At 38.4% G+C, this 471,507-nt stretch overlaps 2 protein-coding genes across 5 annotated transcripts; one reads left to right on the top strand and one right to left on the bottom strand.

Annotated features, from left to right (window-relative positions):
* Positions 1-73,425: 73,425 nt before the first annotated feature.
* ctnna2 (catenin (cadherin-associated protein), alpha 2) lies at positions 73,426-411,074 on the bottom strand. Of its 4 annotated transcripts, XM_044346939.1 has the most exons (19): positions 410,724-411,065; positions 409,712-409,785; positions 378,133-378,239; positions 351,754-351,949; positions 347,811-347,977; positions 346,237-346,356; positions 344,627-344,893; positions 312,667-312,870; positions 171,462-171,542; positions 156,340-156,492; positions 114,206-114,298; positions 111,035-111,191; positions 109,534-109,734; positions 100,237-100,388; positions 95,995-96,108; positions 86,634-86,815; positions 84,865-84,970; positions 76,080-76,214; positions 73,426-74,571 (listed from the first exon to the last, which is right to left on the bottom strand). In XM_044346939.1, the coding sequence occupies exons 3-19, from the start codon at positions 378,232-378,234 to the stop codon at positions 74,284-74,286; spliced, it is 2,718 nt and encodes a 905-aa protein (XP_044202874.1). In that variant the 5' UTR covers positions 378,235-378,239; positions 409,712-409,785; positions 410,724-411,065; the 3' UTR covers positions 73,426-74,283. The 4 variants fall into 4 exon arrangements, with proteins under 4 accessions (XP_044202874.1, XP_044202872.1, XP_044202875.1 ...); XM_044346937.1 differs by lacking the exon at positions 409,712-409,785; XM_044346940.1 differs by lacking the exons at positions 73,426-74,571; positions 76,080-76,214; positions 84,865-84,970; ... (7 more) ...; positions 171,462-171,542; positions 409,712-409,785 and adding an exon at positions 259,738-259,898 and having other exon boundaries at positions 410,724-411,074.
* lrrtm1 (leucine rich repeat transmembrane neuronal 1) lies at positions 206,563-210,391 on the top strand. The gene has a single exon (XM_044346942.1). The coding sequence runs from the start codon at positions 207,783-207,785 to the stop codon at positions 209,358-209,360; it is 1,578 nt and encodes a 525-aa protein (XP_044202877.1). The 5' UTR covers positions 206,563-207,782; the 3' UTR covers positions 209,361-210,391.
* Positions 411,075-471,507: the final 60,433 nt, after the last annotated feature.

Below are 471,507 nucleotides of genomic sequence, written 5' to 3'. Positions count from 1 at the left end.
TAGAAGTTTTCCACTCTGTAATGTTGAAGTACATGCCCAAGAGGCAACACTTTTCCTACATGGTCATGAGGGAAAGAGGGCAACTTGCTGTTTTGGAGCACAATAAAAATACTGTGTAGAGGAAGCCTGCCACCAGCACCAATGGTAGAAAACACATACATATTTTGTTGTTGTTTTTGTTAAATATAATAATCACTACTATGACAGTGTGAATGTGGACAAGTTACATTGTCACCTATGTCCCAAATTGTTCTCCTGTTAACTTTTTAAATAAACTGAACACTTCAGACTAACCATTTCAAAGGATTGTGCTGAAAATATGACAGTGAGCACAAGTTCATCCAAGTCTTCATCTGTTATGTTTCCCTAAATATCTTTATGGTAATTTCAGGTGAGGTGCAAAGTAATGTTTTTTAGTGCCGGAGGACCAAGCAAAGTGTTGTGAAGACGGTTTACGAACTTCACACTCACAACTTCAGAGCATATCTTGTTGAACTTGTCCTTGCACGAAGACAGGACCCTACCATTGCCTACAAAGTGCAGATGTCATCACTCCAGCTCCCTCAGCCTGCTCTTCCTCAAAACACTGCAGCAGTCCCAAAACCATCCAAAGAGGAAACAGCTGCAAAGTACCAGTCCTGATTTTCAAAGTGATGTAATGAGAAGTGTAGCAAAGTGGCTGAAGACAGATAAAAAATACTGCACATTCAATTATATTGATAGTTTTTCTTAGCCATGCAAAACCTGGAATAGTCACTGAGTTTGAAATGAGTGTTCTTCAAAATGTCTTTTCAGGCAGTCCTGCCAGGCTGCAGATAGATCTAGTTACCTTTGAAATAACACATCTTGGCAATGGATAAAACCCTGACATTTACTGACAAACTTTGTTTTTCAAAAATATAATAAATATTTTGTATTATGCATTGATATTTCATTTTTTTTTGTCTTTATTCAATTTTTACTATATGCTTAGATTTAAAAAAAAAAAAAAAAAAAAGTGCAGAACAGGTTCTCTTCAATTGTCTTGTTTCCAGGGTGAAATAGGTTTTGAAAGCACCTATTCCTTCTCTGTTAGAAAACCCACCTCAAAGGCAACAGCTTTCCCATTCTGCCACAAATGGTTTTATTTATTCATAACCATATATAACCTTCTCCCCCCCAGGTATGATTTTGCATGCATCTGACATAGGTGTATCTGCAGCCAATTTTTATAGTCATTATTGTGAAAATAAACAATTCAATTTTATATATATATATATATATATATATATATAAAACAATTTCATTCAAACTAACACGTTACATGTTATTCGATTTCCAAATAAATGTTTAGCATATTGAACATCATACTTTGACAACAAAAAGTCTAGATCAGTCTCAACAAGTTTAAAGGTAAAAGTGTCCATAGTTAGTGTAACTTGAATAGCTATTGTGAACACAAACAACACAGTGTGTTGAGAAAACCACTTGTCGAACATTGCTGTGTATTACCACCCTGGCCTACAGCTATTACTTTGTCAAAACATAGTGATGACTGACAAAAATACTCACTCAACGGTCATCTGCCCTCTCGGCCCTGCTGGTTTTGGTTGCCTTTTCCAGCTTATCTTCAGTATCCTGAAGAAGGTCTCCAGCACACCTCCGTCCAAGTGAGGAGTAAAACTTTCATGCATAGGTGGTTGGCAGAGTTGGTGTTGGCGTGAGCATCCAACAAAAACTGCCCATGCTGAAGTTCATTGCAGCGGAATTGTTCAGTTTCTGTTGGCATCAGAGGGCAATTTAAGCAAAGGCACCACCAGTTGCTGTTTGCTCTCGGCAGCTCAGGTTCTGGATGGTCTCCACCGGCCATATCCTCTTGCATGGCTAATGCAGCCTCTGCCTCTCTCTGTTGCATTTCTTTGCCCGTACACCCTGGCTCAAATAAATACGACTGAATATCCAAGTCAGACAAAACACTGTAAAATGTATCCTTGTCCATAACATCCTCTGCTCTCATGTTTTGGGATGCCATTTTCGCTGTTGGAAATGTAGCTAGTTTGCAATACAAGCGAAGAAAACAAGGGTTTGTTTTTGAGCGGCATCTAGAGAACGCCCCTTGGCTGAAATAGCCCGTAGGTCTTACGTGCCTCCAACTACGTCACTGTACACATCAAATGACGGTGGTGATGCCAGAATAATAACAGATTTTGCAGCTGCTTCCCAGAGACACAGAGAACATTAACAACAACTGTTGTTTTTTCTCACACTATATCCCTAATTCAGATAGCTAGAGATAAGGTTGAAAATTGGTGAATTGGTCCTTCAACATGAGTGTTTGACTAAATTTGTTTTGTTTTGCTACAGATTTGCAGTCTGCATTTAGAAGAGGCAAAATAACAAATAATTAGACTAGTTGCATTGCAAGGTCATTTTGGTCATAAGATTATTTATTTCTTCATTTAAATATAACTATATATTTTTTAAATACTTTGTGTTTTAGTCTTAAAAGCAGGCTGAGTCAAACCTATGACTCAACAGTCCCCTGAGTCACAGGGCACTGTGGCCATAATAAGTAGGGTATGACACCATCTGTTTATTTCATCATTAGTGGTAACAGCGACATCAGAAGGTCAATGGTCGCCTGAACAAAGGAGAAGGCCCTTTAAACACTGTGTCCATACAAAGTATATTACTCCATCATCCTGGGGAAGATACATGTCTTCAGCAAACACTGCTCATAACACCTAGCCATGATACTGTGCTACCTCTTTCCCCTCATGTACCTTATTTAATTATTCATTCTCTGCTAGTGTCTCTTGTATTATTGAAGATTTGCCCAGCTGACCAGTAGTGCAACAGATAAGCTAATTATAATATCAGTGCCACTGAGAGTGCTACAGTACATACAGTGTCCTGCAGTGGGTGGCTGCTGTGGCCTTTAATGACAAAATCCCCCCCCCCCCCAAAAAAAACCCACTATAATACTGCCTCAAGAGATTTATGTCATCCAAATAATCTAAACACATTTACTTGAACTTGATCATGTGATCAAGAAAAGATATGAAGGGGGATTTCATATAAAGTATAAAATATAAATTAACAGACAGCATAAATTATTCGACATGGGGACGCTGTGACATGACTATATATGTATTCAAGAGAGAGCACAGGGCAACTAATCAGACATGTTTAAAGAGTATCTTAACACTCCCTAACAATCTTTGTTTTGCTAGACTCCAGTGGTTCAAACTCTCACCTCGCTGTAGTGACATACAGGAGCAACAAAGCACATAGAGGTGAAACATGCTTTAAACTTTCAACCAGAGATGGCAATGAAACACTGCTTTTCAGCCTGGGTTTAAGTTACTCTTTAAACAAATTCACTCACCAAGCACTTTATTAGGAATACCTGTGCAATCAAATGCAATCCAATACAACAGCTCTGCCATAATTTCTACTTTTACGAAGCTTATACATTTTCTGTTTTTTTTGACATTGTCAGAAAGGTGATATTTCTACTTTATGGTTATTATTGAGGTCGCAGTGGATGGTGGTGGTTTACGAGAGTACATTATATTGAAAAATGTTCCTAATATTATGTCAAAATATTAGGAACACTTTAAAATAATATAATTGTCCAAGATGTTGAACGGGCACAGAGTTTTTAAGGTGAAATAGACTGGTCACCAAGTTTTTTTCTTTGCTCCAGGGTTGGTTTAAGTTGTTAAAGTGCTGCAGTCTGCATTGGTCAAAAGGTCTAGTTTGTTACTGCTGGAGATCGCTGCTTCGCTCTGCTAATGTTAGTCTGCAGGTGATGGTGTGTACAGTTTTCACAATATACTTCACGCTCGTCTGCAGTAGATGAATTACGAGGTAACTCGCTGTAAACTGTTAGGGTGCTGAGCTGCCCTTGCAGCTGAGTTCCGGCTGTTTTGTTCCGTCAACATAAAGCTATTAACTAATATTTAGAAATCAGGTTTTTGGCATTTGTGAATTGATTCAAAATCATGATTCTTATGTGAATCAATTTTTTCACCCACCCCTTCTATAAGGGACGCAATGCATGTTTGGCCACTGACATATTCGAAAATATAGAACATTTAGTAAATGGAAGATTAAGAGAAAAGGCTATTTATATTTTTATTTCCTCTGTGGGGATAAAGTAGCAAGGTGGGAAGAGGTATTTTAGGTATCCAGAATTCCTGGAGTAAAAGTCCTGAGTAATTTTCTGTATAGACAGTGACAACTGGATCACCTCTGAGGTTTGGACTGTCATTAAACTCTACCTTTTAAATCATCACCAAAAATGAGCAACTGTGTTGAAAAAACCAAAATATCTTCCCAAGGAGCATTACAGTATGAAACATCCATTCACTGGGCTTAACATTATTTTGCCTGTCCTACAAGCTGAAGCTAAAGGTGTACTTTGTAGGACTATGAAAATACTGTACATACCCAATACAGATGAATGTGGTTAAATGTGGTCAGAGGGATGCTCTGTTGCACCTGTAACCACACCCAACAGTGGTGTTGCCATGTCAGCAAATACAATATTTTCAGCAGTTAATAAGATGCTCTTTAAATTCATCAGGAGACTCATGATTTTATGTATCATTGAGGTTTCCTTCAGTTCAGGTTACCTAGAACCTGAACTGATTCAAAACACAGTGCTGGTTTCAGAGTGCTGCAGTGGTATTGAGTTGACAGAGAGCAGGCGGTCCTTTTAGGTTTAGTTTATGTCCACAGCTTCTTCTGAACTGCATTAATATATCTCACATGACATGTTTGTTTACCCTTGCTCTCTCTCGCAATGTAAATATTAAACAGTATGCAGTTCTAGTAAAGCTTGATCATTCAAGTACACATTGAACACAAAGAGAGACTCTGATCAGTTTTTTAAAAGGTAATGGGAATGGACAATCCTGTGCTTATTTATACAGTATAAAGCATGTGCCTGCCAGAATGGACTGAATCTCCAATAATGTTTTTCTAGTTTTGTATCACTGAAATCATAAATCAAATTTAATTCATGCAGTGGAGCAAAAAAAAAAAAAGTCAGTTAAATAAAAAACTGGTGCTCAGTATTTCATATTTCATGTTTAGTTTTTATCTCAGTTTTTTGATATTCAGCTCTGGCTTTGGCCATGAATTTTAATGTCATCATTTATACGTACATACATACATCTTTGCAGGTTTTTATTTTACATAACTGAAAAGTTGCAAGGAATATTATTCATATAATTTTAAAAATAAAATTTTAATTACAGCAGTGATTTCCACATTACATAATAAATAGCTGTTTTAACTGCCTACAGTAATTTTACAAGGCCTGTCAATATGGTGATGCTGAGTCTATTTGATCACTGATCCATTGTAACTTCTCATTTTTTCTTTCTACAGAGTTCACTGCAGAAAATGAAAATTCTACTCACATATTAACATAAAAAAGTCTATGAAGACCCCAAATGCATTTTCCTTTGTGTGCCGTCGGTAACACAAGTTTCTCAATTTCATTTGAAAAGGCAACCAACCAATTTTCTCTGGCTGAGGCACTATGATTCAAGATATGATAGAAGACATGATAGAAACATTGTAACCTCAGTGGACAGTAATGACAAGGAAAACACTGTGCTTAAAAATTTAGAGAGCTGCAGAGAGCATGACGAGAACAATTATTAGAAGCTGAGTTGTGTCTGTTATGTAGCTAACACAATAGTCTGTTGGACAGCCAGGCAGCATAGTTTCACTTGTGGGTGTCACTTGACTTTGAATAGACCAGACCTCTTTGCAAGAACTGGCTTGCAGATGCATGAAAGGCTCCCACACATTTGATGTAGATCAGGACAACAGATAGCAACTTAAATCTCCTGAAAACTTTCTTTCAAATGATGAACGGGTGGAGAGACACTTCATCACGGATGATGCTTCAGGAGATTGATGATGCTTCAGGAGATGAAAGTCACTCAGAGGTGGAGTATCAAGATGTCTACGCTATTTTAGTTGGCGACACTGGCCTTGAGTACCAACTCCCACTGCATCATAAGTGCACATGTCATCTTCTGAATCTTGTTTCAACAGCTGACGCCACTGCTGCAGAAGCTGGCTGTGAAACAAAGAGGCGGCTCGCTTACTCTGCTTTACCTAAATGCCACGCATTGTGGAACAAAACTAGATCTACCATGGCTTTTGAAACCAGAGCATGAATGCAAAGCGTATCTCTTTAAATCAAGTGACACCTTTGACACCTGTTACAGCTCTCAGAAACCTAAAAGGAGTAATAAAGCACATGTTCCCTGCCCATGTCTACAACTCATAGTTGTTATACTCTCTAGTTGATTCCATTATAATCAAGGGTCAATCAGGCTGAAATAAGATTTTTTTTTACAGAATATGCTAATGTGATGAAGCTGGTTGTCATGGCCCTGAACATCCTCCAATGGGAAGGGTTCATCTCTACATGTGAGCTTGCTGCTGCCAGCTCTGTACCAGATGCAGATGAAATTAGAGACACCTGACCTGTCCATGAAGCATGGGATCCAGAAACACTTTAACATTTTGGAGTTCACATAATAGACCCTGATTGCTGCAGGTATATCCCTCCAAATATCAGGATATCATAGAGGAGAGCATCTTAAAAATGATATGTTACTAGACAGATGGTAACTTTTTCCACAGGGCTTCATTACATCACAAACACCCTGACAGCTGATGATGCCATCTTAAATGGCGGCCTCTGTGACACAAAGGACTTCTTCGCATCCATGAAACTCACACACAGGAGGGTTGAACCTTTCGTGTCAAGCCACAGGAGGAATTAATCTTCAGCTGTCCTTTCCTCAAATTAGAGTGTGTCTCTCCAAATCAACACAGCTGTGTTGCCTTTGTCTCAGTTAAGCAGAGACGCCAACCTCAAATCAGAATATGTAAGAAAAGGTCTACACATGTACCCGTTTTCTACCATGTTTGGAGACACAGATCTAATTAAGCTCACTCAAAATATGACTGAGATATAGTGTTGCCAAACAAGTCTAAGCAAAACTGCAAAGGCGTAATTGAAGCACAAAAAAAGTGATAACTGAGTTTCTGACTAAGGATGTACCGATCTGATACACTGGATCATTATTAGCTTATTAAGTAGAATTGGTATTGGCCATGACATGACTGATTGATTTTAAATACAGTTTATCCATCATCATAAACTGACATGCTATCAGTCACATATAATCAGTATTTTGGCTGCAGACTCAGTTTTAGTGCCACCATAGCCCCTGGCCTGATGTTACTTTACATAAAAACACAGTTAGGTATAAAGAAAAGGAGAGTGCTGGTATTGGATCGGTATGGGCAGGTAATCTGAGTTGTGCTATTAGAACTTTAGTATCAGGAGAGAAAAGTTGGATCGGTGCTTCCCTTACATTGACCTCTATGGGATTCTTATATTTGTTTGCCTCTTTGTTTACAACAATGTTTCTTCTGTTTTTGCAAGACGCTCAGACCTGAATGTTTGAAAATAAACATCCTGCTTTTGTGATGAGATGGCATGGCACTGTATTGTTCCTTTCTCAGGTTGCTTTGTCTTGTTTTTGGCTCTAAATGGTTTCTTATCGCTTATATCCCTGAATGCCTTTTCAAAAACAAAGATTCTACTTCTGTTAAATTGACTTTTTCTAGGAACATTTTTGGTGGATATGTTTATATTACTAACACTAATACTGAATTTGAAATATACTGAGGTGTTATGCACTTGTTAAATAAAACATCTACCAGTGATTGATGAGGCTACATTCATCCTACATCTGCAGCTAACGATTATTTCTGTTATTGATTAATCTGCTTGATTCCAACTCCAAAACCCAAAAATATTCAGTTTATTTTCATTTATGACAAACAAAAGCATCAAATACACCTGAAAATGAAATGTTGGCATTTATAAAAAATAGTTGCCAATTAATTTTCTGACAATTGACTAATCGATGAATCAATGAATTGTTTCAGCTTTAATTCATCCATCTATTACCCAACCTGCTTCAGGGTCACAAAGGGCTCAAAACAACAACAAACAGACCATTTTATTCCACTGATACAATGACCATATAATAACATAATAAAGCAAGTACACCCTTTCAAAGAGCAATGAACTTCTAATTCATAAAGTCATATGTAAACACAGAAGTGGCTGGGCACTAATGAAGGTGGTTTTCAGTGGGTTCAGGAGAGAGTAACGGCTCAAGGTTGAGCCGCTTACTCAGCAGGGTGACACGGGGGCGGGTTCAGAAGGTGGGCGCTACACTACTGTAAAAATGCTAACCCGCCACTACAAGTCGGGATAGAGTTATTTACAGTTACCATCACTCGCTTGCATATTCCCCACTCAGAACGTGCGCAGTGAGGAATGGCGGCAACCACTTACTCGGCCAATGTGACATGAATAGTCTATTTGCTGCTTATGTGGAATGTGGGAGTGTGGTTGATCTGCCCATGATGTGGAGACCGAGCGCAAGCCTCACATACCGCCTTCCCCCTTTTTTTTTTTTTTTAATTTTAACAGCAGGAGTGAAAACTGGATTTATCAAGTTACTGAAAGCTTCAGCAGGAAACAAACTGCAGAAAGAAGCAGACAGATTATTTAAGTCAAACAGATAAACCACACACAGTAAATTATGCTGTTTATTCTGGCATCAATTGGCTAAAATGCTGGTGACATTCTTATGTAAACAAACGCATGTAAACACAAAGGGCAACACTGAGGCCAGCAAAAATGATCAAGGTCATGTCCGTATATTGTTTGATAAGTCGATATGTGGACATTATTATGTCAATAATCACGTTATCATACGAAAAGTTGATAATACAATTATTGTGACAGGCTTAGCAACAAAGCAACAAATGTTCAAGACATGGTCCAGTATCCTATCAAGGATATCATGTCAGTAACATCTCCAGATGGTGGCAAGTTTTAAGTAAAATAATTTATTGTTCTGGAGCCTACCTACACTCACAAGCTGTTCCTCACTTCTTATTCTCCACACAGGCACGCACACACACACACACACACGCACGCACAGAGGCTTATTCAGAGCCAGCATGACAGCTTGGTCCTGTGATGCAGAAAGTGATAAGCTCATCTCCAAGTCTCTGTGGTACTGGGGAAAAGAGAGAAAATGAGAAAGAGAAAGAGAGAGCGAATGAAAGGAGGAAATGAGAGCAGTGGAGCCAGCAAAAATGAGGGAGAAGGGGGTAAGACGGAGGAAAGAGAGATAAAATGACAAAACAGGAAAGAGCGCATAACATTTGGGCTCACAGACCTGAGCCCAAACAAGAGGACAATGTAGATGAGTAAATGATCCTCATTTGGACTCCAGCATGTAATCACAGAGTAGCCATTTGCCGAGGAATACAATTCCAAGTCTGCCATTTGGAATAAGAAAACAGAAACATTTGGCGAATAATGAAAGACCTGTAATCCAAGACCTAACTGCCGATGTGTCAGCAGCAAAATATGTATGATCATAAATAATCTTTAGCTAATGCTTTACCAAACAGTTTCAATCCCCCCCTCGCTCCACACCCCATAGCTCTACACCACCGACCAATTTCCTAGACCATCGATTGGTGGTCAATTCCAGCCTGGGAGAGAGGCAACTCTTCTTCCCTATGGATTTTCACGTCACAACGATGACTGACTGCAAATAACCGCTCGCCAATCATGTCCCACTTTCCGAGTGACCTTTCCCAAACACTCACACTTAGCACTCTAATGCCGTAATGCTTTTTATGGAAGGTACACAGACAAGTTTTATGTGGCTAAAAATTTTTGGACTGAATGCGTAAGTTGTGATGGTGATTGTGTTTGGTTAACACTGCATCAGTCATAAGTTCAGCACATGGACGATGGCTGTGTGTGTATGTGTGTGTGTGTGTGGGGGCAAAGGTTTCATCCTGTTCCTACTGAATATATGGGTGCAGAAACTACTCCTGGAGCCAGATGTATAAACGACATATACACACACAGACCTCTTGTACGCTTTTAACCCTCTTATCCCCACACATGAACTAGTTTTTCTTAAAGAGGAACATGAACAGTGTGAATGTGCCAATCTCACGCATACTTCAGACCAGGCATACACACAGTCTTCTAGAGCCGCGGGGAAAAAGGTAAGATGAAAAATAATATGAAAGACGGAATCTCTAATAAAATATTGTTAATTTGAGGTTGTGTCTGATTATGAGATTTTTATTGCAGTTTACACAGAAATCAATCGTTTTAATTGAGATTTTATGTGCATATATTACTTTTATTGCCTTAATATGTTTCATATTATGTGTTTTATTGCTTTTATATATTTCTTTTATTGTTTATATTGCGTATTGCACATCTGTTAATATTTGCATTTTATATATGCCGATTATTGTTTCTTATATTTTATATTTGTATTGTAATCAAGGCATCTTTGAAAAAGAGAGCTTTCTCTCAACAGCCTACACTGTATGAATAAAGGTTTGTATCAAAGTAGGTTTACAGCCTAAATGTACCTTTTATTATCCTTTATTGATTCAATAACAACACTATAAGCTGAGCATTATTTTTCAGATGTTTAAAACTGATGATTGAGATACTGCCGCCAATAATGGTTTACAGATACATGTGATGAGCTAATGATATGGGCTCAAAAAATCACCATAGTTGGCAGTGTTGGGAAACCGAGCTGACGTGGCATTATCGGTAAAATTGCTCTTCTTTGCCGTTCTTTTCATCGACAGGTCTAACAAGTGGTGGAGCTGGCAGAAGTATTGATATGCAAATTAGTGATTAAGGACATGTCTACACCCGTTATGGCCAACTGTGCGGAAATGAGGCTCGTGGAAGAAATCTGCACTGGTTTTTTGTTGTTGTTTTTTTTTTTTATCAGCTTTGAAAGATTTTTGCAGCAAATTGATGGTTAAACCTAAAAATAATAGTGGCTTTAACAGACTTTGTTTTATGCACACTATGTTTTACTGACATCTCAAACTGAGTATCATCACAGATACAGATTTGTTCACTCAGACAGACCTTTCAGCCCACATACGTCCTGTATCACCAGTTTTAGTTTCTGTTCTTCCACGAGGAAGGCTCAACCTGTCACTTCATTTGTTTCATCTTTTCCTCGCTCAGTTCACTCTCATCTCTCAAATGACTCAATTCCCTTCTTCTATTTCACACGAACTGTCTGTCACCCCACTTTATATAAAAGCTTATATGAAAAAGGTAAGAGAGATATACGCTTTTGATTCAGTTGTTTCAACTGACTGCTATGTGAGCACTATTTTTTTGTCTTGACTTTATCACATAGTGTTGGAATTACATTTTCTGTTTCCGTATTACAAAGTCTGCATTCGGTTCGACCGGGACACTTTCATCAGAATCTATCTAGAAACTACCTTTGCAGTCTGCATGATCAAGTGTAAAGAGCCATTTGCTCTTTAACCTGTGCAGATGATTTAGGAGGGCTGGTCACACTCTGATTTCATTAAATGCGCTTCACCTATTCCCTTGCTTCATTAATGAATGAGAGAGGTAGGTTAAAGATAGCACTATGCTAATAGGTTGTGTGTGAGACAGGGGAAGATTGAGGTAGACACACAGGGAGGGAGAGGGCGAGAGAGGGGGTAAGGAAGGTAGGGGAGCGAGGCAGGATTCAGAAGTCATTAAGGTCAGTTAAGATGAGGTCTCACATTGCCACAGTGACACCTGGGTCATCAGTACAGAGCTGTGAACACCAGGGAGAAGGTAGGCAGCAGCAGATGTGTGTGTGCGTGTGCAATTATAGGTTAGGTGTGATGTTACATCTGCAATATATACAGTGTATTCATACAGACAAGTAACAAATTAAAGGGGAAAGCCTGAATAAATGAGTGAAAAAAAGATGCTTCCATTGGGGCAAACTGTGTCTCTGAGGATGAGTTTTATGAGAATGAAAATAATATGAAGCATATGCTATGACCATCGCAGTCAGCAGCTCTCAACCCAGTTGAACAGCTGTGGGACTCTGCAGCACCATCGTCAAAACACCAAATGAGGGAATATCTTTTGGAAGGATGATGTTGCAAAGAAGCACTCAGGCAGTTCTGGGAGCTTGTGGTGACCACACATCTGATTTTGTTTTTTTCCTCCAATTTGTCACCCATCTCTTAAATAATTCATCTCTTGCCTAATGTCTGTCATGGATTCCAACAGCCTCTTTCTGAGAAAACGCAGTTTTACTGGATGAATCAGCACAGCAGTGTCAGATCTACAAGCAATATCTGGAGGTATTTTATCAGTGTGTTTCATGTTTTGTGCACAGAACAAAGACACAAGAATGATTAAGAAGAGTTGGAAAGCATTCATCAAAAATGGAAAATGTACACAGAGCCTATTAGAGAGATCACATGCTGTGGTTTGGCCATTATATGAAAACAGATAAATCTGCTTGACAGTTGCTGTGAAGATGTTTGAGCTTCGAAGTTTTTTGTCAAGGATATTATGTTCATATTCAGATATGAGTTTTTTTTTTTGAAGGATACTGTAGTACCAACTGTAAAACTAAGAAAAACAAGAACAATAGTTTCTCCAAAGTGAGTGGAGAATTCAAATTATTTAGGTAACAAGTCAGTTGTAAAACTGTTGGTTTTAATCATATACTTAAAGATATCTAGGACGCCTGTCCTGGAGGTCTGTACAGGCCTGTTTTTTTTTTTTAAGACAACACCCACAGGCTCCTACAATCTGTCAATTCCTGCCCCCTAGCCCGCTAACTGAAGTTTGTGTGAATTAATGTTTAACAATTTTGAAGTACTGATTGCTAATTTCTGTAAAGGGTTTCCATAAACAAAGAAATAATATAATTTACATAATAATATAATTTACAAACTGTTGGCAAATAGTTAATTGGTGCATGAAATGCTGCACCATGACCGCACATGAAGAATATCAAACAATCTGTCTCTTAAAATATGCAGTTTTTGGGTGGTCCATTTTTCTTTTTGTACAACCATGTCTGTTTACAGTATTTCTTATCACATTCAAAAGAGCCACAACACATCTTTAACACATGGGCACCATTCACACTGTATACTTGCCACAAAGACGTAATGCAAAAAAACTTACTTGGTGGGAATCCAAACATCACACTCAGACCCTCCTATGCATTCACTCTCCCTCTTCAACAGTCCTCACCACTGACCTCATAAAATATGAGCTTCAGCTATACAGTATAATCAAACATTACCTCAGGTTTCTGATGTTACCATAACAAGTTATTTTCATGGTTACCAGCAATATATGGAGTGCATACAGGCAGGCAGTTGCTTGGATTTGATGGAAAAATTCAGATTTCAGATCGCAAATCTGGTTAGGAGCAATGAAAAAGTTACAGTGTGAGCTATAAAGGATACTGCCACTGTGTAGTCATAGAAACATCCCTACTTCTGGTGGCTTGCAAAGGCCACAGAGTGGAGCACTATTAAAAATGCATCAGATGGATTCACAAGCCGAGGACTGAGGGCTCCTATACTGCTCTCATTACTGTATCCATTTACAGTGCACTGAAATTATTATGAAAAACGCTGCTGAAATTCATATCGACATTTACATCTTATAAAGAGAGTGTGATTAGAGTATGTGTGTATGAAAATGTCTGTGTATTTCTGAGTGCATACATGAGTCATCCCCTCATTGTGTTAGAATCAGTGTGAGATGGTGTATTTTTTTTTAAATTTATTTGACTTTTTGCTTTTCAACCTTTTACAAGACAAATCAAAGTATGGAGAGAAGGAGAGATTAGAAGAGAGAGGGATGATTTGCAAATTGGTCATTATAACAGTACAGTGTCCTCTCAAAGGATAATGTTTTATATCAGTGATGATTGCAAAGCTATTAACTAAAGCATTGAGTAGATTAACAAAACAAAAATTCAAGTCAATTTTCAAGCAAAATGCCAAACATTCGCTATTTCCAGCTTCTCAAATGCAGGAATTTGATGGTTTTTTTGGTCGTATGATAGTAAACTGAATATCTTTGGGTTTTGGTTCAATAGATCTCAATTAATCGATTCATTGTTTGGTCAATAAAATGTCATAGAAGACTAACTAACCCAGAGAATAATCGCCTTTGAGAGGCTGGAATCGGAGAATTCGGTCTTTTTTTTTTTTTTTTTTTACTTAAAATGGCTCAAAACAATTAATCATCAAAATAGTTGGCAATAAACTTTTTGTCGATCGACTAAATCGATTAATCAACTAATCATTGCAGCTCTAATTTGGTTTACCAGTCAAAAGTTTGGGCACACTTTCCCATTGACTTGAATGGGCAACTATGTAACTTTTTTTTATTACTTTCACTAGAGTTGGTTCAAAAATTGGACACACACCCACACACATACTGTAATCACAAAGGTGCCTCCATTCATGCACACACAAATATACTGGTTATGGATACTTGTGTGCAAACAAGATTACACATACACACTGACTAGGTCCTCACCTCTCAAGATTGTATAAATGTCCTGAGGAGAAGATGGTGTATTTCATCTACACACATGACATCTAGCCCAACACTGTGAAGAGGGCAAATGTATGTGCTCTCAAACAAATTTACCTTGGCAGAACAAATTAACTTAAATCTCACAAGCCAACAAAATAAACAAGTGCAAATGTGGAAAACTTAAGAGTAGAATTGTTTTTATTCATTTTATTTTGTATGTTTTGTTGTCTCTGAAGAATGTGGTTGGGATTATTTTATTTAAATCATAACTGTCAACAGATTTCAGTGGGACTATTTGTCCAGTAAAAAACACAAGAGTAGTTCATGGTAGTTAAGGCACACACATGTGCCTGGATCCATTCTGGCCAGAGACGGTTGTTGCATAATATTCTCTTTCTCTCCCCACGTTTCCTGTCTATCTCAACTGTCTGCTGTCAATAAAAGCTAAAATGCACCCCAAAAAATGTTGGAATTGATAACATCACTATCCTGTCAACTCTTTATAAAAACAGCAATTTCCCTTGAACAGCAAAAGCAGGATACTATATCGTGACAACTTGTGGTGTGCCATATGTGCGCTAAATGACGCAACACTTTACAATGAAAACAGTGAGATATGTTCTGAGTAACCAGGACATTCTGTTGGGAACACATGTTGCTGTTGAAACTGAATAATATTGTATTTTTTTTTCATGCCTTGAGCACCACAAACAAAATCCCTTTCACCTCCATTGTACTGGGATGGTAACACAAATCTCAGTGGCAGGTAATTCAAAACAGAAACTATGCCTCAATGCCACAAGGGATAAGGAGGAGATATTTTTTATGATTTGGATGAACCGATCCTTTAATTTACACCGCAGTTACAACAAACAAACACATCTTTCTCAGCAAGCTTTCATTGGTTGCGACCCCGATGGACTGATGGGTGTTTGTCAAAAAACTTAGTGAATTTCCTTGCACTGTATATAAGTGGCAGTCAGCCAAAGTCTTAGAAGAAATATTAAAAGATAAATGAAAGTGGGAAGGTGTCATCACTGAATGTCTGGAGAGAACACTGGGCTTGACATTGATGTAGTAACATCAAACAGGTTTATTATTGTTCACACAAACAGAAACAACATTCACAATGCCACCTGACGAGGAGTGACATGTTCTTCTTTTATTATTGAACCAATTACCTCATGCGTACCACTGACAGATGCCTTCATGAATTTCAAATGGTCTTCTAGCCTCCCTCTGTTACCTCCTACCAGGCCTGAATCCCTGAAGCAGGTAAGTGGAGTGCTTGAGCATGAGAATCACTGAAGCATTTAAAGTGAAAACCACAATAACAAATTCTCATATGTATACTTATAATCTTAGACAAAAAAAAAAAAATCTGTATACACTTGCTGATTTTGCTTTAGCATACAATGACCTCTCAATCACCCTGCATATTTTGTTCCACATTTCTGCCATTTCAATTCCAACTAGTGTCCATCATTTCTACCTTGTTTATGTGCATAAACACAAATAAAACAGGTCAACGGAAAACAACCAAGTATCACAACACCTTCCTGTACATTAAAACATTTAACAATATTGTCTTCCAAGTCTAATGAAATGATATTTGGTGGCTTACTTTATGTCTGTAACCAACCTACCAAACAAGAATATTGATATTGGACAATTCCACAAAACACCAAACATCAATGACAATGTTTTTAACACCCAATGCCAACTTTTTTTTCCAATTCTCGCTTTTAAAATATCTCTCCATGGCAACTATGTTATGATTTAGGCTAGAGAGAGATTGATTTGTGACATCATAACTAGTTTGTGGCCATTTATGGTCCAATATGCAATATACAAGTGTGATATGGAAATCTGAAGCCTCCAGTGTACATACAGTGAGAATGGACTTTTCAGTGAAGTAGGAAAGAGCTTGTTTCCAGCGGTTAAACTTCTGAAATTAATATATACATATTCATAGATTCTGGGTTTTCAATGAGGGAGAAAAAGGAGGAGATGTAATATTAAAAATGTAATTGACTTTTTTTTGTGGAAAAACCATAGATACAAATTATTATTCAAATCAGAGTATATGGCTGCACAAGGGAGTAAGTTAAGATGAAATCCCCTGTGGTCAAACACAGTAGCAGGACACCTGCTGCCTCATCACTGTATAGGTGGAAACGACACTGCTTACCCATAGAGTCTATTTTACTATCTGTCCTCAGTTGTCAGAATAAAATCCTTTCGTGGTGATATTAACAATAAATGTCTTTTGAGGTTTCACTGCCTCCACATGTTTTATGGTTTAAGGTGAAATACTTTAAGCAGAGCTGCAATGGGTGCCATGGGTATGCTGCAAATGTGACAGTTAAGGGGCTCATAGAAATATATCCAAACAGGTTACAAGCTTTCCTGGTTAAGTTATGATCGTTTTTCGACAGCTTTTTATTAACAGCAGAGTCCTGACGTAATAGAGAAAAAAGCAGTTTCCATGTGTGCTGCAAAGGCTGCGAAGGAAACACGACAAAACATATTAATTAGTTTTCAATCTTGTGCAGTTTCTCAATAACAGTAGATCAGGGCAAAATGGTCTTTATACACTATAGTACACAGTGTATGAGGTTAAAGTGATTATACAAAAAGTATTATGAAAACAGATTTTTAGCCTGTTTCTCATAGATCTTCCTCCCTTTACAATGTCACATTAAAACTGCACTTTGCAGGAATGCTTACTCAGTCATAGAAGCATATTTTTAAAAAAAACAAACAAACTTGTAAGTGCCTTGCACAAAAACTTTTCTATAGGGTTCCTCCATTTAGAAATCTGCATGGCTGTTTGTCCAGTAAATATTTAAAGGAGGGTGTACAGTACTTTCTGCCTTGACACACCTCACATACTGAATGTAGGACCCATTAAAGTGAAAATGATCACATTTTGCCATGCCATTTATTTTTACAATCTATTTCCAATTCGTTCTAATTAAATCTCATCTCATTTACTTTTGAAGCAGCATAAATTCATAGTGAAGCTTGAATGTATTTTTTCTACAACCACAAAATAACAGTTTCACTCTTTCTACCTTCAAATGTGTTTCATGGAGGTGAAACTTTATAAAATCCTGTATTCATAAAACGATAAACATTGACTTTTCCTAGCATGTGATGGGTTTGAATGTGGACAGTTTCAAATATATGAGTGTGTATGGTTGGCGTGGTAATCTGTTCCACCCTTCCACATTAGTAGGGAAATTATAATTTATTGCACCCATATGAGTAGCATAGCTCTGCCCTTGTTATGCCATAATCAGGCTTTTACATTAATAATTTGCAACCTCTGAAGAGATGTCTCATGTTATTTATGCTTGTTAGTCTAAAGGTTGAGCCCTGAAACACTTTGCCCCATTCCTTTGTCTTCTTTGTTAGGAATGGATGCTGGCCCATGGGTCTACTAATCTTTTTGTTTGGCACACTAATGCATTAGAATACATAAAAAGAGAATATTTTGATTTATTAGGTACACCAGAATATGTGAATATAATAAATACAGAAAACACGCCTTAACATCTGATAACACACCAGATAGACCAGCATATATACTCCCCAACTCACATGATGATAAAGAAAGAAGAGGGATTACAGTGTTTCCCCTATAATAGGCCTGGTGGGCCGCCAGGCCAACGAGAACCCCCGCCAGGCCAAAAAATGTTTTTTTAAATGCCAAAAATAACGCCAAATATCCATTCATTCACAAATCAATAGCATTTGGGAGCCTCTGAGCAGCTCTGTTTTGAAACGTGTGTCAACGTCTGTGTCGTTGCCCGGGAAAATCTTGGTAGCGTAACGCCTTTTAAGGAATAGGGCAGTATGTAAGCGAGTGAGTGGTTAAGCAAGAGAGTGAAAAGTGAAAAGTGATGGTGAATTCGAGCTGAGCAGAGTAAAAGTTTAACAGTAAGTTGTCAATCTGGCAGTAAATGTACAGTACAGACTACAGTGTGTCAGTGAATTAAAGCTGCAGCTTGTCAAGACCATGATAAGTCACGTTTGTTGTTTCCCTTACTGCTGGAAAACACATAACGTGACATGTTTGGTTATTTTATAAATACTTTGTTTTGTATGATGATAAAATATAGAGGCCTACATGTGATGTAAAATGGAGTAAATTTGCTGGAACTGGTTAAAATGTTTGACAATGAGAGGATGTTTAATTTCCTCATAATATTTTTGTATCCTGGCTTACAATCACAAACTGTAACCCAACATGAACAATCACTTCACTAAAAAAATATCCTTAGCTGACAGTCTGTTCAAATGTGAAAAAGTTATTTAAAACTTGGAAAGAAGTTACAGGCTATAATTCCGCACATTATAGACCCAGACCAAACGGGCTTTATCACAAACAGACATTTATCTGATAATGTAAGACGAACACTGAATATAGTGGACCACTCACAGAAAACGAATACTCAAACATTGATCCTCACTTTGGATGCTGAAAAAGCCTTTGACAGGGTGTCATGATCTTTTATATTAGAAACATGTGTTAAGTTCGGTTTCCATGACACTTTTATCGAATGGATCCAAGCAATGTATAACACATCAAGAGCACAGATCAGAGCAAACAGGACCCTGTCAGATAGCTTTGAATTAAATAGGGGAACGAGACAAGGGGATCCACTTTCACCTTTAATTTTTGCATTCTGTATTGAACCCCTGGCAGAATACATCAGAGCGACCAATGAAGTTGAAGGTGTGAAAATAGCAGAGGAATATCACAAATTGGCTTTATATGCAGATGATGTGGTTCTATATATCACAAACTTATCAAATCATTACCAATACTCATGAAAATTATTAATAACTATGGTTTAGTATCAGGATACAAGCTAAATATGCAGAAGTGTGAAGCAATGGTTTTAGGTGCACCTGTCAGCAAAGAATTGAAAAAGGAATATCAATGGAGATGGGACATGGATAGAGTCAAATATCTGGGAACTATGATACCAAAGAATATCAAGTTACTATATCAATTGAACTATAACCGTTTGGAAGCACAAATAAGGCAAGATCTGAATCGGTGGAGAACTCTTTCTCCATCACTAGGTGGAAGAATAGATGCAATTAGAATGAACGTACTCCCCCGTTTTCTATTTTTATTCCAGACAATACCTCTGTATATAAGTGCAAGTGCTCTCAAAAAATGGGACAAAATGATAAGCAAATTTGTATGGGACAGTAAAAAACCAAGAATTAAACTGAAGACACTTAAAATGGTTAAAGAGAAGGGGGGACTTGCTCTCCCCAATCTAAAGCACTACTATTATGCAGCCCAAATGCAACCAATGCATACCTGGTTAAATGATAACTCTAACACAAGGTGGAGGCCAATAGAGAAGTACACGTGTCGAGTTAATGCCTTTCTGTAAAAAGAGTCGACGAAGGGCACAAATAACTAATAATACACTAATCAGAAATACTCCGGAGACTTGGGGTAGAATGAAGAAAAACTGTGACTTGAGGGATGACCTAATTGCATTGAGAGAGATAAAGGAAGACCCTGAATTTACCCCTAACACACAAGATACAGCTTTTAATACATGGGCACAAAAAGAATTAACAATATTTGGACAGTGCCTAAATGAAAATGGAATAATGACATTCGAATCTTTAAGGCAACATTACCATTTACCACACTCCCACTTCTTCCAATATTTACAAGTGAGAAGTTATATTCAGAATAATAAAATAGGAAGGAAGACCAGCAGTGATCTTCATCCACTTGTGCAATTTTTGATAAAGAATTATAGCAATGTCAGAGTGCCACATCAAATCTCAGAAGTTTATGCTATCTTAGAAAACAGCCACAATCAACAAGACATAAGAGTAAAACTAACTGGTTGATTAGTTGGTCGATATGCTCTCGTCCAACTAAATTCTCATTGGTCGAATAATCTCCGTGTTATTTTCATAAGGAGAGAAGTGCTACATCAACAGCTTTCCAGGATTAATCCATTATTTCCTGCGGCGGGAGGGACAGACTAACAAATTACCTGTGAAAACAGGGGTGTATTCAAAACACCCCCGTTGTTTTCACAACTTTGAACTCGCCCAACCTAAATGAGACTGCTGGGTCTAACTGTACTCAACGTTTACTGAACGTGCTGAACGTTTACTGAATCTGTGTTTCTCCATAATGACACAACGAGAGGCCAAAAAAAAAAAAAAAATTGATATCTGACAGCGTTTGGGAGTCTCTTAGCAGCGCTGTTCCGGTACGTGAGTCAACCTCTGTGTCGTTGCCTGGGAAACTATTGGTAGCGTTAAGGAGTATGTTTGCGTAGCGAGTGGGAAAGAGCGAGGGGCAGAGAAGTGACGGTGGATGCGAGCGGAGCAGAGGAAAAGGTCAGTAGTAAGTTGTCAGTCTGGCAGTAGATGTACAGTACAGACTACAGTGTGTCAGTTAATAAATGTTAAAAAGTCATGTCTGCTGTTTCCCTAAATGCTGGAAAAGTAAGGGGGTTAGCTCCAAAGTTAGCAACAATGGGCTAGCTAAGCTGAAGACACAAAACAGAGAAATACAGAGCAGAGAAATGTGTGGCTGCCGAGTTTACTGTGCACTCTGTCCTGTTACAACCCCCCCCCTTCACCCCTTCTTTACCTTCCTCTTGTAAAGAAGAAGGCGGTAAATTCTGATAGAAGAATAAACTATGGATTTATGGAATACTTCAAGTAGATTCTCAAATATGAAATGGGATCAAACACATTTTTCTATTAATTCAGAATTACTAAAACATTGTATAATCAAAGTCAGTAATGTAAAATTGTAAATTATTCATTTATTTATTATTTTAATTTACTGTATAATTTATTGTATGATGTTTCACTGGGTGACACACCCACACACATTATTTATGTATATCATTAAAAAAATGTATTGTCATCATTACATGGGCTATACAACATAAGTAAAATGTATGAAATGCCATGATGACAATAAAATAAAGTATTAAAAAAAAAAAAGTTACAGGCTAAATAAAACTTTAAACCTTCAAACGGGGGATGTTTTTTAGATTATTTTCTTTAATTCATTGTTTGGTCAAAAAACATTTTGATGACCAACAATCCACAAACCAAAGACATTAGGTTTGCTACCGCCTAACACAAAGAAAAGCAGCAAATCTTACAATTTAGCAGCAGGAACAAGGTTGAAAAATGACTTACACTTAATTGATTATCCAAATAGTTCCAGCAAACTTTCTGGCAACTATTTGATTAATAAACTGATCATTTCAGCTCTAGTTCAAAAACAGAATATTTATGTAGGCCTGCTGTAAGAGTTAACTCTGTTCCACAATGTGGAACGAATGAATGAATGTGAATTAGGAGTTGGTAAGCACCACACTACATCCTTTGAATGCACATAATGAAAAGCTGAGCATGATGCTCTCTGGACGAAATATGTTTCTTTGAGCCTGGGGGACCAGAGCTGGACAGGATCCCTGGAACATACAAGCAATTATGCACATAAGATATGTCATGGCTGTTGTTGAGCCATTTTTATGGGGCCCACATTTTCTAGTGGTGCCCCTGCTCCCAGCTATACACACTCTCACAGCCAAATACATGGTAAGTGCTCAGCGCTGTCGGTAACACGCAGTGTCATGTCCGTTTCATTTCAGACGATGTGAAAAGAGAACCAGCACTTTAATCCAGGCTTGTGTATGTCATGCAGTCTAGAGGACTGTTGGCTGACTAGGCTTTGTTTTTACGCGGAAGGTTGACAATGCCAATATAGATCTCACACACACACACACACACACGCACACACACACACACACACACACACAGGACTAAAACCGTTTTAAGTGTCACACAGAAAGAAAGATGAGACAAGATTGATACAACTATCCAGAGATTTATCAGTGCAATCTTCTGCGCTGTGGCACACAATTAACAGACCAATGTGTAGACTGCAAAATATAAATGAGAGCAGAGCTATTCCAGGGCTTTCTGTTGAAAAATTCTCCATGATCTGCCATTAAAGAAACAAGCCTTTTTCCAAATAAAAGTCCCTAACAACACTACATTTAACATTCAAGATTCATTACTTTATTGCAATATCAACATGATTGATTGGAATTCGTCTTAGTGAGCTCACTTAAAAACAGAACAAGACAAAAATAGTAAAACCACTCTATCATAAAGCACATAATACATTAAACAGAATACAAAACAGATAGTTAATGTCCAACACATAAAATACTCATAAAAGCATAAAACAAATGGGTAAACTAAAATCCAACACATAAGAACACCATAGATAAAACACTAGCATCTATAGGGAAATTAGCAGACGACCCACTAAATAAAGTGCTTCAAGTGCATTAAAAACATCTGACCTATTGCACAATTAAACCTGCTGAGTGGCCTGCAGTGCTCTGTTTGGACTGTTAAGGAGGTGGACAGCTTCAGGATATGTACTATTCTGGAGCCCTGGATGTTCTGGTCTTAATGCCTCTTAGGCTTTTGTGAGAAGGAAGGAAATTAAAAAGGTTGTTAGCCGGGTGAGATGGGTCCTTTAGAACTTTAAGGCCCTTATTTCGTAATCTAGCCTTATAGATTTCCACTAGGGGTGGGAGATCACATCCAATAATTCTAGACGTATTACGCACCACTTTGTCTAATTCTCTCCTGTCCTCAGCTGACATGTTGCCAAATCACACAGTTATTGCGTAGGTAAGGATGCTCTCCACTGCTGCTCTATAAAACTGCACCATACCATCCCTGGATAAACCACATTTTTTCAGTTGTCTTAAAAAGAAAAGTCTCTGGTGTACTTTCTTGAGAATAACAGTGGTGTTTGTCTCCCCATTTCAAGGTGGAGAAGACTGTCTCTCCCAGGAATCTGTAGCTTTCCACTTGTTGAATTTCATTGTTGTTGAAGACAACTTATAATTTCATTTAGCAGACACTTTTATCCATAGTAACATACATCTGAGGGTTTATACAACACAAGCAAGGATCTAGTCAGAAGAGAACAATGCGAGTAAGTGCTATAAAGCTAAGTTTGAGTCCAATGGGACGCAGGTGCCAACAGGCAGTGCACAGAGGCAATGCATAGAGTGCATAGAAGCAGATTTTTTTCCCCCCAGTCCATCAAGTGCAGAGGTGTTTGTGAAAGAGCCAGGTCTTTAGTCTTTTCTTAAAGATTGAGAGGGACTCTGCCGATTGGATAGAGTTTGGTAACTTGTTCCACCACTGGGGAACTACAGAAGAGAGGAGTCTGGCTAGTGACTTAGGGCCCTGTCATGGTGGTAGTACCAAGCACCTTTCATTGGCAGAGCGTAGTGAGCGGGAGGAAGCTTAGACCTGAATGAGGGAGTTCAGATAGGCAGGAGCTGTTTTAGCCATTTTAGTTTTTGCTCTGTTTTGTAAAACCTTGTAAGGGTAGGTGGTCCTCCTACGACAGTCCACGACTAATTCTTTGGTTTTGGAAACATTTAATTCCAAATTGTTTGCAATACAACAGTCCACCAGTGATAAAACTCATTCCTGTAAGCTGTTTCATTGTTGTTAGAGATCAAACCCACTACTACAATTTAAACATCCTAACTCCTTGTGTACAATGAGTACAGGAGTGAGGACAGTACACACCCCTGCTAATGGTTGAGGAGAATTTGTTTGACCACCTGCATCCTCTCCAACAAACAGTCAAGAACCCATTGACACAGGGACTGTGGGTATGAAAGAGTTTGTCATACAGCCTGGATGGGAGAATAGTGTTAAAAACTGAACTGTAGTCAACAAACAGAACCCTTGCATAGGTGTCAGAGGCCTCTAGGTGTTGAAAAATAGAGTGCAGGCACAATGCAAACTGCAAAATCAACAGACCTGTTTGCTCTATATGCAAACAGATAAGGCTCTAGGACAGCACTGGAGAGATGGTTACATACCAGGCATTCAAAGATATTCATTATAATGGATGTCAAAGCAACAGGTCTGAATTCAGACAGCTTGAGTTGGGTTTCTTAGGCAAAGGCACAGTCACAGCTGACTTAAAACATGCTGGGACCCCCTGATGTGCAAGGGACCAGTTAAAAATCTCAGTTAAAATAGGGGAAAGTTCATATGCACAACAATCTGCAATAAGTTCAAACAATCATATTTGATCAAACAGTGCACACTTTCTACACACAAACACAAAGAAAAGAAACAAACACAACACCATGTTGCCATAGTACGGCTCCGTCTTGTCAAACTTCCTTTACATAACAAGAAAATCTTTCTACCCAATTTGTCACCATGTAGCATGCAGTGGTTTTTATTCTCACTTTAAAACATAAAAGGCATACAATCTTCACCACACACAAACACATGCACGCCACTGTACACCCAGCAAGCACATACGCCCACACAGATAAACACATGCACATCTAGGCCTGCAGCTTGCTGGAAGGCTAATAGGCTTTGCTGTCAGCTCCTAGCCTTCCACCAGACAAAAGGATGATTTCTGTCACATACACAGTCACTGAAATTTGCATCCAGACCTTTAACTGACCCTTCAGACTACAGCTGTGAGTCATGCTAGGGAAATCAGGGCCTACGCACTGACTGACTATGCCTTCCTATTGCATACAGAGAGGCACACACTCTGCTAGTCTATAATTTAACCTCTCTGTATCCTCAGTTGTATTTTTTGTCTGTAACATTCTTGTTTATTCAGCAGGAAGAGAGCTGGGAATGGGAAACTACATGCTGAGGGAGACTCAAGGTCTTCACCAGGAAGAAGTCACCTTCTATCTGGCTCTGTGTCCCAATTGCATAATATATGGTGTGTGTGTGTGTGTGTGTGTGTGTCAGTGTTGCAAGTGCCAGTTATATGCGGGGGGAAGCTGACATGAAACTGTAGTGGGGCAAATTAAACTGTGAAGCCCCGCCACATAATTAATGAATTAATAATAATAATAAAAAATAATGATAAAATAATGAGGCTTCAGCTGTCCAAATTAATCAAATCAAGTCAAAATCTTTAAATGTTACTGTCTTTTTAGTGCCAAATTCCCTCTTTTTGCAATAATCCTTCAACTGCAGCTGAACAGGGAACACTGTCCAATTTTTTTACTAAAAAAACTTTAACTGTGGAAGATGTACACTTTATTTGACTAATTCAGATGGCTGAAGCCTCATATTATCTTCAGATTAACTTTTAAATAATCTTTTGCTTAAAACGAGGACTGTGAAGCACTTACACTGTAAGTGCATTTGGAGGGGATCCTCTAATGGTCAGTATGATCTGGAGGAGTGATTACAGCAAGAAAAACCTGCTTCAAATGTTGCATTAGTCAGGGCACCTGACTAATGTTTTAAGACAAGACTTAAAACTTTAGACCTGAAAAATTGTGAACCCATTCTTTGAGGGCAACACACACACATGCGAAAACTCTCTTCTGTTTTCAATCAAAACCCACACACTGGTGACATGCACACACTGGCGGGTCAACGCATCACGATAGCCATTGCCCCACTTCCCAGTTTTGACACATGTCAAACTCTTGAGAATATCAGCTATTTTATCACATTCAAATCCCACGCTCAGCTCAGCACCTCCCTGCTACTGTACCCTGTTCATATATGTTAGCAAATCCAGTATGTCTTGGGACCATCAGTTGTATTAAAAGACCCCTAATTGTCAGCTACCAAGTAAGATAAGAGAGAGAAATGGATGGAGAAGTTGAAACACTCCAGTCTACCTCCATTTAGATTAAACAGTCTTTCCTGCGATGATGGCTGTCAATAAGTTGAATTAGCAGTCACCGGTGCACACTCTTGGATTAGTGTTTTTTTTTTTTTTTATGTGTCTGTGCCTCTTTGCTCTTGAAATTTAAACAACAGTGTCAGTAGAAGAAAAATTGGAGCGAGGAGGCAAAAGTTTGGCTTTCACATAAATCTACTGGAGTTATCGATCTTTCAGTCGGCAGGTTTTACACCTCTTACATACCCTAACATTCCACTTGTTATTTTATTATATAGTTCTGCACTTTGTTTTATGGCCACAGAGAAATTGTTCTCAGGGATTTTTTAGTGTGCACACAAACACATCATGTACACACACACACACACACACACACACACACACACACACACTTAAAAGACACAAACACATAAGTGAGTGCATGTGGCACTGACACATGCACTCCCACTCCAACATTCATTCTATTATCTCTCTTACAGACATGGACCAATGCACACACTGATACTGTGACATGCGCACGCACTCACACACACACTTTAAGAGACAGGCCACATTTATTTATGGTTGCCATTTTCTTCTGTCTTGTTGTCCGGGGGCAGAATTTGTGATGGCATGTGGAGGACTTTAATGCCAGTGTCTTCACTCTAGTCTCTTGTGAGCTGTGTCTACTTCATCTCCGTCTGGCGTGCCAGGACAGCTTTACCATGTGTATTTCTTCCGCTCACAGGCTCACCATTACTCTCTGCCTCTCTTTTTCTTGCGTCCTCTGTCTCTCTTGTCTAGCCGTTACTTTTTTTTTTGTGATAGGCTGTCATTTGTCTTGATATTGTTTCCTATCTGTCTGGTTTCTTGCAGTTTTCAGTGATCATGGTCACAAAACCAAAACAAACATAGACAGAAGGGTTTAGGTTGGAAACAGGCAAGCTTGGCACATAGAGATCCAGTGTCTATCATCACTAAAGCCAATCTTAAATGTTTTTGGATTTTACTTTTATGTTAGCATAAGTGCTAGGAGCTGTATGTGCGTTTTATAGATTTTAATCTCTCCATTCTGTATCATGTCAAAATGACTTAAGTTCAGGTTTCTCCAAATCTGTCACAGCCTGTTTAAAATATTCTTATATTTTAAAACACAAAAAGTCTGTTTAGTTAAAGTTTTTCTCATTGCCCACTTCTAGCTATATCTGGCAAAAAAATTATTTTAACAGCCAAGAAGACATTCAAACAACCCCTATTTCCCCAACAAAAAAATGTTTTTTTTTCAAGTGTAACATGTTTTTCAATGTCTTTAGATACCAGATGTCAGAGGATAAAGTACAATGTAATAGACTGAGTAAGCCAGTTCTTCTCAGTCAGTCCTCTTCTCCAAAGTCACCAGAAGGACAATCTAATTTTTTTTTAGTGTCTTCAGCAACCTCTGAAGCACTAGCTCATGGCCAGAATTGCCTGTTTTTATCAGAAAGCTAATAATTATGTGAAATTGGAAGAAAAAAAGATCCCATTCCCAGATAAGGTTTAGATCTTTAAGTCACACATTTGTTTTAATATTTTGGACAGTTTGATAAGAGTCCAAAGAAAAACAAAATTCTCAAGTCATTGCAGAAAGACTGAGGTTTTATGTTATGTGTATGAATTGCTTGTGAGTCACTAGTAAACAACACTGACTGTATAAAATATGGACATCAAGACAGCTACCCCCAAAAATCTAAAAAAATCAAAGTACACATCAAATAATTTTCTTCCAAAGATGGTTTCTGCCATTTCAGGTAGTTCTTATCACACTGATGTATATTTAAGTGCTCATTTTTCTGAAAATTTTGTTTTTAATTAGTTATTTGACGATGTCTGTGATAGCTGCTCTCAAACCTCTGTCAAACGGTGGGACGGCTGAGGGGCATGTCACGCGGGTGTCATTCCGCCGTCCGACTCTGGTTCCAAATGACATCACATAAGCAAGATGGCAGCTCCCAGAAAGGAGATATTTTGGCTTAACTTTTGCATAGCAGCAGGAAGTGGAGACGCATCATCCATATTTATATACAGTCTGTGGTAAACAATCATAAAAAGGAGAAACTTAATATTCCTCTTCTTTTCAAATCCAATCAAAATGAATTTGCTCATGCTGAGTAATACAGCACACAGAAATGTCATGTTATTTTTAGCATCAAGATAAGCTATTCAAAATTAATAAAATGGCTGTAAAAACAAACGCTTTGACTTTGGACATTTTCATATCTCTCCTTTCCTTTTTCTTTCCTTTCCTTGTAAGCGATGGTTTGGCACACTTAGAACATACACGGAGCTCAGAAGACTGTCTTTCACATACATGTTTAACTATGCGTGCAGTATCGTGGCTGTATATCCATTTAAAAGTAATCTTAAGCCAAGACCAGTCAATTGAATAGTTGACAAGTAACCCTGAAACTTTTTAAGTTACTTCTGAAAAACAACCTTACCCTGTTTAACCTCCGCTACTTGTCAGCTTAGACATTCTCTATTTTTGTCCCTCTATGTTTCACAACAAGCCGGCTCTTTTCCTGAAAGGCTCGGCAGCAACCTGACAGACGTGTTAAGGGTGGGTTGGGTTACTGCAATTGAACATGATGCACACTCTGCTTTCAGAGGCTGGCTGAGGGAATGTAACTAATATGGAAAAAAAAATCAACCAGGGCAAAATATGCTTTATTTTATGCATATTCTATAAAGTTAAATAAATGTGTAAATATGGAGCTGTACAGGAACTTTTTCTTAATAAAAAAACATTCACAAAATTATGATGCAAGTATTGAAAGATACAGTTAACTAGACTAAGAATACAACTGGCATCCAAAGTTTTCAATTCAGTATGAAAAGAGTATCGAGGTTCCAAACCCAGGTGTACTGACATGGTACATTTATTTTATTCAGTCATTTCATGTGATGCAAAAATCCAGCAAATCCAATATTTTTGTAGTACGTTGTGAACAGAGTATTCACAGTGAACGTGAGTTGAAACACAAGTCTCTCCAATATTAAAATATTTACATACACAAAAGTCATGGCAACTTCTCTCAGATATACATACATTTATTTTTTAATCAGTGATGCAAAGTTGAATATGTTACATATTCTATTCATCGTTTATTATTCTATGTCTAATAATAAACGATGAAATGAAGTATATTTATGTGCATGCTTCTCTGTGTCTCTCTCTCCCTCCCTCCTTCTTTCTCTCTCAACCCAACCGGTCAAGGCAGATGGCTGCCCACCTAAAGTCCAGTTCTGCTTGAGGTTTCTTCTTATTAAAAGGGGAGTTTTTCCTTGCCGCTGTCACCAAGTGGTTGCTCATGGGGGAATTGTTGGGTCTCTGTAAATAAAAGAGTACGGTCTTGACCTGCTGTATGTGAAAAGTGCACTGAGATAACTTTTGTTATGATTTGGCAATATATAAATAAAACTGAATAATTCAATTCAGTTTTATTTATATAGTGCCAAATCATAACAAAAGTTAACAAAAGAAATTGAATTGAAGACAGACACTAAGACTGATTACTGATCAAAGGTGGGAGAGCAAGAGAATGATCGAAGACTGAACCAACTAAGAATGTGAAACTTTGCAATAGATTCAAATAAAGAAATGGATTCAAGTAAGGAAAATACATGATAAAGCTACATTTAATGATAACTAAATGTATCCATGATAGCTTGATGGCTTCCTAACGAGGTGAGAATTAGATTACTTTAGGGAAGAAGACCTTGGAACGCCCCGTGAACATAAAATGATGAATGCACAGTACCTATGGCAGCGTGTGGTGAGGGATGATAGCAAGACTACTGTGCGGTTAGGTTAGGCAGAGGTCCATCATGCTGGGGTCCATCAAGCTGGTCAGCTGGCGACATGAAATTCAGCAGTCCATCGGAGCTCTCAGTAGACCTCAAACAGCTGAATGTTCAGCGTTCAGTCTTAGGCCAGATGTAGCTCGTGGATGCAGCTTTTAGTGCAGGTTGTGTAGGTCGCTGAAGGAGTCGGGCTCACATAGGAGAGAGAGAGATACTCTGGGTCTCTGCTGTAGACAGTTCATTGACAGGAGGCCTGGTTCATTTGACCAGACGAACCTAGGGGCTGACACGGCACAGGCTTAAGAAGTTACATCAACTATTTGCTGCTTCACTACTCCATCTCCAGTTTTTCAGTTCAGCAGTAATGGCAGCCATGCAGGTTGATATGAAGATAAGGGCAAGTGCCCAAAGATTTGACCCTTGTCTTGGCGCAAACACTAAGATTACATCCTCTACTAACAGATGTTCCTTTACTCAGATTTGGACATATCTTGCATGTTGTACCAGATATAAATCAGAGATTACTTTTCCCTAAACTGTCATCATTCATGTTATTAAGTGACATCAAGCATGGCATGTCTAGCAGAGTGGAAATAGAAGTTATACTGACGTTAATTATTAGTGCTGTAATAAATGTCAGGGATATCATTTGAACATCAAACCATAGTAAAATGAACATGCATAAAACATTCAAATACATGAAATTCTGCTGTCAGAAATGAGACTGAGGCAGATTTTTGGTAAGTTCTTGAGAGAAACGGTCCTTGAGTCTCTGTTACATGGTTTTAGTGGCAGAGACCTGGAACCAAAGAATGTTTTTGAAGCTGTGATCTTAAAAGAATCATCCAAAAAGAGGTTTGTGTGTTGTGTAGGAGGAGCAGGGAGAAGCAGGCCATGTGCACTACATTGCTATGAAGCATTCATTTGCAACATTGCCAGAAAAATATCCAGAGATATTAAAAAGAAAGCTACTTTGGTAGAGACATGGCAAAACCTCTACTACATGATCTGTATGTTCTCATGGTATACATTGTCATGCTGTCCAACGCAACAAGGAAAATACATCTTTGCATTTTCCCATCACTATTTACAACATCACTGACACAAAGAGTGGGGATTTTGTTTTAAAAAAAGAGCAAAAGAAAGAGCTCTTAGGTCCCAAACGACTTCTATAATATCCTTTTCTCTGACTAAATGCTACTCTTTTGAAAAACACATCAGCTTGCTCAAAGTACTGCAACACAGATTCTAATAAGGATGAAAAACTCATTCCAGTCTTTGTCTCCCAGCATGTCTGCTAGTGACTGGATTTTTAAGTTCTCCTCCTATGTAAAATGGTAAATTATCTTGCTCTGCCATACTCATCCAACATGTCTTTAATGTTCTTTTGTATGTTGTAACATTTCAGCAGAGACGTCTTCTAATTATCTCAAGACCTAAGACAAAAAAACTCAACAAATAGAGCCTTTTCCTACAGTACCACACCCCCATTCTTTGACATAAACTTCAACTGCTGTTGAAGAGTTTGTTCCCTTGTGATTTTGAAATCTAGTTAAAATGTATTGTTAGATGAAATTCAAAACAGTATAGTTCAGGAAACTGGAATCCTTTTATTGGACTTTTTTTTGGCTTTTTTCTTTCTATATCTAAATTGGATTTACTATAATCCCACTGTTGTAATCTCTTTCTATTCATGTTACGACTTTCTGTTCATTGTTTTGTAATTGCCTTTTTCCCACCTAAGGTTTGTCCAAGAAAGGGGATACTTTAAATTGCCAAAAGTTTCTTCCTCTTGCTTTTGTTTCTTTATATGCTAAGGCTTTGTTGAGTTATTCCTTGTCCTGTTAGAGCACTTGGGCTGGGTTGACACTTCACAGGTCATATTGGACTACACAAATAAACTGAATTTGAGTTGATATTCATGTGCAAAAAGATGCAAAGAAAGCAATGTCTTGGCCCATTGAAATGTGCAACATGGTGAGCTAAGCTACAGTAGCTTAGTAATGATGGTTGCTCCCAGAGTCAAAATAATATTGCATTATGGTTATTTCTTGTTACAACCAAGACAGAGCCATAATGAAACAGCAATTTGGTTGTCTTACCAGCTTTTTGCAGTGTACTCGACATATGCTGTACTCATACATACTCAACGTGAGCTGTACTCAACATATGTAGATTTCTGCAGTGTCCACAATATATGAGGGAGGCAGACAAGGGAACACTTAAAAGTCCACTATTGCTTAATGGTTTTCAAATTGAAAGGTAAAGCAAGGAGATAAGAGCTTAGCGTATTCATACCAATGGTTCAATCAAATTGTAGGCCACTGATGAAATATGGCTGAACAGATGACCAGCATTGAAATACTTATTTTACTGCTACTTAAAAACACATTTTCTTCTGAGAGGCTTAAAAGATCTAGTGTTTTTATGTGTTAAAATTACTTTATCTAATTTAGTTCACATTACAGTGGTATTGTATTTATTATAATTAAAAATATTTAATCTTTTTAAATTAGGGATAATATTAGAGTATTTTCTTGTAATTGTAGCTAAAGCATCCCTTAAATCTACCTCAGATCAGTCAACTTGAGATGTCTGTGACCATATTGTCCAAAGTACTTGTGAAAGTGTAGTGTGAAACAAAGTAATCATACATTTAAGAGCAACAGTGACCAGAATCATGGGTATACAGTTTAGGTTGAGGTGAGGAGAGCACAAGAGGGAGTGGCGGTAGAGAGAACAAAGCCGTGAATGAGAGAAATAAAATGTTATTTTCTGATTGTTTCACAGTGGTTACATTCGAAAGCACAAATGAATAACTATCAAACACTCAACAGATGATTTACTGTGGAGACAGATGCTCTTAGTTTCTGTTTCATTTTCCCGCTCCGCGTTTCTCCTTTTCATCCATTCATTACAGTTTAACTCCATGTCTTTGGTGGACAAGTAGCTTGCGGAAGCAGAAAGGAAGAGCTTGTAGTGAACACAAGCACACATATAAATGCCATTATGTTCTTTCTCTCACTGCTCTACATTTCTGCAGATCTCTCAGCATTGTCTCAGTTCTTGACACAAGAGTTTATTATGAAGGTCATCCATACTCACTGAAATGTGATCATAAATCCTGTTCTCTTCTCCCTATTTATTGCATAATCTCTGGCTTTACACAAAATATGGAGAAACCTACATTTTATACACTATTCATTTACTGATCCAATATGTACCTGATTTTATATTTTGCATACTTGTCTAATATATCAACATACTAAGGGAAACAACCAAATCTAAAGGGAATTTCACTGTTGTACGTATTGTGTGTAGAATGAATAAATCACCGAAATTATGGAAAAAAAAGAGTTATGTTCAACTTTTGGCTTCTGGGCCAGTGAAAATATACAGGGGGCCGGTAAAACTCTGATCTACTGGCCAAGTGGGCCAGTGGGGAAAGAAAAATTACACTGCTGCATACTTCCATTAATAGCAAATTTAATTAAGCAAACTTGCAAAATTGTTAAAAACAGTCAAAATCTAAATATAGGGCTGTTTTTACCTTAGGTTTTAAACTCATGTTTGTTTGAAGCAACAGACAGTAACTGTGGAAACATTAAATTGTTGTCATAGGTGCACCACAGTAGCCTATTGGTTAAAAGTCATTCCAAATAACCGCATCACCCACGGTTCAATTCCGGCAAGGGACCTTTGTTGTATGTCGCTCTCCATCTCTCTCTCCCCTCATTTCCTGTCATCTCTCAACTGTTGCTGTATAATAAGGGAATGAAGTTCCCTCAAGTGTTTTAAAAATCGATTCAATAAATTGAAAATAAAAAAAATGTAATTTACTAATCAATGAGAGCTATGGCCCAGATAGTATAAACCATGCATATATACAACTATTAATATGCTATTTCATAACATAAACTGATACAAACCTATACAAAAAAAAGAAATATGCAAAACCTCTTGCAAACTTAAGCATATACATGGTTTTCTAGAATGAGCCAACTATGACTTGGTAAAGTAAAAATGAAAAATCACTCATCAAGACAGTTGTCCATCCTTTACTCACTTGTTTAATGAAACCACACACATAAAAACACGTTATGACGCATTACACAAGCCATGTTCTTTGGAAATGAGTAGTCAGTGGCACATGAACCATTATATTGCAGCAGTTCAGCAGTTCAGTGCTGTCATAACACATGCATTTATCATGGATGAACTGTCTTCGCTGCTTTTTAATTATCAGAATGTGCAGCTGTGTGGAAAATAATCCAAGGTGCATAGTGCCATATTTTCTCCCACAGCAGCAACATTTTTGGGGGTAAATATTTATCACTACCATTCACCTTCAAGGCAAGATTATTGCTGTTCACTACATTCAGGTCATGGCTATTTTTCCTAAATATTGTGTATCAATGTTGTAGAACAGCAGCTTATAAGGATATATTCACACATGCATAGTATGCCTTACATGCTCAACACACCCACGAGTGAACTGCAAAGGCTGGAGTTCTTTTTGTATCTTTAACTTGACAAAAGGCAAAAAGCAAATGTAAAAGCTATGGAACACCTTGGCCTAGAGCCAAGGTTGTGAAGAAAGAAAAAAAGCTTTGAACCTATAGATAAGGTTTGAAATATGAAAAACAAGTTTTGAAAGTAAAAAATGTTTCACCCATTCATGCATTCATTCATACTTTCACTTATTCAAATATTTTCTTTCATCAACATTATAGACCTCATTAATGTAGATAATCCATTACTTACGGACATTTCCTCTTTAACCACCTCCTCATTAAAGCTTCAATATGTTGAATTTTTATGTGGTTCCAGCATCTTTCAAGTTACTCTGATGGCAAGAGTTTTTCCTAGAGGAAAAATCAGACAGTTCCAGTGAAAATGTGTCTCTCTGTGTTTCCAGGTTGGAACTATGATTGGAGAGTAGTGAGGTTAGACTGTTTTCAGACTGACATTAGCATTCCTTCAAGACCACTGACTACATTGGCATTGCAAGGTTGTGACACAAAGAACTAAGGCCAAAAAAAAAAGGTAAGGAGGCCATGTGCACTACATTGCAAAGGCCAGGTGGCAAAGAAAGTTGTGCCTGGCTCAACTTTTGCCACAACACAATGCAACATCATCAAATATACATTCATGGTAGAAAACATTTTATTGTATTTTTAGCCATTCTGGTGGCTGGTGGCTCTAGTGGTGGCAATATCAGTCTGTCGGGTGGTTGGATGTCCCACTTTGGTCCACATCGAATTATCTCAACTATTGGATGAAGTACAGACATTCATGGTCCCCAGAGGATGAATCCCAATGACTTTGGTGATCCCCTGACTTTCCCTCTGTTGCCACCATGATGTTCACTTTTGTGGTTTTTAGTATAATATCTCAACTATTGAATGAACTGCCATGAAATTTGGTTAAGATGTCAATAGTGCCCAGAGGATGGATCCCAGTGACTGTGGTGATCACTTGACTTTTATTTTAGTGTTGTATGTGCTTTTGAGTCAAATCTCTCAACTTTTGGATGGACAGCCATAAAATTTGGTACACATATTTAAACTCCCCTCAGGTTGAACTGTAATAATTTTGGCAATCCCTTAACTTTTTTATCCAGTGTCATCAGGTAAGCCTTAGAGTCAGTTTCTGGTCAATCAAAAGTGGTTTAAAACGTGTTGTCCAACCATATCAGAAATCATGAATGTTTATAGTTAAGTTATGTTAGCAATTTTAGTAGCAATTAGTAACATATAATAGGTGGAGTTAAAGGTCAGCTGTTAGAGAGTGGAAAGATTTGATATTTTAATATGAGGATAACGGTGCATATTTTCAGACAATTTCTCCTGGAAAACATTCTTACAGTTGCAGTGGGTTGTTGACATGAAAAGTGACAGAAATTGTTGTGTCAAGAATGAAAAAAAGAGCTAGAGAGAGAAGTTCAAATCCAGGCTCATTTCTCACCACCACACAGCTGGCCAATCACTGTGTGAAGTGGGTGTGAATGTCGTATTGTCAGTTTCACAATGGCCCTACACAGCCCCCCTAATCCAATGTTGTTGTGAAAGATGTGGGGGGAGGGGGTCTCTGCAGCTATTCAGCCATCCAGCAAGTACTTCTGATGGAGTATACTTGCCCCTTTAGCTACTTGGATTGTGGTTTGCCAAACCTTTATTTTTTTTTTTAACTACTTCCACAGCAGGGTGCTAAGATCGTAACTCTGTTGCAGGGAGAGTGACCCAATTTGATTTTTTCCAAGGAAACAAACATATTTGAGTTTTGTCTAGTTGAGGGACCATTTTGCTCAGTCTGCCATCACCTTTCTCTTGCCACTATCACTCTCCTAAATTAATACAATAAATCTAAAATCAAAAACAAAAGACTGGACAGCTGTAAAACATTTTGCAGAGAGATTCTTCAAATCATTCACACAATTAGCCTTTTTAAGATAAAATCAATCCACTGGATAGACATACAGCACCTGATAAACATTGTGAGTTATTATCACATAGGTTAATATAATTTGTTTTGGTCTAGTTTGTGAAATATGTACAAACATTTTCAAAGAATCAGATAAAAATCCTTTTGAGCAGTCCAATGCTCATTTAACTGTGCAGCCAAAAATACTGATAGCCTGCCTTCTCTCTCAAACATCCCATCAGCACTCAGGCCCTGCTCCAGGACTTCATTTCCATTCATTGAAAGTGTTTTATTTTGGCAGCTAAAAATTCTGCCTCCTCAAGTGGCCTGTTCAGAGCATCAGGCATGAGGCAAATAATTAACCTCTAAATGTTCATTAATTCTCTGTACAACATGGAGGCTATGAAAGGCTAAAATGCATTTCATGTATCACATGTATAACCCACTCAACATAAAGCTCTTAAGAGAATTATACTTTGTCTCCAAATTCACTGTTTTCAAATGATTGTTGCACATCCGTGACAAATTACACCACCAGTCAAATCTGAAAATGTTTCAATTCTCTGACTGGAAGCTGCCAGCTGTTAATTCAAATTAAACCGGCATCACAGACTGCAGAGACGTGCACATGACAAATAAGTATATATATCTGAACATTTCTGTTAAAATGTTATAGCAGTATTAAAAATGACTCATTATTGTGATCAAGTCACATCTCAGTTTGGCTCCTAATGGCAGATAATATTCTAACAATTTGTTGTGAGAGTGATTTTGAGAGGACTGTAGATCAGCAGCAGTTGTGCAGTAGTGACGACCTATAAAACAACACACTTGTAAAACATTAAAGCAGTAATAAATGCCAACCTTTTGTATCATATTAATTGTGTATATTTGCTATAATATGCGTATTTATTCATAACCAGGGCAATATTGTGTACTGTTATGTTACAGGGTGGGAATGAACATATTTGATTAGATGCATACATGTTGTGCTCTCACAAATTTTCAAATAAGCCGTACAGGTGCTCTGTGACACATACCCCTCCCACATCCCTTGAGTCAAGTGAGCAATCCTGTGGGCACAGAATACAAGTGACGAGTGAGAGGAGGAAGGTGGCAGCGTTGACGGGGTTCACAGTATGTACACAGGAAAGAATCTACTTTGAAATAAGCAGCACTGTGGAAAGTTCATTTGTTACTTTAGTAAACAAAGATAAAGTAAACATGTTTCTCTTGTTTCCTGTCACTTTTTCAACCTTATTTAACCAAGTCAACCATCTTTCCCTTGCCTAAGTGCTGTGCATGCCTAAACATAACCATAAAAAAATTAAATCAAGCTTTAGCTGACACAAGTAAATGTTGCAGAGTGGAAATTCTTGAGAAAAAAAGAATTGAAATACTTTGTCAGTGAACAATTTGTTGATACATTCAGTACAAACATTTTGAAACTTGACAGATTTGTTATGTAACATATCTCTGTTTTAACAGAGAACTTAATGCTGGTAGTATTAGGTTTCTTTTAAAATGTATTTGCTTAGTAGTACATAAATGTCATTTCTAGGAGACAGGGTTGATGTCCAACATGTTTTATTTGTTCCTCTAGGTACAAGAGGCGTTTTTGCTGCTGTCAACCTGTTCTTGGCTTGGGCAAACAAGTAGGAAAATTTGGTGGTTGCTCCTTGCTTTTCTATGCATGTTGGCATGTGAAATGTTGTTGAATGAAGTCCATCAACCACTTAAATGTCTCTCTTAGTAGTTACTAACAATGTCTGCTGTAGTTATTATTTAACCGCCTCACATTCACGTTAGCCGCATATTAAAAGCAACCCATCAGCAGCAGTTGCAGTCCTCCATCAGTGTTTACTCTGGTTCCATTCATTCACAGTACTGTTGTGAAACCCACAGACTGATAGACAATCAATGTCGCTACATGGGAAAGACGTGAGAAAATACACTTGGAGTCTAAAAAGATGATATGGTTTGCAGTTATGGACATAAAGCACTGATCAATTGTGAAAGTGTTTCTGTACATTGTGGCTCCTCATGATCTGAGGCAAAGGCTGCTAGAGATCCCTTTCCTCAGGGGGACTCTGAATCACTGCTAACAAGTGAATGCTGGATGGAGGTGGCGCTGATGAAAAGGTATCATATTGAGCAACAGCAGCAGCAGCAGCAGCAGCACTAGGAGTAGTGTTTGAAAGCTGAGAAGTGGAGACACAACATAGGCAGAGCAAAACAGTGAGCAGTGCATTGACAACAAACAGACTACCTTACTTCAGAGAGCACATTGCATATGTGTTGCAGGGAGTAGAGCACGTCATGTCGAAGTGCTGCAGTGGAACTTTTCTCCCTAGACTGCCTCCATCTTACATCTGCCACTATATTAAAACTGGTATTGCTCTCAGTGGATAAGCATGTTTTTTAGCTTTCACACTCAATGTACTCTTGAACTATACTATTGTTCATTTACTGATTTTCTGTGCAGAATTGGGAACAGGGTGTTTCTGCTCTTCAGCTCAAGTAACCTGTACAATACTTTAGTAAAGATGGACATACACAACCCCATAGTTTTTTGTTCCATTTTAATCTCAAATTTAATTCTTAAACCACTGAGACAGGTTTAAAAATCAGCCCTGTCTCATGTAAATTATTGATGTGTTATTCATTGTAGATACTTGCACATAACTGCAATAAGGTACAGACAATGTTTGGTGTCCTCAAATTGCTTTTTTTTTTTTTTTTTTACCAACAGTCCAAATCCCAAAGATACTAAATTTTGAATTATACAACAGAGAAAGGCAGAAAATCCTCACACTTGAATAGCTGCAACCAGCTTCTGTTTGGCATTTGTGCACCACAAGCAACTTATTAGCAACTTATTAATCAATTATTAATTTTTTTTCTGTCAACTACTCAATCAATAAACTTATTATTTTCATCATTACAAAATAGTTGCATATGTAAAATCTGTTAAGATAAGGTTCTTCACAGGTTTTGTTTAGATTTGATTGAATTCAATCTCCAGTAATATAATCTCCATCCTTGTGGGACTTTGGACCTCCTCCTCCATGGTTGTTTTTTTTTTTCTCCATTTTGACTTAGGCAAGGCTGTGGAGTTGATAAAGACACACAGGTCTGTCCGATGGGACACTGGAGGGCAGGATAGGGCAGAGGTACTTCTCTGCTTGCCCTCTGCCTCTCATTCCTCCCCCTACTTAGATCAATAACAAGCTCCTTAGCCACAGGTGCTCTCCAGGGAGACAGACCTGGAGCTTTCCCTCTTCAGCTGTCTGTTGCTGACTCTAGTAGAGCCAAGCATTCAGGCCTGACCGGTGCACACAGGCTCAAGCTCTCTGAGGAAATGGAACATACAGTATGCAGGTATACACAGAGCCTTTTGTCTGAATGTGGACATGGGTGCATGCACACATCATGCATTCTCTCTCTTGGTATCGGCGTATATGTTGTCCGATATGCATCGTCTTTTTTTTACTTTATACAGGCAGCATGCATGTATGTATTTGTGTGTATATATATATATATATGATACTTTTTCTTAATTCAAGTTTAATATATACGTATATATGTTTTTTTGTTGTGTTTTTTTGTTCATAGTTATAATTATTAAATTCCCAGTGAAGTTTACTGTTTCAGTGCACTGATGTCATTTTATACAATACAGTTTATTGTTAAACTCCATTACATAGCTTTGTCACAAGTGTCTGACCACATTTGAGGGATCATTGCAAAAAATGCATGTTTATGTATATATTCTGTATATACATATAAGACTATCTGATATATGTCATATATGTATATATCTGATATATTGATATTGGAATTTTTTACTCTCTAATAGCGGTATCAGCATCAGCCCAAAAAATCCAGTATCGGTCGGGCCCTACTTCTAGTTCATAATCACAGTGATAACATTAAGGCTCTTAATCACACCATGCATCATGCAGCTAAGGGGTGTAACGGTATACAAAATCCACGGCTCAGTATGTACCTTGGTTTTGGGGTCACGGTTTGGTACAATTTCGGTACAGAAGGAAAAAAAGAATGGCAGAAAATAACATTTTGGTCTTTTATTTTGAAAAGGTAAACACCCAACAATCACTCACTGACTAAAACTATTACTGAAACAGTTCAGTAGGGCTGTGACAATAACCGCAATATTGCAATACCGCATTATAGACAAGCCAATGGTAGTGAATGGCAACCATACTATGTTCACTTTTTCTTTTTTTTTTTATGAAGCTAGGCCCCTTCTTGTTTTCCATTTCAATGCATGGGTACTGAATGTTCGGCAGCTCCCCCGGTCCAGTCTACCGGCTCCAGAGTATCCCGCCCGCCGTGCACAGCATCTCGCACGCTGAGCGCCCAGCTCTCATAACAGAGCCGAGCTCGGGGTGAGCTGACAGGTGGTCTCTGCTGATGCTCATTACTTAAAAAAGTAGTTGGTACTGAGCAAAACATGTTGCTCTGTGTAAAGGTGTGACCAGTGTTACTTGGTGTTCAGGCATACACCGATTACATTACTTGCTCACCCTTGTTTTGCTTTTTTTTATAGAAATAAAACCCATTTAGTTCATTTTTGCGTATCAGTGCCCATGTTCATCAAATAAACAAACTCTAATTTGTAAAGTACTAAGCGTGTTATCGATACTTTGTCAGACAACAGACACTACAATTATAAACTGAAAGTGTCTGTTCTGTGAGCATCTGAAGCAGCAGCAGAATTGCAGCACAGATTGGCAGAGTGAGATTAGACTAAAATATCCTGATTTTCACAAAATAAATAAATAAATAAATAAATACATTTTAAAAAAATTGCATATCGCATAGACCGCACCCTGAATCACTGCTGGGGAAATTCCTTCACCACGACAGCCCTACAGTTTAGTTGTGCTGCAGTGGAAACTATTACTGAAACAGTTTAATTGCTGCAGTGGAAAAGGAAACCAAGCTTTCTGTTTCTTGCAAGGAGTCAGGACACCTGCTGACAGCTGTTTTATGCTGATTTATGGTCTAACTGTATATAAAGTAGTGTAAACTAGCTCCACCTCCAGCAGCTACAACTTTAACATGCTGCTTACACACTGATGCTTCAGTATTAATAATCTAATGATGTACAATACATATATAATAATATATGTAATATATGGAAAAATGACAAGCCATGTTAAAAGTCCCTTGAACAGAGAATTGCAACTGCCTTTTTTGAGCTGGATGTATTCCCTATCTGTTGTATTTTATTTCTACTTGAACTGTAACTGGTCTGCTGTCTTGGCCAGGTCTCCCTCAGAAAAGAGATTTCAATCTCAAGGGCTTTCTGGTTAAATAAAGGTTAAATAAAGGTCAAATAAAAAACATCAGTCAGAGGGACCAAACCACTACTTTTTCTGTCATACTTTTTAACTACACTTCTCTCTCTCAGAACTGGTTCTTACGATGTGCTGTCTGACCACGTTAAAAATATCGTTGTTCTGAACGACTTTACTCAAAGGTGGAGTGAAAAGCTGATCGTCACAGAGAGGGGAGGGAGACGGAGAGAGGCAGTATTGTTTCAATACAGAGATAACAGAGCATATTTTAATAATAGTGTTGCACTCGTGAGTTATGGGTGTTATGGGTCTCTCGTTTGTCATTCTAACAGCAGTGACACCACAGGGTAACCAGGGTAACCAGGCTATTTTTGCTAAGCCAGCTAAGCAAACACCCATGAGCATACTATAGCCAGAACACACGTACCGTTACATCTGTAATGCAGCTGGATAAATGTTGCCTATTTGTGTGTTCATTCATTAATTTCAGAGAATATTATATTATAAATATATACATCATAAAGCAGTATTCTATACTAAAATATGCTTTAAGTGAAAACTGATTTCATGTTATGATCTTCATTTTCTTGTCCCTTTATTCACTAATCTTAGTTGATACAAGGTTTGGAAAAAATATAAAATATAAATAAAATGTTTAGATAGAAACCTGAAAGGTCTGAAACAGTTCCAGACGTCTTATTTGCTTTCCTCTCTCTTTCTTCTCAAGCATAACTTATGTGTCTAATAGTGTCTTTTTTAAATTCACATTTCTGTTTTATTCAGTAATACATGACAACATACTTGAACTTGACCTTCATCTAACATCATGTCTACTAACCTGACTGGACCTCTCTCCCCAGGTGGGCCCTGGACATCACAAGTACCCGCTGTGCATCCTTGCTACTGTCTAATTTATTGTTACCGACAGGTCAACATAAACCTGATAGCCTTTTACTGCTTTCACAGCTTTTGTTTTTATCATGCATAATTATATTGTGATAATAAACATTTCCCACCTAACACTAATTAATTTCCTCCTTGTTCAGATGGTTTAACCATGGAAAACTGACTGTTTCTGCCATTTTCTACATAAAGTATCTGCTACTACATGATACAGGTTTTGTATTCTTATGTGTGGATTAACAGTCAAGTGTATGTGACACAAAACTGGAATTAGAGATCAAAACACTGGAACTCTCATGAGTCATTTACAGTAGCTTATGATTAAATACATATGCAATGCAGTGTTTCCTGGCAGAAAACATTACATGTATTTATTTTAGCAAATAACAACTAACTGTTATTCACTGGCCTCAGCTGCACCGCAAGCACAAAGACACACCAACCACCAGCCCAACTTTAACCTAAATGTAACTGATTTTAAGTTGATTACTGGGGGTTTACTTTATTATTTATGTATGTTACCCAAGGCATTGTGATATATTGTATATCATTACCATTATGCATGCTGTTACATATATGCAGATTACACAAAAAAAGGGTTATGCCTTGGCTTTGTTTGCTCAATTTGCGCTCCAGTTTTGTTTTTAGGTTAAGAGCAAACAAACAGGCTTGTGTTGGCTTTCGATTTGGGCAGGAAAGATGCTGAGAGACCTTATGTCAAGGCCAACTATAGCTGCATGTTGTAATCTGTATATGTTTTATGCTAATGGAACAACAGAAGACAACTGGAAGATCTAAAGGATTATTAATATTATTCAAGCCACTGATATGCAGAAATGGCTAGAGTACCTAGACAAAAACATGCAGCTGAGCAATATGTTCTGCATTTAGTGTTTTTCATCAGGAAGCATTAAAGAGTAACGGGGGAGACCCTACAATTTCATATTTATTCAAGGACATTCATGAAACTACTAATTAAAAATGTATTAAATTCTTTACCTCTAGAAAAAATAAAACTGACTTTCTTAAAAGCTATGTTTTCATACAGTGGAGTGATTTTATATATTGGTATGAACCACACAGCAGGATTTTCTGCAAGAAATTCAGCATCGTTTTTAGATAGTATGAAGTTGGCAGATGTGACAACTTCTTCAATACCAGGAAGAAATTCATGAGCCTCCACAGATAGGATGGAAATGACCTCTGTGCATGAGTCATGCAGGGTGACATTGCACATAAAGAGCTTCAGATCTCAACTCATGTCCTGTAGAAATACCAAGAAGAGAGATGACGAAAAGTATGAGGAAGGAGAGAAGAGAGGTAAATGAAGAGGGAAGGTGGAGGATGCTGATTTTCATTACTTCCAATAAATTACATTACTGGCTCTGATATTTTTTTGTGTATTTCATCATCTTAGGAACTTGAAAGAATATAGGAAATGTAATATTAAAAAAAACAGGTTTATACAAAATGTAAAAGATGAAGTTGTACGCTCTTCAAGCTCTTTTGAAATAAAACAGTACAATACACTAGGGTTCTACTTCCTGTGGACTGCCCTTCTTACTGAACAAGATGAAATTGTACACATCTGATGTCATGCTGATACAATACAAGGCAAAAACACAATAAGTGCTTGCTGTTATCTACATCATTTATGTTTATTCAAAGGTTGTTCTCCCATGGCAATATCATTTTCCCATAAAGAAATGTACAGAACAATGGGAGAAGTATACAATTAAACAATACTGTTGTAGATGTTTTTTGTGTGTTTTTTTTTTATCAAAGAGTCCAAGTCCAAGAATAGTTTTAAAGCTAACATATCATTTCCAGAAGATAGCTTTCAGAGGATACCTTATTGATCGTAGGTTAGGCAATGAAAGTTCATGAAAAGATGTGATTCTATACATTCTTAGTGGTACTCAAAAGGGAAGCAAACAAAAAAGAAAGAAGAGAGATACCACTGGTGCAGCTATCCAAGCACCGCACGTTCCAATTTTTCCTGCTCTGAACTCTAAGCTGGATGATCCGGGGGTAATGAAAAGGACACCATCTCTCATCTCTCAACTCTTGACATACATTCTCAGATGTTTAAATTTAGTCAATACTTGTAATGCACGGTACTACTTATAATACAGGAGAACAGTGGAGAAAAGTGCCACTGTGCAAGCAGAAGCATAAGGCTGCATTATATGCAAGGATGAATGCATAGAGCATTGCATACATATGCATTCAAGTATATATGCATAGTCTAATGCAGAATCATCAGTATTTCCAGAGTTTTGATGCTGAATATTAAGCAAGATGGGATTAAATCCCTAGTTTAACTTCACTTCAAACATTAAATCCTAATTTTACAATCTTGTGAAGAGAAGCAAGCATCTCTTGATTACGAGACAATACAAAACTGTGGATGCATTTATATGGTCAAATGTATGGACACCCCTGTCCACATACATTTGTGTTACTTTTGGTTTGGGCTAGGCCCCCTTCTTTCAAATCAGGCACAGGATCCTAACCTCATCCCCATCAAACACCTTTGGGATGACTAGATGAGCCAGGCCTTATTACCCAGCCTCACTAATGCTCTTGTAGCTGAATGGGAGCAAATCCCTGCTGCCAGGTTCCAAAATCTTTTGGAAAGCCTTTCCAGAAGAGTGGAGGCTCCAAGCCAATGAATAAGACAACAATTTCAATTTCAACCATCTTTTTCCAGTCATCTGGTAAGGAAAGTACTGAGTTCAATTTCTTCCCCTCGTCATCACCTTTGACCTTTCCACTATTGAATACCCATTCAGGTCAAATATAGTGGTTTCCCAATACAAATCACTCTTTAAATCATATTTTATCCCTCCGCAGCTACTTCCAAACAGGAATTTTCCACTTCTTCTGTGCTTGGCATCAAGTGCTGCTCCTAACAACTTTTGAATAGCTGAAGAATAAAGATGGACAGCAACAGTTCGGCAACATTAAACTGGAAGCAACCTATCATGAAGCACCATCAGAATAAAAAATATGGCCCTTCACAACTTTGTTGCCACAGTTTATACCATCACCTCTTACATATCTATTTTTGGAGGGTGACTCTGAAACAAGGACAGGGGTTCAGAAGAGGAATTGGGACAAAGCCTAAATAGACAATAATAAGCTGTATTGTCCAGTTGGCCTTACTGTAAGGACTACTGCTTCTCTTTACACAGTGGTGTCACAATGAAAATCTAATCTGAAACTCTGAGGTTTTGTTCCTTTTCAAAATAAGGTCCACTTTTCGCTTTTTTTCGCAGACTTTTCTCCATTCTATGTGAAGGAGCTGAGATTAACACTAAAATGAGAATAGCTGGTCCACCTTAAAAGGTCAGTCCACCTTAAGTGAGCCTTGTCAGGTTAGCCTAACCAATTGTCGCTAACTTCGGGGCTAACCCCCTTCCAGCAGTTGGGGAAACAACAGACAAGACTTTTCTTTGTCATGAGAAGCTGCAGCATTTATTAAGTGACACACTGTAGCCTGTACTGTACATTTACTGTCAGGTTGACAAGTTACTGCTAACCTTTTCCTCTGCTCCGCTCCCATTCACCGTCACTTTTCTGCCACTCACACTCACTCAACCAAACACTGGCTACGCATACACACTGCCCTATTCCTTAAAGGAGCTACGCTACCAAGAATTTCCCAGGCAACGACAGAGGTTGACTCATGTTTCGGAACAGTGCTGCATATAGACTCCCAAATGCTATTGATTTCTGAATGAATGGTTATTTAGTGTTATTTTTGGTATGAGAATAAAAGAATGTTCGAACAATTTTAGGGGAAACACTGTGTATCATGGCCCCTTGTTTTATCTGCACATGCCCAGAAGGCTCTACAGCAGACAACTGTGGATTTATTCATCAGAAAGATCACACACAATTACTCATCCCTTTTTGCATTCAAAAATGATCAACAAACAGTTGACGTGTTTTTTTTTTTAAATGTATTGTTAATTGTTTTTCATTATTAAAAAGAAGAAAAAAAGGTCTTTGGGGAAACAGCAGAAATGCTCCTTTTTGTCTCAGTCAGCTGGCAGACTGAGCGCCGGCAGGAGAACGACTGAAAAAGTAACCAACCTAAAAAATGTCTCCCTTTTGGTTTCTGATATTTTTCTCAACGGAGAACACAGGAACACAAAAATGCATTTTAATTTCAGTTGGACTTCCAATCTTGTAAGCATAAACAGATATAACAGGAATTTTTCCACACAAGCTGGATATCTCCACTTTGAATCATGATGGCTACTTACATAATCACTTCCTCATGAATCTACATGGCAGTTGTCATTCTACTCTTCCAGTTTAAAGCTGGAATTGAGGATTGGGAACATTGCACATTCAAATACAAGAGCCAATCAAATCTCTCTCTTAGTAGCTGAGCCAATACTTCAACATGAACGAAGACTTCCCCAACAGTGACTTCAGCATTTGGTGCCAGGTAGCTGGTGTTAGCCAGAATAATTTAACACTCCGTTTTCAGAGATCTACACTTTCACAGGGTAGAATAACTTTGCATGACATACAGTATGTTAGTTTTATTTCATATTACACTGATGATGTGCTGTAGCCCAATTAAGGCTTTGAAAGAGCTTTGCATTGTATTTTGGCTCCATTGCGGCTGCCAGAGATGATCCGTTGCCATTCTAGCTGGTGTGCAAATGTCCATCATCAACTCTTTTCACCTTTCCACTATCTATATGCGCCAAGTCTATTTTTTTTCTGGAGCAGCTTGCGTATCTGAAGCGTGAAATTCACTTGTGATTGTATATAAATGCCTATGCCTTTGTTGAAAATGTACTAACATACTGCTAATATATAATATTCAGGAAATACAGACACAAACAAGCTTTCAATGTATATTCAGGATGCTAGTAAAGCAAAAGAAAATGTTGGCAAAACAATTGGAAACCGTATTAGAAATAAGGCTGCTAAAGAACAGACTGTTTGAAGGCCATCTGCCTCCAGAAGACATTGGAACGGCAACAAAGACACAACTAAGCCTTGGCACAACAGGAACATGATACAGCCACATCAAGTGGACATCAGGAGTTAACCTTGCAGCCTTGATATAACATAACTTTGTACTGTTTGTTTAAGTGTCTGCATTATGCATCTGTTTGCTTTATGTTTGCAAGGTACTTTACATTGTCTTCTCCAGACAGAACATTACAGTCGAAACATCCCTTTCTGAAGCCTCCTGGTCATCACTTGGGATAGCAAAGCTCCATCTTCCAAGGTCTAATTCTAACTCAATTATTGCATCCTGTACAAAATATTAGGATTACTGCTCTTTCCATGAATAGATTGACTGGATCAGTTGTGAAAATTAAGAGTCACCAGATTCACCCACTAATTTCATTCATGAAAGGGTGGAGACAGGATTTAGATAGATTTTTTAGCTTCAAGCCTAGTGAGACCTGCATTATGCAAAAGAGGTTCAGAACAATATGAGAGAGGTGGTATACTGGTGGAATTGATTTATAATCATTATGGGTTAATGACTTGTGCGCGGAGCTCACTGTGCTAGCAACTGTAGTTTCCCTACATGGAGCCCCCACTTTTTGCAATGCTGTTTTCTGTTCTCAGACAATGTCAAGCTACTTTAAGGAGAGATACTGAAATTAAATGAGACAACGGTAGTGCTGACTACACTCTCTCCATCCCTGAAGACTCTTTCACTGAAAATTCACAGGGAAGATGTAGTGTGGTAGTTTAAAAGATTCAGAGCGATCAAACCTACTCCTGAGTTCTGGATGCTGCTGTACAAGCAGACCTGTTATGCTCTCCTTCAGCACTTTCACAGCTCAGCGTGAATCCACTCTGCTAAAATGGTAAATGGACTGCACTTTTATAGCGCCTTTCTTCCTTAACGGACAAAGCGCTTTATAATTTTAGCCTCTCATTTACCCCCCCCACCCCACACACACACACACACTTACACACTCTCATACAGAGCAGAGCAGCCATGCAAGGCATTGGCCTGACCATCAGGAGCAACTTAGGGTTCAGTATCTTGCTCAAGGACACTTTAACACATTGACAGGAACAGGCGGGGATCGAACCTCCACCAACCTCCTGTGGTTAGTGGATGATCCGCTCTACCTCCTGATCCACAGCCGCCATAAAAGGCTTATAATAAACTTCCAACACTTTCAAAGGTGGTCCTCAAAGGCTTTGCCAAGCTGGGTGAGAGGAATAGCCACCTACTAAAAAATTGGCCACTGTGCAAAACCAGAAAAGTATATTGTAGGCCTATTCATTGCAAGAAGCCAGTCTTTAAGGCAGTATAATAGGATTTAAGAGTTAGATACATAGAATAGTGGAGCAGAGACCCAGAAACCCGTGACTACAGCTTTGACAAGGTGATGAAAGTTTTCTTTTTTTTTCTTTTTAGCTGTGTGTATCCGCTCTTTTGTGAGGTTTTTGCTATTCATGGGCTTATAAATGGATTTATGAATTTTTAAAAATGTCGTCATACAATTTGGTGTGCTTGGATGAGTAATTAAATCAGTGAGTTCAGTGAATTTATGTTGAGTTTTGAATTTAAAGAATGATGCGGTTCAGAATACTTTCAGTAACCGAGTCCTTAGAAATCTGCAAAAACATTCAGTAAATCAAAAACAGTCACAGATGACTGTTAGAGCCTCCACATGCACAGAGTACAAAGTCAAATAAACCTCAGCCAGTCTCGGGGGGGGGGGGGGGGGGGACTAAGTCGAATCTAAGAACACCAAAAGTCAAGTACCACTGTGTTCATTGATATACCAAAGCAGTACCAAAATAGCATCATGACTTTTTAAAGTTGTTGAGAAGAATATATACTATTGAGAACACCACTGTTTTCTCCATCAATATCCATAAAGCCTGCAGGTAACACTGAGCACCCAGCCAACAAAATGTCAACTCTCGGCTCATTCTTTCAGAAAGTTAATTTTAAGATTTACAAAGTCTCAATTCTGTTGCCAAATCATCTCCTATACCCACTTTAACCTGTTCCAGGTCACTCACACTCAAATTCATACCTACAAGAAGTTTAGTTTCCACTTTATAAAACCTGCAGGGCTTTGGACTGTGGGAGGAAACCAGAGCACCCAGAGGAAACCCAGGCAGGCACTAGAAAAAACATATAGAAACCACACAGCAAGGCCCCAACCTACATATCACATATGTTTTAGAGTTTGCCTACACTAATCAGTCTTACAGCAAGAAAGCTGATGAATGCAGCACTGGTTAAACACTCTTTCAAATGCAATCTTGGATGCTGGAGCTCATACCAGTTCAGGAATGCACTATACAACCATAGTGTTGCATACAGACTGTGATATATTTTCCTACTGGGGAAATAGAGATTGGTAATTGATTTGAATCAATTTAATTGTGGAACATAAGACTTTTATGCAACTGATTAACCCAAATCTGTCCAAACTCCAATTATTATGATCAATATTATAATGTATGAAATATAAACCTAACTATACACAAGTGGCTTGTGTCAAGACCCCCAACAAGTTTGCATCTCAAGTACACTCTCAAGATTCTCACATGAACTTCTGGTTATGTTGGTTTTCACGTAAAAAGTATTATTGTACAGATTCTTGTAATTTTTTACATTATTATTCTGACAGACTTTATACAAAATTATACTGTATTGTATAATTACATTACTACTACTAACTACATATGTTTTTGCTGTAGAGTTTGTATAGATTTGTAAGGGTACAATCAGAATGTGCATGACATCAAAATGTATATCAGGCACGTATGAATTTAAATCAATTACGTTTCTCAGTTTGTTATATACAAGATGAAGAATGGAATTTCACAAAGACAAAATTTACATCAAATATATACACTGAATTACCACTAGAACTGCAGCTAACATTACGTTAAGTCTTCATGTGCTTATCTGACTAATAGTTGAAACCCCCAAAATATTCAGTTTGCAACAAATAAAAGCTATTTTTTTGGCGTTTGACTCATCGATTATCAAAGTAGTTGTTGGTTAATTTTCTACATTTCAACTATTGGATGAATCGATTAATTATTTTGACTCTTATTACCACAGATCAATTGTTTCAGTTAAGCAGATAAGACAATCCTGTATATTAAGTTGAGCACAGAAGTGATTGCAGGACTTCGTTTATCATCCACGTCATGCATTACCACACACAAAGTTGCATGTAAGCATTGTGTTTGCATCCCTTTACCCTGTCATTCCAGCTTATGCATCTATCTGTCAATGTTCACATCAAAGCAACCCTGATGGGCTTCACAGCATATCCTCATAACAACAGGAGATGTTGGCTTATTAAAAAATAATATAACCTGTTTTATGAGGCAGAAAATGTCTGGAGAAACATCTGTGAAACAAGTTGTGTATTAAATATGTAGGAACTACATTCAAAATTCCTTTTTGCATGGGATGGCAGAGCTATAAAGAGAATCCAGAGTGCGGGCCCCCAAGCTCATTCAAGTCCCGCCATTCTCTCTATCTGACAGTCAAAAGCAGAATGATCCTGCTCTCTATGCCTCCCTCTCCCTATTTCCCCCAACTCTGTGGGGATAAAGCAGTCAAAATGTTCCTATCACTGCCAGAAATTAGTGACTCAGGATAGTCTCTGATCGTTTTAGAAAATCAAGAGAAAAAAACAAAGCATTAGAGGTGTTTTTTTGTACTCTGCTTTTCCTGAAAGCATTTGCACAGGCTAAAGAGTTCATTAATGCCGTTTTCGTTCTGAAGTGGAGGCCTCTGGAGACATCCAGACTCCCCAGGCTAGAGAAATGAAGGAAGAATGGGGGTGTGTTGCAGTATGCAGTAGAACAGACACAATGTTAGTAGTTAGATTAAAGAGGCTGGATTTCAAAGGCTTCTTTATAACCTTTTAATGCAATGTTGCTTTATCATTGAGAATTACATTGAACTGATATTTTCTATTTATCTTCACACAGCTGATATTCCAACCTAATGGGATTGTGGCATCTGTATTTGTGCTTTAATCATCATTTGCACAGTAGATCAGTAGAGGACTGATTATTCTGTGATTTCTGTGGCAATTTGTCAAGACCTAATATCCAAGCAGCAACAGTTCTCTCTCTCTTCCATTTTAATTGTAGCTACAGTATATGGCTGCATGGAATTGATTTTATTTTTTTTACATTTTTGTATCAAAAGTCACTAGCGACAGTGTTTGACATATTTGATTCGGTATTATGAGGATTTGACCCTACTTCTGTATTTCTGGTGACATGAGTCTCCTCTCTGACAGGAAGAAAAAAGATCAGTTAACACAGAAATCATTCAAACATAATCTACGCAAATAGGGCTGAAGAGCTGGTAGCTCAAAGGGAGAACATTCAACAAAATGGACACCATGTAAATGTAGACATCAAGTGTTCCTCCCTGTTGAGAATAAACAATCACACGCAAATGAAAAATGTAATCAAGCTAGTTGTGCAACAATGGCAATTTCTATGTTTTCCAATTTGACTCCAAATTGGAAATCAAATGGGCCCCAATACCGACATTTAGCTCGCTGTTCTGAGAGGCAGAACTCCAATATTGAATCACACAGGGGATACTAGTGTTTTATTTTTCCTAGATAAGTGGCAACACGTGTGTGATATATATCATTTATATACTGTACACACTATATGTATAGAGAAAGACAGACACTTGGGCTTATACTGTATTCCCTACCTTCCCTCAAACATTTTTTTTTATTTTCTTTTGTTTTGTTTTCTCCCTAAAACATTTGAAAACAGATGAGGATGTCGCCAACAACAGTGGGCAATAAAAGAAACAGTAAGAAAAAGAGTCTCACTTCAACCATTTTTTTTGCTCTTGTGCTGGCATTATGCATTTCATTTCATACAATTGAAACCACAACAAGGTGGAAAGTTGTTTGTGCAAATTCCCCCTTAGTCCCTTAGATATTCTTGCACTGTTAATGTTTTAAGATAGATTCAAATATAGAAAATAAGTCTCTGTTAAAGGTCTGGTTCCTCTTACACTTCAAATCTTGGGTGAATGTAAATGGATGAGACAAGAGTGCACGCATATATTACATAGAGCTAAAGGTCTTACACACAGATTTACTGGAATGTGTGGGCTTGTGGATTTTAAGCATCATCATCTCTGGCTTTTGGTCTGCTGCACAAGAATGTCTACAGCCTTTGAACCTTGAATGATATGTCTCAGTGACTGCTGGCGAGATGAAAGGCTCCATTTTGAAGTGGTTAGTGCTGGTGTGCTCGACCGGCTGCCTTATATTCCTTCTCCTGTCAGAAACACTTGGCTAGACACGTGTGAAAACCCCTTGCCATCCGGAGCCTGTTATCACATGAAAAGACTGCTCTCCCACCATAGGACATTTCTGAGCATGTTATTGTCCATAGTATTGTGTACAATTTACTCTGGGGCTCAGGGGGACTCAAAGTAAACAGGGACAAAATGCATTCATAGTGCCTCAAATGTTGATGAAATCCTGTTTGAAATAGATAACCAGTGTTGCCATAGCGTACCGACACCTCTCTACAGCTGTGGAGTTAATATAGTGAGGAGTGGGGGGGGCTCTAATTTATATGCATGGTCACGGAAGGGACGCACCTGGGGTTGCCTTGATGAAGAAAATGCTTCACTTTAGATGCCATGTTTTTAATTTTAGTCTTCTTTTAGCTTCCCATTAAGTCATTTTCAAACTAAAAAGCCTCATTGCCACCAAGTGCCTGTCGTTGAGATGAAGAGCTATTACTTTCACATCTGGGACCAGGAAGAATAGCATCAAAATAATATGGTAATGGGGGGGGGGGCTCTCTCAACAGATTTTACTTAGCTTTCCCCAACATGCTGTTATAACCACAATTGGCAGAGATCAAAAATTGTAGCCTAAACAGATAAGTTGTAACCAGTTTGGAGGAAAAGCCATTATGGTTCTTTATCAGATAATGGTACAAAAATAAAAATATAGAGTGATGAATCTGAAGAATGTCATGCATTTTACTGTTTAGTTGTATGAAACTGAATTTGCTGTATGCAGATATTAAATTGTCATCAAGTATTTTGAGTGCAAAATACTTACCCTTAGAGGTAAATAAGAAGCCAGTAGCTACTTACTCCATTATGTGGTTACATTTAAATGAAAGCACTCAATAATGCACAGACTCCATAAAGGCAATGTGTCTGCGCTCCAACAAAACAACCAACTAACCTTTTCTCCTAAAATTGGTTTTCTTTTGCAGCTATTTTTCATTAGCAAAATAGGTTTTTGGGAAACTTGATACTGCTTGTATTATATTATTTATCAACATATCAGACAAAATTGTTTACACTGAACAATTTGTCAAATTTTCACTATCAATATCTTTTAAACAAGCCACTCGGGACAACTATGACATGATTCAGAAATAAAAACTGTAAAGTAAATAAAACTGTTTGATACTGTCATCACTACTATTACTGCTACTATAATGTCAATGTAGTGATGTCATCTAGTGATGCAGTAATATCAATACTACTATTACTCCTAATGTTACTACACAGCTACTGGACTGCCACTGGACAACTACAACTGTTACTATTGCTGAGAGTGAATACAATATGTGATCAACAATGTTCAACAACATCAGTAAACACATTAAAAATGTGTGAAATTGTTTAATTTGTTGCTTTGTTTTTGTTTTTCATATTTAGTTAGTAAAATATTCCACATTCAGATCTTGGTTTAACAACAGTTTAACACTAGCAGTAGTATAAGATAATAGAAGCATTACTTTTTATGTCTTATTTTAGATTAAACACATTATGTTTTAAAATAAAAGATCAAAACACAATTCTGCTCGCAATTTTTCAACTTGTAAGAGAATAAGAACGGTTCCACATTATTGGACTTTTCTTTAATGAATATACAAAGAGCTGCCCTATTGTAAATGGTCCAAACTTGAATGTGGAAACACAACTTAAACATTCTTCCAGGCTTTGCTCCTTTAACATAAATAATAATAATACATTTATTCCATTTTTAAGATGAATATATTATAGTATATAATAAATAGTATTCATCTGTTGGTCTAGTTCCCCTTACGTTTACAGTAGTACTCATCATTTACAGGTTTCCTGTTCATGCTTTAGATGTGAGTGCTATTGTGGGCTTGGGACTGCAACTCTTTCTTCATGTCCAAAAGCACAACCAAAGCAGGCCACGGTAGTCGTCTGCCACAATCTGAAAATGAGCGTTGCCTCGTTTGGTTGTGTGATAAACTGATCAAGTGGACCCATTCACCAGAGCGCAAAAAAAGTCAATGAAAATGCACGTGACGCGGCTATCATCACAGATAATGAAGATGAAAATTGTGATTGTTAATTGTATATCTGTACATGAATAACACACTGCATGTATCTGGTGAAATGTTCTGTATTTTTGCATATTGCAATATGTATCACAGAAAAAAAGAGATATCGCAATTTCAGTTTTTTCCAATATTGTGCAGCCCTATTAACCACATACATTCAAAGCCCTAAATCAAATGCATATCTCAAAGGAATTCACAGAAAGAGAGAAAAAGCCTGCCTAGATCTAAGTAATCGATAATCAATCAAAGGGGAAAATAAAGACATATACATTATGCAAGAAATAATGGGAGGGATGACAACAAAGCATAAGATGGAGAGTAGCATGTTAGTGAGGCATAAAAAGTCCTAATCTACATGTCCCTACATTCCTACTATAGTGTAAAAATGGTAAATAGGCCTTTTTACAAATGACCTTTTGACTCGTCACAGTAGGAAAAGCAAAGGTGTGAATAATACAATTATTTATGGCTGAATTCTATTTAGCTGTTTCACTTTCAGGGTGCTATCGTGCATGACTCAAGGCTCAATACCCGTGACACTGTCATGGCTTCCTGGAACATTTGAATAGAACAGGGCCATCATTAAAGTTATTAATACTACTATATTAAGTCAAAATTACCATATCTAACAAAATGCAGTTTTTTGCACTATATCTAGCAGACACAATTATGACACATCACACACATAGTGAAATAATGAATGTAATGTTCCTTTGATTACCTTGTATTTATGATTTATAAAACACTTGACTAATTGATGGACATAAAGAAGGCATAAAACAAATTTCAATTATCATCAATATGCCTAATGTTTTCTTGATTAATCAATTGTTTAAAAAATGCTCATCACAATTTCCCAGAGCCCAAATTGATGAAAATCTGTTCAACTAGCTGTCCAAAATCCAAAGATGCTCCAATTACGATGAAATAATCACACAGACTATAAACTGTACGCTGCCATCTTGACGAAGAGGATGGAAACTACAATGCATCTGTTAATAGATAAGGACCAAATAGGATTCATAAAAAACAGACAAACCCAAGACGATACAGGGAGAGCCCTACATATTAATGAGTGGATTAATAAGTTAGCTCTATTGTTCTCAGTTTAGACACTGAAAAAACTTTTGACTCAGTTGGGTGGGAATTTTTTTGCAAGATTAAAAGGCTTATGGTAGCCTTTCTAACCCGATAACTCTGCAACGCGGCTGCAGGCTGAGCTGCCCTGCTAGCCCTAGTGTCTTCAATTTATTCATCGAACCTCTGGCCCAAGCAATACGAAAGGAGACAGAATTAAAGGGTATATCTATGGGAGGAGTGGAATATAAAGTAGGTTTGTATGCAGATGATGCACTAGTCACAATGACGGACCCAGGTTCAGCCCTGCCGCTACTAAAGAAAACGCTGGAAACGTATGGGGTATAGTCAGGGTATGTCCTATACACAAAACCCAGGTTATGACATTTGATTACACTCCCACGCAAGAACTCATTGCAAAATATAATTTCAACTGGTACTCATCCCACATCAAGTACCTGGGAGTAAGTTTACCCAAAGATCTGTCACAGTTATTTGATATTTACTACAACTGAATTAACAAAAAAAAAAAAAAAAGATGATCTCAGTGGGTGGGGCTTGCTCCCTCAACACTTTGGCAGCAGAATTAGATCAGTTAACATTCTCCCCCATCTTATTATATCCTTTCCTATTACTTCCAATAGAAATTCCTCAGAAACAATTGAGAGAATGGAATAAACATATTTCACAATAAAAAGAGACCAAGGGTGAAGTTCTCTACCTCTCAGCCACTGGAGGAGAAGGGTGGCACGGCCATCCCATCTTTAAGGGATTATTATTTTAGTTGACACCTCTTGTATACTGGTGTGACCCATCTTATATAGCCAAATGGAAGAATACAGAGTTATCTTTAATAGAAACACTAATACAGTCATTGCTTGGCTGTCTCGACAAGGTGAAGTAAATATTCCAGACAGTGAGTCAATGGGTAACTTTCTCACTGAAAGAATAGGTGGAATTGGTTTAACATTTCCAACTCAAAAGAGAGGTTAAACTGCTTAGACGGCCAGCATATGACCCTGATTTTACGCCAGCATTGCAAGTTCATAGATACAGACAATGGGTCTATTCTAGCATCACTTCCATATGCAAGATTGTTAAAAATGAGAACTTAATAGTTTTAATCATTTATGTCAGACATATGTGCTGGGTGGGCAGGACTTTTATAGGTATTTACAGCTTTGTGATTATTTCTGTAAAAAGGTTAAATGTTCTAATCTAAGAGAGCTACCAACTGTTATTCATATAATTATTGATGTTTATAACTCAGGAAGAAATAAGGGTCTTATGAGCAAGTTATACCACGGCATCACTTCACTGAATAAGGACATTACAGACTATGTGAAACAACGATGGGAAAAAGAGCAGGACGCTGAAATAACTGAAGACGTGGCTGAACGCCTGGGAAACACAGTTGTCCTCCACCAACTCACGGACCTGGAGAGACTTCTGTTGGAAAAACTTGATTCATTTTTTTTTATCACTCCCAAACAGAAGTCTAAACAAACTGGCACCCAGCTATGCTGCTGGAGGGAGTGTGGAGAAATCAAGGTCGATCACGCTCATGTTTTCTGGTCTTGTCCCTCTATTCAGACTTTATGGAAGGAAGTAGCAACAATCATCTCAAAAATCCTGGGTTTCAGTATCAGTACAATATTCACATCCCCACATCCCTCTACCTTGAACATATCCTTGACGGGCTGAGTAAAGATGATACCTACCTCCTAAAGATCTTGCTGGCAACAAGTAAAAAGGACATTACAAAATACCAGCTTCAAAAAAATACTGTCGGACCGCTGGCCTCTTTGTCAATACTGTTTAAGACCTACATCTTCTAGAACAGACGACCTACTCCACACTGCACTAAAAAGAACTGGCAGAAAAAACGATGGGGAAAATGGTGTGTTTATTTAGCCAATGAGACAGATATTTCATAATTATTGCATGTATCATGTGCAACATTTTATTTTAAATTAGGCAAATTTGCTTTGATATATTGATTGTCTCATTACCTCATATTTGTTTGTTTTTTTGTTTTTTTCATTTCTTGTTTGCTTTTTGCTCGCTGTCCTGATAATGTGAAAAACGTTCATAAATAGAAAGTTTAATAATTTAGTGTTAAAATAGTTTTAATACAAATTCATGCACTGTCTGACATTCCTACAGCACTACCTTACACACAATTAAACTGCCACTTTACAAGTACAGCGTCATCTGTGTGTTATCTGTGCCAGTATCAAATTAGGGCTCTATGAATGTCACTTATTATTTCAATGATAACACTGATACATACTGTAAATACAGTACATTGTGCAAACCTCTCTAACTGCATTTAAAAGGTGTTATGGTGAAATCATTCAAATGTCCTTGTTTTCTGATAAAAATGTACAATATGTGATTTTGTCAAGATCAATATTTAAACAGTAGCCTCATTATTTTCAAGATTTTTCAGAGCTACCCTAAATTGATGAGCCATGACGTCTCATTTATTCCTGTTACTTTTCCTTTTTCATTGCTCAAACATGGCATTAAGTAGACCATATTTCTGTGTTCAGCCTAAATTGAGCATCAACAGCCTCTCCACGACCATGCACTGAGAATATACCAGTCATAATAGTGATGGATAGAGCTACTTACAAAAAGGTACAGATGCATTTAATGGGCAGTCGAACATTTTAATGGTTATAGGGGCACCTTGGTGCCCTACTCTAAGCTCTCACAACACCTCACTGTGCTATTAAGTACAACCGGAATGGTATTATAAAGGCATGAACAAGGTTTGAAGAAAATTAGCACTCTAAATCCTTACCACAGAGACTGTCAATACACAAAGTGAGATGGTACCGCTGTCCACATTTCCTCCTGTGTATAATCTTCAAGTGAACCAGAGATCCTGTCATGTCAACATGTTTCATTATTCCTGAACAAAGACACACCAGGAGGGCCAAAGCTGACATATAAATATAAAGCCTTTGGATGTGTGGTTCATTTTCTCTACCTTTCTCAACTTAATTCCTTTAAGACTTACAGAGTTTATCCTTCCTAAAAATAATGGGCTGAAGGCAGGACACTAGTGGGCAGATATATAAACAATACATACATAAAAACCCCAAGTATAAGCCACATCCCACACATAAACTTGTATTTATTAATACTGAATGTGCAGTGAGAATGTGTACTAGGTGTGGGAGGGAAAAAAAATTGATATTGTAACATATCACCATATTTCCACTTGCGATACGTTATCGATACACTGTTATCATAGGAAGAATTGATTCAGCTACCAGAGCACCACTAGAGCTGTCAACCAATATTCTAAATTCGATGATATCATTGAATTGTAAAAAGAAAAAAAACAACAACAGACATTCGATTGTGAAAATTAATATTCAATTGTGGAAACAAAAAACAAAAAAAAAAACACGGCTGTCTGCCTCACAAGTTCTTGCGTGGGCCTGGGCAGCTGCACTGAATGGACTGTATGACAGGAGTCACACAACATCACTTCGATTGATTGAAAATTAAATATAAGTCAAGCTGAAACAAGCAAATAATTCAACAACAACCGTGTGGTAATGATGACAGAGAGTTTGCAACCCAACTCAGCCGCAGAGAGTGTAATTTGCACTCCAAGCAATCTAATAAGGGCGTTTTCACACCTATAGTTCATTTAGTTCGGTTTTATTTCACACAACAAAATTTCAAGCGAACCAAAATCTATCGACAAAAGTCATGTAGGAACTGTCACTCTGTTCACTGGTCAGAAATCCCGTGGGGTTGGTGGGCGGAGAAAGGAGTTTTTCTTTTTCGGAAATGGCAGATAGGCTACGACTTTTGTAAAGGACTTGATTTTCTTTCTTGCCTTTTTAAAACAGAAAATAAGACACCACAGCATTGTGTACTTGTTCCACACAGGAGGGTGTATTAGTAAAATGGTCTTTGAACATATTTTCTAACAGCAATAAAATGTATTACTGTTATTACTGAAATAATAATAATGTCTCTCCATGCCTCTATGTAGTGCTGAAAGACGCACAGCAGTGGCTACTTTTCAACTCTGTTCTTATTCTTATTATTCATATTCTTATTAATAAGAATAATGATAAATAAAAATGAAATGAAGTACTTTTTAAATGGTGTATCTGCTGTTTCTGACCACAAAAATTATATACGTTTTTCATTTTTTTCACACTGGCGCCCCCCAGCATTGCAAACTGGCTGGTTCCCCACTTGCCCAATGCGATATAAAGATGATCCGGCCCAGTCGTTTCAAACAACTCTTTGGGTTATTAGCACAACATCACCTGTCTGTTGTCTTAATCAGACTTAATACACTACCAGCAGCTCTGTGAGAGCAAGATATCATTATATATATTGCATTATTTTATTGTGATATATCATGTATCACAGAATTGTTGTGATATATTGTTATTGTGGGAAGAGTATTGTGAGTTCATCTATGATTCCCACCCCTGATGTGTGCACCTTCCACATACTTCAGAACATGCTTATCACATTTTGTGAAATGAGCTGAGGGTGAGATGAGTAAAAGTGATTGAAAAATAAGGTGAGGAAATAAGTAATAAAACATTTTTCATTAAGGTGTTAATTTCACTGATTCTCTGATGTTTTTGCAGTTTATACAACAATCTTTAAAGCGCTAGTGAAATTTGCATTCGTTAACTTAATTTTGATAGATACTTTTGGGTTTTTGGGGTGAATTTTAAGCCTTTATTGATAATTGAGAAGCAGATGAAAAAAAATTACATAAGAATCGTTATTATCATCGTATACTATTCTGAACTGATTCACAAACGCCAAAAATTGATTTTTGTAATAATTGTGGTTAATAAAGTCATATTGATTGGATTAAGTAACTTAATTATCTTTGCAAGAAAAAATATTTGTAAATACTTTGCAAGGAGATTATTTGAGGCAAAAACAGCATCACTCTGAAACACCACCTCACAAACACAAGTTGAGTGTGTTTATAGTTCCCACAACTCCAGAGAGATTAGTCTTCTCTAGTAAAAGTATCTTGCTAATCACCTCACATTAGTTTCAGGAGTCACATCTTCCCATATAACTTTCATTCAGACATCTATCATTTAAAAACCTAATAGTAAAACCCCAGTTTATAAAAGTTTATAGCCTGCAATGCTTTTATCCTGCGTTGCTCTGTGTACAATGATGCAGTAAAAAAAAAAAAAGTGCAGCAATTTGACTGAAAAAATGAGATTCAGGTCAGGGGCTTTTTCAACTGATGATTGGAATCATCAATGTTTAGAGCCCTAGCGTACACAAAGATGCTTTCAGAGTTCCTGGATGCTCCTGAACGGCTAGATACGTACAAAGACCGACACAGAAAGGCAGGCATCCAACTTTATAGCTAATCTTTCCTTAGAGTGTCTTTAAAACCAGTACCAAGAGAATAACAGTACAAATATGGTCTGTAAACTCTACACAAAAAAAAAAGCCATGAATCAATTCAGATGCTTCTTGCTGTGTTGCTACGATTCTAACCACGGAGTCACTACATCCCCCTTGTAGAATCTGGCTCGTATGTTGCAGTCAGTTGTGTGTGTATGGATGCCTGCACATGTGTGTGTTGGATACCTGCAGTTAGATTTATTGGATTTGGGGATCTCTCCTGCTGTGTGCTCTGCGGTACGAGTGGGCTTGACTCAGTTTCTCTGTGTGAAGCTGGCAACGCTTTGGACTGACCTTGCAGTGGAGGTGTCACTATGCACAGTTGTTGTCATTACTCAATTAGACAGAATTAGGCACTGGCTAACGTGACAGTAGCATGCTGTGAAAACTGACTCTGAATTAGATTCTGGGGTTGGCAAGGTTCATTTTACTGGAACGGCAATGCAGTCAGGCACAACAGGTCTGTTTTTATGTGGTGATATATAAAGCCTTAGGATATCACTACACCTGCATCTCTCGGTAGGAAAAAAAAGACAAAAAAGAAAGCATGCACACTGCTCAAATAAGCAGTAAGGTTAATGGACTGTTAGGTCAGGATAGATCCTGTTATACCCCCTTTCAGACCCACACAGTGCATGGTTTAAACCTGCGTTGGTGGCCAATCTCAATGGGTCAACAAACATCATCCGTCCTGACTTCAATGCGGGTCAGTCACTGCTTGGCTTTGGCATTTCTATTAGGCATGGATATTTAATTGAATGATATTGACATTTAAATGACATTAAACTGCCTACCCAGCTTCTCTACAAAAGAAAGAAAGCAAGAGGGAGACAGAGAGGGCACCTAAGAGAACAAGCAAGAGCAAAAGTGTCAGGAGAGAACTGAAACTTCAGCTTTAAGGCTGTGTGAACAGGGACAACTAGAAATGACCCTGTGTCTTACACGAATGGATCAAACATAGGCTGAATGAGCATTCGAAGGAAATGCATTATATATGCGTCTCTTGTATGAAAAACAGAAACTAGTGTCTCATTATAATGAGAAGACAAGCAGGGAAGTGTGATGTGTTCTTTCTAAGCTTTTTTTTTATTTAGGCAACTAGGCCAAAAACAAGGAGAGTAACCAGTGGTGAAAGAAGTACTTAAAAATGGCAAATTTGACTTAAGTAAAACTATATATTCTGAACTGAGTATTAGCGTCAAAATATTCTTTGAGTACAAAAAGTAAAAGCACTCATTCTGCAGAATGGCCCATAGAATAGTATATTACTGGATCCTGATTATTGATGCATCAGTGTATAAGCATTACTTTAATGTTGCAGCTGCAAAAGGTGAGGCTAATTTGAATTAATTTATATTAGGGATGTCAGTGTTGGTTAACTTTGCCTTCAATAGATAGTAGTATATAGTAGTAGTGTAGCTCAACACTGTTGAAATGATGTCATATAATTGCATGTGGGATGGACAACTGGGGTGGCATTTAAAGAAAAAAAAACAGATTTTTAGTATAATGTACAGTTTCTCGAAAAAGTGGATATTTTCCCTCATTAACAATGTCAATTAATTTAACTGACAGTTATTTTCATATCCAAAATAAACACCACATCTCAAATTAGAATCTGTACGTGTTATTTATATATACATTTATTTCATACTACTCTATTTAATTACACATTCTGTATTTGTTAAAAAAAAAAAAAAAAAATTAAGAGAAAAATAAATTTTAATAGAGCAACTTTTAAAATGCTTTACTGGGGGGTGGGGGTGGGGGGCATTAAACAACTGCATTACCAACGAGGGAGAACCAGACTGCCTGGAAAAGGGAAATAATGAGTCTAAACTTGACCTTATATTACTGAAAATCCAGCACCAACAACACACAGCAGAGAGAAAAAAAGACACTTATTTGTCTTAATTCATTATTTTCAGATGTTGCATCTTCCGCGTACACAAATTTATTATTTTCAATGGAGTCGTGCGACAAGCACACTCATAACCGAAAGCGACGCCATCGCAGCACGCATTTGTTGCGACGTGCCTGTTTTTTCGGGTGCGTCCACGGTGCACTGAGATGGAAAACTCTCAATGACTGCATCCAAAATTCCAAACTAACGTGCGCTGACGTACACTAAAACAGTATGTGAGATTTTTTAGTATGTCCGTAACCTTAGTATGAAACCAATGGTGTGTAAATTGTATACTACTTACAGGGAAGTATGTATGCAAGCACTGGACACTACATCAGCATAAATATCCCACAATGCAACAATGCATTGCAGTTGTGACAACAACAACAACAACAACAACAACAACAACAACAACAACTGACCAAGGCAGCTCTAGCATAACTTCTATAATGCTTAAATTTAAGTGTAAGTGTAAGGTTTCACTTTGCTAGGTGTAATATATTTTTTAAAATTAGTTCAGACTTTATGGTTGGCACAGGCTACCATGGTTACGCATCTCCAGATAGCAAGAAGGCTCTCAGGAAGAGCATGTTGAATAATAATACACATATTGGATATGTTGTGCATAGAATGCAATTTCTGGTGCAGCCAACTTTTTCGAATGTAGCAAGCGGCACTGCAGGTCATGTGAAAAGAATTAACCACAAAAATAACAAATGTAGTCGTCAGCACTCACAGATAAGTGTATATCACTTCTTTAATGATGCACAGCAGCCCTACCTGTACCCACCAACACTGCTGTCCTATTAGGTCCTGCACATCCACAATTCAACACCATGGACAGTTTTAACAAAATATAACCTAGTAAACAGGTACAGATGTGTGCCATGTACAAATGTCTTAAGCACCACACAAACACAATAATGCTAGTGGCCTTAATAATAATAATAATAATAATAATAATAATAATAATAATAATAATATTTCCTCATCATTTAAATAGTTGAAGTCATCCAGTGCTGAACCATCTCAGGGTTATATCAATCAGTACTCCACTTGTGGGTCTCTCTTGTGAAGGATCCGTCCATGTTCTTGTTGTTATGACGACGTGTTCTTTAGTTTTATTGTTCTTATGTGTAGAAAACGACTTTTAACACATCACATTGGAGACACTGTTGCCCTGGAAACAGTGTAACAGCTTAGGAGACGATATGTAACGTCTGCCATGACATATATAATTATTCTGCTATTCTTTTACTGCACCATAAACTCACAAATGAGCGCAGTTTAACTCTACGGAGGAAGTAAATTCGGTTTGTCTGTCTCAAAATCACTGAACGCGGCCCCAGCAGAGCAGAAGAGGCAACCGCTGAGTGGCGGCTCAGGTGTTAGCTTGTTAGCTTGTTAGCTTAGATTAGCTTGAACCGATGTCTGTCTTTTAAATGTTAGCTTGGCGCACAGGGGGTTGTATGTGGTATTCACTTCCTGTCACATTAATTATCACCTGAGTGGACAAAAACGCGCAATTTGAGTTCCTCCCCCGAACTCTTCGACAAACAATTATATTATTTTATTTCAGTAACTTGAGAAGCACATATCATGCAGAGATGCAGCTCAGAACACAAGGATCTGTACAAAACAGGATTAAAAACGAAGTAGAGCCGAATAAGAACCACAAATTAAGGTGTCCATCGCCAATAATTAAATTGTTGACAAACATAACCTTTAAAATATTTTTTTTTAAATAACAACAATTATAATAATATAAAAAAAATATATAAAAACTTAATTTTTCAGAAGGTAAGGTATTAAATTATTATCTTAAACTACTTTCTTTCTTTTAATACCAAGTGAGTTTTAGCATTTTGCAGTGATTATTTATGAGTCTAAAATGAAGTTTAAATGTTATCATTTTTACATTACTTTTTTTTTTTTTTGCTATATTTGGGCCATTGTTTTCATGTTCATGACCCTGAATGTCTTTCAGCATGTGAATCGTGTGAATGTGTTCCTGACCAGATAAACTCTCCTTATTGGATGAAAGATTAAAACAAGAGGTTTTATGTTGTAGTTTGATTTATATCAGTAGTTTTCTGTGTTTTAGTGGTACAGCTGAAAACCCTATAAAAATCTGCTGACCAGGCAGCAAAATGTTCATCAGCCAAACGTTTCTTATGCAAGCTTTAACCTCTGTAAAAACACATCCCTCTTGGTTGGCAAATATGGACTCTAGCAGAGGCGCTCCCCGCATGTCCACTCTCTTTGAAAGCTAATATTGATAGTATAAAGTTAACAGTTGTTGGGATGATAATAGTTGGTGATGGAGGAAATCACTCTTCAGCATCTTCTTCCCTCATGTGTGATTGGCGAGGCTCAGGCATAGTAGAGGACACTCCCTTTTTCCTCATTCAATTACAGACATACATAAATCAAGCTGTTACTCCGGCCATTTTGGGCAACTGCTGACCATTTTATTATGACCTTGTTCAAGTTTGCAAAGGGTATTTTACTCCTTGGCTGCCACTCCGTCCCTCGCTCTGTGTAAATTAAAACAGGGACAGCTTCGGCTCATTAAGGTACCATCTGGTGAAATGAAAAATAAAAGAAGAAAGCAGAGAGCAGACCTCCAACTGCGCCTGATAATCTTCTCTGTTAGCCGTTACTGTCACATTCAACAATGGACTGGATAGATTACAAGCTGATGTATAAGAGTATAAGTTTGTCGTGATGATAAATGGGGCCATGTGACCATCAAAATGAACATAGTTTTTTTTTTTTTTTTCGTTTTTCTTGGCTTTTTGACAGTGGCTCCTTGGCGTACATAGTTTAAAAATGTCCCCAGTTTCAGCTCTCCTCAGGGTCTATATGCTTTCTGTAATGTTTTTATCATTCAGAACACATTCTTAATAACTTTTGAATGCACCCCAAAACATGTCCAAGCCATAGAAGATTGGCAAACAAAGTACTGTGAAGTGTAAAAAGTAAATCACAGGTAAAAATATAAAGGGACACTTAAGAATTGTAAGGTTACTAAAATGCAATACAGTTAAAAGTTTGCTTAAATTGCTAAAGATGACATGCTACATTTGGGATTATTTGGTTAATAGTGCTGTTTGGTTGATTTTTGTTGGTTTATCGACAGTGCAAAAAGGTTGATTTCGACAAAGAATCTGCAGGGGAGGGTCTAATTAATAATCTGCATCTTGTCTGTGTCAGTCAAGCTACTGATATCAACTTTTATCACAGTTTAACATAATATTATTCACATTAGTGATGTTTCACCTCACTATAACCTTGTTGAAATCTAGAAGCCTTCAGACAAAACAAATCCTATTTAACTGAGCACACAGCTGCTTAACACTTGTGTGAAGGAAACATGAGGTCAAATATCTTAAATTTGAAGAAATGTTAAACCTACAACATTTAAACCATTACATGTCTGTAGTAGTCTTTTTAATAATTATTCCATTGAATTATTTAACAAATTTCCTTATGCACCAAGACTACATATTTGAGTTTAGTATAGTGAATTTTATGTGTGCTATAAAACAGCTGGCATGAATTAAAAATGTAATGTTATTCACTTAACCTGTAGGTTTAACAGCCTTCTCTTAACAGGCTGCAGTTATTTCCATTGCCGAATCCATCTTGTGAAATAAAGAAGAGATTTAATAATATGGCTACTATTATCTCCTATACTTGTTCATTTTGTGTGTTAGGTTCAAGCATTATGGGAGGATATATTGCTACAGCTGTTTGAGATGTATCTTATACAGATGTTCCACACATAAAGGAGAGTAGAAATGTTTTCAGTTGAATTCTGAGCCTCAACTTTTAAGCCAACATGAACGAGTTCTTAAAATGCTTATAAGACAAATGGAAATGTGAACATCTGCAATTTCAAACAACTCCATCTGCTGATGAAGATCTACATGATATGATGAAAAACTCCAAGACAGCAACTGAATAACTATGTGTGGATTTTTTTTTTTCAAAAGATTTGCAAAAAACATACACTGAAAATCAAGCACAGACAGCCTGAATAACCATCTCATCCTCTACTTAGATCTTTTTGAGGCCTATCTGAGACCTATTTATATTTTTAGAAGTAACCTACAAACCTTCACTCCAACTCAAACTATCTGGATTGTCTATTTAAGTTGAAACAAGTAGACCTGCCAGATGTGACACTGGTTTCAAATGTAAGTGACTATGCCAAGATGCTAAAAGTGGCACCAAAACAAACCCACACACCACACATGTAGCCTGGTGTTGCAGTACTGTCAGCCTTCTTTAAACCTGTTTTTCAGCAGGTGTGACAGGAAGACCCCGGGCCAGGTATCGCCACCCACTTCAACACGCAGTCCTAATGGGACGCCACTTACATGCACCTACCCATCACTCACGCTGCCCATCACCTTCCTTCCTTCACTGACAAGACTGAAACTGACTAAATACCCCCTCCCTCATCCCCAAAGTGTCCATCACTGTAAAGGTCAACACACTATGACCTTGAACCCCCCTCCAAAGTCTTTACCCAGCAGTACACTGTCCATTACACATGGAGACAGCACTGTGGCCCCTAGCCCTCCCCTACCCCCAAGACTGTCCATCACTGCCATCCAGGTGAGAAGGTAATTGGGGAGGTTCTGCCTGAGCAAGGCAGCGGCCCCTGACAGCATCCAGAGTGCTCAGAACATGTGCAAGCCAGACAGTGGTGTTGTTTTTTTTCTGCATCAGTTCAATATATCCATTGACATTGTAAGACTCTTCTGGAGGCCGCTGGGTTAGGGTCAGACTACTTGTGATGGATGTAATGGAAGTGCTTCAGCTTGAATATCAGTCATATAAGAATAGAAAATGGCATCATATACCGCAGGGATTCTTTGTATATGGCTGGGAAACAGGGTGGGAATCATGTTTTGGTGTTTTCTTTTCCACTTTCTACACATCAGACTTGAGATCTAACTCCCAGAACATCTCTGACATATCCCCCATTATGTAACTGATCTATGGAGATATGTGGGAAGACTATTGACCTTATGTGCGTAAGCAACAAGGAAGTTCTCCAAATCTGTTATTTTGTCTTTTAACTTCTTGTCTACACTGGGAATATGTTGTGTTGTGTTGTGTGGGTGGACATTTGCTGCTTGTGACCCCTTTGCATCTGCATTTTAACAAATATCTGACCTGTTACCTCAATAAAACAAACAGTATTAAAGACTCTCAGAGCTGGACGAAGATGAGAGACTTTCTTCCACAGCAGTCAAATGGATGAGTGTTTACATACAGTAGCTGAGCTAATTAGTTGAGTTGCACAGCACCTCATCAGCTTGTTATTATATAGTGATAGTGACTGATTACAATGTGTACAGTGTATGTATAACAATATGGTATCAACAGAAAGTTATATGATACAACAAAATTTTTTACCTTCTCATAATCTCATGAGGTTCAGTCCATCTGATAGAAACATCAGTCCAGTTTTCTATGACATGGGCTTGTTATTGTTAACCAGCTGATTATTCAACCTTATACTGTTTATATAATATGAATGATATATTGTATAGTTGGGTGAAAAGTTGTATTCTAATCCATGTTTATGATTATAAATTTTTGTTGGTCTGAAATCAGCTTCTAGACCGACAAAAAATCAGCATTAGTAGCTTTTTGATAGTTTGTGATGATACTGATAAGTTGAGCATCTGTGCTCTTGATTTTTTTTCTGGATAGAAACATCAAGCTACTGCTACAACACAAAGTAAGCAGTTGACCTAGTTGTGAACTAGTTAACACTGCAGGTAACTTTGCACCAAAGATCATCTTTTTGATCATGTGACCTCCTCATATATGTGATGTGTGGTCTTAATGGAGATACAAAATTTTAGTCGGTAAGGGAAGCCTATGTGAAGCTGAGACTTTGAAGCAAATGTTGATTTTATTTGTCCAGGTTTTCAAATATCATTCTCTAAGATCTTTGCTTCCACCCTAATACAATGCTGAAGAACTCACTGTGGACAGTTTTCATAGGAGCTATATCTTCATATTCCCATGAAGGTGTTTTTAATGCTGTAACATATTCAATTCCATTCACCTCATTTGTTATTATAAGTGGAGGCAGAAATCTCAGAGACAGATATCTCAGACATACATCAACATACAACAGGCAACAAACAAAAGATCAGCGCTGACATTTCTGCAAATCCATTACAATCGGTGACATGTGCACATAATTGGTAAGACTCATCTAATCTAAGCCCTTACAGACTCTGCCTTCATCTCATTAAATGTTATATTTTGATGGGCATTTCAATCTGTAATAGATGTTTTTGGTGAGGACTGTGTGTGTGTGTGTGTGTGTGTGTGTGTGTGTGCGCCTCCACCAACTAAAGCCACACAAACTGGCTTTTGTGCTCTCTGTAACGTTTATGGATGAATGTCAGTGCTGGCATGTGCAGAAAAGCATGATGTTCTGTTTCCTGTATGCGGTGGAAGCCTAAATAACCTTCCTAGCAACATTTTCCTCAAGCAGCAGCTTTGTGGCTTCCTCTTACTTGGTGTGAGATTTGTTTAGGCAGCGTCAGAGCATGAGACAGATCCTGAAAGTGTTTGTTGAACGCAAAAGCGTGAGAGTCGGTTGATAAACTGCTCCACAAAAGAAGAATGGTTTGCAGACAGCTATGAGGCAAATATGTCTTTTGAATGAACTGTGTCGATTTATTGTCTGACCAGCAACTAAGCTAACATGCTTCCTTTAATAAAACTCTTTATTAAATGAAATTATGTACATTCCCTGCTACAGTAGTTAACCAGCTGGTCCTGAGGTAGTAATAATAGTTGCTACCTCAAACAAGCTTCTAGAAATGAAACATTTTGTGAAGACATTAGGATGATTTTTGCGGTGCCACGTTCTGGTGTGACTGGGCCTTAAGACTTCTCAGCTGTTAACGTCCCAGCCTGTGTTAGTGGGACCTATTCATATTCTCAGAAAGATTGAGACATTGTGCCAATGGAATGGCCAGATTATTGGCCCTCTACCAGGATCACATTTTTGCTTTAATCATTTGGGTACATGGCCAAAAACCATTTACATCCTCCCACTCCGTATTTTCAGATTGAAAACAGAGTGTTGAGCATAACAGTCTGAATCTGGGCAGCCACACTGAAATGCCATGCCCACTTGACCTCCGCAGACACATTCAAGGAGTTGAGTTGGAGCTGAGAGAAGCATGCAGAAAGAATTACTGGCACAAGGCTTTAAAATGTTACCCAGACTTTTGCAGAGCATATTCCAGCATTCAGAGAAGATCATGAAATTCCAAAACTTTCCCCACCTGTCAGCTTGCTTGAGGAAATTAGAATTAGAAAGAAGTTAGACCCTTTCCTGAAAGAACATCTAAAGAGCTAAACATATGAATAAATAGAGAAGGCAGAGCCTGTGGTTTCATTTCATATCTCCCCCAAAACTACCTGCAATGAATTCATATTGGTAATATGTCATCTGGTTCAAGTCGAAATTATTCTTCTACAGCAAAATATTTATTTATGTGCTTTGTTGTTTTCCCATATAACGGAATCCAAATTAAATATGCAATACCCTGCCTCATTTAGGGCTAAGGACACTTCAGCTGTTTCTCCAAAAACAATGTTTCTATTCATCTGATAACCTCCCTGGTCTTTCAAACCTTGGTGAAAGGGTAAAAAAAACTCTCAACTGCAACATCAGGTGAGATAAAGATGATTCAATTCCACTTCATCTGATTTAATTTTCATGTTGCGTTATAAAATAACTGCAGCCATAAAAGTAGTCCCTTTACAGCGCTGATGTCCATCTGTGCAGATGGCTGAGTCTCCTGTGTGTTCAGTGTCAGAAGGCATCTGACACCAGAGACCGAAAGCCAAAAACCATATTGCAGCAGCTGGTTGTATGCTGTTCATCACCATTCTGCTTGTGGGACTTTTAAGTCATTTTCCTCTCCGTCTATTTTTATACAGCAGTTTGTCCGAGGGAGGTTTGTTTAACTAGATTAGACACTGTTTTGATCCTCTTAATACAGAACATCCCATGTAGACATCTCTTAAATCAAACCACTAATATCCCAGCCAATGTAGTGGCATTTCTGCTACCATCATTATTTCTTTTTAATTATTTCATTTTCAAAGAGAACAGGCTCTCATTGTGTTTTCTGTCAAATAAAAAAATGTAAATAAAACATAACATGGAGGCTCTTCAGCCACCATGTTATGTTTTATTTGGATGGCAGTGAATGGATACACACAGGGATTATTCTAGTTAGACAGCACAACAGCCAGGAATTAATCCCTCCATTAACTGGGCTGTGTTACAACTTCTCCCCCGTGGCCCTGTTTCCTAAACACAGGGTACTTTGGTGATGCACGGATGCCTGATGCATGTTGTGTTTAATAGCCATTAGCGGTACAATGTGGGTACATAAAGAGCCTTATTCATTATCAATGACTAAACCACTGAATTATCTAAACCATTGTCCCATGAGACATTATTGGGACAATTATAATTGTCGATGCTTTTGATTTGATTCCCAAGAGATCAAGGTCGTGTTAAGCAATCAATTGATTTGCTCTCCCTGTTTTAATGGCAGGGTGTGGCAGGATGCCTCCAAGGGCTTGATATAGCCTCTTTCCAATAGGAATGCGTTGTGCTGTCTCTTAAAATCAACTAATTCACCAGAATCACTTGGCATGAAGTGAGCTTGCAGCCGGGTCTCAGTGGTTGCAGACAAACTATATAAACTTCACATTTTTACTGGCCACACCAATCTTTCTGTGCCTTTAGAGAGCTCAAAATTTTATACTCAGAGGGTTTCTTGACTTGCTGACTGGCAATGTTTCAGGCCTCAGTTGAGTTTAAGCTACCCAACCACTGCTCCCCTCTGTCCATCCCTCCTTTCCTTCCCTTAACAACTCAGTAGGCTTAAGAGAGATTGACAAGGGCTTAAGTGGTCAATACTAGCTTATATACCTTGACATATAGTCAGCAGTTAACTTTGAGATTGCATGAAATAGATACAGCTTTAACTGTTCATTATATGGATGATAGTCTAACAGGCAAACTTTATTCTAAGGAAAATAATAACAAGACTAAGAATCTACAGCCACATTAGTGGCTCTGAGGCTGTACTAAGGGACAGCTGTGCTCTGAGTTGCTCTGAGCTAAATGCTAACATGAACACGTCTAGACTCTCTGGACTCTACTCTTAAAGAAAAGTTAGGGGATCGCCAAAGTAATTGATTCATCACCTAGGTGCCATGAATGTTTGTACAAAATGTTGCACCAATCCATCAAGTAGATGTTGAGATATTTTACTGGATAAAGGAAAAATTTGATCCGCTAGTGGTGCCAGAGGAAAAGTCAGGGAATCACCAAAGTCAACAGGATTCATCCACTGGGAACCATGAATGTGTGTAGAAAATTTCATAGCAATTCATCATATAGTTGTTGAAATATTTCAGTCTGGTCAAAAGTGACTAACAGACATTACCATTCATTGAGCTGTGCTGCTAGCATGGCTAAAATTAATACTGTATGTCAATGTTACCTGTGTTTTATGAGTTTGGCGAGTGTGGTGGACTGTTTGTGTTGAAGACAAGATAAACTATCGCAAAGATAGCATTAACAGTGCTGACCTAAGACCAATTACCTCACGTCACAGTGAAGTAGTGGGACTTGACCTGTGACCTTGAATCAATACACCTATTCTTGTAAGCTTATAGTGCGATAATGGATTTTTTTTCTCTTCTGGAATCTTTTATGGGTCACACTTTTCAATCTGCAATTATTAAGTCAGATATTTATAGTGACTGCTATAATAATCACTTCTGATTGAAGTGGATTGATATGGTAGCTACTCCAGAGTACTGCAAATTAGACAGTAAGAAACAGACATGAAACTTTGAGGGGTCAAGTTGAGGGATTTATTAGAGAAGGGTGAATATAAAGGTACTGTATGCAGGGATTCTATTCTCTGAGCAAACCACAACTAGTCAAACCTCTCTGTCTATATTTATACGCTACACAACTTCCAATCAAGGTCATCATAGTTAGTGACGTAATCATTAAATAAATTGAATTTAAAAAGGCAATACAATAGACCATAAGTGTGCTTTGGAAAAAAACACAGTATGGATTATTATTATAATCATCAGGAACAAGGAAACTACTTGGATGCCGACAATTCCAGGTATCTTAAACATAAGTTATTCCTAGCACTACAGGTTAACATTCAAATTAAAAAAAAATATCAAGTGGGAGCATACCAACATTGATATATTCCCTATAGAATAACTCCTCTACTGAACCATTCAGGATTTCCATTCAGACAGTTTAAATGAGTATACAAGCAGCCAGTCAGTAGCACGTTAATGATATAGCTAGAATATCAACTGCCACAATTTTTTTTTTAAATGCCACTCTTCCTCTTCCTCTGATATGTTTCTTTTTTTTTAATCTTCCATATTTTCAAAAGTAGTTGTATTTGTGTCACATTTTGGCTCTCACATATTAAGCTAGAATAAGATCGATAAATAGTGTTGGGTGTGTGCTGGCTGCCTGTGAGCCATGAGGCCCACAGTCTTCACAGGAGCCGTAGTGTGGCAGTTTAATACGTACTGTAGTCCTCCTGAGGTGTCACCAAGCACACACAGGGCAAACAGAGGTGGGTTAACACAATATAAAAAGGGACTTTTCTTCAACTTGTCACCATCATGTTTTGTTGTTATTTTTTTGGGTAAGCGTGATTTTTTTAATTTTTATTTTTTTTTAGAAGGAGTCCATGGCCTTGAATTCGCTGAGGGCCTGGACAGGGGAGATGTGTTTCTTCTGGGAGCCTCGTCGCACACGTGTCTGGCACTCCTCAGGCTTCTCCCTTTTTACCAATGGCTTCTTCTCAGGAGCCTTCATGCGCCAAGACACCACGGGTGAGTTGACGGCTGCTGTTCCATACACCTTCTGGTACTTGGTGGAGGCTACATAAGATGCCTTTACAGTCAGCACCACTGCGTTCATTAGGTTCTTGGCTGCTTGGATCAGGGAGGTGGCACTATCCAGCTGCAAGAGGGCAAGGAGAGTTGGAGGAGAAAGAGAAACATTTGAGGTCTAGTCAAATAAGTTTCTGTAAAGAAAAAAAGGGCATTGACTTTTTTGCACTCAATGAACACATTAGGATGTATTAGCTACATACAGTACCTAGGAGGTCTTTGCCGCAACTGGCAATTAAGCAGGATATAAACGTGGCTCTCGCTATATGACATCTTATTTTAGTAGTTCCTAATTAGCGGAAGCAGGGGTCAGGTGTACCTCTGTCTCCGTCTGTTTGTTTGGCTGACATTTAAGGCTTGGCGGCCAGTGGGCCCCCTTCTACCTCACGCTGAGACGAGTCAACTGCTTAGATTTAATGAGTGTGGACTCCAGCTGGCCACAATGAAAAGGTTAAAATCACAGCAGGGCTTGCAAACCTCATGTGAGACAAACTATAATCGAGTCCTGAGAAATCATGAAGAATTGTAGCAACACAAGATGCAAGGAAACCTGATTCTAATTAGTAGAACAAATCACACTAAGCTAGTTGATAAGGACGCCCTTTACAGATGAAACAATAGAAATGCATCTTCTCTCCTCTGATATAAACTTGAATATCTAAATTCAGGACATTGACATACTTATCAATAAAGGGAGATATAAGGATTTTATTGCATGATCACTGTTTAGAGGCAATCACAGTTCACTACATGATTATGTCAACAATACAGAATGAACTTTCCTATTTAAAAAAGGAAAACCACCTTACATCTACATCTGTCTGCAGCTATGTTGAGCAACTTCCCCTTTGTTAGAACTAGAGAGTATGTATTAGATTTATGAAGAAATTAAATCCCTTCATATAATCATCTGCCGGCTTTGCACGTGGATTTGTTATATTCAGAGGTGAAATGAGGGTCAAATTTAATCAATAGTTCTCATTAAAAGTGAAAGCATTAAGCTAGGATATATGCAGAATAATGAGCATGTATGTTCTTTATTTTTCAAGAAATAAAAGATTATTAATAAAATTAATAAGTTCACTAAAAATATCACCTGATTATGTTGCATGGCTACAGTATTTAATTTCAGGAAAGGTTTGAATAAATTCAGATTCATTTCACATTCTCTAATATATATTAACATTCTGTAATGTATATTGTCTATATACTGGGGAAAACCGATGATGAAAAGTTGAAATGTCAAATGTAAGCAATATGGGATAATTGACTGATTTCAGTTTGAGCAGTAATAATAGGGTTCATGAGGCATGAAAAATACAAATGGAAAAAAGCCTGCGGTGCATCTTTCTGGTATTATTAGATGGTAATCGGTCTGAAATAATTGCATCAGCCTCAATCTGCATGACCCTTCATCTGGTCTTCCGAGCTTCATTGTGACCTTGAACTAAAAGGTTTGCCCACCCACAGCGGAGAGCATAAAATATTGGTCAAGTCTAGTGATTCAAGCCTAAAAGCCCATCTAGAGCATCAGTGATATCGAGCTGCTCATGTGCTGTTCTGTATGGACGGACTTACCCCAGACACGATGAGCTCTCCACCCAGATTCTGAACCTCAGCTTTCACCTTGCTGCAGATGTTGAGCTGATGACAGTACAGGGCAATTCTTTGCAGGTAGGCAAGAAGATCCTGCTTGCACGCTGAATCAGGGCACTGAATTAAAAAAGAAAAAGACACAAAACAAATAAATAATAGCCATACAGTAAATGGCAACTGGCTTTTACAGAGCAGCCAAATGTGGTTTGACATACTGTACTTTTAAGGCCTCAGCAAATACTTCATTTGAGTCTGATTACTCCAACATTTAGTGTCTTTGCTGCAACCTCTTTTGTGCATTACAATGTTCAAATTCTGTGATATAAAATGATGATGATAACGCAAATAACATTTATGTAGAATATGGCAGAGGTTGAGGTTACATCGCAATATCTGCTATTGCAAAGTTGGCCTTATGTTGGCTTCACTGAAAGTAGTCCGACACACATCTGGCCTATCCATAGTCTTTGTGTGACATTAAGGAAGTATGTCTAACTTCCCATTTGCATGATTTCACAGCCTAATTTGTTTGTTTCACATTGGCTCACTTCATTTCAACTTTTTTGGTTATATTTTCCTCAGTTTGATGAACAATTTGATTTAAATGTTGAGTATATCTTTGCTGTGTTCAAGGTTGACACTGGATCATCTGTATGGAACAAAAAGCGAACAATAGGTTAACTGATTGAAAGGATATTTAATAGTATAATGGCAGCAAATAAAGCCATCGGTGCACTAGATTTGACCTTCAGCCCCAAAAACTTTTGGCCTACTTCCAGGCAAAATGTAAAACTGCTTATTACAGAACCATCACCTGGTTTTTAAAGAGTGTAATGTATGTTTTTTCCTAAACAGGTTGAAGATGTGAATACCAACCAAATTAGATTGGTAGAGAACGGTCTAATGGTCTCTATGGTGAGGCCTTTTTAAAGCATAAAATCAACAACAACAATCCAAACACAAACAGTGGGGTTCCAGCATTTTTCGGTTCCTAATTACACTTCCTTGCACAGAGTGAGGAAGACGTTGCTCGACAATTTATTTCAGTTGTGGTTTGCTGCAGGTATGAGCTTCAGAGGACAGTTGAGTTACACTGCAGGGTGTCAGACTCATTCATTTCACATAGAACAAGTTTGTCACAGCGTGTTGCAAAAGAAGAAAACAGATCAATCAACAATGAATGGACACAATATTTTGAAACACATGAAGACTCACTCCCAGTGTCCCTCTTCTTTTTTTTAGGAACCAGAAGTTCTGACCTGGTCCTGCTGGCCTTTATGCTACTTCAACAGCGAAGAAACCAATCGTACAGTGCAGCAAATGGACCAACAGGGAATATGAGGACAAACTCCTTCAGTCTCCTACTATCACACAGTTTGCCCCTATTATTCCATCTGGAAGCCTTCCAGGTGTCAGCTATGGCCCACTAAGCTCCCAGTGGGTAAAGAACACTGCATCAGCTGCTTAAACACTGTGAGCATCATTTTGTAGCAACACCTTTCTTCTGGCCATTAATATTAAACGGTCTTAACTAGGACATTCAGCAGCGCTGTGTGGGGAAATGCACAGCTCATTTCCTTGTCTTGTGGGCTCGGGTAGAGGGGGATGGCAAGTTAAACATCGAGCTGTGATATGAATATACCCCCCTCCAGGACTTGCAGCTCTCCTAGCTGCTCATCTTCTCTCCTTCTCTCTGAGGATAGGCCTCTCGTGCCAAGACAAATAGAATCAACTGGCCACAAGTGCCCTTCACTGACGGTCACAAATATCCAGTAAAACAGTCTTCCTGCTGTCTGGTGAAATGTTTGTTTCTTCACCTACAGATATAATTGAGAAGAGCAATTCAAGGAATGGTTTACATCTATACTTATGGCCACTATCAGAACAGGATTTTCAGTTACACAGTAAATACGAGCGAGGCTGCCGCCACCAGCAGCAGCAGCTTCCTCTGAGTAAGTGTCATTGAATGCAGACGGAGGTGGAGCTGCTAGCTCATAGAGCAGCCAGTGAGGCAGAGGGAAGCTTCTCCTTGGGCGTTATCACTGCACCGCCAGTCCTGGATAGCATCACTGCTAACTGCACTTCACACTGCTGGCACATACACACACTTCTGCCCCAGGCAAGTTTGATGTAGACATGACACAATTGTTCCCTATTGTACACTTGACTAATAGTCCATTTATTCCACCGATTCCCTGTTGATGTAAATAAACACTACGGCCCATTACTTTGCTAGGCCCTTTGAAGCCCCCCCCCCCCCCCCTCCTCTCTCTGTCCGTCACAGTGAAATAGCATTCATTACAGACTACTGAGGAAATACTGTGTGTTTCACTGCCTGACTTTTGTTGGGCCTCAAACCACAAGGTCACACAGAGAAGGCCTACATGTAACCTGTGAGGCCTGACCACAAGGTGCTTTTTCCTTTGTTTCCCCCCGAGACAAAGGAATAGCGCCAAAATGCTGCTTACAGACAATAGGAGTCCTCTGCAAACTCCATTTCCAAGGATGCTTTGCGATTTTCACACCTCAGCAGGGAACAGTCAACATACAGTCTCTCATTGGTGGAGACGCTCCTGCACAGCCTAGCGGCCTGATGACGCAGCCATGACATCACCGCCCCTTTAAAAACTGAGCACGCCCTGAAACACACACCTTTCCCATGTCACTGAGCTAGGGGTAACTTCTGTTCCTATGCGAGTCAGCTTGACTAAAGGGGGTACCCCACGCACATTTTCCCCTTATTGAAGACTCCCCTCGTCGGACGAGACGAGACTTTGCCCGTGTTCACTCGAACACATTCCTGGATCCAAGAAAGACCGCTGCTGCAACCAGCGTCCTCAAATTCCCTCGAGAAGGAAGAAACAAAGTTTCTTCAGGAAGACATGGAACTTCTCTGCCCCGTTCGTCTTCACCGAGTCGACTCTACTGTTCTCTCCGCCACGCCACAATTATCTATGATAATTATGAATTATTGCTAATAACCAAACGCACTACTGCCCGTCCCAACACTTTTCTCGACCTCTCTGAAATTCCTCATTAGCTAATCGCTTCTCTCATCATTTTGGGAATTATTTTTAGTTTTAGTCCAGAGAAATAGGTGAAGGTAAGTTGTTTTATTGCATAATTGGGCCCAAAACTAATGAGACTCCTGAAGGATAATCCAGGAAGGACGATGATGTGAACTCTGGTGCTAAAATGAGGGCAACACACTATCAGACGGTGGCAGTCTGTCAAAACATGAGTCACACCTCAACACTGATGCTGCATTTGTAAGCAGGATGAAACTGAACATTCCTAAATCACTCCGATTGTAAGAAATAGTGATTTTTAGTCTGTTATTTTATTTTCAACTTCACATCTTTGCTGTTTCTATTTAATTATGGTACTTTTCTATACTATTCTTATCTCTGCTCCATTACAGATCCAATAGTAGACAAAGACAAGAAAGATATTTGAGAGAGGGGAGGGCTTTTTTAAATGAAATGAGAGTGCCATGACAGATTCAACTAAAGCATGTTACACACAGTTACACAATATGCCTTCTAGCTGACTGGGCCACTACAGTGATGTTAAGCTGTCACCTGCCAGTTTCTTCGAGAAAGCCGGTAATCTTTCTATTTTTCTCATCCAGTTTCTGGCATCTCCACCAAAGACTGAGCAATTCTGTGTTCTAGTACATACTGAAACTCCTTGTTATGGTCAAGTGGCTTCCTAATGTACTTATTTTCCTTCTTTTGTTATATTCCACCACATGCACTTTGAAATTCTAAATAGGGCGCATCACCATTAGCAAACAGGACAACCAGAGGAACCTAGTTTCCCCTTAATGGCTCTGCAACATGTCATGTTGTAATATACAGATCAGTAGACAGTCAGTCTGTGATGTGAGAGCCTACAAAGTGAGTTTTCATTTCTTATGACAGATTTTTGATCTGTAAAAGTAGCACAGTCAAAGTAAAGTCATACTAAAGAGAAAATGCAGATGGTTGACATGGCCAAGAACTGACAGGTGAGGGATGATGCCACCATAAACTAAGTGGTTCCCATCCTTTTTGGCCTGTGATCCCTTAAAAAAAACATTGTCAGCTTGTAACTTCTTTTCACAGTTTATGGTTATGGTTTTGTGTGTGAGCAGTGAGGAAGTGAGTGTTTTTTTTACTTCTCCTATTGCTTAATTTGAAGGATTTTTACAGAAAGCTACAAAAATAAAGAAAAATCTGAAAAATACACACACAGACATATATATTTTTTTCTCACTACCTTTATCTTACAACCACCTCAGATTTATCCACGGTTGGGAACCACTGGCTTAACTGATGTATTGATCACATGTCCAAAATATCAGGGCTGTCCTGTTCAATAAGCAGGGAGTCTACTTAGTGCAAATATTCAAAAGCTCATAAACAGACACATGAGTATTAAGTGACATAAAATGTGACTCTACATTCTGATATTTTCAAAATGAAAGCAAAGGATGAGACACTAACATATTATGGGAAATCATATAAAATATACAGCAGAAAAATCTTTAAAAACCTCTTAGAATAAACTACACTTTGTGTATTGCTCAAACTAAAACAAAGCTGTTTTTCTCATTTCCTGAAAAGCTGACAATTCAAAAAAAAAAAAAAAAATCAAAAGTTATAAGATTTTCAATAGGCAACCATGTTAATTTTTGAAGCTAGTTGATACTGACTCCTCTCTAGCCTGCTCCTGTTAAACTGTAGTTTTTGTTTTTCCTGAGAGGCCTTTTAATTACACATCAGACACACTTGGTTTCACTGCTGTCAGTAGAGGGGACAGACGCTTTGCTCTTGTTGTTCTGGACTCTGCGACAGAGGCTTCTGCTGTGACACGAAAGTAAAACCAGGAGTACGTCATAGAATGAATATTTAGCGTCAACATGAAACTTTACATGAATGCAATGCAAAAGAAAACTGTTCCTGAAGGACAAATAAATTAATCCAGCAGAGGAAATCAGAGTGAAAGGATGGAGGCTGGTGATACTCTAAACTTATCTTGCTGTCAAAAAAATCACATAAAAAGATACAAACCAACAATGAATCCATCCCACTACTGTGCCCTAGGCCTCTATTGATGATATTTTATAAAATATAAAACAAATCAGTGAGCCAAACTATTGCACTGAGCGTCATGTTCCTTCAGTATCATGGACATCTAGTTTATTTTAAAAGATGTACATCTGTTTAAAAGAAATGAATAGGTTTGATGCTGAGTACAGACAGTATAGTATCATCGTTGGTTTCCTTCTTTTTAAAGGATTTGTTGACAATAAAACAAATATAGAACATAACCAGGCTTAATATTTATTTTCAGATAACAACAACAACAACACAGGTGAATTGTAAGCCAGCAGGTGCTGCAGAATTACTCTGAAGGAACTGAAGGCTGCCCGTCTAAAGCGAAATGATGCATACTGTTACATGCCAGAGGGCCGTTACATTGAACAATCAATGTATGTCTCACAAAAGGCACACTCGTGTTGTACAGATGCCCTCTACTATTTAGGTTGTGTCTGTAGGAGGCATACTTAAAGTATGACGCGCAGTGAGGAAAATGGAGTGGGAGAAATAGAGTAGAAAAAAGGCATTACTGGAGTGAAATGGGGTGAGGTGCCTCGAGGGGTTTTTCTACGTCAAGTGCTGTGCTTAAATGACTATGAAAGAGCTTGCCGTCCTCCCACCCTTCCATGCAGAATTGCCTTCTGCTTCACACGTGTTCATCAATAGGGCTGATGTGGAGTCATGGCGACAAGGTTTGCTACTTAAGGGACCTGTCTGAAAGCAGCGGAGCAGCCTTTATTCTTAATGTCAAGCCGCAGTGTTCTAGACAAGCACAGGTTACCTACAATAATGTGTGAATGCAAAATACTTGTAGTCTTCATCAGGAATAGAAACAAATAATCAAGGTTATGTTATCTGTTGTGTGCTTCCATTAAGATGCTCAATAAAAGCAAACTTTCACTGTTTTAACTTTTAATAACTCATTTTATTTACTGAATTGGATGGCAAACAGATGCCCCAAAAGCTTCATATGAAAACACTTTTATAATAAATACATGTTGGAAATAAAAAGGTCCTCATGACCCTCTTTATTTCCTGAATACAGCTCTGATGTCTCTGGAAGTGTAACAGAAGGCTTTGAATATTCAGTAAACACAGGTCTAGGAACCATTTAAGTGAGAATTAAAAATGGCAAGCCACCTGCTCTTTTCATTACAGCAACTGTTGATTCAGACACAGGCTCTGCCAGTGATTTGCCATGTGACAGATTCACTCCCACCTAAACCCTGTTGAACACTGATCATCCCTTGGCAGCCTACATGCCAAGAAATGAATACATGAGCACACAAACACAAGTTCATGCCTACTTTGTCCTTTCCGTCCCAGATCCTGCTCTCAACAACACACACAAGCTGTGACACAGACTGAGACCTGCTTTCTGAAACAAATGTTCACACATGGAAACATGAAAAAATGTTGATATATAAGGCTCATACAGATTGAAACTCTCACTTTGTTTTTCATCTCTCTGTTTGTGGTAATTACTGCATAATAAACAGAGTTTATGCATTCATAGCCTGAAACTTTGCTCTGTAGTGCAATATGCTCTGGAGAGCAGGACAGTGTGACATGAGGAGAATGGTGCCAGCTCTGACTAAAGATGCCTTCTGGTCAGCTGGAAGCTCAGTATAGTCTAAGGCTACTCAAAGTGACAGGAATTCAGTGCTGTGCTCACAGCAGAGGACTTGGTGATACACAGTATAATGTTATGAAATTTCATATTGTCGCCAGAAGGCAAGGAGGAAATAATGAGAATGCACAGTCGATGGTGAAAATCATCTTTTAATACTAATATAGTGTGTCCTTTATGTGTACTTTATGTAACCTCTCAGGAACATACAGTACCCTGGAAAGGAGCATGCTTCCTAAATGAATAGAAGGTTTCTAATAAGAATAAAATACTTTCACAAGAAATACTGATGAAAGCATAGAAAGTTTTCCCATGCTGGGTTCAGGGTAATATACTGCACAGCAGGTTATTTTTTCAGTCATGTTTTTTTTTTCTTGGCTAGCACGACATCTCAAAAGCTTGTTAACATATTTTAATTACATTTGGTGGAAGGTAAGGTCGCGGACTGAAGAACAAGTTTTTTTTATTACCTGGTCTATATCCAGATTCCCTTTTTTTAAACCATTTTTAACAATGAATGAAAAACTGTCTGGCACTTGTATCTATCCCAATAATTATGTGTATTTTGAAGGACCCAGACAGACATTATCTACTATTAAAGCTGATATAATCAATATTTTTGTATCGACAGTGGCTCAAATGACTGTGTATAATGTGAAAGGGGTCACGGATCATTTTGACCAGACTCTGGTGTTTCCCTCAGCTGTTTACTGTTTTTATTTTGTCTCATTGCTCTCATTGGTGTCATTTTCAGATGCAGCAGGCTACCTGCCCAGCACAGGACAACAGACAGACAAAGTTAGTGACTAACTGGTGAACGTAGTGGAGCAAAGAGCCGGATATTTCCCTCAGGAGTTGGTGAAGACCAAAACAGAGCCGACAGAAGAGTGAATACTGGACATACAGTACATTCATCAGGTGGCCAGAAACACTATATTAACTGAATGCTAATGCTCTCCGTTTCTGCTGGATGAGTAAACAAGCCACTGTTTGTTGACATATTTGCTATATTAACTCTGTAAGGTAATTATATGTGATTGTTGTGTTTACAGCTTATTGCGCTGCCCCAAGGGGCCAAAAAAAAAATCAATGAATGCAGGTTAAATATATCATTTTAAGGATTCTGCAGACTTAAATAGGATTCACTGAGTGAAAATTACATTTTTGAGGACCATCTTGAAAATCTCAAGGTGTTTTCCCTCTTATTAAATTTTGAAAGAGAAAAAGAAAAAAAAAACTGAGTGTAGCAACTCTTTAAATTGGTACATGATACTGAAGGTAGAGCAGCTTTTTTGGTGAACATGTGTACAGGCCTCATGTTAGTTGCATGACTTCTGAAAATGATTTGATTATTTTAAATTTTGATGTGAGCTCCAATATTTGTTCAGCATCTTAGAGGCATAAGAAAGAAACCCAGTGTGTGATAGTGAAACCAACAATAATTATTCCAAAGGTTTGCTCGCTAACAGCAGTTGCAATTATAATGACAACAGGCTGCCTTAATAAATCAGTGAGTCTTGTGCCTAAGTTTATTCTCACTGCTTATTAGAGACAGATGAAATGAAGAAGAACATTATGCATTACCTGGAGTGCTGCTAGCATTCTGAAATAACTCCCACTTCATTTGCTGTACACACACATACACATTGTACACACCTAGGTTTTTTGCACTCCCATCTACCCTAGGCACAGCACTGATTGATTAGATATTGAAAATGGTCTGTCAGCGTGTTTTAGAGAGGTACTCATCTGATAATGAATGCAACACCTTGGTTGGGAACTAATTATATTAGAGACACAACTTGGTTCTGCTGTCTTGCTCTCTCAGTGTTGGCCCCATTGGAAGACAAAGTCATGCGGCAATACAGCCCACCGCTCCAGCTGGGCTCGTCAGTGCCCACATTAAAGATTTCCAATGACCATGCCCACTTAGTCTAACTCAGAATTTGCTCCGCCGCCAGCTACAATGACAAAGTCGGAGACAATTTCAGACTGATGGAAAGTATAACGATAAAAATGACAGTGACAGACACAAATGGAGTTGCAAAGCTACCTGATCTGCAACAGCACGGGCCAACTTGTCCATCCTGGAACCAGCCTCTGCAATCTTCTTAGCTGCGTTAATCACATCTGACGAGTTCTTCAGGGGGCCTTTGCCTCTGGGAAAATTCAAGGAGTGAGAAAAGAAGAAAAAAGGGAATGTGGGTGGAGTTGCAGAGGCAGAAGACATGCAGAGCTTCCCTTTAAAGACTGATCTCACCCCTGTGTCATACAAACTCGTACAGCAGCTAATTTGCTGTTGCTGACAGGAGGAATATAATACATTACAACCGACTAACAACAGACGATTCACCAGATAATGGATGTAACAAATACAGTATACCTTTGTCTCTAATGATGTATCATAGACATGTGCTTTGAACCAATAGAAAATAAAAGATTTAAGGTTTCAAGAGCAAAACAAGGGACTATTCAGAGCGGTTACGGAAGGAAAATAAAACAGGAAAGGGAAATAAGAGCCAACAACTGAGCTTGTAATATGTGTTCTATTTTCTCTTTCTTTTCTTTTTTCTTTCTTTTTTTTTCTTTTTTTTAATCGCCGGCACAGGGGAAGTTAATGTGGCAAAGATAAGTGTGTTTGTCTGTGTGTAATGTCTCATTTTTAGTCAGTGCTGAGAAGTTTCCCCTCAGTTTGTTCATGCCAATCTGAATCACTGGGGTCAATGCCAAGTAATAATGGTGCAGTCACAGCACCACAGCCATAATCACTCATGACTAATCACTCATGGCTCTAAATTTTCATTCTTTTTTGGGGAGCAGGTTTTGTCCCATGTCATATAATTGTGGTGTGCATCACAACTCCATGCATGAGACAGATAACCATCAGTTAGACATGAAGGATTTCCAAGATATGCTGATGCCAGATGGGGGAGATTGAGAGCAAAGCTGTTGGCTTTTAGAAAACATAAGATACAAGACTAAATGTAAACAAACCACTGTAGCTATTACAATATATCTTTGAATCACAGCAACACCACATAGTCATGATCAAAAAAAAGTTTGTCTGGGTCACTGCCCGGTGTACAGCCATGGAGCATCACAAAGGTGAGATTGTTTCTCAGCAATCCAGCTTGCTGTCACTTTGGTTTAATTTAAAAATCTGCTCCAGACATGTTTTAAGATATATAAAACATTTCTACAAAAAAACCCAATTACCTTGTTAAAAATTTTTTAAAAATGACTTTTACTCCTTCTCCAGAAATACAGAATCTATGAATATACAAATATTGCTCATTTCAAAAATGTAGCTGTCAGACACAACATGTCTCCTATTTCACTGAAGATTTTTTCAGTGTATGGGTGGTGAAGGTTTTAAGTTTCCACATCACATTTTGTAAAAGATACTACACTATGACTGGCTCCCATAGTAGCTGTGATGCCACAAAATCATGCTAGTACGTATTCCACACAAACATGTTCATTTCTTATAAAACTTTCTGTGAAGCTGATTTTTAAAAACATTTTAAATTGTGCATTGTTTAAAGCCATGATTGTTTGCTAGCAGCATTGACTGGAGTACTATCACATTTTATGGTGCTTTATCACCACAAAACCGATAATCAGCAGGCTGGCATGTTCATGTGAGAGTCTCATTCATAAAAACACTGCTCAATAGTGCTATAAGTGGTTTAAAACTCTGTCAAACTCTGCACATACATCATTCTGCACAGTGAGGGACAAACAAGAGAGTGAAGTAACAATAAGTAAAACAGTGGAGTGGAGGGACTTTAAATCTTATTGCTTTTCCCATGTCAGTTTTACCTGGTGAAGTCCGTCATCTCCATCATGATCATACACATCTGCTTGGCCAGCACAATGATGTCATTGCCGTTGTCATCCCACTTGGCCACTTCTGCATCTAGCTTGCACTTCTCCTGTCTGAAGCTCTCCACCTGCTCAGCAATCTTGGCCTTCTCCTCCTGAGGAAGCTGTGCCATGATGGCCTGCAGGCAACACAGGAGTGTAGAGGAAACAAAAGCATTAGAGGAAGAGGAAGTAGTAAGGGAGTAAATTTGTGCAGAATAAATTGGGAAGATGGCTCAGAATGAGGGAAATGCCAGAGGAGAAGAATTTAGGTAAAGGAGATAAAGAGAGAACGATAGGGAAATGAGGAAAAGGGCGAATAAGAAGAGGGATTAGTTAAAGAGAACACGTACATATAAAGAAAAGAATATACAAAAGAGAGCTGTAGCACCATTTGTTCCATTTTTTTTTTTTTTTTTTGTCCAGTCTACTTTTTAATCCGCCCTACAAAACTTGAACATTAAGTTTTGAGTCTGACTATCCCTGCCCTTCTGAAACGCTTCAAAATAAAGTTCTAAACTTTACATTTAATGACTGGACCTTTTCAAACCCCTTGACATCTTATACCCATAAAAAGCAAATCCATTTTTGCCTTCATTTTTTCTTCTATAAGAATACATTTGCTCTCTCAGCGGCCTTTGGGGGCAGGTCCAAAATGGCATAAATCTTTTGGCAAGGTCACAGGCGCAGTAAAGACCCGGTATTATTTGGGAGATAAATGTATAATTACCTCGCTTCTTAGACCAGAGAATGAATAATGCATTTGTTCAACATTATGTCAGGGAGGTGGGATGGAAGGAAGAGTAACCTGGTTTCCATTAGGTCGATTATATTGACTCGAGAGGCAGAAAGAGAAAACGAGTACAGTAAAAAAAGAAAAGTCACCATTGTTTTTTACCTCATCTTTTATTGACTGTCCTCCAAGTATTGCTATTCTCTTAATGAAATAATTGCCCTCGTCCTTCTTTTCCCTCTTCCTCATTCCCTCTCTCACAGCAAAGCTGGTGAGTAGGGGTGCGGGGTGAGCTCAGTGAGAAAGTGCATCACTTTGCTCAGGTCCCCTGGTAGATGTGTCAGGAGGAAAATCAAAACAAAAAATATAGATGACTTGTCCTCCTGAAATTCTCCGAAAGAAATAAACAGAGAGAAAGAGAAAATTGAAATTACGGGCAGAAATAGAGAAGCATGGGGGTAGAACTTTCTCATCAGAGGCCAACAGACGTGTCCATGAGCTCTGGCCTACTGATCACTCTGTGAGCTGAGTGTTGCAAAGCTTTGGTGGCGGTTAGCTTGAAAAAACACGAACGCCATAAACAAACAAGCAAAACCAGCCCCCTCAAGCCCAGTGTAGATTTCCTCTGCTGCTTGTGCCAAGACACACAAACAACAGCGCAGTAGCAAATCCCATTAAACAGAGTGTGGGGTGAAAACACTGCTCACATTTAAAACAAATACCAAGTTGATATGTATTTAGACTAAACAATAAGAAATCAACAGTTTAAAACAGATCGGTGCAGGTGTGTTTGCATGTGTTACGGGTCTAACACGGCAGGCAGTGGCTCTGGGTCTCCTGCACCACCATTTATTCCATCTATGACAAAACATGTATAGCTGTCCATCCACAAGTCAAACATACCTCCATAGGTTCATTAATTAACATAACGGCCAGATCCCTAAATTCAATTACGCATTTTTGGCTTTGTTAATGGGCTTTTGCAACTAAACTTTAAGCAGTAGTCCTCTTGAAACCTGATGGCTAGTTAAGCCACTCAACCCAAATCTGCTCACACTGCTTACAGTTGTATGCAAAAGTTTGGGCACCCCTTGAGAAATAATATATGTTTTTTAATTGAAAAGATGTAAACACAGCCTCTCTAGGATATGGAACATAAAACACAACATTTTCAGCAAACATTAAGGCATAGATACTTTTTATGTCATATACTGAACAAAAATAAAAAAATAAAAACATCATTGTGGCATGTGCAAAAGTTTGGGCACCTAAAAAGTTCCAAAGCCTCAGATTCTTTCTACAGTGTCTCAGCCATTGATCAGCTTGTTAGGCCTGAGGCATTTCAACAATTGTCATTAGGAAATGTCAGCTGGTGCCAGTTTCAAAGCTTTGCAAATACTCTGACTCTTCCAACCTTGTGCAGACACACAGCAACCATAGATTCCTCTAAGCAGCTGTGTAAGACTCTGAAAATGAAAGTTACTGATGCCCACAATGCAGGGGAAGCGTTGTCAGCTTGCAGTTTCCACATTGCGAAATGTAATTAAGAGATGGCAGTTTAGGGCAACTCTGGAGGTCAAGATGAGATCTGGAAGATCAAGAAAACTCTTGGAGAGAACTGCTTCTATGCTGGTCAGAAAAGCAAATCAAAATCCCCATTTGACTGCAAAAAACTTGCAGGAAGATTTTCCACAAGACCTTAATGGAAGAGTCAGTAGAAGAACCTAACCTTACCTGCATTCTCATCATAAAATCCAACGTCAGTAGTTTGCAATGGAACATCTACAGAAGCCTGATGCATTTTGGAAACAAGTGCTGTGGACTGATGAAGTTAAAATAAAACTCTTTGGCCACAATCAGCAGTTTGGAGAAAAAAGGAGCAGCATTTTATGAAAAGAACACCTTGCCAACTGTTAAGCATGGGGGTGGATCTATCATGCTTTGGGGTTGTATTGCAGCCAGAGGCACAGGAAACATTGCACGGGTGGAGGGAAGAATGGATTCCACTAAATATCAGCAAATTCTGTAAGCAAACATCACACTGTCTGTAAAACAGCTGAAGCTGAAAAGAGAATGGTTTCTACACAAGATGATGATCCTAAACATACCTCAAAAACCACCATGGACTACCTCAAGAGACGCAAGCTGAAGGTTTTGGAATAGCCATCACAGTCCACTGACTTAAACATAACTGAAAATCTGTGGGTAGATCTTAGAAGAGCTGTGCATGCAAGATGGACCAAGAATCTTGCAGAACTAAAAGCCTTTTTCAAGGAAGAATGGGAGAAAATCCCAAATACGAGAACTGAAAGACTTTTATCTGGCTACAAAAAGCGTTTGCAAGCTGTGATATCTGCCAGAGGGGGTGTTACTAAGTACTGACTATGTAGGGTACCTAAACTTTTGCACATGCCACAATGATGTTTTTATTTTTGTTCCATTTATGACATAAAAAGTATCTATGCCTTAATGTTTGCTGAAAATATTGTGTTTTATGTTCAATAACCCAGAGAGGCTGTGTTTACATTTTTTCAATTAAAAAATCACCAAATATGTTATTTGTCAAGGGGTGATATAACTGTATCACTGCAAAATATATATCCGATGCAATGCATGCATTGATTTTGGCTGCGTGCAGTGATCTGCTGACTTTTTTTGCTGCATGCCTGCTGCCACACTGCTCGCTTGAAAGTAACACTGCTATTGCTGTTGCTGTTACTGCTTATATTGTATTTCAAAGGCCCCAGCATCATATCTGTAGGCTCTAAGTCTAGCTTTCTCTGGGGGGGGAAGTTAGTATGGTCACTCCCCACTCCCTGCTGCGCTAAGCTTGGTGTTTACTTTTTGAGTGTGACAAGGTCAGTGCTAAGACTCAAAATATCAACATTGTAAATAGTCTACATGATAATCCTCGTGAGTTTGTGGACTGAATTTTAAAATCCAGGTTGTTTTAGTTTGTCTCATTCAACATTAACACTTGCTGTGTCTTATAATAGAGTTTTTTTCAATTTTGTTGATTTCAACTATACCCTTTTTTTAATCCGCAGCTGTGTGAATAATAGTACAATTATTTCAAAATATAAACTTGAAGAATACAAAAGGCATTTTAGTCCAGGCACTTAAATGCCTCTTTCACACATAGTTCCAGGTAAATTACTGGGACCACATTTCAGGTACCGCTAGTGATTTTCACTATTCACAAATGTTGCTACATTCAGGAACATTTCTGTCTTGCACCCTTTCACACATGCCATGGTAATGCCGGAATAGATGGGGAAAGGGACAGCCCAGCAGTTGGCATTCATGCAACACTAACTAAAACTCAACGGAAGAAGAAGAAGAAGATGGGGCAAGGCTGGATGTACATGAATGTGTTCTTTTATTATTTTCAGGAACATGGTGAGCGAGGAGCTGTTGTCCGGTGCCAATGTTCTTGTAATGTTTTTAATATCCAACAAGTTTGCGAGACAAATCACCCATGAAAGCAAGTTGCTGATTCAAATACGTCATCAGCGGAGTCTTGTGATTGGTTCGCTTGCTCCACGTGAAAGTGTCTTTCGTCAGCTCGGCGTAACCCTTTTATGTGCTTGTCCTTGCAATGTTGCTGTCCTCATTCACAACACAGCTGTACTGGTATTTTCCCAGGTGGTACAGATTTCCCTGAATATTGAACCTTGCTCCCATTCACACATGACCCCATGCAGGAAATGTTCCTGAAAATGTCAGGGATAGACTGCATGTGTGAAAGGGGCTTAAGAGTGCTTGTGCACTCAGCTTGTGGCTCTGAGTATTCAGCAGCTCTGTGGGGTATGGTTTGCTGATTACATGTTCATGTTTAATGTAGCCAAAAATATAATGTAGGCAATGCTGTACTATAATTGCTGCCTAATCAATAGCGACAGAGGTGGATGTGCTTTGCCACAAGGTAGAACTCTGACTTCAGGACTCGGGGGTGGTCATTAGCATATCTTTGCTGCTTATATCATTCCTGCACCCAACTGTTGAGGCATCAATTATTCACTTAATTTCTATAATTACACCGAATGGTGTGCCGCTGGTGTCAAAATGGTGGGTACACCACTGAGAGGTGAAGTTATAGTTTTGCTAATTGTCATTGTAACGAGACAGATAAAGAATGTAAATTGAGAATCAGAATCTTCTGCACAAAAGAGCTGTATCAAACCAAGACAAACTGCACTACCAAACAGCTAAAGGGAACAAAAAGTCTCTTGAAACTCAACAATTTGGTTTGAAAATTCCTTTTCTAAAATTAGGGATCAAGGGAGGTTGGGGAGAGAGAGTAAGGGATTTTGTTGGTATTCCAATTCACTCTGAAAATGGTGTGACAAAAGAGAGAGTCAAGGAGGAAGAGAGAGCGAAGGGCTCTGAACACAAAAGAAAGCTGGAGCACAGGGGTAAACACATGAGCCAATTGGGACGTCAGGGGAGCAGGAAGGCACTTGGTGAAGCCCCCCTCCCTCCCTTCCTCCTCCCATGCTCTCTAGAATTCACTTATCCCCAAATCCCTTCCCCTACTTTACTGATAACAACAAGGAGCAGGCCTTGGGAGCTTAACATAGTGGCAAATCCAGCCGAGGGAGTGCTGTGCCAATACACTGTGCAACTCGGCTACGTCTGCAGGGATTAGAGCGCTTTCCGGGTTTCTTCACTGAGTGCGGCGTCTTGAAATGACTTTAATTTGTTTCATTTGAAATAAACTGCCCAGACACTCAGAGTTCAATTTTATGGATGACCTATCAACAGTGTTATCCAATCACTGTGTTAAGAGATGTTAGGTGTGTGTGTGTGTGTGTGTGTGTGTGTGTATGTGTGTAGGGGAAAGGGCTTTGTGTTTGGTTCCCTGTGCATTATCCGTGGTGTGTTATAGAAGGAGAGTTTGTGTCTGCATGTTCTAATAGAAAAACACACTATGTACAGGCCTCCTTCCCCTGTGTGTTTTTCTGCTTTCTCATTATGCATGTTTGCTCTAATAACTTTGCTTTATGCGTACGTGTAATAGAAGTGACAAGTGGAGCACCACACAAGGCAAAACATTGGGAACAAAGGCTCCTGGGACTGCCCTGGACTTGATTTGATTTCTTTCTACACTGAGCAAGAGAGAGACAGCAAGATGGAGAAAGTGAGAGGGAGATATTACGCCTGTGTCCTGTGTGTGATACCTGCACACTGGAAGGGCTTGGAGGGATCATGACTGTAAACCTCAGTGTGCTCATGTCAGCTCCTATGGAGAAAATGGATTACGCTTCCTCTTGTCTGTTTGAGTAGAAGCACAGTGCGCCAGCGTGCACTTGGCATGACCATGAGAGGACAGCAAGCTTTATCCTGACACGACAGGCTGGGGCCGTCTGGGCAGATCACCAGTGGTTCGCGGCAAACACATCTTTTATGGATGTGCTTGTCTTCTGCGTGTGTAAATGTTTAGTCTCTGAGGGCATAACAATGTCTATGAGTGGAAAAACAGGCGATATCAATTAAGTGTGTGAGAAGCATGCTGCCAGATGTATAGTATGTGCTAAACAATAATGCGAACGAAATGTACAAATAGGAGCAATCACGCTTGATAATACGCAGCGATGCATTATTGGACATTTATTCAATGCAAGCTTGTGTGTGTAAGTGTGCGTGTACAATCATTACATTCAGCCATGTCACCCTATAATCCACCTTATATCACAGAATTACAGTAACAAGTTATGACAAAGGGACATGCTGAGATTTCCAACTGTTCCCAAGAAGAGCTGCCCACTCAAAGCACAGTTAAGCGCCAGGAAAACTAGTTAACAGTTTGGTTCTGTGAAGCTCTTTTGTGTAGCAGCGCTGGTGCATCTAAGCTCAGATGGCTCTGCAATGTTACTCTGCGGGAGCCTTTGTGGGAGTATCCATACAACAAACTCAGAGCACTTCACACCCAGGACCCCCACAGACTTCTTGGAGCGACTTTTGTGCACCCAAAGCCCGGGTCTGTTCTTTTTGTTCATGGTTGGATTTCTGACTTGACAATGGTAAACTTTTAAGAGTTACATCATAGATGAACAGTTGAAATGAATGATTAATTAGATAAAACTTGCATTCTTGACTAACTAGGAGGAAATAACACTTTATCCATTGGGATTAATATGATTGTTTTGAATTTTGATTATATTTTACTTTACACATACAAAACCATAAAATGCTGTTTTACATTTTTGGTATATATTATATTATCTATATATATTGTCTTTATTAGGGCTACAAAATACATTGGTTGAATTTCTCTGAGTCAAGTAAGGTCTTCTGAATAAATGTGGAAACATGATGCAACAAATTGTCTTCCTCGCAAAAAAAACGCATTATTCATAAGTCATCGGTTCAAATCCCCAAATACAGCTTATGTTTACGTTTAACTGACAAGGATCTATAGTTGTGTGAAATTATGACTCCTCTCTGTCAGGAGCAAACACAAGAGGTGTGACATTGATATTGAGCCACAAAACATTGTAGAGAAGTGGTCAGGGCGCATGGAGGTGTCTACAAAATGTGTGACTTGGACACAGGAGACTGATGTTGGCTGTTCCCTTTTTTAAATTTTTTTTACCAGTTGTCAACACTAGGTCTCACGCAAGAACTGCTTGTGTGTTGTTCTTAAGTGGCATTTATGAATGGTTAAAGAGAACTTGTCGAATTCATCAATTTTCTAAGACTTAGAATTTTCTCTTTTAAAATAAATGAACAAATAAATGAATGGTCCAGACCTGCTTTCTCCCCAGTTGACTTAAAAATTTACATAATGCCTTAATGTAAATGAATTTAAGACAGAAAAGAACTAAAATAAAACATATTTCACAAAAACTAAAACAAACTTCATATTCTCTTTACTATGTCATCATCATCATTATGGCTTGCCAATTTACTTAGATTTCTTAGATTTGTTTCATTAAAGCAACTTTGACATTTCTGTATGAAAATTATCTCACTCCCACAGCTGCCTCAGGGTCTTTTATCAGGTCTCTATTCAGTATCATCCTCTGTTTCACCAGGCAGTGTAACATCACTTACTGCAGGTTATAATTTCCCTTGTCAAATATTTCCATGACTCTCACCTTTACTTGACTGCCATATTAGTCATTACTTTAGCATCTAACCATTCCCTCTTTACCTCTGTCACACTACTCTGATGGCATGTTGTTGACAGTAATACTACTACTACTACGACTACAACTAGTGATAATAATTTATTATTGGTTAGGATCCTCTAATAAGAATACTCACACTGCTAAATTTGTTGTTTTTGTTAGTTATTTTCCGAAAGCATGACCTGAAGCTACGTGAAAGTCTCTTTTTTTAACTCTTTGGTAACATTTCTAGGAATTAATTTGCCCATTAAAGGAGTGGAACAGGTAACCTTCTATGGCAATTTTAGGGGCATTGATTATACAGATGGTCAAACCTCATGAAATTGCACATCCTCATGAACAAGTGGTATTCATCATGCTGAAACAGGGTTTCGCAGTTACACCTACTTGGTCTGGTATGACCAGTAGCTTAAGGTGGTTAGCTAACTTTACTTTACCAAACTTAAACTAGATATTGCTGATTGATTCAGTTTTCTGACTTTCTGACTGTTCTCGACTTGTGCTACCGTTATGCTAAGATTCAATCTTCCATTATCCCATAATTGCCTCGTGTGGCTGTTAAGCAAAAGTTACATAATCTCACTTTAATGTACAGTGGTTGTTGTTACCCTTAAGCATTTCACTCAGACGGGTTGCCTGCTAGCAGTGGCCTAGGCCCTAAGTTGGTTGTTTTTGTTTTAACTTCTGTCAAAAGGCATTACATTTGGGGCTATAGCTATATAGTACATAGATTTAGCAACAATAAGCTGCCGTTTTGGTTTTATTTATTTTTCCCTTCTTTGTGCATTACCCCCCCCCCCGAGAGTTCATACTGTGTAGAGGCCCAGACTGTATAATACAGGCCTGTGCCACGGGGAGAGGCATTGGGCCAAGTCACACTCCTGCCATCCACAATCCATTCAACATGCAACACACCGCTAGAGCCTCTGTGTTGCTGGAGGGAAGCAAGCACTGGTACCCTCTTAATGTTCTTTAAGCTGGGCCCAAGTGAAAAATTGCTAATGTGCGACAAAGCCCAGACCCTGGTGATCATGACGGAGGCCTTGGCACAGTACTATACTGTATTTTGTGTTTTGTCTGCCATCTGAAGGGAATTTAGTAATTACTGCTTTGTTTATGATTGCAATTTTACACCTGCCATCCCTAAACAGTGTTTATTAAAAATAATCCCACTTGTTAGGATCATTTAAATGGACTTTCATGCTATGTAAGTGGAACTAGTTGGATGAATCGATTCAAGTATGGCCAGAGAACAGGGGTGGGTGTCGGGGTGGGATGCAGTTCAACTTCCACCTCAGCCTGCTATTGAAGCAATAAAACAGCGGTCTATTACATGATGAATTTGGGCTTTTTGCCCAGCCTTTACGCAAACCGAATATATGTTGTTTTTTTCTGTTCCAATCTGACCTGACTGAGAAGTTGTAGCACAGTGGGGAAGCGAACATCCACTTACCCGAGCACTCTGTCCAGCAATAAGCTGGTCATCTTCAGTCTGGACACTGGTCCTGCTGCGAGTATCATAGTCCTCCTGTTCAAAGTCAGAGTCATCTTCCAGTTCCTCTGGTGTCTGTGAAAAACACAAGAGACAAAGTCGGTCAAACAGTCAGAGACCAAGGCAAGAACTGAAAAAGAAAAAAGAAATCATACAACTCCTAAACTGACAGCTGAAAAGGGCAATTTTCTTTGCCTCTATGCCCTGTTGTACTGCAATCATGTGTAAAAGACAGTATGCATTGACCTGTGTTGTTGTTTTCAGTATACAGAGCCTCATCTGGATTTTTATATCTTACCCAACTGAGGATATGAAAGAAAGAGATGTCACACAATTTAAAGAGTCAAATCTCAGAGTGAGAAATTCTATGAACATGGTCTCAGTGGACATATGTGTTGGGGGGAAATGGCTTGAAAAGGGGTCACATTAGAGACTAAAAGTGCAGACAGGGATGCTTTTCTGTATTTGGTCACTTTATGAAGTGGAACAACTTATCAAGAATCTTTGCAACTGAGAAGAAAAATAATGTTAATACTCCAACAGTGTTAAATTGAAAATTTAAAAAAAAAATCAAAAATCATATTAAATTCAAGTTTGTAGCCTAACCCAATGCACCTACTGTGTATAAAAAATATTGTCAAAGGCACAAAATGTATTTTCATTTAAGGGCTAACCTAAAATACCACAAAATGTTGCTATTTTAGTTAATAAAATAGTATTTAAATTGGTTTATCAAATCAAACCTCTACAATTAAACCATATTTAAAAGACAAGAAAGAGCAGGATTATGTTTTAAAGAGGGTGAAACAAAATGTCAAAATTATTATTTTTTTCTCTGCATGCATTTACAGTATACAGTATATACACTCTGTACCTGCACAATAACATTCAGTTTCTGTCTGAGACTCTTCTAAAGCGTATCCTCTTCTTTGGTTTTCTCTATTTTTACTTCAAAGGGAAAGAAATTGAGTGCTGTAAGCTTTGTGTACTGAAGGACATATACACCATCAGTCCACCATGTTAAAATACAGCATAGGGAGGAAGATCAATTTGTGGTCTCTCATCAAATAAAGAAATTGGAGTATAATTGAGTTATATTTTTTGCATCTGCTAAAAGTGAGTGACTAAGTGATTAATAAGCATTTTTATTCGTCTCTGCTGGCTAAGGGGCTGTCTCAATAATTAAGATTAGTGGGTTAGCCAGCTAACTTTGGTTTCAAGAAAGGCTCGTTGATCTCATAAAGCTTGCTCAACTCTTAACTAGGGTAGAGTACATCTCCATGGTAACCAGTGCTGAATGGCTAAGCTGCTGCAGAGCAGAGAATCAGATCAAAACATGTATATGTGTGAAGTCATCATTCCTACATGATGCTGACATTTAAAAAAGTCATGCATTCACAGCGCTGTCTCTTTGTAAAGAGCACTGTGTTATTCTATGTCTGGACTCTGAGAATGTTGCCTTTCTGTAATGATTAATTCTATCAGAGATATAATAAATGTTTTACACAAAACCAGTGTTCACACTGACTATAAAGCTACAAAACAACAGGTTGCTAGTGGACCATAGCCTATGGGAGTAATGAATAAATTTACTGTTGTATGGGCTAGTTGTATTGATTTTCCTTATTAGTATTCCCAACAGTGATTGATCCAGTGTGGCCTGTTGCACTCATATTCTATCACTGCTTAAAATCAGGACTTTGTGAATAAAATATTTTCCAATAAAAGACTCAATGAGATAGTGATTGTATAAATACAAAACAAACAAACAAACAAAAATCACATATGTGCACTGTGCCCTAATTATGGGCAGTGAAGAGCTTGAAAAAGGATCCATATCCATTGAAAATTTGCTCCTAATAATTAATTCAAACAATGTTCAGGTGACATGGAGCTTATTCATTCTTAGCAGCAGAAACACCATTTGCTTTGCACTTGTATTATGCTGTCTTGCTCATATCCATTTATAAAATCACATATCCACCTATATGTCTATTCTACTGAACATGTTGACAATTTTTGGTATGTAGTTGGTACGTATCTTTTTCTTTGGCTGATTTTGTGTGTGTCTGTTTCAATTTTTTGCCTTTGAACTAACCTTATTTCCCCATGAGAAATACTAATCTCATATTACAATTTACAATTTCATTTAGCAGACGCTTTCATCCAAAGCGACGTACATCTGCGAGCTGATACAACACAAGCAGGGATCTAGTCAGGAGAGAACAACATGAGTAAGTGCCATAAAGCTAAGTTTGAGTCCGATAGGACGTAGATGCCAACAGGCAGTGCACAGAGGCAATGCATAGAGTGCATAGAAGCAGATATATACTTTTTTGTTTCTCTTTCTTTTTTTTTCTTCCTCTAATTACAGTGCACTTGATTTATTAAATGTTGTATATGTTTGGCCGCTTATGACAACCCTTTATCTCTTATTGTAAATTCAATATCCAATGTAACAGAGCCTGCCAAGAAAGTTGAACCAAAGTTGAACTTTTGCTATAACATAATCTGACAAGGTGCTGTGTTACGCAGTCACACATACCTAGTAGATTCCTTATGTGTACAGGGTAATTCTGCTGTTATTCTGCGACCTCCGTCACAATGTAGCTTAAAATTATTGTTACAGTGATAACTTTCCAGATTTGTAGAAATCCTCTCTCATTTGGTATAAACTGCTGTGCACTGTTTTGGCATCTGATAAACCTTTAAACTTGATGATCTGTTACTCAAACCAGATTTCTTGAATTGTATTTTATCGTCTCCCTAGTACAGATCATCACATTTTCTAAACGCAGTGCTGTTTTCGGTCTGAAGTTCCATTTAAAGTTTAACTTTCTTCGCAGGACATGCCAGAGGTCAGTTTATTGAGAATAGTGTAAACACTGGTTATACTATCGTACATGTTCAATTCTTTCAATAGCGTGCTTCTCTATCCCAGTGCTCTGCTCTGTATGTGTGGGGGGCATATAAAAGCCAGGACAGAACTATGTTTTTCAAGAACTTTCATTATAACTTTAAACTCTTCACAGGACCTGCCTCAGTTTTTAAACACTGTGGAGAATTGGTTTCTTAATCCATCGACGGCTCATAAGATCAGTGCTGTAAAAATTCTAAAGGAGCCATTACTTGGCTTAAGTGGGAACAAAATAACACAGACACATAAAAAATATCTGCAAAAAAAAACTATTACATGTGGCACCAAAATTTGCTTTCTATATGATAGAGTTAGACAACAGAGAAAGCAAGGATCTTCCAAGTTGTTTCCTGAGAAAGTAATTGAACTTGGATGGGATTATGAAGCCAGCTGGTCCCGGGCAGTTCAAAGCTGCCTGTTTTACATTATTTACCAACATCAAATTATTTTCCATAATTAGATTTTTTTTCCAGAGCTGCACTGGGAAACCTTCCAGCCTGCATAAAGTTGAATAAATGAATTACATGGTGAAGAGAGAAGGGCCAGTTTGGGTGAAAAATGTAGATACTGTAACATCAGAGTATTCGAGGCGGCAGAGCTGCTGGTGTCATGTTGTTATGCAGCATTTCTGTGATGACATGCTGTAAAATGATCTGCCAGCCTTACAAAACAGATCATGAGAAAGGTGTGACATCTCAAATGGGAATTTTTTATTTCAATTATGTTTTTCTTCATCCTTTGGGCAGATATATGTTGTTATCAGAGAATTTCCACCATCATCTACTAATAATGTCCCACAGATGTGTAGCCAAAATGAGAGCGAAGAGGAAAAAACTGGAGAAATGTCTGAGTGGGATAAATTTATGAAGTCCATAAGGTCATGGATCCAGTAACACAGGATGTCTTATTCTCATAGGTTTATGTATGAATGCCCCAGTGTCTATCTTTGGAAGAGAGATCTTTATTTTAAAATTATTAATCAGAGGAAAATCACTGTAAAATATGTGGCGTGAAGTGATTGTAGGTTGCAAAAAAGTATATAATCCAAAGAGGATTAATACAGACTCACTGACTGATTGACTATTCAGCAACACCAAGAAAAAAGCAAATTACTCAGATGTCTACTTTCACATAATACCCAATAAAATGATTTAAATATTTGCAGGAAACCAGAAATGAATTACTGCATTTGGTCTTCATCAGTATTTCCAAACACACAACAACTATATCAAAGTCTTTCAGTGAGTGTGTTCGTTTTGCTCTTTTAGAGGAGGTAACGGACATACCCTTATCATCAGGACAGCTTTCCTGATGTCACGGACGCCATCGTAGACCAAACGGGACGCATCAATGAACTCATTCTCCTCAAAGGCCTGTGGGGGGTTCGTACTCAGCGCCTCAATAGCTACCTCCACTTGTTCAGCAAAACGGGGCATGACTGCAGGGAGAAAAAGGTGAGGGAGGTAGAGAGAGAAAACAAAAAGGAATATATGAGTCAGGTGTATCATGTTGTTTGTAATCTGTCTTTTCAGAATGATTAAAAGCTAGCTAATTAAGTAATTAACACACTAATTAGCTGATTGGCACGCACACACACACACACACACACCCACGCACGCAGGCATACACATTTTTTCTGTTTTGCTTTTATCTTCTTTCCTCTTTTCTTTCTCCTCTTTATTATTTAGTTAAGTCATATGCCATTTAAAAAAAAAGAAAAGGAAAATGGCAGGGTGAAAGCACAATTATGGGTGTGTAGTTTCTCTAAGGACATGATCACAACCTTTTCATCTGAAATTGGATAGCAGTGGAGTCCCCCTGTACATCAGTCTCTGCTCACTTGTGCACTTCATGTCTAAACCACTGTGTAAGCGACAATATGCCATTCGCACTCTGCACGCCAATTAGCTATTTCACCTTGCCTTACCCAACAGGAAGATTGGCCTGTCTGTCACAGATCTGTTTGTGTGCATGCTGGCTGAAGTTGGCATGTCGAAGTGTGTATGTGTGTGTGTGTAACTTGTGAGAAAATGGCTGTGTGCTCTTTAGTGTTACAGTACAAGGACGGTAACTTGCAAGCTCAGCCTGTCAAATCACAATGCCCATGAAGGGAAACAAATTCATCAAAGTCTTTTGAGCCAAACAAAAGGCAAGCAACAGAGGAAAAGTCCCTATTGACCATAAAAATGGTTGGTTTCTTTTTGTCAGTATCAATTGGCCAGACCTGATGGAAGAGCTTCATGCTCTTTTTGTGTTCAAATGAATTGTGCTGAATGTGAATAGACATTATTAAATATTCAAGAATACAGACTGAATGTTTGAATATTTAGCAGGCCACCTTGCTACATAATCTCCTGTTGAGTCATAATAATTGAATGCAGAGTTTAATAATGTCCTTTTCTTATGTGGACTTTGTGCTGCAGCAAATTATCATAAGAAAAGCTGTGGTTTACCTGGACAGACAGTCGCCAGCCAGAAAATGCCAGTCTTCACTGTTATATCTATGGGGGCTTTTTCAAACAGCACCAAATGCCTATAACTATAAGCTACGACTTGTGCTTCCAGTCCACTACTGTATAGGTATCCTTTGAATCCACAATAAATGTAAATGCGCAGAAATGACAGAAAACACAGAGAGAGATACACAGAAATAATAAAACTGACTTTTTTGTTGAGAGTCCACCACCATCCTGCTCTTTTGACATGTTATAAAAAGGTGCTTTGTAAAAAATAAACAACAATTTTGTATATATAGAGAGTAGGGTTTTTCGGAGACTAGATATTTGATTTCAGACAATGCCATTTTGAAATGAGAAGACAGGTCTAATGAGGACAGAGCGATAGGAAAAGAAAACAGCGGAAAAGACAAATAAGGCATGGCAGCTTGGCTGGTGAGCTTCCACCAGAAACCCAGCTGTGTGACTTTATTACTATTCTCCACACTTTCCTCCCCTCTTACACATAAAGTGAACTAAATCAATTAGTCCGCTTGCACTAAAGGTGTATCTGCAGTATACTTATTTGTCTGATATAAAACATAAGCTATATTTCACCAAACATAAAAGGCACTACAAAAAGTCTCTCTCTTTTTCTTTTCATTTTTAATTCAGTTTAATCCACTTACTGGAGAAGCGTAAAATAGGCTTTTGGGAATTGCTGGGAAGGCGTTTTAAATAGAAATATTTAAATGTTCTCCAAGCTCTTAATGAGCAAAGTTGCTGATGGTAAGGAGCAATTTCACTCATTCCAGTTGAAAAATGATGAAGGGAATTAAATGTGACCATGTAGGAATGGATTTTTTTCACCCTCTAGGCTTAAGCATAGTTTAAGTAAGAAGTTATGGAGTTACAATGAATGCTTAAAAGCCTCGCAGCAGAGATGGCATGCCCCTGTGAGGTGTTTAACAAGCACAACCTGCACGTTTTTGATCCTTAAACCTCAATTTCACACAAAGACAGCTCAATTTAGAGAATATGCACTCATATGCAAATAAAACCTACATTAACACAAGTTAATGCAGAAGCAGTGTTGTTTATACATTTTGCTATGTTATGCTATGCTATACATGCTATGTTGTATATATTTCATAGTATTGTATTGTATATAGTGTGTGCATATTGCTGTACATACAGTATACCATACATAATACTAATATATCATTATGAATACTGTATATATTACTCATACTAATGTCAATACACCAAACTTAAAATTATGAACAAGACATTTCCTGCAGAATTTTCCGTTTGACATTACATGTAGTCATAAAAAGTGTTTTACTTGATAAAATGTGTAACACTGTCATACAGTGTAGGAAAAAAAACCCACCAAAACTTTACGTAACAAGAGATCTGAGGGAACGCTGAAGGTTATAAGATTAAGACTTTGAACTCCTGCTTTTAGTCGGCTTACTGCTCTGCTCTCCTACACTCTAACCTTGGTTAAAATGTTTCACCTACCTCCACATACTGCACCGCTACTCTCATAGCAATTTCCTCATCAGCACTCTCTCCTAACTCCCACCTCTATTTATGCACTGATTAAGAGACCTTTCCTCCTCTCTTTGCAAGCTATGAGTTTGCCATCTGGTTCCCATTCTGGCTAAAACCTATTTTCCTGTCATTAAAACAATGGATACAAATTTGAAGGGTGACTCATCCTGCTCAGCGACTCTGCAATGTACACCTATAGGCCGTAAAGGGAGGCCATTTTGAGTATTAAAGGAGCACTGATTCACTCTGCTATTTGCCCTTAAATACCGACTACTTTCTTTCTTCTCTTAATGAGTTGTCATTTATAAGCATTCTGATTAAAGGTTTTAAAATAAATGCTTAGTATTCATTGTAAGCTGCTTTTAGTCTGCCATGAAGTCACAAAGTCTGGCCCTCAGAGCTATTATTTTAAAAGTAGACTAAAAGTGTTTTAGCAGTAGACAGTGTGAAGTGTCTTTACTTCTATCCCTCCGTCTCTGCTGCACTTCTTTTTAGTGCACTTGATCCACTGATTTACAGGCATGACATGTGGGTGGCAGTGTGAGCATGTGTGTTATTACTCACTGCAAAACCCTGGCTAAATCCCATTTACTGTGCCCCGATGTAATAACAAGGAGCAACGCCACCCTGCCTCTCTAAATGGCACCCCGACTTAGGCCATATATCAGTTTTTTAATCTACCCTCTCCAGGCACCACATTAATGATCGACTTTAAAATTTGTCCCCCTTTTTTGAGGAGAAGATTAGTTTAAACACAGGGAGTTAGTGGGCAGAAAAGTGTCTCAGGGAAGAATGAGGGAGAGGGGAAAAGAGAGAGAAGCCATAACCACTTTCCCATTAGGCTATTGATTTCTCTCCCTCTCAAGGACACGCTTCAATCCTGGGCCCATGTGTAGACTGTCTGTCAGGAATCTATGGCTCAGCTTTACACAGAAGAGTTGTGTGCCTTGGCTGCCAGTATTTGGCCTGGTCCTAAATCTGACCACACTCAATATGAGAAAGAGGGATGGGCAAATTGAGACAAGGTCAAAGGGCAGGTAGTTGTGATAAGCGTCCTGTGTTGATGTGGCAGCTGTCAGAAAGACAGGCCAAGTGGTTGCGATTGGCATGAGTGGCCGTGGGCATAAACACAGGCGCAATCACATAAAACCATAAACAGCCAACTAAAAGACACACACAGACACCCACACACACACATACACACACCCATAGGCAGAGGATAAATGTTTTACACATGCACACCCTGAGAAAAGGAAAAAAAAAAAAGGGGACCACATCAATGAATTCCACTAAAATCTCTGCTCAAATCGCTTAGTGAAATCCTTGGTGACAGCTATTGATTTTTTGGTAGAGTCTAGTTAATTGGACTCAGTACCCTCTAAAAAGTGTGTGGTCCTATATCCTTTTCCTTTGTTCAGCTACAATTAATCATCTTTCCCCCAGCTATAGATTTCTCCTTGACTGTGTTCAAATCCATAGACATCAGGCCTGTGAGGACTGAGGGGAGAGGGAAGCAAAAGTTCACAAGGATCAATAAGTGCTTTATGGTCCAGATCAGATGTGCATGGTAGCCCTTAAAAACCACAACTACCACTAAGAGGGAAACAGGAAGGGGAAACACAACAACTCTTCATCAAAGAGAAATATAGAGCCAATGAAACGCTGGTCTAACACAGTTGCCGGTTCCCCGCCTTAACATCTCAATTAGCAGCCACATTTGAGTGGACACCAAGCCTCGTTAAAATTTAAGACAGGAGTCCTCCTTAAGGCCATGCAGCCAGTATGACTTGCTTATTTGCTGCATCTGTATAGACTATATCATCTTAGCCCTGACCTTAAAGTGAAGTCAGACAGGAACTGGGCACCCTAAAACTGTCTGCTTGAGGCTGTGTCCATCATCTTGTCAATCTAAAAGCAGCAGCCGCAGCTGTGTATTTGGAGAGACACCGCTGTGTTTGGGTTCACAAGTTCCGAAGGTTGGGGCAGCTGCATCTGACTAATAGGATGCTTTTTTCATGTCAGCATGTTCCACAAGATGAGGCAGTTCGGTCAATTTCAGAAAAGTTGCATACATGATAAACAGCTAGGGAAAGAAAATTTGTTGTAGAAGTCTAGACTCGCAAATGTAGACATGTTCATGTTTTAATTTTGTTAATGAAGACTATGACTAAATATGTTAGTCAACGACCTTTTTATCCATGACTAAGACAAGATGATGATGAGACGGTACCGACGTCATTAAACACTAACTGTCACTATATCAACATGCAGTGCTGTTGATGAAAAAAGATGAGACTAAAATGACTGGTCATGCTTACGTGTATATAGTGTGAGTCAAACGTGGACCATGTAGACAGCTGCATTGATTAAAATAACAGTGTATAATGTTACCTTTCCTTTATTATGGTTGTTCTTATTCTAGCAGACCTTGCCTTGTTTAACCTTTAATATTGATGCCATGTGAACTGGCTTGCTAGATGGCATTATTAAGTCCATGGGGCACAATTTTCTTTTTTCTTTTCTTGTTAACACCCACCTCAGATCTGTTTATTTTTTTTGATGCAAGCAGATTGCAATTGGTGTGTGTAGAGTATTCTTTTTCAATTTTATCAGGCTACTTTTATTTCTATTGTTCAGAACAGAAAGGCAAGTTTGTACTTTAGGCAACAACAACAAAAAAAAGGTTTCAAAACGTTTTATTGTTGTTGTACAGCTCTCTTTGTTTCATAATAGCTTTAAAGAGAGTATTGGGCCCCAGTTGTTTTGGTTCAAAATAAATATGCAAATAAGAAAATGTTCCATGTCTAGATGTATTTCTTAAATTGATACCATCAGACCAGACACTTTCTGCACAGCTGCATTTCTTAATCATTCAACCTTTTTCATCAGATAATGATAAGATAAAATCTTATGTGAAATAAGTTTGACTAAAATGACAAAAATGATTGGTTTTGGCTAGACTAGATTGACTGCAATGTTCAATATAATCTGAGGGCTAATAAAGACTAAAATGTCAACAGTTTTCATTGACCACACTTTTAGTCAACTAAAACTTACTAAAAAAAATCGGGATGATGTTGACTAAATATGATAAAAAGTAATAAGGACATTTAACACAGAAATCAGACTAAATAAAAAAAATGGCTGACAAAATTAACACTATCATGTTGCCATCTACAGGCAAAGAATGTCCAGGCTGCTGCAGTTTTAACAGACTGCCATCTGCAGGAAAAGAGTGTAACAGCTGCAATTGTTTTCTTTTTTATGCAGTGTTTCTTTCAGCTTGTTTGAGGTTTTACATTTACAACTTGTACCACTTGCTTGTCTAAATAAAATAATTAATTAAACTGGAATATCACTGTCACACTTACCTGCATTATATATTAAATACTTCAAAAGAAGCATGAGCTTGTGGTTGTAAAACATGCCCTTTTTAAACAGAAGTGAATATATAATTTATTTCCTTTTTGAATTAAATTGGGCATGGCATTCAACTCTTTCAGGCACTTGACCATCAGGCAAAGAGTCTAAGTGTCAGTTGTCACAAATCCAGGACTCACTATTCTGCCAATAAACAGATATGTAAATTATTTCACTAACATTTATTTGTGTAGTTGAAACATCCAGCACCAAAAACAGTAGTCAACCCACACAGTTAATTTCCTGGTATTGCTTTTCTTTGCCCTCTGCATCCCACCGCCCCTGTTATTTTTCTTTGGACAAATAAAATATGGCACTCACACTGAGAACAGTGTGAACTCTGTACTCTTCCCAGTAGAAAGCTGCTCCTGTTAACAAAAGTCTTACATTTTGCAGGTTGAAAATCAACACCCAACAAACAGCAGCTACAAAAAGAAAAACTGTAGCTATAACACTCATGTCTAGCAGTCCTTAATTTCTGTTGATATTACTTTTGCCTTCAGGTGGTGCAGGTTCGACCAGAACTAAGGGTCTAGCAAAAAGATCTGAACCTACTAGAACTGCAGCTATGCAATTATATAATATTATCCAGGCCTGATCGCAGGTTACTTTGCACCAGTGACACTTTGTGCTATTGGTATTATCACAGAAAAAATATGTTATCAGTGAAATCCTTATTTGGAGATGACACCAAAAACCTCTTGTGTCATATGTTTGTTTTAATGCAGCAGTATAGTTTCAACAGGTTCCAGTATAAACTGTACAAAGTGCAGAACAGTATTTCAATGTGTAGGTGGTTGAACAAATCCATACAGGCTGCTGTTGGCTATGTTTATTCAACAACTTCTAAAAAAATCAATGCTATCATGGTAGAGAAAGTTTAGCATGTAAAACTTCACAACATCACATGCACAAATTGTGTTGAAAAAAGTAAAGAATTCTCAAATGTAGTGCAGTAAAAGTGCATAATCTCACAAAGGGAAAAGGCTCCAGTAAAGTGACACTAAATCAAAACTGTATGTGTATCCTGTTCCAAGTTTGGAAAATACCAAGATTCTTAAATCTCAGGATCTAATGTAATTATTGGATTTTTTTTTTTACCTCATTACTCTCTCAGTTTTTATTAGGAATGAACTATGTTTAAAACACTTTGGCTGGCTTTTCATTATAAATCATTAGCTTTACATTATGATGTTAACTACAAAAAGCAAACACTTGATAAAGAAAAATCAGAGGGCAATCGATATGATGCTGCGACACCAACAGTTATTCATTTGTTGTTCTCAGTAATGCTGACATAATGCTTCTGGGTTCCTGCTGACTCTAGAAACAAGCTCCATACTCCATGGACGATTAATAGAACAGCAGCACCATTATACGGTCTTAGTGTGTGACAAGGTTATGGTCATATGAAATTGACCTTAAGTGTCCACGAGATACTGCCACTGAACTTCATCCATTAATTACCCCAATCAATTAAACTGAATTATGCAATAATAGAACAGAATGTGCTTAAGATACCATATAACCAGTACTGTAGTTAGTCCATTATGGTGGATTTGAGTGCCAGAAGAGGGTCTCAAACAGATGGCTGTATGAAAACACGTGACTCACCTAATGCTGTTTGCGACTTATCAGCTATCAGGGAGGGTAGCTGATTGTGTCTCTCAATTATCCTGGCAGATGAAAGTAACGAGAGAAACAATAGATATACCGCCTCGCTAAATGGGCTCTAATGGGAGAGATAGAAGCGGGGGAGGGATGGCTGGGCGAGAATGGAGAAAAAATAAGAATGAGGAGGGGGTGGCTTGGGTAAAAGAGGGATTGTGGTCCGATTTGATTCTTGGGGACAGGTAATTGCTAAATTGCTTCTTTCCTTTCATTCTGCGTTTTTGTTTTTCTACATTTCATAAGGACATGTGAGTGCCTAGTTTTATGGTAGGCAGTGACAAAAATGTTTCTCAGGAAAATAAAGGCAGCAGAGTCCTTTTTTGTGTTTAGACACAGTACACATTGACTTAATATCTTGAACAAGATTGTATTAATGACAAAAAACACTGACTAGTTTGATTCTCAGTCTGCTTTGCCATAACACATGGAGTTATAACACAACTAATGCTGGGGAAAAAATGTACCAACAAATCTTTTCTACTGATATATGTTCACTATGAACTGGATCTCCACTGGAACGTACTGCTTCCAGGAAATAGCCACAGCCCCACACTCTTGAGTCTGACACTGACAGAAGCTCTCAACTTCTCCTGCCTACTAGGCTTTTATGTGTTACCAAACTAACTGCCCGCCATTTTGATGGCAGGCAGTTAGAAACTCACTGGAAAACTGTGTGACATAACGTATCTTACAGGTGGTGACTGCCTGACACATACAGTAAGCCCTAACACTCAGTGCTTACTGTAGCTGTATGTACGCTATTAATTTCTTCTTCATAAGTTTATCAATTATTCATAAGTATCAGCTTAATATAGTATTCAACTTAATATTTTGAAGAATAAGAAAGCATAAATTACTTACTTGTGTGCAACGCATATTCAAAAACCTGAAATACTCAAAAATTGGATATATTTAGAGGTCCAACCCGGTATATACTGAGACCACATAACACTTCCCAACACTAAACATAACTCTAAGAGTTTGCTCTTTACTCTCTACGGCATCCTAACTTCCAATAAACTGTGAACAGTGTTCAATCATACTGTGGAGGTGCCAATTTTCACTTCCGGTGGGATTTAGATATGTTGGCCCAGGGTCTGGTACGCCACTGGGATAAACTGGGGTCTCCTGCAATGTGCAGTGGCACAGAAGTCGTACAGTGATGGAGAAAAAAAAAAAACAGATGAAAAATGGATGGGAGGCAAGCGAGGCAGAGGAGTGAACAGGTGGTGTCCAGGGTTTGTGTTAGAGCCAAGACACTGATGGAAACTGTGGGATACTGAGCATCCAGGCAATTAAGGCGTGTGTGTATAAGTCACTGACTGGACTAGGAACCTAAGGTAAGTGCAAGCCTGTGTGTGTGTGTATGTGTGTGTGGTAGACTGCTCCTCATGAAAGTAAGTTGAGGGTGAAGGATATTGTATTCATCTTTACAACACACTGCAAAACATTAAACTGTGACTCCTTGTGCCACACCAGGTTTGTTTACAGTGCACTAACCAGTCTCAGACAGGAGCTTGATGGACTCCAGCACACGCTCAGTGTAGACCCCAGGTTCATAGTTCTCCATCTCAGCATTAATGATGTGGACCACGCGAGCAGCTCGGCCCCGGATAGCTCCAGCAGTTCGGTCGAGAGTGTCCACATCTCCCTCTTGCAGAGCGATTACGCATTTGTTGACGTCCTCAAGGATGTGGTTTTCTTGAGAGAGGCAGAAAAAGAAGGACAGCGGATGGAATTGGAGACACCCAAGGATTTATTTTGTTGAAAGAAATAATGTTTGTATAATATGTGTATTTTTCCACAAAATAATACATTTTCCTTATAAATGGAGATCAGTCATTTTTTATGTTGTGTGCTCATGATTGTAAATCGCTAATGCAAAGAACACTGAATGCAATAATTAATGTTTCTCCCTCAATGTAAATGAGTTTCTTTTATATAGCTATGAAATCACAATTTAGTAAAAGAAAAAGACATGTTTTTCTTAAAAAACTTAATAAAAAAGTTAATAAATTCATCATGTTAAAGTCCCCCTCCACTCAAAAATATGTTTTCCTTCTTGTTCCTACAGTTGGATGTTTGAGCTTCACTGTGCAGAATGATGTACTGTATATGCAGAGTTTGACACTGGAAGGCTGTTTTCATATTAATCTGCAGAAAGTGGAAAGTTTGTCTGTGCTTATTGAAAAACCCAATTTTAAGGGGTGGGCCAACAAGCAGGATTTGCGACACAAATAGTTTGGAAGCCAATTCTGGTCCAATATGAAACTTGAAGCCTCCAGCGTGCATATACTGAGAACTGACTTTTCAGTGAAGTAGGAAACATCTTGTGTCCAGCAGATAAACTTCTGAAACGAAATAAATTTACATATTTATAGATTCTGGAATTTTTAATGAGGGAGAAGCAGTAGATGTAATTTTAAGGATTTGAAAAAGATAATTTAACTTTTTTGGTGAAAAAACCATATCAGACACACAATATTATTCAAAGTAGATTCATTTATATACATCTTAAAACATCTGGAGGGCATCTTTAATGATTAATGTTGATAAAAAAATGTCGATTAATGTTAAATAGTTCGATGACAAACTCCTTATAGATATACTTTTATTTGGTATATTTTTTTCATATAATTAAATCCTGAGAAAATGACAAATGTTTGGGGGATGTTCGGACAAATATATAAAACAAAACACTAACAAACAAAACAGCACAAACCACAGATTGAGCAAAACAAACATCCATTTGTTGTCTGATTGGTTTGCTTCTTCTTCTTTAATGTTGTGATTTCTTATTTGTTATTATCCAATCTGTGATTTAGATTTTCTCATCAGGGTTGCCACAGACAAACCCCTTCAAGTTAATATTGGAAATGCAGTCAATTAAAAACAAAAAACAAACAAAAAAAAGGGTAACTGTGAGTGAAAATTAGGAACATGTGTGTAATTTGCATCAATTAGCCAATCTGTGAAGATTTTTCTCTGCATTGCCTCATACCTGACACAGAAAGGAAGTCGTCCACAGAAGTGATGTCATCCACGGCCTCGGTCAAGATGCGCACTTGCTTCTCCCACTGGTCCTTGAAGACATCCATGTTGTCCTGGGCCACTTTGCTTTGAGGGCGGGCGGCCAGAGTGAGTGCAGCATTGATAACCTACCATGACAGAAGAGTCAGTGGTGTAAGCATGTACAAGTACAGTGTACAGTGTTACCCTTCCAGGTTTTGCAGCTCTGAAATGCGGTTAGGAGGTCTATGGTTTTATGCTAGCCTATTTCAACTTAGCCTGGCTTGTAGCTGGTAACAAGCTTTTCTTAAGAGTCTGGACCAACTCTGCAGTGAAGAACAGGGACTTTATTTCTGTACAGCAGTGAACATAATGCATGGCCTCTCAGTGACATTCTTAGCTCTTTTACTGTTAACTACAGTAACTTCACTCTCTTAACACTCTGCAACTCACTGTGACTGTGGCTAAAAACACACTTTCACTCTGAATACACGCTTCCCACAAACCCGCTAGACTATGTCACACACACAGGTTACCCACAAGGCAAACCCACAGGGCTTGACTCATGCTCATGCGTCTTATGAAGGAACATGTCACCCAGTGCACCAGTGTGGCTCGCTGGGGTGTTTTTAATAGTTTTTAGACAAGAATAGAGGTCTGTGGCACAGGAGAACAAGCTATTTTAGGCTTTGTGGTTTCACAGACAATACTTGTTAGTAGCATCAGTTCTAGGGCTGCAACTAAAAGTGATCACAATATGCTAGAACACAAGGTAATGTCAATAAAAGTCTTATTTTGTCCGACCAAAACTCAAAAATATTTCATTCACTATAATGTAAAACCAAGAAAAGCAACAAATTCTCACACTTGAAAACCCGGACACATCAAATGTTCAGCATTTTTACTTAAAAAATTTCTTAAAAGATTAATTGATTATCAAAATCTAAATTATTGCAATTAATTTTGCTTTTATCGACTAATCTGATGATGAAAAAGCATACCATAAAAAGACCAAAATCAATAATGAACTCATTATTGGTTTTGGTCTTTTTATGGTATTTATTGACAATGAGAAAAATATAGAATTATAGATACAGTTTTATACTTGCATCGTCAGTAACATGTTGTATTAAAAAGTAACAAAAATATGTGTTGTCCAGAAGACCATTATTGCAGTTTGAAGAGAGCAAGGTCATCTTTCCAAAATAATGGCAAGTATCTTGATTTCAAAAGTCTGATCTGTGTCAGATGGAACCTTCGGCTTTAAGCCAAAAGATCAACACAGGATTTTGAAATGGTGAAAATGCAAAAACAGAAAGCTTTGTTAAACGTGTGCAAATTATATTTTTTAGATTAGTACCATCCTGCTGAGCCTCACTAACATCAACAGATTTGTACTTAAGAACAGTCTGTCACTATGGCAGCTGGCATGTGTGCTTTTAACCAGAAGTTGCATGTTTTTTTCCCAGCTTGTTCTTCATCACTTGTTTTCACACTTGCTTTTTAGATATAGTTTTAGTCAATTTATTCTGATTTAGGAAAAGAAACACTAGACACAGCAGCTGCTGAGGTTGTGTATTTGTGTGTGGTAGGGGTGTAATGGTACAGAAAATTTATGGTTCTGTATGTACCTCGGTTTTGGGGTCACGGTTCGGTATGATTTCAGTACAGCAGAAAAAAAAGAAAGGTAGAAAATAACATTTTGGTCCCTTATTTTCTAAAATGTTAACATCTAACAATGGCTCATTGGTCAAAACTATAACTGAAACAGTTTAGCTGTGCTGCAGTGGAAAAGGAAAACATCTGCTGACAGCTTTTTTGTGCTGATTTATGGTTTAATTGTGTATAAAGTAGTTCAAACTAATGCCACCTCCAGCAGCTACAACAGTAACATGCTACTTACGCACTGATGCTTCAGTATTATAATAATCTAATGATGTCATTTATAATAATATATATGTGTCATACATATGTGTCATATATAATATCATATACAATAATATATCAGTCAGAGGGACTAAACCACTACTTTTACTTTCATACTTTTTAACTACATTTTTCTCTCTCAGAACTGGTTTTTACAACATGCTGTCTGACCATGTCAGAAATCAAATGTGTTTAGAGTTTTTGAACAGCTTCACTCAAAGACAGCTGTCACAGAGAGGGGAGGGGGACGGGGAGACACGGTATAATTTCACTACGGAGATAATGGAGCATATTTTAATAGTTGTGTTGCACTCGGTCAGCGCTATGGGTCTCTCGTTTGTCATTCTGAAGGCAGCAACACTACAGGGTAACAAGGGTAACCAGGGTAACCAGGGTAACCAGGCTACCTTGGCTAAGCCAGCTAGCATACATCCATGAGCATGCTGCAGCTAAGTGGTGTGCTGTTCCGGTTGGAACTTGCGCTCTAGAATTATTGTTCCGAATGTCAGAGTTAGTGGATTAATAAACTATTTTGACAGTAATTGTTTGGGTATTCTTTCAGCGTATTGTTTGTACAACTGCATATACTGAACCATAACGTCTGACCATGATGGTTTGGGATGAATTCATGTACCGTTACACCCCTAGTGTGTGGAGATGTATGCATAGATAAGAGTTAATTCTATCCAGAACAGATGGAAATATCTCTTTGTTTCAACTCCTCTTTGTTCCTTCTTCCCCAGTCACAAAGTCTGAGTCTATTATGTTTTTGTAAGCTGTCTGTGTTGAGCTTTGCCAAGAGGTATCAGGAGATGGTTCCTCCCCAAGTTTTCTAAGTGAGTGGGTCTCAGCAGATGTGCACAGAAGGACCTGCACATTAGATCCTGAATCTTAAATCCAACTCTCCCTTCTCCATTTCTCTTATCTCTTACTATGTTGGGCCCCATGTGAATAAGGCCTACGGTTAACCTTGGAAACAATGGATCGATTTGGGCCTCCTCTTTTGCTTGCATCCTAAGAAACAGTACTACAAGATCCTCCTACACATGATTCATTGCGCTTTCTCCCATTCTGCAAACCATGATTCTTTCTTTTTCTGTCATTCCTAGCTATTTTAATTTCTAAAAACTCTCTAAATTCACCCCTTTGAAGAGGGGGAGAGTTCATGATTACCAAAACATTTTGACTTATGTAAAGACTGCTTTATTATGGGATGAAAGTGTTTTTAAGTCCTTACCTGTGGACATAGGCTGTCAATTTGGGTGGCAGCCATTCGAACCAACTTCACACCCTCTTCATTGTTGGAGATGGAGCAAGCCAGGTTAGCCACCTGAATAAAGAAAACAACAACAAAAAAAAGGACAAATTGCTTAAAACATGAAGTCCAATGTTTTTACCTGAAGGTCGAGAGGAAAAAAAAAAAAGTTAAAAAGTTTTCCCACACTGGCAGACACCCATGCTATTCTCTTAATGTGTGGAGTAGGTATGTACAGTAGATATGTATCGCTATCTGTGCATGAAAGGGAAAATTTGTCTCAGAGAATCATTTTTGGGGTAAACAATGTTCCAAAAAATGGGGCCTGCTCAATTGCTTGCCCCTTATTCAACGCAACAACTCTATGGGTCTTGTTTTAAACGCAGATCGCCAGCATCAGATCAGACCACACAGGTGGCAATTTCATTTTTGTGCTGGACAGTTGGTGGAAATAAAAATCTAGACGAGCAGTGAATGACATAGACCTAATGTCTGTCCAACAGATGACCATTTTCACAGGTACATTATTGCAGTGGCATTACTACTGAGAGCATGTAATGTATGTGAAAAATGTTTGACAAATAGTAGAGTGACTCATTCGGATTCAAAATGGACAGGTCAACACAATATATATACAGAAAGCCTCAATGGGCTGACATTTTTTCAGCATGACTAGCATGCCTAAATATTATGGGGTTTGGTGGTGGACGGTGCTTTATTCAATAATTAAGTTGCCAGGTGTGTGTGTGTGTGTTTTTTTTTTTTTTTTTTAATTTATTTATGGAATGATCCTTCGTTGGATGTATGTCTGTCTTTATATCGAGGGATCTTTTCTTCATAACATGTTTCCAATCTAACTCCTTTAGAGCTACACTGATATTTCATAATTAATTTCAAAATTAACTGTGGACAGACATGCTATCTATCTGTATGCAGTATATCATACAAATTGGTTAAATAGTTTTAAAAAAGAAAAAGATAAGCCATTAGATGTAGTAGAAAACGTTTGAAACCACCACTAGCACATCTCTTGCAATTTCTTCTTGACAGAACACACACACACAGATGCACACACACACACACACACACACACATACACATACACACACAGTATTGATGTATTTCACTGTTAATTTTCATAACTTCAAACTCCATATAATCCAATACCATCCCTAAGTAAATCAGATTTTAGAATGAGGCCAGGCTTTGAAACTGAGCTAAACAGACACATGCCTGTTGGCAGCAAAAGGTGCCAGTCTGTATTAGCACTTCTAGTGCTCACATGTCACTGTTTGAGGCAAATTGAGGTAAATCAAATTTGTGTTAGAGGACTCTTGCTTAGAGCTCCGTCTCTTTACTCATGACAGCAATGAGCACATTGATGGATTGCAGTCCTTTATGTGAAGCTGTGTGTGGATGTGTTTAAAGTGTGTGTGTGTGTGTGTGTGTGTGTGTGTGTGTGTGTGTATGTGTGTGTGTGTGTGTGAGAGAGAGAGAAGACAGAATGTGATTGAGAGTCTATGTTCCACATAAACGTGAGTGGCTGCATGCAGAGGATTTGTTTGGAAAGATACAAAACATAATTCCATCATAATTTAAGTTCCCTGCATTCACTTCATGTTTTACAATACTGTAAACTATACAGAGCATCTCCAAGAACCTTAACTACATTATGACACATTTGCAATTTTCTCATTGTCTTTGAAAGGTAATTTAAAAAAAAAAAAAAATGCTGTATTGTTTCTAAACAAATACTCCCAGTTAAGAAAAGCATTGGCCAATTTCAGCCATTATAGTTTAAAATGTAATTGTATTTTTCTTTTAGTTTAATGGTCTTCAGCCGATGGAAGCATCGTGCTTTGGTTTTATCTTGTGGCTTGTGACTGTGACAAAACACTTACATTGTATTAGCATGTAAAACTCTCCCATCATGTCATATCTTGTCTCCTAAATGCACACATTAATGTGACATGGATGAATTGACCTATTTTCTGAATATTTAAGTCATGATATTTTTGCTTATATAATTGGGTGCAGGACTGCAGGCTAAAACTACAATAGCACAGAAATTTTCTTTAAATGATAAAGCCTTTATGTGTCATTTGTGGTGTCTCCATAAAATAACAGGCTTTCAAAAAGTAGGACAAACGTGCAGCACTTTTTCCATTTACCTCTTTTTCCAATTACAATATAATTGCAGTGCTTGAACAGTAAAAAGCAAGTCTTTTCTTTCTGTCTTTATCCAGTTACATAGTTTCCTTTCTCTAGTTCTGCTCAAGCCCAGTGGCCCTCTGACTGCTGCAATGGGCTCATGTAAAGCAAGGGGGCAGAGGGCTTTCTGGAGGCTGGAAACATGCCCAACAGGCCCACTCCCACTCCCTCTTACCCAACACAGAGAGCTGGGCCAGGGCCAATGCTGCAACATCCAGCCAAATCTACTAATTGCAATTATCTAAGGAAGTGCTTCTCCTTTGAGGTTTTGTTTTTTTTTTTTCCAAAGAGAGGAGGGAAAAACCAAGACAGAAGGTTTGAGACTACACAATGCAAGCCTAATGCTGATACGGTCAAGGATGTTGGAACAGAATACGCAATTCAAAGGAGGTGTGTGCGTGTATGTGTGTGTATGAGAGAGAGAGAGAAAAGGAGCAATAGAGAGAGATCCCAGCTGAATGCCCATTCTTCATTTTAGCCTCGAACAAAGAACTATCGATTTTGTCCTTTTGCTCTGCTCTGGATAATCACTTCAATTCTAATTTGATGAAGGTTTCCACTGCAGTTGGAGAGATGGGCATTCTCATGTATGCTATCTAAATCACCTAAATGGAGCTGAGTGACTGAAAATAGATCTGATAGTGTCATTTTTTTTTTTCTTTCTTTCTTTTTACACAGGGGGTTGTTACTGACCTAAAATCTATTGACAGGAAGCTCTGATGGTGGTAATATATTAAATAACATCTTAACACTGTCTGCATACAGTGCACATGATCAGTGTCATGTGTAGTGTATGTGATCTCATGAATCGCTGCTGTTGCATTATGTCTGATGTAATGCCTAAAACGTATCCCTTTTCCCCCTTCTTTGAATGTTCTTGTTTAACGTTTCTGTACTTTTTTCAGTGTCTGTGCCAAATAGCAGGGAAGCTGAAGCCAGAAGAAGACTCTCCTTGTTTCACTCAGGATGGTCAGAACCCCTCCAAACCATGCTATTTCTACAGCCATTTCCAGTAACTACACAGCACAAATCACCCTTTGCAGTTACTAACTCTCAGGAACGACTAATAGAGCGGGTGTCATCCAAGGTGCCGCGAACAACAGCTCCTCCCAAAACAGAGGCAAGAAACAGATTTTAAAAAGGAGAATGACGGTGGAAGAAGCAATCAGTGGGGATGACATTTTAAGTTATGTGATGTAAGACAGAAGCACTTTGTTCTATTAAAAGGCTGTCATCTGAATTTTTTTCAGAAATGGGGTTCACTGACATGGGCTAAAGGGTTGTCTTATATCCCTTTCAAATACACACAACTACTGAAATCTCTCATTGCTCTTTTTCTGTCTCTCTACTGCTTATGCACACATACGTGAGCATCAACACACACTCACAAACACACACACACACACACACACACACACACACTCACATGCACACACACACACACACACACACACACACACACAGTAAATAAATCAGTCTGTCAACATAGATGGAGCAGAACACATAACAGGGGAATACAGTATGCAGACTGTGAAACAATTACAGGCCTGCCCTCACAGGAGCACTTCTACTTGTTTTAGTCATGAGCTGTCAGCTCCCAGCAGGGACACCTGTACACACATTGCATGGACTGGAGGTGACAGAGACAGGTTAAGGTGCATGACACTGGGTAACGCCAGATGTCAAGGTTGTGTGAGGTTCAAATCTGCAGAGGATATAAAGCAGCAGGCGTTGAAGACCTGCTGTGACTGACTATGAACCACGCCTTTGAAAATCAATCCCTATTAAGGAGTGGAGTGCGTATTGCCTCAGGACGAATGCCCGCCGGGCTCGTAACAACATCAAAAGACATTCCAGACCTTGCAGCATATTAAACAAGAAAAGTGTGAAATAACAAGAACAAAAGCGAAAGATTTTTGAGCATGTTCGCCATGATAGTGGTTGTGATGTCTATACTTCTACTCTTCAGACAAATCTCCAGACAAAGGCACTTCTTGATTGGGTTGCTTGTAATTTTCAGAACAATAAATATCACACATCACAACCTGTGTGAAACATAAAATGATTTCCTGACTGAGTGACATCGTTATGCTCACGAGTGTTTATAGAAAGAGTAAACTGTCTCCAACAACAGGGGATGCCATTTTCATAAAACTTCTGTTGTACACTATTTCATACCTAGTAAAATATACTGGAAAACAATCAGTCCAATGTTTATTTTTCATGCATGGTGAGGATACAACATGATCTGAAATTAGGGAATAGCTTTATGTGTCATTTTGATTACTGATTGCTGTTTAATTGCTCCCTCTGCTACCTTTTTCCATCTCCCCACCCACCCTCGCCTGAGAGACAAAGTAGACCTAAATTGCGAGTGACTCTAATGCACTTAGGAGCTCTCTCTACACTTCCTAACTCAGCATGGAAATGAGTTTAAGTCACTGTTTACTAAGTGACAGGTCCACTAATATGTGGCTGACTGGGATACAATCCTACAGTCTTCTACACACTGTCTCCATACAGAACCCTGGTCCATCAACTCCATGCATACAGACACATTTGCTGGCACACACTCACAGAGAAAGAGTGCCTCTCATTATTTCATGGGTGCACATTTTTAAGGTAAAGGTAGCTGCTTAAAAATGGTAGAAAACAGTACAGCATTCACCCACTAAACTCCAGTGGGTGAACAATCAGGAATGTACCTGTTTTGGTCTGTCCTTTGACTTCATCTGAATAGGACGATATAAAGTAAATGCAGAATGACAATAGCGATTAATCACAAGAAAAAAATTATTATTACAAGGTCACCTACACATGAACAAATATGGAAATGCCTTGCAGTACAATAAAGATAGGTTCCACTACTATATCCTGGTGTTAAAAAAAAAATCAAACTAGCATTAAAACTAAAACTCTAAAAGATGAAAAAAAACAAACAAACTTAAAATAAAATGTGACTACAAAACAAACTAAAAACTAAAACAAAAAACATTCATTTATTGATGCAAGTATACCCAGCTTTTTTTTTCATTCTGTACTGCTTAACTGTAAGTGGCAAAGTTGTGAAAAAAAATCAGGTTAAGACATCCACTGAGGCCGCCTGATAGCAACATGGAAGTTCAGTGACCCAATTCCATACGGTCAATGAATCCTTAACAAAGCTGCCTCTAGGTCAGCTCCGGCAATTGTACATATTCCCTTTGACCAAACCTTTACTATAGGAACATGTACAGTTGCCTGACTGAGGTGGGAATGACTGGAGGAATCAGGAGGAAATGACACAGTGCCTGATAACAATTATGCGGCATGATTTTCTTTCACTGAAATTCGAGTTCAAAATTAATTACCCTGTAAGGTGTGTAATACTGCTCCTCTGTGTGTTGGATGATTAAGCTTACTTTTTGACAGCACTACTTTTGATAGAATGCTGCTGCGTTAAGTTTCTGTTCATTTGGACATGCATCCACAGTGTCTACACACTTTAGGGTGAGTAGCATGTTAGCAGAGCAGCGGCGGCAGCTTCTGTATACACAGAATTCATTCAGGTACTCTACTGTGTGTAGGTCACTTACATTTTGGTAACATACAATCAAACAATCTTTAGATATGCGTGTAAAACAGAAGAAAATAGACTTGAAGCATAAAAATATGTTTCAGGTCGTGGTTATGTGGCCTGTGCAGACTATGTAGCTATACTGATTCAATTGGTTCCATCAGACGAGCGAGCTAGACAGTAGAAAAATGCTAATGAAACAGTAGACACGTCGTAACTTCATGAATTCACATTTTTGTCCTTTCATTTCATGATCAATGCTGTGCACAGCATCCGAAGCATGTAGACGAAGTGCACCAAAGGTCTTCATAATAAAAAAAACACACATTTAGGAATTCTCTTTAATCCTACCTTAGAAGTGATTTCAACAGCACCAATAAAACTATAACCTTAACTGACACAAAATACTGTATTGACTAAAAAAAACTACAAATGTTCCTTTGAAAATGAACTCAATCAAACTTCACTGGTACTAAAACATAAAATCCGAAACTAAATAAAAAACAAACCTGAAATGCCCTGAACCCAGCTGAGGCCAAAACCTTAGTACTTAATAATTTGTAACACTACTCCACCAAGATAGACCCTGATACTTCCATGCTCACAGAATAAGCAATCTGTCAGCCTTCTGTTTTCTTTTTTCTTGGAGCAAGTCAAAAGTTTCTCTGAAACACTTGCAATAATGACTGTCAATATGTGACTTTGATGATACCATAATTGCCGAGCTAGAAATCTTGTTTTTGGCATTTCTTTGAATTACACATTTATAAAACAGCCTCTAACATGCCATCTTTTAGAACAAACTTTAATTTCACCGATATATATGAATATATTTTTTGCTTCAATCTGCATGTTAGGTCTTGCCAACACATGTCTGAGTCTGAGTGCCTATTGATTGAAATTGATATCAAATTATGATTAGTATAAATGTTTGTATGCTTTTGGAATACTACAAAAAGTAAAATGCAGTGCCCCATTACTAATAACTGATATTTTTTATTGAGTTATGAGGTAATTTACAAAAATATCTGATTAATATGTCAAATATGTAACATGACTTTCAATTGTTCCTTCTTTTTCTTTTTTTGTAAGTCTGTGATTTTTAATCAAAGCTGCGGTTGAACCCTACAGAAAACAGAATAGCCTTCACTATCACACCATGGTCTCCCTGACAACCATGACTGAGCTCGCATGAAAGGCTGCCAGAGTGTGATTTACAGTGGTCGTTTCTCGGGAGCCGCAGTTGAGGTTTGGGTATTCCTGCTAAAACCATGGCCGGCTTCTTGATAAATATGATAATTCGCTGCAGGCTCCTGGGGTGGTGAACCAGCACTGCTAGCAGGGGGAGGTTAGAATCGCACATGAGACAAAAGCGGGGGTGGAAGAAGACAATACAGTTCAGACATGCACAGACACATGCTCATGGCTGCATATGTACATACACACACCAGAAAGGAGAGCAGAGGGACCTGATGTAATACAAAAGTAGATGCTAGCAAACTGTTTGCAGCAGTCTGTACTTTGCTTGCTCACCCCTTTATAGTGCTAAATGTCAAAGACCAGTGGCTCATTTCAGTGACCAAATACACAGAGGCTTCACAATGTGATTTATTTACTTTGAATTTTGAATGCCTAAATGAAGAAGGCCATAGGACGCGAGGATGGGCACCTAGAGAATAATACCCACAATATAAAATTTTATTGAGCTCAACAAGGGACACAGAGAGGTAATTGAAAGCAATATAAACAAATCATAAAGTTAGCTGGACAGAACTGAATTAGGACAAGGATATATATGTGTGTGTGTGTGTGCGTGTGTGTGTGTGTGTGTGTGTCTGCACATGCTATATATGAGCATCTTACAGCTTCAATTTAGAGTCCTGGATATTGGATTATCTTATTCACATTGCTATGAATGACAGGACATTAAAGGAAGAAGGGAGATGGGAAAAAAATGGCTGACTCACTTTCCCTCAGGCAGAGGGCAACTATTCACACTTCCTATTGGCCTTGGTGTCTTGCTGCTTTGCTGTGGTCTGGTCTTCAGGAGCAAATGCTGGCTAGATTGATTTCTCTTCATTTTGCTACGAGCACTCTATCGCATGGGGGTAGTGGGGTTTGGTACCACCTATATAGTCAAAAAGTTGTATCTCCCTGGTAGGTAGTACAGTAGTTTGTTCATCTTACATCTTTTGCCTTTTGCTAAAGCTGGTACTGTCGCCACAGGGGCCAGACTGCCTCTCTCACAGTTCCCCTCCATCCCTCTTTCCCCCGAAAAAAAGAAAAAAAGAAAAAAAAGAAAAAAAAAAATGCAGCTTGGGCTGTTTCAACTGAAGTATTGATTTCTCTTTGCTTTCTCTCTCTCTCTCTCTCTCTCTCTCTCTCTCTCTCTCTCTCTCTCTCTCTCTCCCTCCCACCCTCTCAAAGAGTGCTAGCCAAGCAGTTGGGCTTGGCACCAAAACATAATTATGAAAATGGACCTCTGGGTTGTTTCTTTTAATCTACCTGTACATTCCACAGTCCCTCTGCAACAGACGCTATTTAAAAACTGTTTCAGGGGAATTGAAATGTTTAACCCACAGTAGTGTAAAGAATGGTATACCTTTTATCAGTTGCCATATAAATCAAGTGTGTAACAGATCCATCACTATTTTTGGCCAAAACGATCAGGAAATGCCCGTGTAATACTGACTCACATCGTATATTGTTAGCAGGAAAGCAAACTTCTCAGTGTCAAGGCAGAGTGAGACTTGAGTGCTTGATACTTTCTGTCAAATGCTGGCATCAATTTACACTGTGTGCCACCCATGACAAAGTGCCTAGAGTCAGACAGCAATTGCTGCTCTCTCCCCAACTTACAGTTCAATGGCCAGTAAAACCCAAATGACACAGCCAAAATCAGACCCATTTTCAAAACATTAAATTCTGCAGCACGACATGATACACAGTAGCTGCAGTATCAAAACTACTTCCTTGCTCAAGGTGTTAGTGTCATGTCATGTTGCAGTGCTAAACATGATAAAGTAAAACATATATTTGGGCTGCCTTTCTATGATACTGGTCTGTAAATTCAGAGTAATTCATTAATTCATTAATCCAAACAAAAGGTTGTATTGCAAGATTTGTTCTGCATGGACATATAAGGTATGATGCATCTCGATATAAACCTTCCGTTTCTGTAACAAGCATGTTCATGATGTTTTGCATGATTCGTATCACCTAAGTGTCATTTGGTCTTATAAAGAGCAGGAAATTAGAACCCTGTTTCACACATGACTAGATTCTAGTTGATCCAAAGGATCTTTAACACCATAGTCCAATCTCAGACAAAATGTGACACGGCAAGACCTTGACATTTCTCCACATCACATCCCTCTGCCTCCTCACATCTTTCTAAGGCACAAGAAAAGCATGATTAGTCCTGTTGGATAATAGATGCACGCAGTGGGAAAGGTCAGCAGTTGTCAGCCCTTAATGCCTCAACCTTTAAATTGGGGGGGGGGTGGGAGAGGAGAGATGAAATTAAAAAATAAGGAGTGAGGATAGGAGCTGGTGACACTGATGATTTATAAGAATCAATAATTACTCCTTCCATGTCATACACATGTGAAAAATGGTGGAAATATGTACATGTCACAGCTCAGGTGCCAGAAAAAAAAACTCTGCTTTACATCCTTCCAGTTGCTTATTAGTGAGAGAGGAAAATGTCAACAAATATAAGATGTCTTCTGTGGATGCTGCAATCATAAAATCATACATTTATGCAAGAATAAAGGAGTTTGTATGATATGATTTGAAGTTAATTAGCACCACAGTTTTCTACATTTCAGTCATGTAAACAACAACATATGAGTGCTTTTGAGAGCCTAGATGCGTCAGATGCATCTGGTGTACTTGTCTCTCAGGAAGTCTAATGCACCATAGAAATGTGACATTGATTCCTATGCTTTTAAATTAATGCGTGTGTGATTTTCTCTCAGGTGAGAACAGGGAAGTGTGAAGACGTGAAAGGCCATCATGGCACTGGCTGTGAGCAGAATTAACAGCATTAAAAACTGTCTCCATCATGTCCATTAGTCCTCCTCCATATTGGAATATTATTCCTAGTAGGGTGTTAATAAATAACACTTCATGTATAATGCAGTGTTCACCTGATCTGCACCTGATATTTGAAAAGTTTTATAAGTATACTTTCTGTGGTGATATAGACTATATTGCAGTACGCAGGGTATTTACTTTCCTGCAGGGATAAAGACGTGAGGTGATAAAACTGTGATGAGAGCATATCAGTAAAAGTGATAAAAAGGAGATCTACAAACTTTTTCTATGAGCCACGTTGTCGTAAGATAATTCCCCCTACTGTCACTTCATACAGCAGAATTCTTGTCACATTAGGTTGAAAAAAATAATTGTTAATATTTCATTTTCCACTTTACTGTGTTTATGAAGACAAATGTTTTGTGCTGGGAGTGTTAGTGGCACTGTACATCTATCTTTGGTCCATGTCAGTTTTACAAAAGGGTGTTAAGATTATAATAGCAATGTCTTGGCACACTTTTTGGCAGAGGACATTCACCAAAATAATAAATGGACTGCAGCAAGTCTAAGGACCCAGTGACCAGACAAAGTCAAATTTGTAATCAGCACAAGCTTTTGATGCAATGGCTTTAGCTAATTACTTCATTTAGGAGCAGACATAACTTTTGCCCTGGGTTGCCAATTAATGTGAACCCTGGAACCACATGTGTTATAGGTGCTTTTCTTACGTGGCAATGATAAACTATAAATTGTCGGTCCAATTAATTTAGGATTGGTGTAATTAAGCGGTAGGAATTGGAGACTGCTACCCCTATTGCTCCTTGGGGAGTAATGTCTGGACATTCCCACTGTAAATAATGCTCGCACCCTTCACTTTCCACTTTGAAAATGCTCTTTCGTGTAAAGAACTCATTAAAACACGTTGCTCTCATCAACCACTTTTAGGAAACGGTTGCCTTAATGTAGCCTTATGACCAGCTGGGGCCCAGCCTGTAGCATTTAAGGTTATTTCCACAATATAACAGACGGCAGGTTGTGGGAGTCACCATCAGGGCATATTCACAGCTGCCATCCCAGGGGTGTTGTTGCCGTACTGTGTAATTGGATATTTGTCTTAAAAATCAGGCTGTCAGTCTGTTTTGAATTCACAGATGAACCAAGACTGTCACCAAGTTAGGTTTATATGTACGGATTCTGATCACAATTACAGTCTCAAAGGGCTTTACAAAGGTCAGCTAGTAACCAATATACTGAGAGACATCAGTTGCCATTTGACTGTTAAGTAAAGGTGACAACTACAGCTTTAGCAATTCTGTCCTATCTGAACACTTGTTAAGGTGAGCTGACTATATGTCTGACTGGCAGTAAGAGAATGTGTGCTTTTGCTCTGACTGCTCAGATTGAATTTAGATGACCCATCCTGACATGATTCAATTTTCTAAACACTACTGGTCAGTCAATAAACTGACACCCTATAAAGTACTATAAAGTGACTAAAATACTGTGTATGTTTAAAGGCTAAATTCTCATATCAGTGGTCAAACCATTCAGTTTAAATCTTCATTTCATTCGAGACAGACAAAGACAGAGATAGATAGATATATAGATAGATAGATAGATCTCTCAGTTCATGTGCTTTCTTATTGCTTTTGTGGGAAAACAAGATCACACCAATAGCACTATTGGTGGATGTGCCTTAATTGCTACTGGTCTCAGTGGGACGACTGCCTAGGACACATCTTGTTTCAATTTCAACACCTCAGTTCTCTTCAGAGTTCTCTGTCTGCCAGTCCCATCAACACAGTCAACAGTCACAAAGAAGTCTGCAATACCCCATACACTATAGTGTTTCTCTTACCAGTGTAGTATTTTTTCTGTCATATTATCTATCTTATCTATCTATCTATTTTCTATATCTATATATCTATAGGGGGACTACAGTTTTCTAGGAAAATTGAAAAAGTGACACCACAGAGTAAAATGCTATTTTCTGTTTGGCTTTTGTTTTTTAATTCTGTGTTATTTCTTGGCTGAAAAGCAGGGGACAATGCAAGATCCAGAAACAAAAACTAGGCTTAATGAAGACACACACATGATGACACTCCGTTCACGCTCTAAACTTAAACTTCTCCACCACTGTCTGACAATGTTTGACCCTGACACCACACCCTTATCCCCATCACAAATTACTGCTGCATTGTTAACCACATTTAGAATGCGGTCACTGAAAAATTTATAAGCAGTACAGCGTCCTGGCATTGGATCACTTGGAAGTGCCATGCAAACAGGCAGGTAATCATATCATTTCACTGGTTCAGTGAATAGATTGGGAAAACATATGCCTTGGTTTGCAAAATTGAGGGAGAGTAGTAGAATATGTTTGAGATGTGAGATTGTTGAAATACTCCAACACTTTAGTTAAAAAAAGACACAGCAATAACTAACATTTTCTTTAACTCAGACATTTTTACTTGTGCTGAATTACTCATCAGCACTGGGAGTAAATCTTCTGCCAAAACCCTTTGCCACCCAGATGAAACAGAGGTTCGGGGTAATTGGCCGGAAATGGTAAAGCGAAGAATTTTTGGATTATTTACCATGGTAACAGCTGTCTCTTCTCTTCTCCTAACACTGTTTTGCAACTTTAGTCTCCTCAGGTTTTCTCTTTATTACTGCCCCTCTTGCCAGAATTAATTCATTGGAGCAAGAACTGAATTCTAAACTGAATGAAGTGTGTTGATATGGATTTATATGCTGTAGGCAAAGCTGTGAAGTTGTGCTTTAAGAGCAATTGGGAAGCACTTTATTTTACAGCACAGTAATTACAATATTACAGTAAGTATTTACAGTAAGTACTTACAACATAATGAAGAGTTAATTGCTGTGCAAAGACAATTACATGTTGTCTATAGCAGAGAATACTGTAATTAGGAGATCAACATAATTATTACATATTTGTACATAAAATTAATTACCTGGTTTTAGCTATGCAGCCTATAATATGTCAGGTAATTACATAGCCATAAACAGTTGCAGGTAATACTTTTGTAATAATCAGTCACAAAAAGTAATTATCGAAGTTAATCTCTGAGCACAATAAAATAATGAGTAATAGGCTCAGTATCAGTATTATAGTCCTATGAGGCAAATGAAACTAGATATAAAATTGAATCAACAGTGACATAGTATTTGTGTTTGGTGTGCCAAATTAAAGTTGGTTTGTGAAACAATGAAACTGACATAAAAACTAATAATCTTTTCTTTTTTTTTTTTCATAGGCCCCCAATAACAACATCCAACACCTACAAGGGTCCCAAGAGCCAACATTACTATGGGGGAGAGGGGGGGACAGTGCAAACTGCCAAATCATCCTCCATTTGAGGCAGAGCCACATCTCCCCTTCATTTACTCCCCTCTCCACCATCCTACCAAAAGTAAAGCTCCCCTCTGGAGAGAGAACGGATGGCTCCTTCTGCTCCATTAATCTAATGACAATGCCCCGTGACTAAGACCAGCTTAGCAGGCATTGCTCATCCCCATTGGCTCCTCTTTCACTTAGCATGCCATCTATGCATGAATGCAACAGGGGCAATGACAGCAAAAGGAGGAGGAGAAAGAAAATAAAGAGAGACCGAGTCACTGCAAACAATGGCTAGATTATATTGCACTGGTGTCCATGGTTACCGAAGCATGTCACATATCAGTACTGATAAAAGGTTTGATGAACTCTATTCATAAAATCATCAAAATAGTGTTAAGACAAGTCCTGTTTTAGGTTTCCCAGAAATCAGGACTATTATTTTTGGTGTACTGGGATGAGTAACAACACATGGCTTTATGTGAGAGAAAAAGAGAATAACATTCACGTCAACAATCAATTTGTATTTGAAACATGATATACGATAATAAATAAATAAATAAATAAATAAATAAGGAGAGTGCCTCCAGACATAACTTGTATATTTCTGTGGTGTCTGTAAAGCCTACATGCACCTCTTCAAAGCGTACCTCTACCTGCTTGGACTGTGTGACGACATGTAACAGGTCTTTCGCCTTTCTCATTAATACCAGGAAAATTAGCTCCTCATCATCTAGCAATGACAGCCATTCCGGTGCAAACCATCTCTTTGCTACTATAACTACTCTGATCACAAAGTGATTGTGAGAGAATTTACATAATTACTACTTTTCTGACAGAATTAATGCTCAAACTAGCAATCTGGTTTTGCAGCCGCGCAATGACAGTAAATGGGGTCTACACAGAACTACAAATCAACAATTACTGCAGACGCACCTACAGCATAGCCATGGCGACGCCTCAAGTTTAATTTACGAATTAGATGACTATGATGTGTCTTTAGTTCAGCCCTGCGGCGTAGGTAGTACAAACACCGCCTTCCATCTGACACCTCTGGGAATGTCACTGCCCTGTGGTGTATGTGTTGCTTGCTGATGTCCGCAAGAGCACAGGCTCTGTGTATGTTAGCCAGCATCTCATAGGAGAGATGTCCGCTTCAGCCTAACCTCCGGGGAAATAGCGACCAGAAGTTGGCAGTCATATAGCAGAGCTGCTGGCCCAGAATAGCACAGGGTCAGTGTGGAAAAATAGGCCTCCCACACAACAAGAGCAGACAGGGCTTCTGAACTAAATGTGTGACACTCTGAGTCAAGCTAACTGCCAAATATTCTTGCTCACATTGAGAGTACATGTAACAGATCTGTTTGGATATGACATGGCCTCATGAACCCAGGCCCAACCCACGCACTTAAATAACTGGGTTACATTCATCTTTCTCCACTCAGCCGATTTCTTAAAAGTCATGTGAACAAGAAATCTGGTTTCCGTAATTGGGGTAGGGGATTAGAGGAACCTGATGGTCCCAGCTAGATTTCTACTTTAGAACGGCCATTTCTTGGCATTGTACAGTGTACAAGCAGGTTTCTAATTGGCTTTTTTTTTCTGCAGAACAAGCACTTCACACGGAGAGAGTATCAGTCATTTAACAATCTCCCCTTACTGTTGTGTGCCCCCACAGTATTGATTGAAACTGATTTTGAGATAATTGTTGTAACAGATTGGTTCATATTCATGTTGTGCAGGACATGTCGGCAGATAATCAAAAAAAAACAAACTCACGTTTAAACTTGTTTGAATGAATTGACATGATTTATTTGTTGCTTGTACTTGTGTGGCTTAAACTCTGTTTTGGAGGGACCCCACCCCGTTGTGAGAGAGTATTTGGCTTTTTGATAATTGTGTTGATGCTTCTTGTATGTTATTTTTACAGTAAATGTTTACAGTAAACAAAAATCTACTAACTCATATGTATGTTGTAACATGACAATAGCAGAAATAAAAAATGACCTCGTAACGGTAGAAGTATTTAAATCAAAATGCAAAACAATAAATAACACTAGCAGCCACTAAAAGTTGTCTAACGATCGACCAAACTTCAGCAGCAAGTCTTGCCGAACTCCGCAGGCAGCAAGAATACTAGATACAAGGAGTACACTGAATCAGAGCTCCCTTTTCTTTATTTGCAATGTTTCAACCAACTACAGATCTTCCTCAGGCAAAGCAGGAACACTATCCACAGGCCAAGTGAGTCTAGTGTCTGACTCTGATACTTGAACCAATCTTGCTGGCCTGAATCCCCCATGCAGTTTCTTTGGTATTCTGAGGCATACAGGCAGCAGTTCGACATGTACGGGAAGTGTCGAGTGCAGCAAGTTTGTGCGAGACCTGGTATCAGCAACAGGCGAGCCGAGTCAGGTCGAGTACACATGTTTGTAGCACTGAATAACCTCAGCAGCGAGTGCATTGAGCTATGGTATGCTCAGAGAGTTGTGATGTAAACGAACTAGAAAAAGAATCGGTACAAAAGATTTGTTCATTCATTCTTTTGCCAGCACTTACACACACGCCCACACACAACACCCCCTCCCCCCACCAAAAAAGAAAAAGAAGTCAAGGCTGAAACTGATCAGCTACATGCAAAGAAGTTCTCCGATTACTTGCATAAACTAGTTACTTACATGCGATCTAAATGCATCTTTTAATGCATCTAAATGCTGCTTTTAGCAAAATATCAATTAATATGCACACACTTTTTAGGACAAAGTTGATATTATTAAATGACATCACACATGAGCCATGTAAAAACAGGTCATCAAGGTCTTTCTTTAACAAATAAAGTTGGACGCAAATAATCCCTGGATCTCTTGGAACACCTTCTTACTTATTTCAGCATTGTTTGGGGATAAAAAATGTTTCCCCCTCGATGACTCAGTCTTGATTGAGTGTTCCTCTGCTTTATTACCCAGGGGGATGTTTGTTGCCATGGTGACAGAGAAAGCAGGGGGGTGATACAGGATTTCATTACCGACTGAACAAAGAGCAAAATGACACATAATTTGCTATTCTGAAAGACAGACAAGCAAGGATCAAAAGTTTTTACCTTACTATGTTCTTTGCATGTTACTCCAGGTAATTATGAGCTGAAAAGGCCATTACAATCTGTCTGTTTGCTGGTGTTTGTTTAGTCTTGTTGATGTCAGCAATTTCAGGAAATTATGACAGATATAAACTTTTGGGATGGAAAATGTAGAACTATTATATTTATTATTATATTTTATTGCAAAAATGCACCCACTACTTCTACCCCACATCCTTGCCATTATCAGTAATGAGACTGTGACCATATGTGCATTTACAATGTAAGCTTTAGGACAAACATAGAAGAGATAATGTAGTACTGATACAGTGCTGTATAACTGCACTGAGAGAGAGCAATTTTTTTCTCTCTCTATTTTGAAGCAATATCTGAATTGGTGTCATTGAACCCAGCATCAGGCAGTGTTTAAAATACATGTATTGTAGCGTTACTTCTAGCTTTATTTTAACTTACACAATAAAAGTAATAGATAGTGTTAAACCTGTAAATATTTCTTTCTGCTCTGTCACTGAGGAGGTGAATGCCATCTTTGAAACTACTACTGTTTGCCATAAAAAGTCTTTACAGCCATGAATAGGGGACATTTTCATCTTGGCTTTTATAATGTTGAAAATGTTGTGTTCCCAAGAACTTGCTAACCAGTTTGCTGTCAAATTCACAGTGCAATGAACAAATTCAATTTACGTTTATTTGCCATGCAGGATATATGCTCACTGAGCACTTTAAGGAACACTTGTGCATTATATTGAAAAGTGTTCCTAATATTTTATCCACCCAATTTACATACATGAGGGGGACAAAATATTATATTTATATTCAATATAATGCACTCCAGTACACCACCACCACCCACTTCCTAAAAGTAGAATTAATGGCAGAGCTGTTGTAGTGGATTGTGTTAGATTGCACAGGTGTGCCTTATAAAGTGATTGTATGTTTTAACTGTGACTACAATAAGGGAAGCTATACATTAACTTACGAACAACCATATAGATGTAATACTGAAAAACTTCTTACACACTACTGAAAATCTCTCACACACAGGAATTTACACACATAGTGGTGAAAAGAGGCACATACACTAAGGAAACAATGTACAGGCAAGTAAAATCTTGACTGTGCATGATTTTACTGGTATGTATGCAAGAAGCTTTCCAGTTGTGTGTGTGTGTGTGTGTGTGTGTGTGTGTGTGTAAGAGAGAGAGAGAGTCTCACTATGTGTGTGCATGTGGCTTCACCATCACATCTGTGTGAAACAGCTGTATGACACCCAGATGTATGCACTCACATGTCCCACTGCTTTTCCAAGTTACTCTTAATTTCCAATTCAAATAGCGATTTACTCTGTACAACATGTGAAACGATCCCCCCTGTGGCTGCCCGTAATGCAATAAGATCAGACCAATGAATGCATATGGATTAAATCAACCCAAAATAACACACATTAAACTCACAACACACAATTTATCACATTGTATGCTCTCACCAATTCATATTAGAGCACTTGTGCACAAAAAAAGAACAGTTTGTACTAACAATATTAGATAGTTCAGTAAACAGTGTTTACTGCATGAATCTTGGGGTTGAGTGAGCCAGTGTGGCTAACTCTGGGTGGTGTGGTCTGATGATCTGATCAGCTAGCAGGAGGGCGAGAAATGCCTTGTGTGCTTCTGTGTGCACACATGCATTAGCATACTCTATGAATCGGATCAAAGATAGTGTGATGAGCAGTGCCTTCCTCATGAATATGCAGGAGGCAATGCTCTGCTTGCATTATGAGTCACTTTAGGCCTGAGCCACACTGTTGTGTTTTCACTTGTTGTTCCACCTTATCCATGATATTCTCCTCACCTGTGACCTTTGCTAAACAAACCGCAACGTATCAGCCTTAAAGTCTTGAAAGAAACTGTGAAAAGAGAGAAGAAAATAAATAAACAAAGCACAAAAAAGTGCTGAGAAGAGAGATAAGACTACATTGGGTTAGAGAAGAAAGGAAATGAAATTAGGTATATGTCCTGTTTGTGCTTGGTTGGATTTATGTTCCTGCTTTATTTATTTCATTTGAGGAAAAAGTGGTGGCAGTAGCAGACGTATGGATATGTTAAGAGCTGTGGTCATGAATTTCACAGGTGAAAATAGAATACGATTTAAAATGCCCCCCAGAACAGATTATATATGAATTGTCAACTAGAGACAACAGAAGGCACAATGTCTTGGGACCAATTACAGGTGGGATGTCATGGCCAAAACTGGGACAGATGTGGCAGGTATGAAGATGTCTGTTATAGATAATATTAACTATATAGAGTAGTTACAGTGTCTATTTTTGTGCTACAATGTTGTATATATGACACAGGTTGCCTTATAAATGAGTAGAAGACTAGCTACTATATGAACCTCTTGTACTTTGAATATTTCATCATAGGAATGAGGAGAAAACTTTTTTACCTTAATGACCCCCCTCCCTGCCTGTTCCTTTTTAAAAATGTGTAACGCTGTCTTAATCATCTAAAAAGGAAGATCCCAATTATCTATAGTGCTCTTCACTTGAGCAATACCTCTCTGCTGGTGCCAAAATTCTCTTCCTCTCCAAACCTGTCACTCCACATTTGACAACGAACAAATCCCTCTCTCATGATTATTGAACAAATGCCAATGTGTGTTACTTGATATCTTCAAATTGCTATTGCGATTAGGAAGGGGATTAGGACAGAACGTCCCAACTCTAACCTTTACTCTGGGACACAGTGTGGGGTAACTTGATATGCATACAGGGTTGTTTTTGAGACTCTCTTATTTATATTTACTGTACCCAAATAAAAATGTCTTTCCTTTTGTATTTCCTTCACTGCTCCTTTCATAATTATTAAGCAAGACACGGCAAGACAAATTTAGTTAACAGACGGGCAAATGTTTCATAAGCAGTGCATCATACCAGCGCTGGATATGGTACATATATTTCCCCAAAGGACATGACCCGCAGTATATTGCATTTTACCTTTCATAAGCTATCTGGGGCAAAATCACAGCGTCCTTATAGCTCTTTTTATTCACTCACCTAATTAATCAGCGGTGGGTGGTGCCTGCCATCGCTAGCTTGTGTTATTCGGCATTTGTACTGTGGTAAAAAGCTGTGGCTCTAATTAGGAGAGATGATCTATTTTCCATAATGAGAATTGATGGCTTTTCTTCTGCACCACCAAGCATTTTCTCTCTTTCTCTCACTCTTTCCAACTGAAACCCCCATTCTCTGTTACTCCCTCACACAGACACACTTCAGAGCTGTATATAGAAAAGGACTAAATGAAGCACTATGTGATTAATGGACTTAATTTCCAGCAGATTTGACTTCACGGTGACAGCCCACTTCACCTCAAAAGCTTTCTGATTATTAGATTTAAGCCTGTGTCAAAAAGTCAAACAGCTTACAGATGAATGTCCCTCCCTGTCCTCTCCTCATCACCCGCAGAGTTTCTACCTCTTATTTTAACAAGCGTTACATTAAAAAAAAAAAAAAAAGTTTTTTGTCATTTTTATGTTTCATGCAGTTTGTGTTTTTGCATAGTAGCATTTTTGTCACATGATGACGCTCAGATACACGAAAAAGAGAATAAATAAGTGCAAGCGATTAGGAAAATAGTCTCTTTAAAACCAGAAATAATTTATAGAATGATCTACTGAGCTGCTCAAAAAGGCTCCTAGAAGACAGACATAGAGGCCCCTGTAGAGGATGGATGCAGCGTGCCTAAATTAGACACCTTGTAAAACAGTGAATCCATATATTCTATAATCTTGTTGCCTCCCATGGGTGTCAGTGCCTCCTAATCTTTAAACACAAAGACATCCCCTCTCTATGTGGCTTTGCAAGCCTGTGCTAATGCTGTGTAAACATTGCTGCTGCTGTTTGCCACTGATTTAGCACATGTTAATATTACATGAGACAGAGGGGGCCTTTGATGATGTAAGTGAACACTCAAACTAGGGCTCTCCACCTCAGGGAAGGGGAGACGGGGCTGTGGAGCAGCTCCTTCGAGATTTGTTTCACTTCCGCATTTGCAATCCAGCTTGGTAGGAGTTGAGCAGTTCATTTTTTCCGCAGTCGCATCACAGAAGAGGATTGTTCTAGTTTCAAATACCAGCACTGAAGCAAAAGGTAATAATTTAACGTATCAAGTAAAATATATGAGGGCTGGCGAATGATATCTCAAGAATTCATTAAAAAATTATGATGGCCATTTATGTGTTTGATTGCTTTTTCAAGCATAATTAATGAAACAGCAGACCCACTGAGAACAGTAGGTTGTACTTAAAAATCAAATCTAGTGATTTTGTCCAAAAGGACTTAAGCTCACTGTACCCAATCCCTTACACTGTTATTTCTTAACAGGGATCGACAACTTTGTTCACTCTGATGCACTTGGACGATATCAAATCAATGCCTCTTCTACACAGGGCAAGTTAGATCTTTTTGACAGGGAAAACTATTTCCCAGCAGCTGAGAAAGTCTGGCAACAGCTAAAGATGGCTTTTGGAACCAGAAGAAGATGATAAACAATTATAGCTTCAAGCAGTGATTTCTAGCTTGTAAAGCAATTTAATAATGGGGATTAAAATGTATTTGTATTTCTTCTAAAGTCCATTTTAATGTGAATACTCTCAAACAAGAGTTGAGCAGAGAGATCCGCACAACAAGTAGCTCCCATTTAAAGGACTGCTGTGACATTTCAAGCACAAGGCTCTTCCTCAGACATCTGATAAATACAGAGAGTCGCTATTTTAAATACTCATAGTCCATACTACAAGTACGTGTGACATAACACATATGTTGCAGATTGCAATTGATAAAATTGTAGCAAACCCCTCAATAGTTTGTACTCCAATAAAGGTCTCAGGCTGAAAAGGCGTCATACATAGCTACTACCTATCAGAGGCGCCTCTGTTTATTTATGAAAGTATCAATTATTTTGCAAATATGAAAGAACACTCCAAAAAGATGACACAACATACAGAAAGGCAATATCATAGGGTATGCATTCACAAAAATGGTCTAATGTCAAAGTCCTCATTAAGGCCTTTTGGGGCCAAAGTGCCTAATGTCTATGTATCCAGAACTGTTCACGTCTTAGGAGCATAGAATTAGTGTCTCCCCCTCTGCGTGGATGTTTCATAATGTCAGTCCACACTTATCTGAGAGTGGAAGTCTTGTGTTTCACCTTGGAAAAATGTACAGATTATACTGCGGTGTTCAGCAATTTGAGTTTTTAGAGGTCTGGTGGTCTTACCAATATATGCCAGTCCACATGGGAATTTAAGCAACCTTTGATGTTGTATTTTGTTGAGAGTGGTTTGCTACAATTTTAATGATGGCAATCTGCAACAGGTGTGTTATTTCACAAGTGTTTGTAGTATGGACTATGTGTATTTAAGATGGTGACTCTGTGTATTTATCAGAAGTTTGAGGAAGAGCCTTGTGCTCGAAATGTCACAGCAGAAAATAAAAGTCCTTTAAATGGGAGCTACTCAGCGTGCGGAAATCTCTTCTCAACTGTGCAAGGTATTTTTCGATCCATCCTATTGGGTGTTGGGATGTGTGTGGCATGCACCACTGATTTTTAAATATATTTTTATTTATTTTTGTTGTTATAAAGATAAAATTTCTGGTGCGTTTTCATTTAGGCACAAGGCAGTTAATTTGTCAAAATGTTAACTCATCAGAAAAGTACAACTGAAAAAATATTATTTTTAAAATAAATATTTCTATCAACGTATATTATAATTTCTTAGACTATTACTTATGTCTCGTGATATTAAACTCCCTCTTCATTTTTATTATGATCAGTACAAATGTCAAATTAGCTCAATTAAGCCACAGGTTCATGAAAATGAAATTCACCACATGCCCTGTACTTTTCAAAATAATTTCAGAAAGATCTAGACCTGATCATGACGTGGTCATATATAGAACATGTAGAGGCAAAACTGTAAAATCAACCATTTTCTGTTTAAGAGTGAATGTTTCAGTAATTTGAAAGTCTGCCTGTTCAAAGTGGTGTGCTATTGAACATCAACTAAAAAAATGGTCAATTTTCCCTTGAGTGTTCCTTATATCACAAATTGAAGGCCATTTTAAGTTGTGCAGTGATCTAACCAGCAGACCACAGTCTTGGCTGTGGCTTGAAGGATACAGTGATCTCTATTTTCTGTCTCTTTCTGTTTCTCTTCTGTTTCACCTGCGTGTTAGAGCCAATTCCACTGGTCTATCGGGAGCATATGGCCAGCTTGTGTCTTCTGGGAGATGTCCTTCGTTACTGCTGCACCAATCTCTGAACTGACTCCTTTGTTTGTGGCTCTCCACTCTCTCAGGTCTCTCTTTCTGTGTCTCTCTCTGACTTCAACCATACACCAAATCCATGCATTTCAGCTTGCCAGCTGGCATCATATCACTCTAAATTTTAAAACGGAATTTTTATACAAAAGCACACACAAAAATCCATGAGCATGCACACATGCTCAGAAACGTGTGCTCACACACACACTCACAGCACAATGTCATCAATAGAGCTGTATAAGGACGAGCAGGCACGAGAATGAGAAGATCAGTTTCAGGAGAGAGAACAGACTCTTGATGAGCCATTAACCTGCTGTCGGTGAGGTAAAATGGCTGTGGGACGTGGTTTAATTTACCCTTTTATAAAGAGGTCGTTGAATTGATGAGCCACAGGAAAAGAGTTACACTCCTAGTTTGGTGTATTAGCAATGCTGACGGTGAACAGGTTGAGTGAGGAACTGGAAGAGTAGTCAATATCCCCACCCCAATCAATCTAAGCTTTCAGAGAATCACTGCTACACTCCTGGTCAAATCTATAAACCTAATAATATGGATTTAGGCAGGCCTCTTGTGGAGGAATACTCCAATTTGAAAAGGAAATCATTTGAAATCTCTTCTGAAGCACTCTTATTTGTTTTTTAGCGAAAGATGTTGTTGAAAATTGAGATGTATTTGGCACAGTAAGCTAAATGATTTCCATTTTTGCAGAACGGTTTATTTTGTCTGCCGGTGCTTTCATTTATCTATCTTTGGGCTGGGCCTTCTCAGTATTGAGTTTAAAATCTCTCTTTAAAAATATCCATCAGTGGCTACAAAGAGTCAATTTTCACTTTGAAATAAGCTGCCAGAGAGTTCTATGTGCTCTCCTCACCATCCATTACAGTAGCTCTATGGATGATAAATTTTAATAGACAAAAGATGGCTAGAGAAGGTCTCTCCATCAATGAAGAAGAGAAGAGAGAAAAATTGAAAATTATGGCCTGTTCTGTGCGTGCATGTATCTGGGTCTTCCATGGTACTGTAAATTAAAGAGTACAGTCTAGACCTGCTCTGTGTGAAAGTGCCCTGAGATAACTTCTGTTGTGATTTGGAAATTGACTTGACTTGACTATTGCAGATTGTCTGCTGATCCATTTCATATGAACAGACCTGTATTATTTCTCATTATGGCACATAAAATCAAAATTAGACGTGGCTCCTCATCACTATCCAGGTTGAGCACAATTTCATATGATATAAAATAACATTTTAAATGAGTGGCCCACAAGCCTACCTCATATGCTAACATTACCTGGTGCTTACTGTCATATTGGTAAGTATGTGCACGTAGTTTGCTTGATGGCCCTACTTGCAGGATTTTAATATTTCTGACTTCTAGTGGTAGTACAACAAAAAACATTGTTCTAGACAGCAGTGCAGCCCGACACTCTGTCCCTATCCATCAGGAGGCTTAGCATCTTCATACAAATGAATGCTTTGGACCTCACACCCTGACATCAGAGTTGCAGAAACCTTTAGGACAAAGCTCCCAATGTCGTCAGCCTTCGCAAAAATCAAATCTGCTGGATCATTTTAATTTTGTTCAGACATTTTGCTTCCTGCATGACTTGAGATGATTCCACAAAGACGTACAGTAGTGTGCGGAATCTAATCTCTCTAAGAAGGTGAGTGTATCTCTGTGTACATTGCATGCTTATGTGAGAAGGATAGAGTGCTCTAATGCTCTCAATATCCTTCACTGAGAATAAAACAGAGGCAGACATTAATTGAAGTTTCATAGCATGCAAGAACAGAAGGCTTTGGCCTGATGGGTAATAACTCCAGTGGCATCGTGCTTCACCTTGACTCCCATTTAAAAGCTAACATTTCCTGCTCCCCCGCTATGTTGTAAGAGCAGAAAATGGGTAGTGATCTATACGAGGAAGGGCAGACACCCAGGGCTTATCATCATTATAACTTTTGATATATAAAGATTGGATGAGATAAATTATGATGGTAACACACAGAATTGTTAACCTGCTCAAAGTATATGCCATTTATTGAATCAATAACATATAAAAGTTAATATATGATTGCTGTACTAACAAGAAAAAATATCTACAATGATCTACAGTAAGCACAACTACAAAGTGACTGCTCTGCTTAGTTGTAAATTATTGTTTGTAAGGCTTATCCATTGATTAATCTGCAAAAGGTCAAACACAATGGTGAAAATTTAATATAATGTTATTAATTGTTCAACAGCATGACATAGAGTTCAAGGTCATCATCTAATCCTTTCCTTACTAGATTTTCAGAAATGATTTTGTCCTCAGACTGCATACTGAACATTAATCATCTCATGACTAATGAGATTAAATCCGTTTTTCCTATAGTTTCTACATTAGAGATAAAATGGGAAATGTCTGGATGCCTCGCACATTCGAACACTGTATTGTTCATATCTTAGGAAAATGAAGATGATACATGAATCAGAGGCAAAAAGGCATTATGGGACATCTAAAGTGATATGACTAAGCCCCCATGGGCACATGACATAATTAAGGATTTATGCTTGGCTATATATCATATTACCATAGGAAGTCTACTTGTTCAAAGCAGGGAACCATGGTTCGATGTCAAGTCTTATTCCTCTTTTGCTTTCTCTTTTGTCATACTTAATCTTGTGTAATCCACTTAGTGTCATATCTGAAAAACATGACAGGAATTCCACCGCTACTTGTCATGTAGCACCTTTACAGAAGCTATCCCAGCTCTTAGCGGGGATGCTGATGTTGTTTTTGTCTCTGAGCTAAGCTCATCTCCATGGCAATTTGCTTGGGCAAGGTTTGGTGAAATGTGTCACACAAACATTGCCACCAATCCATGCGTTCTGTGAGAGATAAAGGGCCCTTGAGTTGACTCCCCTGAGCCCTAAGGGGGGTTGGGGGCAGTCTTTTGTGAATACATGCTTGGTGCCAGTATAATTTCCATTTGTTTATCTCTCTATCCCTCTTTTAGGGAGAGTAGAGATGTAACACAAATAATATAAATATCAGCTTGAGGTTAAAAGATTGGTTGATTGCATCCTAGAGCACAGCTGTAATTCTGCAGAAAAAAGGGTTGATGACCAATTCCCTCTAAGACATGTGCACTGAGTCACAGGGAAATTAACATAGAAGCCAAGAGGGAAATCTAAAAATGTCAGTGTTTATTATTAGGATCAAAGTTACACAAATAATATATGCACGGTATATACAATATATATATTATGTTTTAAATTGTTGTTTTTGTATAACATTTGGCAGATAAAAGCATGTTTAATGTAATTTGATCAATTGTAACCAATAGAATAACTATCTTCCATCTCTATCTCTGTATCTTACGGCCAGGTAGGAGCTCAGTACATTGCTCAAACACACTACAACATGGCACACAGCTTTGTTAGACCCATGCCTGTTACAATATTTAGAGTATTTTGATGACTGTAATGCGATGACCAAAAATTAACCAGTAACGTTGGCCACTAAGGGTGCTAAAATATCAGGCAGTAACATGGTACAGTATTACTGAATAGCACACTGATCATGCAATGGAAATCTCCTATTGACTGGGACTTACTAGTTGTGGCTTGTAGCAGTATTGATCAGATTACGGATATCAAGGTTTCATCAGGTTAAGACCACCGTTAATACACTGCTGTCAGTAATGACTGCTGAGGGGCAAAATTTTCAGCTGGTGGATTGTTCTAGTTTGTTTTCTTCTTACTATATTCAGTCTTCATGGATTCCTACGATACACTCATTCATGGCTGAATTGTTTTTGCCCTGGATAACTTTAATCCTGAGCTATCTTAAGGTATTTCAATATAAATCAAAATATGTAATTGTTAAAGACTAAGGTGTCTACAGGTACATGTTTGGTTGAAAACTAGCATCTTGCCTCAGGCAGTTGAGGTAGGAAGATTTATAGGGTTACCTAGAGAGCAACATTTATGTACTTTTTGTTATTCAGATGTTGAATTGTAAATGTTACTGAAAATTCCTTTTCAATATATTTCTTTTAGTTAAATAAGTTTTATCTTTGTGCACGTGTTTGTGCACATACATTGACTCATATGTCTTGCATATTTTGTATATTATCCAAAACATACTTGCATATCTTTAAAACTGAATGGTCCGACACTCTCTCTGTTCAGATAGAATGCCTATCAGAAGTCAGATTTCATTTAAAGCAGGGTAAAAAGTAGCTAAGATGCTACAACTGTTATTATCTGTGCTGAACATTTCTTCCAACAAATTCTACTTTTGACCTTAAGAATTTCTCGTTTGAAAAACAAGTACAACAATCTTGTAAGTGGAATATGATGATTTATTTTTTTAAGAGAAGGTATTTATTTTGGGTAAATTGTTAGGAAGAGCATGTAAACAAGATATCAATCACCTATAAACATACAATATATTTTGAGTTTTCCATTTCATTTTGATGTATAATATATACAATTATATTGGATTTATGCGTCAATGTAACACAGGGGTTTTCAAAATCTAATGCAAAATAAAAATAACTACCCCCCAACGTCTGCACCCATGCCCCAAAGTCCCTCTCAATAACAGTATACTGTTATCATCTTCACTATATCATTAAACTTACCTTATGAATGTCTATGTGAATGTTGCCACAATAGCGTAGGCTTTGGCTGGCTTTGCAATGCGTGGTGCAACTCGTTACAAGGCCTCAGTTTCCTTCAGGCTCATCTTAAAACTCCTCCTACACTCTTCTCTCTCCTTGAAACACCACCAGTCTCCGTTTTGTGACGCAGTAAACCCAGCTCGAGGTAATGTTCATCATATTTTTAAAGTTTTGGTTAAGCTCCTGCAGTTTCAGGCTGCAATGCTCTTGGTATCAAAAATTGTTTCATTTTGCTACTTCAGGTACCTTAATTGCCTCCATGAGCTGTATGTCACAGCCAGTGCTTATCCAATTTGATCTGATCTCTACAGCTCATGTTTAGGAAATGATTTACTGAACTTACACAGAGATCTCCTGTTACAGCCAAAGAACTCTGTAGTGGTATCAGAATTGGCACCTGGGTTTCGGGGGCTATCAGGGATATTGTCAGTATTTTATACTCTCTTGACTTTAGTCTCTGACTAAGTTTTTTTTTTCTCCATTTCCTAATGACAGAGCCTTCTGTTTATACAGCCTATACTTTAAAAATCACTTTATACTATCCCTCAAAGCTATGCCACAGTTCTGTCTCTGAATTCTAATGGGCTGAACTGACTGTACACTTTCTGTTCTGACATGCCCTGCAATGTGGAAGAACTTTGGATGTGTGTCCACTAGACATCTTTGATGGGTAGAAAAGCGCTCAGAGGCACAAGGGAGGAGCAACAGAACAAAACACTCAGGGGCTCTTACAGGTGCTGGGTAGTGTTCGAATGTTAGCTAGTTGGTTGTGTAGCTGTATGCTACAGTACCACAGGGAAATACAGGAGCACAAAAACATTGCCTTTACAAAAACACGTACTTGGCAGATTCAGAGTCCATTGTAGTCCCATCAAACAGCATTTTGTTCTTTGTTGTGGTAATGTGAGTGTTTTTTCTCCTCCATTTCCTTCATGGTAAACAATGGCATTAACTCTCATCTCCTCTAGTATGACTGGCTAGTTCATTAAAAAGTAACACTGATGAAAAAAGCGTCTCTCTCAAATACTGAGATGATTTCAGCTTGAAACACTCAGAGGTGACCTCACAAAAAGGAAAGAATCTCTGCAAAGAGACAGACAGTCAGAGGCACCCGCAAGTGCTCTAAAACCATTAAAAACATTTTAAAAAGATGCTGGTATGTTGAAAATGTTGCTTACAAATATCAATTTTAAATAACTGCAACTCCATTTAAGACATTTAGTAACATCTGGATACATGAATTTTCAATCATTAAAATTGTTACTGTTATTGTATATAATATATTTTAACATTACCGGTATTTGCGTAAATCAGTGAAAAAAGATTGTGGTTTGACCCATTACTCTATTTGTGTTCTGTACCAATGTCTGTCTCTTCCATATCATTTAATATGGCTGAGAGTTTAAAATAAATAAAAGGAAAATTAATCTGGTAAAAATCAAGGGGTTGACTGCTTTGTGAAGGCAATGTGCACAGATTTGTATACAGGCTTTACTGCAAGAATCCAAATGACAGAAATCTATTGTCGTGAAATATAGTTTTAAAATCTAAATTATTTTCTGTCTGACTATTTTTTGGCCATGTACTCAGCTAAAAATAACTCCAAAGGGGGAATATCTATGGTGGATTAGGGGAGGTGTGATGTATCTTTCTATGCATTTCTGTGGCTACACCTTCCAAAAGCAGATTTCCTCTGAGGCTAATAACTTTGTGTGAAAAGTGAGGATTAATGTTGGCCTTAAGGTTTGGTTCATCACAAATAGACCTGTTCCAACAGTGATCCATCCACTTCCTGGTTAAATGTCCAGTAAAGTGCTTAATGCAGTGGCCCCCAGAATAATATTTATTGCTGCAGCTGTCTAATGTCGCTGAGCCCTGAAGGCCAATTCAGTATTGGTTACATTCAACTCTGTATTGATTATGCATAATCACTGAAGGTATGTCTTTCTCCTTGACTCTGCTCATGTCCAAAGTAAGGTCACAGCTGTAAATCCACAGTGGGAAAAGCTAATGAACTGATGAAGGTAAAATAAACAACCTAGTTTAATGTAGCGATGCATATAGCAAGCTCTATGAGGACAGACCAAATACACTATATAGGAAATACTATGTTTGCTGTATTCAAATAGGGCATTTACAACTCAGTGGAGAAGCTAATATTGCATTTGTGATTCAGGTATCAAGGAGAGGGTTTCACAAAAATTAAAATGATTACAAAAGCACTACAAGGGAGGTAAATCAGAATCAAAACCAGTGCCAGGTGCCGCCCTCCCTGGTGGAAAGTGTTTTTTGATTGTTTCTTTAAAATAAACAATAATTACTTATTTTAAGAATTTGTGTGTTTAAAATGCACAATAACCTAATATATATAAAATATAACTCATCACGTTTGGGGAAAATTAGCTCCTCGTTCATCTCCCCTCTCTCAATATGTCTTCTGGGGCGACAGAAACATCGCCCAGTCAGTGCAGCAGTGCAGCCAATTGCTGACACAAGATATGCACATAGCAACATAAATTTAACAAATCAGCCTGATGCCTAAAGGTCGATTAAATCATCGCCCCAAGCAGAGTCAGTCAGTGGTGGAGTAGGGACTGATGTTATTGACAATGATGAACGCCGGTACTCAAGACACAGGATTTCGGCTGCCCCCAAATTCAATAAGATCTCTTCTCTAAAATCCATTTGAGAGGAGAACTTAAGTGATAAAAATACAAGTCACAGAGCTTGGCCCAGATCAACCTCACATCAAAATCAGACAACAGGTGAAAAAAGTAAAACGTACATGCGAGGATTGGTACAACAGAAAGGCTTGGCTCGCTAGATGCAGTCATGTAAATGCTGTATATTGCTTCCCATGCTTACTTATAAAATGGCGGGGATAGATACAACATGGACTACAGGAGTTAGAGACATAAAATACTTATCGAAGAGAAGATTAAGAAACATGAGTGCACACATGGAGAATACAGTCAAGCTAGCTATGCTAGGCAGAGTTAACATCGCTACGCAACTGGACAAAGGCCATAGGATTGGGATGAGGAAACACAACAAAGCACCCTGCTAGCAACCCTAGCATATTTAGGGGTATAGTTGATCTTGTCTCCTTGCTAGATAGTGTGTTGGAGGAGCACCTTAAGACAGCTATCGTTTTCAAAGGCACCTCAAAGACTGTGCAAAACAAACTTTTGGACTGCATGCTGTCAGTTCTTAAATATTATATACCGGAGGAGGTAAAAAATGCTGATTATCTTGCTATTCAGGCAGATGAGACAACTGACATTTCCACCCACTGCCAGTTGGTGCTTGCGCTACGGTACATTGACATCCATAACAACGTTCAAGAGCGTTTTTCGAGTTTTTCAGAATACAACCACTGACACACAGAACTTTTGGAGAGGCTAAGCACAATCCTCCCTGAGGGACAAGAGAGCAGACTAATCGTCCACAGGTCTATGATGGAGTTGCTGTGATGAGGGGAGCCACGGGTGGAGTGCAGCATAAGGTAAAGGATGTCTACAGAAGTGCACACTACATCCACTGCTATGCGCATCAGTTCAACCTCATCATATAGCAGACAACATCACACATCCCCAGGATCAGTACTTTTTTTTCCTTAATGGATTTTCTGCATTCTTCTCCCAGTAATTCAAGCGAACCACCGTGCTTGATCAAGTGGTGGCACACAGACTTCCCGGAACTTCAACAACAAGTTGGAGCTTCCACAGTCGTGCTGTTAACACTGTGTATGAGCACAAGGATGACCTCCTATGGTGTTTCCAGACCATCAGAGACTCTGGTTACTTTGATCCTCCAACTGTCAGAGAGGCCGAGGGCTTTGTGAGAATGCTGGAAGATGAAGATTTCTGCTTTTCCCTGGCATTGTTTCACAAGATCATGCCACACGTGGATACGCTGTTTAACCAGCTGCAGAAGAGGAACATTGACTCTGCCTACATCACAGGAATCATCCAGAGGTTCACCAACAGCATGCAAACGATCAGGTAAATAATAACTTATCATTGGCTGAAAAAATGCTCATTATGAGAAAATTGTTTCAATCTTGAACAGTCTGTAAAAACATAAATGTGCATAGCTGAACACACTAGAGCAACTAATAAATACTTATTAAACACAGTACACAATGACATAATTTTATGTCTCCAGTAGGTTAGTTTCTGAAACAATAATTGTGGATGGTAACTTGTGTTTTGGATCAGGGACTCCATTCCTTCTCTGCATGGGGAATACAGTGGATCTGTGCAGCCCATAAAGAAACGGAGGACACTAGGACAAGTAGAGCAGCAGCAGTTGGCTACAGAGGTAAGCTGTAACATACGTAGTTCTGTTTACAAGACACTCGATTAGTTGTTTTTCTTAGTTTAGTATTTATTAATATGTACAGATGTGTAAAATTACCCTCTGATATGTTTCTTCAATTCCTGTGTAATAATAAAAGAGTGATACATTTTTTTATTCTGCTGTGTGATATGTTCCATTCACCACACAGCTACTGAAGAAGGCACTGAAGTGTTTAGATGTGGTTATTTTCCTGATATTAAGCAGTAAGCTGTCCTTGCTTGTCTCAAAGTAACATGCTCATCTTGTAAGAGGATAGCTGATGACATTATTTATACTGAGAGATGTGAAAATTTAATTCTGCTGTTTATTATGTGTGCTGTCCTGTTTTTTTGTTTGTTTGTTTTTTATAAATTATGTATCATTTCATAGGTATGTGATACTGTTTTGAGTCAAACCAAGGAGCGGTTCTCTTTCACCAAGCACCTCATCAGTGCAACTCTGTTGCGAGGAGACTTGTAAAGAGACAGTAAAGTTCATGGATTCAGTGCTGGAAACCACAGCAGAGCCCGACCCCATGTTAAACAAGGCCAAGCTCAAAACAGAACTATCTGATCTATGAGAACGATGAGTTCAAGGCTTGCAGTGGTGTACTGACTCTGTTCCAGTTTTTCATGAAGAACAACCCTCAGGGCATGTTCACTGAGAATGTCAGTCCTCTCAAGATTCTCATCACCACACCTACGACAACAGCAGACTCAGAGAGGTGCTTCTCTACTTTAAAGAGGATCAAGACCTTCCTCAGGAACACCATGACACAGGATCGCCTGAATGTTCTACCTATGATCTCGTTGGAGAAAAAAACTTGTCAGAAACATTCCTGACTTCAATAAGAGGGTCATTGAGAGGTTTGCCACTCAGAAAGACACAAACACAAAATTCCTGTACAAATAAGATGTCAGACACACACACACACACAAAGTTCCCCTGACCCCATTTTTCTTTGTATATAGTTGAGCATAAGACATCATCAAGCAATATGGCACTCTAGAAATTCCTAATATTTTGTCTTAATAGTGTGTTTGCTTATATTACTGTATGTATTACTGTATTACTGTAAGAATGCCTCAACTTTTAAATATTGACAATTTCACTGAACATTGGTATCCTGCAGTTTGTGTTAAATTGTATTGAGATGGTTACTGAAACTGACACAGCCCCACTTAGAATATTTTTCACCAGCCACCATTGATCAAAACAACATGCAAAAATAATAAGCAATATACTGTAACTTGCAAAGAGCAATAAAAGGGGCCAAGCACTACAATGTACATTGCACACATGCACAATATAGACTTCTCTACTATTAAGCAATTCTGCTCATGACTAGAGAAAACATTGCAGAGATGTGGCAATGTTGAGGCAGATAAAGAAGTGTCCTTCATAACACCACTGCTGTTAAAGAGAAAGGCTCCAAGATGGAGTCAAGGTCAGAGGAAAACCTCATTCTGACATTAGAATAGTGATGGAGCGTAACGTCCTTTAGATGTCCAAGAATTTCTGGCACGTATGCATTCTCACTGCAGTGGCAATAAAAAGGAACCATGGTAACTTTAAAAGATTGGATATTCATCTTGTGTTCGAATTAATAAGAGCATATTGGTGTGGGCAGCACTAATTTAATGGCGAGTTGGGCTTGAAACATCAATGAAACAGGCATATACAAGGAAGTAAAAACTGAAAAATGTGATTAAAGATCTGTTCCAAAGGTGTTAAATAGGAACGAAATAGTAAAATCAACCTGCACATACAACTGACACATAACATCAGGAATAACAACAGAATTAAACATGAACAGAGACAAAAATGGTACAAATTCTTAAATATCATTTATCATTGTAAAGATTAACCACATTATAATGTGGGAAGCTTATGGTAGCCGTCCATTGGATGAAAACTCTACTGTACTCGTTCTACTGTATCCCTTCACAAAATCGATCAATTATTAAATACCCCACTCGTCACCATCTCTTAGCTACAATAAAGGTTTGTCATCACAGAGGTGATGAATAGAGGTGTACTAGTACCGTCACTCATCTGTGTGCATATACACGTGTTATGATGGTCAAGGGACTTTGTTCTCTACTCACTTAGCAACGTGAACATATGGTGAGAGTTAAATGGGGTGTAATATAAAGTGCAGTGTGTTAGATAAGAAGTCCGGACTCTTACGCTTAAATTCCTGATTTTGCAAACTTTGGAGCTTTTAATTAATAATGTGAAGGAGAAGAGATGCGGGAACCATTAGGTGAGAAGACATGGATTGTATAGTGGTGTGGACTATTCTAGTTTTATGCTGTAAATGGTCTAAGTCATTGTTTCTGTTGTGGAGCATTTGTGATACTGTTGGATTTGACTTAGCAATGGGAAAAAATTTAGTGAAGACAAGATGTTCAATAAAAATATTGTTTATTCAAGATTTACATGGTCCAGAGGAGTGAAGTTTCAACTGAAAGTTCAATATTCTACCTATAATATTGACATAGCTACTAATTTAAACAAGATTTTAGAGGATTTCTCATTCTTCCTAGAGAAACATTAAAATCCTCATTATTAGCAGCTCTAATTGTGCAGTTCAATTGAAATATTGATAATTGCTGTGATACTTCTCAGCAAATCATCTAGTAAAATTCTTTAAACCATGACATTCGGATGATTTAATTAAAGACATGTTATGGAGGATTCATGACTGTAAAAAGGAAGATGGAAGAAAAAAGATTACAAATACTTCAAGACTGAAACCTTGTGAATATGTTTGCAAGTAAATAACTAGAAGTGCACAGGCTGATATTTTAAATGGAGTGGGAAATATCTTACTAAAAAAAATGTTTCTTTTTTTTTTTTACACTGGATTCATGCAAGTGGAGCATACAATATTAAAATGAATGTTGCCAGCTTCTTGTAACATTTTGATTTTGAGACATAATTAACTGCCAGGCTAAGAAACAGCTATATAACTCATCACCTGGATTGATGATGGGTTAGGATTAGGTACCTCTCATTAAAGTCAGTCTTGGGAATTAATTAGTAAGAACCTGTGTTAATTGGCCAATGATACAAGGATACCAAGATTTTCACCTCTCAAACCCAGAGGAATAACTAGCTCTCTATTCCTCTGTGTCTGTATGCTCTGTTTACTTACTTTTAATATACCTCGCCCACTGATTTTTCTCTGTTAATCAAGATAGCTGAAATTAGGCAACCTCTGTGAGGAATTACATTTAAATACCAGTTACAAAGAAAGAAGATTGTCAAAAGTCATATATTATGGGCATAAGGGGTATAGAAGCCTTTTTTCTGCCTGCCACATTGCAATCTTGTAAGATTAGAGTAGGAATTAGTACAAATTGAATAAGTGTTGTTGTGTAACTGTACATGTGAAAGGGTGTCAGTGGTAAACAGGTGTGTCCATGTTGTGAGTGTGAAACTATTTGTACAAATACAAAGTGAAACATGAACACATGATCAACGCTGGTGCACCCATTTCATTTGGGGGTCATGGAAAATATTTTTCTTGTCCATTGTAGCATGTTCATAAAATTAAAATTCACAGCACCATTACAATTCTTTAAGCCCATGATATACCCAGCTTTGTAATTAGTGGTTTCCTGTCCCTGGTCAAGATGGTATAATGAGTACGATGTGATTAGGAGAGCCCTGAGGGTGAACTTGGCTTCTCACTGACGTGAACAGAGAACAATGGTGGAGAAATGAGAGATATTGGAAACAGTGGAGCCAAATGAAACAAAATCAAGTGAAAACAAAGCAGGCATGAAATGGAGTACTTTTCCTTTTGATACTTTTGATAATATCCAAACTCTAAGCTAATGGTTTAAGGCAGCTCCTCCCTATTGCCAGGGAGATGACTGCAGTGACATTGATCAGGATGTTCAGACTGATATATTAGAGGATTGTGACGGTGATGTGTAGAAACTCTTAATATAATTACTGCATATAATGTCATAACTGCGCATAATGTAATTAAAAATGCAATAAAAACTGATAATATAATAATCTGCCAATAATGTAACAAAAATGGTGAGTGCAAAACATAACTTTTTGCACATATGTAATAAGTTATTACATTTAGTGCAAATTATTACATTATAAGTTTAGTGGCAACTTTTTTGTTAAACAATAACAAATTCAAATGTAACGCTTTCAGGTCCAATATTTCATACAGAGCACCTTTTCCATCCCAGTTATTACATTTTTAACAAAAGTTGACACTAAATTCATAATGTAATAATTTCCACAAAAGTTATCAAATTTTGCACACAGCATTTTATTACATTATTGGCAGATTATTACATGATCCGTTTTAATTATATCTTTTATTATATTATATTCAGTTATTACATTATATGTTTCTATATGGTGGTTATGATGACTGTGTCTAGGATTGCATGGATAATGATGATGACAGCTATGACAATGGTATTGCCAAGTATATAGATAGCCTGGAGTGTATAAGCTATTTAGCTAGCAAGGACCAGTAATGATACATGCTCACTCTGAGGGGTAACATCCTGCACGTCTTAAAGTTTGTGATCTACATTTGCTAATATGTGTAACAATACAACTAGTAATACAATACAAAAGTATTCACATGTACAGAGGAACAGGTATAGACACTACGCAGAAGGTGAGCCACCTTTTTAAATAAAGGTGCAGTGTATGCAGTGTATAGTTAAATTTTCTCTACAACGTCTAGAACTGTACAACAGCATTTAGTATGCAAACATCAAATTCAATACTTTCTATGTAAATCTGTACAGTATTAAGGTATAAATCACTCTAATGAGCTGACTCCTGGTAATCTAGAACTTGCTTTAATAAGTTTATTTGAAATAAGCGCTTTCTTAATGTATGAAAGCTGAGTTCATGTCCAACCACAGTGATTACTCATTTCAATCACTCGGCCAAAGAGACCCCATAACTGTAGTTCTACAATCACAGGTGGAGATCTCTAATATGACTTTATTGAAGTAGCATGTCATCATCTCATTAAACTAAAATTTGTATGCATACACTGCTTAGCTGGTTACAGTATGATTGACCTATATAACCATACGGAGATCTGCCTTAATAAAAGGCAGAAGCTGCAACATGTCTATCAATAAGTCTTAATTGACTCCTGAACTGACAAGTATGTATTTGAAGACTCTGCCATTGAGGTAGAGTTGAAGTGCACATTGTATTTCAAACATGCTTTACACTCTAAGAGGCCTCTATTGGCTGAGGGAATTTAATGAATTTACTCAAAACACAACGATTGATGCTTTGTTAATACACCATGTTACCATCTATGAACCATCATGCAATACGGGAGCCAGATATGACCCATCTTTCTGCCACACACTCTGTGAGAGAGGTATGGGGGGACCAAGGGATTATTCCATCCATGACAACCATGACACAAGACTACAAGCAGTGACTGACTCTGAGACTCTCTCTCACTCTGAGGTTTCATCAAACATTGTTTAAAGAATTGATTTTTCCTTCAATTTTCTTGCTACACATGTTAATATTGTTGTATTTGCTGCTACAAAAAAGACAAAACACCCCCTCTAGATGAACATGGCTGACAAAATGCAACCAGCAAAGCAAAGTGAAGAAAAATGTGCAAATGAGAAAAATAATGATTATATACTGTACCATCCTCCACCCAAGTAACATTTTTGTAAACATAGGTAGTTTTTATCCAATTTCCTCACACTAATGAATATGACACAGAAAAGTTGCCTTTTTTAAATTAAATTAAATAATTTGCACTATGTTTGTGCACAAATAGCTGTAACAGTGCACAGGAGGTGTGTTAGGTTTTTAAAGCTATAACATGTAACTATTCTGCATTAAAATCTTTAAAAACAACTAGACCTATGTTATATATTTTGTTCAGTTGTGTACTTACATTATCCCAAATGTTCCCGGCAATTTTCAAACCCAGAGAAATGTAATTTTAATCAAGGTAGCGGCCTGTTTCATTTGGCCGCCTGTCAATGACATCATACCCCCTCTGCCAAAGAGTTTGCGCGCACAAGATAACACAATTCCGGTGTTGTGGTTGCCCGCCAGAAACTGTCATAAATGGAATTTTACCCAGTTTAAAGCCACATTTTTATGATAAGCTTTTTAGATCTTGGTTGTTTTTAACTGTATCTTTTAACTGGATTAAGGATTTAAGTCATCGGACATCTGGATCTTAAGTTATTAGAGAAACAAGCTGAGCAAATGTTAGCAGCAGCTAGTCTGTTTTGGAGAGGAGAAGACCTCTGTGGATAATTTGGCTTGCGGTAAAAACCTGCTGAACGTCTGTATCTTAAGTTGTCAGAGCAACAAGCTGAGCAAACGTTAACAGAAGTTCAGCTTGCAGCTCCTAACGGATGTCCTGTATCCACAGGACAGCGTCAGAGAAACTCTGACGATTGATGATTTTTTTTTTACATGAAACTGCTTTATTCAGTGTTTTTACCTGTTTTAATCACCAGATCTGTTTGTTCTGGAGAGCAGAAGAACTCTGCGGATAATTTGGCTCCATTCCCGGTAAAAACATCCTGAATGATCAACACTGAAGTAATCCTAACACTGAGAAGCTGGTTGTTTAACAACAAAGACAACAACTCCCATGATCCCATGCTACTTCACAACATTATCACACTCTGTCTTTTGTTATTGTTTTGATTCCCTAGGGGCAGAAATGACATATTATGTGTTTAAATCGTCTGTCTCACATGCATCTGACAGAACAGATACACTTCTATTTTGGCTACAAAGGCTGCGTAAATGCTCACGTTTTACTTGCCCTATACGCTTCAAGTCTATTTTCTTCTGCTTTACGAGACTAACTACAGTGACTGTGTGTTGGGCTCTGAGTGCTGGTATGCATCTTGTGTAGACACAGACAGATTACTGAAGCTGCTGCTCTGGTAATGTGCTGCACATGCTACAACTCCCGTGTAGACGTGGAGTAAGGGAGTTCATGCAAACACACAAACTTGCAATAAACCATTGCACACCAATGAGCTATTCTCTACTTGGACTGGCGCTTCCATCTTCTTAGCATATAAACGACTGCTGTGTACCTCTTTGCTGCCATATGCTTTACATAATAAGCAAAAAATTCACAGGGCAAAAGCAGCGTCATATCTCCTTTCTTTTTCTTCTTGAAAATGATAGCATTGAACAACAGAATAGAATGTATTTGCCTTAAATGTCCTTGGGCTACACAAAGTTTTAATGTTGGATGCAAAGGACAGATTTTGAGCGTAGCATCAGTCAGATCCCCCTCATCAGCAAACAGTTGGGGTTCCACCAAAAGGGCACACAAATCACTCACTCTCTCAGCTGAAGTCAAAGGAAGCAGCAGTGCTGTCTTAACTGACAGTATGTTAAGCGAGGCCTACATAAAGGGTTCTAAAGGCTCCTTTGAATGGGCCATGAGAACAAAAGACAACTCCCACCGAAGGGCAGAGGAATTTATTACAGGACTTTTCCTCCTACCCAACTGCAGGACAAGATGACCAAGAAACAAACTCTCTCCAAGCATCTGCATGAAAACATGACAAGGTCAATGCATTAACTGTAACAATATGTCTATGCATCATGGATAATCTGCAAAACATCTGCAATGATATCTGTCAGCCTTTCCCTCTAAGTAGACAAACTTAGGTTGAATAGGGATGGACAGTCTTTAGGTTTTGGCAGTAATGATGGTTATTCCTGAACAATAGCAAGTGAGAAAGCATTGACTTATTGTCAAGAATATGGACAAAGCTCTCACTGACTTTATACAAGGACTGGAGGGCTCTTGATAACAGCCCTAGCACCCCAGGTACCACAATCATTAGCCTTCATAATGTTCAGCCTTCATCATAAGTCCAAAAAACACATGTAGACCAGATGGACAAACTTCCATGACTCTTTCAGTATCCTTGGAAGAGTAAAGCACTAGTTAATAGTTCCATAACAATGACAGCATTGCTCTTCCAAATTTTGGCCAAGCTTTCAAAATTAGCTTGAGCCTCTTAGAAGCCCTAGAACAGGCTTTCCCACAGAAATGTTGCTTCTGTAACTACAAAGGCTGTAGTCCTTCTGGGCTTCTTCTGCTATCTCACCTGCACCAACCAAGCCCAAAAGTTTGCCCTTGTCCGCTTAATAACTTCCTTGACCACTGGTGTGCAATTGTGTGTTCCTGTATTGTCAACATCACCTATCTTTCTTTTGACCACAACTCTGAGTAGCTGTTGCTGCCATTTCTCAACTTAGGTTGCATTTTCCCTTCCTCCCCCAGGATAGAGTAAATTAGATAGAACTATGGAGTTCTCCGGGGGATAACCCTGTCCACAACCACACTAAGTGACTGAAAGAAACCTGTAGACTCCAAACTGCACCAAACCTTGTGGGTAAGCACACATGGCACTGTCCTACTGATATCTCATTCCTTTGACTGTGGTCTTGTCATGTGCCACAGTATTTCCTCTACACTAATTAATGAATTTATCAATAATATATTTAGACAGTTTGGCTAAAAGCATGGCAACCAGAAATAAGATCCGAATTAGATTACAGAAACAATAAAGGAGAACCTATCCGAAAGTACTGAGAACTGATGTTGCATCTCATGATATAACATTTCAGTGTCTAGTGCCTAGTGACACCTTTTTGCCTTATGTACTTGTCATATGGACAAACAGTGGTCAGTGAGCTCGTGGCAGTAACATGAGTTGCAGCTAAGTCTTGCTGCAGGATTCTATCTTACCTTTTTTGTTTTTTGTCAATAAATGCAACAGACTTAAAATGTGGGACTCAAATAATGTCATAACCATGTGCAGCAAACCAAGCCAGAAGAAACAACCATGGATCTGCATGTTAGTAGAGGCCCCCAGTGCCTATAGCCTCACATAGGTAAATAATAACTATAGGTGCTGTATATATAATAGCGGGTGGTTATTATTTACCTGTGTGAGGCTACAGGCACTAGGGACCTCTACTTACATGAAGATCCATTGTTCTTCTGGCTTGGTTTACAACAAGTGGTTATGATGCTATACACTTTTTAACTATTGATTTTTAAGTTTGTTGCATTTACTCATACAAAAGCACATTTAATCTGAAACATAACAAACACAACCCCTCTGTCAAAATGAAGATACAATCCTGCAGATGCAACTCATATTACTGCCACATGCTGCAACTCTTCATCTAACCATCTGTGTTTGTCACCATATTTTTCTCAAAAAAACAAATTTCAAATGATGAACTGCGTGGGTACTATGCGTATGCATATAAGATGATAAAACACCTACCTGAACGCTGTATTTACAATTGCTGTGACCACTGTATCATCATTTGTTAATCTTTAGAAAGGTGGTGCTGAGGGCAGGTGGACATTTGCATGCATTTTTGCTGGTGGAGCATTCAGTGTGGGACATCTCAGGTGCATTGAAATATTCCTTTAAATGGTCTTTCATAGCAAAAAGAAAAGGCACTATCACTTGCTGTACATGCAGACAGTTAAGTCTGAAATCAGCAAGTCAAAGACCCAACTGTTATCCAGGCAATGACTTCATTTAAATTAAAAGATAAAAAAACCTCCCAAAAAACATGGTTGTGTGGTTCAGCTGTGATTGCCTATTTGTGTCGCCACAATGAAACACAGAAAGAAAGAAAATACATAAAAAAAATACTAATACCTTGGTTCATTTTCCAGCAGCAAGCAGCGACATTACTCAAAGTGTCTGAGCTTTGCATGGCAAAGCTGCACACCATGCATGTAATCTCTAAGATTAAAATAAAAGTCAATAAAGGTTGAAGCTTTGAGTTGCAGTCACAAATATCTGCACATACAGTTTAGATGAAGAGCATGATTTTGAAGTGAAATGTACTTTGATTCTGCTCAGTCACCACTATGCAAAAAGATCCAATAACATTTCCCCACTGTCTGGTAAAAAGCTATTTGTATGGTATTCCACCACTGAGAGCAAGGACGTGCATTCAAGATCTGTGCAGAATTCTGGAGGACGTGTGTATGTGTGTGTGTCTGCAAAGGTGTAAAGGATTTAAAATGGGAACATGGTATTTATTTTATTATGACTTTTGTACAGTGTTATTAATGTTTTGTTACATTCTGCAAATAAGTTTTCCAGTAGGCATGTTGTCTCATGTTGCATGTTGCAGTTTCTCTATAGATCATTTCGATGTAGCTACCAAATTTTACCAAATATCCCAACTTCTGTTCATTTTGAATTTAGACATGCAGCACATGTCATGTCTTATCTCTTCTTATGTAATGGGCAAAGTTTGTATTGCTCAGGAGAAATGCTTGTGTGTGTTGGCTGAAATCTTAATTCTAGCCCACATTATGGTGACCTGACCTGCATTGCTTATATATGTGCACATAACTCTCAAACATACTTTAATACCTGATGTGGTGACTAAGAATAGATATGTGCATGTGTGTGTATGTGTGTGCCCCAATGTATAATTTATGACTGACCTCCACCAGCTTGTTGGCATGTTCACGGAACACCTGGGCGTACTCCTTGACCTCCTTCTCGTTTCCACTCTTAGCCGCTTCAATGAGCACCAACAGAGGGACGTTGGTCTCTAGGAAAGAGTCTGAGATGTGGTCCATCACCGCCTTTCTCAACTAGAATACAGAGGGAAAGAGATGGGGAAGAGGTCATATTATTAATAATATTTCAGATGACTTCACTGTATTACATTTGGCAATGATTATGTATCACTTAGCATTGTAATGAATATGATGTAGCAACATAATGGGGTGAAAGGACAGAGAGAGAGGGAAAGTAAGAGGGAGAGTGGAAAAGAGGAAAAGAACTCTCAACAGGCAGGACTATAGATTGCTTGTAAGGTGTCATTTTTCCCATAAGGCCGTTTACTAGGGCAGACTTTGCTACTTATATCTTTCTTTATGGAAATTTTCTGTACCAAACTGGCTGGGGACTGGTTGTTTTATAAGACAGTAAATGGGCCCTAATGCTACTCACTGGGATATCCGATGAGATGCCAGAGAGAACGGTATAGAAAGCACAACAGACAGGTCCTTTATCTTACACAAAGAGGGAGTAAGTCACATGAGACCATTACTAAGACAGACAAGAATACACTACAGGGAAAAAAGTAGATTCCCACACATGTAGTGTCATTTATTTTGAGGCATTGTTCAGTCTTAAAGCTTTTCTCAATAACGAATTTGTTATAATTCTCTGCACTACAAAAATACAGTGGTGTGGGTGTATCTTTAAAATTTGAAGATTATACTTTATACATTATTATTATCACAATTAATTCAAGTTTAATAAAACAGTTTTATTACATTATTGCTATTGTTGTGTTATGCTATTGAAACCAAATTTATGCAGTTGATAACAAAATTAGTAACACCAGTGGTATCAGTCAAAGCACTTCATTAATTCCACTTTATTAAAGTTTTGGTAACACATCGACAATATGATCAATGCAAGATCCAGTATCAAACATAATTAGGATCTGTACAAACTGTGTGCACACCACCCATGGGTATGCTAATACAGACAAAAATCTTTTCCATCCAGCTCAGTTTTCACTTCTCCACACATACAAATTATGACATTATAGTGAAAACTGTTTAATTAACAACATGGATGACAGAGATTTGTTTGACTTTTCAAGCCATCTTTTATAATTAGATGTAAAGCAAACATTGTGGCCATATTCCTGATTTAAAAATGTTGAAGGAGCATGAGAGAAGGTAGAGAAGACTAATAGCTGTGACTGACTGACAAGGGAAAATTCATTTAACCAACAAAAAAATCATATGTAAGCCTGTCAGCCACACTTAAATAACTTGCAGTGATTACAAACTTAATTACCAGTGCACTGAGTGGAGGAGAAAAAAGGGGAATTATGGCTTCCTAAGGGCAGATAATCCATCATTATTGCCTCTGGAAAGAGACTAGATTCGGCCAGTCTAGTGGACATGACATGTCTGCAAATGCTGTAAACAACTTGAAGCTCACACTCTCTGTAAGCACTCCTTTATCCATAACTATATAATCCTGGATCACTGATTTGAAGAGATGCGTACCGAGATGCAGTGCAAGACCAAAACAGCATGCTTTTCTCAAAGGCTGATACACTTTGGCATTTTTGAACTGTGAATATTGCATCTTTTTCACTCAGTTGAGAACAGACTTGCATCAGTGCAATTGCAACCTTGCTATCCTGTCACCTGGTGGGAAAGGTGGGAAATTGGGGTAGATACAAATCTTGCATTGCCAGAACTACCTCCACACTATGTTTGTGCTATTGCAGCACAGGAGAAAGGTGTGGCAGAGCCCCACTATCATTCTGGATAAGTGTAAAAATGATCTGTGTTGTTTGCAGGCCTTAACTGTGATTATCTCATCGATGCTCTCACTGCAGTGATGCAAGGATTGGGTTGAGTGGGGGATGTTGTTGAGGAGCAATTTGCATGCTAAAAAATTAATTCCCGTAGGCACAACACATGACTGTGTCCTAAATGTATACTTCATACTAATTCTAACCAAGTTTTGAGTGTATTTTGTCACTCTCACCGTGAGAGTAACAACATTAAGTATACTTAAAGATGTAAATATGCATACTAATTTGCACAAAGAAAATGAACGACCTTTGAAGAGTTGTAAAAGCTGTAGAAATTAAAATTTTAGATCCAGGATCAGGGAGATAAAAAACAATGGTATTATACTGATGTCTGCCATGTCTTGTATGAGGCCTATTTGCTATATTATAAAACTGTAAAGTTAATTCATTTATTGCGCACAAACTGCAAAATTAGTATACAGTGAACATTAGTATATAATAAATAGAGTACAATATTAGTATGTAGGTTGGGATGGGGACACAGCATATGCTTTATCATGTCATTATTAGCATTGATTTCATTGTTACCCATGGCGATGGAGACCTTTTCAGACTTTGACATTTCTATGTATGGGAAAATTGTGAAATGATAGACCGACAAGAAAAGCAGAAAGTAGCAGAATGGAGTACTCATTTAGTGGAATCGCTTATCCCATCATGCCACTGCAACTCCATATTTCATTAAAACATACTGTCAGACTTATATCATGTCAAAAATGATTAGTTAGAACTGACATAAATGGCAAGCAAAAGAAGAAAGGAAATGCTTCTATCTATCATCATATTTGCATATATTTTTCAGTTATAATGCAGATCACTTGGGCATGAAAGCCAAAGTTTTGAGATGATCTTTTTTTCTGCTTATTGTATCCTAATCTCTATTAAAACGTTTTTTACTGAGCACTATTATTTACAGAAATCTTCATATGGCAACTTGCTTGTCTTTGTCCATTATCTCTTTATCAGAGATGGATTTGTTTGAATCCAATAATGAAAAAGACTAGTCAACCCCTTTTTGTTTGTGAAGTTTAACATATAAAAGATTAGAAAAAAGATCTTTAATTGAAGGGACTGATCTGAGCATGGAAATCAATTTTGGACATCTACCGGGTAGAAAGATTCTTGTAGATATAAGCTCTTATTGTTGGTACCGAAGAGCAATCACTAGTTGACGGCACATACAGCAGCATATGCATAGCATATGTGTAAGAGAGTCCAAGGCCTCAAGATACTCATGGATGCCCAACAGTGAAACTGATTCTGACGGTAGGTTTGAGTGGAGAAATGATACAGACGAGTGATTTCCCAAGTCGCAGTCTCTCCTGCACCATCAGCATTCTAATGCCCACACACCACTCCCACAGAAATCCATCTTCAATCTTTCAGATCTCACCTCCCTCCATGCTCCACCCCCACCGTCTCTCCTCTAACACTCCCTCTGTATTTCACTAACACTTAAAGGAAATAGACCTGGAATTCCAATAGACAGCAAAAGCTCTGCTCATTATAAGTCAGTGAGGCAGCTATTTGTCTCCCTAGTCGTGCAGTGCCACAATGTTTTTTTTTTACATATTAATACACAATGTTATATATATATCTATATTTTTATATATGTATTAATATTTAAGATTTCTTGAGAAAAATAGTTGCTTCATTTTTCCAGAATGATATTGGCATGCTGGCAACGTGAAGGCTGCGGAGACATGTTTAAATGAAACACAGAAGCAAGCCAAAGCTGCTGTCATGATAGATACACAGACAGAATGGTAGATAGACAGATAGAAAGATAGAGAGATAGAGACGTTATATGGACAAAAGTATGTAGACTCCCTAGGGCTGTTTTCATGATTTAGGATTGGCCACTTAGTTCCAATTAAGGACAATATTAATGTATGCTATGATATTTTAAAGAATAGTGTGCTTCTAACTTCTTGTGTCAACGGTTTGCGTAAGGCCTCTGCCTGTTTCAACATGAAAATGGCTTTGTGAGATGTAGTTGAAATCTCCAGAAAAGGCTGGTAAATGGACCTTGAGATTGTTTTGTGAAATTATTATTTCCATGAAAAACTTTCATGCACAGGGACCGTCAAAAAAATGGGTTTCCAAGTTTTGTGTGGGAGGAAGTTGACTTGCCTGCACAGAGCCCTGACCTCAACCCCACTGAACATCTTTAGTATGAATTGGAAGGTCAATTGCAAGCCGGGCCTTATCACCCATCATCAGTGCCTAACATCTCTAATTCTCCTGTGGATGAATGTGAGAAAATCCCTGCAGCCAGGTTGCAAATTCTTGTGGAAAGCCTTCACAGAATAGTGAAGGCTGCTATATCAGCATATATATGCTGAGTGGTATATTGAAAAATGAATGCATGAATGAATATGAGTTCCTTAACGGACCCATGTGCTTTCCATTAAATGAAAAATGGGATGAAAATTGAAGATGATTATGTGAAAATGGTGCTATTAATGCCTTTGCTATTGCAGAATTTTGATAATTTCAGAAATAATGTAAGCACACCTACTCCTCTTATTCCTCATTCATACCTCTTATCATGTACATCTCTTATCCTCATTACTTTTAAAGAAATAGCTAAAATTAACAACAGTGAATCCCACCTGATACTGAAGTGGCTAACAAGAATCTCTGTGAAATAATTAAGATGATGCATATGCTTAACAAAACTTGACAGATGAATATCTGTGTTGCTCACTGATAAGTGGGAGGGCTGTGTGATCTTCAAAGATGAGATTAGCATTAATTTGGCATATTTGCTTTTTAATGGGGAAAATGTTTGCATTTTGTGGGATTAGATCCCGGCTCTGTCACAAAAACAGATTCAAGAGGGAGACGCAAGCATCCCCTATGATCAGTGTATGACTCAAAAGTAGAAAAAAATGTTCAAAGGATTGCAAAAATAAAGATTGAATTATCATGTGTACACACATGTATTCAGAGACAAACCCCCTTAACTCAACTTGTTTACAATTCAATAGAGTCTTAACACATGCAATGGGTGGAAAACATGAATCTGAATTTGAAAGGGAACACTATGCAGGATTTCTGAATGTTTACAATTGCACCACAGTTTCTGTTATGTTTAACTTGTGATTCAGAACACATAGCGTTGGGTACCTTGGGGTCAGCACAGGAAAGTTTCTTATTAAAATGTCAAGCGCAATCACAGCATAAACGGCTAGAGTCACGGCTGAGGGGAAACAGCCTGAGCAAATCAAAAATTAAGTAATAGCTCTCATATATGATATCTATCAGGGAGCATAGGAAGATGATTAGTAAGAGGAGAGTGGAGAATTGAAAGGGGGAAAGAGGGACCGACTGATCAACAGTCTGAGGACAAACACATTAGATACCTAATGCCAGAGCCCTCATTTTGATGTGTCTTGCAAAATGAAACACTAGCCAGGGAAATCCAGTCGTAGAAACAAGGAAAGGGGCATAGACAGTGCTTTTAGATTGAAGCATCTATGTTCCCAAAGGAGATCCCGCATTTTTGCTCAATGACATGCTGACAGCATTTTTTCCTGAAAAATGCTGGAATTGTTATTGTCTGTTCAAACTATGTGACTGAGTGTACCCTTTCAAGTAGTATTGAATCCTAAATACTATAACTTATTGACCAATTCCATTGACCATGATAGTTGTTTATTGTAAAATGATATAGAAAAGGAGACATCTGTTGTCATGTGTGGTAACATAGAAGTGGATGTACAAGCCAACTCAATGTTGCTAGTGGCAGGCAGAGCCCTGGCAACCATTATTACTTCAGGACAAAAGCCAAGGATTATCAGACTGTTTAACACCATTAGAGGTAGCAGAACATTCAATGGGTGGTGATATATCAATGAGACAACCTGACACCATTCTCAACCTTCAGGGTTGATTCATTCTTACTAAAGAAAGACAGCGTTCTCTAATCTTTTTTTCTGCCATGGCACATATCATGACTTCAAAAAATTGCAGGGAACCCCATTATCCCATTTACCACTGAAACATTACAAGATATTACACACAGGTTGGACTGTTCACGTAAGTATAATGTACATGGAATGTGAAACTTGACCTTGCCTTAATAAAAATAAAATTGTCTGGAGCTGATGAAAAGGACTTCAGTTGTCACTAAATGTAATCCAGAGTTTTCAGATTTCTCTAGTATTGCTGTATGTTTGCTATATGGCGAAAGGGTTGCATGAACAGGCTCAGTTTGAGGTGATGCTGTTTAGATTTGGCGAGCTGGGTCTCTTCCAGCCCGTTCTCATTCCCAGGGTGTCAAAAACCTTTGTCACACCCTTCGGTGTCTGATATCGATTCACAAGGCACCCTTTAGCATCTGTATGAGACGCACCAGGCTTTCAACTAACTCCAATGTAAACGCATCCATGTCATTATTCAATGCCATGAGAACGATGACGTCTATTTAAGGCGACATTTTCCTTCTTAGGAGGAGGTGGGTTGGGTGGATGGCTAGATACTTAGGCAAAAAGTGGAAATGGACTTTGCTGCCGGAGACCACTGTTTGCCTGCCGCTTCCAACCACAAGTGTCATGTTTCCAAGTGCGACTCAGGACAGTTTTTTGTTATGGTGTTTACTGTTGCTATGATGACATTTCAAATGACCATTTTAACCCAAACCACAATCTTTCCCTAAACCTGACCAAGTGTTTTTTGTGCCTAAACCTAACCAGACCACACCAGTCATGTCACCAGATGCCAGAGGGGCGTGACAAAGTGTCGGTATTTGACAACCTGGGATGAGAACGGTTTGTCTCGGTCAAGTACTGGAGGGGAAATATGGCCAGTGTCAATTAAAAACTTAACAAATCTGAGGTAACGTTACGCTGGATATAAACATTAATAGCCAGTTAACAGCACAGTCAAATATCAATATCAATCAGCTGTCTTTCTAGCTCCTAGCTAACTTTCTTCCTCCCACCTCCAGCTAGTCATGCTCTCCTCTTGTCAGTTAACATCAGCTCACTCTTCTGTTTTTTCCAGTATCTGAGTCTTTTCAGGTCAGTGTCAAAATGTCTTGCAGCTTTCGCTCCTTAATTTTCCTCCGCATATTGCAAAACTCTCTCTTTGAATTTGACGTCAAACTTCCGTCTGGTGGGTGCCATGTTCGCTCTCTACAGTGTTGTGGCATTAGTGTTACGGAAAATTTAGTCACTGACACTTGCACAGGTCCTGTATGGTACTTCAAATATAGCTACAGCCATCTTGTGGCACTTGTCAATACTACAAACCACAGTCACATTATAACAGGCACCAAGAGGAGGGGGGCGGACATTTCTTTTCTTTTGATGATGTTAAAAGTAAAGTTAGGCTATTCCAACTCATTTTAAAAAAAGGCGAGAGAAAAAGAGGGAGAGGGAACTAGAGAGTGAATGAAGAGATAGAGCTGGTAAGAAAGCAGTGAATCAGATCAATAAAAAAAATATCAAATTGTTTCACAGCGGTTACTTTCTAGAGCACAAATAAACAAACAAACCCCCGCACACCACCATACAACCCTGCTGCGGTGCGCAGCAACACCTGATTTGGTCTGAATATGGCCTTAATCCACTCTTGTTTTTTCCCTCCCCGGCCTGTATTTGGGGCCGACCTTTATTTGTTTGTGTCGACCACACCCCCGGCTTTTAATTTAATTTTAAAATACGGTATGTTACCTTAACTGAGTGCTTAAATATAACTATCAAAAAGTAAAATAAAGCTTTAGTTCCTACTAGCAGATCATATTGCAAGAACGGATATTTCAGATATGTTCAGTATCAGCATTTTGTGACTCAGCAGCATAGACCATAAAAAAATAATGGACGCAGCCAAAGTGACATCACCCATTGGTTTGTAGACTCTTGTTTTGAAGCCTCGAGTTTGGCATTTTGACTGTCGCCATCTTGGATTTTTAAAGCCAGAATTGATAAGAAGTGACCATATTTGGATAAGAGGGTGGAGCTGACCCTAACACTAGCTGCTAGCTTGGTTATCACAGTGCAATTACAGTCTATGATTATCTGTGATAATGCTAATGCTAGTGCTAATTTCTGCTAGCAAAAAACAGGCTTAAACAAAACGTATTTACCAGAAAAACTGAATATTGGACTCATTAGAGGGTCTTTTAGTACAACCAAACGTTGAACAAGACTTTTTAGGCAACCAAAATGTTACAATTAACTTTCATGAACTGAAACACACTGAAATAAAAATGACTATGGCTATGCCTATACTCTGTGAATCTGGGATTATGCCATGGTTACGCTACCTAACCAACGTTGTTGCTGTGGTAGCGACTTATTCACAACGTAGCCACACCCTAAAGCATACCCTGCTTTATTGTCAAGTTGAAATTGAATGGTACCATAATTTACAAAATGAACATCATGCTGCATTGAAGAAGACTTTAAATTAGCAATTGAGAGCATAAACTCATTAGGAAACTGTTTACTGAGGTAATAAATTAAGTGAGAAGTAGGGTCATTTTCTCACAGATGTCTACACAATTGGACTTCTTTTTGGAGCCAGTGGAGTTGCCCCCTGATGGCCATTAGATAGAATGCAGGTTTAAGGCACTTCCGCATGGCTTTACTTTTCAGACCCGGAGTTACCTGCTTGCTCAGCAGACATGTTAATTACCAGTGTTTTTTCTTTCATAAAAACTTAATCCAGACTACATTTTCCTCAAAATTTATTTGCTGTATAACATAATTTCTAGAACAGTGTTGCTAAAAATACAAAATTTATCAACGTATCCTTTTCAATACAGCTATCAACAGGTAAAGTCTCCAAATATATATTTTCTAGTTCCTGAGTTAGCAGCAAATTTGTCTTAACATGGCTAATGAAACTTTAATGCAGCCTCAAAACATTTTGGAGAAAAAGATCTAAAGGATTTCCAAATAATCTTGAATTGTTAGTCTAAACAAAGAGTTACCGTTGACAAGATTCGTAGCAGCTGTTCCTTCTTAACATGATAGCCCCCAACAATTAAAAACAGCTGTACTAATCAACAAACTAATGGCAGAAATGGAAATGAATTCAACATCCCAAAGCAGAGAGGGAGAGAAAGAGAGAGAAAAAACATGTGAGGCATTTGTGCTTCGGGGAATCCTGGAATCAGCCATCAGTCAAAATACGGCCCAGAGAGATGACTTGATAGATGCATTCATTACAGACAGCATGACAGGGGGTAGAACACATGGCTCATTTCTAGCAACTTTGTCGGCTTGGTTTCCTATTGAATACCAATTTATGGGAGGAAAAACATTTAAATCCTCAATGTTATTCTGTATAGTTCAAATGTTTGAACACAATACTTATCTCTAATAAAAAGGTTTTGTTCAGTATTGCACTTGTGTTGTTAATTACAGTAGTTTTAAAAGCATAATGAATGTCTAAACTTAAAAAATAAGTTTACTTTTTTCTACACAGTAGGCAGCAGTCAGAATAATTCATCAGCTTTTCCTAAATGCAAAACTCTCATAAAGGCCACAGGCTAAAACATATTTTTTTTCTGATGGCAGCTATGGATGTTTTGTAACATAATTTTTGTGAATCTGGGCATTATATATTTTGGGTGAGAACACTTTTTGCACCTATTCTGGGATTATGAAATTGAACACACTTCTCCGTGGTTTTGTCTGTTCAAAAGGCCTCTTTTCCAAAGGTCCATACCTAGAGAAACACTGCTTTCATGCCTCAAAGACATAACTTGTACAGCATCTGTACAAACAGGTTCATACTTTTATACCATTAGTCTTAAAGAAGTCGGTCTTCAAATGCAACTATTACTGACATTCATGCAAAAGATAAAGTGGGTAATGGCATCTTGCTAAAGCTAACATACGACTATCACAGTCTCAGACTTTCAAGATCACAGTTCATGTGATCACAGGGGCATTAAGCTATACATAAGAGGCCCTAACCCTAACCCTTCACCAGGACTGGATGTAGGGTATGTAGAGTACTTTCAAAATAAGCCTATAACTGATTGAGACTTCAATTTTAAATATACTGCTGCTTAACTGAGCCTCAAGAGATCAGTGAGATGAGATCAATTGTGGTAGAGAGAAAATATTCTATTTGTTTCCTTATCCTAACAGGCAAGTAAATTAATTTACATGCACATTGCATTTGTATGCAATATTTTCAAGAATTTCAGACATTTTTGATATAGTATATTTGCACATAAGCTGAACTGTAAAAATGGCCACCATCTCAAACAACTTCCAGTTTATATCGCTACTTTTGAAGCTTGAGCTGATCATCTAATTACTGTGATACAGACTGGTAGGATCACTTATTAGCTTGCCTGATATTTTATTCCTCTGATCTGTTAATAACACCTCATTTATCATATCAACTTTCATATCAGAAAATAAGGTTAAAGCTCAGTTGTTTTTATGTAAAAGTTTAATTGGATTTAAATGTGCTAATGTGATTGCTATTTTTACAAATTAAGTGAGCTTTGTTAGAAACAATGCCTCAGTGTTATAACACTGGTTCAATGAACACAATGGTTTATATTGACTTAACCACACATCCTCACTGTTAACTATACAGAAAGTTTGCATGCACACACTTACCCGAAGAGGATAAGAATACTAATACTATGTCAAGAGCTCTTCACCAACAGAAGAACAGTTTAAGGACAACAGTTCAGGACAATCAGTATTTTGTCAGGAGAAGGGTTTGTGTAGTTTGATTTAAGTAAATTCTGTTGATTTAAGGTATAAGAGTTTGCGACTATCAAAGCTCAAATTTTGAACTTTAATGCCTGCACCAAACACCAGAACACTCTATCAAGATACACTATCCCTTCAAGCTTCGTCAAAACTGCAACAGTGATATAGGTTATCCTTTAAAAGGTGATCTTTAAGTATAAAGTGGCACAGTCCTCTCCATTAGAATGTCAATATTTAACAATCTTGCAAAAGAAAGAACGTGTAATGCCTGTAATGGGTAATGGGCACAGACTATTTTCCTTTTCATTCCAGGCCCAATTGTCATGACATTTGAGCTTTAAGCAAACATCATTCATAAGTTAACCATGACAATTTACATTGGATCACAACATTATAAGGGACTTACATGAGTAAATCAGAATTATCAAACACTTTACTTTTTTTAAATATATGATGTAATTCAATAAAAATAAACATTTTGGCTGTTTCAATGGTGTGAAAAAATAATTAAATACATTATTTTGAGAAGATTAAAAATCGCTTGCCTTAAATATCAGGAAAAGGAGGTTACACTCTTCAGTGGAGCAGCTTACTGGAATTGAGCTGAGAGCCCTGTTCTGATGCCACTGGATCTCACTGCAGCACTTGACATAGTTATCCATTAGCTACATATTGCTAAACCATCTTGAGAAGTGGGTTGGAATTTCTGACAATCCTTCGCTGGTTTAAATCCTATATCGCCAATGGAACATATTACAGGTAATGCATTCTCAATGGTGTGCTACCAGGGTCAAATTTACGTTATACCTTCTCAAAAACGGTCTTGGCACCATAAGTTGCAACAACCCAAACTATAAATCTATTTATTGTATGGTTTTATTTGGTTTCTTCATTTGACCTGTAGCTAAAAAGCTGGGAGTAATATTTGTTTGAGTCTCTGTTTTGATGCTCAAGTTAAAATAGCTCTACTGTGCTTTTTACATTAAAAAATTGTATCTTTTTAATTCCCTATCCCTGAGGTGGATGAAGTAATCTATGCTTTTACTTCCTGCCCTATTTGTACCATTTGTACCACCAACTATAATTACATTAATTCATTCCTGGGCCAGAATATCTCTGTCCTGCCTGCAGCCTGTGCAAATTGCAGTAAGACTTTTAACCAATTGAAGGAATGGGATCAAATCGCCTCTGTTTTAGGAATGGGATCAAATTGCCTCTATTGTAACCACCTTTCACTGGATACTGGTTAATTTTAGAATTTATTTAAATATTATTTTATGTTTACCAGGGTATAGGTCCAACCCCAAGACCACACTACATTTTTCAGTCATAATTGTAATAATTCATAATTTCATTTTAGTAGTATCTAGTTTTTCACTTTTCATCCCCTTGTTTTAATTGTGTTTTAGTTTCATTTTTGGTTATTGTTTCTACATATGCCTGAATTGTTATTTTAACATTTTTTCTTATGTAAGCTACATCTTATCTTGAATTTGTCTTTTGTCTGTTTAAGTGTTGTTATGAAAGGCACAGTTTATAGTCAGTTTCTTAGTACTTTATTAAGGTTACAATGCGGGAAACAGATCAGTACTGCCATCAGTACTGCCTGCATCCTGGACCAGACGGTCAGCATGGAAGAAGCCCCACTGCTGTCAGCACCAGATGTACAGCAGGGGAAGCAGAGAGAGACCTGCTGCCAAATGGTGGTAGGGAAAAAGGGGTACTGACTTATGGAGATGAAGTTTCAGTCAAGAAAAGGTCTTCCTAAACCACAGCTTGCTGTTTTGATGCAATGTTGTTTTGATGCCCTAGGGCAGAGGTTTTCAAATTCTGAAAAATCCCCAGGGGGGCGCAAGGGAGTTGAAAGGGGGGCGTGGAGAGAGATACTTGAGCCATGAGCCACATTTTGTGTCAAAAATCGTTCTCAATCTTTGAGTCATAATTCTGTCAAATCTGAACACACAAACATGATACAGATATGTGCATTGGGAATAAAAATCCATAAATCAAAATAAGATGTTCTCTATAACTGACAACTGAGAATCATCACATTTTAAAGCTTTCCTGAGTATCAAAGTGCCAGTGTCAGACAAATCCCTAGCCTAGGGTGTAGATTGTTATTTTGAGCTTTATTTTTTCATTTATTTATTTATTTTTTGCATTGTCATACCTGTGTGTGTGACTCATGGTCAAAACATGGAAGAAATGTCATTCACTATACTCTGTAAGTCTCACAAAGGCAAGGCTTTGAATATACACTTCAGTGGTGACTGAAGGCCTCTCGTCAGGAGATACAGATGATTAATATCTTTTGTAAATAGAGAACAACCATGTAATCAGTGTGGATGGAGGTAAGAATAACAACAGGGTGTCAGGCTGTAATTTTTGAGTCGTGAAGATTGGTTCAAGATTTGCTTGCGTATTCTTGACTTATCTTGTTTAGATGGAAAATATGCTTTTAATGTCATGCTGGCAATCAAACATTCTCTTAACATTTGTATGATGCAAAATGCTACATGGTTTTGCTACCCTGCATTCCCTCCATCAGACGGCGTAGTGTTGTGTGAATTTACATTTACGAAGAAAACATAATGGGGATGGGAAAAACATGGTTGACATCTACAGAATTTGCCCTGGATAACAGACAGCTTAGCTTTGTTTTGTATGTTTACACAATGGCATGAAAGAAAAACACAATGCCGCATATCTCTCGCGGTGTTGTCACAAGGCTTGTTCGGTTTTACCTGCTCCCATTTCACAAACGCAGTCTGTCATTTGTGCTTGTCTGCTCCAATATTTGATCCTTCCTTTTCACAATAGAGATGGTGGAGACTGAAATGCTCATACGCACAATTGTGCTCCTCCCCTCAGGAAGGTCTTGTGTCTCTACACGGTGCCACTGACTTGCTAAACTCAAAACGTGTTGGCATAATTACAGTATCACAGCTCTATGCAATGCCTGCATGTGTGCTGCGAGTTTGCCCTCCCTTCTAAACTCAAAGCTCAAACAGACCGCCCATTCTGTCAAGCCAACCCCTGAGTCAATAGAACATCCTGTCAGAGTGAGTACCGCCTGCCAGCCTGTCAGGCAGCCCCACCAAATGCCCAACGGGAGGGAGAGTTATAACCTCCCATCTGGAATGATCCCCTGGTCCTCAGAGGTTAGACAGGACGCAGCCGCAGCTACTCTGTGCAGGTAGTTGCTATTGTCAATTTTGCCACAGTGCCTCTCCTGCAAAAAAATTTTTTGCACGCAGGACAGGAAAGAGTTGTTTGTTTGGGAGTGAATGTGTATTCAGGGACCACAACTGATGTCCTGATGGTTTATGAATGGGCTTACTTTTTCTGGGACAAGATGGTTGCTGAAATGTACTCCAATCTTTACTCAAAGATGTGTAGATTGAGAACATTTGAGTTTTAATTAATTACAATTGAAAGAACACCTCAGAAGTATTCTTGAATGATTGCATTATATCAACAGACACTTAAGTGTACTCAATAAGTGTCCTCTTTTTTTCCAAGTATTGTGTCAACATTTTTGTGAAGGATCCAACAGAAGAAAGTCAGATTAATCTTGCCTTCAGTGAGGATGAAAAATATAACAATATTGCTATTGAGTTCTGACACTGTATCACAGCATGAATCATCTACTAACTCTTCACCAATGGATGGTAGCTTTTGGAATTTGGAAGCGGTTTTACTGCAGTTTCCTGAAACAACTCTTTGAGGATCAGAAGTGGAGCAGTGATAAATAACACTGGATACCTGAAATACATTTGATTGTTCACGAAAATCTTTGGCAGAGAGTGTTCAGTTCACCATGTCAAGCTGCATACAAATAAAATAATAGCCCGAAATATAAAGAGCTTGGGACAAAAATGAAAATTACGGTATGGGCATCGCAATTTAGACACTATGACACTATGAACTAAGCTTTGGTACCAAAATAAATTCCATTGACTGGTTGTGAGGTCATTAAAGGGTAAGTTTTGTGATATACTATATTTTTCTTACCGTCAACAAGTCCCATGAAAAGACCAAAACCATCAAGTATTGGATGTGTAGCCAAAACCTGATATAGCTTATTCTTATGTGTCACAGACCTCCATTGTTGTCAAAAAGCTATTAAAAACACGTCAATGTGCCACACCGTTGCACTGGGTGCCATGTTCCTTCATTACAATGAGCATGGGCACTGTAGTTTATCTGAGTCTGTTTACTCCAGTTTGACAAATGTTTGCCAAAAACTACAGTGCCCAGCTGTTGTAGGAAATTATTTTGCCTTTTTTGAAAATGAACGTATATATTTGTGACCTGTTTATAAAAATATTTATCTTCAGTAGGAATGTGCCACAGTAAGTAGGTGAAATTGGAAAGTGTTTTTTTTAAAGATTTGTTGAAAATACCATAAATATAAAAAATTGCCAGACTTAACCTCTTACATTAAGTGAATGGGAAAAACTGAGTGTTACAGTATTTAATAGGGATATTGAGATGTAACATGAAAACATGCACTCACCTGTCGACGCAAGTCCCTGGTCTTTTTGGTCATCTTATCAATAGCTGAGTTCAGTGGGTCACCTTTCTCTTTCCTGCCAGTCTGTAAGAAAAAACAAAAATAACACATTAATGCAATGATACGTCTTCACAATTTTATCTGTTTGACTTCAAACAAGGCACTGTATTTTTCACAGTGTACATTTTCTTGTTGAAGTGAATTCAGCAAAGCTTATGGGGTATATTTAGTGTAGATTGCCAATTATTAACATACATTTCATCACAGAATGCATGTTGACATTACAAGTGCTCCCTGATTAGACTGGAGTCAGTGAAAACATGACTCAATCAGTTTGGAATGTTACCTAGCAACTAGCCAATCTGGCAAGTATCAAGATTAGTCATTGCCAATTCCCCTGTGTGCCTCACTTCCTGTCATTGCCAACTCCTACTGGTGGCTTCAAGAGGGTGTAGACTACAACGTGCTTCACCTGAAACACATGGAGTCACCAGCTGCTTCTGTTCACCCAACAGTGGGGAGTTTCACTGGGAAAACAGCATGGAGCTTCTTGCTGTTCCAGATTTCCCTACTCTCCAATGAACAACCACTATAACCAACCAGTAGCAGTCGCTGACACAGCTACAAGGACAGGATCCCTTGCTGCCTTCATACATGAATATTGCCAATTGTGTTCATTGAAACGCCAGCACAAGGGAAAGGCTCATTTTCCTGCTATGCCACCTGGGTGCCCCATTAACCACTTAGAAGCTCTACTGTTTTTGCTCAGAAGCCGTGGAAAAGACAGGGGTGATTTATATTACTCCAGTTATTGAATTTCCACTTTTACTATCTAACTTGGGATGGCAGCTTGGCTTGAAGGTTAGAGAGATGCTGTCAGTGTCTTGGAGTGAACCATTTCTGCTCCAGGACACATATAAATGATCCTGTACTCTGATCCCTGTTGAGGAATGAATCCATGTGTGTCTCAGAGGGCAGTGCAAAGTTGTACAATCCTAATAATACTATTCTGAATAGACTCTATATGGATGGAGGTTGGGTTACACTAAGATTAATGCAAATTATTGTCACTAACTTGTTAAATGGGACTTCTTAAATTGGACTGAGCAGATGAGCGTGATAAAGGATGTTCCTTTATTTCTCTCTAAGGACTGTGGGTATTACAGTCAATGCAAAGTTTCACATGTATGTTGTCAGTTGGCTTGGTATTTATGTTTGTTTTCAAACCCACAGTGAAGTTCAAGGAGTAAAATGAATGGACACCAAAAACAATATTTGAACTGGTAAGGAGTGAGGAACTGGGACACTGCTAAAGAGTATTCTCCTTTTGTACTACATTGATGGCTATGCTCTTAATCAGCTGTTGCGTGGAGTAAAATGCCACCACACTTCACAACAAATGTAATTTGTTAATTAGTAATGCCCTTAATGTCCTACTAATGTTCTAATTACAACTGTATGTACTTTTATTTGTTTTTTAAGTGACAAATCTCTCTTTGGAATCTATAAATATAAAAGGATTCGTTGTGGTCTGGATGATGTGATTCATGTTCCAGTCAGACGCACTTAAATGCTTTGCTTGGTTATTTCACTTAACACAAGTCAAGCAATTAGTATCTTCAGGTAGCTGTGGCTTGATTTATTATAATTTTTTGCATAGAAAAATAAAGGTAAGCAGGATGATCAACAGATGTAAGACACAGTGATTTTCTGACAAAGCAATACCAGCATACAAAATTAGTTGTGTCGTTGCCAAGCAACCATCTGACGATTCTGCCCAGGATAGCATGAAGATGAACAACCAGAATGCTCATCTGCCTTTGCAGGAAAACACAATACCTGGTGACACAGATTCCCATTCATCCATGTCTGTTTCAAATGACAAATTTGTTTGAGACAAACTGACCACAACTCCAGAACAACAGGGCTTAAGTAAAGGGGCTATTTAGTCGTTATCCTGTTTAATGAGACACAAAATGTGGTTGCTTATCTCAGTGCTGCTGCACTATTGTGCTGCCCTTTTGATAACTGAGTGGAACAGAACGCTGCTTATATGTGTCAAAGAGAACTAAATGAGACCCCATCAAACACCCACCTCATAGTAAATTCATCCCAAGGTTAACACTGATTGTCACTTTCAATGCCTTGGTCACTGTCAGGTTGTAAAATTACTATTTCCCCATTAGTTCTGAATATGCCTCCTATCACACAGAGAGAGCCTCTGCAGATTACTGTAAACTCAGACCCTCTGTTACACAGAGCTACCAGCCACTCATGAATTTAAACCACAACATGCTGACATTAACAACCTGGGCCCTGTCCTTGAGGCCCTGTTTGGCTTAGGAAATAGTGAAATAGGAGCTTTCGCAAAGAACTTTACTGTGGTTATGATGCATCTATCATTGAGCAGGCACATTAAAAGCAACTGCTCCACTTTCTCTTCTCCTGTCCAAGTGGAAACAACCACAGCTTGAAAATGAAGCCAGTGCAGAAGACCCTTTCAGTGCAATACCACTAGTGGTCGCTAGATGCTGGCTCCAAATAATCCCTGGCTCTAACAGACTCCCATTCAAAAAGTGTCAACTTCAATGTGTCATTATCGTCTCAATCTCTAAATTTTGGCCCTCTAATAAGTGTGCTGGTGGTCATTTTGGAAATTATTGCTCCATTAATAAGATATCAAGATGAAAAGTAGCTTTGATGTCTGCCATGTGGGCGTTGATTGACAGCTGTAATTGGCAGTCCGCTCCTTGCCCCGACTTGCACTGAGTTGGACCATTGTCTCAGTATTTCGGTAAGTTTAATGTTAAACTTACTTGGTATTTTAGTAGTACTTACTTTTGTTCATAATAGAATTATCATTATTCTTGGTAAACTGACCCACTCAACCTCTCTCTGGCCTTTCTTTAGTGCTGCAAAGCTGCAATAATTTTACTAACCTTGCTCTACTTAGGCCAGCTCTTCAACTTTACACTGACAGATCCTGAATAACACCCAATGAATTCATAAAAGTAGACAAATGACCATAGTCTAGATTAGTTAGCTTGAGGGTGCTATGAAAGCCAAGAATGCATCAAGAACAGTATATAATTGTGTGGATCAGGACAGGAAGGATACGGTTATTAGAAGAATGGCTATTTCATATTTGAAATTACATTTATAAAAACATTATGTAGCCTAAAATGGCAGTAGTAGTTACCTAAAAACCTATTATTGGGGAATTGCAAGAAAGTTTCAGAGCGACAAAGACACAGAGCATTCCTGTAACCATAGTAACTCACTCTCCTGCATACGTGTGCACGGCACAAGAGGAAAGTGAGCAACGCTGTGCTGCTGCTAGAAGAGCCACTGACTAAGATTACTCTGAGCAGCATCCATGGGAATACTTGACGATATAGATTTATATATATTTTTCGCTTTCTTCCGGATTGTCTGAATAACTCGCTGCTGAACAGTGCTGCTGTTGCGCTGTGCTGCTCTGTCTTCTCTGTCTATGCGCTGTCAGTATCCACAACATTATCAGTTATGAATCTGTTTTTCACTGTGTGAGAAAATGGACGTGTGGCGTGAGAGTGTGTGAAAAGTGCCAATTGCGTGAGTCTCACAGTCAATGTGTGAGAGTTGGAAACCCTGTTGATAATGATACCTGCCGTGGTAACTAGCTAATGTTAGCACAAGTCTACATTGCTCGGTGTTCCTGGTAAATTAGTGTAAGCACAAGTCTACATTGCTCGGTGTTCCTGGTAAATTAGTGTAAGCACAAGTCTACATTGCTCGGTGTTCCTGGTAAATTAGTGTTAGCTTTGGTCTGAGGTAGCAGGTTGTGTTTCCAGAGCTCCAAATGGAAAAGATGTTGGTGACCGTGAGCAGCAACTCTGGGCTTCAAACTGTCTCCAATGCAAGCAAATGGGTGACATCACGCCTTGCTACGTCCATCTTTATATACAGTCTATGCTCCTCGTCTTACAAAAGACTTGACATTCGAGAAGATGCCAACTTGAGGACAAAAAACAATCTTTTATCATTTTCTTCATTTGGGAATTGTCACATTCCATGCTCAACATACATTTCAGTGTGGGTGTGTGCTGCAGGGAATTCCCATGTCTGCAAGGTCACTCATGTGAAAGTGCTGCTCAATGAAAATAGCCTATAGCCATAAAAACAGATATGATTCCCTTTCTGTCTCATGTATTGCTGCCTTGCCCTTGGCCAATGCTCACATAGCACATGTTTTCTTTCATATGGATGTTAAAAATTAGGAATATGTCATTTGTCTTCTAGCTCATACTACAGTTGGTCAACCTCACTTCTAATAGCAATCACACAGCGCAGTCTTTTTTTTTTTTTTTTGTGCAGCAATGCACCAGTCAAACAGAAAGGAAGAAAACTGGCATAATAATGCAAACAATATATTTGAGAGCAGCGAAGAAAAGCACACTTGACCCAGACCCCACTTCTATCCTAAGAAACATAAGTGTGCTCTGTGTGCATGTTTTTTTGTGGTTGTGTTCCAAATCATATTCTGAAACATACAGAAAACGACATTCAGTCAACAGTTGATTTAAATTGTGTAGGCTCATGCACACCTTCAGTTCCTTGTAGGCAGGTGCGTAGGAGGAAATATCCATAGGCAAGAGAAAAGAGAATTCCCACACACTGTCCTTTTATTTGCCTTTACCTTCATCAGGTAAAACTTGTTATCTGATGAAGGTCTAAGGACCAAAATGTTGTATTTTTAATAAAGTTCATTGTGAGTCAATTGTTGATTGACACAGGGGGAGGAGAAGAAATGAAGACAGCATTCAGCTGCCTTCCATTATGTGCCACACACTCATTCAAGCACTCACACTTTCATGCGCACACACAGACAAACTCTTCTATGTCAAAGCAGAGGACATGACAACATTAGTCATTGTGCTGCCTAAAGAGCCTAATGTGTCATTAAGGCACCAGAGGGATGAACAGGATTAAAGATTTTCACCGCCAAAAATAAAAAGGGGCTTAACTGGAACCTTTCTGAGGACACTTCAAACATGCTCACATGATTTTTTGTATAACCGACAACTTGAATGAACTGAAAGAAAGAGAAAATGGTCAGGTTCTTGATGACCCAAACAATTCTTCACATTATTTAAATCATGAAAACAACAACAACAACCACAAAAAATTGCTAAACAAAACTGTTTTTTTTTCACTCTCTGGAATCAGAAATCCCAGCTGTTTTATTTCTCAAAACCCTGAACTCTTTAATCTGAGCTAAGGAGATTAAAACAGCATAGTGATGACAGTCTAAGGGGACAAAATCCTGCACCTGTTGTTTTGAGCTCCTGTTGACAACTGAGCAGTTGTTATGAAGAGGGTATATTTCCTTATAAATACCACAGTTCTTTGTATAATCTTGTATCTTCAAGATCAACGCAGCATGTGCTTGACAGTTACAGTAAGTCAAGAAGGCAACCATTAAATATTCTAAAAATATGCTTCCTTTATACTGTAATTACACTTCTGCTTTGATATGTCAAAACTACTTCACCCACTCATGAGACGGGAAAATGTATTGCTCATGATAGGTTTTCTGCAAAATATAAAATACCCAATTAAAAACACTATGCATGAATCTCCCATCACAAACTTTGTATACGAGGCAGTTCACAATGATGAATCATAGGTTAGTCAATGCGTCAGGCTCTTATTCAGCCCAGCTCAGTCAAAACTGTGGTCTTTGATATGCAGACCGGTTTTGACCGACCCGCATATGCGTGCATTTGTGTGCACGTGAGCATGAGAAACAAAGTAAGAGGGACAAACTGAGGCAAATCTCTGTATTTATGTGTCTACAGTGTCCATCTAGGAAACTATTTGACTTCCTTCCATTCGCATCCAGGTGTGCCCTGTATGTGTAAGCAACTGCGCTCTCCGATTTACAGCCATTAAAAGCTTGACAACACAGTTGGCTGTTGATTCAATTGTGTCCCATACAGCAACATTGAATGTTTAGTTTTTGACTGCCACATAATGGAATGTGCATGTTTGGTTTCTCTGGTAAACACAAGTGCCCGTGGTGTTTCGCAGACAATGTTCCCAACTGTCCCCATCCATTATTTTCCACCCCCTGGTGTGCAGTCATTCATTCTCAGTTGAGGAGAGGAAGATAGAGGAGGGTGTCTGAAAATAAGCATCTAGTGTGCAGGGTAATGGAAGCAGTAACACTGGAGTTATTCTTGCCCACTCAAAAGATGGCTGGTGGAACGGCTGAGGGCCCTGAGCATGTTCACTCTCTCAGGCCCTCCTAAAGTAAGTTGTGTAATTCAGTGGTGCACTGCAGTGCGAATTGCTTCTGCGTTTCTGACCTCAAACATGTAATGGTGGAATAAGACATACAGTAGTGTCTGGACAAGCTGAATAATGTGCATAGCAATGTGGCACATGGTTTCAGGTATGATAGTTTTCCTTTCTCCATTCATTTTGAATTGGAAAGGAAGAGCTAGGGCTCAAATTAAAGTATTGTATCACTGACATTAAATATAGAAGTAAATCACAATAGCCATGCATTTGTAGCTCAATGTCTTTTAGTGGTGTTGGGAGACAATTAATTCTCCTTTGTGACACTTTTGATTGCTTAAAGCAGACTACAGCCTATGTTTATTTGTGAGCATTATGTGAATAAGTGTATTAAGCTTTTATTATTTTATGATGCATTTAAAAGAGAAAGTGACTGCGTTCACTCATTAATTGAAATAAATTCTGTTTTTTATCTCCACACCGCTGCACCTCCCTTGAAACTAATGCAACAAACATGACAATAGCAAGGAAACACTGGAAGCGAGGGGATGGTGAAAGAAGTGAGGAATGAATCTGGTAATTCATAGGCAATAACATGGCAAATCAAAGAAATGGGCAGATGAATCAGAGGGAAGAAAATAGGAGACAGGTTGGGGGGGGGGGGGGGAGGGGGCATGAGGCATTCTGTCTCATTGTCTCCCAAGATCAATGTGTTAAATGATATCAATTCCGGCTCCTTGTCAATTCAATTAGGCAGGAGCAAGAGGTAGCCTACAATTACTGTCCATTGTGGTTACACTGTCTGCAGCGGGCTTAAAGGGGAAGGCAAGCTGATAACAAGAGGGTGAGAAAGTGTTTGTGTTTGAGCAAGCCGGGGGTGGGGGTTGATAATAGTGGTAACATGTTGGTCGGGTTACCAGCAGATAATGGGTAGCTAGATCCTCATTAAGATACATTGCGCTCCCTCAGCTGTAGTGCCATAGATGGGCCAATTTGACTTGTTCTCATTAAGTGGAACTTAAAGAGGTGCAGCGGTGGCTATCAGCTAGTTTGATTACAGGATACTGAAAAAACATGCCACAATGCCTGCGGGTGGAAGATGAGCGGTTTAGATTAGAATTGTTTTTTTTCTTTTTGAAAATGAGATGACAGAGCAACATAGTACAGAAATAGATGCCATATCATAATCTCATTATAGCCATTATAAACCCCTGGGAAACTAATAGATATACAGTACAGGAACACACTGTAATGCTGGAGCAAATAAGCACAGAAATACCATTTTATAGTGTAGTGTGTGTATGTGTGTAGCAGTATGTTTCTGAGTGCGCGCGCACACACACACACACACACACACACACACACACACACACACCAAAACAGCCAGTCTGAATTTTGTTCTAAGGGGGTCAAAGGTGTGAAATTATAGAAAAGTTAGATGGGGAAGTGTCATTTTGTTTTTTCAGCCATCCATCTATCCATTATCTATATCTGCCTGTCTTGTACAGGGTCGTGGGGGTCTGGAGTCTATCCCATCTCACATTGGGCATACAGCCACCTTGGACAAGTCACCATATCACAGGGCTAACAAATACAGACAGACAGCCATTCACACTCACATTCACACCTACAGGCAATTTAGAGTCTCCAGTTCACCTAACTTGCATGTACTGTATTTTGTACTGTTTATGAGGGGAAAACTGTAGCACCAAGACGGAAGCCATGCAGACAATGAGAGAACATATAAAGTGAGCCACCACACTGAACATTATTTTCTTTATTTACTTATTTTTGTTTTTTATTTACTTTTTTCATATTATGATCTATTTCTTCAGCTAAAATGTGTCCCAGAGAAGAATCTGTCTTAAGCTTCTCAAATCTGATGTACAGTCAGAAATAACCAAGTAGATGAACAACATGCAAATGTGAAAAAAACAACTAACACATCCTTTATGAATTGTAAAAATATGTCTGGTCTATGCTGACTAAAAGCAGACCACATGTATTCTGAATAATAACTCATACATGCAACACCATGGCCCTTAATATGTAGTATAATTTGTGTTACATTTGAGCTGGGCACCGCAGATTGGTAAACAGCATTTCCCTGTACACAACATCTTGGATGACATTGACCGGACACATTATTTTTACACCTTACCTCCGAGGGTTTACATGCTTCAGCTATTTTTCTGACTGTTTCAAATAAGTTGCTTTTTTGAGGCAACTCTTTGAAATTTAATAAAAAGGGAATGAAAGTGAGTCATTGTTAACAGATGAGTTGCATACTGTTTAATACTACTACTACTAATAATAATAATAATAATAATAATGATAATAATATATTAATTTGTACCATGCTTTTTATACATATACATAGAACACACAACATAAAGAAAATAGTAATAAGAGTTAAGATGAAAAGGCCTTCCTGAATAGAAATGTTTTTAGAATTAGAATCTTTTTTAGAAGAGACTAGGGTCTGTGCTGCTCTCGGATGGTTAGGAAGGCTGTTCCACGAGTGTGGTGCAGCAGAGCAGAAGGCTCGATCCCCCATGGTGCTTAGTACTGGGGGCCAGGGGGAGCAAGCTGTTGGCAGATCTGAGGGTGCGGGTGGAGGTTAGTGGTGTGATCAGTTCCTGTAGGTAGGGAGGTGCATGTTTGTTGATGGATTTGTATGTGAGAAGCAGGACTTTGTAGTCAATCCTGAAGAAGACAGGGAGCCAGTGCAATGAAAACAGAATTGGTGTTATATGTTTGTGTTTTCGCACTCTCATCAGGATCCTGGCAGTGTTGTTCTGAATGTACTGGAGCTTCTGGATGCTCCTGCCAGGGATCCCTGTGAAGAGCACATTGCAGTAGTCTAGCTTCTGGATGCTCCTGCCAGGGATCCCTGTGAAGAACACATTGCAGTAGTCTAGTCTTGAGGCGATAAAGGTATGGACTCTTCATCTGACAGGGTTAGAGAGGGGTGGACTTTAGAGATTTTTTTGAGATGGTAGAAAGAGGTTTTGCATAGATGTCTTACATGGTCATCAAAAGTCAGCTGAGGGTCCAAACCTAACACCCAGATCAGTAACTGAGGAGGAAAGGGGGATGTATGGGCTGTCCAAGGTGAGATAAGGTATCAGGGATGACTGAATCTAGTGTGGAGTGCCAATAAGGAGACCTTAAGTTTTGCTGCTGTTTAACTGGAGGAAATTTGTGCTCATCCAGGTCTTTAGCTCCTTAAGACAGGTGCTGAGGCGTGACATGGCTGCAGAAGAGCTTGGAGCAGTTTTGATGTACAGCTGGGTATCATCAGCATAGAAAGGACAAGACATCTGATGTCTGTTGATGACATGTCCAAGGGGGAGCATGTAGAACAGGATGGGAACGAGAACTGATCCTTGCAGAGCACCACAGGTGACAGGGAGCAATCTAGACCTGCATCCTCCCAGTGAGACATACTCAGTCCTACAGAAAACCAGTGCAGCACTGAAACCAGTGCACAGTCTGACAGTCCAATGGTGGTGTGGAGGCGCTATAAGAGGATAGTGTGATCCACAGTGTCAAATGCAGCACTCAGGTCAGGGAGAATTAGGAGAGAAGGGGACCCTGCATCAGCTGCCATCAGCAGGTCATTCACAACCCAGAGCAGACCTGTTCCACTGCTGAATGAAAACCTGACTGAAAATTTTCAAATAGGTTGTTGTATTTAAGGTGGTCCTGAAGCTCAAAAGAAACCACCATCTCTGGCACCTTGGACAGGAATGGGAGGTTTGAGAAAGGTCTGTAGCTGGCAAGAACTTCTGGGTCCAGGTAGGCTTCTTGAGGAGGGGGCAAATGACAGCGACCTTGAGGGCTGAAAATGGGGACGTATGATTTGAACAGAGCTGTGGGAATGACGTCCAGGGCACAAGTACAGGGTTTCATCTTCCTGAGGTTTTCCTCAATGTGGCTCTGCCTGACACCAGTAAAACTGAGTAGAGACAGCAAGCTGCCAGACAGAGGGTCGATGACAGGAGGAGGAGACAGGAGGAACTGGACATCAGAGAGCGGATGTTGTTGACCTTGGCTCTGAAAAAGTCAATGAAGCTGTTACATGGCTCTTCTGTAGCCTCAATTGGGGAAAATGATTGTGGCTTCAAGAGATGATTTATGGTAGAAAAAAAGATGCTTAGGGTTGCCAGGATTGTTATTAATTAGGTTGGAGTAGAACTGTGACCGAGCATCTTTAAGGGACTTTGAGTAAGCCCTTTGATGTTCACAGAAGGCCAGTTCATGGACAGCAAGGCCCAGAGCATCTGAAGCATTGTTCCAGGACACTTCCAGCTGTTTTTATTTTCCGCAGGTCATGAGTGAACCAGGGAGCAGAGCGTGAAAAATTGACCTTACATGTCTTGTTGTTTTTTATGTAATGTTTTGTATATAGGTCTGTACACCAGACTTTCTGTTTTTTTTATTAATGAGGTTTAATGAAAGTGATAATGACCAAAGGCAGTGCTCTCAATCCTTGTCCTTGGGACTCCTGATGCACCACATGTAACTCATTATCCTTTATGTTTCACAAATTGTACACATCAGTTATAATTTTGAGGAAGGCACAAAGAACGCTTATCTAGCCTATTTAAACACTAACAAATTAAAACCTTAGTTTTAACTAGTGTCACCAAAAAATTGGTCCAATCAGTATTCAATTATTTAAAAAAGCATATACTGGTTATTATGCTATTAAAAGGAAAATAATATGGGGTCAATAATTTGTTAACTGACCTTATACGACAAAAAATGTTATGAGTATTTTTAATTATTAGCAATGTTACTAAAAACTAACTCATTTATTGATAGAAACACACACACACACACACACAAATGCACACATACACATCTACTTCTCAAACCCAATTAAATTCCTCTGTGGAAGAATGAATGAGTAGCCTGAGCTCCTGTGTGGAGCCTCAGGACAGCCAGTACACTCCCAACCCCCCATGTGCTGCCTATGCGAGGGCTTCATGTCTTTTCTCCTCTCACATGGTTGCCCATAGTATCTATAACGGTGCTGTTTGAGCCTGGTAGTCTCCTGTCAGTTAGAGTTAATGCAGCCGAGAACGGCACAGCCTGAGGAGGAGCCGGAGTGCCTTCTGGCACAAGCTCTCTTATGTTTAATGGCTGATGCCGTTTGCTTACTCCTCTCATTACACTGGCTCATGTTTAGACTGTGGGCCTGTCACTGGCTATTAGCATCTGTGGTCAAGCAGGCTGTGGATGAGAGGAAGCATCTGGCTTATCATCAAGCACATCGTAAGTATGAAATGAGCAGTTTGTTTAGGATGGGGTAAACACAGAATGAAGGATTAACACCCTGTGTTCATGGATACATGGTTAATCGGTAGATTGATGCAACACAAAACTAAATCCTGAGACAGAAGAATGAACTTTTATGTACATACAGTATAGCATTTTAGCTAAGGAGTCTATGTGTACAGTACCGGTCAAAAGTTTGGACACACTTTCTCATTTAAGGGAATGGGAAGGTGTGTCCAAACTTGGTACTGTATACTTACATAGATTTCTTAAAGGTTATTCTTTTCAGATATTTGCCTTCATTTGAGCAATGAATAGTGCAGATTGACAGGAATTATCTGGGTACAACAAACGGGAGGATATGCAACAAAGGTCCCAAACTGGAATTTAACCAGGGACATTGCAATTATGAAGTACTTGTCTCACACTACTAGGGCACTTTTTTTTTGTTATAACACTGATAATTTCTACAAATGCACAATAATAACCTAACTGAACATAAATGAAGAGAAACTTTAATGGTAGAGAGGACAAAATGGATGGAAATAATGGATAAATGTGCCATAACTTGAAGCAAGGTTTTGAATTCCTGGACAGAAGTTAGATCTAGGAAATCCAGACCTTCTACAGCCTTTTCACATACAGGGAGGTTACAGACATAATAAAGAGTTTATTATCCATCTCCCTTTGTGAGATTCAGTACAATGGCATTACGAGGGTGCAAAACAGTCTGAAAAATAAAGGTATGGTAGTGATTGAGCAGGGAAGGACACAAACTTGGAAAGGAATATAACAAGGATGTTTGAGGACTCAGAAGTCTATAAAATACTTCATGTATCCCTGGAAGATGTACACAACATGTGAAGATGCTGAACTCTTGTAGGGTGTCTAACTACAAGACTGTAAGAACAGGTCAAGATCCAGTTGTCATAACAATAACAATGGTTTGAAAATGCTGGAATGTACAATGTGAAATGTCTACCTTGGTTATTAAGATTTGTCTGATTGAATATTTGATGCTTTCATAGCTCGTGCATTACGTCAGCAGAAAAGCAAAATGGGACATCATGCGTAGATGCAGGGGTTTAAGAGGGGAATAATGACGGATATGAGAAGGGTTAAAATATTAAGTGTGCTGGGCTGTAAACCAAGGTTTTAGGTGCATAGTTTCAGGAGAATAAGAGCAGGAGTGAGGGGAAATGTCTGGTTATCAGACAGAAAGAGAGAGAGCAGGGTATAAAAAAGTCTAGTCCTGCAGTAGCAGTATGAGGAGCTAGAGCAATGCTGCCTGCAGCCTCCCTGAACTGAATAGCAAGTAGTTTGCGAGGGAGGGACTGAAGGAAGGGCAGCAGGAGAGAAGAGAGGCGAGGGAGGGAGAGGCTGAGAATAGGTTAGAGAGGGTGAGAAAATAGAGAGTGGTGTGATATCTGTGAGAGCAGAACTGTGGTAAAGAGAAAAAAAGCAAGTCAATGGGGTGAGAAAAAGGTTTGAGTATCATTGATGTACTTTTGTTTCACCGCAGAGCGGAAAAAAAGGCAATTTATCACACACACACACTTGCCTATACATGCATACACAAACATGACGTTGCTGTCTGCGGGTACTTGGCGCTGTTTTTGAAAACTGAGTGTTGCGTCAGTTAGTCTAAAAGCTATGGAACGTCTGGAACACCTGAAACAGGGACTAGGTCAATCCAATTTAAGGACGCGTTCTTAATATCAGGAGACATAATCCAATTTCATCATCATTTTCTCTTTCCTGCATTGCATCATCCCATTCTCCACCCCTCCACAGTGGATCAGAACAAACAAGGGACATGTTATAGACTGGGGGATTTTCACTTGTGGGACAGAAAGCAGACATTAGTGTAATGTTGACTGTGAGGGTCAGAAATCTCAATTACTTATCCATTAAATCATGTCCCTGTCTGATCTCCTCAACTAAATATATCCTGATGAAGTCTCATCCATATCCTATATTCTATTCAGAATCTGTGAATAAGTGCTATGAACAATCATACAAACCTAATGAAATACTTCCTCGAGCATTAAAGGTCCAGTGTGTAGAATTTAGTGGCATCTAGTGGAACGGACTTGGCAGAAATGGAATATAATATTCATAAGCATGTTTTCATTAGTGTATAATCACCTGAAGATAAGAATTGTTGTGTTTTTGTTACCTTAGAATGAGCCCTTTATATATACACAGGGAGCAGGTCCTCTGCCACGGAACCCACCATGTTGCACAGCATGTTTCAACAGTAGCCCAGAATGGACAAACCAAACACTGTCTACAGAGAGGGCCTTTCATGTTTTTTGCGAGTTTCGCGGCCACTGTAGGTTCTCCGACACGCTTGGAAGGGGAAGGTGAGGCAAGGTGTATTCAGTTGGTTGCAACTGCAATTGCAATTTGTGGTGTGATGCACAGTTCAATCAATTGATGAAGATATAAAGTGCAGAGAATATCAATTTATTTCAGCAAAAAATGTGAATGATGAAAATGTACAGAGGCAGAGAAGCAAGGGAAGACACTGACTTGTGTCTAAACATTATCCACCTTCACACTTGCTTCAGACTCCATCCCGGCTTTCCTGATGGTCTCTTTCCACTGATTGCTTGCAACTGTCAAACCACCCCTCTATGTGACCTCTTAACTACACTGTGTGGAGCACAGGATTACAAGTTAGTAAGGTAGCTGCAGAAACCTGAACTGACTGACAAAAAAAAAACTAGTTTTTCAGAGACTGGTCCCACACCATCTTTCACACACTGCCTCTCACAAATGAGATGTAATGTGGATGTGAAGACATCCAAAACCAGTTATCTATACACTGACACAACGTGGTTTCAAATAGTTCACTGCACAGGCCCGCAAAAATGAACAGACTGAAAAAATGTGACCAGCAAATGCGTTTTCCAGAGCTGTGAGCCCTTTGCTCTCAATTGTGAAGGTGTTGGTTGTTAGGGATAGCAAGGACTATAGAGATTGATATGCGTGTTTTTGTAAACCAGGATAATGATGACTCAAGCTGCTCTTCTGGGTGGGTTGATGTGTGTAGGTAGCACTAATCAGGGATTAGGGTGGTTTGGGAAAAGGAAAATATGGCCTCAAGTCTGACAGCGAAACAGAGCCAGCAGCGGAACAAATAAAAACATGCTAATGATAGCATGATAACACTAACACACCTATTGTAGATTGTGGCTGAGCCCACCGTAGAGACAGCAGTTGTATACAAAAACACCACAGATATACTTTACAGAGCTAGACAACAGTGTGTTCCCTTGCTGTAATGATCCAGGGTGCAACAACTTCAAAGACTGCTGGAGCTGGTTGAACTGGTGAAATGATTATGTCTCCCACTATCCTTTCATGTGGGCTTTGTCAGTCCAGCCACGCAGCAGTGCAAGCCACTAACAGAGTTGTTGCTGCTATTAGTTGCAAGGAATAAGGAACAGTAAAGCCACAGAATATCTGGACATGATGTAAGTGCACTGCGTGAGGATGGATCAGGCGATGGGACTTACTGTCATGGTGGGTGTTTGGGGATTGATGTCTTTTCAAAGGACATCTATTCTCTTCCTTAAGCTGACTTATAAAATGTATTCCTGCAATGGTCACAGCTGTTAGAGTGCAACCAGTATTTTCAGGAAATGACATGCAGACATCACCCTTGAAAATATAATAATATTAACTTTATTTATATAGCACCTTTAAAAACAGAGTTTACAAAGTGCTTTGACAGACAACGCAAAAGCAGGATACTCAGAAGGCAAGATAACAACAGAAAGCCTAACAGTAAGGCAACACAAAAGCAAGACAAAATTAAGGTAAAGTTAAGATGAAGTTAAGAGTAAAGACTAATGTAAGACAAAAGATGCAAAAACAGAGGAGTGAGAAGACAGGATGATGAAAGATAAAGACGCTAAAAGAGATAAAGGACAATAAAAAAAACATAAATATAAATAAATACAAATAAAAAGAATTTTAAAAAAAGACGACATCATACAAAAGCAAGTCTAAAAAAATGGATTTTAAGAAGAGATTTAAACAAAGTCACTGATTCTGTGAGCCTTATCTCCGCAGGTATGTCATTCCAAAGCAGATGGGCCCTGATGGCAAAAGCACAGTCACCTTTAGATTTAAGCTTCGACTTTGGAACGGCCAGAAGGTCCCCACCTGAGGATCTGAGGCTGCGAACTGGCTCATTTGGGGTCAACATTTCTGTTATGTAGCTTGGGGCCAGACCCAGACGTGCTTTAAAAGTGATCAGTGAAATCTTAAAATCAATTCTACATCAAACAGGGAGCCAATGGAGAGAAGCCAGGATTGGGGTGATGTGATGTCGTCCGTTAAAACCAGTAAGAAGCCGAGCTGCAGCATTCTGAACTAATTGGCCGTCATTTATCTAACCGTCTTGGAAACGGCGCACATTCAAGCTCTAGGAGAGACATATGAACCTCGCTACATTTGATTTATTAAACTGTCGCACAACATCTAAATGAGCACTGATTTGTTCACAGGCTGAAAAATTGATTCAGCTGTGGAAACAAGGAAATGCTGCACTAGTCTCTTATTTACATACAACACAACCTAATCTATGTGCGTTTGGCAACTGTTGGCCTATTAAACAGCAGGCCTAGTGCAGCAGAATTTTTATACCCTGCATGATAGAGAGAACATAGTAAAAGATCTGCTGTGTCTACTGGGCTTCACCATAAGAAACGGCCTTAATGAAGCCCATGTTCCACTATCAGTTCTGCTCCATAAAGACCTTTCAAGTGATTCCATAGAGACTGTACGAATTGTCACATTAGAGGCATGCTATTGTTCATGATTTCAATGCAAAATTTAACTCGTGTTCAATTGTTCAATGATATGTTTCAATATAACATAAAACCTTAATGTGCTTTAAATGCACATTGTTGTTCATGTCCAATGTCAACGCCGATGGGTGGACACAATTAGATGACCACTGCATCTAACAACAGGCCTACAATAAATGGTACTTTTGTGAAGCCTGTTTTGTTCATTTCTTTTGTGATGTTGTTTTGGTCTGTAGCAAAGATGTAAACTAAATGAGTAAATCAAGATACAGAGTACAACAGGGTTTTTTCTCTCCAGAAATCTAAATACACAAAAAAATAATGAAAAAATAATCTATAAAAAGGACCTGGAGGACATGTCCATTATTCTGAGAAAACCTTTTTATGAAATTTTAATGTCATGTTTGGAAAACCTTGGCCATGTAAATACTACTGTGTGCTCTGCCTGCAATAACATTTATGGTAGTCAGGGAGCAGCATATCAGGAATTTGTGGGCATCACATGGAGGGTGAAGTGTGCCCCTGGGCTGGCAAGCCTTACTTTCAGCGCTGTGACAGGGTCAGGTCTCTGCTGTGGGTTATCATCTTAATTATGCATGGCCAATCTGGTAGACAAGGCTCTGGTGCAGGTGGGCAGCTGCATCAGACAGTGGCTGAGAGAAGAATGACATGATGTATACTGTCGATACCTAGTCCCTGTTCCTGGTAAGTTAAATAGAGTGCTGCCAATGGTTAATATAAACTGGGCTTTGTCACTCAGATTGGCAAGACTGAAATTTTAAAGCCCTGCTTTGCAGCTCATAGACAGAGCAATCTTCATTACAGTCACTACAACATAGCTGGGCAGAACAAACAACATTTAGAGCCTTGCCAGTTGTGGGGCCAACAATGTTAAGGCACCCGATGGAGCTTTCTGCTAAAGAAAAAAGTTTACAAGGTATAATAAGGTGAGTGCATTTTCTTCCTCATAAACATTTGAAGAGACATTTTTTTTTGAATATTTTGGATTATTGAATTCTTTTTTGCTGACTAGAAGTCGTTTTTTTCCCCCCCTGACAGACAGACTCATAATTCATAATTCCATACTCCTTCCCATTTCCTGGAACAACTGATGCTGTTATTTTTCTTGGGAGTACAGTCTCCATTTTAAGAGAGCACTTCCCACAGTAATAGAGTTCAGCAGCTTGTCAATAAGCTCTGTACGCAAAAACTCCTTTCATACATGCACCCCTTTACATTAATCTAATGGCAATTTAACATGTTGGTTTCATTTCTGTAACACTTTCAACACCGCACGAGCCTGATTTGAATGCAGTCAGATTAACATAAAGACACAGCAGCACAACATAAACATGCAAAGACAGACAAATGCACATCTTGTTCCACCTTCTAAGATCACTGTGAATTTATTACTCAATCTTCATCTCTTGCGCACAAAGAAAATAAAATCAGTTTGATAAACTATGAACTGCTGTGAAAGAGCCAATTCTAAGTCGTAGGGGATCTTCTCATATCAGATCAGTCTATAAAAACTATTTTCCCCTCATGGTGCGACTAGGACAAAAGAGATTTAAAAAAACAAACAAACTCTGCAATAACCAACCACAATAATGGTCTCACCAGCAATCTCCTCCTATATGTAAAAAAAAATCATTCATGCCAACTACATGGATGACTAAATGAATATCTGGAAAAACGTTTTACATGAACATAGAATGTGAGCAAAAAGGAATAAAATGTGGATCCCAATTTATCCAACGCTTGTGCACTGTCGGACTTCATAAAACAGACAGCCAAAATTTCTCTCTAATAATGTCAAATGATGAAATTGATGCGAAAATGAACTGTGAGAAGCGGGGTAGAGTGTCACTGGCGCTCACGATGGTAATTAATAAAGGCTTCAACAGCAAAATAAGTTTTAAAATCCATCAGTGACTCAGCGTGTGAAAGAACAAAAAGCAGACTTTTTCCTCCTAATCAGAACAGTTTAAAGTCACCACTGCTCTCTCTTTCTCTCTCTCTGCTCCTTTTCATATACCAAGTACCAAATATCGTGCGGACACACAGCTCTTTCCATAAATGTCCTTTCATGTCTGAGTAAAGCTGTAAGCAACATTAATGTAAAAGACACCCATGTCTGAATGACAAGCCATCAGTTTAACAGATAGATAAGACCAGCGGTGTTACCTATTCCGAGTCTGAAAAGGGCTAAAGCGTGATTGTGATTCAGCTCTAGAGTTCTTGTTTCAAATTACTGTGGTGGAGGGAGTAAATCATGCAAAAACCTTTTTACACGGTTAAACACTGAGCAAAGCACACACATATACACACATACAAACACAAAGGCAGCAGAGAGGAAGTGAGGCTGCGAATTTTTTCTCTTGTCAGAGGATTTAGCTGCCATTGTCTGCTGCCAGAGATGGCACTCTGCTTTTTAATCAAGGGTGCCGTCCTGAAACTAGTGGCTTTGTGACGTGATAACAATTGTATTTTTAAATTTTTTTTTTTTTTTTTACTTATACTGTGTGGGGCTCGGGGGATGTGTCATTATGTAATGTCACATTGCACAGATCTCCCATATGTATTAGGATTTAGTTATCTTTATATTGTGCCTGTGGTCAATTTAGAGTATGTCATATAGCTCGGATTGTAGCAGTGTAGATAATACCTTCTTGTCTGGGTTGATCTATACTACTGACTTGTACTGTAACGTCAGTCAGTAGAATTACCCAAGGTGGTCGGTTTCATGTGATACAGTAAATTGGATATGATGAGCAACATTAACGATTAAAGGTGACATTTTCTCCTAGGGATACAGAGCAGTGTTAATAAACCCTTGTAGTTGCAGTGCACAGTTTTCTGATCTTTAAGTCTGAATTCAATCTTGTTGATGTAAATTAATAGTGAAGATCCTATTAAACCTTTAGGGTGGGAACTTCCTGTTTTCTAAACGTGTAATGTTCAAGGGGAAGAAAAGGTCAAATCTGCTGCTGAAACTGTAGAATCTTACCAGACTTATGCAACCCTCGATCAAATCTGTTTTTATAATCCTCCAGCTGTTTATCAGCTGAAAGAGAAAGATATATCTGCAAATGCCAACATCTGTACAGTACAGTGTAATGAGCCGTATTCAAACACATAAGAAGTGACCACGGAGACAATCAAAGTCAGCAGAGACGTAATGTAATGTTATGTAATGCTTAATTCAATATTTTGTTTGATATTGCCTTGCTAAGGACAAACACTGCTTAAGTTAACGTGACTCCATCATCATCGTCAGTTTGTCCTGGCTTGTGCATTTCTACACTGTACATTTTCCTTGAAATATCTAAAGTGAAGTGTACCCAAAAAAAACCTGGTGTAATTTGCTCCATATGTAAACACTAGCTGCCAACAACTATGACACACTAGTCCCTGAAAAACCCTGAAGGCATTGCAATGTGACATAAATTCCAAAGCTCAACTATAATTTGCCGGTAAAACAATCAGCATGATATTGTAACACCAACCGGCACCATGTGAGTAATGATTCTGTTATAGTTATGTGGCAAAGTACAGAGATGAGCACCTTTAACAGTGACAGGAACCCAGAAAATGAACAAGAAAGAGCCATAAGCATTACTTTCACTATCAAAACAGTGTCAGTTGACCTTTAATCCAACTTTTTACTCTGTTTTTATGAATGCTATGATCTGTAAATGAAAAGCTCAGAAGACAAAACATCCCCCTAAACTCTGAATCTAGACTAGCTGTAGGAAACTCTAGGTTTTCTACAGGTAGTTTGGTTTTGTCACATACCAATAGACATGCATATTGGGTAGGTATTATCCTTTCACTGCCCTTGATCAAGGTTCTGGCATGGGAACTAAAGCTGAGGACCATGTGGGGATTATTAAAGGACAATTTTAACATCCCCCTTAAGTCTAGGACATATTATAAACAGGTGTTGTGGGGATTCCCTCTGTGAACACAAAGGAAATGCCTCCTTTTTAGGTGAGCCAGGTATTTGTGTGCAGAAATCATCCATAGAGAAACAGAGAAAGATACTGAGGACTTGCCTTATATGTTAGTGTTCTACATTTGTAATAGACTTAATATAACTTTAGATCTAAAGATCTAAAAGCTTGACTTCTACCATGTTACTGCACAGTTTTGGCGCTGTACCTTTACTGTGCGTAGACCTGACAAATTGATCTGTGAGACAATTACATTGGCTACTATCTGGTCTATATGTAGCTCACAGGCCAGAATTAGCAGGTGTGTATCATGGATTTAAATTTCCTTTTGATCTCCACTTGCTATAGCAATACACTCTTTTAAACAAGTTATTAATAATTTGACCTTTACATTGAGTGTAAATGTTTAATCTATACCGGGAGTGGAGAATGTGCTCTGTATGTTACCTGTGTTGGAAGCACATGAAAGCATATGCACACCAACACACATGCGGGCATGCCACCACACAAACACAAGCACACTTACGTACTTGAGTGCCAGATTACAGTGTTTAACCACTGAGGTCATGTTAGTGTAATTTTATCAAGTGCTATAGAAGTTCACCTAACTACTGAGTTCTACTTTGGCACTGTCTTCTCCAAATGTGACCCTGGTTGCTTCCTATGCTGGCTGTGACAAGACAAAGCACAGCACTGAAGGATAAGGCCTGCGTAATTTTATCTTCTTCATTCATCTAATCTACTTCAAGAATTTGTCCTACTCACCAGTGTAGCTACAGCCTGATATTGCTTGTGCCTCTGTGCAATTAAACTCCACTGCCTTCTGAAAACCATTAAAAACACCAGTGCCGTTTATTCTGAAACAACTGTGCACAACTCCACAACAACTGTATTTTCGATATCTTAGAGTAGCTCTTTGTTGGGTAGAAACCATGCTTGGGGCACATGCTTCCGTGTTTACAGTGCTCTGCTAGTTTGACAAGCTGGGTGGAATAACACCATACTGGTACAAAAGTATACCCTACACCTTGGGCTTTGGAAGAAAAATGTCTGAGGATGTTTATCAAATGTGTATGGAGAGAGGAGGAGGCATTCAGTAGTTTCTCACAATATTTGAAGGGGGACCTCATTCATAAACATTGTGTACACACTTTTCATGCAAGAGCTGGGATTCATAAAAGCCAAGGAGATGGTGACCTTTGCATACAAACATTTTGGAAACACTGTGATTCTAAAGGAGTAAAGCACTGAATCAAAATAAATGTATTGTTATAATGGTACTTTCTATCAAATATTGACACCCTGAATCCATTTTTACAGACATCCAATAAACAAAATCAATAAGAATAATCCAGTTGGAGCAGTTTATCTGTTGCTTTATGCTAAAAGTTGGTTTGCCAAGTAGCCTCTCTGTATTTAAAATTAACTTCCCTTATGAGCTCATGTTTCTCATAATTAACAGCTACAAATTCAAAGCAATTCTAGGCAACTAATACACATCTCCCAATGTCAGAAAGGGTTTATAATAGACCTTTAATACTTGTTATAGTAGGAAAAACAATAATAATAATAATAATAATTATAGCAATACTGATAATAATAATAACAATACTATTTTTATTTATGTAGCACTTTTTAAAAACATTATTTACAGTGCTTAAGGTGGTGTTAAGGTGGTGTTAATAACATTAATGATGGCTCTGTTCCATGTCCCAGAAAGCCATGGTCGTGTGACATTGAGCCATCATGCACAATAGCAGGACCCTGAAACTGAAGCAGCTAAATAGAATTCTGGTGACATTAGTTTTATTATTAACTCCTGTGCTTTTCCGACTGTGACATGTCAAAATGGCTTCTGTTTAAAAAGCCTGTCACAGTGCACAATAATACTGTACACAGCAGTTGCTCTTCTGGCACATGGGGGATCATACATTATCTGACAACTCATTATACAAAATGAGAATCGAATTTCAAGATCTTTCAGTCTTCAGTCATTTGTGACCAGTCAAAAATGTCGCTGGTGTTTGGGATCTCGGACTGGTAAATCCCTGTACAGCATTGACATAGTACTGATTTTTTCATCTTCATTACTCCATGACATCTCCCTATTTGTCAAATTAAGAAGTAAATAAAAACAAGTTAAATTGGGTGATGTCATCATGGGTCTGTTTTATCAAATGGCAATAATCATTGTGCAACCAAACGTACAAGATTTGTTTTGGTGCTTGTGTTGAGGTGGGAGAGAGGACACTCTGTATTACGAGGGAACGCTGGCGCATACTGGCTGTCGTTCCTCTTTGCTAAATAGACAACTGAATGTGAACTTCACTGCTCGTGTAATTAACATGGCCTTCCTGCATTTTGCTTAAGCTTTTTATGTTTTTCCATTTTCTGTCTGTGTGTTTTGATAGCTCCTTAAGTTGGAATACGTTCTATCAAACTGGTGGATTTTGGATTAACTGAAGTAAAGTACTGCCTTTTTTCTCTACTGGGATGTATGGATTTTGGATTATTCAACGTTAAGTGCTTCCTACCTGCTCTACTGGGACTTCTTTTCTCCGGAGGACAGTGGCGGTCTCTTCCTCCCGCCTGCTGGCTCAAGTGTGCCATAAAGCCCCGTCCAGCTCCCCTCTCTATCAGCATGGAAATCACCCAGAGCTGCTCTGTCACTGATGGACTCTAGTGACTGTTTTTCTTCAACTGGTGCTTCCCTCATGTTTGCTGTAATGATCTCCACTGTGTCACTGCAACTGCGGCTGTTACCAATGCTGCCATTCTGCCTAAACGACACAACTGCTTTAATTATGATGTCCTACACCACCACATAGCGATGGAGTTTACGCAGCTTCCTAATTACACCTGACAAGGGTTTTTTAACCCGCTGCCAAGAGTTTAGGATGTTAAGAAACAGACCTTGTTACATCCATAGAGGCTCACGTTGTGGTTTCAATGTGGAATACAGAAGCAAAACAAACCTGGGCATCATCACTGGAAACATTGCAAGACTACCCCATACCAAGCGAGATGCAAAATATGGAGTGGATCACAGTATACTGTTGAATTTTCAGAAACTTACATTCTCAGCTCTGTCTCCTGCCACCATGGAACTATTTAAAACACAATCTCTCACCGATAAATCCCTCCTCATACCTGACCACATCTTGGACAAGGTGCTTGATTTCATGTGCCTAACTGAAACCTGGCATAAACCAGGAGACTACTCTGTGCTTAATGAGGCCTGCCCTCCTGGGTATGGTTACATGGAAAAAGCCTGCAGCTCTGGCCGTGGTGGTGGTTTAGCAATCATACACCAGACTGAACTGAAACTCTCTCCCCTGCCAATGCCTGATCTTTCTTCTATTGGACGCTTTGCTCTAAAATGTAAACCTCCATACACATGACACATGACAGTGCTTCTTATCTATCGCCCCCCCAAAACCAAACTCATCTTTCCTCCCTGAGATACATGACCTCCTCACCTCATTCTGCTGCATGTCAACCAACATCGTCATTGTTGGTGATATGAATATACCTTTTGACAACCAGTCCTGTCATTTTGCAGTGGAGTTCCTGAGTCTGATTGAATGTCTTGGCCTGAAGCAGCATGTTGATGTCCCTGTCAAACCAGGGGGCACACACTGGTCATCACTGACTCCGCCCCCATCAATAACCAAGATGGTCTCAATGGATTTGACATTCCTGTCACCCCCTACTAAACCTCAGAACTAGAAAAGCATTGACCCGGTCATCATGACAGTGGACCTCCAGCACATCACCTGCCCAGCTTCTGCATCAGTGGATGAACTAGAGGCATTCTACAATACATCTCTGAGCAGTGTCTTTGATTTTCATGCCCCTGTCAAGATGTGTGAGGTCAATTTTTCCATGTTCTGCTCCCTTGTTCATTCATGACCTGTGGAAAAAAAAAAAAACAGCTGGCCATGTCCTGGAACAACGCTTCAGATGCTCTGGACTCACCATAAACTCCGTAAACTGGCCTTCCATGGACATCAAAGGACTTACTCAAAGTCCCTTAAAGATGCTCGGAAACAGTTCTACTCCAATCTAATTAATAACAATCCTGGCAACTCTCAACATCTTTTTTCCACCATAAATCATCTCCTGAAACCACAATCATCTTCCTCAATTGAGGCAACAGATTGAGCAATGTAACAACTTCATTCATTTTTTCAGAGCAAAGGTCAGCAACATCCACTCTCTGATGTCTAGCTCTTCCTTTCAGTCACTAATCTGGGTTTTAGGTTTGACCCTCAGCTGAGTTTTGATGACCATGTAAAACATCTATGCAAAACCTCTTTCTACCATCTCAAAAACATGTCTAAACTCCACTCCTCTCTAACCCTGTCAGATGCAGAGAAACTTGTCCACGCCTTTATCTCCTCAAGACTGGACTACTGCAATGTACTCTTCATAGGGATCCCTGGCAGGAGCATCCAGAAACTCCAGTACATTCAGAACAGCGCTGCCAGGATCCTGATGAGAGTGCAAAAACACAAACATATAACACCACTTCTGTTTTCATTGCACTGGCTCCCTGTCTCCTTCAGGATTGACTACAAAGTCCTGGTACTCATATATACAAATCCATCAATGTGCCTCTCTACCTACAGGTACTGATCATACCACAAACCTCCACCTGCACCCTCAGATCTGCCAGCAGCTTGCTCCCCCAGGCCCACAGCACTATGCTCCACACCATGGGGGATCGAGCCTTCTGCTCTGCTGCACCACACTTGGAGAACAGCCTTCCTAACCATCTGAGGGCAACACAGACCCTAGTCTCTTTTAAAAAAGGCCTAAAAATGTTTCTATTCAGGAAGGCTTTTTCATCTTTCTACTATTTCCTTTATGTTGTGTGTAGGGCTGTCACGGTTAAGGAATTTCCCCTGCGGTGATTCAGGTTGGCTCAACAGCGTGTTATGTGGTCTATGCGATATTAGTGCCTTTAGCACTGAACATACAATACACATGCAGTGAAGTGTAAAACAAGAAGGGTATAACTTCATGAAAAAAAGGAAAAATGTAACATAGCAAAGTTGTGGCGGTTGCTCGCCATCCACCGTGGCTGGCTTGTCTATCGCACGGTATTGCAATATTGCAGTTATTGTGAAAGCCCTAGTTGTGTGTCCTATGTTATAAACACTGTAGCACTTTAAGTTTCACTATGAATGAAGAGTTAAATGAATTATCATTATTATTATTTTTTATGAAAAAAATGCATTGTCTTTGTTTTAGTTAAATATGAGGTGACAATGTATAATTGAGATAGTTTTCTAATAATTATGAGATGTTAAGTATACAGAATATTCTAAGTCACATAATGTGATGATTTAAGCATTTTTTTTTACTTTGTGAAAGACCTAATTCTGAAATCTGTCATGCATATCTTTTTGATTAAATTAAATAGCAGTAATTTTTCTTTTTTGGTCAGACTGAGGTAAGAAATGATGAATGTGTAGTTAGGTTCACTCCAAAGTCAAAAGACATATTTAGGACACCTAGGTCACCCCCAGCAGGGTCTGTCATGAATCTGAGTGTTACCTTGCTTTTTGGACATCATGAAACTAATTATCGCTATCAAGGTGAGACATCAGTAAAGGAGAAAAGACCTCTGGTGTACACCGCCACCTGTGGCACTGACAATGCGAATGAGCAGCAGGCAGGTTTTTGGCATTACCCTTTGCACCAGAGCATTTCTTCACTTTTCAAACACTCAGTATACTTTATAAGAAGCATTAAGTGCTGTAGCATCATGTTGCCACTCCCTGAACATTTTCTACGTGGTAATACTTTCATGGTGAATTTGTCATGCAAAGAATGAGAGTATTTGAATGAAAATCAGAAGTCAATCAGAATCAGAGGGACATTTTACATTTTCTATTTATGGCTGATTGAAAGTGATGCTTAAAATTACATGCTGAGTCAAACGCTTAAAAGGGAACTTGCTCAAAGGAAAGCAGACATAAAGTTTCTAGTACACTGTTTATCTTTATGCAACACAATTCAACTGACTTAAATCCAAGGATTTTTTGAATTACAAGATTCATCTGTCCCTTGCACTACTGCTCTAATAGAATTTTATTAAGATGTTCTAGGCTAGGGTACTTACCTTACCCTGCAGTAGGGACACTAGGGATACAGGCACAAGTAATTTTCAGTCTAAATTTACAAGTGTTTCAGCCTTTTGCATCAGAGACTCCTCTGTTTGCTGTATTCTGCACTGATTCATTCCAACATAAGACAGGCTAGTGGACACATGAAGGATGTAGAGGCTTGTTTGGCACTGGATGAGGCAATAGGCCAGAGTAGTCAGGGCTATCAAAAGTGGGGGCATGCTGCTCCAGAGAGCTGGGTTTTGAAAATGGGCTTGGTGGCTCTCTGTGGGATTTCTGCATCATCTGACAGCAGAACAAAGTTCTTTTGGCAGACAGAGCCCAGTCAGAGGCAATGTTTGATGTAGTCTGTGAAGCCAGAAACATTAGAGCCAGAACGCAAACGCATAAAGAAAGGCACTAAGTAAATATGTTAAAACACAAAATTGAATTAAACACTGTATATGAAAATCCCACACACACCATTCCGCCAAATGTGGGTGAAAAACTGGCTGTGGCAGGTAGCTGTAAATGTCTACCAGCCATGGTGGCGGGTGAAGAATTCTGATCTTGTTTCTGTATAAAAGCATGTCCAACACTGAGAGTGTGACTGCTCTGCGTTGTGACATGGCAAAATCACTGCCTCTCTCTCTCTCTCTCTCTCTCTTTCTCTCTCAACAGGAAACACCTTGCATTGGACATAGCTAGAAGCAATTTAGACCCATATTAATTATCTCTCTTTCTCTCTCTCTCTCTTTCTCTCTCTCTCTCTCTCACACACACACACACACACACACACACACACAAACACAAACAGAGATGTATTCACTCTTGAGTCACTTCCAATAAACAATCCAACACACAAACCCCAATAAATAGCAGTTATCTATTTATTTTTGCAAGTTTTTAACATTTTTAATTATTATAATCGTTATTTTTGAAATTATTCTTAATAAGTCTTGTACCATTAAGCCCTATGGCACAGATAGTAAACAAAATGTATAAAAATGCATTTGTTTTAAAAGGTCAGAGGGAGCAGGGAGTGCTTGGTTAGGTGACCTCAGGATTTAATCTCTGCTTTTTGGCAATGATGTGGTTCTGTTTGTTTTCATCAGAACGGACCTCCAGTGCAAACTGGGGCGGTTTGCAGTGTAATACTGAACATGAGAATTAATAATATCAATAATAATAATAATAACTTTATTTGTATAGCACTTTTCAAAAGCAACCAAGGCCATGGTACTCTACCTATCTACCTTTGTAGTTATCATTTTCATATTAAACACAATCACTGACATATCTTCTCTCCGCACATACAGTAACAGTCAAAAGTTTGAACACAGTTTCTCATTAACTTGAATGAGTAGGTGTATCCAAACTTTTGACAGGTACTGTATATGCCACACATAGATATGTTTTATGGCATTTTGTTTATATATCTTTGTCTATGTGACAATGTACTTTGTTAGTCTGATTAATGAGTACAGCATTTGACTTGCACCATCTCTATAGATATATACTGTTCTTTGTCTGTCATCTATTTGTACTTTCTTTAGTACTTGTTAGTTAATTATAAGGACAAATATCACATTTTCTCTCTCTGTCCTTCTCTAACCTGCCCCTATTTTCCATCACTATTTGACCTTCTTCTTGCTCTTTTATTGTACCTCTCTCTCTAAGGTGAGCAATGATGTAATTCAAGCAGCTTTGTATTTTATGAATGTATACACATACTCCGCGACCGATTTATAGGGAACATATGCTCATTAGCAACATTTGAAGTCCTTCAAATAGCAAATAGTGTTGCTGAAATTAAATGATGACAGAGTCCACAGGTACAGTTTCTCTTTAAACTAACAATAGAATGTGATTGGTTGTCAGTGCCAGGTGTGAAGGTTTCAGCATCTCAGATGTAGCCACCCACATGGAATGAATTTACAGGGAATATTGAGAATATTTATAGAAGATATATATACAGCATCTTTGTGGGAAAAAAACAACATGTCAATTAAAGAGAAGGACAACATGTTCAAGGCCACCATCTTAGCACAACAGTAGTATGGAGAAGAACATTCCTGAAAGCACAAAAAATCCATTCTGTACGTTGAACTAAGAAGCTAAGAACTACAGCCTACAGAACTACTGTACCTGGCCTGGAACCTTGATTAATACTGGATACTATTGAGTGTGACGAAGTTTTCAAATATTTTACACTTTTTCAGAAAACTATTGAAAACAGAAAAAAAAAATTACTTAGTAATTACTGATATTTTTTTCCTTCCACTGTCATTTCCATGGCCTTGTTCTTGTAAAAACTATTATATACACTAATACTTCCGGCATGGACTACATCCTAAATTACCTGTGTGGTTCAGCATATGTCAGACTGAAAGTACACATGGCAGAAGACGACTCAACATTATACAGTAGTAATATGGACAATACAATTGCTGACCTCTGTTCTGGGGCAGCTGTGACTCAAGAGTTAGAGCAGGTTAGGTCAGTATCTTGGCTTGCTGCCATCTGTGTGTGAGTGTGTGAGTGAATGGGTGAATGAGCGTTAAAACTGTAAAAGTGCTATATAAATGCAGCTATCTATGCCAGGGGTAGTCACCATTGCTTCATTGGAATTTAATCACAATGAGAAGGTTATGGTCTCCTGTTGAAGTAACAAGTCTTTTATCTAACTGACACTGAAAGCTTTGCAGTTGCTGAACACTGAAACACTGAAAATGTAGCATCTTAGAAGGTGAAGAGGGAAAAACAGATCTTAAGGATAGCATGAAAGAAATAGAAGTTGCAACGTACACAAGATCAACATCTAGTCCAAGTTTTATACACATTGTGGCAGGTTTCTGTTCAATGAAGAAAATTAACGAAGTGTTTTATAATGGCTGCGTTATTTACACAGTGGAGAACATTATTTTTGAGTTGGGATAAAAACAATAAACTGGAGGCCATTTAACATCAAGCTGCTTTCAAATGACACCCCCAGATGTATTGGGACACACGTGTTATTCTGTCTACCATCAATAATAGACTCTTTACTTCAACCATTTTGGCCTGCTAAGATAGATCATTTTAATTTTAAGTTTGTTTTTTCTTTATGTACTTTAATAGACTTACACAATTTAAAGTTAGTGTAAAAAGTAATACAATGAAAATACTTTATCATCAATTTATATATATATAATTTTAATGACAAACCCATACATCACCTTCATGTTTTACCATGGACAAAAATGTCAGCTGAATCCTTTTTCCACACATAAGTTAAACTTTCACTCACCTCCAAAGCCTCACACATGAGCAAATCATGATGATGATGCTGTATTGATTTTTCTGTTTAAGCAGTTGACAGTGCTTATTGAAGCAAACTTTGCATCACATAAAAACATGCTTCAAGGAGTTGTAACCCATAGCGACAGCCATGTCCCCCCCCTGTCACATGCTCCAGTGACTATTATGATGGTATTGTTTTTCCTATTTTGTTTACCCCAGTTGCAGTTAGTATAAGCTCCTTTAAAATCATAGAAAGATGGAAAGAGGTGGATCTTTTTTGTAGATTTTGTAGGAAACTAAGGATGTATACTGACATAAACCTTCACTGGGTCAATGTTTTCACAGTTTTGATTTAGGAGATACACAGTATATCTGAGATAAGACTACGATGGTAATAATTAGAATTGCCTGTGGCTATCTCAATTTATCTTGAGTAAATTTCTACTGTTCTTCAGCTCATACTCAGTTGCTGATTATATAATGAGATTATGTCACCTAAAGTACAAAAGAAGATAAAAGATAAACACTAATACTGAACATGAATAAGCTCAATCTTAGTTCCCTGTCCACATGTGACCCTTTCAAACTGAGAGAAACCTCCATCTGCTGGAGGTCGCACTCAATTGCGGACGCAGAATCATCTCTTGCTGTTTCCTCACCACACCACTGACAGCCACTCTATGGTATAATTGTCTCTACCGACCCCCACTACAATCCTTTCCCAGCTGCCCATCAACATTATCTCTGCAGCGGGCCAATTACTCATCATCTGCCTTGTTTTGTTGGGCTCCCACAGTCAGACGTCTTCTGATTCAATGAATGATTTAAATAATGGGCCTGTAATCATAGATGCTGATAATTTTGAGTCTTATTTGATCCCTCAAATCAATTCAGTCTATATACAATACACCACAACCTCTATCCATTTTACTATGGAATAAAACTATCTAATAAAATTATAACTGGTTGTGAACAAAATCAGCCTAGAGTTTGGAAATCCATTTACATTTTGCATGTTCGGTTACACAACACAATTTCAAAGTCAAATTTATTTATAAGGCACATTTAAAAACAACCCACGTTGACCAAAGTGCTGTACAGACCAGAGCAGGTAGCTAAAATCATAAATACAAGAAACAACAACAACAACGACATAACAACACAGTCACAAACTGAAACTTTTCACCCATGACTGCTTGTCCATAAATGGTGATTGATTGCTTTCATGTAGTTCAGAAGATACTCCTGCTCTTCTGAAAGTCAATAATATGTAGTGCAACATGTTCAGGGGGCTGGGCAATGCAATGCTAAAACTGGCTCGGCAGTGGTCAAATGGGAAGCCAGTAGGAAGCCAATAGCCACCAAGTGATGGTGATTTAACTGTTTTTCCACACATTATACATAGATTGTACTTGATTGTAATGTACTTGTTTCTACATTGATTACGCACCACTGGTTGGATAGAAGATACAATATGTGCAGTTATGTTTTGTAAGTCTTCATGCTTTCCACGGATAGTCAGAATGTGAGATATGAAATATTCTTCAATTAAAAAATCTGAATCATATGATCATTCAGAAAACTATGTGACTCACTGCACTTTTTGAGCATGTTTCACAGATAAAGCCACAACTAGTGGCGGAAATGAAAAAGATGTAAGATAATTTTGTCGACATCTTTGTTTATAGTTTGATATGGAAGCTGATGAGTCACATTTACATATGAATGCTTAATTGAAGGCATAGATGATTTGTGTTAAAAGGGAAAAAAAGGGTTATTCAAAGGTTATTCATTCAAAAAAATCAATTTCCTCATCTACCATCAATCTGCAATATGGTTGTATGTGTTTGTATGACTGTGTTCATGTGAGTGTGTAGGCATGTGTATTTCACGCACAGCCACACACTTTCACCTACACTTGTGCTGACCTTAACTCCAAAGCAGAGAGCCAAAGCTCTTAAAGTCTTAAAACTGATGGTCTGGATACTCTCATCTCCTGTTCGCTGTGTCAAGTCATTATAGTGCACCAAGTCATTAGCTGATGGTGTAGTCATCCATTACAGCTAAGAGGGAATATAGCAAAGGCGAAGCAGAGATGATTTCGACATCAAGATGTCCAGATCATGTGAAGGACAATTTTTCTTCCTTTTCCTTTGGTGCTCAATATATCATTGTAGTTGTCAGAGTTTCAAGCGAAATCTAAAAGTCAGGGCTCCTGCTTTCTCTCTCCACAAACTTTACTTTAGCAGATCTGAGAATGCCAGAATGATTGTGGTGTCCATGAACTCCATGGGTTTTCTTAAAGCAGCTCTCCACTCAAAAATGTTTTTCTTTTTGTATTGTTATTTCACTTGGATGTTTCACACTGTGTAGAATGATGTGTAGAATTTGACACTAGAAGACTTTTTTCATATTCATCTGCTGAAGGGAGAAGCTTCTTTAGAACCACCTCAAAGTCCACAGAAATTAACCTGCCTTTTCTACCACAGTATACACGTCTGCTCTGTAAACCACTAAACCTGTGTTCTCCTTTGAGAAAAAAACAGGAACCAAATCATCAGAAGCAGAATATTAGTATTTGTGCCTGATATGGTTTGTATGGTTTGATATGTATTAAAACACATCTGTATGGGATCTTTAATGAAGATAAAATTCAAAGAACAGCGTATCCACCGAGGAAAAGTGGGGCTAAAAACTAAAGAGGACAATCTCAGTTGCATCTATCTTAATGCCAAAATGTTTTATTTTGTTTGTCCCACAGTCACATAAATGCAATGGTTGCAGTACTTTAAAAGTAAATGTAAAGAAATGTTAATAAAGTGTATTTTGCCACTAAGCAAGTATTGTGAATCACCTGCTGGCAAATGCAGTATCTAAGGTTAAATGGTGGAATGCCAGACAGGGTCAGGACAAAGTAGTGGGCTGTTAGGTAATTGTGGATCCTTGGTATAATTACTGTAATCAAATAGAGAGCCAAACTCCCACCCCATTTTCAAGGTAGTCTCTCTTCCACTAGATGCAGTGAGACCAGCACACAATCAACTGCATTTTGGCCAAAGACACAGTACCACTCTAATTTGCAGAAGCATACTATCCCTTCTTGTTCAGTTTCATGTGGAATAATAATCTAGCAGGACAATGGCCTTAACATGAATCACCAGACCTCAAGCTAACTAACCAATTTTAGGAAGATTTAGAAGCTGAAAGGCAAAATACATATTCTATTATTATAACCCACTCTCTGGAGTGCCCCCAGAACATCTCACATTGTGTATATATTTGTAGACCTGATACGAGATATATTATGTTTGAGAGAAACTTTTTGTCAAATAGTTGAACAAAATACTTCTGGCGATACATTGGCGTGGATGATACCACTCCACAGTCTAATCCAAAAAGTATACATTTATTCAGTGATTAGAATACAGACGAGAACAAAAATCTGCACCAAAGCTTAGCCCCTGATTAATTGTTTTTCTGCATAAACTCTAACATACAACATCTTAACATGTTGGTACTGCAACAGTCACAAAGGCCTGTACTGTTTGCAGTAATCCATCACTGCAGTACTGCAGTGATGGATTACACCACTAGGTGGGGACTCTTTTCGTTTGATGAGATGCACTTGCACTTTCCTGCAGCACTATAAAGACAGCTATCCTGATTTACTACGTAGATGTAGTTCACTCTTCAAAAGGTATGGTTAACAGGTACAGTAGAATAACATGGAAGTTGTGCAAATCCCTCTCCCAGCTAGCTATTTCACAACCCATACTAATGCCATATTACCAGCTCCAACACATTACAGTAGTTGATTGCCAAAGCAGAACACATGAACAGATGCACTGACATGGTAAACATCTGTGGAAACACAGCACAAACCACAGAGGCTTTGCCTTTACTCAGATTCGCCCAAATAATTATACAAGACCCGCGTTCCGACATAACAGAAAGTATTTATTAGATCTAGTTAACAGAACTAGACGAGGCTCTCTGGGAATAGTAATCCAGATTGCAGATGTTAGTGTCAGCACGTACCTATCAAGAAGGACAAAAACTCAAAAAACTCAAAAAGCTTAGTTCTACCAGCTTCACTATATATTTGGCTCCATACACATATTCTCGGTGGTAAAAATATTTTTATTAATTTTTAATTCCAGGGAACAAGAAGATTTGATACCAAAGTTATGACTCCTGTAAATAAAAATGCAAGGAAAAAAAAGTCAGATGGAAAGAAACTTGGCTGATATGAGGAATGTAAGGCATTGTCACAGCTCATTGTCTTTGAGAATTAATGGGAGAACGATGACAAGGCCAGGACTGATTCCACAGCAGTGCAATGCAAGGCGAGTACGGACCTTCAGAGAAGAATATTTATGTTATAGCTTTATGCTAATATTATGTGTCAAGCAATTACATCTGTATTCAGAATGGATAGCCTAGCCATAATTGACAATGACATAGAAAGCCTGGCTACAGGACAGTTTGATCAAATGAACAATGTCATACTCTAGTCTTGACTCATTATACTCTAGCCTTTATTGTTGGCAAGGCCAAACAATGAATGTCAATAGACTGAGTTTGATTCATTACACAAAGCCAGATTTGAAATCATGAGACATACATGATGATGAGTACATTTAAATTGTATCATCAGCACTGAAATTAATTCATTGCATGTGTTATATGGCTCTGTGTTGTGGCTATAGAGAATGTAGTAAATTGCATTTTTAATTACATTATTTCCTCTTTTTTTGTACTTTTATACGTAGACTCACTGTCATCTGATCCGTGTTAATATGCATGGAAATGGTTTTCTGCTGCAAGGGTGGAACTAATATAGGACACTCTTTCGTTCATTGGATAAATGTTATTTCGCAACTCTGAAATCAGAAAACTGCTTTCTCACAGCAACGTCAAAGGAGGCAGACATTATATGGCCCAATTCATTACAGTCAGTGAAGGAGGGAGGGAAAGAGAGAGAGAGAGAGGGAGAAAGACAGAGCAAGAGAGTGAGTGAGAGAGAGAGAGAGAGAGAGAGAGAGAGAGAGAGAGAGGGGGAGAAAGACAGAGCGAGAGAGTGAGTGAGAGAGAGAGAGAGAGAGAGAGAGAGAGAGACAGAGAGAGAGAGGGAGAGAGAGAGCGAGAGAGAGAGAGAGAGAGAGAGAGAGAGAGAGAGAGAGAGAGAGAGAGAGAGAGAGAGAGAGAGAGGAAGAGAGGGGGGGGTTTCATTAAAGCTCCTGGTTTAAGCCCAGCCCATTCTGAATATGTAAATGTCTCAGGCACAGAGAAAAACACAGCAACAGAAAAGCGAGGAGGGAAGAGGGGGAGAGAGAGAGAGAGAGAGAAAGAGGAGGGGAGCAGCATGAACAAGTGAGTGAGCGATCAAGGGAAAGAGAGCAAGAGTGAGGGAAAGAGAGCGAGCACTCTGAATTGTGAGTGGCTTACGACACTCAGTGAACAGAAGGTGCTTCTGCATGCGCTGTCAGTGTACTGGTCTGCTGCAAGGGATTGCGCGCTCCTTTGCTTCCCACATTTACCGCCCCTGCCTGCCTACCAGCACCAGCCTTCAGCAGCCTCTTCCAGCTGGCTGAGAAAACACCCGGAGAGCAAGGGAGTGAACGAAACCTGCAAGCCACAGGGGATGCGAGAGGCTTCTTAACCGAGATGAGCCACTGAGATGACAAGGAATACTGTTACACAAGAAAACAGTGAACAGGGTTCACCTCTTTAAATCCTTTTTTTTCCCCTTGCATCCGTCACTGAAAGCATGATTACCCACTTGAATGGATTTAAACCTTACAAGTCAGTGATTGCTTCCAGAGATGGACAATAATATGTGTTGACAGATCTGCTGAAACTTAAGCAGCAAGGGGAGGAGAAAAGAGCAGGACAGATATTTAAAAAGATTTTTCCGTGGTCTTTTTTTTTTTTCTTTCTCTGGTTGTGTCTTCTCCCCTCTGATCATTGCAGCAGAGGACTGCGGAGGAGCTAAAGAGACAGAGCTCATGCATGCAGACAGGGGAACTTGCACTTCCTACCATCTCGCTGAAAGCTACTTGGATTCCTTCTCTTTCTGGCTCTTTCACTTGAGGAGAACTAAGACATTGTAAGCCTGCCAAGGATCTGGTGTCCACTGAAAAGAGAGAAGGGAGGGGGGGAGAATTTGTACCACAGTAGGGTCTTTTTTAGATTCGCACATAATTAGTGTTGGGGCACAAAGCGAGACGCTGAATGGAGATTGTCAGCTTTTGGATAGGGGTGAGTAGGAATCTTTTCAAATAAGATCGATCAATGAGGACAGTTTTTTTTTCTCCATCCCTTTACTCTCCACCCACTGCTTGATTTATAACATAAGCAAAGAGACTTGCCCTTTATCATTTGCATTTTCGACAAGGATTCCCTTGGTTGACTAAATAAAAGAAATATAAAATATCACTGTCTACAGCTAAAATACAAAAACGGAACAAAACCGATTACTAAATTAATTAAATATGATGTGATACATATGATGTGATAGGTGCAAAAACAATATCCAGAGTGGTTCAATGGACATTTTCTCAGTGACATCCCTGGATATTTATGCTAATGGATTTCCTTCTAATTGGACTGTACTTAAAGTGGCCACTGAAGAAGCCCCCAGGGTTGATACTGTGTTCATTGGGCATTTTTCTCAGAACGGTTCCCTTGGTAGAGGGGGTTTGTCCAAGGCTGTGCCGCTGCGACAGCAAGCTGCTGTACTGCGAGGGGCTCAACCTCACAGACATTCCCCGCAATCTGAGCAGCGCTATGGGCCTGTCCATGAGAGAGAACAACTTGACCGAGCTGCGTGAAGGCCAACTAGCTGGTCTGTCACAGCTCACCTGGCTCTACCTAGATCACAACAACATTGACATTGTAGAGGAGGGTGCATTTGACAGGCTAAGACGGGTCAAGGAGTTAGACCTGAGCAGCAACCGAATTGAGAGTCTGCCAAATGGTACCTTTAGGCCCCTCCCAAACCTGCGCATCCTGGACCTCTCATACAACAGGCTGCAGGCACTAGAGCCCGACCTATTCCACGGCCTTAGAAAGCTCACCAATTTGCATTTGCGCTACAATACTCTCAAATTTGTGCCAGTGCGGATTTTTCAAGACTGCCGGAGCATGCAGTTTCTGGACTTGGGATACAACCAACTGCAAAGCCTGGCACGAAACTCCTTCGCTGGCCTCTTCAAGTTGACTGAGTTGCATCTTGAGCACAATGAGCTGGTTAAAGTCAACCTAGCCCACTTCCCTCGCCTCATCTCTTTACGTACTCTGTACATGCACAACAATCGTGCCACTATTGTTGTCAATACCCTGGACTGGACATGGCATTTTTTAGAGAAGATTGACCTGTCAGCCAATGAAATCGAGTACATTGAGCCACATGTTTTTGAGAGTGCACCGAACCTCAAGGTGCTGATGCTAGACTCCAATCGGTTGACTTCCATGGACCAGCGCATCCTGGATTCATGGTCATCGCTGGACAGCATTACCCTGGCAGGGAATGACTGGGAGTGCAGCCGCAACGTGTGTGCCTTGGCCTCTTGGCTGAGTGCCTTCCGAGGCCAGCGTGACAATTCCCTGCTGTGTTCAAGCCCCGACACCGCACAGGGCGAGGATGTGTTGGATGCTGTCTATGCTTTTCAGCTATGTGAGGATCACCCACTGGAGGTAACTACAGCAGGCCTGTATGCCTCTACAAGGGATCTGGCCCAAGGTGGCTCTGTGTTCCTTGGCCCATTTACTCCCAACCCTTATGAGGGCGAGGGTAGTGAGGTGGTCACCAGTTCTTTCACTGTCACAGTGGGCCATGATGACCTGGAGAGCACCATGCAGATCCACAAGGTGGTGACTGGCACCATGGCACTCATCTTTTCCTTTCTCATTGTTGTGCTCATGCTATATGTGGCATGGAAGTGCTTTCCAGCCGGAATAAGACAACTGAGGCAGTGCTTCAGCAGTCAGCGCCGTAAGCAGAAGCAAAAGCAAAGCATGCAGCAGATGGCTGCAATGTCCACACCAGAGTACTATGTTGACTATAAACCTAACCACATTGAGGGAGCTCTGGTAATCATCAATGAATATGGCTCTTGCACTTGCCAACAGCAACCTTCTCGGGAATGTGAGGTGTGACCCTGCTTTGTGAGTACGTCTTTACCTGTGATTATCTGGATATACAGCAAATCCCTTTTTTGGATACACTGGGGAGGGGAATATTGCGGGACAGAAGGAATTAAGGGATCTTTTGGACACTTTTTACACAGCATCTCACTGTGATGTGGAAGGAGTGTGCTTTATGCGTCTGACTATTTCGTGGTGGATTTACTGCTACTGCTATCTACTGCTGATTTGAGGTCACAGGGCATACTGGGCACCTGACTCTTGGACCTGTTGATGTACTACAGAAACACAGAGAGGAATACATTGTGGGCACTGAGGCTTTTCTCTCATGGATGGATATTTGAGCTTTAATGTGTCTTTCTACTTCAGGACATTTAATTATTGTTTGAAAATAAACTGGGGACACACAATAGAAGAAAAAAGAAAAAAAAAAAACAAACCATTTGTATTATGGTAAACACAATATTTGCCAAGCATTTAAAATATAAAAAACATGTTTAAGTTGGATTAAAAATGTAAAGATAAAAGTCTGTGTAAAATATGTTAAAAGAAGTGCAAGTGTGGACAAAAAATGATACAAGATAATCTATTTCTTTTGTAAACTACAAAAAATGTTTAAATAAATGAATTGCTATTCACAGTAAACTCATTTGTACGTGAGAAGCCTGTCAGAGAGGATGAATGACAATAGACGCAGTCTTTGCGCTCGTGGACTGGAGAGCAATGTCTCTGCAGTGTATTGAACCAAAAAAATAAAAAATAAAATGAAATACAAAAAAAAGAAAGGGGCAGAGGGATATCTGCATCTCATCTCCAATGTAAAATCCATGGTCTGAATTTTAGATCTCTGTTTTAACTCACATATTTGTTGTTTTATCATTCACTGTGTTGGCTCGCTATCAGTGTAGTTTCTTTCCCCCCTCCCCATTGCCTATCTGTGAATAGATTCAAATGATCTATTACATTTTGATCAGTTAGCATATTTTCATATATTATATCACTATTTGTGTACCATCCAAGTAAAGAAAGCAGAGTGTCAAAGATCTAAAGCTATGCCTCTCATTGCTTCTTGCTCTTTGGCTTTCATAGTGGAGTGATGCCTCCTTTCACTGAATCAAGCACACTAAAGACAACAGTCATCTTAACCATGCTTACTTATATCAAAATACAGTATTGGAATCACTGAAGAAATTATCCACCAGCTTCAAGGAAGATTTGCACATTCAATATTCTTCACTGTGTTTCCATGTGATGTAAAATGTTTGTTGAATACAAGGCCATTTTGAGGTGTATATATATTCTTCTTCCTCTGGTGTTCATTGTGTAAATTAGTTCACTGACAAAAGTTGTGTTTCCTGTGTCCTTTGACATGAACAGTATGTTGTGTGGGGTGGGGGTGGGGGGGGGCAGTGAGAGGGAGGATGGAGGATGGAGGCACAACGACTGCAGAAAGAGGGAACAGACTGCTCTCTAGTGTGCATATTCTCATACTGTGGCTGCGTTTTACCTCTTGTGCACCATATTCTGCAAACTTCCACAGCAGGGGCAACAGTTATATAATGAATTTGAAGTGGCTTTTTCTGAAAAAAAAAATCAATGCATCAATTTGCATCATTTTTGTGTTATTTTCCGATAAATTAAGATAATGTTTACAACTTGTAAGTCAGCAGGAATAAAAATGTTTTAAGAACTCACTGACAATCATTACACAATTAGCTCTAATAAGAGTAAAATGTTATCCTCAAATTTACCCTCAACATTGTAAGTGCAGCTGGTGTTCTGGTATTCTTTGAACAACATGCAACAAGGGGTCAGAAAAACAGATAAGCGTTGGATGAGTGTTGTTATAGGGTTAGAAATGGTTTGTTGAGTTTTGAATTGGTGGAGCCTGAAAGGGCAAATCATGGCCTGGAAGTAAGCTCTGCCTAAGAAGACAAGTTTAGAGGATTTAAGGTCCTCCAGGCAATAATGTGACTGAAAAAAGAGTTTGCCTGGGTTGAGGATTAATTTTATTTTCACTGTGCTAATTATCAGAGGTACTGAAATGAAATACTGTATGTTTAAGTGAAAATAGCAGTTACTGGTTAAAATTTTGACAGTATTTTTTGGAAAATATTGCAGGGAGTGGATACAATTGCAAGCTCTCAAAAATTATTCATTAAATATGTGTTAATTCTTGCAATCATAAAAATACCAAATCCTGTAGGGACTGACGAACTGAAATTGATATACATATTGAATTACCCTCTTTTCTTTCCACAGCTCATAGGATTGCACTCAGGTAAAATCTCATCACATACTAATCATCCTCAATATTAATATGAAGGATGAGCTGGGAATTTAGAGTTTTGCACTTGAATGCACTAAATTGACACTACTTTCTTATTATATTCTTCATGCAAGTGGAAGTAAACATGGATTTCATGTTGCAATATAAATTATGGTATAAATATAATTTTAGACAATATCATAGAATGTTTCCTTCAAAAACATAAACATAAAAAAAACTTTCAGCATGGAATTAATCATTGATTCATCATTTAAAAATATATATATATAGCTTGTGTCTGTATATTTGTTGAGTTTCCGTTGTGTTCAGGGAGTTTCTCTTTACACATATTCATTCTAAATGGTGCTGATTCATGGAGTTTTAATCTGAAACTGACCTCAGTGGTCTGCGACAGTAAAGGGACCCTCTACCAATCATCAACATCAAACCAGTGTCTGAAGAGGTGGTCCATGTAGGATGATAAATAAAGATACAGTGTGAGCAATTTGCATAAGATACACTTTGTTGTTGAAATGATATATAATACCCACAGTGTAGTTTAACGTTTTTGGTTATTAACAGGTTTATTAACTCCAGTGATTAAAACAACTAAATTAATAGTCTGTGTGTGCTGCATATAGTGCGGGAGTTATAGAACCACTAAACTTTGTGTTCAGGGGACATGTTTTGGGGAGCGGTAATCACTTTAAGTTGCCATGTGGGATTTATGATCCATTTCTTATTTATGGTACCAAAGGTGCCCCACTTTAAGACTCAACATGGCTGTTAATCATAACCTGCCATACATACTGAATGCAAATGACTGCAGTATGTACTGCAGGACATCATAGTAGAGATTTATTTTATTCTCTCATCTTCATCCAGTCTAGAATTTTTGCCCCCCTTTGAGTCCTTCACAGCCCCTAAAACATGTAACTACAGAGTAAATTTGTGGTTGTGAAGCTTCATTTTTATAAATATTGGATGATGCCTGGCATAGAGGGCAATACTGGCACCGCTATTGATTTAATTTCATTCTCTTCTTAAAAAAGCAACCATGGCAAAAGGTGATGGAGAATGGCTCTAAAATTTTAAAAGCTTTGAGTCCTGAGGGCTGACATTAAACTACTTTAGACTTATCTTTAACTTTCTTCACCTTTACCTTCTCTCTCTCTCTCTCTCTCTCTCTCTCTCTCTCTCTCTCTCTCTCAATCCTTTTCTCAGTGTCTGTAAGACACAGTAAATATAGAGAAAAACATCAATTCATCTAACTGACAATAGATCAAATCTCTGCTTGACCTAAGCCTGGGGTGATAATTCCCTGAGGGGAAATATGTGCTCTCAGACAGCATCCATTATAAATGCCTTGATTGATGATGCTCAGTAAAAATCAATACAGATGAGTGGTAACCAAAATGATCACAGTGATAACAAATGTATTCATCTCTCCCTCACGTTTCCAAGAGTACACTGATGGTTGACGAAGATATCTTTTATTAATATGGAAACCCATAATTGATTTGGACGATGATAAGTGGTTGACGTGTTTTTTTGTGACTGTCTTACACAAATCAGATCAGTCAGACAAAAAGTGTGATGTTCTGCTCCTTTTTAAGCGCAGTTGGGCAGGAAACGTGACATTTGTTCCGTACTTTGCAGAGCTGCAGCTGCTTGCCAGCCAGAGGATATACAGGGGTAGTATGCACAATGCACTTGCTAATAGGTTTGAAGCTATTGTCTTGCATCTTTATGTGTGCACAACTGAGCATGTGGTGTATGTGTGCACATGCAGTGCGTTTGTGCACATGTGTGGTTATAAATAAGCACAACAGACCTGGAAATCTAGGGCTATGCAAGTAAGGTGATAATGAGTAAAATTCTGAGATCAAAAGTTACAAAAAGAAGATGGGTATGAAGATAGAGTTACTGACACAAAGAGTAAAGGTCATAACAATGAAATGAGAAAATGTGAAGGGGTGTGGTGGGCAAAAAATGGAGCATTCTATATGTGTGAGTATGAGGCAAAAGGTCAAACACTAACAGACCCTGCAGACTCAACAGTACAGATAGTAACTAGCTCAGATACCAATGAACGCAATATCAATCTGTAAGCCCTCACAACTGGTCAGCACTGAGTCTTGTTTTAACAGCTAAATTGGTTTTATGTAACACAAAATCAACAGTGGCATACAAAAAAAGTGGTCCATGCACGTGTATGCCAGTGTGCCTGTCTATAAAGTATCTTTGCCTGTGCAGTGGTGTGTGTGTCAATGACAAAACATCACTCTGCAGATCTTTAGGAAACAGCTTGCATCACAACCTGCAGCAAGGTAGGGGGGGGGCTTAGAGATGCAAACAAATCCTTAAAAAATAAATTAACCCAGCTTCCTGTGAGGGGTATTGATTGGGCAACATTCTGCCATCTCATTGGGACTGGGACTGTGCTGCATAATAAATGCTTAACACCCCCTCATAACTGGATGGAGAGCTAAATCATGGGTGGCAGCATGTACTGCAGTAGGCTGTAAGGTGCTGGTGATGACTAATGACAATGTGTGGGTGGCTTTCCACTGCTTCTTTTATAACAGGTGGGTTATCGGGATCAATATTCTAATCATCATCAACATTATCTTTGAATCCCAAAACCTCTGACACAACATTTTCTCTCTCATTGCATTTTCCCTGCTCTTCCTCTTTCCAAATACTGCTGCTGTCATTGTTATAAGTGTGACATTACTGCACTAAAGTCAATGATAGCCTCTAAGAAAATCCTGATGTTTATAAAAACTAAACGTCTAAGTTTGGGATCAATTGAAAGCCACACAATAGAGAGATTCTTCCTTTTAAATAATGGATTTTGATGTAAAACTAGGAACTGCATATAGTTTACTTACAAAACCTCTGCACCCCCCGAAAATAGAACAAACTGTCAGAATAATAACTTCACTAAAACAGACACAGGTCCAATAGGGCACCATAATTACATTCATTACTCAGGCTAACTCTCCGGGCAGTCTATAGCTCTCAACGCCCACTGCTTCATTTACATGCACCATACTCAAGCAACACTGAATTAATAACAATGGCTGAGGAGTCATTATTCTTACCTACATATGGTACAGTACTGTAGGCAGACCTGTGGTGGCTGCTGAGGAAGGTGAAACTAGTTAGAGAATGGGGGCAAGGTTGGCAGCTGAATATTCATTACACTGAGTCAGAGGGTGGGAGAGGAACAGAGAATTACTGGCTGCTATTGTTATTATTATTATTACGATTATTATTACCATGAGTTGTTTTGTAGTTAACTTACTTGCTATGACTTGGTTGGACTGGCCTATACTAATGTTTTGCCTTGCCTTTAACATAAAACATCAGGGTCTGTCAGTGAGATAATACATGGCAACAGCTGGGCCTGCATCTGGGGCTCCATGTAACCCATATAAGAGCAGATGTGGGTCAGCGCCTAATATTCAGAGTAATACCGTGGCTGAACTACAAAGCTTTATTCAGGACTGGACTGGGGATTTATTGTTCATTCATTATTGTTATTCATACCAGACAGAAAGACAAAATGATGAGAAGTACGAGAAATCACAAATAATATCGGCAACAATTTTTACACCTCAGATCTTGTAGGTCGTGGATGTTTTAAATGTTGTTTTTTTTTAATCTAGTCCTATTTCTCATGTAAATGGTCATATTAAATGAGATGCCTGAAGACATGTGTCCAACACATACTCCAGCACCCACTCAAGGACAAAGTGATCAATAAAAATGCATGGTTGAGATTTTTGCAAGGGCATAGGCTACTATTTGATCTAAAAACAATAAATCATTTAAATGATAAAACAGTATTTATCATATATACTGCATATAGCTCCTCAATTCAAATGGGAGTTATGAATGAAGGTTATGGTAACCTATTATCTCTTGAACAGTTTTATCGTCTTAGAAAAAACATGGTTGTGCTAGAGAAAGTATTTGCTGCAGTACTGACCAGCATAAGGGTGAAATGTGGGTAATGGGGGCATAAAATGGTGATGAAAACATCAGAAGCAAACTGTGTAAATGAATGTGTCCAGATAGCAAACTACATAAAAGAAGATGTGAAATAAATTTGCAACGTTAATTTGACAAGGCTGGTCAATGAAATTATGATGTTACAGAAAACAAGTGTTACATTTGATTCAAGTCACATTTTACTGCATTGCCAAGTTGTAATATAGAAGAATATTTTGAGGATATGTGTCTTGTGCAAATTGATATCAATACAAAGAAGAAGTCAATCAATCTACTTCTTTTCCAGGTGGAAGAAAAAAAGTATGATCATGAAGTCTAAAAATAACAAAATCAAACACAACATACTCAATTCAATGATCATGAAATGAATAACATTATGGAGCCTCACAGGCTGCCTAAAACCTAAATATCAGTGTAATTGCCATTCTGGGGACATCCTGGCCTTTTCAACAACAACAGCAACTATAAATTAAGCTCCTGAATGCACATTTAGATTCACTGTGTTACATGTGGGCACCACCAGTCTTTGACAGAACTCAAACAAACAAACAAAAAGAAAATGATTCTAAAAAATGCGGGGATACTGGGAACTGATTTCAAGACAATGCCTATTTGCCTTCTTAGCTGATGACTGTCAACTCCTTTGCCCAGCAGACAGACATCAGCTCAGCTTATTCACCACTTATGCTAAATGAGTCATCAGAACAACCGCATCATGTTTCATTATCCGTAGCCAGATCACCTCACATAAAACCCAAATTCCAAACAAAACTTTGATTAAGCATTTCAAAGGTATGGCACGGCAAAACTGTAGGAGCTTCTTTTTGAATAAAAAGTTAACACAGGTTAAGGGAAGTAAAAATAGACAGCATTTATCATTTCCCATTTATCTGATCAGTGTCAGGATGAATAAATGCTATTCTACCCGCTCTCCTTGCCCCCTCTCTCTTCCCTATCTGTGAGGGCAGATTGGCATCTCTCCAGTAGCCAATGAGATTGGCTGCGTAAATGGAATTGCCCCATTCTCCAAGTGTCAGCTGAGCAAAGGGAACGTGCTCACTGTTTACAAAACCACTGAGCTAAAATGCATCCCCGGTGCAACAAATACTTCAGATGCAATTTTGCTAAACATTCTCACTGTGACAGTCAATGTATACAAGCTGATCCAGCCCAGAGGATTCAAAGTAAATACAAAAGATGGACTTACCTGTCATATTAAATGCAGGGCAGAAGACCAATGGATCCGAAAAGAATGCCAAAAAGAGACAGAGAGAAAAGAAAAGGCTTGTTAAAATATATCCCTTTGCATTTAAAGTTACAACAAAGAACTTTCATTTTGTGTTGATTTTGGTGGCCCCTGTGGACAAAAGTGGTAATATTTCCCGTAATGAAGACTGCATTTCCCATAAGCACCACCGCCTTGTGTCGTAAAGATCTTGAGCTGGCTAGCATGTGCATTTGTTTTGCGAGTGAAAGAAAGACTCAACTTGTTTTAAATACTATTTTTCTTTATTAAACAGCTGTTTGCAGGAAGCATAACAATGAGGTAATGTATCTATTTGTGGCTATGTGAGATTAATAATTGTAATATGACGACGGTGTGCGCTCTGTCTCTCTCTCTTTTTCTCTCGTCTTTTTTACAACGAGTCAGGAAGCCGACAACGAGTCTAACTTTATTTTTAATGTTATCAAATGAAGAGAAATGTCCTTCTCTCGTCCTAAACAAGTCTTTGTACTCTCTCATGCTACAATGCTACATGTAATGTAAACACCCAATTTGGGATCACAGACTTTTTTCAGGGCCAAGCAGACAGTTTGAGAAAGCAACAGATTGCTGTGAGATTAGACAGCCTATGGCAGAGTACAATGGAGTGTTTGCATTGCATAGACCAAAGAGCCCGCAGTACCATACAGTAGTTAAACTGACGGTGCGTTTAATGTCTAACTTGCTACAGCCATCATAGTCGACAGCGAAAAGAGCATAAGCAGAAAGACGATCTTTTATTGGGAGATTGTGCTGACAAAGAGCTGTGACGGCCAACTGTGACACTGGTACCCCAATCTGCCAGCCATGCAGCGCAACACTACATGTCTATATATGTTTATATTACTCCCATGCTTCTGTGCAATCTAAGCAAGTTGTGAAAAAGGATGCTTGATCACATCATTGTTGCGACTGCTTCACACAAACTGAAAAAGAAAAGTGTCAAAGGTTGACTGGTCAGCACTGCTGCTCACTACAGGGCACAGGTTAGATTTTTGACATTTCCCGAGACAAGTGTATGTTTTTTATAATGTATTGCATGAGTTTCTTTTATCATTCTGAGGAAAAGTGGACTCTAAACTCTGCTGGTATGAATTTGAGTGCTGCTATCTCTACAAACTGTGTTGTGTACTTATGACCTGTCCCAGGTGCCTCAGTGTGTTCAAATGTCTCTGTCTACCAAATGTATACTGTACAGGGATAACAGCCCCCCTCAGGGCTCAAGACTAACGGTGTCTCGTTAACCCGGGGATGGTAGAAAATGTGTTTGGGACGAACAGTACGTATCCTGGGGAAGATCTCTGTTTGTTGTTGTTTAGTCGCTTAGCAAACAACATACTGAACCGAGCGCTGACTACAAGGGAACGCATCTTCTCATGCTTTTACTATAGTTACTATCACTGGCTGACTACTCAGCTCGAGACTTGAAATGTTCCCGCGGCATCGGTCTATGTATCTCCTCAGTCACAACGCTGCCCTGACTGTGTGTGAGTATATTAGCTAAAGCAATTAGACAATTCCAATATATTATTGTGTTTTTTTTTGTTATAAACGCAGTCTTAAACACTTATTAAACATAGCTTGTACATGGATAGTGGTGATATGTGGATTGCAGTTATATCAGCAGGCACCGCAGTTAATCCGCGGATCGGGCTGGTCGGATCATAAAAATGAACATTCTGATTAATAGCGGATGGGTCACGGGTGTTGAAATAATAAATCATTAATGAGGAAAATATTAATTACATTCTCTAAAATGTGAACATAGCAGAGAGTGGAGCTACGGTCCGCTGCTGCTCCGCAGCGCACAGCTTCGTTTTTCGTCAGGCATGAATTACTGACTCACAACTAAGGAAACTAACAACAGGGAATACTAAGAAATATACTATCACTAATAACAATTATTTCTACAATTATACAAGAGAGATTGCTGGAGAAATTGGTGCACTCAGCATGCTACAATCTTTCCAGACCGCATGGGTTATCAGGAGCAGAAATGGGACCGCAGCAGGCAGCAAACATACATAAATATGAAACTGCATTACAAAGGCACAGTTCACCATGGAAACGTTTACAATTACTGAAAGCAGCATTTCTAATCTTTAAAGTAAATCGTTAAAGAAAACACTCATACATCAACGGGGGTGGATTTAGTGATTTGGGGGCCCCAGGCAAACTCTGTCTTGCTTTACACGTTCTTGTTGTTTTAATGTTGGAATTGATGGTTATATGTGTGTATGCACATAGTCCTAGTTTGCTATTGTTGTTTCTATTCTCTGTTTATGGTTTCTTTCCTTTGGATGTTTAAATATCACTGTGATATAGATTGAAAAAAACTAAAAGAGCTAATTTGGTAAATGTGTATAAATCAGGGCTTTTCTCTTGGCTGGTAAGAAAGCTTAGAGAATCAATCACTGTTAAATTTAGTGTATAAATTCACATCTGTTTGGGCATTGCTGCCACTCAATGGATGGCACTTTAAGACTGAATGAGTGAAATATACAGTATATTTATGGTGAATGTCAACCTTGCAATATGAGGCTGCATTTCAGTCAATATGCCATTATTTTCCCTCTTGGCTGCTTTAGATAGGAAAGTTCTCAATGCACAACCAGGCTCTACATATTATGGTGGAAAATGAATCCAATAACTTTTGAAAATGAACCTAATAACTTTTTGAACAAAATACATTTGCAATCAGATCACTGAAGCTAAAGTTTTGTGACATCAATACTGCTTTTAGTTAATGCATTACAAATTCCAATTGGCTCCACTTTCACACCAAGTATGTTAATGACAAAATGAGAATAATTCATGTTACATCATTAAAGAGGTAAAAAGGTATGATTTAAAACAAAATGCTGTATGTCTTCACTCTTGTTCCTTTGCTGTGCAAACTTCTAGGTGGTCTGATAGAGCCAGAACGGCCAGATGAACTGTGGGAATGCAGAGAAAGCAAGGTAGGGAGTGCTGAAAATTCATATAAAAACATACAGTATATATAAAGTACATGTGCTGTATACATCCAAATACACCTCCTCCCACAGTGTTAGGTTGTAATGACATTTGAAGAGAAGAATATGGCAGCAGAAGACAAGAAAACCAGGTTTAAGGAAATGAAAATAGATAGAAATCAAACATATTGCAGCTTTGAGCATTACTGTGTGTGAAAACAATAATGACGAGCATGAAGGTCTAAGGTTATTTTGCCCATACCAGCTGCAGGATGCACTGGACGTTGTTGAGCATAGCAGGAAAGCAGAGGGTGATACAACTGCTGTGTGCTCAGGCAAACACAAACAGAGGTGAATGGTGAAGTCTTTGTGTTGAAAATAAGAGTAATCGTCAGAAAGCTACTGTAACAAAAGGTGAACACAGATTTGCTTCCTTGCTTACATAAAAAAAGAAAGAAAAGGACGAATATATAATAAACTCCAGTGACTCTAATGCTAAAGTTAGCTCTGCTAATTTGTAAGATTGATGAAATGGCTACTACAAAATCAGAATTTGAGTAGAAAATGTATTATTTACAAATATTTGCTGCACTAACCTTTTATATTTGTTTTGTCGTACAAGAAACCACATTAACTTAATATTGACTTCTTCACTACAGCGGTGTGCTATTGACAGTTTTTACTCTTTATGTATTACATCCAGTCCCTTATGATTGGACTATTGCTTGTTGTCTGTATGTATTAGACAGCGTTGTATTAGACCTTATTTTCAATAGGTTAGACTTTGCACTAGATTAGCAAGGTTAGACTTTAAAACCTATTCCCTGGGAGTGTGACAAATAAAGGGGTTTAGGGTGTCTTTACACAGATCTGCCTCATGTGTTTTAACAATTCTGACCACCATAATCCATTAAGTGTCAACTTCAGGAGCATTAATTCAATCATTCTCATAATCAAAATGGTGGCTCTGAGCCCCTGCTGCGGGGCTTAGTGATGGTGTGCTGAGAATGAAAAGGCACATTAAAATGGGCTGGAGCATGCAATCCCCCAAAAAGGCATTTGCTGCGCTCTGCATGCACCAAGGACATGCAACAGTAAGGTCAGGATCACACATTGGCAGAATACTGAATAAGTAAGCCTCCTGGGCTGGGATTCCTGGATCCAGCTCATCCCCCCCCTCTCCCTGAAGGCTTGCTGAAAACTTCCAACAAGCAGCACAAAGCCTGAAGTATAACAATGTATAAGAAATTAAATCATTAAAGAAGAAAAGAAAAACATGCATGTGCATATTAAAGATTGTGTTGTGTTACATAACACTGTATTTAACTGGAACAAACAAAATGAATAAGTGAATACATATTGTGATGGCCCTCTCTGTTTCTCTATATTTACCTTTCTCTTGTTCTCTCTTTTTGCATATCTTTTTGCACCTTTCATTAGTGTGTGGATCTCTCATTTGTTGCAAGCCCTGAGCCAGGTGTGTAACAATATACAAATAAACTGTTGTTATACTGTTGCTAGGCAACCACTGTGAGCTGATGTCCACTGCTTTGCTATTAAATTTGTTAATGTCATTCTAATTGAAAGGAGAAGAAAAACAGCATTTCAGTCACGACTGCAAAGTTGATGCCATTTACTCTAATTTTCTTTCATGCTGTAACAGGGTGGCCAGAAAGAACCACTACCAACTTTTCCTCACTGTCCTCGTTTGCAGTAGTCGGTCTGTTGCAGAAGAATAAAGCCAGGGGAAAGGCCTGCCTCATGTTTTCATTTGATTGGTGGTGATGCAAGCCATTTTTTCTGTACACAGTTGAACACTTTTAAACTTGGGGTGCTGAGGGCGTTCCTGAAAAACATGCAAGGTGTGCTTGGTGGATAAAAGCAAGGAGCCCTGGGTGCATAAACAGCATACAAAACCCTCAGATTCACTGAAAACAATTACAAAAACTGTCCAGTGTGATCCCCTACTTTGTTCCCTACAGGCAATCCCTGTATTTTTGGCCTTAAATTCATCAAATCAGTTGGTTTGGTCCTGAATTTGCCTTACATAGCAAAATTGTAATCTTACCTGTGATAAGCACTGTCACTAAACTACATTGCACAAGAGAAAAAAGGTAAATTAACATTAAAACTGTTCACGTTATACTGTGATTCTTCTGTCAAAATAAGGGTGTGGAATTTAAATGACACTATTTTTTGTGGAGTTTCATATGCACGTACCCTTCAGGCAAGTGTTGTTTCCTCCTCCATTGAAAGCATTTGGGACTAGAGTGTGGGAGTGGGAATGAGAATTGTTGTTTTAAAGCTGGCACTAATGAAACCCATGGGTCCTCGATGACAATGGGAGGATGTTTGATGAGAAAGTATTTGGTCCAGTATGCGTTTCTTGCTTGGCCTTGCATGTGTGTCCGTGTGTGTATTTGTATTTGGAAGTATGACAGAAGGGGAGAGACAGTAAAAAAATAGATCCATGACATCTTTTTTTTGACATTTCAAGAACTGTTTAAAGCTGCCATATGGCCCTCTTAAATATTTGTCCCATGCCACCAAACATTTGAATATATAATATATTTCGATTATTTTGACTAAAAAATGTCAAGAACCTTCTATACATACCATTAAATATCTAACAGCAGCTCTCTTCTTTGTCATGAAGCCTCAAAAGGAAATGTACCCACAAGATGTTAAAGAGAAATACTCCCATTTCTAGTAATTTATTCATTTACTAAGCCTAATCAACATAAAGATGGACAGTGATTACCGAATATTTACTTTGAAAAATTGTCATTTTGTATCCAAAAAGCAATAGGAAATGATGACATCTATGTCATAAGGAACATATTTGAACATCCGGGCTAATTGCTATCAAAGTTCAGCAAAGATTCTGCAGGAACTAAAAAACTCCAGTTATGCCTTTAATGAGTTCTATTTAAGTGCAAATCAAGATCAATTTTCAAAAGTGAACCCTATTAAAAATTGCACAGAAACTGAGGACTTTCCATTTGAATTCACAACTGAATCGATGAATCCACCAATGTATTGATATATTTCACCAAATCTACAAACCTTAGTTAGCTCAGATATGTATATAAACTAAAGGACTACAACCAACTGACAAACTGCACTGTAAATACTCCAGCTACTCTGGGAGTGCAAACATCTTCCATACTTGAATTAATCTCACCCACAAGGAACACAGGATGATAGACTCCATTATATTAATACTTAATGAAGAGAAGAGAAGAGAATATATAATTTCCTTCAAAACATCTATAAATTCACTAATGCTAATATTATACAATAAAAAAATTAACAATAGCACAATTTGATTTGAGCAGCATCACATGGATATTCTTACTCCTTTACAAAAAGCCTTTAAATCCAATTAGTCATTCAACACTCTAAAGGTTAAAGTATGCAGCTTGCAAACCCAAAATAACTCTCTTTTAAGCAGCAGTTTCATCAAATCCACACATCGCTGATACAAGGACACTTAAACAGCTTCTATATATTTATAAAGAGAAGAAACTGAATGTTCAGTCTATTGTGTTTCTTGCATTCTCAAGCCTGAAAGGGGATGTGCTGGGCTGCACAAGACTTCAGAATTGTGATTTTTCTAATGCCAACCCTTTTACAGTATATAGGGACAAATAACCTCAGAATCTGTTGGGTTTTTTTCACAAATACAGCAATGGGAACATTCAGCTGTAGAGTTCATGGTTATGTATAAGTATGCCTCTTCTGCATTTTTATTCAGGTTGTTTGTATTGATGCTATTTCTGACTAGATGACTATGTACATCCAGTTGCTCCTGAAGTCAATAATACAATGTTTTCTTATCTTTCTTTGCCAACTTTCAAGATCTGAAGGCATAAGGCTGTCCTCACAAGAAAAATGACACAATAGGCCAAATGTCAGTTGCCCAAAAACGACCTATAGTTAAGTTTGAGTGACAGATGCCAAAAAAAGAGATGGTTAGAGATGTTAGTGTAGCTGAGAGATTACTGCTTTTGATATTTGATTTGGTGGTTTCAGGAATATTATATCTATACCAGTGCTGAATTAAAGGAACTTAAGGAAGCACAACAAAAACAAAAAAAGTCACCTCATTGCCGTTTACATTTTCTAAGAAATAATGCTTTTTTACAATTCCTTTTAATAATCAATCAATTCCACTGAGATTTTCATAAATATAATTCTTTCTTGTACTGTACCCGTGCATTTTAATGAACTACAATAAACAAGTATGCAATACAAAACATTATACAGGTAAAATCATTTAATTGCAAACTCAACATGAGATAAAAAGAACAGTAGAGCCTGGGAGCGAATTAAAGGTTTGGAGGACAGAAAGTGAACAATGCCAAAATCCAATACAACCAGATGGTCCCTGGAGCAAGTGTTGCCTAGAGCTACCTAACCCCCTCCCCCTATAATTTACAGTCAAGCATGGATCCTCACCAAACACCCCCCACCATCATCCTCAAAATGTATTTAAGAATGGCACTAAAGACATCCACAATGTGTTTTCTGCAACTGCATTTATGCTGTTAAGTGTGTGTGTTGCAAATGGGAGATCATAAGATAATTTGTTTTTCTAGAGCGAGAGACGCTGTTACATTCTTATTTTCAGATAAATGGAGATGCACGTTTGGTTGCTCTCTTAGGTCAAATCCTGTTTTCAGTTTTTTCATGGATACTTATGTATTCACTCAGCTTTAACCAACCGAAAAAAGTATATCTTTCCAGCACAAAAAGAAAGGCATTTTTGAGTAAAAGGTGAGGATACTGACAATGGAAAAGATGTATCTAAATATCCTGAAAAAATGGTTTTATTTCTTTGGATGACACAAAGCAGAAAGTAATCAGTGAGTAACCTCTTGCTTACAGAACCAATCTCACCCCCACATCAATTTGACATCACCACTCCCAAGCTGAGTAAAGTAAGGTCAGCATCTGCGCCAGGCCCTAACGGTGTTCTGTACAGGGTCTACAAGAATGCCCCAAATGTTATGAAACTCCTCTGGAGAAACATGAGGGTTGCATGGGAAAAGCAAGTTATCCCCAAAACCTGGCAAAGAGCAGGCAGAGCACAGATCCCAAAAGAAAAGAATTCATCCACCATTGAAGAGTTTCACCGAATAAACCTTCTGAAAATAGAAGAAAAAATCTTTTTCAGAGTGCTGGCGCGAAGATTTGAAAAGTATCTGAAACAAAACCATATCATTGATACGACAATCCAAAAGTCTGGCATAGAAGGCTTCTCGGGATGCCGTGAACATACCAGCATCATATGGCATCAAATCCAGACTGCTAATAAAGAAGGAAAGGATCTGCATGTCTTGTTCCTTGACCTGACCAACACCTATGGATCAGTTCGTCATTCCCTCTTGTGGACTGCTTCTGAATTCTTTCAGGTGCCTGCAACAGTAATAAATCTGGTAAAACACTACTTCCAGGATCTGTAATTTAGTCTTACAACATCAGACTTCACCACAGCTTGGCAACCACTGGAAATAAGCATCATGGCAGGGTGCACCATCTCCCCATTGGCCTTCACTGTGGCAATGGAGTTCATTATTAGAGCCTCAAAATTTGTTGCGGGAGAACAATGGCTACAATTTGGTCTAAGGTTACCACCGATGTGAAAACAACACTGATGACAGCTGTCCCCTGCACCAAAAGACTTCTGGAAAAGCTTCATCAAAACATCACATGGGCAAGGATGAAGATCAATCCCAGCGAGTGCAGAAGTGTCTCCACTGTCAAAGGTCAAGTCACAGATCAAATATTTCATATTGACAGAATACCTGTCCCAACTATTTCAGAAATGCCATTGAAGAGCTTGGGCAGATGGTATGATGCAAAGCTCAAGGACACCAAGCAATTTGAAAAACTAAAAAAGGATACCATCATGTCTATAGCTTGCATCAACAAGAGCTTGCTGCCGGGAAAACTCAAGCTGTGGTGCTTCCAGTTCGGCATACTCCTAAGACTCATGTGGCCTTTAACTGCGTATGAAATCCCCATCAACAAAGTGGAAAAGCTGAGTGATGATGTGAAACAGTGGCTTGGACTTCCACGATGCTTTAGTACTGTTGTCTTTGTTTTTATTTATTTTGATTGTATTTGATTTTATTTTCTTTGACTGTGAAGCACTTTGTGACTGGTGTCTGTGAAAGGTGCTATATAAATAAACTTTGCTTGCTTGCTTCCACTGTACGGGAATGGCAAATTGGAATTACCAATTGCAAGTCTTGTGGAAGAATTCAATTGCACCAAAGCAAGGTTGGTCATGACCCACACTGAATCTGAAGATAATGTTATTCGAACAGCGGCCCCCTGCATGGCAACGGGGAGGAAGTGGACCCCATCTGAAGCGGTTCAGAGTGCTAAGTCTGCTCTTCACTTCAGGGATGTGGTTGGCCAAGTCCAACATGGGAGAGCTGGTCTCAGGCCTGTCCCAAAAGCTCCTCAATTGCACAAAGCAACATTGACACAAGGCAACACCATGGCTTGTGGTGGAGGAGGTGAGAAGACAGGAGCAGATAGAGTGACACGCCAATTCTGTATCAATGGCCAAGCAGAGCCAATGGACTTATTGGGAGAGCCTGGAAAAGAGGAAACAGCTGGCATGACATCTGGGGGATGGAGGGATCTCAGCTAAGTTTTGTCATCGGAGCCACTTATGACCTCCTACCCACACTCCAGAACCTAAAGCAGTGGTTGGGAGAAGCTTGCTCCCTTTGTCAAGCACCTGCATCACTAAGGCATAACATTTTAACAGAATGCACTACAAGCCTCACTCAAGGGTGTTACACTTGGCAGTATAACCAAGTTCTCAGATAGCTGGCATCAATCTTGGAACAGAGGCAAACCACCACAAATGCTTTCCCCCAAACAAAGGCCAGACATGGTCCTGTGGTCCAGAACAGCCAAGCTGACATACGTTGTAGAATTAACAGTACCAAGGGAGGATGGTGTTGAAGAAGCTTATGAGAGGAAAAAGACCAGGTACTCTAAACTGGCAATTGAAGCTGCCCAGAATGGATGGGAGAGCAAAATTTCCCTGTAGAAGTGAGATGCAGGGGATTCATTGGTACATCTACGATCAGTTTATTGAAGAAAATGGGGGTGAGGGGTCGCTCCCTCCAACAAGCAATCAAGTCCTTGTCAAATGCAGCAGAAAAAGCAGCAACTGGCTTAGGATTAAAAGGAAGGACAGCACCGTTGAGCCCTCTAGAGATGTCATGGGCTTATCAAAGAAACGTCAAAGAGGGAGGATGCCCACCTGATGACCCCGATGATGTACCTACCCTCCCTTTCACCACTCCAATCCCACTGCCAACATCAAGAGTGCCGACTTACCACAGGGATTGAAACATCAAGTCCTATAAGCTCTACTCTTGCCCCTCTTTCACAAGCCCACGCACCAATACATCCCACACTCACAGATATACTGAGAGGAGAAGATAGGCTTTTTATTGACCAAAGTGTAGGAGACTCATCAATCAATTATGAATTAATGGTTAGGCCATCTCATTGAAACACGTGTCCTTGCAGTCACACAGCCACACATGTACAGACTCCTGGCCTCGTGGACACACGACTCAAAATCAAATCACAAAAGCCATTTCATTAAACTGAACTGTAATTCAATAGCTGTAATCATTTACCAAATGATTGTTGAAAAAAAAAAACACCCTCTTTGAGACACTGTTGCTATGCCACAAATCCTATAATTCTGCACTATACAGCATTAAGAGAACCAATAAGTACTGTATCTGGACATTAAACCCCAACAACAAAAGCATATTTTAGTCACAAAATGAGCTTACAGTGTTTTTTGTCTCTTAAGAACATTTTGAGAATTATGTGGTTGCTCTTTTGTCCACTAAACAGAAAAGCAACCATTTGATAAATCTGCTTTATGGAGTTTACTGACATGCATGTTTTGGTCCATACCAGCCATAAGGGCCTCTGTAGGGGGTGGTGAGAAGGGATATGCTCTCCAGTCATTGTTGTTTGAGAGGCCACTGAGCCTCTTGATCCCTGGGTAATCTCCAGCTATCTGTCTGAGTTATCACCTCTCCTGATTTAGGTCACCCTGGCTGCTTTCAGTTTTTAGGTTGTCCACCATCCCCCACAGAGCACACACACACACAGACAGACAAAATCCTGCATCCAATGAGAACAGACGATAAACAGGCAGCCCGATTGCATGTATAGTGTACACATTAATATATCGTTCTTTTTGTTGAACAACAATATTCAAAAGGAAATAGAGATTTCAATAATTCTACTGATGTTTAAATAACAGATACAAGAGTGACAGGAAGTGATCTATTTTAATAACCTACTCCCCCTTTCTTTCACACCTCAGTAAAACTAAGTCATTTTTGTCACAAGGTATTGAATAGCAAGTTGTGGTGTAATTTAAAACTTGTGAACTTGTTTTACATACATGTGAGAAAAGCACTTTTTCAGTCAACACCTACATATTTTCTATTAAAATTTTTTTCTTTGTTTAGCCTTGTGTTAACAGTTGTTGACTTGCAGCATGGTACTTGTCCTTGTTTGTCCTTGTGCAATGCAGACTGTCATTATTATGTGAATGATGTAGAATCTTTCTATGTATCTAGGTGCAACTGTACAAACCCCACTTAACATCTACTGTACTTACCTCTCAAGCAAACAGTAACTGAATTATTTCATCTGTTTGGTCATACATCTTCTGATCAGACTACATATAACACTGGCCAATAACATCGTAATTAGCCTTACTTTGCAGGATTGTGCTGAAACTACATCACATCAGCATTATACTATGCATTAAAATAGTATAGATTTGTCCTTTTTTTATTTTTAAATAATTCTACAGTGAAGCATGCTGACTATAGCTCACTGTTACTCACCGAACACCCCAAACCCCACCCTAAGCTACATGGTTCTCTGGCTCCATATCATCTCCTTATAGCCAACACTTCTCTGCTCTGCGACTAACAGTTCCCTCCCTGGCCCTTGAGGAAGACTAATATCCTGTCCTCCTTTGCTGTAATGAAAAAAATGTAGACCAGGGAGAAAGGATGGAAAAGTCTGAATAGAGGACTTACTGCACATGGGCCTGGCCTGGGTGTGGTACCAGCTCATTTTTGCTATCTTAATTTCAAGCAGAGTTCAAATCTGCAGCTAATTTAAGCTGTTGTGGCTAATGTATTACTAGTTTATTGGCACACTGTTCACTAAGTAGTAGCCCACAATACAATATAAAACTGTATTTAAACATTAATTTCAAAAGTTAACTAAATACTTGTGAATGAGGAACAAATAAATAATAAATAATACAGTATGTGGTTTGAAAAAGTTATCTGGGCCCTCTATTATAAAGTTACAACTAATACAATGTTTGGTACTATATAGTGAATTAGATTATCAGTGTTGTGGGGGAAATATTACCACAAATGGTTTACACTCACAACATCCAAGATTAGGTCAAATTTGAAGATGATTTCACTCTCAAATTGAAAATTATTAAATAATTAAGATCAGAAGGGAAACAGTGACCTAGTTGTGTATTCTGTGGAGGCATAAATTCATATTGCAGGTTCGAATAGAGCTGTCCACACACTGCATCACTGTGTGTGTATATATCATGTCTGACTTGAGAACAAAACCAGCAATAGTTTGAAACAGTGAGAGTAAATGCATCCATTCACAAAAGATGGAATTACTGACCTACTGGGTCAACTGCAGTCTGACGCCCCAGGCCTTATCCAAAAGCTACCAATTGGGGTAAGTTCTCATGATCTTGACCTCTGCATAGATGTCACAGAGAATGGGTGAAAACAGCATGTTCCCTGCTGCTTTCCAATATATAATACATCACTTGCCATTATGTAGTCAACATCCCAGCCTCACTGCAACACTGGACCATTGTTTGAGGAAAACAGGCAGCATCGGTCACAGTTAAAGGAACGATTCATCATCTAGGCCACGGGTGCTCTTGACAGCGTTTCCAGCAGCACCAAGGGTCTGTGTAGTGCCCTTCTCAAAAGCACACATTCACCGAAGACTAGACAACATCGACATACTTCTCATGTTTTCTCATTACAGTTGATAGGGGAAGAGTTCATTTAATACCAGCTTTATCTCTTCTTACCATTCCTAGTGGAAAGTAGAGGCCATGAAATTGCCTCTTCCTCAATTTTGGCATCTTATGTATTGCCTTTCACCATGAATGTGAGCTCATTTTTCATACATATCTGTATATACATAGTCATCAGCACAGAGCCAGTATGGTGCTGTCATACATGTCCACTTATGCAATGTGTTGCTGTTTAAACCGGCTGTATTATAAAGATGTCATTAATGAGGATAATGACACACTTTGACATACACTTACAAAGAACATCTCGCCTCAGCCTTTCATTGTCGAGTTTGTATGTATTCATATTAGTACAGCATATAATCATAAGGTGGTATGAACATGGTTGCTCCCCTTTCCAGCTTCATACTAAAGACAAGCAAGTCAAGTAAATTAGAGAGTCTGCATTGCCAAAAAGAGTTGTTGAGACTGTGTTGGTTAATGGACTGGGACAGGCTCCGCTGTGAATCTAAGTTTGAATAAATTTGTAAAAAAAAAAAGAATGAATGACCAGGCCCTCAGTTTAAGGAATGTCACCAAAACATACAACTATGCACACAGACATGCATCTTTCTCCAGCTCAGTGTAGGTGGCAGTAGCGTAGCTCTGACCAAAACAATTTATGTTATGTGAATCCCCATCAAACTTTCATGGCCACAATTTCTGCAAGAGGTAACAGTTCCTGACAGTCCCACCCACACACTGGGCCTTAAGGACCTGTAGAAAAAGGGCAAAAGTGAAGCCAGAGGACTCGTTCTTTGCTGCATATGCCTAATGTTTACAGTCACCTGCAGCAGTTTGTGTGCAGAAGGAGGTTTGGATAAGAAATGCAAAAAAAGCAAATAAAGAATAATGAAACAGAGACAAATCCCTCATTCGTATCCCTCACATCCACAGCAACAGTTTGACAGTCTGCAGTGCAGTGGAGTGTTATCCACTTTGAGCTTGAGTTTATTCAATAAGCCTGTACACAAATGCATCATTCATAACAGGTAGAGCTGCTGGAGATGGAACACGATGCAGGTCCCACTTCCTTTACTGGCTTTGAAAACAAAGCCTTCTATATTATGATGCACTCCATCACAGTTGCTGATCATTCCTTACTTTGTCCCAAAGGTAAGTCAACAGACAGCATGATGCCTTTCTTTTCTCAGTATAAAGGCTCAACTGTGGTGCGGTGAGCATGTGTGCGGTAGATGAGTTGGATGGGTGTTTCCTTAAATCTCTTGTCTAACAGATGTTTTAATACATGGCACTGACCTGATACCTGAGAGTATATCCTGTGGCAACACTACACTGCAATTTATTTGGCAAAGAAGTTTAACATGTAGGTCAATTAGAACGGACATTATCAATCGCATGTCTGCTTCTCTCCTTTGTTGCTCTTCCTGTGTTTTCTTTCTGTTTTTCCCTGGATACCTGGTATCATATGCTGTACAGATTGTAAAGCCCTCTGAGGCAAATTTATGATTTATGTAAATTCATTGAATTAAACTGAATTAAAGACCTGCAACAAGAATAAAATTTGTAGATGTATCATATAATATAGGGAGGGATGTTGTGATTGATACAGAGAGAGGGGAAATACGGGGAGGATATTATTTGATTGGTGATAAGCTGATCAGACAAAAACAATCATAAAATACTTAAAGCATCCAGGTAAATGTCAGTCAAACATTGCCCAATCCACAGTGTGTCTGCTGACTGCCTCTCAGATGTCTAAGGTAGTTTATGTTCCTGTCTAAACCAAAACATACTTGAGGTTTTTGTGGTGTTGACCAGAACGGGACTCCAGATACAGTCAGGCAGTCAGTGTCTAGGCTATAGTGCATGTCAAGCACTGGGGCGTGTCTTAGCATGCAATGAGCTAACAGAGCAAACTGACAAGATCAGTTACAGTTCTGACTTTTCTCAGTTCTCTGTGAAAATCACTTGTGGTGGATACATTTTTTGGATGCTTCATACATCCATATGTCCACAGTATAAGTGATGGCAAAAATAACAGACCAACATCAGACTGGAGATGCAACAAGTATGCGCCTACTGTCGAAAAAGAAGACGGATTAATAACGACAACTGTGATGTCATTCTGTTTGGCAGTTTTACCGGGTGTATGAAAGTGATGTAAATATGGTTGTTTGATCATCTGGTGGTTAAAGCTGCTCTGTGATCACTCAGAGAGGCATTCAGGGGAGGGAGACTTATCCAGAATGTTAGCACACAGTTGGTGAATGTAACAGAATTTAACATGAACTAGTGAAGCATGTTTGAAATGAGTGGTAGCGTTGAATATTTACATTTTCTGGATTGATAGATCCTACATCAATAACTGAACGTGTAACATATAAGGTATAGTGGTAGCTTTTGCAGGGTCTCTAATATGAGAGCTTTCTGCAAAAATGTTGAAAAAAAAAAACAGATTGGTATCAGATTGACTGGTCCTAATGATGTTAAGCACTGATTGGTATCTGCCTGAAAAAGCCTAATCAATCAAAACATCTCTTATAAGGACCCAAATAAGATGTTGCTGTAAACCAGTATTTTAAATACTTCATATGTATATAGATATGGACAATGTAGGTATATGTCTGCAAATATATAGTATAGTATAGTAAGTATATAGTAAGTCACTGCTTATATTTCCACTGAAACAAGATAATTCCGGAAACATCTATTTGCATGTATTTCCTTTTTAATAGGACATTGCGAAGTACCAAATTATGATGGTCTGACCTTCCAGTAAATGACATACAGTAGTTAACATGCAGAAAAAATGCTTTTAATGGAGAGTGCTAATATCTCATAGCTTATTTATGAATGATTGATGGAAAGGCCAGCAGAGCCTCTAACCTAATCCCAATAGATCCATGGCTATTACACTGATAACATGACCTGTTGTGGCATACAGAGTTCTGTCTGTCTAGACCCAGTTCAAGGAGTAAAGTTAGAGCACTGTGGAGCTGCCTTCGTGATGGCAAATTATACAAATGAACAAAGCTCAGTGACACTATTTATGTGCAACAATAAAATGAGCTCAAGAGGGGCTGTGAGTCATGGCATTGGATCAGTGTTACTAATGAAGATGAGAGAAAACACAAAGTGAATGAATGAATGCCAATGACCTTAGCCAACATCACCACACATAAATTCTGAAGTGGATTCTTAGAAAAAGTGCAATGTTTATGTGAGGCAAGGATAGAAAATAAAAAAAAAAAAAATCTGACATTAACAAATGATAATTGTTGTATCACCATCCTTTGAGGATCAGTGTGCAGGCAACAAGGATCCTGAGACAGATGGAGGCCCATCTGAGCAAACCCACAAACCAAAAGCGCCATCAATCAAAGTCTGTGCGTTTTATGGGGAGAGGCTGTGATGTTAGTGTTAGCATCTCCCTGTCTGTCATCGGGAAAACAATCTCACAAACTCACAAAGTCACAAAACGCACTCACAGACACAAAAGCTGTCAAAGCAACCAAAGTGATAGAGGGAAGGTTGGGCGGCTGGATGGTGGAAGACCGAATCAACTCTCCAAACTCTGCAGACCACGATCATGCTGCACCATTCACCCTTGTCTTGAAGAATATTTCAAATCTCTCATGCATTGCATTCTGGCTCTTAGATCTTGAAAGATGCCCACCATTAGGCACCAGCTAGCTTTTGCATTCAAACATGTCGTCATCCGTAGGGAATTCTAGATAGTTGTTCCAAGTTTTGTGCCTCACTGCCTGGGGGTTGGGGGTTTGGCAATGCTCTCCAGTTGACTAATTAAAGTCTAAACAAGTGCATGAATAAATACAGATTGGGACTGCAATTCATGGGCAGCTTTGGCTCTGAATGGAACGCTGGACTTACAGTAGAGTCAAACCTTCAAACCTTTTATCTTTGCTCTTATTCAGTCACACTGGGAGCAGGCATGAGAGACTGGAAGAAGGTACGTGTATGTGTGTGTTAGAGACGAAGAGATGGGGAAAAAAAAGAAAGCTTAAATGAGAAAGAGGAAAAGAGAGACAGACACAGACACAGCGGAAGAGGGTAAAAAACTAGCATCCTGCTATGCACAGGGATGATTTGCACAGGCATATTTAGTGTGGTATTTCAAGTCTGAGGCGATAAACCATGGTCCCCTTCAAGGCAGCTATAAACATCCTGCAAACACATTGTACCTTGTCGGATTTTCACATATGTGACTTCCTTCATGGTGACTACAGTCTTGTCAGGCAACCTATGGAGACTCTAGGAAATTATTGCACATGGCTAAGAACAGAAGTTCACACAGTTATGATCCAATAAGCCAACACCACAATGATTTGGTTTGGATATCCTATGACTTTAACTCATTGCACAGATACAATATCGGTTTTAACCTCTGCTTCCATTAATAAAACATCAGTCCATCTCTTAGTGACTGAGACCTGCACAACTGTTAACACTGAAGTGTCTATACTTTCTCAGACCCATCTATATGAGAGTCATGATATGACACACGCTAATGTCTGATGCCTGTGTTATAATGAGCTTGTTAAACTATATGGGGCCTTGTTTTCAACAAGAGCCACTAACCAGCCTCTGCAACATGTACAAGTCCATAAACTTTTATTGGTTCCCACCCATTGCATCCATAGCCATTAATTGTCAGGGTGGGCTGTGTGTTTCATTACAAGGAGCAATCTAACCTTGTTCAAAAGTAAATAGACCAAGAATATAAAACACGTCTGATGACTCACAACACAAGTTAAGTGAGAGCATAATTTAGAAGAGAGGATATTGAATTGCACATAGTTATAATTTAAAAATCCAATAGCATTTTATTTCTCATATCTCACATGCATTTTATTACATCTAATATTGTAGAGATGTTGGCTTCACTTCAGTTTACAGAGCATACAGTATCTTGCATGCTGTGAATGTACTGTAATGTATGGATAGAACAAAGAGGCCATACTGGGAAAAAGAAATCAATTGAATTCTATAGGGCTTACTGCACCTAATGTTGAGCACTCTTAGATCAATGGCCATGTACACCTTCTGCATGTTGCTCCTTGCTTGATTATTTTGATCCTTAAAGAAATAGGCACTCATTTACAGTATGAACACACACACACGCGCGCCTCAGTCATTAATCACCTCAGAGTAACTGCATTGCATATCATATTAAAGGGTGGTGGAATTGCTTTATATACTGATAAAAGTTACAAAAGCAAATCTGTTGGTAATATGTAACTTGTTATAGACAATGTCATGGAATATATCACTGTAGAAAGTGAGATTGAGAAAGCAAAAAACATATTAATAAGCTGTGCATATAGAACACCAGGATCATGCATTGATACATTAAGGGATAAGTTATCAGGGCTGTATGAAGACATAAACATTAAGAAAATGGTTTTTGTTTGCAGGGATTTCAGTATTGATCTGTAAAATCCGCTTGAACACAATACAATTACAGAGTTCATTAACTCAATGTACAGTATGAGTCTATATCCCTCAATTACACAGCCAACTAGAATAACAACCCACAGTGTTACACTAAATGACAATATATTTACCAATGTTATCGATAAGAAAGTAGTAAGTGGACTACTTTGTGGTCAATCAGAGCTGTATTAGGACCAACAAGGACGTTAAAACTTACAACCTAACATACTAACTTACAACCACTCTTTATTCATCTAAAGGCTCTAAAATTTTAAGATTTGGTGATTTTAAAACGGTTCAACTCGTGCACAAAGTTAAAAATCAATTAGTACCTGTATCTCTTTTTTTGTGTGTTTATGTATTTATAAAAAAGAAACTTTGCATATGCATTTTGTTCTCTGCTTTTGCTGCAGCTGAAAACAATGCTAGTGTAGAGCAGTGACAGTAAAATCAAAACAGTTAAGGTGGAGCCGGATATCTAAACAATGAGCTGAAACTTGCTATAAAGCTCTGTAAAGCTGAGGGGAGCTGCAGAGTCGGGTGATAATTCTGTGTAGGTTCATCACTACAAGTGATACTGCTGACACTACACGTTGTCATCTCATACATTGCTAGATTAAAAAAATATTGATTATAGCTGCTTTAAGAAGGTTAAGGTATATCAACAAGACCTCTTCATTTACTTAATTAGCAGGAATGAACAAGGAAGACTTCAGCCCAGTTGTTGGAGTTGTGTCAGGCTGACGATTGTAGGGTAGGGATGATGTTTCGATCAAATGAAGGTGTCACTGAGCAAGACAGTGAACCAAAAGTTGCTTCCCAAATGTATGGTAAGTTTCTTTTGGATACAAGTGTCTGATTGAAGTAATTTAAGGGTTTGTTTTTGGTGTGGACAGCAACACCATGCAGTCATTTATAAAGCTCTTTAGTTTTTGGCAGACAGATGGTCTTAACATTCTAAACAAATCTAAACATTTTCAATAATTCAAATAACCAATTAAGAGGATTGTGTGGGTGGAGGGATGTGCTCTCTGCTTTTTACTTTTACTGCATTTATTCTAGGTTTGTTATTGGAGTTTATGCTGCATTGGAATATTTATTCCAAGTGCCATATCTTTGTCCTTCTTTTGCAGCCTGTCATTTGCATCCACTGGCTTGAATACAGAATCATACTTGTTTACATTTTAGCCCTGAAGCATGGGGATGATTTGTGTGTGTGGAGTGAATACATCATTCACTTCTGTCTCTGATAGCGATTTATGGCCTACAGCCTTTTGTGGCTGACAAAAGATAGACAGCTCACTGGCCTGCTCCCGTCATGCCCCCAGTACACATCTCTAACACAACTGATACTGTAGCCTCAACACTTCTAACTTAACATGTAAACAAATGCAAAGTCTGCCAGGCTCCATGTTAAGCTTTTAAAAACCACCATCAAATGTGAATCTAAGTGCCAGGAATAAGTAATGACAATCTGTCATAAACAGAAGTCTGATACAAGGTGATATATTCACAGACATCCAACAGGAGACCATGTACAATATGTCCTTATATGTGGAAAGCATAAACTGCTCTGTCACCAGTTCACCATATAGGGCGCCCACTCACCACCACATACATTAAACTCTATGCAAATGACACACCACAGCAGGTTTAGATAGAGACAGTGTGTGCTTATAGAGTATAAGCATATGAGCCAATTACTATATATACACAGGTGTATAGAGTATGTTAAATATATAACTGCATACAGTATACAGAGCACATATTGTACCCTCTAAATTAACACTGGAACCGTCAGAGGTTGCTTTGTAAGGGATAATGCCCAATGAGGTGTCCATTATCAGGAATTATTGGCCTCTGGGGAATCCATTAATTCCTGATTATGGACACCTCGAAGGGTGTAATCCCGTTTATACCATGGTCACTTGCCAAAGAAAAAACATTAAGACCATTAATTTATATTTTCATGTGTTTTGCAATCAAAATCTAACTTTTTTCAAAAGCCATAACTCAGTTTCCTTGGAAACACCTGAGAGTTTGACTAGTACCTGAAGCAATCATTATCATCCCATAAGGTACTACTCCAGTAAATAGTACAAACCTTAGATACGACTTGGCAACGGGAGATATTTTTAGTCTGCTCAGCTCATACAACCCTTTGGCTCAGCTATGAGCCAGAAAGCTAACGTTATGCTAGCAAGATTCAAAGTGAATAGCATTGCGTAAGGTTGACAAATCGTACATATAATTGACAGTATGTTTAACAACTGACTACCTAGCTATCCTGGTGTTAACTCCTTCTGCTGTTTCTCCCTTTTCTTTTCCATTTCTCATTCTACAGCTATGTCCAGTCATCAAAGTTGTCATATTCTCCAAATAGGTTAAAAGAAATGTTGAAGTAACTCATTGTGGTAATTAGATGCTAGCTTGTTAACGTGTTGCAATAAATTGTAGATGGAGGCTTTGACTGCTTCCTTGTTGCTATGGTTACTAATTTTAGCCAGCGCATTAATTTAGAATGGTGAACAGACACTTTCACTGGAACTACTTATTAGGTGTCCATTATCAGGAATTAATGAACACTCTGCAGCCAATCAGGCCACCACAGGGTTAATTCTTCAACAGAAACAAATGGGAAGGAATCTGAGATAAATACTTTTCTAAATTGCCCTTTACATTTTCTAAAGGGCAATTTAGAAAAGTATTTGGGATAAACAAAGGACTAAATACTACTTTATTGTAACATTTCTTGATTCCAGAAATCACATGAAACATGTTGATTTGCATTAGAAAAGAAGTGCTATTAGCCAACCTTGACAACACTGGCAAATTCTTTGCTCACTAAAAGGAAAACAAGCAGACTTAAATAAGAGAACACAGAAACCAAATTGCTTTATAGGATGGATACTGTTTTAACTTTTTGAAACAGTAATTAGACTTCTTCCCTGTAAGCTAAAAGAATATTTAAGCTGCCACGTAATTTATTACTGTAGGTTTGAGCACAAGTTGTTTTTTGATGTGAACACTTTCCCTTTAATGATAAACAATAACAATAATTGTCTTAAAGGGCCTCAAAACATATTTTTACCAGTTAGCTTCTTACTATGAATGATGGGTTCCTACACGAACACACAATTAGGAGCGGTTTAGGTTATTTCAAATGAGAAATTTCTGTATTTGTGTTTTTGTCTGATTGTTTCTTATTTAGTCATGGATATTTAATGTTAACGAGAAAAACCTGCTATTTGAAACCAAGTTTTCAGGGGCTTTAATGACGATGTCTCATAGTAATGACGACATGATATGGAGCTTCCAAATTAAATTTCCCCTGGGGGACAATAAAGTACTGAACTGAATTTTTTATCCACTTATTAAGACCCATGATGAGAAGCAGATTTTGTGCTGGAGCCTGTAACTTATGTCATCAGTGCCACCAGGGTAAAAATTGACTTCAGAGCCCTTAAACAGTGCTTTTTTTCCCACTTATTTTATGATCTATGTACATATATGCATAAGGCATACATTACTTACATCTTGTATGCATAGGTGATCCATGTTCCTGATATGAATATGGTTTACATACATATAGATGATAATACTAATGACATACTGATAAATGATAGCGGAGGATATTTCACCGTGCAATGATTCATCATACTAAACTAAAAAGCATATGCATGCATGTATCATTAATGTAAATGAAATATATACACATATAGTACATTATATCTCTGTTATTTGAAAAATGAAAGCCTTGTTTCCAAAAAGATTAACGCAAAACTCTAACCACTGTCCTCCACCCAGCCACCTATAAGCACCAGTAACAACAGAATTAAGGATGCCATTCTGAGCAATTATGGAATTTAGTGGTCACATTGTCGGAATAATTTGGCCATAGAGGAATGAATCAATTAATACATCATGGGTCATTAGCCATTTTCTCGTTTGGCCAGCTGAAAAGTGAGTCCTGAAGGTACAAAATGACCAGTAAAGTGGAGTGTAATGTAATTTGATTTTAGAGTTATTAGATGATGAGAGAGAGAGGAGAGAGAGACAAGAAGACAGACAGACTGAGAGAGACAGAGAGGGAAACAGAAAGAGACAAATTGTTTTCCTAATTATATATTTTTTGCGTTTCCTGTACACTTGCTGTTCTGTTTATGATTTCATTCCCTTTGAGTATTTGTCCATAGCGGGGAGGAACACAAGTGGGGGGGTAAGTGTCTCATCATATCAACTGCTGTATTGCTTTGCACAAAGTCACCATTGAATCACAGATACATAATGCCAAAAGGGAGATAAACTGGACTGTCAACTCAGCTCAAATGTACTGACAGGAACTAAAATACCACACGTCCCTGCAATAAATAAGGTAGGCAGGAAATCCTGCACCTACTTGTGCATACACATTCATGTGTGCACAAACACTCCTACTCTCACACTCTGTGCATCTGTCTAATAATGACAAGGTCACACAAGCACAGTTAAAACAGAATTCAAAGCAGATATTTAGCACTGACTCTTGTCTCCTTACAATAAATTATATACCTTATCTTGCATCTTTTTGGCTTCGAGTGTGGGCATATCTATGGTGAAGGCAGCCATGCCACTACCTGGTGGTTCATTAAACTCTCATTACCCTTGGCCGTTGCCCTTGCCGCCAGGGCAGGGACAGTCAGAGGAAAGAAGCCCTATTTGCTGACAATGAGCGTGGGTACTTCTAATCTACAGTACATCACTCCTTGTGTTCAAGAAAGGTAGACCTTCAAAATGAGGTCATTTAATTATTGTGGACAAAGCCTAAGCTTTTGTAGCCTGGTTCCACACCTTTGAATTGCTGCACACATTTCGGATTTGCTCAGAGACTCATATAAAGTAGTTCTGGCACTGCGCCTATTGAAGGCTATGCCAACCAGTTAGAGAAACAGTCAACCAGTCGGAGTTTTGTAGGCGAGATTAAGAATCAGGAACTCATATTCCTACATCACTAGCTGGCTTCATTCATGAAAATGAATGATAAAGATGGATTAGACTGAAGCAGCTGTGGAAGTTGTTGTGAGTTCAGCATGAAAAACTGCTTCGAGTGACCTCTACAGCAACTTTGAAGTCAACTGAAAATTATGTTAATAGGACAGATGAAAGACATTTGCTAACATGAACACAATGTCAGGCTAAATGAATACAGTGAAATGAAATGATAATTCAGTTTGATCAAGCTAAAGGTCTCACAGCTTCCTCATTCAATGTTGATAAGGTTTTTCTAAAATTTAGCAATAAAAAAAAGAAAGAAGGAAAATAATAACATTGTTGTATTCAAGGTCAGGCATGTTTTCAATCAGATTCAGTCTGTCAGGCTAAACCTGCCTTCTACATATTTGTTGCATCATGGCCAACGCATGATGGGAAACACTGATGTGTTGCCCAGAAAATCGTTCCTCTATCTGAAATCCTGGGAAAGTTTCTAGCGACGACTTCAGCAATGCCATGCAATATACATAAAAAGAAAAATCACTTTGAAGTCAAAGTACTGAAACTGACTTCTTACAAGCCAGCCCTATATGTACTTAAATACCTCTGTTATGAGCGGAAGATACTTGAAGGCTCCATTTAGCTTAAGAGTTTTTATTCAAGTCAAAGACCACTGTGACCTGACTGGACCTTCTAAGTAAGGAGGCCTTCAGATTACATTATGTTACACTCACCCAGGTGTCATTGTTCATACAGCATATGCAATTTGCACTCGTATGAAGACTCATTTAGTATGTGCATGGCTGATCTTGTAGCTAGCTGAGGTTGGAAAATAGCATGCCTGCTGGAAGAACAGGCAGGCATACTTAACTCCAAATCTACTGCCTTTGTAGAGAGAGTTAACATCACAGCTGGGTCCTTTAAATGTCTTTAAAAAACTACATTTGGGCAACATTTTCAGCTATTCATTGGCCGGTGAACAGCAAGTGAAAAAACTGGCAAGCTCCAATAAAAAGAATCCAATCTCTGTGTAGTACATCATCTTTAAAGCAGCCAAATGTGATTAAAGTTGGAAAAACATGAGGCTCTACTGAATGTTTTTGTTTCTGTTTTTGTTTTTCCTAAAACCAATCAACAATTAATTCTGGTAGACTGAACTGCTGCTGATGTAAAATGGAAGGTGAATCGCAGGTTGTTTTTTTTTTTCACCTCATGGATGTGTCTTAAACCTTCGACTCAATCTACTAATATGAGGTGCAGGTCAGAAAATCATTCGTTTTTTTGGTAATCAGGTTTTCAGTGTACCGCCATGCGTATGTGAAGGATAATTAAGGCCTAGTTGAGCTCAGGCTTCAGCTCACATGGGACAGTTAAGCAAATGCTTGAATTTTCAGGCCCACTGAAACCTCTAATTTAGCTCCTCCGTCTAATGGCACTCTACATCTCCATCTCCAGAGCCCTCTGAGGGGTCCTGCTGGAGCAACTATGATTAAAAGTAAAGTAATCTTTCGTCAGGGTAGAGCGAAAACTATCACAAAAGCCTGCTTAATTACAAAGCTACTGCGGACACGTGGCCAATTTCAAGCTGTATAGGCTCCCTGCTTACAGACTTTTATTTTAAGGACATACCGTCCGAAGGTTTATTGATGGCTGTGATTAGAAAGGCAGCAATGACCAGTGATGACAACCCCGCCTCCTCCCCAAAATACACATATCGCTGCCTCTTGCCCCTGAAGCATGCCAATGTAGCAGCTGGCAGAGAGCTGATGGATGGCAGAAGACCAGCAGCTGAAGCAATGCTGCTCCTCTTTCTTCAATCCCTGAAGTCTGTTACCCTATTTCTACTAAGTCACTGCTCTGCACTGTACTGTAAATGTTTCTGGCTCTGATCTAATATTTTATATTCTTATTATATCCTTACAGATCCAGCGTCATTAAAAGATTTAACAAACATTTATCCCATTTTGTTGGATTTTTTTCCCCCAACTGCTGTACCCCCACACCCTTCACACCACCAGCTCATCTATTCTGCCCCCTTAGCCTTCCCAGTTGGCAAGTGTCCGCCGTTTCCTCATTCCTTCCTGTTTCTCTATGGGGCCTCCATTCCTGCTGATGTCTGTGGTCTCGGCCCAGGCACAGCCCCCTCACAGCTAGATGCAGCACAGCCATCACACACATCAAATCAGAGTAAAGAGCGATCGATAGCGCGCGGTCTAATGTTTATCAAAGCAACAGACATCCATCTGTGCACGAGCTGCTGCACAACACTGCAGTGGTTATACATACGCACGACTGCTCCTTTTGCCTGGTTGTGGAAATGAGAGGGAATGAGATTGTTTGAAATGCAGAGAGATGCGAATTTTTAATTATGTATTTAGTTGGAGCAGGGAATACATAAAGCAGGCTGTGTTCATGAAGGGAAAGTATAATGACAAGTCAAAATGTATTTACTGCCCCCACACAGAAGAACTGATTTATACACAGGGTCTAATTCACATTAAGATTATATCCCCCTCATTTCCTTTGAAACAGTAATGCTTTGATCTTATGTAGGGGACAATTTACATTAAGATTATATACCCTCATTCCTTTCAAAACAACAAGGCTTTGATGCTATGTATCAGTACGGATCAGTGTTTACGCGGGTCTTTTATTGCTTGTGAAGCTGTGGACACTCGCCGTTATTTTATTGCGACTGTGACTGATCATAAACAGTTTTGGAAATTATCAAAGGAAATATCGCCACCATATTAATCATTATGTCTCTAAAAATGAAAAACACACACAAAAAAGACAAAAAGAGGACAAACCATCTTGGACTCGCTAAGCTTTTGTCTGTGACTTGGATAATTGTTGACTTGTTGTTGTCTGATACCCATGATACAGTATGGACATGAGCCACTGCGCAAAAGCACACAAGGATTTGTTTCCTCATGGATTTGGAGTGCTAAAACTGGAACCTTGTATTCTGCTAGCCTGTTTACTCACAGAATAGCCTCCAAACCGAGTCTTATCAAGCTAGAATGTTTCTAGTGGCTTTTTGAGAGTGCTTTAATCATATTTAAAGCTACAGAAACATAAAAATCATCTCTCTCTCTCTCTCCCCTGCATTGTTTTTGTATGCAGGAAAGCAAATGCATGTAAATAAAAATATTCAGCAAATTTAATGTTACTTTGTATTGCTTTCTGTCACAAATGAGCAGTGACGTAGCAGTGGTTCTTTGAGTAACACTATCAAGCCAAGAAAACTGCAGCCATAGTGGTGGTGGTGGGTTGCAGCAGGACACAAGCCCCTGGGTCCCTCTCAAGTATTATTCAACACATCCTCATAATTAAACAACCACATAGGTCTATTGTACTATGCACTCCTGAGCGACCCATAGGAGAGCTTTCTAATAGCCGCCTCTATCAGCGCTTTCCAAAACCATTACAAATTACTGTTTTGTTAGGTAGAAAAACCACTCGGTTAGGGTTAGGGAAAGATCATGGTTTGGGTTAAAATAATCACTTGAATTGTGGTGCGGGTTAAAGTTACTACTTCCTTAAAATTAGGCAACCTTCATCGTCATGGCAACAGTAAACACCACGAAAACTGTAGTTAAGGTTTTTTAAAAAACTGTCCCGACTCATGGTAGGAAACGGGAAGCGAACAGCGGTCTCCTGCAGCTAGGTCCACTTTTTGCCATCTATCTATCAAGCCATCTATCCAACCTGGCACTTCTAGAAATTTGTCACCTTATATGGACGTCATCTTGAACTGCGTCACTTTTCCGGGTCATACTTACTACGGCCGCTAGATGGAGTCTGTCACACAAATAGGTTATTTTTACTGTCGCTTTTCTTTTGAGGATGGGATGGTATTATTACTTGCTGCAGTATGCTGTCTACTGACAGACAAACAACCATATGAGAACTGTTAAATCTGCTCTCCTGCATGTACTTCTCATGCTCTTTTTAAGCTCCTGCAGCTTCCTCTGGTCAGAGTTAACAACTGTGTTGTAGGCGTAGGGGGTGGTGCATCTGTGATAGGAAAGAGAAGTACTTGTGTTTGTGCACATGCACACATCTGTCCATACACTGTTTGTTAATAGAAATGCCCACGGCTCACTTATAGTGGCAAATAGGCTTTGTTGCAAGATGCAAAGAGAGAGAGAGAGAGAGAGAGAGAGAGAGAGAGAGAGAGAGAGAGAGAGAGAGAGAGAGAGAGGTATTAAAATGAAGCATGCAGATAGAGATTTTTTAGGCAGCGCATGACCCACATGGTGTGGACGGCTTTCTCAACAGCAGACAAAAAGCAATCATTATTTTAGCACTAGGGCGGATTAGCAAGGCTTACCAGGAATTTTATCAATCTCCCATAATGTGCTGCATGGTATTAGCATAATGTGAAAAATGATTAGACACCCTTTATCACTGAATCACATAGGGTAACTATGCAATTATTAATAGGAGCTGTCCCAAGCATGCCCTGCTATATGTGGAGCCTACCATGACATTTGATAAAAAAAAAAGATGTTTGTTGTAACCCAGGACATAATCGAGTTGAAAACAACTGTTTTTTGTAAGACCCACTGTAAAGGAGATGCACTCGCTCTCCTAAATAAAAATAATCTGAAGAGTCCTCTACACTCACACACACTGCCCCCACTAGTGATCATTCTGATGCTATTGTAGTTTTGTTGCAGTTAACATGGGGATAAACAACTGCAATTCATAACAAACATAAAATGGTGGATTTCTGGATTTGGATTTTGTTGTTATCCTTATGTAACTGATATGATCATTTTGAATAATTGATATTAATAATTAATCTGTGCCCACAACTGGTCTGGAACAAGTGGTCAAACAGACCAATGAACTGACAGCCCATGTAGTTGCTACTGTGTGCTAAAAATTGGTAATTTTCCTGAAGAACAAACATGTTTATTGTCTATAAAATATGAGGAATACAAAAATATAACAGCAGCAATAAAACAATTGACACTGACAGTTAGAGAAGACTGATTGAGTTAATAGTAAAATTGCTACCATCTCACAGCACTGGACATGAATGGATTTTACTCTAGCTTGTAAGGGGAGCGATCTCTCAGTGCAGTGTTTTAAAAGGAGAGTCAGGGTGGGCACATGTTGAAAAGCAGAACCGAGAAAGAAAGCAAACACAGTTTGCTGTGGAAAGATTGTATCTTGCCTCAAGAATATATTCCTGTATTCATTACTTTCTCAGCTAATTTATTCCTTATTGGCTCATTTACTGCATCCTATTTATTTATTTATTTGTTTAACTAATGCAACACAGTATACAATCAATACAATTAAGAATAACATATAAATAAAACCAGAGAAAGCAGAACACGAGTGTACGCAAAGTGAAAACAGCAGAACAGAGTTGAGGTCATGGAAAGACTATGATCCTGTTTATAACATTTATCCTAAAGTAAATGTTTAATTTTCCTCCACAGACCTACAGATAATCCATTTTTCTAGTTCAGTGAGCCTCTGTGTAATGTGAGGTGTAGGTCTATGTGTATTAGTACCCTTGCTTTTCTAGTTCAATAATTGCATTTGACATGATTTAAATTTGAGGTCTTTGTAAATTAGTTGCTCAGCTGGGCCCAGATGTGGACCTTAAATTTTAGAGCATGCTCCTTAGAAAATAAGCCCCAGAGAAGACGCATGACTTAGAAATGCCACTTGAATGAAATGATGAAATAAATCATCAGGATACTGAAGGGGTTCCCTGTGAAGAGCATTATGTATGTATGTTAAAGTCCATGGGATCCTAAACAGCTGGTTTATAAATCCATGGAGACTGATGTCCCCCCCTTTCACTTCTTTAACGGGTTTTGTCCAAATAGGAATTTCTGCTGGCTCTCTTTGAATAGTGTGTAACCTGCTGTGAGCATGGGAACTGCTGATAGCAAAAAAAGATAAACAAAAACCAAGGGAATTAATAAAAAGATGCTTTCTTTGTCTCTTCACTTCACAACTTCAAGACCTGCTTTCTACTATCCTTAAAAGTAGGGTTTTTATATCCTAACCCTACACCTGTTCACACTCATAATTCAGATTTTTGTTGAATTCTGGCTGACAGTGTGTCTGTGCAATTCTTGCTCTTCCGTGCTTTGTTGCAATTTCATAAAGAAAGATTTTAAACAGCGAGGCGCTATGTGTCAAGTGAAGTGTCATGAAAAAACAGCAGGGTGACACTGCCTAAAATCATTGTGGCAGCTTCAAACACGTGTTTGTAACCGTGAAATGGAGCATAGAAAATAAATCAAAACACATGCTGGATGCTATTCTCACCAAATAAATGTAACAAACACCATGAAAGGCACTTTCAGATGACTAGAAAAATATTGGAAGTGACAAAATCCACTGACGGAACACGACTTCATTAGCATGTCTTTCACAATGACAGGCCTTTTTTTTTTTTCTCCTCTACACCCCCACCTCCCCTTCCACTTGCTGTAAATGCTGATTTCACTGTCTTCCAGTGATTCCTTGAGCTTAGCTTTCATCAGCGGTACCCCGTCTGTCTGACTGACCTGTTTGAGCAAAGGTGAGCAGCATCACATAGGGCCCAAGACCAGTTCCATAAAACAGAAATGATTAAAGAGGTAGGGAGAGAGACCCACCAGCAAGCAGTCTGCCGCATCAGTCCTCGCTTTTTTTCTCCCTGTCTCCCTCTCTTGCTCGCTCATTTGCACCTTCTTGCTGAAGCTTTTCTCTCAGGATCTTTCTATCCACTGGCTAGATCCACAGCACCTTTATTTCCTGGTTTTTGCACCCCCACTCTCTCTCAGCTCTGCCTTCTTTCTGTATTTTCCCTCCTTTGCTCAAAGAGAAGCACATTTTCTTCCATGAAGGATTGGGAGTACACATTCTCAGATTTGGCCTTGAGAGAAACACTGTTGTATGTACCTATATGCCAATATTTTATAAGTAAACTGTAATATCAACAATGATGCTTTCTCATGGCACAACAGACAATACAAGTCAGTAAGGATAATATTTTTGCTAGCAGCGACAGAAATTACTTAGGGCTATGACTTAAATAAACATGATGCAAAGGAACACAGCTCTAAATTCAAATACAGTGGTCCATAAGGATCTGCACAGGTTAGTCTGGTGTTTGTGAGCAACAAATTATTACAAGCAAGGCCCATAGTTTGCTAAGACATGTCAAACATACCACCCTTGACCAAATATTCATATATATGGAATTATTTTGTACACTAATGCCTGTTGCAGTGAATATCAAGAGCGTCTTATTATAAAGTAAATGCTGATGATGTTGTGATAGTCTTTTGAAAGAGGAGCTTAAATGTGGACATGTGGTTAATGATTTTGTGCATTGGTATTATTCATTTAAATATTACAAAATCCCAACAAGACAAACTATATAACTGCCAAATGTCATAAAGCAATAGTAGCAATAGTGACACATTGGACAAATGCACAAATACCAGCATCTGGGTATATTGCTGGATAACAAGTTGTTTTTAAATCAATGCATATGCTATCTAAAGAGAAGTGCAATGCCTTCTATCTCTTTAAAGAACATAAATCTGTCTGCTGCCAATTTTTGTACATACGTTTTACTGCAGAAGTTTTACTTTGCTAAGTCAGTAACTGAACTGGGGTGTTATGTGCATTTTAAATTTTAGGAGATGGGAAGTGTTTTTCACCCTGCCCACGAGGGGTAGAGGAGATCCAATTATAGCAAAGAGCGATGATGTCCTAAGTAGATGTTGCAATAAGTTGAAATATTATATCAAACAAAGTGTCAAAGGAGATCAGTTGGCTGAGGAAGCCTGGGTTGAAAGCTAAAGGTGGATATGATTACATCCAATAACACATTTTAACGATCTTAATATCTCTGTATATTTGGGAATGTGCTTTCTATTGCAGAACTATCATTCGCTTTGTGCTAATATGCAACATCCCAAATGATTAAATGTATACTGAATATAGCTACAAGGCATCGCATTATTTAAAAACTAGAATACAATATTCTTTTATCTTTCCTATGTTTAAATGATTCATGGGGAATTTTTAATGTATCTTAAAAGTACAATAAGTAATACTAAATTTTGCTAATTTCTTGTATGCAACACTTGTCTTTATCCAACCGACCACATTGGAAGAGTCTTCATGTGGAATTTGAAACAGCCCTGTTGCTAGTTTCCTGGCATGTTTTCTAAAATTAGCCACAGGGAAGAAACCAGTGACAGAAATCTAATTACATCCAATAGAATTTACTTATCAACACAAAGTGGCTACAGAAAATACAAACAGTGCCAGGGGTGATGACTGGAGATTGCAGAAGGTTTCAAATGAAATAGTCCTATAGGCGCTGTGTCTGGGGACAGTGAGATGGTAAATCTTGTTATTTCAAAACAACAATTCCAACATTTCAGCATGAGTATACATATAGTGAGAGATGTCCCCTGGTTGCTCCTATTATCGCTGCAGCAAGTGAAGATGAAAGGCGGAAAAAAACAAAAAAACAAAAATGAAAACCTCTATGACAATGCTGCAAGTTAGCATTTCACATTCAGAGAAAAGAACAAACATGCACATCAAAAGATGAAAACAAAAAGCAAGAAGAGTTTTGAGGATTAGTCCTGGGTGGATCTAAAATTATATGGCATCACAAAATCAAAAGAAACAGGCATACAGCCTAAACAGAGGACCCCACATGTACATTGATGGTAAGATAGATATAACAACAGGTGAAGGAAGAAAACAAAAGATTCAGCAAAGTAAAGAGTTTTGAGAGAGAAAGAGAGGAAAACATTTGAAACAGACACAGACAGAAGACATAGATAAATGAGGCAAAGCTATACAGTGCATGGTTGAGTATGGATCAGCTGATTGATTAACGCCACTTTTGGTGCATCAGAGAAAATGGATGAGTGCAGGCTCTGTAGCCATTTGGTAGTCAAATCTAATGTGATTACCATGACACACCAATATATTACTGCAATTAAAGCAGAAGTATTGGTATAGTCAGGAAAAAGACGAGAGTCAATTTCAATCAAGATGGGTGTCTAAACTATACAGGCCTGTCTAGGATGTGTAACTTTGACAAATTGTGTGACAGTTTTCACAGACACAAGTGTAAAGATGTGAAAACTGTTCATTTACGAGTTGATAATAAGGACTGACATTTGATATAGTCAGACTATTTTCTATCTGTGCCACTGTCACAGACAGTAATCCTTCCAACAAAAGATGACATATTAAAGGAATTACTGAGGAAGCCTGTGCTGTACGTGCACTCGCAAACTGCCTCAGGAAACTCTTAAATAGGGGAGATAAAACTAAATAGGCGAGATAAAACTGACCTGAGATGAGTACTGTGGAGATGAGGTATAAACAACAACAGACTACGCTTAGTCAGCACTCAGCAGACCTTGGGCATTACTGGTCTGAGTGTCATCCACACTGAGGTGGAAGAAAAGGAAAAACAGAGAAAGATCATCCAATTCAGGACCACTGGAGCATGGAAGAGGCTGTATAGAACAGCTTACATGTGGTACAATAGCCATATGGTTGTTTGCATGCCTGTGTGCGTTTGTGAAGAGAGAAAAAAGTGAGAGAGAGAGAGAGAGAGAGAGATCTTGTACATACAGTGCAGGGCAATGGGGATAGTGCTCGCCAAAAACTGTATGAACGAATCCTAAGTGCTGATTCTTTTCCGGGTTCGATACGATAAGTGCTACACTAACAAAAGCTCTCACCTTCTCCAGCCTGTTCTGTTTATTTTATGTTACCAAACTACCAGCAATCAAAATGGAAGCATTACAACATTAAATAGTGCTCATGAGTACTGTGTGAAATCATTTAGTTGGTAGGCAGTGCAGGTGTTTTCTCCTCGGGGATTACCATAGCTGTATGCAACCTTTCAGTACGTATTTTCCCATATACTAGACTTGACTCAACTGGTGCTGAGACTGTTCAGTATAAAAAACCTGTATACTAGACACCCTTAACACATCCTGTACATGCTGATCTACTGCCTGTAGATCAGCATGATGTGGTTGTGGTAGGTGACTAGTGGGGCTTGCTTTGGTTGTTTGATAAATTGATGAAGTACACCCTATCACCAGAGCATATCAAAAGTTGTTGAGTTAATTTGCCTTACTTGACAGTGAATCCTGCAATGTGACTATTGCACATGTGCACATCATAATGTTGATACTGAAATGATATATTATGCAGCCCTACCATACGGTAAACAATGCCGCGGAACTAGGAGCGCTCAAGACGGTCTGTGGCTGGTGCTCTGTCTCGAGCAATCCCACAGTTTAGCGGCACTGTTTAGACGCATGTGAAAAACACATTTGGTGCGCGTGTCAATGCTGTATAGGAACAAACATGAGTCATTTCCTCTGAGCCATCATGCCAGATATTTAATTACATGACTATTTTGGTACCAACATTTACCCAATAGTGTGGTGGATAATATTCTGAGATTTACTCACCAAACAGAAAATCTACCTGCATTTGGAACTTGGCAGGTGTTAATTTCGGACCCCGCTTGTACCCGTGGCAAAGATAATGAACCAGTTATACAGAGTGTAATCCATTTCATATTAAAGGATTTTAGTTTTGTTCATGCAAGCTGTCCTTATAAAACACTGTTACGTTAAACATGAACTTAGCTATAGGCTATGTACTTGTAAATACTCATCAAACTAATCCTCCATGGACTAGGGCATTTGCTGGATTTGGCAGATTAGGGAAATTTCTGAAACAGTTGATGAAGAAAAGTAAAATACACGGGTAAGACTTCGGTCTATTATATGTGATTTTTGCCTTTGGCCAATGTCAAGTAGGTGAAGTGTCAACTTTATATTGAAAGAGAGGGAATGGCTTTTAAATGTTGTTCATGTCAGTTTCCATGAAATAGTTATGAAAGTGCCAGCCTTATGCTAACTCCTATTAATAAAGAGTTAGCTGTCTGGTCAGGTCTTCCGGTGTAATCAAGTCTTCCAGTCTGACAGCATAAGTATAGCTATGCCTTAATCAAAAAATAATGAGAAAAAAAATTCCATTTGTATATAAAATGTTAAGATGGCTGTATACAGTATGGGAAGAAAGTATGTCATTTAACTGTGGGGTCATGGGATGTTGCCTGATGCCCCTCTAAAATGGTTCTGGCTACAGGCTTGTAGCTAACAGAGCCTGTTTGATTCCCTCTTTAGCATTGCATGAGAACGATTTAGTTTTTAATACGTGTAACGACTGCCATACAAGACCCATTACCTCAGTTCACCATTGTTTCTTATCGACTCAGCTATAACACTGAAAAGTTCTTAAAGCACCCTGAGAGTTTTCAGGTGGTATAAAGAAAGTGGAAGGAAGGTGACTGAGTTTCACACTGGGTGTTGGAATGGAGCAATCATGGTAGTAGAATCAGTTTTCCAGAATCCTGAGTTTCTGTTTTGCACCTATCCCTCTGGGGGGACTTAAAGAAACTCACTATTTTCATGACCTTGCCCTTAGATTCTGAGAGAGGTTGTCACAGGTGTGTTAAAGTTTCTAATAGTCTAAGTTTGTGTCTGTCTCTCTGTCCCTTATTTCTCAAACATAATACCAATTCCTCATACTTCTTTCTATTTCTAGGAGTGAAGCTACTATTGTAAGTTTTGGTGTGTGCTATGTGGCGTGTTAATCTTTTAAGCTGCTATGATGCTCAGCATCACAGAAAAAACAGGTAACCTGGCTGAGCTAGATTTCAAATACAATTCAGTCTCAAAGGGTTTTTTTTTTTCTTAACAACTGTTTAAAGTGTAATGATTTAGATTTTCTGGTTGCATTCCAGGCTATTAACTTTCAGCTTTCTTTATGGGACAATATAAAATATATTCTCAATCAAATATATTGTTAGATGAAACATTCTTGTCCCCATGTTATTATTTATTGATTTGGAACGGGAGAGACGGAGAGATAGAGTAAGTATGTGTGTGTGTCCAAATGCTGTATCTAATCCCATACTGTGGCTAGCCCCAGTGGCCCCTCTCCTCTTCTAGGCCTAAATGGAACAGGTGAGGAGCCGGAGCCTCTCGGGGCCGGCCTCACACTTCACTGGTGCCCAAACTTAAATTGGCTTCTTCTCCTGCTGTTCCACACCAGTAATTACCCCCCCCTCCTTCCCCTACCCTCCCTTGCCAGGAACAGGAGAAATGAATGTAGACAAATAAACAAATAAATAGAATGCCTGAGGGGCAGAGTCACAGTACTTTGCACCCACTTGTTCAAACTGAGTAAAGAGGTATGAAAATTGGTGGGGATGTAGGGGGTATTACAGCTGTTTGTAAGAAAATGCATGTGCATGTATGCGAACCTACACATGCACATGGGGTTCCACAGTCTGAGTTTCCAAGAGTCGTGGTGTAAAATAACATAACAACATGATGTTTTGATGTTTTGACAAATACACAGTGTATATTTAACAGTCGCTCCAGTTGAATACCTACGACTGATTGGCTGAAACATCACCGTGGCATCCCACTGTGTCTTTGCTACACCTGTTTTGTTGAAGTGACAGTAATCATCACGTTTTTGCAAGCTGTGGTTTTAGGAAATGAGCGTGAGAGCCTTTGTTTCTTTACAGCTGTCAGAAGAGCAACATTTGAAATACCTGCTGTGCCCCGTGTCAGAACAACCCGAATCAGAATCACTTGATGACTCGTGTGTGTCCTCGTGCTTTTGCCTGTCAACACACTCCTCTGTCTCCCAGGCTATCCATTTTCTCTCTTTCAGAGTGTGCCATTAACTTAGACGGGTCGTGTTTAAAGGGCTTTGCCTATGCCACTGACACCCTGTCAATGGCTTTGAGATTGCCTTTGTCACCTGTCTTTCTGTGACAGACCTGATGGCATGCATGACAAAGCTGAGAAAACGAAATGGTAACAGGGGAAAAGTGAGAAAGAAAACTGATAGCTTCAACCGGTTCTTACATTGAAGAAAAAATAGGACCTCATCTGAACCAATCTTTGAGCATAAATCATCAGATTATATCAGAGCGCTGTACGTCAGAGATTTGTCATATAGGTCACAGTACATAATACAACCATCTCTTAAATTGCTATATTATGGGTTATGTATTAAGGTTTTTGATCACATGCAAATAAATTCCAGTTTTGTCTTATTCTACTGATACAAATTCAGATGTGTCTCTACAGCTTGTTGGGGGGTATGAAAGAGACCTCTTGTTATTATTTTAATACTGTAGTCATAAACAGAGATGAGGAGGATGGCAATTACTGAGATTCAAAAACAACTCATGTACACAAACTCTAACTAGGCCCATGATACCCCAAGACATGTAAACAAAAAGCACAGCTGGATGTAAATTATTTCAGCTCCCTCATCTTCAAATTTTAGTTTAAATCTCTTGCCTGAAACAATAACAACAAGCCGGATAATCGTGTTTTAATCTGCCTTGTGTCCTGATGTCAGCAGATAGTGATATTCATATTCATGGGTGTGTTGCATAGACAAAAGCCTCCTAAATCAGGGTTTTCACCCAAGCCTCGAGCCAATAATTCAGTGAGCTTGAGAAAGCTTGAAGGGAGAATCTGGCAGTGTTGCAGGGGATGGTGGGCTGGGAGGGGAGCGCTATGCCAATTTGAACCACCCGAGCTCTACAATCTGCCCATCCAGATTGCTCTTTGGACCCACTTGCTTTTCAATTGGGAAATAATATGTCAGGTGGTAGTGGAAGATTGTGGTTTACTGTGCCCTAAGATGATACAATATATACAATTGTGACAAACAAGTACAAATATAAAAGCTGAGGTCAGATTAAATAAATTAGTTAGCATTTCCAACATTCTGAGACTATCAAGTAAATGCTGAATGACTGTTGGAAAAAACCACTTCATGCACTTAACCTCTTCCACTCCCGCTCCCCTACCATAGTCCCATTTCCTGGGTGGGGCGCAGGGGTTCTTTAGGGGGAGATAGCAGGTCAACAGTATATGCCGCATAGAAGTGGTGTACATCATCTGAAAGCTGGGAACCTGAAGATTAATTTGAGATGCCACTCAGCTCTGTGTGTCAAGTTTTTTTAGTGATAAATCTATAGTCTACATTCTGTTTTGGATAGGCATCTATTCAAATTTTTAAAAAGTTTATAAGGGCTTAGAGCATTATGATGGTAGTATATGATGGCCATTCCCATGCTCAATTATGTCTCATAAGTTGTTGCAGCAATTTTCGGGTTGATACTATTTGGTAAACAGATTTGGTGCAAAATTTAACCATTTTTGACCACTCGAGAATTGATAAAAATGGTCAAAAATAAATCCAAAATACCACATTAAGACACCAAGACCATGAGAAACATCACGGAAAAATTCATGCTGTGATGATTTGATATCAAATGATATCTGCATGAAACTGCATGGTTTTTGCCAAAAACTGCATGGGATTAGCATAAAGTGGGCATGTCTGTAAAGGGGAGACGGTTGGGTAACCATAGAATCCATTTTCATTCAGATATCTTGAGGTGAGAGGTTAAGGGACCCCTTTGAAAACGGCCATGCCAGTTTTTCCCTTGCCAAAATTTAGCCTAACTTTGGATTGTTATTTAGCCTCCTTCCCGACAAGCTATCATGACATTTCTTAGATTGTCTAGTTTCATATGATACCAGTATCTTCACTGTAGCTTTAAAACTGAGCCCGCTACAGCCTCTGACAGATGGTAATGTAAGCCGGGAAGTGGAAGAGGTTAAAAGAAAGGGTTAATGAAGAAATAATCTAATATTCATGAGACATGCAACAGAACTTGATCTAGCTCTTATTCTATGAATGTCACTTTAAATTGTTTTTTTTTGTCTGCTACAGTGTACATATCTGCTCTATAAATTGCATGTTCTGTGTTCTCCACAAAATCAGAGACGAAAAGGGAGAAATGTATATAGTACATCTACGTAGATGGAGACCTTGTTTCCATTCAGTCAATCAAATCTTTACATAAAGCAGTAACGTCAGCTTTCACACTGAGCCAGAATGCCTTCTACATAACACAAGAGCCACAGACTTTGTACAACAACCCACATTTGCTTTCCTGCTTTAGTCTCCTTCTTATCCAATGTACAGATGTCTTGTCTTGCACCTTAGCTTGTTGAATGAGGCACCAAGCAAACATCCAAACAGAGGAAAAAGTTCACCGCTAATGTCAGTTTGAAGGCTAGATAGCTTATTAGCTGCTCAGTTGCAGCACATTAAACAGTGCTGCGACTGTAAATGTAACTGCAACCACACTATATCCCATTGAAAAAAAAAATAAAACAAAACAATTAAAAATGTGAACTTGTAAACAAAAGCTCTGACAAAATGTATTATAATTTCCATCAGCAGACAATAGCATGAAAGGTGGACAAATGGACAAAGAGTTGAAAGCAACAATAAACAAAGTTACTTTCATTAGCTTATCTAAACAAGAACATGTGCAACAAGAAAGACAAACAAGAGATGTTAACTGTGGAAGTGTAGTTTAAACATAATTTGAAACCATCCAGAACACACACACCCACAACATTTATCGGTCACACTGTGATAAACCCACACTGGCGGTGTTTAGCAATTTCACATGGCTCATTATATATATATACAGTACATAATCTTTGCTACAGTGCATGTGCAACTTCGCAAATCTCATTGTTTTCTTCAACGACTTTGTAGTCATCATTATACAATGACAGATGAGATCTGTATACTACGAGATAAGATCCCCTACAGCTATTGGAACCGGGGGGGACCTGTACAAATAAGCCACATGTCTGCCTGTCTGCTGTTAAATACCTCTTTCTGTGTGGATGCCAGAAACATCATTCATGGCTCGTTAGCACTGGAAAGGTGTATATTTTTAGCTCTAAAAGTTTCATCACCCCAACTACTAAGGCTATGTAAGGCTGGTAAGCACCCAGAGAGTTAAGCTATTCCTTTCTTTCCCAAATGCCTTCCCATGAAAACAGGGCTCATACTTTCCTTAGACAGACCGGTGAGTGCTGATGATCACTGCACACCAATTTCAAATCTGACCAACACATTTCCGCTCACAACATGACCAAGGTGCCAATGTGTTTTACCAACAGGGTGTATTATCAAGTGATATGACTTCCATGGCAAGCCTGGACATAACAATAGCAGAGTACAGAAACAGGTCTAACACTGCAGTACAGCTAAGAATTGAAAAAGGGGCTAAAAAATTGAAGTTGCTAAACCATAGTTGTGAAGACAGATGCTAGAAGCTCAGAGCAATATGACATTTCTTTCACCTATAACCTCTTCTTTTACTTAAGTCTTGTTAACAATCTACAGAAAAACATGCTGAACTGATGAAGTGAGTGTACATTTTCAGCCTATAGCAAGACTACTGCCTGGCAGAGAGTAATATTTCAATTCAAAATTTTAATTTGCCAGTACCAGATGTTTCACCTGCCTGGAAATCATTCCAAGTACTACCATTTATTGTATCTTCTGGTTTTATTAATTGCCTAGGACTCCCCCTCTTTTACAGTATGCAGATTTTTTTTTTTTTTCCTGGACAGCTGGAGGCGGAGGTAGTGAAGCTAATCCTTGCAAAGATGCATTTGTCATTACACCTACTACAGTGCAAAATGTCCAACAGCTTGCGGCAGAATTGTTTTTCAAATGGACAAAACACATCGATTTGTGATATGTTGTGTCACTCTGGATATGTTTCACCACATGGGCTGTTATGAGAGAACCCAGATGTACCCAAAGTGTACAGGGCTCCAGAATGCTATCACTTACTCACATTATAAGAGATAGTGGGACTGAAATGTATCACTGGTAACAACAGTGCTTTTTGTAAATGTGCTCTTCATTTGAGTGTTATCAGCATTTTTTCAAAACATCATAGTATTACTTTGTCTGTTTTTAATCAAGAGGGAGAGAGGGACTTAAATGTAAATGTTTATTTGTATGTGTTAGTGTGATCTAGACCGGTAATTAGCTGTCTAGCTAACATGTGGTAGGCATGACATGAAAAACAACAAGCCTTCCCCTCCAGATGGAAGCACAGTGACTCAATATATGTGCAAAGGTAGCTGCTTCAAAGACCAGCAACATGTCAAGATGAATGACACATTTGAATGTGCATGGCATAAATTTAGGAGCTTCATTGAGATTGCAAAAAGCCCCCCAAACCATCACAGCCTTTGGCAAAGCTAAAGGTAACCTGCATTAACAATCAGGCTATCCTAACTACCTAACATTAGTCGGGTGGCATAGTTGTATCACTTGATAAAGCAACTATGGCTAATAAGTGCAGTGATCTAGATATAGACCCTTGAAGTTTTACTGTACGTCAGGTAGATATAGTTTCTTTGTAATCTAGTTTCATGTTTGAGTTAGAGAGCAAAGCTGATAGCAGAAATGTAAAATGAATTAATAAATGGCACTTTCAGCCTCTGATGTTGGCCCTGTACAGCACAACCAAATGTAATCTGTCACACCTTGGACAACCAATATTACAGTGTAGGTTTGAATTTAGTTGCTCTAACATAAAGAGTTTGAGAAGTAGAAGTACACCTCACTTCCCGTAATAGCCACGAAACCATTTTAAGGTCTTAAAGAAAATCAATATGCGCCATGTATTTGGTGTTAACCAAGGAACCTGAGGGAAATTTGATTCTAAATGTTACATTCAGAAGTGAATGGCCACGATATGAAGTAGCACCTTGACTTTAAACAAAATCCATCACATTTGAGTACTCGAGGACTTGCACTCTCACAATAATGGATCATTTTAGGGCAAGGGAGAATAATGAAAAGAACAATAAGCCAAGGCCAAGGAAGAACAAGAAACACAGGGTCTTAACTCCTCTTGATGTGATTTCTGAATGTTTTCCTTTAAACGCAGCAAAGGACCCAATGTAAAAAAAGAAAATACAAATGGGTGAAGAATAAAGGCAGAACCTTTATGTTACAGTATAAAGCCTCTTTGTCACTTTGGCCGAGGCTAACACACCTGATACAGCAGCAGGCTTTCACGTCAGCCACTTGTCATTTTGTAAAAAATCTCAGGGAGCATGCGTAGGCTAGCCTGTTGCCTGGGTTACAGTCTGCTGCAGACGTTCAGGCCCAAAAGGCTCATTAGTGATGCCAAGGTTGTCAATAGGTTGGCCAGGAGCTTTCAGAGTATCAGAGGGCCAGAAGGCACACTGGAGTGGATCCAGGGCCAGACTGAACCCTCTCCTCTCCCCAGGTGCCCTTCTTCTCTTAAGTCAGCCTTCATCCACCAGTAAGGAACCTCCTTTCCAAAACCGTCCTCCTCTGACCTTGTACACTTTAGAGAATGTCACACATTCATTCACGTCTTCTTACTTTTGTAATTATTCCTACCCTGCTAGCATGCAATCTCTCTTGGTCACCTCCTCTGTCCCTTTGTTTCAGTTGGCAGCCATTAAATCTCTGAACATCTTCTCCTGCTAATCATTCACATAGTAAAGCACTTCACTCACAAAGTCACTCAGGGGGGTATTGGATATCACAATGGAGTCTTACCCCATGAAGAGCGAAATGACCACATTCATTTTGTGAGAGGAACTAAATGAGTTAAGTCACATCCCCCATCTCAGCCCAAGAGCACACTCCTACCCCTGCTCATCTACTCCTACTCATAGCTACATCCGCTCTTGCTCTGGCAGTAAATGATTCTGCTTGAATCCCCAAGATGTATGGCTTGTGGTGGGAGGGCAAACCATTTGGGCAGTATTTCATGTATTTCTACTGCCAGAAAATAAAATGGATTGGTGGAATTAGTCTATTATGCCACTGTAGATGGAGTGAGTTTCCATATTTAAAGGTAGACATTAAGCAATATGTATATGTTCTGTTTAATTAAATGGTGAAATGACAACATGATTACCTCCTGCCTAGAAGATGAAGATACATATAAATATATGTAATGTATACACATGTATCATTAAGATATTAGTCCAAAGTAAATTTCCTCCTACCTTTGTGCGGCAGTTTAATGATGACTTGAAATTCTGTGTACTACTTTGAGACAAAATTATTGGCTAGATTCTGAATTTCATATATTGCCTTTGATGACAGATATGTTTTCATTACTTAGGAAACTATTTCTAACTTCAATTATATTTGCACTTACAGCCTCAATCCATGTAATGTCTCCTAATATGAGGTAAAAATTTGATATCATTAGACTTGGCCCTGAACTTTGTTAGGTTACTGTCCATGTCAGCTGACTTCCAGACTTGTCCAGTACTGCCTGTACAATTGCACTCTCCCCCTCTCTTTTCTCATTGCAGCACAGAGGCAGACAAGGTCCTCCATCACCCTGACTTAGGTAGGACGGCTGGATCTATGGGCTGTAACAGGGTTGGTGGGGGGGTATAGTTGAGAGCCTGGCCAGACACATCTCCCTTTAGATCAATCACATTTCCCCTTTCTGTCCTTGAACCTCCCTCTCCTTCTGTTGCTTTCCTTCTCCTCTGTCCTATTTAAAGAGAGGAGATATGTGATGGGAAAGTTTAACAGTACAAGAAAGCACCTAAAACACTCTGAGCTTTGGTTGTCTCAAAGTGCTTATTTTTTGTCTGTGCATGGATTGGATAGGAAATTGAAAAAAAAAAAACCTCTCACTGACTCACTTTCACTGTCTTTTGTTGTGCTTGTCTGTGTTTTTGTGTATACCGTACAGCTGTGCTCATCATTCACTGACACTGGCTACAATTAACATTTTCCCTTGGTTGGTTTCAAACTAATTCTGTAAAGTGTTGTTTTTGCCCCCAGAATCTGTGGTTGGATTAATTTTATCTGACTTAAAATTGTTGTTATGTCACCTACTGACAGAGTAGGTGTGTTTGTGTTTGTCTTGTGCTCATACATGAGCACATGTGCATGAAAACAAGTGTTTCTGCTGTCAATGGTTGCATCAGCAGCTCTGAGTGATCATTGTTGTGCAGACACACTTCACTCTGGCACTGCCACTCCAAAACCAAGGAGCCATAAAGCATGGCCTGTCTGCCTCAAAGCACCCATCCATCCACGGGCACTCGACACTACCCGAACCCTCTGATCTTTTACAGACAACCAATGTATGAGTGGCAGGGCTTACAATGCTCATCATAGTGTGGCAGCAGAGGAGGATGGCACACACAAATGCAGTCATAACCTGACATTTTTTACCTGCTTTAGTGTGTTAACACGATGTTAACATGTTTCGTCTTTTATTTTGGCATTTGATGCATGAAGAGTACCTTCTGCAGAAGAAGCTGATTTCTTGTAAATAAACAATGCCTGAGTTAAATGAATTTAAATTCCTTAATTTGAATAGAGCAATATTGACAAAAGACTACTTTTGACCAGAATTTTATCAGGACTCGCTGTCTTCAATGGTGCCTTGAGTAACAAAGTCAAAACAAAAATGTCTGACATGTTAAATCGGTCGGTCTAATTCCACCTTGATGCAAAAATACATCACGTTAGTTGGTTGTTCTAATGTAATGTCACAACACCTAAAGTTAAAATTTCTACGACAACAGGAACTAAGGAATAATAAGCAATGTGATAATTTATCTACAACTGATGATCAATCACCCATAAGAGATGCTATTGCTGTTACTAATATCAATGCAGCCACAGTGAAGAGTTGGGCAATCTTTTTACTTTAGTATGAAACAGAAACCCTTAATATCCACTGTGGACAAATTCCAAACCACCATAAAGACAATATGGGAAACTACATTCTCATACAATCTGTGTATGCTGATGTATGTGTACCTCCAGCATCAGATACCACAATGGAATTAGATAAACAAGCTTGGCAGAGTAGACATCTGAAATTAAAAAGTGGAAATGAAAAGGCGGATGTGAGCATGGGAAAGCATGTGTGTATATGCTGAAGGACCAAGTTTCTATCTCTTGCTTGCTTTGGGTAAAATTCCTGAGTCCCATTGATTGAGCATCGTAATCCAGGTCAGAGCCCTGAACTGGCAGCCACAGAAGCTACCCAAGCAGTGAGCTGGCCAGGTTGAAATTGATCCTAGCGGTCTCCTGAATCAAATAGTGTCCAAATCCTCTGTGCCATGCAGCATGCTGATACAATCTTCTGTTTGACCCCAGTGCAAAGTGTGACAGTGAGAAAAAAAGAAAGCAAGAAAGAAAAAGAAAAGAAAGAAAGAAAGAAATATTATTGCTTGCTGTTTTGTTTTAGACCAGTTTCCTCAGCAACAAGAAACCAAACATCTGTTGTTTAAAACAAATTTTGTGATGACAAGTCAGCTGATGCAACTGCTTACTTGATATTACATAACTGTTGTACTAAAACAGCTTGCAGGCATCACATATCACTGTGCTAACCTACAGCATCAGCTGACCACTGGTGAACCAAATGAACCCTAAAAAACGTTACATAATTTAAAAGGTGCCAAATTAACTAAATTAATTTCACCTTGCCTGATTACTATGGGATTATGATAGTCTATTCCCCTGACGAACAAGTACCGCCTAAAGCCTGCAACATAGTGGGTTGTCAATCTCTCTGAAAGGCCACAAAAGGCATGAACTGAAAAATCACAAAACACTGGAGGAAAATGAAAATTACAAACATGCATGAAAGCGATTTGGTTTTATGGCAGGCTGCTTGTTTCAGTCTCCTAGTATGCTGCATCCTGCTAAACACAAGTGACCGTTCAGCAAATCAGCAGCATGTGGAACAGAACACATCTGACAGTATACATCGAATCAATCACTGTTGCAAAGGAATTTATACTAAGGTTTGGGTATGGAGTCTCTTTACTGTCAATTAATTAGGAATGAGAAATCTTGAGTTTAGAGATTTCAACACAGCAATTATAACTTTGGATAGTGTCTTTTTGACAGACAAAACAATTAAATGTGTATTTGTTTAGTTTATTTAAACCTTATATAGAGTGTTTTAGATGAAAGATAACAGATGTTTCTCATTCAGAGTGCTTTGATTTGACCGCATCATGTCTTGTGGTGACGGAGGTGAAAATAAATTAATTAAATAATAAAACCTCAACACATTTAGGTGTTAATTCCCAGTGGGTTTGGTAGTACTAGCCACTCTTTCATGTTATGGAGTCATCTGTTTTAATGTTCATATCAAAAAATCCCTTTTCTAATGGCACTTTTAAAAGCACAAAAATCGAGAGTAGCAGCCATTAATGTCTTAATGGACCATAGAGGCCTTTACTTAGTGAGTTTATTGAAGTTTAAATTCTCCTACTTTAAGCTTTAATCTCAGAATTACACTTTTAACCCTACTCATTTTAAACCACATAGCATCAGTGGCTATGTTTACTTTCCCTCTCAGTAAACCTTATCCCCAGTCAAGAGAGCATGTTTAAATAAAGCATGACAGTTCATTATTTGGACAGATTAGAAATAATGCATCATCTAACTTTTATAGTCAAGTCTGTGAAGTCCAGAGCCTTATTCAGGTTGAAACTTTGGTCTGTATAAACATGTTTGCAACGGCACTTGGTACTTGGTGTTGCACATAGAACATTGTTGATTTCAGTAAGTTAATTTCTGCAGAATTTTCAAAAGGATAAAATTCTGCAGTCCAAAATAATACAGACTCTAGAGAGATTGCCTACCAATTATCGGCCAGTAAATTGCTGGGCATGATGTTCATGCTCCCATCTAGAATGATGCCAGAGACGACACATCTTTAATGAGAGCACTGGTGTACTTGGTGTGGGAGAGCACACTGGCAGCCTCCTCTTGGGGCACTGACGTTCCTTTTCTTGGCTGCAACCTTGCTTTTTATAGTGAAAACTTTTAAATCAAACTGCTCTCTCTTATCATTGTGTGCATTTCTCTTAAGGATCTAACAGCCTCCACCTGCTTCGTGATCTCCATTCGTGTCAATTTATTGTGAGGCTGTAAAGACACTGCCTCTCCTGAGTATTATGCTGACTGTTTTTCTCAGTGTCTTTTGGCCATGAAGATGCTCTGAAAAAACAATATATTCAAGTAATGGGGGATAGCTCCCCCTCACCTAATATGGCATTTCTGAGGCAGTGCCACAATGTAAATCAGCAAGAGAGAAAAAGTTTCCAATTTATAAGTGACTGGTATATACAAAGTAAACACAGGAATGACTGAAAACCACAACTGATGAATAAGGTAGTGAGTTTTAAATCAGAATATTTCAGTGTTAATCATAAATGTGTGTACAATTTTGTATGAATTAAAAAGTGAATTTGTACTACATGCAGGAAAACTCCAGTTCAACACAGGGCATACAGAAATAATAACACGACTTTTATCCACTTTGATGTGACTGCCTCTAGCATAAGAACACAAGGGGTTCAGGTTTGTGCTGTGGACCTACTCCACAACCACCACTATGTTCAGTGTCAAACTCATTTATTGTTCTTTCACTACAACATTATAACTTGCTGGTAATGTGTTTAAAAACTCAGTAGCACACAGCATTGTCTTGTAATCTATCCATCTATAGGCCTTTAATCTGGCCCAAGAGAGGGCCACGTCTAACGAGGCCATGTTCACCATGGCGACAACAGAGTAATCCCATCAGTGTGCATCAGCTTGTCTTATTGTGTTTATCTGCAGGGTTTTGAGGTCTGGAACACTCCACATTGATTGCTGTCCATGAGCAAATCCTGGTGTCACATCAAGTAAAACAGTAAAACACTGCAATTTCACCTTTATGATTGAAGAAACAAATGAAGAAACTCCAGTTATCAGTGTTGCCACTAAAATATCACAGTTCAAACTAACTTTATTTTTTGTGCGTCAAAACTATTGCTGATTCTTTGTGTGTCTTATAATTGCTTTCTTGTAGCTTCATTTATGTGTTTCCTCAGGCAAGATACCTTGAGGATGATGGTTTTGCTGTACGCAGTTAGAATAGCCTCATAAATATGCATGTGTTTATGATTTGTAATATTTCTTTGCGTTATCAAGAATTTCTTTGTTATTTATCTGGGTTATTTTTGGTGCTATCAAGCAATGTGCTAACAGTAAGTAATCATATGCAACTGCAGTAAAAGCTAAGCTAGCCCTTGTAGCATAGGCTCATTGTGCAGCTTTTTGTTATATACTGCCACCATGATTTGATGCATGCACTGGTGTCAGTTTGTGTCAGAAGTTGTTGATGGCATCAATTATTCAAGTAATTCTATGCATTTATATTTTAGAGCATGCAAATGACAGAGGACTAATTGACACAAAAATCTTCCTTTACAAACTGTCATCTAAACATTAAAAGACAAAGAAAGAAAGTATTTTTATAGTTTTTTCTTGCCATGCCTTGTTAATTCAAATCCAAATGAGGCCTCCAACTCTCCAAATTAAACAGCAGTATTTAATAAACAAAACTCATCAGCATGCACCCAAAGTGTGTATATGTGTTGTCCTATTAATTAAATATTTAGTCCCTTCATCTATGCGCCTGAGTGCTCTCTTCTTAATTGCAATGAACACAAGCGTGAAGTCAAGGAGAGGAAAAGAAGAGTGTGACAGTAGTTTTGATTTTCAGAAAATAAACATGTAAAATTTGTCAGCAAGGCAGAATTGCAGCTACATCAAGACGGTCTCTTTTTCCTCTCATAATGTGGAGGAAATACAAGCAGCTATGACTGAAAGTGCAGCTACAACCTAAAAGATTAAAGGAAAGTAAAATAATGAGACATATGGACTTTATACTTTTTACACATAAAAGAACAACATTATGTCTTCTTTTCCTGGTGAGATCCTAATGTTGTTATAATTATGGTGGCTATGATGTTGAAAATAAACCCTAATAATTTTAGTTTTTAATATTTTTCAAATTTTTTAAATTGTTTGTAAATTTAAACACAGCCTTTATTTAAGGGACAAATTTGGTGATTAAGAGCATTACCAAAACAGGGCCTTAGATTTGACAGGAAAGGTAGAGGAATACAGCCACTGACAGATACAGAGAGAGATGGACTGTATGGATATTAACTTAATTGACAGTTCTGACTGAATGGTAAAGGTGTCATGGTTTAATTCAAATATATTTTTCTAGCATTGACTATAATCTTTTGAAATGAAGAAAATGATGGTTGGGTCCAATACTTACAGTCCCTCTTGTAACTCTTATAGAGTTTGTACAGTTCATTTGATCAATAGTGACAACCTCTTTTATAGAACCTCTTTATTTTGATCTTATCCTAATGATTCTGTAATACTGCTGAAGCTTCATTAGTAGAACATGGGTATACAGGCCTGATTGAAGGATGCAACAGAAAATGTTCAAGTGCAGGTAAAGCTGAGTGTGCCAGTTAATTGATTTTAATTACAAGAAGGTTGCTTAAATTCTGTACGATGAGTTCCTGTCTTCAAACTCTGAAGTGTTATTTACATAGTTCTTTCCATGACATAATGCACCTTGATTATTACATTATTATTACACTGAGCACAGCTTTAGTTTTAGTAACCAAGCAACAGTGAGTGGGACTTTTGTACACAATAAGTATAGTCCTATGCACACACGCAAAAGGTATGCTAGAACAGCAATAAATACTACCTTTGTGAGGGTAATAATATTCTACTTTTTAAGGTGTGTCAGTGAGGTATTCACTTAACACTCCAATATTTTCTGAGGCCAAAACTTTCAATACTGCATCATGTAGGGCAAATTAGTGCTACAGAATTGCTCTCTGTAGGTTAAAACTCCCAAACATGCACTTTCACACAGCACCGAGGGAAGTCACAGGTGTTACGAATCTCACAGCTGGTGGAAAATACCTGCTTTGACATCAGTGTGTCCACATTAAGTGCAAATAATTTATTAACATCTACTTTGTCTAATGAGTCAGGCCACATTTGTACATACTGGTGGGGCCTGTATAGCCTTAATTATGATGATAAATTGTCCTTGATGGACTACCACAGGTTTTATATGAAATTTGGGCTCACATTCTGAGATGTTAATTTATTTTTGCCTCCCTAGGTGCGTCAGTGGAGACTGGGCAAATGTGCACTTTTGTTTTGCCAGCAGATAATTTAACACTTCAAATACCCAGGTAGTCAACCTGCATAATCGGTAAACAATATACCCAGAAGTGTAGGTATTTCTCCCACTCCCTGGGATTTTAAATCTACTTAAGCAATAACAGAATGGTGGCATATTGTGTATGCACTGAGAAAGTGTCAACTGAAATCTTTCAAATCTAATTTGACAGAAGCTACCAATACCAAATACATTATGACAACAAAACCGGTGTCATTAAGTTACACATGGCTTCCAGGGATGAGTTAAAAATACAAAGCAGCTCTCTAAAGAAGGCCAGTGTATAAAAGTCTCCATCACAGTGAAATTTGAAGTCAGGTGAGGCAACCTATTCATCTTGGCTTTCACTGATGAATCCTCAGATTTGTGGCAGCATCGGGCATAACCATTATTCTTCTTTCATTCTTCAGTTAACATGATGTATTACTGAGGCAAGGGCCAGTAACTGAGCCCTGTGTGTTTCATTAAGAATGAAACATGGATTTTTTATTTGTCTCTGTGAACTATAGCAAAGCATTTCCAAAATCGAGGAATTATAGGATCTTTGAGTAGGGAATGTAGAAACATTATCTGGTTTTATCTAGGCATATAGCTCTGATCATCTTACTCAAAATGGTAGCTATTACATCTGCATCCATTAGTTGCAGAGATACATAATTTACCTTGTACATCTTGGATGCTTTTCCATAGAGCAGTTTGCTGAAATTTTAAAGAGCTTTATTGGCTGTTACAAAGCACAAATTAAAAATAAGATCAGCCATCAACATGGCTTACATGCAGAATGAAAAACATACTTTTTAAAAATTTGTAAACTTCAACATTTTGACCTCCCTTTTAATTTTCTACTTTGATACTTCTTGCTTTGCTCTGTTATGTTTACCAGTTTTTCTTTTGACTTGAAGTTTTTTGTTTGCTCTTGTAATAGACTTTCTAATTTATAAATATTCTGTTGTAAAAAAGCTAAAGTAATTTCCTGTAGCCTGTTTTTGGAAACCTCCCACAGATTCTGTTTGGACATTGCCACTGTCTGGAAATTTCTCATTAGCCACTTATGATCAGTGTGTTATTCCTACAGTACATCATGATGTCGAGCCCACACTCCCACAGAGGTTCTGCCGTTCAATTTGTTATGCATTACAAACAATGAAGTAGAGCAGTTCCCCACTGACAGGGCATGTTGACACAAAATATTCTTCATACATACAATATGCTCTTGTAGTCTCTTGCTAACTGCGGCAAAAATGTATTTGTTAATAAAACGTCAATCATGACGTATGCAGCAATTGCTGTATTTGATAGAAAATATCCATACCTGTGAATCTAGCTAGATTCAACAGTCATCAGTAAATTCAATCATGGAGTGAAAAAGAGAAAAAATGATCACAAAATCCTATTATATGTCAGAATTATACCTTCCCATACAGACATAATAGGACAGTTTACCTGGAAATATGAAACAAAGCCATTAGACCACGAATAGGCAATGCTTGTGATACTGTGTTGACTGAACAACATGAATGTTTCTGATTGATAAGAGAAAATAGTGTCACACGCTCCCTGTGTGACTGTTGCACATGCACACTGTGCAGGTAAGATGACAGAGGAGCTGAAGGGAGTAGAGATTCTGAAGATAAATAAGCAAGAACAGCTTGATCTCAAAGCAGAAAAAAGAACATAGAACCCGAGTGCTAAATCCCGATTGACATTCAAAGCACATTATTTGAGATGCTTTAGAAACCCTGAGATATTCTCTTAGCAGGACACCTGTCTGAAAAACACATATTAAAGTTACTCTAACAGTCATTAGACGGGCTTGACCACTCATGATAAGAAAAAAAGATGTTTTGTTTGGGCTTTTTTTTCTTTGTTTTTCCTGTTGGAAAACCAAAAGAACCATAAAAACCAAAGTCACACTCTGTTTGCAACTTTCCCAGTGAGAGGTTTAGAATAAGGTCTTAAAATAAGTTTAAAGACAAATCGTAAAGCCCATTGAAAACATACGAATAAAAGCATTATTAAGTGAATCACAAAAAGTATCCATTTATAGAAAGATCAATTGTCATGAAGAGGCTTTCACACACTAATGAAATTGCTGTATATACACATTATTTGTAGGCTGCTATTTCCTACTCTGACCTAAAGAAACATACCATCACATCACAGTGCAAAGACAACTGCTACACATGTATGCAAATCACTGTGAGGATTTATGAGCCTAAGCTCCACACTTGACGTGATGTACACGATGTTTGCTTCAGGGCCACACAAAAATGTCCCAACTGTCTCAACTTAAATAACTTCATTTTTTCAGAAGCTGTCCTCATACTTACAGTATTTATTCTTTGTCCATGTTTCAAAAGATACTGTTGAATTTTCAGTGACGGCAAAGCCCTGATACAGCTTTGTGATATGAATGGTGACAATGCTCATTATGATAATTTGGTCTTTAAAGACAAGGAAGTCACAGCATCTCTGCAGGCCAGCTGGATTAATAAGGGCAATTAAAAGTCTTCCCTTCATGTGCCAAAAAGAAAAATAACAACAAGCACCACAGGCTCTACTTCTGTCCTGGTTGTCCATATGAAGTTCATGCTCAAGTGTCAAAAATCTGATACCACTGAAACAAAATCAAAATAAAATTCATGTGATCATGGCAGAATTGTCGCATTTGAGAAAAGGATTAAAGATGCATGGTGTTCCTAATACTTTGTCCACTCCATTAACATACATGAGGAGGGCAAAATATTAGGAACACTTTTCAATATAATGCACTCCAGTACACCACCATCACACACTACAACCTCAATAATAAACATAAAATAGAATTATCACTTTTCTGTCAATGTCAACAAAACCTGAAAATGTATAGGCTTCATAAAAGTAGAATTTCTGGCAGAACTGTTGTATAGGATTGCATTAGATTGCATAGATGTTCCTAATAAAGTGGACTGTGAGTATATATATATATATATATTTTTTTTTTTTAAGGTTTTTCTTGAGCTTGATTTTGTCAGCAGAACCCTCTTAAAATCTCTTAAAACCATGTCAGAAAAAAGGAAAGAGGAGCAAGTTTAACCCTTAACATTCATCAATTACCTTACAATTTGATCCAATTTATTTGTCTGTCTTCTTAGCTTCACAATGTGACAACGCCAGCCAAAGACTCATAAATTTTAACTTTTTTGAGCTCATCTTATTTTTAGGTGAACAAAAAGCATCCCCACAGTGATTAGCAATTACATAAAGTGAGTTTGACAACTAAAATGGCCTCAAGAGCCAGATAGATGAGTAGTAGTACAGATTTGTAAGCTCCGAGTCTCTCTCTGTCACAGGTCCCTGAAGCATGCATGACTTAACCAAACGTCTGGTTAGTGGGGAGCCTCAACTGCTCTTTATAATTTTTACACTAGGAGGTGTGATACATATTTTTAATTACGGATCACTTCCAGAGGAAATCATGTACCGCAGAAAAAGCTCCCTTGAACGCCTTGTAAATAAATAAAGGCAAGCTCTCTAATTAAACAAGAAGTAGCTCTCATGCAATACGCATGATGCCTTTCTTTATCCCTGAGCCTTTTAGGGGAAAGTGTGCCTTGAAGTTAAAAAGTCTTTTATGAAAATGTGTTTTGAAAACTGTGAAAACACAGACATGTATTAATAAATGCTCACTTAAAGTGCAACAAAAAGTCAGCATCCCCCTCGGGTCGTTTGCAAAACACTTGGCTTTTAAGTTTGAGTTTAATTATAGATTGGGCAAAAAAGGTGGTCACAGCAGGAATCAGAATAAACTGATATTCTCATAGAGGAGACTCAGTATGTATCACAATTTCTACTTACACAACCCACCTACACTTCCTATTTTGCAGTACAGGTAATTGAAAAAAAATGTAAATTTTATGCATGTTATATCAAACTGTCAGGCATAACTGGCATTACAAGTGTTCGGTAACTCTTCTTATGAGTCACTGAGATAAAAGCCAGAAACACAGAATCATGTCCTTCTTTACAGTATAAGGATAAATGTGAATAGACAGATGGGTAAGACATGACTGAACCCAGCTATGTACAATATAAGACAATTGATCTCAGTCAGGAAATATAGATTTGATCTTGTGCACATAATAGAATTTTTAATTTTTTTTTTCCACCAACAATATCTTTATTGATTTTAACAATAACTTAATACACTTAGGGTGATGTACTTCAGTTTAAGTACATCTTATATTTATGTACAAATATTGAAAATCAGAACCTTTGACGGATTTGGACATTGCAGAGGGTTACTTATATATCCAGGTGCTTCCATTATATGGGCTAAGTCTGTCATCTCTAGATAATATATGAAGGGACCTCAAATGTTGTAAAAGAGTGACTGATTACCCCTGATAGCATATGTACGGCCAGAGTCATAGATAATTCAGAAATCCATTTACTGATGCTTGGCCTACCGACCTTTTTCCATGATAGAGCAATAACTCTTTTGGTCAATAACAAACGTACCTCTAAAAAAATATGTTGTCTCCTTCTAATGTTACATTTAGCAGGATATAATCCTAGTATGAAAAGCTTTGAGTCTAGAGGGATTTGTATGGATAATATGTCCTGGATACACTCTCTTACTGCTTCTCAAAACTCTTTTATTTGATTACACTGCCAAAGACAGTGGAAAGTGTACCTTTTTTGTTTTCACACTTGAAAAATAGATGTTCTTTTACAGTATTCACCAATATGTCCTTATTTCTAGAAAGGGTTTTAGGGTTTTACACCATGAAATGATTTCAATAAGCCAACATGTCTTGGATAAAAGATAAATATATCATTGAAAAAATTGCATAAAAATGTTCAATCAATCAGTCATTACAATAATTTGTTTTAACAAGTACATATATATGTATATATATATGTGCTGAAAATACATCTAATCTTAACACAAAAGTCTTAATGCATTAGGTGGAAATAAGGAAAACTAACTTTTCTGTCAGCTTTAGACAAGTTAACTGTTCACAGTATGAAAAAGAACTGATGCTAAACTCACTCTGGGATGCTAATCAACTGAAAGGCCATGCTTAAAAACATGTCTGCCATGACAAACTTCTGATTTTGTTTTGAATAATGGCCACGTTTTAGACTAAATGTACTGTATACATTTGCACTTTCACTACAATTACGATAATGTACAAGTGTGCCTGTGTTTTGTAATCTTTCTCCTCTTCACTGTCTAAAGAATTGCACAAAAACAATATTATACCAAGTGGACCACCTGGGGAAAGAGATTAATTGAAGACTCCTCTACCACATAAGTGAGGGTATATGCAGTAATAAATCGATAACTGAAATCCAAACAGTTTGTCATTTAAGACTTATAAATAACTGTCAAGTGACCAGAGACTGTGCCGATACTCTCTTTGTACTCACAACAAGAGATGACACTATGGCATTGACTGCAGGGAAACAGACAGATAGATATAGTAGATACTGTAGATATGATGCCATTGATAGATAGATGATTTGTTCCTTGTTTATAAGACAAAGCGCAGTATGGTACAATAGTGTATGGTTCACTGCACAGCTTGTGTGAAGCTCTGAAAGGCTTTTATATTGTTCATCTTTTATGTTATTGCACCTATTACAGACATCTGATAGAAGACAAATCTTTGGGCATCTTGGAGCTTGTGGAAAAGGTTGTGGTGTGAGGAAGAGTGTTCCCGTTTTTGTTTCATGGTTTTGCTTTTCGTGCTGACTCAGAACATGCCGAATTTACAGTGGTGCCTTTTTTTAAGAGAAGAATTAAGGTAGAAGGTTGCAGAGGTAGCTCCTCTAAATTATGGTATAGACCTTGCCCATGACTTATACCTGACACGGTCACAGAGCTGTACAGCATTCATCACCATATGGGTCTGAATTCATTCATTTATTCATCCATCCATTCATTCATTTGCTTGTTTGTTTATATAATAACCCTTCAGTCACATAATTTGTTGTGATATCTTTTGTGGATTTGGAGGCACAATTTGCATAAGCTAGCTATTCTGGGTTATATAAAATCTATTGAAGTTACAAGGACTCCATTGAATAAGCTTTGGTCTGAACTGATTTTGCAAAGGGAGGGCTCTGCCTGAATGGCTAGACTGATCAGATGGGCCATAAGAGACCAAGAGGTTTCCATTCAGTTTTACTAATCCATTAGTATGCAATGCAAATCAACAACACAAAGACCAAGGCTTAATCTGTTTTTATAATGCGCAAGTTCATCAGGAGAGTGACTGGCTGTCAGTGGGAAGAAAGGGTCAGAAATTCAAAATAATGGATGCAAAACACTGACAAAAAGTGATTTTAATTAGAATCTGACTCAAAGCAATAAGCACCTTTGAATTTCTTATTATGGAATAATGTTTATTAATGTGTTTATTCCCCGGCTTAAACACCACATCATGCACCCTGATTATTATATCAAAGAGGGACAGTCTGCTGGAACCCAGCTGTATGTTTACATGTACAGCGCAGACTAGTGGAGAGGAGTAGTTAGTTATGAGGCAAAAGGAAGAGTGTAGATGCTACAGATTAAAACATATAAATTTAAATGTAAATAATTGACAATGTAACTTAAAAACACAAAACAGAAAAACATGAGATGGCCAAATAACAATAATGACAAAAAATTGGATATAAACTGATGGCCTAATAATTATTTTACTGTAATATTAACTGCATATATAAACTGCAATTAATTCACAGTTTTGGAGAATTTTGCGTTCAAGTCCTTTATGAATGGTGCAGTGTTGCATCACACTTGCCCAGAGAGTGATGCTGAATCAGGCATTCTGCCAGCGTTAGCACTGAACCAGATGACTGACTCCCATCTAATGGAAGCGTCGCTTTCAAAACAAACTCAATATACACCACCCCTCTGGGACCCCCTCCATACAAAAAAGAAATAGCTGCCTCAAATCTACAGGGATGCCATTCAGGGCCCCCTTCGATTGAATCTATAGTCTGATAGGCTCTGTCAGGCTGTATATTTCTTTACTTTAGACTTGGCCCCACCATGGGAGATTGATATCCCCTGAATATAATAGAGGGAAGATAAGCTATTCAAAGTCCCTGTAAGGACTATGATGGAGTGTCTAAACAATAAGTAACCAAATGGGATTCATGACAATCTCACAGCTTTGACTCACCAATTCACAGCATTGATTCTGATATTATGTATCAGGTGTGTGAGAAGAATCAACGATTGTGAACATACTGACCATAATCCATCTATTTCAGTTGGTCCAAACTGCCTGCATGTTCTCTAGCTCTTGTGTTTTTAAGAAAAGCAATTCAACAACATCTGCTTATCTAATGTGTCCTTTTAAATTTGGAACTAATCCTCCAAAATTTAACTACAGTGTGCTACAATAATACCTATTAATACAGCCAAGATCTGATTAAATAAAGATACATAATTCAGTCAAAATGTAACACTCTAACATCAATATTTGTTCAATTAAAAAAAAGGATGACTTACTTACAGCTACTGCTCAAATCACATTTATTAAGATAATAAACTAATCTTTCAGAGAACACCCTGATGTTTAAATTGCCCTGATATTAGCATGTTTGCTAATCAGCCTAATTCAAATTAGCCCCCTGGATTTATAACACTAACACATAATACTGTAACACATTTCTGCACAAAATGAAGGCGCACTACTAGTACACACACACTTCAACTAAAAAGTTGCCTTTGTTTACACTGAAAACACAAACGCCTATAAGTGAGTAAACATGTAATGCCAAGAAATAAGAGTCACTCAAATTGGCAGCAGTCTAAACTTGTCAATATTTTGCTGTCATGCCCCTAAGCTACAGATTAATAAAGATTTTGCACAAATGAAAAGACACACACACATATAAATTGCAATTTTTCTAACGTCTGCTAGACAAATATATCTCTGCAATATGCATATTTGTTTAGATGACATTGTCATAAAACAAACTTGGCTGAGACACAGTAAATCCTCAGCCTCACTACTGATGGCCTATCTGAAAAAAAAAACCCTACACATACCACATTTCTACAGCAAAAACACATATTAGCTGGTCTGGCTGCGATGTGCCTTTTTATGTACCTTTATGCATGTATATGTATGTGTAAACAGGATTTAAGTAACATTAACTCATCCACAGGGGAACATCAAAGAAGATTCAACAACATACTCTATATACATCAATGAATCGCTTTCTAACATGCACCTGTTTGTGTTTTTTCTCCGAAAATCACTATGAGATGCAGTATTTTCCATCTAAAACCAATAGTCTGTCTATTTTATCGAACATCAAAAACTGGCGGTTGTCACCATGCCTGACATTAAAACTCTACATGGCTTCACATGTACCTATCAAACAAAGCATTGAAAGTCTTTTCCTTTCTCTGTTCATAAGCATCCACCATATTATCAAATTCTGGGGCTCTAACTACATACATTTGACTTAACTACAATGTAAAGACCTGGCTGAGATTTTATTTCTAAATGATGACACTTCTGTTCTCACCTGTTCAGGGACAAAAGCTGCATTAAGAGAGGATGTTGTTGGTTTAACCAAAGCCCACTTTTAAACAGGGAAGTGGCAATATTTGCCTGCTGCCTCATTTTGCTTGGTTGCTAAAAGGTGGCTAATGCAGTTGCTAACAATAGATATAGCACAATTAACATGGTGATGTTCAATGTTTCAATTAACCCTAACCTTAACCTCATAATGGCCATATTTTTGGTTCTTGAATAACAAAATGATAAATATGATACTGTGTTTGCACATTTGTAAAATAACACAAACTAATGCTTGAACACTGGCATTAGCATACTAAATATTAGCCTGAATGTCACATATAAAAAAGACTACTATGTGTTCTTGGAACAGTCTGAACAAAATGTGAACTTGATCGTAAGAAAACAAATGGCTCTATTTTGGCAACTGGGTGTAAGAGTTTTGCTTTTAAAATAGAGATGTAATAAAAGCAGTGCAGCATTCTTTTAAGACAGTTCCTAAAAAAATGTAATCCTTTCTGTCTGCAAGACTGAAAATCTGTCTGTGGAAGTCAGTCATTATGGGTGAGATGTCTTGTCTTTGTAGGTTTAAACTAGTCCTTGTCTGGACAAAGCGTAAAGGACTGTTAGGATTAGGGAAGAGGACTTTTATGCACTTTAGGAGGAGTCCTAAGCGAAGGAGAAAACGACTGCAAGTAGCAGTGATTGAAGAAATGTTTACCAAATGCTAAAAGGCATTTGAACATTAGCTCAAGTGCAACTTGTTCCTATTAGGGATGTGTTCTCAGGGTCATTGATGGGTCATATGTCTATTCCATATACAGTATTTAGTATAACATGATTTTACAATCACTACTTTTAAAAAGAGTAACGATGTTTACGAGGAAAACAACCTCAGATGAAACCAGAGCATCTTTATTTTGTATTTGATGTGAAGTTAAATTAGGAATATTACAAGAAAACTTTAAATCTCAGAGGATTGCCAAAGGATGATGAGCTCTGCTGTGATGCTGAGCTCTCAAGCTCTCTTGACCCTTGAAGAACTAGTGTTTTCAAATTTAGAGATTTAGAGATCGGCCTGCTGCTGGAATGTAAGAACATTTGGGTCATAATGGGTAAGGCCTCAGTGTGTAGAAATGTTTTGTGATCACAGCATCTTTCAAAGTATTCTGAGGGCATACGTTTAGAAAAATGGGACAATCCCAGTGGAAATTGGTGCAGTGTACGAGATGCGTCCGGCCCTGTGGAACATCTTAGAGAGAATAATTTAGATTGAAGAAGCTATGTTATCCACTCAGCAGACATTTTCGTTTTAAAAGTTTGAGAATATGGTCGTAGTGAAGGATCACAAACAGCACACAGTGACTGTTCATGCTTGTGAAAAAATAGGCTTTTAAAGAATTCAACTTTTCTTTAAAAATGTCATCAAAAATAGTTACCAATCAGTCGCCCTGTTTTCTGTGTATCTTTTTACCCATGTATACCACAAATACCAATATACTAAATATTACATAAATGAATACATGAAACATAAATGGGCCCACTATCTATATAGATAGAGAGGTAAGTGGACCAATAAATAGATAACTAAAAACTGACTTACCTGTTATGGAGAATGCAGAGTTCATGTCAAACAACACATGTAGGAAAGAGGAAACAGAAAAAAAATTAGTACTTTAGCAAAACAGGTCAATATTCTCAGCACTTAAGAGTGTCTTACACAACAAAATTAAAAGGATCAATTCAGAATTTCCACTACTGCCTTCACAAATCTAGTTTGATTTGTTGCCCATATACTATGTAAAAATGTGTTACAGGCTTTAAATCCTGTTATACATTACTGTGTATATCTAATTCGCTATGGTACACTATTCTGGTTAACAGTAGAATAAGCAATAAAATGAATGGCACAAGATTATCAAAATCTTGTGCCATTTACCACTGCATAAAAATTGCAGTCTTTTAAGATCAAAGCTTGATATGCCTACATGTGCCAGAACAAGATGTCTTCAATGGGTTTTCATTATGATTCAATTTATTGACTGCAAATGAGAAGACATTTAAAGGTATAAGCACTAATGTGGAAGCAGGGTGCATCTTCCTACGTCATTACTGTGACTAAAGATTTTGCAATTCATGTGATATTTCCCAGATGAAGGAAAACAAGGGGGAGGAGGAAGGAAAAGAAAAAGGGACACAATGCTGTATTAACACCACCAATTAAGAAAAATATCATCCCTCATTGTTCCATAGACATCTCTGACTCCCCAGCTAATGTCTGGGGAAGAATGAGTAGTTATACATCCGGTTCCTTTAATACAGTGTTATTCATGATTGCTGATGACAGGTATTCACGTCTCCACTGTGAGCAACATAGAAGGCTGTGTAATACCCGGTGACTGTAGACAGCTCCCTCCACTGAACTGCTATGGTCCCCTTTTGCCTTCTCACACCGCTCTCATTACAAAACACAATAAATTCTAACTTTAATGCTGGGAATGCATCTGGGTTCACATGATCTCTGAGCTGCTGCCATCAATGAATCGAGTGATGTGATTGCTTTTTTTATAATTAAAAAGTCAAAATGCACACAGATTTTTTTGAGAAGAGGGTCATAATTTCAATACCTTTTAAGTGCTGACAAGAGACAGGTGGGGCAACAGCTGTGGCCTTTTTTTTTTTTTTTTTAGTGCAAAGCCCATTAGGAGTACTGTTCTCTGTCCTGTGATTCCAGATTCCAACTTTGCCTAGTTATATAAGGGAATGTCTGAATAAAACTGTTTCTTATTTAATTCAGTAAAACTGTCCAATCAAACCATGCATCTATTCATTAATCCACCCATTGTTAGCTTCTGGAGACTCATTTGAAAATGGAAAAAGTGGCAAACTTTTTCAGCAGCAGGGTGCTGATTAAAACAGAAGACATGACTTTGTCAAGCAGATAATGACAAACTCTCCATGCTTAATATCACCATTTTTGGATGGTCTAATAACGAGTACTGATTTTAGAAGCAATGACCTGACCTGGAATAAGAAAATGAGTGTAATCAAGGATGACAAAAGAGACAAAAACGCATAAATAATGACAAACTGCAGGGAAAGAAATTAAAGGGGACCGAGTAAAGATCAATTTTCTCAGTATATGTGTATGCGTGTGTGTGTGTGTGTGTGTGAGAGAGAGAGAGAGAGGGGTGGCTGGGGTGATGTAAATATGTCCATGTCATGTTTATGTAGAGTCCTTTTATGAAAGGAAAGTGCCTACGAAAAATATTATGATCTGAAGAACATGGAAACAAACTAAGTTAACCACTGCGATTAAAAAAAGTCCTTTTAGAAAAATCAAACTATGAAAGAAAGAAAAATGTTCAGCCTATACAATAAAAGAGGCAAAACAAACATCACACCAATGAAATTTAATAGCTTATGGGCTTTACGCCTACTGCAAGACCTACGCATATGTGATCTTAAGGGGAAAAAATCATAGATCGTAGAGATCCCTGAGCAGACGGAGCACAGATTGTCTCTACTGATGCTGTTTAAATTGTTATTCGTACCTTAGAACACTGGGCATCAGTGTTTTCACAGCATTTCTGGAGTATTAAGCAGCCCATGCATCAATTAACATAATAATTGGAAGGAAAGAGGAAAGATGTGAGATACTGTTCAAAAGCTAAAGAGCCATTTTGGCCAGGCCTCTGCAGCTCCAAATGAGGGTGGATCATTTGTAACAGAGCCAGATCATCTGGTTATGATCCAGTTATCATCACACTGCTACAGTGAGCACAATTGAGATGTCTCAGTTTATCAGTTATATATTGCATCTGCACTGCGCAGTCATGCTATCCCCCTTTACTCATACACACTAGTAGACAGCAAAGCATAATCAAATAAAATGATATATGGCTTTGTGTGGGATGAGATGGGATGAACCAAGCAAATCAAATTAGGAAGTGTTAGGTATCTTTAAAATACCTCTCCCACTACTTTTTTCCCCCTACATTCACATACATGTTCCTGTCAAACATCCATCACTCCAAGCTTGGCCTTAAGCTCAATATGGAGAATCAATAAGTCTCATATCACAGCTACTTAGTTTTTGTATGCTTTTAATATAGAGATTTGTTTTGAATTTTGTTGATATTTCTGAATGTTTCAAGTTTGCAGGATCCCCCAGATCATTACACTTCAAGCACGAGTGATCAGTTATCATGCTTCTATTTCTGCTGTTGCCCATCAATTATTGTATTTATTACTGGATTTATCATGTTTTAATTATTTGGAAAATGCAATTTCACTGTCTTTTATTCCCTCATTTTCATCCTTAATTTCAGTCACATAATTTCAATCATCTTCTAATAAGTTCTAAATTGCAATAACAAATACGATATTAGTATGAAACTTCAGGCCACCCGAATTGGGTTGAATGTTGATGTTATGTTGCATAAACGTTGATATTTAACATATGAGCTCAGTAGTAGCATTCAGTAAATGGTAAATGGACATGCACATATGCCATGCAAGGTGCTGGCCTGACCACAGGGAGCAACTTGGGGTTCAGTGTCTTGCTCAAGGACACTTTGACGCACGGATGGGAAGAGCCGGGGATCGACCCGCCAACCCTGCGGTTTGTGGGCAACCTGTTCTACCTCCTGAGCCACAGTCGGACCTTCCTATAGTCTATAAATGTAATTTCTAGAGGACAGGGTTTCATAATTTAGATTTACTGCTGGAGAGTTTGAATATATATGATGTATGACTGTTTCAAAAGCATATCTGAATCAAAGTTCAAATTAGAAAATTATGGACCCCCCAACCCCCCCCCCCCCACACACACACACACACAAAAATAGACACACACATGCATGTACACACATACTCATAATAAAAGCACACACAAAATCAAATTCTGAACTCAGAGCAGCTTCACAAAGCAACAGCGTCAGTACTCAAAGCCAAAAGAGTATAAGCAGAGTTAAAGCTCCTCTGCCTGTCTGCGATGACAGTTCTGCCAGAAAGAAGAGGACATGACAGCCAGAACACAGACTTTATGAAGGCTGTGGTAATTCCACTCCCACTTTACCCACAGCTACTCCTGACATTTAAGCTTTTAGCTCAGATGTCACACAACAGCATCTAAAATTTAGCAGGTAGGTGTGAAGCAAACAACAACACCATGTAAGGGAAAATACAACACCAGAGAAAAAGACGACAATCTTCTAATTACAGTGTAACGTCATCTGATCAACCAAATCATTGAAAATTGTCCACTTTGTGTTTGTCTACCATCTTGTAAAAATGTTATAGACCAATTATTATGGTAAAAAAATGCTAAAATAAGGTAAATTATATAAAATTAGAATAGGGATTTGGATAACAATGACCACCTGACAGCATATGCAGCATGTGTTAGGGGTGTATGAAATAGCACAAGCAGTTCATTTAGCTCTAAATAAGCAAGATTATATTTAAAGCTAATGCTATGCATGCTTGCAAATACCATCAGCAAGAAATGAGTGAAGATTATGCATTTTTAAAGCAACCAGCAACCTGAACATTACAATATTTTTCAGTGAAATTGAAAACTATGATATGCATTGAATTTTTAACAGTTTAGTGATTCTAAGTGGGAGCATGAGATCAGTCTCACATCTCATCTCAGATTAAACAACGTTATTAAACAATGCACATCATAATTTTGATTTACTGTTTTAGCTGTGTCCATATTTCATGATAAATCACTTTTTGAAGGTGTCTCTAGAGAGCCCTCAGTTAGGATGTCAGATGCTGTATAGACAGGCACTGTAATAGGAAGGTGCGATTTATGGATGCATGTCCTACAGACAAACAACCCATGGGACTTGGATGGTACAACCTCAGGACTCTGTATTATTTTAAAAGAATACCTATGTTTGATGTTAAGAGGGGGGAAAAAAAAGGCAGCTGGAAGTTTGTTCAAGCAGATGTCAATTGGTCAAAGGTGAGAGGGTGGCAAGCAGAGTGTGATTATTTACTCCTGGCTGTTTACCCGTGACAGAGTGATTCAAGCGGAGGGGTTAATAACTTGGCGTGACCTCAGATCAACACTGACAGACCACTCTCAGTCTCTCTTACCCCGCCGCTTTATACTTTACTGTCCTTTCAAAAAAAAAAAAAAAAAAAACAGTGATTAGATCATGGCTTGGCAATTCAAGTGGGTTTCTCGTAAAAATGGGGCCAAAACATCCCAATTCAAATTTAATGATCTAATATCATGTCCATGTGTCGTATTCATATTAGGGTTGGAGCCAAATCTGAATACAGTAATCGAAAAAGCACAAACGATGGGTTTTTAATGAATATTTATTTCATACAATATATTTTAAAATTATTTGTTTTTGGGAAGAAAAAGAAACATGTCAAATAAATAGTATGCAGTTCGGGACTCGTAGTGCAAGGTTACATCGCTGCCTCCGTCTCTCTCCTCTGCTGTCTTTAATATCCTAAAATTAGAAGTTTCATAAAAAAACAAAAACAGGATTGCTATGCCTATTTCCACTTTTCTTCGAATACAAATACAAATACAAATAATTTTGCTGCCTCAACAAATACAGATACAAATACAAAAACTGGGCTCTCTGCACATCCCTAGTTCATATGATTGCCTATGTTCAAATGACAGTTATATTTTTCATTCATTAAATTTTTATGATCAATCTGTTTTGTCCCCCAAGATGGAAACAGCAGATGGATAATTTGGGGCATAATAGATATCTAATAGCTTTAAACTGAAAGTTGTCATTAGTGAGTAGAAGGAGATAACACAGTAGTGGCTTTAATACAATCAAAAGTTACTTCCAGGTAAGATGAAGGATATACAGTGTTGGCTCAAATACAAGATATTTTTAATGGAATTTACAGGTACTGGGGGTCATCTTATTTTTAACTAGACATTTAGCTATTCACAATCGATGTTCTCTTTGAAAGGAGCAAGTACGAGCTCTTGTTTTAAAGAGTGAACCTGTTACTTTAAGAGACAATGCGTTATAGGTAGTTTGTAGCCTTAATGTTGCTATGCTGCAGAGTGTCTACTTTTCTGTCTATGGTGCATCTGATGCAGTTAGTCAGCCCCAAATTGTTTAGTTATCCCGGTTTAACCTAAAGGATTTCTTTGCTGACTCAAGTTATTTGTTTTGCTGCCATAGAGAAAATAAATTCTTAACGAGTGGAAACCACAATCCGACGGCTTTCAGTAAAGAACCGACCAAATAGGAGACTTCCAAGAACTTGACAGTAGTGAGATAGTAGAGTGTATGAGTACGTGACTGAAAAACAAAATGAAGGAATGCCTATTACCAGAGCCGTCATTCAGCTGACAGCTTTGGAAGTCGTGAAACAGGTGAATCCGCACGTTAATGTGGATTTTCTTTGAGATAGTACATTACTCTGTGATTAAGCCAATTTAAAAATGTAAATATCTTTGTCAGTGTGTTTTTACTGCCTATATTTTTATTTAAATATGACAGTGCATTTAAAATATTGCGAGACAAGAGGGTAAGACAACATTTCTTTTTCCTGTGCCAGTGCTGCATTTAAGCACTGATATATTACATCATTATTTTTGCTTGTATTTCATTTCACAGTCAGTGCATTTACATGCACTTAAGTAACCGGGTTACAGTCAGCTTTCTCCAGTACAAAGATTTCTTCACTGTCATGTCTATGAGAAACCTGGTTACCATGATCAGGGTAGGGGATTATGAAAAACCTAGTTTTCTCCTGGAGAACAGGGATTTCTTGGCCTTGTATATGGGTTTCTAAACAGCTCTTTACAAGTACCCATGTGTATGAGAGCAACTTCACACAGGGAAAGTAACAGCGCAGTTATACTCTAATTCCACAGAGTGATTCAATCCATGGTCCAGCTCATACCTCATTCACACCGACACAGTGATGTGGGTCAAGCCTGTGTCAGGGATCTATCTGTATGTATGAATCGACCCAACAGCCGACCCATTGTCTCCACCAGAGTTGGACTTGGGTCAGATGCTGCCCAGCTTCTGTGAACTGGTGTTGCTACCAGGAATGGAAATTCACTGATACCGCTGTTTAAATATCACTTAATCGACCCACTGAAAGAAGAGAGGGAAAAAAAGAGGAGCGAGAGAGAGAGAGAAATAGAAAGTGCACACATGGGCAATCAACACAAACATTAAGTGTGTCCCAATGTCTTACTTGCTATGAGGGGATTAAGTCTGACCTGCAGACAAGATACCCATCCAGCTGTTTCTGTTTTTCTGTTCATTACACAAAAAGAGAACAAATGTACCCTCTTCCTGACATTTTTAACGGTACTAATCCCCACCAAGAGTTTTCAATCCCAACTCTGTTGCATTAATTTTACAATAGCACAAAAATATAATTTGATAAAATCTCAAGTATACATGTACATTTAGGTACAAGTTAATTTATGAATATACCAATATAACAATTCGAATATGCCTAGATCTTGAGTTTAATCTTGAACAAGCAGGGAACATACGGTACTGCCAATCTGTCTCACAGCTGATGCTGTCATTGTCTCCATGTTCTAAATAAACAACAGAACAATGTCAAGTTTATACTTTGACATGTAATTATACTCCCACATCCATCTAGTATAAGATCATGTCTTGGCTCGAAAGCAGTTGCACATAGCAATTGTAATGACTTTAGTTAGTAGTGGCATACAAACATACAATAAAAATCACATACACCCCTTTTATTTGTGTTAAGTTTGTCTTTGTCACTTTGATATACATTCCTCACTTCACACGCACATATCAAATTACAGTTCTTAACATTATTAAGGCAGACTGCACAGGATCGGATGGGTCATTGTGTGCAATAATATTATCCAGAGCTGATTGTATGAATGAGTGCGTTTACTGTCGGTTGATTACATCCCTGTAACCATCGCACTGCAGCAGGATCACTATGTGTGTGCTGCCTCTGACTATGGGGATGTGTTGCATGTTTCAAAAGCATTGAATTATACATGCCTTGTCAGTACATTACATTAACTCTTGCAACCACTGACTAAAAGACAACCAGTAAAATACTTAAATACATTTTTTTCTTTATTTTACTTGTAAACATTTTCTAGTGCTACAAAGCCAGTAACTGCAAATATGAGTAGAGCTAGACATGGACTATTGTTTTTTTGCAAAACATTCAAATATTACATAAATTCAACACCTGTTTTGGCTGGTGCTATATCTTGTCCTGTCCCTTACTGAACCTCCAGCTCAAAAAGGTGTTTCCTTGAGAAGGATGTCTGGTCTCTCTTCTCCATTTTTTGAGCCATTTTTGTCATATGCCACTGTGAGTGGCACAGCTGTTTGACATGAGTAATGCAACTGAGCCAACCCTCTCTCCTGGGAATGATGTCTATACAATACTACAAATACATTTTGTTAGAAACATAATACTGCCTGCATTACATTTTTTTATCAGTATAACAAGGAAATTGCCTTAATAAACATATCCACTAGTCACAATATTCTCATACTAAATGTACTGTATCTGTTAAATGTTCGCTGACAACACATTTCAGTCGTTTTTCCATCATAGTCTGCTCTTCCAATAAAACATCTGTAGCAACAAGCCAACAAACCATGAATAAACCATTTTTACAATTATGTTTGGGCACTGACGGGATTTGGTTAGGTAGGGAAAAGATAAGGGTCATATTGTACTTGAAGCACAAGACTGATCCTACAGATTGTATGTCACTTCACCCAACTCTTTTTCACATACAAATGATAAATACACTTTACGGGATTCTATTGTCCATGTGGAAATAGTCAAGCACTCTGTAGTGGTATCAGAATTAAATTCAGCACCTGCAACTTGGCTCATACTTTGACGATCTTACCAGCTGAAATATTTTTTCTTACCTGCAGTTGTTTTAAGCTCTGCACCTACACTTAAAGCTGCCTCCACTATAAACCTTTACTAATTCTATACAAGCAGTTTCCTGAGAAGTTTTCAACTGTGTGAACCATTTGAATGGTTGATATGACAGACAGACAGACAGAGCATGTTGCGGTTTATCTCCTGCTAGTTGATGTGAAAGAGAAACAGCCTGTATTTGTATTGTCTTTGCTTACTTGCATGCAACAGTAATTACAATGAAAATAGTAGAACATGATTGATTTGTTATTTCAGCATTTCCCCTATCTGCTCTCTGTATGTATCACTAATTTTGTCAACTTGGAACTTCCATAAGCCTAGATGGCTCTGGTTGCTTCTTAACTCTTGCTGATTTCCCTTTCATATCAGAGTTTATAATTAGTGTTTCATATGCATTGCAAACCATAGATGGGACTTGTCAGTAAAACAAAGCATTGCCTAACGAATTCCCTTGGATGTACAAGGAACCAAAAGAGTTCAGTTGTCAGACGTGTTTACTAATATCAACTAGAGAAGCCTTCCAAAACCAGTAAATAGGCAAAGAATGTATAAGAGATAAAAAATAACTAACTTTCCTCATTGTTCCGATTTGTTTATTTTAAAACTGCTATACAGCATCACTCATTTCTTTTAATAGATAAAAAAATATATTTTTCCAAATGCCCAGGGGAAGCCTCCACATTCTGCTTTAATGAGTGTCGCATTTATTGATGGAATATTGTTTAACTGTGCATGCTTTCCACAATTAAGGGTGAGATTTATTTATTCCACCCCAGAGCGAATAAGCACAATTTTAATTTAAGAAATAACAAAAATGCTTCATTTCACAATTGCTTGCATTTGATGCCTCATACTGCTAATGAAGCTAGCACTGCAATTAATGAGATAAGCAAAAGAGACTTTTGATGAGGCTTGCATGTGTGACTGTGTCCAAAGGCCACGTGCGGACACAGGCTATCTCTGAGAAGGCTACAGCCTTGAGGTGAGTAATCACCCACAGGGAGTTTCTATGAGAACGGCCGTCTTAAAGCCATTAATTAGATCTCCTCTCTCACTGCACTAACCCCGAGGTAGGTCACAAGAACTGCAGCTTCTCCCTAACCCTCTGTATTTCCCTCTCCCTTTGGCCCTTGATTCACCCTCTCCTTCCACTTGTCTTGCTCCTCTGGCCTCCTATCTCTCTCACTCTCTTCTCGCTTTGCCTGTTTATCCATAGTACTTGTTTGGCTGCAGGCTCTCTGGGTTGCCCAAGACTCTGCTCTATTCTCAGTGACAAGTCCTAGTGGCTATTACAGCAAAATAGAGAAGTGAGCTTCAGGATCACGCACTGAATAAAAAAAAAAAATGTTGCTCACGATAACAATAATGCACTCAAGTGTGATGATATGAACCCTCTTTGAATGAAACTTAAGGCACAACTGTAAACCTTTTATTGTGGATATTCAATGCAGACTTAATGATTATTAGACTATAATACAAACGGAATAATAAAAGCACAATCTGAAAATGGCATACTTTAAGTATTGTATTATCTCTTATGTAAAAATAAATGTTAAGAAGTTAGATGTGTTACTGAAACAATCTCATGGGATGAACAAAATAACAGCAATACCTCAAAATATGTGGCCAGACAGCACAACATTCCTGCTAAAAATGATCACTATATATTATTTTTGTGAAGCTTTTTAGTGACTGTTCAGTATCTGCTTTAAATTGTGTTTATCTGCAACTCTTTTTACTTGGCAAATGTTTTTTGAGCAACACTTTAATGCTGCCTATATATGATTTTTCTTCATCTTGTCAAACAGAATGCTTCACTTTTACAGTTTCTGTGCATGGAAACTGTGTGGTTAAGGTGAGCCAACTAAAACCTATTCGTTAAGATTAAGATTAAGATCAGGATTATGCTTATAAAATATCAACACAGACAACTTGTATGATACTGGATGCAAACCTGGGCCACAGGTATTGAAAGTAAACACTGTATACTGTATATACTGTATGCTCATCCAACATCTTGACCTTTGCACCCTTAATTTATGCTGTACTATGTGAATTTTGCACTACTTCCTAAATAATGAATATTACACCCACGACCACTGCTAATCACTGAGCCACATTGCCACAGAAGAAACAATTTCTGTGTATCTCAAATACAGATTGATTTTACACAGTATTTATTATATTCTTCTTCTATTGTTTTTTTCATGTAATGACATATACAAGTGAAACACACACACACATACTGTACAGTATGTATATATGTAAATACTTGTTTTGTGAGCTTTCCTTTATAATTGACTAATCTGTCTTACAAGGTAAAAGGTTCATATGTAAAATATAGAACTATCATATCTAAATAAACATACAGAGCAAACTTGTCCCCTTATACGGTTCACTTAATCCTATCTTCTCCATATGCACTGTAACTTCGGAGCTGCATGCCTACAGGGCAGAATAATTTATGTCCCACTGCCTGAGCTGTGGCATGTTCGTATCACTGAAACAGCTTGTTGCATGGGCACAGAGAGAGAAAAGAGAAAAAGGCATGATAACAGTATTAAGTGAGGAAACTGGATTTATATGCTATGTTAACCAAGAGAGCTCTTTTTGGGATTTTTGTAATTATTGTAATTTAAGTGTGACTCTTCTGTAGGTGTGTTCTGAATAAAATGCAAAGATAAATTGCCCTCCATTTGCAAGGCTCCCATTAAACTGTTCACTAAGGCTTGTGAAAAAGCTCTACAAAAGGATGGACTGGAAGGCATTTAGTCTACTGCGTTTCATATTTTAGTAAAAGATAAGCACTGTGCACTAGCTGAAAACATCCTGCACAGTAAGCCTAATTTAACTTCTTGAACTTTAACTTTTTAAGATGGTATCAAGCACGATACATATGCATAGTCACGGTCACATTTTCACCCTTAATTTTAATGAGTTTTTTTTTTCAGTTTTTCCCAGGATTTGATGGTCTTTCTTTGTTTGTGACTAATATGCTTGTAGTGACTGGAAACAGTACTGATGAGTAGGTTACATGTTCAGAAGTTATGCTGAACACTTCACTCATAAAATAGAGTCAAGCTCTTATACTGGAACTGTTTGCCCTAAAGAAATAGGAAAAAAACACATAAAACCCACGGCTATCATTACCTTCTGCTGCTACCACTAACCTTAAACCACTCGATACCATTTAGTGCTATTGAATTCATCACTCAAGTTTTGTACTACACTCACTGTTGTGAATAACATGAAAAGGTTGGATGCCATTTATGGAATCTCAAAGACACCCGCATAACTGAGCTTTCATGGATAAGACATTGCCCTCCAAGTTGCCAACATATTTTACATACTTTGTTGAATTCAAAGCTGTAAAGATGACACCGGTTCACAACATAGGTTAGCTTTAAAAGTTCTTCATACTCTTTCCCTGAAGCGGGAAAGACTGGCCTCCCATACTATGTCACTGATATTTTTATTATATTGTTTAATCAGTGTGTCTCTGTGTGTTTGACTATTGTCTTAGTTCTGATCTTGTGTATATTGTAAATAATTTGTTCTCAGGTCTCTCTTGGAAAAGAGAGCAAAAGATCTTACAGACTCGCTGAATAAAAACAATAACTAACTAAAGTATTGCTGTATTGTGAGGACTTTTTTTTTTTTTTTTTTTTTTACATTTTTAGTCACAATTTAAGAGTTTTTTCACATACTTCACTAGATGAGATGTCCGAAACTCTGAGACCACACTTGTCAGGACTTTTCAGTCATGCCTAGTGGGGTAAACAATCTTCCACTGCTCCAATATACCCATTTAGATTACAAATTATTTAGCTGGCATATGAAACACCTGCTTTGTATTTTTGTCAGTCTGTAATCATCTGTCTTGACGTCTGCACTGTATATATACTGCAGTCTGTACTGTGAATAGAATCAATCACTGACAGACATTAAGACTTTTCCTGTCACATAAAGAAACAGTTGCTTCATGCAATTATTCAGTTGACTGACATTCATCCACTGATATGTTTTAAATGCATACTTTTTTTTTATTTTGGCAAATTCTCTCATAAATGCATATTTACAAGTCAAATCATACCGTATGTAAAGCAAAACCGTCACAACAAGAAATGTCAACATAACATATACACTGTCAGCTATGTTACTTTATTTTTCATGCACTAGGAGCCATGTTAAAAGAGGCAAGAAAACACAAGTTGTACGCTTATGCTGTGTTAAATAAGATCCACTAGCACTCTCCTGCCTCCTCTACATCCTGCACTGATCCATCTCCACTACATGAGGAAAAATGTACAAAGTGATTGCAAGACAAAGTATGACAAAGAGAAATTTTCAATTTCCTGAAGGTACAAAATACAGCACCGATACACTTGAAGCATCAATGTGAAAAAGACAACTGACCTTGTTCTTTATTTGTACTAACAGATACAGTACAAGAAACAAAGAAGTCTGCTCAAAGGGTTTTTTTTTTTAACTCAATAAAGCAAATCATCTTATTGATGACCTTCTCTCTATGCTTTTTTCACTTTATTGATGTTAGCTGAATCATCACAGTTCCTCCATGAATAGGCGTTTTCAACTGAGAAGCAAAGTTTCTTCCATTGGAAAAAAAAAAACTTTTATGAACTTTTCAAATATGCAGGTATATTATAAAGGGTTAGAGGTGACTACTTACTGAGCTGCCATGGTTTTGATTTTTTCCTTACTGTACAAATTAGCAAAGCCATTCAAACCGTCAGAATGTTAAATGAAAGTTAAACCTCAGATGTTATGAAATGATTGGTTCCTAAATACCGTATTGGCCTGAATATAAGACGCCCCCCCCCCCCAAAAAATACTTTTTGAATATAACTTGCATCATAGCATAGTTACATAGTCACACACTCTCCTACCAGTCTCTTGGAAGCGGTCAAAAATTATTTTCTCCAGCAGTTAGCATTTATAAGACAGCCTGTTTGTCTTTTTGAGCTCCTTATCATCTGTGACAGTGGTATTTGGCAGCTTGACATATTCCATTTCTGCAATCGAGATGCTGGAAGACACTTTGGACTCATTTTCACTCCTCATAAATGTATTTCCTCCGTGGCAAAACACGTTACACAAGCCTTCAGAAACTCCTGCAGATTAAACTGGTCTAACAAAATACTTTTAGTGCTGACTGACTCTAACACACTAACTATACACAGACTTTAAGACACTCGCTAGCCTAGCAACATTAAGGCTACAAACAACCCAAAATGCAACACTCTGTGTAGGAGTCATTTTTACACCAGTATTTTATCCATTCAAAAAGAATATCTGATGTTGTGAATATGTAATTGTCTGGACCCCAAATATAAGACAATCCCACTTTTTCAGACGTATTTACAGGAAAAAAAAACATCGGATCACTGGATCAATACGGTAAACTTTTCAAATGCATTTATTCCTGTAGTAGTTTATTCTTTATAGCCTCTATATTTTAAATGTCTATCTTTATCGTTTATATCTCTAAATGTCTTAGCACGTCATTTGGCACGACATTCTTTATGTCAAGCCTGAGAGAATAACTAATGTCCCATCACTTGAGCCGCTCACTCAGCAGTGAAGCGGTGATTAGCTTGACTCTGGTGGGTGTGACGTGGGCGTGACGTGATTGCGTTACCGCAGTAATGCGGAAAACCCGACAGCTGTAGTGTGAACCAGTGCATAACATGATTGTTGATTGCATAACATGATGTAGATTGCCAGGTGTCACTGATAAGGGGGATAGTTAGCCAAAAACACAAAAATACTAGGAAAGTGGAGTGCATATGCACACAATCAAAGCTCAGTAGAAACTCAAATCTGACAACGTACAGTATACAGCACAGACCTTAATGTTTTACTGATACATGTCAGTCAGTGCTGCCTGTAGCAGAGCTCTGTTCTGTATGAGATCAACCATTGCAGAATAAGTGCGAGAGCAGTTACAGCTCACTGTGTGAGGGGAATACATCATTATGACAGAGAGAAATTGACCAAAAATATCTCACAGAAAGGCCTTCCCTCTGAAATAAGTTATGCCACTTTCACCACTTCTTTCTACAAAGATATAGAGAGGACGGGAATGATCTTGGTTTTAAGCAAATTACATGTTGCACAGTGACCAGAATGTAGATGAAATGGGATCAACCACGGTGTAATTACGTTAATTTATGAAAAGAGATCCCTACAGCCATGTCTATGTTTAATTGTTTTGGAACAGACTCTTCATTAACCTCATTCCAATCTGTATCTAGGTGTGTCTGTGGACAAGCAAATCGAGGCACACTGGTATGGTTTTGTAATTTCTTTTTCACTGTTAGTAAAACAGTATTTTTTTAAACAGTAAATCGTTTAAGGAAATTTAAGTGTGCACTTGTTCACCACCAATAACAAAAATAAATCCTTTTTCTTTCTTCATAAAATGTATAATTCATCCTTCAGGGAGTACAAAGAGACACACTTTTTCTTGTTGCTCAGCAAAATTCAACAAACAAAGGAGCTCTTCTTCTTGCTGTCATGAGGTCACCATCTTGTTTTCTGATGTGCATGTGTGTAACGCACATCCATGACACAGACCCCCGATTGTATGATGTATGTATGTCCAAATACATGTTCACAGCTGTCTGTGTCCATATTGAAGTATGAACACCGCTTTAGTGAGAGGTCAGGAAGGACGCAAACACTTAAAAGTTGACTTATTTCTGTCTGACATTTTGTAGCATGTAGTATTAAATGTAATTGTCAACTGTAGTCTATCTGTTGACTCTTGCAGGCATTTGAATACAATTTAAATGTTTACATTATGATGATTATCAACATATGGTGACACTTTAAGTGACAGGGGAGAAAAGAAAGAAAGGGCAACGCTGTTGTTTTGCTGGCATGAATATTCAGGAAAAGGCTAGTAGAATAAACACTGAGAGCTTTGGGCAGGACCCATGGTAGATACATAGTAAATTTTTATGTATAGTATACATTTTTAAAAGACTGTACATAAATGGCTCTTTGCCTTGTCAGCCACCATGAGAAGCTTTCTTGCATATTGCAAGACATGTCTGAGTCACCAAAAGTCACTGGAAATACTTATGACATAAAAATGATAAATGATGAATCAGACTTTGTTTTTTGTGATTCACTGAATCTCTCCAACATTTCTCTACAATATTTGGTTAAGAGAAAACATGATTGCACATTCAATGACATACAGTATCTCTGAATCCACTATCGATTGTGTTTAATCTGCAATGGTTAAACATTGTTTGTGGAAACTGAAGTTTACTAAATAATGCCATGGACTTGCTAGAAACTAGTTTGATTTATAAAAACTGCAAATCCCTGCAATATTTGTCTTGAAGTATGGACTGAAAAAAATCTTATGGTTGCAAATTTGAAAATTTCTGGAGGGAATGTTTCATTTTCAACACCAGCCTGGAGAGTTCCCTTGTCCTACTTAAGGCAAAGCTCACTGCGGTTTTGAGCTGTGCCTCAAACTGTTTCTTGAGTTTCACTGCGCTGAGAGCCAAGACTGTTGTAAGGTTAAACTATCTGACAGCTTCAGTTTCACTGTAAACAACACAAGTCCTCAGGCTGATTTTCTCATACAGTACTTAGAGGTGTGAATTTTCACATGCTCCATTTATGTTGATCACACATGATTACACTTGGTTATATTGTGTTTCCATTGCTAAGCACAAAAAGGAGTCGTTAGAGATTGTTCAGGAAACTGGGAGAGATGAAAAGAAACATGTAGGTGGGAGAAGGAGTGAATGTCTAAATATATGTGTTTTAATAGCCTCTGAATGTGCTTTGCCTCAGTCTTTGTTTGCGTGTATGTGAGTTCACATGAATGTTCAGCCTGGAGGATGTTAAGAGAGCCTGACATTTAAAACCACATGTGAAAGTAAATGTTGGCATTTCAGATACACTGTAGGTCCAGTATATATCTAAATATAAATACATGTAAATCTATACAAGTAAACAAAGAATCATATACAGTATTTTCATATCTTTGGACTTTATATGAACTTTATTTTGTATTGACCTAAACATATTTAAACACCACAGTGAAATAATATTATGGTTCTGAATAACTGAATAACCGCAAATGACATCATAATTGTTCAGCGGAGGAAGCTATGACAAAGCTTCATTCAAACTTTTTGGTCTTTTCCCCCTCTTCTCTCTCAGCTGTCTCTTTCTAAGCTGGAGCTGCAGCTGTGTCTGTGTGATTGAGCTAAAGTGATGTTATTAGTAACTGTGTCTTATTTCATGTTAGTACAGGGTAATCTTCAAAAAGAGGACATTCTGTTGTCCTATTTTCAGCCAATAGCAGTTACAGTAACCCCTTCCAGCGTCACAAGGTTATGTATTCTCTATCTTTTCCTCTGTATATCATGCTTGAGTGTGCGTATGTGTGGATTTAAAGCGATGGGAAAAGAGAAAAAAATAATAAGGTGCAGTCACAGGTCAAAACCTACTAAGGGCAGCATTACCACACTAAAAGATTAGCACAGGCAGAAGACTCCAGTTCTAGCCCCATTTTACAAATCCTCTCATGCAAATTAGGTCATCACCATGTCAGTATTCTCTGGGGGAGAGGAATGCACTTGAAAAACAGCATCAGGTGGAGGGAAAAGGCAAAAGAAAGACTTGTTATTACGCTTAATATGAGATAAGGCAAACTGCTGGGAAAGAAAATAGAATCATAGAAGCTAGTTTGGACCTCACGTAGTTTTGAAAAATGAATAACACACATCCCCCACGATTTACACACAGACATTAAATTTAATTAAAACTAGACCCAAGGTGAAGCAGTTATGGCTTTACAAAGTGCGTCTATCAGATCCAATCAGGCCAATAAGTGCAATTTTTTAATGCCAGAACACAGTGCCAAATTGTATCCGGGCTGTAGGACAGGGGTCTGCAACTTGGTTCGGCCATGGGCCAGCACGGTTCACTGGGGACCCAACATAGTTTACGTGGAGCGGAGGAGTGTGGTGGAGACACATGGTTGTTTTGATGGTTGGTTTGTTTGAATATAACTTTTGTAGCAATTTTTGAATAAAAGGAATCAATAAAAATGTTTGGTCGACTTTTGATATCTTGCCATTAAAACTTCGGTCCAAGTCTTGGCCTGTGTAATTGTCCAGAATGGACCTTGTTACTGCAGTATACCTACACTTAAAAGCTATGACAGATGGAGGGAGATAGGACATTATCTCTCTGAACGATTCATTAGGCCTCCCATTAAGGTAGACTACAGTCAAAGCCAATGTTCTGTGATAAAATACATCATGTATCTCTCAAAATTGTGTTAATGAAATTTGGATAATGAAAACTTCATTTCAGCATATACGCTAGAAGTTTTAATATGGACTAAAAAGGGTCAAAAAGTGAAAAGGTTAATGTATCTACTGTTGGGCGATGTATGATCAAGCTGTTTATTCAGATTATTCAGCATTATCCTGTAATCGTGTGCATTTGCAGCAGGCATTTAATTTGTGCTTGCTGATGGCAGACTCGGGGCCTCATTTCAACTAATTTAAACTGTGTGTAAGCACTTGTTTCTGCATGTAGAATCGAATTTACCAATTTATTCTCATTTGTCCAAACGTGCTTACATTTAGAACCACTGTGTTCACAGTGTTTATTACCTGATCCCCTGTTTTTTGGTTTGTTTGTTTTCACTGTATATTTTTTTTTTTTTATTTCTGTTTATATGAATCTCATTTAGCAGTACCTTAATATTATTAAACATTGTCTTCAGTTTTTTCCACACCTGCTACATTTTTTCGTAAGTTGTCCTAAATTTAGGCTACTAGATCTTTTTTAAAGGATGTTATTTACCATGTATGGCAAATTTCAGGTGTTTCCTTATGTAAATGACCCTGTTTCTGCACAAGCAGATGGCAGTAGAAAAATAGGATTTATCATTGTTCACTGAGTACACTGTGCGCATATGTTATATATGTTTGAGTAATACCAACTTCTGTGTGCATACAGGCAGGTCTTACTGAACACACAGATTTAGAACTTGTGTACTTTGAAAAATGAGGCCCTGTTCCTTGGACATCTATTCCAAGCACAAAATCAAAGAACCCAATTTTTACCAAAATACCAACACCTCATCTAGCAGATCCCATCTCATCTAGCAACTCCCACGCTGCATCCAAAATCACATACTATGCACCTCATACCCAGTATGTGTTCTATTGTTCAACATACTTTTGTGTGAATAAACAGTAGTATGTATCTTTTCATACACACACTTCAGCTGCAATTATCACATCACTTCCTGAGAGCCTCCTTGCTGGTTGGAGACGTGTAACCATGGTAGCCCGTGACAACCTCACCTCTACCAGCATACGTGTGACCAAACCATGATTTTAACTAATTTAAAAAATATATTACACCAGACAAAGTGAACTCAATACACTTAAATTAAAGCATTACTGACATTACACCAGAGCTGCCTTGATCACTTGTCATTGTTGTCACTACTGCACTGCATATCGGGATATTGATGCTGGCGTAGTGTCCAGTTCTTGCATACTTTAATATTTCCCTGTAAACGTACTGGTTTCATACTAAGGTTACGGACATAATAAAAAATCTCACATACAGTGTTAGCACACTGAATTGCATGTTACTATGGAATTTTGGATTCAGCCTCAGACAGACAAACAAAGAACATGCCAGGTCAGTAATTTACCAGTATGCTGCAGTCTATGTTGCCATAGAAATAGTGCTCTACTTGTGCTAACAGATTCTGTCTGCATCAGATCTCAACTTGTACCAGGTGACATATGTTCAAAAATGTTCAGTATGTAAATACTGAAATGCATACTAAGGTAAGCTTCAGCTCAAGAAGGCCTGACGGTATGCGGAATTCAAAGTATCTTAAATGTAGGACAATTGGACATTGGATTTTTGAAGAAGGTCCAAATAGGAGCAGAACATTATCACCTAAAAGTTCAGTGTGGGTTTAGTTCAATCACATAGATACTGTCTTGTTGCTTATCATAGAGCAGCCTTCAGCTTCATCGGAAAACTTTAACAATACATTTGGAATATAAAGTCAGCAGCTCTGTAGTGAGATTTACTGTAGCAATTATGCTACATATAGAATGAATTAGCAGAAAACTGATGATTTTTATTGAATTTTCTTTTTGTCTTTTGTGGACAAAATGATTACAATCCAATATTAAATCTAGTTTCCCAGACAGAAATTTCTTGTCTCTTTTTTAAATGAAATGATTGGTTCTTCTAAGGAAAACTAATAATACTAATATACTAATATTATATTGCAAATATGTTTTATTTATGTTCAGCTCTTTCATGATAATATTATTTACGTTGTGTTCAATTGTCATATTATTGTCATCTTATGTATCTGCTATGTTCAGGTTTCTCTTTTTCAAAAGACATGTATTAGACATGTATTCTATTGAACTATGCACTTAAACAAAGTAATGGGTCTCTGTGGTGGTTTTCAAATGATGGTGAGTGAGGAGCTTTGATTGGTGGGAGGCTACTTAGCAGTGTCTGGTGCTGTAGAAAATGATTTTAATGTATAAATAACTTCTTATAAGCAACACAAAGCACCAAAATCAATCAATTTTGTGTAAGGTATGAAACTGTGTGTGTGTGTGTGTGTGTGTGTGTGTGTGTGGGAGGGCTCTCTGGAGAATCCATTAGCAGCACAAATCAGACCAGAAGCCAGAAGACTATAGCTGGTAAACTAGTGCATGGAACAGGCTGGTTTCCCAAGATCTGTTCAAAACAATAGCATGTAGTAAAAGTTAAAGAAAAGAGAATGATAAAAGGATAAACCTGGTAAAATAAAAGGACAAATAAATAAATAATGATCAAGTCAATTAACCAGGAAGAAAATCGAGTCGATCAAAGTCTATCAAAAGCAAACTGTCAAAGCATCCTAATTCAGCAGAGCAATAATTCAAACCAATTTGTTACCAGCTAGTGTTGATTCTTGTCAAGCTTTGTTCTAAATTAACTTCAAAATACATAGTAAATCATAGAGATTTGATATAACAGAAAATAACTAATTTTTCATGTCCATCCTTCCCTAGAGATAAAAATGCAAGTGGGGTTTTTCTGGCCTTTAAATATAGTAATAAAGCTAACAAAAATCAATAATGCATTATAAAAGAACAGGCAAGAACTGGGTGTCTATAGAGTACATGATCTAACAGAACAACAATCTATTTCTTTAAAAGGTCAGTGAGCTATAAAGCTTGCTCAAACAGCACAACCCCCTCTCATTCTTCCTTAACACTACAGGCACTCATATTTTCCCAATATTTCAGAGAATTATCACCCAGAAGCCATGAAAAAGCATTTTAGACCTTTTCTCCGTCTAAGTAATCACTTTATTAGTGACACAAAGATGAGTTTGTGCTGTTATATGGATCCAGAGGGTGTAATGAAATTTGACTGCTGCAGAATAACAATATAATAAAAACGAGAGGGAGACCAAGAATCAATATAATACATGCTCCATCTGTTTGACTGCATTTCTCTATGAATATAATGAAGTTATGGGATAACTTTAAATTGATTAGTAATTGCTAAATAACAATGAATTAAGGGGATATTTCTTTATGTCTTCTAACTTAATAGACCCGATGTTAAATAAAACATGAAAAACATTTCATAAGCATTTCAATTCTAGCATATATTAGTAATGCAGCACATTTGAGCAAATTGTAGTTATTCTAATTGAAGGTCTAAGGATAGAGGATGTTTTATGCTGTACAGATTTTGAAGCCTCCTGAGGCAAGTTTGTGATTTGTAAAAATTAACATGACTTGACAGCAGAACAGAAACCACATATAAAAAATATGAGGGTGAAGGGCATGGAGGGCAATCAGCTTTTTGTGTAAGGGGTAAAGCTTTGTACTGGGGCACCACTACATTTCACATGAATGTTCAATCAAAGAAGGGAGGGCCGAGAGTTAAAAAGAGAGAAACTGAAAACATTGTGCTCCCCTGCTTACCTATGCTTACTGGACTCAGTGACAGAAATTCTTTTTACAATTTTTATTCACCTTAAAGAGTAGGGTTAGTGAATAAAAAACAGGGAACAAAACACTGACCTGACAAGTCTGTCTGATATGTAAACAAACCAGTCATTTGCCTTTTATGAATCAATTTTGCTTCAATTAGCATCTACTTGATAATGTGAAGGAGAAAAGAAAACCATCATGGAGAACAATATAAATGAGCTATTATTCTGTAGAGGTTTCATTAAAGGAGGTATTTTTTTTCCAAAACAATAATGTGTGCAAAAGTGCAAGTGTTGGTAAGATGTCCCTAACAGAATATTGACAAAAATGTAAAACTTATTTGATCAGCATAAAGTAAAGCAGAGACATGTGGTGAACTGCAGGACACCTTCAGTGGGAAATCAAACCGTTAGTTATATGGAAAAAAGTTCAGCTTAATCACAAACATAGTCTGAATAAATTTAATTTTGTTAAACATTGTTTAAATTGCAATAGATGGCTCAGTTAAGATTGTATGCCCTTTGCAAACTTGATGATTGTGGATGATGTGCAGCAACTACAATGTTGAATGTAGTGACTTGTGTTTCCATTTTTAACGACTTTAAACCCATTGGTATCAAAAAAGATGGTGTTTGAAACTTGGATGACTTATAATTAGAGTGATGAGATGGATTTCAGAGGGTCACCGTGAAAAAAGGTGGTACAGTTCTTGGAACAAATGGTGTATGAATAGTGTATGACCTGGCAAGTAGAGGATGACTAGACGCTATTTCATCAATTTTGCTCACTAATACGTAAGCATTTGGCAGTATTAGAGGGAATAGCAACCCACTTATTGGAATAGAATGTATTAGCACTCACTGCTACATGAGGATACCCTGTAAAACTAATCCCGTTCTCCTCAGAAACAGCTGTTGACAGATTGAGGGACATGTGCAGGTCTTAGCTTATTTACGTAAAACGAGGAAGTGTCTGCTCTGCAACAGAACACCAGGACTGACAATAATGCCTGATTAATGTAAAAAGCAGGCAAACACCAACAGGATTCGCATAAGCCTTTATATGTACATAAACATTCTTTTTTTTTTTTTTTTTTTTACACACACACACACACACACACACACATACACACATACACACACACACACATACATAGTAGCATACACCCAAAGGCACAAAGGTTATAGATACACACTTTTTTCTGCAAATTGTGGACTGCATGCTTGATTTCCCAATGCATTTAGTCCCTTGCATTCATAACCCTAACATATGTAGCAGCTAATACAGTTAGAGCCCAGGTCTTTGCTTCTATGTCTGCTCACTTAATGATATTAGGGTTGATTCTATAGTTTGATCCAGCTATCAATGCCAATCATGTTAGCGCTGCTCAAAGCAGCAAGCCCTTGAGGGGGATTGGCATTGGAGGGAGGGGGAGGAGAGGAGAAGGGCTGGCAGCTTTCTAATGCAATAGAGCTGCCAGATCTGAGAGCTTTTTATTACATTAATATGTTCCTGGATAATTCTATCTCATCTCCTAATATGACTTAGCCTAAAAACCCAATTAAAGTCTCATTTATCCGATCACCTCAATCGGAGATGGTGACATGAGGGCGTTCAGACAGCCATGTGCTGGTTGCTTGCTACCGCCTACAGAGGTTTCTGTTTCTTCTGCAGCCACAGAAGAAAGCATAATTGGAATGGAGAATATAGCAGACAGCATTCTCTAGCTGATATTATAGCTGCCATTTGTACACTTGGTAAGCACATAGACAAAACAAGAGACACATCTTGGGGCTTATTGTTATTGGATGTGTGTGGAGGTGTTACACAGATCACTTCATAGACTTGAAGGGATATAATAAACTATGTGATGCAGTGTTAAGATCCAAACAATAATTGATGTAAGCTGGACATTATTAGACCATGATTAAGTCCAAATGACCTTCAGATCAGTTCGTTCCCACTTGAAGGTCTTGATTACCACAGCATTGGGATTTATCTTTGGCCAACAATGCAAAATCATGCCAGATTCAATTGCTTTGATCAATCCATGTACAACTTTATCCTATACAGATGGTGAGGGAGTTGAAGGGTAGATCATTCACCCCTCAAAATGTTTGCCAGTATCTCTGCCCAGTGGCATGGACAAGGGTGGGTAGGTGGGATGAGACATATCTGTGGTGAACTCTATTCAACCCGGATATGTCTGTACCCTTGCATGCCTCCTTTTTGGTAAAATGACACACCAGTTCAACTAAATTGTTCCTCATGGTCAGCCCAAGGGCCCTTCTGGTAAACCCAAGTGTTGGCCTGGTTGACTGCAGAGCCTTAAATGCCGTTGTGGTCAACTGTCCCTATGGTTAGCCCAAGCTTCCTTCAAGTCCCAATCTGGTTGGCCCAGGTGCACCTCAAGTGCACTTCTGGTAAGCCAAAGTATCCCTTTTGATTGGCCAAAGTGCACCTCTGATTAGTTCCACTTTGGTATGACTTTAGGGCAAAAATTAACCCTTACCTTAAACTTTACACTAAACACTAAACCCTGCGCATGGTAAACATGTCTCTTTTTATTTTCAGACCTGCTCTTGAGAGAATTTGTATTGTGTGACCTCAGCATAGGTGTATCATCAGCATAGGCCTTACCAGAACTAATCAGACAGAGTAGTCACAACTGCAAATGAGCCAACTGTAATAAAAATAAAAATAACCCAGTGCTTTATTGATATAATTAGCATTGCTTTTCAATGTTTCTCCTACCATAGAAATTAGTGGGCAGACCACCCGGTAATGATAACCAAGTACCCACTAATCCCCATCAACAATCAGGCAACAGCGTTTGCCGTGCTATCCATCAGAGCTGTAATAATGTCTTCTGCTGTTAAGGTGCCACTCATGCAAAGCGAATACTTTCTGCAGTTGCCTGACTTTAAGAGCCTTTAATTGGTGAACCACTGGAAGACTTGTGAAACCAGTAAAGGAAGTCTCACCTTAGCCATTCAATTCAAAATTCATTTTTTGTCAGATAACCAGATTTTAATATTGGAAGGAAAAAAAAATGTTAAAAGAAGATGCAGCAACAGTCACCTAGTTAGATTACAAGCTGCAGGCAACAAGCATTTATTGTAGTTTGGGCAAACTCAAACCTAATCCATCATCAAGGTAAATAACACGTTTTCTCCTGCCGTTCCTGTTGTATAAAGAAAGAAGAAAAACTCACACCTTTCTAGCTTCACAGGCTTTGACCACAGTTGCTCATGGTACAGCACTGTGCACATAATTGACATATGAGGGGTACATGAAAACTAACGAAAATGAATTACCTCCTTTGGTGGTCTTTGGCAGGTCTGTGTGTGGAAACACCTCAATGACAGAGGTCAGAGGCACTTAAACCAGGATTATTCAAGGTAAAAGAAATGCCACATATATGCAAAAACCAATGTGAGGCGTAGAAGGGTTTCTGTATAGGCAGCTTGTCAAATTAAAGCTGATGGGTTGTAGCAGTGAAAGACCATGTCGGTTCCTACTCATGTCGGTTCGGACATAATCATCAAAACGGAATGATAGGCATTGAAGGGTAACTAGATGTCCTGATTAAATTGAGAAAGATTTTCAACCACTTGTCACAGTCTCTGTTGTGATAATAAGACTTTTTTTTTTTTTTTTTTTTTAGTTAGATTTTCAGAAAGTAACATTTTAAGAGCGACCTCTGCAAAATTGGAAAAATTTGAAGAACATGAACATGGCCACGGACTTTCTCTCTCTTTCTCCCTCCATCTGTCCTTCCTCATTCAATCTCTTGCTCTGTCTTCATCTTTCTTGCGTTATCTTGTCTCTCGAAAAACAGAGTGAATAGCAGAATAACCACTTGCCCTTTTTTGGCAAACATAAAGCTATATATTACCAACACTTTACAGCATATCAAAGCATTTTTGCTGATCCTTTCATGGCCTAGCATTTTTAAAACAAATATTAAAAGAGAGTTTTGGGAATTTGAAAGTAGTCTTCTAGTTTTACTACAATGGCCAGCACTGTCAGTACTATACTAAATCAATACTACTGAGTCAGCATTGACAAAAATATGGATATTAATCAAAAAAAACAAACAATCAAAAAAACATACTGCAGTACTAAATAGGTATACCTTAAAGTGACAAGTGAAAGCATGCTTCATCTGTAGTAAACCTCAGTTTATGCCTTTTTATATCTTATATAAAGCAATTTGAATTGCCTTAGTGCTATACAAATACACTTGCCTAGTAAGTAGTAAAAACGTTATAAACTTTACTGGAAGAATGAATAATTATAAATCATCATATAGTAAAACAAACTTTGAAAAATAGAGAGAACACATACAAGAGCTAAAAATCTGACTGCATGACAGCAGCATGGATAGCAAATTATCAGGAATATCATGGAATTATGAAATTCAGTGGACTGGAACCAAACTTAAATTGTGTTTGTCGAGGATTGTACAGAGGCTGCTCATGCCCTGGACAAAACTATTTGTCTTTGGTAGATAAAGTGCAATGTAATTTAACATAACAGACGTCCTATCTGTGTAGCTTCTGTTCAGGCTTTGGTAAAACTGTGTCAGAGAGGAGCTGCTTCAACTTCGTGGTAAGTTTGAGCTGTACGTTGATGTGTTGTTACACGATTAGAAAGATGCTACTGTTATTTTGTTCAAAGACATTAAAAAATACTTACAAATAATGCAATCCCACATACATAAATGAATGGAACTGAGTCTTGGCAAAGTTACAGATAAATGGATCCAAAACATTATGGGCTGTTTGGTGACTGTTTAACAGCAGGGAATCTCTTTGAGCTTTGGACCTTCTACAGGCAGGTAGCCTTGCTATCTCAGCAGAGGACATTCACTGTGGGTCAGTTGCTTCAGCTGTCTCCAACTCGCTCTCAGACTAAAGTGGTGGGAATAAAGGAGTCCTCTGAGCCTCCCAAGGGCCTTAAATAGACTTACAGTTTTTACCTGGGCCTTCTGGTCAATCCCCTTCAGAGGCTATGTCTCTGAGCCAGCCTTCAATGGCTGAGAAAGCGAAGTTGTTCAAAGTGAGTGGTTTGTTGGTGCACAGTGGATTGCAGCTTGTCGTGTGGTGCATTAGGTGTTGACAGATGGGAGGGAGGGCACGGGACGCTGTGGGGAACCAATGATTTATTGCTGGGCCTGGGACGTTTAACGGGGTGTAAGTGCTGAGTCTGGAGGGACCATGATGTGAGGACACTTGGAAAAAGAGAGGAATAAGCAAGGGGATAACAAAAAAGAGTGAGGAGGTACTGCAAATTTACACTGATCATTAAAGGAAGATTTTGATTAACTTGTATTAAAGCAGGGGCCAAATTACTATCATGTGGCTGGCTGTCACAAGGAAACAATGTGCTTCTCTTAGAATAACACAGAAACCAGTGAGCACTAGCGCCAATGATGTCAAATGAAGGGAAACAGAAATTATTGATGGGAATTTCGTTCAATGTTATTTGCATTTAAACAACACTCATGTAACCAACTACCTGACTGGAAATAAAAAGGAGGAGAGGTGTGTGACAGATAGACAGAGAGAGAGAGAGAGAGAGAGAGAGAGAGAGAGAGAGAGAGAGAGAGAGAGAGAGAGAGAGAGAGAGAGAGAGAGAGAGAGAGAGAGAGAGAGAGAGAGGAGAGTAAGCAACAAGCACAAAAAAGAGAGAGGGAGAGCATAGAGACACGGCAGGCACCAAAGTGTGCACGTAAAGATAATGGCAGGTCAACAATATAGCTCTGGGTATTGGTGGGTTCTCTCCTGCCACAGCACAAGTGGATGCTCATTATGCACATCTCTACTGGTGTGCTATTTGTATTGGTTATACCACCAGTGCTGCTGTGATGTAGGTTTGTAATAACAGCTTTTTTGACTATAATTTGATTATATCATTAATCTTTAAACTCCAGCAGAAAGATCGAGATATAATTGTACATTTGTGTACTGGCTAGTTTGTTAAAAGTACAAATTGTTGTGTGCCCCAGGTCTGTAAAATTCACATCACAGAAATTAAGTAACTCATCATTCCATTTTTAGTCTTACACTGGGATCATTTAAAAATAATAATTTGGTACTGAGAAAAGCATATATAGAATATCTCCTGGAAAACATGTTTGTTTCATAACAGGATTCATCATGTATACCATTAGTACTGTAAAGTGACGTCCAGGCTGGCACAAAAAGATTCAGTCTGATTTACTATCAGACTTTATTAGCTGGAATTTCCTTTCATATTTGTATAATGGCTGCAAACTTTCATACTAAATTGCTGGATGTGCACTGCTGCATAGAGTTTAGAACAACAATGCAAAGAAAATGTGGTTCAGCTTGCAAATACCAATGTGTCAAAAACAAAAAAGCAATGAACAGGATGAAAATTCAAGAGACTAATTATAACTTTTACAAACTATTGCCAAGCGAAAAGATATACAAAGACATCTTATTTATGGAAAATGTGTGCTGCCTGATTGTGTGGTGTTAATCAACATATTCTTTCTGCTATACCTGCATCACACATCTGATGAAAAGACCCTCTTAGTCATTTAGTTACTGTGCAGTTATACCATCATAAAAAGAGATATAAATGCTGGGAAATGAAGCGGAACACAACAATAACAAGAAAATTGTAGGTATTCAGTACATGCTCATGAATAAAACGAATGCACTTGAGAAAGAAACACACCCTTTCCCTTCTTTTACTGTGTGTGTCAGCTTGTAACTCCTCAGGCCTTTGTGTGGTGAGGTGAGGCTGTGTTCATTTTTATGGAATGACAAGAGCCTTATCCAAGACATGGACGCTGGATTTGCTGGATTTTCAGCAACCAATGAGAACATGAAAAAAAAAAAATAGAACAGACGGGTCATGTAATGAGCTGGGCAGGGTTGGTGGAGAGAAAAAAAAAAAAACAGATGGAAAAGTGGCACAGTTCCCTACAGTGTTCACTCTGACACTGTTTACATCCAACATTTTGTCAGAACGGCGCAGTGGCAAAGAAACTAGACAACTGACTTGATCAAGCATTATCTCTACATTCTCCAAGTGTCACAGTTATGTGTGCTCCATATCTTGCAAGTGTTGTTTTAGTTATACATTGGTTATACACCTTTTTATGTTAGTAATTTGAGGCTAATGCCATGCTTACTATAAACTCATTCTAGCCACAATTATACCATTAAACTACTGTTAAGCAATGTTTATTTTAGTACAGTTATTCTAGCTTGAAATGCTTTTGTTATTGTACTTATCACTTTCAGATTGACACAAGCCACAGCCAAGACCCAAAGTTAAAAGCCATGGATTGAATATTGTGACCCTATACCTAGTCCCCTGTGACAGAACTTATCAGTGCCATCATTCTTAATGACCCCTTAACACCCAATTAGCCTTAGAAAACCCTGTCAAGGTAAATTCAGCATTCTTGCATCTGTTACAGCTGTGCCCTTCAGCCAGCTTAGGGTGATAGACAGTGGAGCACATCAGAGGAGCTAGGGGACGGAAGATGTATTGATCAGGTCTTGAGACCAAAAAAAAAAAAAGAGAGAGATAGAGGTTAGATTTGTACTTTGCTTTGTGATCAATAAGTCATAACCAAAAAATATCAGGATACACTGCTTTGCAAAAATTAAAAAGCCTTTAATAAATGTGCTTAGCGCCTACGCATGTCAACTCACAGTCTTCTTCAGGGCCAGAAGAAGACACTTAGTATTTTTTTGGTTACGACTTATTGATCACAAAGCAAAGTACAAGACTAATCTCTCTCTCTTTTTTGTGGTCTCATGATACTGTATGTCCTTGGATCCAAAGAGCACCTGTTTTTTGATATCTGCATTCATGAAGTACCACTTCCAACAATCTACTGGCATTTGCTCTCTCTATTGATCAGGTCTGTTTTGTTCCGCTCTGTTCTTCACATTCAGACTTCAGTGACACTGAGATCACATTGCACTGTAAACAGAAGAATAATCCGCCGAGCAATAGCAGACCCGTTCTGTGTTTTGTGGTAGTGCCTTGGCAATGTCAGGTTGTGTTAGACAAAATTCCTTTGTGGAGGTTTCTAGACAATAAGAAGAGACAGTGTGGGCAACTGTTGGCTCTGTGTGGTTTCTCTGGCCAGACTGATGCTTCCTGTCTGAGACTATACAAAATGGTCACAGATGGGAAGAGGCCCCAATTCATGACATGATTTTATTTTTTAAAAGATAAAATCTCCATTTATCTTTATCTTGCAGAATTTATGCCAAACCCAATTAAGAAAACTTTTAGGGGTTCATCATTATTTTTTCCTCTCCAAAACTTTTTTATGTGCGATTCATCACCAAAAACAAACAGTGGCAAAAGTAGTAAAGCGGTCACAGTTGTTAGATTGTCAGTTTTGTTAAGTAATAAATAAATAAATAAATAAACAGATGAATAAATTAATGACACCTAACCATATCCAACGGTTGGAAAGGGATTTTTCACTGCTTCCAGATTGTCCAAACAACACTTCTTTTTAAGTATATAATGGCCATCAGCCCAGGAGCTCACTATTGATCACTGCTCACACCTTCCCTTCCCTGCACCTGTCAATGTTCAGTGTTCAGCAGCTTTGTCTGGTCTCACTATGTCTCCCTTTCATTCTTTGTACCAACACTCTCATTCTCACACTTAAGACAATGGCATGACAAGAAAGGAGAAGATATGATTTCATGGTGACAGCACAAGCACAGAGAAACACACACATTTTACAGTATGTGATCAGTCACCCCAATTGTTGATTGAGTGTTCTACGTGGCAACTCCCAGATGAGCTGTGTGAGCAAGAAGAGCCATCAGTCTCTCCCTAATGATCATCCTACCTCACAACCCCTGTTCAGTTTTATGTGTCACATCCAGCTAACAGTGAGATTAGTGCGCTTGCTATCACACTCCCTAAATCCTTCTCTATGCTGCTCACAGTCCTGCCGAGTTGCCCCTTTTCACCTGCCGTGGCTTCTGGCTATGGCTATATTCTGCCCAGGCTCCCTTGACCCAAGCTGGTAATGCATTACTCTCCAGATCAATTGATAGATTGGCCCTGTCGTAGCTGCCGTAACTAAATCAGCTGCTCCTGATGATTCAGCACCAGCCAGGGAGCCGGGCCTGCTGTCACCAATCACAGATCACCAGCAGCTGAGACAGGTATGGACATTCTCCTGTCACTTGAACCTAATTTATTGCCAGCTACCACATTGATTAACCTTGTGCTGTGGTTCAAGCTTCCTATAAAAATTTGTGTGTTGGTAGGGGGCAGGGGTGTGTGACTGAATGAAGAAGTCGGAAGAAACATAAAGGCAACTGGATGTTTACATTACTACAGTAAACTTTGGACGAAAGGACTTTCACTGTACAGCCACGAGCGACCTTGTCAAAGTGGCGGCTGGTAACATTCAGCTAGGGGATTATGTCTCAGAATTGGACTGTTACGGTGGTAAATAATGTTTTTAATTACACTGCAGATTGAGTGGGAAACTATTAGGGGTGGGTAAAAAAATTGATTCACTTAAGGATTGTGATTCTTATCTTCTACGATTCCGAATTGAATCACAAATGCCAAAAATTGATTTTCTAAATGTTAGTTAATAATGTTATGTTGACGGAACGAAAACGGCAGAACTCAACTGCAAGGGCAGTGCAGCACCAAGACAGTCTACAGTAGGCACATGCTAGAGATATTTTGTAGTTCACCTAGTAGTGAGACAAACATATTGTGAATAGTTTCTATGCCATCGACCAGAGATCAACATCAGCGGAGCGGAGGAGCGATCTCCAGCACTAACAAAAGAAACCGGCTGACCAACGCGCACTGCAGCATTAAACAACTTAAACCAATTCTGGTGCAAAGAAAAACAACTTTGTGCACAGTCTGTTTCACTTCAAAAACCCTGCACCCGTTCAGCATCTTGTACAACGATGGCTGTCCCGGGGCTAATGGTGCAGCAGAGAGGCTGCTCTCCACTGCTGGAAACATAACATTTATAACAACACAGCAGAGCAATCCACCCCCTTTACTCCAGAGCAAACACACCAACTTAACCCGTTAACTTAACCAGTGATATTGGTCAGTAAATTACAATTTCATTTCGTTATTCTAATACGGGCAGAATACTGTAGAATGCTTTCAAATAAATTAATTATGCAATTAACTTTTTAAAATCAAAAAGCTGCAGCACCATTTATAACTGCCAGTTTTGTTTTATATTACATCTCAGTGGACCAAGGGCACCAGTGAATGGTAAATTACAGAGGTCAACTTGTTCACATTTTGGTCTTTACTCATTTATTTCTGTTGGCCAATGTGTCTTCCTGGGTCTGTTAGAAAGCATGGCCACCACCATCAGTCTCTTGCCAGTTTAGTCTGTGTCTCTATTCTTGTTAAGATTTCTTAGTAGTACAAATGAACATCTGTGGATAGCAAATAGATGTCTCTTAAAATATCTTTCAATCTTTGCACAATCCACTGCAACTGAGCATGGAATGCATATTGTGCAGCATTTCCTTTACATAGGCTCTACTTGAGAAGCCCACCCAGGTAGATTAAGACCTGCCCAGGTTGCTTTTTTTTTTTTTCAACCAAGATGTGCAATAATCATTTCATAATGCACACTGATAATGAACCCACCCATCACACGCTGCACCACCCACCACCACAAGTACATTCTCAACCTGTGAGAAACACTGGTGTGCACATAATTATTATTAAGACTATAATTAGTATTATCACTTATTAATCTTTTGCATGAGTGTAGACAGCTATGATCAAACGTTATCCAGAGATGCTTATCTGGGTGATTTTTAACAGCAGTCAGTTTTAGGTAATGTTTAACATTTGACAGCTGTAAATTGCAAGCACAAAATTTGAATGTTATGCTGTATGTGGCACTGCAGTAATGAGATGATTCACAGATCCCATGGCGCCTGAACACTGCCAATTGCCATTTGAACCTAATTTTTATATTTCGGACTTGCAGTAAAACTATATAAAGTAAAATCTCAGCCAGGGTCAAAGTACTGCCTACAGTGAATTATATCATGTGACTGTAAGTCATCTCTGACAAACAGACTATTTGAGGATGTCTAAAATGTCTAAGGGGCAGATGCCTTAATAATTAAATAAATAAATATACATTTCTTTAAAAGAAAAGGAAAATATAGCATTCCTGTTGTGCTCTGTAGTGATCAGAGGTATCACTGTCTAAAACTGTACAACTTATGCTAAAGTAAAAACATAGAGTTAAGGTCATAAACAGTAGCAATTCTTGTTTCTCAGAGAGGGATTAGACTCAACAAAGCTTCAGTTTTTTATGTATTTACAGCTATTTTAAGCATTTGCAATATTTATTAAATATTATACTTTATGAGCAGGCTTGGTAATGATATCCTCCATATTCACTCTTGGATTTTGATTTACCCTCACTGGGGATGCTGAGCTGAAGAAGTAGAAGCATTTTGTTCTTTGTGTCTCTGTGATTTACTCTGTGTTCCTTGCTAGGACAGCCAGGGGCTGTCAACAATCTCCCAGCTGTAGCCTCTAAAACACAACTCATGGGTCTAATGAACCAAGGCACAATTACTTTAGCAAAAAGCTGCTGTGCCTTAAGAGGGGGAAAGGGCATCTGAGTGTTCATAAATGCACATGATTTTACTTTTTTTCATAAGTAAGTAAGAGGAGAAAATCTCTGTAGATTTAACACCATACTCTGAGTTATAGTAAGGATGGCCGCACATTCTTTGATGAAAGAGCTATATCTACATTTTATGTACATCGCAAAGTTGCAACAGCCTCTGCTTTGAACAAAAATCCCTTTTATGTTTGTTTATTGATTTTCTAGGCAGATCCTACCAATCCTGCAAAAAACTGTCTTCTATTGGGCTGTCTCATTAAGTGATTACAGAAATAAATGCCTAGATAAAGATAATGTTACTATAATTATAACCACAATTAAAAGGTCAGCTTTCCAAATTACAAAAAAGTGAAAAATACCTGTAGTGGTATCTATAGATGTAGTTCATTTTTATCTTTGTGAGGTTTTGGTCTTTCAGTGAGACTCTTGCCACCAAGACAACACAGCAGAGATGAATGATTTTGTTTATAAAATAATAATTGTGAGAAGCAGAGGCAAGACGCTGCAGTAATCATGACCAAAAACCTCACACCACAAGGACCGCTTCTTTCCGACTGCAGCTGGCGTCATCAACAAGGCTCAGGATCCCCACTGACACGGACTCTTATCCCGCCCATGGACACTGCATGTTACATTAACATGAAATCTCATTATTTGCACATCTGTAAACCCACCACATCTAATGGCACCTTACATTAACACACATTTTGAATTTTTATTATTTGCACATTTACACATCGCATATAATGTTTATGCTATGGACACTGAAGTAAACAACCACCCATGAAAATGTCTGCACATGTTTCTGCAGACTAATGAAGGAATAAGTCTTGAATGTAAAGCAAACTTGCTTTTAAGATGATAAAAGAAGATCAGACATTTAATAGATTTGACATTGAAAGTTTCAGAAATCTCATAGGCTCCAGTTTAATGGCAAAATTACAAAGACCAGCATTAAGAAAAGTCATTTCAGGTCAATAACTGTGTATCCAAAAGTTCCTAGTATTTTTGCTCATATATACCCAACTAGAGTACGCACAAAAGGGTCGGTTGAAGTAGACGTGTGGGATGATTAATCATCATCGTCGTCGTCTTGGCCAGTTTCTTACCTCTTTTACAGCTATGTGAATCACAGAAGAGCATAACAAAAATGGATCACCAAATGAAGAGGAAATGTCCAGACTGGCTTCTCCAAGTAAGAAAATACTATTGTTTAGAGTTGCAACATGCAAACATATGACATTACAAATATGTAGCCAGAGGCCCATTATGTGCCCTTTTAACTTGAATTTACATTTGTGGAGGTATTGAAAGTCCCTTCATGTCATGTTATGTCATGTTTTCCATGTGTAATGTCATGCTTTTTTTATGTTGCTTTACAGTGATCAAACCATTATTGCATGTCCAGTCAGTTCCTTTGATGTTTTTGTTTTTGGTTGCCTTTAGTTTACTTTGCTAAAATGATGTTTCATTTTATTAAATTCATGTTCATGTTTACATGAAAATCATCAAACAGTGATTATATACTATATGTATTCAGCACTGTTCTATACTGTAGTTTTACATTTCTGTCAAGTAGTTGCTTTGCATTTAGTGATGGGATCATGAAATTATCAACAGAGTATGTCAAGCTGAAAAGACACCTGGTCCTAGGACATCTACGCTCGGCACATCGAAGAGGTGATTTTCACCAAAGTACCAAGACCTCATCTTGCACTGTCTCATCTCCACTCACCTTTGCACCTTTGGAACAGATACACTTCTATTAAATCAATACAGCTGTCTACACAGGCCCTGTAACGGTTCAGGGTTCCCTTGTGCAAAAGTGCTTGTGTATTGGGTTTTGAGTGTTGGGCTCTAGAGCATGCAGGCGGCACTAAACACTGTGCCACATTTTGTGTAGACACACAGACAGACTAGCTGCTGCTCTGCTAATGTGCTGCTCATGCTACGTTTCCTGTGTAGACACGGTGTAACACTCAATGTTTGATGGGAGGTGACAGTATTAGAAGAGGAAATATTACTTGAAATAGCAGGGAGAGGTGTTTAGTTCTGCAATCCCACAAAAGAGAGAAAAAGATAAAATACAGAAGTGACCAGCAAATGTGTTGGCCATAGATTGTAAAAAAGAAAAAAAATAATGGACGTAGCCACTGTGATGTCACCCATTGATTTGTGGACTCCCGTAATGAAGCCTCAAGTTTGGCATTTTGACTGTTGCCATTTTGGATTTTTGGAGTCAGAAGTGACAATATTTGGACGAGAGGGTGTAGCTGACCCTAACGCTAGTTGCTAGCCGCTAGCAGCTAGCTTGGTTAGCATGGTGCATTTACAGTCTATGGTTAACTGTGATAATGCTAATGCTAATGCTAGTATTGTCGAACGAAAAACAGGCTTAAAACAAAATGTACTTACAGGATAAACTGATTAGCCAACTCCTTAGAAGATCTTTTAATACAGCTGAACGCTGAACAAGACTTTTTTAGGCAACCAGAATGTTACAATTAACTTTCATGAACTGAAAACACAATGAAATAGCTACACCTATACTCCTATTCAAATCTGGGGTTACGATATGTAATGTAAACAATGTTGTCGCAGTGGCAGCGACTTGTCAATCACAAAGTAGCCACACCTTAACGCATACTCTGCTTTATTATTTTACTCTAAATGGGACCATAATTTACAAAATGAACATCATGCTGTATTGAAGAAGACTTGAAACTAGCGATTGAGACCATAAACTCATTAGGAAACTGTTTACTGAAGTAATAAATCAAGTGAGAAGTAGGGTCATTTTCTGACAGACTTCTATACTTCTATACAGGCTTCTTTTTGCAATCAGTGTAGCTGACCATTAGAAAGAATGCAGGTTTAAGGCACCAAGCTACCCACTTGAGAAAGTGTAGTCAGGATTAAGTAGAAAAGTGAAAGGAAATGAGCAGCATGTGTGTCTGTGTGTGTGTGCGCTCAAGTAGGTGCATGCACACATCAGCACGTGTGCAGTTGCAACTAGGTAACGGTTATAAAATTATCAAAAGGAAACTCACATTGTTCATGTACTCGCTCAACAAGTCTTGGAGGGCCTGTCGAACAGCGTTGCACTCAGCCACAATGCGTTCTCGGCGGTCGTCACGTGTGCACGAAGAGTCAGCCATTAGTGCAGCACCACTGATGATGCTCTCCAAGCGCTCCTCAAGAGAGGGCCGGAAACGTGCCTCGCTGAATGTCAAAGGGTCCAGGATGATCTTGTTCTGTAAGGCAAAAAGACGAAAAGCAGGTCAGGACAATATCACAGGCTGAACAGTGGAAATGACCAGTGGAAGACTGAGGAACTGTATCCTGTGCAAAATAAAAGCTGTAAATTCAAATAGTATTACAGGCTATGGTTAAATATGTATTATGAAGACTACAGTTTGTACTTTATTTTGTTTTCATCATGTGAACATGAATTACTTATAAATAGTGATGTAATAGTTGATGAATTTAAGTAAATTTGTGACAGAGGACTTTGGCATTTGGTTGTAGAGAGCAATTTCTGAAGTAGATAGACAACAGCATCATCAACTGACCATATACAGCAAACAAAATATGCCAGAACCCTGCTAATCAGACACTGTACTCATTAAATGGTTAAACACTAATTAGGGAAGTACAGTGTTTCAAATAAATAGGACAATGTGCCTCTTTCTCCACTCTCTAATTAAAAGTGAAATGTTTCACTCTAAAAGCAGATTTACAGCATATGGAAAAACAACACATTATTTTAAGACACATTTAAACAAAATGAATACATGCTTGAAAAAAATCAAACATAGTATCAAATACCATTACGCTTTGCAACCATCTTAGACCTTCGTGAACAAAAGAGCTTTGAAATATTGAGTGAGAAATTTTAAGCTGCATTTCTCCCCCCAAAAGGGATAAAGTGTTTTGTAATAAATCCCTTCAAGGAGAAAATAGAAGTCAAACTGAAAAGCATCTTCTTGTCAAAAGCCCACAACTAAATAACTTTTCTCCCTTGCAACAAATTCTAATGACAAATGTGAACATCTGTCTAAGAAGTGCATATATTGTAAATTCATAATAGATTTATATTTGCTTAAAGAACATCAAATGCTTCCACAGAGTTTTCATACGTTAGCAAACAGCAGTCAAATATTTGCTACAGTTTGTTAATAAATTTATTAAGATGTATGCAAATTGTAGCTCTGAATGAGACTGAACTGTTACAACAATCAGCCACCATGACTAAGATACGCAAAACAAGGGTTACATGAACAAGGTCAAACACTGGGTTGCTTGACTTAGAGACAGTAAATTGATAAAGTGATACTCTATACAAAATATCTTTGAGTATAAAACATTCACTTCTTGTTGACTACAGGGCTGTCTGTTTAAGATAGTAACCAGATGCAAGGAAAAAAGAAGGAGACCTTAATGTTAACTCCACAGCTTTTCTAGCTCTACTAAATTCATGTCTCTCTTCACAGGCATGTCCCCCCTTCTACATAGTGCACATAAATGTGTGTGCTTGTTGTGTTCATTTTGACATAACCACTATGTTAATGATATTCACACAGGATCTGTGTCAAGAAGGTTAACACAAAGATGTCAAAACATGTGTAACACAAACACATTATGTTCTGTCCTCTGCTAGACACATTGTGTTAAAACGAAATATTAAAACCAACCAAACGTGTATATATGTACAGTACTGTGCAAAAGTTTTAGACACTTTGGATGTTGAGATTCTTATCCATTATGCAATACCATCAGGGAGGCATCTGATCAGTCCCAAATTTATTTTGCAGCTTGACAATGACTCCACACATACAGTCACAGACATAAAGAATTATCTTCAGTAACAAAAAGAACAAGGAGTCTTGCAGCAGATGGTGTGGCCTCCACAGAGCCTTGATCTCAACATCATGGAGTCAGTCTGGGATTACATGAAGAGACAGAAGCAACTGAGACATCTAAATCCACAGAAGAACTGTGGCAAGTTCTTCAAAATGCTTGGAACAACCAACCTGCACCGAAGTACCTTGAAAAACTGTGCAAGTGTACGAGGAAATTAGTTAGGATTAGTGCTGTTTTAACATTCAAGACCAGATTTGCTTGTATATCATTGACAGTATATAAATATGGACGACACATCGCCACTTCCTACCGCTATGCAGAAGTGAAGCCAACATATCTCCTTTGCAGGAACTGCAGTCTTGCTTTTGTGATGTCATTTGGAGCCAGAGTCTGCGCAGTAGGGTTGGGCGGCGGGATGACGGCCCGCGAACATGCCCCCTAAACCATCCTGCTGCCTGACGGAGGTTTGAGAGTGGCTGTCACAGCTGTCAATCATGATGCCCCCTTTTCATATTGTCAAATAACTAATTAAAAACAACCTTATCAGAAAAATTAGCACTTGCACAAACATCAGTGTGATAAGAACTACCTAAAATGACAGAAACCATATTTAGGAAATATTTGTTTGATGTGTACTTTGATTTTTTAGTTTGGCTCATGTCCCATCCACTAACATGGAAGGGGCAGGACTTATGACCTATACTGCAGCCAGCCACCAGGAGGCGATTGAGATGTAAAACAACTACATTTATACAACACAATTTGATTTAAAATTGGCATATGGCACAATAAATGTCCATTTTCATCACATTACCTCTATGTTAACCCTGCATACTGTTTAAAACATAACTCAGTGGGGTCAAAACACAAGTATATTATAGCATATCTTTATAATAATAATAAAATAATAATAAAATGTTAGCTCCTATCATCTCTTTCTCACTCTGATTCCAGTCTCACCTAGAGGCAAAATGCTTCTCTACATATGAATCTAACTGATAGAGTATTATAGAGGGCACAGTTGGACTTATAGGTTTAATCAAATAACCTGCATACTGTGGTAATGAAGCCATTTATTTTAATGCTCCCTTATCTTGTTTTGTTCAATTTGGAGACATAAGAATACCCATGGGTCAGTGAATAGAGACACCAATTCATGAAGCAGAGCAACAACATGTGCCTTGTAATTTACTGCAAACAGTGTTTTATCATATCTCCTTTCCATCTATTCACAGGGGGAAATTCACCTAATAGCAATTCAAGTTTAGTATTTCCATCCTAAGACTCAACAAAACCAGTTCCATAAAAAGCTTTTTTAGCTACAGTGCCCAGCCAAACAAAGGTTGCATTTCAGTGTTGTGTAAGCTGTAAACCAACTAAACATTCAACAATAACTCTGAGGGGGAACAGCCTTAAGATATGGCTCTGTGGCATACATGACGAGTCGCGCAAGTGTTGGGTAGTAGTTCGGAGCAAAGGTGCAGTGTTTGGTCTCTCCTCAGCCAGTCTAATCCTGGGGCAGGGTGACAGACTGTCAAATGATGCTTAATAACATGCAAGGTAAAAGAGGACTCCACCAAGCATAACCTACTTTTCATCTGCAGCTGGCAGGAAAAGTGTGTGTAGTAATACAAAAGAGAGTTTGGGGCTAAAGAAAAATAAATGGAGGTAGAAATAGAAGGGAAGAGAAATGCAGAAGATATAGAATTGATAATGGCTCAACATAAAAGACAAGCAATCCGACTCACTCGTTACCTTTTTTCTGTCCTGCTCTTTGCTAGGAGATGGCCCACACTGAGCAACAGCAGTATTCCCAATAGTAAATGATCTTGAAAAAATCATGACCTTCAATTATGCAGTTTCAAAAGTGTTCTTGCAAATTTACTCAAAAAGTAGAATAACACAAGCCTAAAACAATTCATGTGTAATTTATAGCCTTAATGTAACTTATTTCATGCGGGTTTTGAATAGTTATGAATTCTAAGAGCGCAATCATCGTATATTGACATTGACGCAACCAAATACAGAAATGCTGCAGGTGACACAGAACACAATGGAAATAAGTTACAAAACAACAGTGTTCTGTTTTTGTAGCACATTTCTGTATTTGGTTGTGTTTTCTGTATTTGCAGCGTTTTTTGTTTTTTTTTTCTAAATGCTGTGCATGTGTTGTCAAACTGATGATGTTTTCTTCATTTGCTTGTGTTTTGTCTATTTGCACATTTTCTTTAATTGCTGTGTGTTGAGCTCTCCTGTGGTAAAGTTCGGCCCATCCATCCACCCCAATCTCCTTCCCTCCGCGGACTTTGTCGTTCTATAATCATGTCACCTGTCGTCCTCCTTTGCTCCCAATGGACAGGAGTCATAATTACTAGAGCCACTCGAGGGCTTTGTCACTTGATTGTAAACATACGCATAATTTTGGGGCATTTGCTGAAACAACTTCATTCTTGATTCTTGAGGACAGTACAATGACAAAAAATTGTCAAAAAGAAAAAAACCTTATTATCATATTAAGACATATTTTAAAGAAAACGCTTGTTCAATTACGTATGTATGGTCAAATGCCTTAAACCAAGACAATAATAAAAGACAATTAAATCAGCTAGTGAGCTCATGGTCATGTCTTATTAAATGGCAACAACTATCATAATGTTTCTTTTATCATGAATGGAATTGTTTTCCATAATACAAAATAATTTTCTTATGAGTAAATATGTAAGTAATTTGATAAGTAGTATGAGATCCCAAGTCATTATTATGCAACACTAAGTCCTAACTGTAAGACTTGGATGTCATAATCACAAGAATATTTTGGGGGAAAAGCAAAACATTTCCATAGGACAAAAATATGTTTGTATTATTTGAAAATTTACGGAAATGCTGCGAGAAAAATCTACCATTGGGATGTCCCTGTTAAGTTGATCCGCTTGAAAAAAAATCCCTTGTTGCTTGTTTCATGCTTGTTGTGCAATGGCTATCCTTATGTTGAAATCTACATCAGAAATTAAAACTTTAAGACGGAAAAAAGGAACAGAACAAAGCCCAATACACTGAGGATCTCAACATGGAAAGATGCAAAGAAGAAAAGAACATAAAGGGAAACTGAGAACATTCCCTGAGGACTTTACTCGATTGTTATTCAAGCAGGATGTCAGGTTGCAATTATCACTGGGAGTTGGGAATAGGCAGAGTAGAAAGAGTAGCAAATGCTTGGTTGACAAAGGCTGGGAGGTTCTTTAGGTAATTGGCATTGGCTGAAGTCATCCTCCAAGAAGCTCACAAACGTGACTGATCAGTATCAGTTCTCTCAATGAGTTTCAGACTTTTTTTGTTCTGGAAGCTCATTATCAATTACTTGTGACTTGTTAAAACACACATTTTGCTGTAACAAAATTGAAGTCTATACAATTTCAGGCACCATTACATGCCTATTACATCCAGAAACAACCTTGTCTTTCATCACAGCCCCTCATCATAACTTTTTCCTTAGCAGATTATTCATTCAAAAATGTTATTCACATACAGTATATTCCATATTGTAAAACTACAACTCCATTTCACTGATATCCATCAGAATTTCTCACTCTATCCCTCTTCAGGAAATTCACAGAGCAAAGTCAGCTTATATGCAGCGTGTCTAGTGATGGGGATTCAGTGTTATGTTGGAGAATAATTCAGCACAGCAAATTTGCTGACACTGAACTTTGAAGCCTTCCAATACAGCATGTCAAAATATTAAAGCATCTCAAAATTCCTTGAAGAGTAAATTCATCTGAGCATGATGTTAAGTTGGATTTACTCTTTGCTTTTTCTTAATGCTGATATTTACTCTAAAACAATTACAATGTTAAAAAATATGCAATTTGGTTTTTGTTTTTTTCAGATATTTAAATGGTCTGGAAAAAATAGTTTTTATGATCAGATGTTTGTGGATGTTTGTGCCGAGCAGTTAGACAAATCTTACCTGCAGGCTGAGGAAAGAGTTAAGTTTTTTTTTCCTCTTTTCCTTCATTCTAGGCCAGGCTTTCAGTCTGTAATACTATTTGAATGTAGCGTTTGATTTCGACAGTGAATCAGGACCAGAGGCACCATTATGTTTGCCCCAGAGAGGGTGAGGTTATTAGTTTGACCCCACTTTGGGGCATCAACCAGTGAGACAGGGTACATGTCACATCAGCCTATGTCATGTGTGCCTTCAAGGACTTTCCAATATTTGATGACAAGTATATTGTCTAAGAGGGAAGTTGAGCAAAGTCTTGAACATACCACTTTATTGCCTAAGGTGGCCCTTTTCCAGGGTTCAAGGGCTGTTTGGTTGTGACTATTACTCTGTTTGACAAAGTTCTGCCCACACTGGCCCAGGAGCGGAATTAGTCATAACCCAGTCTCTGATTGATTAACCTAATGAAGAGCGCCTTACTCGGGGTTAGGGTTTGGCCCTCAATTGTCACAGAGTGGAAGGCAACTACACAACTTTGAAAAGGCCGATGTGTGTGGGAGCAGAAAATAACAGGGTTAGCACACTCACTTTAAAACTATTTATCTATCAACAATTTTTAAAAAAGTGGACATGTGGACTAATTTACACCTGTGATCATATGCCTAACAATATGAAAATAATAAAATTGAAGTTGTAGTTTTTTTAACTTTTGCTCTCAACATTGTATTATAACATCTAAAGCTAAAAAGTAATTTATATACATGAACCCTGACATATGGCTGCAGTGTTTCCCCGCTATTCATTCATTCTGCAGCGGTGCACCTCCGCTGCAGAATGAATATATGAATGAATTATGAGCTCCGCTGCTAAAATTTCACACGATCATTAATATCAATGGGCTACTAATGATTTTCACTGGAACACTGTGTGAGCATGATAACACCCTATGTTATCATGGTATTGTTTTGAGTCACTGACTAGTGCATCAAATCCCAGAATCCTCCCTCTCCTCATTCTTCGAGGTACATCTACTGTACGTGAAAGGTACCGTTATAAGAGTAGTGTAGCTCCTTTAAGGCAGTGCATAATGTGTGTGCGTAGCGAGCGTGTGATTGAGCGAGTAAAGCAAGCAGCAGAAAGTGACAGTGAATGTGAGGAAAAGGTTAGTAGTAAGTTGTCAGTCTAGCAGTAAATGTACAGTACAGGCTACAGTGTGTCAGTTAATAAATGCTGTTTCCCCACCTGCTGGACAATGGGTTTGCCTAACCTGACCAGCACTGACATTTAAGGTGGACCAGCTATTCTCATTTTAGTGTCCCCCTTCCCACTAACTCAAAGACAGGCAACCTAGGGGGAAACACTGGGCTGCGTCATAATATTTTCATCCATCCATTCATCCACCTGGCAGACCTCCTGGAGTAAGCTGAATATTTCAAGGCTAAGCTTTTACTCTGTTTTTATATTGTATAGTAAGCTAAACAGGGTAGTGCTGAATCTTTTATACACACAAACAGTAGGACACTTGAGCAAGGAGACCTCAATACATCTGTTCTTTACAGGATACCATCTACAAAACTATGCTGAATGTTTCATATAATACTAAAGAAAAAATGAATAGCACATGGATGATGAAAAGTGCTTTCAATAAGTCTCATGGGTCAAGAGACACAATGAGAGGAAAACACAACTGCAAATCTGTGGTTAAGCACTTCAACACAGCAACAGGCACAGGGACAGAAATTTTGAGCTGAAATTGTACAACTGTTTCACTGAGAGGATTAAAATGTTTTTTTTATTTGTGGTAATAATTTTAATCAAACTAACAAAGTCATGTTTTGATTGAAAATTCAAAGCAGCATATTGTTCTTTGTAACAGCTGGTGAAAGGTGGTCCACTATATACAGCCCATTGTTTGGGAACACAACAATCTTTAATTCATTTATTGATGAAAAGACAACCGGTATTTTCCTCAATAAAAACAGTATTTTTCTAAATTTGCTTTTTAACCACAAAATGTGAAAAATAAACATGATGATTAATTACTAAACAGGTAATCAGACCAAATACAGCCTGAAAATTATTTGGATTATGCAACCATGTGTAATTATGTTCAATCAGAAAAAAGGCCATCATAACTGGATAGCAATTATGACTGTGGGGGGAAAAAAATTGAGCCAACTGAACAATCAAGTAACTACCAACAGTGTCTTGATGGAATTCACTGTATTGTTGGTTTAAAAAAATAATAATAGTAACAAAATAAAAAAACTCATAGAACCCTTGAAGATGGAATCTTCAGAATTGTTTTGTTGGCTTTTTCCTTCATTACACAGTTCAAAGATAGACCAGAAAAGTTGGGTGGGGGCAACATGTGACAAAATTTCTAGTCTGGACTCAAACCCAGACATACAGTGGTAGATGCTTTAGTTTGACGCCTTTAGCACGTCCATTGTTTGGGGGACATTGACTGTTACATGTACAGCAAAATATACCACATTTATAGCAATTTTATGCACAGAAACTAAATTCCTGTTGGCCAGAGGAATCATATAATCTCTTTGTGCCTAATTAAACCAACAGATATTTTACAATTCATATCACAAACACCCATATATGATACTTCAGCTAAACAGAAAACTATTAACATCTAGTAGACAAGTAGTAACATAAATACTTTAAGCTGTTTTGTTCATTTTTAATTTACCATTAAAAACATGTAGAAAGAAGCTCAAAACTCAACTTTGGCCATGACAGGACAAATACTAGTATACTGCATTAGCTCTCAAGCCAGCAAATTTAGTATTGTTTTAATTTAATATGTTGATTATTATAAATTATAAGCCCAGATATCATAAATACATTTTCATTGGTGCACTGTACAGCAGCTTGACCTCAACAAAAATACTGTATAAAACTTTACTTTTCAAAAATATGGTCATGCCTGTAATTGTCTGCCCTTGGCCCTTGGAGAACTATATGAATTATTAAGTTGAGTGATATTGTCCTTTTTGTTGCAGCTACATGTTGTGCTGTAAACATATGTTGCTACGGGATGCAGTAAAGTGGCTCTTGAATGGTAAATATACCACACAAATATCACATCAGAAATCAAAAAGTAAAGCATTCTTAAATAATTAATGGGGGAAAAAAGAGGCGGCAATTAGAGCAGAGAAAGGGAAAGACACATGAATTAGTAAAATAGTGTAACCAGCAGGAAATGAAGCTAAAAGCGCAGTATTCCAAAAATAGTGAGTTTACGCCCCATTGAGCTCACTGCATCCAGTATGAATACATCTTCACCATGCATACAAAAGAAACGAATATCTCCCATAAAACACATGCTTGTTGAAGCTTAGATGAAAAATAAACAAGAGTGGAATTACTGTACAAATGTCAATTAGAACTGCACTTTGAAAAAAGACAATTTGCCAACAGTCATATTCACTCAACAATCTGACGCTATCTGATGATAGATGATCTGCTATCTATCTGATGTCCTCAGCGAGCTTGAATTGAATAACTGTATATGAATATTTTGACCAATGAATGAGGTGAAAGATGGGGGACTAATATAGAAAGACAGGCAAAAACACAAAATAGTTTTCCATTGTAAATGTACCACTTTTGCACACAAATTTAGAAGTGAGACAATTCCCAATGGTCAGGACATCTTGATTAATGATTGAAAGTGTGCCCTGCTGGTTTAATCATGTCAAATTTGAATGTGGCCTGCCTCATGTAGGCTATACCGAAGGGGAGATATCAAGGATCTGCATATAATCAACTTGATTAGGGAAAATAAATAACTTCAGTATAATCAACATTTTTAAATAACATTTTAACAAATTTAGTTCTCCGTGGGCAATTCTCACTTTAAATGTGCCGGAAACTCATATTCAGATGCATGTTATGTGAATGTTTATATCATTCGAGCTGTCAACATCCCTTCTTTGGTAACACTATCCCTGTCTCATTGAAAGTCTAACTCATTCCCTTGGGTTTGCATTACTTGACATCTCATTGCTTTTCCTCGTTTTTTGTCTTGCCTCGATACGTTTGCTCAAAAAAATGAAACAGTGATAGCAGACAAAATGATGTCCCAATTCACAGCAGTTTCAACTGGGGAGCAAGGATTTTTCTGTTTCCTCCTGGCTCAGACATATCTGCTGTGGCAGGTCTTAAAACAGAACTGAAGGCTGATATATGGTTGGTCGCTCAACACTTTTGATAGGTGTAGCTCGACAGAAATGCTGTATTTTCAACAAAAAGAAGTCTTGCTTGACACTTTCCTTTCATGTCGTGCACCTGGAGACTTATGTTATGTCGCAGACAAAGTCATATTTTGTTGCGCAATGTGATTGGGTAATGTTACTAACGTCACCATGGAGATTGTAGTTTTCACTGAACTTCCTTATTGATATTTTAGTCTGTAACTTTAGATAAATTGTAACGTCCTTGTTTAATTAGTCCTGGTTTTGGATCATATAATAATTAAACAAGCTGGCTGGAGGATAGCGGCTGGTTACCATGGAGACGACTGAAACCTTTTGCTGTAGCATAAATTGAAATTTGCAACTCTTTAATTTCAGTTGAGGGACCTTTATTGAGAGTGTCGAGCCACCTACCATAAATCAGCCTTAAGAAAGTGACTCTTTGTCTCATTGTCTGCATCTGGGCTTTGTTACCATGACAACTTCTGAATCAGTGTATCATAAAACAGAAAGATAAAGGCTTTTTTTTTTTGTTTTCTTTTGTTCTTTCCCCCATTTTCATTCTTTTTTTCAGGCACACTTAAGTACAAGCTGAAGGTCACCTGTCTTTGAACAAATGAATGGTCTTGCTATACGATAAGTAACACATTGGGCCTGAAAAGGCAATCACCAAAACTATGTACTCCAAACCAATATGATCCTCAGCAGTGATACTCATGATACTGAAGGTTTGATTTAGCTCGTATTCAAAACCGTGTAGGTTAAATTATGAGTGTGTGCCCAAATGTTTATTAATGTAGCAGATGCACATAGACAGAGTCATAAATCATACAGTACAGTAGCATAATAAGGCCAACAAGGCTCCTTGCTTGCCCAGGTAATGGTAGTTGGAGCAGTGCCCAGTCTTTCTGGCAGTAGACTGTGAATGTGGACCTAAAGAAAAGTGCAGCGGAGCATTAGGCGGGGTGGTTTTGGGTGGGAAACAGGGCTTTGGCTCATGGCAGGATGTACTAGAGGGTCTCCAACATTTCACTGTATTGGGTGATAGCATGGGAATATTGGAGTTTCAACTTTGACCTCTGAAAATATACAAATTTAGTCAAAAATGTCAGTTCTCATATATGGATTTTTTTTCCGGGTGGTCCTTGGTTTCATGTCTTATATATTTAATGCGAAAGACATTTTTATTTTATTAAATTAAGCATTACATTTTCAGTATTCCTGTTTTTTTAAACAACATTTCCCTCTACTCTAGAGTGACAAACTGCTCTTAAGGCGTTTTTTTATTTTTTTTTCCCCCAGAGTTCCCCTGGAGTGAAAGCCATTAACACATTAAGACCAGATAAAACATTTGCGTGTACATGTGCAAAATGCATGTCGAATGAAGCTTTTAGTGCAAGTTCAAGCAGCCAGACAATTATCATTCTAATTTTCTAATCACATCGGTTCTCTGCCTCTCAGTTATTATCCATTGAACTCAGTGGTTTAAGTTCATGAGCCTGTCTGTCAACCAGTGATCATCCTGGCTGAAGGGTATTTAACTACCTTACCTGTTGCATGTCTTTTTGTTATTTTACCACCACCAGTGTCAAGGGCTCATCCATTGCTCCCTGGGGGATCTCTGAAATGGCTGAACTTTAAAAGGCTTTACCTCCATTTGAACTGATTTAATCAGTGGGTCATTGACAGAGATCTTTTTGAGTTGAAATGATTCTCTACATTTTACTCAGTTGTGTGTCTTGTGGATTTTATGGATGGATTTTTTATAACTTGTTAAGTCTGTATAATAAGAAATTAATATGTATTTTTATAATTTTTAACAGACTGAATTCATTGTTTGAAAAAATGGTCCACAATCAAAATCTTTTTTCAAGTTATGCAGCTTCATATCATGAATGTCAAAAACATCATGTTGAAGAAAATTATCTAATAGAAAAGTAAAAGCCCTGAAATACTAATAATACTGCTGATACTATCAAACTAATTACTGAACTGGATCATGATGGCAAGACATCTAGTGTAACAACCCTGTTGACGGTCAAACTGCAAGCAAATAATCACAGGGCTGTTAAATAACACGCCAGTCTGGTGCCAATCACTAGCTGTGTGATGATCCTGCAGATGGTTATTTGAGAGCAATAACCAGTTGTTTAAAAGAGGACACATGCTGGGGTCATCAGCAAAGGCACATCTGCCATCTTCCCCACTAATCTCATTTGATGTGTTCGGGAGATAGGTGGAATCAATGTTTCTGGAAGTCAGTCTGTTCCGCTATACCTGGGAGTCCAGTAAATAAGGAGATAATGACGTCTTGGCAAGTTACAGAAAACAACAACAGATTTCTGAAAAATCATCATAAAAACAGAAACAATTAGCCAAACTGATGTTTATCAATGTGAGAAACAATTAGATAAATGAAGGTTATTGTGTTAATTAGAAATGCTATAAACCTTGATTTGCTTAACCCAAACTACCCCTCTTTAACAATACACATACAATACAATATGTAAAGAAGTACAAGTGGTTTGCTGATCATTTACTAACAGTTGAATTTTACTGTATTTTGAACCCATAAAAGGTAACAATTGAGTATTGCTATTATATTTACCTCACATTATACTGTACATTATTTTAATTACACTTTATTAAAGAAAGAAAATTGAAAGTCACATAGGCATTTACTTGAATATCTATGAACACAACTATTTTGTTGCAGACTGAAGATGAAGAAGGTGAAGATATTATTTTTAAGACCAGAGTATCACTTTCTGACATTTATTTAGATCTAATTGCTTTTTTTCCTTTGCTGCTAGCCTGTTTTATCAAAAACCTCCTTCACTAAGTTGCAAATTTTAAAACATCTCTACAGTTACCAAAGTAGGTAATCACTGGAAGCCGGATATAAGGGAAAATATATAACTATACTGTTAGAAAACAGCTGAGACATTGGTACCAGTCTCCAGGTTTTATGTCCCTATGAGGGACTCATTGCTCTAAGTGGTAGTGATTATGTCTGCCTTCCAACAACAAACAAAACTAAAAGCAATGAAGCACAAAGACACCTGCACATCAATCAGTCGTCTGAGATTCTTGGAGGCTGCAACAGTGCTCGAGGAGAAGAGACGATTAACTGACCTCAAGCCCAGGTTTAGTGAGTCTGTGTTACCCATAAGATCTTGTTACAGACAGAAATCCCCCCTTGCTCTCAGAATCAGTCTCTAAATACCTGTGACAGTGGCCTTCACAGTTTAGCCGAGGCCAAAATGTCAGTAAGTGAAAGTACTGATAGTCCCATACCTGCCCGCTACCTACTGCTTTCACAGCAAGAGAAGTGAGAAAAAGAAAAAAAAATGTAATATTGCATTTTCTGTTATCTCATGATCAGGTGTGACAGACCCACTCACACTCGCCTGCAGAAGAACACCTGAGTACTCATTTTCTATACTCTTCACACATTAACAATGCATATAAAGTGTTCCTTAGCATTTCTTTCATATGGGAACATATTCGCATTACACACACACAGTCGGTCAGTTACTTGCATGACATTACCCCCTCAGCCAGGGGGCTCCTCTGTACTGGTATTAACTCCAGGCTTTAACTGTCGACACCATCATGAGTGGAGAATTAGAGGGGATTGCATGATCTTGGAGTGAGGGGGGGTTGGGGGTAGGCAGTAGAATGCCCCCTGCCTCCAGCTGAGCACAACACACGAAACAGGCAGATGTTGAATTCTTGCACTCTGGTGATGCATATATATAGGCAACCATAGAAAAATAGGAGTGCAGGGGTAGTGGATGACATGGCAGTTTATCCCTGGCTGTGGCCCTGAGACCCTGTGGAGCTGTTGTGACTGCTAAAAGTAATAGCTAAGCTATTGGAACATGTCAGGAAAACTCAAGGAGATCCCATTTTTCAAGGACTACAAACTAGCTGCCACCCCACTTTCACAGTAATAGCAACATCCCACATCACCTCTAAGGTAACACAAAGACTTAAGAGAGAAGAGAAGAGAAATATGCCTCATGGCTCACCTGCTAATACCCATTCATTAACAACTGTTTACTGCAAGCACAACAAAAAACTAAAGGTAATTAGAAATTACAGGGATATAAAGATGCAATTAACTTTTAAATGTATGTTTCTTTGTCCTTCCCTTTGCTCTACGGGGGTTGAGGAGAAAAGGGTGGAGGGAAAAAAGGACTTTATTAATTACTCAGTAGGAACAGGAGTATAGACCCTCTCAAACGCTCTGTAGTAGTGTGTCAGACTAACGCCCCTGTATCTTAATGAAGATTAAGACCACTCATAACACTGCAAGGTGTCTGTACTTTCACAGTGACCAGGGGAAATTATGTTGCACAAGGCAGACACACTCTGTCTACATATCCAGAGGTGTTGCCATGACACCATATATCTCCTGGTGTGCTATCAGGCATGCAGACAAACAGTAACAACAGCATTTACATTCAGTGTAGCTGCCGCAGCACAACTGTGTACATGTATAACCGATGGACAGTTATGGGATAAGGCATCAGAGATTGATGTATTTGTGTCTATGTCTGACTCTCTGAGGACCTATGGGTGAAATGCTCATCAGATCACTGGCAACAGAGGTCTCTAGAGGTCAGGAGATAAAGTAGCTATGATGTAAATGTTCACTAAGATTTACAGGTAACTGAATCAAAACAAGTTGCACCACACAAACTACTTCCTATGTAGCATACCCAGGGGTGGAGTATCAATCTGGAGTACTAAAACTTTTCCTAGTGTGCTACTTCACCTGTGGGCTGGCAGTGAGTATGAGAACACACTTAAGAGAAAGATAAAATAATATCCAATGCTGTTTGATTCTTCATCATACAGGTATATGTAACATTTGTCTGTTGCAGGACCTTTTTTCATCACATCCTGCTAGTGGTCGATGGGCAAAGTACATTAATAAAATATAGCCGCAAGCGGCAATTTGCAGGTTCAGACCTTTTTGCGCCCAACAGAGGGAAGCAGCTCAATCGGCAAAATTAAAGTCGTAGCAAAGCAGCAACGAGTGGGTTTCAGGCTTCACGAAGGTGAGCAAAGTCACTTCAACTAGTTTAATTCTGTTTAAAGAAGGAGTGAGACCAATCACACACTTGTTTCATCATCACAAAGCCTGCAGCATTTCAATAATTGTGCATGCATCATAGAACACCATATGTATGAATCATATATCTTTATAATGTATTATTTATGGACCTGAAGAAGACCCATAGCGAGTCGAGACGTTGTCACATCCACGCGGAATTAAAGAAGATTTGGGAACAACTGAGCAATGTGTCTTTTGTTCTTTTGTGTATTTTTTTGTTACCCAGCACTTTTGTTGCCCACTGATAGTCATATTTATTTATGGAACATATATCCAAATTCTTCATCTACACTTCTATACATCTACACTGCCCAGCAATGCAAATACATACCTCTGACTGTGGGAGTGACACACAGAATACTTATGATGCTCAGTTTTGCAAAAGCATCGGGAGGCCCTGTCCAGTTTCCTTTGCCACAGATATAAATATACATATCCCTGATAATTGAAAACAGTGCCGGCATATGGGGACTTGTCTGCATTTGAATATGAATACAGTTCTCATTTCATTTTCTGCTTTTTCAAATTCCGTCTAGCAAAACGATAACCCCAAACCCCAGTCACCACCACCCCTTCAATAGAAATCATTCTGCTAGACATTGCCTCTGTCCCTCCCGATGACCCAGCCCCTCGTCACTCTTTCCCCTCTTTTCCAAATCAGCTGTGCTCTAAATCAGCACATACAATGGCAATACAATGGCTTCTGGGACTCCACAAAAGCGTTCCCTCCATAAATAAAATCTTGAGGACATGATTCTACTGCGTATGTGGAGGAAAAGAAAAGAAGTTGATGTAGCGAGTAGCTATAGGTCAGTTTAACTTTGTAGATGAGAGACAGTGAGTACAAATGCTCTGTTTGACAATAGAGTCCTATGAAGTGCAAACCTCAGAAGGGTTGTAAACAAGTCCAACTTTAACTCAGCTATTAAAAACAGATAACTAGATGTTTAAACGAAAGTGGACCTCTCATGCTATTACCCAAATACAACTGTCTTTCATGCTGCAGAGCCTCTCTTAGGGTTAACCCCCAGGATGACCTGAATGTCTGACTTTGGTGTGTTTACAGTAGGATGTGGGATGTGACCTGGCCAGTGCAACTGAGAGGTCATGCACAATGACAAGTCATGCAGACGGTCCAAAAAGGAAAAACAGGATCTTTGTTGTTGTTGAAAGAATTAGTTTAAGGCTTGTATTTTTTTGGCACCTTTTGACCCAAAACTTTTCCAGCAGGTTGTCACTAAAATGTGTTAGTGGGTAAAATGTTATGCTAACCTGTATATTTATTGTCCAAAACTATCACAACAAGATCTCCACACTGTATGGGGTATGCTGTATAAACTTGTTGTTTGTGGAGTGATAAAACTTTAGGATTGGTTGCTCTTTACTTAAGTCAGAATAAAGTGAAATGCCTAAAATAATAATGTAAAAAACTTAATTTTGTGTTTTAATTTTGTCTGACATGATCAGGCCCATTTGGATATAAGTAATAGGGCAATTAATCGGGTCTCCCTTTTGCCGGCATTTTGCTATAAGTGTATCTGTTCTCTCCCATGAATGCTTTTTATTGCTTTGCTCTTTTGTAATATTGTAATACTGTAATATGGAATCAAGCATGTAAATTTTGTGGCTCCCTATGACAAATGACATTTTATTAGATGAAAGGATAAAAAGTAGTCTTTTAGCTCTAATTTTTAAATGTTAATTTTAGAATATCTGTCAGATTCATTCACAATTTAAATTACTTTATACAGAACAGTTGAAGAACAAATGTTAAAAGAGCACACAGTGAGACAGCAGCACAACATGAAACATGGTCATTTCATTTGTAGAGTGAACTTCCAGGACGGCCCACTGAACTAGTGTTTAATAGAATTAAGGGTTGATGCATCGACAACACAAAAGAAAAGGTCTGGCAGTAAATTTGCGAACAATATTCTCTACATCACTCACATTCTCATTTGTTAAGCATGGAAAGCTTTAGGCAAGTAAATTCACACTGTTTTCACACCCGCAGATTGCATTTAACTCAATTATTTGTTTGATATTCAATCGTGTGTTTGGGTTTCACATGATTTCCTAAATAAGAAGGGATGTATCAGCAGAGCATGCCCCAAGGGAATTTGCAACTGGGTATTTACCTCTGTGTGGAAAGGCAATGGAGATGGACAAATGGCAGCCAGTGGTCTTGGCAAGGAGGGTGGATCATTTACAAAAGTTTCTCATTTAACTGGTGCAGCTTCTGCACGATAGTGTATATAAGATGTTCACAACCTTGAGCCATGACTTATTTGCTATTGGATATCATTGAGGCTGAAAGTGAGAGAACAACTACACACAATAGCGACGTACACACTGTGGATGCTTTAGTAGGAACCATTACAAGATTTAAAAGACCGGAAAAGGGATAAAGGCAAAAGATGTGGAACTAACAAGATGAAGACATAATGCCGGGAAAGCAAGAATATGAAAGAGAGCAGTCAATTCCACTGCTGCAAAAGAGGTCTTGACAATGAAAGCTATGCTGATGAGAGGAGAGGCGTCATCTGACTTTATGGTAAGTTATCATTCAAGGAGTATTTTCTTTCCAACTTGAGAGCTGAAAAGAATATACCTCTTAAATTCATTGTGTTAAACACTGTGATTATCAAAACATGAGTTTAATGAGAACTCAAATTTGGCATCTTGGTAATGGGAACATTCCTTTCTTCTTAGAGGTTAGGAAGTTGTGTTTTTGTCTGGTGAAGCAGGCTGCTTTAAACATTGCATTAAAAAGGGTCATACATTCATATAACTAATGACAGTGACTATAACTAATAACTAATGACTAATGACAGTGTCAAAAACTTACTGCCATTTGTTCTTAATAATTGGAAAACAAAATTTGTTCTGTGTAAGAAAAAAAACAGAAGAGAATAACTGGCTTTGGTTAGGATTTGGGAGAGCGGGGCTCTGGATCATTGCTGGATGTGGTTGTACTTACTGCCACAGAACACTCCATTATCTCAAAATGACAGCTAAATTGGCCTGTCAACAAAGCAACACTCATCTAAGCAACTTCACTGGTGGTTTAGTGCTTCCTTCAAACATAGATCAGGAATATGATGCATCTCTTCCATTCTGGAAGCCACAGGGGGAAATTAGAGCGTTTCTGAGTGCTGCACTATTCAAACATACATGCTTGGCTATTGGTTGGTTGGTTTCCTCTGCCTATCTAAATCTTAGCCAGGTGGCTTGAGTATTTTTATGACCTAAAGTTGAGGTGAAAAACAAAATGTAAGTCCATTGCATCAAGGAAAGTCCTGCTGACAACTGATGGTATGTTAATTCAAAGCCAGTACTCCCTCTGGCTGCTTCAACTTAAGCTTTGCTTGTTGCTCCAGTGATTTTTACTGGCTTTTAGTGTTAAGCAGCCACTCTTTCTGTCTTTCTATCCATCTATTCATCCATCTGTTTACGAATCCAGTAAACAATTGTCCTTAAGTTTCACATAACACACTGCATAATGTATTAGTTTTGTCCTGATCTCACAGCAACAATCATAATTATTCACAATGTAAGCAGGTGACTTGAGTCAGCCGGCTAAACCCAAACGAAGAACTGAAGTGTTACTGCCTTAATTTCCTGTGAATGAAATTTATTGAATGTGTGTCTGGTAAATCCCTATGGCGATGTCACTATCTCCGTTCCAGGCTTTGGAGGACTCATCCCCTGAGAGTCTGTACACCCCCTCTACTCCTCACGTTTATCAGTCTATAAAAAACACTGTCTTCTGTAAATTAATGCTTGCAAGACTACTAAACATAATCAAAAAGGATGCTACATGTGTGCTATAACATTTCACAGTCTAATGCTGGATGCATTACACATAGATGTGTCAAATTACAGAAAATTTGGCAGCTCTAATCAAGAGGATTTTGATAGTCTATTTACTTTGTTTGAGGTCCTCTTAAATGTTTATACCAGGGAATGTCTGTAGAATTTTGCCTAGAGAAACGAGTCTACTTTGCATTTCTATACAGTCAGACTTTGAGGCAGGGAGCTTAGCTTAGCAACATGGAGAGTGAAAATCAGACAAGCAGCTCATTTATAATCTTTTGGTTGGGTTTTGTCTCAAATCCACCAGGAGTTCCCTGCCAGATATATCCCTTTGCAGAAAAGATAGCCGCCATAACAGGACTGCTTGTGTGTATGTGTGTGCATGCCTATATTATTGTTCAGAGTACTGCTAGAATATGTGTGGGAGAGAATAGTGCATTGCAGAAAGTCATCAAAGCCTCACAAAGTACTGTGGCTTTGTGTGACTTGTTAGGACATTCAGATTGGCCCAAAGCAGAGGTACTGTAGTGTCTTCTACTAGCCTTCAGAGCCTTCTCTGTTTGTACATTTACCTGTAAAATATATGACAAATCTGGCCAGAGGATGGTTCATTCAAAACCTTAACCTTTGCTCCTATGGGTGAAATTGGACAATTCATACAGCTTGGTGTATGTGTCTATGTGCTTGCATACAATACATGTACTGTACGTGCAAGAGCCAGCATGCCCCCGCATCCATGAGATTGAACGAAGCTGAGTGGGCAAGCTGGAATGTGAGGCTCTTACAGAGAAGACCTTGACTTGGAGGCAAGATACCTTTAAAAAAAGTAATTTGCTGCACCCACTCAGAAATCAACTCCCAAGAGTTTTATGCTGAGAGAGGTCTGAAGATGCAGTGAGGTAATTCACTTCAGTTGCTGTTGCCATTTAATTTAGGGTTGCTGTCCATATATGGATAGAGTGGTTAGAATATACTCTTACCACTTCGTTAATCATTTCTTTCCTTCTAACTGGGGACATGAGCCAAAACACACAGTCTGAATTTTGCTTATGACAACATGCAATACTAACAGAGATAAATTAAAGCCGGCCTTGAAAACCAGGGAATTTTTGAGGACTTATTTTTAAGATAAACCATCTGATGCATTGTGATAAATGTCCTAAGTACTTTCACTACATTGTGAGCTGCATAGAGACGTGAATTCAAACTGCCAAAATGCCTTGGCAGAACATCTGTCAGTCTAATTTAACAAGACCAAATCTATAACTGGAGATAAACAAGAAGAGCTGACTGATTCCTGAAAGCTGCAAATTGAGCTTTATGGAGGAAGGAAGTAGAGGATAATCACAATGAACCTAAGGGCTATAAGCTCCAACTGTAACTACTATGGATCTCCGAATCCTGTTTACCAATGACCTCGATCTCTTTCTGCTACCTCCACAGCTCGCCCATGCCTTATTGCCATCAGGACAACATAGGCAGTGGCTAATTACTGTACAGCAACAAACAAACCAATACTTCTCTATCTCCCTGGTCATGTCCCATTACTTCAGCTTAGTCCCCCTATTCATATTTTTCTTGACAGGTGCATCTGTCCATGGAGAATGAGGCAGTGTAATAGGCAGGCAGAGGATGTCGTAATTAAGAGGTGTACCTCTGGGCTAACACGTGGCTCAGCCAAGGTGAAAATGACAGTGGGAGTGGAGTTTTATTGAACACAATGGGGTTCTTGTCAATAACACTGTCACTTGGCATTGTGTTCGATGCTGTTATTAATGCTTGGGGTTCGTGAGCATCTGTACACATTTGTGCATCTGTGCAAGTTTACGTTTGACCTTCTCCGGCAAGTATCAATGGGTGCGATGATCAGCATATACTCTTTCCACTCTGCCAGTTTCTCACAGGTAACTAAGGAATGCGTTGAGCACCCACATGTTCAAGCGCTGAATCAATGTGAGTCAAGGAGAGAGAAAAATCGGGGAAGGAAAGACAATGCAGACAGAGAAAGTGGAAGACTGTGTGTGTCTGCGTGTGTGTGTGTGTGTGTGTGTGTGTGTGCGTGTGTGCAAGAGAGGAAAAGAAAAGCGGGAGAGAAATAAGAGAGAGCCTGAAACGAGACAGCAGGGATAGGAGTGCACAGATTGATATAGCAATTACCAAGAAAGCTATCCCTCAGTTAGGAATACATCTACATACATTAGAGCCGGGTTGCTCCCCAGCCACTGTTTCTCTGAGGTTGGCACAGCGGCGTCTCATACACAAACGAAGCACGCGAAAAGGTCATCGCTGGGCAGTCACGGTGCATTCACCAACAATGAAGACCCCATCTATCGTGTATGTTGCTCATACTAACAGAGGAAGAAATCTATCTCATTGGCAAAGGAATAAAGAAAATAATCTCCCAAAAAGAAAAGCAGAAGTCTCTCTCTGTATATACTGGTAAATTGGACAAAAAAGAGTGAAGGATGGACAGAAAGAGAAAGATAAGTCTCTCCTTACTTGTCTGATGTCAATGACATTTTATTGCAAATCCCATATTATCTGTAAATCAAGGAGTGTCTCAATGCGTCATCCTATACACATAAATGTAGCCAATTACCTGTCAATGCACAGATGGACGCATGCAGCATTTGGAAAGCGACTTACACTTGGAGGCGATGCTTGCCACAGTGAGATTCAAAGGACTGGCTGTCATGCACACTTTCCCTGAGCTAGCAAGTAAATCCGGTTATAGTTAGCCCATAATGTATGCAGAGTGAGGACCAGCATATGCTTGTACAGTGTGGCTACAGGCCCTGCAGTATACAGGGAGAGAGTTTTGCATGAAAATACAATGCTGCAACCAAATGGGCTCAGAGTATGCATGTAAGCATGCTAGCATTTCAAACACCTCTGTTGGCTCTAGACACATCAGACGATAAGAACAAAGAGAGAAAGAGAGAGAGAGAGAGACAGAGGGGAAGGGAAACAAGGGGGAGTGAGAGAGATGTTTTGTAAATAACCCCCCAAAAAGTGAAAGAGGTAGAGGACAAGCAGATGGAAATAAAAACCATGGTAAAATGATCCTGTGCGACTTGGATCTCTGCCGCAGGCTCAAAGCAGTGCTCTGCCAGTGCATGCATGCCCGCACTGTGTGTGAATGAAATGCTCGTGCATGAGCGTGTGTGTGTGTGTGTGTGTGTGTGCTTGTGTGTGTGTGTGTGTGTGTGTGTGTGTGTGTGTGTGTGTACAGTACATATGCAGCAACTGAGCACCAGTCACAGTGTTTTTATGTCGGTAGCTGTACGTGACCAAGAGTTGCGATGACACAACAGCACTGGAATGGGAAGGGTATAGCACAGGAATAATAACTATGTTGTCTTCTTTTGCATGTGGAAGAGAAGAATGCAGTACTATCCAATGGACAATGGTTGAGGGGTCAAATTGGTAAGGCTGTATCTGGTGGCAATACTGAATTATTTTTGACAAAGCTCAGCTCAGCTAAGGCTCTACATGCATAAAAACATCTTAGCATCAGAAGATAGCTTCTAATTAATGCCACAAAACCATTAAGGTGATGCAGGCTCTTGCTCTGAGCAGAGCATGAGCCAGACTGAAAATCTCTGTTTCTAAGGACTTGCAGGAAAAAAGGATAAAAATGGAAAAGACAGAGAGAGAGGGTGGGGAATAAGAGAGGAAAAAGGACAGACAAGTGATGAACGTAATTAAACACTGCCCTCTGCTGGCCATGGTATGAACATACTGTAAGATTGTAGTCTGAAGATAATGCATTTGAACAGCTGCACCTTTGACCACCTGTTTGCATTGATCCATCCAAAGCAGATGTGACACACAAAGGACACAACGCAGGCCCAAACTTGACATACTAATGAGAAAAAAACTTCCAAATCCAAACAATGTAATAGTATATCCCTACTCAGAAAGAGGCAAATTTAATTTGCTGGTAGAAAGAGGAGAAGCAGCGCTGAGGACTAGGCAATCATTTTGATGCAATCACAATTATGTTAAAAAACACCATCCCCATCTTTTCCCCACTCCTCTTTGCTCATCTAATCGAAGGCAGCAGCTGCAGACGAATAAAAGGCATATCTTATATAACTCATACTCGAGCTGCCAGCGTTTTCCTAGCTCAGTTACATTACCTGAGTCATAGTGTATCTTGTATTTCTTCATACTCAAAAAGGTCTCTGTGTGAACTACTTACTTTGTTGCTGTTCACAAGCTGATGCCTTTATGTGACACTTCAAATAAGTGTGAGAGAGCAGGAGAGACCAACAGTGTCAAAATTTTAAAAGGCTGTATCAGGTGTTTCCTGCTTTGACTGCACAAAGATAAGGAGGCTCAAAGCAGGAGGGAGAAAGGTAGACAAAGAGGGATTTTTTTGCATATTAAAATGTGCACAGCAGTTAGTAGGGCAGAGGGAGAGAGTTGGAGTCTTATCTGTTTCCTGCCTGCATATAAATGCGCACATATACTGACCAGTTCTTAGAAACATGTACATGTGATACAAACAGCTTACAAAAGGTAGATATATTACCTAACCAGTAAAAGCTCATTGTACATCTGAATATTTCTACAACAAATTCATAACTCTACTGCTCTGGCATATTTTTGTGTTCTTTAAATCTAATAGGCTTGCTACACTGTGTATGTGTGCTGTGACCTAAAAATCCATGCCTGTGTGTGCTACAGTGTGTCTTTACCCACATACCCGTAGGGCCTTGACTCCATCTGTCCTCCTCCCACTGAGCTCAGATCCCCAAATAAAGACTTCCATTCCAACATGACCGGGCTTTTCCTGCATAGCGAATTTAAAGGTAGCCATCCTCAAATTCTGTGCTGCCTTTAGCAAAACCTGGCAATAGTAAATGCATTTCAACAGCGTTGTGTTGAAGGCCCTGAAAACGTATTTTCTCAATCAGCTTCTTACTATGAACAACGGATTGCTACGTGAACAGTTTTGTTCATTTCACATGAGAGATTTTTGTATACTTTTGTTTTTCCTCTGTGTGCTCTCCTTACTTCTTACTGGTCTGAAGTGGGCGGGGCTCAGTTAGAAAAAGGTCATTTCACATACTGTACTTCTGAGGATCAATAAGGATTTTGCCACATGTGAATCAAAATGACAGTTGTAGGTTTTTCTTATGTTACCAGCGCTGTCAATCAAATCTGATCAAACCACAACAACACATTCTTGATGAAGCGGATTAACTGAGTTTTTGTCATATATATTTAAAATAGATTCCTGAGATTTGAAGCCAGGTTTTCACAGGCTTTAAATCAATCACTTCAAACCGTTCTTGCTACAACTATATTAATCCAGGATGGTGCAAGGTCAATGGACAATGGATCTGGATGATACACAAACAAACAACACATAACAAATTATCACTGGCCATCACAAGTATGATTCATGTTAATAACAAAAAGAGGTAAATTTATGTGAAAAAGAGTGTAATGTCACTACTTCAACACTCAACATACATTGATCATTGATCAACATACAAATATCTCTATGTTTATATACATCTCTATACCGACTTATTTTCCCAGTGGGTGGTATTTGTGTAACAGATGGGTTGGTCTGTAAAAATTCTATGTAATAATTATTGTTTAAAGGCCTTTTTATTTTAAAGTGCCGTCATTATCTTTGTCATACTGTAAGTAGTATAATGCTCTCTGTAGGTATTGTAGGCAGATGGGGTAAAACATCTGCTTAGGATATTTATTTCTTTTTTCCTACTTAAAAAGGTCAATCGAGATTCAGCAGGTCAGAGTTGAAGTACCCCCTCATGAAAAACCCAAATCTTGATTTTCACCCTTTGAAACTACTGTCATTTTCTACAAAAAAACATAACCTTAACTTTTAAATTATGTGAGATATTAAATATTAACAGATACATTTTTCAAAGCAAACAATTCCCAACATGTTCAAAGCCTTCTGAAAATAAAACCCTTCCAATATATTTGATGAGGATCTTTTAAAGGTAAAAGGTGGAGAAGGGCTGCAGACCAAGATAGTGATATACCAAACAATGCTGGAATTGAGTGAATTTCAACTGATGCTGACCTCCCTTTTCTCTCTTAATAATCTTGTACCTCAGTGTCCTACGTTGACTCATTCCAAACTAATTCTGTGTGTCAGTAAAAAGAAGTATAGATGAGGTCATTCCCTCTTCCTTGCCTTATTCATAAGCTGCCCTTTCACTCCAGCTATAGACCTGCATCTGTGCACAGCATTTAAAAATCTTGTCTAACCTTTGTGTCATGGACAGTACATGTTCAGGAGCAGTTGAGGTAATGTGTTCAACATTGTTGCCGGTTTAATTTTAGTGGCATATGATCCAGAATCAACACTGAGAAACATACAGAATCCGCAGGATGTTTTTCCCTCTAATTAAAGAATCTAAATAGCACGCAATCTATATTTCTCACTGATTTGTCTGTGTTGTTGTGCTGTTTTTACAGATGATTGCACATTCTCGGCGTAGAGATAGAGGAGATGAAAGGTACTCTGTGTACTCCAGTCTACCCAAAAAGGAATACTTGTTTACAGTGTGATTAGGATTACTGATTCCCAAGTAAGTGCGAGACTGATATGAATTAAACATAAGAAAAAATTGTGCTTGTTTAGTCACCCAGCAATGCGGCTGAGTGACTAAATGTCCTGTAATATCTGAGTGAAAGGGGCTGGTGACAGAACCGAGAACAAAAGAGGAGTCAAAACCAATACTCAGGGCAAAATGATGACATCTGTCTGGTAGAGATAACAAGTTGTACATCCACTCATGTCCAGTACCATCATTACAGCTTTTTAACTAAAACAAAACATACAAAATACTGAAAAGTGCTCCAGTATTAAAAGCTTTTGTTCCTGGATAGGCTGTGTCTAACTGCGTCAGTGCAGCAGTCAGGTCTGCCATCCACGCATCCAACCATTGCAGAGGAGTCAAAGGATGAGAAACAGATCAAAGCTGACTTAGGACAGGGAGCAGTACTCCAAAACAGATAAAGGCAATCATCCAACTCTGCAGCATCCAGAGGAACTCCATTACCGAAAACAAAGCAAGCGTGCTTGTGAGTGCTCATGGGTTTGTGTGGAAGGAAAGAGAAACAGAGAGAAGAGAGACGGTTTGAGATTATTTGGAAAAAAAAAGTGTACAACTGCCCCCCTTGTATCACTGTATTACAATGACATACACACGCCATATTAGAGAAATATTGGGGGTATGTGCGTGACTGTTTGATGCCAGAAACAAATAAAGATACATGTGCACACACACACACACAAAATCCTGCTAGTGCCATGCATCCTAGTTTACTGTAGTATATCAGGTCATTACTATTCTGAGAGGATCTGACCATAGTCTGTGTCTGTGGTAAGTTAGGAATTAAACATGCACCAGCTTCAGGCAAGCACAGAGGGCCAAGCAAAGGGCAATTTGTCTCATTTAACTGTCTGTCGTCCTGTCTGCAGAATGGAATCAAATTATGCAGGTCTTTTGCTTTTCTAAAAGCCGTGCTGTTTTACATAAAAACAGTCGATGTGATTACTATAGGCCATGGCCTCATGCAAAAAAAAAAAAACAGGACAGCAGGTTCAGAAGGAACTAGAATTTAGTTCTCCTCAAAGCGTCTAGCCCCTTAGCTCTAAATATGTTTCAGTTTTATCTTTTATTCCTCTAATATGTCAGAGTCCATGTTTCATCCTAGAGGTCCAACATCTCTCCTCACAGTCAAATAGAGTCTACTTCCAATTTCCAACCATGACCACAAGGGGTCACTTATATAGTGTAAACTAGTAACATCAAGAACACTCTAAAACATTTTAATAAATTGCGTTCATCTTACACTAAAAAAAACAGGACAGTAAGGTTTGTAAATACATACTGCACAAAACAAGGCAGGGAAGAATAATTCCCCCATCCAAACCAATATACATTTGTTAGAATGGTTTTATATAATGACAGTATACCCAATTTTTTACTGGAGTGACCATGAAATCTACAAAGGTCACAAAAGAGTGCAGCATGAGGGGCACTAATGTGTAAAATACACATTTGATTCTATACTTCTTCAATGAACTTCAGTCAAAAATTTAGTTTTCTTTTTACATACAGGAGTACAGACAATATTCAGTTAAAACAATTGGAAATTATGGTTTGTTTATAAAGAATGGATGAATAAATGACTCTATTCTTAAAATGTTCAGAGTGTACTGATTATATCACATATACAGTATGTATATGTATATCACAGCAAATATGCCTTCACACTTATGAAACAAAAGAAACCCCTCTTTCCTTACAATTAGAAAATCCAGTGTGGCTGATCTCCTGTCATTTTCAGATTAAGTACCAAAACAACTTCTCTGTCATTGTACTTGAAAATTTGCACATCTTCTTTTAGTTCATGAAACAGGTCTATTGTGTCCAGTGGGAGTTCTGTCATCCAGAATTAGCCTATGAAAACACTGAATCAAAAGATTCATGGTTTATTCATCAAATCTGATTTTCACTACAAAAATCTAAATTATATTGGATCTAAAAATGTGTGTGTCTCATATTTAGTTTTCAAATAGGTTTGCTATAGTGTTAATACATAAACAAAAACAAAAACAGAATATTCTTTTGAGTATATTCTCTTGATTCTGCATCATTATGGAGGTGGCAATAAAAACTATCTTGCTCCTCAAAAATATTAAATATAAGGAGATCTATAAAGGAGCAAAATTGCAAAATAGAATCAAGACTATTACTGTTACAGCACTGGGTAAGGTACTATATAGCTATGTTCAGGTAAGCAGACTGTGTGACTTCCATCAATCTTCAATAACAAGGGCTGGGGTTGTAACAAATAGCCAGATTCTGTAGACGGATCCAGATTAGATGAGCAGGGAAAGATAAAATGATTGATCCCTGTGAGGAAATTAGGTAGTTGCAGTGTGTAGAAAGGGTAAAAAAATCAGACTGCTTCTGCTGCCAAGGCTAGACTAGTGAAGACAGGGCACTACTAAATATACTACTAAACTAAATATCACTACATGCAACTAGGGCACATTGAGTATGCTTTCTAATGATACAAAGCCTCTTTCACACATAAATAAATTACCTTTCAGGCACAGCTAGTGATTTTCACTTTCCACACATGCAGCTACATTCAGGAACATTTCCGTCTTGCGCTTTCTCATACATGCAATAGCAATGCCCGAATAGATGGGGCAAGGGAGCGGGGGGTGGGATGGGGTGGGGTGGGGTGGGGTGGGTTGGGGGGTTAGGTTAGGTTGTGTGTGTAGCGTGTGAGGTCGCGAGAGTGGGTGTGCAATGTGTGTGTACAGTTAAGGCTATTTGTCAGTGAATAAATGCTCCTACTGCAGCTACATTTAGAGATGTTTCTGGTGGAGCGGCATGTCCGCCCGTTGAGCCCCGTTAATCAGCAAGAGTGACGAGTGAATTTTAAATCCTTAATTACAAATCAGTTCAGTTCAAACCGCCTCTTTTCCATGGATCTGACACCCCTTTGTTCTCCATATGCCTGCTAACCAAAACTTTGCTCTGCGCTCCATAAGAGTAGTTAACATTATGGATATGATTTGGATTGTGATATTAAAGATAAGATGATGTCAAACAGAACATGACGCTGTGATATTTTCACACCAAGCACAAACACACAGACTTATAAAAGCGAGCTGTTGCTTGAATAGAGGAGACATTGCTATTTCTTGTGTTGTGTTTAAATATTTTAAATGAAATATTCACACTGTTTTATAAATGTTTATTCACATAACTAACTGTATTGCTTTCACGAAGCCATATCGATTATTTAAAGCTCCGTCAGATTGAAGATTTTGAATAATCAGCTTAAGTGTGCCTCAGCATCTGACGGAGCTTTGAATAATCGATATGGCTTTGTGAAAGCAATACAGATAAAGTTACATGAATAAACATTTACAAAAGAGTGTGAACATTTTATTTAAAATATTCAAACATTCAAAAAATGGCAATGTCTCCTCTATTTAGCGGAGTCTTGTGATTGGTTCGCTCACTCCATGTGAAAACGTTTTTCTTCAGACAGACGTTACACTTAACCTTCTCTTCCCTGCAATGTTACTGCTTTCATTCACAACACAGCCATACCAGCATTTTCTCTGATATGTTACTAGGTCTTGAGGTGAGAAATTGGTGTCACAGATTTCACTGAATATTGATCCCTGTTCCCATTCACACATGACTCCATGCAGGAAATGTTCCTGAACATTTCAGGGATAGATTGTATGTGTAAAAGGGGCTCAATATTGCATTGTCATTTTATGGTTGTAGATTTTAAGTTAATGTCATGTTTTCTGGGTTGTAGTGATTAAAGCATGCATACAATGAACAGCTAACAGTTAGCAAATCTACTGTATGAAAAATGTTCAGTGCAGTTAATAAAAAACTGTAAATTGCATTCATTGGCAATAAAGTGAGTTATTTGCTGCTTCTGTTTAGTGGATGCTTTACTTTATGTCTGAAAAATATGTCTAAAAATAAATACCACGTGACGTTATTAGGAAAAGTAGACTGCTATGTGTACTGCGTGCTGCTGTAATGTTGGAAGTCTAAACTGAAAAAGTGCAGCATTCATTTAAAGTTGCTCTGCAAGGGTCAACTAAATGTCTAAAATCTAAATTCAGATTATGTCTTGGCCTCATCAGTCATGATGCAAGCTCAAGAGTAAATTATGCATTACAATATTTGATACATGAATCAAAGTTCCACTTTTAGCCTGACACAGTGGTTCTAAAACCAGCTCCTTAAGGCCTAGTGAACTGCTGGTTTTCTATCCTGCCAGCTTTTTAATTGCATTCACAAGATGTCTCAATGAGGATGGATGTATTGAAAAAAAAAGAAGGGCTCAGCATCCTGATTCAACATCCAGAGCCACCTCAATGACCTGATCTGCAGACATGATCGCCTGAACTGCAAAAAGCTGAGTGCTTTACATGCCAAGAGTTCACTGTCAATGTATAACCACTAGATGGCAGCAGAGAATCATGGTACTGGAAAGTCAGTTTTGAGTCTCACTATGTTCAGTTTGTTGTGTCATTAATTTATCAGATTTAAATGAAGGGAAGGCAACTATCAAAGTTTCGGACTACCGCATGTTAGTGTGGTAATTTTTTGTTGTGTTGTTCAAAACTGTACTAATGATATAGCACTTGAAATTGGTCTCAGTCTTAAAACTGGAAAGATCAAATCTCATCAATCTTAATATGGCTTGCACTGTGACTGCCACATTATGGTATTGACACTACAAATAGCGTAAGAATTTCTCATACGCCAGTGATATTGACGTGCGTAACTGTCAGGTACATGAGTTATTTAGATACACATGCAATATCCATTAACATGCAGAGTTTAGATATATTATGGTTGATGAAATATTTTCATTTTTTTAATTTATTTTTTATTTGAAAAATACCACTTAAAACACCAAATAAAAGTAAGTACATACATGCAGAGACAGAGTAATATGCTGTAATACATGAAATAGGTATTGTGACACTGAATATTAATGTTTCAGACAGAAAGACTGGAAGCCTTCACAAAGTAGATGAGATAAGAAGTTCCTCTGATGTAACATGCTGTGTCTCTAATAATGTGTAATGAACACATCCTTGTAGATGTGCGTCTCTTTGTTAGCAGCGTCAGTATAGTCAGAAAAGGATATGACAGAATGAGAGCTATTCATCTTAGATATCAGGCTGGGAAATATCAGACCGTATTGATGCACCTACTGTACACCAAGCTGTACTGTTCTCACTGTTATGTAAAAGTACATGGCGCTGTAATGCATTCATGCAGCACATGTGCCACTCACAAAATAGTGTGGAAAAAAACAGTTACAGTCATAAAATAAAGATCTAGGTAAGTTCATTAGCGTAGGTCATTAATGTGCTATTAAAGTTGGGACATTCAAGAGTCATTCAAAGGCCGATATAACAATAGTTTTTAGCAGGAAAAAGCTGATAGCTGATTAATTATAAATACCTAAATAAATAGATCTGGATCACTGAATATCAAACTCAAAGTAATTAATAAATACATTTGGAACTGAGCATCAAACTAACAGTAAAATATCTAGTATGTAAAATAACTCAGTGTTTGGGGGCTATTTTTATTTTTTGAGGTATTTTTTTCCTTCAAAGTCAGTAATTCCAGTTGAGAAGCCTGATATGATAATGGAGGTAACAGAGCTTGTCTGCATTCTCTCCAGAAAGGCGGCTCCTTCGCTTGTATTTAATGCAGTATTAATGTCTGTGGATGTGTTGTACAGCTTCCGCCACCAGGTTGTGCCTTTGAGTAAGGTGAGAAAGTTTTGAAGCAGAAGTAGTAGAAGACAAACTTCCTCTGCTGTTGATGCTGTACGTTGCAGTACTTTGCATAAAGCTAGAGGGTTTTAACAGCAGAGAATATAAATATTCTGGCAGACTGTAAGCAACATATACTGCTTCATTGTGGCTGTGTAAATAAAGAAACTGCAAGTTATACCACAGCCCAGCATCAGCCTGAGTCTCTGGCTACAACATATTTTGGCCATATTTAGCCAAACTCTAATGACCGTGCTTGCTAGAAAATAGAGACAGCATGCCTTTGGCAGAGCAGCAGCAGATGTACACCCCTGCATGACCGGTGGAAGCTGCGCAGCCATCAGCCACTATTGGACCCAAGTTCTGCTGATATCGATAGTTTGTAAAACGTCCTATCAGCGACCTCTAATACACTCAGTTGCTCAGTTTTTTATTGGGTACACCTAGATAAAACTAATTCAGGCTAATGCAACAGCCCTGCAATAAATCATACCTTCAACAAGGTTATAATGTTCAGTTTTTGTTGAATTCGGTTTACAGAGGTGTTGATTTAACTGATTAGTGGAAAAGCTGAACATAGTACCTTGTATACGTCGATGATAGTGTTGCAGGGCTGTTGTAATGGATTAGTTTTCACATGTAAGCAGAGTGTTGTGCAGAGCGCGTATTTGAAAGAAGAACAATATGATAATGGGTGACTCACATCAAATTCATTGAGGGCAGCAGCCAGTTCTCCAATGCCAGCATGACCATGCTTCTCATCAGTGGGTGAGGTGGCCTGAGCAGCACTGGAAATGCCTCCAATGGCCTCCTGCACCTGCTTGAACACGTAGTCTCGGTTAGCACGTGTCGCTGCCACATCTGGGTGGCGCAGGAAGGCCTGTGAGGCCGTGTACAGCATGGTGGCGTTTTTCTTAAGGGCCCCGCGTGCAGCTGCCATTTCATCTCGACACTGAGGGTCTTTCAGTTCCTGTGAAGGTGACAAAAGGTTCTTAAGTGAGCACTATATAACCACTTGTAAAGAAAAAGCAGTGCATACTTAGGAATGAACTATTGTAATAAATGCAAAGGCAATACAGTGAATTTCTCACAATGTTGGAGTATTGCTTTAAGAGCATGTATTTCACAAAGATGTGGAGAATTCTGATGGCATCATCAGAAGAACAGAGCACAAACTAAACCCCAGTTCAAGAAATTTCTGGAAAACATAAGTTCATGTCCCCTCTGATCAATTGCAATTGTTCCAGCCGCACAACAGTAGGGCAGTGTCAGCATATCAGCAACCCTGGAGCTGAACGGCATTCGGTGTTTTACTCTGGGACAGTTCAGCAGGGTGGAAGCTTGCCAAGATAACAATTGTAGGAAAAGTCCTCCAAAAGCTTTCTGTCACACTCGGGGGCCATATTAGAAACAAATGTTCAAACACTTTCATGTCTTATCCTCCTGGGTCAAATAAGCGCTTTTGCTGATTTATTATTTTAAAGTCATTTCAAGTGCCACTGAAAAACAGGAATTTCTAGCATGCACTACTTTCTGTGAAATAAATTGTTACCTGTTATTAACAACTTAAAAATTCCATAAACATACAAGTAATCCCCAACTGTCTCACTCATTTCGTCTTGATAAATAAGGTCTGCTTTAAATGTGTTAGAATTATCAATGCAATGTTTATTGAGTCCAACAACTATTGAAAATATTTCCAAAAAGCAAATTTCCCCTACAGGAAAAAGTTTCATTTGTTTAACCTTCTTTAATCATTATCTCATGACTGTCCATAATGGCAGTGTGCATGTGTCTCTATGAAAGCAAGCCTAAAAGAGACAATGCCATTAATAAACAGCAGCTGCTATGTACTGACACCCCCCCCCCCCCCCCCCCACACACACACACACACACACACACACACCGAGAGCCTCTCATAGTAGAGCTGCTAGCTCAGCTACAACAAAGGTACCACCCAGAAACTTTTACAAAGGGCCATGAATGTGCTTCTAGTGACTGTCAAAAGTTCCAGCGGACTCTGTGTTGCCAGTGTGGACACAGAGAGTCTGACAGCAGCTGCTCATGGCTGGTCATTTTGCTTGCATTTCTTCGTTGTCACCTAAAATTGCCATCAATCTGTTCAGCACCTCCACAAGGATGCAGAGGGTAGTGGTGCTCTGGTAGTGGTAAGCCAAAGTAGCTGAATCAATTCTGAGCTGTCCTATGTTTAAAAGAAAAAGTATTGATACTTGGTGCCAGTGTATCAATAATGTATTGCGAGTGGAAATGTTGAGATATGTTGCAATAGATTTTTTTCCCCCATCCAGTTACCTGCTGTCTCCGGGCTGCCACATAATTAAGCTTCACCATCTCCTTCCCAAACTCCTTGAAGCGGTTGGCCAGGTCCTGCTCATTGGTCGCATTCTTCACTCCCTCCAGGGCCTCCTCCACCTGTCACACACACACACACACACACACACACACACACACAGAAATACATACTGGACGTGCCAAAAACTGAGTTGATGTGCTGAAAAATAGCCTACAAAGCCTTGAGCTATATATTTTAATGAAGTAATAAACCTAAAGCCATAAATGTTACAACATACTCTAAAATAAAATAAAAACAAAAAACTTGTATTTGGTCGAATGAATAAAAAATGATATTCCAACGGTGTATAATTACAACCAGGTTTAAAAAAAAACAATAACCATTAAGTTGTGCAGTTTTGATGGGTCTCATTTCAGCAATCTTCATCCATTTTGTGGGTACATTCTGATTCTAAACTCCTCTCTATCCCTAATGAAAGTGTTGCACAAGATGTAATGGAAAAGAGAGAAGAGAGAGAGAGATAACTTTTAAGTGGCCTTTGATGGCGAGGCTTATGCTGGCTTGAGTTAAGCTCCTCTGTGGGCCTCAAGAATGAAGCTAGAAAAAAGGACTATGAGTAGAGAGAGAGGGGGACAAAGTGAGTGAATGAAGTGGCATGCAGGCGTGAGTTTGTATCAGTTTCTACCAATTGCAAATTTTAGCGATCTGTAGTGTGCTGTGTGTAGAATTTAGTGGCATCTAGTGGAACTGACTTAGCAGAAATGGAATATAATATTCATAAGTATGTTTTAATTAGTGTATAATCACCTGAAAATAAGACTTGTTGTGTTTTCGTTACCTTAGAATGAGCCCTTTATATCTACATAGGGAGCAGGTCCTTTTCCACAGAGGCTCCCATGTTGCATTGCCATGTTTCTACAGTAGCCCAGAATGGACAAACCAATCACTGGCTCTAGAGAGGGCCTTTTGCGTTTTGAGTGGTATTCATTTGGTGGCAATCTCCAACCTCACTGCCACTACACACTGGTCCTTTAATTTCTCTTTCCAAACACTAAGCTACTTTCAAAATATGGGACAAAGAAACCTAAGTTCTTCAAATGACTCTGCAGTGAGTGAGAGGAATGGGTATGTGCACTTAATCACACCACACAATGGTACCATGATACCGTACAGTACATCAGATGTGTGCTCCCAGGATGCTCCTCCATCTCATTTATATGCTAATGTGAACAGAGGTTGTGATAAAAGCATAAATTGCTGCTGTAGACTACACAACACCAGGAAGTCCTTTCTTCAACATCCTTAAGTATACTGTGCGTGAAAGTCTAATTAATGCACTTGATTGTGTCACTGTGCAAAAACATCAAGACTTGTGGGGAGTCAGCCATTTAAAGACATGTTAGATATACTAACATATGTATTAATGTAGTGAAGTTCCAGCTCACAATTCTGATTGGAACTGTAACTCAAAATAAACAAAACCTGTGACATCGTAACTCTTAATCTAATATCAATCAACAACCACATTGTTGACATACTTTTTGTCTTAAAATAAGATTATGATCACACTTACAATTTTAAGGTGGGCCAGCAGCCTCATGACATCAGCCATGTCAGCGAGGATGAGCAGGCGGGTGACAGCAGAGAGCAGGGCGCGGGCGGCCCTCACCATGGTGCCACGTTTCACGGAGGAGCACGGGTCATCAGCAAACTCTGAGGAGGCAATACGCATTGTCTCTCCTGCAAGAAGTAATGAAGAAAACCATAAGTGGAAAAAGTGACATGACTATGTTTACCTCAGAGTACACAATATATTATTATGTGTGCGTGTATGTGTATGCATTTTTATATACATAGTTTATCATCTGTAAAGTGAGCTTATGCAGTGGTATTAATACGTTGAGATGATGGCCCACTACTAACTTCCATCATCTAGTGCATAGCTTATAGAACCATGTTTGTTAGGAAATAGATGATTCAGAATTTGGCTTCAAAGAAGTCCCAGTTTGTTCAAACCCACACAGTCAAAGGGATTTAAGAGATCAGTGGGCTTGTAAACCTACATAAAGTGCTGCAAAGTGGCTTAGTTATTACCTCCCAACCATTTCACCTTTGTTCAAGTAACATTTTAATTCTGCATTGTCTCTGAGCAAAACTCATCCGCAACAGCTCCGACCCAAGACTCAAAATAACTGAGCAAACACAGCTGTTTGTTGTATGGTGATGTTAGTTATATGAGGCCTTAAAACTTGCAAAAATGTAATCATGTATAGAAAGCTTTTGCCATTTTTTAAAATTATTGTAATCAATATTACACAGCACACTCAATTACACTCGATAACTATCACTATATAGCATGCCACAAATACCATGATAGCATGCTAATGTTAAGCAGGTATAATGTTTACCATGTTCACCATTGTCTTTAAGTATGTGAGCATGCTAACATTTAATAATTAGCACAAAATACAAAGTAAAGCTGATGGGGATGTCATGGGTTTTGCAAGTATTTTCTCATCAATAAAAGTCAGACAAAGTTAGACAGGCAGGCAGACAGACCGACCGAACGTTAATGCCCTCCGTTAAATCATGCCGTTAGCATGGCTAAAATACAAACATAAGCCCAAAAGCTCATGAACACACATACACATACACACAAACACACACACACACACACACACACACAGTATTGCTTGTGGTGCCATTACTCTGTCTGGCTCAGTGATGAGCTTGTGAAGTGTGACAGTACAAAGGGCCTGATTACTGAACCTCTCTGTGGTCTGAAATCAGCATGTATAATTTAATCATGACAAAGTCTGACATGATGAGGTCACAGTGACATGATGCGGTGATGACAGATTTAAGGGTTTTCTACAATTCACAACAACCTCTACCTGCTCCTAAAGGTTTTGTATAAATGATATGTTCTTTAAGAATCTGCTAAATATGGTCAATATAGCATATTTTGGTGCTCATAATTCTAATGTTAATAATATAAAACTGTTTTCCTAGATGACCTGACATGTTATTATATCCAACCCAGCAAAAAAGTGGAGTTTAAAGAGACAATGAACAGAGAGCCCCATCATCAGCCCACTTCTGTGTTGAAGAGCTTTAGAGCATGCCCATCTTTTCATAATGGCAATAAAAGGTTAGGGGATGTGGAATGTTAACTTTCATCTCCTTTTCAAGTATTGGTCTTTGCTCAACTCATTTTTTTTTTTCATGGAAAAGACAAGGACTGAGTTTGATTTGTTTCCTTTTTACGAGGGCAGAACTTAAGCATCAAAAGCATGAGAAAGGTCAGTGTAATCATTAATGAGTACAAACGCAAACACTGATGCAAAAATGAACTACACCAGAACAAAAACACACCCTGAAGAGATAGAAGTTGTTTCACAAATTTTGTTAGTTTTCCTTTAGTATTGACTCACATGCCTAACAAGTAGAAGGATTGAGCTTATCGTTTCTGATGTCAGCTGTGGATATGACCTGTATGGCAACAGTCTATTTCACGCCTCAAAAGAGCTATGTGCGAACACAGTCAAGTCAGTGTTCAACAACACCAGTGGCCAAGTGGAGCTGACAGTGCAGGATGAGGTATACTGGTACAACACAACATATGCTGAGCTCCATTTGCTCTTTCTGCTGATGTAGTTATTGAACAGGGAATCCAATTCCATTCTGGGGACAAACATTTGATTCATATAAAGCCTCATTGACTTGCACTCAGTACAGAAAAGGAACTTTAGTGCACTACAAACAACTGTGCCATTGCCTCATCTGAGCGAGCGCTGCCAGAAAGACTGAGCACAATTTGTTGACGTGAAGGGTTTCTTCCATGCTGAGGTTTTATTATTAACAGATGTCTGAAATGTCTAAATTATTGCTAATGAGAATGGGCATCTACACTGTCTAAAAATTCTGCAAGGTTCCCCACCATCACAGACAGTCAAAGCTTTAACAATGCCTGACTTTAGAGTAAACAACTCCAGAATTAGGCTCAATACATTCCTATGGCAGCATGTGCCAAGTAAGGCCCATAAATAATGGATAATATTGTGATGTCTTATATGTAATGAATTTATTTTGACACTCTTAACTCTGCATCTTTCTACAGTTGTGTAGATATTTGACTTGCTCTGATATGCAGAGCACTTGTACTTTCCCCAAACGTTACAATATTTCAATCAATTACTGTTCTGCTAATCATTTCAGCTGAACAGAGAGTTAAATCTGTATTTGCTTGTTGTTCATTATGTCCCAAAAACACGTTGATACAGTAAATTCACTAAAAACAGTAGACAGGAAACTATACTGGAGCTGTAGATTACCTCAACATGAGGCATTAATAGCATTTTACATGATGTGTAAAGCATACATTTGTTATTACTTCTGCTATGTGTTAATTTTGTTTTATGATTTTGATAAGTCTATGATACCATTTTACTATGATATTTTCCTGCTGAATTATTGTACCTACCTCAAAACTATGAACACTCTCACTACTGCAATCTAGTCCCAACACTGTTACAAAGCCTCAAAAGTTACCATAGAACCTCTGAAGCTTTCAGTTGCTGGGCTGTTTTAATGAATTTCATTACACTGTACATGCGTCCATGCACCTTACAGCAGTGGGATCCAGGGACCCCCAGGGGTCCTTCAGGGGGTTCCAGGGATCCCCAGCAAAAAGGGGAATAATTTATTTTCACTATAATTCCATCTATAAGTAACACAGTGACAGAATGTATGACTATTTTGGTCATGGGTTTCATACACTTTCTGTAATTAAACATCTAAAAGTAAAAATCTTATCAGATGGGGGTCTATGGTCTAATTTGTGTCAGTTTAGGGGTCTTTGATGTGAAAAGGTTTGAGAACCACCGTCTTACAGTCCTGCCTTCAATGTGTGACTGTTCTGTAATATCAGTATTAAACTGAAAAAAATAGAAAAAAATAGAGAATGTTGCAACTGTTGTGAGATTGATAGCAAGGTATCAGTGTTGCAGATGTGGTCTGTTTTATTCCGAAAATGTAGTCTGTGACTTTAATTTTGTTTGGCCCATTTAGGGTTATTTTTTAATGTAGTCTATGCTGCCATTTAAGTAAATAAAAATGCTTTAAGTGGTTGTAAAGTCTCAGATTGGAGTTTTTTACTTCAAAATTGGATTTGAATAGGATTCTTGAAAAACACTAAAAATAAACAAATATTCAAGTGTGTCCTTTCCAAAGTCATATGGGGGGGAAAACAGATAAATCACAATCCCTTTTGGACATGGATGCAGTAAAAGCTTCAAACGGACTGACAACATGTGGGTAACCATTTACTGATGATGAATGATCAGACATTGTCCTTTGGGGGAGAAAAACAATAAAAATATTGCTGGAGGCAAGAAGGAAGCACTAAATGTCTGTCTGGTGGCAAAAAACAGACCGTTATCTGACCAATATCAAAGCAACATTCTTACAACAACTGTTAAAACACAAGTGCTGTGTCTCCATGAGAACAAGCTCACCTTGCTTACGAACATCCTCCACAGCAGCAATGAGCTCCTCCTTGAGATCCTGGCTGTCTTTGGCAATTTGCTCACCCTTCTCCAGAAAGTTCTGGGTAGCCTGCTCAACAGACACTGCCAGGACGTGGGCCTTCTTGGAGCGCCCCTTCTTCTTACTGGATGGCCCTTTGTTGCTGGTGTTTACCAGGGTAGTCACCTATGAAAAAAGGAGAGGGCATTACAGTTGGTTGAGTGAAATATGGTATGTACAAAGGATGCACAGAGGTCACAGATTGCCGAACTGGTAACAGTGTCATTGTAGGTGAAGAGGTTTGGGAAGAGACTACCACTTCAACTGAAAACTCAACTGAACAGTAATAAAATGACATAAAAAATCATTTTCATCATAGTTTTCAGTTTTTCAAGCTTTCAGTGCAGAATTATGTTGTCAAAATGGAAATAAAAGGTAAAAATAGTTGGACACACATAGAACATTTTACAGATGTTTACAGAAGATAAAAATTGCTCCAAACTGTTGCACGGTTTGTGAATGTCGATATGTGACAGTAAATAAATGAAGCATTATTAATAAAGTAATAAATATGATAATTTTTAAAATACTCATACTTTTACTTTTACTCAAACTTTTTCTAATATAAAATTTTCTGAAAACATTTACTTTTACAACATTTACATATACAATACATACCCTCATAATGGTGGGAGTACATTTTATCATGGTTTTGGAATGTATAGTGACACTACTTCAGAGAAAAGCTTTAAACTACAGCATGACAAGATGACAAATAATCATGTCTTAAGCTACATTATGAGCTTCCACAACTGTAATGAGGAAATTCATTCTAAACACTATTTCTGTATTTCTACAGAAAAATGCTAAATTGCACATAGCATCAATCAGGTACATTGCCTTGTGTTAGATGGGAACCACTGAAAATATTAATCCCTTAGTTTAAGTGGGAGTGCTATAAAGTACAGTCAGTCCATCAAGCTGTCCGTCTCATCACAAGAAAAATATAACTGAATTGAGCCTCAGGCAATCATTTCCTTGATCTCAGCTCTTTTGGATAGGCTACACTGCACAGAATCAATAGGATGATGTGTTACTGAATCCTACAAAATGAGCTCTTGATCTAATTGTATTAGTAAGAGTTCAGGACTGTTTCGCAGGAGAAATGTAATAAGATATGTTCCATTAAGAAAGCTCCTAGAACAGTCAAGAAGCTTTTGTGTATTGGACTAAAACTATTGATTTCTCCCCACAGCAGACAGTCAGTCAAGATGATGACATACTGTACAAAGGCAGAGGCCATGTTTAGTGCAGACATTATGTGTTGGTTCACGTTATTAATGCAATTTTGATGTCTAAGGGCCACAACAGAAAAAGCATCCATTTCAGACGAGCACTATGCCTGAAAGAAGTCACGAAATTACAAGGAACAGGCATCCTAACTAAAAGCTTTTAACTAATCAGCAATCACATTGTACAGTACACTCAAAAACATGAACCAGGCCTCAGGGTTGAAAAAATATCTGATAAGCACTCAAATAGAATCAGGACACGCAATGAACAACTGTGTTTCGTTTTTCTGCTTCAACAAACATGTTGCAGGGAAAAACTGGTTGTAAACTATCAATTTAAATTATATCGTGCTATTACAAGTGTGTCATTACCACCGAACCATAATGATCACCTCTCCTGAAAGAGAAATCTTTCAAAGTAATTAACAGAAGGCCACGTGACAAGCAATATATTAAACTTTGTCAGGACAGGATAGGACAGGCAACAAAGGAGCAAACAATCATTGCTGCCTGTCAATAATGAATTAAAGTGTGGTATTCTTTCCATGGATTGTATGCTGGTGACACCTTTTGCTGAACACAAAGACACATGTCTGTAACACATGGACAGAACAGCTCATTACACATTGCGGTCAGAGATAGCTTTAGAAGTATCAGTCTGACAGCAGCTGATCATGCACAGTGTGGTGATATGTTTGTGGAATATATAAGCTTCCACTCTGAAAAGCTACTAAGAGCAAAGTTATGTCCTGTCTTGGCTGCATTACTTAAGGGCTTCTAGACTGGAATAAGACCTTGAATGATGTATGTCCTCCTTCATGATTGAGCAAGGAATAGCAGTGCTGATATGTGACCATGTTCACCTTTTCTGTCACAAGTATTTTTGTATAAAAAGCAATACATGATTTAATAACAATCTTTTTATAATCTGTATTCATAGCTGCCTTGACCAAACTAACTTTGATACATCTGTTTACCATCAACTTATATGCTCAACCTCACCTTACACAGCTGCGAGAGTAATCATTATGATGTGCAATGGTGTGTTTATATAAATCTAAGACTGAATCAACAATTTATCATTATATTTTACACATGAAAGCACACACAAACCTGTGCACTCTAACTCCCTTTTCATACACAAACACATAAGCACTCATGCCGGCTGCCCACATACTGGCATTACAGCATAGATCCACCACCACCAACAGACAAACAAACAAACAAACAAGTGCAATTAATCACACACACACAGTCACACAGATAAACGTAGACTACCTTATTCTTTCAAGTTCTACCTCATATACCAAACTCTATATTGCTTGTGCTCATTGTTTAGAAAGTAAACTGACAGTAAGCTAACATGTCCAGCCTGATTTAAAAAGACCTATTGATGCAGACATGAGTTTGCCTCCTGCACAGAGCCTTCATTATTACCACCGCCTGTTCTATATATCTGATTAACATTGACATTTTATTATGCTTCAACCTTGTTATTAGATCTACCCATGACTAAGAGAAATACTCATTTCTGACTAGCTGACAGATGTCTGTTAAACTCATATATCAGGACAACTCAAATGCAGGCGACTGGTCAACAGTTATACCATCGATCTAAATCAGTATGCTAGATATATTACTGTAATACTAATGCTTCACATTATATTAACTGTCACAAGAGAAGCTCATTTAAATAATGTCAAAACTAACTTATAAAAAAGAACTGCATATTTGAATGTAGCTTAACTTTTTATGTGGCTGCGTTCACACGATGCATTATTTTCATACGTCAGGATATCTTGTCGGCTAACTTAACTGGTGCTATATAGATGTTTAAAAAGTGTTGCTTGTATAAGAGGAAGAAGCCCTGAAATTTGAGCATAGTTGTAAATACAACCACCTTACAAGGAGTCAGGTTTTAGCCTGGCACACTGTCATACATGTTCTGGTATATGTGTGTGTGGTGGGATGTTTGATGTGTTTTTATAGATTATTATGCTGTTTTTACCATGTTTCCATGAAGGTTCATTGTGAAGAAGTGGTGACTGGGAAGGCCACGGAGGGCAACCAACCTCATTCCTACAGTATGTTAATGAAAATACAATTTGTTTCACTGTGCATGCTGGCAATAACATCACATGGGAACAGTGTTTGCAGTGCACCTGGTCCTTTGGCATTACATTCTTAAACTTTTCTATATTCAAGCAGAGTAATAATTGGGGCTAATGACATCCACAAAGCGGCTGCCTTTACAATTATACAGTAGATCCACTGCCAGCTGGCAAAAGACACTGCAGATTAGAGGGAGCAATGTAAATATGTCTCTAGGAATAGGGATGAAAGACAAGTCATGAAAGCATATTACTGTTTTCAGCTGCTTGAGGTTAATGGTTCTGCTCCCTTATACCAGCTCACCAGTAACCTGATTACCTGGCATGTAACATGGTGTAACCAGTCATGAATTATAATTGTGTGTTAGTAAAAAAAAATGTTAAATATAAAAAAAAAGGTTGAAATATGTCTTCTTTGAAAGTTCAAGTGTTAATTAAATTCTCTATTGCTCCAGAGTGTCTCAGTTTGTAGCTGTGGGGCAATTATACAGTGATAAAATTAAGTAATGTCACAAAAGTAAGACAAATTGTATGGTAAGAATACTACAAACAAAAGATGACTACAAACTTTGGATGCTGTTTGTTGTGGCCACCGTTGTCCTCAGATACTGCGTGTTTGCTTAGAGATAGAGAGATAGTGGTCAAGTGTATAGATTTCGCTTTTATCTCAGCTGAGTCCTGAAGTTAATGAGATGTTTAGATTCTAAGTAATAGCCTATATAATGCCGTTTCCAACTCTGTCACGGAACAGAAGATGGGAATATACTGAGCCTTGGGTCCACACGATGCATCTGCACTTCAAACGTTCATTTATTCATTAACACAGGGCTGGGCTGTGGAATACACACAGATAAGGCTACCGCATGAGTCATGTAGCTTTCCGCTGGGACTGACTCAGTCGAAGTCAAAGCTTGTTGACGTTTTGTTCTGCAACAGTGACTTAAAAAGCTCAATGTATATTTAATTATGACCACAATAACTTCACAGCGTGCACTGAGGCTTAGTCAATTTATCTACCTTCATACAGATTTAACTGGTCTATTTTTATGAAAACATACTGCTGTCTCTGCACACAGATGCCTGAATATCCTGAGAATGAGCTTAAAGGAAATATAGACGATAGACAAAATAATACTAACACTTCATCAAATTTGACTTTTTGAAGTTGATAGATGACCATTTGCAGACAGTTACAAATGTGGGCAATATTAGACTGCTACAGTTAAAAGAATTTGCCAGACCCCTACTGAATGTACTGCTGGCCTGCAGTATATAGTTTCAACGAGGGACTGCTGTTCCTTTTTTGTCTGTGCGTTTTTTCTACATGTGACATATGCTGCCATAATTTTTGCGACTGTTTCCCTTAACATATTAAATACCAACAGCATCTGAAATGTGGGCATCTAAAGTGAAACCACACGGCGTGCTGTTAGTTAGCTTTAAAAACTCACACTGACTGACAGATCTCTTTTATTCTGCCGACTGACATGGACCAACTTTGTAGCAGTGTTGAGGTCACAACCTTTATATGCGCTATTACCTCAGCTAAAACTACTGCTTTTTGAAGACGGATAAGTTGAAAGGATGAAAAAAAGACAGGCTGGAGTGTACTTCCAGAAGCAAAGACAGAACTAATTTGAAGGACCAACATAAATGGGCAGCGAAGTTTACACTGATTAGATGAAGCGTGGAAATCAGATTTCACAAACATCCCTGACAGGGACAAACACTGCAGTGAGGAAAGACAGTGCTTTTATTTCAGGCTGAATAGCATCCTTAGACACCACCGCTTTTATTATGGCTGCTGAGGCATCCAAGTTTAATCACTGTCACTTTCACAGAGTCGCAGCATATGACAAATAGCCTGACTGTTTACCTTTTGGAGCAAATTCAGTACCGACAGCCGTCAAATTCATACTCAGCCTCAGAAAACCACGGAAAGAATGCTACAACATGATGTAAGCCTACAACACTGCAAGTAATGAGTATGTATGAAAGATGATGGCAATACCACCCAGCACACGGACACACACTCACAAGCTTAGAAACACAACAAAGACACTTTAAAAACACTGAATAATGCCGAGTATATCAGTAGTGCAATATACAACTTAATGTGAGTTCAATTTGTTTTTTTTTTTTGTTTTTTTTTAATATAGACAAACAAAATTTACTCTGAAGTTGACTTTTCTCTGGATGACCAATTTGAAAATAAAAATTGAAATGAATAAATAATATAAATATGGGATGGGACTAAGTAAAGAATGGAGGGATGGAGTTCAGGACATCTCAGTTTTAGTAGACTTGTTATTGTGCCTTTAGTAACTACAAAGCAGCAAGGTTTCAATTAGATAATGTGACATTTTTATCATAACATTATGCAACCTATATCATCTTCATAACCTCAAACATAGTGCTGTTCCCCTCTATGGTCACACATGGCCAGAGGTGAGGGAAGTACAAGATGTAACCTGCTCAGACCTCATATAACCACAAGGTGTTGTGCTCTGAAGTCTAATGTTAAATTGTGTCATAAAGGTAAGTTGTGCATGACATGACTTTAACACAAAAAAACCTCTGAATCCCTCAATACCTGTGGCAAGTACAAAATAAGAACTGAGCACACAGACTAATCAAATGGATTCCTAGGGGAATGAGGTAGAAACAAAACTAGTTTGCAAAAAGAAATGAAGTGGGCCACAGCAATGTTTGCCTGGTGCATCCAAATGTGGCCTAATACAAAACAAAATAAATTCAGTGTCAGGCAAGGCAGCCTTGCCCTTTTCTGCCAGCTGGTAATTGGCCCTAGGCAAGCCCATTTATCGTGTGTATTAGCAGCGCTGCCTGGATTTTATGCAAGACCACACTGGGCTTATTTCCATACAGCCACAACTTATGTCATTCTCTCAGCCATTATAGCCCAGATTCTTCAGACACAACAAGCTTTACTATGCAGTCTACAGTCCTCTATAACCTGTATAGAGTTGTGTTACATATCTTAAGCTTACAACTAATGACTTTTTCTTGTAGATTTGATAGAGAATTCAATTGAATACTGTTGTTTCACCACCCAGCAATCTTGAAAGGCAAAAAGCAAAGGATAGGAGTCTTAAATGTATATCACACGCTTTAAGAAGATGTAGATCTATCAGGTGACATGTGAAATGGTATGTGAAAAATGACAGGAGGCAGTGACTCGTGGAAGCACGAATGAATGAACTGACTGGTCACTATCATTTAAGCCAATTATACAATTGGTTTTCACTAAGCGTATAAAAGTATTAGCCAACAAACACAATCTTTACAACAGCCTGAAGACTAAAATGTAGAATGGTTTGACTGGACATATGTTGGTGGTTGAATGAAAAAGAGAAGGATGGGGAAATTATATGTGTGTGTGTGGTTCATCAGAACAGACGCTGCAACAGTATAAAATATTTAATTCTTTGCCAACTAAAGGAGTTTCTCGCCTGATTGTGTGCCGCCTGATGAGGAGAGAATTAAAATGTCTTTCTTGGGTGTGAAAGGAGACACACTCAACTGTTTGGCTCATTATGTTGTTACGTGCTGAACCACAGGGTTCCTCCTCACAGTCTCAGTAAATTATGCTTCTGTAACATACTATATTACATGCTGTGGTTCAATACACCAGAGGGCAGATGTAGACATGATAAATATGCACAAAAAACATGTTTACTGCATTTTCCACATGTTAACAAGTATTTCTAAAAGGAGAATGTGTGCTCAGGCCTATTACACACCATGTATACACATGCAAGCTCAGTGTGTAAAGTGGAAATGGAAATATAGAGACTTATATGTTAATTTTTTTTTTTTTTGCAGTCTACACACTTGGCAAATTAAATTAAGATAGTTAAATGTGCTTTATAAACTTAATTTTAACATGTGTGTTACTGTGTGCTAAATTGTCATACTCGCTTTATTTCTTCTCCCTTTGGTATTTTATCTTTATTCTTATTTGTGTATATTAAAAGATGACAATACACACCCTGCACAACCACACAGGTGTTTCAACCTTTTGAGGTTAATTAGACCTCTGCTAAGGCTGAAGTTGGGCAGAGCTGTTATGCTGTAATTACGAGCCAAAAAGAAAAAGATGAAGGTGAAACCTCAGTTGCAATAAAACCAATCAGCGTCACACAAATTCCAATCAAGCATTTCTGAACACGCCTACACAGTCCTCTAACGAGGTCTAATTAGGCAAATAACTGAAAAACACCTGTGCTGGTGGGCCATGGGTGTGTTGGGCCATCACATTGGCAATGTATGATTTCCAACAAATGATGTAAATTTTAACAACACTAAATTCAACACCAGTGCCTGGGGAGGGGCCCGAGGAATATTTCCAGATGTTCACAAAAAATGATCAAGGAAGGAGACATACACGCACGTAGCAATGACCACAGCGAGACATCAAGAAATGGTCATTTTGGCAAGAAAGACACAGGACCACAGAGACTCAATGAGAACAAATCCTCAAATAATGCTGAGCCATACTCAAGCAAACACAACAACACATTTGTACAGGACTCTCATGCCGATTTGGGTCGGCAGAAGAGCAATGATCTAGAAAAAGGGGAAAAGAACAACTACATTGATCAGCTTGTATTTAATTAGCAGTGCGTTATTTGTGGAACTCATGAGATATATTACCGTGTTTACTTTTTATTAATTTTCATTCCATGGGCACTAAAAGTATAAAGTTAGTGCTTGTGGACTGGAAATGGTCAACTATGGCAGACTTCCGAATTCTGTCATTTGTCTGAATTAACATTACATGCTGCTGCAATACTGTAAATTCTTCAAACACATGGTGAACACATGAGAAACAGGCTTAGCGGGGTTCATCGAGTTTGTGGCAGCATGTTTTTAGCTGTTTCTTAACCTCAATCCAACCATGTCCAACTCCATTTATTTCTCACACCTTTGTCATCAGCAGTCATGTCTCTGCCAGAATTCATTAACTTAGCCTCCACTTTTAAATCCTACATATGCAGGATTTTACACAGCAACCCAGACATGGAAGCTCACTCCTGATTGGATAACAAACATTCACACATCGTTGGACACAGAAATGTTGTGCAAACAAACAACAACCCATGTCAAGTTGTTACCACACCCTTTGCATACAGATTCTATTTTATTTATCTAAAATGGACATACACTGGACATTCAGTGTAGTTCTTTTTTTCTTAAGCAAGCAATGAGATATCAAAGCATTCCTATTATCCTACAAGATATGGATAAATTTGGAGCCATTTATTCAGCAAATCAGTTGGAAATAGTGCAGGGAGGAATAGTACAAGCAGAAAGAGCCACAGTGAGATGTTTGATGAAGAGCTGCAGACGACCAGCACAACTCCAACAGGTAAACAACTTATTTTACTTTGCCCGCTGTGTAATGGAAAAACACTCACAGCATGCCGGCTCGACTCAAGTCACGGCTCAGGTGACAACCCCCAAAACAATGGAAAATCACCATAATGTTAGCAGAGCAGAGCAGTGAACTCACGTGCTGTGCGTGGAGCACTGTATAAAGAAATCTGTCTCGAGCAAACTTTGGCTTGGGCTGAAATTAGAAAAAAATGTTGGAAACCGAGCGTTCAGAACAGTCTGAAGCTGGTGCTTTTTGCTTACAGGAATTACTTCTACATACGTTTACCTCATTATTTGACACTTTGGCCACATTTAATATGAACATCCGACATTGTAACATTATATATATATGACTGAAAATAAGGAAAGCATAATGGGTCTCCTTTAACAGGTAATACATAAGTGATTATGCTGCAGCAGTGGTAAGGCTAACCTTTCTTTCAAGTCTAAGGAACTGCTGTGCCTTGCCCTCCCATTTTATTGCTGATCAATAGTATTAAATGCCATGCGGCCTTTCCTCTCCAGAGCACTGGCCACTGGACTCTCCGCTCAGTAGTAAATCCCTGTGGGTCTGCGTAGCCGTTCAATTTTCCGCCTTCAGCCTCTGAGACTCGCATCCAACAGATGAGTGATGCGCTGTAATTGTTGAACATTAGGGAAGGGTGTGTGCATGTGTGTACACATGAAGCCAACCACACACATGCATGATCACGTACACGCATATAGAGCTCCTGAGCGATATGGTTAACCTTTTGCACCCTCCTACGGCTAGTGATATACATAACGTTCCCTGTTAAATAATTGATGAGACCATTTATGCCAATGTGTAAAGTGTATAATGTGTGCAAAAGCTCAGGGGACAAAAGCAAGAGGGGGCCCTATACATGTTTCCAAGTGTGCAAATCAGTCACATAGGTGTAAGAAGGACTATATAGAAACCTGCTTGCACAAGGTGGTGGCTTCAGGCCATGTTACACACTAGGTGTTCACCAAATGGGTAGCTGTAGAAACAATACATACCACTGACTGCCTATTCCCCTGTAAACTGTACATCCATCCACATGTAAACTATGTACAGTCAAGACAAATTAAATACAAATGCAGAGCACTACACACACTTGTTATACTCATTTACAAAAACATAAGCAAACATATTATATGTCCACACCTATAATTTCCTGAACATGTATGAGCCTTAACTGTTACGAACACTACAACCCTGCCTGTGAATCCTGCAGAGGCGAATATAAAAACCTATTTTACTCACTTTGTGTCATTCCCTGTTATTTAAAATGTCTTTAAAAGTTAACAAGTGCTGAAGTGCAAAGCAGTGAGGATTAGCGAGCAATAAAATTGGTACCTGAATGGTTCTCAGCAGAAAGTGTCACATCGCAGGGGTGTCGGCCTCTGACACTCTAACAATGAAGCTTGGGTCGCAAACATCCTCATAAAACCTCCTAGAAGTGTGCTTAAAAAATTTAGTGGATGTCAAATATTTTCATACTTCTTTTGTTTATTTGTCTTACTTTAATAGATTTTCATAGTAAATTCAGATATTTCTAAACTGTCAGGTTTATCTAATTACCTGCATTTTTTTTCAACTTGTTCTAGCATTTCACACTAACATCACAAGATGTTTCACATTACTTACTCTAAGTTATGAACACTCACAGTATGTAACAAATACTGCAAAGAAAACATGATTGAGTAGAAAAGCAGAGTCAGTGGTGTGATCTGCAGTAATGATTCTCACATTTTGCAAGTGGAACTTCTAAAAGTGTGCAATAGACTTTCAGACTCCTGATAATCTTTCCTCATTAGTAACCCTCTTAGCCCATGTTCCTATACTCTGTTTGATCCTCCCACTCCCTCATTATTATTCTCACCACGGATTCTTTCCCCTATCACCGAGGTAACTTCATTCACATTTTTTGATACATTTGATAGGGCTAGACAGAGTGGGTCGATAAATTCTAGCCGCACTTTTCAGGTGGACATTCTTGTTGGTGTTTTTGGAAGGACAATTTTGCACATATTTCAAAATCATCCCACAGCTTCCATAGAGCCCAAAGCAGGAGTCAAACTCTGGATCCAAATATGTGCTGGGGAACATTGTTCATTGTAGAGAGAAAAATGAGCATACCTAAGGAAAAAAAGAGAAAAAAAACCAAAGAAACAAAATAAAACCAACTTGTTTGGATGCCAAAAACTACCTAAAAATACCGTTCATCTCATCTGTATGGAAAAAAGCCAATGATTAGTCCTACGGGAACTAATCTAAGAAAAACAAAACAACAGCCGCACAAGAGAGTGGGTTTTGAAATCAATGTGCAACACTGGCCAATTAGAAAATTTCAGAAACAATGCATTTTTTTTAACTCTCAAACCTCCCACCTCTACTTATAGATGTGAACAGAAAGTTTGTGTTAAAATTACACATTTCTTTGGTAAAGATCCCAAAGAGTCCTCATTTAACCTGGATTTAATTTTTTTCATGACATGCCTCCAGGTTTTTTACATAATCTTCATAACAAATGGCAGAATATATGCCGCTCACTTCAAAGACAAACCACATAAAAGCTTTCTCAAATCTCATTCTGACATGGCTGTTTCAAGTGTGCGGTATGGTCACCTCCATCGGTGTCAAAGAAATCGGTACAGCGATCTACAGAAAAAGTGGCTTCATGGAGTGTGTGAGAATAGCATTATAGCACTGGAGTTAAGATGAGATGATACAGTATAGTAGCATCAGAGGACACACATACCTTAGTAGCAGGCCAACTCCCGCAAATTAATTAGGGGAGTTAAACTACTGCCATGTTATTACCATGCAGGCATCTTGTTATCACACAACTCCATGAGCCTCCCACATCTAGTAATCCAATTATTTGTGTTTTGCCACTAAACCTCTACCACCCACATCCCCAAAGCACATCAAAATCAAACCTACCCTGAACATGCCCCTTCCAAAACAAATTGTTCATAAAGTGAGACTCAGCCTCTGTAAGGGAGGTCAGAGGTGAGCAAAACATTTCACTTCATCTGTAATCTTTCCAACTACCTTCACACAAACACTTTCTATGTGCTTGAAAATACAGAGATGCCCACATCAAATTCTGCTGCTGTCAGAACGAGTACCAAATTCTGTGCCAATCCATGATTTAGATGTTGAGATATCTCACAGGGTAAGTGAAAAAATTTGCCTGCTGGTGGCACTAGAGGAAAAGTCAGGGAATCACCAACATCAATAGTATTCATCCTCTGGGGACCATGAATGTTCGTGCAAAATTCCATGATTGTCCATCTAATAGTTATTTCAGTGACTTACGTGGTGGACCGACCACTAGCATGGCAAAAAATTGAGATTGTGTTTTCTCCCAAATGGTTGGTAATATACATCATTTTCACATGAGGTTTTGAGGTAAAGGAGGAAGATTTTGAAAATGACCACAAGAGAGCACATGTAGTAAATGGACTGCACTTATATAGTGATTTAAATTTCATAGGAAAAAGCACTTTACAGCACACTGATGACAGCAGGGGAAGGTGGTGGTTTGACCACTGGGAACAACAGGAGCTGGGGTTCAAGCTGCTGACCCCACTATTAAAGGAAAACCAGCTCTACCTCTTGAGCCACAGTCGCCCCAATCAACTGGCTGATATATTACAGCTGTCAATGCAGCTGAAATATCAGCTTGTCTTGTTAGGTGATAAAGGCAACTAAATACCAGAGATACAGCATTCTTTTGCAGCCCAACTGCCTTTAATAAATTACTAAAGCGTATGCATACAGGCTCCCTGAGCTCTGCAGCAAGAGGAGCCCCTTGAACAGCTCACATAAACACTTCACTTCAGCCTCCACCCAACACAACTGTCTACACAAGCACACAGTCACACTTCTCTGTCTGCAGACAATCGTTTCCTGTAAGATAATCAATAACAATTTCCATATATGGTGTCATGCCTCTCTTGTACAGCTTCCAGTTCTTGCATTTAGTTCCCCTTTTCCAGCGATCACTTCTTTAGAATCAGGGTCACCGTGTATCATGCACTTCAGATAACACTTTGTATTTCTTCTTTCCTAACAGACGAGACATTCATTTCGTCTGCACATGCAAAGTGTGAGACATCTCGGCGAGACATCTTACTTGAAACAGAACAACGTGTTTGCAACATATAAAAGGTCAATAGCACACTTCTAATATCATTTTTTCCTCCACACAGTTAATTTTTATACAAACACCTTCACATGCTTCAATTGCTTGGTGCCAGCTTGGTATTAAAGTGGTTTATTTGTGCAGATGATAGTTTTACTTCCCAAAATCATTAGAAAAACAGAATTTAAATAGGTTTTTGGGTAACACAATGGACTTGTGTGCACATTCTATCTTTACAAATTGATATGTGATTTCCAGTCTTCCTTTCTCTGCAAAGGGGTTTAATAATTTAGTTACCACTGTGCACAGATGAGATATTTACGACAATAATGCGACTGATGATGCAATTTCCTACAGAATTTACCCAACGATGGAACCATAGCAAAAGTTTTATATTGAACACTATCTCTGCCTCTAAGTAAATACAAAACTCAGAAAAGTATGAGGGAACTAGTGGGACAGCTGCAGACCAAAGCAGTGTAGCAGTTGAGTTTTGGTGAGTAAATTATTCATGTTTTGTGTGAAATAATAGGATGGCATACATGAAATTAACCCGGTTTTACAGATCATAGGGGGAAACGATGGTTGTCTAGGTGAAGTAACGCAGAAAGAATATTTAAAAAGCACAAATACATATAAAAGAATGGATAGAGAAACAACAGGCAGACTTATTTTTGGCTATCCAGACTCATTTAGATTACATCTGCACTGATCTAGCTCCCAGCCAAATAAGCAGACAATCAGAATCTCAGATTATCCATCCACTCCTTTCCCTTTCATCCTCCTCCTCTCTGCCTCTCTCTTACACACATACAGCAGAAGAGAGGAGGTAAGACCACTGCTGGCTCACTGTCAGAGTCCTTTGAAGATCCCAAATGGATCAGCTGTATTCCGCCTGTAGATCTGCTCAGCATCTTTACAGCAAAGGCTGCAGCATTATGTCAGTGTCTTCTCAGTCCAGTGCACTAGTGTACAAGTAAGTGTGTGTCTGTGTTGGGGGGCTTATAACACCACTATAATTCACAGGTTCACAGATTGCCAAACATTGCAAGGCATACAGTACTGTAACACAGAGTTTCCCCTGCCTATCTAACCCAGAGGCAGGCTGCCTTTGTATTACTGGCCGATACTTTTGTTGAATGTGATGTTGACAGAACAAAAAAAGCGGAACTCAACTGCGAGGGCAGTGCAGCACCCGGACAGTCTACTACGTGCACACGCTAGAGTTATATTGTAATTCATCATCAAAAAAGGCAGCGGTTGCAAGCATGTTTTGATTTAATGACTAAATAATTACCTTTGTGAGACGAACATGACGTATATTGTGAACTTTCTACGCCATCACTCAGAGACTAACGTTAGCGGAGCGGAGCAGCGATCAGCAAATCAACAAATAAGACCGGCCAACCAACACACACTGCAGTATTAAACAACTTAACCCAACTCTGAGGTATAGAAAATAACTTGAAGCTCAGTCTGTTTCACATCAAAAACCCTGCGCCCACTCAGCGTCTTGGACGATGGCTTTCCCCAGAGCTAACAGTGCAGCAGAGAGGCTGCTCTTTACTGCTCAAAACATGAGCAGTCCTCTTCTCCCTCATTTTGTTATTCTCATACAGGCAGGAGACTGTAAGATGCTTTCAAATTAATTAATTCATTAATTAATGCAGTTAACTTTTTAAAATAAAAAGGCTGTGGACCATTTATCTTATCTGCCAGTTATGTTTCATATCGTATTTCAATGGACTAAGGACACCAATGAATGGTTTGGTACACAGTATACTGGAGCAAGAGACTGAAAATTTTCTATTTATTCAATCAAGAATAGATTCTGAATCGAATCGGCACCCAAGTATCATGATAGTATTGAATCAGGAGATAAGCATATAGTGTTTATAAGCACAATAAACACTCATTCATCACAACCTTTATTTTTCATCTTTTTTGTTCCATCTTGGTATAAAATTTAAATCCCTACGGTCACTTTCGTCTTTCGATTTGGACATTCACGCACAAACTGTGTAGGCGCTCCATGCACATTCTCCAGCCTTTGCCACCTTTGTCTCAAAAAATCCAGGGAAAACTCTGTAACGGGATGACCTTGAACTCTCCTCTGCTGCTCCCATAGCTCTCAGGCTCGAGAAAGGCAATATTCAATATGTCAAATGTAAAAACAGACTTCTGTGTGAGTGTGTGTGTGTATTGTATTTAAGATACTTTTTAAATACAGTTTTTTTTTCTTGCAGAAGGAATATGTGCTTTTGACATGGTACATGATATCAAGTAGTACAATGAAAACTCCAGCCTTGAAAGTGAAGCTGTTAACTGAAAAGAGATAGAAAGAGGAGATAGTGCAGAGAACGAAACAAAGAATAAAAGAATGCAACCAACAGTTTTAAATGCTTGATGAAATTCAACAAGATTCAAAGATTTCAAAACCAAAAAGATTTGGGGATATACACAGTACAAGTAGTCTTTCTTGCAGTTGGTGTACAATGTGTATTTTATGAGCAATAGAATACTTTTGTCAAATGAAAAAGACAAGGTCTGGAGTTTACTGGTAATATGGTTCTGGCTAAACAAGAACTAATACCAATTTAAGACCAGTCCTCGGTACCCATTCAATTAATTAATCATTGAAAAAGTACAGTTGACTCACATTTACTATGATTGTCAACACTATGAACATGTGTCCATATGTGGCACAGGGTCTTCAGTAGCTTAGGCCATGAGTAATTTTCTCTATTAGCTACTGTCTCATTAAATAACTTTTATAACTTGTCTCAGCGAGAACATACAGTGTCTACCTAAGTTTGAGCTTGTGAAAGTAATGATACACCCAAGGGTTGTGTTTCTGATGCAATCTGTTCTGGTGTGGTGTATTTTCTATGGTAGAAAAAGCAGGGAGGCAGCGGACAACCAGCATCTGTGCATGGCTGCTGTTCAGAACCCTGGGGCGAGCCATATGCTGACATAGCAAGGTGTCAGAAGATACAGCCCGAAGACAGATGAAAGTGTGTTTCACAAGATCCAGGACTGACCCTAAGGCATTGGCAGAAGTAATGAGAAGACAGAAGCTAACAGGGGCACTCTGCATAATGACACAGCTGTCATCCTAATCAAACTACTATTTAAAAAAGTATTACTTACTATTATCACCTTTCTTAGGCCATCAGTTTCAATGTAGTGTGTTTGTATGTGTGTGTATCTGTGTGTGTTGAGAGCTTGGTGTATACAGAAGGGAAAGAAAGAGAGAGAATGTAGTAGCTGTATGACCTAGTAAGAGATACACAAAATATGAAAGTAAGAGATAAAGAAAGTGCAAGAGGATGTGCAAGTAAATCCATGCATTGTACCTGTGTGTGCCTGTGTATGTGACTTCAAGGGGGTATGTGTTGAACTGAACGGGCACAACATTGCATTGATTTTCAATGAAATTGAAATGAATGCACTGATCTGATGCAATATTTTCAATTACGAGGGTATTGTGACCAAGGCTTTTCTTTTCCAAGAGAAAATACAGCAAAGGCAGAAAGAAGGCTCTGCATACTGTGTATGGTTGTAGTTCCCAAGGTTCAAGAGAAAATAACAAACAGACATGAGATTTTTGAAGTAAAATTGAAAAATCCTAATGCTTTGTCACTGCACTAGATTTTGATTTTGAAGTATCAAAATCAAATCAATTTACAGGCTTTCATACACAAGATGTGCATTACACAACATAGTGTCTGCATGCAGTCATGATTGTGAGAACTTGCTGTGAATCAAAAATACTTTCAAGGTTTTGTCAAAAAGCATGTAGGACAAAAAAATCCAACAAAGATAAGGCCACAAAAATCTTGGGGGTAGCAGGTGTGTGAGTCAGCAGAAACAACTGAGAACTGAGATAATGTCACACGATCATGGGAGGCAGGAGGACCAACTACGCCAACACTCAAGGAGCCCAGATGTGTCAGAGATTGTTACATAATGATATAAAAAAGTGGAATAAAGCACCAACTTAAAATGTTACTTTTTTAGTTATTTACTGTGTCTGCAGGGGAAATTCAAATTCATTCTCAGTAGCGTTTTTCTATAATGGTTTAGGATGGATTTCACATTATTGCAAAGTAGCTTCAGGACCAAGTCAGACCTGTTATGTTATTGTGGAAAACAACATCTTGAATCATCATTGTTAACCCACTGGTATCAAATTTTATTTAATCCATACTCTGGCCTTGACAAGATGTCACCATTTTCCCAGCCATCCACTTAATTTCCCTGTTTTCTCCTCTAAACCTAAATGAAGGATTGCCGTCTGTAACATGGCAAATGTCCGATGGGTAGCATGCCAAGAAGCAAGGGTTCCAGACTGACTTTGAACATCACTGCCTCTCACAGGAGTCAAAGCCTCTCAGAAATACTGTCATCTAAATTCAAACTAGAGATAGAAAAGAGTACAAAGAGTGGAGGCCTTCACATGTCCAAATCCCGTGAGCCTTTTTCCCTTCTTTTTCCGTACTTTGCATTCAAAAATTAAGCAGAAGAAGTGCTAGACCCATTTCTTCAGTGCCTTCAACATCCAGACAGTACTTTATAATATCTGAATATGGCTCATCTGCAATCTGACAGAGGATTATTTTCAAATACAATAAAAATGGATGTGCTTCAAAAGCAGATACCTCAATTAGCTCATGGTAGCATAAAGGTTTTTCTGAAACAACCCCAGTCATTAAACGAAATCATATTTCCTAAAATTGTTGTTTTTTCCTAAAATGCTACTGTTGTCGACAAGCTGTCATCATATTCCTAAAATTATTATTATCTACTCTCCAAACTTAGTTCATCTTCAGTAGCAGTGCCCAATATTACTCAACTTTGAGAGCGACTGCTCTGTGGTTTCAATGAAAACTCTGAGGAGAAGTATAGCATCCCTTCCCTCCTCCGAAAAGTGTCTGTTTGAGGTCCAGGCTTCCTCCTTTTCCGCTAGCTTAATGGATTATGACAGTGATGCAGCATGAAGCCTTAATCCCCTTGCCGCCATCGTCTCCCCTCCCTTTATGTTAAGCCCCTTGACTACAGCGTGCGTGTATGTGTGTCAGGTGCCAACCGGTACTCATAGCCAAACCTTGAGTTGGATGACATACAAAAACAAAGGGGGTTAAAGCATCCATTGCTGACGGCCAACTCTACCCTTCAGGTGCACAGCTAGCCCATCACTAGGTTGTGAAGTCAAATATGCCAATATGCCGAGGAAAAATAGCTTTCAACTTGATGACCCATAAAACAAAAATAAACAAGGATACATCCACAACAATACTTTTTGCTACGTGCCCCAAACGACACTAATTAATGATTCATGTGAATATCGACGGGCAGCAACACAAACAATGTCTTCTTCTTTTTGTCTGTTAATTCACCATGTTCAATAAGCTCACTCTTTCATCCTGAGTTCCTGTCTATCTTCAAAGAAGAACTTCTTTCTAAAGGCCTTCATTATCAAGCCAGTGTTCACCTTTACTCATGTGACAATGAGAGAGAACCAAAGAACTACAGTTGATGCAGAATTACCAGTGTATACACGCAGTAATAGTTCAGTAATTATTCCTGATTAATCGGTTATTTGCATTTGAAGAAATTCACACAGTGTTGGACCAGAATCAGCTATGTTTGTAGCTTATACCACCACCCAGTTCTATTAAGACACAGAGTTAATACATAAGAGATGACCTCTGAGATTAAACATTCATTAAGAGCAACACGTTGTGCTGACAAGGCTGGAGTGAGTACTCACCATGAATGAATCCATGTTAAGAGTATCAAAAGCAACCAGGGGACTCAGAGGCCCCTGATGAAAGAAACCATAACTAGGAAATGGTTTGATAGCTCTCTCTGATCTGGCAAACCGGACAGTACAGCAGAGAGACTCTTCTCTATGTCACATGAAGGCAGAATGTCATGTCAACGACCAAAACATCCCAATGGTGGAAATCCCATCCAAGAGGCGGAATTAGGGCGGAGAGATCAGGAGGTAAATCCACTTTGTTTTGCACAAGTGGTACTCATGTCATCTTTTAACCCTGTAAGGGCTAACACTTTTCGTGTTTGGTTTACCAGGTATGTCTGGCTGAGTGATAGAAAAAGTACTGACCAGGAGATAACTAATGTATTAAATACAAAAATTAAACAGGAATCGAAATCCAAGTCAGGCTAAGTTGGCTAAAGAAAACTGACTTTTGCACTTCCCCCACCCAATTTTCTTGTTGAAACATATTCTTTCAACAGGAAATGTGTTTATCATTGTATTAATTTAAAGCCCCAAACAGCTGTTCTTAAGAAGAATTGGAGGACTGTAACCTGACTAATATTAAAGAAATAAGAAGGCAACTCCTACTGAAGAGATAATTAAAAACGTCTGCTGGCTGCCTGTTTGTTGTTGTAAATAGGATATTTATAGTTGTCCTTGTCAGTTGTTCCTCGAAAGGGAAGACCAATGAGCAAACACAACAAATAACGCACAGATAAACAAAGCATTACTTTTGTGTATATTACCAGTAAAGATGAAATGGAATGGGTGAACAAGAAGTGGAAGCAAAGACTAAATAAACATACAAAGATATGAGAAGATTAAAATAGATTCAGTGTGTTTGAGAGACAGAGAGAGAGAGAGAGAGAGAGAGAGAGAGAGAGAGAGAGAGAGAGAGAGAGAGAGAGAGGGGGGGGGGGGGGGATAGAGAGAGAGAGAGAGAGAGAGAGAGAGAGAGAGAGAGAGAGAGAGAGAGAGAGAGAGAGAGAGAGAGGTGAAAAAAAAAATTCTCTGATGAAATAGTGTTTGACAGTAGAAATTGCAAGCTTTGATGAAGCCCCTATACACCTCTCACCCTGAATGTTTAGGTTGGAGAGTTTTTACCTCATTAGTAGCTCCTGCTGTGAAATGATAACAGGAAACACATTACAACATGTGAGACTTAGTTCTAGGATCAGCACACTTGTATTTACCAGAAGTGCAAATCTAAATCCACTGTATCAGCAGGACAAGCGCTAGGACACATTGAATGGCAAGGCTCACTTTTGTTTAATTATCACTGTCAGTGCACAGTAATGAACTGACATGGAGTCAATATGAGGCTGTAGAGCACAGTTTGTCCCTTTGTAAATTGAATTTAAAATGTCTGCAGACAAATTCACAACACGTCCTGTCCAGTGATGTGTTTTTTTTTTTAAGAAAATGTCTATTCTGTGATCATTAAAGTGATAGTCTTTCCTTTTTCTTTTTACTAAAATGTAAACTTTTTCAGTCATATTTGGACACAATTATCTGCACAAGTCATGTTAAATAATGCAACAATGACTTTAATGTCCTCATAATTAAACACTGACTTCATTTCAGATTCCCCTGCACTGTATTTAAGGGCACATAATGAAGAAGCTTTGAAGACATGTATCATTACCCAAATGTTTGTCTTTAAATTCACTGGCCAGATAGAAATTAATCTATCAGTAATATTGGAGCAAAGAATCGTGGAACAGCACTATCTTCTCCTATCATCAATATAAAAGGCACAGAAAGCGAGCACTGCAACACATTTCTTTATAATTTAGCATATTAAATGTTGCCTTTTAACAATCAAGACCATGCATAAATAAAATGCCTGTCATGAGTCAGCAGCTGACCCCCATTTCCCAAAAGCCAAGACCTATTGCCTGGGTCAAGACCTCTGAATCCGCCCATTCCACTGAGTCGAGTTGACTGATTCTGTTGGTCTGGCATCATGAAATGAAACAGTGGTTTCTCGGTTGAAAAAGCAATCGATCCAATGAGCGCTGCAGGCGGGACTAACGCCGTTGTCAAGCTGTTGTCAAGCTGTTGTCAAGCTGTTGTCAAGCTGTGCACCAGAACCAAAGAGGAGTAAAACTAGGTAGTGCTGATCAAATATGAATCAATATTCTGTTATTGCATTGCCTATTTCTTACCTTAAATGTTTTCAGTAACATATTTTAGTGTACTGTTCAGCTGCAATATGAGAAAGTTTGTGACCTGGCCACCATGTTGGAAACGGACGAGCCAAAACCAAGCAATGTCAGACTGAAGATGGAAACGGAGTGTAACAAGTTGACATTTCTGTCTGATATCAGGCAACAAGAACTATGTCTTGCAAAGTTGAATGAAGGCATTATGTTATCATTTTCTATGGTTGTATTAAAACCTGCAAACTTTATCCAGCCATGTTTACCATTCTGGCCAGTTGGTTCCTGTTCTTGGTCCTACGTTTCCATATCAAGATACTGTGCATATCTAGTACCTGTTTTTTTGTTGTTGTTTTTTTAAACCACCTGGCTCTCAAGGCTATTTTCCCATAATTTTTTCAAAAAATATTGCTATCGCCTGCAGTATAAAAATGTTTACTATATCAGAGGCATGTTGACTTCATATGGAGTGATAAAGTACGCCCCTCAGTATTATTAGCTATAGACTTGCCCAGGAATCTAGCGGTGGTAAGAGAGGCTTGTTCATGATAAATGAGCCTGCTATCTCAAGCAATGTCAGGGTGAGCCTGTTTGTCTATTCTCCTGAGGCAACCTTTTATTCTATCCAAGCACACTGAATCATCCAAATTGACAGGAAAAACAATCATAGTCTCTCGTTCATATCCGAAAATGCTCCACACTTCCAATGCAATTGCAGAAAAGATGAACTACCATAGTTGGCTATTGTGCTTATTCCCATTGGTGTGCACATTTTGCTAGAATAGCATCTTTGTTGCAGCATATAACTTTTATTGTGCAGTAGAGTAGATGATGACAAATCATTAACTGTAATATCTATCAATTCAGAAAGGTGGCAATTAGATGGAAGGAGCAAATCAAGTTACAGATCATTTAGTAAAAAGGATAATGACAAACAGAACACGACACAAAATCTCAATTTAATGTCACTGTCAAGAAACTTCTAGTAAATATCCACTAGACCATAACAGGTTCCAGATATTATTGTTATTTGACCATTCTGACAACAGACCTACATCTGAACTCTTTCTTATTTGGCTAAATCAATAAGCATTATGTTAGGGACTTCACACACTGAGAATAAAGCTGTCTGAATTCATTCAGGGATCACTGCAGCAAAAGTCAATTTCAATAAAAAGAAATGAAGATGTCATGGGGGAGACACATCATTTTCAAAATAAAAAAAGTTTGGCAGTCAGACACATAATTTGCTGTTAGGGCAGTCAGGCATTGCTAGATAGCAATTAATAATCATCACTATGTGTTCAGAGAGGAAGCTCATCAGCCTTTCATCCTCCTAACATTAAGCAATTACCTACTTGTCACTCTGATGGCCACTCGTGAGAACAAACATAGGATGTGGCTGACAGGCAATACAAACACAAAATACACTCAATGTAAATCTACATGGAAGCCATCTGGGTTTAAAAAATGTCTACCTGCAGATAATTTCCACTAAAGCCAACCTAAAATTGAAGCATATATTTTAGTATGTTTTTTTTTTCAGATGGGTGATGCGAATGCTTTTCAAACTAGGGTGACGATGCCAGTTGAAAAACGCATGTCTGGGTCCTTTTCCAAGATGGCGGTTCATTGGAAGTTATAATATAATCCAATTAAAGCTAATTAGCCCAAAACCCATGAAGTTACACAGGTCGAGATAAGGAGACAGATGGTGATGTCTGATGTCCAACAATTACTAAACCTTAAAATTCTATAAAAATAAACAGGAGTAAAACATATTCCCAACTCATGCACAAACTCAGCCACCTCTTTCCGTTATGAATACATAGGATGACTGGATACAATAAAATCATATCACCTATTTATTGGTAAACTCATTTGGAATTACTGAAAGTCTCTATTGGCATGATTACGCAGTTTCTTTGGCTGCAAATATTATTTTCTTCCCTGACTGTATTTTGGTGGCTTGCCATGAACTTGACTCTACCCATGAGAAAGGAGAGGCACAATGGGAGTTGTTCCAGGAATAATCAATCACTGTAGTAAAGTTTTGATGCAAAGATAATCAGAATTTGCACTTATGTTGCAATGTCTGTTCAGTGGTTAAAACAATGCAGGAACACACACTGTGACATTCAGTGCTCTTTTTGTGGATTCAACAAGAAATGTCTACTTGCACAGATCATATTCAAAAGCTTCCCAACTCTTTTTATGGTTACGGTTGCCCATTTGTTATCGATATGAGAACTGTAACACTGAGGAGAATTTATCCCCCAAGGCTGCATCACTGTGGTGTGACGCATAACATTTATCACCAGGCAAAAAAACAAGAAAATTCAATGAGAAGCTTGGACTTGAGAGCCTCATATGACTTGAATCTGAGTCAGACTTAAGTCACAAATGTTACAATTTCAATACAATTTGACAATATCAACAAGGGGTGCAATTCAGCTTGGACATTGTACACCAATGATCTGTGACTTTATTTGGATTTGAGCCATATAACTTCAAAGACGTATTACCCTCCCAAACCACAGCGTGGAGGATTCTTCTATGGAATAAAAGCTTGCAAAGACATTTTATTTCATGAGAATAAGATAAGATTTTTATTGTTGAGTTCAGCACTTTCATCTCTTATTTTCAAAACAGCCTATACCTCGTTTCATCATCTGCACAACAACCTTTTGTATTTTTTGTTTACTGAAGTGTCTCAAGGCTATTCATGTACTACCATGAAAGACTGAAAAAGAAATAACAGCATTCATGTGCTACTCTCATTCGATAAACCTCCAACAATTACCCTGTTGGTGCTCAGATGTAATTTGCTGAAGAATGTATTATGACTTGTTTAGGACTCTGGACTTGAATGTGAAGACTTGAGACTAAACAATGACTTAGTCCCACTTCTGAGTCAAATATAATGACTATATAATGAAAACAAGTGGGTATATGAGGGTTTTGTGTGGAAGTTCAGATTAATCCAGACACTTTGAGTCCCTTGTCTCCAACAGTAAGCAATCATAAGAAGTAGGCAATAGGAGATAAAAGGGCTGTGTATTGCTGCTGTTACAGGTGAAGCTGGCAAAAAGTCTGCAATCAATACTTAAACATTCTCTAGGGCACCAAAGAGTAAACAGGCTAGATTCTGAGTCCCAGGCTGTGGGTAAATCTAGCCTTTCCAAATCCAGTATCTGCAAAATCAGTGGGTCAACCATACTTGCAATGAGGAAGCTTTATTTAGGTATACTGAAGAAATTGGGTAGTTACCAGTCTTTCTGAAATAAATAGGTACACTCTCACCTAGAGTCTATGTTAATTTTGCAATTACTATGCGTCTGCTTGATTTTGTAGTGGATTTCTGGAAAAACGAGGGCAAGATGCATATTCTGTTATTCTATCACCGTGCTAACACTTGCATCAGAATGTGAAAACTCCAATTCACATTAAGTAAAATGGAGTCTGGACAGTTTTGTTGGTTTATAAATCCAATTAACCTCAATAAATGTAAAGACTCAGTTAAAATGAACTGTATGGATGGAAGCACACATCACCAACATTGATGGCAAACTGATTTCTCAGTGACTGCTGTAGTTATTGTTAGGGGACAAACTGTAGTATTAGGGTCAGTTAAGGCTTTGGTTTAGTCAGCAACAGCACTCAGCATGTCATTACATGTTTAACAATCTCCAGATCTGGCCCACAATTGTTGGAACAGCTTGTCAGGAGTCAGGAGACATCTCATACAACTGTGGCATTTCTCTCAAAACCGTGGATTCTGTCTTTACACCGACACGGGCTGAAAATTTTGTTGTCAGACCGGGGCTGGACTCAGGCTTTTTCACAGTGGGACTTTTTGAGTTGTCATAGTAGGAAAAGCAAAGGTGTTACTAATAACATTAACAATGGCTCCATTCTATTCATGTGTCCAAGTTAAAGCCATGACAGTGTGACAGTGAGCCAGCATGCACAATACCAGGACCCTGAAAACATAGTGGAATGACAAAATAACTTGAAAAGTGAAAAGTGAAAGAAGAAATGTAGAAATTGAGGCAATACACAGCGTCACTAAAAACATACTGTTTTGCAGAAGCAGTAAAAGAATTACAGCTCCACCAAAAACTGAGATCACAGAGAGGATGACTGCTATGACAGCATTGGGGTGACCATGCATTAAGTTAAAAGAATGGGATTTTATTAAAAAATGTTAAACAAAAAGTACACTGCAGCCAGCCAAAGAACATCAGACCACAGGAGGCGGCTGCTTGTACACTGATTACATCAGTGCCATCGCTGCGGCTGTGCCTGCCTCTGGTCTTACTCCAGATGGGGACAGTGACATCAGGTCCAACAGTTAAAATTCTTGCCTGTGATTTTCTCAAGGGAATAGAGTTACATCCATACTGACTATTTCCCACAGCAGACAAAATATTTTAAGATTTCTTAAATGTATGTTCTTCCTGGAGTATCTTTCAGGCGGACAAAAGTTTCTGTTCATGTCAGCAACGTATGAAAATAAACCTGCAGAGATTGAAAGTTACTTGAGATATGGTGTGGATACCACCTCATGCCAGAAAACAGAACATTACAGACTGTGTAAGCTAGTTGTGGGAGCATGCCTCAACCATCCTGCAGTTAATGTGCTCCTTTATGTAATTTGATAGAGGCAACACGAACTTTAAAGTCTTGTAGAATTGAACTCAGTCAATTCTACAAATATTGTCATTATTCATTATCCATTGGCAGACAATATTGTAAACACTAACCTACACTCAGGACAGTAGTTATGGCAAAGTTTAATTACTGCATTCTTGCAACAAAGGCGCATATATTGCTCAAGCAACAACAATATTCAGCTCAAGAAGAAAGACTATTCTGTTTATTCAAACTTGTTACCAAGAACAATCACTGAATATGTTTCCATTTATGAAAAATTACTGTGTATACGGACTTCAATTCTCACTATATGTAAAACGTACATCTGAAATAAAGTGCATTTTATTAAAAGAATATGACAATAATCTGAAACAAGATTCTGACAAAACCAGATTCAAATAACAAATTCAGAATCTCAATCTGAATCTTCAAAATCTAAGCGATATCCAACTCTTGTCAGACTTGGTAAACCAGGGTGACTAAAGTCATGTTCAGCCATCTGTTCAGCTTGGAAGCCACACAAAGTGGGTGGCAATGAGCCAAAGTTCTTGGCTGTAACCCAATACAGTTTAACATCTTTGTAACAAGTAATCCAGCCAAGGAGTAACCAGAAAGTAATCCATTTTGCTCTTATACTAAGCTATAACAAGCTACTTATGTGTATTAGGCCTTTACCATTGACGGCATCGACTTTAGAAAACTTCTGCATCAGAAAACATCAACTTGGATTTTGTTCTTTCTCAATCAATATGTTGCATTTTTTTAATCTTTATTTTGTTATGTTTGCATCACAGAGTTAATAGAACTACCTGTGTGACCAGGGGCTCCAGAAGCCTCTCCACAGTCAGGGTGCGGATTTCAAGACTCTTGGGGTCCCATTTCAACAAGATGGGGGAGGTGGCGGTCGTCATGGTCTCTGTTGGAAATAAAAGCAAATCAATACTTAGAAGAATGTTTAGCAGTGAAAAGTGGCTCATTAACACACACAACAGTTGGAGAGTTTACATCGCACAGCATGTCTTCCTCAGAGGACAGGGTGTTCTGAGCTGGTCACAAAGTTTGGAGGCAGTGTTCAGCTGTGTAATAGCCCTTAACCAAACTTTCTGAAACAAGGTGTACAGGCGTAAATGTTAATGTTAGGGCTGGGAAATTGATTGAAAAGTTACCAAACTAACATTATGACTCTTACTGAGGTAACTTCAGTCACATTGGTTTGTTTGATACATTAACTCCTTCATACAGGGTGCTGCCTACCCATTAAAAGCACAATAAAAAAATTAAATCACCATTATTAATCTAACCAATTAGGCCTAAATACACAACCAGTCAGAATGGGCTGTGTGGGTTCACTTCATAAGTGGAGTTGGCATTGTTCCACCTGGCGATTAGAAGTAACTGCCACAATAATTAACCAGTGTCCAGTCTAATTTGAATAGACAAAACAGCCGGAGAAAAGCAGATAAGGGCAGGTTCAGATAAGAAAGCTGTTACAGACGAAAAGATGTCATGTCAGTTGTGTGGGCAAAATCTGGCTTCAGTCAACACAATACAGAACAGAACTAAGCTAAAAGTAGACATAAAAAAAACTACTTTGGGAGCACTAAGTGTGGCGTGTGGTGACCATCAGAACGGAGTCAGGTCAACAGTAAACCGTGAGAGTAACAGTAAATGTTAAGTATGGGCTACAATTTGTCAGAAAATAAATGTTACAGAGTGTTCCCAAATTTTGATTACCAGCAACTCAGTAAGGTGATGGGGGTTAAAAGATAGCTACAACTTCAGGGGTAAGTAGAACCCCCCCGCACTACCAGACTACAGACTGAAGGCTAAAGCAGGTTGTTTTACACCCAGCAGTGAATTACACAAGCATTAAAATACTGTCACTCCATACTCTAAAACATCTCGCTGATGGACTAATGAGAGAACAGAGGCCATAAATGTGTTGTTCAAATTTATTTGTAGTATGACTCATTTTGATAGTCACACTCACAGAGATGTGAAATAGAGTGGACCTCGAGGTCCACTTCAACTGAGATGGAGTGACTAACTCAGAATCCTGTGCACAGGTGTCTTTAATAAGATATTGCTTCATTAATCATTACCAAGATAAATGTGAGAATCAGTCATCATATTGATTTTAGGTGATATTGGCCAACCCCAGATAACGTAATGCATGTCAGATGCACGGAGACAACAGGTGGTTTCAGACTTGGTCGGGTTTTTGATGATTTGGAAGACTTTCTAGGGAAGCACTGTGTTGTAGATCACTGAGGAGGTGATTGTGTCCCTATGAGGTTCTTTGCTGTCTTGCTGACCGACTGTTCACTGAATGTATTCTGTGATGCACTAATTCAAGTTCACCAACAGTTGGTCAGCCAGGTTATTTCTCCTCAGTTTTCTAAAGTGATATGGGCACTTCTGTAAACAGGAGGTGTCAGATGAGCATGAGACATCATCTGTATAGTTCACTCTGAAACAGAAGACCAAACCACATTACCTTTTATGTACACTCAGTTATACTTCTGGTCTTCCTTGAGTCAACAATAAGTTGTCTTAGGTTTCAGAACTGTTTTTAGAGATCAGTCCTTGTGTCATCTGTCATCTGCAATAATTATGGTATTATAGGCACCCACACTTACTGGCTGAAGATGGCATGAAGAAGCACACACCCTTATAAAGGTGCCAGTGCTCGGGACCAGGGGTGAAAGGTAACTGCCTAACCTAAAAGCCTGCAAAGGACTGGTCAAAAAGTTCAGGCACCAGTTGCACGATGCTGTATTGAGGTCATGGAGTTCTGAGACATCCACTTGAAACATAATGTTTATTTAAAAGCTTGACAAAGTGTCAACACATTTCTAAGACTATGTTGTCCCGAATTTGGCCATGGTATGTACAGAATAAACCACTGCTGTTATGAAAACAGAGCTCTTCGCAAAGGCAATTCCTCTCTTTGTCAAGAGGTCATAAGCTGTAATGTCATAAGTAGTTTATTTAAATAAGCAAAGAAACTGTCATGGATTACTTTGTTTGTGCCATCACTCAACTGTCATAGATATTTCAGCAAAATTCCACAAAATATTATGTGGCTTGGACCAAAATTACCGGCCCCAAAACAAGGTTTTCATGGATGTCTGGTAACTGTTTACAGTAATCAAATTCCAGCTCTGAGCATCAGAATTGGAATCAGATTTATTACCAAGTAAGTTTTCACATACAATGAACTTGTCTTGGTGTAGTGGTGCATAACAATCAAAAAATAGAAGGTAAGTGAAAAAACAAGTATCTATACAAAATGAGAAAAATACAACTACCATAAAAGACAGTTATTATAAACATATAAATACAATTTTATGATAAAAAATAAGTAAAAATTATGTTTTAAGTGAAGAGAGCTGTAGAGATTAAAAAGTATAATGCATAAAATATTGACTGGGAATGTCCAAATGTTCACAGTATAAACAGTATATGTAATCTGCAACTGTAATAATACGAAGAATTCAAGTAATTGCATTAATGTAACACGACGTGTTAGATGTGATGAGTTCACATATGTGCAATCTAAGATTATACATTTCACATTAATATGACATGTAGTGTCTGAGTGGGATAGAGTCCATGTCAGTGGAGGTCCCGGGCCTTGTTGATGAGGCCAGCTGCAGTTGGGAAGAAACTGTTCTTCTGGCATTGGTCAAGATAGATGTCAGCCTCTTGCTGGAGGGCAGTATTCAAAAAAGTTTACGTCCAAGGTGGGAGGGGTCAGCCATCATCTTTCCCGCTCGCTTCAGTGTCCTGGAGGCAAGCAGGTCCTGGAGGGATGCCAGGCTGCAGCCAATCACCCTCTCAGCAGAGCAAATCATACGCTCCAGTCTGCCCTTGTCCTTGGCAGTGGCAGCAGTGTACCAGATGGTGATGGAGGAGGTGAGGATGGACTCAATGATGGCGTTGTATTAGTGCACCATCACTGACTTTGGCAGGTTGAACTTCTTCAGCTGTTGCAGGAGGTACATCCTCTGCTGTGCCTTCCTTTTGAGGGAGTTGATGTTCTGCTCCCACATGAGGTCCTGGGTGATGATGGTTCCCAGTAAGCAGAAGGATTCCACAGTGTCGACTTGGGAATCACACAGGATGATGGGGATGGGTGAGGCTGAGTTCTTTCTGAAGTCCACAACCATCTCCACTGTCTTTAGAGCGTTAAACTCCAAGTTGTTTTGTCTGCACCAAGTCATCAGATGGTCAAGCTCCCACCTGTAGGCAGTCTCATCCCCACCAGAGATGTGCCCAATGAGTGCTGTGTCATCCGCGAAGTTCAGGAGCTTGACTGACTGGTGACTGGAGGTGCAGCTGTTTGTATACAGGGAGAAGAGTAAAGGGGAACGGACACAGCCTTGAGGGGAACCGGTGCAGATGGTCCAGGAATCAGGGACGTGTTTTCCCAGCTTCACATGCTGCTTCCTGTCAGACAGGAAGTCAGTGATCCACCTGCAGATGGAGTCAGGCACATGCAGCTGGGAGAGCTTATCCTGCAGCAGAGCCTGGGTGACTGTGTTAAAGGCGGAGCTGAAGTCCACAAACAGGATCCTGGCGTAGGTTCCTGCAGAGTCCAGGTGCTGGAGGATGCACCTGAAGGAGGTGCAGGGCCATCATAGCATTGTCCACAGACCTGTTGGCTCTGTAGGCGAACTTCAGGGGGTCCAGTGGGTCTGTAATGGATTTGAGGTGGGACAGCACAAGGCACTCAAAGGACTTCCTCACCAGAAATGACAGGGCGACAAGTCTGTAGTCTTCTGTGCGCCTTTTTTTGGGGGGGACAGGGATGACGGTGGAGGATTTGAAGCTGGATGGCATGTGGCATGTCTCCAATGAGGTGTTAAAGATGTCTGTGAAGACTGGAGACAGCTGGTCAGCACAACCCTTCAAGGTAGAGGGAGAGACAGAGTCTTTTGCTTTGCAGGGGTTCTGTGTCTTGAACAGCCTGTTAACGTCCCTCTCCAGGATGGAGAGAGTAGTTGTTGTGGTTTTCAGAAAAGAGGAGGAACTCAGAGGTGGCCAGTTGTGCAGTGGCCCGGCCCCCTGCTGAGGTGGGAGAGCTGGAGATAATAGCTTGAGTCAGGGGGCATGTATCAGGACTGTCCTATTGTCTTTCAAATCGACAGTAGACCTCATTCAGGTTGTTGACCAGGCGTGAATTGTTACTGAAGTGGGGGACTTTTGGTTTGAAGTTGGTGATCCATCTGAAGCCCTTCCAGACAGAGACCGAGTTGTTATCTGAGAACTGCTGTTGAAGTTTCTCAGAGTACAGTCAGAGTACAGTCATTTAGTATCTCTTACCTAAACCTGTATTTAGACTCTTTAAATCGGTCCTTGTCCCCACTCCTAAATGCTTCCTCCTTTTCCAACCTTAGCTGTCTGAATTTAGCTGTAAACCACGGTATGTTGTTGTAACTAACCCTGGTGCATGATGGTACACAGCTGTCCTTACAGAAGCTGATGTATGACATCATAGCCTCTGTGTACTTATCCAGACTGTTGGTAGCATTCTTGAAAAGATCCCAGTCAGTACAGTCCAAACATGCACAAAGATCCTCCATAGCTTCACTGGTTCACTTCTTAGATGTCCTCAAAACAGGTTTAGACATCAAATAAAACAAAGTACAGTCAACAATTCCAGCGAACCATAAATTAACAGCTGGCTAACCCCCTAACCTTAATTAGCTCCATTACAATATATCTCTCCAAAGCTGGAACTTATTGAGTAAGGCTGCAGTAAATTCAGGGAGAATTGTACAGTTTATCTTCATTTGTATAGCTGGTTATTAGCTGCAGTTTTGGCCCAGATTTGTCAACAATGCTTTTGAGAGAGTCAGAGCAGCATTCTGATTAGGCCTATTTAAAATTATTCAGGTACAAACTTTGCATTATACTGTAGTGTTGCACAATAAGAGCACCCAAGAAAAAGGAGACAAAAGGAGAGGTAAAAAAAACAGGAGAAAGGTTCCAGATAAAATTAACCTGATGTTCAACTCATTCAGCTAATCCAACTACATTCTGAAGAGCCTCATCTCTGCAGAAAATGCTGAAACCAGACGTCACATAAGTAAAAAATAAAAACAGGCGAACTCTACAAAATGAGTCTAAACTGTACAGTTCTTTAGACAATCTGCTGCTCTTTAACTCTGAATATTTTTTCATTACAGTTTTTTTAAAACCCTTAAGCTCACTGAGGTTATATTAGGTGAATGTGAGGACTAAACAGCTGGCATAGGGGGTAGCAGTCTGTTGTTACTGTGGGGATGTGTTTCTACAGTAAGCAATTTTAGAATGGGCCAGCTGGGACCGGCCCAGTCTACTGCCAATGTCAATGAGGCAGAAGGGACTAAAGAATGTGAATAAGAATGACAGATCTGGGCCAGAGGCCCCTAATACTACACACAGTGGGTTAAGATGAACAGTAGGAAATCTGGCAACTTGGCACTAATGATGAAACTACAACTCAGTTATTACCTGTACAGTTCAGCATAGGCCTCTATATTTTAAAAAAATGCACCTCACTTATGCTGGTGTCATTAGATTTTCGTCCCCCACAAGAAAATCTGGGAAGGGGCAATAAATTAGACCTTATGTGTCTGTCAACCCATCAATCAATCATACACAGTAGTTTCACAAAACCTCAGGGAATGATGCATGTAATTTCTCAGTTTGTTCTGACATTTTCACAATCATATCAATATTGGTTTGAGGCTACCCCTGAAACCAAGGAGAAGAGTGGGATTGGCTATAGTGTTACAGTGTCTGTTTATTTAGTTTTGGCAAAACCTGAACACTTGCACTATGCATGTAATAGAAAATCTTCATACATCACAAATTATACATTCACAAGCTCACATTTGTGCTAAAAATTTCTGTAAGGAACATATTTATAGAGAAAATGTTTACATTCAGTGTCTAAATATATGCAAAAATACAAAGTTGTGGCTATTGTCTGATGAATGCACTCTTCTAGTCAGTGTGTGGTTAATTTATGTTGAGTTTCCCAGAGAAAGAAACTCCATTCAATTCATTTTGGAATTTGTTGTTGGCATTTGACAGTGGACTGTGTCTTTTTACTGTTCAGAAAGACTGGCAAAGCAGTCAGCAGGGATTAAAGCAAGAAAAGATTTGTGAGCCTGAAAAGTTATCCAGGAGGAAATGTGTACAATGTATTGAATTAAGTATTGTATGAAGTTAAAGCTGCTCTATATCTGAAATTATGCATGGTGCCTGAAGATTTTTTAACCCCCGAGTCAGTCTTTATATGCTAACAGTCTAGCTGGCATAAATTTCAGACACCTTACATTAGCAACCAGCTAGTTAGGTACTAGTTGAGTGTAACTTGATGACTATGATAGCCTCTCTTTTTAAAGACTAATTGGACAGCTTTCCTGATAATAACACTTTCCGGGCAGAACATAATATGTAGGGTGAAAAGCAGGAGTGATGAAAATGCTTTGGGCAAAAGAACATGCCACTGATGAGGAAACAGCAGTGCTATGAAAAATACCAGAGTGCAACTGTAATGTAATAAACAGAGTTTACTGGTATATGGTACAGTGTAACTTCTCAAACACCAGGGTTGAAACTATTCTTGACACATTATGTAACCAAAACAATAATAGAAAGCAGTTTGTCAAGAAATAAGTGATGAGTTATTGTAGGTGTGTCAGTTATAAGTAAACTGTAAATGTTTGAAAGTTGAAAGAAACTGCAACTGCCTGCACTAACCTACAGTGCATGATTACCATATCATACAAATGATGCTTCTTGTCATTGTCATCAGTAATAAAAGGACTTGAACATCTGTTAAAATTGATGCTGATAATGGTGCAGTTTAGTATATCTTTAAAGAGTCTAAATCTAGAATATGCACATCCTAAGGAGAAAAGTAAAGGAGACATGACTCTCCCAATAAAATATAAATGCTGTCATTACAATGGAGGCTCATCTGAAAGACAGAAGACTGCAAGTTAAGTGTGAAAATCACAGCACACCACTGTATTATATTACTGCGACTGAAAGCAAATGTACTGGTGACTCATGTGGTGCAGTTTATTGTTGGTGGAGATTTCTGTAAATGTCATGACCCTGTCAATGAGTGCACTTCACATCTTTTATTTGTAAATTTGGGAAGTTTTCTCACTGCACACCACATAAAGTTCATTGACATACAAAGCGTTTGTAATGTAGTCACATTAAAAAAGCCAATTTTCAAAACCTTTCAAAACAGGCAGGGATACAGATGATAAGCAGGGAAGCAAAATAACATCAGGTCAAGTTTTTTACATTAGGGTATTTCACACAAAGCTAGAATTAAATCAGCTGAGAGGCCATCAACTGTCAAAGAGACTGTCAACTGTAATGTCAATATTCAGCACATTCAGCACTGATTAAGATCAAATGTGATGATACAGAGTGATTTAAATTTATTCTGAAAATAAATTTAAAAAATCTCCCCCATGAGAACACAGCCACTGGTCTAATAGAAGAGTCGAACTTTACTATCTCACATTACTATTTCACAAACAAATACAAGTGCAACACATTAGATATTAGGCCATAACCATTTCTTATAGTTTACAGAACAAAGTAGATAACACTCCATTTGAGCAACCGAGATCGCACCATCAAATACGCACATCCCGACTTCATCACACATCACTGTTGTCCAGGAAATTAGAAAAATAAACAAAATATGATCTGTTAGTTTGGTGAGTGACATGCATTCTGTTCCCCAGTTTTGACGAGTTGGCCTCACACCAGCCAGCATTGGAAAAAGGAAAAACACATCCACCAAAGTAAAAGAAGAAGAGAATTCTCACTGATTCCAAAGTAATGACACAAATCCAAAGAACATCATCCTAAACAGCAGTTAACCCAAGTAAAGTAAAGGTAAACAAGCAATGTGGGGAGGTGTTTCAATTACTTGTATGTTTAATTGTGTGTCCTCCTTTGTCCATTTGTCACTTGTGTCTCCATATTCCATACACACAGGGGTCTAAATGATCTGAACTCTATCCTTTTATACAGATTCCACACCAACAAGTGAGCATTTTCTTAAGGGGGATAAAACCTCTCTTCCCTCAGATCTGTTTGTTCAACCAACATGTTTTGGTGAAGAGCATGAGTCATATTTCAGTTGTTGTAATTTGTTAGATGTCCCGCCATCTGCTGTGTACAACTGTGTGTGACTGATGCATGAGAGGAGCAAAAGAAGACAGAGCAGTAAATGATTTATTTAATGCATGAGTAAAATGAAATTCAAATACCTATAAAGCGAGTTCAGACGCTTTTATATATGCAACTGGCAGGTAACCCAGGTAGTTTTTTTGTGTTTGTTTTTGCATAGTATTATAACTAGAAAATCCCAATATTATTGGTATAGGCACTTCTACTTTGTTGTGTGCATGTTTTGAAAAGGAGTTTTGTGTGTTTTTGCTTGTAGATGTACTGTACTGTAAATGTATATGTAAATAATATAAAATAATAAATATGTATACCTGCTTTTTCTGTGTACAGCTGATGCAAGCATTGTTTACTTTTACATTCCTATCAATATTTCTGGGATAAATCTGTTTCCTACTGTACCAGGACAGGCTTCTGGGGAAGGATGGCAATGTTTCAGGGGTTTAGAATAACACAATGCACATGGAGGAAAATTGGCCATCTGCTAGAGTTTTTAGGATTTTCTGGAAAAGAAAGTATGGCACAAGCATTCACATTAACACTATTCCTCTAGGTTATACACTGATATATAGGCAAAAATCCAAGCAGTTTTGAAATAAAGTGAGAGTGTGCACAACTGTAGAGCATATTTTACTGTTTTCAGCAGCTTTTTCTTTCATTATTTTATCAAGAATGATGCAAATGGTGCAAATTATTCTACTATAATCAACAAAGTATGTATTTGATTCCATGACTGAAGTGTTCTCTACAGAAGAGTAAAATCGACTGTTATGTTTTTAGGTTTTGTCTCTTTGGGAACTTTCTAGCTTGAATTGGGAAGTGTGATCCTGACTGCAAGATTAGTCTGTATGCTAGTGCCAGGTGAGTTGAGTTCTGCAGTGGTACGAACTGTTTCCAGTTAATTAAGCCTCTTTGTCTGAGTCCAACAACAGCTCTTTCTAGCTGGTTGCACTAGAGGCTTCTGTACATTACCAAACTAACTACTCACTAAGTTTTTATAATGGATGCATTACAGCCTTAAATCAGTGTAGACTCACTTTATATTATATGAGTTACTGTGGCAAAGTTCATCCTTACATTATATTGAGAAGTGTTTCTAATATTCTGCCCCCTTCATGTATGTAAAATGAAACACCTCTGAATGCATCATTTCACAGGTGCTAGATGGACTGAGGGCTGTGGTTCAGTGAATGGTTTAGGTGCTGGAAAGCAGCATAACACTGCTCAATTCATCGCAGCCTGCAGATAATGTGCCTACTACTGTGTTTGGCAAGGCATGCTCGCCAAATTGTCGCTTTGTTGTTAATTAGGTTTCTTTGTTTTGTGTGTTAACACTTCAAATACTACAAAATTCTCTAGTGTTTGTATATTTTTCTCTGTTTTCTGGAAGAAAGACGTAATGAAAAAAGTGCAAACAGTGCGATTTTAAACATGAAGAAATAACACTCCATAATTAGCGAGATAAAAGATACAGATAAAACTATTGTGGTGTATAATAATGAACATTAATCAACAAACAGTGACTGTGGCTCAGAAGGTAGAGTTAATCAGAGTCCACTAATCAGAAGATCAGTGGTTCGATGTCCGCGCTTCTCCAGTCCGCATGTCGAAGTGTCCTTGGGCAAGATACTGAACCCCAAATTGCTCCCAATGGCTGCGCCAGCGGTGTGTGAATGTGTGTGTGTGAATGTGCATTAGATTAGATGCTGATGAGCAGGCATCTTGCATTGCAGCCTCTGCCATCAGTGTATGAATGTGTGTGTGAATGGGTGAATTTTGACATGTATTGTAAAGCGCTTTGAGCGGTCGGAAGACCAGAGAGGTGCTCTTTAAGTGCAGTCCAATACAATAATGAAGTATTTAACTGCCTTACTTCCTATTAGCAGCAAATTGGTATGTCATGTAGTTGACTAAAAGGTGCACAACACTTTTGGAACAAGACTCGAAAACATGCAAATCTTTTCAATTATATTCATTCATATCATTTATTGGTACTAACTGTAAATACTCTGGACAAACATTTTAACAAGTAATTAGAAATTCCTGGGATTATAAAGTACTGGTTTGCCATGGAACTATGCTGTACGTATAAACCTCACAGAGTACCCATCATACTCTGCTCCTTTGTTTTTCAGGTTTTCTCCAGAGCAACTAAAATATGCACATAAAATAAAAACATCTTGATTAAGGCCATTATATTGTTGCTCATGTGAATTATTGCATGGAAACACTTTCTAATGGAATAACCACACAGATGGGCAGCACAGATGCTTGGCGTATAGCACTGCAGGCCTGTGTGCCATGTCAATATCTCTCCCTTAAACAAGTGGGTTTACTTCAGGTGCTTCTGTTTTCCCCACAGTCTGAAGCTACACACTGTGGTTTAGGTTGACTGGAGATTCTAAATTGGCTCTCTTAATATTGTATGTATGAATATGTAAGTCTGTGAGTTAGCTCTGAAACAAACCGTCTAGTCCAGTGTGTTTACCTTCAATTTGTCTGATGATGGGTAAACAGAAACTGAAGACTGATTGTGTTTTAGATGCACTTTGAAAGCAAAATAAAAAAACATGTACTCAGAAATGGCCTAAAACAACAAACTAAGTGCTGAGGAACCATACAACCTTGTATGTTGTATTAGAGAAATAATCTTTTTCTTATACTTATCTGGCCTCAAACACCTTTTCCCAAATTAGCAACTTCAAAGCTGCATTGCTATTCTGCCCCCTCTGACCTAGCGCTGGTGTTGAATTTTGCACAACTGTGATAAAGTATGTAAGCAAGTCACTGCTAAGAGTTGAGAAGGGTGAGATATTAAACTTTTTAACCACCACCTTTCACAACCATCCAAACAATTCTTGTTGCTGTACTGGCTTTCAGTGACTTTGATTCTGTTTCCTCAAAACTAAATTTATCTAAATATCTAAATAAATAAATATCTGAATGTATCCAAACATCCATTAAGGGATTTAAACTGTTAATGCTGACAAGAGATAGTGTTATCTAGGGGCACCAGGACACTGCTAAATTAATGACATACCGTATGTTTCATAATCAGAATTGTAAGAGTGGCAATCATAGTCTCGGGAAGTAAGGTTGCTGGGGGTGCTGCAGCACTCCCACCCCAAGGTGCGGCACTCCTGCCTCCAGGTGGCTGGCAACCTATGGGCCCAGTTCTTGCAATAATTTCTTTTTTTCTGTCGTCTGCGAGCTAGTCTGGCAAAAATAGACCCTGCGTGTAAAGATAACGGAGTGGGGAAAAGAACATGAACCCTTGTTGACACATGCCGGTTAGAATTGTCTCTGGCAGCCCAACAGAGCCGGAACGCGACACAGCCGTTTTTTGTGGACATTACACTCCACCTCTACCAGTCCCTGTAGGCTATATTGCTTTTTAAATTATGTCGAGCAGCGCGAGCTTTCCAGGTGATTTCTTTATAGAGTGTTGTATTGATGTATGAGTGTTTTTTTCAACAATTCACTTCAAAGATTAGAGAGGCTGCTTTCAGTAATTGTAGCCTAAAGGTTTCCATGCGCACAACTAAAAACTGTAGTTATAAACTTGACAGGACAGTGGAAACTCTCCAGGGGAAACAGAATTAAACTTTAAGCTTCTGAAATAAAACTTTTTAGACAGCTCTGATGAAGCTCAGGATTTATCAAGACAATGGCTGCTTTACTCCAAGCATTTTCACTGTATGAACCTGGACTGCGTGTGTGTAACAGCTGACCTTTTGGATGTATAGTAAAACTCCTGTTCCCATGGATATCGTGGCAATAGTGTAGGTGTGGTAACAATGGCATCCGTAGCTCACCACATGCTGCCGTTTCATACAAGTCAGCTCATTTGTCACTTAGTAGATGGTCAGTTATAATCTCAAAGATTTTTATTTAAATCAATTTAAGTCACTATCTACCGCCGAATGAAGTCACACAAAGGTGACTGAGTTTATGGCCCACTGATGAAAGCCCTTGCAGTCACAGTATCACGAATTGGGTGTCGGTGGCGACATTCCCGGAAAAAAAAAAAAAAAAACGGCACACAGTTAGTTACGCATTTTCCATCACCCAGCAGTGGTTGGCCAAAGAGGGCAGGCAGAGCTAACACAACAGTATCACTCTTCAACCATGGATGTATTATGACAGCTGGATACTCGACCAAAAATGGCGCACATTCAGTCCAATGAGAATTGCTTGGCTGGTGCATACACCAAAAAAAGTTTCTAGTTTCCGGGTTTGCTTCTGTGTTGTGCGGCCAACTGAATAGTAATTCCCCGCGCCCCCGTCTGTGAGTTCCTGCTCGGCCCATAGACTTTACATTGTGATGACGTCACAGATTTTTGAATCGCTCTTCTCGGCTCAAAGAAAGTTTTACTATATAAAACTTCCATTGCTCAAAAATCCATAATAGAAAGAGCCATAATTGACCTTGTTTGCAGTTCAAGGTGTCCTGTTAACAGTTTTATAGACGTCTCTTTTACAATGGTGGTCTATGGGGAAAATGCTTTTGGGCTGCAAGGGGATTTTTCGCTGCAATCCCGTGAGTGACCACTGGGAAAAATTGGCTGCAAGGCTGAGCGGAAGCGCCCTATCCATATCTTATAATACATCCATGTCTTCAACTCACTTGTGTGTGAAGCGGTGTACTGTTTTTTCCAGTCTCTGCTAGTGTTGCAAGTAAATGGTTACTGATGTCATACAGGCGACACTACTTGGATATCTGGGAAGTGAGGTCCAAAAACACAACTGCAATTACTGCTTATCACCATAGGTGCAGCCAAAGAGAACGAAACAGATCTTTAAGATTGTTACTTTAATGTAGGGTCTTCTTGATACTGTTTTTTTTTTATTGCCTATTAAACAATATTATTACCTTAGGTTTTGCTAATGTCAGCTCTTCCCTGAAACGCTGATGACATGGCACAGAGACAGCTAACAGCTGTAAAGTAATTACCTCAGTCGACCAGGTGTTAACTGAGCTTAGTGTGTGTGTTTGGTATGTGTGTGGGTCTGAGTTTTTCTATTAATGCTTCTACTGTCAAATCTCCTTATGGTTTTATTACAGTCCGAGCTTAGAAAACACTTTAAATGACAAGAGTCTAGACATCCTTTTATACACTGAGATGAAGAATGATTTAGGTCCACTGGAATTCTGCACTGTAATTTTCTATTTTACCAAAGAAGTAGTGTACACCCTTAGCCAGAATGATAGCTCTTTTTAATTTGGATTCTACTTCATAACCTCCTGTTCAGATTGCTAGACTTCAAAAGCACATTCAAGTGACTGAGATCAACTTAGTTGATTGATCTTCATGGATTTACCTTACTGATCTGAGCAGGTTCACTGCAGCATTTCCATTAACATGAATTTAGCTGTCATGAATGCTTATGTTGCTAGGCCCTGTGGTATCCAATCCAACATGAGCTTCTACATTTCGACATTAGAATTTGATGCTTAAATATCTAGAACTGAAGATCTAATTAAGAAAGTGGCCAGGCCAAATTCAACTGCGCTAATAACAGGTAGCACAGACAGATGCAGGCAATCTCTGACAGACTACACTGAACACCAGCAACATCTCAACGACTCATGGATTAAGTCTTGTCAGGTACAGATTCATTCACACCTAAGTGACATTTTGATTAATGTCATATCAAATGATACACCTTACACACCCAAGGGACATCTTGCAGACAATCAAGCAGGAAGGTTCTATTATCAACTCAATACAAGTGCTCTGACAAAGAAATCTGGCACAGGCTACATCCTGGAAAGGGGTGTACCAGGGTTACCTTTTTGACATGACCTGCACCCTTGAGTGAACTCACTGCTGAGTACAAATCCAAAATCTCCAGGGGAAAGATGGGCTTTTAAGACCACAAAGAGCATTTCTGTTAAGAACCAGTGATCCAGAAATTGGATTTCCATGAATACTGAAAAGAAAACTCTGACATCTAAGAAGTCCAAATCTTGTGAACCTTAATACCCCAAATTAGAGATTCAGAGAGTAACAAAATCCCAAATTTGCAATTACATTTCAGTTCTACAGTCCATTCTGTGTTCCTTGTAATTTCCCACTTGGGGGATATTTTTGCTTATTTCGTAATTATACAGCTACCTACTGTGTTCCTGGCACATCATTTGCTGCCAGAAGTTCCTCTTCAACTAGGTTACTTCCTATATTCAGATTTTTAAAAAAGACAATGTGACACTTCTAAGGTTAATGGCAGTGCTCTTATAGTGTTCTTTGCTGTTGCTGGATCTTACTTCTGTGATTGGAACTGAGCTTGGGTAAATCCATATTGGATTGCTTGCATTGTTGTTGTTCCTGCATTGTTTTGTCAAAAATGAGGGATGAATGGTGCATATAGTCTTGATGGAAGTAAATAAAAACAATCTCAATACTCTCTCTCCTTTACATACAGTACTTTGGTGTTGAAGACACCCAACTGCTGAAAGCTGTGGCAGGATGATCGGTGCATCTAGACAAAGCAGGCAAACACAACGGTGACAGTTAAGACAGATAGTCTGCTGAGTCAGAGCTCTGTTCCTGTGTGTGTATTGATTAAGCACCTCTCATATAGAGCTACTCTATCCAGCGGTCTATTGGCAATACCAAAGAAAACAGATGGCAGTGACTAGTACTCTTCAACACTGTTGGCCATACTAATACAAACAGATATTCCCTGCTGTCCTTGCTTCATGTAATGCCTGTGGTTTTGGTGTTATATATTTGGAAAAATATCATCAGTCATAAAGTGTCCCATATGACTTGCTGTGGATTTGGCAATAAAGGAATAGAGTGAGCTTGTGTATTCTGATGAGTCTTCCTGTGTGTTTAAATTGAAAAACATTTCACACTAATATGTTATTCATTTAATCTCTAGTTTTGTTCAATTGACTGAGGAAGTATACACCAGAATAATGTATTTATATATGTTTGCATTTGTCTACATGGGTGTAGTGTTCAAGTAATGCACACAAATGTATGCACTGATATTCTGAATACAGTACGTTCCTTCAATGATGTAAATAATACAAAACACATTTAATGGAGTTTATGCTAAAAATCAAAAGACTTAAGCAATTAAAGACTTGTAATTTTTTGTCTTATCACCACACCAACATACCATAAAAGTCCATAAAAGCTGCAAGAAGAGTCTCTCTTCCATCTACTAACTAAAAACACACTCTGTTGCACCCTACCAAATGTTCCTCCCATGGAGAAGCCTGTCCTCTGCCACTGCTCCATCTGCGACTTCACCATGCTCACAGTTGCTAACAGGAAGTCAGATACACATAGATTCAAAGGTCAGCGAATTTTCCAATTCTAACCTGACAGACCTTAACTCACATCTTCTCGCATGAAAAGCTTTCATTAAAGTACACAACCATGAAAACCACTTCAACTTTTGTTTGCTCCCGCAGTTCAAAGACAAGCAGGTGAGGTGAACTGGAAACTCTAAACTCCCTGTACGTGTGTGCATGTGGCTGTCTGTGTGTTTTAACCCTGACAGTTTGTACCTGACCTGTCCCGGCTGTACCCTGCCTCTCACAACCACTGCACGTTGGGTCGGTCTCTAGCACCCTCCCACACACAAGCACGGAAAGGATAATCAGATAAAAATGGATGAGTGGATAGATGGATTTATACAGTCTTCGGAATTAACCACATGCCATTAACTATAGAGCCATCATTACCTCTGTCAAAGGGATTATGTATGTGGTCCTGTATGTTTGTCTGTTACTTAGTAGCTATCTAAAAAATCTGTGACAGTGATATTTGGTGGAAATTCAATGTAATGTTGATGGACCAAAGAACTGTGAATAAATTTCCTTGGTTCAAGACAACTATATCAGTAGAGGCAATATCAATTTTCTTATGATCAGACTGTCTGCTTGAGTGTGGAGGTTCATTCTCTACTGCACCTTGAGAAGACATATACCCACTAATTTGAATTAATTCACCATCATTCCCACAAATTGCATCCAATCTTCACCAATGTAGGTACATATTTGGATGAGAAGTCAACCAATAAACTGGCCAGCTGATAAGTTAAAAAAAAGTTGCTGTATAAAAATGCCAAAGATATGTTTGAGGTAATTTTGAAACAAGTGTCACCACTAAATACTTTGTCAGAGAGCACTGTTGAACTTTATTTTCAACAGTAACACATCCCACTCAATAAATATCTTTCATTAAATATTACAAATTCTGTGATAACCAAATCAGCTGCTATATCAATATTGGTATTGGCCTCGATGGGGCTCTAATTTGGATGATCTTGACAAAAGGTCTTAATTTGTCTTGTTAGACATGCCATACCATTATAATTGTTTGGCAAAGTTTTCTAGGTATGGGCTATTTTATATTAACCCGACGCGCCAGATGGTTTGTTACACAGAACCATCTGAGAAGTCGTCCTTGGAAACTCTTTGGAAAAGGGTAGGCACTTTCAAAAAAATTCTTGGCAGGCGATTGCATGAACCATCTGGTGGTTCGGACACAAGCGCTTAACTTGAAGCCTGACAAGATGGATTCTTGCGTGATCTTGTGATCTTGCAAATCCAGCTGTCTGGCAAGGTAAATTTTATATTACCTGCCATAAGTCTTGAATGCATTGAGTAATTGCAATCAAATTTAGGTAAACAATGGGCATAATAGCTCTGAGCAATCCTGAAAAATACATTTTTCCTTTAGATGAGACTTCAAAATTATAAATTTAAATGACCATAACTCAGCGGCCATTAGTGTGACTGACTTAAAAATGTGCAAGACATCCTTGCACAAAGCCCTAACACTATGGACAGACTTTAGGTATCCAAAAAACATGGAGCATATTTAAGGCTCAGTAACAGTACTACAGTATTATTTCATTTCACTTCTTTGGGGTCACATCCTGAGGTCTGACAGGCAGAAACTAAATAAGGCTCCTCCTTCTGTGAGTCCACATTGACATGGATTAACTTTACTGCCATGAATGTATTAACAAATGAGGTTAATACATGATAAGCATTCAGGGAGCAAAGAGCTAAGGTCAAATCAAGTTCTAAAACAACCAGAGTTTAGTATATTTAATACTATTTGGACAATAAAGAGAATAAAGTTGCAATTACAAGGGTAATGGCAAAACATACTATTTTTGTAATTGAACAGAAAAAGCCTATAAGATTCACAGAAAGTAATTTTAAGATTGGGGCACATAGTGTTCCTATGGAAACCTTGTGTTGAGTTCTGCTTGAGATTTCTACCTGTTAAAGGGAAGTTTACCGCTGTCGCCAAGTGCTTGCTCATGGGGGAATTGTTGGCTCTCTGTAAATTAAAGAGTATGGTCTAGACCTCCTCTATGTGAAAAGTGCCCTGCGATGACTTTTTGTTGTGATTTGGTGCTATATAAATAAAAAATTGATTGATTGATTGATTGATTGATAAGGGAAGCAATGTCATCATAGAATAGTTCTGAACAAAAAACAAGAATTTTTAAAAAAAAGATATTTTTTCATGCCAGCAATTCTAAGCAAGATAGGCCTTGAGGGTATTGTTGTTAATATTTATTAATATTTTTGACTTTTAACACTTAAATGGAAAACTTCTCCACCCTCATAGATACAGACATTGGCAGACTGCTACAACATAAAATGCTAAAAGAGAGTATCAATGAAGATATAGTATGTTAAGCTGATTCTTTGTCTCATGACAGCATCAGGGTAAAACGCTTTCAAAATCGTGGGTTCTCAGAAAGAAATAATTCTTTTTTTAAGAATATTCCTAGCCCTGGAGTTTTGCAAATACATGCATATCTGTCACAGATAAAAATATTCAAAAGTTTAAACTCTGCTTGCACTGCATAAAATGGGCATCAGAGCCTCTTCACTATACGACACTAACTTTGTGACTACAATCCCTGTCATTTGTCATTATGGAAAGCTAATATGCCGACACTGCACTGACCCAGATTCAGAGCAGAGTTAAGCACATACACACACTTGCATGGAGCAGTGGGGGAGTCTCTAAAAGCAGAAGTCAAGACTCAACCTGTCATATCGCTGCTCTCCAGAGCTATGTTCTCAGAGCGGCCAAAATAGGCTGATCAAAGTAGAGCACAACCTGTGAAATTCTCAGCAGTCATGTTCTCCTAGGAATACAAAACCCATCTTTAAAAACATAATGCACTCGCTGCAAAGTTGAATAAATGCTCTGAAAACACCACTGAAAATACCAGCCCCTGATTGGCTGGAGAGTGACCATAAAAATCCCATATTAGGACACCTCATTGTCTGTCAGATCATGTATTTTAACAGTCTTTTAAAAACACCTGTCCTATCCTCCTTCATCTAATGGATACAGCCCATCCTAGCACAAAGGTAAATATTGATTTCTTACTATAAATGATAGGCCTGAGTTGAGTATAACATACTCATCAGGTTCTGTGAAAAAGACAAGCCTCAAAACTAGTGAATATTATCAGAAGGGAAACTTTTTTTTATTTTCTCAAGATTCACGGTGCTTCACACATCTGAAACTTTAGTGTAAGTTGTTGAACAGCATTTTATTCACAAGTTTTGGCTTTGTTATAAGAACATAAACCGAAAAGAAAAACATGACAAAAACAAAGAATACATGCATGTCATCATCAAAAAGAAATGTTTTTCATTAAAAAGGTTGCTGTTCATGTCAAGTTGAGGAAGTTGTAAGTTCCCACAAAACATGAACACAATACAGTACAACTAGGACAAAACAACTAGTGTGACACTTCTTCTTTTTGCCATGTAGCCAAGTAATAAGCAGCCCCAGTATAGGAAACAGCTAACACTATTTGCTACATACTGTACATATTCCATACATGTATATGTATACATACACGTTATTCACTTGCAATATGTTTCTCGATTTGTAACTTTGCTGAACTATGTGGACAAATGACATTCATTAGAATTAATTAATGAATTAATTTCCTATGTTGTCATCAAAAGATATTCAAAACATTTAGTCATGCTGGAGCCTCAGTGAGTTGTGGATTAATTATGAAACAGTGTTAATAAATAGCAAGGCTTACATGAATTTGGTGGTAACATGGTTATTAGAAAACGTAGAAGAGAATAAATAATGGGATTGACTATGAGGGCTTCAACATTTGAAATAACCCATTATGGTAATACTGACATATATCCAACCTTACATTAAACTTAGCTAGTACTTGTTACCAGGCTACCTTTTGTACCTTTAACAGTTAAGTTATCAATTCTGTACATATTCCAGGTGGTTTGTTATGGACTATACCTCAGCTGCACTTTAGCACCTTCACTACAAGCTGCAAGAATATTGTTTTTATATTTGTGTTTCTATCATTCTTGTCTTCATTCATTCAACTTTTACGCTGTGTTTAAGTGAACATAGCTGTGATTGTGATAGGCTGATAAAAATAAGGTTCAGACAAAGTCTGAATGCAAACGATGGGAATCTCAAAGCAGAAGATGAATGTACACCGGGTGGAGTGTTCTGGTGGCAGTCAAAGCGTACACTTGGGTAGCTCCCAACTAATTCCCAAGATGAACTCTTAAATGCGTGGCTATGCACTGTCAGAGCAAATATCATTCAAAGTTCCCTTTGGAAAGCTATTAAAGGTAAATCCCTCTTGTACCGCAACTATACAGCAATGTATCTGTGTCAAGATAAAATGCCAAAGAGGAAGGAAGGTTTGCTTTCCACTGTAATCACATTTTTGTGCCAAACTGATCAGGTTTAAAATAATTGTGTTAATTACTTAGGGAAACAAAATTCCCAACCTTGCAGGAATCTTATCAAATGTTCTCCCACTCTTATTTTACATATCCAACTAGAGAGTAAGAGCAGGAACAAGGTGTTAAAGGTACCCTATGGAATTTTTAACCACTTGGAGAGCTATGGAGCACTGTTTTTATAAGTGGGTTCTCATTTTATATCTATAGTGTAAGTATACAAGAACACACATGCACACACATATGCACACCATTCTACTGATTAGGGATGACATGGTGAGAAATTTTCCCACCCGTTAATAAACTTGTAACACCAGTGTTACCAGTTACACCAGACATTTTACAAGATGAGATATTCATCAATTATTCTCAATATCTGTAGAGCACTTACTTTGATTTTTTTACATTAGATTTTTAGTTTAGATCTTCCCCTTACTTAAGCGTTAGTGACAGAGGGCTTAAAGCTGCTGCCAGTGGGTCATCCTCCATATACAGCCATGCTGCAGCACACACAGACGCGGGGACGAGCCAGAGGACGACCGCCACTTAGAACCAGAACCGGAGCAGCCCTCCTGCCATCTGGCGAGAGAAACAAGCACCGAGACCTGGGGAGACATGACAGTAGCTGCTCGCTAACAGCTATGTGTGTTTACAACAGAGAGCAGGAGGGAGGACAGACATCTCACCCCACTACTCTGTGCTGAAACTGCTGCTGCAGATGGTAACGGAGCAGACACTTTCAGTTTATAATTATAGCATCCATCGTCCGACTAAATATTGATAACAAGATTAGTATTTTACAAATGAGAGATTTCTTATTTGATGAATGTGGGCACTGATACATGAAAATTAACTAAATGGGTTTTGACCTAGCTTTGCAGACCTGCTCTCAGCCAGGTTTTAACTCAGCTGACAATGCTCAGATTTGATTTAAGTGAACACAGGTTTTTTTTTCAGTAGCTATACAATTAGTCACACTAGAATGATTATAGGATTGCTAGTCTTACAGTGGATACTGACAGTGACTTATAACTCTCTTAACCATAAATTCTGTTCTTCTAAATCTCACAGATAATTGAATATGATTGCATTAAATCTCCATAAGTTGACCAATAAAAGAAAAAGTATAAAATTACACCACTTAGCTCACTCACCCGCTATATTAAATCTCCACTGTAAACAATCACTACAGCCAGCACATACACGGAAATTAATTTCTGCAACTGTTTCGCAAATATATCTATGGTCTGAGATAATAATCACTTTGAGATTCACTGTGAATGAAAAGCACAGTACGAATTATATGGATAATAATAATAATTATTATTATTATTATTATTATTATTATTATTATTATTATTATTATTATTATTATTATTATTATTATTACTGTGGTTTATACTGTAAGTAAACCAAAAAATGTGTATGGAACTATATTCCAAGCTTGGGTCTTATCACTGAATATTGTCATGGGAGTAACCAATGACAGTATAATGATGAATTAAACAGACTAGTGTCCTGGGATTAACCCATGACTGTAGTCTAAATAAATAAGTGGGTCAAGCAACGGTTGAATACATGCTTATAATCCCGCATCAGACACAGGGATTTGTGTGTGAAAGGGGCATACGGTTATACAGTATAAAGGATGTACACAAACATGCATACACACACAAAAATCAGAGGCATTTATAGTTCTGTCAAATATGTATATTTTTGACAGAATGCCTCTGTTCCCGTTCATGGATATCCAAAATGTAAAAGCCCTCTCATGCAAATTTGTTATTTTGGGCTATATAAAAAGCTTAACTTGACTTAAAACTCCTTTTGTTGCTGCTGCTTGCTACAGAAAATCAGAGCAGCCATCTGCTGTCTTGTAGCATGTACTGTATTTCAAACATGAATGTGAACATAAAAAATATGAACCACAGCTGTGTTGGGTGCCTTTTGGGAGGTAAGTTCAAATCATAGAAAAAGAAATGTCTGATCATTTTTAAATTAAACAAGTGCTATTATTATTTAATTTTTAAGTTAAACAAGTGCTACGCTGAGTTTATTATGTCCTCTCCAAATCAGCTTCATGATATGGCATAGGTATACAGAGCCCATAATAGAAGCCTGTAGCTGTAACTACAGAAGCCATATTTACAGAGTGAGGAAGAGATTGTATCTGCAAATTTTAGAGGCAGTGCAATTGCATACAAAGTCAATGGAAAGATGCAAGTACACACAAATTTGACAGGGACTGCGCAAATTGACCAGTTCCATCTTAGCTAAAAATTTGCACATATCCCAACAAGTCAGAGACTGAGCTAAACACAAACACACAGGCAAACTCCAACAGCCACGGTCGGTGCATCTGTTGCTAGTTAACTTACAGCTAACGTCTCTACAGTTGGAACATTGGCTGTTTAGGGCGAATAAACACAAAGAGTCCAGTAGTTACATTCGCACAAATAACACAAAGAGAAAATTCGCTTTACTACACCTAAAGAGATAGAAGCAAATGAGAGACTACATTCAATAAATGTCTTTCACGGATGTTTAACATGTCCCGGGCATGTCCTCATACCATGAGTGTCTTTAGCAGAGCCTAACATATTGTATTAGTGTACATTCTAGGGGTAGTGTGTGTTGGCTTAAGGAAAACAAAGGTGGAAAGATGATTATAAAAGAGCTTATTGGGGTCCAAGGTACCAATAAGCTAACTTTTCATTGGTCAGCATAGAGTCATCACTCCATGAGACACATAATACAACAGTCATAATTTCACAATTTCAGGCACAAGATAGGTTAATATTGTACATTTTCCTGAGATAGATTTAAGAATATAGAGCGAAACCATGGACACAACCTCTCAGCTGAGTGCACGCACACACACATTCATATAGAGCATGTGGGGGCGGGACTGATACAGACAGATAGTCACGTTTCTCTATCATCATGCTCACATTGTTTTGAAGCTTAGGCTAGCGGTTGTAAATGTACACACATAGCAAATCACAACTTGTTAATCAAAACTACTTTATTAGAATCAAAAAGGAATGTAATAAAATAGCTGGCTGGACTTAAATAAGAATCAAGTAAGTCTGGTGTCGTGCTCATTGACAGCTGTTTGCCCAGCTGAAGAAGCAACCGAGGCGATGCATTCAGATAGAAAGGGAGAACATAGAATATGAGAAGGTACATGACACAAACATATGTGGATAATTCCTGAGAAACTGGTTAAAGACACTGAAAAATGGATGCATTCATTGCACTGTGAGGCATTTCTAGGGAAAGCAGGAAGCAGCTGGCACATAGTAAGCCTTTAACACCCTAGTTTTTGATTTATTTATAGAAAAGATCTATCTTATCTTGACTCAATAGGTTCGTTTTAAATCGTACGAAACTTATGGATTTAACTTTTGAATAAAAAAAAAATAGCCATGAAAGAATATGTCTCCAGCCCCCCACTCCACACTTCTAGGCTAAGCCCCGGATGTCAAATTCTAGAATCGCCCCTGGTCAGCATATAGATTTTCTGTAAGAGGAGAGAAGAAAAGCAGTCACCTAACAATAGAAAAGTTAATGCACCAAGACAGAGCACACACACTGTGGGGGAGGGGCTGGGATAGTGCTTGGGGCCCATACTGGTCCCAGATGTAGCCTGTGGTGGGGGTGACGAGAGACAGAGTTTGGGAGAGACAAATGAGGCTTCGGGAGGACAGAACAACTCAGATAAAGAGAGACTTAAATGCGCTCTAGCAAGACTCTCTGCACAGATTTGTTTTTGATAGAATCACAACAATAAGGTGCCACAATAGAGGATAAAGACATAGCAGAAGTGCAGAGAAAATGTTCTACTACCAGGAGTGTGTTAACATGACCTCTCATAGCTAGAGATACAATGGCCGTGCAAGTGATGACCATGAATGTTTGCACACAAATTACGCACAGTTCACCAAACTGCATTGTTAGTGCCCATTCATTAATGCCTACATGCTACATCTACAAAATTCACCAAATGCCTCTTTCTATTGAAGTGAGACCTTGCTGTTGAGGCAGACATAAACTACTTTATGAGCTATGGTCTTGTCCACTTTTACACCGTGACTGACAATCTGCATCAACTCTTACTATCCTAATGGGTAAAATAAAAATCTATTTTGTAGTAAATGGGGATCAAGACAGGCACATTTTTCATATCACAATCACAATTATACCAGAATAATATTGAGTCCTGAGTAATTTACATACAATCTGAACTCATTAATATAGATTTACCATAATATCAATTTATTTAAAATACAATGTTAAGTATAACTTAAACATAGTATTTAAGCATAGTGAATATCCTGAAAAGGGCGTATTGGTGTTGAGGCAGACATTACAGCATTAATGTTACAGCAGCATTCATGACTTATTTTACTGTGATGTTTTACTTTGATGTTTTTACTGTTTCTACTTCGTCATTGTTACATTTGTCTACTTTTGTCTTTGATTGAGCCAAGTAAAAGAGGAATATCTGTTACATTGTGACGGACAATAAAGATTCTTGAATCTTTAATCTTGAATAAAATTAGTAAAACTAGTTTTGATTATGAAAGCTGACAATAACAAAGTCTCATCATACTGGACCACTAACAAACCCCAAAGCGAGTCCATGTCTCACCATGACTACCATACTTAAAAGGGACTTGGACATGACATTCCAACTTTAAAAAGACTCACAAAACAGTTCAGGCCATCCTCATCTGCATGAATAACATGAATTCTTAGTGAGGCATACCCACGTATAAAGGCAATGAACTAATCCACATCAGCTGGATAAATTCTGGGAATTAGCCAAGGTGCTTCTGCCTGAACTAGTGAACAAAGGCTGTGCTGACACTTCAGACAGTAAGAACTAATAGGGCCATCAACAAACAGACGAAAAATACTATTAACAATTCAATCTTGTCAAAATCAGTAACTTTTCCCCGGAGAGTATGACATCTGTGGGAGGCTGCAGAAGAATCATTAAAACAGTAGTGAAAAATCTTGGCAGTGGCAGTTCAGTTACAACATCTCACTGAGAAAAGGTGCTGTCTGCTCGCTGACAAATTTTACTCTTTCAATTCTGAACTCCTTCTGCTCTCTCTCTGTACATGTTTTCCACTGATAAGACTCGCACTTTATCCAAGGTAATTTCTCCCTTTAATTAAAGTTGTTATCAAAGAACAACTTTAATTTTGTAAAGGGAGGTTCTTGGTTTGCATGCTTTGCTATTTTAAAAGATTTCCAACAATAACTGATCAACAAGAATATCCAAGTTAAATAAGGAACTGCAGCTACTGCCATATGTCCTAAAGATCCTATTTTCCCTTAACATGACAAACAAATGTCCATGCCTCTACTATGTTAATTAATTAATAATAATAATTAATAATAAAGTGTTTAATATGATCAATTTAACCCTATATGACCGTCTATAATCATAAACCCTTGAACTGCAATTAGCCCAGACCTTAACCAAGTGGTTAAGGTTGCCTGACCTTAGCCATCTTAGTCCCATATCCTTATCTGATCCTAACTTTAACCTTGGTAACATAGGACCTAGGAAATATGTTGATGACAACAACATACTCTCGCCTTGCACTTTAAAAGAACAGCTTATAAAAAAGGGACATTTCTAAATAGGGGTAAACCAATTATCGGCCTGGCTGATTATCGGATCCGATATTCAGTATTTCTACAATTATCAGAATCTTTTTTTTTTTTTCTTCAATATTCACTACTTTGGCTCTGATGCAGCTGCCTCCCTCTGTCTGTAGTCACTACTCTGTGATCTCGGGCAATGTCCTCCCCACAGCACTATCTGACTGGTTATACATCATGCGTAATAGCCTATAATAGTGAAGGGTGTGCATGCTGCTGTACCACAGACGGCATAGAGAAACATCTGCAGGTTGCAGCAGCTCCAGCGAGTGAGCAGAGCTTTGTTTTCGAAGGTAAAGCAGCAGATATTGCTGAAGTTGCAATAAACATCACCATCCTCTATGCTGAAGTTTTAAACACCACAATCTAGTGATCTATTTCTATGATGACAAGCATGCCCAGTTTCCCAGTTACACTGCTGAAAATGCCCAAATTATACACTTTGTTGCAGTGATATAACGTAAGATAATGTTGAGTCTCGTAGAGCTTACTTGAATGCGATGGCGAATGTCAGTAAGTTCATTTGGTGAGCCATAATTTAGCCACCTGATTACAGCAAAAAAATTGATAGGCTATAATGACATTTCTTGCACGTCACTTACCAGAGCTGATCATACTCTAAGTCTCAACATATGACTAATAGCAACGTTACTGAAGTGTGTCCTGAAGCTGTCTTTGACTAGAGACTTTAGACATAATGAAACTGCATCTATGGCCTGTGTTAATCCATAAACGGACTGTATAGATGGTGTACAATTGTCAGAGTTGAATAGTCACTTCTATAGCTATTGTACATATTCAGCTATAGTAATCATTAGTAATGAAATAGCCTAGTTTTGAATGACAGGTTCCCTGCTATCACATGTTGTTAATATAACATTTAAACAGTGGTGGAGGAAGTACTCAGATCCTTTACTCAAGTAAAAGTATCAATACCATAATGTAAAAATACTCCATTACAAGTAAAAGTCCTGCATTTAAACCATACTTAAGTAAAAGTATAGAAGTATTATCACCTAAATGTACCTAAAGTGTTAAAGTAAAAGTACTTGTTTTGCATAAAATCGGGCTGTGACTGATAGTTTAAATAGATTTAACAAAGTACATTAATAGTACTGATAAATCAATGCATCAGCAGCATTTTTTTGTTGTAGCTGCTTGAGGTGGAGCTAGTTTGAACTGCTTTGTAAGGTTCAAGAGATAAATCTGAGGGTTCTTGAGATGATAGATTTGGAAGGAAAGAATAAGAAACATAGTTCTGCTACAAAAAAAGAATTTGGATTAATTTTTCAGAAGAATTTTTAATCTTTGCATTTTTGTGAAATATTGGAGAGTTTAACCCCGTTTAACCTTAAACAGTTATTTATTTGAAACCATGTGAGGGGAAATGTCTCTTTTGTGTAACTGCAAACAACTCAAAGACATCTGAAACATGACAAAGAGACACAAATACAGACTGATTTTGTGTGCTTGACGGTCCACAAGCAAAAAAAGGAACCACTGGTTTAATCTTTAACAATGTATTGTAATTTATGAACTCATAATTACGTTATTTTATGTGAAATTTTAATCCTAAAAGTAACTAGTAACTAAAGCTGTCAAATAAATGTAACAGAGTAGAAAGTACAATATTTCCCTGTGTGATGTAGTGGAATGGAAATATAAAGTAATATCAAATGAAAATACTAAAATTAAGTACAATTACCTTTAAATTGTACTTAAGTACAGCACTTGAGTATATGTACTTAGTTACTTTCCACCACTGCATTTATAATCGTATATGTATATCATTTTCAATATCAGTTATCGTTCTCCTTGATTACTAATAATAGGTATCGGCCCTGACAAAAACCATATCGGTCAACCCCTACTTTTAAAGTAAGAATAGTAACATTTGAACAGCTAGCTTTCTAAACACTCCCTGCAGATAAATATTTAATAAAACTAAATTTATATGCACAAACATGCCAAGAATAAGGTTTTCATGGCACAAAAAGGCCTGGGAAAGTCAACTTAAGTCACTACGGTATACAGTGAGGTAAGGGACTACATGGTTTCCACCCTTTCTCTGAATGTTATGAGTTCAGATGGGTAGATTTTATAGAGCTGCTGCGAATTGAATGTTTGCTTTACCTTCTCTACTTCTCTGGGGGTGTGAGACAAAATCTCTGGCCACCAAGAGTTTTTCTCATTTTATCCAGTTCAACCATCACATGAAACTGACCACCTTGTTTAGAGGTGCTGGCTACAGACCAAGCCATATTATATGACATAATTAACCAAACCATAAATAATGCAGTACAGACTAACTACAGGTAGCTACATGACAATAATCAAAGACATACAGAAGATCAAAATTCATGACATCACATCCTAAATGAACAAGTGAACCTCACATTCCAATTTGAATCCACTGCACAACACAAAATCTGCCAATTATCGGCATATGTTGGTCAAAAGGGCAAAATTTCTACAGCTATGAAGTGCTGTTAAAAATTTAGCTGTAACCTGAATAGCAGATCAGCAGCATAAGATATTAAATTTTGATTAAATTTTTCCACAGAAGTCAAGTTGTGATACAAAGGGGTACACGTACGTTTTTGCACACCCTACTTTTAATTTATTTATATTTTATTAACTTCATAAAAACAGACAGAATATCAGCCTGACTTCTAATGCCTTTCAATGCTTTGTGAGCAGAGTCTTGATGAAATGTTTTTCAACCACACCCATCCACACACTACAGAGTAATGGATGGATGGATGGATTGATTGATTTTTTTAATGATAGTCCCGTAGAGAATAAAGCGATGACAATATAAACTTAAACAGCCCTTCTGCTGAGCCTTGTGGGCGTGGTTGTGGCAGACTTACAGACATGAAAAGGATCTTAACAATATAACCTCATTCTTTCTAGCTGCACCAATCTGCTGCTGACACTATACTTTCAAGCATTGCTGGATCATCTATTTTATTGTCCCCCCTGAAACAATAAAGTGCTCTTTTCTTTTTTTCTTAATAGTCCAATGTGGATACATAAACAGTTAGGAAAACAGCAAATTAATCTAGTAAATGTAACTTATGACTACGTCACATGCTGTCCCACATAGAGACAAATAATACTATAAAAACACACAATATATTGCTTTAAAAAAAACATTATCAAAAACACACACTCAGAAAATGTTTGCTGTCGGTTCAGTGCAGTTCCCCAATGCAGCATAGGGTAATACAAACCCTGGGGTTAGGAGAGTTAAAATTGATGTGGTAGACAAGCGTGGCACAGCTATTGATTGTTCTGTGTTGTTTCTATCGCCTCATCTCTCATCTCTTAAACAGTATCAAACATTTGTGCAAGGGCTGGAGTGAAAGAAGGCCTAAGAGGAGAGGCAATCCTGTTCCAGTTAGCGAGGGTACCATGGCTACCTTAAAGCTCTGCTCTGTACAACAACAGGGGGGGTTCCACGGTGTTCAGCCAATATCGCTTCCTCTCCCAGGAGACGGGGAACACAATGCACTCCTGACTGCCATTGATTGCATAGTCTCACCCATGAATTATGGCTTTCCCTTATCCATGGTAACACAAACAGGCTTTATACTGAAAATGACATACAGTATCTGAACCCAGACATTCAGATCATTGCATACAGGTGGCTGTCAAACCCTGTAATCTAGTAATCTGAAATGGAGAATGAGGAATAAGAGATGTGCTACACAGTGTATGAACTGAAAACTGGAAAAAATTGTCTCAAAACGAGCTAATTTTACAGTCAGTGAAGAAAGTGGGTATTCACATTTTCAGTCAGGCTAACAACAATATGCACAAAGCTCAATAAGTGAATGTAGTGTACTATAAAATGACAGAAAAATTATCCTAAAGCTTAAACAAATAAGCTTTGCATAAAAGATGGTCTTAAGCAGATGGTTAGACAGCGATACACATATGTAGTTATTTCCCAAAGGGCAGAAGAGTCTGTCCATGCTTGGCAGCCTGGAATCACAGCTCTTGCCTTGTCTTTGTCTATTCAAAATTTGCCATATGATATTTGTAGTGTATAGTGTTTTTAATCAAGCAAAATTACAAAGATAAAATTTCTCACTTATCAGGTTACTTTTTCTGCTAAGTCAAAGATGGGAAATAGGGGAAAAATAATGAGTAATGTTGTCATAATCTATTAATCAATTAGACAATCAACAGAAAATTGAGTAACAACAATTTTGATAATTAATTAATTCTATAAGTCCTTTTACAAGCAAAAATGCCAAAAAAAATAGCTTGTGTCAGCTCCTCAAATGTGATTTTTTTTTTATTTCCCCCCTTGTATTTAATTGTAAATTGAATATCTATTAACATTTTTTAGACTAAATGATTGATCTATTACTGATCGACAGATTAATCAAATGTAAAAAAATAACCATTAGTTGCAGCCTTAAACAGAACTTTTTTCGTTGTATAGTGATGGATGTTGAGTGATATTACTGCATAGCTGTTTTTGCACATATGAACTCATGTCAGACGTGTTGTCACCTACTGGAAACACTCCAATTAGTTTAGGCGAGGGGTGCAGGAGGCAGGACATGACGCAAAAAGTACGCCGCGGCTGTAATTCAGCGTTTCTAAGCTTTTCATCAGAAATAAAACGCCGTTTATTTCACAAGAAATCACAGGAATTCCTCTCTCCCATTAGCACTAGCTTCACAGCAGATCGTTCAGGCACAGTAAAAACAATGCAGCTTAGGTGACCCGCTGCGTTTATCCAGCACCAGTCACATGTGTAAAATAGTGGCTGTGGATGAGAGGGCTGCAGTTGACTGCTGGAAGTTAAAGACGTTCTATTTAAGTTTATGTTCTGCTTGTTCAACAGTTGTTTGATAAATTGCCCATACCATCTCCCTTACTGCCGGATTTTGTTGCACTTTCGGCAGTGAGCAGCTGTAGCCCACTCACTTGCTGTGAATTCTCCAGAGAATCCACCACTGTATTCACACATAGGCTCAATCGGACATAACACTGACTTTGAACTAGAGAACTGGCAGGGGAAAGTCTGTTTAATGTTCAGTCTGACAGATTCAGACATTTGCATTCACACATAAGGCTCCTGCGGGTAATGTCTGGAAAATTTCAGGATTGCAGTGCATGTGTGAAAGGGGCTTATGACTGAAAGCAAATAACATCTGTTGTTGTCTTGGGGGAGCTCACCCATATTATATTTCTTTGTGATTGCTTTACTCTAAATTCTTCACTAAAACTCAAGTGCCCAAAGATGCAGCACGCAAGACAACAAGATAAGATCATATTTTTTCCACTAAAATGATTTTGTCTCATCTGTTGCAAGCTGTGCATTCTGCCTAATGAAAGGACAAGGGAAACATATGGAGCAAAAGACAAGACAACCACACAGCCCATGCCAGTGAAGTCTGAACATGCCCCCCTGCCAATCAAAAGTTCAGATTCTAAATACAGCCACTATGTGACCCCTACAGGCCTCTGGGATTACATATCTCCAGTTACAAGAAGGGAGTGTGGCAAACTGCACTGGGTCACAAGCGCTTTGGTCTGACTCCTGCTGTAGAGTATGCAGAGTAGACTGAATGATGCATGTATGTAAACAAGCCCACTTAGTCCACTACAACACACAGGAACTGTATTGATTATTTACAATTCTGCAGCAGCTAATGAATAAGGGGAACATGTTAATCATGAGCCAAATGAACCAAGAGTAAGCTGCAGAGTATAATATACAAGACACTCACCTAGGCTATGAATGAACAACCGGCCAGGCTTTGGCTGATTATGTTCACTCTGAATCCACTTCTTTTTTTTTCTTCTTTTTTTGCCGTGATGGCGCAGTAGATGTAATTGTTAAGCTTGAGTTGCTGTGTTTTTTACGCAGCCTGCCAGTTTACTTAAACTAATTACACTCATTGTTAAACGACCTAATAGATACTTTACTATAAAGTAACGTTGCACTTACAGGGTGAGGCAAGACAGTGCTGTGTACTTCGCTATTAAAAAAAAACAAGTTGAGCAAGAAGATGTAATTACGAATCCCTAATCATTAGCGGAAGAATAATAATATAGTCAACGTGTAATTCAATGGCAGTAGAAAACGAAAGGGGAGTTTACTTAAACCGCTCGTGAGAATGACAATTAAACAAAGAAGCAAAATTACCACACAAAGAGATTTAAGAGCGCTGCAAATATGCGAAGAGACGGCGCTTGGCGGTCCTTACATCAGTGAAGACGTTTCAGCTTTACTACCGAGCCCATGAATGTTTGAACAGCCGTTAATGCAGATGTGTTACGGTTATTTTTACTAGCATAGAAGTGGCCGGTGTCAGTTAGCTTAGCCTCTAAACTAGCATAGCAGCCTAGCTTGTCTCTGCCCGAGAGGCTCGCGTTAAGTCGGTCGGGGCAGGCTTTCAGCACCGGGCTCACTGGATAGCAGGGCTCGGTGTGCGGTTAACATAACGTTAGCAAAGTGGGCGACACTGAGATTTTAGCTATCAAGAGTAGCCCTGCTCAGAAAATAAACGCTGTGGACGCCTGTTGTGGTGAAATGACTGTAAAGTGTTTCGCTGAATAGATTTATTTATTTTAAGCTAAAGCACAATGATGAATGAAAAGCCGGACCTCGCCTAAGCTAATGTTAGCAGCACAGCGGTGTAAGTCAGTGCAGCAAGTGTAAATGCTACCAGGCTGCTAGCAAAAAACACATCACCCAGATGGCAAACCACAGCATCCAACTAAACTAACGTTACGCACCTTTAAACCGTTGGAGTTGACACCTCTTGCAGGTCCACAAAGTGTGTGTTGAGCGCTTGGCTTAACTGTGTATTCCCCAAAAAAATGGTGTCCCTCCTCTTTAGTTAACCCACAGCGAACAGTGAAAATCGACTCAGTCCGGACGCTTTCCTCAATCCTGTGGTGCTGAATCTGAGGCTACACGCTTTTCTGTCGGTGTCTCGGAAATGCCTCCTCCTCCTCCTCCTCCCACAGTTCCCCCTGCGAAATAATGACCCCTCCCAGCGCTCCAACCACAACAACAGAGTAAGCAGGTGCAGACGATGGTGCGCTAGTGACGGGGAAGCCTTGCGATATAGTGGGCTGTGTGGTAGATGCCAGGGTTGTCAAATCAGAGCGTCTCCGGCGTTTGACGCATGCGTGATTCCCGGTCGGAGGATGCGCTCTGTCAGTGAACACATTGTAGGGAGGATTTCTGAGCTTTGCCATATTTCTTTGCAGGGTGCCTGCCAATTTCAGCTATAGTAATAGTAATATAAATATAGTATAGCTAATATCTGTCTTACAAAGACAGAATATTACAGCAAAACTACGGTCACGAAGACTGTATTTGCTGTAGAGATAAAACTAGGTTTATTTAGCCAAGTATGAAAAGGAGAGAATATAAAGTTACAACTGAATATCACAGACGTGACTGGTGCAAATTTGATATGCCTTTTATTTGGTATGAGGTGGACCAACACTGGATGTTGATACATAAAGTGGTGGTGTTTTTGTTTGTGTTCAATATTATTGCATAAAAATAGCGAAATAAAAAGAACCCTTGGTAAAAGTATTTTTAACGATATAAGAATCTGATTTTAAAAATCAAATCATAATGTCCTCTTTGGAGTCAGTGCGTTCTGTGCAATTGAAAAGAAGTCTATCACTGAAAAAACTACTGAGACAATCATTTTCTCTCCTGCATACCTACTAAATTTTGTCAAGTTCCTTCAGTCACTGATATTGTAACAAATAAAAGCAACATTTATCAGTTTAAGCAACTGAGTAAAAGCCCCAGTTAAACACTTTTAAATTGGGTTTGGGGTGCTATGGTCTATTTTGACACAAATCATCAAGTAAGTTAATCCTTTTTCAAAAGCATGCAGCAAGATTTATTTTCTTCATCTCTTCAACTGTACCCTTCATTGTTTACAAGTTGAACACGGTTTCTTTAACTGGATCACATTCTAATAATATTTATCACATTTATTATCCCAAAAGTTTACAAGGAAAATACATAATAAGTGTCATTATTTTAAAAAAGAAAGGAGTAAAAAGTCATGAGCATGAGAGGCTTTCTGCCAACAGGCCTTTCTGACAGCAGACATTTACTTGGGTATGGGTGAAAGCACAAACAAGCAACATTAATGGCAAATGCTTTCTCAGCAACTTCTGCAGTCATAGTAGCAAACAAACTGTAGTATTAAGGGACAGAAAAGGTATTGGTTTAGCTGGCAACACCACTCAGCATGTCATTACATGTGTTACATTCTCTATATCTAGTCCAGAAGTGTTGGAACAGCTTGTCAGGAGTCATGATAAATCTGATTCATCTGATGGAACAGTAGCATTTATCTCTTGAGAGTGGGGTGGGATTGCTCTAAAACAGTGTCTTCAGACTGTAGACAGGTTCAGGCTGGAAATTTTGTTAGCTGTCAGGTCTGGACTGAATGAATATGTCAGCAGACACATTTGACTTTGACTATAAGCCATGGCAATGTGACAGCAAGTCTGAAACTGAAGCAGCTAAATGCGAATTCAGCCTTCATTCAATTTATTATTTACAGTTGTGCCTCCTTTGCTTTTATATGTCAAAATGTTGCCTGTGCCTAATGCAAGGGTCAAAACAAAGAACTTGACATGAGCCTGATGGGTAAGGGATTACCTACTCTTTCTATTCTTCCTGAGAAACACAAGGAAAAGTTAATAATCGAGGTAATATAACTTACTCCACAATACTATTGCAAACAGATCCCTAAGAATTCTACAAATTAAAATAAATAAACTCCATATCAAGTTAAATATATCCATTAACTGTAACTAAACCTACTTGCCCATCATTTAATCAAGCCCACAGTTTCACAGTCACTCAATTAGGCTAATGTGCTTTGTTGCTTTTACTTTTAGGCATTGTTGTGAATGTGAAAACAATGATACTGCAGGAATAATAATGGTTCTTCTCTGAGCCAAAATACGCCTCTACGCACGACTTAATTAGCTGCAGAGAAAGCCTTTCAAACACACAAGTAAGTGATGAGGCAATCCTGAGAAAGACGAGTGCACAGCTGCTGTTGTTTGAGGTGTGAGACAATGCAGGTCACTGGACAAGAACAGCAGGTAAACAGCTCCTACCCTGTCAGATCAAACAGCAGAATACAGCTACAAGGTCTTTCTACTCTACAGAACAATAAAACTCAGACATCTACATACTTACCATAAACATGTTTGTTTTTTATTACCTACACTTATAAAACACGACTTAGTCAGTGAAGCAGAAAACAAGTGTGAGTTCTCTTCTCTGTGATAAAACCAACTGTGAGGAAAGAGAAATTACACCAGGTAATTATTGCCCCTTTTGCACCACTGATCACAGACTTGCTAAATACTCCTACAAACATTAGAATGATTTTATATGAAGGAATTAACAGTATTTATTGACTGGAGGCATTTCTTATAACCACAAAGAAAGTTCTAAAATTACATTACTTGTTTTGTAACCTTTGTTAGGTCTGTGTTTTGCATCACTTCCTATATAAGCATATAAAAGAATGTACCATGAATGCTGTCATATGTACAAGTTTCACTTGAACCAGACGAACCAACCTTCCTCCCATCTAGCTGCAGATACAGTTCTTGCAGTCATCTTATACCACCACAAGCTGTTTCAGGAACATTACAACCTATACTTAGAAAAACACAATTGCACCAAATTAATACATTAACCTACACATGTCCATCCATCCTTCAGCTTTCCACTGCTCATCTGGGTCTGGGTCACAGTGGCAGCAGGCTGTGCAAGGTAGTCTGCTGTATCCTCTAGCTCTTCCTGAGGGATCCCAAGGTTTTATACAGTATGTCAGTGGGGATATGTCATAAATCCTGCATGTTCTGGGTCTGCCCCAGGATTTTCTCCTAATTGGGCATGCCCAGAATATGTCTACAGGGAAGTATCCTAATCAGATGTCCGAATAACCTCAATTGGGCCATTTTAATGAGAAAGAGGTACAGGTCAGCTTCATATCTGAGCTGCTCACCCTGTCCCTAAGGGTGAGCCTAGATGCACTATGAAGGAAACTCATTTCGGCCACTGCCCTGAGCTCAAGACCATAAGTGATGTTTGGATTGATATAATCATGAAGTTTGCCTTTAGGCTCAGCTCCCTCCTCACCTTGATTTTCCAGTACAGGGCCTGCATGACCATAGATGCTGAACCAGCCTGCCTGTCAATCTCCTGCTCCATCTTTACCTCACTTCTGTACAAGACCCTGTAATACTTGAATTCACCTCACTACCAACCCCATGACACCATGCTGTTTATGTCTCCGTTCTGAAAAGTGGAGGCTTGGTGAATGGGTCTTAAGGAGAAACTCTTAACTAGAATTTTTTACTGCTAGTTCTTTTGTAAATATTGCCCCTGGGCTTTAGAGCACAGAGCACTGATTCAAGGCTAAAGAAGAAAATAGTATTGCTGAAATCACAAGAGCATTTCATAGTACTGTATACATGACCTGTGAGTAAATGGTCATGTGTCAAATGTTTAAGCATGCTGTAAGCCCTTATAATATAATAAACTGTAATAGACCTAACCAGGGCCAATTGGCATGATATGAAGAGACACCTACTATAAATGATTTAAAAGATTTTCCTCCTTACAGAAATGCATAAATGTAATTTATCCATGATACATGACGACTTAAAGACTTTCTCACCCTTTATACAGTACATTATCACCATATTCCTATTAAAACCACCTAATGAAACCATTATATGGAGCTACTTATTAATACAGTATATTTACAATCACTATAATAATCACTTAATTGTGGTAGAGAACCCTATTAATTACTCCTACATATATCACTATATCAGCTCACAGGACAGGCTTAAAGAGGAGACACATTACGTTATTTTCAGGCTTAGTCTGTTGAACTTCAGGACAGTTACAGAGTCTGAAATGAGTAGGTAATCACTGAAAGCCAGAAGTTATGTCTTCCAAGGAAATTAGATTACACGGCGTTCCTGCCAACATATTAGGTCAGTAAGACACTGCTGAATTAGATGGACCTTTGATGCTATGCAGCTGTGGCAGATGAACTCTTGCTAAGCATTAACACGCTTGGAGTGAAACAGTCACATTAACAATACAACAACACTATCTCCAATTCAAGATTACATGAAAGAGGCATAGACTTTTTAAAGTGGAGACTTTAACTTTTTGTTAAAAGCAAAAAATGAAACCAGGGCAGTCTGAAAGTGATGGTCACTAATGGTGAATCATTTTTTCCATGAGTTAACATTGTGATAACCAGTTGTGTGCATTGTCTTTAGCCCCAACATTTCTTTGTTCTCCTGGGAGAAGAAAAGACCATGCAGGAACAGCAGCCCATTGTCTCCCATCTGCTTGTGTTTTAAGTGCATGGCAGCAACCCAGTACAACACGTTATCAAGTCAGATAGGGGACCGTGACTATGGAGTTACTGTAGAGTTGTCTCACAGCATATCCTAGCCTTTTACTAACTGGTTCATTGGCTTGATCCATCTGGAGCAAGGCTACACTGGGAATAAACCTATCTTTGAGTTTGAGGAGTTGTCAACTACTTTATTATATTTAGATCAAGGCAAGCACTATAAAGCAGTACATGATGACAAGCTCACACAACTCCACACCAAGATTTCCTGTGGGATTTTAACATACAGCTGCTCATCCAGTGTGTATGCACTATGCTATATGTGTATGTATACACATATGCCCAAATAACAAGTCTTATCCATACGCTTGGCTTACATAAAACCCCATCTGTTTAAAACACAAATTCACATTGCACCTCAGTGTCCAGCTGGGCCCTCCCCTCCACCCAGAGGCCAGGCACTCCAGGGACTGCAATCAGAAAATGTCCCTGGACTGGGTTCTACTGCTCTCTTAACATAATGAGGTCACTACACCCAGCCCACTGTACTTTGGGACAGAATAATAAAATTTTGTAGTCTCTTGGCTCACTAAACCCCAAGCTTTATCCTATGAGTCAAACACATGAGAATGCAGTGAACAGGAAAGAGGGGATGGAGCTGCAGAAGTTAATATTCTCATGAGGAGAATAGCCTTGTTTTTCCTTTTTTGTTTTATTAATCCCTCTTTTGTGACATGAGGGTCATTCACATCTGTTGTGAACAGAACAGCAGTCAAGAGCCATTTCATTTTCAAATGCCAGAGTCATGAATGAGCATGGACAGAGTAAGTCTGAATGAGCTTTGCAGCCACCTTTTTGACTCTGTAAGCCGGGTCAGAAGAGTGTCAAAAACATTGTCTCTACTAGTAATAATGAGAAAACCATTTAAAGGTAGGTCACATAATTGTAGCATTTAAATAACATTTATTTAAAAAGTAAAAGCTATAAGCATTTTTTATGCATTACGACTTAACCAGTTACTTAAGCAGTACAATTATCTTACAAAGGCAGCTCAAAGATATATTTTACAATGCGGGATCCTTCATGCCGCCTTAAAAAGGAAGAACACCTCACTTTTCAATGTTGCTGCAAACACACAATGTCACAATTGTTACAAGAAGAATTAATCTCGTCTGAGAAATCTATGTGTTCTTAAATTTGAGATCAAATTAAATGATATGGCTGGAAATTTTTAAAATATTTTTCTTATTGTCAACAAATCTCCTGTGCAGAGCCAAACCAACAATGAACTCATCCTACTTGCAAGTATTGTGTGTGTATCCAAAGTCTGACATGTCTTATTCCTCTGTGCCATAAACCCCTGTTGTTGTCCAAAAACTATTGGAATACGTCAATGAGTCACACCGTTGCACTGGGTGACATGTTCCTTTGCCCCAAAGACTACAGTTATGGTAGTTTGTTTAGCTCCAAAGACTAATAACAACGATCACATTTTCAGTCTTAGAAGAGTAGTTTTGTGTAAGGCAGACACCACAGTGCATGCACAGGAGCACAATTCCGTTTACAGAGCTTTGCTAAGTCATTGTGCTACATATTGACTTTGTGCTACATTATTCATTTCTCAGAGAACTTCAGTACAAAGTCAAGAGCTAGCAAAGCTCTGTAAACAGTAGTTTTTGGATGGAGGTCTACGGCACAGTGGAATAAGATATATCAGGCTTTGGATACACACACAATACTTGTAAGTAGGATCACTTCATTGTTGTTTTGGCTCTGTACATGAGATTTGCTGACAATAAGAAAAATAAGAATAAGAAAAAAAGATCATCAAAATGCACTGTCACAACCAGTCATGAGTATCATAGCACTTCACAGACTGTATGTCCATTTTAGGGTATCCCAGCTAAACTCATATTCTTTGTCTGTACCATAAAGGCTGTTCAGTAAATCCGGACCAGGATTTGCCTTTTGATAGTTTTATGAGCCAAGACAAGTTTTCCTTCTGTTGACTGTAGTCCTGGAAGAGACTTGTCTTCATTATTGCTAACTTGTTCTGGCATCTTTTCATCCAGTGCGATATAATCAAAGTAGCAATCACCATATCATTTCTTTTGACTCTATTCTCTTCATCGTGCTCGTTATCATTATCCTCACATCAACACAAATGTACTCACTTGGTGTGGGGGTATTATTCAAACTGTTCACCCTCTATCTAAATAGATTTGAGAGGGGGAGAAAAATCTTGTTCAATGTGACAATCAGATATGCTATCTAAAAACGGGTTGTGTCAGATTGCCTTTCAAATGCGGAGCACAAGATTGAGAATGATTACATTTAAATGAGCACCCCACTTTACATGATGATTTTTGTGAGGATACGCTCACAATTACTTTAGCGATTTCAATCAGGGAGACTAAAAATAGGAGAATTCTTTTGGAGTTAAACATCTTATTGGAAATGACGTCTAAGCTTGTTGCCTTGTTAACCCGATCAGGGCCTGATCTGCTGGTTTGGAAACCTTCCCACACATTGGTTGGTTTTCTTGCAGAACCTTTGATATGTGACAAGGAGAAGTATTCCTTAGTAGTTAAACATAATGTGTTCTATTTTTTGCTGTTAGCCTCTGTAGCATCCCGGGTCATGAATTAAAGATTGTTCATGATTTAATACATGAGATGAAATTAATCATTTAGACTCCTGTCAGACATGATATATTATTGGGTAGGATTTAATGGCTATCTTTAATCCTTTGGAGAGTGTGTGAAATTATTTTGTAGTAAATGTTCCGAGGTCCATGGATCATGAATGAGTCGAATATTTACTGCAACAATACACCATTACCTTCCTTCACTGCTTACATCACTCTTTGGCTGTTGACAATAACATCATGGCAAACACTACATTATCTATGTAATATGTTTTTTACCTCTCATGTTGCTGCTGAAATACTCATCTGCTGAGGGTCAGCATGCTCAAGGGCATGGTTGTATAATGTGTGAATGTGCATATATTCATAATTTTGAGGGCTGAAATATAAGCATATAATAATGTTAGATCTTTTTTTTTAACTTACTTTACTGTGCCTCTCCGCCAATCCAATAAAATGCTTGAAGGGACAGTTTCTACTCCAGTAAAAAAGCAGTTATGTTTGTGAAACTCACTGTGGATTATTATGCACTCAGGGAGGAGGTGGCATATTTGTGATCATGTTGCCATTTCCCCGTAGCCCAGCGGCTTGCTTTGTTAGCATCCAAGGTTGTTAGGAGTGTGCTGACTAGATAAGCTTGTGTGGCATCTCACAGTGATGCGCACATTACAATGGGATTTAATGTGAGAATGAAAAAGCGTCTGCCTGTCATTTTGTCTGTCTGCGTGTTTGTGAATACAAAGCTTCAATCCCAAACATAACCCTCAGAGAACCCAGTTATGCCAATTTATACAAGAATATATTGTGAATTTCAAGACAGGATAGGAACGTTCTGGTAGCAATTCAGAAAATAATTTTACAGACAGGTAGTATAAACCAAAGCATTTCATGAGGTGAGCAGGGTTTAACTTATAAATCTGAAAGCGACCTTCATACAGTATATTCAGGCATGTCTTATCTTCGAGCCAAATGAGCTGAAGGGTTGTCAATTAGTGGCACTGCAGTACAGGTTCCTTTGTAAGTTCTGTACCAGTAAACAACCTTCAAGGGAGGTTCCCAGCTCTCTTTAGCATTTCTGTTTCACTTCAGCACATCTGTAAGCGCCCTATGAATGAAAAAATATCCCCTTTAAAGCAAAATACATGCATTATTATGTATAATTTTCTACCAGTCTTATCAAATAAAATTCATGTATTCATTAATGTAAAAAATAAGCTTAGTAACGAATTCTTTATGTTCTTTCTGTTGTGATATTGCATACAAATGGTCACATCAAGTGAACAAAGTGCTTTACAGAGACATAACGACCAGATAAAAACACAAACATAATTATGAAAATCAATAAGTACATTCATAAAAGCATAAGAATCAATAATTTTGGACAATGTTATGAAAACACAACAGGCTTATTGCACCAGTCAATAATAAAAAGAGTGTGACCAGTCTGCATGATGATAATTAGAAGGCTAAAGAATGATTTGATTAAACACCCTGTTGGCAAGTACTGTATATAGTATATAGTATTTATTTAAAGTGAAATAGCTCTATTCTGTTCAACAGCCTGCAGCATTTGTTTTTATTGTACATCACCAATACTTTTTTATAATGACTGAAACAGGGTCTCTGCACTGGGTTTCACTGTCATACATCTGCAGTCATGATGATCAGTTTGTTTACATTATTGTCTCTGTTTTGGATGTTCACCCTAGCATTCATATGTGTGTGTATATTCTGTAAGATCTGTTTGTCTTCCATGTTGTTATCAATGTTTAATGATTTTTTTCTCCTCAGCAACAACCTGCTCAGGAGCGTGATCCCTGTAGAAAGTAACATTAGGAGTTGTGGTCCTCTAAACAGATAAGAGGGCATCAGTGTAAGAAACACAGTGGTGTGAAAGGTCATTGAAGTCTATAAATTTAAATTTAATCATCACTTTCACTGCAAGTCTCATCATCACATTACATACAGTGCAAACACATGTTTTTATGAAGCCGCCGATTCAAACACACATGCAGAGCTGCTGTAGCATGAATGATTCATGTTTTGTCATTGCTCCAGTTCCCTGAAAAGCTGCATGATGATGTCATACAGGATCTTTCACAGACAGAAAACCCCTCCAAAGAACTGGAGACCCTTAGAGCCCACAGAAGAAGATGAGATGCACTTTGTACTTGAAAATGTTAATGACCTTTCTTGAGAAAGGCAAGAACAACCATAGTACAAACTAACTTGGTTCCTCAAAGCTGTTGGTAACTAGAGAACATTGCAGAGCACAATGAATGAAGGACTGAAGGAAAAAGGGACAGTAAAAGACAAAGAGGCATCAATTATTCATACTTCCTGCGTATGTGTTTGGAGGATGCGACAGTATATTCAAAATAGAAATAAGCCTTAGCAAATGTTGGGCGTTTCTAGGCACAGATTTATTTCCACAGAGAGTTTTTTTTCACTTCTCAGACTTAAAATTCATCCTACAGTACTTTCAGTAAATGTACCAACAAGGCCTTAAGGGGAGGGGGTTGTAATTACCTCTCTGGCTTTTGTCCAGGAAATACAGCTAATTTTCATTGTGGAAGCCTTAAAATAGGAGGAAAGACAGAATTGTCTCCATTTAATCAATACACAGCAGAACACAAGCATTTGTCCATTTTACTTACATAAGGAAATCATAGGCTACAAATATGCCTCAACTAAATATAAATAAAACTCTAAATATATGTGTAACACTACATTGCTAAAGTTTCAGTGTAAGATAGTGTTGATTTATATACGCTAATGATAAATTGCTCTCAGTGTTGTGTATGTGAATGCAAGTTTCAGTGTGTTGAAATGAAAAATACACATGTTTACTGATGTCACTAAACATCTGCTTCTTTTTGCAATTTGTGTCCTGCAATGCACGACCCGCCTTCAGTGCAGATTTTGTATACCATTCATCATAACATTACTGGCAATAGTTATTTCATGTTATTAAACCTGATTCCATATAACTGTGAAATTTGTTTGAGTTTTTCTTATAACAATATACTACACTTTACATTAAAATAATCTATACATTAGCAATTGTTTTGCTTCTTCTACAAATAGGCTGATTGTTTGTCTCTCTTTTGGTCCATCATGTAATTAGAGAATCCTTTTTTGCTGGCAACAATAAATAGATCACAATTGTTGCTAAACATTTTTTTGAAGCACTATTCCTTACACATTACAGCTTTACCCAGAGCATTATTTCATTGCAGTGGAATAGACTTAAATTAATGGTGCAACCATGTGTGCAGCAATACTGTGATTCAACAGAGGGTGAAAAGCCCCCCCACTGAGAAGATGATTGTATTACATGATTGCACTGTATATGCACTGCTCCCCTCGCTGCAGGTGGGCCACGGAGGAGATAATGCAAACCAAAAATCATGTTTACTTTTAAAATGAAATTGAGAATGGCACTTGACAGGAAGAAAAAAAAATCTAATTTTAAAACTTTTTATACAGGGTATTTCTGTAACAGTAGTTGTCGTGAACAAGCTTGACTGTGTTCAACTCAGCAGTGCATTTTCCACTGCAGGCTAGAAGTGTATTCACATATATAGATTTTTAAGGAATACAATTATTTCTAGAAGACAGTTGCAAACTTGACAAATGAAAAGTTGATTTTTAAGCACATGATTACTTACTACAAAACCTCTAGAATTATCAGCATGACATTATGCTTGTCCGCCTACCTTCTAGTGGGTAACTCTAAACATGAACTGGCAATAAAGGCTTCCTTTGACAGTCCCCGTAAGCATCAATCACAATTGTCTTTACTCAGGGCTCCTGTGTGGCTGAAATGATGAGAGGCAGATGCATTCACTAGGTGTTGCCAACTTGCCAGTCTGGCAGTAGTTCAAGACAACAAGGACCCTCTGGGAGACAGCTACCCTCAATTGATGATGTTGCACTGGTCATCATTTGTCTTTGGCGGAGCATCTGCAACAATATGGGGAGAAGATTAGCTACATGACCTCACAATCTTGATTTATAGAAGTCATTTGGCTCACACAATGAATCTCAGGCTTACTGAGCCACCTCAAAACCATTAAGAAGAAGCACTTACTTTGTGAAAGGCTTTAACAAGTCGATGAACAATTTCTGCAAGCGTGTGTCTACGTGTCATAAATATGTTTCTTTTCCTTTTCTTTGGCAGGTTTATATAGAGTTTAGTTTAAAAAATCAGGGTCACCTTTAAAAAATACCTCTTAAAACACATTTGCAAATCACCATAAAATTAATGATTCTCATATTCTTCAGCATTTAACATGTTTATTTTTTATTGACCTCATTTGCCTTTATGCTGTTTGAAAAGAGGAATATACTGCCATTAGGGTTACTCATGTTAAAGAAGAGTTGAAGTCTGCATTTGATGGAATGATACATTTAAAGCACGAGATCGATAATAAGATGCAACATATCCATGACTGAAACTGAGCCAAAGCCAAGCACATTTTCATTAGATTTACCACTGAAAACACATCACTTACACTCCTATAACTGATTAAATGTCAAGCATTTCATTCGATGCTTGTATTGCTTAGGTTTTTGCTGCACTGCCTAATAAAGTCAGAGGCAAATAAAAACTGAAGGACAAAGACTATGCAAGCAGACAGCCAACCAGCTACACAACCTTGAGTGCTGGCTGTTTTATGGTGTGTGTTCTGTCATAGGATCTGAAATATACACTTGTTACCAAGTCCTATTCAGTGACTCTTATCCATTTATAAACAGATCTCCAGGGAGGTCTCAAAGCAAATGCTTTGCTCAGAGTGCAGTCCCACTGGTTTATACTGAAACTCCAGACAGTTTAACTGCTAACCAGAGGGCCACTGTGCTTCCCTTGCAAAATAATACTGCGGTGCTATTACTATATGAGAACAATAAATGTCTTTGGAGCAAGATGCATTTTGTTACATGAGATTGTAAAATGTATTCGTTAATGAGCAGCAAAAATGGAAAATTCCTTGAATCCCTCATTCTTGATGTTCTTATGCGGAAAGGCTCAGAAATTATAAACAGTATCTCCTCTACATAACACCAGTGGGAACAAGGTAAAGCTTTATGTTTTTTTTTGGTTCTTGTTTTTTTTTTTTTTGCTTCCATCGCTATAAAGCAAGAGGGAGATTATTCAGAAAGATAAATCCCCTACCTTGATGTATTTTTCTCTCTTCAGTCAACAATACAGTTATATACAAATGCAGATAGATTATGCTGCAGCAACACTGAATGGCAGAACTCTTGATCACTGTATTGGAGAAACAGCAAGAGATGACGTGTTTGAAATATTACTGGAAAAACAGCACACTATGTGATAGATGCATTTCCTTTATCCTGGGGAAAATACTTTTCACCAGTACAAAAAAAGATAGATAGATAGATAGATAGATAGATAGATAGATAGATAGATACAAAAAGTACGGTTAGGACAAAACCCTCAGCAAAAGGCATAAAATAAAATAAAACCAAAAAGGACAGTGTAAAGCTGAAGGAGAGAAAGGTAAATGTTACTATGCTGAATATCCTCCATTTTAACCAAGAACTGTGAAAGTTCAAGGATGATTTACAACAACTGGGGGAAGCCATGTAAAAAAGTCCGTTGGCATATCCGTGACTTCAGAGAGACGAAGAAAAGGGGACAAAGATCAGGAGGACATTTCCTTAACAAAGGTGGAAAAACCAAAGAAAACCCCCACACAAAACCTATTATACACCCAAACATCACTTAACACATACTGTAGAAAGTTGTATTTGTCTTACAAACAGCTTGCAGAGGATGATGAAGCTTCGTTTTCAACCATTTTGGCTGTCATGAGTAAGAGGTGAGTGGTCAGTTTAGTGCTGGTAAAACAATAGCCTCCATGATTTCTCAGAGAACACGGTTGTATATTACTGCTGGCAGCATACCCAACATTGCAAATCAGGAATGAAGTATTATTTTTCACCGAAACAGAAAAATGGAAGCAACCTGCGATGATTCAGTGTTTTTGTGTACATGTGAGAGAGAAGATTAAAGATACTTAACAGCAGTCCAAAAGTACACATCACTTTGTCCAATTGATTTGTCAACTTGACATTGGCTTAATGTATGTTTGCAACTAAAGCAATGAGTCCTTGTTGTTGAATGTGTCTGATTGTCACAGAGAGAGTGGAATGGAGGGGAAAATCAACAGCATTGGTCACTTATTCAAAAACTTTTAAAATGACCTGATAGGAAAATGCCAGATAAAAACAAACAAACAATCAAAAAAAACTTGTCATTTTGGTTGACTGACTTTTGGCGACCAAGATACCTAATCACTCTAGTCCCTTATGGTTCAGTCATCAGGACTTGTGGTTTTTACCCTGGTCTTCTGGGTTCAGGTCCCACCATTGGAAATGATCAGAATGAACAGCTGAAGGCCACTTTGTGTGGATGAATTTTCTGGGTCTTTTTGATGTTGAGATCAAACACTTCATCAGTGAGGTGTCTTGGGAATTTCTTGTTAGTTCAATACCAAATACCAAAGATCTTCTCATTCTGTTCGTAATATCTGGTTTTCACCCAGATGGACTACTGAGGGGAAAAAAGTTCTACTGAGTAAAAGGATGTGATGTTAAATGTAAATGGAGCCTTTAAACTCCTTCCCCTTTTATACAAATATGTATAAATTCAGGAAACAATAATAGTGAATTATTAATACACTTTTAAGCACAGCAAAAACACACTGTGATAACTATATATTTATACTATACTAATTTAGTAGCCAAACGTATCCCAAAACACATAAAAGTATAGTTTCAATATACTCAAGTACAACTTTAATACATTAGTACATGTTAAGTGGCCTCAATTTAATTAACACTACTTTAGTGCATACAGTATGGTATGCATATAAAAAGAGAATGCTTTTTCATACTTGGGATGCTTATTTTGTCAGTTTCTCCTGGTTCATTTGTAGCGTGGGTGTTGAACCATGCGTTAGATAACTTGACTCTTTTGAGACGGAGCAACAGTAGAAAATTGACTGATGAGCAGTTCATTTGATTCATCAAATGAAAAAAGTGAATGAGTTTGAGAATAAAAAAATCGTAAACTAAAGGAGTTTTGTAAGCCCCTCTGTCCGCACGGCTGAATCGTTTTGTTCATTGAAGACACAACAAATGAGCTATAAAATCGTGCTCCAACAACAGACCTGCTGAGAAAAGGCAGAAAATGCTGACAAGTATACTGTTTTTTGACCTAAATCTGCTACTGCTTATACAACTGAGGAGTTTTAATAAAAAAGAAGACTAATTTTCATTTTCAGTATGGATGTTTTCATTTGGCAATACAAAACATCGTCTGAAACAGCAATGACTTGATGTCAATAGAACAAGTGCATATGTGTATTAGAGCTGGCTGGAAAAAACAGTATGCATGACACACAGTAATGCTCTACTTTGAGAAGCCTTTCCACACCCCAGCAAGAAAATCCACTCAAGCAATCAATTATTTACATCTTTCCTTGGTCATGCCGGGAAATTCCTGTGAGCATATAAAATAAATAAACTGTAGAAAGAGAGACAGGTGAGGAGTTTGTGTGTGTGTATGTGTGTGTGTGTGTGTGTGTGTGTTTGAGGTCAGAACCTAAGAAGGAAATTAGGAACACAGTTATCCACGATTGCTGCTAAGTGATATCTTTAGTTTGTCGAAGCTAATGTTTCTGAAAAGCACTGATCTTTGTTCTCGTAACACTGTCTGCAAAAACTGTCTTTGCTGCAGCAAACAGCTTTAAGAAAAATAATTCAGAGACATGAAACTGAAAGAGGACAGAGAAGGTTAAAAACTCAGACATGGAAAACAAAAAAAGTAAAGTAAAGACTTGCTCAATGGCATTTAGACAACTGAGAATGCTGTTTTTTGTAAAAGATCATATATTGTCTTTTTGTGGTTGTTATTGCTCTATCGGATTACATCCTTTAACGGCGGACTTGTCATCTCTGCCCTCAGGGAGCTCTTTACCTTACAAGAAACAAGACATGGCAGCTGCCTCCTTTGTAGCACCTTCACATCACAGCATCAGCACAAGGTGAGAAAAGAAAAAAGCTGTTATGTCTTTAAAAAATATTCACTTCTGTAATAGAGAACCACTGTCTTAATATGTATGTGTTTTATCAGTATTCCCACAATGACACCACATTCACATGGATCCATTTGCATAAGAAATACTTGAGCAGCTGAGGGAAAACCTCTGTGTGTCCAGAGCAATTTTCTGAGCTTTTCGAGTGCCACCTTGTCCTGTTGTCATGGTGATGTTGTCACCCAGTATGTTAGAGGGAGATATGCACAGACACGGGGATGTTTTGTCTAATTATTGCTCAAAGACAGGTTACTGTGGAAACCAAAATGTCACCAGTAAGGTGGGCTTTTGTGGAATATGTTTTTTAATGGATTTGCATATAAATTGAAGAATAACAAATATACAGTACAGGCAAACCTCACATCAGTAGGGGTTTGGATGTCAATATAACATAAAAGGAAATAGGTAGCACAGTGTAATAATGCTGCGTGAGCTGTTTGGAGTGAATGTATGGTCGTTCTATGACATCCTGGCCACAAGTCTGCTGTTTTGTCAAGTAGGGGGGAATAAAGCAACAAGTAACTTACTTTAAGTTACAATACAGTATTTTACAAACTTCTCCAATGTTTTGACTGACAATGAGGATAAGAAGGCAATGGTGCTGTACTAATCTAAATGCTGCTGTCTTGCCCCATGTGTTTTCCTGCTTTTCACCCTGTGCATGCTGGGATAGGTTCCAGCCTCTAATGACACTGGATGGAATTAAACAGTTATTGAGAGCAGATGGATGGTTGAATCCATGCAGATTCAGTTTTATGATAATGGTTGTATAAATGCACATTTGCAAAGAAATGTCTTTATGCATCCCATATTCCTTCAGTAAATAGAAAAAAATCATCATAAGAGCCAGATATCATATTCTTATTCTTTATGTGGATCCCCATTAGCTGCCACTAAGGTAGTAGCTTCTCTTCCTGGGGTCCAAACACAACAAAAACATAACATATATAATAAGACATATAACAAATGTAACAAATCTCAATAGAACATGTTCAAGAGAGGGAAAAGTCAAGTAAAAAAAACAAATCACAACACATCAAATTGCATTCCATCGTGGTTGTTCAGGTCGGTTAATTAACGTTAGGGTTATTGTTAATATGTTTTTTTAAGTAGTCTCTTAAAACTTTCCATACTGGGTGCTTCAGTGATCATCATTGGTAACTTGTTCCACATTGTGATGGCCCTATACATTACAGATCTGCACACTGCATCTATTCTGGGTTTTGGTTTAACTAGATAACTCCTAGTAGCCTGCCTGGTAGTGTAATTATGCGGCTCTCTCACATAATTTATTTGTGAGTACAGACAATTTGTTTGTTTACTATAACAGATATTCCTAATGAAAGCCATTAGGTTGCATGCCAACCTCTCCTCTACTCTGAGCCATGATAGACTGGCATGCATTCTCTCTGTACTCTGCTTCACACCTGTCGCACGGACAGGGCAGTATGAGCCTTGCAGCTTTATTCTGAGCTATCTGGAGCTTAGACAGATCTTTTTTGGCTGCACCCAACCAGACTGCAGAGCAGTAATCAAGGTGAGATAAAACTAGTGCCTGTTTCACTAGCACGCTAGGGGCAGGTATGTGATATTCCTCTACACGTTTTTCAATGTTTCTCCCATAATAGCGGCCCATCAAGAATGACACCAAGCAAATTTGCCTCTTGAACCTGTTCAATATCTGAGCCGCTGAGTGATAGACACAACTGATTATCATTATTAGTGACATGTTTGGCCCTGAACATCATACTCTTGGTTTTTGCATTCAAAACAAGTCTATTCTCACACATCCCATCAGGTAATAATTAGAGTTCAGATTGAAGTGTGTTCCTTAAGTCAGTTATGTTATTTGATACAAAATATATAGTTGTATCATCTGCAAATAGAGTAGCACTGCACTTATCCAAAACATAAGGCATATCATTGGTAAATTGGTAAATTGAGAAGAGCAGTGGCCTAAGGCAAGTCCCCTTGGGCACACTGCACTGTAAGCAGGTAGGTGGAGAAAAACTACCATTAAAAAACACAGATTGCATCCTATTGGATAAGTAGCAATTCATCCAATTGATTGCTGTTGGACTAAACCCATATGCAGTTAGTTTCTTTAATAATAACAACCTATGATCGACAATATCAAATACTGCGCTAAAGTCAAGTAATACAGTTCCAACCATCATTTTCATGTCAGTATAAGATAACCATTTGTCAGTCATCTCTGTCAGTTCTGTACACGTATGGTGATCTGCCTTATAGGCATGCTGGAAATCAGAGTTTAATTTATTGAGTGAAAGATAGTGTAGTATCTGTTCAAGAACAACTTTTCCATGAGCTTGCTCAAAATTGGAAGAATACTAATGAGTCAGCTATTGGCAGCTGAGAAACTCTCCCATTTCCAAACCTGGGGGAATCACCCCTCCTTCAGACTCAAGCAAAAAATATGACATATTGGCAATGAAATTATATTCGAAACAACTTCAAGTAACTGTCCATCCAGACAATCCATACCAGCTGGTTTATCATGGTTTAGCCCAGGAAGTAGTTTTTCCACCTTTCCAATTTCTATTGGTTGAAACTCAAAAATTCATTGTTTGTTTCTCAGGATAGAATCAGTTATTATTTGAAATGACATACCGCCCCCACTAGGGAAGCCTATTTCCCTTCTTTACTCATCAAATTTGTCCGCAAAATGCTCATTGAAATGGTTTGTAATGTCCTTTGCTTTAGAAAATTCCAGTAACCTATATGAAAGAAGGTGCCTTATTTTTGGCTTTACCCATTATTTCATTCAATGTTTTCCAAAGTTTGTTACCATCATTCTTCCTCTCCCGAATCTTGTTTTGATAATATGCTTTTTCTTTCTTTCTGTTTAACTTTGTAACTTCATTTCTCGTTACACAGTACATTTGCCTCTTTTCAGTTTCACATCTCTTTTACGCATACACTCCATAAGTTCATCAATCACTGATGCTTTATTAGATCTTACTGTAAATTATCTTAGTGGGACATGTTGTTCAGTAAATAACTTGAGGGCTTTTTCCACCTCATTTAATGCCAACACTTGGTTCCACTCAACATTGTCTATATCTCCAACAAAATCATTTTCACAAAACATTGTTTATGAGCTTTTATACAGTACTTTAGGCCAAGCCTTAGGAGTTATGGTTTTTCTTACTACAGCCACAATATTATGATTGCTAAACCCCAGAGGGACAGATGCTGCTTAGAGTATAATTCGCTGTTTTTAATAGATATGTGGTCAATACAGGCTGCAGTTGTTTGCCCAACATAATTGCAATACACTCTGGTTGACTTGTTCCCTGTCTGAGTTTAAATTACAAATGAGTGCAGTGCTGTTCAACTTTTTTCTCAATGGGCATGAATCCGGCAGCCAATCTATATAAAAGTCACCAAGGACAAATATTTCTTTACTGATATCTGTTGCCTTCATCAGCACAGAACATAATTCTTGAACATATTGCACACTTGCACTTGGGGGCCTATAGGTGCAGCCAACAAAAATCTGTTTACAGTGAGCGAGATGGACCTCCAACCAAAGAGCCTTAATACTAGAAACCGTCAGGTTCAGTTTAACCTTGGTGGGAATATAGCTTTGTATATATATTGCTACGCCTCCCCCCCAAAAAAACATTCCTATCATTTCTAAAAATGTTATAGCCTGATATGGTTACCCTCATGTCTGTTATCAAGTGGTCTAAATGTGTTTCCAAGGCAGTAAGTACATAAATATTTTCACTGTTAATTAATCTAGATATTTCATCAACTTTTTTCATAAACTCCCAACATTAATATAAGCTAGTCTTAGCCCTTTTTTCTGTAGGTTCAGTACTATGCTTTTCCCAGTTCATATCGTCCAACATATCGTTGATTGGGGGCCTTCTCTTTGCTCAGTCACTGCTCCTTGGCCTCACAATTAGGTGGTCGTAACTGATGATAGCATGATCTCTTCTCCCTTTTTTCCTCCCTCATTGTGGGTAATAGCTCAGCTCTTGTCTTCCTCACTCGTTCAGAAAAGTTCTCTTGAGGTTAGATGTCGCCCTGGCCAGGATTAGCTGTTTGTCCTTAAAACGCAACAGCTTGATCACCATTGATCTCGGCTTTTCACTGTCACCTCTGAACTTTCCATTCCTGTGAGTTCTCTCAATTTCCACAGAGGCATCTGGATTAAGTTTTGTGGTGAACAGTTCTTGTACTTTGGATTCCATTTCAACCCAGGTTTCATCAGCTTTATCCAGTCCAAGTCCATTAATCACAAGATTATTTCTCCTGCATTGATTCTGTAGGTAATCCATCTGCTCATATTATCCCTTTGCAGCTTGTCCTGATTTCAGTTCATAAACCTGCTTGGATATGTCCTTAGACTCACTTTGTTGGGCCTTTTAGTGTTTCTTTAGATCATCATTGTCATTTTGAAAGTAATTCAGACTCACCTTGAGTTCTTGTAACTCACCCAACATTGAGTCCACTCTTTTGTTGGCTGAGTCCAGGATCATTTGAGAGAAAATGTGAAATGCAGTCTCCTACCTCTTCAACAGACCCTCATAAAAGCTCTTCTGCTGATCCAGTAATTCCTTAAGAGTGTCCATTGTCACATACTCAGGATCGTCATTCAGAGTTGCTTTGTTTGCATTTCTGTTGTGACCCGCCATGATGTAGCAGTTCCAATTCTTTCCAAATCCTCCAATGCTTTGTGGAAATTAATGCAGCAGATTTTCTTACCAAGATGTATTAGTATGGTGGTTGTTTGCATGGCTTTCTCAGATATTGCTGTGTAGTGGGCTGAAATCATCCTTCAAATATCTTTGACTATAGAAACAATTCACAATGTTTAACTGTATGGTAGTAGGTCTATTCAAATACACTACCAATGTCATGCAAAATGTTCATTAATTCCTTGCCAGAAATCAAATAACTATTCAGTTCACATATGTCAAACAAACAGTGTCAAAACGTTAGCAGCCATCTTAGATGATCATGGGTGGTCATCTCATCATCATCATCATATCTGATTAGCAAGAGCAGACAGGGAGTCTGTGGTGTATAGTCCTGCACTGATCACTCAATTTATCAGTTAGTCAATAGACAGAAAATTAATTGGCAACTATTTTGATAATCAATTAGTAGTTTTGAGTCCTTTTTAAAGACAAAATGCTAAAATTCTTCGGTTCCAGTTTCTTAAATGTGAGTATTTTCTCGTTTCTTTAGTCTTCTGTGATATTAAACTAAATATCATTTGGTTGTGGACTGTTGGTCGGGATATAAGAAGACATTTTAAGACACGTCACCTTGGGCTTTGGGAAACAGTGATCAACATTTTTCACCATTTTCTGACATTTTATAGACCAAACGATTATACCATATATATATATATATATTGTGCATTATTTATATATAATCAGAAGATTAATTGATAATGAAAATAACTGTTAGTTGCAGCAGCCTTAGTGGTGTTTACTATTGTGTTGTTACGACACAGGCTGTACTGATAACATGATTTGTTGTTAGGTCTAGGGGATTTAATTATCACTAAGCTTTCTGGCTGTGCAGCTACTAACAGGCCACGACATAAACTGAAGGCCTACAGTTGCCAACAACAAAAAAGGGATGCTTACCTGAACACAGGTCCACCAACTGTGGACTCTTTGGTTTTATATCACGTAAGTTAACAAATAGATTGAGACAGAAACTAAATCAAAATACTTCAGCGATGAGGTTTATCATTTATTGTTCATCACGGTTACAAAAAAATGCTCCCACACCTCTCACATTTGTCCATATCTCTATTCACCTCGAGGAGGCTGCTATTCACAGGATCATATGAGATAAGCCCTTCCTACTTGAAGCTTGGAAACCGATCAAAAATGACAAACCTCAATGACAGTTTTGTTCTTTTGCTGTTGCACTGTGGTTTGTAGTAGGCTTAGTAGTCACCAATTAGCTCAGTGGGAGTTAATATGTGTGGAGATGGTTTTACTTAATAATCAGAGCCTTAGCCATTCATTAATCACAGCTTAAAAGAAAAGGCTTACTGGATTTTTAGTAAGTGAGGAATGCTGAATTTATGGTATAAACAAGATTAAAAACATACAGCTGAGGTTGCCCTGTCATGGCGCCCATATGATCATGATCAAGATTTTAAGATCACTTCTTAAATAGAAATGAAGAGTGAAGGAGTTTGGTCTGGTGGGGTTTGACAAGGTCGGAAATAATTAAATTTTTTAATATACATTTACATGGCATACTGTAGGATAATGGCACCGCTCAGTAAAATTGAGTGTGTCCTCCCAATTAGTTTTTTCAGCACATGCCCCACAACAACATGTTACGTTCAAGTGACAAAGCCCTAGCGGCCAATGGAATTATGACTCTTGTCCATCAGGAACATGATTTTTCCCTTACCTTAATATAGTACTTATTTTAATTAAAATCAATTACCTTTTTAAGGGGCGGTTACAAACAACATATTTTGTGCTTGGAGGTCTATCTCTACCTGTCTTTACTGCTCTTCATTGAGTACATGTTGCTATAACGTTTTTCATTTATGTATCCAAATAATTTGAAACCACAGGGATTCCAGATACACTTAAAATAAACCTTAACTTGACTTAATTTTTGTCTTAAATGCACCACTTTTTTGTTTTGTTGCCAATCCACTTTACATGACAACTGTGAGAAGTGTACACTTTAGGGAGTTTATTATGCTCCAAGCTATGAGGGGGAGAATTTGTGAGAGGGAAAACTGTGTCACACTGTGTTGTTTTGGAGAGTGTGATTGAAAATTATTTCAGTATTTGGATCATTAGCTTAATACATGTAAGCGGATTTCAAAAGAGCCTGGGAAGATAGGCTAAATCCACCTGGAGAGGTTTCTAACTGTCTGAGAGTGAAATGACTTCTCCATTAGCATGAACCTCGCTGTTAATCCTCTAGCTCATTAGGTAGGGTTATAATTGTATGCGTCCTCTCAGTGAAGTATTAACCCCCCCAAAAAAGTTGCTTGCAAGTCCAGATTCCCTGTATCTCATCAGTTAAACAACAATAAGTGTTATATGCTTTTACAACAACTTTCAGTCAGCTCATGAGCAGTTTTCTTCCGTCAGCTCTCTCAGTTCTTTATTTGTCACTGCAGCTCACGGGAGCCTTCCAAGACTAAATGATAATGCAGGAAAATGCAAAAATCTCTGTTGCTCATATTCAATAAACATACAGAAACACTGCAAAAATTTCAACTCTACGGGAAAAGCATATTTGAAAATGATTACGTTGGCCTGGGATGTATGTATGGATGGGGATGTGGAATATGATCAGAGAAACTGAAATGTATCAGCGAAGAACAGCAGCGCCCATGCACAGCCTTGTGGGAGGAACGAGCCAATCCTATCTGCTCTACACACACACACGCACACACATAGATGCCCTCGCTGTCCCTCTTGCATACACATACACAGAGTTGTTCAAAAATACCAAGAGACTTGTGCTGATGTTATTTGTCATTGGTGTGGCTGCCAGCACAAGCACTCACATGTGCTGGTATTTTCTTGAGATCTAAAAATTAAATGATGCAACCAATGCATCAAGTTTAATTTACAGTGGAGTTAAAATCTCTTGCATCATGAATTTTTTTTATTGTTGTGTTATTGTTTAGATTGTGTGAAATAGTTATAATGAGGAAACCAATGTGGAGGAAAGAAAGTTCAGCTTTTCTTGATATTTTTGTTATAACTGATTGCATCTTTTTGCATTACTATGTAATCTTTTATCACTGTTATAGAAAAGGTACATTTTTTTTCAAAGGTACAATTTATTCCTACTTTTAAATTATGATAATCAATATTTCACCTATTATTGTGTGGCTGTGATGTTGCTGAAGTGAAGAAGAATGTGGTCTGAAACAGCCTGTAATTTGCTTTAAGCCTGGCTGAAGTGTTTTTTGTTGTTTTTGTTGTTGTTGTTGTGAGAGACAACATCCATTTGACTCTAGGGGGATATAGTTTGCCTGGCACATGAAGAAGTAACCTTTGAAAATCTCTGTTATTTTGTTCCAAGTATGTGTTTTGGCCTGTGGAGAAGCTGCATATATACGCGCACAACTCAGGTGAAAAGCTCCCCTCACTCAACCACAACTCCCATGATTCCCATATTTTGTCCTAGATTTTCTTCTTGTCATTGTATTTTTGTCTTAATAATAAGGATTCAGTGTAACTGACTTCTTAACAGGGCTTGCTGTGGGAAATCTGTTAACTTGCTGTTAATTTTTCAAAGTCTGATGACAAGTGAGAACAGATGGTGTTTGTTTATCTAATGCTTGTTATTATTATTATGTTTTAAAAGAGAGTTTACTTCTTAAACTTACAGAGTGCTAGCTGAGAATGAAAACCTTGACAGACTGGGAGCAATATTGTCTATAAGTGCTAGTGCTTTTCTGTTATACGGGTGGCAGATTTTAACCCTCACCATAGAAACTTGTGGTTTATCGCAGCCTTTGAACAAACTTTACTGCCTGGAGATGGAAATGTTTTGGGCAAAGCTTTACAGTACAAAGTCCCTTTTGAGTGATGTCACATATAGATCCTTTTGTGGGCATTTTCCCCAAATCACAGAACCTATTGATATCTGGACTATTAGTGACACAGATTTACTGAAGGATGTAAAGTGACTGTTGCACCAGACTTTGAAAGATTTAGATTTAGCCTTCTCCTTTAGCCCAGAAATAAGGTGTAACTTGCAAATTTCAGTGTTGTGATCATTCTGAAAATAACTCAGAACAGGTGACCAGATCAAAAACTTTGTTCAGTTATTGTTGGTGTTAAATTATAGTACTAGCACCTCCCTTATGACTGTTCTTTCATTCGTATTAGCAGTGGAAACTATAATATATGCTGCAGTGTTACTGAGGCACAACAGAGATAGTCAGCTATCAGAGCCTCAAGTCTGTGTAAAGCTACACAACATAGTTTAGATAATTCGCCAGTACACCAGCCTTGTTGGTCATGACTGTGATTGTGAATTAATGTCATTGTTTAAAAGTGTGTGTGTGTGAAATGGTCTGCAGCATCATTGAAATCTTCATAGAGTCATTTGCTGTAGTAATCACATGGTGTGTATCTCAGCAGATAATGTGACAATAACATTATGAGAAAAGAACCCATAAGAAAGATGTCATAAGAAAGGGTTTGACACAAGAAAAGCATATTTATGCTTAAAATGTAACTTTTTTTTCTCCATGAGATGAATGAAATAAACCTCTGTGAGATCAGTCTTTGAGAGATTTAGAAATGCATAATCTGTTGCAATTTGGAATTTGCACCGAAAATGACTAAATAACTGTAATAATGAGAGTTCATAGTATTCAGGAAACACAAATGTGTGACATTATATCAGAATTGTATCTTTTAAAAAATTACTATGTTAGTGATTTATTGAAACTATGTTCGTCAAAACGAAGAACAAACAGGTGACATTGTGGTTGGACAAAGTGTCAATATCTCCCCACTGATACACATATCAGCTGATTTCAGATGAGGAAAGACTAGTGAACACTCACTCACTGATTTGCAGCCTTTTTAATAGTGCAAACAGACCAACATTGTGTCTTTATTAGAATTCACAAATATCAGCTGACTTCCTATATTTATTTGGGATTTTATGTGAACACGTTTGAATGTATTTGTAGGAGTACATGAACAATATTGACATCGTTGTGAGTGATCTTAAAATGTATGTAAAGTTGTTCCTAATTCAGAATTTCAGTATGGATAAAGTGCCTCCTCTGTAAAGCAGGACATTGAGTTTGACAACCAGAGTGTTATAAACATCATGACCGCACTGAGATTAAAAGCCAAATCATTCACTCTGCAGAAGTGTCTCATTAATAGTGAGTGGCTGAGTAATGAAGAAAGAGAAACTGTGTTTGTGTATAGTATGTCTATAAACTGAGTGCTTGGTTGACTGTTCTTTAATTTGTTTGTTTTACTTTGTGTTTGTTGTTCTTGAGGTACCGACAGCACATTGTGTAGGCACGTGTTTGAGGAGAGTGACAGCGAGCCAGAGAATAAAGCCAATAAGCAGATAAACAGGATAACACTTCAGACTCTCTCCTGACCAAATTACAGATAGACTGATTGCCTCTGGGATGCTTTTAATTGCATTTTCAACACTTTGCAGTACAGAGGTATTTTGGTGTTATGATTTTATTAATGCAAGACTCTGACAGCGTTCTTTATCATTCAGGCTCAGAACAAAATTACAGATATCATGACAAGGGCTTAAAATATACAAAGCAAATGAAAAGAAAACAAAGCAAGTAGAATTTTATTTCTTCTAACTGGGGTGTCCTGAAAGCTAAATGGTTTAGGTGCATAACATAACTGCAATGGGACCTTTGTTGCATGTCATACCTGCTCTCTCCCCTTGTTGACTATATACTGTCCTATCTAATAAAGGCCAAAAATGCCACAAAAAATCTTTAATTTCTTCTATTTACATTTTCCTGAATGTATTTTAATGAAAGGAAGACGAGAAACAACAGTATAAGCCACTTCTCAGTTAGGTCCCTTCATTGTATCAGTGATGTTTAGATACCTAACATAGTAGAGTGATAATGATGATACACATAGGCAGGGAAAAATCAGTCTGTACATAATTCAGAGCTGGTTCATGCTCATTACTGTATTTTCACCAGCAGAATGAAAATTAAGACATTGGCAACATCTTTTTTTTTTCATATTAAGAAGAAATATAAAGGTAAGTACTTGATGTTGGATACAAATAGAGGAGAAATTTCAAGCTGTTTAATAACTCAATATACCCTCTGGTGTACAGGGTGTATATAGAAACTGTTACATTAAGTCATCAGGCATATATCTTAATATAGGAACTACATTAAGGTGGAATATTTATACATCTACATCCCCTGGCCCATTAGCTTTCTTTGCACAAGTAGTGTAAATATTATACAACTACAGAGAAGTGTCAAGCTATATTCTACATACAAGATATCAGTATAACAGAGAGTATTATTCAAACAAGCATGGAAATGTCCTCCTACATGTAACTGTAATCTGTCATCATGAGAAGAACTTCATTACTAAGCCCACAATGAGACCCCTTCCTATACGCTCACATAGGACTCTGAAGACTAGTGTGTAGGTATACACTAGTGCCACTAGGTGGTAGACTATAATCACAAACTTTTCCACTGTTAAACATCACCTGACATTGCATTTGCCACTTTGTACACTCCTAGGAAACTGTCTGTTGACATAAAATAGATGTAAAATTAATTGAAATTGATTTTATAATGATTTCTTGGTGTAACATGGATTTAAAATTCAAATCCTGACTGTGGAGCATGGTACACTTAAGTTTATCACACACAAAATGTCTAATTTAAGGAAGTTTGTCTGAAATTTCTGTTGTAATCTAACTTTTTGCCGAATTCAACAGCAGCCACATATAGTTGGAGTCTTAAAGTGTCACAAGAAGGGCTTTACCATACCAGTAATTTATTGATTTCAAGAGCAGTCTTCATTACATACATCAATGAGTTTGGTCTTGACTCAGACTTAAATTGATTTGGTCTTATCTTGGACTTAAGTCCTTTGTAATGAGTAATTAATCATCTGAATGGTGACCATCGCGAGGTTGAGCATGACGGATTAAACAGCAAAGAGGATGATACAGTTTTACATCATGTGTATTACACAAGGGGGCAGGAGAGCTTTACCAAAGAGTACATGGTGGCAAATGAAGGGATATGAAAGGGAATATAATTAGGAAATGTGCTTTCCTCTTGAGAGGAAATCTGTATGTGTAATTCTATTTCATTAATATGTTAACAGACTTGTATTAACTACCTATGTTATTGGTAAAAGAACACAATTTTACCACATACCACATGGGTATACATTATATTACCATTGTTCCTAAGTATAGCATACCATAGAAATGAGCCCATCCTCCCAAGAAAAACAACACTATAGGTCCCAATGTCAGTCGCCAAAAATGACCTATAGTTACATTTGAGTGACAGACGCCAGCTAGCAGCTGTAGTAATTATGACCCGTAGAAGCAACACAGTTCAGATGATGTCTATATAAGGTGACAAATTTCCATTATAATACATCAATGGCTCAGAGGTTGTGGGTTGGGTGGCTGGTTAGATCCTAACCTGGAAAAAGTGGACTTTGGACTTTGCTGCCGGAGACCACTGTCCGCTTCCCGCTTCCAACCATGAGTGTCATGTTTTCAACCGCGAGGCGGGACAGTTTTTTAAAAACTATAGGATGTAGTAGTGTTCACTGTTGCCATGATGATGAAGGTTGCCTAACTTTAAGGAGGTGGTAACATTAACTCACACTACGCCTAACCCTTACCCTAACAAAGTGTTTTTCTTTTCTAAACCTAACCAGTCCTTAACCACAGTGCTGTCATACCATAAAACATCATTATATTTTAAATGTTCCTATGTGACATATTTGGTCTTTTAATATAGAGGACTTGTTCAAAGAAATTCAGCTTTCATCTGAAGTCAAGTGAAAGGAGGCAGGTAAACAGAATTGACCTCAGATGACTCCTCCAATCAGACACACAGCTGACATTGCACTTGCTTTTTTGATAAAATTATTCATGTGAATGTAACAAGAAGGGTAAAAAAAAAACTTAGAGCAATAACTATGGTAATCAGTGCAACCAGTAGCAATCTTTCTAACATCAAATACACATACCCATGTTATTTATGTAAAGTGAGTCCTCTGTCTGCGCTGCAGTAAGTTAAAGAGAGATGTTCTTTGTAGACTACATCCTTATCACTGACGATCATATTCCATCTTTATTGTTAGAATAGACAGACTTTAACAAAGTATCCCACTGAGATTTTATCCCAGACTTAAAATATCACCTTTCATTAGCAAATGTTTTTCCAGCAAATGTTCCCACATAGTTTTAATATGTATGGTATCTAACCTGCCATGCGTGATACATGAAATAAAAAGAAAACAGCGAATGAATGCTGGCTAGAGTTGTTTCTCATAAAAATGACACTCACGTGTAACTATTTTATCAACAAAATATGACAGGGTATTGAAAGGCAAATAGAAATACCGCCTCGTTATATGCCTCCGCCAACCAGCCATGTCTCTCCAGACTCATATAATATTTGTAGTGAAGACTTTGAAGAAATTTAATAAAAGGTATTAGGGGTATTTTCCTCATATGTGCTCACATTCTTGGCCAATAAAACTGATTCTGATAGGACACAAAGTTGTAGCCATGACAGTAGACGATGCTTCAGATATGGATGTTGCTGCAAAGAAGCTATAAATTCTAAAACGTGGATGCTTCACATACATCTTCAACCTGGCAGCATAGAAGATCTATACAATCACCACAGTTTCAAGGTGGACACCCAAGATTAGAGTCACCAGTTCAGTATCTGACCAAATGTGGAATATGGTCATAATCTCCCTTCTGTTTCCTGAGTTATGGAGTTGAATAATGGCCAGAAAAGTATTTTTGCAGAACATTATGATGTCACAGTGAAGCTGACCTTTAAACTTTGGGATACAAACTGTCATCACTTCATCATTTTATCCTATTAAACATTTGTGTGAAACTTTGTCATAATTAGTGTATGAATTCTTGAGTTATGGCCAAAAACATGTTTTGTGAGGTCACAGTGACCTTTGACCTTTGACCTTCAAATTCTGATCATTTCATCCTTGAGTCCAAGTGGACGCATATGCCAAATTTGAAGAAATTCCCTCAGGGCGCTCCTAAGATATCATGTTCACGAGAATGGGATGGACAGATGGACAACCTGAAAACACGATGCCTGCAGCCACTGCTGTCACCAGTGTTGAAATAAAAGAAAACTTTCACAGTGAACATTTTAGAGATTCATTCAATATGAACCCATCTGCAAAATGTTCATTGTTAGTGTTTTTGGTGAAACTTTAAGTGTTTATGTACGTATGTATTTGTCAAGAACTATAACTCCTCCTGTGGGCTCCATCAATGGAGTTGTATTAAAATACAATCGTAATAATGAATAATTTTGGTTGAGAAATACTGTACATTAATAAAACACTTAAAATATCCTTAAATCTGCTTATAACCAGGGTTGAAAATGTATTATAAGATGGCTTTTACTTAAGTGTATTGTGTAAGACAACAAAAATGTAACCTTAGAAAAGAAAATGGGGAAACCAAGATTTTTAGCATCATATAAGTGTCCTCTGCTCAGTGTATTTTTAAAGAAAAACTTCCTTTTCATTAAGCAAATCCAGGCAGTAGCCTGTAGACCCACAATCAAAGTGCACAACACATGATGTGCAACACAGAGAACATTCTCAGGGAAAGCCTCTGATGAAACAACACTTGGCCCACTGGCTGTGTGAGGCTATCACACAGGAATACTGTATGTCGCAGCGGGGGAAGACCCCCCGCCGGGTATTGGTGCCCACTCTGCGAGAGCTTTGTTCTCCTCCACAGCTCTTCTCAGAGGAATGGCAGTAACAGACATACTGTATGTGCAGCAGCATCATGGGCTTCACCGTGTCATTTTATTCGGTTCTATCTGTGTGATACGTCTGAGTTTTCTCTAACTCATTCAGTATTGGAAGTCCTTGACGACAAGTGACACACTGTCAGCTCCGGGCACGTTACGCACGAACAGTCATCTCGGTGGAGAGCCATTATGTACGCTGCAAGCTGTCACATACTCAAGCTCTCTTTTAACGTATTTGTACGAGTCTTTGGGACTACCACTGTGCGTAACGACCGTCCCTGCACGCTCTTAAATTCACTGTGTATGAAGTGTGTGTACGTGCACCCGCTGCGCGCACCTGCGCGCGCCATGTGGTATCATCCTCTACTCACACCACCCTGGATCAGTGAGTTATTCCGCCCTCTTGTTCTTGCTCTGCTTACGTTTGGGACTTTTACAGCAAATAGTATTATATCCGTCTTTATTTTAAAATGTCTTTTAAAATTATAATCCTGCTAATGATTCCATTTTTACTAAATGTATCGTTAATCTGATTGGGTCTTTTTTTCCTGTAACGGAATACAGGTACCTTTTTTTGTATCCTAATTATGTAACGCAACTCCATGTATTCCGTTACTCCACAAACTGCTGTACAACTACTAAAGTTTTATTTATCATGTTGTTTTTGCAAATGTGTTCATTCTGAATACATCTGCAAAATGTTCATGTATGTTTTCCTTTTCATTTTCTTACAAAATCTACAATGTAAAATATTTCTTGTAGCAACTAAAGCATGATTAAGGCATTTATGATTACATTTGGCAGTTAAAAACTCTTAGTAGTAGAAAGTAGTAGTGAAATACTGTCAACAACACTTATTTTTGTATTTACATTTTAAATTACAAAAAAAACAAACAAGAAAAACAGACCAAATATAAACAACATAAATACACAACTCAAGGACAGAATGTGAGAGGTTACAGACAAAAAACAAAAAAGGAAATCATTACATCACCAGTCCTTCTTGACAGAACTTCTGTCATTAAGGACAGGAAATAGTGATTCATCTTAGACAGAACACAAACTTAACAAACACAGATGTTTATGGTGAACACTTTGGACATCCATTCACTACCCTGACCTACACTGTGTGAAAGTCACACTACTTCCTGCACTGACAATAAATGCTCCCAGTGAATGTAAATTGAAAGTCAGCTGCATATGAACATTCCTCGAACACAGGTTTGGACTTAGAATCAAGGTTTATGCTGTAATAATGTAATCCATCTCCTTAGGGAAAGCACCCACTGTTGACAATTTTCAAAACAACCCTCATCCCACCGAGGCGCCACGAGCGCAGAATCACTGTGACCTCCTCAGAATCAGCGGCTCCCCTCAAACAGCAGAGGAACACAAAAAATATCTGTTATAACCAACCTGTGTTATTTAGGGCTGCACAGTTGTGACTTTTGGAACCTGACTTTCACAGATAATAGGAAACAAAACTCCCATCTGAGGATAAACAAGTTTGTTCTGTCAATTTTGTGACTGAAAGAATTAAGAATAATGGGACATCAAATCATTACTGAATGGAAAAGACAGGTGTAAAAGTTAGAGTCTACAATTCCCCTTCAAATTCAACTCAGGACGTTTTAGCCCTTTGCCTCAGGGAGTTATTACAGAAAAAAAACTGAACTCTAACAATTTCTTTCCAAAAACAGCCAGACAACCTCTTATTACATAACCTAAGTATGAAAACAGCTTGGCCTGACAAGACATGACAACAAAATAATCATTCCTCTAATATTAGTCTTAGTTATTGATTGATTAATAAAACCTGCTCCTATCATGTAGCCTGAATTACAGTACTCTCTGCATCCAAATGTCTCAGACAATCTTCATGCCAATAATTGTCTCTTCTTAAAACTGTGAGACAAATTAACATTTAAAATAAGAATAATTTAAGATTAAACATGTAGGACACACTCCACTGTGCTTTTAAAAGCTGGAGGAACCACACAGCTATTATTATATAGCATATTGGCATTATATATAGCATTGCATTACGTTACTGCCGCCTCTAATAATAGTGTCATATGCATCATTCCTCTCATGTTTAAGTGGCTGTTCACAAAACACTAGTCAAAAGACTTATGCTTAAACTGACTCTTGCCAGGAGCTCTCAGCCAGTCTTTGTTTACATATGAACTGATGATTTAATGCTCACTTAAAATTGTATCTGGTAGAATGAGAAATTACAAGAAAAAAATATGTTTCTAAACTATCGTCTCTGCGCTCAGGACTTTCTTTTGGCCTGACCTCCCCTGTATTGCAACTAAGTCTTCTTATTTTTCATGCCAAAGGTCTCTCAGTGGGCCAGTAATCTGGTCTGATAATATACTGCCTCAGGAACCTCTCATCTGAAAATACTTAATTATAGTAGATATGATAAAATGCACAATTATTTTGTTCCTCAATCCAGAATTTCTTGTCAGAATGAATTTTCCATGTAAACTGCAGAAAGGCTCAGTTTGGGTTCTGCTGCATTTCAGTCTTTATACCAACAGAGGTAATCATCAGCAAACACAACGCAGTTTCTAATTGTTAAACAAACAGCTTATTCCAAACCTTATATAGCAGTTATTCCAGAAATTCTCAGCTGTCTGATTGACTAAAGAATTGCATTTAGTATGGCTGAACACAACATGTTCCCCCCATTATCCAGACAAAGGGTTTTCTAATTTGTTCACAACAAAAAAGAAAAAAAGTGAGCTCATGACTAATGCAATATTACAGCATACTACAAATTACGATAATTAGTGTAATCTGCAGAGCTCACTGTTGAACCGCTTGACTGAAGAAATAGATCCTATAATAAAACTATGACCAGGGAGGTCTTTATCAAAAAGAAGCAGAACAATATTTATGAAGAGACATTGTTTAGTTTTTCAAGTGTAATTTTTTCAATGGTTTTCGCACCACAAAAACAATTTCATAACACTGAAACTGAATCTGAATGGCCAGATACCACTAAGGGGTATGTGAGAAAACATGTTTTTTAATGATTTGGAAAAACTGATCATTAATTACCCCGTGTGGGAATGATAACATTTATTTATTCTTATCTGCAGGCTACTATGAGCCAAGAAATTAGTATACTGGTCATGGATGCCTGATGATAAGTCATTAAACAGAAGTATACACCCAAACAAGCAATATTTCCAGCATTCAGAGGAGATTTTAGCTCAGTTTACTAACCAATTCTGAGCTCTGTCATCAGTATCAGACTGCTTGAGGGGCTCAGAGGGAGAAATAGTGCGTCAGTACGTTTGTAAAATTTGGCTACACATGAAAGTTTGTCACAGTGTTTCCAACAGTTCCATAGAGTGAGTTTGCCGTGACTGAAATAAGTGTGAAACGCTTCCATTGCAATCACTGGCAGTGTGTAGCTATATGGAAGCCATTTGTCTTGGTGTAGATTACAGAGAGAGAGAGCTTGTTTGTGTCAATGGGCAATGAGAGGCAACTTACCGGGTGTGCTGTCAGACTGTCAGAGTAGAAAGTTTGATTTTCTGGAAGTAGTTCATACTGCACACTGTAAACATTATGTCTACAATGATGAAGCTACCTATGCCTTTCTGGGAAAATGTCTCTCTGGATCTGAGGAAAGTCACATCAGGTGAAGAACTTAAAACTCAAAACTCTCTTTTTCAGGTTTGTTTGGGTTTAGTTATCTTTAAGGTATTGTGGGGAGTTTTTGACCACTTGTCATTTTTTGAAGTTGTAGAAGTTTTGTTGGTGACGTAGTAAATATTCCTGCGAATGGTTTCACACTATTCCACTGATCTACAGGAGGCGGTAACACACAAAGAAACACAATTTTTAGGAAATGAATAAGCAGTACAATATTTTCCTAGAATAACAACTCACACTATGTCTGTGTATTTTTTGTTGCTTTACAACCAAATACAAGGAACTTTGACTGATTGAGCATGAGATTAAACGAAGAGGGAACTGATGCAAATGGCCTTCGGCAGGCTAATTTGATTGGCTAACCACATCCTAGTCAGGAGGCTTTTATACTGTCAGTAGTACTCTGGAAAAACAACATTGCAGTGGTGTGGGCGTGTTGCTACAGGGTACAGTTAAGTGACATGAAACGTGTGAGATATGAACTTTTGAGTACAGTTTGCAGGCTTACAGGATGCCAACACAGCATGCAGTGTGGTCTGTACTCCTCTCAGGATGGTTTCACTGTGCAACTGTAAAAAGTTAATCATGGCACAAATTACTTTCTCCTCCATCTCGGTGCCTGTGAGGTAATAGCAAACCAGTACCATGCTGAAAAATACCAAAGTAAACTGTACAAAGTAAACTGGGAAAAAAAGATTTTTTCTTGTACTGCAACACTACCCTATAACAGAGTCTGCAATTCCTTCATTGGAATTGTCTCATCGAAATGAATGAGGAACATGAGTTTTTACAGCATTACTCATTGAAAAAAGTAACTACATTACTATTTACAGCAATAAAGAGCTACATTACTTTTGTTACTCATCTTAACTCGGTCAAAGTTGCCTTAAAAAGACTCCAAAACCTGAACACCAACATGTCTCATTGTGTGAAAAAAACAAAAAACCCCCCCAGACATTACGGTTTAAAAGGCAGCAAGCATATGGTTTGAAGGTAATTACTGACCATCAGTAACTAATGATAGCTTAGCCCTGGTGACTGCATGCAGAGCACTCAAATTTCTGTCCTCACAGGAAAGTTGTGGGGTTTCACACACTCGCTGAAGTAAACAGGATTTCTGAATTAAGGCTTACCAGTGGCTAAGCTACCTAAGAAGGTGTAACATATAAGTAAAATAATTTAGACGTTATTGTCGAATTTCATCTCTTTTTGTTGGGGGCTAACCTTTGCGCCAAGATAACACATTTCCTAACCAGTCTCTCCACTGCAGCCAGAGAGATCTGACATCAACCCTCCATCAAACTCCTGGTAAGACAACAAACAAACCAAGCGCCAACGTGTCAAAGTGATGAGGCATTATACTTATTTGTAATTGTGATCCCTTACACTACTTGTTTCTGAAAAATAAGTAATCTTATTACTGTAGTGTGTTACAATGTCCAGTAATGTGTTAATGCCCCACAATGGCCTGTCCCCAAGGCTTAGGCCATTGTGCCTTTGTTTTGTACAGCAGTCTGCCCTCACTGCAGAGAGGTAAAGCCATGATTGAGAAAGGTCTGCAGTAAAACCTCTCAGTCACAGCACCTGCAAATTCTTGCAAGATTTAAAACCTTATGACAAAAGTAATGAAAGAGACACATTTTCATATCTATTAATGCTACTATTAATGTCCTATTCTGCCAAAATTAGATGGAGTTCAGAATTGGGAGTTGAATATTTGTCATCTAGCCGTGGCCTCAGCGTGGATTCATACATCAGTGTGCATGTGCTTGGATGATTTGCATCCCAGGCAGAGAGCTCAGCTGTTCACTAAATTTCATTTTAACTTGATTATGCATATGCAGGCTTGAAATTTTATGCCAACTCTGGTGTATGTCAAACCTATTTTGCACTCATTTGCAATCAGGTCACTCTGACATGCAAATACGCCAGAAGTTAAGGTTTTAAATATGTCAAACATCCATTTTGTGTTTCCTTTTAAATTATACCATGCCAACTTGGAGACAATGCAACATTGGTGCCATGAATGATAATAATATAATAATATGACAATATTGCATAAATACTCTTGATTATACCAATGTTTATTCTCTCTTTTAGATTACTTGCACAAATAGTACCTACATGGTCCAAAAAGACGATGGGCATTAATATGCTGCCATAACAACCTTCTGGGAAGGAGTTCCACAATATTTTGGAACCGGGTTGCAGAAATTTGCTTCCATTTAGCAACAACACCATTAGTGAGATTGGACAGTGATGTTGCATGATAAGGTGCGACTCAAAGTCAGTGTTCAACATGGCTGAGGTGTCAGTGCAGGACAGTCAAGTTGCTTCATACCAAACTCGGATAACTATTTATTTACAGACCTCACTTTGTGCTCAGGCACACTGTCATGTTGTAACAGAAAGGGGTCCAACTATTGCCACAAAGTTGGAAGTACACTATTGTCTAAAGATCATCGGGCCTCATGCAAGAACATTGTTGCATTTTTATCTTAAAACTCTGATTTTTCTCTGTGAGGTTTGCTTGTACAAGTGTTCCAAGTCGGATTCAACAAACTCTCTTAACTGCCTGAATTGGCATAAATTGCTTGTTTCAGCCTGATGAATGTCAGGTGCACATTCGTGAGATGTGATTATTAGCATAATCCACGCCCCTAAAATTGTCCTATAAGGCTCCATGTTTCGCTCTGTTTGTGGGTGAGTTTCATTCACAAAAAGTTCCTAAAGAGTAAAAACACTGCACAACTTCAAATCATAAGACAAACACGTCACAAATTTAGGAGTGTCAGTAGTAGGAGACCCGAAACAATTAGACAATATGAATCCAGCCGACATGTCATCAGAGCAGCTCTGCACTGTGACAGAAATAAAGGCGGAATGATTTGACATGAAGTTAGATGCTAAAAAACATCTTTCTAAAGCAGAGCACTCCATGATGGGGGGCCATTTTACAGTCACAGAGGTATTAGAGGAGAATATTACAGTCTACAAGTGATGTTACACTGTCAGCTGCAACACAACATGATACCAGACAGAGACATGCAGAGACACAGAGGCAGCTGTCAAAGTGAGAAGCTTCAACAACTACTGATATGTAGAAGCTGCTGTGCCTAAATATGCTGATAAAAATGATAAATTCTAAAAAAAAACAACCTTTCAGTAAATTGGCAGCCATAATGACGACAATATGGTAAACAGAACATAAAATTTTGATTAAATTTTTTTGTTAATTTGGTATCATATTTAAACTCCAAATTAATTCAGATTAGGACATTATAATTGTAAGTCAAACAAGTGTTTCTCCCCAGCAAAGAAAGGCAGAGATGATCTATTCATTCAACAAGTCTGGAGCACTTGTAAATTTCATTTGTGCCTTAGACAAAATTCTGAGTAGCTATGAGAAAATTGATGAATGCCACAAATATTCTTAAATCACTTGTACGTGCATTTTAAGAACAAATCTGTTTGTATAAATGCTTCTTGCATGAGGCGCATTTTTGCTGGAGCGTGACTGTATGTAACATTAACATTTATGTTTTTTGTTATTTGATTTTTCTTTGTTAACAATATACTTTAGTAAGAATCAGATTAGGAATACAAGCAGAGAAAATGTAATGCATTCAAATATTACCCAGACTTCTTGCAGTAATTGACACATTGCTTTAATACTGTTACAATAAGAAAGCAACATGTTGTGAGAAAAGAGGAGCTTACATCTTTGACATCGCACACCCTGAAACTCCCAGCATGCTATGTGCTGTACTCTCTGTGCCACTTCTTGCATCTGATTTCCGGCCTATTTACCCCTTAGCTTTGCTTTCTCTGTCTCATCTCTCTCTCTGCGTGGTTCATTCTTTAGCTACAGTTTGAAATTCACTTTGGGTCAAAAGGCTGAGAGATTTGCAACGCAGAAACTTATGAAAGACAGTGATGATAAAAGATCTAAGATGGAAACCTTAGAATATAAGGACACAAACCTAGATATGGCAGAAAATGAGATATTAAAGGGCCAGTTCACCCAAGTAATAACAGATTTCACACTCTAACCCGTCTGCTGCCACTTGAATTTCATTTGTGGTACTGAAGCACTGAAGAAGTACAAAATCAGGATAATCCAAAGAATAGAGTGATTGTAAATTATATTTCATATGCACTACATCTTTGATCGATGTATATGTGTAGTTCACATCCCCTCCTTACTAGTCTAACTCAAAGTGATACAAAAACCAATGTTGAAGTCCATTGAGGCTTTCAGGTTTTTAGAAAGATTTTGTAGATAATTGACTCCCTCGAAAAGAACTAATTTTCACAGTGAAAAAGATTAAATGAAAGCCTCCCTAAATAAACACAGCAATCATACACTTGACTGGAAATCAGTACAAATACTTTTTGCTCATTGACAACATAAACCAGCCAGTGTTTTTCTGTTATAAATCATTACATGTCTGCACCGCTCCTCATTATGCAATACAGCTGTAACCATAGCTTACACTAATTAATACAGATGCCCATAAAAAAGAGGGAAGTGAGAGCAGCACAAAGACAAAGAGAGTTTCCTGTGATGCCAGTGGCGATTTAGTATCGATTTGCCATTTGACACAGACGCAGTAATTGAAACTAATGGAGGCCCTTCAAGGGGACACAAGAGAAAAGAAGAAAGGAAAGGTGAAGAGGAGAAAATTGCCTTCGCTGTTGGAAAGCAGAGAAGAAAGTTGGATTTCATGTGGTGCCCTTTTATGATGGTCTGGTGGAGTTTGCTGTGTTTTCACCTGTTGCAGTTAATTGCTGAAACAGAGCTTCTGGCAGTAAGAAATAGCTCTTTTTTGTTTGGAACTGTAAAATCAAACATTTACTGTTTAATTCAAGGTGGAGTCTGTCTTCACATGCATATGCAATATATCACATTGATGAATAGTATCAGCTCTTATTTTTGATTAAGCACATGAAACTGTACATATTTAGCTGTTTCTCAACAAGCTCACGGAGCCAAACCCATTTTGTTTTGCACAGTGTTGTGGAGATTGTCCTCACCAGAGAAACAACAGCATTGGTCATTAAGTCAAACACTTACAAAGACCTATATTTACGTCTTCTGATGTCTTGTGGTCAGGCAAATAATAACTATAGTCTTTCAAATGCAAAGGTGAAAGTGGTGTCACATGTTTTGGAGGAAATGTAATGCCTGAATTCTATTTTTTTATCAACATAATAATGAAATGTTGTTAATCAATGAAATCGAATCTGGCACAAAATTTTGATACTGAAAATATCAGTAAAATGCTTACTGACAACATATTTCATTTGTTTTCCACTAAAATATTTGCTCTTGTAATACAGTATCTGCTCATAGCAACTAAATGTGAAAACTGTGCTGTATTTACTTCATTACTTTAATCTTTTCCTAACCTTAAGTTTTATTGCCCAAAGCTTGAGAAAGTCATAAACTCTGGTCACTAGTGTCAGAGTCTTGCACTCTGTATTTCCACCGTCCACTCCAACCACCTCACTATGATTTCTGTGAAGAGGAAAGAAAGTTCTGTGAACATAATCCAGGCAGAAATTGCATATCCTACCACAGGGCTAGAAAAGAATAAATGTCATAATAAAATACCACTGAAATGAAAAAAACATAAAACATAACATAAAACAAGTAACAGTATAAAGTACACTATTAAAAAATTGTGCGCTCTGTGATAGTGTCTGGGTTGGATGCCTGACTGCAAAATCCCACCTCCTAAGAACAGTCAACATTATTTTCTTTAATCCATGACCACAATCTCTCCCTTACCTTAACCAAGTAGTTGCCCCAATTAAACCAAATGGATGGATTACCTTGGATGATGAGAAAATACTCATGTGTAATGTAATTTTTGTGATGTTACATTCTGCCACCAGCAGTTGCTTTCAGTCAATCTGTTGCTAGTAGCAACTGTTACTGGCACAGGTTAGTTACATCAGTCATTGTTACATCATTATTAACAGGCGTCTCCTGCGAAAATGTCCTTGTTGGAGCATTATCTTACAGAGCACCCCTGGGGTCACATGGTAGAAAAAACCCCACATCCACCCAGTAAATTCAATTTTATCTGGATATAACTGCAGATTTAGCAATAGTGAAATCAGTTAAATTGATTTAGCTTTGTGTTTTTGAAGTTTCACAGCCTTCATGTGTACAAACATACAAACACAAAGCTAAATCAATTCAACTGATTTCACTATCGTTAAATCCAGATAAAATTGAATTGTGGTCACTGCAGTCTGTGCAAGGCAGGTCCATTCACTGAAGAACAGAAGAGAACATGTAACCTGCACACATAGATTGTGAATCTGTGGACACGGTTTAGAAGTCCGTGCACACAGTTTACAAATCCATTCACACATATTTATACATTGAGATTTTTTCTCAATGTCTTTTCTTTTTCTCAATAATTTTTACAGACCAATTATGTAAAATGTATAATGTATAATCACTATCATTGAATTTGTTGTGTTTTATCAAATAATGTGACTGTGAAAGCCGCTACCAGTATCTAGCTCCACTAAATACTGTGGATATTTATTGCTGTTCTCACAGAGCAACTTTAAAGGGCAACACCTGTCTTCAACGTTTATTGGAAATGTGCTTTGCTTGCTGCACCTTTATGCAAATAGTGAGGCCACAAGAGTCATACAGGCCATTTTGGAAGGTACTGACAAACAACATATTTGTTCGTCTTAAGGTATGTTGCTACTACTAAGGACTTGTTGCTACTATGAATAAATTGTAAAGACTTTTAAGTTTGTGTAGTTATTATAAGAAATAGGTCATGCTGTTTGGGTCATCGGCCACATTGAGAAGCTGCTACATAATTATAGTGTAAAAGTGTTTGCTTATAAAAAAAAAAAAGATGCAACTCTCAAATCCCTCCAAAATACAAACTTAGTTGGTACACTTATTCTTGGAGTGTATTGTAAAGATTTTACATTTAGACCAACAGAGTTTTCTTTTTTGCACAACACAACAAAATGAAAAAAAAAACAAAAAACAAAGCAACATCTTGTCCATGTATGTGGGGTGGGGGTGGCGGGGGTGGGTGGGGGGGGGGATTGAAGGTTAGACAGAAAAGGTTGGGGCCATATTTCATTCACAGTTGGTCCCTGGGTCTGATTGATTAAAGGGAATTTTTTATTACATAACCACCTTAACAAGGCCTTGCAGCTGTTGTTGCTGTGAATTGAAAGAAAAAAACTTTTTGGCCATAACCATAAAATACACTTCAAAGACATGGACTACAGTTCTTTTTTTGGGTTTTATAAGTTTTGAGCAACATTGTAAATCAAAGCAGAACAGAGTGCACAAACCACAAACCTCTTGCTGCTGATAATGTGCAAATACTATAATAGACAAAGTGCAGAAGATGTGAATACAGCTTAAATATTACATTTATTTACAAACATCTCTCATATCAGAATGATATGCTGGTGACATTGTGATGTGAGGATAATGAAAAATGTTCAAAACAGTCGGAGCAATGAACGGGCCTCTGGACAGTGCAGACATAACCGGGGAAGGTTATAAAGCCAAGTCAGGACAGCAGAATAGCGATGAGTGGAGTACACTGAATAAATCATATTTTATGGACAGGCTGAACTGAGCTCAGCAGGAAAACAGTCCTTGAGTGAAAATACAGTAAATCTCCTGCGAAAATGAGCCTTTCGCTGAACCTGACATAACACAAACCCAGGCAGAATATGAATGACACTGTTGTTCCTGAACTTCCCTGAGCTACAGTACACATGCACATTCAGATAACCTTTAGAAAACAATACAGTGCAATATTAATAATTCATAACCTCTCCTTTTGAAGTCATAGTTGTATATGATATATGATGACGTGTTTTTCATCAGTTTGCAGATTCATGTTTGTGTTCTGCAGAATCAGAGTTAGCCAGAAACAGAATTAATAAAGAGACCTGCCTCTTAAACCTACATCTGAAACCCTGTTATCGTCCATACAATGACTTGCAGCTGTTTGCACATTCTACAGTTTATAACCTTCCAGTTCTCAAAATACAATACCATATCAAAGGTTTGGCCACCAGTTCTCATTCAGTGGTTTTTCTTTATCTCTATTATTTTCTTCATTGTAGATTGATACTGAAGATATCAAAACAATGAAATAACATATAGAATTATGTAGAAAGCAAACCCTCTCCCCTAAAAAAAAACAAAATATATTTTAAATTTTATATTCTCCAAAGCAGCCACCTTTTGCTTTGATGACAGTTTTGCACACTCTTGGCATTCTGCCCACCAGTTTCATGAGGTAGTCACCTAGGTGGTTTTCAGTGAACAGGTATGCCTTGTCAAAAGTTAATTGACTGAATTTCTTGCCTTCTTAATGTGTTTGAGACCATCAGTTGTGTTGTCCTGAGGCAGTGATGGTATAAAGCAAAAATACAGTCCTATTCAACTACTGTAACAATCCATATTATAGCAAGAACCACTCAACTAAGTAAAGAGAAATGACAGTCAATCATAACTTCAAGATGTCAGTCAATCCGGAAAATTTCAAGAGCTTCCTGAAATTTTCTTGATGTGTAGTGACAAAAGTCATCCAATCCTATGATGAAACTGGCTCTCATGAGGACCAACCCAGGAAAGGAAGACCAAGAGTTACCTCTGCTGCAGAGGATAAGTTCAGTAAAGTTACAAGCCTCAGAAATGGACAATTAATAGCACCACAATGCTTTCCAGGGTTCAAGTAGCAGACACATCTCAACATCAACTGTTCGGAGGAGACCGCATGAATCAGGCCATCATGGTTGTTAAATCATGTGTCCACCCGACCTGCCTCAATACTCTGGGTGCATCCATGTTTACCTCATTTGTGTCTTTTCCTTGCGTCTTAGTCTCTCCCACCGTGGATGCATTCGAGACACAAGGAACCCATGCGAGAAGAGAGGAAACGAGGACATTTGTTTTTATGAGACTTACTTTGCTCTGAAGCGTCACATGAAGTGACGTCTGTTTCTGATGACGGCGACAGCTGATCACAGCTGGATCAGCTGTAATGACTTCTGATGGAGTTTGTGTCTGCACATGTGCACTGTGCTAATACAAATAAAGACAGTTATCACTGCCAGAGCAGCTGTTTTCTCTCTGCAGCCAGTTGCCTGTTTGACAAACACCTGCACATGAATAAAAACCTGCAGTCTGTATTTATACTGTGTCCTGCTCAAAGGCACATGAAATATTTCTACTGGCAGAATGCATTTATATTATTTATTCATTATTATTGATGTCCTGATAGTGAATTCATTATTTAACAACCCATAATATGGTCACGGTGTCTTTTGAACACTGGAAATTATTTACTAGGCTAAATATTTCAGGGAAAAGTGAAATTATGTAACTCCTATAAAACCCAATGCTCAGGAATTTTCAGCCTTGCATGTGACTGAATGGAAATGACGATAAATGATGTAAAATATAAATGTGTTTAAACTGTGTTTCTTGCTGACAGACAGACTCTCCCTGACTTTAATTTTATCCATAATAAAAGTTAATGGGGGAAATAACAGATCATGAAAAGAAAAAGCTTTCTAATAAATGAAGAAAGTCGTTTATGGTTCTTTTGTTGATCAGACCGACAACACAGATTAACAGATCATCTAGATTAACTAGATGATGAATCAGAAAACAAATAAAATATAAAACTTGGGAGTGATACACTTGAGTTTAGTCTGTTATTTGACTTCACTCCAGTATGAAACTGCAGTGATGTTGTGATGTATCAGATCAGTCCGATCAGCTACAGCATCCAATCAATAACTGCTATCCAATAAGTGGGTGTGTCCGCTGGTAAAAGACTTCTGTGAAGGCTGCTCTCATGTATCCTCGCTTTTCGGAGCAGAAAAAAGAAACTTGGGACAGTCTTCAAAATGGTGGACCAGAACAACTTCCGGTTCAAGCAAGGATTGAGGAGTGAAGAAATATCAAATAAGAGACTTTGGATGTACCCACAGACTGCCATTCCTGACTAGACCCTCCTACAAGGTTACATAACTCCACATTTCAGGCCTGTGACTCCCCTTTTATCTCTCCAAACCATACAACCACAAAGAAAAAACTGATATTTCTGCGTTCAGTCCAATGTTAAGTAAGGAGACGAGAAATGCCAGATTGTGGATGCATTAATAATATATATAATATATATATAATATATATATATATATATATATATATATATATATATATATATATATATATATTTTTTTTTTTTTTTTTGTGGCGATCCTGTGTTTAAATGTGCACCACATCATATGTTCTGTGAGACAACGCCACCACTATCATTATAGTTTTCTCAGTGGTCGAACTACTGCCAAAAACCACCACTGAGGGAGACCAATAATAAGATGAGAATTGCTTGGGTCAAGAAACATCAGGAATAGACATTAGACCAGTGGGAATCTGTACTTTGGTCTGATGAGTCAAAATTAAAGATTTTTGGTTCCAACCTCTGTGTCTTTGTGAGACACGCCATCCCATCTGGTTTGAGCTTAGTGGGACCATCTTGTGTTTTTCAACAGGACGGTGACCCAAAACACACCTCCAGGCTATGTAAGGGCTTATTGCCCAAGAAGGAGAGTGATGGAGTGCTACATCAGATGACCTGGCCTTCACAATTACCTGACCTAAACCCAATAGAGATGGTCTGGGATGAGTTGCACAATTAAGGAGAAGCAGCCAACAAGTACTCAGCATATGTGGGAACTCCTTCAAGACTGTTGGAAAAGCATTCCAGGTAACTAATTTATGAAGCTGGTTGAGAGAATTCCAAGAGTGTGCAAAGCTGTCATCAGAGCAAAAGGTGGCTACTTTGAAGAACTTAAAATATGAAAAATTTTGCATGTTTATACTTTTTTTGCTTTCTACATAATTCCATAGTTTTGATGTCTTTGTTATTAATTTATTATGTAGAAAATAATAGAAATAAAGAAAAACCAGTGTAGGATACCGAACCCAGGAAAAGGAGAAAAGTTTAGTTCTTCCAAAAACATTATGATTCCTTTTGGCCTAACAGTCTGTCTGTGTAGGTGCAGGGGCATGCACACACACACACACACACACGGACCCAATGACCTCTGACCTAAAGGCATGAGGATGTCAAGGAAACATTGGACAGGACTAAAAAAAAACCCCCAGCCTTCTCACCACCAGCCACAAGAGAAAATGGACAGTTTTGGAAATTAATGACTTTGTTTTTCTTTTCAGACACAAACAGACTGCCCAACCTGGTTGGACCACCCTCCCTTTTTCTGCTGGCCAACTATCTCTTAAGTTGTAAATTTGACAGAAGCCCACATTCCTCTCTGAGTGTCCCTCACCTCCTCTCCTTTTTCTTTAATGCACAGTAAGTGTCTGAATTGATCAGAAAATGCTACTAAATGTGTAAATATATATATAGTGTCTTTCCTTGTCTAACAAATGTTAACTTGATTTTAACTCCCATGACCAATTTAATTAGTTTGATATTATGGAAATTCAAACTCAAGCTTCAAAAGTTGTTCATTTTAAGTCATCCATATTATTGCATTTGATTTATTTCATATTAACCAGTGTGAGTGTCTTATTTAGCTATGGTTCGATTGCTAGGATAATGCTTTCTTAATAGATTTAATCACAGATTAGGAAATGAAGGTTTATTGACTTTATTCTGTATTTGATTTAGTTAATCAATATTACAGCTTCTAAGTGTTTTCTCACTGTTTCATGGTGTGTTGATGATACTGATGACAGAACAAGTGAGTATTCAATTTGCAAGTGCGTAATTTTCAAATATCCAATAGGAATAAAATTGTTCCCCTTTAAAGTTGGAGGCCAGTTTTCTCTCCACACAAAGGAATTAATTAGTAATCAATGCAGTCCCCGAAAACCGAGCCAAGGATCCTTTTTCTCCAAAAACAAGCCTCCTAGCTATAAGAAGTTTTACAACTCTTTGTCTGCTTCTTCTTCTCTCATGCCCTTTTACTTGTTGCTCCTCTTCTGCTTTTTGCCTTGTGGACTGCTGCCACTTCCTCTGTGTTTCTTTTGGCCCTGCAGCAGGGAAGGCCTTGCATTTCAGGATTTGTTTTTTTCTATGACTGAGAGCTGAGAGCTCCAGAAAGAGACTCAACTAAGAAGCAAAAGACTGCAAAGATGCCTAAGCCACAAGCCAAGTACCATTTGTCATTGCATGCCGTTTGACATTTAAATAATCTATTATTTTTGTAATCTCCTGTTTTTATCATGTAGTTTAACTTTTTTAAAGACTTTTCCAAGGACTCTTCTGATTAGTTTAGAGCTCCATGCAGCCTGCCACTGAATGTACTGTGACTGGGACACCTCCCTGCTGTGTGTGTGTCCACTACATGGCCTCAGCTAGACTGAGACTGGTTTCATCCTCCTGAGAAGCAGTGAACCAAAGCTGTTTCACTGAACCTACTGCAACGATTCTCACCTTACTGTCACTCTGGCTGACCCAAGGATAACTGAGTGTGCTTCACCTTGCTCAGCACTTTCTGGGAAGCTCATCATCAGCCCTTCATCACCAAGGTGACAGTAGTAAAACCATCTATCATGTTTCTGTCTCTGAACTGATGCAAGAGCTATTCAAAAATTGATTTTTTATTGGCTGTAGTTCGAGTCTTGGCCCCTCATTGCGTTTTTGACTCGTTTTTGATAACATTCATTCATTAAGTCGTTCATTCTGTCAGCAATAACTCATTAATTTAATTTACCCATTCATTCATGCATCTATTCATCCATTCATTTTAGTTGTATATATGTATATATGTTTAGTGTTTCCCTATTCATCCCTATTCCTTAGTAGTTGAATAAATATCTTGATTTATCACCAAGTCGTTGTATTTGTATTCCTTTGTATCAGAAGATGGAAGTCACTGTATTCAGAGTTCATGACTTTCAGGTATAAGACTGATTAATTTGATTTAATTATTTTTCTTCCTAATGAATTAATCAATTATGTATGAATCAATTAATCAATGGAGGTGGTGCCCCTTATGAGTGCATAATATTAATTTCAGGTGTAGTGTTATTTCTATTCCACTGAATGAGAAGGTGTGTCCAAACTTTTGACTGGTATTGTAAACAATTTTCTCTGTGTGCTAGGTGTAATCACAGAAAGATGGCTCTGGGAACGCTACTCATGCTGACTAAAATCGTCTGCACTGTGAGGCAAGTCAACACCACTTAAAAGCTGTGAAAAGATGAATTTGAAGTTGACCACAGCATCTACCTACACCACTACTGCTGCTGTTTATCAGCTGAGAGAGATTTAGTGCCATACACTTCGGATGCCGCCTGCACTTCATTTAAGCAAGGTCGATGACATCGTCAATATCCCAGCATAGCTCTGTGTAACTTCAGCCTGACTAGAAGCGTAATCAGCCAGGGTCATTGAATGCACCTATCATAAACCTTGGCTTTAACTTATGCAAACTCCTAATTCAGGGACATTTACTGTAAAAAGTTTATAAGAGCAAGAGGACTGCATATATACAAACTGTGTCACAATCAATATCAGTAAGATCAACCTGACTGGGCACATTTCTGCAGATTTAAAATGTCAGTGTTTCCTCTTGACATTTTTTGCAGTGGAGATAATATCCCAACTAACCTTTACTACATTCCATTTATCATGGATCGCTTTGCCAGCGTGTTTGACGTGAATGGATCCAGCAAATGTACAGCTTCCGGGAAAGACAATGACTTTGATTGAAAAGAGCGACACATTAGTATCATTCATCAATGCAAAGGGCAAAGATCAAGATCAGTAGGTTGGCTGAACGTGGCTCAGAGGAGATATAGTAAATAGAGCGGAGAACACGCATTTCTCCCCCATGTTCCTGTAAAAATGTCCTAAACAATCTTGAATTAAATATTTTTGAATAGAGAATGATGTACACAGAAAGGGGTGTGCAGGTCAGGCAAGATGGGATGAGAGAGAGAGAGAGAGAGAGGGGGGGGGGGGGGGGGGGGGTGCAAAATAAACATACGGCACAGCGTGCCAAGGTTTCATGGCAACAAATATATTTGATGCTATGAATACACTTGTGCTGACCTGGTGAGTCTGGAAACGACTGACCTCTTTTTTCATGTAGCTACTTTATGGCGGTATTTACAACATCTTTCCTGTAATTTCTTTTTGGACTCAGGATCAAGCAATAAAAAAAACAACTTTTAGAAAGAGACAGATTTTTAGAAAGAGTGATCCCTGCTTAGCTGGCCAAGGCTAATTGAAAAGAGGCTAGCTTGAAAAATTAGGCAGAACTGCAGCTCTATGTTCCTCCAGCAGTGTAAAGATACCAGGTAAAATGGGTAGAAAACTGATCATCACTCATTCTTTTCAGGGCCTGCTATGATATTTTTAGCTGGGTCAGCTGTATAATGATGGCTTAATTGAGTTCTGTGTTTTAATGCAGCCTCAGAATTATCAGTGTGCCCCTTAGTGCTAAGTGCTGCCATCTGTGGCATCATGTTGATGACTAAATAGCCTTCTAATGAGCCATCCATCCAGCCAAACAGGTGCCATAATCTCACAAACAATACTCAATCAAGACCAAAAAATGCTGTCACCATTCTTGATAAAAATTCTGTGACCCTTATTTGGGATGCAAACTAGGAGGGAAAGGAAAACTGAGAAAAAAGGTAAGAGAGAGTTTTAGAGAGGAGGACTGTATTAGACTGGTGGTAAACACAAAAAGGCACAATGGAACCGTAAAGCCTTTTTGTCAGAGAGATGGAACAGATTCATTCGATAAGGCTTCAGTTTGACCCCTTTTACACTGAGTCAGTGAGCCAACACAGGATGTTGATGTTGAGTAATTGTACAATCAGAACACTACATTTTTGCTTTTGAGATAGAAAAAGGGATAAGCACTTGAATATTAGGATGCAAAACACATCTTTTTCAAATCAAATGTATAAAAGACACACTTTGTGTTTCTTATTCAATACTCCATTCAAAACAAATTTCTTGTTATTTTCATTGATCAAGGTGTGTATGTGTGTAAACCTTACCAATGCAAACGGTGACAGTGGAAGACATGAGGGATGAGAAATCAATAGTATGGGAATATTGTTATATCTAAATTATTTGCAAATGTGTGTGGAGTGTCAATTGGCTGTCTTTTTACATGTGATTTTTTACATGAGATCTGCAAATGCGTGTGGAGATTTGTCTGTAACTTCTTTGCCCTGAGGTCAGGCTCACAGCTTCACGCTGCCAGGCTGACGCTCCCATAGACTGTAAAAAAAAAAAAAAAAAATGGACGTAGTCACCGTGACGTCACCCATTGGTTTGTTGACTGCCGTTCTGAAGCCTTGAGTTTAATGATTTGACTGTCACCATCTTGCATTTTGACCATCGCTATCTTTGATTTTTTGAGCCAGAAGTGACCATATTTGGAGGAAAGGGTAGAGTTGACCCTAGTGCTAGCTGCTAGCTTGGTTAGCACCGGTTAGCATGGTGCAGTCTGGTTAAGTATGATAATGCTAATGCTAATTTTCGCTAGCGAAAAAAAGGTTTAAAACCATTAAAACAAAATGTACTTACCGGAAAAACTGAACAGCTGACTCCCTTAGAAGGTCTTTTAGGGCATCCAAATGCTGAACAAGACTTTCTTTAGGTGACCAAATGTTAAAATTAACTTTCATGAACTGAAAACACACTGTGAAATAGCGCTAGCTACGCCATGGTTACGTGACTGTAATGAATATTGCCGCCATGGTAACGACTTCGTCAATCACAAGGTAGCCACACCCTAAAGCATACCCTGCTTTATCATCTATTTTACTCTAAATGGGAGCATAATTTACAAAATGAACATCATGCTGTATCAAGGAGGACTTGAAACTAGCGGTTGAGACCATAAACTCATCAGGAAAGTGTTTACTGTGGTAATAAATCAAGTGAGAAGTAGGGTCATTTTCTCAAAGACTTCTTTTTGCAGCCAGTGGAGTCACCCTTTGCTGGCCATTAGAGAGAATGCAGGTTTAAGGCATTTCGGCATTGGCTTCACTTTTCAGACAGGGAGCTACCTGCTTGGACGCTCCTCACAAAACAACTTGCGCTGCTAACACAGACATCTTAAGGAAACTCTCACAGCTGAGTCACCAAAACAACATGGCAGGATGTTATGCAGCCACAAAAGTCATTGTACTGTTCTCCACTGCTTTAACAACAAGCAGAAACAGGCGCACTTTCGGTTCCATGGCTTTCCACCTTGGTTAAAGAGTCACTCTTCAGAATTGCTAACGATGGAGCCTGAGAATCTTAGGGCTGGGCTGACCAAAATAAAAATCTCATATCCCAATATAGGTCATTTTGAGTGTAGTTGTCATCAACTCAAGTACCTCACCTGGTTCACTGTCTATCCTGTGTGTGCAGGCAGCACACACAGAGGGCTAAGCCCCACCTGCAGTGACCCATGAAGAGCAGAGACTACATTCATAAATAAACCATAAATGATAGCAAAATGCAGCAGTGACTCTCACACTGAGATGAAATTAAACGAGTGCACATAAATTTGGTAAATAACGTAAAGACAGTCTCTACTGCGTTTTGTTGGCATTTATAGTCACCGTCTCGCTGCTTCTCTCCTCTTCACTGCTCTTTCTCGGTGCAGGTGGGGCTGCGCCCTCTGTGTGTGTGCAGCACAGAAGAGGAGAGACAGACAGCAATGAAGAGTTGGAGAATTGATGACAAATAAACTAGTTAGCTTTGTGAGTAAAAAGTCAAGAAGAGTAATCAATGTAATCTGTGCAAAAGACGGACAGACTCCAAACGATGAAAAATACTGTCGTAAAGAGTGTGGTTTTTTCTTTTGTCACACGATACATATTGTCATACTGCACAGCCCTAGAGAACCTGTAATGTTTCAGCCTCACTATAAACTGCTAGCACAGGCTATCGTTAGCTAACAGATGGAGCAGTACTGCTGCAGTGTTTCCCCTGAGACAACCTCAACCGTAAGTAAACACTAATGTCATGTATAAGATATTCTGTTTGTGGCATTATTACAATGGATGTGTACAATCTCATCTGTGTTTTATTGGTGGGGTTTGCTAGTGTTAGCTAGTCAGGTGAATGATTCCAGGAAATATGACAGTTAGTAAAGTAAATTTATATTTTGAGGGTGATAAGGTAAAACTTACACCAGTTACTTTTGCTATAGTGGTTGTATAAAGTTAGGACCTGAAACGTTCAGTAAACTTATCACCAAAGGCTTTTCTGTGTTGTATTTAGAGTGAACTACAAGGAGCCATGCTGTGTTTATCTGCTGTCATCTGATCACATCTGATCCTCTGTGCTGAACAGATTCCTTCATCTGCCACAGTGACTACGTTTACATGCGCAAAATATTCCGGTTTTTGCCCTTATTCTGAAAAAGACAATATTCCTACTAAGCTGTTTACATGGCTAATGAAAATGAATATTCCACTAATATTCCCATTTACATGCAGAGGGTTTTCAGGGTTTTCCTCTGCTCCAGTGGGAACGGGAATCACAAGGTCTCTACAGGCAGTGAAGTAAACCAGTGAGGTGAAAAACATTAGTGAGCTGCTGCCTGATATTTATATGACTGATATAAATTTATAGTTACAGTACCTAGGTTGTCCCATGATGTTTAAAACACTGCTGAGTCTTTTTGGTGCATCACACCGAGTCAGTTCATGGCTGCATGTCGAGATAGTCACCAATCCCCTCTGTCCTTGTCATGGAGAAGGCACGCTCTGTTTTTCCAGCCCACCCTGAACAGCTCTCCACTCTCCTCTCGTTCCCTTCCTCTGTCTGCTTTCCTGTTCCAGCATATGTCATCCTGCCTGTGCAGGGGTTAACAGGCAAGAGGGCCGTGTGTCGCAAACCGCGGTAAAACCCACAAACGAGACGCATATTCCGAATGCACTGTTTATGTCCAAAGAATGCTCCTAAAACCAGAATAATACCATCACATCCCACGTCTTAATTGGAAAATGCTACTTTCGGAATAAGGCCTAATTTGGAATATCGAGATGGAATATGCTGTTTACATGACCCGTATCAAATTCGGGATATTGTCATAGTCGGAATAATAGTGGAATATTAGTGTGCATGTAAATGTAGTCAGTGAGAGATACCAGTGTCTAACCCAGCAGGTAAGAATGTTGCTCTGACACAGAACACCACAGAAAAGCTAGTTAAGTTTTGCGGTGACAACAAGTGACAACAACAATGTCATGACAAGAAACCTGCAGAATGTTTCCTGACACTGAGTCAAAAAACCTAGGGTGTATTTGTTACTCATTCATTTGATATCAAAGTGTGTATCGAAGAGTATTAATTAGCAGAGGTTTACTGTATGTTAGAATCAAGATCTGGTTGGATATTAGTTTGTTACTCACGGACTATCCTTAACACAGTTACTCCTTTTATGCACATCAGTCATTTCTTTAAATATTGATCTCTGTCCTCACATTCAAATATGACAGTGTGAATTCACTCTCAGCTCAGTATTAAACCTCTGCATGTCCTTCTTTTATAACACTGTGACTCTGTGCACATTGATCAGACAGCTGTCTGGTTGTTACAGCAGCTCCTACACCGACATGTTTATAATCTGGTAATCTCCCCTAAATAAAAAAAGATTTAGACGCAGAAGATCAATAATAACCTCATATGTCTCATAATGTGATTGGTTGCACTGATGGACATTGCTGTCGAAGTTTTCATGTCATGTTGGAGATTATTAATATTTGTGAATGAGCAGGGTTGTGGTTCAGCTGCAGACTGCAAACTAAATGTAATTTGAAAGTGAGTGTTTAAATAGGCTTATATATAGTCTTAGCATGTTTTAACAGCATTTCAGTGACTATGTTTAAAAATGTACTACATTTACTTGCATTTGTTGAAGTATAGTCACTGAATACTGTTGAGACAAGATCCAAATAGACGTCTGAACAGTTTGAACCTTGACGCCTTTTCAACTGCAAATCCCCCAACTCATTATTTCTGGTGCAGACTGTGAGCTTACAATCATGTCTCTATGTGACATATCTATTATATGTTTTATCTCGCTATATCTTTCTAAACTTCAACTATGTTTTTCATCTTTAGTTGCTACCCCCTGTGTTTTGACCCCATCAGATTATAGCTGAATACATATATGTAAAAATGTAATGTAGGCTATAGCCTAATACACAGTAAGATTCCACCACTTTATCATCCATAAAGGAAATTCAAGTCTGGTAAATGATGGATGGACAACACTGAACAAAATTTGTGTTAACTTATCAACTCTTTTCCCCGCTCTGACTCAGGTTCTGTCATTGCTACCTTTTTTGAGATAAATGTTCACAGTCTGCACACACGCATTAATGTTTCTACCTCCACTGGATTAAAATGGAGGCTCTGCCTTTTATTTACCTGTCGCCATGGTGAATTGTAATATCGAGCTCCATTGATGGTGACTTTTTTCATTCACCACACACACACTTAACTCAGAGTGAACATTCTCAGAGTTGATTGAACAAATTCTGATCCGCTACTCTGGAAACAAAAACTCAGTTTCCCATCTCAGGGTTCATCAACTCAGAGTTCAGAGTTAGGCTCAGAGTTTCATAAACTGTCTGGAAAAGACCCCCGAAAGGAACGACTGAGAGAACTGTGAAGCCACATTTAGTCTGTTATAGTGTTTCATTACAACATAAAAAGACCTGTCATGATAAATGCACACCGAGTTCAAAGACGTGTCACCTACAGTGCATTTAGTTTGTTAAAATGAAGTAACAGCTGATCATTATGTTCTAAATTATTCAAGGATTAATTATCTGAACATAATGTGCAGCTATTTCTGCAGTTTAATATTTATACATTTTTAAAAATCTCCCTTCCCAGCAAACGATTACACTGGTGCATTACAAGATGAGACAAAGCAAGTTTATACACTATTCAACACCAAGAACAAGAAGAACTTTACATAAGACAAAAAAATACTGATGGGTGGATGGAGCCTCATTAATGGGGCCAGAACAGCAACAGTTAAATTTTGGCATCAAAAATAAAATTAGGCTTTCTGTTTTTACATTACCTGGGCCTACATTACCCAGTATGCCTTGCTAGATTGGATATCCAAGGGCGATGATATCACGGTGGAGATTTTGAGATTTTGTAATTTTCACTCTAGAAATGTTAATATGTCACTTTATTAAGGTTTAATATTTTTTCAGGCGAGAAAGTAACCATGTAGATTCCCAATATGTGGTCAGTTTATCCAAATAAGGCCTATTTGTGAATCTGCTGCAACATTTTTGGAGATGTGAAGAGCCGCTGGCTGGTTAAGACCAGCCGGTCATCTAGCAGCAGCAGCCCAAGTCCTGTGTCGTCTGTCTGTCTTTGGTGATTTACCACTGGCTCTAATGTCTTTGTAGCATTTTGATATTTGATATAATTCCTTTTGGAAGATAAATGTTGGTCTCACAGATGAAATTTAACAATTGTAGCTGCCACATTAGTTTGTCTGAATGTTAAGTGAAGCTTCATGTTTTTACTGGACAGAACAACAGTGCTGCCTCTTGGGCTCTATATGTACAGATATCAACATTTTTCGATAAATATAAATGTATTAAAATGAAAAGATCAGTCTATATTACATTTTCTCTTATTTTATTTTGTATTGATTAAATTAAATGTTAACAATTATTAACTAATATTAAATTATTGCCATGTTAACTTGTAAACAAACATCCTGCAGGTTTCTTGTCAACAGATTGATGTTGTCACTTCTGCAAAACTTAACTAGCTTTTCTGTGGTGTTCTGTGTCAGAACAATATTCTTACCTGCTGATATTGGTTAGATACTGGTGGCTCTCATTGTGGCAGATGAAGGAATCTGTTCAGCATGGATGATAAGATGTGATCAGATGACAGGAGACAAACACACACAGTCGTCACTTGTTAAATGAAATGGAAAGTCATGGAAACATAGGTGCGCCTGTTTCTACTTGTTAAAACAGTAGGGAACAGTACAGTGACTTTTGCAGCTGCGTTGCATCCTGTTGTGATGATTTGGTCGCTCAATTGATATGTCCATGTTGGTAGTGCAAGTTCTTTAGTGAGGAGTGTCAGTCTGGCAGCATGAGCCTGTAAGCGTGAGCTCAGAAGTTAAAGACAAATCTCCACATGCGTTTGCAGATCTCTGTCGCAGGAGAAGTGTAGAAGTGTAGTGTAAAAAGACTTTGAGAGGCGTATCTGAGCTGTAATGATGACTCGTCTGTATTTCCTACTCTTGGGGCAAAATACTTTTCAGCTATCAGACCCATTTATAGATTTGTTTACACATTCACAAATCTTTATACACTTGCAAATCTCAATACAGATTTGGAGATTTGTTTTACAGATTTGCAAATCTGATTACACATGTGGATTCTGATAACACATTTAATTTAGCTACAATAATATCCCCATATATTAGCTCAATAGAGCGTTTGTTATCAACAGGTATTGGTGAAGTAATAACTTTTCTTGGTTTATGACCTTTTGGCTGCCTTACTAGTCGCCCTTCCATTGTGTTTTTTTTAACTGCAAGGGATTTTGTGCTTAAAATAGATTTTGCGCTCTCTACACCAAGCAGTTCAACCACTTCTATTCATTCCAGACAGGTGACGTCTAAAAACAGTTCCTTCAGTCTGCTGGGTTCCAGTGATTCTTTGACTGACATGATTTTTAGGACTGTACAAATGAGTTTTGATTTCTTATAACCACAGTCCTGTTGTTATTCCAAAGGCAGGCCTTTTTTCTCGGAGCTTTTTAACACCCTGTTTTTGCTTTCCACTTTCTCCTGACATCATGAATTAATAATTATTGCTGCAATCGAAAAATCAGGCTTTGCATTCACATTTGATCATTACCAGATATCAACAAACCCTGTTGTAAATTGCAGGCTGATTGCGAAGTCAGTCATGCATTTTAATTTGTGCTGTGCATTGATAAATTGGTACTTTTATCATCTTCGAAGAAATGTGTTAGTGCTAATAGTGAAGTATAGCAACAATAAACACAACTATTTATTCAGAGTTAAAGAGATTGTAATATGAAAATGACAATAGTTTTCTGATGTAGCACTTGGTTAATGTTGAAGAGAAAAATATGTTCTTTCAGAAATTAATCATAAGATTTAGTGCAAGAGACGATCTTTAATACAAGAAAGATTAACAGGGATTTTAAAGAGAAGAAAAATAAGGAATACAACTTTTGATAAAGTTGCTATGATACAGGACAGTTTTGTTCTTGCTGAAGAATTGTAGCGAGAGGTACTCTTGAAACAAACTGTACATCAATATGAGATCATCAAGTATAAATCAAAGGAAAGAGAGCGAGGGAAGTACAGGAAAATTAAGCACTCTGACTACACGGATGCTTGATGAGCCCATTCAGGAGATAAATGACCCTGCAAATAAAGATGACTTGAATCTCTCGGTTATGTGACGTGGGCATGAGTTAAAGTCCCTTCTGTTGGGGTGATATGCAAATACAGCTTTTCTCAAAAAGGTAATAAAGTGCACCTGATTAACCCAAATGATTTGGAGGCTACTCTAACTAGTTGGTGAAGGGGTTTATATTTGACACATTTGGTTGCAAAACCTATTAATCAATTCTATTACCTGTCTAATGATATGAATTGTCAGACAGATATTTAAGCTTCCCATCCAATGCATTGCATTGGCTTCATCTGCATTGAAGCCAAAGCTTATCATATCACCAAATGAAAATGTTTTGGCTGAGTAACTTGTAACAGTGAAGCAACAAACATCACAGGTTTACATGTTTTAAAAGAAAAGAGAAAGTATTTTTAATGGTTGAGATAGTATTCGTCTGCCACAGCACAGCAATGAACATAGTCCCAGCAAACACTAAGAAGAGATTCTGTACCACAAGACATCAGTTAGGAAAAAAAATAGAGGGAGGAAATCATACCAAAAAACCCCCAAACAAATTAAAGATAATGACTACTAACAGTATTGCAACTAGATCTAAAATCCATAATTGGTTTATTTTTGACAAAAATTGTAGATTTTATTGTAATTAATGAATTAGATTTTCATATTTTGTTTGTTTTGTTTTGTTTCATTTTTTGTGTATACTACATTTCTGTTGTATGCTTTCAAAAATTCGTTGACAGGCACCAGTGCCATTTTGTTTTTCTTTCTTATCAACATGAGTATCATCATTCAGCAGAACTGTAAACTGTCTGCATTCCTCATAAACATCGGATCTCAGTTAAGGACACTGGAAATGACCCCGGTGTAAGCTGCATGGTGATCTGAGAGGAAGAGAATGCATTAGTAAAGATTAGTTCCCACAAGCTTTGACTTAGCCTCCGAACTTACCGGGTCCCATGGGCTTTCTGTGTGAGTAGGGCTGAGGCAGGACACAACACACTGACAGTGGAGCACATGCAAATGAGCGAGTCTATCTTTGTGCCTTTCAGATAAGCAAACATGAACCAGTGAAAACTGAGGAAGCAAAAGAGAAAAATGATGCATTTGCAGAAAAAAAGTGTCTTCCACAATCTTTATGTAAGAAATTACAATTTCATACGCAGATTGACTGCTAAGACAGCAGAAGCTACATGGAGGTCATTTTTAAAACCTTTTCTAGCAAAGAAGAACTTAAATGACAACCCAGGTTTTAAACCATGACTGAAGGTAATCCATTATGACCAGTGAACAAAACACACATGAAGGTCATTGGGGGAAGAGGGGTATAAGGATGCTTTGGCAGTCTTCATGCTTGAAAGATTAGAGTGAATCACATTGCCATGGATTCACAACAAAAAAAGCCTTTTCATTTATTAATTCATATTAAATTAAATCCATTTATATTATTAAATACAACTCCTTTTGATGCCTAATTTCACCAAACCAACACATCCTGCCTCTGATGTGTGCATGCTGTTTTTGGAGTATGAAACAAAGCTTGTGTTCTGCACATTACATTTTTTATTAATATTTTTGTACGCATCAAGTACAGTCAGGTAATACATGTAACAATTCTCATTAGATTAATTGAAAAGTTGACAGAATGACACAGACAAGGAGTCTGTATTATAGCTTTTTAAAAAATCTAACAAGACATAAAAAGAACAAAGGTGGTTTCCACTTCTTTTTATTTCCCTACAGGTTCTTCAACGGAAACTACTTCCAGGGTCATTAGTGTACACTTTGCAATTCATCCCAGCTCATGACACACTGCTGTCATCCCTTCAGTGTTATATGAATATATATTATACATTAACCTTTCAAATTGGCACAGTGACATCAGTCTCAGTGGCTTTTAGTAAGGTGTTTGATCCATGACTTTCAGTGCAAGTTTTACAAGTGGTATGCCCAAGTTTTACATGGAGAACTCAAATGCACAGAGATCAATGTGAGTGCTTGCATGCCGGCTCACTGGCATGGCTTACTGGTCCAGCTAAATGAAATGGAACCATCATTAACATTATTAGTTTCACCTGTGCATGTAGACAGAGATGCTGGCACGTTGTTTGTAATCTTGGCCTTCTTTGCTGCTTTGATTTGTCAACCTATTCATTATGAACCATTAAGAAAACAATGTCAAAGCTCCACTGGTCATTTAGTTAAAAACTCACCAACATAAACTCTTGATGTGAGAACAACACAAAGATAGAAAAAAAAAATGCTGATAATATGTTCTTCTAGCATGTACACAAGGACACACATTTACTTTTCAAGTCACACCATACCTTTCAAATCTTACATTTTACCTGTGAGTCTCACATTTAGCGTCTTTTGAGGTATCAGATTCCCATAGAGTAAAAAAAACCAAAACGCAGGAACTGTCCCTCTGTAAAGCTAAATTGAGTTTTTGTCGTAATCCTAGTTCAGTGTTCAGAGTTTTTTGGCTCACCTTGCACTACACAGAACTTCTATTTGCCATAGAGGCACATAAAGGCAGAAACAGACAAGAAAAGCCAGAGAAGACACTTTTAGTGCTGAGTGAATGAAGCAAAAATACAGAATGAAAATGTTTAAACATTGCAGAGGTTTTTCTTTTCTGAATCAAGCTGAAATCTGAGAGATTTTATACCAAGAGCAGGGTTAAGACTTGTTTGAGAGCTCTGATTCAGTACTTTGTTTGACTTCTCCGGATTCCCCGAATTAAAGGACCAGTGTGTAAGATTAAGTGGCATCAAATGGAGTGGACTTTGTGTATAACCACCTGAAAATAAGACTTGTGTTTTTGTTACCTTAGTTACCCTTTATATCTGCAGAGGGAGTGGGTCTTCTTCCACGGAACCTGCCATGTTGCACCGCCATGTTTCTACAGTAGCCCAGAACGGACAAACCAAACACTGGCTCTAGAGAGGGCCTTTTGTGGTTTTTGCAAGTTTTTTGGCCACCATAGGTTCTCTTACACAATTGAAAGGGGATCCTGAGGGGAGGTGTATTTATTTGGTTGCAATCTGCAACCTCACCACTAGATGCCACTAAATCTTACACACTAGTCCTTTAACATGTGATCTTGTTTTCTTAATGTGTAAGTATTGATTACTCTTTTTTGTGTGTTTAATGTCATATCTCCAATTATGTTTAACTCATGGATTACGTTCCATGTGTGAAGTGAGTGATGGTGGCATGGATTGTCATGAGTCATGGACATGACTGTCATATACCTAGTACCAAGTTTCTGAATACAGTCTCTGTTGCGGAAAGGAGAGGTGAGCGCTGGTCCATATGTGTTTGCTGCTGGCATCAACCGGCTTCTCTAGCTCCACACGCACACAAACACACACACACTCTACACACACTACACACACACACACACACACACACACGCACACACACACACCTCCATGCTCTCCATCATTACATAGCAACGGCATGTAATCATTTGGTATGAGTCATCACCCTCAGATACACACTCTCCCTCACTCGCCCTCAGCTCACAATCCCTGCCTGACTGTGCAGTGACACATTTCAACTTAATGGTATTTTTCCAGAGTTTTCACCTCTACCCTGATATCCACGTAGAAAGATAGGTAGGAGAAATGAGGTGAATTGAAACACCAGCCAAGGAAAGCAACCAGAAACATTTGCCTTAAATAATGAGATAATAAGAATGCTAAGGTCAGACGAGGTTAAAAACACAGTTACAAAAGGGAGAAATGCATTCAGTGTTGTAGATATGTATCTTACTCTACTCAGTACCAGGGTGTAACAGTAGAAGAATTTAGAGTTTCTGTATTTTACAGACATGCAGGATGATATAGGATGTCCATCTACATTTCTGGATAACGCTGTGTAAAAGATTAGATCCCTCAGTCCTTTATTTCTTAATCACACATTTATGATTTGACTTTCTTAATTATTATCAATTCATATATCTTTCCCTTTTCATGTCCTCTGCTTTGAATCTCTGCCTCTTCATCTGTTTCATCAGTGATTTCATTTCCTTTCCACTTTGAGCTTTCTTCTCTGGCTCACAGGAGCCTGCCTGTTTACAGTGTGTATGTGTGAGTATGAGGTCAGCAGTGATAGAGATAGTTGCTTTCCTCCATATTGCTGCTAATTGCTGATCAGGATCATTCACATGAGCGGACTCCAAAGAGGAAGCTCTTGTGAGCCAGAGACACTGTTGTGAAAGCCGGAGCTGAAGTGTTGGTGGCTTGTACTGGCAGGGGACAGGGAACTGGAACTGGGACACATTCAGCAAAAATGAAAAAGATATTCATCACGCATTTTTATGGTCAAAGTGCAATGCACTCACGTTTCTAATAAGGGTTAAAGAGTCATTAAGTGCATTTTGATGTGAATGCCAATGAATAGCCCAAATAATTCAAGCATGTAACAGATAAGGAAGTGCTGAGGGGAAGAAATACTTCTTTCATTTCCCTCTTTCAACTGGGCTGGTTGTGTTATAGTTGGACTGAAGAGTGTTGTAGTACAATCCCTAAATTAAGTTAACCAAATCCTTTATCATTGTTTGTACAGAGATGACTTGCAGTTTTGTAATTCACCTGATATTTTGTCATCATGTTGAGCGTAAGTGTTTTGAGTTCACAAAAACATTGAAGATTCGTTGTTTTATGTTGCAGAATACACGCATTGAGCAAT

This window comes from Thunnus albacares, chromosome 3, assembly GCF_914725855.1.
Source record: "Thunnus albacares chromosome 3, fThuAlb1.1, whole genome shotgun sequence".
Classification (NCBI taxonomy): domain Eukaryota; kingdom Metazoa; phylum Chordata; class Actinopteri; order Scombriformes; family Scombridae; genus Thunnus; species Thunnus albacares.
Note: the sequence above shows the minus strand (reverse complement) of the source record. Positions and strands in the feature narration are given on the sequence as shown.

Coding starts and splice junctions, on each gene's coding strand:
- lrrtm1 (XM_044346942.1), top strand. CDS start 207,783: ATGCTAATGGATTTCCTTCTAATTGGACTGTACTTAAAGTGGCCACTG.
- ctnna2 (XM_044346939.1), bottom strand. CDS start 378,234: ATGACGACCGCCACCTCCCCCATCTTGTTGAAATGGGACCCCAAGAGT. Junction 156,493..171,461: donor CCAGGGACTTGCGTCGACAG/GTGAGTGCATGT, acceptor TCTGTATTCTAG/TTGAGAAAGGCGGTGATGGA. Junction 114,299..156,339: donor ATGCCAACAAGCTGGTGGAG/GTCAGTCATAAA, acceptor TTCTTTATTCAG/GTGGCTAACCTGGCTTGCTC.